The 571709-nt window shown below is 42.6% G+C and overlaps 7 protein-coding genes, 5 long non-coding RNA genes, 2 other non-coding genes and 6 pseudogenes across 33 annotated transcripts; 8 read left to right on the forward strand and 12 right to left on the reverse strand.

The window, feature by feature from the left end:
* Window positions 1–1530: 1530 nt before the first annotated feature.
* Window positions 1531–11401, reverse strand: LOC109498528 (annotated as a pseudogene).
* Window positions 5177–23406, forward strand: ADGRF3 (adhesion G protein-coupled receptor F3). 4 transcript variants are annotated; one of them, XM_006930448.5, is made up of 12 exons: window positions 12419–13299; window positions 14706–14766; window positions 15171–15311; window positions 15784–15957; window positions 16438–16683; window positions 17416–17625; window positions 18131–18274; window positions 18446–18642; window positions 19039–19218; window positions 20145–21524; window positions 21997–22038; window positions 22127–23406. In XM_006930448.5, the coding sequence occupies exons 1-12, from the start codon at window positions 13216–13218 to the stop codon at window positions 22286–22288; spliced, it is 3021 nt and encodes a 1006-aa protein (XP_006930510.4). In that variant the 5' UTR covers window positions 12419–13215; the 3' UTR covers window positions 22289–23406. The 4 variants fall into 4 exon arrangements, with proteins under 4 accessions (XP_044910767.1, XP_006930510.4, XP_019683359.3 ...); XM_045054831.1 differs by lacking the exon at window positions 12419–13299 and having other exon boundaries at window positions 13688–14766; window positions 16465–16683; window positions 22127–22189; window positions 22646–23406; XM_045054832.1 differs by lacking the exon at window positions 12419–13299 and adding an exon at window positions 5177–5488 and having other exon boundaries at window positions 15171–15957; window positions 16465–16683.
* A 3984-nt stretch (window positions 23407–27390) lies between these two features.
* On the forward strand, window positions 27391–27494 carry LOC111559908. The gene has a single exon (XR_002741378.1). It is a non-coding gene; the product is annotated as a U6 spliceosomal RNA (small nuclear RNA).
* Window positions 27495–29898: 2404 nt separating this feature from the next.
* LOC101093096 lies at window positions 29899–30541 on the forward strand (annotated as a pseudogene).
* A 2141-nt stretch (window positions 30542–32682) lies between these two features.
* On the reverse strand, window positions 32683–73022 carry HADHB (hydroxyacyl-CoA dehydrogenase trifunctional multienzyme complex subunit beta). 2 transcript variants are annotated; one of them, XM_019827803.3, is made up of 16 exons: window positions 72999–73022; window positions 64291–64365; window positions 64140–64184; window positions 56030–56129; window positions 52016–52060; window positions 46787–46886; window positions 43063–43150; window positions 41326–41513; window positions 40839–41019; window positions 39578–39699; window positions 37209–37288; window positions 37081–37128; window positions 36408–36495; window positions 36009–36083; window positions 35438–35602; window positions 32683–33753 (listed from the first exon to the last, which is right to left on the reverse strand). In XM_019827803.3, the coding sequence occupies exons 2-16, from the start codon at window positions 64355–64357 to the stop codon at window positions 33718–33720; spliced, it is 1428 nt and encodes a 475-aa protein (XP_019683362.1). In that variant the 5' UTR covers window positions 64358–64365; window positions 72999–73022; the 3' UTR covers window positions 32683–33717. The 2 variants fall into 2 exon arrangements, with proteins under 2 accessions (XP_019683362.1, XP_003984468.1); XM_003984419.6 differs by lacking the exon at window positions 72999–73022 and adding an exon at window positions 72644–72793.
* Window positions 72965–121723, forward strand: HADHA (hydroxyacyl-CoA dehydrogenase trifunctional multienzyme complex subunit alpha). Its single transcript, XM_003984421.6, has 20 exons — window positions 72965–73099; window positions 82060–82101; window positions 82195–82265; window positions 83577–83710; window positions 86817–86955; window positions 87883–88002; window positions 90538–90640; window positions 99806–99928; window positions 100432–100550; window positions 102782–102838; window positions 104709–104818; window positions 109596–109730; window positions 111992–112163; window positions 114463–114549; window positions 118025–118165; window positions 118603–118671; window positions 119462–119657; window positions 120346–120460; window positions 120985–121130; window positions 121219–121723. The coding sequence occupies exons 1-20, from the start codon at window positions 73033–73035 to the stop codon at window positions 121362–121364; spliced, it is 2292 nt and encodes a 763-aa protein (XP_003984470.2). The 5' UTR covers window positions 72965–73032; the 3' UTR covers window positions 121365–121723.
* On the reverse strand, window positions 115981–122562 carry LOC123384579. Its single transcript, XR_006595880.1, has 2 exons — window positions 121978–122562; window positions 115981–121847 (listed from the first exon to the last, which is right to left on the reverse strand). It is a non-coding gene; the product is annotated as an uncharacterized LOC123384579 (long non-coding RNA).
* Window positions 122563–122962: 400 nt separating this feature from the next.
* Window positions 122963–140976, reverse strand: GAREM2 (GRB2 associated regulator of MAPK1 subtype 2). 5 transcript variants are annotated; one of them, XM_045054833.1, is made up of 7 exons: window positions 139881–140973; window positions 139142–139286; window positions 134846–134986; window positions 128762–128892; window positions 127029–128066; window positions 125878–126047; window positions 122963–125396 (listed from the first exon to the last, which is right to left on the reverse strand). In XM_045054833.1, the coding sequence occupies exons 2-7, from the start codon at window positions 139179–139181 to the stop codon at window positions 124379–124381; spliced, it is 2538 nt and encodes an 845-aa protein (XP_044910768.1). In that variant the 5' UTR covers window positions 139182–139286; window positions 139881–140973; the 3' UTR covers window positions 122963–124378. The 5 variants fall into 5 exon arrangements, 4 of the variants coding, with proteins under 4 accessions (XP_044910768.1, XP_044910770.1, XP_023107795.1 ...); XR_006595879.1 differs by lacking the exons at window positions 139142–139286; window positions 139881–140973 and adding an exon at window positions 137808–138003 and having other exon boundaries at window positions 122963–123018; window positions 123585–125396; XM_045054835.1 differs by lacking the exon at window positions 139142–139286 and having other exon boundaries at window positions 139881–140976.
* Window positions 140977–147933: 6957 nt separating this feature from the next.
* On the reverse strand, window positions 147934–148923 carry LOC101093598 (annotated as a pseudogene).
* A 16332-nt stretch (window positions 148924–165255) lies between these two features.
* RAB10 (RAB10, member RAS oncogene family) lies at window positions 165256–242886 on the reverse strand. The gene is made up of 6 exons (XM_003984422.6): window positions 242233–242886; window positions 194125–194185; window positions 178785–178923; window positions 173491–173580; window positions 172893–172994; window positions 165256–167864 (listed from the first exon to the last, which is right to left on the reverse strand). The coding sequence occupies exons 1-6, from the start codon at window positions 242357–242359 to the stop codon at window positions 167781–167783; spliced, it is 603 nt and encodes a 200-aa protein (XP_003984471.1). The 5' UTR covers window positions 242360–242886; the 3' UTR covers window positions 165256–167780.
* An 18675-nt stretch (window positions 242887–261561) lies between these two features.
* LOC102900683 lies at window positions 261562–273971 on the reverse strand. Its single transcript, XR_439998.5, has 3 exons — window positions 273754–273971; window positions 273489–273600; window positions 261562–261695 (listed from the first exon to the last, which is right to left on the reverse strand). It is a non-coding gene; the product is annotated as an uncharacterized LOC102900683 (long non-coding RNA).
* Window positions 273972–278926: 4955 nt separating this feature from the next.
* LOC123384580 lies at window positions 278927–280468 on the forward strand (annotated as a pseudogene).
* A 9241-nt stretch (window positions 280469–289709) lies between these two features.
* Window positions 289710–328611, forward strand: KIF3C (kinesin family member 3C). Of its 4 annotated transcripts, none has more exons than XR_006595881.1 (9): window positions 289738–292053; window positions 311608–311709; window positions 312354–312476; window positions 313617–313735; window positions 314229–314345; window positions 325423–325531; window positions 325709–325881; window positions 326130–326302; window positions 326499–328611. XR_006595881.1 is itself a non-coding variant. In XM_003984423.6 (8 exons), exons 1-8 carry the CDS (start codon window positions 290491–290493, stop codon window positions 326221–326223), a joined length of 2400 nt encoding a protein of 799 aa, XP_003984472.2. In that variant the 5' UTR covers window positions 289739–290490; the 3' UTR covers window positions 326224–328611. The 4 variants fall into 4 exon arrangements, 2 of the variants coding, with proteins under 2 accessions (XP_044910772.1, XP_003984472.2); XR_002155119.3 differs by having other exon boundaries at window positions 289739–292053; window positions 326130–327169; window positions 328014–328611; XM_003984423.6 differs by having other exon boundaries at window positions 289739–292053; window positions 326130–328611.
* On the reverse strand, window positions 306350–306423 carry TRNAR-CCU. Its single transcript has one exon. It is a non-coding gene; the product is annotated as a tRNA-Arg (tRNA).
* An 8884-nt stretch (window positions 328612–337495) lies between the features above and the next one.
* On the reverse strand, window positions 337496–371396 carry LOC109498343. 3 transcript variants are annotated; one of them, XR_006595882.1, is made up of 5 exons: window positions 370581–371396; window positions 369127–369316; window positions 342575–342677; window positions 340867–340935; window positions 337496–338850 (listed from the first exon to the last, which is right to left on the reverse strand). It is a non-coding gene; the product is annotated as an uncharacterized LOC109498343 (long non-coding RNA). The 3 variants fall into 3 exon arrangements; XR_006595884.1 differs by having other exon boundaries at window positions 370440–371396; XR_006595883.1 differs by lacking the exons at window positions 337496–338850; window positions 340867–340935; window positions 342575–342677 and adding an exon at window positions 354590–356180.
* Window positions 371397–371571: 175 nt separating this feature from the next.
* On the forward strand, window positions 371572–505610 carry ASXL2 (ASXL transcriptional regulator 2). Of its 6 annotated transcripts, XM_006930426.5 has the most exons (13): window positions 371572–371778; window positions 419607–419689; window positions 428965–428967; window positions 446771–446879; window positions 450857–451007; window positions 467666–467781; window positions 472802–472931; window positions 473718–473861; window positions 481213–481376; window positions 486399–486495; window positions 489047–489152; window positions 491046–491763; window positions 494824–505610. In XM_006930426.5, the coding sequence occupies exons 1-13, from the start codon at window positions 371722–371724 to the stop codon at window positions 497293–497295; spliced, it is 4350 nt and encodes a 1449-aa protein (XP_006930488.3). In that variant the 5' UTR covers window positions 371572–371721; the 3' UTR covers window positions 497296–505610. The 6 variants fall into 6 exon arrangements, with proteins under 6 accessions (XP_006930488.3, XP_019683364.3, XP_044910773.1 ...); XM_019827805.3 differs by lacking the exon at window positions 428965–428967; XM_045054838.1 differs by lacking the exons at window positions 371572–371778; window positions 419607–419689; window positions 428965–428967 and adding an exon at window positions 437437–437465.
* On the reverse strand, window positions 393931–394013 carry LOC111559947 (annotated as a pseudogene).
* Window positions 505611–514920: 9310 nt separating the features above from the next.
* Window positions 514921–529343, forward strand: LOC123384581. Of its 2 annotated transcripts, none has more exons than XR_006595886.1 (4): window positions 514921–515094; window positions 515219–515296; window positions 517341–517476; window positions 528247–529343. It is a non-coding gene; the product is annotated as an uncharacterized LOC123384581 (long non-coding RNA). The 2 variants fall into 2 exon arrangements; XR_006595885.1 differs by lacking the exon at window positions 528247–529343 and adding an exon at window positions 518170–520605.
* Window positions 529344–541279: 11936 nt separating this feature from the next.
* LOC101094091 lies at window positions 541280–544846 on the reverse strand (annotated as a pseudogene).
* Window positions 544847–544926: 80 nt separating this feature from the next.
* Window positions 544927–554962, reverse strand: LOC123384583. Its single transcript, XR_006595892.1, has 2 exons — window positions 554756–554962; window positions 544927–545391 (listed from the first exon to the last, which is right to left on the reverse strand). It is a non-coding gene; the product is annotated as an uncharacterized LOC123384583 (long non-coding RNA).
* Between the last annotated feature and the right edge of the window lie 16747 nt (window positions 554963–571709).

The following is a 571709-nucleotide window of genomic DNA, read 5'->3' on the forward strand; positions in this document are numbered from 1 at the left end:
ACCGAAATACCATGCCATGCCTTGAGAGCCATGCCGTAAAAGGCCGTGCTGTAAAGGCCATGCCTCAGTTTACCTTGTCTTGAGAAGCATGCCACGAAGGTCTTGCCTTCGTTTCCCTGATGGCTGTGCCATCTTTAACCCATGGAAAGTACTAGAAAAGTTTTACAAGGGGGAATTGCCCAATATGTGTGGATAGAGGACATTGACAGAAAACAGTAAAGACAGAAATCCATCATGATCTAAGTGACATTCCACCACATACAGTCTTTATAGCCAACTTCCTTAGGAAATGGTCCCTGGTTGGGTTTTAATTCAATTGAGTACTGGTTTCAACTGGCTCCCAGTGGGGTCTCCTGGCCCAAAGGGGCTAGACCAGTGATGTGGAGGCGATCACATTAGACCAATATGGAGGAAACCTCACACAGGACAGGAATAAAGAGAGGGCATCAAGTTTCTGGGTCTCATTACCATTCCGGCCAGGGTTACTAACTTCCAGCCAAAAGGCAGGCTTTCTCCTCCTTAGACAGGAGCTGGAGGATCGCAGCTGAGCAATTGATGTTCCAATAAGACCATACTCCCTGAAAAGCCCCTGAAGTGAGAGTAAAGGAAGAAAAGAGGAACTCCTCACCAAGTTTGCACCAAGGCTCAGAGGCCAGATGAAAAGACTCAAAGCCCCACGTTCAGGCGCCAAATGACGGGGTTCTTGAGCAAACGGCTAAGAAAGAATTCTCGAGACATCTTTGGTGCAAAAAGGTGATTTTATTAAAGCACGGGGACAGGACCCATGGGCAGAAAGAGCTGCCCTGGGGTTGTGAGGAGTGACTGATTATATCCTTTTAAGTTGGTGGGGGTTAGGGATCGCGTGGGTCTCTAAGAAACTTGAAAGCAAGGCTTTTAGGACCTTGAGGGGCTAGCTACTGTTAAGATAAGGTTACTTTCAGTCTTTAATAAAACAAAACCATGAAGGAAGTAAGGCAGCCACGAGTTGCTTGAGGAAGGTCACGCTCTGCGTGTTTCAGGTGTCTATCAGTGGGCTGCAGGCTGTAAAGAGATTTAATTTCAGCTACATTTCTCTTGCCTTTGTTTCCCTTCTCACTGTACATACCTCTTTCTTCACACTTACATGTTATAAATCCTCTATTTTTAATGTGTATTTATTTTTTAAGTTTATTTCTTTATTTTGAGAGAAAGAGAGAGAGAGAGAGAGAGAGAGCAAGTGAGCCTGAGTGGGGGAGGGGTAGAGAGAACGGAAGAGAGAGAATCCTAAGCAGGTTCCATGCTGTCAGCGCAGAGCCTGACATAGGGCTTGAACCCATGAAACTGTGAGATCACGGCCTGAGCCGAAATCAAGAGTCAGACACTTAACCAACTGAGGCACCCAGGCACCCCCTAATGTTGATTTATTTTTGAGAGAGAGAGAGCACAAGCTGGGGAGGGACAGAGAGGGGGGTGGAACAGAGGATCCAAAGCGGGCTCCGGGGTGACAGCACAGAGCCCGACGCGGGGGCTCGAAGTCACGAACTGTGAGATCGTGACCTGAGCCGAAGTCGGATGCTTAACCGACTGAGCCATCCAGGCGCCCCAGAAATTTTCTACTGTCTTATCTGTCTTACTGGATTCTGAGTGCCTTGAGGGTAAGGACCACAATTGTAAACCCCGGAACCTAGCATAATGCCTTGTACTCCGCAAGTCCTCAGTAAGTCCCCCCCCCCCCCGCCTTGGTACTTTTATGGTTTTATTAACATAAACACAATGTGCATATGAGCTGTCTATTCACTTTTCTTCGTCGTGCAGCCTGGCATCAGGACTGGTGACTCTGATGGACAGTTGGGCTGTTCTTTCCACCATGGCTTCGCGGGTCTCCGGGGGGACACATTGTAGACAATCCCTGCACAGTGAGATTTGCTGCGCATCAGCAGCACTTCAAGCTCCCTGGTGTTGTGGACTAGGAACTTCCAGAAGCCACTGGGCAGCACACGCTTGGCTTTCTTGACGCTCCCATAACCAGTGCTGGGCATCGACTTCTGGGTACCCTATTGTCAATGCCTCTGGGTTTCCACCAGTCGCACTTGATTTTGACAGATCGGTCTGACTGGGGCCGGATGAACTTTTTGGTCCTCTTTTTAATGATCTCGGGCTTCACCAAAGGTCTGAGGGCAGCCGTGATGCCAAGTAGGAGATGGCTGCTCACCCCCAGTGAGCGGCGAGGAAGAGAGGGGCTTCGTTAAGCTTTCACTGCATTAAATGAACTGTGAGGGGATAAAGAAATATGTGTTGCTGTCACCAGGAAGTCCTATAAAACTCTTCATATTCATTACCCTAGTGACCCCACACTGGAAGAATATACTTCCAGGAAGTAAGCTGAAAGAAAAGAATCTTTACTGCCAAGATTTATAAAGAGCCATATTTATCACTGGAGGGGGAAAATGCAGGCAATCAAAATGTCCAGTGAATTAAGGGCCCAAACTGTAAACAATGGTAAACCAATGTGGTAAGATATACAGTCATTAAAAAGAAAAGTGAGCGGTTGCAAAAAAAAAAAAAAAAAAGGGAGGAAAACGCGGAAAATAACAGTTGTTGGCAAAGATGAGGAGAAACTGGAATTCTTGTGTGTGTTGCTGGTAGAATTACAAAATGATGCAGCACCTATGCAAAAATGTTGGACAGTTCCCCAAAAAGTTAACCATGGAGTTACCATATGACCTAGCAATTCCACTCCTGGGAATATACCCCAAAACCTGTACATGATGCTCACAGGAGCATTATTTATAATAGCCAAAAAATGGAAGTAACCTGAATGTCTTTCAACCGATGAATGGATGAACAAAATGTGTATATCCACACGGTGGAATATTATTCACCCGCAAAAAAGGAATGGCGGCCTGATCCGAGCTGCAACGTGGGTGAACCTTTAACCATCATGCTGTGTGAAAGAGGCCAGGCGCAAAGGACCATACATTGTATGGTTCCATTTGTATGAAATTTCCAGAACAGGTAAACCCATAGAGACAGAAAGTGGATTAGTGATTGCCAGGCGATGAGGGTGAGGAGGACGGAGAATAACTTCTAACAGGCATGGGGTTTCTTTTGGGGTGATGAAAATGTTCTGGAATTAGATAGTGGTGGCACAACCTTGGGAATATATTAAAAACTATTGAAACGTACCCTTTAAAATTTTATGTGGAGTGAATTTTTATCTCAATTTAAAAAGGTAAAACAGCATGGTATTTAAACGAAAAGCACAAAATAACACATACAAACCTCTTCCAACCAAAAATGTATTGGTGGCCAGTAGGGAAAGACAGAAGAATACCAGGAATTGGGTGTTTTATTATTTTATTTATTATTATTATCGGGCCTTTTATTATTTTGGTAGAGTTGCTTCAGATATACTACCTTTAAAGACATATCTGCCATGGGGCGCCTGGGTGGCGCAGTCGGTTAAGCGTCCGACTTCAGCCAGGTCACGATCTCGCGGTGCATGAGTTCGAGCCCTGCGTCGGGCTCTGGGCTGATGGCTCAGAGCCTGGAGCCTGTTTCCGATTCTGTGTCTTCCTCTCTCTCTGCCCCTCCCCCGTTCATGCTCTGTCTCTCGCTGTCCCAAAAATAAATAAACGTTGAAAAAAAATTAAAAAAAAAAGACATATCTGCCAGAACATTATAGCAAAGTGTGCAGAGCTAACACCGTAGAACTGTAAAGTCCTACAATTTAGCATAAAACCATACAGTTCTAACATGTTATAGAGTGGGAAGGGATAAATAAAGGAATAAGGCTTGCAACTAAGGCAATAGGTAAAAAGCCAAGGGAGAATTAAGTAGGATAAAGCACTCTTGATAGGTTATTTTTAAAAATCCCATCTTTATCCAGGCACTGCCTTTAAATTGTATGCAGTGCTAGAAATTTCATTTGAGAAATGAAAGCCTAGGTATATATTAGAAGAAATAATTCTCTCATGAAGAAGGTGCCTGTGGCTGGGGTCCCTGGCAGCCATGGTCACCGTCACCCGTGTCCTGCAGAAGAATTATTCCTTTTTTTTTTTTTCAAAAAATGTTTTATGTTTATTCATTTTTGAGAAACAGAGAGAGACAGAACGTGAGCAAGGATGGGGAGAGAGAGGGAGACACAGAATCCGAAGCAGGCTCCAGGCTCTGAGCCGTCAGCACAGAGCCTGACGCGGGGCTCGAACTCACAGACCGTGAGATCATGACCTGAGCCGAAGTCAGAAGCTCAACCGACTGAGCCACCCAGGTGCCCCTTGAGTGTTCTAAGAATACTTAGCTCTTCTAAATTTAGAAAAGTGTTTAAAAACACACGTAATAATGATGACTGTAAAAGTGCCACTCACCTGCTATAAAGAAAATGTTTTAAGGAGATGGATATGATTGTCATTCTATAATTCATTTAGAAAATTAAAAAAACACACACAAATGTAATAGAACTGCCCTACGACCCAGCAATAGCACTACTGGGAATTTATCCAAAGGGTACAGGAGTGCTGATGCATAGGGGCACATGTACCCCAATGTTAATAGCAGCACTTTCAACAATAGCCAAATTATGGAAAGAGCCTAAATGTCCATCAACTGATGAATGGATAAAGAAGATGTGGTTTATATATACAGTGGAATACTACTTGGCAGTGAGAAAGAATGAAATCATGCCATTTGATTTGCAGCAACGTGGATGGAACTGGAAGCTATTATACTGAGTGAAATAAGTCAGTCAGAGAAAGACGGATATCATGTTTTCACTCATATGTGGATCTTGAGAAACTTAACAGAAGACCATGGGGGAAGGGAAGGGGAAAACTTGTTACAAACAGAGAGGGAGGGAGGCAAACCATAAGTGACTCTTAAATGCAGAGAACAAGCTGAGGGTTGATGGGTGGGGGGAGAGGGGAAAATGGGTGATGGGCATTGAGGAGGGCACTTGTTGGGATGAGCACTGGGGGCTGTATATAAGTGACGAATCACAGGAATCTACCCCAAAACCAAGAGCACTCCGTACACCCTGTATGTTAGCTAATTTAACAGTACATTATATTAAAAAAAATAAATTAAAAAATGTAATAAAGATGGTTATAAGAGTGCTGTGCTACTTTGAGAAGAGTGCCACTTAAGGGAATCGGTGTGATAAACATCCTGCAATGCTCTTAACAGTGTTTTTAAACACATGCCATGGAGACCGTTGTAAGTGTGCCACGTGCCTGCTACTTTGACAAGAGTATCATTCCAGAGTCATTTGACTAACTTGAGAGAGAGGGAGTTTAGAAACACGACCCCATTGAGTTTTATGAACTCCTGAGTTCATCTTCCAGTTGTGCCTGCGTGAATCTGACCCCAAACAGCGTACCGTAGATAGAACTACAGTAAGAGACAGACCGTCACCAGGGCGCAAACTGACCACTAGGGGGCATATACGCAGCAGATCTGAAGAGCACTGTGCCGGCTGTTGAAAAGGGAACTGATGTGAAAAATACAATCCACGGTAGGTTGGGCAGATCTCATGACATGAACCAAACCAGTCAATTGCCTGCTTACACAAAAATAGCAACATTTTCTATAGGATTTAAATTAAAAAAAATTTTTTTGAATGTTTATTTATTTCTGAGACAGAGAGAGACAGAGCGTGAGTGGGGGAGGGGCAGAGAGCGAGTGAGACCCAGAATCCGAAACAGGCTCCAGGCTCTGAGCTGTCAGCACAGAGCTGGACACGGGGCTCAAACTCACAAACCGTGAGATCATGACCTGAGCCGAAGTTGGTCGCTCAACCAACTGAGCCACACGGGCGCCCCTGCAGTCTCATAACATAATATCACATGCCCAGATACAATCCAAAATTACTTGGCATATAAAAAAATAGGAAATCTCAACTCACATGGGGAAAAAAAAAAGAAAAAAACAACAATCAACAGGCACCAATGCTGAAATGACGCAGACGTTGGAATGATCAAAAAGAAGACATTAAGGCAAGTATTTTAAAAATGTCGTATGGGGGCGCCTGGGTGGCGCAGTCGGTTAAGCATCCGACTTCAGCCAGGTCACGATCTCCTGGTCGGTGAGTTCGAGCCCCGCGTCGGGCTCTGGGCTGATGGCTCGGAGCCTGGAGCCTGTTTCCGATTCTGTGTCTCCCTCTCTCTCTGCACCTCCCCATTCATGCTCTGTCTCTCTCTGTCCCCAAAAAAATAAATAAACGTTGAAAAAAAATTAAACAAAAAAATAAAGTACAGTTGACCTTTGAACAACTCAAGGGTTAGGGGTGCTGACCCTTAGCACAGTCCAAAATCCACGTATACCGTTTGACTCCCCAGAAACTTAACCACAAATAGCCTACTGTTGAGGGCAAGCCTTATTGATAATATAAACAGTCAATTAACATATATTTTGTGGGGCGCCTGGGTGGTGCAGTCGGTTAAGCGTCCAACTTCAGCCAGGTCACAATCTAGCAGTCCGTGAGTTCGAGCCCCGCGTCGGGCTCTGGGCTGATGGCTCAGGGCCTGGAGCCTGTTTCCGATTCTGTGTCTCCCTCTCTCTCTGCCCCTCCCCCGTTCATGCTCTGTCTCTCTCTGTCCCAAAAATAAATAAACGTTGAAAAAAAAAATTAAAAAAAACCCATATATTTTGTGTGTTGCATATATTATATACTACATTCTTATAATAAAGTGACTTAGAGAAAGTGAAATCTTGGGAAAATCATAAGAAAGGGAATGGAGGGGGATGGGTGAAAGGGGTGAAAGGGAATGGAAGGTACAGACTTCCAGGTATGGGATGAATAGGTCATGGGAATAAAAGGTAGAGCATAGGGCAACGTGAGGCTCGAACTCACGGACTACAAGCTCGTGACCTGAGCCGAAGTCGGACACTTAATTGACTGAACCACCCAGGAGCCCCGTAAAAAAATTGCATATAAGTGGACCCGCGCAGTTCAAACTCATGGTGTTCAAGGGTCAGCTGTGCTCCAAAGATCATATAATTCAACTCCTTCTTTGTATTGATGTGAAAAGTGAGGTCTCTAGAAAGATGAAGTGATTGTCTTGAATCACAAGGTCCTGTAATCCTGTAGTTTAATATAATAACCACTTTTCCACTAATATAGCTTCCTTGGCTTTTCTGAGCACGTGTCCATACACATTCCTTTAATTATAAATAACAGAAACCTGCCCTAACTAGCTCAAGCAAGAAGGAAAATCATTGAAAGAAGTTGGGGTCCCTGATGGGACTCAAAATCAGGAGTGCAAATAAGCATCAAGAATAAACTCAAGTTGGGGGCACCTGCATGTCTCAGTCAGTTAAGCGTTGGACTTTGGCTGGGATCGTGATCTCGAGGTTGGTGAGTTCGAGCCCCGCATCGCCCGCTGACAGCGCAGAGCCTGCTTCGGATCCTCTGTCTCCCTCTCTCTCTGCCCCTCCTCTGCTCGCTCTGTCTGTCAAAAATAAAGAAACATTAAAAGAAAAAAATAAAGGATAAACTAAAGTTGAAACGATGGACTGTCCATTTCCTTCCCTCTTCCACACACCTTCCAATTTTCCCTTCTTCTGTTTCCATCCACACGTTAGTCTCACTCTTCCTTTGAGCCCGGACCATCTCCCCAGTCCACGCAGCCGAAAAACAGTAGCTGCTGAGTTTTACGTGTTGCAGGTCCGACCTCAGGCTCTTACTAGGTCCCAGCTCCTAGAATATCTCAGAAGAGAGAAATGTTCCCAAGGTGGCATTAGATGTGTCCTCACTGACTCCACTGTGATCAGAGAGCAGCATGACGGTATAAAACGACTAGTTCTACAGTAAACCGGGGATTATGGATGGAAGGTAATTCTAGGAAGCGAGTCAAAAAGTAAGTAGAATATAAGCATGAAAGTAGGTTTTCCAGTACAAGTACCTACTATGTTTTGCTCTCGCACACCTTCCTATATGGCTTATATTGAAACGCATTTTCTAGGTTTACTGACTTGATAAAATCTACCCATTTGTATATTTCGTCAATTAGTTAAGTGAAGTTTTCCAGTTTTCTCTTTCACTAGAATATTGAAACAAACCTTGTTATCATCTTGGATGGTGCTGGCAAGGAAGCTTCTTCAATTCTTCTCCCCCTTCTTTCCACTGAAGGGAGGGAAATTCTCCTCCCCGGAAGGATAGACCGTTTGTTCCCCCCTCACCCCCCAACCTCTTCCCCAAGCAAAAAGTGGTTTAACTGCTTGATAAGACATGCAGAACAGGCTCTGGGTGTTCCCTCTTTGGGAGTGGCCCGTCCTCCGGACTCGCTCTCAGCAAGCCCATCCCCGCAAGGGAGACCCGGAGATGCCTGGCTGTGTCAGGGTCCAGCTTCGCAAATTCAGTTCGAGGAGGATGTATTGGGAAGTGCATCTGGCTGAGATCCAAACCATCTTCTCCCACTCAGCTCTTCCAGTAATGAAGCCGATTTGGATCCCCAGCTGTCTGACTCCTGTGTCTGCTTCTCCATTAGTTGCCCCTCATCAAACCTTAATACATAGCTGTTCACTCAGAGGAGAAAAAGAAAAAACAAAACAAAACAAAACTTCTTTCGCGGAGTTATATTACCATCTGGAAGCCTTTGGTGATTTGTATAAGGTATTTCGTATTTTTCCTTGTAGATCACAGGTTTGTTCCCAATGGTCACATTTGCCAAATTAAGGACCTCTAGATAAGTAAGGTATTCATGAGCTGACTTCCAAAGAAACTGCCTGATTCATACCCTCCTACCCTCGCCTGGTTTTAGATTGTATTTATTTTCCTCTCCTCCTTAGGAAAAGAAGCCTTTTTGAAGAACTGCTTTCTTTGTGGGATCAATGCTATCTCATATTATCTTTAATTCATTTTTGTAGCCAGAAGTTCTAGTTATTCTATATTTAAAATTAATCCAGCTTAATTCCCTGTATCGAAATTCCCTCAATTCAAAGTCAGAACACCTGGCTTCAAGCTTTGGCTCGGCCATCCACTAATTGTGTGATCTTTGCCAAGTCAGTTTCTCCTCTGGGCTCCTTTTCCTCCTCTATAAGTGAGAAGGCTGAAGTAGATAATACTGAGATAGGGAAACTGAGGAGATTCCATTTTATTTGTTTATTTATTTATTTACTTACTTAAATTCAAGTTAGTTAACCTACAGTGCAGCTTTGACTTCAGGAGTAGAACCCAGTGATTCGTCTCTTACTTATGGCATCCAGTGCTCATCCCAACAAGTGCCCTCCTTAGTGCCCATCCCCCATTTAGCCCTCCTCCCCCCTCCCCCCCCCCCCCCCCCCCCGCCCACCTCCCCTCCAGCAGCCCTCAGTTTGTTCTCTGTATTTAAGAGGAAGAGACTCCATTTTTAAAAAGCTCCATCTCGGGGTGCCTGGGTGGCTCAGTCGGTTAAGCGTCCGACTTCAGCTCAGGTCACGATCTCGCGGTCCGTGAGTTCGAGCCCCACGTCGGGCTCTGGGCTGATGGCTCAGAGCCTGGAGCCTGCTTCCGATTCTGTGTTTCCCTCTCTGCCCCTCCCCCATTCATGCTGTGTCTCTCTCTGTCTCAAAAATAAATAAACGTTAAAAAAAAAAATTTAAAAGGCTCCATCTCCATTTTCCTGCTCGGCCCTATTGACTCATCTGAGTAAAAACCAGAGAAGATACTCGGGTTCCCACTCCAAGGGGGAAAGCAAGAGAGTTAATCATTTTTGGTCTTCAGGCCCCAAACACCTGACAGGATCCAAGAAGAGCCGGATCCCAAATACGTTCCAGAACGTTAGCGTCAAACAAACCTGGCTGAAGGTGGCATCGGTAGTCCCCACCTTGAACGATTTATGGAATACCACCTATCGGGGCGCCTGGGTGGCTCAGTTGATTGAGCATCCAACTCTTGCTTTCGCTCAGGTCATGATCTCACAGTTTCATGAGTTCGAGTTCTGCATCGGGCTCCTTGCTGACAATATGGAGGCTGCTTGGGATTCTCTGTCTCCCTCTCTCTCTGCCCCTCCCCCACTCATGCTCTCTCTGTCTCTCTCAAAATAAATAAATATATTTAAAAGAAAGAAAGGAAGGAAGGAAGGAAGGAAGGAAGGAAGGACGGAAGGGAGAAAACCTATTATTCACCGGTCACTCACCTTTGATGGGACCGACCCTGGATTCCCGAAGGAACACGTATACAGGACCCCTTTCCAATATAAACCGCTAACCCCAAGCTACAATGAGACTAACTCTCCTTTCTGAGTCTCCCAGGCACTCATCTGTTATTCTCTGTCACTCGTGCTATTCAGTAAACTCTGTTTTCACTTCTTCCTAGCTTGCATTTGACTTCTACCCTGTAGCCTCTTGCCTGGTCCTGCAGGACCCGCCCCCCCCCCCACCCCGACGATGGATCCTTGGACCCAGCCTGCCTGCATCAATATCTCAGCTAAGTTCCCTTCCCAATCCAACAATCTCTCATTTACTGTTGCCAATAATGTAATGCCATGTCTGGTGGAAAGAGAATAAGAAGGTAGGATTCTCATGGGATAAAGGTCTAAACTACATTTATTCTTTAGTAACCTATTAGTAGTTTATATAGTAAAGGAGGTTTTAAGATAACCTGCTTGGATACAGATAAGAGAAGCCCAGATCGCAAACCTTTGTTATCGAAGACCCTGCTGACGTGTCCTGGAGGGCTCAAAGCCCAAAGGAATGGAAAAGAAATTTCTTTTGCCCAGGGTGCAACCGAAAAGCTGCCGGCAGGGCAGAGGCCAATAGAGGCCAATAGCCATATGGTTGGCCTTGGACTTGGGGAGTACGTTGGTGGCAGCAATAAGTACCTGTTTGTCTGAACCCCACCCTAAGCCTGAGACCTGAGTCAACCTGCAGGTGCTTCCTGGAAACCGGGGACACCTGGGCAAACATGAAGAACTCTGAACCCGGTTGGTACATAAGAAAGGAGTTGAGACTGTAAGATTTGACATTTTTATTAAGGCTTTTTTTTCCATTATGGAGTACCAAATTGAAAAACACAGAAACACAGAAAAACATGCCAAATCCTACCATTTAGTTAGAACCACCGTTAACATCTTGGTGTGTTTCATCTGTGGATTGATTCACTTGAAACAAATATTACTTAAGGCCTCTGGTGCACGGTACTAGGTCCTGGGGAATCCTGAGGTCAAGCCAACGGACGCGTTGTAGAGCCTGTAGCATTTCCTTCCAATCTTTTCTAGGCATTGTTTTGTGCCGGCACGGATGTGTCGAACTTCTCTAAAATTACGGGAACAGCTCCATTTCTCTCTTCTGTAGTCCCTGCTCCTCGGGAGCCCCTGTCGAGCATTGTCCGGGGCCACTTCATGCTTTGACTGGTGCACTTTGGTGACCGTGGCAGATGCTGCGAGTGTCCTGTATCCCCCAGGAGCGTCTCAGACCACCTGCCGCTACACTGCACGGTTCTCGCCATGCTGATAGCATCCCACGCCCAGCATTGTAGCTTCTCACACTGGTTCTCAAACCCGATTCTTCACCTTTTTCAAGCTTTCTGAAATGAATTACTTACAAAGTCTTTGTTTCCCATGCATGTATTTGTTCTGTGTGTCCCCTATGCCTTCCATAGCCGTCTAGCAAGGGGAGACTTGAGGAGGTAGTGAAGTAGAAATGTACTGAGACTGGATTTTTACTCTAGGATCTGTGTGTGTGTGTGTGTGTGTGTGTGTGTGTGTGTGTGTGTGTGTGTGTGTGTGTGTTTAAATCAACCCTTTCTTTTTTTTTTATTACAAAAATACATGCCTCTGTTTAGAAAAAATATATACCAGACACACCCAGATCCTTACTCCCCTTCCCAGAAGCAACACTCGCCAACTTTCTGATGTGTTTTTCCAGAAATAGCCATTCTAGAAATATCTTTTCTAGGTATAGAAAGCACAGGTATTTAATATAGATTCCCTTTTTTTACATAAAGGTGAGCATAATATACACTTTAAACTTCACCATATATATTGAGATGCAGTCCAAAATAGAGTTTACTTGACTTTTTTTCCACAACAATTCTTGTTGTTTGGAATTGTCCCTTTTGAATGGATATTTTGGTTGTTTAACTCATTTACTGTCACAAATAACTCTGCCTTGAACATCCTTATACACACATTTTTGTACCCATGTATCACTACACTTCTGTCAACACTGAATATGATCAATACATATCTTGTCTTTTGATAATTAGTAGATGACAGTATTTTCTTTTTTTTTTTCTTTTTTTTTCAACGTTTATTTATTTTTGGGACAGAGAGAGACAGAGCATGAACGGGGGAGGGGCAGAGAGAGAGGGAGACACAGAGTCGGAAACAGGCTCCAGGCTCTGAGCCATCAGCCCAGAGCCCGACGCGGGGCTCGAACTCCCGGACCGCGAGATCGCGACCTGGCTAAAGTCGGACGCTTAACCGACTGCGCCACCCAGGCGCCCCGATGACAGTATTTTCTTATTTCAATGTGGATTTTTATGTATATCAAACTACTGACATTACTTTTTCAGTAAACTGATTTTTTTTCTTATTTTTATCCATGTTCTATCTTAATGCTGTAAGATAAAAATTTCTTATGTTAAGGTTGGCCCTTTATTCAGTCATCATACTACAAACATGTTATCTTTTGCCTTTTTATCCTAATGCCCTTTTCATCCCCAAATTAAAGCTTCATTTTCTTTTTGGGTTTCTGGGTTTTGTGTCTTGTTTAGAAAAGCCATCCTCACTTCAAAACCATTTTGTGAAATTACTTGATAATCTCTCCCAGCGTTTTCCCAGGTTCTTTGTTAAATTTAAGACTCTGGAAATTATCTTCGGCTGTTTGATACATACAGCCCTAATGTTCGTCTTTTCTGGGCTCTGGGATCAATGACCCAGCTTCCTAGAAGTTTCAGGACAATCCAGATGTCCCAGACCCCTGGAGACATGACTGAACCTAGCTTATTGACACATTGCTGGCTGTGACCTAGGAGCCGCCCCCCCGCCCCAAGCCCTCTCCTCTTCACTGAGTTCTTGGTTCAGACCCCAGAACCTGAGCAGACCATTCTCACTGGGGCATGTGGGTTCCAGGTGGCCCCACAGGGACCTAGATGCCCATGTGACTTAGTCACAGGCTGTAGCACTTCCTCTGTAAATTTGGCGACTCCTGTCCCCTCTTCCCTCCCATCCCGGCTGTGCTGGGCCTTGCCAACTCCTCTTGGAGGAAATTTGCATCATGCCGCAGCCTGAGGACTCAGGAGGACTGATCCACTGAGCCATGATCTACTCGGCTGTCCCCCTGCTACTCCTGGCTGTGACTCTCCCTCTGGTGGGGTCACCAGCTGCTCAAGTATCCCAACCTGTGAGTAAAACTGGGGGGAGGACCCAGGTAAGACGCAGCAAGCTGTGAATGAAGGGACAGGTGGAGGGGCAAGGGCCAGGGGGAGAAGTCATGTAAAAAAGGCCAGTTTGTTGTAAAATCTCTGAGAGGTCAGTCTCATTTTCCAGGCTGTGGGATAGCTTTTATTTCTTTGAGTCACTGTGAACTCCAGTGATGCCAGAAGGCTCTCCCAGTCAAGCTTGCCCTTTAAAAAGTAAAAGAAAAGGGGCGCCCGGGCGGCTCAGTCGGTTGAGCGTCCGACTTTGGCTCAGGTCATGATCACCCAGTCTGTGGATTTGAGCTCCGCATCGGGCTCTGTGCTGACAGCTCGGAGCCTGGAGCCTGCTTCGGATCGTGTCTCCCTCTCTCTGTCCTTCCTCTGCTCACATTGTCTCACTTTCAAAATAAATTAAAAATAAAAAATGAAAAATGAAAAGAAAAATTTTCCAGATTTGGGAACCACCGGCATAGAGGACAGGAGAGAATCTAAAGAAAGACAGCGGAGTTGGAATTAGCACTTTTTGATCTATTTTCTCCCAGGTAGCGTCTATATCTATATTTGTATCTCTCTGTACCTGTATTTGTATCCGTATCTGTATCTGTATCCGTACCCGTATCTATATCTGTATCTGTCTCTGGATAGATACCCACATTCACGTACAACTTTGGGAGAGGGAGGAGTTGGTGAGGAAATAATTTACAGGAACAAGAGACCGAGGGAAGATGCTGCCTTATGCCCACCCTCGGTCGCAGTTCCTTCAGAGGGAATAGAAGTCCCCAAGCCTCTGAGCCCCAGCCAGCTCTGCCCAGCCCTCCCCACCGGTGTTCCAGACACAGTTTCAATTAGCCTAGAGGCCCAGGGACAGGTAAATTCGGGAAGGAATTAAGCAAAGCATGTTGACTCTCCAGGGTGTGCCTGGTTCCTGGGTTCAGGTGGCATTTGCAGGGCCTGGCGGGGTCCTCGGGGCTGTATCCCTGCCGCCTCCTCCCAGAAGCCTGCTTTCCCCTCCTGGTGTGCCTGCTGGATTACAGGCAAAAAGAAGGGCTTCAAGGGGGCGTCTGAGTTCAGTCGGTTGAGCGTCTGACTTCGGCTCAGGTCACGATTTCACAGTTCAGTTCATGAGTTCGAGCCCCACATTGGGGCTCACTGCTGTCAGCACGGTGCCCAATTTAGATCCTCTGTCCCCCCACCCTCTCTCGGCCCCTCCCCCATTCTCTCTTTCTCTCTCTCAAACATAAACATTAAAAAAAAAGAGAAGAGCTTCGAAGAGGTAGAGTCATGTCAAATGACTCAGGCTAGTCCCCAAGTTGCTTGGGGAAGAAGGTGTCCCTGGAAGAAATGTGGGGTCAGCCCCCTCTCAGAGGTCTCTCCTCGTGCTCTGTTCCAGGGACAGAGTCAGACTGGAGGGGAATCGGGGCAGCAACTGAACCAAAAGAGTGGAGCAGGTGGTGAGTGGATGGAGTGGAGAGGAAGAGGAAGGGGTGAGGGGAGGGAGGGGAAGCGGGGGGAGCAGAGGGAGCGGGGAATGAGGCTGAAGAGGGCACACCTGTGGAGGTACCGATCCACGGCTGGTCATGGCGGCCGCACAGGTCCACATTCCAGTTCTCTGGCTGAGAGGCCTTGAGAAAATCCTCCACCTTGGAGAGGCTCGTCTGTGAGCTGAGGGTTTGGGGGGAAGGGTGGCGTGGAGCTGCGTGTGACCGCACCCCAGCTAGCGAGGGCTGTGGCCCTCTTGAGGCTTGTCAGCTCCTAGCTGGCCTATGGGAGGTGGGGCCTGCCCTGGGTCCTGGCAGTCACCAGCCAGGTGTGGGAGGCAGAAGGGGACCCTGGCCTTGCTGTCTCTCCTCTGTAGAATCAGTCTTGGTCTCAGTCTATGTACGGCTGGACTTTTCAAATCAGACCTGGCCATTGACACTCTCCAGGACCCTGACTCCCCCCTTTGCCTCGGCCTCCTCTCCCCCAGCAACTCTCGCTGGCCTCGGCCTCACCACAGGTAGGGGGGATTCTACGGAGCCCTGCCTCGCGGCCCTTACACTGCTTGTGGGGGAAGGAGGCTCAGACGGAAAGGAACCTGGGCTTCCCAGGCCTGCGGCCAGCTTGCCTGAACGGCTGCCCCTTTCCATTTCCTGGAGGGTCTGCAAGGCCCGGCTCCTTCCCCATCTCCCCCCCAGACAGGCCCTTTCCTTCCTGTTCTATGCCCCCCTCTTCGAAACTCTGCAGAGGCCCAAGAGGCAGCCGGTGGTGGGCTGGCACTTCTCCGCCCCCAACCCTTGAGGACTTTGCCCAGCAGGACCTCTGCTGCTTTGAACCCCCCTGGCCTGAGGAGGCAGTCCCGGATGGCTGAGGCTCTTGTGACTTCGGGATTGTTCCAGGCACCCAGCCCTAGAGCCTCTCGGGCATCGGGTCCTGACTACCTGGCTGTCTCACACAGGCTGCCCACTTCTCGTCCCCTCCTTCTGCCCCAGAGTGTAATGTCCACCACGATGGCCGCACCTACTGTGCCTGCCTCCCTGGGTACCAGTGGAACGCCAGCGTCTGCTCCTGTCGCCATCCCTGCGGGAGTCCCCGCAGCCTCGGGCCCTGTGGCTGTCTGGTCTTCAGCCCTCCTGAAGCCGGGTACTGCCAGCTGCTGCCACCTGGTGAGGAGGTTTGGGAACTTGGAAACCAATGGGCCCAAGTGAAAGAAAGCCCGTGTTTTCTCCTCTCTGACCCTCGTGTTTCTGCCAGCCGGCCCAAGCCCAGTGGCTCCCGGTGGTGGGAGAAATGCCAGTTATCCTGGTAGATCACAGCCCTGAGCCTGGGGCCCGAGTAGGGAGACGAATGAACAACAGAGCTCCTGAGACATATGGACACGGAGAGAAAGTGCTAGAGTGACTGCTGTTGACCCCGGAAGGCCAGGAAGGGGCTCCGGCGGCCCCAGGTTACCTAGGGGAGTGGAAATCACCGGCCAAAAGGCTTCCCCGTTGGTTCCCAATGACAGATAGGTCTGGACTGCAGCAGCCAGGGACAAAACAAAACAGTATTGGGGGCGTGGGGAGGAAGCGAGGAGGAATGGGTTTCGGACGATGGGGAAGGAGTGAGAGCTTAGCCACGTGGAGGGCCACAATTCATGCTCTAAGCGGCCCCTGCCTCCTGCCTCCCCTCAGTCCCCGGAACACTGAGCCTGAACTCCCAGGTGCAGATGCCTGGCAACACGCTGAACCTGACCCTCGTCACGGGCCATGAGACCACCAACCTAAACTGGTTCCTGCGGCCTGCGGGGAGCCCCAGACCCATCCTCCTGCAGCCGGGGACACAGGTGTCCCTGACCTCCAGCCCGGGCCAGGCTGTCCTCAGCATCCTCAACATCTCGCATAAATGGGCAGGTAGCCAGCCTGCCCTTCCTCTCATCTCTCTTCTCCGTCCTCCTCTTCTCTCTGTCCTTCCTCCCGCACCTTGCCTTCCCCCTCCTCCCTCTCCTCTCCTTCCTGCTCTTCTTCCCTCCCCTTCTTTTCCCTTCTCATCTTCCCATTTACCCATTCTGGGGAAACAAAGGCCCGGAGGTGAACAATCGAGAGAATGGGCTTCCATTTCAGCAGAGAACAGACGCCTGGTTTTCTTCAAGATGTTGCAGTGGCAGCGGGCAGTGCTGGAAAGGCATCTCCTGGTGGGGAAGAGGTTCACCTTAGGATTCGAGGTTCCAGGCTATTAAAAACAAAAGTTAGGAGCCTCTTCTCCAGTCCTTTTCCTCCTAGAAACCCCTTCCAAGGCAGGGATCTCTCTCTCTCTCTCTTTCTTAAATTTTTAATATTTATTTTTGAGAGCGAGAGAGCCTGCGTGCACGCGCACAAGTGGGGGGGGGGCAGAGAGACAGGGAGACACAGAATCCGAAGCAGGCTTCAGGCTCTGAGCTGTCGGCACGGAGCCCGAAGTGGGGCTCGAACCCCCGAGCTGTGAGATCATGACCTGAGCTGAAGTCAGATGTGCAACCGACTGAGCCACCCAGGCAGGGATCTTTCTTGCTGGGCTTAAGCAGAGGCCAGACCTGGCAGGAGAGCTTCTGCGGCGCAGGGGTGGGGCCGGAGGAGCCGGGAGGTACAGCAGGTGTGTATCTGCAGGTGAGTACACGTGCCGCTTCGAAGCTCAGGGATTCAGGTGGGAGCTGTACCAGGTGGTGAAGGTGCCCCTGCAGGTGACAGACGTGGCCCGGCTTCCAGACCAGCTCTCCATCTCCTGCGCCACCAGCTCCGGTTTCCAGCTGAGCTGCTGCCTCCCCAGCACACACCTGGTCTACACGGCTTCCTGGAGCCCCGCAGAGGGCAGCAAAGGTACGAGCGCTGTGTCTGGCTCAGGGGACAAGGGGCAGCTGGTGTCCTCCAAGCAGCTGGCTGTTCAACTCCCAGGAAGCAGAGAGGCTGCAGTTCAACGTGGGGCTCCGGGTCCAAGTTCATTCAATACCGTGGTTACCCCGTGAGCGATCCTAACCCTCCTGATACAGCAGTAACCGCATGAGTGTAGATAACTGCTCACAAAATGTTTTCCCACGACCTTAATGAACTCTGGCCACACACTCTGTGAAGTTCCTTTGATGATAGTCCCCATTTTGCAACCTGGCTTCGAGTCCTGGGGCTGGTTAGAGACCCCCAGGCGCCCTTCACCAAGATCCAAGCTCCGCCTCTGCAGTTTGATGCTCGCACACGACTCCGCTCTGCCCCACGGCATCATCTGCTTCCGAAGTTGCTAGAGAGACTGAAAGGGCATCTCTGGGCCGGCCGGGTTCTGGGTCTGCTCCAGGCCCAGTAACCGCTCCCCTCTCTCTCGTGTCACCTTCAGCCTCCTTAGTCAACACGCCAGGCTCCTGGTGCCTCGTGCTGACCGTTCAGCGCTGCCCTGCCGCTGACACCACGTATACTTGTGAGCTGCAGAGCCCAGGACTGACCCCTCTCAGGGTCCCCGTCTCTGTCACCATCATCCAGGGTACGTGGGGCTCGGGGTCCAGCTGGTTGGGTCCAAGATCTCACCTGCTCGCCCTGGGAGCTCCTCGACGTTTCCCCCACACTGGGCCACACGGCCGGTCTCCAGACCCCGAACGCGGGGGAGGCTGGGGCTAGACCACGGTTTCTGAGCCTCCTTGATATCATTCTTCAGACGGAGACGCCACCTGCCCTGAGGACTCCTCAGCTGTTGCCTGGAATGTCACCAAGGCTGGCCACGTGGCACAGGCCCCGTGTCCAGTGAACAGGACAGGTGTGGTGAAGCGGACCTGCGGGCCTGATGGCAGTTGGGAGCCCATCCACGGCGGCTGCACGGACGCAGGGGTCCTGGCCTTGTTTCACAGAGCCTGGGTAAAGCTTCAGGCCCCACTGCTCCGGGCCTCGCCCTCCATGACCTACCCTTTTCTCGCTCGGGACCTAGCTTTAGAACCCTTTCCCCCTGAGGCCTGGCCTGGAGGCCCCTCACCTTCCCTGAACCGGAGCCTGGCAGAGCCAGGGTGTGAGGGTGGGGGCCACAGATGCCCGGGACTCTCATGGTGGGGAGGGCGCTCTCCTCCAATCCTAGTCCCACCAAGTGTCCAGCCCACTAACACGGGTGTGAGTTCCTTCCGTGTGGCTTCCCGCTCCCCCGGGGACTGGAGCAGGGCTGGGGAGGAAAGAGCTGGATGGGGGAGGAGTGGCCCCCCTCCCTTGTGACGACTGGCCCATCCCCCCCCCCCCCTTCCTGCTCTGTCTGGTCTGTCTCAGCTGCTGCGGGCAGGCCAGGGCTGGCCTGCTGTGGAGGCGCCACAGATCCTGGCTGAGCTGTCGGAGCAGGCGATGGTGGTGAGCTCGCCCTCTGACTTATTGGCACTGCTGGGCACCATATCCTTCCTGGCCAAGGTGGTGGTGGATGCCAGAATACAGCTTAACCGCAGCGCCCTGGAGGTGAGATCTCTGAGCCACGGCGGGGGGCCGCCGGGGTGGTGGGGGCCCCAAGCTCTTTACCTCTGGGCACTTCTGTCCCTCTGGCATCACCATGGGCTGTCAGAAGGCAGACCTTTCGAGAGAGTCTGAGTGTCTGCTCTCCTGGTCCATCTCGCCCGTTGGACATCGGTTTCCAAGGCCATGGAATATGGACAAGGTCTGAGGCTGGGAACACGTGGGAGGTCGGGGAAGGCAGGAAGGGATGAGAAGACACGAGTGCAGAAGCATTTATGTACACGCAGAGATGGGAGGATGTGGTGTAAACTCACGCGCCCAAACAGACACACGCACACACACGATACCTACATGGAGGTCCCCACGCCCTCAGCTTTTGCTGGACTCACCTGAACCAGCTCCCAGCGTGGGCAACGACTGACGACCATTAGGCTGCATCCAAAAGAATAACCAGCGCCAATGACATTGCGCCCTCCTCCTATCTGGGAATGTGTGTCACACGTGGGTGGACAGACATGCACGTGGCCTTCCACTTCAGAACGTCGTGCCCGCTAACCACTGGGCCCCACTCCTAGCTTTACAGACCTGTTGGGGTCAAGGCATTGGAGAGGGGCCCCCTTCACCCTGGGTGGCCCAAGGGATGGAGGCGAGAGGAAGGTCGTCAGATGGAGGCGCTGGATGCGCATCGGGAGACCATGTACTTGAAGCCACCCCGGTGGTTAGCCCAACGGCTGCCCGTTCTTCCCATCTAGAGACTCTCCCTTCTCGGGCCTGTCTTCCCCTTCCCCTTTCCCTCCCCTCTTGGGTCTCTTGCGCAAGCCTAGGAAAGGTAGGTCTGGGGCCTCTGGTTCCCAGCGCCCCTGACGCAGCGCCGTGGGTTCTAGCGGCCAGCGCTCATCTCTTTGCTGGGCTCTCTCTGTTGGGTGCCTCAGGCTCTCCTGAAAACCACAGACAAGGTCCTAGACCTGGACACCAGCTCTCTGTGGACCCCAGCCCAGGCCCAGAAGCCCTCGACAGGCTCAGATCTCCTGCTGGCTGTGGAGACCCTGGCACGCAGTCTGTGCCCTCAGGATCACCCCTTCTCCGTCAGCTTGCAAAACGTGCGGCTGCAGACCCAGCTGCTTGGGCCGTTTCCCGCTGACTACAGAGTCTCCTTCCGCACTCAGCCCCCACTGCGGGCCCACATTCCCAGGTGCTCCCTGGCCCCGCTGGGCCGTAACGGCACCAACGTCAGTATTACTAGCCTGGTGCTGCAGAAACTGGACCGCCTTCTGCCCTCAAGCTACGGGCAGGGGCTGGGGGACTCCGTCTATGCCACTCCCGGCCTGGTCCTCGCCATCTCCGTCATGGCAGGTGGGCAGGCCTTCGACCAGGGAGAAGTCATCATGGACTTCGGGGGCACGGGTAGCACTCCGCACTGTGTCTTCTGGGACCACAGCCTCTTCCGGGGCAAGGGGGGCTGGTCGGACGAAGGGTGCCAGGCGCAGACAGCTCGTGCCAGCCCCACCACCCGGTGCGTCTGTCGGCACCTCACCGCTTTCTCCGTCCTCACGTCCCCGAACACTGTTCCGGAAAACCTCACCCTGGAGCGGCTGAGTCAGGTGGGCTTGGGGACCTCCATCGTGGCACTGCTTGTGTGCCTAGGTGTGTACAGGCTGGTTTGGAGAGTGGTGGTACGGAGCAAAGTCGCCTACTTACGCCACACGGCCCTGCTCAACGTGGCGCTCTGCCTTTTGGCCGCAGACGCCTGCTTCCTGGGAGCCCCACTGCTTCCTCCGGGGCCCCGAAGCCCGCTCTGCCTGGCCGCTGCCTTCCTCTGTCATTTCCTCTACCTGGCCACCTTTTTCTGGATGCTGGCTCAGGCCCTGATGCTGGCCCACCAGCTGCTCTTCGTCTTCGATCAGCTGTCCCAGTGCCGAGTACTCTCCCTGATGGTGGTCCTCGGCTACGTGTGCCCGATGGGGTTTGCAGGTGCCGCCCTGGCCCTCTACCTACCCCGAGGGCAATACCTGAGGGAGGGGGCGTGCTGGTTAAGTGGGAAGGGAGGGGCGCTCTACACCTTCGTGGGGCCAGTGCTGGCCATAGTGGGCGTGAACGGGCTGGTACTCGCCATGGCCGTGCGGAAGCTCCTGAGGCCTTCGCCGTCAGAGGGGCCCCGGGCGGAGAGGCGCCAAGCCCTTCTGGCGGTGATCAAAGCCCTGCTCGTTCTCACGCCCATCTTCGGCCTCACCTGGGGGCTGGGCCTGGCCACCCTGCTGGAGGAAGTCTCCACGGTGCCTCACTACATCTTCACGATTCTCAACACCACCCAGGTGGGTGCTAAAGCGCCGGCTGTGCTTTTGCCCTTTTAGATGGTCTAGGTCACTGCCAGTGCCTTCTCGAGGAGGGGTCGAGGTGGAGCAGGAGAAGCAGTCTCAGGAATTTTAGGAGACGTAGGTCTGGGCCGCAGTCCCTCCACGGACTCGCTGGAGGACTTTGGACAAACCTCTGGGAGCTCTGGTTTTCTCATCTGCGAAACAGTGTCTGGTTTGGGCAGGGACGTCAGGGAATTGTCAGTACCCAAACTGATATTGATGTTCCCTTGGTAACCAAAGCGGTCAGAGAAGCACCTGAAATGGATTCTATGCACCGAGCGGTGCGAATGCCCAGAAAACCCTAGATGGGAAGCCTCGGGACACAAATTAGACAGGACGACAGAGGCTGAAGGAAGAGGAGGGGGAGGGAGTCGATTTCGGTTGATTCCTTCCTCCGTGACTAACTTATCCCCGTATCCCCCCCGTTAAGGGTGTCTTCATCTTACTGTTTGGTTGCCTCATGGACAAGAAGGTGAGTCTGCCCACCTAACCTCCGCCCAACTTGCGGTGCCCAGGCCAGGACTTTGGCTGGCGTAACGAGGGCGTTACCTGTCCTGCAGATACGAGAGGCTTTACTCAAACGCTTCTGCCGCTCCCAGTCCCCCAACTCCACCATCTCCCTGGTGAGTTATTGGCTTCAAATTCTCAGTTCTCCCACTACGGGGTCAGACGCAGCCGTTCCACAGCCTTCCCGAGAGGAGACAGGCACAGCTAGAGGCTGAGAGAAGCTTGGGATTGTCTTCTAGAATGAGCACTTTCCGGGCTCGAAGTCCCCAACGGTGGAGACAGGAGCTCCGTCAGAGCAGTCGGAGTCAGGTTCCTGGGCTCCTGATTACAACCTGGACTGCTGGGGACTCTCTTAGCCCCTGGTTTCTCCCTTTGAAAATCTGCCTCCAGTTACTATATGAAGGGAAATGTAGGATCGGTAAGCATGGGAGTCAGCATAGCTGAGAACCAAGTTCCTTAGGGCTACTGCGGCCCCAGGCAGGTGAGAACGTGAAAATGGGCACAAGCTCATCAAAAGAGAGTCGATAATAATAATAGTCGCCCTGCAATTGGGCCTTCCGGCCCCTTCCTAGGCTACATATGAAACCTATATCCCGGAGCAGAGCAAAGGAAGAAGTGAAGACACCAGGTGAGAAGCAGGCCTTCCTGGGGGCAGCGTGCGTGGCATGGACGGAAGCGGAGGCTAGCAAAGGGCTTCCTCGCCAAGAAGGCTCCTCTTCACGTGATTGACGGTCCCGGCCCACGGGTGGAAAACAGACTTTTCCAGCAGAGACATTTCTTGATGGGACGGGGAAGGTGGAGACCTCAGAGAGCAGGGAGTTTTACCACCACCAAGCCTTGGTTCAGTCCACTCTGAAAATTCCTTTGTGCGCTGTCAAATTCTTAATCGTCCTGGAAAACCCTTGCCTTGAAGGAATCGCCATTGGTGGGCTTGGTGTCCAGAGGGGTGGGCAGCCTGCAGAGGCGGTGAAAGGTCTGCTTCACCAGCCCAGAGCTTCAGGGCGAGCCCTTTCGCGGAGAAGGCAGAGGCTTTGAGTGAACCACACGCAGAGCCCATCCGAGGGAGTTGGGGGAACGTGCCAGAATCCACCAGGATGAGCCATGGCCCGGGGCTCTGAGCCCTTCCCCCATCCGAGAGCTCAGCGCCCCCGCACAGACAGGCTAATGTCTCCACTCGTCACGTTCCCTTCTCTCGCAGGTCCCCTGCCCACACCCCTAAACTATCCAAGCAAAAAGAGCATGAAAAACTAGCTAAAGCTACCTGTTGAATAAGCCTGCCTTTGCTGTAAACGTAATTGACCGATATTAAAGTTCAAAATAATTGCAAGTAAAACCGTCTCAACCAGTTTTTGACCAATCGACAGTTCCTGGTCCAGATAGATTTGCTAAAAATTGTTTTATTTTTAACTACTCAGTGATTTCTTTTCTGATTATTTCTTCTCCATAGCTATGATGGAAGGATGACTGATGACAGGAACTCTACTCTTGCAAACATTAAAGGTGAAGGACAGATTTTGGTTCGTTCTTTTCAAAGTTTAGGAAAAGGTGAAGTTAATAGGTCCCTCTTTCTTTAACTTTTCCAACAATATCAGTATAACTGTAAGTTTCATCGATGTACGAATGTATACAGTCACCGATCTAAGAACCTTTGTAAGAGCGCATTAATGATTTTAAAGTAGAGAGGAAGTTGCCACAGACCGCCAAGAATTAAGGCAACAAGATGACAAAAAGGGGCATTTAAAAGTGACAGGCTCAGGTCCCCTGGGTGGCTCAGTCGGTTCAGTATCTGACTCTTGATTTGGGCTCAGGTCATGATCTCGAGGTTCATGAGCTCGAGCCCCACATCAGACTCTGCGCTGACAGTGCAAAAAAGCCTGCTTGGGATTCTGTGTCTCCCTCTCTCTCTGCCCCTCCCTTGCTCTCTTTCTCTCAAAAAGTAAACAAAAACATAAACTAACAAATCAATCAATCAATCAATAAATGTGACAGGCTCAAGCTAAGACTAGATATGGAGAAGAAAAAAAAATTTTTTTTAAAGCCTTGAGAGGATACCAAGACATCTAGTTGAATTAACTCATGGAATCCACAAGATGATGGGAGGGTTCTGAAAAATTTTTCAACTAGAGAAATGGAAAAAAATTCTTATGAATGAGCCTTTGTTAAATTACAAAAGTCATGGCTATTTTTATAAAATGGAATGGGAATGCTTTCTGTTGAAATGAATATGCTCTTGAAAACAGTTTTCTTATAAACATGGATCTGTGTATTTTCATTGTACAGAAGTCAGCCTGAATAGTTCCCTACATGGATTCAATTGTTTCGTTCAAATAGAAGATACCAACTCAGCAGGGCACTTGTAACCGTTCTATGCCTCGGACTTGTTCCAGCCCCCACGGGAGGCGGGCAGACACTGAAACAGCGAGGGCTTTGCCTGCTGGTTTCCCTGGCCACAGGGTCCTGTCTCAATTGTCCTTGTACTTCATTAATATTTACAGTCTCAATTTTTTAAATTATAAAATTATTTGTGAAGAGTTCAAATAATACACGTTTGCTTTAAAAGCAGCAGAGGGGCGCCTGGGTGGCGCAGTCGGTTGAGCGTTCGACTTCAGCCAGGTCACGATCTCGCGGTCCGTGGGTTCGAGCCCCGCGTCAGGCTCTGGGGCTGATGGCTCAGAGCCTGGAGCCTGTTTCCGATTCTGGGTCTCCTTCTCTCTCTGCCCCTCCCCCGTTCATGCTCTGTCTCTCTCTGTCCCAAAAATAAATAAACGTTGAAAAAAAAATAAAAATAAAATAAAAATAAAAAAATAAAAGCAGCAGAGACCCCTGAGTGTGCTTCTGTAGAAATATACGTTCTCATATTTCCTTCTCAAATGACGGCACGCACTCAATGCATGCTTTGCTGCTAAAAACACACGTTAGGATTGACAAATGAAGCGACATTAAGCCTTCGTTCCCTTGGTTGTCACATAAAGAAGGACTGAAAAGAAAGTTCTGGAGGTAAATATAAGAAAGTAAAGATTTCATTTCTAAATTCCATTTCTAAAAAGACGGCCTAAAGAAATAAGCAGACAAGTGAGCAGGTGAATGTACCAAGGATGTGCGTTCCAGTGTGTTTATATCCTCCACAAAGCGCACTTGGCAAAACCAATGAGGATATATCTACCAAAGGAGTGCTATGTGGTCATTTAAAATGACAACATATCGGGGCGCCTGGGTGGCTCAGTCGGTTGAGTGGCCGACTTCGGCTCAGGTCACGATCTCTCAGTCTGTGAGTTCGAGCCCCGTGTCGGGCTCTGTGCTGATAGCCTGGAGCCTGTTTCGGATTCTGTGTCTCCCTCTCTCTCTGACCCTCCCCCGTTCATGCTCTGTCTCTCTCTGTTTCAAAAATAAAGAAACGTTAAAAAAAAGTTTTTTAAAAAATAAATAAAATGACGACGTATAGCTACACCTACTGATATGGGAAAATGTTTAGGCTCTACAGCTAAGAAGATAAAAGCGTCCCAGAACAGCATTATACCAGCCAATTTTGGTCCATACCAAAATTGGGTCCCTTTGTGTCCAAATATGTGTGCACTGAAAAAGAGAGATATCAAAATATTAACAGTATCTTGCTACTTGATTTTTCACTTTTTTCTTGCTCTGTAAATATTATTTGAATTATTTTTTACAATGAGCATGTGTTTCTATGGTAGAAAAAAATGTTATTTTGAAAGAGTTCTTCTGAACATTTTGCATATTTAAAAATAGAAACTTGTCAAGCAAAAAACAACAACAACAACAACAACAAAAACAAACCCATAAACAAAATACCCCCTGGAATTTAGATTTGTACAGAAGGGTGGACTACATTCGAGGTTCTCGAGGAAGCTTGGACTTCTGTTTTGGGAATCAATTCTGTCTGATCGCTGACAGTTCCCTAAGCGTGGAGGGGGAAAGGGGCTCCTGGTTGAGTTTAGGGCAGGGAAACATTGGCAACATGTCTAAATGCTTGGTCTCTTTCACAATGATGCATTTCTTTCCAGAGTAGTATTTTTCCTCAGTGTTTTTGTCCTTCATCCCCACATTCTCCCATTTCCTCTCAACCAATGATCCCTCTTCATTGAAAGAGCATAACATACCAGTTCAGAGTCCCAGATAAACCACAGCGGACACAGACAGAGGACCTCTGAGTCATCCATTAAGTCCCGGAAGAAGACTGGAGACTCTGCTACGGCTTTTCATTCCTTGAGAGAGACTGGAATTGGAGAGACCTGGAGAAAAAAATTTAAAACGTAAATGAGAAAGGGTAGGGGGAGAAGATAGGCTGAGAATTAGGATTCCCCTCTCTGGAAAGATGGATGCAAAGATGCAAAGAATGTGTCTGGTTTGCTGGTTGCTGTAGCTTCAGCATCTAAAATATGCTTGACATGTAACAGGCACTCAGTAAGTATTTATTGAATGAATGAACTATACAGACCACAGCAAGAACAGGGACTTTTGCTCAGAATCAGAGACCATGAGAAGCAAACAGCTGGAGGGCCGGTGGGGGGGGGGGGCGGTGGGGGGGGTGGCGGGTGAGGGAGGGGAGCACGGGGGGAAGTGCACTTCTGAAGTGTGAATGAAAGATGAGGGCAAGTCAAGGCTCTCCTCCCAAATGGTCATTTGGTGGAACAAAGGGTCTAATTAAAGTTTTACATGAAAAGGGAGGCACTTAAGTTGGAATCTTTAAGAAGAGCATAACGGGGGAGGGGGGCAGGCACCTGGGCGGTTCACTGGGTTGAGCATCTGACTTTGGCTCAGGTCCTGATCCAACGGCTTGTGAGTTCCGGCCCCGCCTACGTCGGGCTGTCTGCTGTCTGCTGTCGGGGCAGAGGCCGCTTTGGATCCTCTGTCCCCCACTCTTTGTCTCTCCTCCACTTGTACTCTCTCCCTCTCTGTCTCTCAAAAATGAATAAACATTAAAAAAAATAGCGTAACCAGTTCGAGGTACCTGAGAACAAACAGCGATGTGTATTTTTTTTTTTAATGTTATTATTTATTTTTGAAGGAGAGAGAGACAGAGCATGAGCAGAGGAGGAGCAGAGAGAAGACACAGAATCCGAAGCAGGCTCCAGGCTCTGAGCTGTCAGCACAGAGCCCGATGCAGGGCTCGAACTCATGAACTGTGAGATCATGACCTGAGCCAAAGTCAGACGCTTAACCGACTGAGCCACCCAGGTGCCCCAGCAATGTGTACTTTAGATGGAGGCATCTGTAACCATGACAGCCAAGGGTCGTCTTTTGTAGCACACTACTGAAAATCGCTCAGTTTCTCTTACGCATAGAATGTTTAGAAACAGTGCTCGCTCCGGCAGCACATATACTAAAATTGAAACCATACAGAGATTAGCACAGCCCCTGTGTAAGGAGGACACACAAATTCGTGCAGCGTTCCAGATTTTTAGAAAGACAGATACCATATGTTTTCACTCATATGTGGATCCTGAGAAACTCAACAGAAGACCATGGGGGGGGGGGAGGGCGAAAAAAAGTTACAGAGAGGGAGGGAGGCAAACCATAAGAGACTCTTAAACACTGAGAACAAACTGAGGGTGGGTGGGGGGGGGGTGGGGAGAAGGGAAAGTGGGTGATGGGCACTGAGGAGGGCACCTGTTGGGATGAGCACTGGGCATTGTATGGGAACCAATCTGACAAATTATGTTTAATGTAAAAAAAAGAATGTTTAGAAATAGCATATAACTTATGTAAAGCTGGGTGAACGTGACCTAACTGCAGACCTAGAACTTCAGAGACGCCACGAAAGCCCTCTCCAATCCGATCCCACTGCCTCCCGCCCAGAGGTAACTTCTACTCTGAATGTGATCAACGTAACACTAAGAAAATTTTTTTGTGGTGAAACACGGAAAATTTACCACTTTAACCAAGCGTACAGTTGCATAGTGGAAGGTACGTTCACAGTGCTGTGCGACCGATCTCCAGAACTCATCTTTCGAAACTGAAACTCTATACCTATTCAGCAACTCCCCATTCCCCCCACTCCAGTCCCTGGTAACTGTCATTCTACTTCCTGTCTCAATGAAGGTGACTATTTTGTATACCTTATATAAGTAGAACCATACAGTGTTTGTCCTTTGGTGACTGGTTTATTTCACTTAAGTTTCATCCATGTTGTAGCACGTGACAGGATCGCCTCCCTTTTTAAGGCTGCATAGTACTCTACCGTGTGTATACGTATACACACATTCAGCTGTCAATGCGCATTCGGGTCGCTTTCCCCTATTGGCTATCGTGAATAATGCCACTATGAATGTGGGTGCATAAATCCCTGCTTTCAATTCTTTGGGGTACGTACCTAGACATGGAATTGCTAGATCATATAATAATTCTATTTTTAATCTTTTGAGGAACGATCATACTGTTTTCCATAGCAGCTGGACCATTTTATATTCCCACCAACAGGGTACAAAGGCTCTGGTTTCTCTTACATCCTCACCACCGTGTGCTATTTTCTGTGGGTTTTTTTAAAAAATATTTTTATTTATTTTTGAGAGAGAGAGCAAGTGAGCGAGCGAGCAGGGAAGGGGCACAGAGGAGGACACAGATTCAGAAGCAGGCTCTAGGCTCTGACCTGTCAGCACAGAGTCCGACGCGGGGCTTGAACTCACAAACTACAAGATCATAACCTGAGCCGAAGCCAGATGCTCAATAGACTGAGCCACCCAGGTGCCCCTATTTTCTGGTTTTTTGGTAACAGATATCCTGATGGATGTGAGGTGATATCTCGGTATAGTTTTGATTAATGATGTTGAACTAGTTGACTAGTGATATTGAACATCTTTTCATGTGCTTATCGGTCATCTGTATATATTTTTTAGAGAAACGCCTATTTAAATCCTTTGCCCATTTTTAAACTGGGTTATTTCTTGGTTGTTGAGTTGTAAGAGTTCTTTGTATGCTCTGGATATTATCAGATATATGACTTGCAAATATTTTCTCCCATAGGTTGCCCTTTGATGCACAGAAATTTTTTATTTATTTAAAAAAAATTTTTTTAACGTGTATTTATTTTTGAGACAGAGAGAGTCAGAGCATGAACAGGGGAGGGTCAGAGAGAGAGGGAGACACAGAATCTGAAACAGGCTCCAGGCTCTGAGCTGTCAGCACAGGGCCCGACGCGGGGCTTGAACTCACAGACCATGAGATCATGACCTGAGCCAAAGCCGGATGCCTAACCAACTGAGCCACCCAGGTGCCCCTGATGCACAGAAATTTTTAATTTTGATGAAGTCCAACCTATTTAGTTGTTGTCGTTGCCAGTGTTTTTGGTGTCACAGCCAAGAAAGTATTGCCAAATCTAATGTCATGTAGCTTTTCCTGTTTTCTTCTAAGAAGTTTATCAACTTAGCTCTTATGTTTAGGTCTTTGATCCACTTTGAGTTAATTTTTGTACATGGTGTAAGGTAAGGGTCCAACTTTCATTCTTTTGCAGGTGGCCCATTTTCCCAACACCATTTGCAGACAAGACTGTCCTTTCTCCATTAAACGGTCTTAGCACTCTTGCCAAAAATCATTGGACCACATCAGACTTATTTCTGGGCTTAAACAAAAACCAACTTATCTCCAGAAGGTTCTCCTTGGGCCAGTGATGGGGCTCAGCCCTGCTGCCCCCTCCAACCGCCCCTCCACTGACTGCCTCTGCTGGGTTCTGCGTCTGCTCGCTGAAGAAGCTGAACAGGCGAGAGGAGTCTCTTCCCTTGGGCGCGTGGGCCCCAGTTAGCAGGGGTTTTGAGTCCTAACACCACAGCTGATGGCTGCAGGGGAGGGAGACCAGAATAATCCTTTAGAAATGAGTTGCACAACTGACAAGGCACTCACTGATGCTGATGCGCTTGCTGAAAGACTGAGAGATCATGATGACGCAGCAGAATCTCCGACCGAGCATACCACCGCTCTCAACAAGTGAGCAGACGCGATGAGCAGGATCAGGAAGAAATTCAAGAGCTTAACGAAGTTGCAAGACATTGGCCACAGTCCGCGTTGGTTATGGGAATCCAGCAAGAAAGCAGACAAATCAGAGAAGTACAACCAAAGAACAAAGAATTGCATACATCCCTGGAAGAACATCCATAGTTAGACTGCTAACGGCTAGCAAAAAAGATGATCTGGATATAACGATGAAGTCAAAAGAGCAGCACTCCCAGACTGACATGGGTTGTTGTAACAGCTCTGGAGTCTTCTTTGATGCATCCTGACACATCTTTGAAACATCTCAACACGGACCAGAGAGGAGGCACTTGGAAGCAAATCAGAAATTCCAACTGCATGTTGATCAGATAACGGAAATGACAGCAGTAATGAGGAAAGCCATTGAAACTGATAGGCAACAGGGGTGCAAGGTACTGGAACAGATATTTCAACTTGAACAAGAAAACAAAGGGTTGAGAGAGGTCCTTCACAGGAGTGCACGTGTGCATGAGCCGGGGAGGAGCAGAAAGGGAGAGAATCCCAACTCAGGGCTTGAGCCCACGAACTGTGAGATCATGACCTGAGCCTTTATCAAGAGTCAGAGGCTTAACCGACTGAGCCACCAGGTGCCATTTTTGAACCTTAGGAAAGATGTGCCTGAAAGTCCATCTTTGACAGTATTAGTGACCAGTAGCAACCAGAGTCTGAGGAATAGGTGAAGAGCCTGTAAGTCTTTGGGTTTCATATACTTCAGATGGTCACTGGGACTGGTCTACTAAAGTGAATGAGTTAACAGAAAAATCAATCTCAAGCTATGCTTTTTTCCCCCTATAGTACGTACAGTGGATTGGCAATGACATTTTCTTTTTTACTATTTTAGAGACAGAGAGAGAAGATGCAAGTGAGCAGAAAAGAGTGGCAGAGGGAGGGAGGGAGGGGGAGAGAGAGAGAAAGAGAGAGAATCCTACGTAGGCTCCATACTCAGTGTGGAGCCCAATGCTCAATCCTACGACCCTGGGGTCACGACCTGAGCCAGAGGCAAGAGCTGATGCTCAACTAAGCCACCCAGGCGTGCCTATAAGTATTCATTTGATTTTTTACAAAATATGTATCTAGTATGTAAATTTTTAAAAGCCACTAGAAATAGAAACGGACTTTAACATCAACTGAAATCTAAACTTTTCTTATTTTGTGATTATAGGATTAAAGAGGATAAAAAGGTAAAAAGGTAAAAAACAAAACACCATTATTTCCAGATCTTTCCACTAATGTCCTTTTTCTGTTTCAAAGCCAACCCATGATACCATAGTACATTTGTCATGTCTCCTTAGCTTCCTCTGGTCTGAGTTTCTCCGTATTCTATTTTTTGTGAACTTGATAGTTTTGAACACATTCTGTGTAGATGTCCCTCAGTTTGTGTTGCATGTTTTTATGACCCAACTGGGCTAATGGGTATTTGGAAAGAACACCCCTGAAGTGAAGTGCCCCTTTGATCACATTATGCCGGAAGTATGTGGTATCTACATGCCAGCACTGATGCTAACCTTGGTCACTTAGTGAAATCAGTGCTTGCCATGTTTCTCCACTGTAAAGATGCCTTGTTTTCCCTTCTCATACTCTATTTGCTGGAGTTGAGACATGAAGTCCAGCCCACACTCAACCGAGGATGGACATGTCCCACTTCCTGGAGCACAGAGTCTACACGAATTATTTGGAATTCTTCTGTATGAAAGACCTCTTTTCTCTTAACTGTTTTAGAAAACATTTTTATCTCATACGTAGGCCTCTCAGAAACAGACTTAAGTTTTGCCTGTTTTTGAACCTGTCCTGTCAACGAACATTTCTTATTTATAAATATTTTGCTATTAGAGAGCAATGGTGCTATGCACTCTCTTGCACGCGTCTCCTGGCATTCCTGTGCTGGATCACAGACCGTGTGTCCTATTCAAATGTGCAAAATGCCAAGCTGTTTTCCATATGAAAACATATGTTTTCCATATGAAAATGATGTTTTCATATCAATTTGTATTCTCACCAGCGGTGTGTGATCGTTCCTATTGTTCCACATCCTCATCAACACCTGATATTGAGTCTTCATTTTTCCTGATGGGTATAAAAGAATAGCTCATTATGATCCTAATTTGATTTTTCATTACTAATGAGCCTCTTTTCATGTTTATTCTCCATTTCTACATTATTTTCTAAAAAATGCCAGTTCATATCTTTTGCCCATTATTTTGTAAGTCATCTTTCTTCTTTCTGATGTACGGGAATTCTTCATATAACCTGGATCCCTTGAAAGATAGATCTATATCAGGGTGACATAGATCGTGAGAGAGAGAGAGACGTTTTCTCCTTTGTAGGATGTATCTGTATCTTTGTCCCTTTTGTGGTTTGTCTTTCCATTCTGTCACATAAACAAAAGTTCTTATTTCAACACAGGCAATTTTTTTTTTTTAAGGTTTATTTTTGAGAGAGACAGAGCGCAAATGGCAGGCAGGCGGGGGGTGGGGAGGGGCGGCAGAGAGAGAGGAGACAGAATCCGCAGCAGGTTCCAGCCTGGAGCTGTCAGCAGAGCCCAGCGTGGGGCTCAAACCCATGAACTGTGAGACCATCACTTGAGCCAAAGTTGGACACTTAACTAACTGAGACCCCCAGGCACCCCTCTTTTAAAAAGATTTTTAATATTTTTATTTATAAAATTTCTTTACACTTGACTTAAATCGTGGCAGAGACATCTCCAAACAGTGAAATAAATTTACCCCCAAGGAGCAATGGGGAAAAAAGTGTTATTCTAAAATGTTTTTTGTTTTTGTTTTTTTTTAACATTTATTTATTTTTGAGAGACAGAGCATGAGCAGGGGAGGGGCAGAGAGAAAGGGAGACACAGAATCAGAAGCAGCCTCCAGGGTCTGAGCTGTCAGCACAGAGCCCAACGCGGGGCTCGAACCCAACGAACCGTGGGATCGTGACCTGAGCGGAAGTTGGATGCTCAACCGAATGAGCCACCCAGGAGCCCCAAAAAGGTGTTATTCTAAAGCAGGACCCTCTTTATACCCCTAGCAGCCACATGACTGACTAAAATGGCTAAAAGTTACAAATGAGTAATTAAAGGCAAAATCTGCCCCCAAGCCAAGGGAACCACCCTTTACCTCTGGTAAAAACTAAGGCAAACAGTTCTTCAATACTCCCTCACTTTATTAAGTGTAACAGGGTACTTATATATCTAAACATTTACTGTAAGTTTTCAGTGACATTTAAACTCTGAATTACCTTTCCATAATTAAGTTTCTTTAGGCACATTGGTTTGTATTTTATAGAAAACACGCATCTTTAGGTCACAAATAGGAAGGAGTATACTTTGCAAATGTTACAAAGATGATTCCAAATCTCAGAGAACCTCTCTCCTGAACTGCAACCACTCATTTAAGTATTTAATGAAAATAGAGCCCCCAAACAACTGTTTAAACATAACACTGAGAGATTCTGCTGATTAAGAAATCCCTGAAAGAGTAGTAAGCCGTGATTACTGGAAAGCTCAGAATACTAGCAAGGCTTAATTGCAAAGTATTGAACAGAAGGCCACAAATTTGTCTTTTCCTAAGAGGAGATAGGAACTAAGGATGTCAGTTAGTAATGCATTGGAATGGCATTGCCTAGTGCGAGTGTTGCGCAGAAACTCCAGGTCACCTCTCCTTTATTATTTTGGATAAGCTTCCACTATCATCGCATGGCCCTGTGAAGGAGAAAAAAAAAGAGCTCCATTAGAGCAACGGAAGGCAGTGAATCCAGCCAGTCCTGAGGCAAAAGGGAACAATGGGAAAAGTACGGGCTTTGGAGTCCGATCCTGGGCCTGCCTTTCAAACACTGTGTGATCTTGTGTGTGTATGGGCAAGGGGAGTGTTGCCACTGGCATCTAGTGGGTAGAGATCCCGCTAAACATCCTACAACACGGAACACAACCCCCCCCATAACAAATAATTATCTGGCCCCAAATGTTAATAGAGACAACACTGAGACACTCTATATCCACAATGCGGGATTCCTCCTCTGGTCTCCCAGTCACATTTGCATCACTTATTTGGCTCTTGATGAAACAATGCCAAGTTTAATCTACTTTTTAATCATCTCCTCTCACCTTCACCAGACTGTAAACTTCTAGAAGAAAGGTACTGGGTGGTATTCTTCATTCATCCACAAAAGCATCCGGTATTGGGTTTTACTCTGTGTGCTAGGTGAACAACCAGGGAGCACACGCTAGAAACCACAAGACACTAACCCACGTGGGCTGCCCACCCCGCACGATACTGTGCCCTCGTTATCTCCCTCAGTTAAGCCTGGCACAGACAGATGGGGGGGGGGGGGCTCCAGTCCTGACTATGGTTTTCTCTGGACAAAGGTACACAGACTGAAAAGTGCTTTTCATCATGAAGTCTGAAATACTCTAGCCTACAAAAAACTGACCCCTTGTTTCTTCAGTTTCTGAGACAGGTCATAAATAAAGGCTTTTAAATGCAAGATGTTTAAACTTTTATATAGCTTATTATTTATCTTGATCGGCAACAGAAAGTTTCTGTAATCTGGAAGAAAACCAGATCTGTTTCCTTCAGGACTGGGGACAAAAAGATTACAATCAGCCCTCCTTTTGGATTTTATTCCCAGAGTGAAATGCCATATGTAGCAGGTAGGAAGTTGTGTCTGTAATGCAAGTAAGGCCAATGAAAGAAATCTGTAGAATAACAAATTCCCCCCAAATAAACAGCAATAAGTTACCCAGCAGTAAATTAATTTTCTAATTAAGGTATAATTCAGTTTTCAGGAAAGATAATTTACTTTTCGGAGAGATTTTATAAATATGACCTCAGGGTGACTAGATAAATGAGTAAAATTTTATCTAAAAAAAAAAAATTTTTTTTAAGTTTAAGACCGAGACAGTGCAACTGGGGGAGGAGCAGAGAGAGAAGTAGAGAGAGGATCCCTCTTCGCACTCAGCACAGAGGCCGATGTGGGGCTTGAACCCCCGAAACCATGAGATCATGACCTGAGCTGAAACCAAGAGTCAGACGCTTAACCGACTGAACCACTCAGGTGCCCCGGCTCTCATTTTTTTCTACACGCTTTTTGTATATAGAAACATAATGAGGATGTATTCCTTTTAAAATTAAAAAATATATATAAACATTATTTTAGGAATAGAAATAGCTCGAGTTTAAAAACTATCTTCCTTCCAAAGTACTATCAAGAATTAAAGTTGTACCCTCCTCCCTCAAAAGAGGCTGCTTTTTTTTAGTTGTTTGTCATCAGAAATACTGCTCTAAGGATGTTTCAAAGTGGACCAAATGAAACGTGCTTGGAATGAGCTGGTTTGGTTTCCAAGAAAATGACTTTCCAGAAGCACCTCTGAAGCTGCTGTGACATACCTGCCCTCCAGCGGCACAGGCAGCCACCAAGCCATACTGGCCTCCCTCCTTCCGTAATCTGTTGGCAGCTGCCATGACCAACCGGCAGCCAGTAGCTCCAAATGGGTGTCCCAGGGACAGCGATCCACCCCAGTTGTTAAACTTCTCCAAAGGAGGTGACCCAACCTGGCTCCCACAAAAACAGACACAAATATAATGATGAGTTTACTTTTAAGGTTAAGAATCAGGCCAGACTCCTAGCAAGAGGAAGGTAACAGAGATGGAGAAAATGACTAACTCGAGACACGTCACGTATTACTTTATCGTAAAGAAAGAAATTCTAGGTCAATTCTGAAAGCCACTGTCTATTTACCTTCACCTAACACCAGAACTAGAACAACAAAAGACAATATAGAATTTTACTTTCATTTTTTCTAAAGATTTCCAGGAACTATTTTGCAACTAAGAAATAAATACATTTAATAAAATAAAAAATTCTTCATAAAAAGGAATTGCTTTCCCCTTCATATTTTTATTAACAGCCCAAATATTACTGTGCTTTGGAAATTCAAGCATACTTTTAATCACTTACCTTGGTTTTTCTACCCATGTAATTTTGTGCAAACCAATCAGAATCCATGGCTTTAAAATTAGCCAAAATCTGACCCTACAAGGGAAAGGACCTTGTTATTAATGTCCCTCGACATTAAAGTTGAGCAAATCTTTACATCAGTTTTCAGTGAAATCTTCCTAAGGAAACATTTGCTTCTTTTGAAGGGCCTCTAAGAGATCACAGCAAAAGGTATATCTTCAAAACTGCACAACTGGATTCCCCCCATTTAACACCCCTTCCAACAGTATAGGTCAGTATTTCAAATATAAAGCTCCACTTGTGTTTTACAACACTATCATAAAACACACTTGGATCTCCCCAACACAATACATTTTTTATGATTACAGTCCTTTGATATGTATCTTTTAAGTGACTTACTGAGAATGCTTCATGAAATTCAAAAGCATCGATATCAGTCATTGTTAATCCTGCCCTTTCCAGAACTTTTGGAGTAGCGTAAGTTGGTCTAAAAAGAAAAAATAATGTGTTTAATTTTTAACCTAAGAACTCCTTATCCTCCAAGGTGAGTTTTACATAAGGTATTACAATGCCCTCCACTCATTCACTGCTTCTGTACAAATATTAAGTATTGGGGGCACAATAGTGAACTAAACAGACATAGCCTCTGTCCTTACAAAGTTTACATTCTAGAGTCAGGGATATAGCTAATAAACAAACTATGAAAGAGAAGGGCAAACAAATAATGTGAAGAATTAGAAAAACACAGAGCTGTGAGGGATGGGAAGACAGTCTAAACACCAGGAGGCTTTCATAAAAGGCCATTATAAAGACTATGTAGCAATATGAAAAAATGCTTATGACACCTTAATGAAAAAAGAATACATTATAAATGTAGAAATGTATACAAAAAAGAGGAAAAAAAATCCAAAACTGTAAAATAATATACCAACATAAAGGATTATTTTTAAGAATCCAACACACAAAACAATTATGAACTCAGAACTTAATGTACTTTAAAATCTATATAATAAATGTGGGTAATCAAATACTTCTAATGATAGTCCTAGGATATTTCTACACTGTTACCTACCCAAGTAAAAGTTGATCTTTTGGATCCTGAGACACATACACAAAATCCCTAGGTAAAAAACAGAGGGGTTAGCTCCAGTAATAAAATAAAGAAACTGAGGTGGCCATTTATTTGAACATTTACTTTACCTCAAATATGCCTTTGGCTTATAACCCATGGCCAGAGCTTTCTCCTCTGCCATTATCAGCATTGCAGATGCACCATCAGTCTGAAATGTTAAGCAGAACAATAACATTAAATTCTTCAGCCTTTCTGGAAGTCTTCGTACAACCATTTTCTATGTAGTGTTCCTGAATCTATCAACTAATTACACTGTATACAGAGATTTTATAAAACAAAACTATTTTCATTTTATCCATAATTAATGGGCGACCCAAATACACACACTGACCCATTGTTTTAAGGAAGAGGGTAGAAAAACCTGTCCAAAAGTACCATCGTTATCAAAATGGACAAAGAGAATAGGTAACATGAGAAGTATGTATTCATAATAAACTTAAGCCAAAAGATTTTTGCTTTTGGCACAGAATATGAGAAATCTTATGAATTAAAATAGTCTCTCATTTACTTACTTATTTTTACATTTTATGGACTGTTTCTGAACTTGTTTCCTGCCTGTGGAAGGAAACACAGGCTTCGAGGTGATATGAAAGAAACAGGCAGGCAGCTGAGAACATTGGAACCATGGTCTTTCCTCTCTGGACACACCCCATATACTTCTTACCAACTGAGAAATCAAGTTGAGAGACAAAGAGCTACCACTGAAAAAAAGCCTTATACCATGACTAAAAGAAAGATCAAAAAAAAAAAAAAAAAAAATCCAGGGGCACCTAGGTGGTTCAGTTGTTTAAGTGTTCAACTTCAGCTCAGGTCATGATCTCATGGTTCATGAGTTTGAGCCCCACGTTGGGCTCTGTGCTGACAGCTGGAGCCTGCTTCGGATTCTGTGTCTCCTTTTCTCTTTGTCCCTCCCCTGCTCGCCCTCTCTCTTTCTCTCAAAAATAAACATTAAAAAGAAAAAAAAAATCCAAAACCCATTACTTCGGAGTTTGCAACATAAGAACAATTTCTACCACATTCTATGATATTATTTTAACTTAGTAACCCTGAAGTCACGATGGAGCTACCTTACCACCAACAGAGGAGCCATAATAAGGTCTGGAAACAGTGGTGACCATACATAATAATGGTTTATGGACATTACATTAATATGTTCAATGTGCCATTGTGCAAAGTTACAATGAATGTGGTGCATCAACACATTGCCCAAAACCCACCTATCTGTGATGTGCTGCCTCTGATGATTTGCATTTCTGACTTCCAATGACTAAACCTGCCCCTTTAGCACACACCAGAAGTAATCAAGGAAGTTCAGATCTGGCAAGAGTATAGCCCACCCCATATGGCCCTATCATTCAATTTGGTGGTGGAAATGATTATCTAACCAGTCCTTCACCTCTCACGCCTAACAAGATGGTGGCGTACCATCCTGTTGGAATCATTCCAAGCACCCCTCCCCTAGCCCAAGAGTGGGCGTTAAGTAGTCACTTAACAAGGTCAAACATGTCAACAGGTACCCATATTACCCATGCAGGTAAGGAAGATACATTGTAAAAGAAATGCTGACCAGCTGGACTCTATCCAGAGGACTATACCCCAAGGTGGTAGGAGAAAAGAAACCACATCTTATGAGCAGAAACAGAATCAAAGGGATGTTTAGTTAAGGAGGAGCCAAAAAACAAGGAAGGATATGAAGCTATATGCTGATAAATAAAACCACCACCCCAAGAAATGAGGGTAGATATACTTATTCTATAGGTTTTATAGGAAAACGCTTATAGAAATTGCTTATAGTAACGTAACTGGGGACCAGTATAGAGCATCATTTTCTAACAAGCGGAGCTAAAAGATAACTTGTCACACTCTCTGCCTACTTTCCACATCTCATACAACTCCTCAAATTCACATCCTATGCTCCAACCAAGCTTTTCCCCAAAGAAACCCTCGCTCTCATACCTCTTTCCTGTTCCCCTTGCCTAGAATGCATTTATCACACTTCTTGAACTGGCTTGTACCCTTCCTTCAAGATTTGCTGCTCAGATGCTACCTCCTCTACGGAGCCTCTCTGACTCCTCCCGTGTGCGTCTTCTCTGTCAGCCTGCGCTTACAACCTCCATCGCATCTTCTCCTGGCATTATCATCACTGGCCTTTCTACCCCCAGTGCCTAGGAGAGCTAATCAGAGCTTCCTGACTGGTTAAATGCCTGAAGTGAACAGCTTTTTGTATCAGAATGGTGGCTAGATTTAGGTGACTGTGAAGGCGTTAAAACTAGGCTTCTTTTTGTTTTTTTAATAATCCCATTTTAATATTTTCATAATGAATAACTTAGATGTTTACGCCTCTATAATACATATAAATAGATCTATTGTAGGCTTTTCTACTGAAAGGCCACAGATATAAAAGTCACTAGTAAACACATAGAGCACACATAGTTACCAGGAAAGAAGAATTTGCAGCCGTCACTGTGCCATAGGGCTTGATGAACGCAGGTTTTAGTTTGGCCATCTGCTCCAGAGACGAAGGACGAATGCCATTATCTTTGGTAACTGTATCTTTTCCTAAAAGAAACATGAACTTTTTAACTCTAAAGAAGTACAAGCTTTATATATCTTCTCCAGAGAAATGTTTTAAAAACTATAAGAACAAATGAAATGTAACCCATAGCTATTTACTAAAAAGAAAATCTTTTACAGTTATTAAGATGTCATCGAATCTTAATCAATACTTTGTTTTAGATTTTTTTTTTAAGTAATCTTTATCCCTAACATGGGGCTTGAACCTACAACCCTGAGATCAAGAGTCGCATGCTCTACCAACTGAGCCAGTCAGGCACCCCTGAACTATATTTTTAAGACATCTGGGAAATAATCTAAATGATCTAACAAAAGGACACCCTACTTTCTTTCTTTTTTTTTTTTTTAAATGTTCATTTATTTTTGAGAGAGACAGAGTATGAGCGGGGAAGGGGCAGAGAGAGGGAGACACAGAATCCGAAGCAGGCTCCAGGCTCTGAGCTGTCAGCACAGAGCCCGACGCGGGGCTCGAACTCACGAACCGTGAGATCACGACCTGAGCTGAAGTTAGATGTTTAACCGACTAAGCCACCCAGGTGCCCAGGCCACCCTACTTTCTTAAGGTATTTATTCACATTTGACTATTCTTCTATTCAGAAATCACATGAAGAATTTTTAAATGGGCATCTACATAAAAACTAAAATACAGCAGGAAGATGTAAAAGCAGACTCCTATGAAAACTTCTCTTTAAAATGTTGTGGAGCACCTGGGTGGCTCAATTGGTTAAATGTCTGACTCTTGGTTTCGGCTTAGGTCATGCTCACGGTTGTGAGATCAAGCCCCACCCCTTGCACTCTTCTGCACTGGCAGTGCAGAGCCTGCTTGGGATTCATTGTCTCCTTCCCTCCCCCTCTCTCTCTCCCCCTCCGCCCCCACCCCCACTTGTGCACATGCTCTCTGTCAAAATAAATAAACATTAAAAAAAATAAAATATTGACCTATTACAACATAAATCAAACCTTGAGTCCATGTTTAAAAGTGAGTGTTCTGGAAACAGAACCAACATACTTACTGAGAAGTCATTTGGGGCTTTTGGAGCTTCAGAAGCGATTCAGAACTCTCAGAACTCCCTAACAGGTGGCATGAAGCATCCTCCTTTATAAAGCTGAGGAAACCATTTTACCTGGTACTTTGAAGGGCACAACATCAGACAGGAGTCCTTCATCCTGGGCCTTCTTGGCCAGGCTGTGAGAGCGCAGCGCGTACTCATCCTGATCCAGTCGAGAAACAGCAAAGGCAGCGGCCAGTCGGTCTGCAGAGTGGCCCATGGTCTCACTGGTGGAGAACTCGGCCACCGCAGGGAGCTGGGGAAGGGAACGTACAGGATCAAGTACGCTGTCAACAGGTGTTATACCATGCCCAGGGTTATCTGGGAAAGTCAAGACCAAGACAGGAGAAGCTTTTTGTGAGCAGGGCGTCTCTCAGGAGGGCTTACAAATTCAAATTTTCTAAGCACCATCTTTTTTCCCCATCTTGAGCAAATAATTAACCTTTCCCTGTAACTAATAGAATCTACAAATGAGCATAACCGATCGTATAACTAATTATGTATCTTTGCAGTGGGATGCTTTGGAAGCACAGGTCTTTACATAAGAGGTCCCAAGTCTTACCTCAGGTGACAGGAAATTCAATCTGAATTTAGAGATTAAAGACAGCCGCTGACCCAGAGTCTTGGCCTTATTGAGATCAAGCAACATCTTCCTCATTTTCCTTGAATGACGAATAGGGACATCAGACATTAACTCTACACCACCTGCCACGACCACATCGCACTGCCCGGAGGCGATCAAGCCAACACCTACAGGGCACAGGTTACAGGAACATGAGCATCTTTTGCAGAAATTAACAGACCACTGATAATTGAAGCTTCTTGATTAAATTCCTATTGTACGACAGTTATCAGCATTCTATAACATGTGTAATTACGATTTTAACTTTTTCAGAGGGATTAAGATAATTTTTTTGAATGACTAAAACTGTATTCAGTGCACTAGAGAAAAACAAGTTTCATTCAGTCCATATGGACAACAGCTTCTGGAAATATCCAGAACATTCTGCATATTTTACAAACTCCCAGCTTTAGTTTTCAGAAAGATTTTTATCCCTACAACAGGAATTTTTACTACAAGCTAGAGAAAGTCTAGCTTTTGAAGATGTAAGGCAGCCTCTGCTCCTCTTTCTGGCCACTGGCGAGTATTTTGTTGCTCTATCTGGAAGTTGTCACATGCTTCATAGAGTGGTGAATGCCCCCAATCACAGCCTGTGGCATCATTTTCTGCCACTCATGAGGCAGGCTGCAACCTGGCCTTGATGTTACTAAAAGAGCACAGTCATCTTTCAGGTTTCGGTCTTTTCACAACAGGCACTGCCACTGCAAAATGTCCCGCTATTTTGCTAGAGTTTGTCAGGAGAATTTGTAACTAATTATTAAAATTCCACAGGTGTGGGGAGAAAGCAGAGGAAAGAGTCTGTACTTCTTACACAGTGATTTATCACTTGGGCCACAACCTTCATGGGGGTGTATTAGACTCCCCTAACTTAACCATTTTTTTTCTAATTTTTTTTTTTTTAATGTTTATTTATTTTTGAGAGGAGAGGGGAGCAGAGAGAGAGAGAGACAAGGAGACAAAGAATCTGAAGCAGGCTGCAGGCTCTGAGCTGTCAGCACAGAGCCCAATGCAAGGCCTGAACCCATGGACCGTGAGATCATGACCTGAGCCAAAGTCAGATGCTTAACTGACTGAGCCACCCAGCCGCCCTGGGATTCACCTGACTTTAAGACCCAACAGGTTAGGGGCGCCTGGGTGGCTCAGTCGGTTAAGTGGCCGACTTCGGCTCAGGTCATGATTTCACGGTCCGTGAGTTCGAGCCCCGAGTCGGGCTCTGTGCTGACAACTCAGAGCCTGAAGCCTGTTTCAGATTCTGTGTCTCCTTCTCTCTGACCCTCCCCCGTTCATGCTCTGTCTCTATCTCTCTCAAAAATAAATAAACGTTAAAAAAAAATTAAAAAAAAAAATAAAACCCAACAGGTTATAAATTATTCATGGGTCAAATTCAGAAGCACCCTCCTAGAGACATACTTCTCCAGCTGATAATCCCTGTTGTGGCCAGCCACATTACTGATGGAGAAACTACATGAATGGTTATGTCCCTCAGGCATAGACAGCAAGAAAAGATGAGAACTACTTCAAAAATCGAAAATGTTAAATATGACCTTATTTTTGAAAAACGACACAAATTCAGAGATCTCTGCTGATCATATACTTTTGTTAAGAGTACTTTTTTTTATGATCGTATAAACGACCAAGGAGAATTAACATGTACCTTCTGCTTTCAAGTAAACATACCTGTGGTCATGGCTTGGTTGGCAGAGATGCAAGCCATGGTGACAGTGTGAGCAGGAGTCTTGTCAGAGAAGCCAGCTCCCAGGGCAGCCTTCAGGAAATACAGGAACGAAACGGTCACTTCTAAAGGAAGCGTTACGTGGAAATGATGTCATGTGAGCACCACTTCTCCGTGTGGTGAATCAGGAAAGGGTTTGAGGTTAATACTCTACAGAGTAACATTCAGAATGAAATTAGGCCCATCATGGAGATGGCCCACTCATTTTTCATCTAGCCATTAACCGACAAGCGCTCTACGAAATTCTTGGTAGCCGGTTTCCAGTGTGGTGAACAGGCTACAGGTCACCTAATTCCTTAGCAATGCTGTGCTCTGGGCCTTCGAGAATATCAATACATAACTGAATTTTAATCTAAATTTCCAAATAGCCTTGAAGTAAACCTTTTAAATCCACCTGGTGGAAGGATGAAATAGGTCATGGAGTAAGAGCCTCACGATCTGTGTTCCTGCACTTGAAAGGCTTGGTGGCAAAGCAAAAGTTACCAAAGCAGAAAGTGATTTCTAAAGAACCAACCACTCCCCTAACAGCCTTCCCACTCAGGTCCCTGCCTGCTCTCCACTCATTCCTCCCACTGCTAGTCCGTCTCTCTTTGTGACTGCCACAGAATTCAGACAGCACCCTGAAGACCCAATGCAAAGGCAACTTGGAAAACTTGCCATTAAGGAGGAGTTCAAGTTGATGAAAGAAACTTTGCAAAAGTGCCTAAGCCCTAAGTAAGCATCTTTGAAATAAGGTCAGACCAGCTAACCAACTGGAAAAAGACAAACCTGTCCAGGATGATGACACAATAGTTGCTTCAAAAGAGAACAACTTGAGGGGTCTTGACAAGAACTGAGGCCCTCCAGGGGCGCCTGGGTGGCTCAGTCGGTTGTGCATCCAACTTCAGCTCAGCTCATGATCTCGCGGTTTCTGAGTTCGAGCCCTGCGTCGGGCTCTGTGCTGACAGCTGGGAGCCTGGAGCCTGCTTCGGATTCTGTGTCTCCCTCTCTCTCTGCCCCTCCCCTGCTTGTGCTCTGTCTCTCTGTGTCTCTCAAAAATGAATAAATGTAAAAAAATTAAAAAAAAAAAAAAGAACTGAGGCCCTCCATTAATCTTGCAAAATGGCCTCTATCTCTATCACTATGGCACAGTAAACGTTACACGTAACATGAAGATACCTATTATTTTATTATAATACTTATGGGGAAAATAATGCTGCCAAAAAAAATCAATATCTGATTCCATTTTTGCTTAAGAATTAATGCATAGATACAATAACAAAATATTTCACAACATTAAAGTTACGTTTTAAAAATAATGCTCTCACTATCCCCCCACCAGCCACCACCACCACTATTTAACTATGAGATTCTGGTTCCCATGAGGGGAATTCTTTTTTAGTGGCCCTTTTCTGAAACTATTTAACTATGCTCAGAATACAAGATCTCCTGTAATTTGGTAAAATAAACCTGTTTCCAAAGTCGAGATGAAGGAGGCTGAATGTTTCTTAAATAAGTTTTACTTTTTTAAAGTTTATTTAGAGAGAGAGAGAGAGAGAGAGAGAGAGAGCCCGCACATGGGAGCGCCTGAGGACGCATGAGAGTGGGGGAGGGGCAGAGAAAGAATCTCACGCAGGCTCCACACTGTCAGTGTGGAGCCCGACATGGGGCTCAAACTCAAACACCGTGAGATCATGACCTGAGCTGAAACCAAGAGCCGGCCGCTTAACCAACTGAGCCACCCAGGCGCCCTGCTTTTATATTTACACTACCCATATATCATCACCTGTAGAAATAGAAGTACGTCATAGGACCATACATACAGTATAACCTTATTCTGGTCTTTCTAAGTAGACTTGATACTCAGTGCCCAACCTACTCTGCTGAAAACTACACCCTGGCAATGGCACGTCAGCCTCTCAATGCAGACCAATTCAAAAAAGGAAGAAAGAAGCAAATCTCCAGGGGCCAGGGGAGGAGAGCACACCAGTGGGGCAAGTGTAAAGGGCACTCAGGTCGTATGGCCCGATCCTCATAAGGTCCTTTCTAGCACGTATCCCACCCTTGGCCCCAGTTGACTCTCAGCCCTGAAAGAGCTTTAAATAGAAGTGGTTTCTGGGGAACCTTGTCCACATGCTTCTATTTAAAGCTTGAACAGCTCTCAAGGCACGCTTAGGCTCTAGATAGCACACTAAGAGAAAAGGAGGAAGACGCCTCTCAGTCAAGGAGAGCAGGGAAATCTGCAGAGGCCTTTCAGTAAAGTCAGGTTCATGGGAACTCAGCAACAGAAGTCTTTAGCATTTCCTATAAACATGACGAATACAGACAACAGGTCCTTCAAAAGCTCTCTAGTTGGAAGGTACATTAGCTTTTAGGTTACAATACAACTACGGAGAGACATCCTCATAACATCCTCCCCCAGGGCAACCTTCCCCTGGAGTGAATGCCCCTGGTATTGGTACAGGGCAGGGAGAGGCAACTATCACACGTCAATTCATAGCTGCGATTTGCACATAGATGTAATATTTTCTGACAGAATTTAGGGAAAAACATTATGGCTTTAAGTATTAGAACAGAAATACTGAAAAAACTGAAACGCTTGGTATTTAGTTTTCAAGTGCTCTTATAAGAGCCACTTTGCTTTTTGCAGAATATAAAAGTTGCAAATGTATTATGACTAGCTTGATGCAGTCGTAAAATTGTCATATTCGACCCAGTCAGAAACATGAAAGCCCAGGGAAAAACCAAAAAAAATCAGGACGGGAAAAAAAACATTTTCTGTTCATAATTTTTTTTCTGCTTCCCTAACATCCTACAGTCGATTCTGTGGGCTTAAGTAACACCAGATGTTCAGCAATATTAGCATTTACTGGCAGGTAAAAATGTGGGGTAGAACGAATACTTCCGGCCCTGCTCATGTCCCCTCCTGGCTGATAGTGATGGAAATTATTGCCCCCACAACTGTACTGAACACAGAGATACGGCAGGCACAAAGCTAGAAATAAAGAAAATGCTTAACACGCTGAAATGTGCTTTGGAGCCAACTTTATCCAAATAATCACTTTCAAATTGAAACAAAGCCCAGAAGATGTGTTTGGACTCTTCACCAGGAAATGCCTGTGTGACGTGTCACACAAGTTTTAAGGTCTGTTATAATCTCAGTTGCCACCAGTGAACACTACCTGGAGCTATGCCAACTAGGGTAAAGGTTAACTCCTATGAGATGGTTTTAAACACACACCCTATGTGTCGTGTCGTTAATGGAAACAAATGAATCAGCAATGCCACCTCCAACAAAAACCATGTTGTGAAATAAGTTCTTTGCATAGTGTTGAAATTTTGAGTTAATTAGTAGCCACCGTAACATTATCAAGGTCACATCAGCCATACTTCCCTACGATCTCTATTATCCTAAGGGATAGAAAAATGAACATATCCCAAAGCAGCTCAAATAATTGATTTGACTTATAGTATGAATATACACTAGTACAGGGCAAGTCATTTGGTTTATACTATAATTCTCTCAAACATTAAATAACATTCATTATTCAAATTGTAAAATCACATTTTAAGTCAAATATAACCTTACTTAAAACTTTTTAATAACTTTTGAAGAATAATTCTGTTCACTGAAATTCAATCGATTCTCCTATCAGTCTCTCGGAACAACATGAAGTTCGTTTTACTCACCTCTCTAGCCACATTGCTAGTCTTCACTTCCTGTATAACTGTGCCAAAGATGATATAATCAACAACATCCTTCGGGACACTGGTCCGATGCAGCAAACCCCTGAGAGAAGTCCAAAGCAATAAAAACCGAGACAGTGCCACGGGTCATCACATAAAACATTGTAATTCTTTTAAAATGACAAGCTAAATAGGAAGAATCAAAAATCATTTTGAGGGGTGCCTGCGTGGCTTAGTTGGTTGAGCGTCTGACTTTGGCTCAGGTCATGATCTCGTGGTTCATGGGTTCAAGCCCCGCATCGGGCTCACTGCTGTCAGTGTGGAGTCCACTTTAGATTCTCTGTCCCCTTTCTCTCTCTGCCCTTCCCCATTCGCACGCATTCTCTCAAAAATAAAACATTAAATAATTTAGAAAAGGATAAAGCAGATACATAAATATAGTAATGTTAATAGGAACCAAAGTTTCAGTCAAAAGAGAAAAGAGAGACAAGTATAAAATCAAAGAGATGAAATAAAATCCCAGGTATATTAAATTTAAATTTGGAGTACCAATATAAACCCATAATTAAAGCTATACATTTGTCTAGTTTTACCCACGGATAGAGACTAGAAGCAGTCACATTCCAGTAGGAAAGGAAGGAGTCAATCTTTTGGGTTTTTTTTAAATGTTTATTTTATTTTTGAGAGAGAGCACAAGCAGGGGAGGGGCAGAGAGAGAGGGAGACACAGAATCCGAAGCAGGCTCCAGGCTCTGAGCTGTCAGCACAGAGCCCGACGCGGGGCCCAAACTCATGAACTGTGAGATCATGACCTGAGCCGAAGTCGGACGCCCAACCGACTGAGCCACCCAAGCGCCCCAGGAATGAGCCAATCTTGAACTCAGACTTGGTTCTTTTTTTTTTTTTTTTCAGACTTGGTTTCTAAATGCCATTCCCCACTAAAGGAATCAGCTTATTTACTTTTTTTTTTTTTAAAGATTTTATTTTGTTTTTTAAGTTTACTTATTTGAGAGAGTGGGGGAGGAGCAGAGAGAGAAAGAGAAAGAGAGAAGAGAAAGAGAGAAAGAGAGAAAGAGAGAGAGAGAAAGAGAGAAAGAGAGAAAGAGAGAAAGAGAGAAAGAGGAGAGGGAGAGAGAGAGAGAGAGAGGGAGAGAGAGAGAGAGAGAGAGAGAGAGAGAGAGAGAGAGAGAGAGAGAATGAGAATATCCCAAGCAGCTTCCCTGGTGTCAGTCTAGAGCCCGAGGCAGGGCTTGATCTCATGAACCATGAGATCATGACCTGAGCCTAAACCAAGAGTCGGGCACTTAACTGACCGAGCCTCCCAGGTGCCTACATATTTTATTTTTAATTAATCTCTCCACCCAACACTGGGCTCAAACTTACTTACAACCCTGAGATCAAGAGTCACATGCTCTACCAACTGAGCCAGCCAGGTGCCCCAGGAATAAGCTTTTTAAAAAAAATGACTGAGGCTAGGTCTAAGGCAAGACAAGTACAAAGTAAATCTCACTGATCTTTTTTGTGCCAAAAATAAGAAACTACTTAAAGACTAACGGGATATCAAAAACAGGAACATGGGTGTACACATTTGTCAAAGTTCATCATACTATACACTTAAATCTGTGCATTTTATTATACTCAAGTTATACCTCAGAAAATAACATTATGCTAAAAAGCAAAGGGACATAAGAGCTTGGGGGTGCCTGGTTGGCTCAATTAGTAGAGCATGCGACTCTTGATCTCAGAGTCATGAGTTTAAGCCCCACAATGGGTGGAGAGCTAACTTAAAAAAAAAAAAAAAGAAACAACCTGACAGGAGCTCCCACAGATAAAATGCGTGAGCTTCAAAAAGAATATTGACTAACCTTAGCTATGACACTATAAGTAAAAGGGGGCACCTGGCTGGCTCAGTCAGTGCAGCATTCGACTCTTGATTTTGGGGTTGTAAGTTTGAGCCCCGTGTTGGGTATAGAGCTTACTTAAAAATAAAAAAATCTTTTTAAATGGTTATGTATTTTATTTTTTGAGAGAGAGAGGAAGGGTGGGGCAAAGAGAGAGGGAGACAGAGAATCCCAAGCAGGCTCCACACCGTCAGTGCAGAGCCCGTCGCAGGGCTCAAACTCATGAACTGTGAGACCGTGACCTGAGCCAAAATCAAGAGTCAGATGCCCAACTGACTGAGTCACCCAGGCAGTCCAAAAATAAAATCTTCAAAAAAACACAGTAAGTAAAAATTCGTAAGTCTTAAAACAAAGAAAAGCTGTTCTTTACAGAAAAATACCAGCCGATAAATGTAGGAGGAATAACAAAATTAGAAAAATCATAAATTTGTAACCTCTGATGTAATAAAACTGATTCAGGCAAAACTGTCAATGAATGCTAAAAACCATCTGGTGAAAGACCGTTGGGGAATGGGCTAGTCACACGGTGCTGTGATACCACTTTACAGATTACTAATTGCAAAAGAAAAAAATGTACCTTTATAATCAAAAGACCTGGCAGTCTGACCATGACTGAGTGGTTAGATTTAGTATCGCATATCATGTGCCTCCTGACATGACAGAATACCACGTGCGTAAACCCATAAAGCATTCTTCCCAAATAGTGTTTAACCTGAAACTAATCAAGCCTCTAGAACGCATCTCCAGTTTACAGGAAATTCATAAGGGAAGTTAAACATCACCATGAAGAAACATCGAGAATACGGGACATTCCATCAAACAGGTGGCCTAGAGTTTTCAAAAGTCCCTGTCCTTTGGGGCGCGGGAATGTTGGGGGAGAAAGAAAATGTTCTAAACTGAAGAGACTAAAAGAGACCTATCCATTTGTAATATGAACCTCGACTGCGTCCTGGTTTGGGGGGGAAAAAAAGAAACTAATGAAAGAAAAGACATTCTTGGAACAATTACAGGGGAATTGACTATGAACTGAACATTACTAGTTATGGAATCACTGTTACTGTTTTAGCTGTAGTAACAACATCCTGGAGGTCCTTATGCTCAGGAGATAAACACTTGAAGTATTTAGGGCTGAAGTTTCAAGATGTCTGCAACTCACTGTCAAATGCTTTATTAAACTATATAGACATGGCCAAATGGTTAACGATTATTAAATCTAGGTGGGAGGTATTTAGGTGCTCACTATATTATTCTTTCAATTTTATTGTACACTTGACAGTTTTTAAAACAAGAAGTTGTGGAAAAACTTGCAAAGCACCAGTCTGGGATCATAATCAGAAATAGGACGGGGCGCCTGGGTGGCTCAGTCGGTTAAGTGGCCAGCTTCAGCTCAGGTCATGATCTCACGGTCCGTGGGTTTGAGCCCCACGTCAGGCTCTGTGCTGACAGCTCAGAGCCTGGAGCCTGTTTCAGATTCTGTGTCTCCCTCTCTCTGCTCCTCCCCTGTTCATGCTCTGTCTCTCCCTGTCTCAAAAATAAAACATTAAAAAAAAATAAAAAATAAATAAAAAATAAAAAAAAGAAATAGGAAAACAAGGGGTAACCGGGTGGCTCAGTTGCTTAACCATCCATCCGACTTCAGCTCAGGTCATGATCTCACAATTCGCTGAGCTTGCCTCCATGTCGGGCTCTGTGCTGACAGCTGGGAGCCTAGAGCCTGCTTCAGATTCTGTGCCTCCCTCTGTCTCTGCCTGAGCGCCCCCGCCCCCCGCCATCCCCATCCCACTCGCGTTCTGTCTCAAAAATGAACATTAAAAACATTTTTTTAATGGAAAAATAAGCTAGTTTTAGGGAAAAGATAATTTTTATTTTTCAATTTTTGTTTTTTTTTTTGAGTAGGCTCCATACCCAATGTGGGGTTCAAACTCACAACCCTGAGATCAAGAGTCACGTGCTCTACTGAGTCCAGGCACCCTGGTAAGTTTTATTTTTGATACACTGCACTTGGAAGTGTCTAAGGGGTCAAGTTTAGAGATTTGGGAACCCTCCACATAACAAAATAAAGATTAAGTAGATGAGATTTTTTTTAAGGAAAAGCATGCATACATAGAAATGCAATGCTGTAAGAACTAAAACTTGCGAAATACTTGTAGGAAAGTTAAAAAGATCCAGTTTTTTAAAGTAGGGAAAAATCATTCAGAAGATGGAAGGAAAATCTTAAAGGCATAATATGAATAAGTCAAAGGAAGACAGGGTCAAGTACAGCTGACAGGTCAATGCTAGAGAATACAAAGAGACCAAGGCCTGGGAAAAGGCCTGGGGAAAGGCCTGTGCATTTAGTGACCACAAAAGCCATTACAGAGAGAAGCTCCCGAAAGTATGGTTACTGAAGAACAGTAGGAATGGAAATAATTATTATGAGATTCAAGGAAATGAATGGTAAGAAAAGAGAAGCAACTGCTGCTTTCATTCATTTTTAAAGTCTGGCAGGAAGAGAAGAAAAAGAATCAGATGGGCAGAAATGTCACCTGAGGGTTTTTTCAAACTAGAAGAGACCTGTGGCTGGTTTCTGAAGACACAGAAACAAGGCACTGATGAAAAATGAATGAGGTGATGCTTCACATGCTACTCCCACTGCAGAAACAGCCACACGTTGTAGGACTTTCACCAAATTACTCACCTGGCTCAATCTCCTGTAACCATACCTAATTTTACATTCTTACTTGGCTTACACATGGATCTTCAAGTCTCATTCTAGGCTTCTTTGTAGATAAATATTAGCTCCCATCTAAAACAATCATCAGGGGCGCCTGGGTGGTTCAGTTGGTTAAGTGTCTGACTTAGTCGGCTCAGGTCATGATCTCCCGGTTTGTAAGTTCGAGCCCCATGTCGGGCTCTGCGCTGACAGCTCAGAGCCTGGAGCGTGCTTCTGATTGTGTCTCCCTCTCTCTGCCTCTCCCCCGCTTACATTCTGTCTCTCTCTCTCTCTCAAAATAAATAAATAAAATAAAATAAAATAATCACCAAATGCATACATTGTATTTACATTGATCGGTTATAACTAGCTAGCTAGCTATAGTGCTCGTGAAGGAATACTGTCACACTAAGAAACTGTTTGTCAAGCCCGCAAAAGAAACACTGCTGACACCTACCAGCTGCTTGAATTTGTTTTGCACACATGGCCAAAATGGAGCGTCAGTAAATCTTGAAAAAGCTAGTAGGTATGTGTTTCTCACCACATAAAAGGTAATATATCCTAGATATGAAAATCCTATTAAACATGTTTCGCATGTAAAAACTAGAGTAACAACTAAAATAAAACTGCATTTACTTACAAAAGTGCTGCTCTAGCCAAATCATGTGGCATCAGTTCCTTATATCTGAGGAAAGAAAAGAAACAATTTAAACTAAAAGCCTAGAACATTAACAGTGTTTTCATTCTATTTGAAATACCTACAGATACCATCTAATATGCTCCTGCAAATGCACTTCATGATCTAAGGCAGTCCAGCATTCCAAATGAAGCAATACTACTTTGTGACTACTCTTTGTCATCCTTCGCAATCTGGCGGGCCTGAACTCCTACTGAGCTGGCTAAGAATCTAACCAAGGTGTGGCCCAGTATCTTACTGTTCATCATGACATATGTTACACGCTCTTTAAAACTAAACTCCATCTTCTCAGTTCTCTTTACTTCATTTTTTAAAATAGATTATTTTTCAACGTCCAAAGGGACCTGAGGGATGTATTAGGACTTTTTCGGAAACTTTTTGAAGTCATTTAAGGTCTACGACAGAACTGGAAAGACCGAACAGACATCTTGAATACCCTTTGCCTGGCTTCCTCTAATGCTAATATCTTATCCAACCATGATGCACCAGTCGACACTAAGAAATTGGTACTGCTACAACATTCACTAAGCTGCTAACTTTATCTGGATCTCACCAGTTTTTCTACTAATGCCTGCTTCCTGTTCTGTTCTAATACCAAATCCATGTACTTAGTTATCATGCCTTTGTTTCCTCCAATCTGTGACAGTTTCTCAGCCTTTCCTGGTCTTTGTGACCTTGACATTTGAAGACTAGGGTCATGGGTTTGGGGGAAGAATACGAGAGAAGTGAAGTGCCCTTCTCATTGCTTCATATCAGAACGTGCATGATAGCAACATGACTTATTACTAGTGAATCACTTGGTTAAAGCAGTATCTGCCAGTTTTCATCACTATTTTTCCCTTTCTGTACTCAAGTTGAGTATAGAAGTGAGTCACCAGTCTGGACCTTGCTCGAAGGGAGGAGAATTCAGCTCTACTTCCTACTGGAAGGAATAACAAAGGATTTGTGGACATGTTAAAAGCACCACAGTAATTAATACATATTTAGGGGGAAAGAGTTGAGGCAACGCAAGTATCTCGTTTCTCAACGTTTCTCACCTCCTAATTTTAGCATTCATTCATAGATCCTCCTTGCAGCAATTATTACTGTGGTGTTCCAATGGTGATTCATTTCTTTTCATCATTCCTTCTATATTTATTAGCTGAAATTCTTTGGTAAAGATGATGTGTCCCTTCTCTCTCATTTATGTATTTATTCAATTATTTATTTATTTATTTATGTAAGATGGGACTCACATAAATATTTATTCTTTGGGTTATGATGTAATACTCTATTTTATTGGTCAAATTGTTCTAGCTTTCATCATTGGAAGTTATTTCAGATTGGTCCCTTGTCCTTTTCTCGTGTCATTTTTCTTTTTTTTTCTTAAAGCACTTCTTCACTTCCAGGCACTACAAAATGCTCCAGCCTCATCTTGTATTTTCTCTGGCTCAGCCCTGGTCATTCTTCTAGGCAGGCCTGGCTCCTTATACTGAAGAACGGTATTTAGAAACCAAGCTCTGCATGCAAACTCTGTTTAAATGTCAAAAATAAATTCCCTTTAAGTCAAAGATTAGGCCATTGGATTGAATAAGTTCATTCTACAAGTTCCTGAAAATCAAAACCTAAAAATCCAAAAATGTTGTTATTTTAACTCTGAATCACAGAAGAATTATCTGTAGTTTTCCAAATCTTTCAGAGGTAAAATGAGTTCCCTCAAATTTAGAACAGAATAACCTGGGGAAACATTGTGTGTCAATTTTAAAATGTCCAAACACTAAATTATCATTTTACAATGTTAACGCTCACATTCCTACACCCTTCTCTACAAGGATGATTAGCAGATTCCCAAATCCCACTGCTGGCATCCATTCCTAGGAGTGCTTCCCAAATGCCCTCCCCTTTTAAGAACCTTGTCTTCCAAATAGCACTCAAGTTAAAAGCAAAGTTTCCTCAAATTGAACAGAAGAAGATCTTTTTCCACCTAGAAAATCATCTATTATAGGGGCGCCTGGGTGGCGCAGTCGGTTAAGCGTCCGACTTCAGCCAGGTCACGATCTCGCGGTCCAGGAGTTTGAGCCCCACGTCAGGCTCTGGGCTGATGGCTCAGAGCCTGGAGCCTGTTTCCGATTCTGTGTCTCCCTCTCTCTCTGCCCCTCCCCCGTTCATGCTCTGTCTCTCTCTGTCCCAAAAATAAATAAACGTTGAAAAAAAAAATTTAAGAAAATCATCTATTATATATAGAAGACCTATTTGTCAGCTCAATCATAACATCAATCTCATGACTTGATTATTTGTCTTCTTTATAAATTCTTCTCGCTATATTGCCACTTTTGTTCTTTACATAAATATTACCTTGAAATTTTTTCCTTTTCTATCAACTTTAATTTCTTATGTTATTCCAAGTTTATCTCTTCTCTGTACCACTAAGTTGCCCACGTACTTTGTCATCTCAGTCAGTTAAGATCCTGAATTAAACTAAAACACAACCACAAACAACAAAAGGAACCCCATACCAATGTGCTGAATATCTCAAATCAAACTTTAGGCAAATACCAATTACCAAAGAAAGTGTTTAAATAACGTAAGTAAATGATATAGCTGAACGTGTTCAAATTTCTTAATAACTAGTAAAACAGCTGGAAACAAATACCTACATAGTATATAAGCAACCCTTACAAAAAAAGAATTGTCTTCCTAGCCTAGAACTTTCTGCTCTTGACAGAAATTTCTTTTTCTACCCTGCTGCTGCGAAGTACAAGGCTCTCCTGTCCTCAATTTCCTGCTGCTACAGCTTGAGATTCTTACTTTTACTGCTCTTGTCAGTAGAGGAAAAGATTATAGAGAAAAATGGCTTTACGATGCTGAGACAAGAGGGTGAGTGAAGAATCTTCACCACCACTCACTTACAGCATTAATTCTGTAAGAAAATACACTCTAGGTTCTAAACCATATGTTTAAAAAAGAACGTTTACTGTTTGTGTATGTACACACACACACAAAGGTATGCATCTTTGACAAACACACTGCTCTGCACCTTGCTCTTTACACTTAACACATTCTCAGATACTTTCTATATTAGTATATATTGATAGGCCTCACTCCTCTTAGCAGATGCCCAACATTCCCCAGTGCAGTAAGTTAGTGACTGCTTGTTCGAAATATGAGTATCAAAACAACCTAAACAAAACAGAACTAGTGTTTCACTTAGTTTGAACCTAGTTACCAAAGCCCATTATCAGCTTTTGGACAGACTAGGCCCCACTTGGGGATACAAAGCAGCAGACAAGTCTAAGGAGAACAGCAGTTTGGTTCCGGGAGATTTCTGTGCTCATCTAGGATCATTCTGGTTCTATTTACTTGGGGTTGTGCTATGCTGGGATTTCGACCAGCCTGTCAACTGCAAATCTGATCTGGAAGCCAAAGCAATGAATTAAAGGCCCTTCTGAATACCCACTGGCCCACAGCCTCAGTATTCAAACTTCTGAACAAGGACAGAAACAAGGTACTTATCTCCAGACAAGGAAAGCATACCTCTGCTGGAACCAAGGCATCTGGATCCACACTAGGTTTTCAAAATTGGCCTGGTTCAATCTAAAACTATACTAGGCTTGTTCATGAGAAAGGATGAAAAACAAATTTTGCCATTTTATTTTACCACTGGCCTGACTTATTCTGTATTAATTTCATAAAGAATGCTATGCGTCCATTAACCCACTAGCGACAGTATTACCGACTGGGTTACATTTGCAAAGACCACTTTCGAAAGTGTCTTAAAAGAAGAAATGAAGTTATGTGTTCATTAACCGGATTTTAGTAATCATTTCACAATGCATACATGTGTGAAATCATCACATTGTATACCATAAAAAATCATGTCGTACAACCTAAATATATACAATTTTTATTTGCCAGTGATACCCTGAATAAAGCTGGAAAAGAAAAAAGAAAAAAAGAACACAATCATTTAATACTTACGAAGTGCCCGACTGCAAAAATGGAATGCGAACACCCTCCACCACCACAATATTCCTTATATTGGGTTTGGCTAAGGTTTTCTTTGACTTGGTCTGGGCGGCTTTAAGGTAAAGTTCAAAGAACTATTAATTCAAATATATGAAGTCAGATGACTTTTTACATTTTCAAAAACAGACATTCTAAGAAGAATTACAACATTCAATGCCAAGCTGCATTTGCCATTTACCAAACCAGTTCAATTAAAAATTTTTTAAAAAGGCTAAGAAACTGACTAGCATTTACAAGTTTCCAAACGGTATTTAAGGTAAATACAGAGATTATACCTAATAATGGTATATTCATTAATGAGAGTATTCATGCCATTAAGAAAACTGTTTCTTTTTATCAAGTGTTTGACAATCACATTGAGAGCAGCCAATGTGTCACAGGTCTTCCCTTAATATTAGAAGTCCCGGGATGCCTGGATGGCTTAGTCATGCAACTGAGAGCATGCAACTCTTGATATCAGGGTTGTTAAGTTTGAGCCCCACATTGGGTATAGAGATTACTTTAAAAAATAAAAATCTCAAAAAAAAAAAAAAAAGGAGTCTGAATAAACGATATTTACTCTTCACATAGCTTAGTATTCTTGTTTTTTATGTAGAAATAAAAGCCACTTGGTTGGTGATTGTCGCCATTCTGCAAAAACCTAGAATGTCTCCTGATTCTGTTTGACTCAATTTATATAGTTACTTTCCAACATCAAGAGAGCAACCTTCGTGCCAGTATGGCACTGGCACAAAAATAGACTCAGATCCCATGGAACACAATAGAGAGCCCAGAAATAAACCCATGACTATATGGTCAATTAATCTATGACAATGGAGGCAAGAATATACAATGGGGAAAAGACAGTTTCTTCAACAAATGGTGTTGGGAAAATCAAACAGCGACATGCAAAAAATTGAAACTGGACTACTTTTTCTTACACCACACACAAAAATAAACTTTGATGAGTTAAAGACCTAAATGTGAGACCTGAAACCATGAAGTTCCTACAAGAGAGCACAAGAAGTAATTTCTTTGATATCAGCTGTAGCAGTACGTTTCTAGATATGTCTCCTGAGGCAAGGGAGACAAAAGCAAAAATAAACTATTGGGACTACATCAAAATCAAAAGTTTTTACACAGCAAAGGAAAACATCAACGAAACAAGGCAACTTACTGAATGGAAGAAGATATTTGCAAATGATATATCCGGTAAGAGGTTAATATCCAAAATATATAAAGAATTTATACGACTCAACATCAAAAACCCAAATAATCTGATTAAAAATGATAGAGGGTCTGAACATTTTTCCAAAGAAGACATACAAATGGCCAACGGACACATGAAAAGATGCTCAATGCCACTAATCATCAGGCAAATGCAAATCAAAACTACAATGAGATCACCTTACACCTGTCAGAATGGCTAAAATCAAAAAGACAAGAAATAACAAGTGTTAATGAGGATGTGGAGAAAAAGGAACCCTTGTGCACTACTGGGAAAAAACGCAAATTGGTGCAGCCACTGTGGAAAATATTATGGAGGTTCTTCAAAAAATTAAAAACAGAAATACCGTATGATCTAGGGTCACCTGGGTGGCTCAGTCAGTTATGTGCCCAACTTCGGCTCAGGTCATGATCTCACGATTCGTGAGTCTGAACCGTGCATCGGACTCTGTGCTGACAGCCTGGAGCCTAGAGCCTGCTTTGGATTCTGTATCTCCCTCTCTCTCTGCCCCTCGCCACTCACACTCTGTCTCTCTCTCAAAAATAAATAAGCAATGAAGAAAAGAAGAGAGAAGAAAAGACAAGACAAGAAAAAAGAAAAGACAAGACATACCATGTGACCTAGTAATTCCACTTCTGGGTACGTACCCAAAGAATACAAAAACACTAATTCAAAAAGATATACACACCCCTGTGTATACTGCAGCATTACTGAGAATAGCCAAAATACGGAAGCAACGCAAGTGCCCACCCATAGATGAATGAATAAAGATGTGATGTGTACACACAATACACGCACTCAATCAAATATTACTCAGCCATAAAAAAAGAATGATATCTTGGCATCTGCGACATGGATGAACCTAGAGGGTATAATGCCAAGTGAAGTAAGTCAGAGAAAGACAAATACCATATTATTTCACTCATATGTGGAATTTAAGAAACAAAACGAATGAACAAAGACAAGAAGAGATAAACAAAAAACCAGACTCTTAAATACAGAGAACTGGTGGGTTGCCAGAGGGGAGGTAGGTGGGGGAAATGGGTAAAGTAGACGAAAGGGATTGAGCATACACTTATCTTGATGAGCACTAAGTACAGAACTGCCGAATCATCACCTTGCACACCTGACCCTAATATAACAGAGTTAATTATACTTCAATAAAAAAAGAGCAACCTTTCTCTAATTTTTTAATTAAAAAAACAAACAAACATGAATACATGCTTGTGGCAAAGACACAAAAACAAAAACACACAACTCTAAAAGATGGAGAGTAAAACTAAAGTTCTCTCTTGATGCCCTCCCCTGTCCTATCATTTCCTTTGAAGGAGATACTGCTAATTTGGTGTATAACTTTCAAACTTTTTTCTCTTTGAAGTTACATACATGCATACACTTATGTGTTATGTACAGTCTTCTGACCTGACCACACCTACTGATATCATAGAGAACTATTTATGATAAATATCCACAATCAACTTGAAGGCAACAGTGGTCAGAGCTAAGAACCACGATAAAATGGGGTACAGATTCCCCTGTCAGCTCTAACAGAGGTGTGCTGGTGCAGGACACAAAGGCACAGGGAGATCAGCAAGGAGACGCTGGCAGACTCAAGCATGTGGTGCTAAAAGCCAGGATACAGGCAGTATCAGTGTATGAATGGAAGGAAGGGACCTAGACAAGACATTTTATCAAGGAAGACGAGGCATCCTGGTGACCAATCAGATATGGAAAGAAAGGACAACAGGATTATAAAGGAAGCTTAGAGACCAAGAAAACCTAACTATTCTACACAGAGTAACAACCGGTTTGGGAAGAAAAATGACTTCACTCCTAAATATGCTGACTTCGAAGTGACAGAGAGACACCCAGGTGGGTATGTCCGCTTGACGAGGTAAAGCTCTGAAGACAAATGGGGTGTAGATGGGAGACCCAAGAGGTACTTGCGGTTCAGAACACGGAAGAACAAGAGGCAGGTTTGACAGCAGCAGCTCACCCATCCCCCCTCTAAAGGGAGCTGGGCAGCCACAGACACCTCATCCCTGAGCCCACGGCCAAAGCTGATTAGATTCCAGGTGGGTCCTGGACCACCAAAGGACAATCCAGAGAGTGGCCAGCCAGTAACCCATGTCACCCACCTGTAAGTGATAAGCTGTGCCAGTCAGATTCTCTCTCTTAGGAATCTATCCAAAGAAGCATGAAGACAAATACTAATTAGTGGAAGCTGAAAGGATGCTGAGGGAAAACCAGGGCACTGGTAAACTGAAGTCACTCGTAAGCCAGTTATGGGGAAGCAAAAACCTTGAGTGAGCAAAGAAGCCAGCAGGCAGAGTGAAGAAGGATGTAAAGAAAGAAGAGAAAAGCCAGGAAAGAACACACCACATGTCCAGGAGAAGACAGCATAGCTGGCCCCTAGGGCTTCCTGGCTCCTACCGCCTTCCCAGCTGCAGCACACTCAAGCCCTCTCTTATCCTTCACTTGAGCAGGTCCGTTACTACAATTAAGGACTTGGATCTGTTGACCTCCCTACATTCAGAGGGCAGGGGGAAGGTGTGGGACAGAAGGTGAACTTGAGAGACAGCAGGAGAGTCAGTAGAGATCAACGCCTGACAGCAAAAGCAGGAGAGAACCAAGGAGCACAAGATGGTCCAAATGATTCAGTACTCAAGGAGAATGAGGACTGGAAAGAGGCCATGAAATTGGAAGATGTGCAGATTACTCGTGACTGACCTTGGAGACAATAAAGAAATAAGGGGAAGTCAGATGACATGCCATCGTGTCCTTCCACTGACCACATGTCCCTTTTATACACTTCCAGATACAATTCAAATTCCTAACTCTTCTAATGAATTCCCGGCTTCGCTAGGTTCCACCTCAACTCTCCCAAAGCATTTTCCCCTATTCAACACGTAACAAGAAGAGTGAGCCCCAGTCCCTCACACTGCTCATGGGTTCATTTCAACCTCCCTGCCTTCATTCATGTACCCTCCCATTCGAGTGGCCTCTGCTAATTCTTACTTATCCCTCAAGGCTGGTTCACATTCCACCTCCTAGGAAACCTGTCCCTGATAACTAAGGTTACCTATGGTTCTTGCCTCTGAACTTCTGGCAACCTCTGGGGAAAAAATTGGCTATTCAAAACAATTTGGCATATTATAAAGCAATTAAACTAATGTTACAAGCCACATTTAAAAATAATATTTGCTACTCATTATGTACTGAAGTCACCCAACGGTCTCTCATTCTGTTTCTTGTGCACACTGGCTCCCAACCACATCAGAATTTTCTCAAAGGCTCCTTTTTATGTATTCCACAATGTATTCTAAGAAACTGAGTTGGGGATTAAAATATCTGGGTTCAAGTCCCTGCCCTGCCAAAACTTTACTATTTGCTGAACTAGATGGCCTCAAAAGGCTCCTCCCAACTCCAAAACCTAGGATTTTATGGCTGATACACATTCTATATTTTACATATATAATTAAAGTCAAAGCAGATATGTGTTACATATTATCCCAGTGGTATACACACATGTGTATATAGACACATAACATATAAACACTGAACCAGCCCATAATCTCCAGTCTGTCTAATGACTGAAAACACCAACAAATTCTGTATCCCTCTATTCTAAATCCTTCATCCTAAGAGTTCTGTCAAGCAAGGACATGCACGTGAGCTTCAAGAGGAGTAAGTTATAAAATTACTGCAACCTAAAACCTGTTGAGCATATGCCTCCCACCCCCACCCCACCCCCACCAGCTGGTCACATTCCTTTGTCTTATGTGCCTTCCTGCACACGATCGTCATCAACAGAAATCACTGTTATGGCACAAAAACAGACACTCAGATCAATGGAACAGAATAGAGAACCCAGAAATGGACCCACAAACGTATGGCCAACTAACCTTTGACAAAGCAGGAAAGAAGGGCCAATGGAATAAAGACAGTCTGTCTCTTCAGCAAATGGTGCTGGGAAAACCGGACAGCGACATGCAGAAAAATGAACCTGGACCACTTTCTTACACCACACCCAAAAATAAACTCAAAATGGATGAAAAGACCTAAATGTAAGATAGGAAGCCATCAAAATCCTAGAGGAGAAAACAGGCAAAAACCTCTTTGACCTTGGCCGCAGCAACTTCTTACTCAACACGTCTCCGGAGGCAAGGGAAACAAAAGCAAAAATGAACTACAGGGACCTCACCAAAATAAAAACCTTCTGCACAACAAAGGAAACAATCAGCAAAACTAAAAGGCAACTGGCAGAATGGGAGAAGATATTTGCAAATGACACATCAGATAAAGGGTTAGTATCCAAAATCCATAAAGAACTTATCAAACTCAACACCCAAAAAACAAATAATCCAGTGAAGAAATGGGCAAAAGACAGGAATAGACACTTCTCCAAAGACACCCAGATGGCCAACCGACACGAAAAAACACTCAACACCACTCATCATCAGGGAAGCACAAATCAAAACCACAACGAGATACCACCTCACACCTGTCAGAATGACTAACGTTAACAACTGAGGCAACAGATGCTGGTGAGGATGCGGAGAAAGGGGATCTCTTCTGCGTTGCTGGTGGGAATGCAAGCTGGTGCAGCCGCTCTAGAAAACAGTACGGAGGTTCCTCAAAAAATTAAAAATAGAACTACCCTATGACCCAGCAATTGCACTATTAGGTATTTATCCAAGGGATATAGGTATGCTGTTTCAAAGGGACACATGCACCCCCATGTTTATAGCAGTGCTATCGACAATAGCCAAAGTATGGCAAGAGCCCAAAAGTCCATCGATGGATGAATGGATAAAGATGTGGTATGGTATAATACAATGGAGTATTACTCGGCAATCAAAAAGAATGAAATCTTGCCATTTGCAACTCCGTGGATGGAACTGGAGGGTATTATGCTAAGTGAAATTAGTCAGAGAAAGACAAAAATCGTATGACTTCACTCATATGAGGACTTTAAGACACAGGACAGATGAACATAAGGGGAAGGGAAACAAAAATAATATAAAAACAGGGAAGGGGACAAAACAAAAGAGACTCATAAATATGGAGAACAAATTGAGGGTTGCTGGAGGGATTGTGGGAGGGGGGGATGGGCTAAATGGGTCAGCGGCATTAAGGAATCTACTCCTGAAATCATCGCTTCACTATATACTAACTAATTTGGATGTTAATTTTTAAAAATAAAAAATAAAGTTAAATTATATATAAAAAAAAAAAGAAATCACTGTTAGACACCAGGGATGTAAAAAGGTTCAGGTCTCACAAGGGCTTGCAATACAGTTGTGGAGATAAAAACAAGTATAAAGAAAAATAGTCTAAATGCTGGGTAAATGCTTTCCCTCTGTTGGTATTCGGTTTGACCTTCTCCCAGTTGGCAAGAATCAGGTCTATTTATGTGACTGCATAGCAAAGGCATCAGGGCAAGCATCTGAATTAGGGAAAAGGTAAATGAGACAGAAAGGAATTATTCTTCATGAGACTAAAACAAATCGATACTCTAGCTAGACTTTAGAGGCTAGAAGAAATCTATTTGTTATATGACAACATTAAACTTCACTAGATGGGATTAGGCAATAGACCTCTGAGAATATACTATATGTAAAATATAAAAATATCGGGGTGCCTGGCTGCTCAGCCAGTGGAGCATGCAACTCTTGATCTCAGGGTTATGAGTTCAAGCCCCATTGTTGCGCAGGGATCCTGCTTTAAAAAAATTTTTTTTAATTGTAAAAATATAGGGGTGCCTGGGTGGCTCAGTCATTTAAACATCCAACGCTTGGTTTTGGCTCAGGTCATGATCTCGTGGTTTTGTGGGTTCACGCCTCACGTGGGGCTCTGCACCAGCAGTATGGAGCCTGCTTGGGATTCTCTTTCTCCCTCTCTCTCTCTGTCCCTCCCCCACTCCTGCTGTCTGTCTCTCTCAAATAAATTAAAAAAAAAACAAACTTAAAAAAACATTTTAAAAAACTGTAAAAATATGTATGTATCTAAAAATACCATTTTTCACTTATATTGAGTTTAGTTTTCAAAGTGCTTTGAGATACCTTCATAACTATCTGAGACTCTAACAAGACTACAATTGTTATTCTTTTTTAGACAAAGAAATTAAAGCACAGGGAAGTAAAATGACCAGTTCAAGGTCACAGTGACTTGAGACAGAACTGGATGGAACAGAGTAAAGGTCTTCTGAATCCTGGCAAGATGCTTTTCTATTAAGCTATCGTCCAAGTAGAAATAGCATAATAAAACCAAAATCGTTAAATCATAGGTCAGCATAGGATCCGGGCAAAGAGAATAATGGCATGAACACGTCAGAGTGTTTTTAGCTCTGGTCAGTGAAGATACATACCTACAGCAGATTTACATACCTACACTGGGCTTACCAAGGGTCTACATGACCATATAAATTCAACACATTTCCCGACTAAACAACATTCTTTTATTAACGACTTCCCCAATCACCCCTATTTCAGGAATGGGTCCTCTCCCACATGTGGATTGACAGAGAAGCCCACATCATTCACCGCAAATGTAAAAAAGCGAACTTTGTCTCAAAATGTCTGTATCCTAATCATCTCCAGGACTGACAGCCGACTACACTGACCAGCAAGGTACACGGAACTGCCGTGAGTCCATCAGTAGCCTCCTGGCAACCCTACACCATGTAACGTTATTACTGGCCAGCCCTATATTGTTTTAATGTGAAGGTAATCGTGATGTTCCTGTTGCTCAGAAAAAAGAGAATTGGCAAATTAGTCTTGGTTTTTATTCATAATTCACAAATCTAGAATCTAACTTCTAAACCAGAAATGTTTATTTTATAAATTACTGTACCTGGGGCAGCTCGTAGCTGGGAGGAACAGCTTAGAGGTCTTAAAGCTGGAAGATAAAAACAGACTGTTTACAAAAAGCAGAACAATTCAATGTCTGTGTAAGTTACTTATAAATCCGACTCTAATCTTAAAAAGAAAGAAGAAATACTTACAAAATCTGAGGGCCCATTTTGATGTACTGGGAAGATTTTTAAGTGTGTAAGTCAAGATGGAAGTCATTCTGAAATCTAAAAAGAGGAGACCAAAAATATATCCTGGGTTACTTGAACAATTTTGTGGCTTATAGTCTATGATCTCATCTTATCCATGGTGGCTATAAAGTACTATAAAATTACTGTATTACAAACTATCCTTCCTCTGATAATATAGCTACATTGACATGGCTTTCATAGTGCGTAAACCACTATTTTAAGCATTATTATTACACTCTTTGTAGGGACGAGAAAACTGAAGCACACAGGGACTGAGTGATTTGCCCAAAGATGCACAGCAGGTAAGGGGCAGAGCTGGGATCTGAAGCCAGGCAGTCCAGCTCCAGAGGTTACATCCTTCTCTAGGGTCAAAGGAGTAGAGAGATTGCTGGACATGACCATGAAGCCACCAATGTTAATTTGTTGACTTTGAAGGTTATGCTGTGATTAGATATAATGCCTTGTGCAATGTTTGTATGTGAAGAAATGTACACTAAAGAATTTAGGAATGGTGTAGTGTCATGTCAACAACTTACTACCAACTGCTGTAAGAAAAAAAAGGTCATGTATTGTACTTGCGACTTTTTTTTTAAGTTTATTTATTTTGTGTGTGTGTGTGAGAGAGAGAGGGAGAGACAGCGTGAGCGAGCTGGGGAAGGGCAGAGAGAGGAGAGACTCCCAAGCAGGCTCCTTGCTGTCAGCAAGGAGCCCAGTGCAGGGCTTGAACCCACAAATCCTGATCTGAGCAAAAACCAAGAGCTAGAAGCTTAACGGAGCCACCCAGGTGTCCCTGCACTTGCTATTTTTAATAAGCTCGCTATTGTTTCAAAATAACAAAAAAATGAAAAGACCCTACATATTAAAAATATTTAAAATACACTGCTTCCCTAAATTCTTCAAAAATGAATTCCTACAAATCAGTAAGAAAAATGGACAAAAGATATGCACACACTATTCATAAAAACAGAAATACAAATGGCTCTTAGATACATGAAGAGAAGTTACTAAGGGAAAGGCAAATTGAAACCATAGGGACAGAATATTTGACCTGTGAAACTGGCAAAGGCTGGAAGGTTTGATATACTGTGTGCTAAGAGTATGCACAAGCAGGAGCTCTCCATACTACTGTAGAGAGGGCAAACTGGGGCAATCCCTACAGAGGGCAATTTGGCAATTCACTGTCACAACTACAATTGCCTAGAACTTTTGTCCCAGCAATTCCACTTCCATGAATCTATTTCAAGGACGTTACCTACACACGAGACAGGATGCATTTCATTACTGCATGTAACAGTGAAAGATTAGAAGAGTCAATAGGGAATTGGTTAAGTAAACCAAACAACCACCACCCAGTGAAATATTATGCAGCTATGAAAGATAAGGAAATGGTTATGTACCATATAGTATATTGGTAACCTGTATTAAATGGAAAAAGTGTAAAATAGGGGACAGCAGGTATTGTTCATGTTAAAAGGAGAAAAAATAACGTATGTTATTTCCTTGTATCTGTGTAAAAATATCCCTGAAAGTAGAAAAACACATTAAAAAGGAAGAAAACTGAGGAGCGCCTAGGTGGCTTAGTTGGTTAAGTGTCCGACTCTTGATTTCGGCTCAGGTCACGATCTCACGGTTCGTGAGTTCGCTGGGCACGGTTTGTGAGTGTCACTGCATTGACAGTGTAGAGCCTGCTTGGGATTCTCTCTCCCTCTTTCTCTGCCCCTCCCCACCTCTCTCTCTCTCAAAATAATAAACCTAAAAAATAAAAAAAGAGGAAAGAAACTGAGTAAGTAGGGGGCAAGGTGTAAGGAAGACTTGTCATTTGTCTGTCTTTTATAATTTCTCAATTTTGAAACATGTTTTAATTTAAAAAAAAAAAAAGCTGGTGAGATTTGCCTATGAAGACTGTGGTAGCCAGCCTCCAAGACGGCTCCCAATAACCTCCACCTTTTGGTATTCCCATCCTTGTACAGTTGCCTCCCACATCATACAGCAGGTGGCCCATGTAAACAAAAGAACACAACACAAGTGACTGTGTCATTTCTGAGATCAGGCTGTAAGAAACACTGCAACTTTGCTCTTGGTCCTTCTGCTCCCTCACTCCGGGGGGAAGCCAGCTGGCACATCTCGAGCCAACACCTGTGAAAGGATTCACATGGTGAGGAACTGCCACCTCCTGCCAACAGTCACATGAGCTTGGACGTGGACCCTCAAGCAGAGGCAAGCTCTCAGATGATGACAGCTCTGGGCAACATTCTGATTGCAACCTCATGAGAAATTAAGTCAGAACCACCGAACTAAGTCACCCCCCAAAAACTGTATGAAATAATAAATTTTTGTTTTAATCTGCTAAATTGTGGGGTAATTTGTTACAAAAATACAATAGAAAATATAAAAGCCTTGTTTAACTTCTCTTGGGTCTTTACAGACTAAAAAGAGGATGCCCTATGACTTCAATAAAGAAAAAAAAATCACATTTTTCCAGATATATGGATTGAAAAGAGATGAAGGAATCAAACTCCAGGCTCACCAGCCTAGGGATGCTCAAAAGACTTTGGCCAGGGAGAGACAAACTGGCCCATGAGATGAGCACCACTGTTTCCAGAAGCTACCCATGATGCCACATGAGTCCTGGATACAAATTCCCTTAAGTTCATCTTAAGCATCATAAAAATAATCAAGCAAATGTCGATAAAGAAAAAGGAGTGGACCTTGCTCCAATAGATACCAAAACTTTCTATAGAAATACCAGGAACTGGGGCACTTGGGTGGCTCAGTCAGTTAAGCATCCAACTTCAGCTCAGGTCATGATCTTGCTGTTCATGAGTTTGAGCCCTGCATCGGACTCTGTGCTGACAGCTCAGAGCCTGGAGCCTGCTTCGGATTCTGTGTCTCCCCCTCCCCCACTCACGCTCACGCTCTCTCTTGGAAAAAAAAAAAAAATAAACATTGGGGCGCCTGGGTGGCTCAGTTGGTTGAGCGGCCGACTTTGGCTCAGGTCACAATCTCGCGGTCCGTGAGTTCAAGCCCCGCGTCGGGCTCTGTGCTGACAGCTCGGAGCCTGGAGCCTGTTTCAGATTCTGTGTCTCCCTCTCTCTGACCCTCCCCCATTCATGCTTTGTCTCTCTCTGTCTCAAAAATAAATAAACGTTAAAAAAAAATTTTTTTAATAAAATAAAATAAACATTAAAAAATTAAAAAATTAAAAAACAACACGAGGAACTAGTAGTGCAACGCTGCCACAGGAGCCAATAAAACTAGTCAATAGAACAGGATGTAGCAAGTTCAGAAGCACACTCAAGTGCAAAAGAGTTAAGTATGTAATAAAGATAACGTTTCAAATAAACAAGAGAAAGATGAATTATTCAATGGATTTGTTGGGGGAAATGGCTAATCATTTGGAAAAAACTTTAGGTCCATAACTCATACATGCACAAATCAAGTCCAGACAGATTAATCTAATTATTCATAAGTTAACTATAAAAGTACTAGAAAAAAGTGTCAGAGAATATTTTCGTAATCTTATATGGGGCAAGGCTTCCAACATATGCCATAAAATCCAGAAGGCATAAAGGAAAAGAGAAACTAATGGATATGATTAAATTAACATGTAAAGTTCTACACAGCAAAAGATACTAAAAGAAAGTTAAAAGGCGAACAATAGATTCAGAAAAAATATTTGTAACACATGAAACAAAGGTTTAAGTAAAACAAAGGGTTAGTATCCATAATCCATAAAAAACTGTTACAAATGACAGAAAAAAGAGAAATAATATACAATGGAATCTGTGGTTTTCACCCAAATATCCATTTCACCCCGCTATGCAGTTGCCATATGTCGTTTACATGGGATTGAATCCAGCCCAACTCCAGGGTTTAAACCAATTAGAACAATTTCATTTTCTTTGTCAAGATCATTGGTTCGGATAACCGAGGCCTAAAACAATTGTGCATGGTATTGACTTGACCGCTGGTATTGACTTAGGGATAATCTAGTAAGTCTGACATGCATATCTTCCGGCTGGAATTCTGGAATATAAATCTTTCCTTCTGCAGCTTGGCACAGCTACCACAGTTTGCAAACATGAAAAAAGTTAGCCTAAGCATAGAGAGCTGACCCCCAAAAGAGGACAGAGCCGAGACTTTCACAAAAGGAAACTAGAAAAAAGGAAATCCGCATCATATCTGAAGTCCATCCTCCCTTTGTGCTTTTCAGCTATCAGTCAGTAAATCCCCTTTAATAAGCCAAGCTGAGTTTAATTTTGTTCTTTGAAACTAAAAGCCTCCTTACTGATACACCACTAAAAAGACAAAAACAAATGAACAATTCACAGAAGTAAAAATGTCGAATAAACAAAATATTAAGTGTTCAACCTCACTAACAATAAAATATTTTTAAAATCAAAACAAGGTATCATTGTGGGGTTGTAAGATTGGCAAAAATTAAAAATATGGTTAATACATAACTCTAGTAAGAACGGATCTATTTGAGCACTTCCATATACAGTGGGTAGTGGTGCAAACTGCTAAGGCCTTTTTGGCAGGCACTTTTTAGTCATCTGACAAAATCTGAATTGTGAATCCTCGAATTGGTCTTTAACCTGTAGAAATACTCAAGACGTATATGTAGCATACACAGATCTCTGGCCTACAGAAATAGTCAAGATGTTCATTGTAGCACCGTTTGCCTCAGTGGAACACTGGAACTAATGTAAAAGCACACCAGTTGGAAATGGTTAAATACACTACAAACATACCATGGAACACTGCACAGCAGTTTGGAAAGAAAAATGAAACACAGTATACATGTAAATACTGACAGTGGAAAGATGTCCACAATATATATTAAATGAAAAAGCAACGTGCAGAACACTATATACAGTAAGACACCCACTTATTGCAGAGGGAGAAACAAGTCCAGAAAGCTACGAGTCTACACACGGAATGAAGAAAGGGCTTTCATTTTATATTCTTCTGTCTTCTCAAAAAAATTTTGTTACAATGAGCACTTTACTTTTTATGTACAGTTTAATTCTACTTTTAAAGTCTACATAAATTAATATTTATATATATGTAAGTACACAAATGCATAAAAAATGTCCGGAAAAATACATTGCAAAATGTTAACAGTAGTTATCTCTGGGTAGTGGAATTATAGGTATATTTATTTTATTCTCTGTAGTTTCTGAAAAATACTTAATATTATGAAATAATTAAAAATATATTTTAAAAAAAGAGACAAAGCAAACTACCCTATGGAAGGCTGACCTTTACTGTCATTTGCTCTAACCTTTAGAAAAGAGACACTTGAACTCAAGAATTTGGGAAGCGTGGAAACTCAGCAGAGTAGTCTAGAGCTGGGTGTGGAACTATAGAAAGATGCATGAAGTTACAGGCACCTGGGTGTAAAGAAAAGGAAAAACACCCTAGGTAAGTAATGAAAGCCAAATGGAGCGGCTTAACACTGTTACACCGTTAGTAAGACAATATAATGGTGGCACAAAAACAGACACTCAGATCAATGGAACAGAATAGAGAACCCAGAAATGGACCCACAAACGTATGGCCAACTAATCTTTGACAAAGCAGGAAAGAAGAGCCAATGGAATAAAGACAGTTTCTTCAGCAAGCGATGCTGGGAAAACTGGACAGCGACAGGCAGAAAAATGAACCTGGATCACTTTCTTACACCATACCCAAAAATAAACTCAAAATGGATGAAAAGACCTAAATGTAAGATAGGAAGCCATCAAAATCCTAGAGGAGAAAACAGGCAAAAACCTCTTTGACCTTGGCCGCAGCAACTTCTTACTCAACACGTCTCTGGAGGCAAGGGAAACAAAAGCAAAAATGAACCATTGGGACTCATCAAAATAAAAACCTTCTGCACAACAAAGGAAACAATCAGCAAAACTAAAAGGCAACTGGCAGAATGGGAGAAGATATTTGCAAATGACACATCAGATAAAGGGTTAGTATCCAAAATCCATAAAGAACTTATCAAACTCAACACCCAAAAAACAAATAATCCAGTGAAGAAATGGGCAAAAGACAGGAATAGACACTTCTCCAAAGAAGACGTCCAGATGGCCAACCGACACATGAGAACATGCTCCACATCACTCATTATCAGGGAAATACAAATCAAATCCACAACGAGATACCACCTCACACCTGTCAGAATGGCTAACATGAACAACTCAGGCAACAGATGCTGGTGAGGATGCGGAGAAAGGGGATCTCTTCTGCGTTGCTGGTGGGAATGCAAGCTGGTGCAGCCGCTCTGGTAAACAGTAGGGAGGTTCCTCAAAAAATTAAAAATAGAACTACCCTACGACCCAGCAATTGCACTATTAGGTATTTATCCAAGGGATATAGGTATGCTGTTTCAAAGGGACACATGCACCCCCATGTTTATAGCAGCACTATTGACAATAGCCAAAGTATGGAAAGAGCCCAAATGTCCATCAATGGATGAATGGATAAAGATGTAGTGTGTGTGTGTGTGTGTGTGTATATATATATACACACACACAATGGAGTGTTACTCGGCAATCAAAAAGAATGAAATCTTGTCATTTGCAACTACATGGATAGAATTAGAGGGTATTATACTAAGCGAAATTAGTCAGAGAAAGACAAATATCATACGACTTCATTCATATGAGGACTTTAAGACACAGGACAGATGAACATAAGGGAAGGGAAGAAAAATAAAAACAGGGAAGGGGACAAAACATGAGACTCTTAAATATGGAGAACAAACAGAGTGTTACTGGAGGGGTTGGGGGGGGGTGGGCTAAATGGGCAAGGGGCATTAAGGAATCTACTCCTGAAATCATTGTTGCACTAGATGCTAACTAATTTGGATGTAAATTAAGAAATAAAATTTAAGAAATAAATAAAATAAAAAATGAAATGAAATAGAGAAAAAAAAAAAAAAGACAATATAATGGAAGGCACAGACTCTAAAATCAGCCTAAAGCCAAATCCTGGCTCCACCCTAGTTTTCTGACCTTAAGCAAATTAATCTTTCTTAGAGTAAGATGTAGATAATTCCAGTACATACCTCATAGGGTTGCTGTGAGGAATAACTAAATTAATACAGACAAGCAATTAGAACGATATGCACAGTAAGGGTCAAAGATGTTTGTTATTAATATTAATGGATGGTGGTAGAAATACACTTAGTTCCTCTCTATGTAAGCCACAGTAAGCATAACATTTCTGCTCTGATGAACTTATGATTTTGAGAGTACAAGGAACAAAAAAGTCAAGAGCCAAAAGGGTATGGCAAACTACAGTCCACAGGCCTTTAGCTAAGAAGAGTTTTTATACTTTTAAAGAATTGTAGAACTGAAGAAAACGAAACAACGAATATATGAGAGATCAATATGGGTCTGCAAAACTTAAACTATTTACTATCTCGCCCTTAATATAAGAATTTCCCACCGTTTATCTAAATAATGTGGCTAAACGTAATTATATGCAGAAGATAGCATTATGACGGCAGGAGACAAGCTTTTAACTGTAAAAAAAAAAAATCTTATGAGCTGGAGGGCTTCTGGAGATCATCAAGAATCCTTTTTGCAAATTAACGTTATTTCGTTTTGGAATCAATTGCATTAAGGCCTCGAACCCTTCTTTTCAACACACAAAAAACTATTATGCAATGTAGAGCTCGTGACTAGAAGTTAGTAGAGCGGCTCTAGTGCTATTTCCACCACCTGTGGCCATGGATGAGCCCGCTGACGCTGATTCACGGGCTTCATCGATAAAGTGGATAAATGACCAGATGATGGCCAGGCCCCTCCTACGTTGGAAAATCCTGTGGAGCCCTGGCTCTCCCAGCAGGATAGAAGAATAGCTCTACTCCCACACTGGAGGCCCGAAAGGTCACGTGACCAAGCCCCGCTCCAGGTAGCTGGTGTAAGGTAATCCCAACTCCCCGTTCTAAATTTCTATTGCCGCTGACCTGGCTACAGGCAAAACGGATGAAAGAAAAACACACAACGCAACATAGCCCAGCGCTTTATGCCGACACACGAGCAAAGAATTCGTTAACTTGCGGTGATAAGTTTAAAGACACAGATGACACCGCTACTCAGAGCTACCGACTTCGAGCAAGTCCCAGTTACTGTCCTTATTGCACTGGTCCTGGAGACCCTGTCCGAGGGGCCTCCTTTCGCTCCCTGGAACTCCACTCCCCGCGAGAAGGGAGGCGGCCGCGGCTACTGATGCAGTAGACGGGAAAGAAAAGGCAGATGTCGCCGCTGGGAAAGACCAGGCGGAAAGCCAAGCACACGCCTCGACTCACCTTAGCCTCAGTCCTCTCCGGCTCCCGCTGCGGGCAAGCAAAGTTTTAACCCAAATGCCTGGACTAGACGTGACCAAGGGGCGGGTCCTGCCCAAAAGGACCCCTCACGCCCGCCAGCGAACTCTGCGGGCTGCCCACTGGCCGCCTGTATGGAAAAGTGGGCAATGCGCCTCCTCCTCTATGGGCCTCCTTCCTTCCAGCGGAGAAAGAGTCCTCCCCGCCCTGTTAGCTGGAAGCGAACGGCACGGCAAGGAGCCAGGGCCAATTCGACATTGGGGGTTTTAGTCAGGCAGTATGTCGGGCGCCTGGCTCGGGCCAGGCCGAAGGAGAAAAATCCTCCACCCGCAGCCCCCACCTGAGTGCTTTCCACTCGTCCTCTTCAGCTCAAGATGGTGGCCTCCCGGGCGATAGGCAGTCTCCGCCGCTTCACTGCCTCCAGGACGCTTCGCTGCCCAGGTGAGACCTGGGTGGGAGCACCCCGCAGCCCCAGGCAGTACTCTTGGGGAGGCGCGTCTTCCTTTCGCTGTCGCCTTCCAGCCCCGCCTGGGAAACTCTGTCCTGGCTGCAGGGAAAGGATGCCCCTCTTGGACCCCCTTCCTGTGTCCTTGTGCACACTGACACCTCCTCTCTCACTGCTCCCATGCCCTGCAACGATTTCAGGCTCCGTAACCCCTAACGTTTCTGAGTCCTGTCTCCCGGGTCTGGCACCTTCCGCAATTCTCGTGGCATTTCTGTCCTCATGCCCATCTTCTTTTCTTTTACGATGGCCTCGGACCTGGCCCTTCTAGATCAGGAGTTCCAGGAGGACTGGGGCAATCCAAATCCGTCACATGTTTGTGGCCCCACCGCACCTTACTCTTAACAAGAGCTGTCTTAAAAGCTTCTTAGGTGGTATTAACCAGCTTTGCAAATTACTGCCACGCCCCGCTGCTTTCCCACAAAACCTTTTTTTTGGTGTGCCTATTACCACGTTTCAATAGAGAGCTCGACTCTTGCAGTTCCAATAATCCCGGTGTGAATGTATAGTATGTTAAATTTCAAGGGAAGGTTCTGCAGTTTACCAGAAGAAACGTTTTTTTAAAAAATACTCAAATACTACTGTCCTGCCTGTGGACACACTGGGGGCGGAGTGTCGAAAAAATAAGATACCTGTACCTTAAGGAATAAAATGTTAGATAATTTTAAGAACTGTTCTAATTTTGTTTCTGATGGTACCCAGTTAGGCTTGCGTTAGCTATATTATCTTTTTTTCTTTTCAGACTGGCAGTGAAAGGGTTAAAGTGGGTGCCTAGGGAAAATCAAGCATTTTCCTCCCATCTCAAATCTGTAAGGTGAAAAGTGACTTTTTATTGCATGTTACACTTAATACCGGCTAGTTTGAATTTTAACTCGTAATATGCCTTCCTCCTGGACCACCGAAATAGTATGCTTTTTGTAGACGTAGCGGGGGTCTGCTGTAAGGGATTAATTTTGGATGAGTCAGTCTTTTTCTGCCTTCTTATTTCAACGTGTGATTTTAGTCTCCCCCGGACTGCTGTGTGTGTATATACCAATCATTATATTACAAAAAATTGAAATGTAAAGTTTGGGGAAGGGTTAAGAAAAAAGAGTCACCCGTTCTCTTAATACATACAGTAATTGTTAGCATTTGGACATGTTACCTTACAGTTTTGTCTTGTTTTCTTTTCCACATTTGTGGCTTAAGGCTTTCTGGAAATCAAATATGTATGTTTGAACTAGCTTCCTCATTGGTTTTAAGGTACTTCTTATGGATTAGCAGCTTGTGTAACACTGAGGTGGTGGTCAGGTCGTGTGATTTCTGGTCACTAACTAGCTGTGTAACTTTGAACAAATATGTTAGTGTAACCGAGCTTTATTTTCCTCACCTGTGAAATGAATGAGACTTTTGGATTTTCTTAGACATTAGAAATACCATGAAAGAACAATTCAAAGCATTTAAATTTGGAGTCTTTTAGGCTTGAATCTGGCTCTGCCTTTTATTCTTTAGTGACCTGGGACAATTAATTTCTATGTCTGTTTTCTCATTTGTGAAATGGGGAGTAATACTTTTGAGAACTTCAAAGGAGTTATTTTAGGTTAAAAGCAATTTTTCACTAATTCTCAGTACATGCTGCTATTAACTCTTTCCTGCCCTAAAGAACTATGATTCTGTATATCTGAGAATAAAGGACAAGCTTAACTTTTCTATATTTTTTGTATAGAAATATATATACCCATATAAATGTTTATATATTTTGCATTGTTTTCACCAATAAGAAAATGTGGCTTATTATAGTTATTACCCCCTTTGAATAGCAACTTAGGAATTTTGAAAACATGTCTAGAAAGTGAATTCAAAATTGCCTGCGACCTGGATTGCCATTTAGACTCAACATAATACTGAGTCTAAATGAAAGTCTGTGCCATGGTCATTAACAAATGTTTAATGAGATTATAACATTTACTGGTGGATGGGTAAATTTTCTTGAAACTGATTTCTAATCCTCAAAGTTCTAACCCATTCCTCCTCCACAAATTCTGTAATTATGAATATGACTGTGAAATGAAAGCCACAACTTGACCAAGATATTTTATTTAATTCCTACTCCTCAGTCTCGATTTCTTTTTTTTTTTTTTTTTTTAACGTTTATTTATTTTTGAGACAGAGACAAAGCATGAACGGGGGAGGGTCAGAGAGAGGGAGACACAGAATCTGAAACAGGCTCCAGGCTCTGAGCTGTCAGCACAGAGCCCGACGCGGGGCTCGAACTCACAAACCGTGAGATCATGACCTGAGCCAAAGTCGGCCGCTTAACCGACTGAGCCACCCAGGCGCCCCTCAGTCTCGATTTCTAATATGTAAGTGGTAAAATAATTTCACAGGAAATGAATTAGAGGCAAATACCATAGTAGAAGATGTGTATTTAAATTTGACTCACTTCCCGGGGTGCCTGGTGGCTCAGTTGGTTAAGTGTCGGACTTTGGCTCAGGTCATGATCTCGTGGTTAGAGAGTTTGAGCCTAGTGTCAGGCCCCGTGCTAACAGCTCAGAGCCTGCAGCCTGCTTCCGATTCTGTGTCTCACTCTCTCTCTACTCCTCCTCTGCTTGCTCACTCACGCGCTCTCTCTCTAAAATAAATAAACATTTAAAAAATAAATAAATAAACAAATTTGATTCACTTCCTTAATCCTATGTCTTCCCCCAGGGTTGAATATTGAGAAAAGCTTTTGATTGTATAACCCAAGTAACATTTTTGTATTGAAATTTGTGTCCTTGTAATCCAACTCTCTCCACTGCTGTAGTTTTAGGTCTTGTAGGTATCTTTTGAGTTAAGTTATTGGGATGATTAAGAAGTAGGACAAAGGCTTATCTCTTTTGCTGGCACAGTTGATATAGGCTAAAGTTCACCTAGCTGCTATGGAGTAAGCTGTCCAGATTTGGTAATGGATACGGCTAGATTCCAAAAGCAAAGCTACCTTGTGGCTACCAACTTAATTTAGTTGCCTGTGGTTTGAATTCAAGATACATTTATACACTTATTTTCTCTTGGTTCTTTTTTTTTTTTTTTTGTCTCTACTATGGCTTGAATTCGTTTCAAGATATGTTTGTACCCTTATTTTCCCCTTCGTTTTTTGTCTTTATTGATTTGGAGGAGGTGTTTTGTGTATATGTATATGGGTGCGTGTGCAGCACAGGCAGATTAGTGGTAAGAGTTCAAAATGGTTTGACCCATGGGGCGCCTGGGTGGCTCAGTCCATTAAGCGTCCGAGTTCAGCTCAGGTCATGATCTCGCGGCAAGCCCTGAGTCTGGCTCTGTGCTGACAGCTCAGAGCCTGGAGCCTGCTTCAGAATCTGTCTCCCTCTCTCTCTGCCCCTCCCCCACTCACACTCTGTCTCTCCCTCTCCCTCAAGAATAAATAAACATTTTAAAACATTAAAAAATGGTTTGATCCATAAGCTAATGAGCACCAACCTGTTGTCTCAAATAGTTGGTCTTTAAAAATGCAACCCATGCCCGAGCCCTGGCACCTGCTCTATTTTCTTTTTGCTTAGCACTTATCTCCTAACTTACTTTTTTTACATATATTTATGTTTCTTGTTTTTCGGCTGTTTTTCCACCCCGTCCCTCCCACCCTGCATTCCTAGTCAGTCCATCCCCACTCTCATCCACTCTACCCTGTTCTATTCCCTGTTCCCCTCCCACTGGAATTTCCACCCTACGGGCAAAGTTCTTTTTATGCCAGACCTATTTTCACTTCTTCATTTATCTCTACTGAGGAGAAACTGATTCTTCCTATGATATTCTTCCTGATATATATAATCCCCTGCTGCTGTAGAATATAAGCACCACAAAGACCAGGATTTTTATCTTTTTGTTCAGTCCAAGTGCCTAGAACAGTGCATGGCAGACCACAGTGATTTTTTGGTGTTGCTGAATCAATGAATGATTGTGAGATGATGTTGGAAGAGCATACTCTTTAGTTGGGGGAATGCAGTGATTAAAGAACAAAGTAGTAAATAATAAGGGTCAAAATTGGCGGGGGAGAGAAAGATCATTACAGATGGAATCTCTTGATAACGCCTTGTGGAAAAGGTTGGGGCCATGATACAAAACATAAAGAAAGAAGACTGGTAAATACAGATGGTACAGATTTTAAAAGATGGGAAAGCAGAGAAGGGAAGTATATCATTAGTGAGGTAGAGGCATGGGGGTTAAGGAGATGGCTGGCTGGCTTCTCCTATCTTAATTTATTTGGTTGTAGCCCTGTGACTTACAGATACGTTTATAATTATTGTATCACTTTTACTTCTATCTTTTTTTTTTTAATTTTTTTTTCAACGTTTATTTATTTTTGGGACAGAGAGAGACAGAGCATGAGCGGGGGATGGGCAGAGAGAGAGGGAGACACAGAATCGGAAACAGGCTCCAGGCTCTGGAGCCCCACTTCTATCTTTATAAGAATGCCAAAATGCTCTAAGAGACTTGTTCATACAGCTAGTAAATGATAAACTTGATGTTTGAACCCAAGTCTTTTAACTCAGGTCCTTTGTCTTTGCTGATTTGGATTGATTAAAGGAAAAATGCAGACAGAGCCAAAGATCACCTGACTCTGGTGCTTGTGTCATCCACACAGTTTTCTTTAACATGTTGCTTGCCTTTCAGACCAGTGTAAAGCTGCTATTTTCTGCGCTTTCTCTTCCTCTCCCTTAAAGAACTGCAGGATAGAGGGAAAGAAAGAGGAAGCAAGAGGCTTGGCTACCGCGACGGTCCCTCTCCTAATCCACTGCACCATCAGTGGGTTCTCCAAATCAGTGGCTCCCACATGCCCACTTGTTTGCTGTTTCAGTCTCCTTTCTAAAAACTGCAGATTCTGAGGCCCAGCCCCCTTAAATTCTGATCCTGTGGTTCTAGGTTGTATGTCGCCCAGACATCTGTGAGTATATTTGAGCCTCCCCAGCTGATTCTAATGCCTGGAATCACTTCTCAATACTGCTGTGGGAATCCCAGTCGAGCTAGATATGGTGCATTGTCTCTTGGGTCCTGCTTTCGCCATGTGTATTAGTTCCCTAATCCAGAAGGGTCCCCGCCTCCTTGTCAGATATAGACCACCCTCAACATAAGCCCCATGTTGGGATCTGTGCTAACAGCACAGAGCCTGATTGGGATTCTCTCTTTGCCTCTCCTCCAATCATGTTCTCTTTCTCTCTCTCAAAGTTTAAAAAAAAAAAAGGTTAAAATCCCTAGTAACCTCTCAGCAGCTGAACCTTTCCACCAGCCTGTGACCATATGTCTTTCTCTGTGACTACTCTCTCGTTCTCCAAATCCCTTACCTTTATCCGGCTTAGATTTTGAGGGATCTCAAGAGTCTAAGACTGCCTTAGCATGCAGTGATAATCAAAGGTAATGAACAATAAAATTAAACCGTGTTGGTCATTTTATGTCATGGTAGTATTCTTTTTTTTTTTTTTTTTTTTTTTTTTTGGAGAGCACAAGTTGGGGAGGGGCAGAGAGAGGAGGACAGGATCCCAAGCAAGCTCTGCCCTGACAGGCTGACAGCAGTGAGCCCGATGTGGGGCTCGAACTCTCAAACTGAGAGATCAAGACCTGAGCCGAAGTTGGAGGCTCAGCTGAGCCACCCAGGTGCCCCAACCTTTTTTTTTTTTTTTAATGCACTCCTAAGTTAGGAGGGCACTCCACACTCTCTTTAATTATGCTTGTGGATTCCAAGACTATATTATATAGCCCCTAATGTAGTCCAAATGCAGTATGGTTTCACTGAAAATTAGACATAAAAAAAAGTTTTAATACTAGTAACTAAGAATGAAATAATGATGGAATATTATTCAACTGTAAAGAATAAAATCTTAACCACTTGCAATAACGTGAGTAGTGCTAGAGAGTATAATGCTAAGTGAAATAAGTCAGAGAAAGACACCTTATGAACTCACTCATGTGGAATTTAGGGAACAGAACAAATGGGCGCCTGGGTGGCCCAGTTGGTTAAGTGTGCCGACTTCAGCTCAGGTTATGACTCATAGTTTGTGGGTTTGAGCCCCGTGTCAGGCTCTGTGCTGACAGCTCGGAGCCTGGAGCCTGCTTCAGATTCTGTGTCTCCCTGTCTCTCTGCCCCTCCCCTGCTTGTGCTCTCTCTCAAAAATAAATAAACATCTAAAAAAATTTTTTTAGTTAAAAAAGAACAAACAACCAAAAGAAAAAAGCGACAAACCAAGAAACAGACTCGTAACTATAGAAAACAAACTGATGGTTACCAGAGGGGAGATGGTAGAAGGGATGGGTGAAATAGGTGATAGGGATTAAAGAGTGCACTTATCGTGAAAAAATATATAAAAGGAAAGAAATTAAATTTAGTAATATTTAGTGTATGAATTGATAAAGGTAAATGTACGTAAGTTATTTTAAAAAGAAGGAAATAAATACTGAGGGAAAGCTAGCACAGAGGGATACATGAAGGAGCCACTGGATATTATTAAAGTACCAATTCTTGGGGCACCTGCATAGCTCAGTCAGTTAAGCATCCTACTTAAGCTCAGGTCATGATCTCACAGCTCCCAGAATCGGGCTCTGTGCTGACAGCTCAGAGCCTGAAGCCTGCTTCGGATTCTGTGTCTCCCTCTCTCTGCCCCTCCCTCGTTCATGTTCTCTCTCTCTCTGAAAAATAAACATTTAAAAAATAATAAAGCACTAATTCTTTATTGTATTTGATATTACTTTAAAACTTACGCCTTTTCCTGGATACATGTGTTTCCTGTGTACTGCTATTATGGTTAATAATTATTAAGGGATGATTTTTTTATTTTTAGAGCTAAAGAGAAAACTTCTTAAGATATTGGACAAGGTTTGGAACATGTGGGTAGGGAGGAGTAAGCAATTAAAGAGGCGTAGTTTGAAGTGGTTTAATATGGTTTGAAGTGACATGTGGTCTGAAGTGCAGCATGAATATGAAAGAGAAAGGAAGAAAGAGCAAGGTGTTTTTAAAGAAGTTTGGAAGTTGTAATTAACAGATATGGACCCAGTGCTGGCCTCCAGAATAGCTTGGTTACTGCTTAGAGCAAGACGTTTGTATGAGAGCGGGGCAAAGGTGACTCTTCAATGCTAGAAAGGACGTAGAGTAATGCCCAGAACAAACTGAATTTTTGCGTAGGAATTTCCCAGTGTTCCTTACTTTCGATCTGTAGTCCAGTTTGAAAGACCCCCTGTCGGGACTCCTCTCATGATGACTTGTGCTCAGTATGTCATCTCATCAGTGTTATGCAGGAGAGCGTGAAGTAGTGAAGTGACTAGGAAAAAGGGAGAAGAGGAGCTGGTCTGTGTCATCCCCAGGGTAGGAATATCCTTGGTGGAGTGCAATATGGACCTGTTCAGTTGGAAATTCTTAAGAGTATGACTGGACTATTCCATAAATGGCCACTAGTGCCTGTTGATTTCACTTTTTTTTTAAAGTTTTTACTTGAATTTTGAGTTTATTTTCTTATTTTATTTTTATTTTAACTTATTTGAGTTTAGCTAACATACAGTGTAATATTAGTTTCAGGTGTACAATATAGTGATTCAGCACTTCCATACATCACCCGGTGCTCATCACAAGTACATTCCTTAATCCCCATTACCTATTTAACCCATTCTCCCACTTACCCCCTTTTGGTAACCATCAGTTCTCTGTAATTAAGAATTTGCCTCTCTCTTTTTTTCCCTTTGCTCATTTGTTTCGTTTGTTAAATCCCACATATGAGTGAAATCATGCAGTATTTGTCTTTCTCTGACTTATTTTGCTTAGCATAGTACTCTCTGGCTCCAACCGTATGGTTGCAGATGGCAAGATTTCATTCTTTTTTAGGGCTAATATTCCATTCTATATAATTTTACTTTGGATCATTTCTCCATAAAAATACAAGAGGATGTGGGGTGCCCAGGTGGCTTAGTCAGTTGAGCATCCAACTCTTGATTTCGGCTCAGGTCATGATCCCAGGATCATGGGATCTAGCCCCGTGTCAGGCTCCGTGCTGTGCATGGAGCCTACTTGGAATTCTTTCCTATTGCTGCTCTAACAGATTCCCACAAATTCAGTGTCTGAAGCAGTACAAATTTATTATGTATGTCAGAAACGAGTCTCATTGGGCTAAAATCAGAGGTGTTGCCAGGGCTGTGTTCATTCAGGATGCTCTATGTTCATTCTGGAGAAGTCATTTCCTTGTCTTTCCTAGCTTCCAAGGCCACCTGTATTCCTTGACTTCTTCAAAGCCCGCAAAGTAGGGCTAAGTTCTCATGTTGCCATCTATCTGGTATTCTTTGACTGTCTCTTCTTTGCGATTACATCGGGCCCGTCTGGATAATCCGGGCTACTCTCCCTATGTTTGGGTCAATTTTAATTCCATTCGTACCCATGATTTCCTTTGCCGTATAACCTAACATATTTACAGTTTCTGGGACCTGGACATCTTTTTTTTTTAATGTTTATTTATTTTTGAGCAAGAGAGAGAGGGAACACGCACGCAAACGAGGAAGGGGCAGAGAGAGATCGGAAGTGGGCTGTGCACTGACAACAGAGAGCCCAATGTGGGGCTCGAACTCGTGAACCATGAGATCGTGCCCTGAGCAGAAGTTGGATGCTTAACTGACCGAGCCACCCAGGTGCCCCAGGGACCTGGACATCTTTGAGGGGGGATTCTTCTACCTACCACATTTAATATCTAAATAATTTTATAAGCTGATAATTAAAATGAAAAAGGTATGGTAGTAGTCACAATCGTGGCCCAGAATACATTAATCTCATTTTGGTTTTTTGTGGTTATAAATTCCAGCTTTGTTATATTTAGCAGGTACTACAGAAACTCTTAATTTTGTAATTGAATTTGAATCAAAATAGTAATTAAATTTGAATACCTTTTTCTTGCAGGTTATACCTGCCGCAACTTTTCAGCATCCTCTGCTTTGCTAAGTAAGTTTAATTTCTTGTCGACATGCTTACGTTGCTTTTTAGATTTGTTTAGCAATAAACATGTTTACGACTAAATTATCCTTCTCTTTTTAGCCAGAACCCATATTAACTATGGAGTCAAAGGGGATGTGGCTGTTGTTCGAATTAACTCACCCAATTCAAAGGTACCTAATTTAACTTGCTGCAGTCTATGTCTACTAACTACATTCATGAATCCAGTGCTAAATAAGAAAGAAAGAGAAATCCACCAGTCTGACAGTAATCTTATATGAATTTGTAGTTGTAATAGTTAGTTTGACAAATTGCTCAAAGGAATACAGTTTTCTGGAGCAGAGGTCCTTGACTAAGAATTCCTTCTAGTTGACCTTAAGTGTCAGGTTAACATCAAGGATTAGTGAAATTAGCCTTCTGTTACTGTGTAGAATATGGAGGTGATTTACTAGATAAGAACCAAAGCGCACGCTCTGTTTATAAGAGTCAGAACTCACCTATCCATCTTAACTACCAGACTGTTAAACAGGCTTTCTTCATTACCTGCCCGCTGTAGTCATTATTCATAGAAAATTGCCTGGGTTAAATGTGGGTGTTAAGATTCCTGAGGAACTGGAATGACAGTGCAGTTCACATGTTGGAAGTCAAGTTCTGTTCCAAGTGGAGCTTCATTTGTTTTTGGCAACTTCAACAAAGCATTAATCCAGTCTTTGCCAAGAAGACCTCTGTTGCAGAAGCTCATGCTTTTCCCCCACCTAAAATGGGTGTCAAGTTTTGTTATTAGAGGTCTAGAGGGAACAGCAGTACCTAGATGGAGGCAGTTAACAACTATCACAAATTAAGGAAAACAAGAGCCAGTCTTCCTCACTAGAGTAAATTTTGGTGCCCACTGACCAATGATTCAAACTTAAGCTATTTTTTCCGAATTTTCTAAGTTGAGCATTTTTTCTGAACACAAAACAACACATGCCTACAGTGGGAAGTTTTAAAGCTATAAAGAAGAAAATAACAAATCATTCGTACTACAGACCCAAAGATAACCACTTTTAACATTTAATCTAGTTTCAACAAATAATATTTACAAAGTAAAATCATACTATAGGTCTAATTTTGAGTTCTTTTATTCTTAATGTTATACAAACTTTTCCATACCAACAAATTCCGTAGACTTATTTGTAGCCTGCATATGTTTTGAACTCTTTAGGAATGTGACCCTTCTTTGAGTAGTTCCATCCAAACTACTTCCAAAGAAGTAGTTCCTTCTTTGAGTAGATCTATTTTTAAAGGGAGGGTGCTTATGGTTGGCCAAAGCTGAATAGAAAACTACTGGGTTTAGATTTTTTCCCCCTGCCTCTCTTGCTTCTAACAATATATTTCTGCTGGATAAACAAATTTCCTATGATCAAAATAGCATTTCATGGTGATTTGCACATCTGGTGCTTCAGATCTAAACCCTTAGATTTATATGTATTTCCCTTTGGCAGGTAAATACACTGAGCAGAGAACTGCAATCAGAGTTCGTAGAAGTAATGAATGAAATCTGGGCTAATGATCAAATCAGAAGTGCCGTCCTTATCTCATCAAAGCCAGGCTGCTTTATTGCAGGTGCTGACATCAAGTAAGTTTTCAGAAATTTGAAGTCACCTTTGATCTTGGCTACTAGTATGTTTCTTAGGCCTAATCATTCCTCCATTTAAAAGAAGACAGAAGTAAATTCTCTGAAAGTTTTCTTTTTAAAAATTATTTACACAAATGTGTTAAAGTTGGTTAAAAAAAAAAGGGGGGGGGCTTGTTGCTTAAACCATGTAAGACTAACCTTTCCTTAAAGAAGTTGAAAGGAGTTCTAAGAAAAATATTTGAGTAGAATAAAAAAATACTATAAAATTAAGCTAACAATGTGGTGCCCCTCTTTTTTTTTTTTTAAACCCGACAGACCATTAAATATTTAAAAGTTTGAAAATACCATGTTAACAAGGACTTGGAGAAATGAGACAGTTAATATATTACTAGTAGGAATGCCAGTTGGTACAGCAACTTTGGAAAACATTTTGGCAGCATTTAATAAAATTGAAAATGCACGTATCATACAATTCAGTGATGTTCTTCTAGCTATACATGCTAGAGAAATCCCACCCTTTTTTTTTAAGGACCCATTTATGAGGATGTTCAGCCCTGTGTAGTTAAAATAATGAAGAATTTAAAGCAATTAAGTGTCAGTCTGTAGGGAAGTGGATAAATAAACTGTGGTATTTTCACATGATAAAATACTACAAAATGATTCAAAGGAATTAACTAGATCCACAACATAATGTTAGAACTTAAAGACATAATGTTAAGTTTAAAAAAAAAAGCAAGTTGTAGAATGTTCTATACAGTATGTAGTTTATGTAAACATTTTAATATTTTTTCTTAAGTTTATTTATTTTGAGAGAGAGAATCCCAGGCACTGACAGTGCAGAGCCTGACGCAGGGCTCGAACTCAATGAACCGTGGAGATCATGGCCTGAGCTAAAATCAAGAGTTGGAAGCTTAACCGACTGAGCCACCCAGGCACCCTACTTTATGTAAACATTTTAAAATCACACATAAAATGTCTTATGTTATTTATGGATACAAATGTGTCGTTGGTCTGGAAGGATACACTGCAAACATTCGAAAATGGTTGTTTCAGGGTAAATGAACTGACTGTTAAAAACTTGAGTTTGTCAGACTGAACTTTAGTGATGCAGCTAATATTTTGTTATTTTTTAATGGTAAGATTTATGCATATATAATTTGTTTACAGTTCTTTAAAGCATTTATAAGGACTCTGTCTCTCAAAAATAAACATTAAAAAATTTTTTTTTTTAAAAACGGGCGCCTGGGTACTCAGTCGGTTAAGCGTCCGACTTTGGCTCATGTCATGATCTCACAGTGTGTGAGTTCGAGCCCGCATCGGGCTCTGTGCTGACAGCTCAGAGCCTGGAGCCTGCTTCGGATTCTGTGTCTCCCTCTCTCTCTGCCCCTTTCCTGCTCGCACTCTGTCTGTCTCTCAAAAATAAATATTAAAAAAAAAATTTTAGGGGTGCCTGGGTGGCTCAGTCGGTTAAGCGGCCGACTTCAGCTCAGGTCACGATCTCACGGTCTGTGAGTTCGAGCCCTGCATCAGGCTCTGGGCTGACAGCTCAGAGCCTGGAGCCTGCTTCCGATTCTGTGTCTCCCTCTCTCTCTGCCCCTCCCCCATTCATGCTCTGTCTCTCTGTCTCAAAAATCAATAAATGTTAAAAAAAATTTTTTAAAAAAATTTTTTTAAAGCATTTATAAGCAGGTGAGATGCTTAGTGTTAGTTTAATGGCTTAAAATGTTAACAGTTGTTAATTCTGTCAAAATATGAGTATTTGTGGGGCGCCTGGGTGGCGCAGTTGGTTAAGCGTCCGACTTCAGCCAGGTCACGATCTCGCGGTCAGTGAGTTCGAGCCCCGCGTCAGGCTCTGGGCTGATGGCTCGGAGCCTGGAGCCTGTTTCCGATTCTGTGTCTCCCTCTCTCTCTGCCCCTCCCCTGTTCATGCTCTGTCTCTCTCTGTCCCAAAAATAAATAAACGTTGAAAAAAAAAATTTTTTAAATATGAGTATTTGTTATATTATTCTTTGTACCTTATACAACGATAGCCAGCATTATAGGCTGAGTAATTTGTACCTAAGGTGTCTGTATAGTTTCAAACCTTGCTCCACATTGTGTACTCTTTTTGTTTGTGCATAGTAATTAAGAATTTATATTTAATGTGTATTTCTTAGAAAAAGCAAAATTATCTGTTATCAAGTGCTTTTTATTCTAGCTCAGTTATTTGAGCCTAGCAAGACACTGATGTCTCAGGGCGCCTAGGTGGCTCAGTCAGTTAAGCTTCCGACTTCAGCTCAGGTCATGATTTCATAGTCTGGGAGTTCGAGCCCCACGTCAGGCCCTGTGCTGACAGCTCAGAGCCTGGAGCCTGTTTCAGATTCTGCGTGTCCCTCTCTCTCTGCCCCTCCCCTGCTCATGCTCTCTTTCTGTCTCAAAAATAAATAAAAACATTGAAAAAAAAAAAAAAGACACGGATGTCTCACTAAGCTACCTGGCTGTAGCTTTCTGTATCCATGGGAGAATACTTGCAGCTTCTGTGAAGCTAGCTGAGCAGCTCCCAGTATATAAAATGACAAAAACTTGTTATCTTTGACCAAAAATACAAAATTCACAGTTTAAATGTTTTCAAGACCAAAATAACAAGTGAAACAAACTGAAATGAAAGGACATTGAATGCAACATTAGTGTGGTGAATCTTTTTTAATCATTAGGAGATCTAAAAACAACTTGAAAGTGTTTTTTTTCCACTGTCATTTTGATTAGCTTTCAATCTGAGGGTTACTTATAGTGAACATGTTTAATGTGATAGGAAAATATTTACCAGAAGATGATTTTTCTCATGTACAGAGTTTTGTAATCTAATGATTTTTTTAATAGAAAATAAAATTTTGCAACATGTTTTGTGTTCTCTGGAACCGGAAATCTAACATTCTTTATGGAGAGATGATTGTAGCTGATATTAGTGTTATCTGAGGCAAAACCATTCTTAAACTTCTGAGTATTTGAAGATTCACTATCAAGTATTGACATACGATAGGGTAAGGATACAGTGGATGACATATTGAACCAAAGTAGGGTATAATTTCATCTTTGTTTCTTTTCTCTGCTTTCTTGTTTGCTGCAGCATGTTAGCCTCTTGTAAGAGCGCGGAAGAGGTAACGCAGGTATCGCAGGAAGGCCAGAGAATGTTTGAGAAACTTGAGAAGTCCACAAAGCCTATTGTGGCTGCCATCAGTGGATCCTGCTTAGGAGGAGGACTTGAGGTATAGAGTTATTCCAAAGTCTTTGAGACACTGTTGAGCACGTTGGTGGGAATTACAAGCTGCCAACCTGTAGGCTACTCTTTTGTCTGCAAAAAGTTCTTGGAGGAGAATCAGCTTTTTAGTCATCCTCATGGCACAGAGCAAGTAAACCAAAGTGTGATGTATTCATTTTTATAAGTTTAGAAGTTTTGAACTAGATCTCTAAGGTCTCTTTCAATTCCAAAAACCTGGTTCAGGTTTGCAGGGCAAAGATTCAGAAGTGTGATTCATGCTGTTGAGCTACTGAAGTCTAGATGAGACACACAGAGCATAATATGTGCGTAAGTGCTTTGTAAATAGTAAAGATGGTGAATAATGTCAGATCTGAGAAGAGATGCTTACTAGACTGGAGCATGTAGGAAAAGAGAGGGAAAAATAAAATAACATTTATTGAGCATTTATCACATGCTGAGCTTCGCGATAAACACTTTGATATATATTAATTAAGGAAACATATGCCTGGTCCTAAAAGACAAAATCATTCCACCTATGGGTATGGTATGAGCAAAGACAAAGGCAAGCAAAACCTATTAGGACATCATAAGTAGGCCTGCTTGATTGAAAAGGAGGGTCTCTAGATGGTACAGGCCTTCTTAACTTGGCATGCAATGGACATGGTGTGTGCACTTTTCTATTGAGAGCTTCCATAGCTTTCAGCAGATTTTTAGGGAGATCCACAACCCCCCCAAAAAGGTTAATAAATTAAGGGGAAAGTATGAAATAAGGCTAGAAAGAGAAATTATAGAAAGCATCAAATGCCAGCCTAGTGAATTTCCATTTATTCTGTGGGCACATTCCTGCATTAAGTAATCTTTAGACCCTCACATAACCTAAGGTTTTATAAATTTACATTTTCTAACATTCTGATTTTCTTTCATTTGTTTGAAGCTTGCCATTTCCTGCCAATACAGAATAGCCACAAAAGATAGGAAAACAGTATTAGGTAGCCCTGAAGTCTTGCTGGGGATCTTACCAGGAGCAGGAGGCACACAAAGGCTGCCCAAAATGGTGAGTATATAAGTCCCCTTGTGATCTTTAGAACCTCATTACCTATAGGCCCCTTTAGATCTATTTCCTCTGGTACAAAAGGCACAACATGGGTATTCATTGTAGAATTTAGAACCAAAATAAAATACGAGTGTATAGGATCCACAACAAATTTTAGGGGCACCTGGGTGGCTCAGTCAGTTGAGCATCCAGCTTTGGCTCAGGTCATGATTTCCTGGTTCGTGAGTTCAATGCCCCATGTCGGGCTTTGCACTGACAATGCAGAACCTGCTTGGGAGTCTCTCTCTCCCTCTCTCTGCCCCAACCCCTTCTCTCTGCCCCTTCCCCACTTGTGTGTATGTGTGCACAAATAAACTTTAAAAAAAATCACAAATTTTATTCCTGGTGTTTAGTTTTTCAATTCCACTTTTTATTTTTTTAATTCCTTGATCAAAATGATTGATCAAGGGGGCACCTGGCTGACTCAGTCGGTTCAGCATCCAACTCTTGATTTTGGCTCAGGTCATAATTTCACAGTTCACGGGATTGAACCCGCATCAGGCTTGCTTGAGATTCTCTCTCTCCCTCTCTCTGCCCCTCCCCTGCTTATGCACGTGCTCTCTCTCAAAATAAATAAATAATAACATTTTTAAAACTTAAAAAAAATTTTTTAAATTATTTATTTATTTGATCAAGGTTCTTTGTTAGTCTCTGAGGAAGTATAAAGATAAATAAGATATATGTTTGTCTTTCTGGAACTTACAGTTTTATAAAGATTTTATTTAATTTTTACCTTTTTACCTTTTTTTTTTTTTTTACCTTTTTAAAGATTTTTTTTTAAGGTTTTTTTTTTTAAGTTTATTTATTTTGAGAGAGACAGAGCATAGGCAGGGAGGGGCAAAGAGAGAGGGGGACAGAAGGTCTGAAGTGGGCTCTGTCCTGACAGCGAAGACCCCGATGTGGGACTCAACAGACTCACGAACTGTGAGATCATGACCTGAGCTGAAGTCAGATACTTAACTGGCTGAGCCACCCAGGCGCCTAAGATTTTATTTTTAAGTGATGTCTATACCCATGAAGGGGTTTAAATTTGCAGCCCCAAAATCAAGAGTTGCATGCTCTATCGACTAAGCCAGTCCAGTGCCCTTTGAGCTTACAGTTTACTTTGTTTCTTCTGTGCACGGTACCATTTTACCGGTTTTTCAAATCCATGGGTCATATTTCATGATAAATATAAGAGGCAGCCCTTTCTCCTGACTTGGATGATCTCATTGCTGTATTCTGTAGAACCAGCAGCCAACCAGACTTCTGAATTCTTAAGGAGAAGGGAAGCATATCAGACCTGGAGGCCGCAGAGCAATCTTAATATCTGACTTGAGGGCCCGCTGAGCCTTACAGCTTTGGGCACCATTGACTGCTCAGTGAAAACAAGGCTCCGCAGAAATACTCTTTGTGGGGAAGTTGATATCAGCTGGGCACAGAAAAATGGGAAGATTTGTGGTGTTAATTTTCTGATAATAGGTGTGCATTCCTTTACTGAAATTTTCAAGAGAATTTATTGAAAGAATTGATATGGGTATAGAAAATACTGCTGAGTTTCTTTTGTTGTTTAATTGGTATGTTGCTAGAAACCATTCTTCTAGTAACTGCATAAGAAGCCCTGGCTGAGTTTTGTTTTTAAGCCTGAAATGCTTTTTACATTTTTTTAAGAGTGTATTTATTTTGAAAGAAAGAGAGAAAGTGTGCACAAGCAGGGGAAGGGCAGAGAGAGAGGAAGAGAATCTCATGCAGCTCCATGCTGTCAGGGCAGAGTCCAGCATGAGGCTCAGTACCCTAAACTGTGAGATTGTGATCTGAGCTGAAATCAAGAGTCGATCATTCAACCAACTGAGCCGCCCAGGCACCCATTTAAGCCTAAAGTTCTTTATCGAAGACATTATCGAAACTACCAGGTTTCTCAACCTCCACTAATTCCAATAAAGGAATTTTAAGTATCGGGGCACGTGGGTGGCTCAGTCAGCTAAGCATCCGGCTTCAGCTCAGGTCGTGATCTCGCAGTTCGTGAGTTCAAGCCCCACGTTGGGCTCTGTGCTGACAGCTCAGAGCCTGGAGCCTGTTTCCGATTCTCTCTCTCTCTCTCTCTCTCTCTCTCTCTCTCTCTGTTCCTCCCCTGCTCATGCTCTGTCTCTCTTTCTAAAAAATAAAGATTAAAAAAAAAAAAAGGAATTTTAAATATTATATAAATGACATAATATGTAAGTGCAGAATTTTAGGAAACATGAAATTATTTCTCCACCTTATCTATTTCATAAGACAGAAATCTTAACATTTGAATTAAAAGAAGAAATACAGACATTTTAGCTTCCACTGGAGGTGTCTAATCCCAAAGTTACCTAAAACGTGTATTGGTGTGTAAAAATTAACCGATTGGTAGATAGCATAGAAATCTGGTTTGATTTTTCTCATTTTAACATTTGCTCAGTTGAATGAATTGTAAACTGTAATTGTCACTCTCATATTTTTTCCCCTGTACTCTGATCCTTGCTTGCATGTTAGGTGGGTGTGCCTGCTGCTTTTGACATGATGTTGACTGGTAGAAACATTCGTGCAGACAGAGCAAAGAAAATGGGGCTAGTTGACCAATTGGTGGAACCCCTGGGTAAGTGGTAGCGTGCCTCAGAGTTGGGCCTTATGAATTTATTTTTTAAAGAGTTAATGTCTTGAATATTGGTTAGAGTAAAATTCATACTCTTAAGAAATGAGTCATTCTGAAGAGTGAAGTTTTCTAAGTATAGCTAATACTAAATCATTTCCAACATCACCCCAGCTTCTTATTTTATTTTATAAGTTGCACATCAAGAGTACAGAATTGAATCAAGTCATTATTTTTGGTTCTTAAATTACCTGTATCATTATTCATAAAAACCTTCCTTCAGTTTTATGCATCTGTTTTAATACTACAATAAACATGTATGAAACAACCTGAGGATATTAACAGCAGTTGACATCTACAATGTGCCACTTCCTCCATACAGCATCTTTTCCTCCTCTGACCCAAGGAAACCACCATTCCACATTGTGTGTTTGTCACTGTCTTGCATTTCTTAAAAATCAGCATTACTGAGGGACACCTGGGTGGCTCAGTCAGTTAAGCATCCAACTCTTGATTTCAGCTCGGGTCATAATCTCGTGGTCGTGGTTGTGGTCATAAGAGCAAGCCTTGTGTCGGGCTCCACACTGGGTGGAGCCTGCCTGAGGTACTCTGTCTCTCTGCCCCTCTCCCTCCCGTGCATGTGCACTTTCTCTCTTTAAAAAAAAAAAACAACACAGCATTATTGAGATGTTATTTATTGGACAATAAATTTACCAATTTCTAATGTACACTTTGAGTTTTGACAAGTGTATATAGCTGTGTAAACACTACCCCAATCATATAATAGGATGTTTTTAGTGTATAGCTTTTTGTGTCTTCTCTCATTTAGCCTAATGTTTTTGAGATTCATCCGAGTTGTCACATATCAACAATTCCTTCCCATTGCTCAACGTTATGCCATTGTATAGGTATACCATAATTTGTTTATCCATTCAGTAAATGATGGAAATTAAGTGTTTCCAATTTGGGGCCGTTCAAAATAAAGCTGCTGTGAACATTCATCCACAAGTCTTTACGTGGATGTATATTTCATTTCTCTTGGACAAATACCCAAGCGTACATTGGCTGGATCATATGATAGATGTGTGTTTAGCTTTTAAGAAACGTCGAACTGTTTTCTCAAAGTGGTTATACCATTTTGCATTCCTACCAGCAGTGTATGAGAGTTCTAGTTACCAACCACTTTGCAAGGTCAGTCTTTTTAATTTTAGAGCTTTTTCTTTTCTTTTCTTTTCTTTTTTTTTTTTAAGAGAGAGAGCGAGCGCGAGCATGAGCAGGGGAGGGGCAGAGTGAGAGAGACTGTATCTTAAGCTAAGTGTAGAGCCCAATGCGGGGCTCAGTCTCACAATCACGAGATCATGACCTGAACTGAAATTAAGAGTTGGACACCAGGCACCCCTAATTTTAGACCTTCCAATAGAAGTGTAGGAATATCTCATTGTGGTTTTAATTTATATTACTCTAATGACCAGAGTCATTAAGTTTCTTTCATGTGTTTATATGCCTTCTGTATATATTCTGGTAAAGTGTCTGTTGAGATGTTTTGCCCATTTTGATTGAGTTTTTCTTTTTGAGGTTTTTTTTTAAATGTTTTTTAAATTTATTTTTGAGAGAGAGACAGAGTGTGAGCAGGACACAGAATCTGAAATAGGCTCCAGGCTCTGAGCTGTCAGCACAGAGCTCGATGCGGGGCTCAAACTCGTGAACTGTGAGATCATAACCTGAGCCAAAGTCAGCCATTTAACCGACTGAGCCACCCAGGTGCCCCCTCTTATTATTGAGGTTTTGGAGTTCTTCTTATTAGGATACGAGTCCTTTGTGAGATCTGCAAATATTTTCTCCCTGTCTGCAGCTTGTCTTTTCATTTCTCAATGCAGAAATTCTTAATTTTGAAGGAAGCCCATTGTATCAGGATCTTCTTTCATGGATCATGCTGTTGGTGTTGTATCTAAGAAATTTTTTTCTTTCTTTTTTTTTTTAATGTTTATTTATTTTAGAGAGAGAGGGGTGCAAAGGGGGCTCTGTGCTGACAGCAGAGAGCCAGATGCAGGGCTCAAACTCAAGAAACGTGAGATCATAACCTGAGTGAAGTCAGACTCTTAACCAACTGAGCCACCCAGGCACCTCTAAGAAATCTTTTCTTAACAAGACCACAAAGATCTTCTCCTGTATTTTCTTCTGGAAGTTTTGTGGTTTAGCTCTTTCATTTTGGTCTGTGACCCATTTCAAGTTAACTTTATGATGGTATGAGGTAGATTGAGTTTTGTTTGTTTTTTTTGTTTTTTTTTGTTTTTGCAAATGAATATCCAATCTCTTGACACAGTTTATTGAGAAGACTCTTCTTTCTCCCTTGAGTTACCTTGACACCTTGGTCAAAAATCAGGTGTTTGGGTCTGTATCTGGATTTCCTGTCTCCAGTTATCTAACTGTCTTTACTTAAGCCAATAGCATACTGTCTTCATTATTGTGTTTTAGTAAATCTTGAAATCAGGTTGTATGACCCCCTCTATCATGGTTCTCTTTCAAAATTTATTTTGCCTATACTAGTTTCTTTGCATTTGCATACAAATTTTATAATCCTCTCATCCATGTCTACAAAAATACATGGTAGGATTTTGATTGAAATTGCACTGAATCATTGTATCAATTTGAGGAGAATTAACATCTTTAAAATATTGAGTCTTTTCATCATGGGTATGGTGTAACTTCATTTAGTTCGTCTTTAATTTCTCTCAGCAGTGTTCTACACTTTTCATTGAATATATCTTACATTTTGTTAAATTTATACCTTAGTGCTTCATACATTTAGGACATCATGCTGTTTTAACTTTAATTTCTCATTGCTAATCACTAGTATATATAAATATAATTGACTTTTGTACATGGACCTTGTATTCTGTGACTTTGCTAAATTTATTCTAGTAGCTTTTTCTATAGACTTCTAAGGAGTTTCTATGTAAATAATAATGTTGTCTATAAACATAGACATTTTGGCTTTTTCCTTCCCCATCTGGTTGGCATTTGTTATTTTTTTCTTACTGTAGTGGCTAAGATCCATAGTACAGTATTGGGTAGAGGTGGTAAAAGCAGGTACTATCTTAGGGGAAGAATATTCACTCTGATGCTGTGGAGTGTATAGTGTTAGCTATAGCTTTTTTATATATGCCCTTTATCAGATGACAGACATTTCCCTTTATAGTTCGCTGAAAATAGATGTTGAATTTTGTCAAATGCAGAGTACAGTTGAGCCTTTCTGCATCTAATAAGATGATTGTGTGGTTTTTGTCTTTTTTAGTCTGTTAGTAATATCAGTTATACTGAGTTTTGATTATTCAACCAGACTTGCATTCCTGAAATAAACTTCACTTGGTCATAATGTATTATCCTTTGTATAACATTTTGTACAGGACTTTTATGTCTGGTCATGAGAGCTAATGGTCTCAAGGATAATTTTCTTGTGATATTTTTGCTTGGTGTTGGTATCAGAATAATGCTGGCTTCCTAAAATGAATTGGAATTATTTTTTCTATTTTCTGGAAAAATATTTGTAGAATGGTATTATTTCTTCTTTACTTGATAGAATTCACCAGTGAAGTCAGGTGGATGTGGAGTTTTCTTTGTTGGGAAGGTTTGTTTTTTTTTTTTATATATACAAATTCACTTTCTTTTATAGATATAGGGTTATTGAATAAGGTTCTCCAGTTGTTTTGCTTTTGAGTGGGAGCTGTAGTAGTTTGTTTCTCAGAGATTTTGTCCATTTTCGGGGCGCCTGGGTGGCTCAGTCAGTTAAGTGTCCGACTTCGGCTCAGCGTATGATGTCATGGCTCATGAGTTCAAGCCCTGCGTTGGGCTCTGTGCTGACAGCTCGGAGCCTGGAGCCTGCTTTGGATTCTGTCTCTCTTTCTCTCTCTCTGTCTCTCTCTCTCTCTCTGCCCCTACCGCGCTCACACTCTGTCTCTGTCTCACTCTCAAAAATAAAACATTTAAAAAAATAAGAAATAAATAATTTTTAAAAAAGGAAAAAAAATATTTTGTCCATTTTATTTAACTTTCCAAATTTGTTACAGTGCAGTTGTTCAAAATACTTCATTATTATTCCTTCAATATCTTTATGCTCTGTAATGATATATATCGTTTATACTCTTTCATTCCTGATATTGGTAATTTGTGTGTTCTCTATTATTTCCTTGAGAAGTCTGGCTAGAAATTTATCAAGAAATAGCTTTTAGTTTCATTGGTTTTTCTCTTTTTTTTTTTATGTTTATTTATTTTTTGAGAGAGGGAGAGTCAGAGCTGAGCAGAGGAGGGGTTAGAGAGAGAGAGGGAGACACAGAATCAGAAGCTATCAGCACAGAGCCCAATGCAGGGCTCAAACTCACGAAGATCATGACCTTGAGATCATGACCTGAGCCGAAGTCAGACGCTCAACCAACTGAGCCACCCAAGTGCCCCTGGTTTTTCTGTTTTTTGTTTGTTTGCTGTTTTATTGTTTTCAGCTATCTCATTATTTCTGCTTGCTTTTGGGTTTAATTTGTTCTCTTTCTAGTTTCTTAAGGTAGAAGTTTAGATCATTGATTTCAGGCCTTTTTTCCTAACATAAGCATTTGAAACGATCGGCTTCCCTCTTCGCATTGCTTTATTTATCTGCGTATTTTAATATTATGTTCTCACTTCCATGAAGGTCAGAATATTTTCAGATTTCTCATTATTTTTTTGACCCGTGTGTGATTTGCGAGTGTGTTACCTAATTTCCAAATATTTGCAGATGTTTCAGATATCTTTCTGTTACTGATTTCTGGTTTAATTTTGTCGTGATTACAGTCGAGCCTTATTATTTACAAGTTCCTTATCTGTAAACTTACCTACTCACTAAAATCTGTTGTGACCCCAAAATAATACTTACGGTGCTTTTGCAGTCATTAAGAGACACCTACAGAGTGGTGAAAATTTCACATCTCCCAGTGCATGTGTTCCAGCTGAAGTCAAACAAGGCAACATTTTGCGTTCTTATTTCAGCTCTTAGAGCCAACAAGTATCCTTTTCATGGCCCGTTTAGTGCCATGCTCTTCTCTTTTTGTGTGTGTGTGCTTTTCGGTTGTGATTTCGCTATTTTAAATGGTGAGAGCTAGGAGTGGAAAAGTACTGACTCAAGAGTAGAAGTATCTTTAAGGTTTCTCTTTCTTCCCCCAATAAGGAGGCCTCATCAGAGGCACCTGAAGACGACCCTGATTGGAGGAGGTCCCAAACAGACAGAAATGAGGCACTTGGGCAAAAAAAAGGCAAATATATGGAAGAGCATAGCCTGCAAGAGGTACCTGAGTTACTGACTACAAGTCCCATGAAAGTCTGTGATGCATTGGCTGTGCCCCAAGTCGATTGTGGGAAGGACAGCTTTCCCAGTGAGGCCTGCTGGGTAAAAGCCTTTTTAATTGCCTGTGGTTGGGCCTGAAAAATCACACTTAATGGTTTTTGGCCAGGGGCTGGATGCCTCAATTTCCACAAATAGTCATGTGGCCATAGCAGGGGTTTATAACTACCTATTTCTGTTTCCCGTTCCATATTCCTTTTGCCCCCAGGAAGTACGTCAGTTGGTCATGGTTCTTTGCCGAGCAGGGTGACTTTCGTTCCTAGAAGGTCTGGGCCGCTAGCAGTACTGCGTGAATTGAGTTGTTGTAGTTTTCCATTAACTAATTACAGGTCCTTGTAGCACTAAGAGACCCCCGAAGAGATCTGTCACAGTCAAGCCATACTCTTCCTTACTCCCATTGTGCAGTAGCAGCCCGCACCCCCTTGGTGACCAGGGTTCGTCGTCCTGGAAAGGGACTGCAGCAGTGCACTTTCAGATGGCGCCGGCATATCACACAGAGCTGTGGACAAACCGGGCCTGAGTTTTCTCCTCCCCAGTCATCTATCTGGTCCTAAGAAACTCCCTGTGAGGCCCTAGGGGCAGACTGGGACAGAGAATGAGCAGGGATATTTTGGCCACCTTTTCATACAACTTGTGCCTTTAGGGTCTCCTCAAGCCCATTTTCCCATATACCACTTCCATTCCATAATGGAGTACTGTTGCACACACGGAACTTTATGGTTTAGTGGGCCAGACAGCATCCGTTTCGTGATGGGCAGCTCAGGTCACGTGGTGATTTGCTGGCCCATGGTTAAGCTTTGAGTCTCTACTTAGGCCCGCTAACAAGCCAGAAGCTACCTGTCAGTAGGACAGTAGTTATTCACAGAGAATGGCAGGGCTTTGCTCCAAATTCCTAAGTGTCTGTACTCCAAACAGCATCTCTATCTAGCACTGACACTTCATGCCCCATCAGATCTGAATCATATGGTCCAAATAGTTTTTCTTCCTAGGCCCCGCTCAAAACTAGCAGCCTCTGAGTTACTCAGTAAAGGAGCTAGAGTAGCACACCCGAATGAAATGTTGCCTCTAAAATCCAAAAAGGCCCAGTAGGCGTTGTGCCTTGTTTTATGTGGTAGGATGGGCCGGGTGTGACAATTTATCCTTCACCTTGGAAGGGATGTCACCATGCCCCACACCACCGGACCCTTAGAAATTTCACTTAGTTGGATATGTCTAGAGTAGTTGGTACTTCCTGTTCACCAGATTCATTTAGGATAATACCATCAATATAATGAACAGCATGATATCTTGTGGAAGGGAAGGGCAATAAACATTTCAAAAACAAAACAGTTATCTTTTAAAGAGATTAAAAGTGAGAGAGGAGTCTTTCCTATTTACCCACATATTTAGCATTTTTGGTGCTCTTTCTTCTTTGTGTAGTTCCACGTTCCCTTTTGGTTTGATATTATTCCAACATGAAGAGCTTCACTTGACATATTCTGTAGAGTAGGTCTGCTGACAATTAATTCTCACCTTTTGGTTTGTTTAAGTCTTTATTTCAACTTCATTTTTCAAAGATATTCTTTTTTTTTTTAATGTTTATTTTTGAAAGAGTGAAAGTGACAGAGTGCAAGTGGGGAAGGGGCGGAGAGGGAGAGGGAGACACAGAATCTGAAGCAGCCTCCAGGCCCTGAGCTGTCAGCACAGAGCCCCAGGGGGGGCTCAAACTCATGAACCATGAGATCATGACCTGAGCCCAAGTCGGATGCTTAACTGACCTGAGCCACCCAGGTGCCCCCCAAAATATTCTTGATGGCTATAGAATTCCACGTTTCTAGTATTTTTCTTTTAGTACTTTATAGATGTCAACGTTATGATGTGGCTTGCATAATTCCTAATAGAAAGTCTGTTGTTTTTATCTTTGTTCTTCTGTATATAGTATGTCTCTCTCCCCCCTCACCCCCCGCAGCTGCTCTCAGACTTTCCCTTTATTACTGGTCTTATTTATTTATGATGTGCCTGGCTTTGTTATTGTTGCTGTTGTCTGTTAATGTTTGTTAGGCATGGGACTCATTGAGTTTCTCGGATAGTGGGCTTCTAGTTTTCATTAAATTGGAAAATTTTGGCTATTTCTTCCAATTTTTCCTATCTCCCCCCACCCTTTTTCTGGGGTTCCAATTTCATGTATGTTAGATTACTTGATATTGTCCTAAAATGAAGCAGTTTTTCTTTTTCAGTGTATATATTTTCTATACATAGAAATAGAATAGAATATATAGAAATAGAATGAAACATATATTCTGTATAGAGAATATATATAGAATACTTACCGTGTATTCAAGTTTCCTGATTATAATCTATTAATCCACTCCTGTGTATTTTTCATTTCAGGTGTTGGGTTTTTTCATATCTAGAAGTAATATTTGACTCACTTTTATGTATTCAATTTCTCTTCATACGTCTCTGTTTTCCTCTACCTTCTTGAACATATGGCATGAATTTACAATAGCCTTTCTAACATTGTGTCTGTTAATTCTATCTTCATTTATGCATCTGTTTCTGTCAGTCAATTTGCGTCTTGTCTTTAGGCCGTCTTTTTCATGCTTCTTTTCATGCCTTTATAAAAAGAAGCCTCAGGTAGTTTCGTTTCATGCATGTGGAGAACAGTATTCGGCCAAAGTTTCGAGGGCCCCTCTGTAGATCTCTGGAGCTCTCTTTTCGTGGAGCAGCTACTCTCGATATTCTCCTTCACAAATTCCAGTTGCGTTGGCCTCTCTACAAGCTCATTGTGACTTTCGTGGGCCTTGTGCACATTTGCCATTCAGAAGTTTGGGGCTTAGTTCTTTCTCTTCCTCCTTCACATACTTTTAAAATAGTGCAAATGTCTTAAGGGAGAGATTGCTTGTGTATTTGTTTCAGCCTCCTCCACTCTCAGGATTTTGTTTCCTAAATACTGCAAGATTGCACAAGATTGCCTTTTCAACTGCAGCTACCCCCTCCTTCCAGGCTTTTGACTGAGAGCCTGATAGATGTCTGTTTTTACAGCTCTGTAGAAAGAGCCTTTGAATTTGGGGGGCCTAGCTCTTTAGTCTCTTGCCTCAAGCAAGTTCAATATTGGGCAGATGCCTGAAGTGGAAAATGAGTTCCATATTTTTAGCATGCCCCTTTCTGTATAGAAGTGTACTTTGTGTACTAAATTTTATGATAACTGAAATTTCTCTCTAGTTTTTTGACACAGCTCTTCCAGCTTCCTATATCACCTTAGAATTCCACAAATGTTCCCTGAGGAAGACTAGCTTTGCATTTGGCTTCTTCTAGTTTCTGATCTTTTGTGCATGACCACCAAAAACTGATCGTTTCACTTGCCCACAGGAGCATCCTTCTGCTTGAGCCAAGTCTAATCTTCAGCCGACACCCAAAAGCATAACATACCCTCAGAAAAGAAAATGTCCAGCAATCATCAGTTCACCTCAGAGAGGCTTTTCTCTCTCTGGAATTTTAGTTCATATGGTCCTCATTGCTTCCACCATTCTCTAGTTTCTTTACAAATGTGATTTTACGATTTATTCATTTTTGTCCAGTTTTGCAGCAAGAATACAGGCCTAATGAGACCGTCTTCATCTGACTCAGAATTGTTGGAAGCCAGACTGAAAGGGCTTAAGACATTGTTTTCTATCTAGAGGACATTGTTGTACCATTGCTCAGGTGTTTGTTTGTTTGTTTGTTTGTTTGTTTTTTGAGTCCATAGTTCAGGACTCTTGTCTGACTTGGAAAGCTGTGCTGAAAGTGATTTACATTCCAATCTATTGTGTTCATTTTTACAGGACCAGGACTAAAACCTTCAGAGGAACGGACAATTGAATATCTAGAAGAAGTTGCAGTTACTTTTGCCAAAGAACTATCTGATAAGAAAATCTCTCTAAAGAGAGACAAAGGATTAGTAGAAAGTGAGTGTCTTTATTAAAGAACAGAGACAAAGGTTCTTTCCAGGGAGTTTAATTTTATTTGCTGTAAATTTGAAATGAGAAAGAGGTAATAAATGCATTATCTACTCCAAGCATAGAGGCATCCTTAAGGAGTGTAACAACAACTCTGCTCTAGGGTTCTGAACCTTACACTGGTTGGTTAAAGCGGTTTTTTTTTAAACTTTTTATTTTGGAAACTTTTAAGCATTAATACGAGAGTGGAATAATAGTATAATAGTGTAATAAATACCCGTGCACCCAACACCCAGCTTTAGCATTTATCAACTAATTAAACCATGTGTATAGAAGTGCTTAGGTTGCAATTTGGATTTTTTATATCAGAGTAAAGAGAAGTTCTTTCAGATAGCTGCAGTTATTGCATTTTTATGGAGTTTACAGAACAAACTAACAAGGAAGGCTAGGCTTTTTCTATGAAGTATCTAAAAGCATTTTTTTTTTTTTTTTTTTTTTTTTTTTTTTTACAGAATTGACATCATATGCCATGAGCATTCCATTTGTCAGGCAACAGATTTATAAAAAGGTGGAAGAAAAAGTACGAAAACAGACCAAAGGCCTTTATCCTGCACCTCTGAAAATAATTGATGTGAGTCTTCGCCCCATATTCCCACATTTCTCGTATTTCCTCCCTTTGAATAGAGCAGTATCCTTTATTGCCATTCTGAACCATGTGTTCCAGTACTAAAGTTCTTAATTCTGCTAGTGCAGTACTCACTAAAAATGAAGGAGGAGCATAGCAGGCTATGTGAGGGCTCATAAACTGACATATTTGGTAATAAGTAGTGCCAGGCATAATGCGTTTAAAACTAACTACCAGTTATAAGCCAGGAAAGGAACCTATATAATATCAGTATAACAAGGCTAGTAAAAGATTGGGCATTAATTAAGAGGTAGTCAAAACAAAATTGATGGCCTCAGTCTAAACCATTGTCAGTACCTAAAATATTTCATTGACTTCTCCTTTGCCATTATTATAAAAAAGATGTAGTGATACAGAAAAGTTCTGAAAAAGATCAAGGAGGGGGTGCCTGGATGGCTCAGTCAGTTAAGCCTCCTATTCTTGATTTCAGCTCAGGTCATGATCTCTTGGTTCGTGGTTTCGAGCCCTACGTCAGGCTCTGTGCTGGCAGTGCAGAGCCCGCTTGGGATTCTCTCTCTGTCCCTCTCTCTGCCCCTCCCCTGCGCTCGCTCACGCATTCTCTCTCTTCCCCCCACAAAGTAAATAAACTTTAAAAAGAAAAGGTCAAGGAGGATAATTAAAATGATCCCAGGGTTAAGAACTTCTGTCTAAAACTCTTCAGTCTTCAATCCAGAAAGTCGAAGATTAAGAGAACATATAATCAAAGACTTCAAATATGGAGAATAAATCAGTCAACAGATATGTTTTGAGGAAAAGACACCAAAATGTGTAAAATATGACACGTAATTCCCTTCCCCCATTCATCTCCCAGCCTGGGCTGGGGAGATTAGACGTGTATGTGGTAAGGCAGGTAACTGGAGTACAAGAGGCATTAGATGCCAGCATGGGATCACTGTCAGATAATGGGGAAAGAGGAAGATTGTTAAATGCACAGAGGGAACAATCACTATGAACCAGAGAGATTAGGAAGAGCCTCATAGAATTTGACCTGAGCCCTGAAAAATGTATAGAGAGTAGGCGAAGAGAAAGTAGTACCCTGGTAGGATGGGCATTTTGAGCAAAGTTACAGAAGCCAGAAAGCATGAGGCTCTACAGCGAACATTTCTTGAGGTCGTTTTTGTAGGAGAATAGTGAAATGTCTGCCAGAAGGCAGAATGAGCCTAGATTTTAGAAGATCGACAAGTAATGAGTTTGGAAATTTGACTTTTGTTCTGGATAGATCATAGAGATCATGGTAGTAGCAAGTAAAAACAGGTTAGAAGGAGAGACAAAGTAGACACCTGAAGTCGGAAGCCATCTTGGTAACTCAGACTTGATGTTAGAGTGAGACCCCAAGGTCGAATAGTAAAAACACGAAGGTAGTAACAGAATTGCCAAAGAGAAGAGATCGTGAGTTAAATTTTAGAAGTGTTGAGTTTAGATGTTTGAGGAAACTCAAGCAACAGGAGTGTACACAAGTCAATTAAGAATGTAGGTTTATTTATCTGTTTGTTTTTAATCAATTTGTCTTTCCCATAAATTATGGTGAGTGATTACAGGGTCACTTCTTCGTCGTTTATACTTTCCATTGTACTTGAGATAGTACTTCCCCCAAACGTTAAGTTGAATCTATAGAGTTCATGAGCCACATGATAAACTAGATGATGTGCCTAGGGAAGAATGCACAGAGGGAGAAAAGGGCTCAGGGGGGACCTCTGGGGACGTGCCTGTGTTAGGAAAGCAGGGGACAGTCTGGAAGAGCAATTTAAGCAGGAGGGAAGGGAATTAAGAAGAAAAGGGAAATCTTTTCTTGGACTTGGGCAGCGCTCCAAATCCAAGAAATGGACAGAGCTGATGGCAGCTCTCTCTCTCTCTCTCTCTGTCTCTCTCTCTCTGACAAGATAACAGGGTCTAGAGGTGGATAAGGAGGTAGAGTTTGAGCTGTGGAAACTCTTTCTTTCCTACTCTGACTTTTATTTATTCCCTTCTGTTTCATTTCCTTGGGTTTTATGCAAGGCCTCGGAGATGGACAATAAAGTCAGTCTTAAGCAGCCGCTCAGTCCTCCTGGCTTTCTTACTCCAATTCCAGACTTTTGACTTACTCTTTGAATACTAACAAACTACCAATTTTATTCAGCATTATTAGACATCTTGCCTACCCATCGCAACAATGAACAGGTGCTTTATGTATTTTTTAGGCGGTAAAGACTGGAATTGAGCAAGGGAATGATGCTGGCTATGTCTCTGAATCTCAGGTAAAGTTATTTCCTTTCAACTTTTTATTACTAGATACAGGAAAGCCAAGATCTAAAACTCTGTATAAAGCTGAAAAAAGAAAAAGTGCCCAAAGCCTATCCCAAATTTTTTTCTTCCAGTGGTTATCACTGCTTAGGATTGATTAATCTCAATGAGTGAGTAGATGCTAAAGAACACCTTGGTGGTCCCAGCTGTTCCAACTTCCTTTCGGTAATGAGGGTTTAACTAGGGAGAGCAGGGCCAGACTGCTAATCCGTTCAAAATGAATCACTTAGATGTTTTTGTTCTGAGTTGAGCTGGTTTTGTTGTGATAAAATGAATACATTGATAGAAAATTATGTTTCTTACTTGTTAGGGCCTTGAGGTAAGACTTTGAAGGCCGGCCTCTCTTGGCAAATTAGAAAATGCAAGGAACTGTCACATACCCACTAAAAGAAGACAGAGGGGCATATGAACCAGCCTTACCTCTTCCCACTTTTCCAACAAGTTGGTGATATTGCAGATTTAAGTGGTGTGGGTTGTTTTTTAAGTTTTAAGCAGTCCTTGAAGAATGGATTGCTCTCTGATAATAAGACAAAAGGTATCTGAAGAGCTTGGGACTAGTTCAAGAGAAAACATGTATTGTACTGGGTTGCTTATTACAGTCCACTCTGATTTAGACTTTTGTCTCTGATCCAGGTACATGTATACATATGTACAGAAAAATTGAAGCATAGGTTTCACGGATCAATTGTTGGCCTCACCACGTATGTTGTATGCAGTATGTCCTATCTGTTCTACTTACCACAGCCCACTAAATTTACGACAACTGATGGATCTCTACCTGCACTTTGAATATCACTGGTTTATTGAATAGACTCCACATTATTAGGGGTGCCTGGGTGGCTCAGTCGGTTAGGCATCCGATTTCAGCTCAGGTCATGATCTCACCGTCCGTGAGTTCAGGCCCCACATCGGGCTCTGTGCTATCAGTTCAGAGCCTGGAGCGTGCTTCAGATTCTGTGTCTCCCTCTCTCTCTGCCCTTCCCCCACTCACGCTCTGTCTCTATCAAAAAATGAATAAACGTTAAAAAAAATTTTTTTGTAATTAAACAAAAATTAGTAGAACATTGTTTTATGTTCTATTGTTTCATGTTATATTAGGACATGAGAACAACTTTATTATGGGGATTGCTCCTTTGAAGTGCTATCTGTAACCATACCAGTTAATTCTAGTAATATTGATGATGATGATAGCTGACATTGAGACCCTAGTCACTTTACTAGCATTCTCATTTAATTCCAGCAATACTGTAAAATAAGTGTTGTTTTTCCCGTTTAAGGATAAAGAAAGCTTCACAACTGGGAAATGGCAGGGTCAGGATTCAAACCCGGTTCTGTCAAACGCAGACTCTAAGTCTCATGCTGAGATTTGCTCTCCATAAGTGTTAGGGCACTTTTCAAAGTGGCAGTTGTCACGTGGGGTGGACCAGAGTTGGGAGTCCTACCGCCTGGGTGTGAGTTCGATTTCTGTCACTCTAGGTGGTGTGGTCTTAAGCTTAATTTGTCCGGGCCTCCTCTTTCCAGCCTTTAAAATGAGAAGGTTGGTTGAGATGACTGTGCGGGTCTGTTTGGGCCCTGACACTCCAGTTCCATGAAAAAGGTTGGTTACTGCCACGTCTGGTGTACATAGTCTGAGAGCTCCAATGTATCCATAGCGTCGTCAAAACAGTTGTTGGAAAGTGCTGCAGGTGAGAAGGCCCCACCGCACCCCAGAGCACCCAGGGCTTCACGTGTGTTACCTCTGCTCTGCAGACAAACCTGACCGAAGGAACCCCCGTCACTGAGACTGTGAAGTTCCACCTTTTCTTGTTCTCCTTTACTTTTCAGAAATTTGGAGAGCTTGCAATGACCAAAGAATCAAAGGCCTTGATGGGACTTTATCATGGTCAGGTCCTGTGTAAGAAGAATAAATTTGGAACTCCGCAGAAGGACGTGAAGTAAGTTAAATGCCTCCTAGGGCGCCTTTGTGGGTTTCTCTACAGAGCTAGATTTATACCTTCGGTCTTCCCTATGCCTCCTCTGTCCTGAGCACATTAGATCCCTTTTCCTACCAAGAACTTTTTGACTTTCAAAGTGCTGCCTGGGCTGAGTTTTCTCCAGGCGCCCCCCCTCCTCGCCCCCCCACAAAAGGGCTTCTATAGAGGCTTTCTTGTCTCACTATTGATGTCCCCTGGAAGTCTGGTTTACATCCCCTGTTCCCAAACCAAACACACTCTGCACTGTTTAATGGTCTTGTCTCTCCCTGTGACTTGAGATACCATCTCTGGGAACTCATACTTTCTCATTAAAAAAAATAAAGCCTCGTTCAGATTATTAAAGGCTTTTCCTTCCTCTAGCTTACAGCCTAAGCATTAAAGATTCTACTTGCCTGTTTCATGTCTCTTCTTTTCAGAAAGCCTTTCAATGCTACACTGCCCAATAGCTCTTCAGCATTTTAAATTTAATAATGCTCCGGGGTGCCTGGGTGGCTCAGTTGGTTAAGTATCCGACTTCGGCGCAGATCATGATCTCACAGTTTGTGGGTTTGAGCCTGGCATTGGGCTCTGTGCTGACGGGTCAGAGCCCAGAGCCTGTTTCAGATTCTGTGTCTCCCTCTCTCTCTCTGCCCCTTCCCTGCTTGCACTCTGTCTCTCTGTCTCTCTCTCTCTTTCAAAAATAAATAAACATTTAAAAAACAAAATTTAATAATGCTCCTAGACTCATCTTCTAGCTCAGTGGTTTCCATCCTGGGCATTGTTGCCCCCCCACCCCCCTACCCCACAGCATCATTTGAAGATGTCTGGAAACATTTTTGGTTGTCACAGCTGCTGCTGGCATCTAATGAGCCAGAGGTCAGGGATGCTACTAAACACCCTACAGTGCATGAAACAGGCCTCTCTAGTCTGGGGCGCCTGGGTGACTCAGTCAGTAAGTGTCCAACTTTGGCTCAGGTCATGATCTTGTGGTTTATGAGTTCGAGCCCCGTGTCAGGCTCTGGGCTGACAGCTCAGAGCCTGGAACCTGCTTCAGATTCTGTGTCTCCCTCTCTCTCTCTCTCTCTCTCTGCCCCTCCCCTGCTCATGTTCTGTCTCTCTCAAAAATAAACATTAAAAAAATAAAAAATAAACGGGTGCCTAGGTGGTTCAGTCGGTTAAGCGTCTGACTTCGGCTCAGGTCATTGTGGTCAGTGAGTTCAAACCCCGTGTCGGGCTCTGTGCTGCCAGTTCAGAGCCTGGAGCCTGCTTCAGATTCTGTGTCTCCTCTCTGCTCCGCCCCTGCTCAACGCTCTGTCTCTCTCTGTCTCTCAAAAATGAATAAATCTTTAAAAAAAAAAAAAAAAAGTTTTAATAAAAAAAAAGAAAGAAACCTAATGAGCCACTCCAAACTCATATATGAGTATGATTCATATATGCAGACCCCTGTCTGCATATACTTTTTACTGTCATATGTAGATAGCATATACCATCTGGAAAGGTGTTGTTATACCAAATACACAAAAAAGGCAACATCCACATGAATCTCCTATAAGAAGAAATTAAAAAATGAGAATCAAAATACAAAAAACAACCATAATACAGAAGAAAACTGTAACACAACACTTCCAAACTTGAATTAAATATCCTTAAATAAGTATTTGCAGATAAGAAAAAATCACCTTGGCTCAGAAATGCAAAAACTTAGGGACGCCTGGATAGCTTAGTAGGTTAAGCGTCTGACTTCGGCTCAGGTCACGATCTCACAGTTCGTAAGTTCGAGCCCCGCATCAAACTCTGTGCTGACAGCTCAGAGCCTGGAACCTGCTTCAGATTCTGTGTCTCCCTCTCTCTCTGCCCCTCCCCCACTTGTTCTCTTTCTCTCAGTCTCTCTCTCTCTCAAAAATAAATAAATGTTTAAAAATAAATAAATAAATAAATAAAATAAAAGGGACCCTTCGGTATAAAGCCTGTAACTTGCTCTTTTTATTCAGTAGTATGGCTTGGAGACTATGTATATTGGTACATATCAATTAACTCCTTCCTCTTAATCTTTTACTGCTGGATTGTTGGCTGTTTCCGATTTTTCATTATTACAAACATTGCACAACTGTTCATCACAGCCTGTCATTGTGTACATAAGTGCATTTCACTAGAGTACAGAATGAGATGTAGAATCATTGGGTCATAGAGTATGTGATTTTTAGCTGTAAGAAATTTGCCCTCCAAAGTAGGGCAAATGCATACTTCCATCAGCCATGCAGTGAAAAAAGCAGTTTTTGTACATCTTCACTGATGCTTTTTTTTTTTTAATTTTTTTTTTTTTAACGTTTCATTCATTTTTGAGACAGAGACAAAGCATGAACGGGGGCGGGGCAGAGAGAGAGGGAGACACAGAATCGGAAGCAGGCTCCAGGCTCTGAGCCATCAGCCCAGAGCCCGACGCAGGGCTTGAACTCACGGACCGCGAGATCATGACCTGAGCCGAAGTCGGCTGCCCAACCGACTGAGCCACCCAGGCGCCCCTCACTGATGCTTTTAAACTTTTTGCTAATCTGGTAGGGGAAGAATATCCCATTTTAATTTGCATTTCCCAGGGAAGTTGAGCATCTTTATTGGCAGTTTGAGTTTTTTTCTTTAGTGAATTGCTTTATATAAGCCCTTGCCCATTTTACTGGGTTGTCCATTTTGTTTTGTTTTTTGTTTTTTGTTTTTTTTAAGTATATTTATTTTGAGAGGGGGCTGGAGAGAGAGAATCCCAAGCAGGCTCCATGCTGTCAATGCGGAGCCCGATGCAGGGCTCAAACCCACAAACCATGAGATCATGACCTGAGCCAAAATCAAGAGTCGTGCTTAACTGAGACACTCGGGCATCCCGTCCTTTTTTGTTGTTTTTTAAGTAATCTCCATGGCCAGCTTGGGGCTCAAACTCATGACGGTGAGATCAAAAGTCACACGCTCCACTGAGTAAGGCAGCCAGGTACCACTGGGTTGTCTTTTTTTAATTGATAATATGCATGTTCTTTATTTCCCAAGTTGTAATTCTTTGCTGCTATATGTTGCAGATTTCCTCCTATCCTATGTCTATCTTAATTTTGTGCGGTCATTTGCATAACAGAAATTTTTAGTTTTCACACAATAAATGTATCAATCTTTTCAGTCCCTGTTTTTTGTTTTTTGTGTTTTTTTGAGAGAGAGAGAGAGAGACAGACAGACAGACAGACTGAGCATGAGTGGGGAGGGACAGAGAGAGAAGGAAAATCCCAAGCAGGCTCTGCGCTGTCAGCACAGAGCCCCGTGCAGGGCTCGATCATGAAATGTGAGATCATGACCTGAGCTGAAATCAAGAGTCAGATGTTTAACCAAGTGAGCCACCCAGGCGCCCCTCAGTCTGTTCTTTCTATGTATGTCTCTATCCTGTTTTCTCATTGTTCTCCAGTTTCTTAACATTAACCATGTAAGTGTGTTACTACAAAGTTACATTTGAAAGTTGCTTCCAGGACTTGAAATTAGGTTTCCTTTTTTGGGTCATAAATATGATTTCTGAACATTATAATCAGAATTGTTAGGAATGAAACTTTAACCTGTATTACAACTCTAATTTATGTCTACATAGTGCTGTAAATTTAGGCTTCTTTTTTGAAGGAAATCGTTCTGGAAAAAATTTTTTATTTGCTCTGGGAGTATGGCACATTGCTCTGGAACTATGGAAAACTAAAAAGAGGGGCGCCTGGGTGGCTCAGTCAGTTAAGCGTCCGTCTTCGGCTCAGGTCATGATCTCACAGTTTGTGAGTTGGAGCCCCGCGTCGGGCTCTGTGCTGACAGCTCAGAGCCTGGAGCCTGCTTTGGATTCTGTGTTTCGCTGTCTCTCTGCCCCTCCCCTGCTCACGCTCTGTCTCTCTCTGTCTCAAAAATAAATAAAACATTTTTAAAAATTTAAAAAGAGGGGCGCCTGGGTGGCTCAGTCGGTTAAGCGTCCGACTTCAGCTCAGGTCACGATCTCACAGTTCGTGAGTTCAAGCCCCGCGTCGGGCTCTGTGCTGACGGCTCAGAGCCTGGAGCCTGCTTCACATTCTGTGTCTCCCTCTCTCTCTGCCCCTTCCCTGCTCATGCTATGTCTCTCTCTGTCTCAAAAATAAATAAACATTAAAAAAAATTAAAAAAAAAATTTAAAAAGAGTAATCAGGTATGATCTCTGGCCCATGACATGCTTAGAATGTAATTGAGAGGACAAAAATAATGTGGATATATGGAGGTATTATTGGGGGATAGCGGGGTTAGGTCTAGAAGCAAAGAAGCCATCCAGGAGAATTTTGATCTAATCCATATAAGGAGTAAAATTGGCACAAATTTCAGGAGAAATGAAAACTTACTGGAAAATGGTAAAATCACTAACAAGTTAAGTGGAAGTAGTGGTATGTCTTTGGACACATCACTGCAAATTGGCTTTTGTTTGGAAAACAGAAATAGTCATGTTGACTTCAGAATAAACCAGGTTGTTTTGTTCTCAGTGATCTTAAGGTATGATTGAAGATCAATATAGTTCTGTCTTCTTGTGTAGGCCAACTCTTGTAGACCTAATGGATTTTTGCATTTAACTCTGAAAATCACTTATTAAAGGCATATTTTTACAGATAGAAATTGTTTAAAATACCTTATCATTGTGCCCACTTTAGTTGGCGTACTGGATTATAACTTGGACAGTCTCCCACTTTTACTGAAGCGATAAGTTTACCAAAAGTCATTTATGCTTTCCTTCTAGGCACCTAGCCATTCTTGGTGCGGGGCTGATGGGGGCCGGCATCGCCCAGGTGTCTGTGGATAAGGGCATAAAGACCATCCTTAAAGATGCTACACTAGCCGGACTGGACCGAGGACAGCAACAAGTGTTCAAAGGGTGAGCCAGCTCTCCGCCTCTGTCAGCAGAATGCTGTTTGTTTTTTGCCATTACAGGTTCCTTTTTCCTGAACGTGGTGAGTACTGGATGCTCAGTAGTTAAGCTGTTTCCTTTGATTTTTAGAAACCGTGATTCCTTTCCCTTCATATTGTTGTACATATTATAGACCATGAACGTCACTGGAATCTGTAATGTCTGAATGCAGAAGAGAAAACTGTCAGATATTTTTAAATGCCATTTATTTTATGCTTTGGTATCAAGACTAGAAATCCTCGTGTTTGTGAATTTTGATAGTTTCCATTTCACTGCTGTATTGTCATGGAACATTGAAACAGCATGACTCTGTGGAAGAAGAGGATGTGAGGAAATGTGTCATAACTGCAAATTGAAGGTTGGGGTTGGGATCAAAACTCGTGTACCTTATATTTCTTGGCTGCATTACTGTGGAGAAGCGGGTAACAGATTTGGTTGCACAATGTCTGAGTCTTTACAGAATGTGTCTCCATCTTACCTTTGAATTAATAAAGGGTGAATATTATTCTCCCTCCTGCCCACATCCTCCTCCTCCTCCCCTGGTCCCCACTCCCTGTTTTGCAGAGGGGGGAAAGCAGAGCAGCAGCTTGGCCAAACTAGGAACTGGTTTCAGCTCAGTTCTCCGCTCCAGTGTAATGAATAAGCTTGCTGCACTTGGACTGCCCTACACGTGACTTGTAGTTGAATGAGCTTTTTTCTTCAATGCGTTATGTAGCTTAATCATGTTTGACCTCTTTCCTGCAGAGAGTCTTCTGCTGCTACTACTGTGCTACCCAAGACATGGCAGGTTTAATCATTTTGGCAGATTATTGTAAGATAGCAAGGAGTTGGAGTAAACGATTCTGAGCCCCCCCCCCCCCAAAATTGGCATGTGCTAGCTAGATAACAGCGTTGCCCTGAGACTAGCATGTAAGCATCCCCAAACACCATCTCCGACGGTCACTGAAATGAGAAATTGCTGCTCGAGAACAGGTGCCACTCTGTCTCTCTTGGAGTTAGGTGCCCCAGGTTTCCCTCTGTGCTTCAGAAACGTCAGCCTCTGGCAGGTGCCCCTCACCATACTGCTGACTGGGCATACACGTGTTTCCTAGCCTCTCTTGAAGACAGTTTCAAGATTAGGCATTAGAATTAGAGCAACTAATGATGTTTTGAACTCTGATGAGCATTTTGTTCGCTGACTGCTGACACGGTTGTCAGAAACCAAGAAATTTGATTGAATACTTGTCTGAACTTACCCTGTGGCTTGAATTTTTCTTTTGGTTAAGGAAATTAGTGAATGTGATTCAGCTCCGTTCTTCCTTCAGAGGAAAACTCTAGGTCAGTTATTCTGAAAGTGTGGTCAGATTAAAACCTAAGAGAGCCTGTTTTTCTTGGCAGTGAAAAGTAATCAGTTAAATGTCTAAATCGCAGAAATCCTTTTTAACTCCCTATGGGAAATAAGAAACCTTGAGTTAATATTTTATGTAATCAATACAGTGTGCTACCACACGCTAACTGGGAAGTGGATTTAAGAATAAAAGAAATAGGGGTGCCTGAGTGGCTTAGTCAGTTAAGCATCTGAGTCTCGATTTCAGCTCAGATCGTGATCTCACTGTGAGTTTGAGCCCTGCCTCAGTCTCCATGCTGACAGCACAGAGCCTGCTTTGGATTCTCTCTTCCTCTCTCTCTCTCTGCCCTTCTCCCCTGCTTATGCACTCTCTTCTTCTCTCAAAATAAATAAATAAACTTATAAATAAATGAGAAAGAATATAAGAAGTCATGCTTGGTCTCTTTTCCAGAAGGTTCTAATTATAGAATAACAAAATGAAGCGTAATCAGGTAGAAGTCCCTGTGGTCTAGGACACGGACACGTGTGGGGTGTTCCCTCTGTTGGAGAGTTACTAGAGCTGCTCCTTTGTTTTGCCACTCTAGTGTTTGCGTTTACTCTTCTGGACAAATTTAACTGTTTCAGGAGTAATAGAGTTTATGTAAGTTCTGCATTTAGAGGCATCTTCTAGGAGAAAGAATGTGGATTTGGGGGCCGGCCTGTCTTTGGCCCCTAGTACCTAGCCATTTGCCCGTGAATCCCTTTGAGCCTGTTTGAGGAACTCTTCTTTGTCAAAACGGGAGTAAAAGAACTGCCTCACAGTATTGGTTGAAAATACGTAGTGTACCGTCTGGCCCATGGACGCTCGGTAGATGTTAAGTTTCCTATTCTTCCCCTCTGACTAGGACTGTGTTTCTTCTAGATTGAATGATAAAGTGAAGAAGAAAGCTCTAACATCATTTGAAAGGGACTCCATTTTCAGCAACTTGACTGGACAGCTCGATTACCAGGGTTTTGAAAAGGCCGACATGGTGATTGAAGCTGTTTTTGAGGATCTTAATGTTAAACACAGAGTGTTAAAGGAAGTAGAAGCGGTAAGTAAGAGGCCTGTTGTACTTGAATCCCAGTGAGTGGAGGACACGGGCTGTTTTTTGTTTTGTTTTTTAAACAGAAACTCATGGTTCCCTTTATAGGGCTGTTCATTTCCAAACATCAGTTTTTATGTCAATTCATGCACACTACGTAGCTACAAAAGTCAAATCTGAGTCCTGAGGGAAGAAAACCAAGTAGTTTATTAACCTAAGCACAGGGTTCATTAGCATTCCGTGGGAGTTCAGTCACCCAGACCTACAGATAACCTCATGGAGTATAGCCAGCTTTCTTGACGTTTTTGGTTGGCTACAAGCCGTAACTATACTTCTTCAGGTCTAGTCCACAAAGGAAGTAGGGGAGAAATTTTTCCCCTGGCAGGTTTCAGATGCTCACTTTGTGGAAATGCTGCTTTGGTTTTGACCCCAAATGCTCTACCTCCCATAAATAAAACAAGTGTTATAGTGGGTGGTATAAGAAAAGGCCCAGAGAAGAAATGACAATAATCCGGACACAAGATAGAACCGGGGTCTTGACCAGCCTATAGTTGTATCAATAGAATGTGGGCTAATAAATTGTGCAAATGAAATGGCACAGACTTGGCAGTACTCTGGGTGTCTTGAGTAGTGGCTGTACCCTCACGACGCCCTTCTGTGTGAGGACGGTCGCTGCTGTGTGATAGACTGAACCTAAGGGGGGTTTAGAAACTAAAGACAGGCAGCTCTTTTGGGGACAGCTTCCACTTTGAAGTCCATACGTTGCAAAATCTTCCCTTTTGACAAAGTGTGATGTCGATTAGCTGAGGGGAAAAGTTCGAAGAGCCGGGTAGATTTATGTTGCGTCTGTGCCGGGTGGCATGTCAGCTCACGTGCGTAGGTGGTGTTCCCACGGCTCGGGGGGCACCTGCCGAGGCAGTGGCAGGTAGACCCTCAGGACCGGCAAAAGCAGACACAGGCAACATGGAGAGAAGAGCGTCTGCCGGGTGACCGGGTGATGGTGTTTGCTTCCGGAGTGTCTGGGTTTGGGGGCGCCGGCATGGAGAAAGGTTTGTTAGTTTTAGCGGTTGGGAAACTAGTGGCCAAGGAGAAGAGAGGGAGGAGGGATCAGATCGAGAGAAGTGCAGACTGTGAACGAGCCTGTGCAGCGGTGCCTCTGGCTGCCGAGCGAGCAAAAGCAGAAGCGGTGGGGGCTTCTCAGGGCCTGGCCTGGAGCTCAGCGCCTCACTGCTGCTTTCCGTTGGTAAAAGCAAGTCACGAGACTCGAGGGAGGAAGCAGTCTCCACCTCTGGATGGGAGGAGAGACGCCGGAACGAGGAGGGGGGGGGAGTTGTTGCCAACCGCCTTTGGAGACACTGGTTTGCTCTTCGTAGAGAGTTTCACCACCAGCATGAAACGCCTCACCGCCAAGACATGCCCCCGGAGAGTCCGTTAGCTCCTTGCACTTATGCTCTGCTGTCAACTCACTGCTGATTAACTGAGATCCTGGGGGCCTCACCACAAGCTGACCGCTAAGCCAGGCTTCGTCCACCAGGGGCCTCTCTAGAGTTTTCCCTTTTTTCTTTTTAAGAAAATCTTAATGCTGTATTTTGCCGGGTTACAATATTTTATACTCACCTTTCAGTGTGTTGAATGTGTCTTGAACCTGATTCCCATCTCTGATGTTAAAATTTTGCCTGTCCCAGTTTGCACAAATTTGACAGATGCGCTGTCCGTGTTTTTATATAAGCAGCTGAATAAAAACATGAATAACTTGCGATCATGGACAGAATGATGACACAGTCTGTATTAATATTCTCCAGGTTGATAAAGCTAATAGTTAATAGTATTCACGTGCCGTAGATTAATTACCGTGGTGCACCGTTTTCTAATAACACCATAAAATGAGCTAGGCACGCACGGTATGGCTTGTTCTTATCAAAGTGAAGGGTGGGGGTATCATGAGCTTTCAGACTTGAGTGCAGATCCAGACAAGAAGAGGAATTGGCACCCATGCCAGCTCTTGAAACGAATGAGATTTGATTCAAAGCCATCTTGTCAAGTGTTTATCTGAGCTGTCTCATTTACCTAACTGCCGAGGTGTAGTCTCCAGGCTAGGATGCCGGGCCAGAGCTAGAAGGCAGCTGAATGGGAAAGAGAACAAGGCCGACACACTCCCCATCTCGGAAGCCCTGGGCAAATAGTATCCACTGTCTGAGTGGTTCTGTGGGAGAGCGGGGCTGGACCCAGGTGTCACTTTAGCTTTGCTCTGGACTGCAGTCATCTCTCAGGCCTACAGGACACGTTCTTAAATGCTTTTCCTTTGCAGGTGGTTCCGGATCACTGTGTCTTTGCCAGTAACACGTCTGCTCTCCCCATCCGTCAAATTGCCTCTGTCAGCAAAAGACCTGAGAAGGTAAATTCTGAACAGAGGGAAAACCCTGAAATGTTTTCCCACCACAGGCTCCCTGAGGAAGACTTAGAGCATGAGAAGGGACTGGTGTGGACTGTGAAGTAGAGGGGTGGTGGGGTCTCCCCAAAAACTGGGCACAGAGCAGCTCATCCCATGACCACTGTGAGATGCCGGTGTAAGGGAAGCACAGTGAAAGTGTACTTTCACAGGTGATTTGCATCCCTAACGACTCTGATTTTTTAGGTTCAGACTATAAAACCTACCTTCTTTGGGGCGCTTGGGTGGCTGAGTCAGTGAAGCATCCAACTCTTGATCTCAGCTCAGGTCACAATCTCATGGTTTGTGGGTTTGAGTCCCGCATTGGGCTCTGCGCTGACAGCATGAAGCCTACCTGGGATTCTCTGTCTCCCTCTCTCTCTCTCTCTGCCCCTACCCCGCTTACTCTCATTCAAAAATAAACATAAAAGAATAATGAAACCTACCTTTATTACAATAGGGGTTTTTTTTAACGTCTATTTATTTTGGGGGCACCTGGGTGGCTCAGTCGGTTGGGTGTCCGACATTGGCTCAGGTCATGATCTCACAGTTGGTGAGTTCGAGCCCCACATCAGGCTCTGTGCTGACAGCTCAGAGCCTGGATTCTGCTTCGGATTCTATGTCTCCCTCTCCCTCTGCCCTTCCCCCATTTGCGGTCTGATTCTCCGTGTCTCTCAAAAATGAATAAACATTTAAAAAATCTTTTTTTAAATAAATAATGTCTATTTATTTTTGAGAGAGAGAGGGAGGCAGAATCCCAAGCAGCCTCGAACTGTGAGATCACGACCTGAGCCAAAGTCAGATGTTTGACTGAGCCACCCAGGTGCCCTATAATAAGATATTTAAAGATAGGCCCCAGGGGCACCTGGTTGGTTCAGTCTGTAGAGCTTGTGATGTGTGACTCATGATCTTGGGGTTGTGAATTTGAGCCCCATATTGGGTGTAGAGATCACTTAAATAATATCTTTAAAAATTAAAAAGAAAAACTTTTAAAAATAAAAATAGACCCCAAAATAAGAAGGGATACTCCAAAACCTCACATAAGCTACAGAGCAGACACCAGTGACTGAGACCTGTTTGGTTCCAACTTCATATCCAGGAATGGAAAATCAGGAGGTGTGTTGAGATGTGTCCACCTGTGGGTTCACTCAGACCTCCCACCAGGACACGAAAGGGTAGAAGCACTTTCAGTGAGCATTTGGAATGATGCTTAGAGATTCATCTTTGGGCTTCTGTCTACCGGAGTAACGCTAGGAAAGTGAAATCACCCAAGGAGAGAGAAAACACCTCACCTCTCTGGAGGATAGCAATTAGCCTCAGCTAGCCAGAGTCAGCCAAAAGTAGGCAAGAAATATAAAGGACCTTTAAGCAGCTGGATTTGTTAACACAAAGTCCTTGTACTGAAAACACAAAAGTCTGTTTATTCCTCTTCTAGTAGTTTGCCAGTGCAAGGTAATCTCATTTCCTAGCACACAGCAGATCGGAAGTGATGTAGGACCTGATAGAGGCAGGTTCAGGGATGGCAGGAGAAGGTCATAGGGAGAAGTGGCAGCTGATAGTGTGACACTGAGGGGAGACACAAAAACAGTATAAAGGTAGATGGACCGTCTGGCCATGTCATATCACTCTGAGCACCTCTGCAACATTGAAAGTCCATAAAGGAGGGGCGCCCTGGTGGCTCAGTTGGTTGAACATCTGACTCCCGATTTTGGCTCGGGTCATGATCTCACAGTTCGTGAGTTCAAGCCCTCTGTCAGCACAGAGCCTGCTTGGGATTCTCTGTTCACCTCTCTCTTTGCCAATCCCCTGCTTGTGCTCTCTGTCTCTCTCAAAAATAAATAAGTAAACGTTTAAAAAAATAAATGAATAAAGTCCATAAAGGAGAATCTTCGATGCTAACTTCTCATCTTCCCAGTGGAGTGGAACAAGCATCTTGCTTTGCAGTCCTGGCCTCCAGGTATCTTGGATAGCTTCTGCCACCTGCTTCTCCTTTGCTATATAAAATTAAGGTCAAAGGGGCATAGGTAGGGTCACCAGCCATCTGTTGGCTTTCCTGAGACGTAGGACCTCCAGTGCTCCAACCAAGAAAGTCCCGGCAGTCCGGGACAAGTTGGTCACCTTTGGCACAACTTTCTTGAGTGATGTAAATACATTTTGCTTAGGGTAGTAATTACACGAGTGTATATGCAGTTGTTAAAACCCATCAATATGAACACTTTAAAGTCTGTACATTTTGTGTATAAATTATAGGTCATATAGGCTAATTCCTTTTGCTCAGAAGTACTGAGTCTGAATCAGGACCTGCCTTTTTAAATGCTTTAGACATCAGTTAAGGAACAGTTGAGGGGTGAAAAGTAACTTTTGGATTGGTGAGTATATGGAACATGTAAATGATGTGTGTATTACATAATGGAGGGTAGGCAGGCTTTGGAAACAGGCCAACTGTGATAGAATCCCACTGCCATTCACTAACTGACCCTGAGCTACCACTTTTAACCTGCTGATGTCTTTTTTCCTCATCTAGAGAAGACTGGCTAGTTCACATAGCAATGGATTACATGTAAGGAATAATGGCAAATGTATTAAAGAACAGTGCATAGCCAGCAATCAGTATTGCTGTTATTATATTATATTATTAGATATTATGAGTTATATCTTACAATTAAGGTGAGGGTAGGGGGCACAAAACTAAGTTCTATGGTTAAATTGTTCTCTCCCACAGCAGTTCAATTTGGAAGGACCGATTGTTAGCTTAAGAAGGAGGTTCTCAACTTCAGCATGAATCAGTCACCTGGAAGACTTCTTGAGCACAGATCTGGACCCTGCCCCCAGTCTCTCATTCAGTAGATGTGAGTCTGGGGCGGGCCTGAGAATTTGCAGTTCGAACATTTCCCAGGCGATGTTAATGCTACTGGTCCAGTACTTCACTTTGAGAATCATTGGTTTAATGAGTCTTCAGGTGCATTTGAATGTTGATAAATGTTATTTAAACCCGGTATCCTGGTGGTGAGGCCCATCTGTAAACTCGAGATCTAGCTCTGACAGTCTGGCATACTGACTCTTCTGCCTCCCTCTGCCTCCCCACCAGAAAAAGCGGGTCCTCTCACCTAAACTCAGTGTCATCAATATGAGCGGAACCTTCGTTCATTCTTCCCTGATAAATCTAATCTGGCCATTCGCTGTATTTGGTGCTAATTGTCAGTAGGATCTGTTGCCCTCAGTGAAAAACCCTAGAAGCAGATGGAAGAGGAGGATTCCAATGAGCCCTATGAACATACTGAACTTTTTCTCAGAGAACCACAGCGCCACACGGCTCGGCGGTGCCGAGCAGCGTTCCTGTATCCAACTGCCTTTCTCTCCCTTGCTCTCCTAGCAAAGCGTGCGTGCTGGCGGGTTCTCTCCTCGGTGTTCTTAGATGTCGGCTTTGCCTTCCCCTTGCCAGGTGATCGGCATGCACTACTTCTCTCCGGTGGACAAGATGCAGCTGCTGGAGATTATCACAACCGAGAAAACTTCTAAGGACACAACTGCCTCCGTCGTGGCAGTCGGGCTCAAGCAGGGGAAGGTCATCGTTGTGGTGAAGGTAAAGAGCGGTGAAACAGAGTGGCAGATTTGGGGAAAGTTCTGTCGAGACTCCTTACACCTCCGGGCTTGTTTACACCTGTTCTGGGGCAAATATGTCACCTTTGGGTATGATTTCCCCTTGGTTGTCTGCCTCATGGACAGCGCTGTGGACGGTACTCCTGAGTCACGGTCTGAGAGGGGAGTGTCTGGGACACGGCGGGTTCTCCCAGCCACTCCAGACCTTTCAGGTGACTGTGAAACCCTGTGCTGTGCCGTTTGGTTGAAGCCGTGCTGTTCTGGCTGTGGCTTCCCCTGCAATGTAATTTTAACGATTCTGTTTGAAAGTATAAACCGCCTTGAATTTTGAAGTGACACCCGGGGAAGGGAGCCTGCTGTCACACTTGGGTGGCACCTGAAGCAGAGGAGCCGCTGAGCTCACGTTCCCTCCCTCGGCAGGACGGACCTGGCTTCTATACCACCCGGTGTCTCGCACCCATGATGTCTGAAGTCCTCCGAATCCTCCAGGTTGGTACCGCTCTTGGAATGTTGGAGGCATCTTCCACCCCTTACACCAGTCCTCCAAATTGGTTCTGTCGGGATGGGGAACAGGCTTCCTTCTAACACACTAAGTCCTGGTGCCTCCCCAAGATGCCTGGGGATCTTTTTGCCTGGTCCTTCCACACGGTGGTTGGAAATCATGGGCTTTGCTGCCCTACAGTGGGCAGAATTTTAGCTCCGCTCCCTTAACCGCCTCCCCGCTCCACTAGGCCCAGGGCCTCCCGACATGCTCTTCACGGTTTCTGCATCCCCTTTGAGGCAGGGACCATCCAGAACACGCAGGCCCACCGGCCTGATGGGTGCTGGACCGGCTTCTGCACCCCTGGACACACCCCTCCGGTGGCACCCCCTCGCCGGGCACTCGTCAGACGCTGGCTCGGGGGCTCCGCAGCACTGCTCCGGGGGGAGGCCTCTTCTCTTAGTTATGGGAGACTTCGCCCTGTGCGCCGCAGGATCTCATTACTCCCGAGATTCAGAATTGCAAACGAGAAGGAAATGAACAGTGTGTTCATCTCTAAATGAATTTGTTCGTTCCTTAAAGTGCTGTGGGTTCGGGAAGCCTCAGACTTTCCCCCTGCTGACTCCCAAAGCTCCTTTGCCTCCCTGGGTGGAACAGCCCAGTCCTGGGCCTGGCCAGGCGGCGCCTGGGAGAGAAGCGGGTGTTGCGGCAGCCCGGTCTCGGAGGGCCCGCGTGGGGAGCCTTCGTGGGAGGGCCCAGAATGCCTTTCCTTGAGGTCCCTGCTTACCTCCCATTCAGGAAGGAGTTGACCCTAAGAAGCTGGATTCCCTTACCACAAGCTTTGGCTTTCCCGTGGGTGCTGCCACACTGGTCGATGAAGTTGGCGTGGACGTGGCAAAACACGTGGCAGAAGATCTAGGCAAAGCCTTTGGGGAGCGGTTTGAAGGTGGAAGCGTAGAACTGCTGAAGCAGATGGTGTCCAGGGGCTTCCTAGGTGAGTGGCCTCAGAGACACGTAATTCTAGTTTCCTGAGACACGGTCACAGAAGGCCCGTGTGGAAGAGTTCTTCCTAAACACAGAGGCCACTGTCACGGGGAGTTTTTTAAATGACTTCATGACAACCCCTTAGGCTGGGCCCGTAGATTACAGACAAAGGCAGGACTCTGGCCTGAGGCTCTGCCACCTCCCAAGGTATGCAAGACTGACAGGCACTTTCATCGGGGCCCAAGGCCTGGAATACACCTGTCATCCTGCAGGAGCAAGTTCTGCACTCAGGCGTCACCATGCTGTCTGGCCACCCGTGCAGAGAAGGTGATGCTTCTAACACAGAGGATGTGAGGGAGGCCCGGGAGAGGTGGCTCGCTCTGTCTCGTCGAAGCCGCGGCAAAATCGGCACCGGGAACACGGCATGCTAGGGCCTGGCGTTGCGTGTCTGGACTTTAAAGCTGATCCAGGTGGCCTTTCCCAGCCACATACACAGAGTTCCAGGCTCCGGGAAACACAACGTCATTTTTCCTTCTCTGCCAACGCTGCTGGCAAACACCGCATTTCCAGGGTCAGCCAGCCAGCCGGGTCAGGAGTACGGTCGAGAGGTTAGAGCTTCGCAGCAGACTAGCGGAGGAGAGAATCCTCGGGCTGGCGCTCTGAGAAATGGTAATCCTCCCTTTTCCGGCTTCTTTTAGGTCGCAAGTCTGGGAAGGGCTTTTACATCTACCAGGAGGGCGTGAAGAATAAGAGTTTGAATTCTGACATGGATGGTATTTTGGCAAGTCTGAAGGTGCCTCCTAAGTCTGACGTGTGAGTTAACTTGAGTAGCTAATAGTGTGGAAACGTGTTTCTCTTCAGCCCAAAGTTTCTCAGTCCTCTTCCGTCTTTGTTACACTCACCTTGCCTGACCAGAATACTCCTGCCCTTCCACGTGCCTCCTCGCTTTCTGCCACGCATCGGGGTGGGGACTGCAGCCAAGCCTTGGAAAGACCCCTGTTCCAGCCTTCCCTCTGAAGGTCTGGAGAGAACTAGAAAGACGATTGTCCTGGGTCCCTTCAAGCCCCAGACCATTTTTATCATTTGTAATTGGCAGCTGATGATGTCCAGAGATTCTGTCCACCCTCCCCTCCCCTGTTCTAAGCGCCAGTTCCAGGCCGATTAGGACAAGCAGCCCTAAGACTCTATTCCAAGGGCAAGGGCGGCTTCCCTGTGGCTCCTCTCCAGCATTGGAAGTTCCGTCCTGGCTGACCCTCTGGGCTCTGGCGGCAGCAACCCTCTTTCCCGCGTCCCTCCCGTGACGCTTCATCTACCTCAGCTTCCCTCTCTCTCGGCAGCTGCTCTGACGAAGACCTCCAGTACCGCCTGGTGACAAGATTTGTGAATGAGGCCATCATGTGCCTGCAGGAAGGGATCCTGGCCACGCCCGCAGAGGGAGACATCGGAGCCGTCTTCGGGCTTGGCTTTCCCCCGTGCCTTGGAGGTTGGTCTCGCAAGTTGGGAAAGTAGCTTGTTTTACCCCAGAGCTCGTTTCGCTGTCGCCTTCAGCGAAGTCCTGTTTCTCCATTTAGGGCCCTTCCGCTATGTGGATCTGTATGGCGCCCAGAAGATAGTGGACAGGCTCAGGAAGTACGAGGCTGCCTACGGAAAACCGTTCACCCCGTGCCAGCTGCTCATCGACCACGCTAACAGCCCCAGCAAGAAGTTCTACCAGTGACAGGCCCTCACACCCTGCCCCCCGGCTAACACAGCTGCCGGCGGTGCTGGCTCTCCAGGAGAGTGGCATCTAGATTTATCAGGGTAACCAGAAGGAAAACAAATTGTGGCCTTGGGGTGTGCTGGGATTCAAGTGCCTTCAGCTAGGACTGTCTCTCCCTCCTGGTGAAATGTGGCTGTGAATTAGTTTGCACTTCATGTTAGAAGGTGGAACCCACCGTGCTCGTGCACCCATAAGCCTTGACGCTCAAAATGGCAGAGTCTCCGGAACCATCCTGCCCCCGCCCCCGGGCCAGTGGCGGGGAGGGCAGTTTTGCACCCTACCCAGTACACGAGAACAATAAAACCCAACTCTTCTCAGCCCGTCTGTATGCTCCTTTTTCTTCGCTCTTTGCCCTTCTGGTTTAAACCCGTCCTTCAAGGAGTCGGAATAAAGCCTCGGGCTCTCGGGGTGCGCGTGTGTTGGGAGAGTTCTAGACAGCCCCTTGAGAGAGAGAGAGAGACCGTGACACGGGGGGATTTAGGGGACTTCACAAACTAAACCCTTCGAAACCCGGCTGTGTTTACAGACTCGGGCAGGCTTCTGCTTGCCGTGGGAAAGAGGCCCGACTGACCAGAGCAGGTGAAGGGCGAGAGGCCTGGAGGCCGGGGTTTAAGAGGCTTCTTTCCCCAGACGGCATTTCCTCATGGCACAGTGTCATCCAGGGTTTATTGTGTGTGTGGCGGGACGCATATTCAGGATGTCAGCATGGGCGTGAGGCACAGGAATGAATATCTTCCCGGCCAATAGATCCTGCACGTCTTGGCTGCCCCAGAGCACGGAAGGACGGATGCGTGGATGATCAGCACAACGAGCGGGACGGAGGCCGAGCGGCCCGCCAGCACCACACGCTGTGAGCCCCCCTCCGCCCTCGCGGTGCCCTCTGGGCCGGAGAGGCCCTACGCTCACCTTCCGGCAGAAGCGCTACCCAGTCTGTGTAAGCGGCTAGGGGGCCCCCGACCAGCCTGGCAGAAGGACCCCCACCGCGTGGGCACAGAAGCCTAACGAGTCACGCCGTGTCGGGCCCTGAACCGTGACCCATTGCTCCTGCGTCTGCTCCAGCTGCCGGGACTCCAGACACCATCCCGGGCCCAGCTCTGCCGGGACCAGTGGGCAGGGAGCTTAGCTCCAGCTTGACTGGCTACTCACCGTTGGTTGGTTGGTTACCACAAAGCCAGACTCTAAAATCAAGCCACCTCTGTGCTAGGGGTTCTCAGGTGACCAAAAGAGAACGGGTCCTCACACCAGAGCCATTAACGGGCTCCTAAAGGGCGCTCTGGGAGAGCCTCAGGCAGGCATTTGGCCAGTGCAGGAAAAACCTGGGGCCTGGCTGGCGAGCTGGAGTTTTCCACTCAGCAGCAATGGAAAGTAGGAATGATGTTGAAACCTTTGAGGGAGCTAGAAGGTTCTTGTAGGGTAGGGGCTGATGAGGGGTTTTCAGAAGAGAACCCAGGAGTGGGCCACGGGCACACCCATTCCAGAGCCTTCTGCCTGAAGACCTACACATTGTACCTGTCGGTCCCCGTGATCCGGAAGAAGAGAGCCGCCGACACCCAGCATTCCACCTGCACTGTCCAGTGCTCTAGCATTTATTTCACTAGTCCCGGAGGATTCACTAAGGGATCGACAAGAAAACCAAATGCTTCAGCATCAGTTTGTGTGTCCTGCTTCCCGACTCCCCTTGCCCTGGAGCGGAGGCATCAGCTCAGGGCCTGAGCACCAGCATGGCTTCACTACTCTTAAGAGAAAAACAGGAAATAAATATCTAGGAAGGCTAGGTAAGGCAGAAGAGAAGGCCTGTAACCCGGGGCCTGAGGCCAGCGGCACGAGAGTTAGTGTGGTCCTGGGTGAGGAGACGGAGAGCCCGGGGGCTGGGGAGTAATGGGTGCTCGTACACCATGGCCAACCTCCGGGTGCCAAGCAGGTCGTCGTGCCCGAGATCCGGGGGACGAGGGCCTGCTGTGAGGCACATGAGCAAGTGCAGGAGGCCCGGGCTCCGGGAACGGGGAACGAGCAGGTTTCCCCAAACCACCGTGCTTTCTCCCCACCCACCCCACCTGTGCCAGCTACAGAGAGCAAGAGGACGGCACCGTGTGCTGGCCAGAATCAAGCGAAGTGGGAGCAGAGGGGAAGTGGGAGAGACTGAAGGCCACTCGCCTCCAGCATCCAGGAGCGGCTGACCTAAATCTACCTGCTCCTCGGCGGAGTGAGAATCTTCGCAGACCGGACCCAGCCTGGCAAGATGGAAGGCGGAAGCCTGGGCACCGGAGACGTCAGGGGACCACCCGGCTCCCCGACTAGAGCACGTCAACAGCAGGGCCGTTCTCGTCGAGGGTCTTCACCCGCAAACCGGCACCGAGAGCTGGAGCCTCCGAGGCACGGTGGCACAGGCTTGTACTCGCTACCCCAGTGCTCGGGGCCAGGGCCCTGATTCACAGAAGGGGGAAGGAAGGGCGTCCCAGAGATACAGAAACGGCACCCAGACTCTGGGGCAGCTTAGGCCAAAAGCCCACAGGGCAGAGGGGAGAGGGCACTTGGGGAATTTGTGCTTAAGTTACGGACCATCTTCTTCCCTGGTCTCTAACCTCAACCTACAAGCTTGAGAAGTGCAAGAGGCCTGTGAAGCTCTGCACAAGGACACGGGAGGATGTGAGGTCACCGCGAAGGCCAGCTTTTGATGCCCTTCCTCCACGGGAATCACAGCAGTGTGGCCCCAGGCCCAGGTGTGCCCCGGTGCCTCCAGCCTCCTCCCCACATACTCTGCACAAAGGCCAGATGTCCCCGTGTAGGGGTCTGACCCCAGAGTCCCCCACTTCCGAGTGTGTCTGGATTCACTCTGAGGGGCTGCCTGGCCGCCTCAGTCTTGGCATAGATTCTCCTCGCAGGCGGGACCGGCTCCTGGGTCCCGCAGGCTGTCCCCCTGCAGCCCCGGGGCCTCCGTGCCAGCTTCCAGTTGCAGCTACGAGCCGGGAACATCAGATCTTGGGCCGCCAGCCTTTGATGAACTGCATGATCTTCTTGACCTGCAGCTTGGTGAGGTGGAAGTCATCGGCCAGGATGTCCTCGCTGAGCTGCACGAAGATGCTGCCGTCAATGCGTTCTCTGGCAAAGAAGCTCACCACGTCCTCTGAGAGCCCGATGAAACGCAGACTTCGAGAGACTTCTTCCAGGGAGAGTGCAGACAGGTCAGCGGGGGGCTGCCAGGAGGAGGCATCCCGGCCTCCCCAGCCTGCGACCCCCTCCCGGGGACTGGCAGGAGGCCCCTCCAGGCGCCCTTGGGCGAGAAGGAGCCGAGCTCCGCCCGCCTCAGGCCCCTGCAGGGCCACCGGTGACAGTGGGGTGGGGACCTGCCGCAGCACCAGACCTTCTGGTTCAAAGGCTTTGGGGGGTCCGAGTGGCGAGAGGCAGGGTCCGGGCCCAGGTGCCCCCACAGCTCTGGGCTCCTGACAGCGCAGCAGCTCGGGCTCCGGGGAACCGCCCTGGCCCAGCTCAAAGGGCTCCAGGGCTGGTTCCGGCCACTCGGAAGAGGAGGAGGAGGAGGTGGGACAGGAGGGGGGAGCAGCTGAGTAGGCCTGGCCTGGTGAGCCTGGGCCTGGAGAAAAGGCAGGGCTGGAGGTAGCCAGGGGGCCCGAGGTGGTCGTGGGCCCAGGAGAGGCGGCCACGGAAGGGCCCGAGGGGTAGGCAGGCCCCGAAAAGGGATTGAGAGCTCCGAACGGAGCAAAGCGTTTCTGTGGGTGAGAGGGCTTGAACAGAGGCGGGCAGCCGTGGTACGCCTTGACGGGGGTGTCAGCCCCCAAGACGGAGGCAGCCCGACTGCTCGGGGGCTCTGCGAGGGCCCGCGCGGCCTGGCTGGGCTGCGTGGTGGAGGGCAGGGGTCCCGGGGGTGGGCGGCCGGAGGCCTCGCCGGCCTTGCAGTCTCCCCAGGTGCACGGGTAGCAGTAAAGGGAGTAGGCATCCGGTGACGGTGAGCCGCTGCCGCTGCGGGAGGCTGCCCTGCGGGCAGAGACACAGATACGCGCGGAAATGCGACATGCCGCTCTGCCAGGGCAGAGACTGCCACGCTGATCTCAGCAACGCCGGCTCGCGCCCTGGCCCCCGAGGCCTGAGGCACCCCCCTCCCCCCCCCCCCGCCCGGGACTGCCCTAGTCTTCCTTCCAGCCTCTCCCGCCCCGGGAAAATGAGACTACGCTGAACCACGTAAAATTTTCATACGGCAAGGGGCACTCCATCCCGTGGCAGATCCCAGTCTGGAGGGAACCCGGGCCGTGTCCCCACCCAACCAACACCAGTTAGGAAAGGAACAAGCTGAAGGTGGAAAGCAAGGTGTGGCCCCAGCCCCCAGCGCCCTCAAGCTCAGGTACTGCTCAGGAACGGACGCCCTCCGAACCCCCAGGCCTGGACTCTTCCTCAGCACCGGCTCCCCTCCCCAGGCCTCTTCCGGAGGACCCAGCACCGAGAGAAGGAGGGGGCTCACCCATCCTGGAGGCCAGAGGAGTAGTAGGAGAGGCTGGAGCTGGGGGAGTGGATGGGCTGCAGCTTGGGGAAGCGAGGGGGCACCGGGGGGCTGCCCGAGGGCCGGCCGCTGCCATTGCCACCCCGGGGAGGCACAGGTGGGGCGTTGAGCAGGCGGCACTCCTCCTTCACCTGCAGGCAGAGGGCCGTGACTCCGCGTCCTGTCCCCAGGCGGCGGACACCCCTTGCCTTGCCCTTCCCAAGCAGCTGGGCGAGGAGGGTGTCTGGGATGGACACTGCCCCACTTTGCCAAGAGGCTATCTCCGCCTTACTCACCTCTGCCATTCACCCACCCCGGCCCTCTAAGTCTCTCCAGCCTGTTTCACTCCACGAGAGCCCATGACATAGACACCATCTCCTGTGGCCTTGGAAAGCCATCGTGAATATAAGAATATGTATACATGAGGAGATCCAAAACAGATATGTAAACCTAGTCCCTCCTCAAGGAAAAGGAGAGGAAGAAAATGGTGTGACAAGGAGAAGAAAGGGCCATCGGTCATCAAGATCCCTTCCTTATGGGTCAAATACTCCAAGTGGACTCCCCGGGACGTTAACGGCTGCAGTCCACTGCTGTGGACCAGTGCGGTTGCAAAATTCTGCAGTAGGCACAGATAGGGTTCCTTAGTGCAGGACTTCTCAGAGCCTTTAATGAACCAGCGTTCTGTGGTTCCTAAGTGAGGAGGCGGTGGGTTAGGAATCATCCACTACATTTTCTAAACTTATTCCACCACGGGACCTTCTTTTCCCTGGACAACTTAAAGGACTCCTGTTCTGTGGAGCCTTCTGAGCGCATCCCCAAACTCTCTCAAGCTAGAGACCTACGAGCATCTTTGTCTCCAGAACTCCCAGTGCCACCGTCCCTGCTTATCTACATACCATACATATCTACGTCCCTGGTATCCACACCGGCCCTGGTATACCACAAACGCTCCAGCGTCCTTCTCCTTGCCCTTCTCTCCTTCCCCCACCCCTGGGACACCTTCTGTCACACGCCCCAGGGGCTGGAGGCGGAGCTACGAGGCTGGGGCGCAGGAGAACTTGCTTCTGGCCGGCCACCTCCCTGGAGCAGGCACCCCCAGCCCCCCTCCCTGCCTCCCACCCCCGGCCACTCACCGCCTCGGACTTGGGAGGGACGGGAGGCGGCGGCGCCTCCGGCTCCAGGCGGGGCGGCCCGGCGGCCCCGAAGGAGATGAGGTCGGGCCCGGGGGGCGGCCGCGTCCGGCCCTCGGCGAGGCCCTCGGCCGCCTGGTGCGTCCACAGCTCCTCGTAGGGGATCTCGGCGGGCGGCGCGCCGGGCTCTGGCGGGCCGGCCCAGTCGGGGCTCACGTACTCCTGCTCGCCGTCGCCGGGCGGGCCGGGGGCGCGGGCGGGCGCCGGGGCGCGCGGGGGCGCGGGCAGGCAGAGGCGCGCGCGGCGCGGGCTGGCGCAGTCGTCGGCCAGCTCGGCGGGCGCCTCGCGCACGGCGGTGGAGTACTCGTCGGGGTCGAAGCGCTCGCGGCAGTAGGAGGCGCTGTCGCGCACCAGGCGCTCCACGCGCGGGTCCCCGGCCAGCAGGCCCTGCGGCAGCGCGAAGCGCGGCGTGTCGGTGAGCAGCAGGAAGTGCAGCGGCGCCGGGCCCTCGCGGCGCAGCGCCAGCCCCAGCACCACGGTCTTGGAGATGATGCTGACCAGCTTGTAGCAGTGGCCCTCCCGCACCGGGTGCAGGTCGTAGGGGTTGCGCGGCGGCCGGCTGGGCACCAGCACGTTCACGGGGAGCCGCACGCGCTCGATGATGGCGCGCACCGTGTGCTCGCCCTCCTGCATCTGCAGCTCCAGCGGGCTGCGCGTGCTGAAGCGGCCCTGGCACTGGAAGGGCAGGCTCAGGCTCTCGTTGGTGCGGTGGTTCATGCAGATGAGACAGGGCATCTTGCCCTTGACGGGCCTGGCGCCGCCGCCGCCACCCGCGGCCCCCGCACCCCCGGGGCCGCCGCCTCCCACCCCGGCCAGCGCCCCGGCCCGGCCCAGCTTGCGCAGCAGCGTGGTGAAGCGCGAGCGCTCCTTGGTGGTCTTGGCACACAGGATCTCCGCCTGGCCCATGAGCGTGAGCTCGTCGCCCGCATGCAAGGTGAAGTTGTACACCTCGCTGTCCTCGCTGAACTCGCCCGACACCACCTGCGGATCCCAGAGACCGGGTGGGGCTTTAGCCGGTGGCCCAGGCAAAGCTCTCCTTTGAGGCGCGCGCACACCCCCGCGCTCCCCGACCCGGGAGCCTTTCCCAGGCTGAGACCGGATCAAGAGCACCGGACTGCAGGATCAGGAGACCCACCTTCCCTCCCGGAGAGGCCACGTAGCAGCCGTGCAACCTTAAATGAGCTACTTCTGGGGCCTGAGTTGCCTCGTGTGTTAACTCTTACTTGGAAGAACTGCAACATGTTGGTGTGCCATACTTTTAAAATATCCAGTAAATGGCAACTTTTATTTTCATTGCCTATACGATCTGGGAAGTAACAATACTCCATCTACTCAAGGCTACTGTGAAGAGGAATGAACTGGTGGATAAGGGTTTGTAAACAGAAACGAGCCATCCATACACCAGTGGGGGTCTGCCGGGACTGTGTGCCCCCAACGACCACTCTTCCTACCAAAGGGACGGGCTGCCCTGAGGATCTCCAAGTCAGGGCAGGACCCTCCACACACACTTCACCACCTATTCCAGGAAGTTCTGCAAGCCAGTGGGTCATACACCTGGCTCTTCTGACATGGCCCAAGGCCCTCAAGGGGCACTGTGACACCTTCTGCCTCCTGGACCCTAAGGACAACCCTCCAACCAGCGTGGGGACACCAGGCCTGGTGTGGCAAGGACTGACCTTGACACTGAAGGTGATAGCTTCCATCACAAAGATGCGGTCAGGGAAGACGCTGGCCACCTCTTCCACGCTGCTGAAGTACCTCACTGGCTCCCGCACGTCCCGGGCCTGCTCCAGGAGCTTGAACTTCCCTACGAAGGACGAACACAGGCTGCTAGGGCACGCCTGCCCGCCGGTCCCCCCTTCTTGCTCCCCTCGCATCAGCCAGCCCCTCTGGAACCGAGACTGCAGAAAGGCAGGTCTGCACAGCCTGAGGTGGAAGGGGCCAGGCAGCTGGCTCAAGGGGGGCAGGTGAGCGCAGACCTAGCAACCAGAACCCCACGGAGAGCTTGTGGGTGGGTGAGGAGGTCCGCAGCTGCCTGCCCAGAGAAATCCGAATGCACATTGGCAGCCAAACGCTTGCAGACAAAACTGGCCTCCAACCATCAGTGTCGCACTGGAGATGCTGGCTCCCGGCTTCGTCCCAGCCCCACTCTGACTTGCTGTGACCTTCCCCTCTCGGGGTCCTCGTCGGAGGGCAATGGAGCAGACGATCTGGGGTCCTGTGTGGATCTGGCATCCAACGCACGTACCTTGGGTTGCCGATCCATACCGATGCACCTGGCACCGGGCCTTGGAGACCCCAGGAGGGCTGCTCAGACTCCAGCTCTGTTCCCAGACCCTGCCCTGGTCCAACATTCAGCCCCTGGTGCGACATCCCAGAGGCCTCTGACCTGAGCCCGACAAAACCGCCTCCCTCCCTCCGACGAGGCCTTCCTAACCTGCGGTCGGGAGCTGTTTTAAGCTGGCCCGGCAGATGCCCCCAGCAGGCACAGACTTTAAAAGAACGAGGATAATCCATGAAGCTGACCCCCTTGTATAAACTGTCTCACCTCACTGGTCACATACACCCTTTATGTGCCCTGAGACAGAGGGTACAAGCCTAGATGACCCAGATAGAGTTGGTGCGACACAAAGCACCCAATGATGGCAGGATGGGACAGCTGCTACAACAGACTCGTGACTGAAGAGCCAAAGACCCGCCTGATGGTCCGAGGGGATCTTAAGAATGAAAAGAGTTTTACAGGGGCGCCTAGGTGGCTCAGTCAGTTAGGCGACCGTCTCTTGATTTCGGCTCAAGTCGTGATCTCATAGTGGTGAGATCGGGCCCCACACCAGGTTCCACACTGTGGAGCCTGCTTAGGATTCTCTCTCTCCCTCTCTCTTGCCCCTCTTCTGCTTGTGCTCTCTCTCTCTCTCCAAATAAAAAAATAAACATTAAAAAAAAAGTTTTATAGAACAGACAGTCCACGTGGAAGAAATAGCATGCAGAAGACAGGGTCACCAGGGCGGCTCAGTCGGGTAAGGCTCAGGTCATGATCTTGCGGTTCGTGAGTTCGAGCCCCACGTCGGGCTCCGTGCTGATGGTGTGGCGCCTGCTTGGGATTCTCTCTCCCTCTCTCTCTGCCCCTCCTCTGCTCTATCTCTCTCTCTCTAAATAAATAAATAAACTTAAAAAAATTTTTTAAAAACAGGAGTCACGAGAGCAGATTGCCTACCCGAAATGGTGAGTGCCTATGCCCAGGGCTTGAGGAAAGTGCCAACGGCATGTGAAGCAGTAACCAGGTTATGAAAGGCTCTAAATGCCAGGTTAAGGCAGAAAGACTTTCCTCAGTAAGAAATGAGCTTTTGGCTTTCAGCTCAGAGGAAGCCAAGGTGCCACTTTCTCCCATAGTCCTGAATCCGGATTCATCTGACACCAGCCACCTCCACGAGGCCACCTAAGTCCGACGCCCAAAAGATCGAAGTCACGTACGGAAGGTGCCCTGGTGGGGTAGTCACTGCCATGTCTGCAGAGCCCCCAAGACCGGCCCCCTGGGTGCGCGTCCCAAAAAGGTTAGTGAGGACATCGCCAAGGCAAGTGGTGATCAGAAAGGTCTGAGGACGACAGCGAAACTGACCATTCAGAACAAACAGGCCCACACTGAAGTGGGACCTTCTTCCGCCTACGCTCTGATCATCAAAGCCCTCAAGGACCCACCAAGACACAGAGAGAAGCAGAAAAACATCACGCGCGGTGGAAGTCTCACTTTTGACGAAACTGTCAACGTTGCCCAACAAAAGCAGCATGCATCTTTAGCTAGAGAATGCTCTAGAACCATTAAAGAGATCTTGGGGACTGCCTAGTCTGTAGGCTGCAATGCTGAAGGCTGCCCCCTTCAGGACAGCATGTATGACGTGATGCAGTGGACTACCCAGCTGGCTAAGAACTACAAAGGAAAATATCTCAATAAATGGTCATCTCACAGCCCAAAAAAGAAATGAAAGCCGTCGCAGTGTTTTGAACAAGAAAATGCCAAGCTCCAAGTTGAGCTCCAAAAAGAAAGCAGAGAGGTCATTCTGCAGGAGAGCCGGGACAGCCACTGGGGAAATGGCAAAATCAAGCAGACCAAGAGGCAGACTGGGGCAGCGGATTAGGTGCAGGTAGGGGGAGGAAAGGACGCAGGCCACCGGCCGGGTCAGAAATGGAGCTGGCAAAACAGACCCTTAACTACAGAGAACAAACTGAGGGTTACTGGGGGAGGCTAGGGGGTGGGGGGGAGGGGATGGGCTCGATGGGGGATGGGTGTTAAGGAAGGCACTTGTGTTGAGCACAGGGCGCTCAACTACATTCTACTCCTGAAACTAATATTGCGCTGTATGTTACCTAACTGGAATTTAAATAAAAACCTGGCACTACCAAAAAAAAAAAAAAAAAAAAAAAAACAGAAAAACCAATGCGACACGGAGCAGGCAGAGCTGCTAGTCAAAACTGGGAACCTGGAAGTAACATGTGGGGCAGGAGCCCGTCCTTTGGAGGCCAAGTGAGGCCCCCCAGGGGGTGCTCCTAGGGGGGTGAGCAAGCCCGGGCAGGGTTTAAGGACTCCGGGTGGGAGGTACAGACTGAACCCACAGGTGGGTCTTCAGCTAGGGCGGATCTCAACCCTTTGGGAACTCTCCTCCCAGAAAAAAATGTCAGCGTCCTCCTGGCGTGAACACAAACACCGCGTTGTATACAGTATGTGGGTCCTGGAGCCCCCCCAGACCCAGCCAGAATCCCAGACTGAGGACACCCCCTTGCCTCCAACGTGCTGAGAATGAAGAACCAAGGGCCCGTCAGCACCTAGAAGCGGGAAAGAAGTGAAGCTGAGAAAGGGAAGGGAAAGTGCCCAGGAGAAAGAGGAGACCCTTGTGAGAAAATGTGCCACAGCCCTCCAGGGCAGCGGGCGAGAAACTGGGGAGGCGCCTGGCAAGGAACGGGGGTCTGGGGTGGGGGGGGTCGGGCAGCAGGGGCCGCACAGCGCTACCATCCCACTGCGGGTGCCACCCCTCCCTCCCGCAGCCTCCCCCCCCCCCCACAAGCCCCCCCCCCACAAGCAGCCAAGCGGGGAGAGCTGCCCGCTGCCCCCTGTGGGGAGAGCTGGAGCCAAGTCAGGGCTGCAGCCGGGAGAGGATGTGGCCGGCGGATCGATGTAACCATGGTAGCCAGCACCACCCCCTCCGCCGCAGCGCGGCCCAGCACCGGTCATTACCGCGGGAGGAAGGAAGGGAGACCTCCCGGGAGCGATGCGCCAGCCCCTGGAAGCCTTCGCTCCCCCCGGCAGCTTCCTCTCCTGCCTCCCCCGTAGTGAGACCCCAAGCGCCCCCGCACCCTAGGGACCTGCCCCACCCCAGCCTGCCCCTGCTCCCTGCCCTTTCCTTCCTATGTCACATTCGCGCTCCCTGGCGTCCCTTCCAGGCAGAGCAGTCTCCCCCTCCTCTGAGCACCCGACCCCGGCCGCGCCGTTCCCTAAAGAATGGCGAGTAAATGTATAGGCTTGGGGTCGGACAGACCTAGTTGCATCCCACCTCTGGCACCAACCAGCCGCGCGACCTTGGGCGAATTATTTAATCTCTCCGGGCTTCAGTTTTCCCATCTGTGAAATGGAAGCACACGGCTTAGCTCCCAGAATGCCGGCCAACGCTGACCTGAGCCACCTAGCCCCTCGTGCGGGGCGGTGGGGGCCTTCTCCGGGCGGCCAGGTCCCCCGAATCCACGGGCGCTGCACTGCACTCCCCTCCCCCGCCTTCCCTGAGGCTCCCGGGTCTCGCCACTGCCCCCGCCCACGTCATTATTAATTCATTAGGAGGAACTAGCGTCGGGCTGCGCGCTCCGCTTCCAGGCTATAACCCCGGCCTCCCCTCCCCCACTAGGGCCACCGAGCCACCCACCGGAAAGATGCGGCTAGGGATGCGACTCCCCTGCAGGCCAGCCGTCGCCCCATGACCACACCGGCCACATGCACACAGGGGCACCAGAAGATTGCATAAGGGAAAGGGCCCCAGGCCTCCTGCACTCACTCACTCTTCCCTAGGAGGCTCTGTGCCTTGGTTTCCCCGATGTTTAATAACACAACCGAAATGGGACAGTAAAGTCACACTTCTGTCAGCGAGGGCTTTTTCCAATCTTTTGTTTTTTCATCCCAAGAAGATCTGGGGCCCCTTCCTGGACCAATACCAGATAGCCAGGCTGGGAAGTTTCTAGCTGCTAAGCAGGCCTTTCAAGGGCTCCAGGCTCAGGGCCTAACCCCGGGTCAGAAAGACACCAGAGTGTTTCCTCATCTTTTAAATGGGGTGTGGGAGCTATGGGGGTACCAACTTCACAGCGTTGTTTGTAAAGAGCAGAAGCCTCAGTCCTGTCCCCCTGGCTCAGAGGAGACCCAAGAAGGGCTGGGGACCCCAATACCTGGGAGGAAAGGAATGGGAGCCTTCCCAGCTCCAGCTCGGCAGTTCCCGACTTCTACTAGGGCAGGGGAAGGGGACTAGCAGTCACAAACACAGAACTGGGCAAGCTACCAGAGCTCTCGGAGCCTCACTTTGTGAGTTAGACGGAGCTAATAAGACTTTCTCACACGGCTGCCGTGAGGATGTTACGACGAAACACTCAGCTCAGCATCTGGAGGGCGGCGTGCGTTTAACACGCAGGAGCTGTGGGATCGTTGGGGCACACAGGGGCATCTCTGGAGGGGGCCACCTGATTCCCACCCTTCCCACCCAGGTGACAACAGCCCTGCGTCGCTGGTGTGGTGCAAGCAAGCATCAGCCCAGGAGTCCGGTCACCTGGGTTCTAGCCCTTGCTCCGCTGCTTCCTAGCTGTGTGACCCTGGGCAAATCACCTCCCTCTTAAAGCCTCTGTTCTGTCACGTGTAAAATACAAGGGCTGTGCTTTCCAGCAGCAGAATCCTCTCTTCAAACAAAATCGTATGTAAGATATCAACATCATACATATAACAGATAAAAGTACGAGTTCATTAGCATCATCTAAGTGTAAAATTTTCACATTCACTGATAAAGCCAGTCAGTAAAAACAAGGAGTTTAACACAAAAATTGGGAAAAATCAGGATTAGAGTGGACGAGTGCAGTTCTAAAATCAGCCTGAGCATCCCTTTGTTTCTGAAGAATTTTGGTTGCACACCAACCACTGAGAAGATCCCCGCACGAGTCATTCTCTTCGAGGGTCTGGACAAAAAAAAGCCTTAATGAGGCAGCTCACAGTACACACCCAAGGTCTCTAGTTAGGGTTAAGGTTTGATTTGCAACAGTGTGAGAGTGGGGTTAATTTTTAGATCATCAGTTTAAAATAAAATGTGAATGGGGCGCCTGGGGGGGTTCAGTCCATTGAGTGTCTGACTCAGGCTCAGGTCATGATCTCGCAGTCTGGGAGTTCGAGCCCCGCATCGGGCTCTGTGCTGACAGCTCAGAGCCTGGACCCTCCTTCGGATTCTGCGTCTCCCTCTCTTTCTGCCCTTCCCCCACTCGCGCTCACCCTCTCTCAAAAATAAACGTTTAAAAAACTAAACGAAATAAAATGTGAATCAAAATTTTGCAACCAGAAACCCAGGACTCCCCCAGAAACGGTATGAAAACCACAGGGCCCTAACCGCCACCCGGCCAGCCATGTCCTCGTTCATCCCTGTGGCTCCAGGCAAAGGGTGGTCACTAACAGTTTCCCCCAAGCCTTACCCCCTACCCTCCTGCCTGCATCCCCCAGTGGCTCTATGTCATCTGTCCCTGGCTGGGCACACCTGGGTACTGCAGGGGGATGTCAATCTTGGGTCCGATGACGTAGTGGCCCTCCTCCAGGGTATGGGCTGTCACCGTTGTCCACTGGCGGCAGGAGTGAATGAGCAGGATGTCTCTCTCACTGACACCCTCAGCATACTCCCCTGGGAAGAGGAAGGAAAGGTAAAGTGAACATTAGGAGGGACAAGGGAGGCTAACGTCTTCACCAAGACCCCGACTGGGGACGGCTGCCCACGATCCCTGTCCAGGTCAACACCACTCAGGGGACAGGCGCGCTGCCAGCTGTGGCCTCAGGGCTGTGAGTCACGCCTGGTCTCCCAGGGCTCTGGCTCCTGACGGGGCCCCAGCAACCACCCCGGCCACAGTCCTTCATTCACCACTCGCCTGGACGGCCTGCTGTCCCAGGCCCTGTGCTGCGAGCCGGGGTTCTGGCAGATGAGCCAGCCCCGCCCTCCCAGAGCACTTGGGCCCATGGGGAGGTGGAAAGAGAGGTGAACCCAGAAAACAGGCCACGTTGGAGGTGCTGAGTGGAGGGTGTCTGGGTACTCCCAGACGGGAGCAGCAAACTAGGTGGGGTCTTCCCTGAGCAGACACTAGAGCTGGGCCTCAGGACCACCAGCAGAATTCTCAGCCCCCAAGTCCGTGCCTAAGCCAGGCGAGGAGGGCCTTGTCGGGGGCACAGACGGGGCTGAGACGGGCTATCCGTTGTGGATCCCTGCTTGAGGGGCCCCCAGAGATTCCTGGTTCTCTCCTGGGCAGCCCCTCTTCACCCACTGCCACAAGGGTCTCCTACACGCAGGGGACCTCAAAGGAGAGGGGACAAAGTCTCCGATAACCTCTAGCCCCTCTCAGAGAAGCGGTTTCTTGGCTCTCCCTTTGTCAGCCCTTCACCCTCCCTGTCTTCGAAACACAGTGATGAGGTGGGAGGGGAGCTTGAAGGGGGAACCTAGTTCTGGGGGAAGCTGCACTAGGGCAGAGGTATTGGGAGGGGTCTGGGCCCAGAAGGCTCCAACCCCAGCAACGGTTTCCAGGAGAGCAGGAGGGGCTGGCCCAGCTTCCAGGGGCCTGGTCTCCTGGATGCAGCTGGTGGGCAGGGGGAAGGTGGGGGGACGCCTCCTTCCCAGCCCTCTCAGACACAACTTACTAAATTGCTGCCACCCAAGCAAATGGGAAGTGGTTTATCCTGATTATCCTGATGACTGAGGGCTCCATGAAGGGTGTGGGGAGGATGTGCTCAGGCCCTTTGAGTGGGGCGGGCTCCCACTGCACTGGAGGGGGTCAGAGCTTTCCTCCTCAACCCCTCATGTCCTGGGGCAGAGGAAGCCCTCCTACTCTGCAACCCTTCACAACCACACAAGGCACACACCAAAGGCTATGGTTCATGGCCCCCAACAGTTGAGCCAGCACAGCCCCTGGGCCTAGTGACAGGAGCTTGTCACCCCACTGACACAACTCAGTCCCATGGCTGCAACTACAGGGGCCTCTCCCAAATGCATAGGCCGTAGGGCCTTTAAGACTAAAGGCACATTTTTGTTCGCGTATTCGCACTCACAGTGACCACAGCCATAGCCACCAGACAGGTCACAGACAGGCAGACAGCTGGGCCATCACACCAGTTGTCCATTCACTCATCCCTCGGTAAGTCCAGAATCTTTGTTAAGCGGGATATCCTCCTTCCAGGAGCCTGGAGCCCAGTGTGAAGGCAATAAACTATAAAAACGCGTGTACAGATTCAAGTCAGGGGTGCCGAGGCGCCACGGGAGCCCAGAGGAGGCCTGCTGGGACTGGGGAGCTCAGAAAGGACCCCCAGGAAAGGGAGATGCCAAAGAGGACGTGTGGGAAGTGGCCAGGCAGAACCTAGGGCCAGCTTATCCCATTCACACGCAGAAGGGGACAGCCTTGATGCTGACGCGGACAGCCTCGGGATCACTCGCTAACGATCTGGAGAGCAAGAGGTTGGGCTGCTGAGCTCTCCTGCCCGACGGCCCCGGGCTCGGAAACTGACACGCAGCCCTGTCGGTCGAGGGACACGCTGCCGCTCACGGTGCCCGTTCCACCCCGCCGCGGGTCGGAGGAGGGGCTGCGGGCCCCAAGGAGGGGAGAGGAGCCTGTGGCCGCGGGCCCCATTAGCATTCAGGGAAGCGAGTGTGCCAACGCGGGCCAAACCCCTATTCTTCTCGCACACAAAACCCCCGGCCTGGCTGCCAGCCCCGGCTCCCGCCCCTCCTCCAGCCAAGCAGCCGCCCCCCCCCCCTTCCTCCAAACGGTCCCCTCGCTCCGTGCGGCCTCCAGGCGTCCCCTCTCGGGCCCCCATGCACAGTCCCATCGGCAGAGCAGCCTGGGCCCCTGGGAAGTGGGGCAAAACATGAGGGAAGGCCGGGACTTGGGGGCACGGCCGGCGGGAGGGCCCGATCATTCGGGCCTCTCCCCGAGGTGACCTGCCCGCCGGGGGCCGCAGACTGCTCCCCGGGATGCGAAAGGAGGGCGCAAGAAGGGTGCCAACAGGGGCCGATCGGGACTGGGGGGTGGTGGCGGCGGTAGGAAGACGCAGTCCGAGGCCCAGGGGATGCGGGAGGATCGAGGTGAGAAGCGGGAGACAAAGGGACGGAGGGGGGCGCGGCCCAGGCGGGGGGTCTGAGGGCTGCAGGGAAAGGGATGCACCGACGGGGCGGCCGCGGGGCCTCCGCCGCGCTCCGGCTTCTAGCTGGCCGGGAAAACTCTGTCCCGGCCTGGTCTCAGTCCCTGTCCCAGATCTCTGTCCGGTGCCCGTGAGCAGGGCCCAGGAGGCGGCGGACCCTCGGCTCGTGGGCCCTGGGTCTCCAGGGAAGGCGTGCCGGGAGCCGTGCGAGGCCGAAGCCGGGAGCGGGAGGGCAGGGGCCACATCGTCACGGCCCCCTTAGCACCTGCCCAGAGAGCCCCCGATTTCCCCGCGGACCCCCAGCCCCCCTTCCCGCACCCCAGTACCTGGCCCGAGGCAGGCGAGCGTGGGCAGGCGGCAGCGGCTGACGATGAGGTCGAGCGGGAAGGCGCCCATGCTCCAGCGCAGGCCGGCCAGCCCGGCCGCCAGCTTCTCCATGGCATGGGCGCCCCCGGGGCCACCGTCCCGGGGCCCCGACGGCCAGTCCCGCGCGGCCCGGGCTCCCGCGCCCCGCCGCCACCTCCTGGGGCCGCCGCGGCGCTCCCCGCCTGGTGGCCCGGCCGGGGCTGCAGGCGTCACGTGGCCGGCCTCCCCGCGGGGCGCCGGCCCCCGCCCCCCGGCCCTCGCCCCACCCCCCGGCCCGCGCCCGCCGCCAAGTCCCGCCTCCCCGCCCGACCCCGCGCGCCCGCGCCTCTGCCCGGGCGTCCAGGTGACAGCCCGACTCCGAGAACCCCGGGCGCGCGCCTGGAGGGAAAAGGAAGACGCGCGGCGGCACCTCCGGGGCGGGGGCGCGGCGGGGGTCAGCCTCCTGCACCCCGGCGGGTGGATCTGGACCCCCTTTGCCCGCCGGCAACGGCGCCTCTCCTCAGCCCCTCGTGCGGTGGCCTCCTGGAGTCGCCGCCGGCCCTGCCCCGGCCCTGCCCTGGCCCCTGAAGCTCCTGATCTTCGGCAGCTGCGGTCGTGGTTTCCAGGGCATTTATCACCGCCGGCTTCAAACAGCCTGCGAGGCCGCCTCATGAACCCCATTTTGCTGATGAGCAAACTGAGGCTCAGAGAGGTCAAGTGGCAGCTCGGCCTTGAATTCTGGTTTGGCTTCAAAACCTACTGCCTTCCCGGTACTCACCCCCCTGAACCCCAACTAAAGAGCACTTGCCAGGTTCCCCCTGCCTTCTTACCGCTTTTCCCAAGTCCTGGGGGCCAGAGAGCTCCAGAACACACACAGGCGGTGTGAACTGCTCCCGCTCTGCCCAGGAGGGGACAGCTCCAGGCGGGTGACCGTTGGTGGTCACCCAGGCAGTTACCGAACCCCTCGTCCCTGCTCTCAGGCCCTGAAGTCCTGCTTCCTTTTCTGCTGTCCTCACCTCCTCCTCCCAACCCCTCGTGGCTCCAGCTCCGGAGTTCCTCTTGGGAAGCCCCTTCTCAGAAGCTGCGGTGACTTCAGCAGGGCCACGCTGCCAGAGGACCCCCTTGGCCCTCAATGTGTCTGCCCGCCTTCTGCAGGTGACCAGGGGCTGGTGCAGGGCTCCCGAGGGGCCGTGGGCCCTAGGTTGGTCCTTAAAGGGCCCCATGGACGCTAGTTCTCAGCCTCTGCACCCAGGGAGCCCCCCCCACTCCACCCCCACACACATTCAACACCAACCATCTCTTCAAGGTGACTAACCTCCCACATCGTGTGACCCGACCACCATAAAAATTGGCATCAAATAAGATGAACACAACTTCTCCTTGCGAAGATTCACGTCAGTTCACTTGTTCAATCTCCATATTTTGCGGAGGTCAGAACGGGAGACTCCAAGGGCAGGATGCTTCGCTCCGAGACAACAAAACAGGAAAGCCGGACTAGGACTAGGAAGCAGGCCTCCAGCCAGGGCTAACCCCACAACCCCGCTGGCCCCGCTCCCTGTCCCGCCCAGGCCGCCTCGCCCCAGGCCCGCTGTCCACTGGGCAGGGGGTCCCCCGGCTCGCTCTTCCTTCAGCCACCAGGGTTGTGACTTGGGGTGGTCTGTGGGGGTGGGGGTGAGTTCTTTCCTGGGGAAGTGGGAAAGAGAGACAGGGCAGAGGGAAGGAGGAGGTAGAGAAAGGGGGAAATACGAGTGTCTAAGGAGGGGATGAAGGCAGGAGGATGAGGAGGCCCAAAGGAGGAAGTGAGGGAAAGGAGCCTGGCTTAGTCACTTTTCTTTCCCTCCCCGCAGGCCCTCTCTTGAGTAGGACGGCCATATAATTTGTCACCCGAACGAACGGGGACACTTCTGAGAGTGAAAGAGATGCTAACTAACTGGAACGAGAGGCATAAACCAGACTCTAGGACAGAGTGCAAACCAGGACCAGGCCATGTGGTCACCCCATCCCCGAGGGACACCTGTGAGCCCCGGATGTAGACGCCCCGTGTACCGTCCCACCTCAGCTTCCAGCCAGGCGCCCTCACCCCTCCAGCGGCATTCAGAGACCTTCCATTTCAACAAGCCCGCTAGCACTTGCTCCTCCTTTATCTTCTATCCCGACTAAGGAAACACCTTTCACCTGGCCCCCCAACCTGGAAATCTCCTTAACCCTTACTTACATCCACCTGGTCGCCAAGTCCCTGCGGCGGCGCTTGCGCTCCCACCACCGTGCGTCACGAGCCGCCCTTCCTCCTCGCCAGCCCTGCTTGTCCCTTCGTGCCTTCGGTGGTGCCTCCTCCAATCTTCTCTCCCCCGGGCCACCCTTCATCTTCCATGCCCAAAACCCTAGAAGCTCTGGATTTGGGCTGAGTCAGGGACCACACTGGTGTGAGACGTCGGGCAGAACCGCCTAACCTGTGGGACCCATTTCCTAACTTTTGTAAATTGTTCCGGAGTCTCTCCAGGGCTTTTGAACGGTTGGCCAACCTCCCAGGGACCCCACACAAGTGCCCAGATGCATATAGCCCTTGATTTGCTTGGGCCTCAGGAGCCATGTAGGAAGGAACGCAGCCTCGCTTAGAGTCAGAACTTCTTAGCTCTTAGGCTGAGGTTTCTGGAAGATGGCTGGCGGGACACAGCCAGGAAGTACGGTGAGGGAGGTAGGGGGCAGGGCGGGGGACACAGCCTGGTAGAGGCCCGCGGTTGGCCCAGAGGCCAGGCAGCGGCAGGGGTTAGCGAGCAGGCCGCGAGTGGGGCAGAGAGGTCAACGGAGTAGAAAGATGGCGAAAGGGGCCTGAAGTGGCCGGGGAGGTGTGTGCAGCAGCCCTGCCCCATCCCGTCTAGCGGACAGAGAGCCGTCTCTGAGTCCATGAACTGGGGGAGGCCAGAGAGCATTTGGGTAAGCACCTCTGAGAAATCTTGGAAATATTGCATCCAACTTTTTCTTTTAGAAAATTTGAAGCGTACACAAAGGTAGAGGTAATATGCTTATGAACCCCCGTATTTCTATGTAGCTGCTTACTCCCCCTCCTAATATGTTTTTTAAAAGTGTTACTGAGATATCTAATTCACATACTGTAACAACTCATCCATTTAAAGTAGACAATTCAGGGGCCCCTGGGTGGCTCAGTCGGTTAAGCGTCCGACTTTGGCTCAGGTCATGATCTCACAGTTCGTGAGCTCAAGCCCCATGTCAGGCTCTGTGCTGCCAGCCTGGAGCCCGGAGCCTGTCTTTGGATTCTGTGTCTCCCCCTCTCTCTGCCCCTCACCTGCTCGTGCTGTCTCTCAAAAATAAATAAAAAATTTTTAAAAAATTTTTAATAAATTATACAATTCAATGTTTTCAGCGTATTCATCATCTTGTGCCACCATCACCATGATTTTGCCATAAATATGATTTGTGTCTCCTCATTTGTATCCGGACTGGGCAGCTGTACTGTCATTAGGCATGTCTAAGGCCACGCACCCATTAGAAAGGATGCTTACAAAAGAATTGCAATGATTTGGGGAAATTCTCATTGTATAGTGTTAATGTAAAAAAAAGCCAGGATAGCATTTCATGAATGGATGAAAATAAGGAAAAGAAACAATCAAAGGGAACATGCTCTAATGTTAAAATGTTTGTGTCTGGGTCATGGAGTGATATTGTTTCTCTAAATTTAAAATATTCGAAGTTTTATACAGTGAAGAGGCATTTTTTGTTAGAAGCCAGTTTAAACTTTGCATACAAATGAGGGAGTAGGACCTGACGGTATCCCAGGCCCTGCTCACCTCGAAGATTCTGGTGACTATTCTCCAAGCAGGCATCTTGTTGCCCACCAGAGGGCGCAGCGGGACCTCACAGCAGCAGGGCCAGCGCCCTCTGGGGTGGGGGAAGGCCTCCGATGGGGGGGACCGGGACCACATGAGGGTTCTGGGGATAGCAGCCAATTTCCCTCCTCATAGGACACCCAGGGAGTGTCCTCACTCAAACTGTTTCTTTGATAAAAGAAATTCTTTCAGAGAAAAAAAGAAAAATTCTTTCACTACCTCTTTATTTCAAATTCAGGCACTTACTACATGCACTAAACATACATAACCGTTTGCTTTATTTGGAGTTGCCTTTCGTTTCACTTACAATCCCTCAGTAATTTCCATGGATATAGCCCCAACATTTTGTTCAACCTGTGTTTACAGGTTGTTGCAGATTGTCTTTTGCAACATTAAGAATCAGACAACTGGGGTGCCTGGGCCGCTGACTCTTGATTTCCGGTCAGGTCATGATCCCGGGGTTGTAGGACTGAACCCCGCATTGGGTTCCTCGATGAGTGTGAAATCTGCTTAAAATTCTCTCTCTCCCTCTCTCTCTGCCCCTCCCCAACTCGCTCCTTATGGGGTATATGAATTATTTTTCTCATTTAAATACAAGTTACAAAACATATATTGTAATAATGATTTCAGGAATAAAATTTAGTGATTCGTCATTTAAAGGGGTATATGAGTTAATTATTGAATAAAATTTTTTAAAGGGGGGGCAACCTGGGTGGCTCAGTCAATTAAGCATCCCACTTCAGCTCAGGTCATGATCTCACAGTTTGTAGGTTCAAGCCCCACATCAGATTCTGTGCTGGCAGCTCAGAGCCTGGAGCATGCTTCAGATTCTGTGTCTCCCTCTCTCTCTGTCCCTCCCCGAGACTCGTGCTCTGTCTCTCTCTCTCTCTCTCTCTCTCTCTCTCTCAAAAATAAATAAAACATTAAAAAAATTTAAATAATAATATGGAGCATCTGGCTGGCTCAGTTGGTAAAACATGCAACTCTTGATCTTGGGGTCATGAGTTTGAGCCCCACCTTGGGTGTAGAGATTAGTTAAAAATAAAAAAAAAAAAAGTGTTTATTTGAAACAAACGTGAGATCATGACCTGAGCCAAAATCAAGAGTCGGATGCTCAACCGACTGAGCCACCCAGGACCCCCAAAATAAAAAAAATCTTTTTAAATAAATAAATAATATAACTATTCCAGTGAGTGACTCTAGCTACGCGTTGTACAGACTCAGAATTGTGACCGTGTCCTTACATGTCTGTCGGCTGACAATTTTTCCAATTGTTCGTTGCTACTGTATAGACACTGTTGATTTGTATACAGCGAACTTCAACCTTAAATTTACTTACCAGTTTTCATTTCTGTTTTTGTAGTTTCCTTGGGATTTTTCTATGCACATAATTGCTTGCCTATGTAAACAAAGACAATTTTATTTGATTGTCTCCAATCTGTATGCCCTTTATTTTGTGTCTCACTACACCAGCTAGGACCTCTAGTCCTGGGTTGAATCAGAAAGCTGAAAGTGGACATCTTTGCCTTGTTCCTGATTTCCTAGAAGGAAAGTCTCTCGTCTTTCACCATTGAGTACGATGTTAGTTGTAGAGTTTTTGTAGGTGACTTATCAGGTGAGGCAGTTCCCTTCTAGTCCTAATATTTTGTTTCTGTTTGTCCCCTCTATTTTTTGTTCTCGGTTCTTCCTTTCCTGACTCTTTTTCTTTCTATTTAAAGATTTTTTTTTTTAAGTTTTCTACTGGCTTTTTAACTATACTTCTTTCCATTGTGTGTGTGTGTGTGTGTGTGTGTGTGTGTGTGTGTGTGTGTTCTAGGGATTACATTATTCATTCTTACATTTACCCAGTACTGTTCCATACTAAATGTAGAAAACTTGTAACATATAGACCCATCTATCCCCTCTCCGATATATTATAGTGCTAGATGGATTCCTAGATACATCTTATTGACCCCACAAGACAATGTCGTTGCTTTTACTTTAAAGAGTCACACATATAGGGGCGCCTGGGTGGCTCAGTCAGTTTAGCATCCCACTTCAGCTCAGGTCATGATCTCATAGTTCGTGAGTTCAAGCCCCATGTCAGGCTCTCTCTGCCCTTCCCCCACTCACACTCTGTCTCTCTCAAAAAAAAATAAACATTAAAAAAAATTTTTTAGGGGCGCCTGGGTGGCTCAGTCAGTTAAGCGTCCAACTTTGGCTCAGGTCATGATCTCACAGTTCGTGAGTGCGAGCCCCGCATCGAGCTCTGCGCTGACAGCTTAGAGCCTGGAGCCTGCTTCAAATTCTATGTCTCCCTCTCTCTCTGCTCCTCCCCCACTCATGCTCTGTCTCTCTCCTTCAAAAATAAATAAAAACATGAACAATTTTTTTAAAAATTAAAAAGATTTTAAAAAGAGTGACACATATAATGAAATTAAGAAGAAAATAACAGACATTCACACTTACCCACTGATGGTCTTTTACTCCTAAGGATCTAAGTTTCCACCTGGTATTATTTCCCTTCAGCCTGTAGGACTTTCTTTAGCAATTGTCGTGTGCAAATCTGTGAATTCTCTTATCTTTTATCTAAGAATGTCTATTTTACCTTTATTCTTGAAAGACGTTTTTGCTGGATATAGAATTTTGAGTTGACACACTTTTTTTTTTTTCAGCCTTTAAAAATATCCTTTTACTTTTGTTTGGTATTTACAGTCCACTCCCTAGGGGTTTAATTTAGCTGTGTGTGTGTGTGTGTGTGTGTGTGTGTGTGTGTGTGTGTGTGTGTGTTAAATCCAGAGTTTCTCTTTTTTTTTTCTTTCCTGTGTAAAGTTGCTCTGGCAGGATCTTACTCAACCATCACCGAAGTAGACGATGTATCCCAACTTAATTTTCAATTAAGCCTTTTTTTTTAAAGTTAAACCAATAGGAAAGTTGCAAGAATATTACCACAAAGTCCCATATTCACCACGTATACCTATTATTCTTTCTTTTTTCTGAACCATTTGAAAGCAAGTTCTAGACATCATGCTGCTTTGCCCAGCGTGTGTTTCCCAAGAACTAGAACATTCTCTTACACAGCTAGAATTCAATTACTAAATTCAGGAAATTTAATCTTAATACATAATATTCAGTTCATATCTAATTTTTATTATCCAATATTGACCTTTATACTTCATAGAGTTTTTTTTTTCAAGATTAAGATCTAGGCTCATGCATTGTATGTAATTCGTTGTTATGTCTCTAATCTAGAACAGTTTCTCAGCCTTTGTCGAACTTCTATGAAACTGACCATCTCCAAGAATACAGACCCTTTGCTCTGCAGAATGATCAGTCTGGGCTGATGCATCACTGTCAGGAATACTCAGCACGTTGCATCAGGAGACAGGTGATGTCAGTTTGTCCCATTTTTCATGATATTAACTCGGATCACTTGGTTAAGGCGGTGTCTGCTGGGTGTCCCCACTGCAAAGGCACCTTTTTCCCCTTTGTGATTAATGAAGAATTGGTGGGAAAATGTTGACTGAGTCGGCATGCTGTTTCCAGTACACTCTCACATCCCATGATAGCATCCATTGCTGGTTCCTCAGCCAGCTACCTCTGTGATGGTTGCCACATGCTGATTTCCTAACTATATCATTTCCTCATGAATCAGTTGGCACTCTATGGTAAGAGGACCTTGCCCTCCACCCTCCCTTTACTTATTAACAATTCACGAATTCTTCTAAATTCTTCATTTATTGTGATGCTCACACTGAAGCCTATTTGACCAGTGGGAGCGTCTTTCAGCTAGTTCCTGGGCTCCACTGTCATGGTCCCATAATTCTTTGGAACTTTTCTTACTTTCTGGAGCAACAGGACGTTCCAGGGTCATTCCGCGCATTCCCTGCCTCACCTAAGAATGGACTCAGCCATTTATTCAAGAAGTGCTGCTTCCTGTTAGTGATCCGTGGATGGTACTCTAGGGCAGTACTATCTTGAGTCCAGAGGAGAGATGCTCATCAGAGATGACAACAAGAAGCTTGTGTTGTCATCTGAGGGAAAAGTGTCCACAATCCTGCCCACCTGCTGCTTATCTCTGTGGATGCAACACCATAATAATCACTGCCCTCTCTGCTGGCAGGCTGCATAGACCAAAGAACAGTCTCAAAGTCTTTCTTACTGCTCATGATTGGAGTGCCATGTGGGTACTGTCACCACATGTTCTTACAAAAAGCTGAGTAAGGGGCGCCTGGGTGGCTCAATCGGTTAGGTGTTCGCCTCTTGATTTTGGCTCAGGTCATGATCTCACGGTTTCATGGGTTCAAGCCCCACGTCAGGCTCCGCGTTGGGGGTGTGAAGCCTGCTTGGGGTTCTCTCTACCCTTCCCTCACTCGCGCTGTCTCTGTCTCTCTCAAAATAAATATATACACTTAAAAAAAAAAAAAAGCTGAGCCACATCGGAGTTGTGGGGGACTCTTGATCTGGGGGTTGTGAGTTTGAGCCCCGCATTGGGTGTAGAGATTTCTTAAATAAATACAACTTGGGGCGCCTGGGTGGCGCAGTCGGTTAAGCGTCGGACTTCAGCCAGGTCACGATCTCGCGGTCCGTGAGTTCGAGCCCCGCGTCGGGCTCTGGGCTGATGGCTCAGAGCCTGGAGCCTGTTTCCGATTCTGTGTCTCCCTCTCTCTCTGCCCCTCCCCCGTTCATGCTCTGTCTCTCTCTGTCCCAAAAATAAATAAACGTTGAAAAAAAAATTAAAAAAAAAATACAACTTAAAATAGATAAATAAATAATCTTAAAAAGTTTAGCTGAGCCATTCGTAAGGACACTTAAAAACTGAGTTTAATTTGTTGACTTTCAGTCCTCATTCAAGTCAGGATATAACACTGTGGTAGTTTCACTTTTATTCATCCTCTACAGTTAAGAAGAGTTCACTGAAGACTTTCCTTCTTATTTCTGTGGTGTGAATTAGGAAATTACTTAGAACACAGCAAGATATAAAAGAACCACAATTTGATTGACTGGCAATTTACTGAACGTGGCTTGTTATTGCAAAAGAAAACATGGAAAGGAACCCATCAAGGGGCTTTTTTTCTTTTGTGTGTTTATGGTTTATCATAAAAAAGAGACTATTGTAAGGAGAAAGAGGAATTGAAACCTAATCCTTATCTATAGGCTGTCTCTGAAATGCTCCTTCCTAAAAATAAATAACTCATGAAATATTTACCTCAGGAAGCTAGAATTTTAAGTTTGGGGTCAATAGTGCCGAACACAGTAAATCATACTATGCCTCTTATAAGTTGTGTATTTTTTAAATGAATATGTTTCTTTATTCATTTTCGTTTAGTTATTATTTTTAACTAAATAATACATGTTTAGGGGCACCTGGGTGGCTCAGTGGGGTTAAGCGTCCAACTTCGGCTCAGATCGTGATCTCACAGTTTGTGAGTTCAAGCCAGGCATTGGGCTCTGTGCTGACAGCTCGGAGCCTGGAGCCTGCTTCGGATTCTGTGTTTCCCTCTCTCTGCCTCTCCCCAGCTTGCACTCTGTGTCTCTCAAAAGTAAATAAACATAAATTTTTTTTTACAAAAATAAATAATACATGTTTATCCTAAACAAAACATTTTGACTCTAAATAGCATTTTAAGCTTAAGAAAGTCCTAAGTGATCAATACGTTTCATTACTTTCCTTAATCCCTATTTTTTATTTTGTAAAATTTCTTCCAATTAAACTTCACTTTTACTAAGACTTGTTTTTTTTTTTTTTTTAATGTTTATCTTTGAGACAGAGAGAGACAGAGCATGAGAAGCGGTGGGACAGAGAGAGAGACACACATAATCCGAAGCAGGCTCCAGGCTCTGAGCTGTCAGCACAGAGCCTGACTCAGGGCTCGAACTCATGAAACATGAGATCATGACTTGAGCCGAAGTTAGACGCTTAGCTGACTGAGCCACCCAGGCGCCCTCACTAAAAGTTTTTTTTACAAAACTATTTATTTGTTTGTTTGTTTGTTTAGACAGAGAGATAGAGAGTTGGGGGGAGAGGGCAGAGAGAGAGGGAGAGAATCTTTTTTTTTTTTTTAGCAGTTTCTTAAAATGTCTATTTTTCTCAGAATAGCCGATGATTTTCTGTTGTCTTTTGGTTCATTTTTTTTTTAAATTTTAACTTGTTTTATTTATTTTTATTTTTTTAAAATTTACATCCAAATTAGTTAGCATATATTGCAACAACGGTTTCAGGAGTAGATTCCTTAGTGCCCCTGACCCATTTAGCCCATCCCCCGCTCCCACAACCCCCTCAGTAACCCTCAGTTTGTTCTCCATATTAATGAGTCTCTTCAGCATCTGCTCCCCTGGTCTTTTTCGGCACAGAGGCAAAGGCAGTATTAGTGGCCGGGTCCAGGGCCAGCTCCTTCTCATCGTTTCTGAAGTCTGTTCTTGGACAATATCTGCATGACCCCTCCAGGCTGCGGCCTGCAAAGCTGTGTCTCCCAACTTGTTCTGTTGGTTCAGTTCAATGTTTGGCTGAATGAACAGCATTCCCACTGTATCTGTGTGGCCCCCGTGGCAGGCCCGGTATAGAGTAGTGCTTCTGGCTTTGTCTGAGCCGTTAACACCGACCCGGTTGTCCAAACGCTCTCTCAACCAGCGCAAATCGTCTCTGTTTGCAGCCTCGTGCGATGGATTCTGCCCGCTTGGCCACACAGTTGCCTGGGATTAATCCGGTCCTGCCTTTGGAGGTGCCTTTCCACCAGCTGGTACCTCTCAGGTCAGTCGTGTAGACAATACGCCCCTCCTCAAAGTACAGTTCATCTGCAGCTCTGGGTTCAAACGTATGCAGAGATCTGAACACTTTAACTGGCCCTGGTTTGACCAGTGTGGGTGGCCGCTTCGACGTCATCGCGCTCCCTTGAACAGCAGAGGAGCCTCAAGACCACGCACGAAAAGCCAACCCAACGCCCGACAGCCCACACTCCAGGGGCCCCAAGGTTTCTTTTTGTCTGGTCTGCAGCTGTGGGCCTTCAAGGACCTGTGCCCACCCTTGGCCGTCAGACCAGCAAGTGCAGGCAGAAGAAAGAGAATCTTAAGCAGACTCCACGTGGGGGCTCGATCCCATGACCCTACAGTCATGACCTGAGCTTAAATCTAGATCTGGCATTCTGACTGAGCCACCCAGGTGCCTGACTTTTCTTTTTGTTTTTAAGTAAGCTCTATGCCCAAGGTGCAGCTTGAATTCAGAACCCACCCCCCGCCGCCCCCCATCCCATTGCAACCTCTGCCCAGTGAGCCAGCCAGGCGCCCCCCCCCCACTAAGACGTTTTTAAATCTGATGTTTCATTATCCTTTTTCTGTCTTGCTTTTAAATATTTTTATTTTCACAATATGACAAGTTTCAGAATCCTTTAAGAATGACTTCATTCAAATTGTTTTCTTAAATTTTTTTTTTCAACGTTTTTTATTTATTTTTGGGACAGAGAGAGACAGAGCATGAACGGGGGAGGGGCAGAGAGAGAGGGAGACACAGAATCGGAAACAGGCTCCAGGCTCTGAGCCTGGAGCCTGACGCGGGGCTCGAACTCACGGACCGCGAGATCGTGACCTGGCTGAAGTCGGACGCTTAACCGACTGCGCCACCCAGGCGCCCCTCAAATTGTTTTCTAAAAGAGAGATTCTGCGCCGGGTGTCGTTCATACTGTTCAGAACCACATTTGCCTGAATAAACATTTCGGATGGACTTCGTGGCATCTGGGCCCAAGCGACAGCAAATGATGAAGCAAAACTGTAGAAACTGTCCAACATCTTTTGCGTGAATCAAGTCGGTGAATTAGCTGAGCATCTAACAGCTTTGCCTTTGTCTGCTGAGACGGACCGTCCAATAATTCCAATGAAATTCCCATCTGAGCAATGAGACAATTAGATCGATGGAAGAGAATAGAGAGCCAGAAATAGACCCATACAAATATACTCAGCTGATCTTTGACAAAAGAGCAAAGGCATTCAATGGCAAACGAAAGAATAGTCTTTTCAACAAATGCTGCTGGACCAACAGGACATCCACACACACACACAAAAAAAAAAAAAAAAAAAAAAATCTAGAGGCTCTTGGCTGGCTCAGACCATGCAGCGCGTGATTCTTGATCTCAGGGTTGTAGGTTTGAGCCCCAGTTGGGTATAGAAATTACTTTAAAAATAAATTGTAAAAAAAATACAGAAAGAATCTAGACACAGACCTTACACCCTTCACAAAATTTAATTCAAAATGGATTCTAGATCCAAATGCACAATACGAAACTATAGATTTCATAGAAGTTAACACAGGAGAAAACGTAAGTGACTTGGGGTGGGCGATGACTTTTTAGATACGACATCGAAAGCACGATTCATGAAAGAAAAAATTCATGGAAGAGAAATTGGACTTCAGTAAAATTACAAACTTCTGTTCTACCAATCTGAGCAGTGGATAGAGCGTGGACAATATTCACGGTTACCAAAGAGTGTTAGCTTCCTTCTCCAGATTTAAATCTGACATTTTGAAGAAGGCAACAAATCCTAGGAACTAACATATGGGCCTACATCTGAATCAGAACAGGAAAAGGGCAGCTTCCCCTTTTCCTCGGGAAATGGAATTATTCCCATCACAAAAAAAAGTACAACATGGCTGATACTTTCATAACCAGGAAAATCAACCACAAATTTACCCTGACACTGCTTTGCAGCTGTTTACAACAAGGATTCCAGCCACCTGGCAGCAGGGGTGGAAGGCGGCAACTGAGAGGCCCGGCAACTGATCTAGTCAAGCCAAGGAGTTTCCAGAACTTGAGCTCCTACCCAGTCACCTACACAGTGACTGGACAGCCCTCCTGGTAAGTTGGATCGATCCTCATGTCACAAGTAGATATCCTGGCCTCACAAGTAAATACCCAATCAAGGCAGAAACTCCAAACTCACTGTGAAATCACTGGCAGTTACATGAGAATTTCAAAGTTTTTAGCAAATTATATATTTCAACTTATTTGTGTTCTAAGTGGAATTCTATTGAAGAAAAGCATTTAATTTACTACTGAACCACTGATAAAATGAAAAACGATATAATGCTATTGTTGAAAACTATGGTAACAAAAAAACTTGTGGTAACACAACATAAAGTTTACCATTTTAATTTTTTTTTATGTTTACTTATGTATTTTTGAGAAGGAGTGGGGAGCAGGGAGGGACAGAGAGAGAGGGAGAGAGAGAGAATCCCAAGCAGACTCCGCAATGTCAGCACGGAGCCCGACACAGGGCTTGAACCCACGAACCATGAGATCATGACCTGAGCCAAAATCAAGACCAACTGAGCCACCCAGGGCGCCCCTAAAATTTACCATTTTAAAGTGTACAATTCGGTGGCATTTAGTACATTCACAACATTGTGTGCCCATCACTGCTATCTAGTTCCGGAATGTTTTCATCGCCCTAAGAGGAAACTCCACACCCACTAAGCAGTCCCTCCCCAGGCCCTCTCTTCCCCAGCCCTGGCAACCACTAATCTACTTTCTGTCTCTGGGATTTTTCTTTCTTTTTTTTTTTTAATATTTATTTTGAGGGTGGGGGGCAGGGGGCAGAGAGAGAGGGAGAGAGAATCCCGGCAGGCTCTGTTGTCAGCACGGAGCCAGACGCGGGCTCGATATCATCAACCACGAGCTCATGACCTGAGCCCAAATCAAGAGGCAGATGCTTAACCCACTGAGCCACCAGGCGCCCCTAGGATTGTTCTATTCTGAATGTATCATATAAATGACTCCTACACCACACGTGGTCTTCTGTGTCCGGCTTCATTCACTTAACCACAATGTCTTCTAGATTTCATCCCTTTTGTAGCATAAATCAGTACTTCGTTCCTTTTTGAGGCTGAAAAATAACCCAATGTATACACAGACCACATTCTGTTTATCCACTCACCAACTGACGGACATTTGGGTACTTTCTTCCTGTTGGCTATTGTGAGCAGTGCTGCTTTAGTGGTTGGGAACAGGTTCTTGTTTGTTTCATTTCTTTTGGTTACAGACTTAGGAGTGGAATTGCTGAGTCATCTGGTAGGTCTATGTTTCATTTCTCAAGGAGCCACCAAACTGTTTTCCACGGTGGCTGCACCATTTTACGTTCCCACTAGCCAGGTACCTGGGTTCCAGGTCCTCCACATCTTAAGCAACACTTGTCTTCTCGGTGGGGTTTTTGGTTGGTTTTGTTTGTTTGTTTTTGTTACGGCCATCCTAACGGGTGTGAAGTGGTATCTCATTGTAATTTTCATGACAGAAGGGGCTTTTGGTGATTTCAATCTTTTTAAATGTATTGATACTTGTTTAATGTAGTGCTATTTTGGAAATGACACGAATCTATTGTTTTTTTAATGTGAATTCTTATTATTACAGTATTCTGGGAAATTAAATATTAATAAAGACAATCGGTTCTGAAAAAGGGAATTGCAAACGCTAATCAATTGTATACCTACACCTCTGTGTGATGCAAAGTCCCATTTTGATATCGTAGCGTATATACTTTTTATATCATTTCCTAAAGTACTGCTTCATTTTTTTTAAGACTTTATTTTTAAGTAATCTCTATACCCATCATGGGTCTCAAACCCACGACCTGATATCAAGAGCCACACGCTCCATGGACTGAGCCACCCAGGTCCCCAGTACTGCTTTATTTTTACTATAAATATCAAGGAGTGAAAATAGCGCTTCATGAGGGCATAGACTTCTGTGAGTCAGACCCGCCTGGGACTGAACCAAAGTTTTTCTCCCTGCTGTGTGACCTTGGAAAATTACGTAACTTTGCTGAGCTTGCATTTATTTATGTGCCAAATGGGGACAATGATGCAAGGAGTGTATATCCTAAGTCAGGATTAGTTGAAATCAGATTATAAAAGGTGGCTGGCAGGGGCGCCTGGGAGGCTCAGTCGGTTGAACATCTGACTTCAGCTCAGGTCATGATCTCACAGTTCATGAGTTCGAGCCCCTCGTGGGGTTCTGTGCTGACAGTGTGGAGCCTGCTTGGGATTCTCTTTCTCCCTTTCTCTCTGCTCCTCCCCTGCTGGCTATCTCTCTCTCTCTCTCTCTCTCTTTCTCAAAATACATAAATAAACTTTAAAAATAAAAGGACAAACATGATGTCTGAAGCCAGGAGTTTGATGGCATTCCCTGGGGCATGAGTGCAGATAAAGGGGAGACAAGTGCTCTGAGAACTGAGTTCTGAGACACTCTGACACTTGGAGGTCAAGAGGAAGACACCAGCAAGACTGAGGGGGAAGGGGAGGGAATGGAGAGCAGGGTTCTGGAAGCCAGGTGAAGCAAGTGTTTCAGGAAGGAGAGATTGAGGCAACATCTCAAGAGTGAGCGGCCACTCTGACCTTGGCAGGAGCTCTCTGGCTGGAGTGGAGGGGAAGGAGCCCTGAGGGAATGCTCTAGAAGGCTTGGGGACCAGTACACACGGCGCTTTCAGAGAATTTGGCATAAAGCAGAGCAGAGAAATGGCTGTTGGAGCCGGGCATCCCAAGGAGAGGGCTTGTATTTTTTGCTAAGTATTAGAGATATTTCAGCATGTTTCAATTTGTGGTCTTCCTGCCCTTGTGTGCAATATTGTGCCCTTAGAAGAGATTCCCCCTGTTCTAGGTGGTTTGGAGCCATTTCTCTAGAAAACATTTTCCCTCTGAGTTATCCAGTCCATTTTTGTCAACGCTGAGAATTTGCCCAGAGTAACGGCTTCCTCTCTAATTGTGGCGGCCAGTTTAAAAAGGGAGGTTCCAGGGGCTGGAGTTTTGCACCCCTGCTTTCTGCCTCTTACTGCGTGTGAGGATTTATCACAGCCCTGACGGGAAGGTTTCAGGTCACCACAAGCCTGCGCTTCATCCTGCTCGTTCCCCAGTAAGAGTAGAGGCGCCAGGACAAAGTGGAAATGGCCTTGATGGGGAAGAGAAGAGCGACCTGGGCCCCCCTGCAGCTCAGGTCCCACCAGCTGTGTGCCCATGAGTATGTCCAGCGGCATCTCTCGGCGTCTGTAAATTAAAGCACCACAACCAGATCTCTAGATGACCTATCTGTCCCTCAGATTGTGCTTGCTTTCTTGAGAATTTGGCTACACACTTACAGTTCTTACAATGCACTAGTATGATTCCTCCTGCTTGTTCTGGAGACCACGTCCTCCGGGTCCACTGGAGGCGGCTTGCTTCCTGGGCCAGCTGCACAGCCGTCCAGGGCTGGCTTCCTGGGACTCGGGGCTCCCTCTTTCTTGGGGCACTTTTTCATTTTGCAAGAATGTCCTGTAATAGATTCCTGAGGTGAGCAAGGGAAGGAAAAATTTACCTCTTTCTATATCTGAGTATGTCATTTTGTATTTGACAGTAAATTGAGTAAGTACAGAATTCTACACAGAACATCCCTTTCGTTCAGAATTTTGAAGATACTGCCTGCATTACTTTAGGACAATGTATATCATTCAGGTTCTTGATCCTTTGTATTCCCCCCCCCCCAATACTTTTTATTTTTTCTTAATCTTTTCTTTTATCCTTGCGGTTCTGAAATGCCATGATGACGTTCCTTGGTGCAGGTAGTTTTTCGTTCTGTGCCAGGCCCTTTCAATCTGGAGACTAGTATCTCTCAGTTTGGGGCAGTTTTCTTGCATTCTCTCTCCAATGATCACCGTCCTTCTGTTTTCCTATTTTCTTTTTCTGGACCTCCAATTAATCCGATTGTGGCCTTTGGATTCGCCCTCTGAATTCCTTACCATTTCTTCCACTTTTCTGTCTCCATGTCTCCATTTCCCTCTCCACCCCCTCCCCCATCTTTTGCTAGTTTGTGTGTTTTACTTTCTGGGAGATTTCCCTCATTTTCACCTTCTAATTCTTCTCTTGAATCTTTTATTTCAGTTGACCATTTTTATTTTTGTGAATTCTCTCTCATTGTTTTTGTTTTGTTTTGTTTTGTTTTAAAATAGCATCCTGAAGCACCTGGGTGGCTCAGTCAGTTAAGCATCTGACTCTTGGTTTCGGCACAGGTAGGTTGGTTGTTCAAGCCCCGAAGAGGAGTAGGGCTCTGTGCTGGCAGGGTGGAGCCTACTTGGGATTCTCTCTCCCTCTCTCTCTGCCCCTTCCCCGCTTGTTCTTTCTTTCAAAATAAATAAACATTTAAAATATAGCATCCTATTCTTATTTATTTATTTAAGTAACCTCTACCCCCAACACAGGGATCTTACAACCCTGAGATCAAGAGTCACGCACTCTACAGACTGAGTCAGCCAGGCGCCCCAGCATCCTACAGTTGCTTTATGAATTCAACATCATGTTGTATCCAAGGATATTCATTAAAGTGCATTTGAGGTTTTTCTTTGGTTTTCTCCAGGTTTTTTGTTGTTTTGTTTCCTTTTTCTGTCTCTCTGTTGGTTGTTTTATTCTCTTTTATGTCACCACGAAGAACTGAATATCTGATTCAATGCAAGTATCGGTTAAGTCTGGGTATCGGGTACGTGGATTTTTATTCGTTTTTCTATACTTCTCTGTATGCTTGAGCGATTTCATATATGTTTCAGGTAGATTGAAAACTTCACGTATGTCCGACTAGGTGACTGGAAACCTTCAGCACAGCATAAGCCACAGCGAGCTGGCCTTTTATGTGGTATAACTCCAAGCGACAGTATTCTCTCGCGCCAGGTTTCCCAGAGCAGATCTTCTCATCTTCTGCCTGGACACCCCCAAATTCTGGGGGAATGGAGGCGAGAAGGCAAGAGTCTGAGGAGCCCATCATTCAAGATGCAGCTGTTTACTGCCCTGCTTTTGACCCTGCACCTCATCCCCACCTTTCCCTATGCCTGGTGCCCTTGAGTCCAGAACCTCTGTCACTCCATTTCTGCAGATAATAAACCTTCAAGATAAAAACCTGCAACTCTCGGCTGCAAGGGATGATCAGGGACACCTGGGGACCCCATTATTCCTTTTTAAAAAAAAAGATTTTATGGGGGGGGGGCCACCTAGGTGGCTCAGTCAGTCGAGCTTCTGACTTTGGCTCAGGTCATTTGGGAGTTCAAGCCCCGCATCGGGCTCTCTGCTGTCAGCACAGAGCCTGCTCTGTCCCCCTCTCTCTCCGCCCCTCCCCTGCTGGCTCTCACTCTGTCAAAAATAAACAAACATGAAAAAATACATATATTTTATTCTTTTAATCTCTGCGCCCAACATGGGACTCGAACTCAGAATCCCGAGGTCAAGGGTCGCACGTGCTACCGACCAAGCCAGCCAGATGCCCCCCGTTATTTCTTATACAGACTCTCTACCTGTCCCGTTCCATCTATGGCCACGTGCCTGACATCTCAATGGTACCCGGTGCTCCTAAATCCTGGAACTGGGGATTCAGGGCAAATCTCACTCTTTTTTGGCATTCTTCTCTGAAAACATTGAGGTTGTAACTTCTGCTCTAGGACATTTTAGCTCTGTTCCCCATCTCTCATTTTTAGAAGACTTAGTTCAATATTTGCATAAATAAAACTTTTAATCCTCACAGATGTCACTTGCCCTTGAATATATTTTCTAAATTTGGGTACAAATGACACAAAGTGTTACATTAGTTTCAGGTGCACAACATGGTGATTTGAGAAGCCTATACTTATGCTGTGCTCACCACGGGTGTGTAGCTCCCATCTGTCACCATGCGACACTGTTACAATATCATTGACTATATTCCCTAAGCTGTACCTTTCATTCCCATGACTTATTTATTCCATAACTGGAAGTCTGCATCTCCCACTTAATTTTGTGTGGCTATGTTTACCATAAATTCGACAAGACGGGATCTCACACTGATGGGCTCTGGGAAAATTTCTCATGGACACAATGGAGACATGCAGTTCCCAGAAATGGTCACAAGGTGGCGCGGTGACTCTACATTTAATTTCTAGTTTCTCCACACTACCCCAGCCAACCCGCAAGAGTTAAAAGTACTGTGAATCTTGGTTAAATCCAGCAGAAGGGAATCAGCAATCTAGGATATTTCTGCGGGAAGCAGTCTCAGATTACTTTCTGGTCCACCCGCTTTTAGAGACAAGGGAATGGAGATCCACAGGAATCAACCAATCTGTCCTATATCCGGAGGTGGTCATTTGGAACAGACCCTAGGCTTGAATTTTAAAATTCTCTTAAAGTCATATTCAGAGTTGCCTTCAAATTGTAATACAAATGTGAGTGCATGAAAGTGGCCGTAGGAACGAGGAGGCCAGTGCAGTCCCTGCGGAATGAGGTGGCCTGAAAGAAACAGAAGTAAAAGTCGCTGGTTCACTTACCCCACGTCCTGAGCTCTTGCCACAGTGTGTGAAGTGTTGGGAAGACACGAAGGGGACAAGACAGGGTCCCCGCCCTGCAGAGTTTACAGTCTGGTAATGAGATGAGCCAACAGGAGACAGTGAACTGCAACCAAGGAAGTCTGCCCCGGGGGAAGGTAGGTCACAAGGGCTCCTCTCAATACGGAGAAGCAGAAGCCCCTTCCCTGTTCAGGAGCGGGTGCCCTTGCTGGTGGGATTTGGGCTGGCTCTGGAAGAACAGTGGAAGTCAACCCTTCTCAAATTGGGATCTGCTGCGCCTAGGGCTTTTGTTTAGACGCAGATTGTAACTCAGTAAGACTGTGTGTGCTGAGATTCGGCATTTCTCCCAGGCTCCCAGGTGATTCCGGTGTGGCCTACCTGAACGAACAGCAAGGCTGGAGGCACTGGTTCTTGAACAAAAAAACCACTAACACTCCAGTCTCACCTGAGAGATACTGTGTTAATTGGGCTAGGGTGTGACTTTGGCATTGGTATTTTTTTTTTTTCAACGTTTATTTATTTTTGGGACAGAGAGAGACAGAGCATGAACGGGGGAGGGGCAGAGAAAGAGGGAGACACAGAATCGGAAACAGGCTCCAGGCTCCGAGCCATCAGCCCAGAGCTGGACGCGGGGCTCGAACTCACGGACCGCGAGATCGTGACCTGGCTGAAGTCGGACGCTTAACCGACTGCGCCACCCAGGCGACCCTGGCATTTGGTATTTTTAAAAGCACTTCCCAGGGGCACCTGGGTGGCCCAGTCAGTTAAGCGTCCGACTTCGGCTCAGGTCACGCTCTCGCAGTTTGTGAGTTTGAGCTCGGCCTTGGGCTCTGTGCTGACAGCTCGGAGCCTGGAGCCTGCTTCAGACTCTGTCTCCCTCTCTGTCTGCTCTTCCCCCACTGGCACTCTGCCTCTCTCTCTAAAAAATAAGCATTAAAAAAAAAAAATAAAAGCACTTCCCAGGTGATTCTAATGCAGAGTAAGGTGTGAACATCACTGATGTGGGGGACATTTGTCACTCTACCCAGCACCTGAAACCCCCCCACCCCCACACTACTGAAGCTAAAATCAAGAGATGCCTTTTCCCCCACTTCCCAAGCATCGGGGGGCACAAGTGTGCACTTTGGGCTTCACCAACCAACTTAACCATCTCAGACTTTGCAGCAAGAGCCACTGAAAGGAGTGGAGGCTGCACGGTATTGACCTTAGCCAGGATTCTGGCAGTGGTGGCAGAGGCAGCGGTGACAATTCCTGGGGCACGACGTGCAGCAGCAGGAACTGTCAGACCTTAGCAGACCAATTCTGCTCAGCCTGATTTTGAGCAGGGGACTGGGCTGCACAGCCTCTGAAGTTGCTTGTGTGGTCCCAGAGATTGGGGGCTACCCACTGTAAGTTTAAACCCACACAGAGGCTTTATGATTAAATATAATATACACTTTAAAACACCAGAAAACATATGCATGGGTTAGTGAATTGTTACAAGGCAAACACCCTTGTAAACACCCAGGCCAGAAGATTTTGCTGTCCCCGAAACTCACTTATAACTCCTCGCTCCCTGCTAAGAATATCCCTGTCCTGACTTTTAGAGTAATCATTTCATTAATTTTCTTTATAGTATATAACCTCTGTGGTTCCCTAAACACCTTATAGTTTAGTTTTGCCTTTTCTTTTCCCCTTTCAGTCTTTGATTCATTTAGAATCTCTCTCTCTCTCTCTCTCTCTGCCCCCACTGAAATTTAATGGTTTGAAGAGACTGGATCAGTTGTCTTGTAAAATTTACCGGTCTGGATTTTGTTGATTGATGCAGTTCAGCGTGTTCCTCCGTCCTCAGATTTCCTAGAAACTGGCAGTTGCATCCAAACCAAAGGTCTGATCTGAGGCTTGAGATTTTTTGGTATGGCCTCATCACAGGAAGCACTCTGTTAATGGTCAGAAGTACATGTCTGGCTGTCTCTGTTTTGTTGAATCTCCCTTTGTGATGTTAGCCATTAGTCATTCCTGGGTCCATTAATTGATTAGCAGTTTCAAAAGAGTAAAATTCTGTTTCTTCTCTCTTCTTTGGTGGAATACTTCTCTGTAGACTAACTTCACCTTGTTAACTATTTATTGAGAAGAAAAATGTTCTCTGTCCTCCTAGGGGCAGTTGTTTGGAAACTTGCAAACTCAACCAAAAGACACATCAGCAAGAGAAAAGCAGATTTTTATTCACTATGTATCTGTGCGTTCACGGAAGAATGTGTCTCTTAGAATTTGGGGTTTATATACCACTTTAATGGAGGATAGAGAAGGGCAGAGAGGCACTTCTAAGGGGACAAATGACTTCTTATGGGGGGAGGGGGAGAAGGGGCACTTAAGTGACTTTTTGGAGAGATAAATGATCCCTTAGGAGGACAGGGGGTAAAATAGTCCTGTGACGATGTATTTGGATGTGATACAAATCTGTCCAAAAGCTGAGTTGCTCCTTAGTGACAAGTGAGTTCTTTTGGGAAGCTATGTTTTTAGGCAGATAAGGGATTTCAGAAACTCAGATACTTTTAAGTTCAAAATAATTTTTAGGCCACAGTGGCTTATTTTGGCCCCTTCACTCTTTTAGTCACCCAGTGATACAGTCTGCATGGGGAAATCAAGGTAAATTCTTGATTGTTTTCTTTACCAGGGAGAGGTGTGGTCGGGAGGAGAGAGCTGTTTCCCAAGCAACCTCCAGTAGCGACCAATTAGGGGCGTGTGTGCATGTACATGTGTATCACATCATTATGGAAACACAAATTTAACAGTATTTGATGTGTTTGAAATGTCCTCTCTCTGGCCAGAGTGGGCTTCTTCAAGCTGGCATCCAAGCCATACCTCCTTATGATGAGGGAGCGTGGGGCAGGCTGAGAACCAAGTGCAGTTCACAGCAAACCCCACCCCGTCCCCCATCCCAGGTGGGATCTGTGTGATATTCCCTGGACACTCCTGGCTACCCAAGAACAAAGGAAAGGGGTGTAAGTGCTTGCCACGATGATGTGGGAAACTAAGGCAAATGAAACATTAAATTCCCTTGCTGTCTACAGTCCACTGACACGCCCTTGAAACTGGCAGAGTGACCACCTTCTACGAGCTCAGCTGCCTGCATGATGACACTGCTAGTGGCCAAAGAGAATCTTGGCTTAACATTATCCTGACCCCCCACCCCCCCAGGAACCTGCAAGTCTACCTTAACATATAAAAATTCCTTTGTAAACTTCTGTTATCTCAACTGCCCCAAGATATATGTTGGCAGTCATACTCCAAGCTTATGGCCCCGATATACACCTGAAGGGTCTCATGACTGAGGTTTTGCTAAATGGTAATAAATGGCGTTTTCTTACCACAGCTCACCCCTCTAGGTCCTGGAAACCTTGCTTCCAAAATACTTTAGAGAGTTACTCCATCCCTGACCCCCGCCCAACCCGAGGGTATGTAATGAGTGACCTGTCACAACCGCAGTGTAGCAATTCCTGCCCACGGGTCTGGTCCCCGTGCTTTAATAAAAATCACCTTTTTGCACCAAAGACATCTTCAAGAATTCTTTCTTGGCCATCGGCTCCGGAACTAACCCCCCCACCCCTCACCACCCTAAAACTTCATCGCTTAGATTTTCAGAACTTCTCTGGTGTGACATTTTCTGGTTCATCTTATACATTTCCTGTCACAAACATGGACTCTGCCATTTCTTCACAAAGCTCTGGTTTCTTTCAGTGGGAAAAAGGAACTTCTGAGGGCCCAGTCTGTGGTAGCCCTCGGTTTATAGAAGATTCCCTGCATGTGCTGTTGGAGTGTGCAAGCCCATGTGAGTGTCAGCCACGGCTCCAACACTGGCTGGCAGAGTTTCCAAGCGCTTGATGGTTATCTTGGAGTTCTTCGATCCATCAGATGCCCCATTTCTTCCCCGTTTTCTTCTGCGCAGATGCTATTATGCAGCTCCCGTTTCTGTCAGATTTGGAGGCTTGTGGGGGGACGTCATCAACTACTTTGGCTGTATACATCGTTCGTGGGTTTTGCTGTCCTACGTGCTGTGTTTTTATGGCGGCCTTTGTGGAAAATGGAAAATTATGCCACTGCTACCACCTTCTTATAAAAATGCACCTTTAACAACCTCGTAACAAATGTCCTCCATCGTGTAAGTAAAGCCACGCTGGTTTTTACCATTCGCGGCAAAGAACCAAAACGGATACGGAGGGGTCTTAATTAAGCAAAGGGATGGCAGAGGCAAGGATTTGTCACCTGACCTGTTTTGAAGCCTCCAAAGAGCTAAGTACATTTGTGTAGCACTTCGGTTGACAGTTAAGGCTGTAACATGGGTTGGGGCCTGGAGAAGGTCTTCAACTGTCGGATTAGGTCGACTCACCGTTTTATTTCCCCGGAAGCTTGGATGGTGACAAACTGTGATCAAAGCACAGGACACATCCTTGCTGTAGGCAACTGGGCCACTGGAGATTCCTGAGCAGGGGGGTTCAGAAGGTGAACTTCTGATGCGTGCAAGATGGACAAGGGGTGTGTGAGAGGTAGGCCAACACGGGGTGATGGGCCCGGAAAGTGGTGCAGTGTCCAGAAGAGAGGACCGAGCACCAAAACTAGAGCGGTGGGAGTATGAAGGGGAAGGCGGGCAGTAATGGGGGCGGAGTGGGAGAGACTGAACAGTACGTGGTGACGGGGAGAGGAAGGGCGGGCAGCGGCTGAGGTCTCAAAGCTGGGTGATTAATAAGAAAAATAGGGGGGCGCCTGGGTGGCGCAGTCGGTTAGGCGTCCGACTTCAGCCAGGTCATGATCTCGCGGTCCGTGAGTTCGAGCCCCGCGTCGGGCTCTGGGCTGATGGCTCAGAGCCTGGAGCCTGTCTCCGATTCTGTGTCTTCCTCTCTCTCTGCCCCTCCCCCGTTCATGCTCTGTCTCTCTCTGTCCCAAAAATAAATAAATGTTGAAAAAAAAAAATTTAATAAGAAAAATAGGAATGTAACCTCCCACACGAGGGATCTCGTGCTGAAAGCAGAAAAGTGATCCCTGTCCTAGGAATTTATTCTTTACACAGTTCTCTTCAAACATTTCTTTCCTAGGAAATACTTCATCGGGCCGGTTAGAAAGCAGAGCGCGTGGCCTGTGTTGACGCAGGATGTTCGAGGAAGGAGAGAGCGGATGTGAGGAGGGAGGGAGCGGGGAGGGAGGGCTGTGCTGATGACGCGGAATGGGAGGAGGGCGCAGCCCTCGCTCGGCTGTTCACGCGGCGGCCCGTGGGAGGCGCCACAGAGAAAGGGGCCCAGCCGCAGCCCCGCGACCTACAGTCACTCCAGAGCTCGATCTCATCCCACAGCTCGCCGGGGAGAAAGTCAGTGCCTTCACCTCACAGGCACAGCTCGCTGCAGCATCCGCCTCCAAAATCTGCCAGACCTAAGTGGTTTCTGTAAGTGGTTTCTGTAATTCGTGAAACTCAAGAGGCTTTAACGGAATACCTGAAGCACTTCGGAAGAGGCACGGGTGGAGGGCCTCTCCTTGGAGTCCGATCATGTGTTCAAAGCAATATCCACTCTGCTACCTGCACATCTGGTCGAAAGTAAATGGACCATTCTCACCGAACACGAAGACCCTGCACTTCAAGCAGTCACGGGAGAGCGCAATCTTGGATTGACTACTCTCTAGCTTCAGTCAAAAGACGAGCTGAGCCCATTTCTGAATCAAATGAGAACGTGAATTACCCTCTCTTGAAGAACCTTTAAATAAACAGTAAGTCAAATCACCAGAAAGCTACAAATGCCACCACTGGTTTTCAATTTACTGTTGTATGGAAATGCACAAAAAGGGTAGAAGTACACAAGCAAATGTATGCATTTTAGGAACTTGCATTGGAGACATTTTCACTTGTAGGCCACTAAACCTTAATGGCGGGAATTTCTGAATTTTGTGCCAGAGATTTTTTCCTTAGCAACCATTCTCTTTAAGATGTAACAAGACTACACACCTTTTTACCTCCGTGCTGGAAATCTCAGACCTAAATTCAGTGTCCCAGAAAAGCTTGTATGGCTTAATCTTATATGAAGTTATACCGTACTAGTCATTTGTTACAAACCATCTCAAATCCACCTAAGAATTTGGCAAAAACTATATCCAGCTACCTTCCTTCCCTTCTCCTGTATTTTATTTCACCATTACTTGTGGTAGCAATTCATAAGCAACCCAGGTCCCTCTCAAAGTCTACCCTTAGAAAGCCAATTAAGAGACATGTGAAAAGCAACTGCCTTATTGTTGACCTTCAGGCTAAAGTTACGTCTGGAAGGAGGAGGAAACATAAAATTGGTCGGGTGGCAAGGGGGAATATAGGTTTAAACTAACAAGGACTTTACTCTGTTAGAAAAGTGTCAAGGTTAGGCTCAATGGTTAACATTAGCTCGGTAAGACCTGGGGCACCCGGCTGGCTGTCAGAAGAGCACGCGTCTCCTAATCCCAGGGCTGTGAGTTCAAGCCCCGTGTTGGGTGTAGAGATTAAGTAAATAAAATTGTTTTTTTAAAAACTAGGTTAAGACTACACTCCAGCACTCTTTCTGTGGGCTCTGGCACGTGTTGATCACCCCCATTATAATCACTATAACCAAACCCTAAGACTCTTATCCTGAGAAACTGGTAAACTGAAGATGAAAAGAAGGAGCACTGGCATCACGCTTGTTTTCCAAACCCAACTCCAGCACCAACTGGATGTGCAACCGTAAGACTTAATCTGAGATGTTTTATTTTGTAAAATGGATACCATTTCACCAGGTAGTTGTGGACATAACCCAAAGAATGTAGAACCACGTCACAGTATCTATCAGGCTCCTTGGTAGGCAAGAAATATTCTTTCCCTTTCATCTACTGGAACTGAAAACCCTGCATTGCCCTCTGCCATCATTTTAGCCTGGTCCTATTCAAATCTCAATTCACCTAACTTCCTAGGTGATCAATCTCTAGGACCCTCCTGCTTTTTCCCGTTCCCAACACCTCCAGACTTGTTTTCCTCAGACACACTTCTCTCTTGCCACTTCTGAGAGCTTACCAGGATTCCCCACTAACAATCATCGACCGGTTGGGCTTCTGGTTTCTCACGCAAGCAAAGCCTGTTACAAATTTACTTGTGGACCCTCCTTCCCCTCCCCCTTAAACAACTCACTTATTTAAGAACCAATTCATGTCCCTACTCCCTGAAAAGCCACCCCAACTATTATCCACCAACTGAACTTGCTCTTAAATATTAATACAGCACTTGGGGCGCCTGGGTGGCTCAGTCGGCTGGGCGGCCGACTACAGCTCAGGTCATGATCTCACGGTCTGTGGGTTCGAGCCCCGCGTCGGGTTCTGTCCTGAGAGCTCAGAGCCTGGAGCCTGCTGCCGATTCTGTTTCTCCCTCTCTCTCTGACCCTTCTTCCCTGCTTTGCTCTCTCTCTCTCAAAAATAGTAAATAAAAAATTTTTTTTAAGTTTTAAATACAATACAGCACTTAAAACCTGAATCACATCTAATTGGGTAAGCTCTACATCCAATGTGGGGCTTCAACTCATGACTCCCCCGAGATCAAGAGCTGCATGCTCCACCGACTGAGCCAGCCAGGCGCCCCTAGTTGGCTCTTACGTCTGCTTACCTCATTACTGCTTTTGCTTTCTAAACAAAATCATACACTTAAGGGCAGAGACCGTGTTCTATCTTCCCATACCAATATCAAAAAGAGAATCGTGGGCCTCATCCTAGAGGTACAAAACAGAGACAGTTGGAGTGAATGGGGAAGCATTAAAAACACTCCTGGGGGCTCGGGGGCTCCTATCAACATCGCAGTAGGAGAAAACTACTCATTACCCTGCCAGCAGAGATCATCTCGTCAACATTTATCTCTACTAATAACACCCTAATACGGGATCAAGCGTTTTCTCTCTATAAAACAAAGCTGTTGCTGATGGTTCACAAAAAAGGAAATACTTTTTTTCGGACAAGAGGATGGTCACTGCCGCAAGTGCTCGGCCCTCCAGCGCGGGAGCCCACCGTGGTGCCCCCGGGGAGTCTGCTGCGTTCCGTGGCAGCTGGCCTTCGGCAGAGTCCAGCGCTGTCAGCCGCAGAGGGACCATGACCCTATGACCGTGGCGTCTCTTTGGACACCAGGACGATGCTGCTTTAGTGCCCCAGAGAGCTCCATTTCTTAAGCAGTTTCTTACCAAAGGTAGTTCTTGAACTTTCTGCCCCTCTGATACTCAGTTTGCTATTTTGCATTGTTTTCAGAAGTAATCCTCCAACTCCATAAATAAATGAAAACCAAGCCACACAGTTGGAAATCAAGTTTTGTTTTTATATGAACAGAAGTAGACCATCTAGAAATATTTCAGTTTATTTAAATTGTTAAGTAGAATATGAAACCGAATTTGTAGCTAGTACCAGAGAATGGACTTAACTGTTTGGTGTTTAATGAGAACAGCTTCTACACAGGATCCCAAGAGACTTACAGAAAAAGGGGCAAAGCCCTAATATTAAGCAAATAAAACTCATGTTTCAAACAGGTTATACAAAAATTGATTTATACTCCATTTCCCTTTTTTTTTTTTGATATTTAGAAAGTGCAGATTTAACAAAAGGTAGCCATATCCTTTCTATGTACAATGCCGATTATAATTATGCAAACAACAAAACTGTCAGTCTGTTACCCAAAAATCCCAGTGTTTAGCTCTCAAACCTTAAGTCACTGAATTGAATCAGGATTAAAGAGGGTTAAAAAATAAAAAAGCTATTGCCACATTCCAGATAAAGGAAAGCAACACATACATTAAAATTAATCTAACGATAGTAGGTTTAACCTATAACTTTTCGAGAAGCTTAACCTCATTTCATTATTATTTTTAGTGGAAAATTAGGGATTATTTGGCAATGCTGCTTTTACTAGTAAACAATGATAAAGTCAAGTGAAGGAAAAAACCTAAGAACAACCACCAGTGAGGCATATAAAATTGTTTTTAGGGCACTATCTGAAAAATTCATGGATGTTCAGAGCAGATACGTCCCTATGTTGGTGATGTGAGCCAAGAGGGCATTAAAATGCTACCCACGACACAGAAAGACTTTTCAATGGAAGCTGCTGTCCTAAACTCAGCCTCTGCTAGAAATGAATCATGCTATTCACAATTATTTCAACAAAGGTATCATCTTAGGATGCTAGCAGCGTAGCAAACTTAACTTACCCTATCCTGATGATAAGCAATGAAGCGAAACTAGAAAAATGAAGTGAAAAAGGACAGGGTTAGAGATAGCCGGAGATCTGATCTGTACATGAAAAGCCTTTTGTTGTCCTTTTCCCAAATCCACGGTAATACAAGTTTTCCAAAGGGATGTGAAGATAGGACTTAAAATTAATAATACTCTAAAGTACTTCTAATCTTAAGGTAAAGACAACTTAACACTGAAAAAGTGTTCTTCAAAGGCCAAATCTCAGTATATTTGGCAAACATGTTAATAAATCTCACTCCTCCTTCCCACCTTAAAAAAAAAAGAAAACCAACCAAACAAACAAACAAAAAAAAAACAAAACAAAAAACATAACTTTTACTGGGCTACCAAACTGCTAGAGGAGTTGCCAAAATGGAGACTCTTCAAATTTAGGTTAAGAGATTTATTCTAGGAAAGTGAATAGGCTATACACCTAATTAGAAAGACAAACCACAACACCCTCCAAACACTAGTGCATGCAATTAACTCTTCCATTTCATAAACTCAATGGATAGAAAGGGAACAGAGAGGGAAGAGGAGCATGAAGTAAAAGAGCTGATGAAGGAACCTGGGGCAGAAGTTTTAGGGGAAAGAGAAAATGAGGGAAAGACATTAGATAGTAGTAGGCAGTTAGAATTTCTCTTTCAGTTTACTTAGCAAGTTAAATCAGTACTTTATGTTAAACTTGAAAAACCTACTAGTTTGCCCCTTTCATTTTTAAATAACTCATACCATTGGGTGGTGGTGGGGGGCGGGGGAGCAAATAAAGCAGCATGCAGGAAGACAGCGAGGAGAAAGTGGCCAAACAGAAGAACTGGTGGCAGGAACAGTTTGAAGTATCAAGGCCACTTGAAATTAAGACTCAGCAAACCAAAGCTATCATTTCTGCATTACCCTTTGTCCTCAGTTAACTACTTTGAAAATTATAGCCAAGCAAACCACAAACATTTGAATGGTTTATGTTTGGATGATATGTATGTCTCCTGCACATGCTTCCACCAAAACAAAACAAAACAAAACAAAACAAAACAAAACAAAACAAAAAACAAAACAAAAGAAAAACCAAAGCGGTTCCTTTCCACATAAGGCACAGGACAAAATTAATCCCATTTACATATTCAAGGCGAAAATGAGTGTTTTCCTGGCTTTTGTTTCTTTTGCTATCACATGTCTATAGATTATAGGGACTCAAGCACATTATCCATGACAGAAAATTCCACTGTTGTACAAAATAAAATTGTTAATTCTAACTTTTATTCTTATACAATTTGCAGAATAGAGTTGAAATGATTGCTATAGGTTTTAATGTTGATAAGAAGAACTGGACTATAATACAACTGAAATGCAGTGGTGAGCTGAGCAAGTACATTTAAAAATGAAGTCACAGACATGATTTTTCTATACATTTTTTTTTGGAAGAAAATTATAAAGTCAGCAAGCAGTCACAGATGAAAGAACAAATAAAATAGGTGGATTGGATAATTAAGATGAGGAACAAAAGTATCTGTTTCGAGTTAAAAATGGACAGAGTGGTTTATTTTGCAGCAAGAGGAGCCAACAGGGTGGTGGATGGCAACTGACGGAACAGGAGGATGTTCAGCAACATTTGCTCTTCCAGCCTGTCACGCCTCCTCCACTGCTGATATCTACATTCTCACTGTTGGGCTCTTTTACAGGGGTCTGGAACACACACACAAGGAAAGTAACCCATGAATAAACACTGCTATGAAAAAATCAAGATTCAACACAAATATTCTCATAAATGTAACAAAACATAATTACGGTCACATAAGATAGGTGTTCTCTCCCACGCAAAAAGTAAACATTTGGCAGCTTTGTTTCTGATCTACATTTTGCCTGCTCACTCCAAGCTGTCAATGTCTAGAGGCCTCCTGGCATCCTTTTAATAAAGCTTCCAATATCCTTTCTGCTGTTTGCACAGAGGTTTTTCTTAGCCCTGACCCCTGAGTGTTTAGGACTTAAAAAGCATTATCAGGCAAATGTATAAAACCAATGCTGGGTCGAGTCTAACCTCAGAGAAGTGAACCAGCCCTTTTCTGTCTAGTTAACTTGCCTTTTGAGACTGAAGCTTGTGATACTTTACCATACCTTTAAAAAGGCAGTCTCAACAACGATATGCTAACATTAAGTGGAAGGAAATGGGGGGGGCAGAACACAAAGTTGTAGAATTCATGTTAAAGATGGACACAGAAAAAAGTCAAAAGGAGAGACATCAAATGTCAACAGCAGTAACCCTTAGGTAGTGGGGTTGAGTGATTTTATTTTCTTCTATGAATACTCCTGTATTTCCCCAATATCCTAAATAGTACTTTTAAAATCATAAGAATATCATCTTCTCAATGGACAGCGTACACTGTATGTATGAAAGGAACATTTTTTAGCAACAGCTTGTATTTAGTAAAGTATACAATTTTTTTTGTTTTTTTAATGTTTACTTTTGATAGAGACAGAACACGAGCAGGGGAGGGGCAGAAAGAAAGGGAGACACAGAATCTGAAGCAGGCTCCAGGCTCTGAGCTGTCAGCACAGAGCCTGACACAGGGCTCGAACTCACGAACCACAAAATCATTACCTAGTCGCAGTCAGATGCTTAACCGACTGAGCCACCAAATCTTAACTGTGCTTAGTATATAATGTGAAACTATCAGATCAAAATCTAGAATGTAATACTCCCAGAAGGCTCCCTTATATCCCTTTCTAGCCAGTACTACCCTACTAAAGGTAACCAGTACTCTCATTTCTGTCACCAGAGATTAGGTTTTTTTCTGTTCTTGACCTTCATATACACGGAACCATGTTTTATGTATTCTTTTATGCATGACTCCCTTTACTCAGTATCAGTCTGGGAAATGTATTCAGATTGTTTTGTGTGTTAACAGTAGTTCATCATGAGTGAAAATTTAAAAGCTAGGGTGTAACTGGGAATATATTCTCTCCTAGAAACAATATAAAGTTAAGGTAACCCGGGGGGGAAACAAAATATTTTAAAGGCATGTAGCCCAAGAGAAACCTGCTTAACTAATACTGAGGTGAAATTTCAACTTGCACTTCGAGGTCACCTACCTATTCTCACTGCTTTATGGGATTCTTCTCCTCATTGTACATTATAGCTACAAGCTTTGCATTTAAAAAACCTTTGTGAGTTTTCCTGAACTAACTTTATTCCTATTGCAGATCTTGAGAAAAATGAACAGAAGAGAAAGAGGCCAGTCAGCACCTCGCCCATAGCAGAAGAATATGATTGCACAGGAAATACTCTTTCTCTGGTAACTTCCAGGTGTGGGTCAGTTAAAAGTACACGGGTGCTTAAAAACAAACAAACATGGGTGCTTGTAAGCAGGGAGGTCACTATACCTATTCACTTAGCACTTCATTCACAGTCCATCCCTTCACAATTTAACTTAGAGCCTTGAAAGAGACTCCCTAAAAAAGGGAATTATTCTATGCAGAGCAAAACATTTTAGAGCCAAAAGTATTAATCAAGTTTATTAAGTACAACTCCAAGCTGTTCCCAGCCAAGAATAAGAGAAAGGCCAATAACTACATTTAAAAAGTGAGGGAAAGAATAAAAGAAGTTTACAGAAAAGGAAATACAAAAGTGATTGTTAAACAGATCTTTAAAAATGCTCACCTTACTCAAGAGAGCTGCAAATTAAATCCACCTTTGTTTCTTGTTTTTAAACCTGTCAGGTTGGGGAAGATCTGAAGGTCTTACAACCCACTATGTGGTCAGAGTGTGAGTAAACAGATGTCCCCATACACTGCTAGCAGGAACGTTAATGGGTACAACCCTCAGGACAGCATGTGGCGCCATGTATCACAATTATTAAAAAACACGTATATTTTCTCTTTGGCCACTTCCAGGTATCTGTCCTTCATATATTTGCACATAATCATGTACTTACAAAATGATTTAAATACAGGATTATTCACTGCAATACAATTTATGAGATCATAAGGTTGAAAATCACTCAAATGTCCTTGAGAAAACCTGTTTAATTATGACAAATCAACTCAAGGGAGTAGCATTCAATTATTTAAAAAGTGGACTTTACGTATACATTTAAAGTGCCAAACAGTGTACACGCTGCCTTACCCAAAGAGTGGGAATAAAAATATATTCATATTAACACCTATATTAATAACTAAGAGGTTAGTTAAACTGGTTACCTGTGGGGGAGAAATGAGGAGTTGGGGGAATGCAGTGGGAAACTTCTCTGCACTTTCACTCTCTTTATTTTAAATGTTTGAACCATGAGAATGAATTACCTAGTCTAATAATTAAGTTAAAAAATGGTTTAAATTGCTTTCACTCTGAAGTTAATTTTTCTTGGAGCACCTGGGTGGCTCAGCCAGTTGAGTGTCCGACTTCAGCTCAGGTCATGATTTCGTGTGGGTTCAAGCCCCACATCAGGCTCCATGGTGACAGTGTGGAGCCTGCTTGGGATTCTCTCTTTCTGCCCCTACCCTGCTTGCTCTCTCTCTGTCTCTCTCTCAAGCATCACTCCTGTTTCCCATATTCCAATGTAAAACAAGTTCATGTTTGATGTTTTAACTCATAACCTGACCACAATGAAAAGCATTATGTATGTGCATAGAAAAAAAATGCAACCTCACATTTGGGCCTGCCTACATGGGGAAGACTCCAGACTGAGATCTTTCTGTATTGGTGTATCCATACTTTTGAGCCTTTAATATGAGAACAAGGAAAACCTATTTCATAGGGAAACAGATTATATGATTATATAAGCATTTTTAAAAAATGCCAAGATTAGTGAGAAGTTGAGGGCTACAGTATGGACAGAAAGAAATCAGAAACCATGGAGAAAACTAAAAAATCCAGAAAGAGAAAGAACACAAAAGAATATTAACAAGTGTTATGGTAAATCTTATGGGTACTGGAATAATTTTTCACTGTGACCCACAAGGCTCTGAAATACAAAGTATATTATCACTAACTTAAAAAGTATTTTGTGGGGCACCTAGGCAGCTCAGTCCATCTTCATGATCTCGCAGTTCACAAGTTCGAGCTCTGCGTCGGGCTCTGTGCTGACAGCTCAGAGCCTGGAGCCTGCTTTGGATTTTGTGTCTCCCTCTCTCTCTGCCCCTCCTCTGCTCGCGCATGCTCACATATGGTCGCATGCTCTCTCTCTCTCAAAAATAAGTATTTAAAAAAATTAAAAAAATATATTTTTCTATCCCTGTTATTCCCTTCATGTAACTAAAAATGCAAACATTTTGGGGTGCCTGGGTGGTTCCATTGGTTAGTTAACTGTCTGACTCCGGGTTTCGGCTCAGATAAGGATCTCCCAGTTTATGAGTTTGAGCCCTGCACTGGTCTCTGTGCTGACACTGTGGAGCCTGCCTGGGATTCTCCCTCCCCCACCCTTTCCGCCCCTTCAGCGCCTGTGCTTTGTCCTTCTCAAAATAAATAAACTTTAAATTAAAAAGTACAAACATTTTTCCTTGTCCACCTAGTATTTTACTTTCATAACTGGTTTTTCTTATTTTTTAAATTTACTGTTTGTTTTTCTTCTTTTTGATGCTATGTAAATGGAATTATATCCTTAACTTCATTTTTGTTAGTTTGTTTTACAGTCACTCTGAATAGCAATAACTGATGACTTTTTTCCAGTTTGAACACACAATTATAGTTGACAACTACATTCTGCTATATACAAAAGTAAGTTGTTTGATTTCTCTGAAATTTCACTAGATTTGTATTTGAGATACCATTTCTATTACACCTTATGTTTTATATCTATGTATGTATATATATACACACGCGTAAATTATATATACATAAATGATAAATTCCGGGATTGGTTTTTTGAAAAAAAATATTATTTCAATTATAAAAATAGAAAAGTTACCAGAGCAATTAAATTTTCTCCTATACAATGCTTGCTTCTCCTATAGGATTTGTGTAAAAACAGATTTGTTCTGTTTTTATGTGCATTTAAATGTACTATAGAGTGAATAGAGAACTCAGGATTCATAACCAAATCTGTGTATTGTATCTAACCATCTGAGGAAAAATATGAAAATCAGATTTCCCAATTTTGCTACAAGTTACTTGTAGTGGTGAGTTTCACAAATTAAACCCAGAAACTAATCTTGAGGCAAAGTTAATTCCCTGAGATTACATTTTATCATTTTTAACACATCACAGATTGAAATGATTGGCTAAAAGAAATACAGAGATGGATTTGCTGTATTTATTCAGTATATAACAGATATGTGCCCTTTACTGGCACATCTGAGAAATGACTATATAGAAAAAAAATGATTCTGTACAAATCACCATGAGCTTAAATTTTAAGAAATTACCTATGGAAATGCAAAGAATGTATTAAGAGAAATGAGTCCAAAAGTAAACAAAAGAGCCACAACACCATGGACCGGACAAAAAGTTGAAAAAACTAGCATGAAATTAGGGACCTGAGAGTCAGTGTGGGAGTTCAGAACAGTGTTACCACTGACCAGAAGCCACAGATTTCTAGTGGCTCTCTGTTCTCCCCAGGTCCTACTTCACTTTGGAGGGTTAGATGTTGGTGACAGGTAAACAGTTACGAACAATACCACCCAAATCTAATTTCTGTATGTTAATCTAGTACTTCAAAAAAGACTAAATGCTCAATTGTGACACTGGCACCTTAGAATTAAAAAGTAAAAATACGATCTTACCTTTCGAAGGATATCTTCAGCTAATGTGAGAAAAGCCTTTTCGATGTTTATATTTGCTTTTGCACTAGTCTCAAAAAATCTAATACCATGCTCCCTTGCAATCTAAAACAGAAGCAAAAGGTCACCATAAAATTATCAAGCATAGGGTGCTGAGGACGTTAGTATCCTGGAGGAAAAAATATTATTCTAAAGGTGGCAGTCTCTACTAGGTTATATAAAACAAAGTTATTTCGATGGGTCAAGATTCAAACGGTCAAGTTCTTTCAAAAATAAATAAGTAAACAAAAATACTAAAAGAATCCTCTTCTCACTTCAGGAGTTTACTTCAGATAGCCTAAGTGAGGTACTTAAAGTCTGAAGTTAAAAAATTGAGAACCTCTTTGTAATTTAAATAAGGTTAACAATACTACCACCACAGGTTTGATTCTCCCATACGTGTTGGACATGCACTGAAAAAATTCACTCAAAGGATAAACTATTGTTTCCCACAGCATTTATAAAACATTGTGAATAGCTCAGCATCCTCCATTACCAGCCAATCTAAAGCAATACCATCTTTACAAAGAAAGCATTATTAGTTTCATTCAGAGCTTTTTACCTGTTCTCCTTTTCCTTTAGGTACAACTCTTTTATCATCCATATCACATTTGTTTCCTAGTAACATTCTTTCCACATCTTCATTGGCATGCTACAATGGAAAAAATTTTAAATTTACACACTACCACCAATTATAGCTTAATATTCTCTAAAAATGACTTTATTTTTCTCAATTTTCAGTGTCATTTTTATAATCTGAAAGTTTTAAAGCAATCGTCCTGAAATCATCCCCATGCTAAGGCCTACACAAATTCATAAATTACTTAGAAAAAGAAACACAGGGGCGCCTGGGTGGCGCAGTCGGTTAAGCGTCCGACTTCAGCCAGGTCACGATCTCGCGGTCCGTGAGTTCGAGCCCCGCGTCGGGCTCTGGGCTGATGGCTCAGAGCCTGGAGCCTGTTTCCGATTCTGTGTCTCCCTCTCTCTCTCTGCCCCTCCCCCGTTCATGCTCTGTCTCTCTCTGTCCCAAAAATAAATAAATGTTGAAAAAAAAAAAAATTAAAAAAAAAAAAAAAAAGAAAAAGAAACACAATCCCTAGTATTGCTGTCAAATATTATTTTCCCCCAATAAGAGGCTGTATAGTTTCTAATATATTCTCACCAAAAGAGAAGATTTAGGCAAAAGACCTGAAACTGGAATCTCTTATGCATAATCTAAATCCAAGAAGGATGATGATTTTGGAGAATATGTATTACCCTGTAGAAGCCTTAATTATAAATTCTATAGAGCCCTTAAAATCTCAAAAAGCTATACTGCTAGGGTGCCTGGGAGGCTCAGTCACTCTTGACTTCAGCTCAAGTCATGATCTCACCACGGTCTGAGAGATTGAGCCCCGCTCTAGGCTCTGTGCTGACAGCACAGTGCCTGCTTGGGATATGCTCTCTCCCTCTTTGCCCCTCCCCTACTTGCGCATGCTCTCTCTCTCAAAATAAACATTAAAAAAAAAAAAGCTATACTGCTAGAGCACTGAAATCCTAGTAACATCTTTTGCACAAATAGAAAAACCCATCCCTAAAATTCATATGTAATCTTAAGGGACCCTAAACAGCCAAAAATGATCTTGAAAAAGTACAAAGTTGGAAGATTCATACTTACTTCCTGCTTTCAAAACTTATTACAAAGCTACAATAATCAAAACAGTGTGTGCCACTGGCATAAAAAAACATACGCAAATAAAACAGAATCCAGAGCCAAGAAATAACCCCTTGCATGCATCTGACAAGTGCTCTGACAAGAGTACCAAGCCCATTCAATGGGGGAAAGAAGTCTTTTCAACAAATAGTGTTGGGCATACCAAATATCAATAAGCAAAAGAACGAAGTTGGGACCCGCAACTTACACCATATACAAAACTAAATTCAAAGTGGATCAAAGGCCTAAATATAAGACCTAAAACTGTAAAACTCATAAAAGAAAATACAGGGGAACAAGTTTTATGACCCTGGATTTGTTAATGGTTTCTTGGGATACGACACCAAAAGTATAGACAACAAAGGAAAAAATAGGCAAATTAATATTTCATCAAAATTAAAAACTTGTGTGTGTCAAAGGTCACTACCAGAGTGAAAAGGCAACCAACCCCCGGAATACCAAAAGTATTTGCAAATCATCTATCTTTGGCCCAACACACCTTTCTTTCCCTGAATGTCTCTGCAGCCAAGGTACAGGTTTTCTAGATAACGGAGTAATTTGAGATTTGATTGGTCTTAAATTCGAACCCATCACATTCTTTTTGACTAGCCCCATTCTTTTCTGGGTCACTTGTACTCATTTCTTCAGGTCTCAGCATAAATGTCATTCCTTATATCAAGAGGGTTTGGCTATTCTGGGTCCCTTCCATTTCCATATGAATTTTATCTTCCAATTCATAAACACGAAGTATGTTTCCAATTACTCAGATCTTCTTTAATTTCTTATAACATTTTTTCAGTATTTAAGTCTTGTACATGTCTGGTTACATTTTTCATAACTAGTTTTCCTCTTTTGTTTTTTTAATTTATTGTTTTTCTTCTTTTTGATGCTACCGTAAATGCAATTATATCCTTAATTAAACTTCTGGATTTTTCACTGCTCGTGTATAGAAATACAACTGATTTTTGTATACTGATCTTATTTCCTCCAAGCTTACTGAGTGTGTTTATTGGTTCTAACGGTTTTATTTTTTGGTGTATGTGTATGGACTCCTTAGGATTGTCTATATACAAAATCTCATTATTTACAAATATAGTTTTACTTCCCAATCTGGGAGCCCCCTTTTTTTCCTCTGCCTAATTGCCCTGGCTAGAACCTCCACTACAATTAAGAATTACAGGTGGCATACTTCTCATTTTCTTAGTTGCAGGGGGCAGGTATGATGTTGGCTGTGGGATTTTCACAAACATCTTTTTTTATTAATCATTTTTGTTAATTTATTTATTATTGAGAGACAGAGAGACACACAGTGTGAGCTGGGGAGGGGCAGAGAGAGGGGGAGACACAGAATCCGAAGCATGCTCCAAGGTCTCAGCTGTCAGCACAGAGCCCCACGCAGGGCTCAAACCCACGAACTGTTGAGATCATGACCTGAGCCAAAGTCGGTCGCCTAACCAACTGAGCCACCCAGGCACCCCACAGACATCTTTTATTAAGCTAAGGAGGTTCTCTCCTATTTCTAGTTTGTGGAGTGCTTTTATCATGAAAGGGTGCTGGTTCTTTGCCTCCTATCAATATGGTATATTACACTGATTGGTTTCTTTTTTAAGTTTATTTTATTTTGAGAGAGAGAGTGGGGGGGGGGGGGGGGAGAAAGAGAGAAAATCTCAAGCAGACTCCGCACTGTAAGTGCAGAGATCAACAAGAGGCTTGAACTCAGAAACCAAACTGTGAGATCATGACCTGAGACAAAATCAGATGCTTAAACCAACTGAGCCACCCAGGTGCCCCTATACTGATTGATTTCTTATATTAAACCACCTTTGCATTCCTAAGTAAATTCCTCTTGATCATGATATATAATCCTTTAGAAAATGTTGTTGGATCGGGATGCCTGCATGGCTCAGTTGATTGAGCGTCTGACTTGGGCGTAGGTCATGATCTCACCGCTCATGAGTTCGAGCCCCACATCCAGCTCCAGGCTGACAGCTCAGAGCTTGGAACCTACTTCAGATTCTGTGTTTACCTCTCTCTCTCTGCCCCTCCCCTGCTCATGCTATGTATCTCTTTCTCTCTCACACAAAAATAAACATTAAAAAAAAAATTTTTTTTAAGTTTCCTTAAAAAAATAAAAATGTTGTTGGATCAGTTCAGCTTCTTTTCATTTAGTTAAAGCTTTAATTTCTACAAAAAAGTGAAAATTAGGCAGCACCATTCTTCTTTGAGATAAGAACTCCTTTAAAAACAAAAATGTATATTTATTTTGAGAGAGAGAATGAGCAATGGAGGGGCAGAGAAAGAAGGAGACAGAGAATCCCAAGCAGGCTCTGTGCTGTCAGTGCAGAGCCCAACACAGGGCTCAATCTCAAGAACTGAGAGATCATGACCTGAGCGGAAATCAAGTCTCAAGAGTCAGATGCTTAACAGACCGAGCCATCGAGGTGCTCCCACCAATATCTTAGATGGCTTATATATGTCAGTTATGTATCTTAACTCTCATGTTGAGAAACTTAAGCCATCCAGCCTTAGTTAAGTATGTAAGGCTGTAATATAATAAAAAACATATTTGGTCCTTCTCCCCTGGCACAATACTCCTAATTTCCAGAGTGACAGATTGTCTTTTGTTATTCGTAACAATGCCCTTTCTGCTTATCTAAGTTTATGCTAATGAAGACTAGGGCAGAGGGTGCCTACAGAGCTTCACAATGGAAGGTGGTCACCAGAGGAACCAAACATGTAATTAAGGAATTGGAACTTCAGCCACTCCCCTATCTCCCATGAGGAGAAGGGACTAGAGATTAAGTTCAATCACCAGAGGTCAATGATTTAAGTAACCATGCCTATACAGTAAAACCTGGATTAAACTCTAAAACAATGAAGTTACGGCACCTTCCAGGTTGAACAAATCAAAATACCCAGAGGGTGCCATGTCCAGAGACGGCCTGGAAGCAGTGTTCCCCAACCCCAATACCTATATGCCTATGCATCACTTCCATTTAGCTGTTCCTGTACTGTATCCTTTATAATAAAATAATAAATGTAAATACAGCACTTTCTTGAGTTCTGTGAGACATTCTAGCCAACTACTGAGCCAAAAGTGGGTCCTAGGAACTCCCAAATTTGTAGCCAAGCCAGAGAGAAGTGAGGGTAGCCTGGGGAACCAGGATTTAACATTTGAAGGAAGGGCAGTCTTGTGTGACTGAGTCCTTAAACTTGTGGAGCCAGAATGGCACTGAACTGTAGGACATCCAGTTCATGTCACAGAATTCAGAAAACTGGTTGCTGTTAGAACAACACTGCACAGTCTCTTTATAAACTGCTCCTACTACACATGCTACTTGGCTGAATCATAAAATAAAGGCTAAAAGAAATCGAAAATGGAGCCTTTTGTGTCAAAAATCTGTGAACTGTTAACTGATTATTAAATACTAACAGGCTTCTCCTTGAAGATTTATTGTAGCGATGGAAAAGGTAGTAATGAGCTGTTAGGACTGGTACCATTGAAGATACCATGATCTTGTGTCTAATGCTGGCTTAAGCCTTGATCTTCATGTACCTAGCCAAAAATGCTTTAAAGAGTTATTAGTCTTAATGAAATTAAAAGTCTAGAAGGCAGCAGTAAGACATGAAAAATAATTTCAACAAGAAGCTACCTATGCTGCGGCACAGAAGCAGACATGCTTTGACACATATTTTACCTTATAAAAACTCACATGTTCACATGCAATGGTATGGTTCTATTTTCTTGGTTAGGTTTTTAACACATTACTACTCTGTATCTTTCAAAATGTCTAGAAGTGATAGGACCTTTCTGTTGTTTTTAAATTACTACTGAAAAAGGTAGTAATTCATTCATTCAATAAAAATTCACTCAGAAATAATTCATTTAGAGAGAGCTGTGTAAAACCACTGGAAGCTTCTACGTGGGGCCATCTTAGAAGATGGCTGCATAAAGGTTTTGGGTAGGTTAGTAACTGCCTTGGACAGGGTTCTAGACAGACCCAAAACTTTAAGACAAAGGTAGGCAAAATATAACATTAACCTTTAAAAAGGAGAAATAACTAATAAAGACAGTACATTATATACTAAACATCAATTAGAATATTTATTCTTAACACAAAAATGTGTCTTTATAAGGGGTTTATACAATTTCTAGGTCTTACCTCATCTATGTTTCTAAGCCATTTGCTGATGTTTTCAAAACTTTTACCATTGGTGATGTCATATACTAGCATGATACCCATTGCTCCTCTGTAGTAGGAGGTTGTGATGGTGTGAAATCGTTCCTGGCCTGCCGTATCCCTGAAATAAACAGCAATAATTTGTATTGAGCATTTTGATATTACTACATTCTAGATAAAGGGCAAAACAGAATGGTTTGGTAAGAAAAACACAAAAATCCATTATATGCCACAAAGCAAAACTGAACCACTCATTTAATTCTTAGATGTTAATAATTCTGGTTTATTCTTAAGAATAAATATATATAACTTTTTTTTAGTTAAAGAATTTAATGACCTACCTATACTGGATGAAAATCTGGAAGGGAAAACAGTAGAAGAATGACATGTAAAACTCTTGGGAAATTACTTTAATATGAACACCAGCAAGTGTAATAAAAACTCTTAAAATTCTGTTTTCTTCAGTGATCTAGTTCCATAATGTAATACAAAAGCATGTGGAATGTTTAGAACATTAAAGGACTACACCGTAGTACAGCCACATTTACCCATTTAGAATCATTTATAAAATGTTATAAAGATAACTTCATTTTTAAGTTAACAAGATGGAAATATGTAAATAGTATTTTTCAGTTCTTTCATGTCAGAGATCTAAGATCTATATTTTGCTCCTGTAATTTCCCCCTTATTTGCATCACCTATTTCTTCCTTTTATAGATCATTCTCATCAGCATACATACATGCTTTAGTATCCCCTATCTTTTAAAGTTAATTTTATTTAAGAGAGAGAGAGAGAGAGAGAGAGAGAGAGAGAGAGAGAGAGAGGCAGAGGCTGAGCAGGGGAGGGAGGGAGGGAGGGAGAGAGAGAGAGAGAGAGAGAGAGAGAGAGAGAGAGAGAGAGAATATCCCAAGCAGGCTCCATGCTGTCAGCATAGCTCCCCGATGTGGAGCTTGAACTCACGAACTGTGAGATGACCTGAGCCAAAATCAAGTTTCAGACACAACCAACTGAGCTACCCAGGTGCCCCCTCTTTTTCTGTTTAAAGTTTTATTTAAACTTTATTTATTTTGAGAGAAAGCACGGGCAGGAGAAGGCAGAGAGAGAGGGAATCCCAAGCAAGCTCCACACTATGAGCACAGAGCCTGACACGAGGGTCAAACCCACAAACTGTTGAGATCATGACCTGAGCTGAAATCAAGAGTCAGACGCTCAACCAACTAACTGAGCCACCAGGTGGTCCCCTTATCTTTCGTAAAAAAGTAAAATTAAAACAAAAAAACCCACTCTCAACCCTACATCTCTTCAACTAACATCACATTTCTGTTCCCCTCCCCAGTGAACTTTCTTTTTAAAATAATTACAGGCTCACTGGAAGTTACAAAAATGTATTCTTGTGTATCCTTCACCCAGCTCTCCCCAATGGTAACATCATACACCATCTCACAAAAGCAAAACCAAGAAAGTTACACTGGTACAATCAAACGACCTTATTTAGAGTTTTTTTTTTTAACATGCATGCGCATATGCATGTATTAGTTCTCTGCAATTGTATCACATGTATAGATACGTGTAATCACCACCAGAAACAAGATAGAAAATTGTTGCATCACCTTTCCATCTCCTATAGTCCTACACCCTGGCCAATTATGTTTTCCGTATCTATAATTTTGTCATTTCCAGAATGTTATATAAATGTAATCATGCTGCATACAACCTTTTGAAATGGTCGTTTTTCACTTTTTTTTAACCATAAATCTCTTTGAGATCCACCCACGTTGTTGCATATAATACAATCTGTTGTATTATAATCTGTTTTGTGCTATTACTGAATAGTATTCCATGGTATGGACATATCACAATATGTCTAATCACTCATCCATGGAAGGACATTTGGGTTGCTTCCAGTTTTGGGCCATTACAAATAAAGGTGCTATGAATACTTACGTATAAGTTCTTGTGTGGAAATTAAGTTTTCTTTTCTGTGGGATGAATATCCAGGAATGTGACTGCTGAGCCATATGATAAGTATATGTTTAACTTTATAAGAAACTGCCAAACTTTTCTAGAGTGGCTACACCACTTTATATTTTGACTAGCAATGTAACTAACACATCCAGTTTCTCTGCATCCGTCAGCATTTGGTGTTGTCGCTCTATTTTTTAATCTAATAAATAGGTTGCGAGTGATACCTCATCATTTTAATTTGCATTTCTCTATGGCTAATGATGGTGAACATTTTTTCATGTAATTATTTGCCATCCATGTATCCCCTCTGGTGAAATGCTGTTCTTGTTTTCTGCGCATTTTCTAATTAGATTGCTTATTTTATTTTTTTAAACTGTCGCATGTTTAGGGTTCTGTATCCAGTTTTTTAATTCTCTTGACAGGGTATTTTGTAGAGCAAAAGTTTCAAATTTTGAAACTTGGGGTGCCTGGGTGGCTCAGTCAGTTGAGCGTCCGACTTCAGCTCAGGTCATGATCTCACAGTTCGCGAGTTTGAGCCCCACGTCAGGCTCTGGGCTGACAGCTCAGAGCCTGGAGCCTGCTTCAGATTCTGTGTCTCCCTCTCTCTCTGCCCCTCCCCTGCTCATACTCTGTTTCTGACTCTCAAAAATAAATAAATGTTAAAAAAAAAAATCTTTAAAAGTTTAAAACCAGCTTGTCTAGATCTAAAAAAAAAAACAAAACAAAAAAAAAAAAACAATCTCCCCAGCAAGGTTCTGCTTTTCTTCAAAAGGTCTCCAGAAACCACTGATCGCTAAATCCAGGATTTAGTTCCTTTTTGTATGTTTTAACCATTCATCAGGATGCCATAAAATTGACCACCTTCTCATTTTAAAACATTTTATTCTCATGACTCTTCTGACACCACCTATTTCTGCTCTTAGCTCTATGGCACTGGCTGCTCATTCTCAGTTTCTCTGGCTAGCATTCTAACATTCAGAGATACACAGGCTGACAGTCCCCACATAGTAGCCAGAGTGATCTTCTTTAAACTAATGCTGCCACTGTGCAAAATAGTCTGGCGGTTCCTCAAAATGTGCAACATACAGCTACCATATGATTCTGCAATTCTACTTCTTGGTACATACCCAAGAGAAATGAAAACATATGCCCACACAAAAACTCATACACGGATGTTCATAACAACATTACTCTTAATAGCCAAAAAGTAGAAACAATCTAAATGTCCGATAATTGATGGATAAATAAAATGTGATCTAGTCAGAGAATGGAATATTATTCAGCCACAAAACAGAATAAAGTACTGATTATCTGCTTACAACATGGGTGAAACTTGATAACTGATACCATTATGTTAAGTGAAAGAAATCAGAAACAAAAGACCAGATAGTGTATGATTCCATTAATATGAAATGTTCACAACAGGAAAATCCACAGACATTTAGTGGTTGCCCTGGCTGAAGGGTTTGGGCAGGATGGGCAGTTTCTTTTTTGGAATATACACATGTTCTAAAATTGTGATGATGGTGAATATATACATTGTAAATACACTAAAAAACTAAGTGTACACTTTTAAAATGGATGAGTTACATGGTACATGAATTAAGTCTTATCTCAATAAAGCTATCACAAAACAAACACAAAAGATTACTAGGCTAAAAAACAAAACAAAATTTCCAATTCATTATAACCCGAACCAGTTTCAAAACCTTATCTCGAGGCTTTCAAAGGGTTACAGGACTTGTTCTTTTCTCCAGCCCCCCCATATTTTGATATATTCCTTTCCTTCAAAGCTAGAGCCGTGTTTTTTTGTTTTTGTTTTATTTAATAATTTGAGCTCGTTGGTCTCACGTTTTTTTTTTTTAACGTCACCAAATTCACAAGCTTGCTTTCACTTGAAAACTACTAGCTGTTCCCACAGCCTCACTGGCTCCTCATGTTCACATCTGAACCGTCACCTTAACAATGAAGCTTTCTCCAGCCGCCCAATTTAAATAGTCTTCCAGTCTCTCTCCATTCCGACTCCCTAACTTCACTTCTCTGTATAAAACTTATTACAGATTTATTTCTTTACTGTCTCCCATGTCCTCTAAAATTTAAGTTCCATCAGATTTGTCTTGTTCATCGCAGAATCCATGGTCTTTACATGGGAGAACAAGCATTCAAATGTTAATGAGTCAGTACTTCAGAATCCTAGCTTGCATTCTTCATTATTTTACAATCAAGCCACTCTAATTCAGTTATATAATCCTTAAAAAACGTATTTTTAAAATAATGCTCAGAAGTACCTGGGTGGCTCAGTCGGTTAAGTGTCCGACTTCAGCTCAGGTCACGATCTCGTGGTTCATGAGTTCAAGCTGGGCATCAGGCTCTCTGCGGTCAACACAGAGCCCGCTTTGGAACCTCTGTCCTCTCTCTGCCCCTCCCCTTCTCTCTCTCTCAAAAATAAATAAACATTGAAAATATTTTTAGGGGTGCCTGGGTGGCTCGGTCGGTTCAGTGTCTGACTTCAGCTCAGGTCATGATCTCGCAGCTCATGAGTTCGAGCCCCGCATCGGGCTCTGTGCTGACAGTCAGAGCCTGGAGCCTGCTTCAGATTCTGTGTCTCCCTCTCTCTCTCTGCCCCCTAATCTACTCGCATTCTGTCTCTGTCTCTCTCAAAAAGAAATAAACATTAAAAAAAATTTTTTTTTAATATTTAAAAATAATGCTTATATGCCTAAAAATATGTGTAGCCAGAAATAGAACACAACTACCAATACATCAATATTCCTTACGCTCAATCCTGGTGTACAATTACAGTGTTCGTACATCTGCCCTCTATCCATCTATCCATCAATTCAAATATGTACTGACTGTCTACTGTGTGCTAACCATTATACAAGAACAAACAGAGAACATGGGTTTGGAGTCAGATCCAAGTTTATCCTCAGGTTCTAATCCTTCCAGGTGGATGAACTTGAAGGTACTGCAACCCTTCTGGACCTTTGTTTTTTCATTCACAACTAAAAGAAACGACTAAAGTAAAATTCCATAATTTATTTGTGTATGTGTTATAGATAACGTCAAAGCAATCCGTAGTATAAAAATATACAAAGATGCAATAATGTCATTTTGTGATTGTCCCAAGTCAACACCATCTCTGCAGATGCTCTCTCAAGTTAGTGTGTCAGTGTTTAAGCTGTACTCAAAACTGCTTCACAAGGAAATCCCCGGCTTTCCCTGAAACCTATTTCTGTATAATGATAAAATGAGATGATTTTTTATTTAGCCAAGTTAAAGACAACCTGGCTGGACTTTTCAATTTTCAGAAGAGAAAGAATTTCAGGTCTGTCACTTGCCCATCTCATCTCAAAGTACATGGATCTGCTCTTTAAAATAATATAAAATCCCATTTATTCATTCTGTAGGTATTTATTGAACAAACAGTACATGCCAGACACGCTTCTAGGCACTGGAGAGAAAGCTGTAAACAGAACAAAAACTCCTGCTTTAATGAAGTTTATATGCTCCTGGGGGCAGATAACAAATAAATCGTAATTCCTAGAACTATGTATCTTCAAGTACCAAGAACACAAAAAGTAAAGAGAATAGGGGCTAATGCTGGAGATGGTGCAATCAAGTAAAATCTTAAACAGGGTGGTGAGGGAAGGCTTCGGTGAGAAGGTGAAGGGAAAGAGGAAGTATCAGGGCATCACAGTGTTCCAAGAAGACGGGAAGAACAAGTACAAAAGTCCTGACACATGGTTGGGGAAGAGAGTAAAGAGGCCAACAGGACTTCAGCTTTTCCTCTGAGATGGGAAGTCTACTGGAGGGTTTTACAAAAAGAAGTAATTTAACCGGGGTTTACAAAGAATCGTTCTATTTACTGTGTTGAAAAGGGATGCGTGCGCAGAAGCAGAGGCAGGAGGTAATGCAACACCAAAAAACTGTCAACAGAACTGTCATTTAAGAAAAAACATCTAAGAGACACACTACCAGTTCTTCCAGGTTGTATTCTTACATCAGGTTAGACTGGTAAAGACTACACACACATACAGGCACACATATGTATTTGTATTTACATGTTTATTCACATTCTTAGACCATAGTTTTTATCACCACTACCTTTTAATGTGTTAATTTATTAAAAATCATCACAGGAAGGAGCTTTATGAAAATGTATTCTTTTTTGTTCTGATCTATTTTTTCCCCATTCTTCATATTATTTCTGAAAAGAGTAATGCAATCTATTGTAGAAAGTCCCCCTTCCCAGTCCCCCCGCCCCTTTTTTTGCCTTGGCCCCTAAGAAGTTTCTAGGTTAAGTTTTACAAATTAAGCATAGCAAAAGAAGTTGTCCTTTAGAGATCATGTATTTATATCTTCCATTTTCCCCAATTCCAAATTCTTGTTTTATCTTTTATTAATCCTATTTAGTCACATGGTACCTGCAATCAGGCATAATTTATGATTTCATGGGGGAAAAAACCACAAAAATTTCGTTTCAACACATTAGAAATAGTTTAGCTCTTTTCTGAACTGCTAAAAAGTATAAATCAACTAATAATTGTATACCCTGGAAGAGGAGTTAAAGTCTCCTAGCTAAAATCCAGTATGGAAATGTACTCACTCAGTAGTGCCTACTAGCTTTGGTACAGGAGGCATGGAAAACTTTTACTTCATTTTTTGTCATAATAACAATTTAAGAGATTTCTACAGCACCTCACTATGAACAGCCACCCCCAACTCTATCGTTCTTCTTCAACAATGAAAACCATTCACGTTACAAAACTAGCAAATTATACACCCATTTCGGTGTCAAATCTATAACTACATTCTCTACCAAGAGAGAATACACTGCAAAATAAACTACTTAGCTAAATCTAAATTAACGGCACTTAGGAGGTATAATACTGGTTAGATATGAAACGTCAATATAATAGATACTGAAATATTAATGGCCCCTCTGAAAAGAGAGTAATCACTATTTAGATTCAGAGCTAAGTTTCTGTTCTGATCCATGGCATTCTACTCCCATCGGCTCTTTGGTCTCCTCCACCTTTCCAAATCTCTTACACCCAAGAACCTTCCTTCCCTCTTTATATGCTTTCCCTGCGAAGTCTTTTTTTTTTTTTAAGGCTTTCTATATCCCATTTTCATTTGCATTTACACATGCCATATATTTATACTTCCCAACATGACTGTATTCACCCCACATGATGATCTGGCTCCTCAGCTCCTTGATTTCCAATTTCCTTTTTTCTGAGCCGTGCCTGGATACTCTTACCAGCCCCTACCAATTGTTAAGGCAAGCAATCATTTATTTCAAACCAGAAACAGTCCTTGCTCACTACCCCTAAGCTAACTGATGAGCCTCTGCCAGGGCTAAAAAAAAAGCCACAGCTGCTTATTCATTGCCCGAAGTATTTTTAGGCTTGCATGCACACATACATACACCCAAGATTAAAGACAGCAGGTTGACTCCAATAAGCAAAGCCAGGTATTAAATATCTGAAGAGCAATTAAACATTGTATGTACTCACAATATATTTCTATGTACCATAATGCAGGTTTTAAGCCTATTTCAAAACCACTCAACTTGGGGTCGCCTGGGTGGCTCAGTTGGTTAAGCGTCCGACTTCGGCTCAGGTCATGATCTCATGGTTCACATGTTTGAGCCCTATGTCAGGCTCTGTGCTGACAGGTCAGAGCCTGGAGCCTGCTTCATGGATTCTGTGTCTTCCTCTCTCTGCCCCTCCCCCACTTGTACTCTGTCTCTCTGTCTCTGTCTCTGTCTCTCTCAAAAATAAATAAAACACTTAAAAAAAAAAACACTCAACTTGGTTTTCTTCTATTGTAATTGTTTTTCTTCTTGGGAATGCAAGCTGGTGCAGCCACTCTGGAAAACAGGATGGAGGTTCCTCAAAAAATGAACAATAGAACTACCCTACGACCCAGCAATTGCACTATTAGGCATTTATCCATGGGATACAGGTGTGGTGTTTTGAAGGGGCACATGCACCCCCATGTTTATGGCAGCACTGTCAACAATAGCCAAAGTATGGAAAGAGCCCAAATGTCCATCGACAGATGAATGGATAAAGAAGATGTGGTATGGTGTAATACAATGGAGTATTACTCGGCAATCAAAAAGAATGAAATCTTGCCATTTGCAACTACGTGGAATGAACTGGAGGGTATTGTGCTAAGTGAAATTAGTCACAGAAAGACAAAAATCATATGACTTGACTCATGAGGACTTTAAGAGACAAAACAGATGAACATAAGGGAAGGGAAACAAAAATAATATAAAAACAGGGAGGGGGACAAAACAGAAGAGACTCATAAACATGGACAACAAACTGAGGGTTACTGGAGGGGTTGTGGGAGGGGGGATGGGCTAAATGGGTAAGAGGCACTAAGGAATCTACTCCTGAAATCAGTGTTGCACTATATGCTAACTAATTTGGATGTGAATTTTAAAAAATAAAAAATAAAATTAAAAAAAATTTTAAAATAATTGTTTTTCTTCTTAGCCTACATTTAAGGTTTCTAAAATTACAACCCAGTGGCAACAGAACTTCCCTTACAGAAAATAATAGACACACAGCTAAGACAATCCTATTTCCCCCCTCCACTGACATATTATAAAAGGAGTGATATATGTTCCTAGGAACTAAAATAGCTTATTTCCTTGTTAGTCCCACATGCAGGGTCAAGGAAGCTGTGTACCCTGGCTGCTATTCTGACAGTTATTTTTAGTTTGGGCACTGACAGCACTGGAACAGGCCAGAGACAACATCAATCTGCTCTGCAAAGAAGAGACCCCAAATTTCATAACTTTGTGTTTTTGGTAACATAATGAGGTTATTTCTTGCTCTGTAAATTAGATGTCAAATTTCTCACTGAAGTGTTTTTTGTTTTTAAAGATTTTATTTATTTCATTTTTTATTTTTTTTAAAGATTTTATTTTTAAGTAATCTCTACACCCAACACAGGGCTTAAACTTACAACCCCAAGATCAAGAGTCTCCACCAACGGAGCCAGCCAGCGTCTCACACTAAGTTTTATTTTAGCAAGACCTGGATTTCCTCATAGATATGCAACTTCTCTACTCAAAAATATGAGTTTTAATGTTTATCTTCATTTAAGAAAAAAGTCTGAAACCTGGCCTTGCAGAGCTTACATTCCAATGGGGAAAGAAACAAATAAATATATACTCCCATATTATGATAGATGCTAACAAGGTAAATAGGGTGGAGAGATGAAGAATGAGGTATGGGGGAAGGAAGAAGTAACCTAGATAGAATGATCAGGGAGGTCCCTGATGCTTAAGGGGAGTGGGAAGTATGAACAGAGGTCAACCAAACAAAGTCATTTAGTCACCAAATATTTACTGAGCATCAGTATTTGCCAGGCTCTGTTCTAGATGGTCATCACAATAACCACAAATCAGACAGAAAGAATCCCCACCCTCAAAGGGGGGGAAATAATGGACACTTTTTAAAAATATGGTAACTTTAGGGGCGCCTGGGTGGCTCAGTCGGTTGAGCGTCCGACTTCAGCCAGGTCACGATCTCGCGGTCCGTGAGTTCGAGCCCCGCGTCGGGCTCTGGGCTGATGGCCCAGAGCCTGGAGCCTGCTTCTGATTCTGTGTCTCCCTCTCTCTCTGCCCCTCCCCCGTTCATGCTCTGTCTCTGTCTCAAAAATAAAATTTAAAAATGTTAAAAAAAAATATGGTAACTTTAGATACTAAAAACATACTATGATAAAAATAAATTAAGATACATGTGACACTGCCTGAAGGACTGGGCTACTTTAGCTCGGCATCATGCAAGGCCTACCTCAGAGAACGTGGAGCTGAGTGAGATCTGAATAAGAGAAGGCAGCAGGACAAAGATCTGATAAAAAGCATTCCAAGCTGAAGAACAGTTAAAGCAGTACAAAGGCCCTAAGACAGGAAACACGCTTGGCATGCTCAAGGGAGAGAAAATGGCCACACTGTTGGAGCAAAGCTGGTGAGAGATGAGGTCAGAGCCAGTACTAACAATCTGACATTTTCAGTTTTTATTTCTGATGACATGGGAAGCTTCTGGAATAACGTGGTACTTCAGAATGTTCACTCTAGCCACAGGTGGGGGTGTGGAGGTGGGGTTGTTTAAGGGAGATCTACAAGGCATGTACCAAGGTCCCAAATTGAAAAAGAACTTGCCATGTCCATGCAATTGAAAGGAGATCAGCTGGGGGTAGAGACTATATTTACACAAGAGAACACAAACTGATAAAGAGGCCCACTTTGTTAACTGTGGTAAAGAATTTGGATTTGGAATTTAGACTTTCATTTGAAATGCAATGAAACGGGGCGCCTGGGTGGCTCAGTCCGTTAAGCGTCCGACTTCGGCTCAGGTCACAATCTCTCAGTTAGTTGAGTTCGAGCCCCGCATCGGGCTCTGTGCTCACAGCTGAGAGCCTGGAGCCTGCTTCAGATTCTGTGTCTCCCTCTCCCTCTGCCCCTTCCTAGCTCACTCTGTCTCTGTCTCCCTCTGCCCCTTCCTAGCTCACTCTGTCTCTCTCTGTCTCAAAAAGAAATAAACATTAAAAAAAAAAATTGAAATGCAATGCAATGAAACTCAAAATGGTTATAAATGGGTAAGGAATAAAAACCATGATCTAGATTTGATTGTATTTGGAAAAAAGATTACTCTGGTTGTTATGTGGGAAAAGGCAAAAGAGAAGGCGGCAAAAGGGGGAAATAAGAACCTGTTAGGGGCGCCTGGGTGGCGCAGTCGGTTAAGCGTCCGACTTCAGCCAGGTCACGATCTCGCGGCCCGTGAGTTCGAGCCCCGCGTCAGGCTCTGGGCTGATGGCTCGGAGCCTGGAGCCTGTTTCCGATTCTGTGTCTCCCTCTCTCTCTGCCCCTCCCCCGTTCATGCTCTGTCTCTCTCTGCCCCCAAAATAAATAAATGTTGAAAAATTAAAAAAAAAAAAAAAAAAAAAAAAAGAACCTGTTAGGATATTAAGAGCCTACTTATTGCAGTGGCTCAAAGAAGTAGTAATGGTGGCTTGGACCGGGGGTGAGGGTGGGGGTTAACAATGGAGATGGCAAATTGTATTTGGATTCTAGACATTATAAGATTGAATCATAGGGCTTACCAAAAAGGATGTTGGGATTAAGGAAATGAGAAGAATCAAAGATGACTCCCTTACATAGATAAATGGTTAATTCTATAAAGTGACACTATTGATTTCTGGTTACTATGCTGACGTTAAATTGAAAGTACAAGATACAGATGCCAATAGTAACAAACATTTCTGACCACCCTCCCTTCAAAACAGAACAAAATGAAACAAAACAAGGAAAGGCAAATTTGAAATACTTCACTATGGCCATTTTCCTGGCAAGACCTACAACTCTATGGAAAATGTAGATAGATACTGTGGTGGAATTTCTAGAGATCTGGGATTTAAAAAGCCACAGCTGCCAACTTCAGCTCAAGTCATGATCTCGTGGTTTGTGGGTTCAAGCCCCGCATCAGGTTCTGTGCTTACAGCCCAGAGCCTGGAGCCTGCTTTGGATACTTTGTGTCTCTCTCTCTCTCTCTCTCTCTCTCTCTCTCTCTCTCTCTCTCTCTCTCTCTGCCCCTCCCCCATGCATGCTCTGTCTCTCTCTCTCTCTCTCTCAAAAATAAACATTAAAAAATCTTATTAAATAAATAAATAGCCACAGCTGCTTCTCTATCAGCCAAACAAACTAATTTCAGGCCTACTCATATATGCCGTGGCCAGGGTGACACACATCTCCACCCTTAGGCAACAGATACACTAAAAGACCCCTAGAAATAAGACGAGAAGTGAAGATCATTCAAGTAAAGAAAAATAAATCTTTAGCGCAGACTGAAGAAAAGTTTCCCAAATCAATATTCAATCAAAGCACAGAAATTTTTCATGCTGAAACAAGAATCTGAAAATATTCACTCAAACTAGAGACAGATAAAGATCACTGTGCTTTTTTTAGGAACTGGAAGCAAAGCATTTAACGTTGAAGATAGCATTTTGAATTATGAACAACGGGTTTTTCATGCTAAAAGCCTTCTTGAATTATTGTGGCATATCCCAGATCTCTTAACTTGGAGCCTTCTCCTTGGATTGTCAGCATGCAAACTTTCAAAACCAAAGAAACAGAATCAGCCAATACAATGCTAACCTCTTAAAAACCATCAACCTCAAATTTTAACCACTCATTCCTAATCTTTATTGGAAAATGGATATTGCAAATTAAAAACGGTCAGTTTTATATATGAAAACCTAGACTAAATGCAATTTTCCTTTAAAGGTGCTTTTACCCAAAAACGGTTATATTAATAATGTCTAAAATCAAACAATTCTAAATTAGAAATGTTACCATTTCTGTGCCATACTTGAGATTTATAGGTACAGTAGAAATCTTTTCTAGATTAATTACTGTTGCAAAACAAAGTGTTCTGGGAAGGCTCGCTTTTTAAAAAAGCAAGTGTTAGTTGTTACTGTTTACTTCTAGATGCTACAAAAACTAAAATGACAGGGAGAAAAAATATTTTAAAGTCACAGGACAAGAAACAGAAGGGAAAGTCTGTGGAAGACAGAGAGTATAGGAGGAACAGGGCAAATTTAGTAGGGCAAAGGTTTTCTGTATTATATAGAGAAAACTGTATCCCAAAAAAGTGGTGTGTGCACTTTTGTGTCCATTGTACATACACTCACACACACATGTACATATATATTGAGTCAGAGTCACAATGTAAAATATATCTGTTACCGCCAAAAAGTTTGAACAGTATGAGTTTAAGGTGTATACAGAGGAGATGCAGTTGAGAGGAAAACCAATCAGTGTGGCAGAGCCTAAGAGGAGCTTGGAACACACATATGATTACCCTGTAGGGTCAATGCTGCAGGGATACGGCACTGGTGATAAAAAAGGGGGTTGGGGCGGGGGGGATTTGGTTGATATTGAGAATAACTGACAACCTTTCCCTTGAGATCAGCTTTAATTATAAGGAAACAGAGTATGAGGCACAGTTCCTTTCCTGAGTTATTTCCCAAAGTAAAGAAAAAAATCAGTGATCATCAGGTGGACCGTGTGTCAAAGAAAATCTTTAATAAAATGCCTACATTTTAGGGGCACCTGGGTGGCTCAGTTGGTTAAGCATCTGACTTTGGCTCAGGTCATGATCTCATGGTTTGTGAGTTTGAGCCTCGCCTCGCGTTGGGCTCTGTGCTGACAGTTCAGAGCCTGGAGCCTGCTTCGGATTGTGTGTCTCCTTCTCTTTCTGTCCCTACCCCGCTCGCACTCTCTCTCTCTCTCTCAAAAATAAACATTAAAAAAAATTAAAGAGTGTTACTCTCGACCTTACATTCTGAGCATGTAATGCATCCCTGCTCTACCATATACATGCTAAAGATCTTGGCTAAGTTATTTCAAAATTTGTCCATTTCATTATCTGTAAAACAGGGATAACCCAAGAGAAAAGAAAATATTTACCTACACAAAGATTTGTAGCAGCTTTGTGGTGAATAACCCACTTACGATGTAACAATGGAATAATACTCAGCAATAAAAAGTAATGAACTTATTGATACACATAAAATCATTCACAATTCTCAAAATAATTAATTATACTGAGTAGAAGAAGCCAGACCTCCCTCCCAAAAAAGATGAGAAAAAAAAAAGACATTATATGATTGTATTTATATACGCTACTAGAAAATGGAAACTGGTCTACAGTGACAGAAACCAAAAGAATGGTTACTTGGGGACCAGGAACTGGGAGGAAGAAGAGATTACAAAGAGGCTTAAGCTGATGGATTTGTTCATTACCTTGACTGTGGTGATGGTTTCACAGATTTATATATATATATGTCAAAACTAACCAAACTGTATACTTTAAATATGTGCAGTTTATTGTTATATAAACTGTTATACCTCAACAAGGCTGTTTAAAAAATGGAATAACATGGGGTGCCTGGGTGGCGCAGTCGGTTAAGCGTCCGACTTCAGCCAGGTCACGATCTTGCGGTCCGTGAGTTCGAGCCCCGCATCAGGCTCTGGGCTGATGGCTCGGAGCCTGGAGCCTGTTTCCGATTCTGTGTCTCCCTCTCTCTCTGCCCCTCCCCCGTTCATGCTCTGTCTCTCTCTGTCCCAAAAATAAAATAAAAAACATTGAAAAAAAATTAAAAAAAAAAATGGAATAACACATCTTGCAAGGTCATTTCAAGTATTTAATAGGTTAATACATACATGTAAAACACTTAATATTCACTACACAATACTGCTATTCTAATTGTAAAGTCTACAATTCAGACTTGAATACAAATTTAAAGAATTTCATTTTATTTCTATGGGGCAAACCCTACATAAACTAATTAAAAAGTTATAGGGGCGCCTGGGTTGTGCAGTCAGTTAAGCATCAGACTGTTCGTTTTGGCTCAGGTCATGATCTCCCAGTTCGTGGATAGAGCCCGTCATTGGGCTCTGTGCAGATAGTGCAGAGCCTGCTTGGGATTCTCTCTCTCCATCTCTGCCCCTCCCCTGCTTGTGCTCTCTCTCTCTCAACAATAAAGAAATAATCTTTAAAAAAAAAAAGTGATAAACACATTAAAGGAAATCTTCTAGCTTAAGAGTCTCAAAGCAATGAAAGGATATTAACTTTTCGTTATTGAGTGTGAACAAAGTATGGTGCTAAATAAAGGCTCTACACAGATTATTTCATATAATCCTTAGAACAATGTTTTGAGATAAGTGGTATTATTTCTATTTTATGTATGAAGACGTAACAGCCTCACAGTGTTATGTAACTTGCTCAAGGTTCAAAGAGCAAGTGGAAAAGGTAAAACATCCAGCCAGATCTCATGGACTCCAAAGTCCATGTCAATGTATTTTTTTTTCTCTTTTATTTTTCTGAAAGAGAGCACAAGTAGAGGAGGGACAGAAGAAGAGGGAGAGAGACTCTTAAGCGGCTCCACACCCAGCACAGAGCCAGAGGACATGGGGCTCAAGTTCACGACCGTGAGAGATCATGACCTGAGCCAAAATCAAAAGTCAGACACTGAACCGATTGAGCCACCCAGGCACCCATTTATTTTTAAAGTAATCTCTACACCCAACATGGGGCTTGTACTCATGACTTTGAGACCAAGAGTCACATGCTCTCCTGACTGAGCCATCAGGTGCTCCATGTCAATAATTTTTTTTTTTACTTTACTGAAAGAAGGTGTCCTGATTGCTGGCTTAACAAAGGAAAGTCTCACAGAAACTAAACAGGTGACAAGGAAGGATTTCACTGCCAATCCTTCAGGAACTTGGTATTCTATTTATAAAGTAGGTAAATTAGCATCACTTACCATATCTGTAGCTTGATCTTCTTTCCTTGTAATTCAACTGTTTTGATCTTAAAGTCTATTCCTACAACACAGAAGAAAAAAAGGTAAATTATATCTATGGCTCTGAACTTGGCTCTCCCAAAATTAACTGGGAGTAAAAATAAAAATACACTTTTAAAATTTGTGTCTGTTTGGCTCTTGATAGCCTCTAAGTATGCATATTCTGAACAAATTATTCAATTTTAAACTTGAGTAATACAAGAGCCAACATGGCAGAAGAAACAGCTATATAAAAAGAGTTTTTACAATAAAGAAATGAAAAGGTAAATTTTAAAATATCTAATTTTTTTAAACTAAGCTCCACACCCAAGTGGGGCCTGAACTCACAACCTTGAGATCAAGAGTTGCATGCTCTACCAACTTAGCCAGTCAGGTGCCCCTTTTAATGCAAAAAAAATTAAAAAAAAAAAAAAAAAAAGTTTCCCACTAGGGAAAAAAAATAGCCTTAACTAGCTTGCAAAAGCAAAAACCTACTACCAAGGATAAAGAGGGTCATTTCATAATGATGAAAGGGTTAATTCATTAAGAAGGCAAAAATACTAAATGGTTATGCATCTTGTAACACAGAGCTTCAAAATACATGAGGCAAAAGTAATACAAATCTCCCAGATCTGTCTATTCCTTAATCAACCAAAATCTTCAGCTTGGGTTGAGTTTCCCACAATCAAATCAAAAGAAAAAAAAGGGCGATGTGCCTGGCATTTATAAACCTCAGACTTTGTCTACAGCCCATGTTTTTGTTTCTCTAGGAATTACTGAGACTCTGAACAAGACTAACAATTCCAATTAGGCATGCAATTTGCTAATTAACCTATATAACAAACCTAACAACCAATACTATTTCAGAAAACTTCTCCAAAGACAAGTGAAATTAGGACACAGTCTGAAAGCTCCAAATCTTTTGAGAGACAGAAACCAGGTACAATTGGAAAATTAAGATTTTTAGGCTGTTTTAAGTCACCTACCTCATCCTAGACTCCTTGAGTTTCTCTTTTCTCTCTCTCTCAATGTTGTCTATCCTCAAACTAATTAGCAGTGGTTAAAGCAGTTCTTCATTCTTTTCTGCACAAAAACTCTCCTCGCCTACCTCTGGGCCATTCATTCTTCAATCTTCATTACTAGTTTCTCCTTGCTTCTCTGAACTCTTCTAAAAACCGAAGTGAATTTTTCTATCTTTACTCATTCCCGTGGTGATTTTCCCTAATTTCATGGCTTTAAATTCTAAATACGCACTGGTAACTCAAATTTATATCATAGCCCAGACCTTTCTCCTGAATTCCAAACTTGAGATAACCGTTTATTGCCTATGTGCAAATCCCATCTTTCACTAAGACTCAAGCAAAAGTCCTTAAAATGTTTCATAAGGCCCTACACATTCTGCCTACCCCCCCCCCCATATTCCATGCTGTCCTCATAATTTTCTGTATCTTTCTTTGATCTAGCTAACTAGATCAGCTTCCTTATTGTTCCACACACAAGACAGAAAGATTCCCACCTCAAGAACTTTGCATATAACTGTTCTTCCAACTTAGACCACTCTTCTCCATTATGGCTCCTTCCCCTTGTCCTTTCCTAAGTGGCAACATTTTCCCAAGTCCCCCACCCCATGTCCATTGTCTATTAATAATCCCTACCCTTCTTCCTTACTTTTTTTAACATCCCTTAAATATGCTATATTTACTTATTCCTGTTATTTATTTTCTGTCTCCCTATACAAAACTATAAAATCCACAAGGGTAGGAATTTTTATCTATTTAATTCAGTTAAATTCCCAGCACCTAGAGCCTGACATAAAAGCAGGCATTCAAAAAGTATTTGAATGAAGAGATAAATGATGTTTTCTAGAGAAAGTGAAATGATACCCGAGAAAAGATACATATAGATGGGTGCCTCAGTGGCTCAGTTGATTGAGAGTCCAACTCTTGATTTTGGCTCAGGTCGTGATCCCAGGATTCTGGGATGAAGCCCCGTGGTGGGCTCTATGCTGAGCATGGAACCTGCTTAAGATTCTCTGATTCTCTCTCTCTCCTCCTCTACCCTTCTTCCCTACTAGAGCACCAAAGAAAAAAATAAATAAAAATAAAAATTAAAATATATATATATATACATACACACACACACACACATATATATATACATATTTATTTATTTTATTTCAGCATTAGGGTGAAACTTACCACTTGACAAGCTCCACACCTGTCCACTTAGCATCCAGATTTTTTGAGCCTCAGGCCAAAACACAAAGGATGAAAGTTTCAATGAGATACTAAAAACTAAGCAAACCAAAATAGGGAATCTGAAGGAAACAGGGACAATGCAGAGAAAGAGAAAAGATAGTTCCTCTTATCTTCTTGGAACAAGAGTGGCGGGGGCGGAGGCAGGAAAACGAACTTGAACCAGAAAAACTCTTGAAAATTAAGGGGGAAAAAAAAGGAAGTGGAAGAAATAATATATTCAACAGAAAGACCAAGAGAAAACTGAGATCTAGAAAATATTAACAAAATGACCAAGAATGGAATTTATGTGATATATGACAAGTTAGAAGAGCAAACCAGGAGGTCTGATATTGAACTAACAGAAGTTCAAGAAAGAACAAAGAAAATGACACATAGAATATAATTTTAAAACTGTGCAAAAGGGCGCTTGGGTGGCTCAATCGGTTAAGCGTCCAACTTCAGCTCAGGTCATAATCTCGCGGTTCATGAATTCAAGCCCCACATTGGGCTCTGTGCTGACATTTGGACCCCAGCCTCTGCTTCAGATTCTGTGTCTCCCTCTCTCTCTGCCCCTCCCCTGCTCACACTCTGTCTCTGTCTCTCTCAAAAATGAAAACATTAAAAAAATTTTTAAAAATAAAAAATAAAAACTGTGCAAGAAATCTGCACAGCAAAGGAAACGATCAACAAAACTAAAAGGTAATCTATTGAATGGGAGAAGATATCTGTATATGACATATCCGATAAAGGGTTAGTATCCAAAATATATAAAGAACTTATAAAATTCAACACCCAAAAAACAATCCAATTAAAAAATAAGACGTGAACACACGTTTTTCCAAAGACATAGAGATAGCCAACAAACACATGAAAAAATGCTCAACATCACTTATCATGAGGGAAATGCATATCAAACTACAATGAGATATCACCTTATACCTGTCAGAGTGGCTAAAATCAACAACACAAGAAACAACAGGTGTTGGCTAGGGTGTGGAGAAAGGGGAATTGTCTTGCACTGCTGGTGGAAATGCAAATCGGTGTGGTCATTCTGGAAAACAGTATGGAGGTTCCTCAGAAAGTTAAAATAGAACTACCCTACAATCCAGCAGCTGCACTACTAGTTCGAAAGGATACATGCACCCCAATGTTTATAGCGGCACTATCTACAATAGCCAAATTATGTAAAAACCCCAAATGTCCACTGAATGATGGATGTATAAGGAATGTGGTGTGTGTGTGTGTGTGTGTGTGTGTAACGGAATATTGTTGAGCCATACGAATGAATGAAATCTTGCCATTTGCAACCACATGGATGGAGCTAGAGAGTATTAATTATGCTAAGTGAATACCATGTGATTTCATTCATATGTGGAATTTAAGACACAAAACAAATGAGCAAAGGTGGGGGGGGGCGGCAAACCAAGGAAGACTCTTAACTATAGACAACTGATGGTTACGGGGGGGGGGGGGGGGGGATGTGTTAAATGTGTGATGAGAATTACGGCATGCACTTGTGATGAATACCAGGTGATATACAGAAATGCTGAATCACTATATTGTACTAAAACTACACTGTATTTTAACTGGAATTTAAGTAAAAACTTTTTAAAAATGGTGCATGAAAACTTAACAGAAGCAAAAGAATCTATTCTAGACTGACTCACCAAATGCTTGCATAATGAAAAAAATTGGATCTATACCAAGTAATATAACCATGAAATTTCAAGACACCAGGAATAAAGATATTATAAAAGCTTGCACACACATAAACTAAGCCATATTAAATAATCAGAAGTGACAACTCTGAACTTCTACTTCTCAAAAGCCAACAGCAACACTAGAATACAGAAAGATAATGTCTTTAAAAAATATTTCAACCTGGGCACCTAACTGACCCAGTAGGTACAGCATGTGACTCTTGACCTCAGGGACCTAAGTTTAAGCCCCACTTAAGAAAAGAAAAATTTTTTTCAACCTTTTTCCAGTCAAAACTCAAGTGAGAGTAAAATAATGCATTTCCAGGCATGAAAGATCTCAAGAGTTAGCTCCCATGCATCTCTTCTAAGACAACTACTAGGAGAGGTTGCTTTGCCAAAACCAGGAAGAAATCCAGCAAAGAGTGAGGTAAATGGGAGCTCAAACTGGCCTAGAGAGCAACCAGTTCAGAAGCGAATGAGGACATAAAAGGACAGAATAAAAGGAGAAGAAAATTCCAAGAAATATATCTACTAAGAGAGGGAAGGGAATAAATGGTACTAATGGAATTTGTATGAAAAGCAGAAATTCAGAGAGCTTGGCAATTCTGTTGCCGATTTTGGATAAAGTATGTACAGTGTCTTGAAATTTAAGCAAATGTAATAATAAAGGAACTGTAAATTACAGTAAAAACAGAAAAATCATCCAAGAAAGGAAATGTGATTATAGTACACTACTTGGTTTAACAGTTAATAAAAAACATGTGTTATAACTATTTGAGAAGATGAAGAGAGAGGCACCAGGAATGTCTGGAATAATTGATTCTCATTTCCCGTAACAAGAGAGAATTTCTAATGTTAGTTTTTTCTTTTTGCGTGTTTTTTTTAAAGTTAAAAGCCAAGACTAAGGAATATGGTGTTGAATAACAGATAAAAAGGTCATAAAATGCTTGGAAAAGGAAATACACAGGTAGGCACAGGGCAAAACTCTATTGTTGCTACTGTCCTCACAGACCTTGAAATACTGTGACTTCTAAAATTCTGCTCTATTAACTTTAATAGAAATAAAAACTGGGTTAACAGACGGATGCTTACAAGTAAGTTCTCTCCACTACTTAACCACTTCAATTTGATCATTGTATTCCTCCCATGGCCCTCAGCCACCCCTGCAGTCTCATTTCCTTCCAGTCGGCCTCCGGTAGTCACCTTCAAACACAACTTTTTGAAGAAGCTGTGTACTTTTTCCAAGTAAATACCTTTGTCACTCCATCAAGTAGTTTCTACATTCCCCAAAACATACACACCTAAGTGTGGAAAAACTTAAGATAGAGTAGAAAAGCTTTTGATAACATTTAGGAATTAGAGCAAAATAAGTAGCTCAACTGCCAAGAGAAGGTAGGAAAACCTATATCACCCTTTAAGGTTCCTCTCAGGAGGAGGAGCACCTGGTGGCTCAGTCTAGTTAAGCATCCAACTTCACTGTGCTGACAGCTCAGAGCCTGGATCCTGCTTCAGACTCTATGTCTCCCTCCCTCTCTCTGCCCCTTCCTTGCTCGTGCTCTCTCTCCTTTTCTCAAAAATAAACAAACAGTAAACAAAATTTAAGATTCTGCCAAGAGAAATAATCAGATTCTCCTGCAACACTCTCATTTCCTAAATTTTCACAGACTAGAGCAAACATAGGATTTGATCCAACCAGTGTTTCTCTTTTAGGTTGTATTTACACGAAAACACATTAAAGGAAATCTCTTATTTTTACAGATTCCTGGGACCCAGCTCAAACGAGTATTTCAATTTACTGCACTCTAACTTTTATCAATTTTCAGCTGCTCAGAAAGTGAGAAACACGTATCAGCCAAAATATTTGCCTTAATGATGTTGCAGAAGCACCATCCAGTGGCAAGAAAAGTTAACTGCAACTTCTAGCCACTGTAAATATCAGTTTTCCAAAGCTTAGCTTCTGATGACACACCAATACATAGTATTTAATGTAGGAAGAAATATAATAAACTCCAGACAACTAAAGTTTAACAGCTCATAGGTAAATGATCAATATCTGTGGTTTTTAACAAATGAAAATAAAGTATTTTCACCACATCAGGAAAGGAAATAAGAATCCTATACCTACAATCCTTTGAATATAGCTTTTTCCGGAATTTAAGAAACATGATTCTTTAACATGATTTAAGAAACATGATTCTCAGTCCTAGCTCTAGCTCTACCATTATAGCACAAGTTTTGAAAAGACCACTTCCCAATACAGCCATTAGCTTATCTGGATGCAGATGTGAAAATGCAGAATGCAGAAATTTCCTCTAAAGCTCTTCTTCTTGGGGTGCCTGGGTGGCTCAGTCAATTGAGCATCCAACTTCAGCTCACGACATGATCTCATGGTTTGTGGATTCGAATCCCATGTCGGGCTTTGTGCTGACAGCTCTGAGCCTGGAACCTGCTTCAGATTCTGTGCCTCCCTCTCTCTCTGCCTCTCCCCCCATGCATGCACTCTCTCTCTAAACATTAATTTTTTTTTTAAAGATCCTTCCGTATAATAGTAATAGCTTAGTAAACACCTTGAAAATTTATAATGTGTTTAGCCCTTTGGAGTGGATTAAAGCATTAAATCCTCAGAACAGTCCTAACCTACACTTTTATTTACAAACTACAAATGAAAAATAAAATTAAAATCCAGTAGTACTAACAATATTTACTGGATAACTACTAAGTGTTCTAAGCATTTCCCGTATTATCTCATTTACTATTCAAAATTATCCTCTGTGGGGCAACTGTCAAGTCAGTTGACACTCTTGATTTTGGCGCAGATCATGATCTCACAGTTCACAGAATCGAACCCCGCATCAGGCTCTGTGCTTGTTAGCTTGGGATTTTCTCTCTCTCCCTTGATCTCTGCGCCTCCCCCACATCCACTCTCAAAATAAATAAACTTAAAAAAAATCCTCTGCAGCAATCCCTATCAGCATTCTTCACAGAGCTAGAACAAACAATCCTAAAATTTGTATGGAACCAGAAAAGACCCCGAATAGCCAAAACAATCTTTAAAAAGAAAACCAAAGCTGGAGGCATACACAATCCCAGACTTCAAGATTTATGACAAAGGTGTAATCATCAAGACAGTATGGTACTGGCACAAAAACAGACACCCAGGTCAATGGAACAAAATAGAGAACCCATAATGGACCCACAAACGTATGGCCAACTAATCTTTGACAAAGCAGAAAAGAATATCCAATGGAATAAAGACAGTCTCTTCAACAAATGGTGCTGGGAAAACTGGACAGTGACATGCAGAAAAATGAACCTGGACCACTTTCTTATACCATACACAAAAATAAACTCAAAATGAATGAAAGACCTAAATGTAAGACAGGAAGCCAACAAAATCCTAGAGGAGAAAGCAGGCAAAAACCTCTCTGACCTCAACCGCAGCAACTTCTTACTCAACACGTCTCCAGAGGCAAGGGAAACAAAAGCAAAAATGAACTACTGGGACCTCATCAAAATAAAAACCTTCTGCACAGCGAAGGAAACAATCAGCAAAACTAAAAGGCAACCGATGGAATGGGAGAAGATACTTGCAAATGACGTATCAGATAAAGGGTTAGTATCCAAAACCTATAAAGAACTTATCAAACTCAACACCCAAAAGACAAATAATCCAGTGAAGAAATGGGCAAAAGACATGAATAGACACTTCTCCAAAGAAGACATCCAGATGGCTAACAGAAACATGAAAAACCACTCAACATCACTCATCATCAGGGAAATACAAATCAAAACCACGAGATACCGATACCACCTCGCACCTGTGAGAATGCCTAATAACATTAATAACTCAGGCAACAACAGATGTTGGCGAAGGTGAGGAGAAAGAGGATCTCTTTTGCATTGTTGGTGGGAACGCAAACTGGTGCAACCACTCCGGAAAACAGTATAGAGGTTCCTCAAAAAATTGAAAATAGAACTACTCTGCAACCCAGCAACTGCACTACTAGGTATTTACTCAAGGGATACAGGTGTGCTGTTTCAAAGGGGAACATGCACCCCAATGTTTACAGCAGTGCTATCGACAATAGCCAATGTATGGAAAGAGCCCAAATGCCCATTGACAGCTAAATGTATAAAGAAAATGTGGTATACACACACACACACACACACATATACATACAATGGAGTATTACTCGGCAATCAAAAAGAATGAAATCTTGCCATTTGCAACTACATGAATGGAACTAGAGACTATTATGCTAAGCAAAATTAGAGAAAGACAAATATCACATGACTTCATTCATATAAGGAATTTAAGATCCTAAACAGATGAACCTAAGGAAAGGGAAGCAAAAATAATACAAAAACAGGGAGGGGAACAAAAGAGAACAGACTTTTAAATATAGAGAACAGAGGGTTGTGGGAGGGGGGATGGGCTAGATGGGCAAGGGGCCTTAAGGAATATACTCCTGAAATCATTGTTGCACTATATGCTAACTAACTTGAATGTAAATTAAACATTAATTAATTTTTGAAAATCCTCTGCAAAACTACATATATGCCTATTTTAAAGAAAAGAAAAGTTTAAAGTAATTTAAATAAGGTCAGAGAATTAAGGTGGCAGAACCAGTACTCAATTCCACTTGTTTTTTCACACCATACAAGCTCTTAACCTAAATTAAGTTCCATAATTCCATTTTTTATTTATGTATTTTCTACTGAGGTAAAATCCACATAAGATGTTCTCAGTTTATTTGGGTCTTAAGTTCTCTCGACAGTATTTTGTAGTCTTCAGGGCCTAGGTCTTACATTTTGTTAAATTTATCCCCATTTCATTTTTTTTCATGTTTAGGGTGCTATTATAAATAATACTTTTTTAAGAGTTTCATTTTCTAATTGTTGTTCAATACAGAATACATCTTATTTTTGTATACTGATCCCTATCCTGTAACCTTGCTATAGTCACTTCTTAATTCTAGCTGCTCTTTATTTGGGAGGTAGGGTGCTTAGAGTTTTCTATGTATGTAAGTCATACATATAATCAGGTAGTCTACAAAAAGGCACTTTCTGAATCATTTTCCTTTCGAACCTCTGATATCTTTCTTTCTCTCGCCTTATTGTTACCAGCTAGGACCTCTAATACAATGTTGTTTTGTACTTGATCCTTAACAAAAAAAGCTTAGAGTGAAAGCTTCACTGTTAAAGTATCATGTTAACTGTACATCATTTAGTAGGCTGAGGAAATGTCCTTTTACTCCTAGTTTGCTAAGGTATCGTGATGCAAATGAGTATTTTGTAAAATGCTTCTATTAGTTTTTAAGCTAATTTATTTATCTTGAGGGAGACAGAAACAGTGCATAAGCAAGCAGGGGAGGGGCAAAGAGAGAGGGAAAGAGAGAGAATCCCAAGTAGGCTCTGCACTGTCAGCATGGAGCCCAATGTGGGGCTCAAACTCACGAACTGCGAGATCATGACCTGAGCCAAAGTCAGACCCTTAACCAACTAAAACACCCACATGCCCCTAGATAAGGATTCTTACATGCATGTTCATGAAGGAGATGTCAATGTTCATTAGGTATCTCTCTGTCTGGTCTTAATATCCAAGAGAAGGCTGGTCCCATAAATGATTTAAAGTGTGCCCTCCTCCACCATTTACTGAAATAGTAGTATTTTCTTCCTTAAACATTTGATAAAACTCACCAGTGAAGCCATCTGAGTCTTAAAATTTCTTTCAGAAAAAACTTGTATTTCTTTAATATATGTCTATTCTATCACTACAGAAGAATATTCGTTGAGTATCCAACTATATAATTATAGATTTCTATTTCTCCTTCCAATTCTGTCAGTTTCTGCTTCAAGTATTTTGAAACTCTGTTATTAGGTATATAAATATGATAAACTGACACCTTTATCATTACAAAAAAATTTTCTTTATTCCTGGAAGTATACTCCTTGCTCTGAAATCTACTTTGTCTACTATTAATACAGCCACCTGGGCTTTTTTATGATTATTGGCTTCTTAGGTAGTCCTAAGGTATTTTTTAGTGGTTGCACTAGACTTCATAACACACATTTTTAACTTAGCACAGTGCACCTTCAAACAGTATTATACCACTTCTCATATTAATGTAAGAACCTTACAGCAGTGTGCTTCCATTTTCTCCCTATTACTGGGCTTTTACTTTTTACATCTACCTTTTACTTTTTACATCTACATTTTCTGAATTTTACTAGTCAATTGTCTGAAATAAATTTAAATTTGAGAAAAAAGTATTTTGCATTTCTCCATGTGTACCATTTATCTTCTCCATTCTTTTGTGTGTATCTGAGCTTCCACCCAAAATGGTTTTCTTCAGCCTGAAAAATTTCCTTTAATATTTTTTAAAGATTTTTTTTTAAAGTTTATTAATTTGAGAGAGAGAGAGAGAATGAGCAGACAGAGAGGGGGACAGAGGATCCGAAGCAGGCTCTGTGCTAATAGAAGAGAACCCAACGCAGGGCTCGAACTCCGAAACCATGAGATGATGATCTGCGCTGAAGTGGGACACTTCACTGACTGAGCCTCCCAGGCGTCCCCCTTTAACATTTTTAATAGAGCAGGGCTGTCAGCAAGAAATTCTCTCAGCTTTTGTCTGCAAAATGCCTTTTTAAATGTTTATTTTTAAGAAACAGAGCACACGTGTAAGCATGCATGAGCAGGGGAGGGGCAGAGAAAGAGAGAGGGCAGCAGATCTGAAGCAGGCTCTGCACGGACAGCAGCAGCCCAATGTGGGGCTCAAATTCAAGAACCACAAGATCATGACTGAGCTGAAGTTAGACACTCAATCAACTGAGCCACACCTGCGTCCTGGAAATGTCTTCAGTTTGTCTTGATTTCTGCAAGATATGCTTGTCAGGATTAAATTCTAATGATAGTCTTTTCACATCAGAACTTTTTTTTTTTTTTTTTAGGATTGTATTTTTGGACCGCTTGGGTGGCTCAGTCAGTTGAGCCACAACTCTTGGTTTCGGCTCAAGTCATCATCTCACAGTTTGTGGGACTGAGCCCCGTGTCAGCTCTGGGCTGGCAGCGTGGAGCCTACTTGAGATTCCTTCTCCCTTTGTCTCTGCCCCTCCCTCCATCTCTCCCTCCCTCTCTCAAAAAATAAACTTTAAAAAAAGGATTGACCTATTTCTTAAAAAAAAAAAAAAAAAAAAATATATATATATATATATATATATATATTTAATTTTTAAGTAATCTCTACAACCAATATGGGGCTCAAACTTACAACCTTGAGATCAAGAGTCGAATGCTCTACCAACTGAGCCAGCTAGGTGCCCCTCCTTTCAGAACTTAAAAAGTGTTACTCCACTGTCTTCTGGCTTGCATGACACCCCCCACCCACATACACACCCCTTTTGGGAGGAATCTAGACTTAAGAAACTTTTTATTTTGAAACGACTTTACAGAAAAGTTGCAAAAACAGAGTCCACATATACCTTTCATCCAGCTTCTAATGTTAACACTTAGATAATCATTATCAGAAAAAAAGAAAGTAACACTGGTGTGAAGCAATTAACATAGCTACAGACTTAAATCTACCAATCTGTTCACTAATGTCTTTTTCTTTTTCTTAATGTTTATTTTAGAGAGAGAGAGAGAGAGAGAGAGAGAGAGAGAGAGAGAGAGAGACAGACAGACAGCATAAGAAGGGGAGGGGCAGGGAGAGGGAGACAGACACAGAATCTAAAGCAAGCTCCAGGCTCTAAGCTGGCAGAACAGAGCATGACATGAGGCTCGAACTCACAAACCATGAGATCACGGCCTGAGCCAAAGTAGGGTGCTTAACCGACTCAGCTACCCAGGCACCCCACTAATGTCTTTTTCTGTTCCAGGATCCAATTCAGGTTCCCAACACTGCATGTAGTGGACACGTTTCCTTGATCTGTAACAGTTATTCAATATTTTCTCATCTTGCATGACCTTAATAATTTTGAAAAATACTAGCCAGGTATCTTGTAGAACCTCCCTCAATTTGGGTTTGTCTGATGTCTTCTCATAATTAGAGCAAGGCTTTCCATTTTTTGGTAAGAACACCACAGATGAAATATTTTGCCTTTCTTAGCTCATTATCAGGGAATATATACATTGTGAATGTCTTATTGCTGTGCTATTAACCTTGATAACTTGGTTATGGTGGTATCTACAGAGTTTCTCTCCACTATAAATTCATTTTTTCTCTTTGTAACTAATAAATTTTTTGGAGAAAATACTTTAAGGCTATGAAAATATGTTTCTCACCATACCTTCACTCACTGATTTTACCTTCCATATCGATTTGTGCCTGTGACAACTATTACTGTAATATTTGCTAATGGTGATGCTGTTTAGTCACTACTTTACACTTAATAACTAATTCTTTTACATTTTATTCCTTCTCCCCATTCATTTACTTATTTAATTATTTATTATTACCAATATGGACTCATAGATATTTTATTCTACTGATTATGTAATACTAGAATTATTTGATTCCAGCTTTGGCCATCAGAAGCTCTTTCAAGTTGGCTCTTACATCCTTTTGACATGTCCCACCCTTTTCTAGAACTTCTTTGTTTTCTGGCACCAAAGATGCTTCAGAATCATCCTCTTCTGCCTCTATCCCAGCTCTTTCTTCAAAGTGCCGCGGTACATCTTAATGAAGAATTGTTGAGTCCAAGATCTGGGCACAAGATATGCTCATTGCTCCTGGAATGTCACTGCTTCTACGCATTCCCAGAGGACAGAGCAAGGAAATACATTTATGCACAGTAACCCATGCATATACATACATCTACATTTCTAGAACTATTTATCTGTATATATTGCATAAAACCATGAGTTAATACTGATACCTCCAATTCAAGACCAAAAAGTTCATTCTAGCCGTTTTCCTTTCCTTACTTGTAACCTCTTCATTTAACAGTTAGGTATCTGGCTGTCATGATCTAAACTAGATTTACTTATATATTCAATCTTAATATATACATAAAGTAGTATATACACAGAGCAGTTTCAGGCTTACTAACCCATATCCTTATGAGAAAGGGCAGATTTACTAACTAGAATATAATACTTGTATACAGTTCTTTTTATCTTTAGTCTTACAATATCTAGTCAAAATACTATTTCCTGAAGTTACTTTGATGATTTATTCTCTTCCTCCTCCTCAGTGTGGTTGTTGTCCAGTTGTAATAAAGTTAGGTTCATTTGTTGGTTTACATTATTTTTCTTGAAAAGTCAACAGCTGTTATCTTTGCCCTCTGTATATATAATGCGGTTTTTCTTTCCTCTAGTTTCTCTTAAGATTTCTCTTTAAAACTAGTTTTCAGCAATTGGATTAGGATGTGCCTCTAGTGTGACTCTCTTTGTGTTTATCCTATCTGGGATCATTAAGTCTAAGGGATTATAGCTTTCATTATATTTAAAATTTTTTCAGCCATATTTCTTCAAATACTTCTTCAACTGCAGCCTCCAAATGCAAATGGTATTAGGCAGGCTATCTGATAATGTCTCACACATCACTGGGGCTCTCTTTTTCTTCCAGTCTTTTTTTACCCTGTGCTTCATTTTGGGCAGTTTCTATTATCCTATCACTGATCTTTTCTTCTGCATATCTAATCTGCTGTTAAGCCCCATCAACTGAATTTTTCCTTTCAGATACCATATTTTTCAGTTCTAGAAGCTCCAATGGGTCTTTTTTACATCTACATTTCTTTCATGTTCATGCTTTCCTTTAAATGCTTCAACATCTGTCTTCTAAATCCATCATCTCTGTCATTTCTGGGTCTTTTTCCAGAAACTGATTTTTCTCCTGGGTAAGGATTACATTTTCCTACTTCTTCATATGCCTAATAACTTCAGATTAGATGCTAAACATCTTACAGACTTTGTTAATGTAGAGACTTTTTAAATGTTGAGTTTTGTTAAGATGGGCAGCTAAATTAGTTGAGAATCAGCTTAACCCTATTGAGGTCCGTTTTTCAGCACAGTTTTAAGGAAGGGCTAGAGTAGCCTTTTCTCCAGAGTTATTACTTTAGCCCCACTCCTAATGAATGCCATTTCTAGGGTCTTCCCCAGATGGCCTTTATATTCAATGAGATCTCTCTCTCTTGGGTGGTCAGAACTAGAATGTCTCCCAACCCATTTTAAGTCTCAACACTTCTTCCAACTATCTGGTAGTTGTTCTTTCCCCTAATAGTTGTTCTCTGCTCAGCCATGGAGCCCCACACAGCTTAGCATCCAAAGATTCAAAGGGACTCCTTTCTGGATCTCACTGTCCACATAATGCCATCTTCTATGATAAACAATCCTGCAAATTCCAGCCTCCCCCTCAGTCTTTCTCTGAGTTCTAACTCCTTGGCCCAACAAGACTGCCTTGCTCTGCTTAGATCCTGAATTGGAATCTAGTTTCAGAAAGAAAGCCAGGGGGATTGCAGGGTTCTATTTATTTGTTTTCCTTCTCTCAAGGATTGCAATTCTGCCGCACCTGTTACCAAATATTTACAAACAGCTGTTTCTTATGTTTTGTCTGGTAGTCTAGCAGTTTATAGCCAGAAGGCTATTCTGGTGCCAGTTACTCTATGATGTCCAGAAATGGAAGCTCTCTCAACAGCTTTATTGTCTTTTAAAGGTTAAGTAATCCTTGACCTTTTTTAGAATAGGTTTCAAATCATTTGAGAACCTAAAGAAAATCATGGATCCTTTGCCCATTCCCTTACACCAAACTGTATATATTTCAGGGAGTTTAAAGCCTCTGTCCCAGTCCCCCACCTTCTACTGTTCCACCAGAGGGTTGTGGTTTATAGCACTGGTGCACTACACTATCATTCTTTCAAAGCTTTAGAGGCAATTTGTATTCACTAAAAACTTGCTAAGGCTGAAATTCAAGTATTTGAACCAAGGAAAAACATTTTTTTTTTTATCAAAGAAGACACTTTAAAAAAAAGTATTAATACAAAGTTCAGAACAATACAGCTATTATTCTTTCCCCACATGTGGCAGATAATATTTCTCACATATCTACATGATGATATACTGGCAGTCTGATATTACAGACTAAAGAAACCAAGCCAAAATAATCTAGATTTTTTATCTGATATCCTAATTAGCATTCTTTTGTTATAGAATTATTAAAAAGCAACTTTTTATTATCCTGATCTAGCCACCAGCAACAGCAATATTGATACTGAATTATAAATATATACACTTCATATATACATTCATTCTTTGTTAACTACTGTTAAAAACTGGCATTCTCCTAGGTTACTAGTCCTTACAGCAGCATAAGCCAGCTCGGTCAGGCCAGATGGATGTCAGTAAAAAACACTTCAGAATTCACCCTAGTCCCACATACTCAGCAATAAATACCTGTTGATTTAAATAATGGGAGGGAGTTGGGTGCCTGCGTGGCTCAGTTGGATAAGCATCCGACTCTTGATTTTGGCTCAGCTCATGATCTCACAGTGCTTAAGCTGGAACCCCACATTAGGTTCCATGTGCTGATAGTGTGGAGCCTTCTTGGGATATTCTCTCTCTCTCTCTCTCTCTCTCTCTCTCTCTCATTCTCTCTTTCTCTGCCCCTACCCTGTCCTCTTTCTCAAAATAAATAAAATTTAAAAAAAAAGTAATGGAAAGAAGCTGAAAAGATAAAGACAGAAAGGTAAATAGTAAAGGAGAACATTTAAGAGTGCTCGATATTTATTTTTTAAAATTTTTTCATGTTTTATTTATTTTTGAGAGAGAGAGAGAGAGAGAGAGAGAGAGAGAGAGAGAGAGAGAGAGAGACCATGCACGAGCGGGGGAGAGGCAGAGAGAGGGGGAGGCACAGAATGTGAAGCAGGCTCCAGGGTCTGAGCTGTCAGCACAGACCCCAATGCGGGCAGAGCTCAAACAGGAACCATGAGATTGTGTACTACCTGAGCTGAAGTGGGACACTCCACCAAGTGAGCCACCCAGGTGCCACAAGAGTGCTTGATATTTCATTATCAAAACTCAACTGGCCAGAATATAAAGGTTTATTTCTGGACTTTTCAATTCTATTCCACCGATCGGTAATGCCTACTTTTATGCTAGAACCACATGGTCTTGATTACTGTAGCCCTGCTGTAAGTTTTGAAATCAGGTAATGTGTGTCTTCCAACATTGTGCTTCTTTTTCAAAATTATTTTGGCTATTCTGGGCCCTCTGCATTCCTATACGAATCTTATGAGTCACTTATCAACTTCTGCACACAGGCTTCCTAGTATTTTAACAGGAACTGCACTGAATCTGTAGACCAATTTGGATAGTACTGCCACCTTAATATTGTCTTCTGATCCATGAACAATGTGTATCTTTCCATTTACTGAGATCTTTAGTCTCTTTCAATAGTGTTTTCAGTGTATGACTCTTGTACTTCTTTTGTTAAATTTATTCCTAAATACTGATTCTTTTTGAAGCCAGTATAAGTGGAATTAACGTCTTAATTCCATTTGTAAATGTTTCATCACTAATGTACAGAAATACTTTTGATTTCTGTACACTGTTCCTGTATTCTATTTATGGACTTTTAAAAAGCAAAGTAGCTATTCTATTCTGAAGTACCTATACATTGTATTACATTAAAATTACATTACAAATAACAAAAGTCATTCTAACAAAAAATAACTTCATCTAACAAAAGAAGCTGACATTACAAAGTAGTATATAATAAAACTCAAAAACTACTGAATCTATAGGTGTAAGTCAGGAGGAAGAAAGTCTTATCTGCTATGCACTAATTTTAGAGACACTCCTCTAATGCATTAAGATTCTCAGAAGTAAATATAGTTACAGAAGACAACTGGAAAATCTAATTCCACAATACCAGATAACAGAGGATGAAAAAAAAAAAAAGCAAGAGAAGCAATGTCACAAAAACAGAAAATTAACATGTTTGTCTATGCACAAAAGATGTAATATCTTTATTCACCCTGCTAAATTTAAATTTTCTTATTTGAAAATTTAAAATTTCCTCTAATACTTTATGTATTATATATAAGTACATAATACATATATATGTGTATATAAGTATATATATGTACATATATATAAGTATATACATGTATAAGTGTATATATGTGTGTATAGATACACACACACACACACACACACACACACACACACACACACACACACATATATATATATATATATATAATGGGAAGCTCAAATTCACAGCCCAGAGATCAAGTCACATGCTCAGGGCACCTGGATGGCTCAGCTGGTACAGCATACAACTCCTGATCTCAGGGTTCTTAAGTTTGAGCCCATGTGGGGTATAGAGATAACTGAAAAATAAAATCTTAAAAAAAAAAAAAAAAAAGTGGCATGCTCGACTGACTGAGCCAGCCAGGCATCCCTAGTAAATATAGATTTATAATACCCATGTAGCACTTTAAGTATTATTTCACAAAATCTGATTTCTAAAAAATCAAAAGCTCTGACTAAGTAAAACACAACCACACTTACTGTGTCTTAATTATTTTGAACTCAAAATTAGTAGAGTAGAAATTAATGAGCTTTGTGCTTTGTTTCACATAAGCCATAAGATGTATTTCATTGGAGTCATAGATTTCCAAAAGTAGTTTTAAATTTGGCATGTGTAGTTAATTCCTCAAGTCCCTCATGAATTTCCTTCATTTCCTTTATTCCTGAGCTCTTTATATGCTCCTTTGACACTTATCCAAAAAAAAGGAAGGAGGAACTTTTTCATGTCAAAGAACTGAGCAAGTAAATTCTTGCTTGTGTGACGCAGTACGTGTGTGATGAAACACTATTCTGCTGCTTCTGCTGTCACTTCCACTGTCCAAAACTTTGGAGGCACCTTCCAGAAGGTGTTCTGCAGAACATGGCAGTATCTCCTTATATTCTTATTTGGTATCACAGCATCAAGAGTAACCCTACCTCAAATACCTATCTTAATCTCTCTACAGAGCTACTCCAATCATATTTTTATGATATGTTAGGTTATACACTACACCTCCATAAGCAAATACAAGTATGCTATTGACAGTGAATTCATTTTAAGAATTAAGAAAGGCCTTGTGTAGCATAGTGACTAAGAGTACCCTGATAAACATGGTCTTCTGGCTCTGTCACATACTTGCTATGTGGCATTGGGTGAAACTTTAACCTCTCTAGACCTCTTGTTGCCTTCCCACTACAGTAGGAATTATAATTTCCAACTCCAAGATGTTGTAAAGGTTAAATGAGATCATGTGTAAAAAGTCTAGGAGGGTACCTAACAAGCTTTCAATTAAGCTATTCTTAAGGTGGTTCTGAACTCTACTCTGCTCGATTTCAGGCTTCTCCCAGTCTACTGATTTGCCACGAGTGAGTCAAACTGTCTATTCTCTTTTTAGCCTGTCCTTATCTTACTCCTCTGACACATCTCCTTGATCCAGCCCAAACTGTATCCCAGGCAGCAGCATGACTGTCAGGTTAGCAGCTCTCTACTCAACTTGCCCAGAACTTGCTCACTTATCTCCTAACCCTTTGCTCACTTTCCACCTTTATTCCTTTTTTGTGGAAATTTATAACTTTTCACATATTAAAAGTTTTTCTGAATCATTATAAAATGAGTTCATGTATGATCTCCAAAGGTCACCAAATCTTCAGAATCTAAGACTTGATTAAATGCTTCAAACTTATTAATGTATAATGCCGATCTCCATATAATATCATGACAACTTGTCATTTGGCCATTATACTTTCACATTAGAATAATACTTTGCAATGGCATTGGTTTATTCTGTATTAGATAAAACATAGCCACTTTAAATTCCTACTAATTGACTTGACTACCCTCCTCTCCTCTCACTTCCAGTTCAGGTTTTAATGTTGTGTTTTTTTTTTTGTTTTGTTTTGGGTTTTTTTTTGGTAAAGAATAAAACCACACAACCTTTCAAACAGCCTCTTCCCAAGCTTATTTATGAGAGAGACAAAACATCTGCTTAAACAAGTTAAATCTGCGCTGATCCATTCAGGACACCAGCCAACCAAGGCATAAAACCATTTCATTCCAACAGAGAAGTGGGAGGAGGTGGCTGGGAAGGATCTTCAAATGGGATCAGGCAATAAATGACTTAATGGAGGAAATGAGGACTGTTTTCCCTACTGGAAAATGAAAGAAAGTTCTTTTGGCACTAAAGAATTTAGGAGACGTTGGCTTGTTAAGAATGTCTGACATGGGAAAAGAGGATATACTAATAAAACTTTAGCATAATATTCTCTAATTCCTTAACAATATTCCAACCTTCAATTACCTCTTCTTGTCATCTTTCTTCAATTCTCCAGGAAGCCTGTACTCTCGTACTGTTCTATCTAGCTGCTCCAAAATTTAGAACCAGGCCAGTCTCTTAAGAACTCCAAATTAAGCGCAGTTTCTACTTTCAACAAAAGAGAAAAAGAACACCGCTGCTTTTTCCCCCAACTTCTTATCCCCTTCTGAGGTCCTTGGCTTTTGTTATTCTTTTTGTTTTATTTCACAAACATTTATATAGTGCTTACTACATGCCAGACATGTTCCAAGCATTTTACAAACATTAACTCATTTAATCCTCATAGTACTTCTCAGGGTTTTGTGGATGAGGAAATCAAAGGCACATTGAGGATAAGTAATTTACCCAAGGGTATACACGGCTACTAAGTGCCAGGACTGACATTTCAACTTCATCAGTTTGACTCCATAGTCCAGGCTCTTAACTAAGAATGTTTTCTTCTTTTTTTAAAAATTTTTTAGAGAGAGAAAGAGTGTTAGCAGGGGAGGGGCAGAGAGAGAGAGAGAGAGAGAGGGAGACACAGAACCCAAAGCAGACTCCAGGCTCCAAGCTGCCAGCACAGAGCACAACATGGGGCTCGAACCCACAAGCTGTGAGATCATGACCTGAGCCAAAGTCAGAAGCTTAACTGACTGAACCACCCAGGTGCCCCAGAATGCTATCTTTTCTAAGCTTAAACAAAACCCTGTAACTTACAGAATGCCCATGCAAGAAATCAGAGCAAACAAGAGTTCTCCCTCCTTTATAATCCAACCTTAGGTTTTATCCAAGATGCCAGATGAGAAAAAAAATGATGGAAAGATTTAAAAGAAGGGGCAAGGAGTCCTCAGGATCCAGTGTTAACACTACCAATGCTTCCACAGCCTTTCCTTTTACTGTTTCCTTCCAAAGCCCTAAAGTAACATGTAAATTATTTTACATATCATTTTAAGTCACTTTCCTTCCAAATGTCTCAATGTAATGTTGCTTTTTTTCCCAAAGGCTTTAGCTGGTACATTCCTATTTCCCCATACATAGGACCCTACAAACCATCTCTTGAACTGTGTTAATAACTACAACTATAATCCACATAAACCACTTAGTACAGTTGCTGGCACATAGTTAGCCTAAGTGTTAGATCATATTACTTTTATTATAAACAGAAAACTAAGCCCAAGAGATGAAGTCATTTGCCTATTTAAAAAAACTATTGTTGGGGCATCTGGGTGGCTTAGTAGTAAAACATCTAACTTTCAGCTCAGGTCATGATCTCATGGTTCCTGAGTTCAAGTCCCACATCGTATGAGCCCTACTTCTCTTTCTCTCTCTCTCTCTCTCTCTCTCTCTCTCTCTCTCTCTCTCTCTCTCTCTCTCTCTCTCCCCCCCCTCCCATCTCCACCCCCCACCCCTTGCTCACTTAAGCTCTCTCTCAAAACAAACAAACAATAATTGTTGACAAAGCTAGTTTTGTTTCCAATACAAGGTTTCATCCACTACCTACATTACCAAAACATTACTACAGAACAGAATAAAGAAACAAAGTATTCCAGTTTATAGCTTCTGGAATTTAAAAATCCAATGATTCAATTAGCATTCAATGCTCAACCTCTTCATCCCATAACTTTCACCATCTGAGTTTTCTTCTACTCTTTGTGCTACAAAATGATGACGGAAGGCATAAATCTAAGAAGTTCAAACCCATTTCTAACTCACACTGGTTTACATCAACCTCCCATTAGGGGTCTCTGGCTGGCTCAGTTGGTAGAGCATGCAACTCTTGATCTCAGGGCTGTAAATTCGAGCCCCACGTTGGCTGTAGAGATTACTGAAAAATAAAAACTTGGGCGCCTGGGTGGCTCAGTAGGTTGAGCAACCGACTTCAGCTCAGGTCATGATCCCACAGTTTGTGGGTTTGAGCCCTGCATGGGGCTCTGTGCTGACAGCTCAGAGCCTGGAGCCTGCTTCGGATATTGTGTCTCCCTCTCTCTCTGCTCCTCCCGTTTGCACTTTGTGTGTCTCTCTCAAAAATAAATAAACATTAAAAAAAATTTTTTTTAATTAAATAAATAAACAAATAAAACGCCTGGAGCGCCTGGGTGGGCTCAGTTGGTGAAGCAATCGACTTCGGCTCAGGTCATGATCTCACAGTTTGTGAGTTCCAGCCCCACATCGGGCTCTGCGCTGACAGCTGAGAGCCTGGAGCCTGCTCCAGATTCTGTGTCTCCTCCCTCTGCCCCTTCCCCACTGGCACTGTCTGTCTGTCTGTCTGTCTCTCTCTCTCTCTCTCTCTCTCTCTCTCTCTCAAAAACAAATAATAAAAACGTTTTAAAAAACTTTTTAAAATAAAACCTTGGAAAAAAAAAACCCTCCCATTAACTAGTTATCCCCATTATCTTTCACTGCAAACCTAGAATAAGGAATTATTTTTCCATTTGAGGGGTCCTAAACTGCTAAAAACAAAGCATTCCACTTACAAACTGTTAAAATTAATTTTATTTCTAAATCAAAGAGAAAATGAACAATTGTTTTACATAGAAAGCATTAATTCCAGATAGCCTAAAGGGAGTACCTTCACTTGCCCTTTACATTTCCTGAAACACACCCTGCTGCACTAAATGCTTCTACTTAAGTGATTCCATCACTCCCCTACACCAAGTCTTCCTTATCTAAACTCTCAAATCACAAGGTTGCAAAAACAAGTTATAACAATATGAAAATACTTCACTCATCACATGGACATTGTTAGTAGATCTCTTACCAGATGGTCCAGTAACAGTGTAAACTTAACTACAGAGAGACTGTGACTCCAATAAAAGATGCAGTGAAAAATGTTAGTGTAGAACCAACTGTTAAGCCACTGGCAAATGAGGAATGGAGAGTTAACAGATGAACAGAAATAGATAAGGACGACAGCACAAGTGGGCTTAAAATTAAAATGATATGAAAAGGACTAAAAGAGTCCCTTGAGGAAATGGACTTTTAAATATATTTTTAATGACTTTTCTGTTCATAATATAAAAGTCAAAAGTAAGACTAAAGGATCTTATCTACACAATTTTGTCAGAAAAGGTATGCCAACCCTTCCAACACTAGATTCTTTCTCCCAGTGCTAAATAGTAACCAAGAATTAAATTTATAATCCAATTTTGTCAAATACAAGATAAAGCAAACTTGCTTTCATAAGTTTTAATTTCATTTCTCAACAAGTTCCCAACATTCCCCCCCCCCCCCCCAATTATTTGCTAAGAAAATTTGTTCATGGCTTTGAATGGATTCCCTTTAGGTGACTCTTCTCAGTACAACTGTTTCATATGTTATCCTATCATTTCACTTTTCATTTTGTGTCAGCTTCCTATGCTACATTATAAATGGAATTAGGAGGGAATATAGAAGCAATGAAAGAGGTACACCACCAGTTCTCAAACTTTTTGTTCTGAGGACTCCTTTAGGTTCCTAAAATTACTGAGAATTCCAAAAGGCTTTAGTTTATGTAGGTTATGTCAATTTATATTTACCATACTAAAAATTAAAACTAAAAAAACTTTAAACTATTAATGTATTTTAAAATAATAAACCCATAAATAACATTTTTATGAAAAGTAATTATATTTTCTAAAAACAAACATAAATTTGGTGAGAAGAATAGCATGATTTAATAGTTTTGTAATTTTAATGTCCAGCTTAATTGACAACAAATGGATTTTCAATCTGCTTCTGCATTCAATCTGTTGCAATATGCTGTTATGGTTGAAACATGAAGACTATGACATATGAAGTCTAACTGCATACAGATATATAGCTGAAAAGGGGAGTTATATTTTAAGAACATTTTCAGATAATTCTATGATGCTACAAAACTCAACAAGTGGTACTTTCTCAAAGATTAGCTGCAGTGCGGAATCTGAAACCATATCAACAAATTTTTCATATTCGATTGCATTAAATCTATCGGTTACTTTATATTTTGAGTGGATCTTTTTATCCATGTCTGATTTTACAACATCATGTATTGGTCATTTGGAAAATACTGGTTCACTAGCAACATAGTTCTTCCACTTGCTGACACATCTCATTACACAACATGGAAAAAAAATGTTCATTAATATCACCATGGACCTCATCAGGAGAATCTCTAAGTACTGGAAAACTGTCAAGCTCATGAAGGCAGACACAAGTTTTCCAAAACTCTAATTTTCATTTAAAAGCATGAATTTTATCACTAGCAACAAATACTATCATTCATTTGAGAAAGTGTCTGCCAAATACTCAAGGTAGAACAACTACAGTGTGCCAGTTGTTCTTTCAAGAATACATGGTGTTCCATGGAAAAGGTGGCCAATTCAAAGACTTTCACTAGTGCTTTTCCTTGAGACAACCATCACTTGTTTCAGAATGAGGCAGAAATATTTTACATTTACTTCCCATTTTGTCACACAGGAAAAAAGATACGTGAAGGATCAAGATTTAGTAAAAATAAAAATTATTTCTGCTTCATCAAGGACACTGCTAAGTGAAATTAAGCTTTGTTTTTTTTCCTGTGATTCCATGGTGGTAAAGAAAACAATGACTAGTCCAGCTTGATGCAACTGTCTTTGTTAATGGCAAGGCCAGCAATTTTACACACCATTGCTTCTGTACAATCAGTTAAAGCATCAACATGGTGAAAAACAGCCAACATCTTAGAATTAATATGAGGGGCGCCTGAGTGGCTTGGCTGGTTAAGTGGCCGACTCTGGATTTTGGCTCAGCTCACGATCTCACAGTTGGAAGAATGGAGCCCCATATTGGGGTCTGTGCTGACAGCACAGAACCTAGTTGGAATTCTCTCTCTCCCTCTTTCTCAGCCCCTCCCCTGCTTGTGAGCTGTGAGAACACGCTTTCTTTCTCTCTCGCAATAAATATTTAAAAAAATTAATATGAAATAGTTTTGACTTTCTAGTCATAAAAGACCCCCAGTCTGTGGAGATTCAAATTTTGAAAATCCCAGAGCTATCACTAACACTTGTTGAGAATTTACATGTCATACCACGTGTTAGACGTGATCATTATGTATTTCATCTGTTCCTTGCAACAATCCTGAAACAGGTTTTTTTTGAAACAGAGAAGGAAATTCAGGTAGAGCCAAAAAAGCAAATCCAACTGTTTCTAACCCCAGAGCTTCCAATCACCATGTTTAAGATCAGGCTCTAACTGACATATTATCAAGGGTGCATCATTCAATTCTGCTTCCTCATCTGTGAAATAGTAATTGTTCCCTACTTTGCCCTCTTCACAGCATTGTGCAAGGCTCGCAAGAAGGAAAGTAGTACTCTAAAATTTTTTCTTAACTATATTTAGCAGTATTATGCAACAAATAAAAATCAATTCCAAGAAGGGGGGAAAATCCTTGAAATTCAAAAAGATGTAGTTACCTTATTAAGTGATTATGAAAACTTGCCTGTTTTAAAACAGGTTTAAAAAAATCACCATTGAAATCTTGTGGAAGTTTGAGACCAAGAAATACTACATCACAATCATCAATGCCCCAGGTCACCCGAGGTTTTTCATCAAGAACATGAGCACTGGGGCACCTGGGTGGCTCAGTCGGTTGAGTGTCCAACTCTTGATTTCGGCTCAGGTCATGATCTCACAGTTCATGAGTTTGAGCCTGGCATCGGGTTCTGTGCTGACAGCACGGAGCCTGCTTCGGATTCTGTGTCTCCCTCTCTCTCTCTCTCTCTGCACTCCCCACTCATGCTCTCTCTCTCAAAAATAAACATTAAAAAAAAAAAAGAACATGATCACAAACACCTCACAGGTAGAACTGCGCTGTGCTGATTGTGGCAAGTAGTATAGGTTGAGTTTGAGTCTGTTTTGCTCCAATCACAACTTCTTTATATAATCTACTCTTTCCCCCCATTTCCTATTGAGCTCTCCAGCTTATCCCTCTGGACAAAACCTAACTTCTGAACTTCTCAGAAGAACCTAAAGTCCTCTACTCTTTGTGGAAAAGCCAGGAAGCCAAACCCAGAAAAAGGGAAATGTGAGGCAAAGAAGACCAGCTCCCAAGAGAAAGCCAAGGATGCTTAACTTCAAGTCCAAGAAGACTGAGCCCTAAAAACAAGGAGCTCAAGTAGAATACTTACAGCTGTACATCCATTATAGCTCAATATAACAGACAGTCCAAAGATAAATCTAAGACTGACACACACAGAACTACACTGCTCCAAAACCAAAACTGTTGCCATCAAACTGAGCAGTTGAAGTTTTTTAAATGCTTTGCTATTTAAGGCATTAAGATCTTCAAAATATGACTCAAAAAGTTTAAATTGTGGGAAAACATAAATCTATAAATCCTAAGGAACACTACAATCCAGCATCATTCTTGGAACAGCTGAAATTTAAAAAAAAAAAAAAAATATATATATATATACGAAATAACAGAGAAGCATAAGGTAAATTTTAAAATTCTTAAATCAAACTGCCACTAAAATGCAAAGTGTATCATCAGTCCTGTCCCCTAGTTACAATATACCATATTCTCTCTCAATGAAGAATCTGCATGAACTGATACACTGTTCTGCAAAAAACTTTTATTAAAAAACAATATATAAAACATCCATGAAACAACTTCTTTCCTCTGACTTCTACAGGACAGATATGAGATGTCATGAAGTTTGCCAAGCCAGCTTTAAGTAAGCCTTACCCACAGTCTGAGAAAATGACTCAGCAAGACTAACCCCATATGTTAACTACAGTTAAGCAGTTAACATGATTAAGTTAAACACGTATTTCTCTAACATGCCCAATTTACAAATAAAAAAAGAGGCTCAGAGGTTAGATGACTTACTCCAGCTCACAAATTAACGATGATTAGAACCTTGTCTCCTGGCTTAATATTGTAATACATTTGGCACTAAAAATGTAATTTCTAAAAATTAGATCATTCCAAAAAAATATTCTTTGTGTCATATTTATGTATCTTTATTCGCTTCATCTAATGTCATGTCTCTTGTATTTATTTCTCTGAAAAATGTGTTTTTTCCAGTATGGTTGTGTTTTTTTTAACAGTCTTCTGTAGTCCCCTAAGTTGTATTTAAAGATTGATATATTGGGGCACCTGGGTGGCTCAGCTGGTTGAGCATCCGACTTCAGCTCGTCATGATCTAGCAATTTGTGGGTTCAACCCCTTCATTGGGCTCTGTGTGGACACCTCTGAGCCTGGAGCCTGTCTAGGATTCTGTGCCTCCCTCTATCTCTGCCCCTCCCCCGCTCTTGCAGTGTCTCTCAAAAATGAATAAACGTTAAAAAAAAAACAACTTTTTTTTAAGATTGATATATTGAAAATTGTTGACACTTTCATCTGGCACTTACCTGCTTGCAAGGTTTTATTTTCAATAACTTTAATTTGCCAAAAACTACAAAACCTGAACTTTTTGGCATTTCAACTTGCTGAATACTTCAAATACTTCCAACTGATTAAAAAAATGCAACCAAGGGACACCGGGCTGGCTCAGTGGGTGGAGTATGTGACTCTTGATCTCAAGGTCAGGAGTTCAAGCCTCACACTGGGTGCAGAGTCTACTATATAATGTGTATGCAGTATATATACACAAATAAATGCAACCAAAATTTATGACATTTATAAAAAAGCTCAATGCCACTGTAGGACACTTAGGTAGATTTATCAAGTTCTTTAAGAGCTCAAACATTTCCAAAATGATTGATAACATGTAAAAAGTGGAATCACATGTTGCTAGTCATGTGTATGTATATATAAATCAGCAGCAGCAGCTTGATCACAAATTGTGTACCTCAGTCATTGTGTGGGTTTCAAAATGTTAACACCTAAAGCTATCTTTTGAATGGTAGATACAATATTGCAGCGCCTTCCCACTCTCCCCCCACCCCCATTTTATTTTTACTTGAATATAGCTAACACGTGATGGGACATCAATTCCAGGTATACAACATAGATTCAACAACTCTACACCTTATGCTGTGCTCACCACTAGCAGAGTGACCATCTGTCACCAAACAACGCTATTGCAATACCATTTACTACATTCCCTCTGCTCTACATCTTTTTTACTCCCATGACTTACTCATTCCATAACTGGAAGCCTGTTATCTTCCACTGCCCTTCACCCATTTTGTCCACCTCCCCACTCCCAATCGTAGCCTCTTCATAAGCAGTTAGAACAATGTGCATTCCACAGTCATTCCAAGTATATTTTTAGTTCTATAGTTCTTTTTAGCTTAACAGGAACATTTCTGCCATTAACACTTTACACTCCACCCAAATTTATATGCCCATCATCACTAAAAGAAAAACCTTTCCAATAGGGTTTATACAGATTGATAGAGACCTCACATAAATGAAGTCACAAATAAGGGAGGATGATCCCAAACCTCCTCCTGCCTCTGTCAACTACCATTAACTATTTCAGTTAAAGATAGTATCAGTTACTTAGATGCCCCAGTTAGAAACCTAACTGGCCCCTTGCTCTCACCAATCCTGTCCCCAATATCTAATCACACTAAATCAAGTGGATTTGTTTACTACCTTAATCCTCACCTTTGTAGCTCAGACCCTCATCATCTCTCTTAGATTCTACCCAGCATTTTGCAAATTTGTCTCTCTCCCTCCATTAACTTCCATATTAACACTTTGATACATACCTCTTCATAGTCTCTTCTACACATATCAAAGTATATATAGTACACACCTTTTAAACCAAAAAAAAAAAAGTCCTATCTTAAATCTAAAGTCACCATTCCTCTGCTACAAAACTCTTGATGACACCTTAGAAAATCCTTCTACAATCCAGCCCCAATTTATATCCTGCCATACCTCCCATTCTAGGTCACTTTGTTCTACCTGTAGTCTCCAAACACACCATGTACCAATGACTCCATTCCTATGCAATTCCCTCAACCTGAAAATACCTCTAACCCCCTGGCACCTTATTAATCATGCTTTAAGGCTCAGCTTAAATGACTTCCTCTGTGAGGTCTATAATCTCAAAGTTTACAAGTCCCTCCTGTTTCCCACATAATAGCTTTATTATCTTTTACACATTTTACTGAACAATTAGGTGAGTGACTCGATCACTGAATTGTGAACTCTTCAAAAGAGAAACTTTCATATTTTTTTTACCTTTCATCTCTATATAATCATCATGGCCCTTATACACAATATATGCCCAATAAATGCTTACTGAATAAACCAAATACCTTACTGCTACTGGTTGAAAAGGTTTTTGCTTGTTTTGCCATAATTCAGATTTCAACTGGTGGTTCTAAAAAGTTTTAATTACAAAGAAACACACCTCAAACAACCTTCCTTTCTATTGTCAACGATTTCTTTTCTGTAACTCACTACCAAAAGAGGTGAAACACACTATTAGAGGTGTTCCCATACCTCACCTATTTCCATATCTCACATGTCTAACACACATATTTCTAAAATAGTGGGTTTTTTTTTATTTTGAGAGAAATTTATTTTGAGAGAAAGAGATCGAGCACATACAAGCCAGGGAAGGGGCAGAGAAAAGGAAAGATAGAATCCTAACCAGGTTCCGCGCCATCAGCGCAGAGTCTGATGCAGGACTCAAACTGAGGTACTGTGGGATCATGACCTGAACCGAGATCAAGAGTCTGACGCTTAACCAACTGTGCCACCCAGGTGCCCCTGAAGTAGTGTTTTTAACCTAAAGATCTGATGTGTTTTCGATTAAAACCATTTTTTCATTTTTTTTTGTTAATGTTTATTCATTTTTGAGAGAGAAAAAGAGCGAGCGAGCATGAGCAGGGGAGGGGCAGAGAGAGAAGGAGACAGAATCTGAAGCAGGCTCCAGGCTCTGAGCTGTCAGCACACAGCCCAACATGGGGCTCAAATTCACGGACCACGAGATTATGATCTGAGCTGAAGTCGGACGCTTAACTGACTGAGCCACCCAAGCGCCCCACAACCATTTTTTTAAACCTGAAAATTAGCTGACATATGCTGTGAGCTAAAATTCAGCACTGCTCAAATATATTCTAAGTAAATAAGGTTAATTTGAGATAAAATTTAAAAGCTTTTCTTTGGTTTGTTCACCAATAGCAAAACTATTACATGTCCAGCAAGACTTATTAGTACCCAGATCAAGACCCTTAGAAACTTAGACTTTCAAGGTAATTCTTTCTGGAAAATTAGAAATACTCTTTTTCAGGTATGACACTGGACCAATTTACTTCAGATTCTTAGTATCCATTCAAAAACTGAATAGCAACAAATGGCCAAAAATGGAAAATAAGCTCCTAGCACTTAACAGGTACATCAAAAGTGCTATTTTTGACATGAAAAATAAAAAGAATACAGATACAGAAAGGTGTACATAAAAGAAACACTAAAAATAGCAAGTAAGTATAGATACTGAGAACAATATGAAATTACTTACGCACATAATTAAGTTCAAAACATGCCAGAAAGAAAACTAAGTAACTATTCCATTATTCAGGCAGGGAGTCATCTGTGTGTTTATATGTACATGTGTATATGTGCGCACATGAGTGACTTCTGTTGTTTTTAACTGCCCTTTAAAAATCCAATCAAGGGGCGCCTGGGTGGCGCAGTCGGTTAAGCGTCCGACTTCAGCCAGGTCACGATCTCGCGGTCCGGGAGTTCGAGCCCCGCATCAGGCTCTGGGCTGATGGCTCAGAGCCTGGAGCCTGTTTCCGATTCTGTGTCTCCCTCTCTCTCTGCCCCTCCCCCGTTCATGCTCTGTCTCTCTCTGTCCCTAAAATAAACGTTGAAAAAAAAAAAAAATCCAATCAAGAAATCAAAATTAGAACACTAAAAAACAAAAGCTAATTAAAGACATATGAAGGAATATCAGAATTAAGGAGACATATAGGGCAAATAAAAGACCCAGGTACATCCCTAAAATAGAAATTCACCTTTTATAAGACTAATCAGCAGCATGGATTATGAAGCCAGTATGTCTAGGCTGAAACTCTCATATTTCACAAAAGGAAATCAACAGATAATGTCTAAAATTGATAGATAAACAGCAACATAATCATATTATTTAGAAATATGGGATGCCTGGGAGGCTCAGTCAGTTAAGCATCCGACTTCGGCTCAGGTCATGATCTCACGGCCCGTTGAGTTCAAGCCCCACATCGGGTTCTGTGCTGACAGCTCAGAGCCTGGAGCCTGCTTCAGATTCTGTGTCTCCCTCTCTCTCTGCCCCTCCCCCACTCATAGTGTCTCTCTCAAAAATAAACATTAAAAATTAAAACAAAGAAAAAAGAAAAATATAATAGTAAATACCAGGAGAATTAGCTAGGAGTTGAAAGGGCTGTCATAGGGAAGAAGGACTCATAGTGGAAACAATGGTACAGCGAACACCTATTTTTCATTGCAAATTATGCATTACAACGTAACTTTTTTAAACTACAAATAGTTATTACTTTGATTAAAACTTTTTGAAATTTGTTTAAAGAAAGAAAAGACTGCGGGCGGCTGGGTGGTTCCAGCTGGTTAAGCATCAGACTTCGGCTCAGGTCATGATCTTGCACTCTGTGAGTTCAAGGCCCCCATCAGGCTCTGTGCTGACAGCTCAGAGCCTGGAGCCTGCTTTGGATTCTGTGTCTCCCTCTCTCTCTGCCCCTCCCCCATTTTCTCTCTCTCTCTCTCTCTCATAAACAAACATTTAAAAAAATTTTTTTAAAAGGAAGCCTATTATGGTTGTGCATGTAGTTTTAAAAAAGTCAAAAAAATGCTCAATTATGTCCATGTTAACACAATTTTGACTACTGAAAAGTGACAGTAGGTGGCCAAAGGACTCTGGTGAGAGTTTTTATGGTCTTCGAAGAAGACAAAAAGGAATGAGAGAAAGAGAAATATTTTTTTGCAACCCCAAATGTAATCACGGATTCATTCATGGATCAAACCACTGGGTAAAATGTTTTTAGATAATACAATAGTCACAGTCTCAAAGCATCACCACACCTCTTAATTATTAATTACATTTGGGAAAATACCTTAACAATTTCGCAGACTGTATCTTACACAAGGGTTCAAATTTATTGTCTCCAATAACGGACAAAATGACATATGCACACTTCCTGATGTGACGCACTAAGACAAATCACCTAGTTAGTATGTTTGCCAAAATGTTTAACTTGAATCTAATCATGAGGAAGCAAATCCAAAATGTGGGACATTCTATTAACAAAATACTTATACTCATTTGAAAATGTCAATGTCATGATCTGTTTTGTTCTCAATTAAGGAAAATTTATAGAGACAGGACAACTAAATTCAATATACAATCCTGAACTGGACTCTGGACACCTCCACTGCCAACCATCCTCCAAAGAAGTCAAAAGAGGGGTGTCTGGGTGGCTCAGTCAGTTAAGCATCTGACTTTGGCTCAGGTCATGATCTCACAGTTCATGAGTTTGAGTCCCACCTCAGGTGAACACGAGCCCTGATTCTTTCTTTCTTTCTCTCTCTCTGCCTCTCGCTCACTTGTGCCATCTCTTAAAAAAAAAAAAAAAAAAAAAAAATCAGAGGTGGGAGGGGGGGTGCCTGGGTGGCTCAGTCAGTTAAGCATCCAATTCCTGGTTTCAGCTCATGTCAGGTCATGATCTCACTGTGAGATCAAGCCCCACATTGGGCTCTGCACTGATAGTGTGGAGATTGCTTGGGATTCTCTCTCTCCTTCTCTTTCTCTCTGCCCATCCCCTACTCTTTCTCTCTCTCTCAAAATAAACTAAAAAAAAAAAATAATAATAATAATAAAATAAAATAAAATAAAATAAAATAAAATAAAATAAAATAAAATAAAGTAAAATAAAATAAAATAGTAAAATAAGGTAAAATAAGGGAAGAAAAAAGAAAGAGAAAGAGAAAAAAGGAAAAAAAGAGGTAGAACATGAGAACTTGCATTTCCACCAGGTTTTCTGGTGATGCTGGTGCTGCTGCTAAGAAAGACACTTTGGAACCACCTTCTTCACAGTCACTGCACATTTTTAAAAATGGATCATGGGGCGCCTGGGTGGTGCAGTCGGTTAAGCGTCCGACTTCAGCCAGGTCACGATCTCGCGGTCCGTGAGTTCGAGCCCCGCGTCAGGCTCTGGGCTGATGGCTCAGAGCCTGGAGCCTGTTTCCGATGCTGTGTCTCCCTCTCTCTCTGCCCCTCCCCCGTTCATGCTCTGTCTCTCTCTGTCCCAAAAATAAATAAACGTTAAAAAAAAAAATTTTAAAAATGGATCATTATTATCATCTTTAAAGAAAATCAACCCTGTCGAAATTTTATAATGGTAAAGGAAGGCCAAATACTACCTAAAAGCAAATCATCCACTGAAGCAGATTCATGGCAGTTATGTGAGAAAACTTAACTGACAAATAGCAAGAAAGATGCAACAAGCTGTAATACTATTCCACGGTGCATGTCAAAATCCACAAAACAACGTATGATCATGCAACACCAAGTAAGCACACAACACCGTTGCTTTCAGAAAGATGTGTTTTACAAGTAAAAGAATCAAGGACAAATTTACAAAAAATGTATTTACTCTTGAAATTGTTAGCTATAAGGCTTTCTATAAGATTATCATTTAAGACTTCCAATTCTTTCCTTGCAGCCACTCATTCCCATCAATCAATAAATTCTAAAAGAAAAGCTATATTTGAGAAAACAGTTCCCTAAAAAAATTATTACTCCACTGAGCAGTTTTAAACTCAAGAATTACTAAAACTCATTAAGAGATTGGGAAAAAAACTGTTTGAAGAAAGAGTCCCTTCAGCAGAATCGTTTTTATGGTGCTAAAGTATTCCAAGGGTAGATAAAATGTCAAGGATGGAGACGTTACCCAAGACTGAAGAAAATGTTGAAAAAGCAAACTGTGGTTAACTAGATCACTATTGCAGTTGGAAATCATCATTAAAAGAGAAGATCACAACCTAGGGCAAAGGGTAAGAGCATTTATATATATGTGTGTGTGTGTGTGTGTGTGTGTGTGTGTGTGTGTGTGTGTGTGTGTGTATACACATACGTGTATGTGTGTGTGTATATATATGTATATATATATATACATATATATATATATGCTCTTACCCTTTGCCCTAGGTTGTGATATATACACATGTATGTGTGTGTGTATATATATATACGTGTGTGTGTATATATATATACACATATATATATACACATATATATATATGTATATACATATATACACGTGTGTGTATATATATATACACGTATATATGTATATACGTGTATATGTGTGTGTATATATACATATATATATATATATATATATATATACATACACACGTACATATATATGGCCTCTTCATCAATAACCTAAATAACGATGCCTGCTACATAGCATCATCTAGAAAAAAGTTGAAATCAGCTCAAGAAAATATGTGTTGGGAGCTAAAGAAGAAAGTTTAAAATGTTCTGTACTAAAAAAAAAAAAATAAATAAATAAATAAAAAGTCCTGTTAAGTTGTGGTACCTACATATAAAAACACCTTGGGGCACCTGGGTGGCTCAGTCGGTTGGGCGCCCAACTTCTGCTCAGGTCATGATCTTGTGGCCTGTGGGTTCAAGCCCCGCACTGGTCTTTGTGATGACAGTTCAGAGCCTGCAGCCTGCTTCAGCTTCTGTGTCTCCCTCTCTCTCTCTGCCCCTTCCCCACTCACGCTCTGTATCTCTCCATCTCTCAAAAATGAACAAATGTTAACAAAATTTTAGATAAAAATAAATGAATAGACATTGTAACTCTAACCATAATAGATGAAGACAAAAAATCTTATGACCTCAGGGTCCACTAAAGACACCAATGAGGAGCAAGCCACTTCATGTCTCAGAACCCTGAGAAAGGTTTAATAGGAGGTTATCAGGTACCAGGCAGAAACTGATTAAAGGTTTACATAAGGACACCCCAAGATCTAGCCTCCATCTCAAATAGCCAGATTTTACCACTCCACAAGACTAAGCAGGAATCTAAAGGTTTATTCTCCAGAAAATATAAAACCGATATACTTTGAATTCAACAACAAGAGGCTCAATGGAGTATGGAGAGACAAAAACAGGGAGGTTAAAAATCCCCACCCATGCTTACAGAGCTTGCAAACATCTTTTTAATGACCCATTCTTGGGGCGCCTGGGTGGCTCCGTAGGTTAAGCGTCCGACTTCAGCTCAGGTCATGATCTCACGGTCTGGTCCGTGAGTTCGAGCCCTGCGTCGGGCTCTGTGCTGACAGCTCAGAGCCTGGAGCCTGCTTCGGATTCTGTGTCTCCCTCTCTCTCTGACCCTCCTCCGTTCATGCTCTGTCTCTCTTTGTCTCAAAAATAAACATTAAAAAAATAATAATAATAACCCATTCTTAATTATGAACATACACCCTGAAATTACCAATCATTTGAGAAAGGCCTCTAAAATACAGAATAAAACAAATGTGGGGAGAGCACAGGAAACTTGAAGGAAAAAACAGGCAAGAAATAGAAATGTCAAACAAGCTATCTCCCAAGAAAAAAATAATTCATGAAAAGAGTACACTTTAAAAAAAAAAAAACAAACAAGAAAAAACTACTACAAATTTTAAAATATGACAGCGGAACTAAAACCTTCAATAGAAAAGTTAAAAGATAAAGTTGAGGAAATCTTCCAGAAAATAAAACCAATTAGGGGCGCCTGGGTGGCTCAGTCGGTTGGGCATCCGACTTCGGCTCAGGTCATGATCTCATGGTCCGTGAGTTCGAGCCCCGCGTCAGGCTCTGTGCTGACAGCTCAGAGCCTGGAGCCTGGTTCAGATTCTCTGTCTCCCTCTCACTCTCTCTGACCTTCCCCCATTCATGCTCTGTCTCTCTCTGTCTCAAAAATGAATAAACGTTAAAAAAAATTAAAAAAAAAAAAGAAAACCAATTAACAAAGCTGGAAAATAGGAAATTACACAATAAAAAGTCCAAACACCAATTAAAAACAAAATAAAGGGGGCACTTGGGTGACTCAAGTCAGTTGAGCGGCTGACTCTAAATTTCAGCTCAGGTCATGAGTTAAAGTCCCATGCCTGGCTGTGCTGACAGTATGGAGCCTGTATGGGACACTCTTTCCCCATCACTCTCCGACCCTCCCCTGCTTGCTTGCTCTCAAAATAAATAAATAAACTAAAAAACAAACAAACAAAAAACAAAATAAAGGGAAGAAAATTATAGGGGGTAAAAATGCAAGAAAAAAACATAAAGACCAAGTATTTAGAAAAATGGGTTCAAAAAAAAAAAATACATCATTCTGGAATCTGTTACCAGTCATCAAAAAAACTTAAAAAAATTTTTTACATTTTTATTTATTTTTGAGAGAGAGAGAACACAGTGGGGGAGAGGCAGAGAGAGAGGGAGACAAAGAATCTGAAGCAGGCTCCAGGCTCTGAGCTGTCAGCACAGAGCCGGAAGCAGGGCTCAAACCCACGAGCTGTGACATCATGACCTGAGCCGAAGTTGGATGCTTAACCAACTGAGCCATCCAGGCACCCCTAAAAAAACTTCTAAATCTAAACTTCTAAATCTAAAAACTTCTAGAGACAAACTAGATCACAAATAATGGATAAAGAATCAGAATGAGGGCGTGCCTGGGTGGCTCAGTCAGGTGAGCATCCAACTCTTGACTTCAGCTCAGGTCATGATCCCAAGGTGGTGGGATTCAGCCCCACATGAGGCTGAGTGGGGAGCCTGCTTAAAATTCTCTCTCCCTCTGCCCCTCTCCCCTACTTGTGCGCTATTTCTCTTAAGGGGAAAAAAAAAGAATCAGAATTGTACCGGATTTGTTAGCAACATCAGAAACTAGAAAATAGACTAATATTTTCAAAACCCTAAGGAACAATTATTTTCAACTTAGAATTCTATCCCTATCAGACCTTCAATTGAATTAAAAAGAATTAAGATGTTGTCAAAATGGAAAGTCTCAAAAAATTTCCTTTGCCATACAACCTTTTTTCAAGAAGCTACTTAGAAGAGGAAAGGATCCAAGGCAGTAAACCAAAAAACAGTATCACAAAGAAGAGGCAGTTAAGGGAAGTCCCAAGGCAATAGCAGTACAACAGGCTTAGTTACTAACCAATCTATTACTGAAGCAGGAAGGAGAAAAGATCTAGAAGGTGTGTCCAGGAAAAAAAAAAAATTATCTCTCTGACAGTATGACTGTATAGATAATCATTCTGAGAGGCTGTTGGAGGATGTAGGAAAACTTGACAATGGGTAAAATGAAATTAATCAAATAAAGAGAATTTTAACTTCAGAGGAAAGAGAGAGTCATAATAAATTATTTGGCTTAACAGGGAATATTTACATGAGCATGGAACCACCAGAAACCAATTTGACAAAAAGGAGAAAGAGTAGGATGAGATTATAAAACGTTAAAATTCCCAACTAATATTAAATTAATGGGACACGTGGGTGGCTCAATTAAGCGTCTGACTTCGGCTCAGTCGTTGAACTTGTGGTTCATGAGTTTAAAGCCCAGCATCAGGCTCTGTACTCACCACAATGCAGAGCCTGCTTGGGATTCTCTCTCTGCCCCCCCTTTCTGCCCCTCCCCACTTGCGTGTGCGCGCATGCGCGCACACTTTCTCTCACTTCGAAAAAATAAACTTTAAAAATATAAAAATGGGACGCCTTGGCGGCTAAGTCGGTATATCCGACTCTGGCTCCAGTCATAATCTCACAGTTTGTGAGATCAAGTCCCACATCCGGCTCGCTGCTGTCAGCGCAGAGCCTGCTTTGGATACTCTGTCCCCCTCTCTCTGCCCCACCCCTATTCTCACATGCTTGGTATCTTTCAAAAATAAATAAACATTAAAAATTTTTAAACAGAAAATTAATGACTCAAGAGATATATGGACATATCATTTGAAAACAGAGGTATGTAGGGGCACCTGGCTGGCTCAGTCAATAGAGTATGTGACTGGGGGTTGTGAGTTTGCGCCCCACCATGGGCACAGAGCTTACTTAAAAAAATAAAAATAAGGAGCGCCTGGGTGGCTCAGTTAGTTAAGCATCTGACTTCTTTGGCTCAGGTCATGACCTCATGGGTTGTAAGTTTGAGCCCCATGTTGGGCTCTGTGCTAACAGCTCAGAGCCTCCGTTGGATTCTGTGTCTCCCTCTCTCCCTGCCCCTTCCCCACTCGTGCTCTCTCTCTCTCTCTCTCTCTCTCTCTCTCTCTCTAAAATAAACATTGAAAATAAAAAAAATAGTGGGGCGCCTGGGTGGTCCAGTTGGTTGAGCGCCTGACTCTTGATTTCAGCTCAGGTCACAATCCCAGGGTCATGGAATCAAGCCCTGTGTCCAGCTCTGCACCGAGCATGGAGCCTGCTTAAGATTCTCTCTCCCTCTGCCCGTCTATCCGGCCCATGCACACACACTTGCTCTCTCTCTCTCAAAAACAAAACAAAACAAAACAAAACGAATAAAAATATAGAGGTAGGTAACAGAAGAGCTAGACGATGCCTCTCAAGAGCAAGACTGGGGATGGACAGGGATAGCACGAGAGATTTCTTTATTACTAAAAATCTTATACCAGTATTTTATTTCAAATATATATCACTGATAAAAATTTTGAAAATCTTTCAGAAAGCAGAGTATAAATTGCTATTATATAAAAGAGTCACGTGAGTCAACTTTCACTCTTATACATAATCTCTGAAGCCTTCAGAACATCTGCACCACCTGATTGTGAGATTTAAAAAAACAAAAAACAAAAGGCCTGTACATTCAATAAATGGTACTGGAGCAACTGAATATCCATTCCATAGCCAAAAAAGATTAACTTCAACCTAAAACTCACACCATATACAAAAATTAACTCAAAATAGATTGCAGGCTCACATGTAAAATGTAAAACGATAAAATTTAGAAAACACCATGGAAGAAAATCTTCAGGATCTAGGACTAAACAGAGTTCTTAGACACCAAAAGCATGATCCGTAAAAAAAAAAAAAAAAATTAATTAGACTTCATCAAAATTAAAACTGCTCTATGAATGTCCACATAATGAAGAACAGACAAGATACAGACTAGGAGAAAATACCTGCAAACCACAAATCCAACAAAGGACTAGTATCTAAAATGTACAAAGAGGAGTGCCTGGGTGACTCAGGTAACCATCGGACTTCAGTTCAGGTCATGATCTCACGGTTCATGAATTCAAGTTCCACATCTATTGGACTCTGCACTGACAGTATAGAGCCTGCTTGGGATTCTCTCTCTCCCCCTCGCTCTCTGCCCCTCCCCCACTCCCACTTTCTCTCAAAATAAACTGTAAGTAAGTAAGTAAATAAATAAATAAATAAAATGTGCAAAGAACTCTCAAAACTCAACAGTAAAAACAATCAAAGAAAATGGGCAACTGACATGAACAGACATTTCATCAGAAGATATATAGATGGTAAATAAGGACATAAATAGATTTTTCAACACCTCTGGCCAGCAGGGAAATGCAAATTAAAGCCACACTGAGAATATCACTATACAGATACCAGAATAGCAAAATACAAAATAGTAACACCACCAAATGCTGGTGAGGATGCAGAGAAACTAGATCACTCACACACTGCTGGTGGGAATGTAAAATAGTAAAGCCATTCTGGAAATAGTTTGGTAGTTTCTTATAAAACCAAACATGCAATTACCATATGACCCAGTAATTATACTATTGGGCATTTATCCCAGAGAAATGAAAACTTATGATCATATAAAACCTATATACAAATATTCCTAACAGCTTTACTCACAACAGCCAAAAAGTGGAATCAGCAGTGATGTTCCTCAACAGGTGAATGGTTAAACAAACTGGTGAATGCATACCATGGAATACTACACAATAAAAAAGAACTACCAATATACACAACAACTTGGGTGAATCTCCAGAGAATTATGCTATGTGAATAAAAGCCAACCCCAAAAGGTATACCCTGTACAATTCCATTTATATAACATTTACGAAACGACAAAATTTTATAAATGAAAAACAAAGTTCTGGAGGAGATACACGGGGGCAGGGGTAGGAGTATAGTTAAAAGAACACCAGGGATCTTTGCTTCTTGGAACTGTTCAGTATCTTCACTGTGGTAGTGGCTACATTAACATACACAAGTGATAAAACTATGGAGAATTTAAAACATATACAAATCAAAACAAGTAAAACTGAGAAACAGGGACGCCTGGGTGGCTCAGTCACTTGGGCATCCAACTTCAGCTCAGGTCATGATCTCGCTGCTTGTGAGTTCGAGCCCTGCATCAGGCTCTGTGCTGACAGCTCAGAGCCCGGAGCCTGCTTCCAATTCTGTGTCTTTCTTTCTTTCTTTCTTTCTTTCTCTCTCTCTCTCTCTCTCTCTCTCTCTCTCTCTCTCTCTCTCTCTCTCTCTCTCCCCCTCTCCCACTCACGCTCTCTTTCTCTCAAAACTAAATAAACACTAAAAAAAAACAAAACAAAACACCTGAGAAACATAAATATGTAATGTATGTATGTATGCAAATGTAAAATAAGACTGATGTACTGTGCCAGATGTTAATATCCTGGTTGTGATATTACACAAGTTTCAAAAAATGTTTCCACTGAGAGAACTGGGTAGAATGCACAAGAATTCCCACTGTATTATTTTTTATAACTGCATATGAATCTACAATTGCCTTAATAAAAATTTCTATTAAAACACGTCTGCATATACATCGCTATTAATATGAAAGAAACAAATCAACACTGTCCTTCTATACTGATTTTGATACATTGTACTATTTGGGTCTCCACAAAACTGTTTTTCCTTTTTCTTTTTAAAAAAATTTTTTTTTTCAACGTTTATTTATTTTTGGGACAGAGAGAGACAGAGCATGAACGGGGGAGGGGCAGAGAGAGAGGGAGACACAGAATCGGAAACAGGCTCCAGGCTCTGAGCCATCAGCCCAGAGCCTGACGCGGGGCTCGAACCCACGGACCACGAGATCGTGACCTGGCTGAAGTCGGACGCTTAACCGACTGCGCCACCCAGGCGCCCCTGTTTTTCCTTTTTCTAATGATTTACAACCTTGGATGCTCTGTTTCTGGGCCATACTGGAAACTCTGTGTTCCACCACCAATGGCTGTTTTCCTCAAAAAAAAAAAAAAAAAAGAAAAAAAAATTTTCATCTCTGGAAAGAAGGATAAACATCAAGCAATCACTTTTGTTTGTAATCCAAAAGATGCAGTACTGTTTTCAAAGAAAATTTTTTCTCATTTCAGATTTCTCTTCAGGTGAGTTTTCTGCACTAATATTTTATTCTAACGATTTATTTTCAAAGTCTTTATCTTATAATTCAAATTTTAAAAACTTATTCCAAGGACACTTGGCTGCTTCAGTAGGTAGGACGTGCGACTCTTGGTCTTGGGGTTGTTAAATTCAAGCTCTATGTTGGATGTAGAGTTCACCTAATTAGCTAAAAATAAAATCTTCAAGAGAAAAAAAAAAAACACAGGATTCCATTAACCCCCAATATTCATCGATTTAAAGGAAGCAAATCTATGATCTTTACAAGACTTTTATTAGTCTTACAGATTCAGAAAATGTTCTATTAACATTCTCTGTAGCTTCCTTGAACTCTTCCTTTCTGACCTAACCAACTCCATAAGCATTTTTCCCATGCATATCTCTTTAGCTAATTTATATTTCATATTTACACAGAATACATCTTTAGCAATTTATATTTTATGCTAAATAAAAGTTTCTAATTTGTAAATCAACACTCAACGAGCTCTAACAGTTCTCTACTAATTACAGTTCCTACCACAGCACTGACTGGGCAAACTGGTACTGTTAAAAGTTGAGATTGCCAATATTTCTATCACTCTTTCTCTTTTTCAAACCGAACAGGCATACAGGTATTCCTTTAACTTATTTGTACACTCTTATACACTGTAATTCTGGAAGTGAAAATAATTATCCTTAACATCAGCTTAGCTCTACTCTGTTAAGCTCTAGGTTTGCAAAGGACAAGTAACCCGAACAAAACTCCTTGATATTTGGTGCTGATACTTGTTACTTCTTCACTCCTGCCAAAACAACAACAAAAACAAAACACAACACTGCAACTTCATTTTTCAAATAGAAATTGATGAATGGGAGAATTAGCCATCATTAATTTTTTTTCAAACAAATCCATGAAGTTCTCAGAATCAGAAATATGGCCATAGAACTAGATCTGGATTTTAGTAAAAAAGCTTTCACTAATTACCCATAAAATCTTTTGGAACTTACTTCACTTCACCAGTCTGTTTCTTGACTTAAAATTAATTGCAGGATTCTTTTCCTGCATTGATATTTTTTTTTCTAACATCCCAAGGAGCTCCATGTAGGTACACACAACAAAAAGACAACCTGTCTTCAGTATCGAGTACAGACCAATGATACTAAAGTGTGGGAAAGTACCATATAGGATCCTCTTGACTCAAAGACCACTGGTTAACAGTAACTATCACATGGAACACCGAGGAACTGCCTGTGATTAAATGCTCTTACAGAGAACTAGGTCAAGTGTTGGGTAGCTTTTGTTTTTTGGATTCTTAGTAAAATACACATAACATAAAATTTACCAGTTTTTAAAAACTGTGGTAAAAATTCATATAAGATTTACCATCATGAGTCGCCTGGGTGGCTCAGTCGGTTAAGCGTCCGACTTTTAGTTTCAGCTCAGGTCGAGCCCCATGGTTGGTGAGTTCGAGCCCCGTGGTTGGTGAGTTCGAGCCCCATGTTGGGCTCTGCACTGACAGAGTGGAGCCTGTTGGGACTGTCTACCCCCACCTCTGCCCCCACTCCATCAAAATAAATAAATAAAAGTTAAAGAAAATATTTACCTATCTTAACAAGTTTTAAGTGTATGGTACAGTAATGTTAAGTATATTCACTTTGTTGTGCAACAGATCTCCAGAACTTTTTCACCTTACAAAACTGAAACTCTATACCCATTAAACAACTCCCTATTTCCCCCTTCTCCCAGCCCCTGAGGGACTATCATTCTACCTTTCACCATTCTACTTTCTGTTTCTATGAATTTGACTTTAGATACCTCATGTAAGTGCAAGCATATAGTGAACATTTGTCTTTTTTGTGCATTTAACCATTTTTAAGCATACAGTTCAGTGGCATTACATGATATTCTAATTATTATACAATCATCACCACTACCATCTCCACAACTTTTTCATCTTCCCAAAGTCAAACTCTGTACCCATTAAGCAATAAATGAAATTCTGTACACATTAAGAACTCCCCATTACCCAGTCTCCAGGCCCTGATAACCACTATTCTACTTTCTCTATGAATTTGCCTATCCTAGGTACCTCATATAAATGATTTCACACAGTATTTGTCCTTTTTTCGGTCTGCCTTGTTTCCCTTAGCACAGTGTTTTTAAGGTATCCATGTTGTTGTATATGCGAGAATTTCATTCCTTTTTAAGGCTGAGTAATATTCCACTCTATGTATATACTACTACATTTTGTGTATCCATTCATGTGGACATTTGGGTTGTTTCTACCATTTGGCTATTGTGAATAATGCTGCTAAATAGATAGTAAGTATGGTGAGGATGTGGAGAAATTGGAACCCTGGTGCAGTGACAGTAAGAATGCAAAAGAGTACAGCCGCTGTGGAAAACAATAGGGTGGTTTCCCAAAAACTTAAAAATAGAATTACCACATGATCCAGAAATTCCACTTCTGGGTCTAAACCCAAAAGTACTGAAAGAACTTGAACAGGTAACTGTGTGACAAAGTTCATTTTTTAAAAAAATGTTTATTTATTTTGAGAGACAGAGTATGTGAGCAGGGGAGGAGCAGAGAGGGAGAAGGAGACTCCCAAGCAGGCTCCACACTCAGCACGGAGCCCAATGCAGATATCAATCTCACAACTGAAAGATCACTACCTGAACGGATATCAAGAGTCATATGCTTAACCAACTGAGCCACCCAGGAGCCCCTGACAAAGTTCATTTTTGATAAGCCAGTCATCCTAATGGGTTGCAGTAACATCTCATAGTGGTTTTGAATTGCATTTCCCTAATTATTAGTGATGCTGAACAACTTTTCATGTGCTTACTGGCCATCTGTAGACCTTCTTTGGAAAAATGTCTGGATAGTTTTTAATCAATCCTAAAACTAGGTATTAAAATGAAAGATTCCTTAGGCACCCTGGCATTCCTATAGCATGAGCTGCTGAGAATCACAGCAAAGTCCAGGCATGTTTAATATGACAGGGGTTTTGCTCATTTCTCTAAAAAGCAGCCTCCCCATATAAATGGGCTCAGTTCAATTAAATCAACCAATTCTTAAATGCAGGTTACTGGAACCATCCTACTCTAATAAAGCTTAGCAAAAAGGATGCATTCATTATACCTCTCCAGAGGCAAGAGCCTTTACCAATTTAACTTCTTGCATGGAGCCCAGACAATCCATTTCCCAACAAAAGATATTCCCTATGGAAAAGGTAATAATACACCAAGGCATGGAATGAGGAATTAATACCAAAAAATAGCACATTCAGTAATACAGCCCACTAAAAATTTCTGCCTTAGGACAAGTCCATGTAACTACCATTAAAGGGTAATGTTTTCTTGACCTCATACTGCCAAGAGGGCTATAACCAAATGGACCCCTGAATAGCTCTCTTTAGCAAATATTTCTCAAACCAGTTTTACCCTAAAATTATTCTACTAGCCAAACAGCTATTATTCTTAAGCAAAATCTGATTGCAATATACTTCACATATACAATGTTCAGAAAGTAGACAGAAAGGAAAATATTAAAATAAAACTGGCCCCTATTCTATATTAAAGGGTCCTGACTGTATCACTTGTCTGTCTGTCTTCATTCATTATTTATCTCACACCCATTAAGAGAAACTTTTTTTTTTAATTTTTTTAATGTTTTTATTTATTTTTGAGACACAGAGTGCTCGCTTCGGCAGCACATATATTTTTGAGACACAGACAGAACATGACCAGGGGAGCAGCAGAGAGAGAGAGGGAGACACAGAATCTGAAGCAGGCTCCAGGCTCTGAGCTGTCAGCACAGAGCCCGACTCAGGGCTTGAACTCATGGAGTGTGAGATCATGACCTGAGCTGAAGTCGGACACTTAACTGACTAAGCCACCCAGGTGCCTCAAGAGAGACTCTTCTAAGTGTTTAGCCTCTATCCGCAAAAAACAAACAAACAAAAAACAATAACAAAAAACCTCTGCCCTCATGCAGCTTATATTCTAGTTCCCTTGGATTCACTTTGAGAATGATGAGTGTGGGACATAACAGTAATCTGTTTTTGCAACTCTGCAATAAATCTGACCATAAATATAATTTCTGCTATAAATGTGTGGGAATTGAAAGTACACAGAAAAATTTAAGTACTGTAGTCTTTGTGAGCACTATGGGCATAATAAGCCCATAAAAATTCTTTCTTCTAAGAATCAATGACCAACAAACAACTAAAATGATTCCATCTGAAATAATGAGGGTCTGCCTTCTATCGGCAGTTTGGTCCTTGTGAATACCTACTTCTATTTATTTCTGAATACTCACTTAGCAAGGTAACTACTTACTCAAACCTCAAGAGGTTTTAACAATCAAGTAACAACTCAAATTTCACTATCATTCATAATTAGCGAATGCTCTAGATTTTTTAAAAAACAAAACTAAAGAGATAACTCTAGTCAACTAATAATATTTTTTAAAAAGTAAAAAAATAGCATACAAAGTCATTTCTAGCCAACTAGTTAGTTCAGACTGTTCAGACATACACTGTCCAATATGGTAGCCACTAGCCACAGGTGACTATCGAGCACTTGAAACGTGCCAAACCCAAAGTGAAATTAGTTTCAGTGTATAACATACACACTGAAGAAAAACAATAGAAAATATTTCAACAATTTTTAAATATTGATTACATAATAAGATGATACCATTTGGGGTAAAATGAGTTAAAACACTATTAAATTCTTCTTTTATTTTAATGTAAAAAAAAACTTTTTTTACTTTTTTCAGTATCAAAAAATATGTGGCTCGGATTCTATTTGTTTTAAACAGCACTGGTTTAATAGACTTCTAAACCTGCACACAGAGTGATACATGCAATATCTGTTGGAGCTATACTTAGAATTTCATACGTATTCACTGCTCAGTTCACACTCTTCAGCCTATCTCCTATATCAAAATACCAAACATATCAAATATTTTTATATCAAAATATGAAACTTTCAGAGTCCAATGTGAAATTGTTTAGCAGAGACTAACAAATATTTGAGTGACCATGTGCGCAGGGCATTCAATCCATAAAGTAACTTGTTCTGCTATCCTTCAACAGCCAAAGGTACATATAGTCTGTATCTAGCTAATAAGCACTCTGCTCCTACAGTATGCCTGGCACCATGCTAGACGCTTTACTCTCACTGACCCATAAAATCCTCACAACTACCCTATGTAGTAGATTCTATTTAAAGAAGAAATTGAGAGGCACCTTGGTGGCTCAGTTGCTTAAGCATCCAACTCTTGATTTCAGCTCAAGTCATGATCTCACAATTCAGGAAATCAAGCCCCACATCAGGCCCTGCACTGCCAGTGTGGAGCCCACGTGGGATTTTCTCTCTCTGCCCCTCCACTGCTCGAGTGCTCTCTCTCAAAAATAAATAAATAAGCTTAAAAAATAATAATAAAATAATGAAGAAATTGAAGCACAAAGAGGTTAAGTAACTTGCCAAAGTCCCACAGCCTGTGGAAGTAGGATTCCAACCAAGCAGGCTCTAACCAAAACCACCAAACATTTTCCCTAAAAAAAGGATTACACAAGGGGTGCCTAGTTGAAAGTTGGAAGAGCATGCAACTCTTGATCTCGAAGTTGTGAGTTTGAGCCTCACGTTGGGTACAGAAATCACTAAATAAATACATAAAACTTAAAAAAAAGAAAAAAGAAAAAAAAAAAGACTACACAAGACTGAGTCATTATCTTATAGGATTGGGTTCTAGTTGTGTGTACGTACCCATTACGAAAAAACTAGAATAGATGGGGCTTAATGCATTGCTTCCTACTCTCATTCCACCCTTCTCAATGGCAGGTTAAAGTTGATCTTGATCTTGCTAAAGGTTTACACTATGCTCCCTTTTCCAGAATTTCTAGGCCCTATCCTATTCCACTGGTCCAATTCCTATGTCCTTCAGGCTTCATTTCAGATACCATCTCCATGCAAGCTTACTCAGATTCCCCCATGATTTAGGCTGGTCACCTCTCCTCCCTATGTTCATCCCTTTGTAGCACTTCCCACGCTCTGTTGTGACTGCTCAAGGGGTCTACCCTGTTCACCACTTATAGTACCTAAAACCGTGCCTAGCATCAGGTGCTCAATAAATATTTGCTGAACTATCTAACCATGTGACCCACCCAGTTACAGCTAAAAGTGGTGGCATATTAAAAGCAAACTTAGTGGTAGGAAGTGCTAATCCACAAGCAGAAAACAAGTTCTAAATTTCAGGGAATTTATGACAGGTCAAGAGAATAGTATGATACACATCCAATAATGATTGCAATGTCTCCCACCCATCCCGAAAAAAGGAAGAGTAAAATTAAAAATCTATTTAAAATTATCATTTGCCCAACTTAATTTCAGTATAATTTCATCTGAATTAAGTAGCTAACAAAAATTTTGTCATAAATCCAAATCAACCATTCCAATAATGCTGTAAATTGAAATCAGCTTAATTTTGCAATTCCCAGAGTTCAGAGAAGGCTGCAGTTGCTTTTTAAAATCATCTCAAATATGAAACTAGTTACATGTATAATTGGGTTTCACTGCACTGCCCCAATGCTGAGTGCTGGGTTCCAAATGACGGGCAATCATGTATCCTTTAAGATATTTATTGAGGGGGGGGGACATTTTTCGCATACAATTCATTTAACACAAGTCGTCTTAATGCCACTAAATTTTCTAACCAGAATCCAAAGGAATTTTCCCAGAGTCTTCCCCCTTTTTTTTTCCAAAACCAGAAACCAACTAAAAAGGTCAAACTTTAGTTCTTACTTCCACACTAAGTAATTCTGAAACATAAGGTGAAAGTACATTAGAAGTTCTTCGGCTAGGACTGGCCAAACGTTTTCCCGTAAATTCTAGCGTAAAGTCTAACAGAAGGGAGAACTTCATTCTTTCGGGTTTGAGGACAGAAACTGATCATCTCCCTTAGATTACTGTTTTCTGTTGATGTCTGGAAAAGCACTGTGAGGCAAACATGCCATTGAGTCCCACCCCAAGCACTAAGAGCCTCCGATTGTTTGACACATCAATGGATTAGTCAACGCGGGGGAACTCACTTTTCCCCTCTAATTTGCTTTAATTATTCCTCACACAAACCCTCAAGTTTACTCTAAGTTATGACCATATAGAATCTTCTCTTTGCCCTGAAGTATAAATTCAGGCCTTTACCAAATGACCTACGGCTTCAATCCCAACCACTAAAATAAATCCCTTACAAGTATCGTGCATCTAGTAACGCCACACAAATATGGAAAAAGCCAGTGCAGTCGCTTAAAGAAACAGCATTCTGGAACGTGGTTAATGCTGCATATTTTGCATCAGAGGCACCGAACAGAGTAGGAGACTTGAAAGCAAAAGACCGGATGGAAAGCAGGAGAAGACCCCGCCCCAGTAAGCTCGATGTCGATTCAAACAGTAACTTAGATCTGTCGCTTGGAATCGGAATCACTGAAACAAAGGCGTTTATTACGGGAAGCAAGATGTCTGGAGTAACAGAAACGGTCTGCAGCTACCCAGACCGTACACCATCTTCCCACAGGTCTTACCTATGGTGGAAATAAAGGTGGTATTGAAGGCATCATCCGAAAAACGAAAAAGGACGCAGGTCTTCCCCACTCCCGAGTCTCCGATCAGGAGCAGCTTGAAAAGCAGGTCGTACGTCTTCTTCGCCATTGGGAGGAGCGGCTCAGGCTCTCGCCGCCGGCGGCCCCAAGGGATCGGTCCCTCTCACTACAGCCAACTCCTCGCTCGGGCGTTCTCAGGCCGGAGGACCGGGGAAGCGTGGGAAAAACGAGGGCTCGAGAGGGCGCGGGCGACCTGCGAACGGCCTCGTCGAGGAAGCCCCCCGACGGTGGCGGCGTCCGGTGCCTCCGAGGGCGGCGACCGCGGCTCCGCAGCCTCTCCCAGCCGCTCCGCCCGGTTCCGGGGAGTCGGTCGGGACAAAATGGCCTCCCCTCCCCCCTCAGGGCTGCTCGGCCGGGACGCTCCCACGGGCGAGCAAGCAAGCTCTGCCGTCGAGGGAGTGCGGCGGGCGTGAGGACAGTCTCCCTCCCAAGCAGAAACTCCGCGCCAGGACGCGGCGGTGGCAGTGGAGGACCCCGAGCCGAAGAGCTCAGCTACATAGCCACAGGAAGCCGAGCCGCCCCGGCCAGAGCCACCTTTTCCCCGTGCCCTCTCACGCCGGCGTGCGCGCTGCCTGAGACGCACGCAAGGACGTACGCCCGCCCTTCCCTCGCGCCCTAGCCCTGCGGATCGCCTCTGCGCACGCGCGCCGGAGCGTGTAGGGGCACGCGGGGGCGGGGAGTGGTGCGCCGGCTCTCCGAGCCTCTGTCTGAGGCAGGACGGAGAAGAGAGAAGGGAGGGGCGAGAGAGGGCGAGGCCGCGGGCGCGCTCCCCGCGGCCGCCTGATAGGGTGGGCCGCGTTAAGAGTACGCCCCGCGGGGAGGCGCTGCCTGGTGACTGCGCAGGCGCGGCACGCTGGAGTAGCCCCTTGACACCCTCTTTCCTCCCGGGGCCGCCTCCCCGGCCGCGCTGAGGATGCCCCCGGTTGTGTTTGTCGCGTGTGTCGAGCTGAGGGGCTTGGCGCAGCAACAGCCCTTGATGGCCGTGAGTTCCTGTGTAGCTGTAGTTCGTAAACGCCAGAAAAAGTGGCGCCCTGGGTCATTAATAGGCTCTTTGCTAAGATGAGACGCATCCTGGAGTGCCCTCCCTGGTGGCTAATGGTAACAGGAGAAGCGTTAGAGCTACATCCTGGTTTACTTCAGGAGCAAAAGTTGACGTTCCAGAGAACAGGAGTCTGAAATGGAAAAACTGGCCGGGCTGCTCAGGTGGGAATGATGTAATCCGCCTTCCAGGGCGAGGGGAGAAGGACTGAAGAACACCTGGGTGCAGGGAGAAGTGGAAGCTTCGGTGCTGTGCTCTGCGCCCAGGACCCGCTCCAGGCCTTAACGTCCTTTTGGAATGCCCGAGAGCCCAGCAGCGCCATACAGAGGCAGCAGGGCTGGTCCCTGCGGCCGAAAGCTAACCACCGGTGTCCAAAATTGAAGGACAGTGAAGCCAACCCCAACCCGACGCTGCCTCTTCCTTGCCCTTCCTTTTCCTGTGCCTTACACCCTTTCATCCCTATTAGTCTTTATCCTTTCCTGTTCCTCTTTTTCCTTTCTGTCGTTTAAAGAGTCACGCCCCATGGGGCGCCTGGGTGGCTCAGTCGGTTGAGCGTCCGACTTCGGCTCAGGTCATGATCTCATGGTCTGTGAGTTCGAGCCCCGCGTCGGGCTCTGTGCTGACAGCTCGGAGCCTGGAGCCTGCTTCGGATTCTGTATCTCCCTCTCTCTCTGACCCTCCCCCATTCATGCTCTGTCTCTCTCTCAAAAATAAATAATAAAACATTAAAAAAAAAAAAATTAAAGAGTCACGCCCCTGCCCTGCCATTCTCAATGTGCTTCATCGCTGCCAAGCACACCCAGGATGTGGTGGTAGGGTAGTTGAACCTGGTGGGCTAGTTCAAACTCCTACAAGAGAAAACCCTGAGACATCTGGAAACGGGGTTTGAGAGAGAAGTAAAAACTACATTTTTACATCCACCACCACCCCCAAAACGTTTGTGCGTTTAATACGTAATTAAAATTGGTCTTCGAGGCCGTTAGGGTAATCATATTTCAACCTCCCATTTTTTAAAGACTTGGCTTGCATTTTTCCTTCCCAACCACCCCTGAAGCTTCACTACTGAAAATGCTTGTCTTCTCTGATACATGTGGCTCTTCAGTTTGTTTCTGTGATTGCTCTTGTCACTTAAACCTTATCCTCTATGGATCATTCTTTCTATAGCTGGGAATGTCTTATGATAATGCCAACAATTCTAATATAGGCTGGCTATGCAAATCACAAAATGAGCTATGATCAGTGCTTCACAGGTTTGTCGTCCGTTAAGAGGCATTACATTGAGCACCCCAGAGTGTTAGCGTGATTCTCCCTTTCAAATAAGTTTAACTCAAGCCCCAGTGTTGTAAAGCATCTTTTAAATGTTATTATTTCTAAATGTAGAAAGCCCAATTAATTCCATGACATAAAATTTGGGAATAAGGGCAGTTACATATAAAAAATAAATTGGGGCGCCTGTGTGGCTCAGTTGGTTGAGCATCCAACTCTTGATCTCTGCTCAGGTCTTGATCTCTGGGTCATGGGATCCACCCCCGCATCAGCCTTGTGCTGACAGCACAGAGCCTGCTTGGAATTCTCGCTCTTCTTCTCTCTGTATCTCTGCCCCCCTCCAAATAAATTTGAAAACATTTTTTTAAAAATTGAAAAATAAATTTAGAAACTTCATGTTTTATCCTAGCTCTTTCTTTTTTTTTTTTACTGTTTATTTGGTTTGAGGGAGAGCTGGAGCGTGCAAGTGGGAGAGGGGCAGAGAGAGGGAAAGAGAGAATCCCAAGCAGGCTCCTCGAAGTCAGCGGAGAGTCTGACACGGGGCTTGAACCCACAAACCATGAAATCATAACCTGAGCCAAAATCAAAAGCTAGATGCTTAACTGAGTCACCCAGGCACCCCTATCCCAGGTGTTTGGAGCAGTTACAGCACTTGGAGCCTTTTCTCCATGGGCTCCATATTCTGAAACCTTAGGAGTAAACTGCACTTATTAACAAGTTGTATTTATTATTGGGTCCGGATCATAGAATTTTAGAGCTTTCGTATCTTTTACATCATAATTCAACTCCTGTGTGTAATTTACAGATAAGTCTAAGGCTTAGAGAGGTTAGAGACTTGCCAGAGGTCACACATTAGTGGCAGAGCCAGCACTATATGCAAGGGGACAGGGAAGAAGACCTCTACAGGACATCACGTTGTATGGAGGTGGGAATTGGGAGGCTCAGCCAGTTCTCGATGTTCGGCTTCCCCAAAGTTAATTAAAAGTTTTGCTGGAGTAAGACCTAAGCATCAAGCTACGTTGCCATGGAAGGTGGCTGGAATGATCAAGGCATGAAAGGCCTCTGACTTTAGGGGGAAAAAAAGAATAAAATGGCGTCTATGTAGGCCTAAAAGGAAAACCTAGTGTTATGAAGAAATATTTGATAAATCCTAAAACTTAGTGAAAGAAAATGCCAATTTAGTTAGTACTAGTTTAGGATTTATGCCCTTAAAAATTTTTCTCTGTAAATCTTGCCCAAATATTTGCAAAGCCAAGAAAGAAAATAGATATATTTATATGCTCATATTATTAGTTAAGGTATTATTTCTATATCTTTCTAGAGAACACACAGCTGACCAAAGTCATGTTTCCAGTGCTCTGCTTCAACTTTTAGGACCTGCCTTTAAAGCTTATAGGAAATTCCTACCTTGGTGCCCGCCCCCTCCCATTTGTGCTCCCTCTCTCTCTCTCTCAAAAATAAATATTTAAATTAAAAAAAAAAAAAAAGGAACATTCTACCTTGGGGCGCCTAGCTGGCTGGGTCCAAAGAGCATGTGATTCTTGATCTTTAAGTCTTGAGTTCGAGCCCCATGTTGGGGGTAGAGATCACAGACAGACACAAACAAACAAACTTTAAAAAAATTCCTGCCTCAGAAGATCATTATTATGCCTCAGGATCATCATTATTCCCCTTCCTGCATGTATCTTCCATCCTCTGTACCTGATTTCTTCCTCTGATTTCTCCGCCCCTTGCTCTCTCTATCCTTAAAAATGGAGTTATTCCCGTGAATGGCAGTCCCACTGCTATGTCGTCACCTGGCCATAAAAGCTACCACTCCAATCTCAGGGATTTTGCCTATTTGCTAGTGCCTACCTCCTGCCTTCACTCTCCCAGCCTTCAGCAGAGATTTCCATGAGAAAGGTCTTTGTTAGACATCCCTGATTGCTGAGAGGCTGCAGCCATTCTTCTCTCCATCACCTGCCGATATTCTGCTCTGCCTACATATCTTGACTTAGTCCTACCTCTTGTTAGAGAATGCTTGCCCCATGAGCCTTCCCCATCCCATTGGATGTGTTTGTCCTAAGCTTCTCCGGGGATACCTCAGTTCTGAAATGCTGGACTACTCAGCTGGCACTTAATGGCAAGCCCTAGCCAACGAGCTTTATCTCCTATCCCAGCTTCCTCACGTTAGTCTCCAGACAAACTGAACTGGTCATTTTTTTCTGCAATTACTATGCATCTTCTTGACTTCATGCTTAGTTTCACGTGGTTCTCTCCATGTGAAATGCATCCCCCCCCTCGCCCCACCTCTATCCCTTCAGCCTTCGGCTTAAATATCCTCCCCATAGCCTGTCTTCTGCAACCCTCTTGCTGGAAGGAATTTGTTTCTCTTTTGTAATACATATTTATCTTTAAAAACTTAGAACCTGCAGATAAACAAAACAAAAATTTTTAATTATTAAAAATTCTACTCCCAGGATTACCTGGCTGACTCAGAGAGCACGTGACTCTTGATCTTGGGGCTGCGAATTTGAGCTCCGTGTTGGACACAGAGCACACTTAAAAAAAAATCTACCCCCAGAGATAACCCCTATTAGTATTTTGATGAATAACCATGTAAATATTCTTCCCATAGCTCTTTATTTAGACACTTCTTACACATTTTCCACATTTATAAAGATATTTGTGTACATATTTTATCCAATTGGAGTCTCCTTAAGAGCTTGTGACTATTATATTCATGACTTTGCAAAGAGTCTTCAACATATCAGAAAGTCAAAACATGTTTATTGAAGAGAAAATAAAATGAAAGTCACCAGCTCGCTTTTTTTCCCTAGAAAACAATACTAATTTGGAGAAATTCTCAGTGTCAGAAAAAAAAAAAACTGAAAACTCACGTCTGGGTGGCTCAGTCAGTTAAAGATCTGACTCTCGATTTCAGCTCAGGTCATGACCTCAGAGTTCCTGAGTTTGAGCCCCACGTTGGGCTCTGTGCTGACAGCAAGGAGCCTGCTTGGAATTCTCGGTCTCCCTCTCTCTCTGACTCTCTCCAACTCACGTGCATGTGCTCTCTCTCTTAAACATTTTACTTTACCTTTTTTAACGTTTATTTATTTTTGAGAGAGAGAGACAGAGTGCAAGCCGGGGAGGGGCAGAGAGAGAGAGGGAGACACAGAATCCAAAGCAGGTCCAGGCTTTGAGCTGTCAGCACAGAGCCCGACGTGGGGCTCAAACCCACACACTGCGAGTTCATGACCTGAGCCAAAGTCGGACGCTTAACCGACTGTGCTACTCAGGCGCCCCAATAAATATTTCTTTTTGATAGAGCGTGCGCAAGTGAGCGAGGGGCAGAGAAAGAGAGAGAGAATCCCAAGAGGGGAAGAGAGAGGGAGAAAGGGAGAGAAGCAGGGCTAGAAGCAGGGCTCCTGTTCACCTGAAGCGGGGCTGGTGCTCACCCAAAGCGGGGCTCTAGCTCACCCGATGTGCGACTCAAACTCACGAACCATGAGATCATGACCTGAGCTGAAGTCAAGATGCTTCACAACTGAGCCACCCAGGCGCCCAAATAAACATTTTTTAAAAAAATAGAAATATAAAAATAAATAAAAGTGATTATGGATCCAGTAGGAACCCTCACCAATCTACAGGTTGTATATTTACATATAAAAATGTAAATATGTAAATTAACCATTTGCTCATGTCTTAAAGAAAAAAGAATCATCCAAGGCAAAGGATAATTATTTTCTAATAATTGGCCATTCAACTAGGCATTAAAGTAATAACTGCTCAATTCGCACTACTTAAAAAATGAGAGCAGCAAGACACAAACATAGTAGTTCTCTTTTAACGTGAAGATACGCAGAGTAAACTCCTGGGTGCATCAGTGCAAAATGGGCTACAAGGCACACATGAGCCATCACAGGAACTGGAATTTTTACAGCAGCAAAAGTCAGAGCGCCGAAGAGCAAAGAAGGCTTTAGGTAAATTGAGAGAGAGAGAAGAGGGGAGAGCATAAGGTATGGCAACTTGACCTGCATGAGACGGTTGGAAAAATCACAGAAGCACCAAAAGAAAGAAGAGAACAGAGAGAGAAAAAGTCACTTTCCAGAGGCAGAACCAGGGGAGGCGAATGCTTTAACCCTTTTCCAAGCCAAGAAATTTGAAGCTACACTTGTGACTTACAAATTTATAGACTCATGGCATGACGTGATGGAGTCATAGTGATCTGATCCTGAAGCCCTGGTCCATCTCACTTAGCTGGGTCATTTTTTTTTTAATTTTTTTTTAATGTTTATTTATTTTTGAAGGAGAGAGAGACAGAGTGTGAGTGGGGGAGGGGCAGAGAGAGAGGGAGACACAGAATCAGAAGCAGGCTCCGGGCTCTGAGCTGTCCGCACAGAGCCTGATGCGGGGCTCGAACCCACGAACTGTGAGATCATGACCTGAGCCGAAGTCGGACGCTCAACCGACTGAGCCACCCAGGTGCCTAGCTGGGTCATTTTAAGCAATTACTAATCAAACTGAACTTCAGTTTCTTCATCTGGAAAGTAAGGTTACCAGGAGCTACCAAATCAAGTGATTGTGAAGATTAAAATAATCCATGTAAAGACCCTGGCAGTGGGGCTAGCAGTCCCTTAAACGTCGATTCTCCTCCCCTGGTAAGATGTAAACCATCTAAGGAACTGCTGCTGTGTCTCCTGTAATACCTAACCCAGAGTCTTACATGTACCAGGGGCTCAATACATGTAAATTCAATTGAATCATATTTGCATTAGAGGAAATCTTGGAAGGCATCTCAACTAATTCCCTGCTCCATGCAGAAATGCCCTAGCCAACCAGTGGTCTGTCCAGTCGTTGAACACCACCAGTTAGCTTGCTGATGCCAATAGGACTGATTACAGCGCTTGGTATTTCATAATTTATTTTGAGAGAGTATGAGCAGGGGAAGGGCGGACAGAGAAGGGGACAGAGGTTCTGAAGCGGGCTCTGCACTGATAGCAGTGAGCCTGATGTAGGGCTCCAACTCACAAACCGTGAGATCATGACCTGAGCTGAAGTTGGATGCTCAACAGACTGAGCCACCCAGGTGCCCCCAGTGCTTGGTATTTCCGACAGAAAAGTGTTCCACACACTGAGTCTAAGTGTGCTTTCCTGTAACATCACCTATTTGTCCTAACTCTGTGCTCCGGAGCAACACAGAGTGAACTTTCCCTCACATTCAGATTACAGCTCTTCAACTATTTGAAGATAACATTGGTATTTTCCTCTAAGCTGCTCCAAGCTAACTCTCTTCATATAAGATGACTCTCAGATAACTATGAGCACTACCATTTTGGTTTGTATATGTCCCTCCAGTGGAATGTGGCACCCATAATTGAGCATTATTTGAGTTAGGGACATGACCCTGTGGAAACGCCCAGATCAGGCTACTACTAACAGGTTACAGAAATAAGGGCCAATTGGGATACTCCCTAAGACTAAGGTGATTTGGTACCTGATTGAGAAGAAACTACCTTCCAGATCAACCTTGCCTTGTAACCATTCTTTTGTTTTTAATTTTTTATTTTTTATTTTTTATTTTTTTTATTGAGAGACAGACAGAGTGTGAGCAGGGAGGGGCAGAGAGAGAGAGAGAGAGAGAGACACAGTATCCAAAGCAGGTTCCAGGCTCTGAACTGTCAGCACAGAGCCCGATGTGGGGCTTGAACTCACGAACCGCAAGATAATGACCCAAGCCAAAGTTGGACACTTAACCGACTGAGCCACCCAGGCGCCTCGTAATCGTTCTTTAAGTTACTAAACTCAAAAAATTTAGATAAAAATTACCTCTTACATACACAAATTGAAAATAAACAAAGGAGGGAAATGACGATTCACAGGAGTATAAAAATGTATGAAGAGTTGTTTAAATTCACTCGTAATCAGAGAAATTCAAATTAAAACAAGATAGTATTTTCTGCCCATCAGAATGACAAAAAATTAAAAAGACGGATAATACCAAGTGTTGGTGAGGATAGGGCGGGACAAGAACTCGCCGTTAGCTAGCGGGAATGCAATCTGGCCCAGCCATTCTGGAAAGCAATGAGGCAGTATTTAATAAACGTTGTACATGCCTATGACCCTACAATACCACTCCTGGGTGTGTCCGTGAGAAATCCTCACATAGGTTCATCACGGCTTTGTTTGTGACAGCTATTGTTGGAATCAATCTAAGCATCTGTTACCGGGGTGGAGTAAATAAACTGTGAAGGATGCACATTGAGGTAGTCCGGATCACAAAGGGTTAGCTTGGTTTGAAAGCTGGCTAATATGACAACTCAGACCCAAGGCTACATTGTTATCACTTCAGTTCGCTGATAAACCAGAAAACAAGTAAAGCAAAGAACAATGCCTTCCTAGTTCCTCCCAGAAACATGCCCAAATTCTGGTGATCAGTGCAGGCCATTTAGAGGGAGAAAGATGGGTCTAATAAGTTCAGAGTCGGGACTAAGTTTTTATAGGATTAGGCTTGGTGAGGGACTGGGTGAGCATTCAAGGGCCTATAATCTACCATGTAAGAAAATTCTTTGTTGTACTATTGGGCCAGCCGCAGGTCTGTCCAAGGCCTACCCCACGTGCTATAAAATACTGTATAGCAATATTAAGCTAGTAACTAGCTGCACATTCAGCAATTAGAACAAAGGAAACAGAAAATGATTTATAGTACAATGCCATTTGTGTAAATTAAAAACATACAAAACTATATTACATGAGGTTTCACACATATTTAATAATGTACATCAAATACATTACAGAGGGAACCTGGAAAGGTAAGGCAATGACAGAGGAAGAAGGGAAAAATATGAAATGAAATAAAATGGAGGAACCTTGCACAGATTAGAAATGTCAGGGGTGCCTGGCTCAGTCAGTTAAGCATCCAACTTCAGCTCAGGTCACGATCTCACAGTTCGTGAGTTCAAGCCCCACATCAGGTTCTCTACTGACAGTGGATCCTCTCTCTCTCTCTCTCTCTCAATCTCACAAAAATAAACATTTAAAAATACATTAAAAATTTTCAGTGTGCAAATGAGGAAAGTGACTCAGTGCTTTGCCTCCCAGATCTTAATTTTTAAACAAAAGTGAGGAAGGGATTCAATTGTACAGAGAGATACAGAGATAGATGAAATTAATACTGATACTCCTCATGGGTATTAGAATAATAGCAAAGTGAGAAAAAAACCCGTAAGTATTTGGTTTGGCTTGAAAAAAGAATAGATTCTGGCTGTTTGTTTCTATGTCTAATTACCACATAATATAACAACAGTGACGCACATTTAAAATTTGTGACAGGGGCGCCTGGGTGGCGCAGTCGGTTAAGCGTCCGACTTCAGCCAGGTCACGATCTCGCGGTCGGTGAGTTCGAGCCCCGCGTCGGGCTCTGGGCTGATGGCTCAGAGCCTGGAGCCTGTTTCAGATTCTGTGTCTCCCTCTCTCTCTGCCCCTCCCCCGTTCATGCTCTGTCTCTCTCTGTCCCAAAAATAAATAAACGTTGGGGAAAAAAAATAAAAAAAAAATTTGTGACAGATTTATTTGATCACCTTGATTCATAATGGAAGCTCAGACATCATGGAATTGTCTGTTCACGAAGCTTGGAGCTCAGCTCTCAGCGGTCACCTGTCAGCCCTCACCCAGCCCCGCTTCCAGCTCCTCGGACTAAGTACTCAGTTATCTGCAGGCTGTCCCATCTCTTTCCCGGAGCAAGAGAGAGGATAGAAGCACGGGGTGTCAAAACCCTCCGTGCTATAGGGGCGCCTGGGCGGCTCAGTGGGTTAAGCATCTGACTCTTCATCTCAGCTCAGGTCTTGATCTTTAAATTTTTTTTTTTAACGTTTATTTATTTTTGAGACAGAGAGAGACAGAGCATGAACAGGGGAGGGCCAGAGAGAGAGGGAGACACAGAATCGGAAACAGGCTCCAGGCTCTGAGCCGTCAGCACAGAGCCGGACGCGGGGCTCGAACCCACGGACCGCGAGATCATGACCTGAGCCGAAGCCGGACGCTCAACCGACTGAGCCACCCAGGCGCCCCTCAGGTCTTGATCTTAGGGTCTTGAGTTGAAGCCCTGCGTTGGACTCCATACAGAAAAAAAAAAAAAAAAAAAAAAAAAAAAAAAAAAAAAAAAGGAAAGGAAAGGAAAGAAAAAAGAAAGAGAAAAAAAAAAAAAACAGAAGAGAAAAGAAAAAAGTCTCCATGTTACATACCAGTCGAGTCAGACACTGCCGAGATAATATCTGAGTGCAGCCATGTCAAACGTCCAAAATACTCCAGGAGGAAACCAGGCCTTTGCCACGTAGATTGTACATCCAGTATTCCCCTCACTGCCTTTTGCCTTGCCCTGGGGGCAATGGTGTCCGTGACAGCCACATGGAAGTCCTGCTTTTTCGCCTTGTTCCTACCAGTGCCAGTCCCCCACCCCTCACCCATATTCGCACTCACGTCCTTGTGTAACAGACGTTTGTCAGGTCTTTGGCTGCTCGGTACCATACCCCCTTCCTTTGACAAGGAAACTCCCCACGGTGAGCTTCCAGTATACGGAGCCCTCCTCCCACTGTATTTCCCTTTCCCGGCACCCGTGCCCCTGAGCACGCGTCTAGGCTGTGGGGACATGAGCTGAGCTCTACCAGCCTGAAGCACCAGCCTAAAATCTCGGTACAGAGGCTGATGACACGAAAAGAAGGCGCAGGGGGGAATGGCCTGAGAAGGCAGTGGGGCCCAGCAGCGGCACTTGGTTTCCAGGGAGGCTGAGCCCCCAGCAGGACGGTATCCCAGGTCCAGGGCTGCCCACGCTGGTGCTGCAAGCTGAAGCACCTCCTTGGTGTGCAGGGGGGACGGATGGCCCCTAACCCCGTGCCGTCTGCAGGTGCAGCCTTGTCTCTGTCCCCTCATCCCTTAGCCTGGTTCGCCAGCCTTCCCAGTAACTCTGAGAGCTTCCCAATAACCCTTCAATGCACTTACTTTCAGGTTCTATCTGCGAAAGCCAGTTTGTGTTGCAACCCAGATCCCTGACTGTCACACTCTGTTCTGGCAGAACTCCTACAGTGACTCCAATTTTGCCTGACGTGCCCATCATGTTCCACTTTCTCTTTGTCATCTTCTGCTGACCTTGCCCCGTGGACCTGCCATACCTCTGCTCAAACTTGGCCCGTGTCCACCAGTCTGTCTTGTAAGGCGGCTGTACCTTTGATCTCTCTTTCCCCTGACTCCATGGCCTCCCTCTCGCCCCCTCCCTAGGACTCAGGCATCCTGAGGTGTCCGGGTGGTCATCCTAACCCTGTTGTGATGTCAGCACTGGCCTAGTGCTGAGAGGGGAGAGATTCCTTAGATGCTACAAGAAGTGTCACTAGGAGGTAAGAGGGGCACAGGCAGAGAGATGGGAGGGTAGCAAGACTGTTCTTATTCTTATTATTTAATTTAATAATACAGATTGTCATTTACTGAGTTCCTGCACTGTGCTGGCCCTTTAGAGCATGACCTCACATTACTAGTTGAAAGTAGGGACTATTATAATCCCCATTTTCAGAGGAAGAAACAAGAGTTTGAAGAAGTTCGGTTGCCTGACTAGCTCAGTCTGCAGAGCACGTGACTCTTGATCTTTTTTTTTTTTTTTTTAACGTTTATTTATCTTTGAGAGACAGACACAGAGCACAAGCGGGGAAGGGACAGAGAGAGAGGCAGACACAGAATCTGAGGCAGGCTCCAGGCTCCGAGTTGTCAGCACAGAGCCTGATATGGGGCTCGAACTCACGAACCGTGAGATCATGACCTGAGCTGAAGTCCCAACACTCAACTGACTTAGCCACCCAGGCGCCCTGTGACTCTTGACCTTGAGGTTGTGATTTCTTTTTTTTTTTTTAATTTTTTTTTCAACGTTTATTTATTTTTGGGACAGAGAGAGACAGAGCATGATCGGGGGAGGGGCAGAGAGAGAGGGAGACACAGAATCGGAAACAGGCTCCAGGCTCTGAGCCATCAGCCCAGAGCCTGACGCGGGGCTTGAACTCACGGACCGCGAGATCGTGACCTGGCTGAAGTCGGACACTTAACCGACTGCGCCACCCAGGCGCCCCCGAGGTTGTGATTTCAAGCCCCGCATTGGGGGTAGAGTTCACTTAAAAAAAAAAAAAAAAAAAAAAAACACAACGGGGTGGGATGACTTTGTGGCTCCGTCGGTGGAGTTTCAGACTCTTGATTTCAGCTCAGGGCATGAGTCCAGAGCGTGAGATTCAGCCCCGCATCGGACTCCGTGCTGAGCGTGGAGCCTGCTTGAGACTCTGTCTTCTTCTGCTCCTCTCCCTCCCCAAGCTCTCTCTCCCTTTTCCTAAAATAAAAAAATAAAAGAGTTTGGGGGAGCCTGGCCGGCTGAGTCAGAAGACCATGCGACTCTTGATCTTGGGATTGGGAATTTAAGCCCCAGGTTGGGTGTAGAGGTTAGTTACATGAATAAAGCATTAAAAGTTTTTGTTTCAGGTTTGAAGAAGTTGAGATGGATGGAATGGATGATGCCCGGGATCTCCTGCAAACTAACTAGAGGGGTGGGAGATGAATCAAGATTGACCACAGGCTGGTAATTGCTCAAGCTGCATAATAGATATGCGGAAATTCATCGTACTGTTATGTCTAATACGGATACATTTGAAATTTCCCACAATTAAAATTATGTTTTACTTTCTTTTAAGCTAAGAAACTTGAATAAAGCTGTACAAATAATAAGTGATAAGGTTGGGTTTTGATTCCAGATCCGACAGACCTCAACACCTACTCTCTTAACCTCTATCCTGGATTCTTGACAAGGAACCTGAAAAGATCTAAGAGGAAAACCTTAATGATCTTCAGAGGATTCAAAAGGAATCCACAACAGCCTGGGTGGCTCAATTGGTTGAGCATCTGACTCTTGATTTTTGGCTTAGGTCATGAGCCCAGGGTCATGGGATTGAACCCCAAGTCGGGCTCTGTGCTGAGCGTGGCACCTGCTTAAGGTTCTCTCTCTCTCTCTCTCTCTCTCTCTCTCTCTCTCCCCCCCCCCTCCCCCTTTGCCCCTTTCCTCCACTGGTTCTCTCTCTCTGTCTCTCAAACAAACAAAACAAAACAAAACAAAACAAAACAAAACAACAAAACAAACAAACAAAAAAGAGGGGGGGCATTAAGAGACCTCTTGGCTAATTTCGGCTCCTGTTTTCCAGGTATAATTTTGTCAAGGATCGACAGAGTATAACCAGATATTAATTCTCCATGCCTAGAGCTTATTATAAAGAAGATGCCCTCATTTTCTCTGCCTCTTTCTGAGGAGGTACAGAAGCAGCCCAAGAGAGAGTCTTTGGCAGCCAAAGTTTTCTAAAAACACCCAGGCAACAGCTGTCCTTGGGCTGTCACCTGACTTGCCAGGCCCTGAGTCAGCGCCACTCCCCCGGCCCAGCCCCCACTGCTGAGCCAGATATGACTTGCCCTTTCCTGGCTGGTCTGAACCGGTTGGGCCAGCCCAGCCCAGCCCTGCCCCATCCCAGCTTCCTCCTCAGTGGATGGCTTCTTGTTCCCTCACTCTTACCTGGGGTTCCCACCTTGGCACCTCCCTTGTCATCCAAAGCAGCAACCTCCTGCCTGAAACTTGAACCCTGAAGGGAGTCAAAAGACCACCTCCCAGCTGTTGGAGACGTGGACAGGACCCTGGACTCTTCCCGGGACAGAAAAAAAATGAGCTGGACACCAGCATCTCCTACTATCTGCAAAGGAAGTCTTCCTTCTCTAGGAGATTCTAGGATTTACTTCCGGTGAAAAGCAGAAAAAATATAAAGACGCTGCTCCTCTCCTGGAGAGGAGGATTCCATCCCTAAGCTCAAGCCCAGAAGAGCCCGCGTCTGGGGAAATATGGAGACCAATTTGGTCTCCAATGGAAATATGGAGACTTAGGGATATGTGACCTTGGGCTAGTCACTAATGTCTCTGAGCCTGAGTTTTGTCATCAGTAAAATAGAAATCGAAATCCCTACCTTGCAGGTTTGTTGTGAAGGCCCAACAAAGTAGTGCATGTAAAGCACTTAGTAAGTGCACAGCACACATCGGTTTCCTTCCCCTAGCCTTGACATTGCCTTCACCTTGCCTTTCCTGCTCACATTGGGCTGATAGCAAAGGTTTCAGGCCTGCGACCAAGCCCTGCTCTTGTGTCTTGATTCTGGACATTCGTACCTAGTTGCTTCTGATCATTGAAATCAAAACTCCACGTGTTATTTTTTTTAATTAGGAGTTTTGATCCATCTGTCCATGTGGATTAATGTTGGTTCCAAGTACCCAGGTTTCTTTTCCAAAACACCCAAAGGTCATTTATTTTAAGTAACCTAATTTTGAAATGTATAGCATCAAACTATAACTCACTATAGTTTGTCCCCTACCATAAAGCTGGGTCAGTCACACTCCAAGGGCACCCATATGACCCAGGCCATGACAGTCAAAAATCTAATCCTGAGTTGTTGTTGAAAGGCAAAGCTTGCTAACTTGGAAGGTTGTAATCCTGTAGACATCGGTGGCCATCTTGCCACCACTTGTAAGGAGTCTACCTGAGAAAGAAACCAACATAGAAGATAGATAGCAGAGCTGAGAGATGGAAAGAAAGGATTCTTGGATGACATCATTGGAGCCACTAAACCTAGCTTTGCCTAAAGCCAACAACCCCTGTAATTTTTGGCTACATGAGCCAATACATTGTATTCTTTTTATAAACCAGTTTAAGCCGGATTTCTGTCACTTGCAAAAGCACTGACTAATACAGTGTGTTTTGGGTTGAGCAATGGAATGCGTAATCTAAAATGTTGTGTTTCATGTAGAATTTTTGTATGATCATACTGTGTATGCTGCACTATTTTTATAACAACATTATTATTTTCTAATGTTTATTTATTTTGAGTGGCGCAGGGGCAGAGAGAGAGAGAGAGGGAGAGAGGGAGAGAGAGAGAGAGAGAGAGAGAGAGAGAGAGAGAGAGAGAGAATCTCAAGCAGGCTTCACACTCAGCATGGAGCCCAACTCGGGACTCGGTCCCACTACCATGAAATCATGATCTGAGCTGAAATCAAGAGTCAGACACAACCGACTGAGTCACCGAGGCACCCTATAAAACTTTATTGAGATCTAATCTACATACCATAATGTATATTAAAGTATACAATCCAATGATTTTGGGTATAGTCACAGAGTTGTGCAACTGTTACTACAATCATATTTTAGAACATTTCATCACCCCCAAAAGGAACTGTATCTATTAGCAGTGACTCGCCAACACCCACCTCCCAAACTTCCTTTAACCCCTACCAACCACTAATCTACTTTCTGTCTTCATGAACTTGCCTATTCTGGACATTTGGTATAAATGAAATCATACAGGGGCGCCTGGGTGGCTCAGTCAGTTGAGTGTCTGACTTCAGCTCAGGTCATGATCTCACAGTTGACAAGTTCGAGCACCACATCTGGCTCTGTGCTGACAGCTGAGAGCCTGGAGTCTGCTTCAGATTCTGTGTCTCCTCCTCTCTCTGCCCCTCCCACGTTCATGCTCTGTCTCTCAATAATAAATAAACATTAAAAAAATTTTTTAATGAAATCATACAATATATGGCTTTTTATGACTTACTTCTTTCACTTAGCATAATGTTTTCAAGGCTCACGCATGTTGTAGCATGAATCGGTACTTCATTCTCTCTTTTTTTGTTAAGTTTATGTATTTATTTTGAGAGAGAGAGCACAAGCAAGGAAGATGCAGAGGGGGAGGGAGAGAGAATCCCAGGCAGGCTCCACACTGTCAGTGCACAGCCCAATGTGGGGCTCGAACTCACGAACCGTGATATCATGACCTGAGCTAAAATCAAGAGTCAGACACTTAACCGACTGGGCCACCCAGCTGCCCCAGTACTTTATTCTTTTATGGGTAAATAATATTTCATTTTATGGATACATCACATTTTGTGTGTACATTTATCATTGATGTATATTTGCATTGTTTCTACTTTTTGGTTATTATGGATTATGCTGCTGTGAACATTTATGTATTTATGTTTTTGTGTGAATATATGTTTCAGTTCTCTTGGGTACATACTTAGGAATGGAATTGCTGAGCCATGTGATAGCTTCATGTTTAACTTTTTGAGCAATCGCCGAACTATTTTTTCAAAGTAGCTGAATGAACAATATTAAATTCCTACTAGCAATGTCTAAGGTTTCTAGTTTCTCCACATCCTCAGCAGCACATGTTATTGTCTTCTTTTTAATTTTAGCTATCCCAGTAGGAGGTGAAATGGTATCTCATTGTAGTTTTGATTTGCATTTCCCTAATGATTAATGATGTTGAGCATTTTTCCATGTTCTTATTGCCCATTTGTATAGCTTCTCTGGCAAAATGTATATTCAAATTCTTTGCCCAGTTTTCAACTGGGTTGTCTTCTTTATTTTATTTTATTTTATTTTATTTTATTTTATTTTATTTTATTTTATGTAAGCTCTACACCTAACATAGGGCTTGAACTCACAACCTTGAGATCAATCAAGAGTCACATGCTCTACTGCCTCAGCCTATCAGATGCCCCTGAGTTGTCTTTTTAATTTGTAGAAGTTACTTATATGTTCTGGATACAAATCTCTTATCAAATATATGATCTGTAAATATTTTCTCCCATTCTGTGGAGTTTCTGTTCATTTTCTTGATGGTGTGTGCACTAAAGCCCAAAAGTTTTAAATTTTGACAGTCTAATTTATCTTTCATTTTTTTCTCTCACTCCTGCTTTTGGTATCATGTCTTAAAAACCATTGCCTCAGACAAGGTCAGGAAGATTTACTTGTGTATTGCTTTTTAAGAATTTTATAGTTTTACCTCCTACATTTAGGTCTATGATCTATTTTGAGTTTTCTTTTTTCTCTCTCTTTTCTTTTAATATGATGTGAGGTAGGGGAGCCTGGATGGCCCATATATATATGGTGTGAGGTAGGGGCCCAATTTCATTTTTTTGCATATGGATATCCTGTTGTCCCAGCACCATTTGTTGTGTTCTTTTTCCCATTGATATATTATTTTTATAAGCATGTTTCACTCAGAATAATATTAATGTGAATTTACATTCTCTGAACACACCCCATTTGCTTCTGTCAGCAATATTGCATGCTAAGGACTGGGAGAAGAGTGATCATGTGTGGGCAATTAAACATTGACCACAGAATGTGATAAGTATTTGTACAATGATGCCCAAAGTTTGGTGTGCATCATAATCATTTAGGGAAATTTTTTTAATGGGAATCTCCAAGCCTCACCCTAACCCACTGCATCATAACTTCCTGGAGGCAGGGTGGGGAGATAGGTGAAATAGGTGAAGGGGATTAAGAGGTACACACTTCCTGAGGTACCTGGCTGGCTCAATCAGAGAGCATGCAACTCTTGAACTCAGGGTCCTCTATTCAAGCCCCACATTGGGCATAGAGCTTACATTTAAAAAAAGGGGGGGACGGGGCACCTGGGTGGCGCAGTTGGTTAAAGCGTCCGACTTCAGCCAGGTCACGATCTCGCGGTCTGTGAGTTCAAGCCCCGCGTCGGGCTCTGGGCTGATGGCTCAGAGCCTGGAGCCTGTTTCTGATTCTGTGTCTCCCTCTCTCTCTGCCCCTCCCCCGTTCGTGCTCTGTCTCTGTCTGTCCCAAAAATAAATAAACGTTGAAAAAAAAATTTAAAAAAAAAGGGGGGGGGGAGGAATTCACTTCCAGTTATAAAATAAATAAGTCATGGGGATAGAAAGTACAGGATAGGGAATATAGTCAATAATATTGTAATAACTTTGTGTGGTGACAGGTGGTAACTACACTTAGCATGGTAAGCACGTCCTAAAGTATATAATTGTCAAATCACTATATTTACACCTGAAACTATACGTTTATATGTCAACTATACTATAATTACATTTTTTTAATCTATAAAAAGAAGTTAACAAAAAAGGTAATAAAGCCTAAAAAGATTGTACAGTTCAGAAACAAACAAAAAAAGGAATTTCCTGGTAACATCCTGTTTATACCATATATAGAATCACACAATATTAGAGCTGTAAGACCCCATAAGACTATACAATTTACCTCTTCATTTTTTAATTATATAACCAGAAGATGATTGGCTTTTACCTGTACTGCCTGTACACACCGTATATGCATCAAGGCCAGACGGGGCACTTGTTTGTCTCCTCCTAATACATTCAAATTCAAGAGTATTTATGACTGGGGGCGCCTGGGTGGCTCAATCGGTTAAGTGGCCAACTCTCGATTTTGGCTCAGGTCATGATCTCACGGTTTGTGAGTTTGAATTCTGAGTTGGGCCGTGCACTGACAGCATGGAGCCTGCTGGGGATTCTCTCTCCCTCTCTCTCTCTCTCTCAAAAGTAAACTTTAAAAAAACTATTTATGACTAATGACATTACACTGAAGGTTTCATGGGAAGATGGAGAAGAGGATTGCATCGCATAGCCAAGCTTAACTAGATCCCTTCTTTTGTCTTGCTAGACCTGTTCTTTTTCAAAGTTTTCTCCATGCGGAGTCTCTTCTCTCCATCCCTCCTACTACCCAACTTCTGAAATTCCCTTCTTTTTTCAAACCATTCAGCTGTGTTATCAAGTTTTTTCTTTTTTAAATTTTATTTATTTATTTTTTTTTAGTAATCTCTACACCCAATGTGGGGCTCAAACTCACAACCCTGAGATCACGAGTTGCATGCTCTAACAACTGAGCCAGCCAGGTGCCCCTGGTCTCAAGTTTATATAACACAGTCAACAGAGTAAAAGCCCACTAGTTACGTAAAAAAGCAACCGACTGTCTTTCCTCAGGCTGCTTGGGAAAGTAGGGAGGTGTCTCAGGTCACTCTATGGTGATAGAACCATATGAGGATTTCCCGCTTATTAAGAACAAGACAATGGGCTAAGTATCAGATAAAATGACTTATTTAATGTCCGGTAGCTCATCAGTGGCAAATCAGGTATGGAACTTTAATTAAAAGGATCGAAGCATAACTTCTGAGCCACCCATATTTGTCGTCTTCAACTTCTTTTGCTTAATAGCCTGTGGGACACATGGAAAAGGTGTTATTATTTCATTTTCTAAAGATAAATTGAGATAGAGTGACAACGAGTAACTTTTGCAACTAGAATAGTAGAAGGTTTCAGTCTGGGATCCAGAATTGTTCATCTTTAGCAGGATATGTGAATTATAGCCAAAAATCTCATTGGGAAGCCACAGTGGAAAATGTAACCAGCAAGGGACACTCTGTAATCCTGGGCACGGTAATGTGAGGGAAAGCCTTAAAAAAAAAAAAAAAAAGAAAGAAAGAAACATTAGGACTGATAAGTCTTGCTGAGAAAGGGGAATGGGGCAGACTGTGTTTCTCCCACAGTGACAGGAAAAGATGGCAGCATTGGGCAAGGCAGGATCCTGTTTGGCAAGGAACGTCTGTCCTCATGTAGGAAAGCATGACTCATCAGGGTGCCCCAGCTCAATGACACAGTCTCTTAAGATCTTCCAAGTCCCCTTAGTCCAACTCTGTATTTACCAAGCAACTCTCAGATCTACTTTTGGCTTCCGCAGCACGCCTTCCCACAGAGTAAAGAATGTGCTGACTGGGGTTTCTTCAGATCTATTGTCAATTATATTTTACAGGATGAATGAATAAAGCTGCATCTGAGGTCTTTCTCGTGGGCTTGGTGGAGAGTGAGTTTGTTCATTCAACATTAATTCAACAAATATTTATTGAGCGTCATCTATGTGCCAGGCATTGGTCCAAGCCCTGGTGATACAAGTCAGATAAGGTCCTATCCTCATAGAGTGCTCTCATTAACAAGAGGTGACATGTAACAAAGCAAACAAATCAATAGATAATTTCAAATTGTGATACTCCCCACCTAGGGTTACTGAACTCCTTCCAACAGGCTCAGCTGTACTCCGGGTTCTGCAACCCTCCCCCTCTCATCTTTCCCAGGTCAACTTAAGAAGCTTTAGCCCAAGGCCAGAGGCCTCAGCATGAAATTTCCTCTCTGATCTGTCCTGGACCCTGAGAATTGAGTTTCAATAACTAAAGACCCACAGCCTCCTTTACCACCACAGCGCTCTAGACCATGGACCTCCATCTTGTTTCCTACCCACGACTTGATAACCTCATCCATTTGTTCATCCAACAGACACTTTCTGAATTCTTACTGAACACGAAGCATTTTGTTTGGAGCCGGGGATTCAGAAATGACTAAGACATGGTCCCCGCCCTCCAGTTCGCAGTCCAAGGAAGAAGATCCACATTTATGGTTCCCCTGCTGCTTCTATGGGCTAGGAGTGACAAAAATGTGTGGTGACTGTGTGGATAGAAGAGGATCCCTAAGTCATACTGAGAGGTATGATCAGGGAAAATTTCCCTCAGGAGAGGATCTTTAAATTGAGGTTTTAGAGAGTTTTTTTCCAACGTAACTTCGATTGTATTTTCTTTCCAAAAATAACAAATGTTGCAACTTTAGAAAATACAGAAAAGGAAGGGCATTGAAAGCCACCATTGATAACAATTTGGTGGTATGTACCTTCCAATCTCTTCACTATTTGAGCTTGGTTTTGAAGTGAAAAACTTTGAAGGCAGGGAGGAGAAAGTATTTGGTAGAGGCAATTGTCCTTAGGTTGCCTTTAAAATCCAGATGTAGGGTACCTGGGTGGCTCAGTCGGTTAAGTGTCCAACTTGGGCTCAGGTCATGATCTCACGGTTGTGAGTTCGGGCCCCACGTCGGGCTTTGTGCTGACAGCTGGGAGCCTACAGCCTGCTTTGGATTCTGCGTCTCCCTCTCTCTCTCTGCCCCTCCCCCACTCACGCTCTGTCTCTCTCTGTCTCAAAAATAAATAAGCATTGGGGCGCCTGGGTGGCTCAGTAGGTTGAGCGTCCAACTGCGGCTCAGGTCATGATCTCGTGGTCCCTGAGTTCGAGCCTCGCGTCGGGCTCTCTGCTGACCGCTCAGAGCCTGGAGCCTGTTTCAGATTCTGTGTCTCGTTCTCTCTCTGACCCTCCCCCATTCATGCTCTGTCCCTCTCTGTCTCAAAAATAAATAAACGTTAAAAAAAATAATAAATAAATAAATAAATAAGCATTAAAAAAATAATAATAAAATCCAGATGTCATTTTAAAAATAAAATAAAATAAATAAATAAAAATAAAAACAAGACTTAATAGGTAAAAACACAAATATATATCTAGGTTTTGTTCACTGAAATCCTGTTGGCACCTGGCCACAACATGAAAGATAGTAGTTACTCAACATATACTGGTGAGTTAAAAAAAAAAAACAAAAAAAACAAAAAAAGGAATAAGATGTAAATGGAAAGATGAACCTTTGAAAATTAAAGCATAAGAATGTGATTCCTTCTCTGAGGCCCAACAGCTGCAAAATTGAAAAGAGAGGATCCTGGAAAAGGGCCATGCCGGGCTGAGGTCCCTTGTCATTTGTTATCAAATTTTTATTTTATTTTATTTTATTTTTAATTTTTATTTTATAATTTGTGATTTTGTTATCACGCTCTTTGCCTAAGCAAATGTCACAAAATGTTCCCGTTATATGTTCTAGAAGATTAACAGTTTTAGGTCTGTGATCCATTTTGAGTTTAGCATGAGGTATGTGTCAAGGTTCATTTCTTTCCATACAGATATCCTTTCACTAGAGTACTGTATGTTTAAAATACTATCCTTTCAGGGGCACCTGGGTGGCTCAGTTAAGCGTCCAACTTCGGCTCAGGTCATGATCTCATGGTCCGTGAGTTCGAGCCCCGCGTCGGGCTCTGTGCTGGCAGCTCAGAGCCTGGAGCCTGCTTCGGGTTCTGTGTCTCCCTCTCTCTCTGCCCCTCCCGCACTTGTGCTCTGTCTCTCTCTGTCTCTCAAAAATAAATAAATGTTAAAAAAAAAAAAATACTATCCTTTCAATGCAATTGGATTACCCTGGAACTTTTGTAAAGAGATCGGCTGATCTGATGAGTGAGAGTTTATTTCTGGACTCTGTTATGTTCCTCTGATCTATATCAGGGGTCAACAAATCCTGCCTACTCTGGCTTTTTACATAAAGTGTTATTATAATGCAGCCACACTCATCCATTTCTGTATTCTGCCTGGCTGCTTTCAAGCTATAGTATAGCTGAGTAGTTGTTACGGAGACCATGTGAACTGCAAACCTAAAATATTTACTATCTGGCCCTTTAAAGAAAAAGTTTGCTGACCCCTGGTCTATATTTACCCTTATGGGGAAACCACATTCTCTTGACCACTGAAGCTTTACAGTAATTTTTTTTTTTTTTGTGAGCTCTATACCTAATATGGGGCTTGAACTCATGACCCCAAGATCAAGAGTTGCATGCTCTACCAACTGAGCCAGCATCCTCTTCTAGTAAGTCTTTTTTTTTTTTTTTTTAACTTTTTTTTTTAATTTTTTTTTCAACGTTTTTTATTTATTTTAGGACAGAGAGAGACAGAGCATGAACGGGGGAGGGGCAGAGAGAGAGAGGGAGACACAGAATCGGAAACAGGCTCCAGGCTCTGAGCCATCAGCCCAGAGCCTGACGCGGGGCTCGAACTCCCGGACCGCGAGATCGTGACCTGGCTGAAGTCGGAGGCTTAACCGACTGCGCCACCCAGGCACCCCTAACGTTTATTTATTTTTGAGACAGAGAGAGACAGAGCATGAACAGGGGAGGGGCAGAGAGAGATGGAGACACAGAATCTGAAACAGGCTGCAGGTTCTGAGCGGTCAGCACAGAGCCTGACGTGGGGCTCGAACTCACAGACCGTGAGATCGTGACCTGAGCCGAAGTCGGATGCCCAACCGACCAAGCCACCCAGGTGCCCCTCTTCTAGTAAATCTTGATAAGACAGTGTAAGTCCTCCGGCTTTGGTTTTCTTTTTCAAAATATTTTAGCTATTCTAAGTCCTTCAACTTTCCATATAAATTTTACAATAGCCTGTCAGGGCACCTGTGTGGCTCAGTCAGCTAAGCGTCCGACTCTTGATTTCAGGCCAGGTTACGATCTCATGATTCATGGGATTGAGCCCCACATCGGGCTCTGTGCTGACAGTGCAGAGCCTGCTTGGGATTCTCGGTCTCTCTCTCTCTCTCCTGCTCTCTCTCTCCAAATAAATAAATAAACTTGAAAAATAAACACATAAATAAAAATGGCTTGTCAATTCCTCAAAAGAGACTGTTCAGATTTTGACTGGGACCACATAAATCTAAAGAACAAACCGGGAGGATTGCCGTCTTAACAATATCGAGCCTTCCAAACTATAACACTATCTTCTCTATTTAGTTCTTCAACTTCCCTTTGCAATATTTTATTGTTTTCAGCCTAGAAGTCTTTCTCCAAATGTATTCCTATGTGAGCTTTTTTTTTTTTAAAACGTTTATTTATTTTTGAGACAGAGAGAGACAGAGCATGAACAGGGGAGGGTCAGAAAGAGGGAGACACAGAATCCGAAACAGGCTCCAGGCTCTGAGCTGTCAGCACAGAGCCTGATGCGGAGCTTGAACTCACAGACCGTGAGATCATGACCCTAGCTGAAGTCGGCTGCTTAACCGACTGAGCCACCCAGGCGCCCCCTATGTGAGCTTTTTTAATGTTATTATGAATGGAGTTGACTTTAAAATTTTTATTTTCTAGTTACTTGTTGCTGGTATATAGAAATACCATCGATTTTCATATATTGACTATGTACTATGTCCAACTGGCAAGTTTTATTTATTGTAGTAAGTTCTTTTTGGTAGATTCTTAAGTGTTTTTTGTTTTTTTTTTTCATTCACAAACAGTGCCATCTACAAATAAAGACAGTTTCACCAAATACAGAATTACTCAAGCTTTCAATTTCTTTAATTTTGTTATTTTATTAGTTGCCAGAAAGGGAGAGTTTAAACTTCCAACTCTGGTTATGGAATTGTATGTTTCTCCCTTTAATTCTGTCAATTTTGCTTCAATTTTGATTTTTCTCTTGAGAATATGTTTTATTTTCTTGGTCTTTTATTTGCAGGCAATTTTGGGTTGCTATTTATATGAATGTCATGAATGTGAATTTGTGGAGATACTCAGACTGTTATTGTGATGGTCACTTTTGTGTGCATGCTTGACTGGGTCACTGGGCTTAGATATTTGCCTAAACATAATTCTGGATGTTTCTGTGAAGGTGTTTTTTGGATGAGATTAACATTTAAATGGATGGACTTTAAGCAGATTATCCTCCAAAATGTGGGTGGGCCTTATGTAATCAGTTGAAGGTCTTAATAGAACAAAGACTGACTTCCCCTGATGTAAAAGGAATTTTGCCAGCAGAGCTACTTCTCTATAATCAATCGATTTCTCTCTCTCACTCCCTCCTCCTCTCTCCCTCTCTTTCACCCCCTGTCCACACACAGACACACATACACATACATACTTTGTTCTGTTTCCCTGGAGAACCCTGACTAATTAATACAGCTGTTTTTCACCAATGAGTATTATTTCCTTTGTTTTAGCAGGTGATTTTCTTGGCTAGGCTGGCATGGCAAATCCCACGTCTTGTGCAGTATCTTCATTCTTGTTTCATGCCAAGTGTGGTGCAAGCGTCACTCAGAGATACGACAGTTTGGAGAGCTCTCTGGTTCTGTTCTTTCTGTTCTTTTTTCTTTCTTTCTTTTTCAGTTTATTCATTTGTTTGTTTGTTTGTTTGTTTAGTAACCTCTATACCCAATGTGGGGCTCGAACTCACCACCCCGAGATCAAGAGTCATATGCTTTTCCAAATGAGCCAGCCAGGAGCCCTTGGGTCTTTTTTTTCCCCGGGGTTCCACTCCGGTCAGTTTTCGCTATTGTCCTGGCTTCTTCTTTTCTGGTTTCTCACATCAGAAAACCTGTTTTTTCTTGTGAACCTGGCTGCCTTCTGTGTACAACATGGGATGCGTTTCACCCTGGGCTAAACGTCTCGAAGGTGAGAGCTTCTTTGTACACCTCCACCTGTCTCCTTCTGCTCTCCCGCCACCACCTGCAACATGCCAGCTTCAGCCTCCGTCCAGTGTGCCTTTGGCTGGGCTGCGTGCGTGAGTCAGTGAGGTGGGTCAGAGAGGCGGGGGGTGGGGGGGTCCATCTGATTCTGTTCTCGCTCCGCTATTTTCACGTAGTTCCTTTTTGTACTAAGCTCAGGGTTGATCGCTGTTTTCTGCAGTGAAGAGTCACATGGTAAAATCTTTATCACACTCGGAAGTAGAGTCTCAGCCTTGGTATTTCTGAAAAAGTTTATCTCACCTTCATTACTGAGAGATATTTTTGGGGGCGCCTGGGTGGCTCCCCCGGTTAAGGGTCTGACTCGATTTCGGCTCAGGTCAGGATCTCACCGGTGGTTCGTGAGATGTAGCCCTGCTTTAGGCGATGGGCTGACAGCACAGAGCCTGCTTGGGATTCTCTCTCTCTCTCTCTCTCTCTCTCTCTTCCTCTACTCCATGAGCACGTGCTGTCTCTCAAAAAAATTCTTTTTAATATTTAATGTTTATTTATTTTTGAGAGAGAGAGAGAGAGAGAGAGAGCTAGCATGTGCGCGGGCATGTGGAGGAGGGGCACAGAGAGACGGGTCAGAGGGGCCAAAGCGGACTCTGCACTGACAACAGCAAGTCCAATGCAAGGCTTGAACTCGCGAAGCACGAGATCATGACCTGAGCTGAAGTCGGGCGCTCAACCGACCGAGCCCCTCAGGCACCCTAACATGGTTCAAAAAATAATTTTAAAAGGGGGAAAAAAAAGAAAGATATTTTTGTTCTTGGTTGGCAGTTTCTCTTTCAGTGGCTTGGAGATGTCTCCCTATTATCCTCTGGTTTGCATGTGGCCAAGAAGATGTCTGCTACTGTCCTTATCTTTGTTCCTCAGCACGGAGTGTATTTTCCCCTCTGGCTGCTTCTAGCGTTTTCTCCTTATCATCGTGTTTTAGCGATTTGACTACAATGCGCCTTGATGTGGTTTTTCTTCATTTTTTCTCTGAGTGGGGTTTGTTGAGTTTCTCTGATTTGTGGTGGGTTTATAGTTCTCGCCAAATTTAGGTAATTTTCAGCCATTATGTCTTCAGACACGTTTTCTGTCCTCTTCTCACCTCATCCCCTCTTTCCGGGACTCCAGGTACACGCACGAGAGGCCCTGAATGCTGCCGCCACTCACTGATGTTCTGCTTATTTTTTTATTTTTTATTTCAGAGAGAAAGAGGGAGTGAGAGCAGGGGAGAAGGGCAGAGAGAGAGAGGGAGAAAGAATCTTAAGCAGGTTCCACGCTCAGCACAGAGCCTGACACGGGGCTCAATCCCACAACCCTGGGATCATGACCTGAGCCAAAATCAAGAGTCAGACACTCAACTGACTGAGCCACCAAGGCGCCCCAATATTCTTATTTTATTTTTAAAAACATTTTTTAATGTTTATTTATTTTTGAGAGAGAGAGAGAGAGAGAGAGAAGCAGAGCACGAGTGAGGAAGGGGCAGAGAGAGAGGGAGACACAGATGCAAAGCAGGCTCCAGGCTCCGAAGTGTCAGCACAGAGCCTGACATGGGGCTCGAACCCACACACTGTGAGATCATGACCTGCACTGAAGTCAGACGCTCGACTGACTGAGCCACCCAGGTGCCCCAATATTCTTATTTTAGAGATGAATCTTTTTTTCTCATCTGTGTTGTATTTTGGATTTTTCTGTTGCTATGTTTTCATAGCCAAGAATGCTTTCTTATTTAATGTCTGATCTGCTATGCTATTAATTCCATTCACTATATTTTTCATCTCTAGAATTTTGATTTGGGCCTCTTGTAGATTTTCTATTTCACTCTTCCTGACGCTCATGCTGTCCTGTACCTTCTGGAATATATGGGATATATTTATAGTAGCTGTTTCAATGCCCTTGTCTCCTATTAGCTGTATCATTTCTGTTTCTGTTTCTACTGATTGATTTTTTTTCCTGTTTATTTGAGTGACAGGTAATTTTTTATTAGACACCAAATATTTTGTGGGTTTTTTTTTCCAGTTTTATTGCTATAATTGACGTGCAATATTGTGTACGTTTAAGGTGTGAGACATAATGGTTTAATACACATGTATATTGTGAAATGATCACCACAAGAAGTTTAGGTAACATCCAAGAAACACTGCTTTTTTAACAGCCTAGTGATTGGACAAGTGTAGGTTATGCTATGGTCCCCACAAGTAGCTGCCATCTGTCACCACACAGCCCTATTACAACCCCACCGACTATGTTCCCCATGCTGTACCTTTTATCCCTGTGACCTATTCCTTCCATACCTGAAAGCCTGTATCTCCCACGCCCCTTTTCCAGTTTGCCCACTCCCCCACCCCATTCCCCTATGGCAGCCACCAGTGTATTCTCTGTATTTATGGGGCTGTTTCTGGGTTTGGGTTTGTTTGTTCGTTTGTTTTGTTATTTTATATTCCATATAAGTGAAACCATATGAGATACCAGATATTTTGAAGTTTATATTGTTGGGTACCAGAATTCTTTTATTTTAGAGAGAGAGAGAGAGAGAGAGCACGTGAGCAGGGGACAGGGGCAGAGAGGGAGAGAGAGAATCCTAAGCAGGCTCCATGCTGTTAGTGCATGTTAGCTCCACATGGGGCTTGATCCCATGAACTGTGAAATCATGACCTGAGTCAAGATCAAGAGTCAGACAGTTGGAGGGGCATCGGGGTGGCTTCGTTGGTTAAGTGTGCGACTTCGGCTCAGGTCATGATCTCTCAGTTCGTGAGTTTGAGCCTCGGGTTGGGCTCTGAGCTGACAGCTCAGAGTCTGGAGCCTGTTTCAGATTCTGTGTCTCCCTCTTTCTCTGTCCCTCCCCTGCTCATGCTCTGTCTCTTTCTCTCTCAAAAATAAAAAAACATAAAAAAAATAAAAACCAGGGGCGCCTGGGTGGCTCAGTCGGTTAAGCATCTGACTTTGGCTCACGTCATGATCTCGCAGTTGGTGAGTTTGAGCCCCAAGTCAGGCTCTGTGCGGACAGCTTGGAGCCTGAAGCCTGCTTCACATTCTGTGTCTTTCTCTTTCCCTACCCCTCCCCCACTCACACTCTGTCCCTCTCTCTCTCTCTCTCTCTCTCTCAAAAATAAACATTAAAAAAATTTTTTTTAAATAAAAAAAACAAAAAGAGTCAGACACTTGAGGCACCTGGGTGGCTCTGTTGCTTAAGCATCCGACTTTGGCTCAGGTCATGATCTCACAGTTGGTGGGTTTGAGCCCCACGTCGGGCTCTGTGCTGACAGCTCAGAGCCTGGAGCCTGCTTCAGAATTTGTGCCTCCCTCTCTCTCTCTGCCCCTCCCTTGCTCGTGCTCTGTCTCTCTCTGTCTCTCAAAAATAAATAAATGTTAAAATAATTTTTAACAAAAGAGTCAGACACTTAACTGAGCCTCCCAGGCGTCCTGGCACCAGAATTTTTTTTTTTTTTTTAATTCTTTGAAATATCTGGTGGCTTCAGTATAGGCTGCGGTTAAATTACTTGCAAATCGTCTGACCTTCACAAGCCTTGCTTTCCAGCTTTGTTAGGGGAGTCCAGAACAACTCCCGGACTGGGACTCATTTGGCATGACCCCTGAGGCCACCCTCCTCTGAGGGCTCCAAGCCCCGTGTGTGGGGAGCACTTTCTGCTCTGGCTGGTGGGCACACCCACTCTTCCCAGCCTCGCACACGCTCTGGGGGCTCGTCCATCTCCTCGCCTCTACTGGGCTTCTTTTCCCAGTGCTGGGCGTGTCCACAATCACACGTACCGATCAGTGCCCAGGCAAAACTTTCGAGGACATTCCTCTGCACATCTCCAAGAGTTCTGCCCCTCTCTCTGTGCGGTAGCCTGGAAGCTCTCTCTCCAGGCAGTGAGCCGGGACCCCCCCCAGAAGACTCCTCTCATCTGCTTCCCGTCTCTCGGGGATCCCTGTCCGGAGACGCCTGCCATCCAATGTCTTCAAACCATTGCTTCCTATATTTTGTTCCGTTTTATAACTGATGAAGGCAGAGGATAAATCTAGATTCTGCTACTACATCATTGCCCAAAGTCGGCGTTGCTTTTATTCTTTTAAGCGATCTTTTTTTTTTTTTTTTATCGAGGCGTAGCATACACACATAAACGTGTACGAATCTAAGTGCGCAGCTCCATAAACTTTCACAAAATAAACACACATCTGTGTGACTATCTCCCATGTCAATACGTAGAACACTGCCAGCGCCACAGAAGCTTCGTGTTCTTTTCCGGTCACTACCTGCCCTCCCAGGGTAACCATCATTCTCATTTCTGGCACCAGAGGGCTCGTTTTACATAAATGGAGTCACGCAGTGCATGCATTTTTTTGGGTCTGGGTTTCTTTCACGCAACATTATATTTGTCAGGTTCATTCACGTTGTTATGCAAAAGCAGTGATTAATTCACTTTCATTGCCGTGTAATATTCTATTTGATGAATGTGTCACATCTTTCCTCTAGTGGCTTGTTGGTGGACATTGAAGTTATTTCTAGTTTGGGCCTATTATGAATCGTGCCTTTATGATCACGTTTGCACATGTTTTGTGTGTGTGCATATGCATTTCTGCCAGAACCGCTAAATCGTAGGCTAGGAATCTCTTCCACTTCAGAAGATACCACCAAGTAGTTTTCCAAAGCAGTCATCCCAATTTACACTCTTACTAGCATTGTATGAGCGTTCTAGTTGCCCCATATCCTCACCAACACTCGTTATTATATCTTTTTAATTTGACTCATTCTGATGGATTTTAGTTACATTGCCTTTCAGAACACCCCATGGGCATAATCAAACTACCAGGCAGAATGAGCTAACAGTGTGCCAGCTTGAGACTCCTATATAAATTTTTTTTATGTTTTTCTTTATTTTTGAGACAGAGAGAGACAGAGCATGAGCAGGGGAGGGGCAGAGAGAGACGGAGACACAGAATCTGAAACAGGCTCCAGGCTCTGAGCTGTCAGGACAGAACCCAATGCAGGGCCCGAACCCAAGAACTGTGAGATCATGACCTGAGCCCAAGTTGGACACTTAACCGACTGAGCCACCCAGGTGCCCAGAGACTCCTATATATACGGTGTTTCTTCCCAATGTCTGTGTGAGCATTTCCCAATGCATTCAGTTGTTACATTTGTGTTCATCAACATCATTTGAGCCGAGTTTGAAAGCTAAGTGTTAGATGATTTACCAGGTGAATATACGGTGAGAGGAAAAGCAAACAAGGGCATTCTTGGTGGAGGAAGAAATATATGGGAAAGAAGTCATAAAAGGACTGTCTCAGGGCTGCCCGGTAAGATTGTGCATGATTTTTTCCTCTGTCTATGGAAATGGCACCTCTAAGAATTGTTCAGGGCACAACCCACGAAGCTGTACACAGCAGCCATGCCTGTCATGGTGAGGAATGATAAGAAATTTGTTATGAGCGGAGGGCAGAGTGGGTAGGTTAGAGAAGCGAGAGAAGTCGGATCCAGAGTTGGGGCAGCATAACCCACTGGGATCTTGCCAGAGGTTTACTTTAAACGTTCACCCCACCCCCACCCCCACCCCACTACATGAAGGATTGTACAAGCTTCTTCCTCTTGGATCCTTCAGCCCTCTGAGCCAACAGGGCTGCCACTGAACTGGGGCTAAGGTGAAACCCAAGTCAGGAAGGAGAAATGCTGAGCACACTCAAGTTTGTCTTGCTACACAACTCTGGTCTCAACAAGTTGAGGAACCAACACCCTGTCCTTCCTCTCTTTGGGGCTTCCTCTCTTGCTTACAGCCTCAGCGCGCTCCTCTGTCTGGTAAAACTGGGTAAACCTGGATGGGAAGCTGTGCCCCACCTACCTGGCCCTTACCTTCATGTTTCTGAGTCACCAGGGGGTGGTTTCTGAGAGCACAAGAAAGCGAAAGGAAAATCCCAGGGTCCCCACATATCTTCCCGACAGCCTGCCAGCATGAAGACTATCCCTGCAAAAGAAAAAGATTTCTTTGGGTTGACATTCTTTGTCCCTAAGCCCTCATGACGCTTTATATGTCTGTCTTGTATGCTTGTTCAGGGCATTAAATGATTGACGTAGGCCCTCCTGTTGGGCTGGAAGGAAGGGACTATCCACTGTGTACCAGAGAAGGCAGGGTCCCTTCTGGAAAGTGAAGTTCAAGCTCAGGCTCTGCCTTCCTTCCAGTTACTTGGACAAAGTATGTTCCTTAAAGTAGAAACTGGGACTGATGGAGGCATTCCAAGAAGTGTGGGAAGGAGCATCTCTGTTGGCTCTGGCTACAAAGGGAGTAGTTCTGGAGAAGTAAGTGGTAAGAAGGTAACTCCCTAAGGAGGAGGGAGGTTCCAGAACATGGAACCCAGGAAAGGTGCCCATAGTTACACCAGGATTCTGAGACTAGAGTAAATATCACGGGGCCATATGTCAGTGGGAGATTTGCAGGCCCCGGGGACTACGTGAACCAGGCTATGAGTAGAAACCCTTCCAACCGAGCTTTTTTGGCTTGTTTTTCTGCTTCTTTAACAAGATTGACTTTGAAATCACCCAACAGGGATATCAACCAGCACATTTAAAATATGTTCACCAGCGCTTGGTCTTATGAGAGGTAGAGAACAGGAGACACCGTTCCTGGCCTGGAGGAGGCTACTAAGGAACTAGAGAGAGAACAAGGCCCGTGAAGCCCCTAAGGAACAGCTCAACCGATAGGATTCTTTGTTTCCATTTTCGGCCAAAATTAAAATTATCATGAACTCCCCGAGCAGACACCAGCTGGGCAACAGTAGGAGTGTTAAACATCCCAGGAGAGGGGGAGGTATCCTGGGACCCAAAATTGTTCCCAGTTCATCTGTAAGTGTTGATGAGCTACGTGTGAACTGTGAAATTAACGGTAATATTCCTCAAAAACAAGTAAACAAGACCGTAAAAGACCATAGCTGATTCAATACTAAACTATGCAGGTTGAGGGGGTCCACGGGCACCCAAGAGGCTCTAGGTGCTGAAAAAGTTCCACTGTCACTGGACTGGGGGCTGAAGGGAGGACAGGCCTTGGACAAACAGGGGACCAGTGTGGAGGAAGAGCCAAAGAAATCATCACCTTCCAAAATCACTCCCAGGGGCACCTGCGTGGCTCAGTTGGTTAGACATCTGACTTCGGCTCAGGTCATGATCTCACGGTCTGTGAGTTCAAGCCCCGCGTCGGGCTCTGTGCTGACAGCTCGGAGCCTGGAGCCTGCTTCTGATTCTGTGTCTCCCTCTCTCTGACCCTCCCCCGTTCATGCTCTGTCTCTCTCTGTCTCAAAAATAAATAAACATTAAAAACAACAACAAAAATCACTCCCATTTCTCTTGAATTTTAAAGTTTTCATAGAGGAGCGCCTGGGCAGCTCAGTCGGTCGCGCGTCCGACTCCTGATTTCGGCTCAGGTCCCTGCCTCGGCCTCTGCACTGAGCATGGAGTCTGCTTAAGATTCTCTCTCTCTCTCAAATTAAACACACACGTACACACACGAGAAAAGAGAGACTGCTGCTATGGATGCGGGTGCAAGAGGGCCTGTGGCCGGTGACATTCTCAACAGGACTCTTGCTTTCTGTTCAAACAGTCTTTCCCATCCCCACACCACCCCCACCCCTCCTGTGCCCTGCGGCCTCCTCCAGACCCCTTACAGGCTTCCCACACTGCCTTGCTGACTCCTTTACCATCACCACCAGCCTGCCCTGCTGGGAGTCCTTAGAAACGTGCTAGCGAGGTCTCCAAGGCCTCTCTGGTTGCTATATCCAGGCCACGATCCTCACCGGTTCATTCATTGTTCATTCATTCATTTATTCAGAGAATATTTGTTAGGTGCCAACCACTTGCGTGGTGCTGGCGATATGATACTGAGCAAGATGAATGAGGCAGAGGTTCTCTGTAGAGACAGCGTGAACCCCTTCCTCCCGAGATGTCACACACTCGTCACGCATGCACACGCATGCACGCACACGTGCATGGGCAGATGTGCTTGCCTTTTCTGTTCAGATCCTCCCCAAACTCTCTGACTGGGGACCCAGCTGCTGGGCATGTGATCTATGTAGGAGACACCAACTGGAGAGGAAGTTAGGCCTGTAATCTAAGGGAACTGGGGAGGAAGACGTCCTGGGGCGGGGGCACCCCAGATTACACATCGGCCACTTGGCCATTTGCTAGTGGCCTGGGGATTGTGAACTCTTGAGTGGCAGACACCCAGTGGAGAAGAGCACACGGCCAGGATCTCAGGTTCTGGGCTATTTCAGGCAGCTTGAGGCAAGGCTCTTTCCAGAAGGCCAGGGAGGGACCAGGGGCCTGCTACATCCTACTCCTTCGCTGAATCCTGGCGTTGCTCCTGGAGCATGAAGCTTCTAGAACGCCCCCCCCCCTCTTTCCTCCACCCCAGAGAGCGGAGTCTCTGGGCAGGACCCCGGTGTCCTATAAATACAAGGAGCCAGCCAGTTAGGACTTCAGCTTGATGAACACGCAAGGGTTTTGGTGATGGAAAGTCCCAGAATTTTCCTTTCTTTCTCTTTGTGGGGAATTATACAAAGTAAACGAAGAATAAAGAGGAGAAGGAGGAAGAAGAGGGAAGAAGGGAAAAAAAGGAGCAGATAAGGAAGAGGTGGAGAAGGAAAGCATTTTTTAACAAAACACAGATCTGATCACAGTATTTTCCTGCTTTTAGTAACTTCCCATTGCTAATGAGATAACCGCAGCCTTCTTTACTCTCTCCCCACCCTCCCCACCCCTTCCAGTCACAGGGGGGCTCTGGGGCCTGCTAGGATGTGCTCACCCGTCTTGTGGGAAATTGCCCCATGGGGTTGCAGTAACTGAAACAGAGAACACCATAATGGGCCCATCATAAGGAGCATGGAGAGCTATCACAAGGGGGTTTTAGTCCTGGCTCTGTGACTGTAGGTCCATGGGAAAATGGCCCTCCTTTTCTTTACCTGCTCAGTGGTCAGGGAGAATAATCCCTGCCCTGCCTTGCTAGGTTGTTGTGAGGCTCAGGTGAGATAAAGAACCCAGAAACCCTTTGTGAATTATCAAGCACTGAACAAATAAAGGATTGTTCCTACTACTGAGTAAAGTACCTTGAGAAATCAGCGGCCTACCCCTTTCATCTGTATGCGCTTTTCTGTCTAATGACCCTCATGTCAGTACAACGCTCTAAGCTTTGCAAAGTAATTTTATACACATTGTGTCACTTGTTCTGACTCCATCCCTGGGCAGTGGCTGTGCAGGACTGCCCCTTGCTGGGCATATCAGGGCACAGGCTCAGAGGGGTGAAGTCACCAGGAGGCCGGGGCACACTGTGGCCGAGCCAGGCCCGAGCTCAGGTTTCCTGACTCAGGCTCAGAGCGTGCTCCGAGCCCTGGGGCCACTCTGCTCCCAGCTCAGAACAGCTGTCGTTCCCTTTAGCTTCTAAACCCGCAGAGGGTACAGGCAGGATCTTCCGAGGGGATTGACGTCCCCACGGCAGTTAGCACGGCCTGTGGGTGGAGCTATTGCCGAGAACGCTTGAGCCTTTGCCGGGAGCGTGCGTCGGACTTGGGTTTTGAAAGTCTACTTGCCGTGGCCTGTGCGAGTTTGTCCCAGCTCCTTTTTTGTCACTCCTCTGTGACAGCGCTCAGCCAGCAGGGAGGCCAGAGGTGCGCATTTTGGACCACTTTGGAATCCTTCCTCCAAACACCGTCTGGTGGCTCACTCTCACAGCTGGTGAGTATCGTTCCTTGTCCAGCCACGGGGTTGGGGAGGGGCCGAGAAGTGTACGCATGCTTGCTCCCTGACCTGCGGGTGCTCACAGCTGGAGAGACAGCATCACGTGAGAAACAGCTAGAAGGATGGTGTGAGTGCCCTCTCAAGGCGGGGGGGGGGGGGGGGGGGGGGGGGGGAGGGCGGGGCCCATGACCCTCCACTATGAGAGACACAACCAGCCCAGAGAGGCAGAGATCCCTGGGGACGGGGAGGCTCTGAGGAAGCTTCCTGGCTGAGGACACCCGCATCCCCCTCCCCTTAGTTTGTCTCCGTGTCCGGCTGAAACATTGTTGCAGTTTGTGAATCACACCAGGAAAACCGCCCCTGCCACATTCCGGGATGGGAAAGCCAGGACCTTGGCCTCACTGCTGATTGGTGGTGGTGGACCAGGGGAAAGGGCACCAGGCAGGCAGTCTGGTGATGCAGGATTCTGTGCCCTGACCTACACACACCGGTCGGATGAGGCAGAGTCCGGTGCTTTTCCAGTCAAGGTCAATGCTAAAGCGGCCAGAGTCAGGTCTCCTGACTTCCACGGCAGGTACCTCCCGAGTTTGGTGACGATGGTGAGCTTGGCTGACGGGCGTTGGGAGAAATATCTAGAATCCAGGAGAGAGAGCAAGGCTAGAATGTTAGTGGGCAATACCTCCCACCACTTCCTTTCCCCAAGTGCCAGAGGGCTTGGAGGAGGCTGTTCTCACAACGTTTAAAATAGTGTTTGGGGGCGCCTGGGTAGCTCAGTTGGTTAGATGTCTGACTCTTGATTTTGGCTCAGGACATGATCCCAGGGTTCTGGTACTGAGCCCCACATCGGCCTCTGCACTGAGTGTGGAGCCTGCTTGGGATTCTCTTTCTCTCTTTGCCTTTGCTCCTCTTCCCCATTCGCACTCTCTCTCTCTGTAAAATAAAAATAAATAAATAAATAAAATAAAAATTTAAAGGAAGTATTTGCAAAAAGAAAAACAAAAAGGTCACCCTAAATGTGCAACAATAGAGAGAATGATCTGAAATGAATTATGATCTGAAAACAGTTACAAAGTTAAGTCATCATTTAAAACAAGGCTCTTAGGGGCTCCTGGCTGGCTCAGTCAGTAGAGCACGCTTGATCTCAGGATTGTGAGCTCAAGTCCCACGTTGGGCATGGAGACTACTTTAGAAAGAAATAGGGGCACCTGGGTGGCTCAGTCGGTTGAGCGTCCAACTTCAGCTCAGGACATGATCTCGCAGTCCGTGAGTTTGAGTCCTGTGTCAAGCTTTGTGCTGACAGCTCAGAGCCTGGAACCTACATCAAATTCTGTGTCTCCCTCTTCTGCTCGCGCTCTGTCTCTCTCTCTCTCAAAAATAAATAAACATTAAAAAGTTTTTTATTTTATTTTATTTTATTTTATTTTATTTTATTTTATTTTATTTTACATTTATTTATTTTTGAGAGACAGAGACAGAGCATGAGCGGGGGAGGGGCAGAGAGAGAGGGAGGCACAAATTCTGAAGCAGGCTCCAGGCACAGAGCCCAATGCAGGGCTCAAACCCATGAACTGTGAGATCATGACCTGAGCCCAAGTCGGATGCCTAACCGACTGAACCACTCAGGGACCCCTAAAAAAAATTTTTTTTAATAAATAAATAAAAAAAACAGTAACGCTTTGAGAGTGTAGGTGACGGTTGAGATTTCACAGTCAAGCTGGGAACCGGAGAGATGCCCCAGTCTGACCCCAAGACGGTGCAGGATCTCACCCAGGTGGTACCGACCCTCCTGCAGCAAAGTGACGACATGGGTCGTCCCAAGACGATCTGGAGAAAACATTGCAGACCTCGAGGCACAGGCTGGGGTAGAAGAACCGGAAGGCGAAAACCACATCTCTGCCACACCAAAGAGTCGAAGGTTGCTAATTTACACTGAAATCTGGAACACCATTTTTACAAGCCAAGAGAAGACCAAATGGCTTTTTGAAAAAATTATTTTAGTGTTTATTTATTTTTGAGAGAGAGACACACAGCATGAGCTGGGAAGGGGCAGAGAGAGAAGGAGACACAGAATCCGAAGCAGGCTCCAGGCTCCGAGCTGTCAGCACAGAGCCCAACGCGGGGCTCGAACTCACAAACCGTGAGATCATGACCTGAGCTGAAGCCGGATGCCTAACCGACTGAGCCACCCAGGTGCCCCCCAAGTTGTTTTTTGAAGCAACTACTACGTGTAGACAGGTTTTCTATGATAAAGTGAGTATTCTTCTTATCACATACTGTATAGTGAGTTGATAGAATGATTCTCCCCAGTTTCTTGAACACGATAACTTTATATCTTGGATTTCAGTCTGTTGTGCTGTTAAATATTAAACTTTAGTGGTTCTTGCATAAAATTGTCAAACATTTTAGTGTAAAAAAATTTCCTCAAGTAACACTTTTAGAAATAATATAGGAGAATATCTTTGTGACCTTGGGTAGGGGAAGAGTTTTAAAGCAGAACACAAAAAGTGCTAACCTGAGAAAGAAAACTGGAGACATGTGTGTGCATTAAATTTCAGGAATACTGGCTATAAAAAGGTGCGGTGAAAAGAATGAAAGAAGCCACAGAAGGTTCAAAGCCAAAATATAAAAGAAATCTTATAAAGCAACAAGAATGGGACAGGCAACTCAGTAGAAAAATGAACAAGAGATAGAAGGGGCAATTCACAAAAGAAGATATGAAATGTCAGCCAGCCTATGAAAAGATGTTTAGCTTTATTTGTCATCGGGGAAATCCAAATTAAAACCATAACGAGTTGCCAAGTATCTAAAACTAAGAACGCCAATATTAAGTGTTGCTTCTGACGTGAGGCAGCTGGAACTCTCACAGGCTGCTGTAAGTGCAACCTGTTACACCCAGTTTGGCAAACAGTTTGACATCATCAACTGAAGTTGAAGGCTGCATTCTCTATCATTCAGCACAGGATCATAGAAAATATATGCAACGCTCCTAGGAATATACGCAACAGAAATGGGTCCGGGGTACATGGGTGGCTCAGTCGCTTAGGTATCTGGCTCTTGATTTCGGCTGTCACGATCTCATGATTCAGGAGATTGAACCCTGTGTCGGGCTCCCTGCTGGCAGCATGGAACCTGGTTGGGATTCTCTCTCTCCTTCTCTCTCTCTCTCTCTCTCTCTCTCCCTCTCTGCCCCTCCCCTGCTCATGCATGCACTCTCACCCTCTCTCATTCTCCCTCAAAATAAATAAATAAAGTTTAAAAAAAAGAAATGGGTTCAAGGTGCACGAGAAACATAAACGAGAATGCTGATAGCAGCATAATGTGTAATAACCTCAAACTGGAAACAACCCAGATGTCCATCAAGAGCAGATGCGAGGTGGTATAGCTATAGTGAAATGGTATAGGGTAATAACCCTCCACACAACAGACCAACAGCATGGATGAGTCTATCAAATAAACGAAAAAAGAAAAAAGCCAGATACAAAAGAATACACACTGCACGAGTTCCATAAAACCCCAAAATGGGCAAAACTGGGGCTCCTGGCTGGCTCAGTCAGTAGAGGACATGACTCTTGGTCTTGGGTCATGTGTCCAAGCCCCACACTGGGCATAGAGTTTACTTTAAAAAAATGGGCAAAACAAACCTGTTCTCTTTGTTTTGTTTTGTTTTGTTTTAATTCACTTATTTATTTTGACAGAGAGAGCGTGCATGATGGGGAGGAGCAGAGAGAGAGAGAAGGTTCATGCGGCTCTGTCAGTACAGAGTCCGACTTGCGGCTCAAACTCAGGAACTGTGAGATCATGACCTGAGCCGAAATCGAGAGTTGGGCGTCCAACCAACCGAGCCACCCAGGCGCCCCAAAACCATACTCTTTAGATGGTAAAAGGACAAAGAGAAGCAAGTAAGTGACTATCATAAAAATCAGGAGTGGTTACCTTAGAGAGGAGGGAGAGAAATGTGGTTGCAAATGGTCCCGCAGGGGACTTCTGGGATGCCGGCAATGTCCTGGGTTTAGCCTGGGTGTTTGGTTCAGGGATGTTGGTTTATAATAATTCTTCAAGTGGTGTATTCATGTAATGCAACTTTCTGAGTGTGTTTTATTCGACTAAACTATGTGAAATTGCCAATATCAACCATTTTTAATCTACAAAACGGCAGTTTCATAGGGTTCAACCTAATATTTCACAGTAAAGACCAGTTTACATTAAGCTAAGCAGCCGTTCAAAATGATGATTTTAAGGCTATTAATAACTGCGTTCACTCATTTATTTATTAAGCAAATGTTTCCCAGGGGCTTTGATGAACCAGGCATACTTGTAGGCATGGGGATGGGGAATCAAAATCTGTCGGGGTCGGGGGGGCTTGGGTGGCTCAGTCGGTCGAGCTTCCAACTTCAGCTCAGGTCATGAGCTCATGGCTCCTGAGTTCAAGCCTCGAGTCGGGTTCTGTGCTGATGGCTCAGAGCCTGGAGCCTGCTTCGGATTCTGTGTCTCCCTCTCTCTGCCCCTCCCCTGCTCATACTCTGTCTCTGCCTCTCCGTCTCTCTCTCAACTAAATAAACATTAAAAAAAAATTTAAAACAAACACACAAATTCTGTCACGGTGCTCACATTCCCATGAAGTGGAGGAGAGAGGCTGTGCACAGCCATGGGAGGACCGGTCTGCAGGCCGTGAAAAGAACAAGTGCACAGGCCCTAAGTCTGGAATGTGCTTGCCGGGACTGCAGAACAAGGAGGCCAGCATTATCCGGTCAGAGTGCAACAAGGGGAGAGGACGAGCACACGAGACGAGAGGTAACCAAGGACCGACCACGGAAGTCCCACACGCCCAGGCGAGGGACTTTGGATTTTATTCCGAGAGTGACAAGAGGCCGCTGGAAGCCTGAGAACAGGAAGTGCTATGATTCGATTTATAGTTTGGAAGGAAGAGACCGACTGTTCTATGGAGAAGGGAAGTAGGGAAGCCGAAGCAGGGATTCCTGTTACTGTGATGTCTGGGCACAAGATAAAGGTGGCATGGACCAGGGCGGGGGTGATGGGGGCACGCAGGGTGTCGGAGTCAGAGCTGGTAAATTTTATAGGGAGAACCCAGACCGGATTTGTGGATGGATTTGTGGATGGACTGCATGGAGAGTAAGCAGAAAAGGTCAATAATGTGTATGATATATATTTTTTTAATTAGGATACACAATTCTCTAGACAGTATGGTCAAAACTCTTCAAAATGTGTTCTTGGGGCACCTGGCTGGCTCCGTTGGTGGGGCATGCGACACTTGATCTCTGGGTTGTGAATTCTGGCCCCATGTTGGGTGTAGAGAGTACTTAAAAATAAAATCTTTAGGGGCGCCTGAGTGGTTCAGCCGGCCAAGTGTCCGACTCTAGGTTTTAGCTCAGGTGATGATCTCACGGTTTGTGGGTTTGAGCCCTGCCTTGGGCTGATGGCACGGAGCATGCTTGGAATTCTGTCCCTCCATCTCTGCCTCTCCCCTGCTCATGCGCACTCACATTCTCAAAATAAATAAATAAACATTAAAAAAATTAAAATAAAATAAGATCTTAAAAAAAAAAAAAACATATGTGTTCTTAAAAGTATTTCTGTAATGAGAAATTCAAGTATAGAGAAGTAGAAGAAATCCAGTTGGGGAGACAGAATATTTCCATTGATGGATGGGGGACACCATTTAAAAAGTTGATGCTAATTGCAATAGTGCAAATGGCCACAGGAGATAAGAAAAGAAAGAAACACCGAGGCCTGGAGAAGACAGGAAAGTGTTTCCTGGGGAGGCAGGAGTTGACATGGGAGTTGAAAGAGGGGGCATGTTAAGAGCTGAGACTCCAGGGGCACCTGGGTGGCTCAGTCGGTTAAGTGGTTGACTTCATCTCAGGTCATGATCTCACTGTCAGTGAGTTCAAGCCCCGCGTCGGGCTCTGTGCTGACAGCTCAGAGCCTGGAGCCATTTCAGATTCTGTCTCTTCCTCTCTCTGACCCTCCCCCATTCATGCTCTGTCTCTCTCTGTCTCAAAAATAAATAAAGGTTAAAAAAAAAAAAAAAAAGAGCTGAGACTCCAGGCCCAGGACGGGTTGATAGAGTTGGGGACATTTGACATAAGTCCCAGACTGCCAGGTACCACCTGGATTAATGTGAAAGTTAGATAAAACGTCTGTAATCCGCCTATCAGGTGCTCAATAAACAGTAGCTACTAAGGACAGTGCTTTTTCAATATTCAGATTTTTTTTTAATGTTCGTTTATTTTTGAGAGACAGAGTTTGAGTGGGGGAGGGGCAGAGAGAGAGGGAGACACAGAATCTGACACAGGATCCAGGCTCTGAGCTGTCAGCACCGAGCCCCATGCGGGGCTGCAACTCGGGAACCACGAGATCATGACCTGAGCCAAAGTCCGACACTTAACCGACTAAGCCACCCAGGTGCCCCGCGATGTTCGGATTTTTAATATTTCAGATTTTTCTGTATTTGGGGGGGAAAGGGTGGAGGTGGATTCAACTCCCATCTACCAGAAAATACAGCAGAGAAAGGAGAAAATAAACTATTGGGAAAAGAAGAGCTGCGAGTAAGCTGGACGTGGACACAGCATCGGCGGGGGGGGGGGGGGGGTGGAGGGAGGGGGTTGGGGGGGTGGGACTCTTGAGTTAGATAATCTCACAGCGATGGAGAGCCCAGAGATTTGGAGCTCAGCCAGTGATTCTGTCACATGGTCATGTCTCCCTCTGCTGGCAGAATTTGGTTTTGCAGGGTAATCCCAAATCTTGAAGAACAAGGGAAAATTTGTAGGCCTCAGGATTGCTAAAGACCTAACTCTATCTTCTTGATATAACCTCATCTTGACTGTTACCGGGACCACATTAGAAGAAGATGCCTGTATGGGCATCCTCTGGGAAAGAAGAACTGTCATTGTCACAGAAAATGCAGTGAGGGGAAATTCTTCCTCCCACCAAGCCAATGATGAATCTGGACGTCTATGGAACTGTCATTCAAACCAGGACTGAGAAACTACCATTCTGCCATATCCACAACAAGCTCTTCTTGTGACATAGGAGAAAGACCACCAGAGTTGAAGGTTTGGAGTCTGAAAACTGACTGTGCCACTTGATGGTAGGATGTCCTTCCCTGGTCAATTAGCCTGAAACTTGGAGTCTTTTTTTTTTTTTTTTTTTTTGAGTGTATTTATTTATTTTGAGAGACACAGAGAGAGAGAGAGGCAGAGAGAGAGAGGAAGAGACAGTGCAGAGCCTGATGCAGGGCTTAATCTCACAAACTGTGAGATCATGACCTGAGCCGAAATCAAGAGTTGGACACCTAGCCGACTAAACCACCAGGCACCCTGGAGTCCTCCTTTTTATGGGGATATTAATATCTGCCCCTTTTCTGGGGTTGATGTGACGATTAAGTGAGAAACACATGTGATAATGCCTTATTAACCGTAAATCATTCTACAAATATAAATTTTTTTTTACCACCGCTTCTTGGTCTTGCCTCCCCATTTCCTTGCCCTGAAGGTCTCGGAACATTCATTCATTCATTTGCTTAACAACCGATTTTGATTACCTAACGTGTATACAGTATCATGCTAGGTATGGGGAAAGGAGACACAGAAGCAAAGAGCATAGCTCCTGTCCTCAGGGGGCACACGTTATGGGGAGGGAGACAGACTCAGTTAACCATAACCCATACAAGGGAACCAGTGATGAGTTCTCTAAGGCTAATTAAACAATGAGCTATGGAATTATGAGGAAAGGAGCGATTAATTAGAATAGATAGAATTAGGAGAGTCAAAGAAGTCTTCCCAGAAAAGGTGATGTTCATACAGGACTTTCACTTTTTCTGTTTATTTATAAAAATATTTATTGAAGCACCTGGGTGGCTCAGGCAGTTAAGCATCCGACTCTTGATTTCAGCTCAGGTCATGATCTCATGGTTCGTGGGTTCCACCCGCACACGGGGCTCTGTGCTGACAGTGCAGAGTCTGCTTGGGATTCTCTCTCTCCCTCTCCGCTCCTCCCCACTTGTTCTCTCTCTATCTCAAAATTAATAAATTAACCTTAAAATTTTTTTTAAAATATTTATTGAGCACATGCTATGTGCCAGGAATTGGACTAGTCATTGTGGATACAAGAGTGAACAAAACAGGCACCTGGCTGACTCAGTCAGTAGAACAAGCAACTCTCAATCTTGGGGGCGCGAGTTCAAACCCCATATTGGGTGTAGAGTTTACTTTTTTTTTTTTTTTTAAATTTTTTTTTTTCAACGTTTATTTATTTTTGGGACAGAGAGAGACAGAGCATGAACAGGGGAGGGGCAGAGAGAGAGAGGGAGACACAGAATGGGAAACAGGCTCCAGGCTCCGAGCCATCAGCCCAGAGCCTGACGCGGGGCTCGAACTCCCGGACCGCGAGATCGTGACCTGGCTGAAGTCGGACGCTTAACCGACTGCGCCACCCAGGCGCCCCTAGAGTTTACTTTTTAAAAAATGAGCCAAACAGAGATGTTATATCTTCACAGAACAACAAAGGAGGGCAAATATTTATTTAATTACAATTATGCTAAGTTTTATGAAAAAAAAATACAGGGAACAGTGAGAACATATTACAAAGGGGTATAAACTAGGTGGGAAAGTCAAGAAATACACCCATTGGAATCGACATTCAAGCTGAGAGCTGAAGAATGAAGAGCAGGTATCTAGGTAAAGATTAGGATAAATGTTTTAGGTTGCAGAAACAGGCCCTATGCAAAGGCCCTGTGGTCTTTACAGGAAGCAAGGTGAAGAGTGGCATGAGATGTGACAGGAGATATGGCAGGTAGCAGACTGCATAGGTCTTTGGAGGCTCCATTCATGATTTGGACTCCAATTCAAGAGCAATGAAGAACATCGAAACATTTTAAGCATGGGGAGACATGATCGGACATGTCTTTTTAATTACTTGTAGGATTACTTGTACAGAATGGACGGGTAGAGGCAAGAGAAGACCTAAGGAGACCAGACTGGAGGCTACTGTGGGGCACCAGGCCAGAGAAGATGGTGGCTTGGGTCATGAGATTGACTGTGGAAGGGGAGAAGAAGTCCGTAGATCTGACAAATGTTAAGGAAGCTGAGTTGACAGGATTTAGTGTTTGGAAGGATACATTGTGGGTGGGGGAAGAGCCATTTACAGAGCTAGAGACCATTCTTGGAGGACAAAGTTTGGAAGGGAGAATGATGAGTTCAGTGTGAACAAGTAGAATTTCAGGCACATGGGAGCCATCCAAGTGGCTATCTCCACTAGAGAATTGGATACATGGATTTGGAGCTCAGAGAAGGCACAACTGGAATACCAATTTAGGAATCACTTAGACATGAACTGAAGCAAGGAACTACGGTGATCATTATAGGGTGACATTGAAAGTAAAAGGGGGCTTAGGATCAAACCTTAGTGAACACCATTTAATGTTGGAGTTGAATGAGGTCAACCGGTCAGGAAGACTGAACTGAGCCACCAAAAACCCATGAGAGCTGTAGGAGGAAAACCAGAAAAGTGTAGGGTCATGAAAACCACAGGAAGTGAGTGAGAGTTTGCTAAAGAAGGATGAGGTGGGTTATGCCAAATGCTCCTATTGAAAGGGGTCCACTAGAATTGGTACCTCGGGGCTCCTGATATCCTTGGTAAGAGAAATCTCTATGGAACAGTGGTAGTAGAAGCCATATTGAGTTGCGGAACGAATAGAAAGTGAGGTGGTGTAGACAGGGACAGTTAGGAGAACATTTCAGGCAGACATGCAGCGTGAGCAAAGGCCTGGGGGCCTGAAAATTTACGGTGTGTTTGGAAAACTTCAAGAAAACCCAAATGACTAGAGACTTGAGTGTGGAACAGGGAGAGGGAAGGAAGAACGGCTGGAGAAGATGATGAAAAGGGAGACACAGGATGTGAACACCGTTGACTACAAAGGGCAAAAGGAAGGAAAACTACTATTTTTTTTTTTAATGTCTTCTACATCCAGGGAGTTTTCACATCATCTCTCTCAAAACTCATGTAAACCCTGTGAGTAATGGAAACATTCTTATCTTCACTTTTCCCGCTGGGAAAATAGCTGTTCGGAGAAGCTGAATGATTTACTCAGGATCACACATCTTGTAGGCGTTGGGATTCCAGGCCCCCTCCCATAGCAGAGGATCTGAGCAAGTGCCTGGCCAGGTGGCAGTGTCACGTGGGAAGAACAGGGCCAGAATCCCTCTTATCCAGCAGAGATGTAGTGTCAGGTGAGTTAGCCAAAGCAGAGAAAGAGTAGTCCAAAACCCAAAGCCAAGCGCAACAGGAAAATAGTTCAAGAGCCAAATGGTTGCTCCATCCAGAAGTCAGGTTGCCAGAGCCAAGAGAGGTTAGTCTACAAAGCCAAAACCCCACCCAGTAATTGGTCCAAAAGCCAAGTTAATCATAAGCAGTAGAGCTTGATCAAAGAGAGGGCCGAGGAAAGCCAGGAGACTTCACAAGTAGGTGAGCCAACAGCTAAGCCTCAAGCTTCCCGTCGAGCTGACATCAAGGTCCCGGGGATTTGAAGATGGGGAGGAGGTGAAGAACTAAACAATTAGGTCCTCCTGAGAATGGCATCATTGGAAATGTTTTGTGCAAAGATTCTGCTGGTGCCTCTGTGAAGAAGGGCCATGAAGGTCCAGATAACACTACCTCCTCAATCTGGATCTCAGAGAGAAAGGACAACTTGGGCTCAGTCCACAGATTCAACTGCTCTCTGCAGAGTGGAATATGGGTAGGGCACTAGCTTGGTCTTTGGACTTGAGAAATTATACTGATTTGTATCCTAGAGGAAAAATACGAAGACCCCTAAAGAGGAACACTCAACACAGACCTAGTCTCTCCAGGGTACTCAAGACAGCAAGAGCTGTAGGGCAACCAAGCTAGGCCACAAGCATCTATTAAGGGCTTGCCTAAAAATAAGTCTTCTCAGGGACATGTGGCTGGCTCAGTAGGCGGAGCATGACTCTTGATCTCAGGATTGTGAGTTCAAGCCCCATGCTGGGTGTAGGGATTACTTAAAAATAAACTCTTAAAAAAAAAAAAAGTCTTCTCACTGGCACAATAGTTCTTCACTGTTTCATTTGAGCCTTGCAACTACTCCATAGAGTATTATTCACCCCTGCCCCTGGCTCGCCACTCCAATTGTTTAAACAGATGAGGAAGCTGAAGCTAGAGCAAGGTAAGTGACTGCCCAAAGTCACGCAGTTGGATGGAGACCAGAAGTGCAAGTTGAGGGGTTCCTGGGGGGCTCAGTCAGTTGAGGTCCAGTTCTTGATTTCGGCTCAGGTCATGATCTCCTGGTTTGTGGGACTGAGCCCTGCATCAGGCTCTGTGCTGACAGCATGGAGCCTGCTTGGGATTCTCTCTCTCCCTCTCTGTGTGCCCCTCCCCTGCTTGCTCTCTCTCTCTTTCAAAGCAGAGAAATAAACTTAAAAAAAAAAAAAAGGTGCAATTTGAGTTCAAGCTTTGTTTTATGCAAATTCTGTCTCTTTCTGCTCCGGAAAAGAAACTGATCAAGGAAGGCTTCCCAGAGGAGGAGGTGCCTGAACTGCCCAAATGGCAGTCCCAAATGTGAAAGGGTGACAGCACCCTCTGGGCAAAGGCACAAAGATGCAACACAGCACATCCAGTTAAGAACACAAAGCATGGTTCTTAGAATGTGAGCTCCTTGAGGACAAGAAGGTGCAGCTCCTAGAATGGGGCCTGGGGCTCAGCAGGCACTGTTTGAAGGAATGGATGTCTGGAACACAGTGTACCTGGAGGTGAGGCTCGGAAGGTAGACCTGCATCAGAAGATGGTGGGGCTTGTAGACAATATGGAAGGCTAGTGGAAGAGGCGAGAAGGGGACCTGGGCGCATGTGCAGAGAACACGTGAGGAGAGAATCGGCTGCAAGGTGGTTCCAGGTGACAAGAGGAAGGCCAGAAGTAAATCAGGCTAGGGTAAAGGAACGACAGAGTCAGGAAACGTTTAGGAGTCAAGGTGCCTGGCACCACTCTGAAGGGGAGGGGTGATCTATACGCGTCTGCAGGCAGAAAGGCAGGAGCAGTGGAATGATGGAGGATGGTACCTGTGGAGGGAACAAGTGTGGGTGGTGGATACCCCCCGCCCCGTCCCCGCCAGGTAGGCTGCAACCTCAGCAGTCACTCCGTGGGTTGCAAGCCAGAGAGGGAGGGGCCTCCCGGACGCCAGAAGGCATCAGCAACCTGCCAGAACCCCGTTAACAAAGGCAGGACTACAATTCCCAGCATGCTCGGGCCCAGTGGGGTGACGGCGGGCGGTGCCTGCGCCGCACCCGCCTGGTGGGCGCGGGACCTGGGTCGGCACCCGAGCCTGTCATTCCGGAGGGGTCCGCGGGGGTGCGGGCGGGCGATGCACCCCTGTCCCCCGCGCTCCGGCCGCGCCGGGCTCGCGCCTCCCGCCCCGCGGCCCCGCCCCTTGCCCCACCCCAGCCGGGCGGCTTAGCTGGGGCCGCAGCGCGGCGGCAACATCACTCTCGCCGCGGCTGCTCCGCCCCATCCCCTTCTGTTTTTCTCTCTCATTCTCCGGTGGCAGCGGCGGGGAAGGTGGAGGCAGGGGCAGCGGCAGCCGCGCTGGCTGCAATGAATGATCCCCCAGCGCGGGGGGAGGACCCCAGGTGAGCCTCTGCCCTCGGGAGGGCCGGGACCCCCGGCCGCCCAGGACCAGCAGCCCCCGCCATGGATCCCTAGAAGAGGAGGAGGAGGAGGAGAAGACAGCTTCGCCGCCCACCCCCATCCCATTTTCCTCTTCCTTTATCTCATTGTTGCCGTAGCTGTTTACGGCAGCGCTCCCTCTGCCCCAGCATGGGGCGGGTTCCGGGCACTGCCATTCGGCCGGTGCGGCTCCCGCGGCTGCCCGGGGATTCTGCCTAATTCTCCCTGCCCGGCCGGTGCAGCGAGGACCGGAGAGCGGTGGAGGCCCGGACTGCAGCAGCGGCGGGGCCACCTCCCAGCATCCCCACCCTAGGAGGCTGCATGCGGATTGAAGAGCGGCGCCTGGGGGCTGGGCCGGCCCCGCTGATCCGGACCTAGAGAGGACAGCAGGACCGCCCAGGCTGCGGAGGGGCCCTGGGGGCAGGAAGGACAGAGCAGCAAGATGGCCAGTAAAACCAAGGCCAGCGAGGCCCTAAAGGTGGTGGCCCGGTGCCGCCCCCTCAGCCGGAAGGAGGAGGCTGCTGGTCACGAGCAGATCCTGACCATGGACGTGAAACTGGGCCAGGTGACCCTGCGGAACCCCCGCGCTGCCCCAGGGGAGCTGCCCAAGTCCTTCACCTTTGATGCCGTGTACGATGCCAGCTCCAAGCAGGCGGACTTGTATGATGAAACCGTGAGGCCCCTGGTAGACTCGGTGCTTCAGGGTTTCAATGGCACGGTGTTTGCCTACGGCCAGACGGGCACTGGCAAGACCTACACCATGCAGGGGACCTGGGTGGAGCCCGAGCTGCGCGGGGTCATCCCCAATGCCTTTGAGCATATCTTCACCCACATCTCTCGCTCCCAGAACCAGCAGTACCTGGTCCGGGCCTCCTACCTGGAGATCTACCAGGAGGAGATTCGAGACCTGCTCTCCAAGGAGCCTGGCAAGAGGCTAGAACTGAAGGAGAACCCGGAGACCGGCGTCTACATCAAGGACCTCTCCTCCTTCGTCACCAAGAATGTCAAGGAGATTGAGCACGTGATGAACCTGGGGAACCAGACCCGGGCAGTGGGCAGCACTCACATGAACGAGGTCAGCTCCCGCTCCCATGCCATCTTCGTCATCACGGTGGAGTGCAGCGAGCGCGGCTCAGATGGTCAGGACCACATCCGTGTGGGCAAGCTCAACCTGGTGGACCTGGCTGGCAGTGAGAGGCAGAACAAGGCAGGCCCCAACACAGCCGGAGGGACGGTCACGCAGTCCACGGGGAGTGGCGGTGGCGGTGGCGGTGGCGGTGGTGGTGGTGGTGGTGGTGGTGGTGGTGGTGGAGAGAGGCCTAAGGAAGCCTCCAAAATCAACCTCTCACTGTCTGCCCTGGGCAACGTGATCGCCGCTCTGGCGGGGAACAGGAGCACTCACATCCCTTACCGGGACTCCAAGCTGACCCGGCTGCTCCAGGACTCTCTGGGGGGGAACGCCAAGACCATCATGGTGGCCACCCTGGGGCCAGCTTCTCACAGCTACGACGAGAGCCTCTCCACCCTGCGCTTTGCCAACAGGGCCAAGAACATCAAGAACAAGCCCCGGGTGAACGAGGACCCCAAGGACACTCTGCTGCGGGAATTTCAGGAGGAGATCGCCCGCCTGAAGGCCCAGCTGGAGAAGAAGGGGATGCTGGGAAAGCGGCTCCGGAGGAAGAGCAGCCGCAGGAAGAAGGCTGTGTCAGCCCCAGCCGGGTACCCTGAGGGGCCAGTGATAGAGGCCTGGGTGGCTGAAGAGGAGGATGGCAACAACAACAACCACCGCCCGCCCCAGCCTACCCTGGAGTCAGCCTTGGATAAGAACATGGAGAATTACCTGCAGGAACAGAAGGAGCGTCTGGAGGAAGAGAAGGCGGCCATCCAGGATGACCGCAGCCTCGTGAGCGAGGAGAAGCAGAAGCTGCTGGAGGAGAAGGAGAAGATGCTGGAAGACCTAAGGCGGGAGCAGCAGGCCACAGAGCTGCTCGCGGCCAAGTACAAGGTAAGGGCCCCAGAGAGCAGGGGTACTCCAGAGGTCCCCAGAGGGATCTGGGTGACAGGCTTTTCTTTGAGGGTCTGTGCCCTGGCCTGAGTGAAGCAAGGTGTCCTCCCTCAGCGCCACACACTGCCCTCTTGCCAGATGCTCCCCTGGAGCAGCCAGGCAAATTCCTGTGATTCCCGGCTGCCAGGCAGAACCTTCCAGGAGCGCCTAGGAGGACAGACAAACTCACACGCATACACACACGAAGCAAAGCAGGCAGGTGATCTTTCAAGCCAGTGAACCTGAGCTGGTCTCACCTACTGCCTGTCCATCTCTGCTGGTGCCGTCTGTGTCAGTCGGGTCCATGGGACGACCAGGTCAGCCTCGTTTGGGTGTGGATTGTCTTGCACAGCCTCCTCCCCTGGGACCTCCTCCCTCTGCAGCACCTTCACACCTCACACCATTTTAACCATATCTGACATTCGGACAGCACTTCCCGGTTGACCAAATGCCCCACAAACGCGATCTCCTTTGAGCCTTACAGGAGCCATCCAGGGTCCTGGTTCTTAAATCCCCACCGTACAGGCAAGGAACTAAGTAAGTCTCAGAGAGGTGACATGACCAAGGTTCCATCCTACAAAATGGCAGAGCTGAGCTGGAATGCCTGGACCTCGGGCTCTCTCGGTACTTGGATGGCAAGGTAGGGCTAGGGATGGATCCAGCTTCCCATGAAAGCAGTCCACGGGAGCCATGCAGTGCAGAGCCTGGTCCTTGGTAGCATCAGGAGGGAGATTCAGGGATCACAGAGAGGGGACGGGAGAGCACTGGGCTCTACCCTGGAGCCCTGGAGTCTAGGCCTAGCTATTCTATAGCTCATTAAGTGACCTTGTATAAGTTGCTTCCTCCTTTTCTCAAACCTCAGTTTCCCTTTTTGTAAAACCGAGGTGGTCTCGGCGATCTCTGAACCTCTTCCAACCTGAGAAGCAAACTGGCCCCCACACCCAGGCCTCGTCCTGGTCCCAGTAAGAGCTAGTTCCCCATTGCCCTGAGAGCTATCTGGGCCTTCCTGAGCCGTTCCCTTCCCGATGGGGGCCTCCAGGCCCTAGGTGGGGCTAAGCTACAGAGGTCCCTGCCCGGCCAGCCACAGACCTGTTAAATTTCACTGCTGCTGATGCCACAACTCAATGGTCCAGGTATTTCCGGGTCCCTGGATTCCTCAGCACTAGGGGTTGGAGGAAGGACACAGGGAACCATGCGCTTGCTGGTTCACTTGCTGGAGAGAAAAAAACATTGCTATTTTTTATGCCCTCTCAAGAGTGTGGGCTGGGGATCAGGGAACCCAGCCCGCGGAAGGAGAGCGGCAGCTGCTGCAAGACGGGCAGATGAGCTGTATGCCATTGTCTGTGTTTATGGGAATGTGTTGCTGCACCCGCGGCTCTGGCCTTGCATATTTAATATTTAATTCACCTCCGTGAGCTCAGCAAGGGTTCTGCTGAGGTGCTTCCTCAAAGAACGGATCAGGGGCCCGGCACCTTTGGGGCCATCCTGGGAGAAGCAAGATGTTAACGGCAGAATAGTTACACTCAGCTCTCCCTAGGAGGAGGGGAGTCCAGGCAGTCTGGTGCTTTCCACTGGGAAAGCTTACATGGGCAGGAGTCTGTCATTGGTTTCATTACCAAGAGTGCCCCCTTACCCCTTACTTTCCCTTCTCCATCCTCATGTCCCTTAAGGCTGGGAGGCCGTGGAGGCTGAGACGGTGCAGAAGCACACTTCAGCCCTGACGAAATGGGTAGAGGGGTTGGAGTGAAGGATCCAGTGGATTCTTCCCACTGGGAACAATGGGATCTCCCATTGTTGGCAACTGACTGGCTCCCTCAGTAAGATTCTTGGACCTCAGGCAGTGTGGGCACAGATAATAGGATGGTCAGGAGGTCAGGGCAGCCAGCGCCAGAATTCTTGCTCTAAAGGCATGGTCCACAGAACCCTCCTTCTTAATGCTGGCAGGGGCTTTGGGAAACTGAGGCCTGGACTTGCCCAGGGCCACACAGGTAAGTTAAGGAAATCCTAGACTCTTTATGCTTGATCTGACCTCTCCATGACAGCAGCATCCTGATGTTACCTGTGCTACTTGATAATCAGAAAAATTCATTTTTCTGTAACTCTTTGACATCTTCACCTCAGGCAACCCCAAGAGATGGGAACTACTTGTTCCCATTTGACAGTTAGGAAAACCAAGGCTGGGGAAGTTGAGTGACTCTCTCTGTGCCCTCAGCTGATAAGCAGTGGAGCCAGGACTGGGACCCAGGTCTCCTAATGCCCCCAGACCTGTGCTCCTCTCAAGTCATCACGGTCCCTCCCTGTTTGCTCACTGTGTGATTCAGGGCAAAGGCCTTCGCCTCTCTAGGCCTTAGGTTTCCGTTCGCCTAATGAGAAGTCCCGCATATCTGACACATCTCCCTGGGGACTGGGAGAAACGGTCATTATGTGCCAGGCTTTCAGACATTAGTGGAGGGGGAGGGGTGGCTGGGAAATTCCAGGAGGGGCATGAGTCCATGTCCTGTGACTTCTTATCACACCCAGCCCAGGACAAACAGCAACAAGCAACTCAAAGTGGAGCCTGGACGGAGGACCCCAAGCTCCTCGTACCTCTAAGGCGCTGGCTGGTTCAATGTTGGATGTTTCTGGGGTGGAGGAAACAATTTGAGGACTCTTGAGGGATCACCAGGGCAAAGAGGGGAGGAGCGAGGTAGAGATAATCCCGGGCCTGCCTATTCCACGGGCTTGTGCCAAAGATTAAATGAGATCATTAGTGGGTGGGCATTTGAAATACGTTGAAAGAGCCAAATAAATGGAGGGGCATTAGCAGCCACAGGGTGGCTTCTGTCTACCAAGCAGGGGTCCAGTGATCTCCGGGATTGACATCTTTGTTGTTAGCTTGACTCTTTCCTTGCCAGGCCGACCCCCTCGGCCTTGCCATAACCCTGCAGCTCCAGAAGCAGAGCCGGGCAAGAAAGACGTGGGAGAACTCAGAAGGCTGGGAGCTCGGGTCCCTCCTGGAAATTAACTGAGCTTCTGCTCCCCATCAGCCACACTCTCCTCTGGTTCCCACTTCTGAGTTATGGCATCAACTCCCCTTCTCGCCTCCCCCCATTCCCTTCTTCCCGCTCACACCACCCTCTGGGGGCAACTAAGCGGTAGCTGATGCGACCTAGTGCCCTCGTTCACTCTCTGACTCATCTTACAGTCTGTCTCGCCCGCTTTCTCTTCCACCTCCAGGCTCCCTGCTTCCTTTGTTCTGTCCTCACTGTGTACAAACACAGTGCCTGTCTCCTTGGAGTCTCCTTTCATCTCTCCTTCTGTGTTCACCGTGGGCCTCAGGGGGTGTTAGGTGTGCAAATGTGTGCTTGCTTGTGATTGTGATTGTGACCAGCGCCTGCTTTCTCACGAATCATTAGCAACCCTTATGTAGTACCTCCAGGGGGCTTGATGGCTTCCAGGGCCTATGGGGAAGGGGGCGCAGGGCAAGTCACAGACCCACAACTGAGGCTGTGGCTCTGCCGACATGTGTCTGGGCACAGTGCACGGACTGCGGTGAGCACTGGTGAAAGCATATGGATTGGTTGGGAGAAGGCCCACTTTATTCACATTTAATTGTGCAAGGCGTTTTTTTTTTTTTAATTATTTTTTTAATGTTTATTTCTGAGACAGAGACAGAGCATGAGTGGGGGAGGGGAGAGAGAGAGAGGGAGACACAGGGTCAGAAGCAGGCTCCAGGCTCTGAGCTGTCAGCACAGAGCTCGGCGCGGGGCTCGAACTCACAAACCGTGAGATCATGACCTGCGCCAAAGTTGGTCACTCAACCAACTGAGCCACCCAGGCGCGCCCCGCAAGACGTTTTTTAAATGACTACTTTAATTTCGCACTGAGTTGTTTGAGGGATCGGACCAGGTAATCTCTAAAACTTTGATCCTGGATACTTAAGAGAGAAAACAGAAGTGTGTCTCAGGGAGGTCAGGGCTGCAGATGACACAAAATGAGGGTTCCAGTTAAAGAGAGGAGGGGAAGAGGCATCCTGTAGGTCCCCACGTAACTAGGTCTGGAGGGAGAAGAGCAGGCAGGTCTTGGCCAGAGCCCAGCTCTGTCTGTGGTGGGTGTAGAAAAGAGACCCTGCAGCGGCCGCTCCCAAAGCCAAAGGGATGAGGTCATTGCAGAGAATACAAACTGCATTGAATTTTTATTGTCCACTTTGTAGGTCCCTCTTCTTCCCCCCCCACCCCCCCAACTCAGAAGCACTGGGATTAACCACGAGAAGCTATGCAGAAAGGGAGTTTCAAGCTCCAGAAATAGCAGTGATCACAGTAATAATGCCGTTTACTTAACACTTGCTATGTGCCAAGCACGATACTACATACTGTATTATAAATTATGCAACTTAATCCACACAAGCACCTTCCAAGAAAGGTGGTGTCACTCTTCCCATTTTATAGCTGTTAAACCGAGGCCCATGGAGGTTAAGTAACTTGCCCAAGGCCTCATATTTTGCATGTGGCAAATCCAGTCGAGCCCGGGTTGGTTTAGCACAAAATTTGATCCTCTTTTATGCTTAAAGAATTAGGAAGATCAGCAACCTGGTTGCTAGGAAGGTGGTGGAAAATGGCAGGAGGTTGTGTGGCTGCATTGAACTTGAGGTGACAAAATCCAATGGGCAGCTAGAGATGGATGGATGGAGTTTAAGAGGAGGCACAAGACCAGAGATGGAGATTGGGGGCCCGTCTTTAGAAGAGATCTTAAATGGGACCCTCCCCCTCTGTTCTTGACACTCCCTCCCTCTGTGTAAATGACTCCCAGACTGGGGTCTCCCGTCCTGGTCTCTCTGCTGACCTTGTTCTGTAGCGTGCTGTATTCAGAACAGGTGCATCAGACACAGACCTGAGTTTAGTGACTTACTAGCTCTGAGACCTCAGTTACCTCATCTATAAAGTGAAACAATAACAGTACCACTACGTCAGTGCTATTGGGAGGATTAAATGAGATAATCAGCGTTAAAGCACTTTGCACAGTTCCTGGCATGGAAGTGTTCGGTAAATAACAACTGTTATTACTGCCTCATGGACAGTGTCTCCTGGCTTCACCTTCCTGATAAGTCAGACACACCACGTTTTAGTCTGGCATTCAGGGCCTGCCAGTGGCTGGCTGCCATATATCTCCTCAATCTTGCCCACCCAAGCCAGCTACTCCAGTGGGAGAACCTCACAGCCAGCTGGCCTACCCCCATCTTTTGAACCTAATAGGCACCTCACTTTCTGACGATTGCACCGTTTTTTGTTTTTTTTTTTTTAATGTTTATTTATTTTTAAGTCAGAGAGAGCCAGTATGCGCAGGGGAGGGGCAGAGAGAGAGGAGACCCAGAACCCACAGCAGGCTCCAGGCTCTGAGCTGTCAGCACAGAGCCCGATGTGGGGCTCGAACTCACAAACCGTGTGATCGTGACCTGAGCCGAAGTCGGATGCTTAACTGACTGAGCCACCAGGCGCCCTGATTGTCCTGTTTTTATATCCTAGATTGTCCTGGTAGCCAGAGGATGGGAATTACAGGAGCAGATTAAAGTCAATATGAAAAACCTCCTAACACTTAGAAATGGGCTGCTTCTAGAGGTAGTGGGCTCCAATCCCTGGGAGGGCTCAAGGAGAAACTGAAAGTCAGAGGCGCTCAAAAGGGATTTATGTATCAGCAAAGCCATTGAACTCGATGGTCTTTAAAGTCCCCTCCTCCTCCTAAATGTCCTTAATTGTTGGAAATACTATTTTTTAGAGCAAAATATAAAATACTCAGTTCATCTTTTTGAAAATTCAGATTAGGGGTGTCTGACTGGCTCAGTCAGAAGAGCATACAATTCTTGATCATGAGTTTGAACCCCATGTTGGGGGTAGAGGTGACTTAAATAAATAAAACTTTATATATTATTATTACTATTTTTTCTAAGTAGGCTCCATGCCCAGCTTGGAGCCCAATATGGAGCCCAACGTGGAGCTTGAACTCACAACCCTGAGATCAAGACCTGAGCTGAGATCAAGAGTCAGATGCTTAACTGACTGAGCCATCCAGGTGCCCCAATAAATAAAACCTAAAAAAGAAAAAATTAAGACCAGAGGGTTTAAGTTTTAATGTATGCATTCAATCAATAATAAAAAATAATTTTCAGTTCTCTATCGTGGCCAGTTAGAAAAAGACGATGAAATGAAGAAAAGAGAGAAGAGAACGGGGAGAAAGACAGGAAAGAAATAGAAGGGGACGGTGAAGAGGGGAAAGAGAAGTGGGGTCATAAAGGCAGGGAGAAAGAAGGAGAAAGTGGGTAAAGGGGCGAACAGCAGGACTTCCAGGGAGAAGGAGCCCCAGGAGGAGGAAAAGTGCTGTGGAGGGGGGAGTTAAATACCCACTATCGTTCCGCTCTCTGGTCTTCACGTTGGTCTCTGAATAGGGCTGTTACCAGTCTCTGGAGAGACTCCCCAGTAATCTGGGAAGTGTCTACTTCCCCAAAGCTGGTCTGGTGCCTTCCACGTCCCCCAGGACACCAGTCCCATGCCAGACACTCGGATTTACAGGGCTGGGTCATCAGGGACTACACAACACACCCCCATCTCAGCTAAGTCCTCCACCATCCTTGAGAGAAGCCTCCTGATACAAAGTGATGGGTGCCCCGAGCTGCGTCTGACATCTAGGTCAGAGTCCATGGCCTCTTGGCATTGATGGGATCCGTGTCTTCTCTTCCTTCCCATCCCTGGCAGCAGTGTGATCATTTAACAGAACTACCATGAGCTGGGGCGTTTTATAATGTAAAGATTTGCCTGGCAAGAAGCATTTAAGACTCATACATTTCCATCAGATGTTTTGGGCTTCGAGTTACGTCGAGGCTCAGCAGGCCTTTTGGTCCAGTGTTGGGTTTCTCCCTGTGTGTGTTGACTGGAGGACTGTATTATTGCCCTTAGTCATTTCCAGCCCCCAGATAGCACGAGATTGGATCAAGTGGCTATGATAATGTTCTCATTGTGCTCTGAGGACTAGAGGCAAGGCCTGGAATGCAGCTAGAGAAGGGCACCCTTCTCCTGCCATGCCCTGCCAGCCTGTTGCACCTGGCCAGTCTAGGGCGCTTCTGGAGCCTTCTTGGCCTGAGAGCTGTTGAACCAGGTAGCCTGAGGAGATAAGAAAATGGTCCCTCTTCCCACAAAGCTAGCCATTCTGCCATGCAGCTGTGCAAGGCAGATCCCTGTTCCCAGAGTTCAGAGGGCACCTGTTCTTGTGGTTTGGTATATCTAGAATTTGTGATATGCTGAGAAATTCCTGGGCATTAACTCCTGGTCATATTAGAGTTATTTCTCAGTCGTCTCCCTTTCCTGCCAGATGTACTTAACAGAGGAGTACCAGGTCCTGAGCTGATCTGTTTCTATAGCACTAGGTGATGGACCTGCAGGCTTTCTCCTTTCTTGAGGTGAGCCAGCAGAATAATAATGACAACAATAGTAATGATGATGATAGCTACCATTTCTTTAGTGCAGGTTTCGTACAGCCAAACACGCTGCCTGTGTTCTTTATGTGCATTGTTTTTCTTTCATCCTCACATCAGCCCCATGAAGTAGTACTATTTTAATCTCGACGTGACCAGTGAGGCTACCGAGACTCCTTAAGGAACAACCCAGGGTCACGTGCCTAGGAAGCGTTAGGGCCAGAACAGGAGCCTCTGTCTTGCCTGTCTCCAGAGCCCACGATCTTTACCTCCACACTGTAACACCAACTCAGATACGAAAGATTCATGCCAGATCCCGGGCTAATAGGCCCCAGTGGGAGCTCTTATCTGGAGAGATGCTTAACTCAACCCATCTCTGGCCTTCCGTATGATGCAAACCCCCAGCCCCTAACTCACCTGGCTCCGTTCATTCATATCATCAACAAATCTTTTTGAGTACCCATGACCAGGAGCATGTATCAGTAGGTATAGTTGAGTAAGTCTTTAAATTATTTAAATTTCTGGAAGGAATGATGAGAATGCACTAATAGTGGTTATTTCTAAGAATTTTAATGGGGAGGGAGGCTTTCATTTTTCAATTTATACTTTTTTTACCTTTATCTTTTTATTTTTACTGCAAGCATATAGTACTTTGTTAAATAAAAACTAATCTAAAAATTTTAAGGGAGGAAAAATATATAAAAGAAATGTGTTAACACCTGGTTGGAAGATTGGCTTAAAAACGATGAATGATTGGGGCGCCTGGGTGGCTCAGTCGGTTAAGCGTCCGACTTCGGCTCAGGTCACGAGCTCACTGTTCGTGAGTTCAAGCCCCGCGTCGGGCTCTGTGCTGACAGCTCAGAGCCTGGAGCCTGTTTCAGATTCTGTGTCTCCCTCTCTCTCTCTGGCCCTCCCCCGTTCATGCTCTGTCTCTCTCTGTCTCAAAAATAAATAAGCGTTAAAAGAAATTATTAAAAAAAAAAATGAATAATTGAGGGAGATCCAGGGTTGATAATCATTCTCAGTGATATTCAGTTATTGGTAATCCTGTGACCGTGGACAAGTCACTTCCCCTCCCAGGGACTGTAAGACATGATCAGTAGATGATTCCTTGCTTTCTATACTATTTGCTGATTCACCTCAGAAGCAGCAGGTCAGGAGCCCAGGGTTAGAGGTCAGCCTGAATGATGGGCAGTGGGGACTGGAGAGGAATGACCAAGCATTGCCTGGGGGCTGGAGGCTGTATGACCCCAGTGACCCACCTAAGCCCTTGGCCCTGTGCCCAGGCTGTCAAATGCTGAGTCTGCCCTTTATGCCTCCTTAGGTCTCATCCAGTTCTGACATTATAGCGTTCTGTTGTTCACTTGCATCCCTGGTGCTGGAGAGACACCCTCTAGAACACTACATCTAAACAAGGGAAGTAGGGGAGAAGGAGGAAGGTAGGGATCAGATGTGAGGTGTTTGTCGTTTTCTGACTGAAGTGAACGGGCTGGTTTTTTTCTTCCCGCTTTTCTCCGAGGGGCATCCATCCCCTGTCCAATACAAAGCTGGGAGCGGAGTCCAGCTCAGTTCACTCCCCAGCCAATATGCTTCCGGATCGCTAATTTTGTTCTTCTTGATGGGAGAATTCCTAGCATTTGAGAGACCAATCCTTTCTGTTGTGTTTTGAGCCATCCAAGGAGACTCAAGGCAGGAAACAGACTGAGTCTCCTGATTTCTGTCCCCCGGGGCAGAAAATCACTGCAAATAGCACGGTTCTTCCCTTTACTGTTGTCTCTTTGGGTTCTTTTTCTTTTTTCTTTTTTTCTTTTTTTTTTTTTTTCTCTTACTGCTATCTTCTCAAGATCCGTAACGAAGGAGCCACAGAAGGAGAAATAGGCCTGTGACAGTAGGCGTGGTGGTAACAAGAGATTTGAGCAAGGACTGTTCCACTGATTGTTTTGTGTTGCTCTTTGTGATGAGTAGACACTGACTGACAAGTAACTGCTGACATTTGATTGTACTTTATCACTTACCAAGTACTTTCACATCTGTTACCCAACTCACCGTTCTTACCCAAAGCCTGCAAGGTTGGTGGTATTCTCTTCTGTTTTACAGATAAGGAAACTGAAGTCCAGGGTCTGATGCCCTAGATTTCATAGCAAATAGATTGTAATAGATTACATAGCAAATGTACCAGCATTCAGGCTCCCTGACATACCCAGTGCTGTTTATATCATTCCTCTGTGGAACTTGGGAGGTGGCCTTTCCCATGAACATTCCAGGGGTTAGCCTCTCTCCGGGATGCTAGTGACACTGACAGCCTCCCCCCAGGCATGTGGTTAAGACTCTAACCCACTCATCTCAGAGGCCCCCAGAAGATGCCTCAGGCAAAAGCATCTTCAGAGATCTGCCTGTTTCGGCTCAGAGAGAAAGAAATGGCGCCCTGAGCTTTCCTGATGGTTCCCGAATTGGCAAAGGTACAAATACCAAATGCCGCTTCTCTCCTAGGCTCCTTCCTTCCTGAACCCAGGAGAAAGCTGTGGAACGGGGAAAAGGACGCCAGTGGAGTTAGGAAGCTGCTGTTCAAATATCACCTCTGCCATTTACTGGCTCCATGACCTTGAGCGAGTCTGTTTACCAGTCTGAATCTCAGTTTCCTTTTATGTCAAATGGCAATCATTCTTGTTATCTCAAATGGGATGATTAATCTTAAAAGGACCTAGCCTGGCCACAGGCACATGGCAAGTTGCATCTGTGATTCCTGTCGCCCTCAGAATGTCATAGATTAGCTGGCGCTGGCAGGGCAGAGCCTGTCTGGCTTCTGTGAAATCATACCTGATCGTATCTTCTCAGAAGAGTGGCTCTCTGGGCCTGGCTGTCTCCTGTCTTTCCAGATCGGCGCTTAATGAGTACTGAGGCCTCCTTCCTCTTCCTTCTGGTCTTGCACTGGACCCTGCACAGGAAGGGGTGAACCTCTGAATATCCCAAGCTGGGCCTGAAGGCTGACATGGTCCCTGTGATGAAATGGGCTGTCAGTTGTCACAGCAGCCACCTCTAATGCCTGGAATCAAGACCCTGGTCAAATTGGGAAATTATCTGGAAAGAACATAGTCAATGTAGGAGCAGATTACACTTCTTTATTTTATTTATTTTTTAATGTTCATTTCTGAGACAGAGAGAGACAGAGCATGAGTGGGGGAGGGGCAGAGAGCGAGGTTAGACACAGAATCCGAAGCGGGCTCCAGGCTCTGAGCTGTCAGCACAGAGCCCGACAACTGGGCTTAAACTCACAAACCGTGAGATCATGACCTGAGCCGAAGTCGGTCGCTCAACCAACTGAGCCACCCAGGCACCCCCAGATTACACTTAAAATTTCCTGGATTATGAGACTCCAGGCTTAGACTACTCCATCTCTGTTGACACATCTTAGTGTCCCATCTGTAAAGCAAAGGGGGTGGGGTCCATGATTTGCTGAGGCTGCCTTACTTATGCCATGATTTGTATCAGTCTCTCAAGAGTCAGACCATGGCCCTGGAGCGCCAGCCGTGCCTCTTCCACCCCCACAGCCTCTGCTGGCCTTTTAGTTACACTGGACTTATTTAGAACCAGTAGGACCAAACCCAGTCCTGTCCACAGGCCCCACCCACCTGTCTTTTGCCTTGAGAGATCACAAAGGCAGCATTAACTAGGGCAGCTAAGAGCTCCAGGGAACTGTTCCTGGGGACTAGGAACCCTATATTCCCAGCCCCTCTGTTTAGTAAATCCCAGCCTGAAGTGGGCCTACGGATTTGAGGCATCCCTGTCCCTCCCTGTCCTCCATAGGTGATAGTAAGGACAGAGATCTGAAGAAAAGGAGGAGATGGCAACTGGTATCCTCAGAAAAATGGGGGGGGGGGGACATAAAAGTAAAAGCAACAAAAAAATCCCACCCATGTTTCCAAGCAAAGAATTGAAGTCATGCATGACATATTTCAGAGCGTGGGGGCGAAGCAGACAGCATGGGTTGAGAATGGGGAGAAGGTGGGGGCTGAGACCTTGCACCTGCCCACAGATGTTGTGCCAGGACCAGCCCCCCCCCCCCCCCCCTTCTAGCATAAGACAGGCTCTGTCAGCCAGGCTTGGCTGACAGCGTGGGCTGGACAAGTGGGCAAGACTTGGTGAGTCACCAGAAAGGCAAATTCAGTTGTCATTCAGACCACGTCTGTGCTGGGTTTCGGCGGGGCTGGCGGAGAAGCACAGGGGCTGTGGACAAATGGGAGTGGGGTGATAACAGACAGTCAGACATCATCCAGAATTCTCTTCATAGAGCCCAGGGCCCAGCCAGAAGGAGAGATCCTGAAGCAGAGTTCTAGATCCAAGGAGGAGATCTAACATGAAGGCCAATTAGCAAGAACTGACAAAGAAATCAGTCCTGAGAGTCCTATTGTACGGGTAGGGGAGGCTCCGAACCTGGGGGCCCTGGTGGTCTTGGCTGGAACAGCAGATTCCAGGCCTGATTGGCAGCTCAAAGTCGGCCTGACTGTCTAAATGGGTATCTTGAATCCATTTGGATACTGTCAGGCAGAATTTTTTTTTTAATGGGTATTCATTTTTGAGAGAGAGAGGGAGAGAGAGGGAGGTGCAGAGAGAGGGGGGGACAGAGGATCTGAAGCGGGCTCTGCTCTGACAGAGAGTCCTATGTGGGGCTTGAAGTCACAAACTGCGAGATCATGACCTGAGCCAAAGTCGGACACTTAACCAGCCGAGCCACCCAGGCACCCCTGTCAGGCCGAATTTTGAATGAAGAGAGCAAAGGACTAGGTGTGGGTAGCTGGAGAAAGTGGAGGCTGAACAGAGAATTGTTTTGAATCAGAGGTCTGTCTCCTTACTTAAAGATCACCAAGAAGAAAAAAATAACTTGAAAAAAGCGTAAAAGGATATGTTGTGAAAGGAGAGCTCAGCCCTCCACAAGTCCACCTGAAAGGTACAGAGAATATAAAATAAATGGGAAGCCTCAATTTTATATCTACTATTAGAGCAATTAAAAAAAAATTTTTTTTTAACGTTTATTTATTTTTGAGACAGAGAGAGACAGAGCATGAACGGGGAAGGGGCAGAGAGAGAGGGAGACACAGAATCTGAAGCAGGCTCCAGGCTCTGAGCCATCAGCCCAGAGCCCGACGCGGGGCTCAAACTCATGGACCGTGAGATCGTGACCTGAGCTGAAGTCGGAAGCTTAACCGACTGAGCCACCCAGGCGCCCCTAGAGCAGTTTTTTTTAATGATAATACTTCGTGCCTATGACATTGTAATAAAAGCTCCATTATTTGTTGCTGGCAGTAGTTTAAGTGGTATAAACTTGTTAGAATTTGGCAGTATGTTCTAAGATAGATGAAATGTTTATAATCCTTTGTCCACTCCTGAAATTTCCTTCTAAGAAAGTCATCTAAAAAAAAACAAAAAATGATATGTACAAGGATGTTTGTCATAAACATTGTACACAACCCAAATATCTTTTTTTTTAAATTTTTTTAAATGTTTATTTTTATTTTTGAGACAGAGAGAGACAGAGCATGAACGGGGGAGGGTCAGAGAGAGGGAGACACAGAATCTGAAACAGGCTCCAGGCTCTGAGCTGTCAGCACAGAGCCCGACGCGGGGCTCGAACTCACGGACCGTGAGATCATGACCCGAGCGGAAATCGGACGCTTAACCGACTGAGCCACCCAGGCGCCCCAACACAACCAAAATATCTTCTAATGCATGTTAATGAAATATATTTAAATTAGCTGCTGTATTATGCAATCATCAAGTTTGTAGTCATAAACCTTAGTGAAGTAACAGGAAATTCTGGAGAGATTTGATTAAATGGAAATAGCAGGACATGAGTGTATATTTATACCTTGCCTGTTGATGTGAAAAAATGATGTGTGCATATGGAAAAATCTGGAAAAACAGGGAAAATAAAAGAAGCTGAGTATGTGAGGAATATGTCTTTTCCTAATTTTGTTTTATTTCTGTCGTTATTCTGATATTAGTGCTTTTTTTTCCTGAAGGGAGAGAAAGACAATAAAAGGTTAAATATGTGTGCTCAGGAGGGCACCTGGGGGAGTAGAGCAACTCTTGATCTCGGGGTCCTGCGTTCAAGCCCCACACTGGGCATAGAGCTTACTTTTTTTTTTTTTAAAAAAAAAGTGTCTTTAGAATCCCTTAATAAACTATTAGATATTTAATACAGTCCTCCTGAGATAACCAATTCCATAAATTTACCACCTTTTATGAACAGTAGAACTTCCCTTTATTTGTCAAAAAAACCCAAAGTATAAGCTCTTCCTCTATGTACCAGGACTGATTGGAAAAGCCTGGATCTTTCCTTTTCACACCTATTTTAATTTAATTTTATCTTTTAAAGGGAACATTTTTTTTTAATGTTTATTCATTTGAGAGAGAGAGAGAGAGAGAGTATGAGCAGGGGAGGGGCAGAGAGAGAGGGAGACAGAATCCAAAGCAGTCTCTGTCACACTGTCAGCACAGGGCTCCCTCCACCTGATGAACCACGAGATCACGACCTGAGCCAAGGTCAGATGCTTAACTGACTGAGCCACCCAGGCGCCCCTATTTTATTATTCTTTTTTAATGTTCATCATTTTAAGAGAACGTGTGCCTGAGGGGGAGAGGGGCAGAAAGAAAGATAGAGAATCCCAAGCAGGCTCTGCACGTAGCACAGAGCCTGATGCAGGGCTCGATCTCATGACCAAGAGATCATAACCTGAGCCAAAATCATGAGTCAGACACTTAACTGACTGAGCCATTAAGGGGCCCCATATTTTATTTAATTTTTTTAAGCAAGCTCTATGCCCCAGCCTGGGGCTCGAACTCACGACCCTGAGATCAGGAGTCGCATGCTCTACCGACTGAGCCAGCCAGGCACCCCCACACCTATTTTGATCGTATAGTTTCCAGGTCTATCCTCGTAACCTTTCTTTGTCTTTGCAGACTAAAGAGTCCTAATTTTTAATAGCCCTTGGATGGTTTTAGCTCCCTTCTCTAGATCACTCTCTCCGTGTCCCCAGAGACGCAGTGAGGGAACTACACACAGTGCTCCAGATAGAGCTGCGTCACCATTTTATATTAGGGTAGAATGATTTTTGTTTTGTTTCCAAAAAAGCCTTCATGATGGTGCCTGGCCAGATGCTAGTGGCTTTTTTAGCTGTGGAAGCATATTAAGCCAATGTCTTCTGGGAACAATAGAGAATTACTCCCCCCTCCCCCACTTTTTTTTTTTTTTTTAACTCATAACTGATTGCTCACAGCTATCATTTAATGAGTAGAGCTAGGATGACTTCTTCCCAGAATGTAAAACTGTAATTGAAGCTCATCTGACATTTTTTTTGTCAGCTCACACGGCCTAGAAATTCTCTTGGACGTTACCACTTACGAAGCTCTGGGGGCATCTGTGGAGCTGGGTATCTGGCCAGTGCTCTCTTTCTTGTGTGATTTCTAGTGGAGATCAGTCCTGTCTTTTAACATCTGAACAGTTTTCCATCCAGAGAGATGCCTGTTTCTGTTTCCTTTTCCTAATCCACCCCCCTATTACGAGAACATACTTCCCTTCTCTGTCTCCTTCCCCCCCCCCCCCCACCGACCCCAGCCCCCCTGTCTAACTTAACCCAGGCAGGGGTATTTTAACCTCTAACGTTCTGGCCACTGGCTTCCCCATGTACCGGAATAACCATGGGGATGAGTCAGACACGATTTTCTCCTGATAGAAACGTGTTGCTCTTCTCTTAGCAGGTTCTGCTTCCTAAAACATTGAACAGAATGTCTGGAGTAGAAAGAGCATGGGCTTTGGAGCCAGGCCGACCTGGGCCTGGATTTTCCATTTAAATTTAATGGCCGTGATGTGACTGACGGTGGATGGATAACTTAACCTGTCGGAGCTTTCGTAAGGAAAATGATGGTGCTAACAGCATGCCCCTTAAAGCATGTCACACGGGCCACCTGGGGATCTCCTTACAAAACAGATTCTGATTCACTAGGTCTGTGTAGGGCCTGAGATCCTGCATTTGTAACAAGTCCCCCGGTAATATTGATTCTGGGGGGCACCTCAAAAAGCAGTGATTCTGGGGCGCCTGGGTGACTCAGTCAGCTAAGTGTCTGACTCTTGATTCTGGCTCGGGTCATGATTTCACGGTTCCTGAGTTCAAGCCCTGCATCTGGCTCTGCACTGACAGTGTGGAGCCCACTTGGGATTCTCTCTCTCTCCATCTCTCTCTGTCTCTCCCCTGCTTGTGCTCTCTCTCTCTCAGGATAAATTTAGGGGCCCCTGGGTGGCTCAGTCGGTTAAGCGTCCGACTTCGGCTCAGGTAATGATCTCGCATTTCATGGGTTCTAGTCCCGCATCGGGCTCTGTGCTGACAGCTCAGAGCCTGGAGCCTGCTTCCGATTCTGTGTCTCCCTCTCTCTCTCTCTGCCCCTCCCCCACTTGTGCTCTGCCTCTTTCTCTCAAAGATAAATAAACATTAAAAAAAATAAAAATTAATTAATTAAAAAAAAAAAAGCAGTGATTCTTAAATATGAACCTTGAAAAAACACCAATGCCCAGACCTCATCACTGGCTCTCCTGCCCCTTTCCAATTTGATTGACAGTGGGGTGTAGCCTGGGCCTAATAAAACCTCCCCAGGTGACTCTAATAGACATCAAAGTTTAAGACCCAATTCTTAAAGGTTTAGTAGGAGAAGTAAATATGGAACAGCTGACCAGCAAAGAAAATAATGGTTTTCTTCCTCCTGGTTCCCTGTCCTGTTCTCTCTCAACCCGGGTCCCCGTCCTTAACTCCATCAGGAAAACCGGGGCATCAGCAGTTGCCCCGCGCCTTCCTTACCGGACTCTTCCATGGAGCACCTGGCTTGCGAGTTCTCACGGCCGGTCATGAGCCGAAGGGCCCAAGATTATAATGCGATGTGGCCCCGCAGTGGGAATTTGAAAGGCTCCCCAGTGACTCTAATATAGCAACCAAGTTTGAGAAGTCGTCTTTATGAGGTGGCAAAGAGTGAAGAACACTAGAGTCACGTAGAGTACCACGGGAAGTGCGAGGACTCAGGGCTGGAGTGTTCCAGAACGGGAAGCCAGGCCAGACACCAAGTCCCCCAACACCTCATTACCCAGTATTTGGAGGGATCAATTATCCATGGCCCCAGCAGGAGGGGGTTTCCTCCGCATATGACAGAACTGCTGCCTTGTCTCCTTCCTGCCTCTTCACACCCGTCCCATCCCTCCTGCCAGGCTTCCCAGATTCTCAGACCCCACTGCTCTGCCCTTTCACCCTGCACCAGTGAGTGTGGGCCAGTCAGTTGAAGTAGGAGAAGTTGCCAGAAAGGGCCGGTTCTATTCTGGATGAGCGGGCCCAGGAAAAGGACCTAGAACCCCCCCTCTGGGACCACCTCAGGGATTCCTTTCAGTTCAGCACACATTTATTGAGCACTTACTATGTGCCGAGCACCAAGACACGATTCCTACCCTGAAGGAGCTCACAGGGGAGACAGGATATCAGCAGTAATGGTCCATTCTGGGAAAATGGTAGGGACGTGTCCTAGTTAGGCCCAAAGGAAGAAATGTGCAGATTTGAGGGAATCAGAGAAAACATCCCAAGGTGCTCAAGGTGGGTCTTGCAGGATAAGGAGCGATTTTCCAGGTGGACGTGGAGTGGGAAGAGGAGCCCGGTGTCGTGGAAAGTCACGGCACATTCCAGGAGCTGGAATTCTTCCTTTTTTTTTTTTTTTAAATCAAAAATAAATTTATTCTTTTTTTTTTCAGGAATAAATTTAGTGATTCATCGCTTACATATAACACCCAGTGCTCATCCTAACCGGTGTCCTCCTCGATGCCCCTCACCCCTTCGGCCCTTCCCCCCACCCAACATGCCGCCGGCAGCCCTCAGTTTGTTCTCTGTATTTAAGAGCCTCTTGTGGTTTGTCCCCCTCTCTGTTTTTATATTATTTTTGCTTCCCTTCCCTTATGGTCATCGGTTTTGTATCTTAAATGCCACATCTGAGTGAAATCATATGATATTTGTCTTTCTTTGACTTAGTTCCCTGCAGGAGCTGAGATTCTTTGGGTGGAACTGGAGCACAGGGCACACCTGGGGAGTAGGCAGCCAGGGAGGCTGGGGGGCTGGGCCAGCCCGCGGGGCAGGGAGCTGCTGCCGACCTTGGGTTTTATCCTGCGAGGAATGGAGGCCTGGTAAATACTTCACAGCAGAGGAGGGGCAGGCTCAGACTTGTGTTTTTGGTGACTGCCCCTGGGTGTCATGCGGGAGATGGATGGAAGGGGAAACTGAGGCAGCAGGGAGCCCATGGCAACAACCCAGGTGAGTCAAGGAGACCGCAGTGAAGTCAGCAGGTGTCGGTCGTGAGGATGAAAAGGTGGGAATGGCGCGAGCCCTAACAAGGCAGACTTGAAGGGGTCTGATGACTGGCCTGGTGTAGGGGAGGTGGGGGGTTGTACGCAGGGCAGGGCCTGGGGTGAGGAAGCTAAGGTGCCTGGGGCACAAGTTTTAAGGAGTCACTCACTGAAAGGATAGCCGCCTTGGGTGAGAAGGAAGAATCTAGGCTGAGTTTGTACCTGTGGTGGGGGGCTGGGGGGCTGGGTGGTGAGATAGTAACTCACAGCAAGGCCTGGAGGGGAGGGGCAGTAGCCCAGCAGGTGGCGGTGGTGTGGCCGTGAGGACAGGCAGCTATCCGGGGCCCCTTGCTCTGCGGCAGCCCTGCCCTTGGCTTCGGAGGCTGTGTGGGGCCGCTCTGACTGGCCCGGTTTTGCTCAGCGCCCAGTGGCATCCTCACACAGCTCAACCTCTGACCCCCAAAAGCAACCCTTAACCCCTGTCCCGCTTTGTCCACGGTGATGGGGCTCTCACAGGTGGCAAAGGGTCTTCCTTTCTCCCACATTGTGACAGCACCGTCTGCTTTGAGAGCCCTCAAGCAGGTCAGCCGGTTCCACTGGGAAAATTTCCAGTGGGGAGGCAGCCAATATCTTCTGGTGGCTCAAGGTGATTTCAACCTTCCGGGAAGCCTGGGATGAAATCAGAGGACAGCTGGAGTGCCCTGGGGCGGCACCCTCTGACTAGCAAGAATGAAAGTGCATTTTATGTAGTCACAGGTTACCCAGTTTATACAAATCCATGACCAGTTAAGCTTCAGAGTCAACCAGCACCCCTGGCAGGCGTGTGCCTAGCACCGGGCTGGGGGCTTTCACCCAGCACAGGGGCTCACGGACTGAGGGTGGCGGGTTCAAATCTTCCCTCTTTGTTAACTAGCTGCATGGCCTCAGGCTGGTTACTCTCCGTTTCTTCATTTGTTCAGCGGGGAAAGCAATAGCACCTTTCTCTTAGGGTGAGGATGGAGATCAGAGATGGTGTTTGTTAGGGGCTTAGTTCAGCCCCTCGCACATAGTACCCAGCAAATATCTGTCGGCCTCCCTGGAACAGAGCAGTTCCCGTGTTACGGATGTGAGAGCCAAAGGGGGTAACTTGGCCAGGGCCTTGCATTTAGTGGGCAGAACCCGAGTCTTTCTGGAGCTCTCCAGGGCTCATGCCGCTTCTGGAACCTCATATTGCCCCTTAGTGCTGCAAGGTCTTCCTTTGCTTTTGCTTTCCGTGTCAGCTGAAGATTACACCTGTGTTGAGAGCCCTCTTCTGAGTCGGGAGCCAGTTAGCTCAAGAGCTGGGCTGCCTGTTGACTGGAGCCTCTGCTCCCCACTCTTGAACACCGGCTCCAGCCGAAAGCCAGGATGAGGATGCCTTCTGCACGCCCCTCCTAGGCATGGTGAACCAACCTTCCATCTGTATCCAAAGCAAACAGATCAGGTGTCTATATTCCCCGAGGGATGCCCTCTCTTTGCCTCACCTGACAGTCTTCTTGACAATGGGAGCCTTGGGCTGGAGCCCAGGAGGCTGGAGGGGAAACTTTGTTCTCAGTGAGGACCACAGGCCCTGTCTGGGATACATCTTTTGTCCACCCCCGGAAGGACCGCGGAGCAGGGAAGCCAAACCTCTCAAGCTGGTGATGCCGTGGCCATTTGAAAAGCCCCTCACCTAATCCCTCTGTGTCCCCAGGCCATGGAGAGCAAGCTGCTCATCGGGGGCAGGAACATCATGGATCACACCAATGAGCAGCAGAAGATGTTGGAGCTGAAGAGGCAGGAGATTGCGGAGCAGGTAGGGCTGGGGGCTTCAGGTCTCGTGGGGGTGCATGGCCTTGAGGTCTTGTCCGGAGGGCATGGGGCAGTGAGCCATCATGGACTCAAGATCCCTGGAATACAGTGCTAAGAACCTAAGACCCGATGCCCTGGATCCCATGGGTCCACCAGCCCAGGAGCCTGCCTGTGTCCGGGGCACTGCCCGCCGACGGCTGAGAGGAAGTGGCAGTTCTCCATGACATCAGCCTCTACGGGGCATCTGGTGTTAATTCCTGCCACAAGGGCGAACGTTCTTTTCCATCTGTATGACCGCATCTGAAGTCTTCAAGAACCACAATTTGTTGGTCCTTCCGGTCATCGGTGACACCGCAAGGGGAGAGGGTGAGGAAGCTGGGAAGCCAGTATGATGGGAATCTATAGCTGCTGGACACCCCTAGAATGTGCCAGCTATATGAGCCAAGAAGAAGGTTCAAAGAGGCTCCACTGAGGTTGGGGTAGAAGCAGGGGCCACGGGCCATGGGACACTGTCTTCTCCCCCCTGGCATCTGTGGTCACCATGCAGCCAGACCCCATGCGAGGCAGGATGCACCTGTCCCCTGAACTCCCTTGGCCCTCCCCGGTACACGCTGCCCCACTGAGCCCCTGTTCCCTGCCTTGGCCTAGAAACGCCGTGAACGGGAAATGCAGCAGGAGATGATGCTCCGAGATGAAGAGACCATGGAGCTCCGGGGCACCTACACGTCCCTGCAGCAGGAGGTGGAGGTCAAAACCAAGAAGCTCAAGAAGGTGAGATGCCACAGGCGAAGGGGTCAAAGTGTGTGAGGGCCCGGCAGCCTCTCCCCAAGACGGTCACCCTCCCGAGGGGTATGTGTCATAGGGCCCCTTCCCCACTTGGCTTGAACTGCTGAAGCCCCGAGTTACTTTGCCGGGGCTGCTGGGGTGAGGGGTGGGGAAGGCAGGGGTCTGGGGCTGGAATGGAACAGAGCCTTTGCTCCTGGGCCAGGCGGGGCCTGAGAGGCTCGGAAGGCCTTCACTTCCAGTCTCCAGTTGCCATCCTCACGGCGGTGGGTAACTTTCCCCTGTACAGTGTCATCAGTGAGTCACAATTTGGGTAGCCAGGCCTGGGACAGGGCCCGGAGTGTCGAGGAGACCTGAGGAGACACAGCCTGGGGGAGCTCAGGAAGGGAGCCAGAGGCGCCTGTGGACAGCGGAAGGGCTGAGACTGTCTGCTCTCCAGGACTCTGCCAAGTCCTTGGCCAGGGAAGGGCATGTATAGGGACAGCAAACTCCGGCCCGGATTCTGGGAAGAGCCTGGAGAACCCTGAGGGTTGTCGACGTGGCTGCCCCAGTGCCGGCCAGGCTGCCCAGCCACAGTGGCAGTTTCCAGGGACATACCTGCCTCTTGGTGGGTTAGGAGTGGGACAGCAGGCTCTGTGCTGCCCTCCACACCCCCCATTCGTGAGAGCCCCTGGAGAGGCAGGAGTGGGATGGGTCACCTTGCAAACTGGCTTAGGCCCCCTTCCCCTCCCTGGACCCTGCACCAGCTGTTGTGTACTTGGGTCCCGATTCTGACTCTTCTCTTAACTAGTTGTGTCGCCTTGAGCGTCTCTGTGCCTGAGTTACCTCTTCTATAAAAAAGAGGGTGTTGGATTAAAAGGTCTCGCGGGTCCCTTTCAGTTTGAACATTCCACAATGCTGCCAGCAGCTGAGAGGGAGCAGGTAACGGGCCCTAGTGTTGGGAGGGACAGGACGGCCCTTTGAATAACTTGCCCTGATTTGTGACGGGGCAAGAGGGAGATTCAGACTCGGACCTCACCCCGAACTCAGCTGGTAGACCCTGAGCCTGCGTCGGTGGGGCCCAGGCTGGGTCACAGGGGCCTCGCTGCCACACTGCACAGCCTCTGAGCTGCGCCTGTCTCCACGCAGCTCTACGCCAAGCTGCAGGCGGTGAAGGCAGAGATCCAGGACCAGCATGATGAATACATCCGCGTGCGGCAGGACCTGGAGGAGGCGCAGAACGAGCAGACCCGGGAGCTCAAGCTCAAGTAGGGCCCCCTCCCCTTCCCGGTCCTGGTCCTCACGGCCGTGCCTCACTCCCTGGCCTCTCCCTGATGGGCTTAATTCCTTCCTGAAGGCCTCATTCCAGCCGTCTGCTCACCCAGGAGTCCACGTCCCTTAGGAAGAGAATGTGTCGAGGGATGGGGACGAGGTCTAAGTTCTAGAGTTGCTTATCAACCTCCTCTCCTTGTTTCCTTCTCTTTCCTCTGCTCTGCCTGTATACGATCAGTCCCCCAAAGTGCATGCTGGGTGCTGGCCACGGGTCACCCCTCAGGCCCTGAGCTTACAGTCCTTGCATTGGAAGCAGTGATTTCAAGCTCTGTGACTTCTGTAGGGACCCTCTTCCTCCAATTCTCTGCTTTCTCCTCTGTTCCCTCTGCCTCTTTGCTTCTTGCTTCTAATCCTTCAACCTTCACATGCGCTGTGTGGTCTCTTACCACCCCCCCCAGTTCCCCATCTCTACCTCATTCCTGCTCCCAGGTACCTAATCATCGAGAACTTCATCCCCCCTGAGGAGAAGAACAAGATCATGAATCGGCTTTTCCTGGACTGCGAGGAGGAGCAGTGGAAGTTCCAGCCGCTCGTGCCAGCTGGAGTGTGAGTCTCTCTCCCCCTGGTCTGGGCCTAGGCACTTGCCGGCCCACCCCAGGTTGGGGGTGGCCAGGAGCCTGCGGGAGACAGAGGCTTCTGTGCCTTTGGAGAAGGGTGGGGAAAGTTCCGCTGGAGTATGGATTTCTCGAGACCTAACACAGAGGTCTTCACGAAGGAAGGGTGTTTTGCCAAAAACGAAGTGTTTTCCTCGGGTGCCCCATGAGGGACCTACGGAGAGGAAGAGCGTCTCAGCCTTTTGGCACTCCCAGTGAATGATAACATTCTGTCAGTTTGGTGAATGTTCGTTTTTTCGGGTGCCAAAAACAGCGACGATAGTTAATATTTGCCTTACTGTATTTTAGACTCTCCAGACAGAAGGTAAATCCGACACAGAGCTCACAGTCCAGTCTGTATTTTCTGAATACAGAGAAGTAATCAGATCAGGAAATGATAGAGGCGTGATCCAATCTTTATAGTTTCACTCAGCTCAGCGTGGTGATTCAGCATTTCCACCTGTTTCCTTGTAGCCCAGCTCTTAGGTACAGTTTGCGTCCCCTGGCTGTGTGTGTGTGTGGCTCCCTCTGCTGGTGGCTGTGAAGATGATCTTCAAACCCGGCAGAGGGACTGCCTCACTCACCTGGACCACTGTCCCTTGATTGAAAATCTGTAGACAGTGGTGTTTAGGAGGCTGAATACCAAAGCACTTCCCTGGAGGTTCTTTGCTGTCTTTATCTCAGGAATATTAATGCCAAGATAGGGCAGCATTCTCCCCAAAGCTCAGTGGGAAGCTAGCCATAGAGGTCTGTGGCTTCTCACTGGGGCATCTGATGCCCACTTAATCTGTCTACTTTCTAAAAGGCCGATCCTACCCAGGCTGACACTGTGCAACTTTGTAAGAGGCAAGTTCATGAGTAGAGGTCTTTTTTTTTTTTTTACTACTTTTTTTTTTTTAAGGTTTATTTACTTATTTTGAGAGAGAGAGAGAGAGAGAGAAGGAGGAGGAGCAGAGAGAGAGGGAGAGAGAGAATCCCCAGCAGGCCCCACACTGTCAGCTTAGAGCCTGACACGGAGCCTGAACTCTTGAACCATGAGATCGTGACCTAAGCCGAAGCTGTTGCTTAACTGACTGAGCCACCCAGGCACCCCTTATGGGTAGAAGACGTTTCAGTGGTGTCACTTTGGACTCAAAATGCACCTTTCCACTCTAGGTAGGGACCCATAGTAGTACATCATCTAGCACAGAGGTTCTCACCTGTGATTTGGGTTCCAGAGAGTCTGATTTATTTTTCAACGTTTATTTTATTTTTGGGACAGAGAGAGACAGAGCATGAATGGGGGAGGGGCAGAGAGAGAGGGAGACACAGAATCGGAAACAGGCTCCAGGCTCAGAGCCATCAGCCCAGAGCCTGACGCGGGGCTTGAACTCACGGACCGCGAGATCGTGACCTGGCTGAAGTCGGACGTTTAACCGACTGCGCCACCCAGGCGCCCCCCAGAGAGTCTGATTTAAAAGGTCTTGGGTGACAGATAGATAGATAGATAGTCAGTCTGTCTTGGGTGGATCCCAAGGACTTAAAATTTTTTTCGAAGCTTCCAGGTGATTCTGCAAGGAAGCCCCACTTGAAAGCCACGACTCCAGTGCCCTCTGCTGGAGGCAGATGCTGGTGAGGCTTCTGGTCTGTAGGGTGACTGATTTTGTGCTTGGACAGGTTCCTGATTGAAAGTTTGCAGGTGGGGGAATTTCTTTACATTAAATAGAGATGGGATGAGAGGCTCTGAGAAGTCATGTGTTTATTACCTTTTTATTTTGAAAAATAAGCATTGCAAGAACGGTGCAAAGAATTTCCTTAATATCTTTCATCAAAATTACCAAATGTTAATATTTTGCCACCTCTTGCTTTATTCCCCATCCCCTAACCATTTGAGATTAAGTTGCAGACATCTTGACCCCTTAGCTGTATTCTCTAAGAATGAGCACATTCTTACATAACCACAATACAGTGATCAAATCCAGGAAATCTTATACTGGCAACAATACTATTATGTAGGCAATATTCAGTCTTAGCCACTTATCCCAATAGTGTCCTTGAGGGCAATTTTCTGCCTCCCTACCTGAGCTGGGACATGGCATTTAAAGGCAGTGCCTCGTTGGTCTCCTTTAATCTCGACCTGAGAAAGGATCTTGATTGGAGTTTTGTAGTTTCATGCTTCAGAGGAGTTTATTCATTTCTCAGAATAGTTTGTATACACTGAAAAATCATTCATAGATTTTTTTTTTTAATTAAAAAAGCTATCTTAAGGGGCACCTGGGTGGCTTAGTTGGTTAAGCCTTCAGCTCTTGACTTCAGCTCAGGTCATGATCTCACAGTTCACGAGTTCAAGCCCCACACTGGGTTCTGCACTAAGAGCATAGAGCCTGCTTGGGATTCTCTCTCTCCCTCTCTCTCTGCTCCTCCCCACTTGCACTCTCTCTCTCTCTCAAAATAAATTAAAAAAAATTTTTTTTAAGTGCTTTACTTTTTTTTTCTTTAAATACTTTTTATAAATTTTTTTTTTCAACGTTTATTTATTTTTGGGACAGAGAGAGACAGAGCATGAACGGGGGAGGGGCAGAGAGAGAGGGAGACACAGAATCAGAAACAGGCTCCAGGCTCTGAGCCATCAGCCCAGAGCCTGACGCGGGGCTCGAACTCACGGACCGCGAGATCGTGACCTGGCTGAAGTCGGACTCTTAACTGACTGTGCCACCCAGGCGCCCCAATACTTTTTAAAAATAGATGCTAGTAATAACTATTAAAAAGAAAGGTGGCTCGGTCGGTAAGCGTCTGACTTCAACTCAGGTCATGATCTCACAGTTTGTGGGTTCGAGCCCCGTGTTGGGCTTTGTGCTGACAGCTCATAGCCTGGAACCTGCTTTGGATTCTGTGTCTCCCTCTCTCTCTGCCCCTCCCCCCCTTGTGCTCTGTCTCTCTCTGTTTCAAAAATAAATAAACATTAAAAAAAAAGAAATACATTCACAAGCTTTTTCAAAATAATGGTTAAGTATGTTCACACCTTAACCATGTTATTTTATACAGAATGTGTATAACCTGCTCAGAATACATACAAAGTATGTATTTTATATAAAAATACTAAAACATATCTGGGTAAGGATAAAAGGTATTAAGGCAATAATGACATCTTAATAATCTCTACTGTACTTAAAATACAAAGGATATAAACAATTATAGATTTGGCACCTGGGTGGCTCAGTTGGTTAAGCATCTGACTCTTGATTTTGGTTCAGGTCATGATCTCATGGTTCGTGAATTCAAGCCTGGCATCAGGCTCCATACTGTCAGTGCAGTCTGCTTAGGATTCTGTCTCTCTCTCTCTCCCGCTCTCTCTGCCCCTCACCCTGCTTGTTCTCTCTCTCTTGCAAAATAAATAAACTTAAAAGAATAAATAAACAATTATAGATTTCTCTAAGAAAAAACTCCAGGGGCGCCTGGGTGGCTTGGTCGGTTAAGCGTTCGGCTTCAACTCAGGTCATGATCTCACGGTCTGTGAGTTCGAACCCCGCGTCAGGCTCTGTGCTGACAGCTCGGAGCCTGGAGCCTGCTTCAGATTCTGTGTCTCCCTGTCTCTCTGTCCCTCCCCCACTCGTGCTCTGTCTCTCTCTGTCTCAAAAATAAATAAACGTTACAAAAATTTTTTTTTAAATAAAAAATAAAAGAAAAAACTCCAATAAATAAATTACTTCAAAAAAATTTATTAGGGGAACTGGAGTGGTTCAGTCAGTTAAGCCTCCGGCTCCTGATCTTAGGGTCCTGAGTTCAAGCCCTGCATTGAGTTCCACGCTGGGCATTGAGCCTACTTCAAAAAAAAAATTGTTAATAAATACCAGGGGGGAGCCTGGGTGGCTCAGTCGGTTAAGTGTCTGACTTGGGCTCAGGTCGTGATCTTGCATTTCATGAGTTCGTGTTTCATGAGTTAGAACCCTGTATCAGGCTCTGTGCTGACAGCTCTCTCTCTCTCTCTCTCTCTCTCTCTCTCTCTCAAAATTAATAAAAATTAAAAGTAAATAAGTAAATGCCAAGTGATCAACTATATGCAATTCTGAATTACTAAAAAATTTTTTCCTTTTTAAAATGTTATTTGCTAACCATTTTGCTGTGCGTTTACCTCAAAACTTTTTTAAAAATCACAGAAATTACAAAAGTAAAAAATAGATCAAGGATGTGTTTATATGAAACAATTTTTTTAGTTACTTTTTTTTTTTTTTTTTTTTTAGCAGCAGTTGGTGCTTTAAAATAAAGCAAAAACAATTCCCTCATAACTGGAATCCTAGTTGCGATTCTGACTCAGCACAGAGAGCCACAGGGTAGCATCATAGTGCAAGCATTGCTCATCGGGACCTCACACTGTCTGCCCCAAACCCCTCATTTCGCAGTGCAAAACTGAGGGTCGGGGGCGGAAGAAGCTGCCTCCCTGGGAGGAAGGGGGGCACCGGGTCTCACTATTTGCAGCCTCATTTCAGCAGGGCTGAAAAACTCTTTTCCCAAAGCCTATTAATCAGGGCGTTGTTCCTTTTGCTCAATTCACATGTGGAATATTTTGCTTTATTTTGGTACTCTAGGGATGAAAAACACTGAAGGCCACTCACAGGAAGAGAAAAAAAAAAAAAAAAAAGCGTTGTTGGAAAGAAATTACCTGAAGTCGTGTTGTCCCTTTAGAAAACTTTTGTTGGGGTGCCTGGTTGGCTCAGTCAGAAGAGCATGCGACTCATGAGTTCTAGCCCCATGTTGAGTATAGAGATTACTTAAATAAAACTTTTTTATTTTTTTTATTTTTATTTTTTTTTCAACGTTTATTTATTTTTGGGACAGAGAGAGACAGAGCATGAACGGGCGAGGGGCAGAGAGAGAGGGAGACACAGAATCGGAAACAGGCTCCAGGCTCTGAGCCATCAGCCCAGAGCCCGACGCGGGGCTCGAACTCACGGACCGCGAGATCGTGACCTGGCTGAAGTCGGACGCTTAACCGACTGCGCCACCCAGGCGCCCCAATAAAACTTTTTTAAAAAAAAGAAAAAAAAAAGGGGTGCCTGGGTGGCTCAGTCGGTTGAGCGTCGAGCGTCTGGCTTTGGCTCAGGTCATGATCTCACGGTTTGTGAGTTCGAGCCCCGCGTCAGACTCTGTGCTGACAGCTCAGAGCCTGGAGCCTGTTTCAGATGCTGGGTCTCCCTCTCTCTCTGCTCCTCCCCTGCTGGTACTGTCTCTGTCTCTGTCTCTGTCTCTCTCTCTCTCTCTCCCTCAAAAATAAATAAACATTAAAAAAAAATTTTTTTTAAAGAGAAAAGAAGGCTTTGGTTGGAAAAATGGTTTTCCTCCTCCTCCTCCAGCTACAAGCATTTGACCCTACATGCCCTTCCCAGTGCCTTTAAAAGGTGTTAGCTCCAGGCAACTCTTGAAACGCGCCCATATCAAGTTCTTTTGGGAAAACTCCCCCTTTTTCTTTTTTCTTCACTATCTCTGTGCCACCACTAGCTGCTACACAGGTGAGGTGCCTTCCACTATCACAATGTTTATGAAAGTTACTTTGAAAACCCATTTTTGCAACCAGCTCCGGCAGGAACTGTTCTACATGTGTGACCTTTTATTTTTAGTTTCTCATAATGGACTTTATTTTTAATTGTATGGATACAAAATTGTCCTCTAAGGGTCTGTATTTGACAATGTCTAGAACCATTGGTTTATAGTCACACAATTCTATTTGTAACTTTAGTTCTTGGGCCTTTGTGACCCCAGCCACCAGAGAGTCTTTTCATTTCTTTTTTTTTAGCATTTATTCATTTTTGAGAAACAGAGTGAGACAAAGTGTGAGCCGGGGAGGGGCAGGGAGAGAAGGAGACACAGAATCTGAAGCAGGCTCTAGGCTCTGAGCAGGTGGTCAGCACAGAGCCTGATGTGGGGCTCGAACCCACAAACTGTGAGATCATGACCTGAGCTGAAGTCGGACGGTCAACCGACTGAGCCACCCAGGTGCCCCACCAGAGAGTCTTTTCAAAGGCGCCATGGTGCAGCAGAAAGAGACTAGATTTTGGGTTTAGAACATACTGAATTCTAGTCCCTGCTCTGCCACTTGTGGCCTGGAAAAGGTTTTTTTAACCTCTCTGAACTCAAATTTCTTCACCTGTAAAGTCAAGATAGTAAATTGCCCTGCAGGATTATTGAGGTTGAAATGAGGTAATATGGGGGGAGGGGCTCCAAGCCCCAGAGGAGATGATCAATAAATGTGTAATCAATAATCATATATCAATAAGCCAATATTATAATTACAGGGACTCCAGAAAAGCCAGTTTGCCTTCATCCCTTAGAAGGGCGCAGGAGGGGAGTTTGGTTTGCTGTTTTTGTTTAAAAATTTTTTTTTTTTAACCTTTATTTTTGAGAGACAGAGCGTGAGTGGGGCAGGGGCAGAGAGCGAGGGAGATACAGAATCTGAAGCAGGCTCCGGGCTGTGAGCTGTCAGCACAGAGCCGGACTCAGGGCTTGAACTCACGGACAGCGAGATCATGACCTGAGCCAAAGTCAGACGCTCAACTGACTGAGCTACCCACGTGCCCCTTGCTGTTTTTGTTTTAGAATTTGATTTTATATTCGGGCGCTCTCCAAGTTTAGAGAGAGAGCATTCCTTGCTCTAAATAGAATCCGGATAGTTAAACAGGTTTCATTACAGAGGCAAAGTTTACCTCAGTAAGAACATTCTCGGCTCTGGGTTGAGTCCCTAGATTTATTCACAGGTCTGTGACATCGGAGTTGAATCTGAAACAGGGAGAAGTTCCGGCCTCCCCAGGCAGGCTAGGCAGAGTGGAGAGCTGGCCTGTGGGGACAGAGGGACCAGATTGCGAAGACAAGTCGGGTTTGCTGTGGCAGGTGATTGGGAAAGACCCAGAAGGAAAACTCACCCTATGATGTTGGATGCCAGTTTTCAGAACAGAACAGGAAAAGGTGTGTGTGTGTGTGTGTGTGTGTGTGTGTGTGTGTGCTGAGACAGCTGATAAGGAGATTGGGGTCAGTCCCTAAGACAGAGCTGAGCGATGAGATTTTAATATTAAGGGGAAAATACTGTGATGGCAGCCATTGAGAGGGAGGGTCATATGAGAACTCTTAGGATCTGTCCGGCATAGAGTGATTGTGGGTCTCTGTCAGGAGGGGAGGATACATACAGAGCCAGGCCTCCCGCTCTGGGCTGTCAGCCACAACCTGCTTACTAGAGAGGGATCAATCATGGAAAGTAGGCCTGGGGCAGAAGAGGGCGTAGATGGGAAGTTTGGTGTCCCAATTACAGACTCCCCTCCCCCAGCCCCCTCTTCCCTCATGTCACCCAGAATAGCGCTGGCATCTTTATTGGGTCAGGCTGCCAGCTCACACGATGCACTGCTCCGCTCGCCCAGCCCTGTCCCCCTGTCCCATTCCCAGAGCCTGCAGCCTTCAGGGCGCACTCCGCCCCAGCCTGCTCCGGGTGTTCTCCTAGAAACAGTACAGCATCCTAAAAAGAGAATTTGGCAAGGTCCAGTTCGGAGTCTCTTCCTAATTGTTTGACCTTAGGCACAAAAGGCATTTTGCTTGTCGGAGCCTCAGGCTCCTTGTCTGCCCTGTCTACACCGCAGGAGATGACTGCCTAGTTCAAATGGGATGTGCAGATGCACCTTATAAATGCTAAGTGGTTATGTTACTAATTTCCCCCCCTCCCCTTGAGTTGTGGGCGCGGCTGCCCACGTGCTCGGGCACAGCCTCCCTGCTCCCGGGGGTTATGCAGCAGCTGAGCGAGCTGGGGCTTCCGTGGTTTCATCCTTCCCTGTTTTCCTCCTTAAAGTGGGGTCCCGCACTCCCTTATAGGCTTGCTAAAATGAACCACAGGAATGCCATATCCCCTCACCCTCTGCCGCAGAAGGGCGGGCCTGGTGCTGTCAGCTCCAAGGACAGGATGTCCTATCTGTGAATTACTCGGCCTGTTTCTTCTCCTCCTCTGTCTTCTGTCTGCCTTTTGGCTTTTTTTTTCATGGCTCGTTTGTATCCCTGCTTGAAATTAGCAAGTAGAATTGAGAATAAATCATCATCACAGCTGCCATGAGTTGAGCCCTTGCTGTGAGCTATGCTAAATCCTTATCGCACTTAATCTCAGCAGTTCTGGGGGACAGGCAAGAGCTAGCTGAGCCGGGGCGCCCGGTGGCTCAGTCAGTCAAGCGTCCGACTTTGGCTCAGGTCCGATATCACAGTTTGAGAGTTTGAGCCCCACATCGGGCCCTGTGCTACCAGCTCAGAGCCTGGAACCTGCTTCAGACTCTGTGTCTCCCTCTCTCTCTGCCCCTCCCTCTCTCTCTCTCTCTCTCTCTCTCTCTCTCTCTCTCTCTCTCTCTCTCTCTCTCTCAAAAATAAATAAACATTAAAAATTTTTAAAGAAAAAACGAGATAGCTGAGCCTCAGAGGTATTAAGCTACTTCCCAAGGTAACGCAGCTTTAAGGGGCAGAGCCAACATTCAAACTCAGATATGTCTTATTCCAAAATCTGTGTTATTTTAATGGAAATACTTTTCTTGATTTCTTTCCTATCTTCGTTTCTTTGTTTTGAATAATAAAAGTAATACGCCACACTCATCAAACTGCTGAAAGTAAGAAGCCTGACATGCTGTGATTTGGCTAGGATATAGAGCAATGGAAGCTTTCATGTATAACCACTTTGGAAAGCAATACGGCAATATCTAGTAAAGTTGAAAATGCACATACCCTACAACGGAATCATTCCATTCCTTGGTATACCCCAGGGAAGTTTCTGAATATGTACTCGAAGATACCTGTACAGAAATGTTCACAACGGCACTGTGTATAGTAGATAAAAAAAAAAAAAAATCAACCTAGATGTCCATCAAAAGAATATGTATTTTATACACACACACACACACATATGATGACATATTGCAACCTTAAAATAGTCAAATAAGTAAGCTTTAATAATCTAATCTAGAGGTGCATGGATAAATCTTAAAAAGTTGAGCACACAAAAATGTGGTATGTTCACCACACAGTTCAAATTTTAGAAACAGGCATACAAATACCCATTTAATTATTTATGAATAGCCACATATAAAAATAACAATAAAAACAGGAATGGCATTGGTGAGCACCGAATTCAAGAGAGTAACTAACTCAAGGGAGAGAGAAATAGGAGTCTTAAAAACTGTCTACATTTTCTTGCCTTTTTTAAGCTTATTTATTTATTTTGAGAGAGAGAGAATCCCAAGCAGACTCTGCACTGACATGGGGCTTGATCTCACAAATCTGGAGATCATGACCTGAGCTGAAATCAAGAGTTGGATGCTTAACTGACTGAACCACCCGGGTGCCCCTACATTTTATTTCTTAAAAAAAAAGATTTAGTTTAAGTATAACAAAATGTTAAATGATTTGACAAAGCTGGATGGTAAGCATACATATATATTATTTTCTACACTTTTCTGAATGTCTGACATATTTAGATATAAAGTTATACATTTTCATACATTTTCATTGTAAAGTGCAGATTTTTCAGAAGGGCATAAAGATAATAAAAGTCATCTATGATGACACCATCCCAAGATAGTAACTAGTAGCATTTTGTTGAATACCCAGACTTTTTTCTAAGCATGCAAACACGTTTCTTTAAAAACAAAACAGGGGGGGGCGCCTGGATGGCGCAGTCGGTTAAGCGTCCGACTTCAGCCAGGTCACGATCTCGCGGTCCGTGAGTTCGAGCCCCGCGTCGGGCTCTGGGCTGATGGCTCAGAGCCTGGAGCCTGTTTCCGATTCTGTGTCTCCCTCTCTGTCTGCCCCTCCCCCGTTCATGCTCTGTCTCTCTCTGTCCCAAAAATAAATAAACGTTGACATAAATAAATAAATAAATAAATAAATAAATAAATAAATAAAAACAAAACAGGGGCGCCTGGGTGGTTAAGCATCAGTCGGTTAAGCATCAGACTTCAGCTCAGGTCATGATCCTGCGGCTCAGTGCTGACAGCTCAGAGCCTGGAACCTGCTTCGGATTCTGTGTCTCCCTCTCTCTCTGCCCCACCCCCCCTTAAGCTCTAGCTCTTTCCCTCTCGCTCTCTCAAAGATAAGTAAACATTAAAAAACAAAAACTTGGGGGTGTGTGGGTGGTTCAGTTGGTACCCTTATAGAAAATCAATTCATTGCAAATATAAGGATTTGTCTCTAGATTCTCAATTCTTTTCCATTGGTCTATATGTCTGTCCTTATGCTAGTACCACACAGCCTTGATTACTGTAGCTTTGTAATAAGTTCTTTTTTTTTTTTTTTTTTTTTTTTTTTTTGACAGAGAGAGAGAGAGAAGGTGCAAATGAGCAAGGGACAGAGAAAGAGAGAGAATCCCAGGAGGGGCAGAGGGAAGGAGGGAGAGAGAGAGAGTGAAGTGAGACTCACCCAAAGCGGGGTTCATGTTTTACCCAAAGCGGGGCTCGAACTCATCCAAAGTGGGACTTGAACTCACGAACTGGGAGATCATGCCCTGAGCCGAAGTCAGATGCTTAACAGAGCCATCCTGTAATAGGCACCCTGTAATCAGTTCTAAAACTGGGACGTGTAAGTCTTCCAACTTTGTTCTTTTCCAGGATTGTTTAGGCTATTTTGGGACCCTTGCATTTCAAGCCTGATTTTTTTTTTAATCATTTTTTTGTGCAAACTCCTAAGAAGAAAAATGAAAACCAGAACAACTAATCATCAACGGTTTTGCATAATGTGTGAAATCAGCATATGAAGCTGAGAGCTGAAAGAAGACTGGATTTCCTTTCTTCATTCTAGCCCTTAATCAAACCTTCTTTACTGTGGGGGGGAAAAAAGAACTGAAAAACACAAGAGTAAAGAAATCTATGCTTTCCTGTGTTTTGATAGGGTTTAGTTGTCCAGCTGTATTAGAACAATGAGAAGAAAATTCCTGTGAACCACGGTCTGCGGAGTTTCCTGCCTACTTGAATGATACTTAATTCTTCATGATGTCATTTTCCCCACGTTCAAAAGAAACCCATTCTAATATAGCCTCTTCCCCACAGCAATAACAGCCAAATGAAGAAACGGCCGACGTCAGCCGTGGGCTACAAGAGGCCTATCAGCCAGTATGCTCGAGTTGCTATGGCAATGGGGTCCCACCCCAGGTACAGGGTAAGAAGCTGGGAAATAGAAGGGGCGGGAGGAGAGAGGGTCCAAGGGAGGGATGCTCATAACCTTGGCGTGCTCTACGTACCTCATCACCTTCGCTACACCCAGTATTTACTGAGTGCCTGAGGGATCCGGTCATCAGGGCCGCTGCTCACGTCTGGTCTGATGTTCCCACCACAGGCTGAAAACATAATGTTTCTGGAGCTGGATGTGTCCCCTCCAGCTGTCTTTGAGATGGACTTCTCTCATGACCAAGAACAAGACCCCCGTGCACTACACATGGAGCGGCTTATGCGGTTGGACAGCTTTCTGGAAAGACCCTCCACATCTAAAGTTCGGAAGTCCAGGTCCTGGTCAGTACCGCTATGGTCAGAGTGGGCAGTGGACTTAGGAGGCATGGAAACCACGTGGGCTGGTTGAGGCTGGAGAGGGTTTGGGTTGTACCTGAAGGGCATTAAGGGAGGGTGATAACTGGAGCCGTGGGGGGGGGGGGGGGGGAGTTCCTACAGCAACAGGATGAGGAAAAGGCAAGTCCTCACTTTTCTGTTTCCTGCCCTTCCCCAACCTCCCCATTCACCTACCTCACCCCTACCTTCTGCAGGTGCCAGAGTCCTCAGCGGCCTCCACCCTCTACCACACACGCCTCACTGGCCTCCGCTGCTCTGCACCCCACAACAGTGCTAGACCATGAGTGACAACCTTCAGTCAGGCTGCCCATCCAAGAGCCTCCTGGGCTGGGGAGCCAAGCCTGGATCATCTCACCTGACGCTCAGTGTGCGTGCGTGTGTGTGCATGTGCGTGTGCGTGTGTGTGAGGGGGTGAGCATCTGGCAGACCGCGTCTCTGCCTGCTCATCTTAGCCTCCTTTATTTAATTAATGTTATTTATTTGTGGAGCTCAGCTGTGGGGGGAGATGCCTTCACCTGAGCCTGCCGTGGCCACTGCATAGCCTCCTTTCCTTCTGACTTTAGACCCCCGCCATGTCAGACCTCAAGCTCCTCCCTGTCAGCTGCTCCCAGAAGGGAAGGTAGCCAGTGCCTGAGAAGAGAGTACTTTTTCTACCTGTCTCTCTCCATAATCTCCATCTCCTCCTATGCCGACGGTGAGCAGTTCTTAAGCACTTTCTGGGACTAGAAAAATGCTAGATGTCCACAAAGGACAAGACATGTCCTGACAGTGTCAGGCCGATGCTCCCAGGGAAAAGAGCCCTGCACTCAAGCGTCTGGACCTCAGACAACCTCTGTTGGCCTCTTGGGCTCCTTTTCAAGGACTTATGTGACCTCACCGACACAGCCATGCTCTTTGGCTTTGGCAAGAACTCATGGCTTACCAAACTCTGCTTCCTGGCCACCTTCCCAACCCTTGGATGGGAATTGTGAACCAACCAGTTGCTGCCTGCTCAGGACCTGCAGGAAATGAAACAGTAATGGGACAACATGGACAGTCATCAAAGGAAGTCCCTTCTCTGAGTCCCTTTGTTTCTGTTCCCTCTGAGAAGTAACTGGGGTCAACGAGTGATCAAGCCAACACCCCGTTTTTGAGACGCTGCTCCTTCCTGCTTTGGTCACTTTCCTCCGCAGCTGCCTGGATCCCAGTTCATAGTGGGAGCGATCAGTGTCATTCTCCCCCTGGCTAAACAAAGGTATTGGAATCTGTTGCTTCCCCCTTCATTTATCGCAGGAGACAGGGACCCAGGCACAATTTATCAACCTTGCCTATGACTCCTGTTTCTGCATCACATTTGTTGAGCACGATTTTGTTGAAAACGGATCCTTTTTCTTTGGCATTGTATAAATTGGTCCCTGGGGAAGTACTCCTCGCCTCCCTTTGTGACATACCAAGATGTCTCCAGGTTATCTCAAATAATAAGTAAATTTCTACCAAAAAAAAAAAAAAAAAAAAACAAGAGAGAGAGAGAGAGATTAATTTTCATTGATTTACTTTTTAAGTGTGTATTTTGGTGGAGGAGTGAAGAGGCAATCATGAAAGAAACAAGTGGTTTAAGATTTCAAAATGCCCTAATAGGGGGAGTCTCTAGTTCCCAGAATTTGAGGATTTTAGTCATCGGGAGAACAGCACGAAACCGACCGAGCTGCTTGAAATTGGGTGAGGGGGAGGTGGTGGGGGGTGGGGGCTGATTACCTGGTTCTTCTCTTTCCATCAGGAAGTGAACCCTTCTTATACAGTTCAAGTTCTGCTGTAAGGACCAAGCTATGGTTTGGTTTAATTCAATGATGCTGTCATTTCTGCTGTAATTACCGGACTAGCTGGTTTGGCAACTCAATTGCCATTTGCTCCTGTCCTTCAAGGAAATGCCATTTTTCATCAGAGCCCAAGAGATTATTTGAGACTCAGGATTCAGATCAGAGGTTTGGCTGTGTCTCGATGGGAATTGTGTGTAGAAATGCCCCAGGTGGCCTGGGCACAGGGGGACCTCCATGCCTACATTGAGTAGCCTCTCCCACTGACCTCTTTCTTGTTTGTAGATGAAACAGCACGTGTCACCCCATTCATCACTTGGACACATCGACTTCGCATTGTCTGGTCACTTGACCCTCACAGTCTTATAGCACAAAGTACCCAGTCTCACCAACCCCAGTCTGAGGGCTGGGCCCTAGGTGTGTCGGACGAGGAGCTCCTGCCCGCAGTTTTGTGTACGTGTGTGTGTGTGTGTGTGTGTGTGTGTGTGTGTGTGTTTACCTCCACAGGGGACACTCGACACTCAGTGTAAGACATGCTGGGAACAGGGCCACTGGGGTGGTTGGATCTCAGTCTCTCTGTCTCTCTCCTTCCCTTTTGATGTATCAGACATTTGATTGACAAAGTAAGGGCCTTGACTGGGACCAAATTTCCATGTCTGTTGCTATGGTCTTTATTTAGGACAACAGTTAACGCAGTGGCTCATTCTTGTCACTATACATATGGCTATACAGGACATATGTAATATATAAATATATATAAAAAACATTACCGTCTGTCTCCTTGGCTTCAGATGAGGCCTCTCTGTTGAGCTGAAATGCACCTGCAGCCCAGCCCTGTTCAAATTAACACAGTCGATAATAAAGGAATGAGTATCGTCGCCGAGCTGGTTGCCTGCCTTCTCTTTTCTTTGTTCCTACTTTTACTCTCGTTTTCTGCCTTCTCTCTCTTCCTTGTTTTTCCAAGAGCGGTTCAAGGGTATTTGGAGCCCAGCTGCAGTTCCCAGCACCTTGGGGGAAGAACCAGCTGCTTAGAAGGGACTCGTCTGCCCAGTGGGGCTGAGGGGCAGGTCCCAGGCTCTAGTCTGAAGTCCGTGCCAGAACCATGGCAGCAACTGTTTGTGTCCTAGGCGAACGGTCCCCACCCAGTTAATGCTGAGCTATTAGCAGATGTCAGCGCGGCCTAGATTCCAGATTAGCTGTCAATATCATTTGACAGCTCTGCTCCTCCATTGATCAGCCAGGAGAAATGAAAGCGGGCAGTAACGTGTGTAAAGCGCACAGAGATGCCTGGCCGGCGGCGGGCGCTGAATTAAAAGAGTTTCAAAGAAGAACATCCCGATAGGCTCTCTTCTCAGGGCTTCTTTCCCTCCCTCTGAGATCGGACTATTGCTTCCCCGTAGCATGGGGGTCTTATGGGAAAGGAAAAGTAGTTACCTCTAACAAACACAAGGCCCCTGACTCCCAGGGGAGCGCCGTGGTTGGCCTGGTGCAGGAAACGCAGCAGTGAGCCAGCTGGTTTGGCACAGGTGCTTTCTCCCGGAGGGGCTCCCTGCCTGTGCACCGTGCTCCAGCCCCGAGCGCCGGGGCTGGAGTGGCTCTGCTCTTCGGGACTTGCCGGGTGTTGGGTTGGGTACTTTACACGTGCACACTCCTTTAGTCCTCCCACGTGGGAGTTATTGTCACTGGGTTACAGACGAGATTGAAGAAAATTAACTGACTTGGGGCACCTGGGTGGCTCAGTTGGTTGAGTGTCTGGCTTGGGCTCGGGTCATGATCTTGGGGTTCGTGAGTTTGAGCCCCGCATCGGGCTCCCTGCTGTCAGCCTGTCAGCACAGAGTCCGCTTCGCTTCAAATCCTCTGTCCCCCTCTCTCTGCCCCTCCCCAAAATAAATAAATATTAAAAAAGAAAAAGAAAAAATTAACTAACTTAGCCAAAGACATGTGGTCAGTGATGAAGCTGGATTTCCAGACTCTAAAGCCCCTGTTTTTTTTCCTTTCTCTGCCTCCTCTCTAGCCCATCCACACCTCAGGAAAACTGATAGGCACCCTGTATGTTTTACAAGTAGTGCAAGCCAGGGACAGAAGGGCAGACGCTTCAGACCCTGAACTTACAGGTCCTATTTTAAAATCACTCGTTTCTGGGGCACCTGGGTGGCTCAGTCGGTTGAGCGTCCAACTTCGGCTCAGGTCATGGTCTCACAGTTGGTGAGTTCGAGCCCTATGTCGGGCTCTGTGCTGACAGCTCGGAGCCTGGAGCCTGCTTCTGATTCTGTCTCCCTCTCTCTCTGCTCCTTCCCTGCTCGCACGCTGTCTCTCTCTCAAAAATAAATAAAGATTAAACAAAATTTTTTAAATCACTCATTTCTCCTGTTAGTAGTGGGGTCACTTGTGTGGTTGATGTAAGTGGTTTTCTAGAGCTTTACAAAACAGCCGAGGGTAGGAATTCTCCCTTGACCCTGACCCGGGTCTTCTGTCAACCGTTTGTTGATAAAGAGGCTGCTGTGTTTCGCTTCCTCCTCCAAAGCTGGGCACCTGATCTCCAGAGGGTGGGGTGTGTGTTAGAACTCTTGGCTGCTACTAAAGATTCATTTAAGCTGGTCTGAGTGAAATAAGGACACAGAGAAGCGTGACTTCCACAGACATGGAAATAAAGACCCCGAGGGCAAGGACAGAACGAGTCCTCAGGTACAGCTTAGGACTGGAGGCTCAAAACACCACAAAGACCCTCTCCATTTCACCAAACTTCTTTCTGTGTGGGGTTCATGCTCTTTCCTGAGCTGGTCCAGTTTGTGATGTAGAAAACACGTCTGCCAGCCGCTCTCTGGTTACACAATCCAGTCATCCGGAGAGACTCAGAATCTCAGTCCTGGTGCCAAATTCGTGGGAATGTGATGCCAACTCAGTGGTTTGGGTCACGTGGGTGGAAACGTGGTAGATGGACAAGGCCTCCACAATTTCCGCTACTGTAACCATGTGTATGGGGGAGGGGTGGAAGTAAAGATTTTCTCGAGAAAGGGGCGGGGGGTGGAGCGTGCTCTGTACAGCCAACATAACAGAGGTCCATGACCAGTGCATTCATCACCCATGAGGCCTTGAGAAAGTTTGCTCTGGGGGCACCTGGGTGGCTCAGTCAGTTAAGCGTCCGACTCCAGCTCAGGTCACATCTCACAGTTAGTGGGTTCGAGCCCCACGTTGGGCTCTGGGCTGACAGCTCGGAGCCTGGAGCCCGCTTCGGATTCTGTGTCCCCCACCTCCCCCTCTCTGCCCCTCCCCTGCTTGCGCTGTCTCTCAAAAATGAATAAACATTAAAAAAATTTTTTTTAAACTTTGCTCTGGGGGTGCCTGGGTGGCTCAGTTGGTTGAGGTCTCGGTCGGTGAGTTCGAGCCCCGCACCAGACTCTGCTGTCAGCACAGAGCCTGCTCCATTTCTTCTGTCCCCCTCTCTCTGCACCCGCTAGAGCTCGTGCTCTCTCTCTCAAAAATAAATAAATAAACATTAAGGAAAAAAAAACAACTTTGCTCTGGTATCCCAACTCTTAATTTCGGCTCAGGTCATGATCCCAGGGTTGTAGGATCAAGCCCCAAGTCAGGCTCCACGCTGAGTGTGGAGCCTGCTTGGGATTCTCTTTCTCCTTCTGCCCTTCTCCGCAATTCATGCTTGCTCGCTCTCAAAAAAAAAATTTTTTTTTGTTTTGGGTTCATCCTATTATCCTCTTTATTTTTCTTACAACATGGTCCAAGGCTCACGTGCATCGAAATCAACACCCTCAGAGAATCTATTAGGTCAAGGACACATCAATGTGGTAGACACTATAGGTTGCCTTTCCAATATCCACTCTTCTAATTTAAAAAAAGAAATTTAATGTTTATTTATTTTTGATAGAGAGAGAATGCGAGTGGGAAAGGGGCAGAGAGAGAGAGAGAGAGAGAGAGAGAGAGAGGAAGCCACAGAATCTGAAGCAGGCTCTAGGCTCCTAGCTGTCAGCACAGAGCCCAATGCTGGGCTCGAACTCACAGTCCATGAGATCATGACCGGAGCCTAAGTGAGACGCTCAACAGACTGAGCCACCCAGGTGCCCCTCTTCCCTTCTATTTTACTTACAAAATAAATTTGTTCAAGGAGGGCAGTGTGCCCAACTAAAAATACTCATATTCCCAGACTCTCTTGCAGCAACAGGTGGCCATGGTTTTGGCTAAGGAGATGTAAACTGAAGTGGCTTAGGAATTTCTGGAAATGTTTTTTGCTTTCCGGTTATAGAAATCACCTGTTTTACCTCTTCCCCTTTCTTCTTCCTTCCTAGAACTCAGGTGTACCTCCTGGAAGTGCATTCCTTCATTGAACAACTCTTTATTGAGCACCTGTTGCCCATATATTCATTCCAGGCATGGTTCTAAGTGTTGGGAATACAACAGTGAATAGAATAAACAGAAGTGGTGCTTACGTTCGGTTAAGCCTCTGACTTCAGCTCAGGTCATGATCCCATGGTTTATAGATTCAAGCCCCGTGTTGGGCTCTGTGCCGACTGCTCAGAGCCTGGAGCCTGCTTTGGATTCTGCATTTCCCCCTCTCTCTCTCTGCCCTCCCCTGCTCGTGCTCTCTCTCTCTCTCTCTCAAAAATAAATAAACATTTTTTTTAATTATATAAAAAAAGAAAAACACGTTGCATGTCATGTAGTGATAAGTGGGGTTGAGAAAAATAAAGCAGAGAAGGGAGATGGGGCGTTCCAGGTACTGGTTGGGGTGGGGTAGGAGGAGTTGCAGTTGTAAAGCCTTTACTAATTCTGAGCAAATTCCTGGTGGTAAGGAAGTGGACTCCAGGAGAGGAAAAGCAAATGCAGACTTCCTAGGTGAGAATGTGTCAGGCTTGTTCAAGGAGCAGGGGCCATATTGTAACCCTGAGGCAACAGGCACAGCATGTAAAGGCCAATGGAGTGGGGAGACTGGAGAACCAAGGTCCTGATGGAGTTTGGGCTGCTGCACCAGCCTGGATCTGTCCACTTCTGGACTTATAATGGTAGGAGACAGGGGCGTCTGGCTGGCTTAGTCGGTGGAACATGTGATTCTTGATCCTGGGGTTGTAAGTTTGAGCCCCATGTTGAATGTAGAGATTACTTAAAATCTTTATAATTTTTTTATTGTTTATTTATTTTTGAGAAAGAGAAAGAGAGCACGAGCGGGGGAGGGACAGAGAGAGAGGGAGACACAGAATCTGAAGCAGGCTCCAGGCTCCGAGCTGTCAGCACAGAGCCTGACATGGAGTTTGAACTCACAAACTGTGAGATCGTGACCTGAGCTGAAGTCCAAGGCCTGACTGAGCCACCTAGGCACCCCTAAAAATAAAATCTTAAAAAAAAAAAAAGAAGAAGAATGGTGGCAGACAAATCCCTACAGGTTTAAACCAGTATTAGGGGGATTTGCCAGAAATCTCCATTTGAAATGAGCACCTCCAGGTGGTTACAGGGAACACTTACTAAAGTGTGAAAATCTCCATTTCAGCTATTTGCAATTCCAAGTCCTGGTCACCATGGGGCCTGCCCTTCAACATGTACTAGCACTGGGGCCATCGCCTGTGTAGACGCCAGGACCACCCTCATGGATGATAGAGGCAGAGGGAGGGCACAAAGCCACTAAGCCACTCCAGGGCCCCTTGGAGCCCCTGGAGACCCTGTACTCAGTCACAAGTGCTACATTCTTTGGACTAGAAAACCAAAGTGATTATTTGTTCACATTCAAAGCTCCCACTTGACAATAAGGAAAAGTAGACCCAGAAAAGGAGAGTGATTTCCCAAAGTCACACAAATGGTTAGCAGGTGACATGGGCCTAGAAGGCATAAGGATTTCGTAGTCTGACTCACTGTTTCTGTTGTGTGTTGATTTTATTTTTTTTATGTTTATTTATTTTTAAATATTTATTTATTTTTGAGAGAGAGACAGAGACAGAGTGCAAGCAGGACAGGGGCAGAGAGAGAGGGAAACACAGGATCCGAAGTAGGCTCCAGGCTCCAAGTTGTCAGCACAGAGCCCGTCATGGGGCTCGAACTCACAGACCTCGAGAACATGACCCAGGCGCTTAACTGACTGAGCCATCCAGACACCCAGGCACGATTTTATTTTTATTTTTTAAATTATTTTATACTCACGGAACCGTTGTAAGAATTGTACCAAGAAACCCATATACTCTTTTTTTTTTCCTTTTTAAGATTTTATTTTTAAGTAATCTCTATACCCAGTGTGGGACTTGAACTCACAACCCTGAGATCATGAGTCTCACTGACTGAGCCAGCCGGATGCCCCAAGAACACCCATATACTCCTCACCTAGACACTGTGTTCAAGTTTTGCCAACTGTCCCATGAATTACTTTTATAGCAACAGGATTCTAACCCAGGACCACGTGTTTCACTTAGTTATCATGTCTCTTTGGTCTACTATCTAGAAGAATTTCTTAGTCCAGTTTTTTAATTAAGCTTTTTTTTTCTTTTTCTTTTTTTTTCTTTTTCTTTTTCTTTTTCTTTTTCTTTTTCTTTTTTTTTCTTTTTCTTTTTCTTTTTCTTTGAAGTAACTCTACACCTAACATGGGGCTTGAACTCACGACCCCGAGATCAAGGGGTGCATGCCCCACTGAATGAACCAGCTCGGTGCCACCCTTAGCCTATTCTTGACCTTTGCACCTTTCACATTCTTTGGTATTACAGGCCCGTTAATTTGTGGACTGTCCCTCTATTAAGGTTTAGTTTCGTCATGATTAGATTCAGGTGATGCACAGAAGTGAGGCGGTGGCCTTCTTACCGTATCCCATCAGGTGGCACTTGATGACAGTGTTTGGTTCGATTACTGGTGACATTAACTTTGATCATTCATTAAGGCAGTGTCTGTCAGGCTTGTAGCTTCTCCTTATCCCTTTGTAATTAATAAGCATTTGGGGAGGAGATACTGTGAACTATGTAAATATCCCACTTTTCTACGTTTCCCCACTAGTTTTAACGTCCGTTGATGTTTCCTGCTTGAATTAATTACTGCTATCTGGTTGCCAAATGGTGGCATTATTTGTTCTGCAGTTGTTAGTCGACATTAACGTGAGAAACCATTTTCTCTTCTTGTTTGCTTGTTTATATCAATGTGGACTCTTGGATTCCTGTTTTATTTAATGGGTTATATAATCCATTATTGTCATTTTTTTTTTAATTTAAATTCAAGTTAGTTAACATATAGTGTAGTATAGGTTTCAGGAGAATTCAGTGACTCATCCCTTACATGTAACACCCAGTGCTCATCCCAACAAGGGTCCTTCACCCATTTAGCCCACCCCCCCACCCACCTCCCCTCCTGCAACCCTCAGTTTGCTCTCTGCATTTAAGAGTCTCTTATGATTTGCCTCCCTCTGTTTTTATCTTATTTTATTTTTCCTTCCCTTCCCCTATGTTCATCCATTTTGTTTCTTAAATTCCACATGAGTGAAATCGTGATATTTGTCTTTCTCTGACTTATTTGGCTTAGCATAAGTTCTAGTTCCATCCATGTTGTTGCAAATGGCAAGATATCGTTCTTTTTGATCACAGGGTAACATCCCACTGTATATTTATACTACATCTTTTTTTTAATGTTTATTTAGTTTTGAGAGAGAGAGAGAGAGAGCGCACAAGCAGGGGCGGCATGGAGAGAGAGAGAGAGAGACAGAGGATCCAAAGCAGGGCTCTGCGATGAGAGCAGCAAGCCCGACGTGGGGCCCGAACTCATGAACCACGAGATCATGACCTGAGCCAAAGTTGGTCGTTCAACCGACTGAGCCACGCAGGTGCCCTCTGCATCTTCTTTATACATTCATCAGTTGATGGACACTTGGGCTCTTTCCATAATTTGCCTCTTGTTGATAGCGCTGCTATCAACATTGGGGTGCATGCGCCCTTTCGGATCAGCATTTTTGTATCCTTCTAATACCCAGTGGTGCAGTTGCTGGGTCTTAGTGTAGTTCTACTTTTAATTTTTTGAGGAACTGAATACTGTTTTCCAGAGTGGCTGCACCAGTTTGTATTGTCACCATAGTTCAAATATTCCCCTTTCTCGAATTCTTGCCAACATCTGTTGTTTCCAGAGTTGTTAGTGTTAGCCATTCTGACAGGTGTGAGGTGGTATCTCATTGTGGTTCTGATTTGTATTTCCCCGATGATGACTGATGTTGAACATCTTTTCATGTGTCGGTTGGCCATGTGGATGTCTTCTTTGGAGAAGTGTCTATTCATGTCTTCTGCCCATTTCTTCGCTGCATTATTTGGCTTTTGGGTGTTGAGTTTCATAAATTCTTTATAGATTTTGGATACTAACCCTTTGGATACATCATTTGCAAATATCTTCTCCCATTCCATCGGTTGCCTTTTAGTTTTGCTGATTGTTTCCCTCACTGATGTAGAAGTTTTTATCTTGATGAGGTCCCAATAGTTCATTTTTGCTTTTGTTTCCCTTGCCTCTGGAGACATGTCTAGTAAGAAGTTGCTGCAGGCAGGGGCACCTGGGTGGTTCAGTTGGTTAAATGCCCGACTTTGGGCATTGGTGGTTCATGGTTGAGGCCACACTTTGGGCTTGGGGCTCTCATTGCAGAACCCCCTTCAGATCCTCTGAATCTCACAGGTTCATGGGTTCAAGGCCTGCATCAGGCTCCACACTGACAGTGTGGAGTCTGCTTAGGATTCTCTCTCTTTCCCTATCTATGCCCCTCCCTCACTTGCACTTTCTCTCTTCCTCAAAAAGAAATAAACTTAAAAAAAGAAAAGGAAGTTGCTGCAGTCTGCAGTCGAAGTCAAAGAGGTTGCTGCCTGTGTTCTCTAGGATTTTGATGGTTTCCTTTGTTGTTGTTGTTGTTGTTGTTTTATAGCAAACTCTATGCCCCCCATGGGACTCGAACTCACACCCCCAGGATCAAGAGTTGCATGCTCTACCAACTGAGCCAGTCAGGTGCCCCTGTCATTATTTGTTTTGATGCTCAAATTATCCCAGATTTGGTCAGTGGTAGTGCCTTCAAGCTGGCTTCGGTGTTCTTTTGAAATCTTTCCTTTCTTCTATAAGCACTTCCTTACTTTACGGCACAAAAAAATGTTCTAGACTCATCCAAGAAGGCCCAATTCATTTTAGTGACAAATAGTGCCCTCATTGCTAATGGTAGTCTATACTCCCAGGCTCCCTCAGTGGACAGAACTTGGAAATATACCTGTTGTATTCACACACTCGTTCATTCACATACGTTTTACAACTGTATTTACATCTACCTATCTAACCACGAGTGCTCTACTGATTCTTCCAATTTTGACCCAACATCTCAGGGTTTGTTTTGGGGTTCCCATTTTTCATATTTATAACTCCTTTCCCTGACAGTTGAGACCCCTGGCTCCCATTAAACTCAATGTATTTATTTGTTGCCCAATTTCCTTGTATGTGGCCAATTTCTTGACCCCCCCCCCCCCCAGGACTGCCACCATTTGTTAGTTGTCAGTTCCCCTCCTCATGTGGGTGCCAGCCTTTGCCAGTCCCTGCTCTGCACAGCCATGCCTGAAGGCTTTTTGACTGAATTTCTTTTTAAAAACTTTCTTTAATGTTTATCTTATTTTTTGAAAGAGAGAGAGCACAAGCAGGGGAGGGACAGAGAGAGAGGGAGACTGAGGCCGACTCCAGCCTCTGAGCTGTCAGCACAGAGCCCTACGCGGGGCTCAAACTCTCGAACTGAAAGATCATGACCTGAGCTGCAGTCAGACTCTTAACTGAGTGAGCCCCCCAGGCGCCCCAGCTTTTTGACTGAATTTTTAAAGGAAAGGAGGGGAAAAGGTTGAAGAGGGCAGAGACACATTGTATTTGAAGCAGGAATCCTCTATCTTACATCGCTTTCCATGTGCTGCAGCAAATTTAGGAAAGTAGGAGACGAGAAGAGAAGGGATGTCAACTGTCCCTACTCCAGGGGTTTATAGATGGAATAGTCCAGAAGAAATTCTTTGTGAATGTTAAGAGCAGAAAGCCAGCATGCTCATCACCCGTGCTACTCACACATCTGGCTTCCAGCTGCTATCTGTCCCTGTTGGTGAGGTAGCTATATCAGGGACCCTTCCCTGTGTGCTCCCAGGCAAGTCGGACCACATCCTGGGCCTCAGGCTCCTAGTAGAAAAGGTCAAAGTGATGGCCTTTCCTCTCTCACCAGCAGCTACTGATCATAAGAGACACTAGAGAAGTTTATGAAGAATAGAGAACCCTATAAATGTAAAGTGTTATTATGGTTGTATTTGTTACAATATAAGATCAGCTGCCTAATGGCAATCCAAAATAATTGGGGCTTAAACAAATAGAAACTCTCGCACGTAGTAATATGGGTATGAATGGACCAGCGCTGGCTCTGGACTGTTCCGTGGGATTAGAGACCTATGTCCTTGCACATTGTTGTTTCAACCAAGACACTCACGACCACATCTGTATTCCAGTCATCGGAAAGGGAGAAAAGTAGTAGAGGACACTTCCTGTTCCTTTATGGGAACCTGGAAGTTGCATACCCCTGTTGGCCAGAACTTTATCACACCTCCCTTCAAGGTGGAAATCTGTGTCTTTATTCTGAGTGGGTAATTATCAGGGATTTTATTATGGTACTATTTTATGTATTCGTCCCGTTCCTGTTCACAGGATATGTCAGGATTCTTTTTTTTTTTTTTTTAAGATTTTATTTTTAAGAAATCTCTACACCCAACGCGGAACTTGAACTCAATCCCAAGATCATGGGTTGCACGTTCCACCAACTGAGCCAGCCAGGCATTCCTGCCCTATATTCTTTGGGCTTTTCATGATGGCCTCTGCAAAGTCTAGGTGGGTCCTTGCTGGGAAGAGCAGAGTCAAGGTCTGCAGGTGTTAGACCTTATACAATCTGGGGGAGGGGGAGAAGAGTCCTTATTAAGAAAAAGAATGAATATTATGAAACAAAATTAGATATCCAAGTCAATATTGGAAGGGCACCTGGTGGCTCACTTGGTTGAGCTTCAGACTCTTGATTTCAGCTCAAGTCATGATCCCAGGGTCATGGGATCAGGTTCATGCTGAGCTCAGAGCTCTCTCTCTCTCCCTCTGTCCCTCTCCGCTGGCTTGCGCTCTGTCTCTCCTAAAAAAAAAAAAAAAAAAAAAAAAAAGTTAATATTTGTTTGGAATGAGAAAATAAATCACAACATAGGACACAATTTAAAAGCTGACAAATACCATATCATAAAATTCAGAAAAATTATACAATATTTTTATTATTTAAACACCTGACAGACCTCTCTAAAACTTTTTACCCTGTATTTTTTTTTCTGCTGTGCATTTTTTGAATGCCTCTGCCTTTGACAGCAATTTTGTAATTGTTTTCTAGCCAAAAAACACAAAAATAATTCTGCCTTTCTCTTATTGAGGGTTTAGAACAGTTTCCTTCTGCTTGAACTCATTATTGGTAATGTCATCGGAATTCTTAGAATTATGGTTAAATTTGGGAAAACCTCTATCAAGTTTTTTCATACGAGAGCTATAAGATTTCAGGGCATTCCAAGTTGTATGTGTGTGCACAGTAAATAACCTCAAATATGGTTTGAAATAATAATGCTTATTAACCAGTTTGTTGACAGTGTTCTAATTGGGATGGCTGAGTATGAATTTTTTGTATACCTTTATATGTCAGTATCTGTAGAGATGTAGAACACGTGCAAAGTATACACAGATGTACTAGCTCTTTTCTTGTGGCTACAAGATTGTAAACACAGGAATCCTGATAATTCTCTTGTGTGCAATTTCCATCAAAAAGGGGAAAGATAAGAGGAGTGCCTGGAGGGCTTGGTTCCTTAAATGGCTGACTCTCTTGAATTTGGCTCAGGTCTTGGGATCCAGCCCCCTGCTGGGTTCCGTGCTGAGCATGGAGCCTCCTTAAGATTCTCTCTCTCTCTCCCGCTCTCTCATTCTCTGCCCCTGCAGCCCCAACCCACTCGCGTACTGTCTCTCTCTCTCTCTAAACAAACATGGGGGAATTAATGAATTTTATGCGCCTGATTCTATAGGCTGTATCATGTACATTCCTGACGGGGGAAATTCCAATTTGACCAGGCGCTGATGAGAACCCAATAGTCCACCTACACTGTTTTACACATCTGATAGAAGTTTAGGCCGACTAGCTTTGGGTTCTGTAAATTTCAGACCTTGTCTCTCCTTCATTCCCACCCACGTCTGGTGCCAGGCACTGCAGAACTCTTCATTACCAACTTGTAATGTCTGGCCTGGCACCCTCACATTTTGCTACCAGGCGTATTGGGAGAGTGGATGATAGGCATGTTCCTGGCAGCCATTCTTGCACTCGGTGAGCTAGCAACGATTTATCCATGCACGCAAGTGACTGTGAACCACATAACTATATCCTACTAAAGCAAACTCAAGGTCTCCAACTCAGTGTCTCCTTAGTTGGATCTCAATGCCTGTAGCCATGCCATGAGACACGGTGTTGTGTTTGGTTTTTTTTAAACGGGTCAAAATTTTCTTCATTTTCTTTTTCCTTTTCAAATTTGTATTTACATTGCAGTTAGTGAACGTAGAGTGCAATATTGGTTTCAGGAGTAGAATTCAGTGATTCATCCCTTAACATATAACACCCAGGGCTCATCATCAAGTGCCCTCCTTAATGCCCATCACACATCTAGCCCCGCCCCCCCCCCATCAGTCCTTAGTTTGTTCTCTATCTTTAAAAGAGACAGGGTGCCTTGGAGGTGGCTCCGTAAGTTAAGCGTCTGACTCTTGATTTGGGCTCAGGTCATGATCTCATGATTCTTGAGATGGGGCTCCATGCTGACAGCTCAGAGCCTGCTTCGGATTCTCTCTTTCCCTCGCTCTCTGCTCCCCCATCGCTCTCTCTCAAAAATAAATAGACTTAAAAAAAGAGAGAGAGAGAGAAGAGACAGTGGTCTTAAGTGACTGCAGTTAAAATATCTTTTAGAATTTACATTGTTAGGGCTCCTCACTGGGTCTTGCAAGCAGGAGGGTCCTAGGGTTTAAGCTTCAGTAGCCCCAGAGTAAATTTACATCAGTCCCTGCAGCCAGAGCACAGAGCTTTAATGGCAAAGTGATTCACGTTAGGAAGCAACCTTGCATTCCCCTTTGGTACCTTAGCCCTGGTGTTTCTGCCTCCATAGCACTTCACTCCCCAACCTCCATTCCAAAGACTGCTCTCTTCCTGATAAAGAAAATGTAAATAGGCAAGTAAGTATCACCATGGAATTTTTTCTTAATGTGAACTATTTTTTTTAAGTTTTTTTTTGAGTTCTATGCATTGTGGGGCTCAAACTCACCACCCCAAGGACAAGAGTCATGTGAACTTCCAATTGAGCCAACCAAGTGCCCCAGAAACTATTTTTTTTTAATTATAAGATCAATACACGCCAAGTCAGAAAATTTGAAATAAATAAACATACACATACACATGCACACAGGAAATTAAACAATACCTAGATAAATGATTTTAACATTTTAATCTATGTATTTGGGGGACTTTTTTTAAGTTTTATTTATTGAGAGAGAGAGAGAGAAGAGGAGGGACAGAGAGAGAGGGAGAGAGAATTCCAAGCAGTCTCTGCGCTGTCAGTACAGAGCCCTATGTGAGACAGGAACTCACAAACTGAGATCATGACCTGAGCTGAAATCAAGACCCCGAAGCTTAACTGACTGAACCACCCAGTCGCTCCTGTATTGGAAGGACTGTTGAGGATGAGTGCTAAGAGCTTCCTCTCCCACTTTGGGACTGTGCCCAGTTCATCGGCAGCTTTCACCGAAGGCTAAGCTCCAGAGCGTTGCTCCTGAGCATGTGGCCGGGATGGGAGGGTGAGCGTGCACCTGCACTCATGTGCACACACACTCGTGTGCACACACAGGTACAGGCACACAGCCGTGTGTTTGGTCTCTCTCTCCAAAGGAGAGGAGGAACAATTTGTAGAGCCACATATTCACACACACGTTCACTTTTGATGCCCAGTCTGGGTGACCTCCCTTTCCTCAACTAGCGCCAACCCTGGAATGTAGCTGATTAAAGAACATCTTTGTTTAAAAATAGGCATAAAGTCTGATGACACAATTAAACGGCTCCCACAGAAGGAATCTAAATGTATAGAGCTTCCTCCCTCCCTCCTTTCCTTCCGGCCTCCTGCCCTTCCTTCCTTCCCTCCTTCCTCCCTCCTTCCCCACCTATCTGTCTCTCTCCTTCTCTCTATCTTTTGGGAGCCAGGGGTCCCCAAGGGATAAAATCGTGATTTAAAAACAAAACAGGGTGGGGCACCTGGGTGGCTCAGTCAGCTGAGCTTCCACCTCTTGGTTTCAGCTCAGGTCATGATCCCAGAGTCATGGGATCAAGCCCTTGTCAGGCTCTGTGCTGAGCACTAAGTGTCGAGCCTGCTTAAGGATTCTCTCTCTCTCTCCCTCTGCGCCTCTCCCCCATTTGTGCTCATTCTCTCTCTCGCTCTCAAATAAAATTTTTAAAAAATTTAAAAAACTAAAACCAAAACAAAACACGTTTAAAAATAAAACTAAAACAGATTTTTTTATTATCTTTGAGAAAGACTGCTAATATATTTTACTTATCTACAGTTTTCATGAGCAACAAAGAACACAGAACGAATAGTTAAATATGTTTTTAAAAAGCCAAAGTTCTGCAATTTGGCTGCTTTTGTATGTGGCTGGTTAAGAGACATTGTTAGCCAGACAGAAATGGGTTTGCAGGAAAGGGAAAAAGAGAGGTGTGAGAGAGCCATCTAGAAAGCCCAGTATCCCAGAAGGACCGTGCCCGTCAGCAAGGCCACCCTGGGAGACGAGAGCGCGCTCACCGGGAAGCACTCTGCTCAGCTCCACACTGGCCCTCCAGCGTCCTGCCAGCTTAGAGCTGACCTTTGAATCCTTTTGACTGGTGCAACAGTTTCAATGTCACCTCTGCAAAGAAAAATAGGCTTTCTGCTGTTATTATTATTATTTAACTTTTGAAATGTATTGCTAAAACAATAGCTTGATGCTAAAACAATGGAATCGTTTAAGCAGGGAATTCTAAAAGTTGGGCCAGCGTTTGAAGGAGTGACTTGTGTTTCAGATACTTCCCCCCCCCCCCACCCATACCTAAGCTTCCTCTTTGGAGCCCTATGACAGCTCGCTTCAATCTGCAAAAGCCGCTTGACTCATCTTTGTTCTTGCAGAGATCAGGGCTGTCGTATGCCACAGTACTGACAATTTACAGTTGTTCGTGGCCCTTTCCCCTTGTCAAATTAAATCCATATTTTGATTGCATTTTGTTCTAGCAGGATGAGATGCTGTGGAAACGGTAATAAAAACAGCCGAGTGAAAGTGACTTAGAGGAGTAAATTGATTTTGCCCTGGGTGCAGCAGGGAAGAGTCGTTCGTCACTCCCAGCCTCTCCCAGCAACGGGAGTCCCTGGAGACCGAGCAATGCCTCACACCTCCCAGGGGAATTGCAGAGCTCCCAGGCCGCCCCCACTCAATTTGCTTTACAAAAGGAAAATGATTCCTAGCGAGCTGTTGGATTGCCTCCTACCGGGAAGAAGGGGGTGGGGGGAGGGTAACAGTGACATATTTGAAAAGAGAGCTAGAGAGCCAAGGGGCATATGATAACCAAAAAGATTCAACTAGCACTCACACCCACACCCGCATGCACCTCTACAAAACCCCTGTTACCAACTAGGAAATGGAATCTGGTTTGGGGACTGATGATTTACAGAAGTCTTCCTTTCATCAGTGAAGGATTATAGCCGTGTCATTTCAGAAGGGAAGGGAGCTTCCTTCCTTCACCCATTCCTTCAACGACTACCGGCCGATGCCTACCAGGAACAGAGTGCTATGAGGTGTTCCTTCTCACCACTCTGTAGCTCACCATTTCCCCTGCTACCCCCACCCCCACCCAGCAAGAGCCTCCTCCGCAGTCCGTCCGCTCTACCATGGCTTTGACCTTCCCTCCCGCCCCTCCCCCACGGTGCCTTCTTCACACAAAAGCTAAAGAGGCATTTCATAGCAAACGAGTTCTAATTAAAATGCAAAGTGAGGAGGCGCCTGGGTGGCTCGGTCGGTTAAGGGTCTGACTTGTGCTCGAGTGATGGTCGCACGGTTCATAGGTTCGAGCCCCGGGTCGGGTTCTGTGCTGACCGCTCAGAGCCCGGAGCCTGCTTCAGATTCTGTGTCTCCCTCTCTCTCTCTGCCCCTCCCCTGCTCATGCTCTGTCCTCTCGCTCTCAAAAATGGGTAAACATTAAAAAAAAAATTGAAATGCAAAATGAGGTCATACTAGTCCTCTGCTTAAAAGTCTCCAATGGCTTTATGTCGCACTTCAAAAACTGGACTATTTTCAATGGCCTACAAAGTCCTACCTGATCCAATTCCTGTCTGCTTTTATGACAATCTTGTATCCCTCTACCTCCTTGAAAGTACTCTGCAGCTACATTGGCATTTTCAAGGTCCTATTTTGTACTTTAAATATGCTATGTTTGTTCCCGGCTCAGGGCCTTTGCGCTTGCTTTGTCTTTTTCTTAGAATTGCCGTCCCTCCAGATTTTTAGGTGGCTAGCTCCTTTTCATCATCCAGGTCTCAATCAAGTATCCCCTCAGAGAGGCGTTCCCCGGCCACCCCATCTAAAGTGACCACCCATCCAGATCATGTTCTACTCCACTCTGCTACTTTCTTTCTTTTTTTTTTTTTTTTCTGTCTTTCTTTTGGTTATGTTTTATTTTTGAGGATTAAATAAATCCGAGCTGTCAGCACAGCCCCGTCGCGGGGCTCAGACCCACAGACTGTGATGAGATCATGACCTGAGCTGAGGTCGGATGCTTAACCGACTATGCCGCCCAGGGTCCCCTCTCCTTTGTTATTTTCTTTCTTCTTCTTCTTTTTTTTAAATTTTTTTTAAACGTTTATTTATTTTTGAGACAGAGAGACAAAGCATGAATGGGGGAGGGGCAGAGAGAGAGGGAGACACAGAATCGGAAGCAGCTTCCAGGCTCCGAGCCGTCAGCCCAGAGCCCTAGGGGGGCTCGAACTCACCTACCGCGAGATCGTGACCTGAGCTGAAGTCAGACGCTTAACGGACTGAGCCACCCAGGCGCCCCATCCTTTGTTATTTTCTAAAAGCTGAAGATATTTTAGCATTTGATTATTGACATCGGTTCTCAAAGTGTGCCCCGCCCCCAACCAGCAGTTTTAGCATCAGCTGGAAACTTGTCAGAACTGCATATTCTTAGGCCCTACTCCGGACTATGGCATCAGACCTTCTGGGGGTCGGGCCCAGAGATCTGTATTTTAACAAACCCTCAAAAAACAAAACAAAACAAAACAAAACCCCTCCAGGGGACTCTGATGAAAAACAAAGTTTGAGAACCACTAGCTTACAGTGATTATTGTTGCTCTCCCTCGTCCCCCCACAGAATGTAGACTCCGAGAAAAGGGGTGTCCAGCACCAGACACGTAGCAGGCACTCAATAAAATAAATTGTTGAATGGTGAGAGACTGGATGAATGATTGATCTGGTGCCTCGAGTTCTGTCTCAGGGGCTCTGTGGGAGAGGCTTAGCAGAAAGTCCAATAGAACCGAGCCTCGGGGATCTGCTGGCCACCTTTCCACGAGAGCTTTTAACTGAATGGCATATTGATCTCACAGGCTAGAAAAACCTGAAGAAGCAGTTCTGAGATTAAAGAAACACTTGAAAACTATGATTCAAAATGTTATGAATTACAGTTTGGAAACTCCAAGTGTGTGCCAAGGTCCTTCTCAGAGAATCAGAAGGTCTGTAGATTTGTAGATGGTATTCAATTAGAGGGCAAGGATAATATCTTTTTTCTTTTCAATTCCGTAGAACTCTTAGTGCATTATTCCCAGAGCAGGCTGCTGATTGACAAAGTGGCTTTCTCTTCGCTCGGTCTTTCTGCTTTATATCAATCTTGAAATCTTAAAAAAAAAAAAAAAAGAGGGAGAGGGAGAGGGGAGCTCTAAACCAATTAATCCTGTCTCCAGTGCTTTCTAAAAGCTTTCAGACTGAAAACACCAGGTCAATCCTCCAGTCCAGATCATGGAGGAAAAACACTATCTTTGCAAAAGACATTGAACTTTAGAAAAGGTTAGATCAACACCAAGAACAATGGAAAGGCCTTGGGAGCCTCTCCTTAGAAATAATACACTGGCTTGAAGCAAATACTTTGGGCCAGGCACCATGCTAGATACCGGGGTTACAAAGACCCAGAGAATAAAGTTCATGCCTTCAAGGAGCTCATAGTCTGGAAGAGAGACGGGCATGTAACCAGACGGAGCAGAGCGTCTTTGCTGTAGGAGTGACCAACTGCTTAGTTTGGCCAGGGAAAGATTGCTAGAGGAGATGATATTTGAACAGATTTGGAAGGCTGGGTCTCACTCTGGAGGTGCGAAAGAAGTGCAGTCTAAGCAGAGGAGACAACAAATGTAAAAGCAGAGATGAGAAGGAGCAGGCAGGGTCCAAACACGGTTAACAGAAATGACTGACTTGGTTAAAATATATATCCACACGTTTGCGGACATTTGAATAGTGATTGGTCAGTTAATGAGATTATGGCATTATCGTTAATTTTTAGGGCATGTAAATGCTGTATCAAAACCTTATCTCTGGCTGAAATGTGATATCTGGAATTTGCTTCAAAATAATATTGGAAAGGGTGGGAGAAGGTAGGAATAAAGATGAAATAAGGTTGCTCTTGAATCTCAGGGTCAAGCCCAAGAGTTCAAGCCCCACGTTGGGCACAGAGCTTACTTTACAAAATAATAATAAAATAGGGACGACTGGGTGGCTCAGTTGGTTAGGCATCCAGCTCTTGATTTCAGCTCAGGTCATGGCCTCACTGTTCATGGGTCTGGACCCCTTCTCAGGCTCTGTGCTGGTAGTGGCAGAGCTTGCTTGGGTTCTCTCTCTCTCCCTCTCTCCACCTCTCCCCTGCTCATGTGCTCTGTCTCTCCAATCAGCCAGTTGTCCAAAAACAACTTCCTTAAAACACCACAGAGATGAGAAATATCACTATTGGAAAGTATTTCTTTGATACTAAAATTCACAGGAGAGGACATACACGGTACACTTCTCAGACTCTTGTTTTCTTTTTAATGTTTATTTATTTTCGAGAGGGGGGAGGGGCAGAGAGAGAAGGGGACAGAGGATCTGAAGCAGGCTGTGTGCTGACATCAGAGGGCCCAGATGCAGGGCTCAAACTCATGAACCACGAGATCATGACTTGAGCTGAAATCAGACGCTTAACTGACTGAGCCACGCAGACACCCCTCAGAATATTATTATTAATAATTTTATTGTAGGGACACTTGGCAGCCTCAGTCAGTAGAGCGTGCAACTCTTGATCTTGGGATCATGAGTTCGAGCCCCACACTGGCTGCAGAGATTACTTAAATAAATAATAATAAACATTTATTTTATGCTAGAAGTGTCTTAAATTCACATAGTATTGTGAAGTTTACAAGACATTTTTATAGTTTTTTTTTTTTTTAAGTAATCGCTATACCCAACATGGGGCTAGAATTTATAACCCCAGTATCAAGAGTCAAATGGTCTTCCAACCGATCCAGCCAAGTACCACAAGATATTTTGATTTACTTTATCTCATCCAGTCTTCCCGAGGGGCCTCTACATTAACAGGTAGTATTCTTTTCACTTTCCTCCAGATCTCGTAACTACTGGGGCTTGAATTCAAACTTTTTAACTCCCAGAATAAAGCTCCGCCCTACATGTTTCAGTTAACTCTCCCTGCGTAACAAACCGCCCCAACACTTGATCAATTCTCATACTTCTGTGGGTTGCCGGAGGACATCTAGTCTTGCGTGGAGTCACTCACGACAGCACCCAGCCAGTGGCTAGGATGGGGTTGCCTGCTGGGGTACCTTGCTTCCCCCTGGCCTCTCCCTGTGGCCAGTGCAGACTTCCTCACAGTTGCTTTAGCGTTAGCTGGACTTCTTACATAGCAGCAAGATGCCAACAATGAAAGCAGAAGCAATAAGGTCTCTTAAGACCAGATTCGAAGACCAGATTTAAAGAATCTTTCTTTACATTTAATTTTATTCATGTTTATTTATTTATTTTATTGAAGTATAGTGGACACATAATAAAATAAACCCTCTTTAAAAAAATTATTTATTTATTTATTTATTTATTTATTTAATTTATTTTTAATTTATACCCAAGTTAGCATACAGTGCAATAATGTTTTCAGGAGTAGATTCTAGGGACTCATCCCCTATGTATAACACCCAGTGCTCATCCCAACAAGTGTCTTCCTTAATGCTCCTTACCCATTTAGTCCACCCCCCCCACAACCCCTCCAGCAACCCCCAGTTTGTTCTCTGTGTTTAAGAGTCTCTTATGTTTTGTCCCCCTCCCTGTTTTTATATTCTTTTTGCTTCCTTTCCCTTATGCTCATCTGTTTTGTATCTTACATTCCTCATATGAGTGAAGGCATATGAATTTGTCTTTCTCTGACTGACTTATTTAGATCCAACCACGTTGTTCCAAAAAAATAAACTCTCTTTTGATGGGAGAAGAGGAAGGCATATTATAGAGGGGTATTGACGGGGGAGGCATGGTTCCCTAGGAAGCATTTTTCTTTCTTGTTTAGAATAACCTTTAGTTTTAGAACAGTTTTAGATTTGTAAAACAATTGTGACGACAGCTCAGAGTTCCCATATAGTCTATACTCAGTTACCTTACTGTTGGCACCTTACATTAGTATGACACATTTGTTGTAATTAATGAATGAATATTGTTACATTATTATTGGCTAAAGTCCATATTTTATTCAAATTTCCTTAGAGTTTACCTAATGTCCTTCGCTTTCAGGATCCCATCCAGAATACCATATCACATTTAGTTGGCATATCTTCCTAGGCTCCTTTAGGCTGTGACAGTTTCTCTGACTTTCCTTATGCTTTTTTGTTTGTTTTTGTTTTTAAGTAAGTTCTATGTGTATCAAGGAGCTTGAACTCATGACCACAAGATCAAGAGTCATATGCTCTACCAACTGAGCCAAACAGATACCTTATAGACTTTTTTTTTAGATTTATCTATTTATTTAAGTAATCTCTGCCTCCACCGTGGGGCTTGAACTCACGGCTCTGAGATCAAGAGTTGCACACTCCACCAACTGCGCCAGCCAGACACCCCAACTTTCTTTGTTTTTGATGAACTTGACAGTTGTGAGGAGTACTGGACAGGTATTTCTTAGAATGGTTCTTCTGCTGGGCTTTTCTGATGTTTCCCTCATGATTAGATTATGGGTTTGGGAGGCTGGGGTGACAGGTTTTGGGGAAGAAAACCACAGAGGTAAGGTATCCTTATCATTACGTCATTATCAAGGGTACATTCCATTAACATGACTTACCACTGTTGACCTGACCTTGATTACTTGGCTGATGTAGTGTTTGTCAGGTTTCTCCAGGTAAAATCATTCTTTTTTACCCTCTTTCCATACTGTGCTCCTTGGAGGGAGGTCACTATGAGCATCCCATACTTACTTGGTTGAGGGTTATGCTATCCCTTCCCTGAGGATGGAGTATCATCTTTGGAAATTATTTGGAATTCTTTTTTTAATTTTTCTTTTATTTTTTTTTTACATTTTTAATGTTTAAAAAAATTTTTTAATGTTTTTATTTATTTTTGAGACAGGGAGAGACAGAGCATGAACAGGGGAGGGTCAGAGAGAGGGAGGCACAGAATCTGAAACAGGCTCCAGGCTCTGAGCTGTCAGCACAGAGCCCGACGCGGGGCTCGAACTCACAGACCGCAAGATCGTGACCTGAGCCGAAGTCGGCCGCTTAACCGACTAAACCACCCAGGCGCCCCTACATTTTAAATGTTTATTTACTTTTGAGAGAGAGAGAAAGAGAGACAGAGTGTGAGTGGGGGAGGGGAAGAGAGAGAGGGAGACACAGAATCTGAGGCAGGCTCTAGGCTCTGAGTTGTCAGCTCAGAGCTCAACGTGGGGCTCAAATTTATGAGCCATGAGATCATGACCTGAGTTCAAGTCGGATGCTCAACCGACTGAGCCACCCAGGTGCCCCCCAATTTTTCTATTTTTTAAATTAAAAAAAAAAAACCTTTTATTTATTAAGTAATCTCTACCTCCAACATGGGGCTGGAATTTAAAACAACCCCAAGGTCAAGAGTCATATTCTCTACCAGCTGAGCCAGCCAGATGCATCTGGAATTCTGCATAGGAAATTTGTCTCCTCCCCTATTTGTTTATTTTTCAACCATTTATTTATCTCACTTTGGACTCATGAAATTTATTTTGTACTTTGGGTTATTTATTGCTCAAATTATGGGAAGCCATTTTTAATCATCTGTCATTACACTGAAGCTGCCAAGCAGAGGGTTGCAGGATTTTTTTAAACTTAAAAAAATATATATTTGGGACACCTGGGTGGCTCCGTAGGTTAAGCGACAGGCTTTGACTCAGGTCATGATCTCGTGGTCTGTGAGTCCGAGCCCTGTATTGGACTCTGTGCTGACAGATCGGAGCCTGGAGTCTGCTTTGGATTCTGTGTCTCCCTCTCTCTCCGCCCCCTCCCCTGCTGGTGCTCGGTCTCTCTGTCTCTCTCAAAACTAAATAAACGTTAGAAAAAAATTTTTTAAAGTATATATTTAAGGGGCACCTGGGGTGGCTCAGTCAGTTGAGCGTCTGACTTCAGCTTAGGTCATGATTTCATGGTTTATGAGTTCCAGCCCCACATTGGGCTTGTTGCTGTTAGCCCGGAGCCTGCTTTGGATCCTCCGTCCAACCCCGCCGGCCCTCCCCACTTACACTCTTTCAAAAAGTAAACATTAAAAATTAAAAAATATATATACATATATTTAATATATAAACAAAATTGTACAACCTTAAGCCTACTGCCTAATGAATTTTCAGAGACACCCATGTAATCAGCATCTAAATAAAGAAACAAATGATTCTAGCTGCCCCCAAACCCCCTCATCCAGCCTTCTAGTATTACCCTCCAAAAGTAACTGCTATCTTGACTTCCAATAGCATATGTTCATACTGCCTGTTGTCGCACTTTATATAAATGGAATAATACAGCATGTACTCTTCTGTGTCTGGCTTCTTTCACTAAATGTTATGTTTGTGTTACGCTTTGTTGTAGATGATGCATTCTCGCTATGTAAATTGCCCACCTTGGCTTCCTCACCCCAAGGTTCTGAAATGTGCCATGTTTCTCAAATTTATTTGATTGCCTGCCATCTTAGGTTGGGGTCCTCAAAAACAGACTCTGAGACAAGAACATAGTGCAAGTCGTCTACTGGGAGTTGATCTCAGGAAGCACCGGTAAGGGAGTGAGGAAGGAAACAGAAGAGAGGAAGCCAGGCAGAGGAGTTAATGAGAAATCAGAGCTCAGTCTTGGGGGAGATCCAGGCGACTGTGCAGAATGTGTCTCAGAGCTGTCCCCCAGAAAAGCAAAGAAGCTGGGGTATTTATACACCAGCACCTTTCAGTTATCGGTTGAGAGCTGCCTCTGAGTACATTAACACTCTGGTCACTGCAGTCTGTTCCAAGTCTGGGCCAAATATGCACCTATAGCCAGAGAAAACTGCCAAGCAGAGGGTTGCAAATACTTGCAGGAAAAAGCCATCAGAGTGAGGAGAGGTGTATGCCAAGGGAATATATGTAGGGCACCAAGACACCTTCTTCTACTCTGATCTGCTCATATCCCACATTAAGTTCATTCTGTCACTGACTCTTCAAGGTGGCAGCCAACAATATATAAAATAAAAATTAATTGAGATGAGTTAATAGAATAACCTCAGTCCATGTTATTGCACTGATCCTGCAGCTGTCCTGATATTTATTATCTCCCTCCCCTACCAATCATCCTTGGTCTCCATTCTTGAGGAATCTGAATCTTTGGTTATGGAGCTCTTGCTTGAGAACCAAGTGCTCTAATCCAGTACTTTCCCCAATTGGGAACCACACTGATGTTTTGAGTTACCTGGTGTCACTGTCAACTCAGAGCTCTTGAATCGTCTGGATATTCTCTTTCTCCATTGTTCAGTTATTCTAGTAAGTGGCCATAAATCCCCTTGTGGAAGGATTAATGGCATCACTACCATCTATACTTGTTGTTGCAGCATTGTAGGGTCCTTCTTCAAGGGGACTTGGCATTCCCTTCAGTTCATGGGCTCTAGATCGAGAAACTGGGTGAGGGATTATGATTTTCCACCATAGTGGCTGACCTCAACTTTCTACCCACTTGTATTAGTTTTATATTGCTGCATAACAAATTACCACAAACTTAGAAGCTTAGACCACACTCTATTTTATTCGCAGTTTCCATGGGTCAGCAATCTAGGTGTGGTTTAGCTAGGTCCACCACCTGAGGTCTCACAAGGCTGTAATCAAAATGTCAGATGGTACAGGCTTGGGGCGCCTGGGTGGCGCAGTCGGTTAAGCGTCCGACTTCAGCCAGGTCACGATCTCGCGGTCCGTGAGTTCGAGCCCCACGTCAGGCTCTGGGCTGATGGCTCAGGGCCTGGAGCCTGTTTCCGATTCTGTGTCTCCCTCTCTCTCTGCCCCTCCCCCGTTCATGCTCTGTCTCTCTCTGTCCCAAAAATAAATAAATGTTGAAAAAAAAAAAATGTCAGATGGACTACGTTCCTTTCTGGACAGAGCTCCCTTCTGGAGTTTCTAGCATTCTTCCAAAATGAAATCGTTGTTGGAATTCAGGTTTTTGCAATTGTAACATAAAGGGGGTACTCTTAATACATGGCCCTCTCTCTTCCAGGCAAGTTCACCTTTTACAACTTCCTTCTTCAAGGCCAGCAGGAAGATTTCTCAGTGCAGTTGGCCAAGATGGTGCCTTTCATAACATAACCTAATTAAGGAAGTGACTGTCCCAATCAACTTTACCATACTCTCTTGGCTAGAAGTGAGGTATAGGTTCTTGAGAAGAAGGAATTATATGAGAATGTGACTAAGGGGGATAAGGGACTAACCCTAGGCAAAACGTGTCTCTTTCACATTCGTGCATGATCTTTTTTCTGTTATACAAGTTAAGCAATACCCTTATTGTCTGCCCATCTTTCTTATTACTAGGTGCACCATAGTCTATTAGCCATTGTCCCTTAAATCCAGGATGATTTGTGACTTGCTTTGACCAATAAAAATGGCAAAAGTGATAGAGTACCCGTGACAGAGCCTAGACCTTGAGGTGCCTGGCAGCTTTTGCCTCTGCCCTCTTGAATGCTGAGACCTCCATGTAAGGAAGCTGGGCCAGTAAAGAAGAAGGGCCATGTGGAGGAATACCAAAGTGTTCCAAGCAAACGGCCAATGCCAATTGTGAGACATGTACCTGATGCCAGCTTGGATCTTTCAATTACAGTTGAACACAGCTATGTGAGTGAGCCCAGGCAGAAGCAGAAGAGGAATCGCTTGGCCCACCCACAGAATCATGAGACATAACAAATTGTTGTGTTAAGCCACTGGTTTTGGAGTGCTTTGTTAAACAGCAATAGGTAAGTGAAATATGTATTTCTTAAAAAAAATTTTTTTTTAATGTTCATTTATTTTTGAGACAGAGACAGAGTGTGAGCAGGGGAGGGGCAGAGAGAGAGGGAGACACAGAATCCAAAGCAGCCTCCAGGCTCCGAGCTGTCAGCACAGAGCACGACGTGGGGCTGGAACCCACGAACTGTGAGATCATGACCTGAGCCGGAGTCGGACACTTAGCTGACTGAGCCACCCAGGTGCCCCTGAAATATGTATTTCTATATCAGCTCCATCAATCATTGTTTGATGGTTGCTCTGGGGACATTAAAACCCTGGCTTTTCTGGTCAAGCATGCTCCAGTGATTAGGGAAAACTCTCAGGCAGGAAGTCCTAGATGTTTGCCGGAAGGATCTGTCAGCATACACAGGAACTGACTGTTGGGCGGTTATGACAGAGACCAGTGCATTTGCTATGACATCAGAACCTTTTTGTCTCCAACTTGTAAATATTATGTGGAGTAGGGGTGGGAGGTGGAGGGGAGGAGGTTTCTTCGAGGAACCTTGGACATTGGAGTGGATGATGCCCCCTAGGGGAAAAGTTTCCAGAACATAGAGGTAGGGGCTGTGAAAAACTAAGATCGAGGACCTGACTTGTTCTTTTCAACTTCTCTGACTATGAGCCAGAGTTCTCACAGCCCGCTCTTAGACTGAATGCCTAGAATCCCAGATTTTGCTAGCTCTCAGATTCCTCTCCATCGCACTTTTCCTCCTATTGGGAAGCCCACTTTCTATCCCTGGCTGGACTCATCACTAGCCTCCTACCAACCTGTGGTCATTCTCACCTCTCGGCCACCCCCCAGTCTCCCAGCCTCTGTCCTTGAAGTCCCCACCAATTCCATGTCCTGTCCTGTTCAAATCAAGTTCATTCAGGGGTGCCTGGCTGACTCCGTTGGTAGAGCATACGACTCTCTGTCTTGGGGATATGAGTTCAAGCCCCACGTTGGGCATGGAGCCTCTGTTTTTTTAAAAGGGATTTGTCAGAAAAGATCTCATTGGTGAGATGAAATTATAGAAAATCTCAGGTGTGATGTTCTCCATTTCTGCCATTGCAGAAGAGATTATATTTAAAGTTGCAATAGATATGGCATGATACACTACAGAGTTATTCCCAGGCATCAAATGTTGTGAATTAATATTTCAAAACATCTAGGAAAGTCACCAGAAGAAATCTTTCTTTTGTCTGAACATGCAGAAAGAGAAAGAGAAGCAAATTTTGTGTATATACTAAAATTTTGTGCATATACTGTGTTCCTGTATTTGGAATATGAGGAAGTGATCCCACAAGAGACTGACAGGAGAAATTTACTTCCAGTTTATTAAGACCACAAGAGCAAAAAATCGCGGCATTTTGCACTGGGTGTGCAAAAACGTTCAGGTTTAAAACATCCAGATGCTAAAAAACTCCCTTTTGGTGGAAAACAGTCTTAAACCAAAGCTCAGAATACATAGCGTGTCGTTTCCCTCTCTGATAAATTACAGATAGTGGCAAAAATAGATGAGTTGGTTTAGTTTTCATCTTAAGATTTTTCTCCCTTATAATAGCTAGTGAACATTTCTGAGCATCTACCATGTGTCAAAAACTTCCATTCACTTCATCTAATTCTCAGCGCAACATCCACTATGCCAACTAGTTCTAGTTGAAATTCATGACCACGCATCTCAAAAGGAGTCTCAATGCTGCCAAGCAACCCTACTACACTTCTCCAGTATGTTCTCTCCCCCATTCTCCCAAACAAGTATTCACACATTCCCCGGCTCTTCTCAAAGCTCTTACATCCTCCTCCACTTCCTCAGTCCTGCCTACCTCTCCCACCTCTCCCCAGCCCCTCTCCACCTCACTCCATTGTATATCTTCTTTATATTCCAAGGACACACCAAGCGCTTTCTTCCGCCTCAGGGCCTTTGAAATTCTCTTTCCCTCTCATTGTGCTCCACACCCGAATCTTCACGGGGCGAGTTTCTTCTTGTCTTTTTGTCCTCAGTCTCGGCTCCAATGTCAAATTCTTCCTCCTTCAAAGATGCTGCAACTCCATCACTTCTTGCACATCAACTTGGTGGATTGTCTTCCAAGCATTTATCAACATCCAATACTGTCTTGTCTATTTATTTCTCTTCCATCTTCACTTGAATGAAGCTACCCTGTGTGGTTTTCTTCTGTGTTCTCAACATCCAAATCTGAGCGTGTCACGTAATAGGGACTCAAACGTGAATATTTATTGAGTAAATTATCTCGATTTTGGGGCAGATGAGGAAGCTGAAGATTAGAGAATCCTAGTCAATTGCTTGAGTTCACTTAGGTAGTAAATTACAATGATGAGACTTGAACTTAAATCTATTTAGGTCCAGGCTGTATCCCCATCTATGTAAAAAAAAATCTCTTGCTAGGATGAACATTTAAAAATGAATTTGGCCTCTGAGGAGTATTTGTGAATGTGGACAGCATTTAAGATAACTTCAGAATGAATAGTCAGATTCCTCAGGCAGAAAACCAAGGAGATGCTAGGACATCTGGCTGGACAAAGCCCATGGTAACTAAGGAGCAGTGCAGTCTGGCTATTCCCAGCTTGTTCCTGGCTGGCCTCCAGTTCCTCTGTCTTCCTTCCTGCTTCCTGCGTCTCTTTGCCTTTGACCACCTGCAGTACAGCACAGTTTAAGTCAGGCTCTGGTTTTCCCTTCATATGCTTGAAGTGAGCTAGTTCATGCCTGTCAATAGCATTGAGATCGGTGCTTTAGAGATCCTGGAATAAGATATCTTCCTCGGGGACCTGTCAACTCTAAATCTATGTTTGTATATCAGCCTTAATTCTTAGGAAGTTGCCTTTTTAGTTCTTTGCAGAAAACAGGAACCTTGTGTTGACACTGCATTGATCCTCAAAATGACTAATAAAAAGTGAAGGAGAGAAAATGAGGACTCTTTTGGTTGTTATTTTAACTAGCGTTCAGGGAAATCTTCATAAGCAGTTTACAGTCTCAAGGAATGCTGGATTTAAGGGATCATTCATTGGATTTTCTTCAGAAATCAAGATGATTTGATATTATGATATTTATTGAATATTTATCATACACCTGGCATTATTTTAAATTTTCTATGTGTACTTCTTTTATTTCTACAACACCTTATATTTTTAAAAAATTGTTTTTAATGTTTATTTATTTTTGAGAGAGAGAGAGAGAGAGAGAGAGAGAGAGAGAGAGAGAGAGTGCGTGCGCAAGCAGGGGAGGGGCAGAGGGAGGGAGACACAGAATCCGAAGCAGGCTCCAGGCTCTGAGCCTGGCTCTGAGGTATCAGCACAGAGCCAAGTGTGGGCCTCGAACTCACGAGCTGTGAGATCATGACCTGAGTGGAAGTCAGATGCTTAGCCGACCGAGCCACCTAGACACCCCCCACTTTATAAAATAGAAAACTATCAGTATTACACACATTTTTCACATGAGGAAACTGAGGCCCAAAAAGATTTTGAAAATTTGCCCAAAGTCACACACTGTTATGGAGCGCCTGCATGGCTCAGTCTGTTAAGCCTCCGACTCTTGCTTTTTGACTCAGGTTATGATCTCATGGTTTGTGAGTTTGAGCCCTGCATCAGGGCCCTGACAGTGCAGAGACTGCTTAGGATTCTCTCTTTCTCTGCCCCTTCCCTGCTTGTGCTCTCTCTCTTTCTCTCTGTCTCAAAATAAATAAATAAACTTTAAAAAAATGTAAAAAACTAAAAATAAACAATAAAGTCACACAGTATTATGTGACAGAATCCCAATTCCTATTTTTGTGTTCATTTGTTTTTACTATGGATTTCTTTAGCAGTTTGTGGAAGACTATAGACCCCTTCTCAGAATCTCTTTGATTTATTTACTTATATTAAATTTTTTCCCATGCTTCTTTATTCATTTTTGAGACACAGAGACACACACAAAGCATGAGTAGGGGAAGGGCAGAGAGAGAGGGAGACACAGAATCTGAAGCAGGCTGCAGGCACCCAGCTGTCAGCACAGAGCCGGCCATGGGACTCAAACTCATGGACAGTCAGATCATGACCTGAGCCAAAGTCAGACGCTTAACCCACTGAACCACCCAGGCACCCCTCAGAATATCTTTGAATATGTGAACAAAATCCATGGGATCACAGAGAAAAACATTTCTATTGAAATATAGTGATTAGCTTATTAGAAAAACAAACTTGTGTTATAGCGATACATGTGCTTCATTATTAATGCACCAAATAACAAGATCCGGTGCCAGGTCTAATAATATTGAAGTTGTGAAATTGTGATAAATGTAAAAATATTTCTAGATGTCTTAAGTGTAATGTAACCTGAAAATATCTGTGATTTCCGTTGGCGACCAAAGTCATAACTTTAAGGTTAGTGAAAATAAACATAATTTTGTCTAAGCTAATGGACTCCTCCCCTGGACTGCAGGTTAGGAAATAATGTCCTGGAAGTGCTGCAAAACCCTCCCAACTGGTCTCCTTGCTTCTCATCTCATTTACTCTGCCCTGTCCACTCTTCACTGGTTGCCATTCCTTCTTGGAGCCTTGCTGGATACCCTCCCTTGTGCTAATATCCATAGGGTTCCTATTCCTCTATGCCATTTTAGGATCTTGTATATATGTTTATGATTGCATGTATAACAATGTATGGTATTTGTTCATAGGTCTTTCTTATTTTCAGATGAGCTATTTTGGAGTAAGGACTATGTCTTCTTTATTTATTCATTCATCTACTTATTTAAAAAAAATTTTTTTTTAGTGTTTCGTTTATTTTTGAGACAGAGAGAGACAGAGCATGAGCAGGGGAGGGGCAGAGAGAGAGCAAGACATAGAATCTGAAGCAGGCTCCAGGCTCCGAGCTGTCAGCACGGACGGAGCCCAACGCAGAGCTCGAACTCACAAACTGTGAGATCATGACCTGAGCCAAAGTCCGACGCCTAACCAACTGAGCCACCCAGGCGCCCCCATTCATCTACTTATTGATTCAACAAAAATGTATGGAGAACTTCCTATCACAAGGTGTTATTCTGGGCACTGCAAATATAATAAACATGACAGGCTCAGTTCCTGTTCTCACTGTTTTGCAGTCTTACACTCGTTTCTGGCCCTCAGTATTTGGCTCATGGCTGAAATATACTAAATTGACCTGTTTAATGGAATTGGATTGAGTATTTGAAGATCATATTACTAATTGGCAGAAATTGTCCCTGAAAGAAAAAAGGAAGGGGTGCCTGGGCTCAGTTGGTTAAGCTTCTGGCTCTTGATTTCAGCTAAGGTAATGATCTCATGGTTAGTGAGTTTGAGCCCTGCGTCAGGCTCCATGCTGACAGTGTGGAGCCTGCTTGGGATTCTCTCTCCCTCCTTCTGTCTCTTTTCCCCCTCCCCTGGTCTCTCTTTCTCTTTCTCTCAGAATAAATAAACTTGAAGAAGAAGAAGAAGAAGAAGAAGAAGAAGAAGAAGAAGAAGAAGAAAGGAAGAAAGAAAGAAAAGAAAAAGAAATTGTCCCTAAAAAAATGTTTCTTGACAAGAAACATTTATATCCTCATATATATTGCCAGGCATTTAGCAGACATTCAGTAGATTCCTTTCATCTAGGCTCTTGCTGGCCCTGTCACCAAGTAAGCTAAATCTTGCTGCATAATAGAGAAATGGGAACAGCTAGTTATTTTTTAAGTTTTGCAGGGGGGAAGAAGAGTTGAGAAGGTCACTTTTGCCCTTGTGAGAAGTAGGCTCACTGACCCAGTCAAAGGAGGGATGCAGAGACTCGGAGCACAGGGAAGAGAGGCTTTAATCAACGTTCTTGCAAGAGTGGGTGATGGACAGGCACACTCGGGGCAGTTAACAGCAGACAATTTATCTTCTAGCATGCAAGTCCCTCCCCTGGTTCCTCATTGGCTGAGTGCTACAGAGGTTACAGCCTTACCCAGACACTACCTATGCCCATGTAAGGCAAAAATAGTCTGATTGGAACAAATGCAAATTCCCTGAGGTATGGCAGAGATTTTTCAGTCCCTCCTCCCTTTGTTCTTTGGCGCATGCTCATTGCAAAGCCCTTGAAAATAAGCCCATGAAAATAAGTCCTTGAATCGGACAGGGGAAGAAGAACCAGGAAGTGAAGTGTCTAAAGGTTTGGGACTCCATTTTGTGGGGCGGGGATGGGGGGGTGGTGGGGGTCGTTCATATATATTTCCAATAAGTTGTAAACCTGCTGTTAACTAGACAACACAGACTTTATTTGGTAGTTTTGAGAATTAATCATCTCCCTTACTTCTCACAGCCCTCTCTTCTGTCCATATAATATAGTATATATACTATATGCTACTATATATGTATATGTATATACTATATACTACTCTATACATATACTATATACATATAGTATATACACAGAAGTATGTAAAGTATATATACAGAGTATATATATACAGAAGTATATATACTATAGTATATATACTATACTATATATATAGTATATATATCTATATCTATATCTATACTATACATATACTATACTATATATATATATATATATATATGTATATATACTTGTGGTATAATATAGAAGATACAATAGTTAGCATTTATGGATAGCGTCTAATGTACCAGGTACTATTCTAGGTTCTTTACACAGTATCTCCTCATTCAAACCTCACAATAATCCCTGTAGAGGGAACTGAGACTTAAAGAGTTCAAGAGGCTTGACCAGCTCCTGATAGGTAGAATGTCCTCACGTGGGGAATTCCAGACCAGGGAGTGTGAGCCCAGCACCTCTTCCCCTGTGCAGCCACTGACTGATGTAGGGTCAGACGTGAGGACTTCCAATGGGCTCCACCTACAGCCTCCCTGCTGCTCATGACCTAACTTAAGCATGCTTGAGATGGCAAACTGGTTAAGGCTGAAGTCTGTAGCAAAGGCAGAGCTAACGAGAGCCAAGTTAACAGCACGTGCATTCTTTGGCACATTCATACTATGCTGTTTATTTAATACTGCATTTTTATTACAATTGCTCAATCTTTTCCCCCCTGAAACTAATGTTGGTTCTACTATGTGCGAAGTTACAGGAAGAAATCTCTTAAAAAGGAAATCCTCTTTGGACTGCCATTAGACAGAATTGGTTAAATTCTACCAAACTGGGGTACTTAAGTTAATTGTAATGCATTGTGATATAATGATATAAATAATGTATGTGAATTATTTACCTAATTTACCAAACTGAAACACAAAGCAGAAATACAATGAGTACCCAGTATCTTTTTAACATATGGATAGAAGTAACTTTAAAAAGATTTTTTCCTTCTCCAGTCAAAAGATAGTAGAGTGGCGAAATGGATAAAAAAGCAAAACCCATTATATGCTGCCTAGGAAAGACTCATTTTGGCTTTAGGGCACAAACAGATGGAAAGTGAAGGGATGGAAAGAGACATTGTGTGCAAATGGAAACCAAAAGAAAGCAGAGGTAAGCTATACTTGTATTATCCAAAATAGACTTTAAACCAAAGTCGGTAACAAGAGACAAAGAGGGTCATTATATAATGGTAAAGTGATCAATTCATCAAGAGGCTGTAACGTTTGTAAATATTTGCGTACTCAACATAGACGGACCTAAATATATAAAGCAAATATTAACAGATCTGAATGGAGAAATAGACAGCAATACAATAGTAGGAATTTCAATATCCTACTTTCAACAATGGATAGATCATCCCGGCAGAAAATCAATTAAGAAACATTGGACTTAAATGACCTGGTAGACCAGATGGACTTAACAGACATTTACAGAACATTTCATCCAACAGCAGCAGAACACACATTCTTCTCAAGAGCACATGGAACATTCTCCAGGATAGATCATATGTTAGGTCACAAAATGAGTCTTAATAAATTTAAGAAGCTTGAAATCTTATCATCTTTTCTGACCACAATGGTATGAAACTAGACATCAATTACAAGAAGAAAATTATAAACTTCACAAGTATGCAGAAATTAAACAGCATGCTCCTGAACAATCAATGGGTTAAAGAAATTAAAAGAGAAACAAACAAAAAAATCTGTGAAACAAATGAAAATGGAAATATGATATATCAAGATTTATAGAATGCAGCAAGAACAGTTCTAGGAGGGAAGTTTATTTTTTTATTAAAAAATTTTAATGTTTATTTTTTGGGGGGGGAGGTACAGAGAGAGGGGGACAGAAGATATAAGCAGGCTCTGCACTGACCGCGGAGACCCCGATGGGGAGCTCAAACTCAGGAACTGTGAGATCATGACTTGAGCCAACGGTCAGGATTAACCAACTGAGCCACCCGGGCACCCCAAGAGGGAAGTTTATAGCAATAAACTCCTGTATTAAGAACAAAGGAAAGCTCTCAAACAGAGAACCTAACTTTATACCCCAATTAACTAGGAAAAAAAGAACAAATGAAGCCCAAAGCTAGTAGAAAGAAGGAAATAACAAAGATCAGAGAAGGAATAAATGAAACAAAGACCAAAAAGACAATAGAAAAGATTAATGAAACCAAGAGATGGTTTTTAAGATAAAATAGGGGGTGGGACAGAAAAAAAAAAGGATAAACAAATTAGACAAACCTTTAGTAGACTAACCAAGAAAAAGAGACAGGACTCAAATAAACTAAATTACAAATGAAAGAGGAGGCATTACCAAAGAAATTCAATACCAGAGAAATTCAAAGGTTCACAGGAGATTATTATGGACAAGTGTATGCCAACAAGTTGGAAAAACTAGAAGAAATGGATAAATTTATAAAAACATACAAACTTCCAAGATTGAATCATGAGGAAATAAAAATCTGAACAGACTGATTACTATCAAGGAGATTGAACCATTAAAAAAAAACACCCAACAAAGAAAAGTCCAGGACTAGGTGGTTTCACTGGTGAAGTCTATCGAACATTTAAGAAAGAATTATTATTAATCTTCTCAAGCTTTCAAATGGAAAGGGAGGAAACACTTCCAAACTTATTTTATGAGGCCAATATGACCCTGATACTAAAGCAGACAAAGACACTACAAGAAAAGAAAATTATAGCCAATGTCCCTGGATGCAAAAATCCTCAACAAAAAAATGAGCTAACCATAGAACAGATCAATGAAACCAGGAACTGCTTCTTTGAAAAGATCAACAAAATTGACAACCCTCTAGCCAGACTGATTAAGAGAGAGAGAGGCAGAGAGACAGGGACAGAGAGAGACAGAGAGAGAGAAAAACAGAGGGAGAGAGAGAGAGAGAGGACTCAAAAAATGATCAAACAGGGGTGCCTATGTGGCTCAGTTGGTTGAGTGTCCGACTTCAGCTCAGGTCATGATCTCATGGTTCCTAAACATTAAATTTTTTTTTCTAAAAATTAACAAACCAAATTCCACAGTACATTAAAAGGGTCATACACCATGGTTAATTGAGATTTATTCCAGGGGTGTTCAATATCTGCAAATTAATGTGATATGCCATATTAAAATGAAAAATAAAAATCATAAGATCATCTCAATAGATGCAGAAAAAGCATTGACAAAATTCAACATTTTTTCATGATAAAAATTGTCAACAAACTGTGTACAGAGAACATACCTCAACATAATAAAGACTGTATTTGACAAGCCCACAGCTAACATCATAGTCAATGGTGACAAGCCGAAATATTTTCCTCTAAGATCAGGAACAAGTTAAGGCTGCCCAGTATTAAAAAAAAAAAAAAAACAAAAAAACTTAGGGTGCCTGGGTCTCTCAACTGGTTAAGCATCCAACTTCAGCTCAGGTCATGATCTTGTGGATGAACCATTTGAGCCCCATGTCCTGACAGCTCAGAGCCTGGAGCCTGCCTCAGATTCTCTGTCTCCCTCTCTCTCTGCCGCTTCCCACCTTGTGCTCTGTCTCTCTCTCCCTTAAAAATGAGTAACATTATAACAATTTTAATTAAATTAAATTAATTAATTAATTTTTTTTTTTAGAGAGAGAAAGGGCTCAAGTGAGGGGCAGAGAAAGAGAGGGAGAGAGAGAAAGAAACCCAGAAGGGGCAGAGAGGGCAAGAGAGGGAGGGATAGAGAGAGAGAAAGAGAGAGAATCCGCACTCATCTGGGGCTGGTGTTTTTACCTGAAGCAGGGCTGGAGCTTACCCAAAGTGGGGCTTGTGCTCACCAACTGTGAGGTCATCACCCAAACCGAAGTCAGATGCTTAACAACTGAGCCACTCGGGTACCCCAATTTAATTTACTTTTTAAAAGTGATCTTTACACCCAACATGGGGCTCAAACTCAAGACCCTGAGATTAAGAATTACATGCTCTACCATCTGAGCCAGCCAGGTACCCCAAGGATGCCCATGCTTCCTGCTTTTATTCAACATAGTACTGGAAGCTCTAGTCAGAGCAATTAGGAAGAAAAAGAAATAACAGGTAACCAAACTGGAAAGGAAGAGGTAAAATTGTCTCTATTTGCAGATGGTATGATATTATATGTGGAAAACCCTAAAGATCTCACCCCAAAACTGTTAGAACTAATAAACAAGTCAGTAAAGTTGTAGGATAGGATAGAAAATCAATATGCAAAAATCAGTTGTATTTCTATACACTAATAATGATCTATCAGAAAGAGAAATTAAGAAAACAATACCATTTATAATAGCATCAAAAAGAATCAAATACTTAGGAATAAATCTAACCAAGGAGGTGAAAGATCTGAACGCTGAAAATTACAAGACATTGATGAATGAAATTGAAGAAGACACAAATAAATGAAGATATTCTGTGCGCATGGATTGGAAAGATTAATATTATTAAAACCTCCAGACTACCCAAAGCTATCTACAGACTGAATACAATCTCTATAAAAATTCCAATGGCGTTTTTCACAGAAATATGAAAAACAATTCTAAAATTTGTATGAAACCACAAAAGGCCCTAAATGGCCAAAGCAATATTGACAAAGAAGAATAAAACTGGAGGCATCACACTTCCTGATTTCAAGCTATATTACAAAGCCATAGTAATCAAAACAGTATGGCATTGGCATGAGAAACATAGATCAATGGAACCTCATAGAGAGCCCAGAAAAATACCCACATGTATATGGTCAACTAATTTATGACAAAGGAGCTCAGAATATATGCTGGGGAAAGGATAATTTCTTCAATAAATGGTGCTGGAATACTGGATAGAAAGTGATCCTGGCATCAGACAGACTTAGCTCTACAATGAACCTGCTAACTGATGAGGAAGTTAAAGATTATGTAAACTATACTGCGTTCAGTGTCTAGGATTCTGCCCAATATATAATAGCATCATTGTCTACCTTGAAGTGACAATCAGATATCCAAGTCCTCTGAGTAAAGAGGTTGGGATAGTAGGATCCATAGGTACAATTGTGAAAATCTGAGCAACTGGTCATGGGAATTGCCAGTCTTGACTTTTTGCTTTATTTATTTATTTATTTATTTATTTATTTATTTATTTATTTATTTTTTAAACGTTTTATTTATTTTTGAGACAGGGAGAGATAGAACATGAACAGGGGAGGGTCAGAGAGAGGGAGGCACAGAATCTGAAACAGGCTCTAGGCTCTGAGCTGTCAGCACAGAGCCCGACGCGGGGCTTGAACTCACGGACCGCGAGATCATGACCTGAGCCGAAGTCGGCCTCTTAACCGACTGAGCCACCCAGGTGCCCCTTGACTTTTTGCTTTAATGGACAATCCTGTGAGCAAGGAGGTGAAAACAGAAAGACTCCTCCCTCATCCCATCCTGCTGAATGCCAAAAACTCTAATTTCTTGGCCAATAATGATTTCCTACAGATGTACAGAAACTAGTGGCATCAGGATGCCTGGGTGGCTCAGTTGGTTAAGATTCTGACTTTGGCTCAGGTCATGATCTTGTGGCTCATAGGTATGAGTCCTGTGTTGGGCTCTGTGCTGACAGCTCAGAGCCTGGAGCCTGCTCTGGATTCTGTCTCCCTCTCTCTCTCTGCCCCTCCCCTGCTCACACTCTGTCTCTCTCAAAAATAAATAAACATTAAAAAATATTAAAAACAACAACAACAACAAACAACTAGTGCCATCTTTCTTAATAATAAGATGTCCAGGGCACCTGGGTGGCTCACTTGGTTAAGTGTCTGACTCTTGGTTTCGCCTCAGGTCATGATCATGGGTTCATTAGTTCAAGCCTCACGTCAGACTCCATGCTGTCAGCCCTCTCTCTCTGCCTTGCTCATATGCATCCTCTCTCTCTCTCAAAATAAATAAATAAACTTAGAAAAAAAGATTTCCAATAACAACTTCATGAAAAATAATTCTTTACAAAACTGCTTTAGTGATATTTTTGCCAATGCCTGCCTCATAAAAGATGTTGAAGATATCATCGCTACCCGAAAAGCCTGGCATGTGGCCCATGGCCATCATGATAGAAGCTGTGTTCCAACATGGGTGTCTTGGCAGATACTGCACATTTAGACTCTAGCATGATCAACAAGGAAATGTACCTACCTATTTTATCTATGTGTCTATTATCTATATCTACTATTTCTTTTTTCTTTCTTTTTTTAGAGAGAGAGAGAAAGAGCATGAGCAAGGGAGAGAGGTAGAAGGAGAGAGAGAGAATATTTTTTTTTGAGAGAGAGTGAGCACAATTAGGGGATGGGCAGAGAGAGAGAGAGAGAGAGAGAGAGAGAGAGAGAGAGAGAGAGTCCCAAGCAGACTCTGCCATCAGTGGGGCTTGAGCCCACAAACCATGAGATCATGACCTGAAGTGAAATCAAGAGCCAGACACTCAGCCAACTGAGCCACCCAGGTGCCCCTAGAGATAGAGAATCTTAAGCAGGTCCCATGCTCAGCACAGAGCCTGATGTGGGGCTCGATCCCAGTCACTTCCTCACTGATGATGTCACTTTTATCATATACTAAGTTCTGTTTATTCTAAGGGCTGTTTCTAAAGCAACTAATATGTCAGTTTTGGAATCAGTTTCCAAAGTTTTGGTTATTCTTTTTATTCATTCTAAAAGTTTTAATACCTGGTGGGGTAAATCTCCCTCATATTATTCTTTAAAAAAAAAAAAAACTGTATTGGGGCATCTGAGTGGCTCAGTCAGTTGAGCGTGGACTCTTGATTTCCTCTTAGGTCATGATCCCAGGGTCATGGAGTCGAGCCCCATGTCCAACTCCATGCTCAATGTGGAGCCGGCTTCTCTCTCTCTCTCCTTCTGCTCTTCCCCCTTTTCCCCCCACCAAAAAAAACCCTGTTTTTTTTTTTTTTTTTTTTTTTTTTTATAAAGAAGATATCTAGGGGGCGCCTGGGTGGCGCAGTCGGTTAAGCGTCCGACTTCAGCCAGGTCACGATCTCGCGGTCCGTGAGTTCGAGCCCCGCGTCAGGCTCTGGGCTGATGGCTCAGAGCCTGGAGCCTGTTTCCGATTCTGTGTCTCCCTCTCTCTCTGCCCCTCCCCCGTTCATGCTCTGTCTCTCTCTGTCCCAAAAATAAATAAACGTTGAAAAAAAATTTTTTTTAAATAATAAAAAAAAGATATCCAATTTATTTTTTTAATGTTTATTTTTGAGAGAGAGAGAGAGAGAGAGAGAGAGTGTGTGTGTGCACGTGAATGAGGAAGGGCCAGAGAGAGAGGGAGACCTGGGATTAAAAGCACTTAGAAACCAATTTGACAATAAATTTCATATATTGAAAAAATAAAAAAATAAAAAATAAAAACAGAATAGTAAGACTTTTTAAGAACGTGGTTTGCATATTTATTTGTTTAGAGTCTTAGTTTTCTCAGAAATTAGCTGTTTACATTATATAGATTATGAACAGTGCAGACATTTCCCCTGGACTTTAGTTCTAATTTAGGCTTGAGCATATCAATATATGTGTCTATGTACACACACATATATGTATACACTTTTGTGTAGCTAATGAGAATAGAACTTTTAAAACTTTCTTATCAGTTTTTTACTGGTATATAAAACACTGGTTAATTTTTTTAAAGGATTTTATTTTTAAGTAATCTCCATATCCAACGCAGGGCTTGAATTTACAATCCTAAAATTAAGAGTTGAATTCTCTACTAACTAAGCCAGCTAGGTGCCCCAACACTGGTTAATTTTTTAAAATAATTGTTTAATTGTGGTAAAATATACATGAAATTTATCATTAAACATTTTTTTAAGTTTATTTATTTTTGACAGAGAGACACACACACATAGAGCATGAGTGGGGGAGGGGCAGAGAGAGAGGGAGACACAGAATCCGAAGCAGGCTCCAGGCTCCAAGCTGTCAGCATAGAGCCCGATGCAGGGCTCAAACCCATGAACTGCGATATCGTGACCTGAGCCAAAGCTGGACACTTAACTGACTGAGCCACCCAGGAGCCCCTGAAATTTATCATTTTAATCGTTTTTTTCATTTTAATCATTTTAAGAGTACAATTCAGTGACATTAAGTACATTAATATTGTTATACAACCATCACCACCAACCATCTCCAGAATTTATTCATTATCCCAAACTGAAACTCTGTAACCCGTTAAGCCTGTTAATTTTTATATAAGTATGTTTAATCAGGATTCCTGGGGCACCTGGGTGGTTCAGTCGGTTTGGTGTCTGACTTCAGCTCAGGTCATGATCTCACAGCTTGTGAGTTTGAGCCCCACATCGGGAGGCTCTGTGCTGACAGCTCAGAGCCTGGAGCCTGCTTCAGATTTTGTGTCTGCCCCCCACCCCCATTCTCTCTCTCTCTCTCAAGAATAAATAAACATTTAAAAAATCAGGATTCTTTTAAAGTTTTTTTTTTTTTTTTTTTTTTTTAACATTTATTTATTTTTGAGACAGAGAGAGACAGAGCATGAATGGGGGAGGGTCAGAGAGAAAGGGAGACACAGAATCTGAAACAGGCTCCAGGCTCTGAGCTGTCAGCACAGAGCCCGACGCGGGGCTCGAACCCACGGACTGCGAGATCATGACCTGAGCCGAAGTCAGACGCTCAACCGACTGAGCCACCCAGGCGCCCCAAAAAATCAGGATTCTTTTTTTTTTTTTTTAATTTTTTTTTCAACGTTTATTTATTTTTTGGGGGACAGAGAGAGACAGAGCATGAACGGGGGCGGGGCAGAGAGAGAGGAAGACACAGAATCGGAAACAGGCTCCAGGCCCTGAGCCATCAGCCCAGAGCCTGACGCGGGGCTCGAACTCACGGACCGCGAGATCATGACCTGGCTGAAGTTGGATGCTTAACCGACTGTGCCACCCAGGCGCCCCTCAGGATTCTTAAATGAACTTTTTTATTGTAATCATAATTTGGATTTCACTGATACTCATGAAGCACATATTGTTTTTTTTTTTAATTTTTAACTTTTTTTAAAATTCATTTTTGAGAGACAGAGAGAGACACAGCATGAGTGGAGTAGGGGCAGAGAGAGGGAGACACAGAATCTGAAGTAGGCTCCAGGCTCTGAACTGTCAGCACAGAGCCAGATGTGGGGCCTGAACTCACGAACTGAGTGATCATGACCTGAGCCGAAGTCAGACACTCAACCGACTGAGCCACCCAGGTGCTCCTGCATATTGTTTTTATACATATATTGCTTAACTGAATTTCCTCTTTTGTGAATTGTCTGCTTATATGTATCTGCTTAACTGTACTTGTCTCCTGCTTCTATCTGAACACAGATTCTTCTCATCCTCAGTTGGTGCCTCTGCTGGTCCAGGTGGTTTACCTGGTGATATGACCCAGAGCCTTATGCCCGAAGGGTCATTAGCCCCCGATACCAATGCCCTTTATAGGCCATGGCTGATGTACTTTTCCATTTACAAAACTGGGTAAGAAAGCACCAAGGGATACTCAAGTGAATTACCTGGGTGCCGCACATCGTCCTTCCATCTTCCATTGTGTAACAGAATTCCAACTTCCTCTCGATGATTGGGGTCAATCACCGCTGCCAACATGGTGACTTGTCTGGAGTGCCTGGCTGGCTCAGTTGGTGGAGCACGGGTCTCTTGATCTTGGCGTTATATGTTCTAGCAGCACGTTGGGTGCAGAGATTACTTAAAAATAAAATAAAATTAAAAAAAAAGATGGTGCCTTCTTGTCATGTCTGCTGGTCCCTTGTTACAAGGCATCTGAAATGCTCAGGCAGCAATTATAGCTTGAAGTTCAATGGGACTCCTGCTGTATCTATTGGTGGAAGCAGTCCCCTTTGGAAACCATGATTTCTGATTGAGTTGATAGGATGCACCAAGCAGGGTCATTCTTACCTTCACCCCTTCATTTCCAGACCCATATATTCTACCTACTGGGGACAAAGCACCATATATTGCTAACTGATTTAGAGTGTATGAATGTGGTCTTCAGGATGGTGCCTAATCCTCACAAGATATTGTTTCAGAGCTGGTGTTTCAGTATTCCTTCAATGAGCCGTTGCATTGCTTAACATCTAGGGATGGAGACTTCTTGAATGGACTACAAATCTAGGCCTTTTTTTTGTTTGTTTTTTTAAGACTAAGTAATCTCTACATTCAACATGGGGCTGGAACACACAACCCGGAGATCAAGAGTCACACACTCTATTGACTGAGCCAGCCAGGTGCCCCTAGACCTAGACTTTAGAGGAAGATGGTACATACCTTGAGTGCTATGGAGAGTGCTGTGAGTTACTAAAAGGATTTGTGAAAATATGCCCAAATCAATTATGCTGTTATGGAGCTGTTTGATCAATGTCTGAAGTTGAAATATAAGGAAGTATCTAGATGGCCTCTCAAACTCCCTATTAAGACTTTTTTTGGGGTGGCATTTGGGTTTCTCAGTCGGTTAAGCGTTTGACTTTGGTTCAGGTCATGATCTTACCGGTTCGTTGGTCTGGGCCCTGCATCAGGCTCTGTGCTGACAGCTCAGAGCCTGGACCCTTTTTCAGATTCTGTGTCTTCCTCTCTCTCTCTCTGCCCCCTCCCCACTCACACTGTCTTTCAAAAATAAAATAAACACTGAAAAAAAAACCCAAACCTTTTTTTTTTTTTTTTTTTTGTATAACAGCCCCTTTTGAAAAATTGAGAAAGTCATGAGTTCTTTTCTCAAACATGCACAATTACATTAAAATGCTGTTCACAATTTTAGGGGGTCCATGGGGTTTTGAAACCTAACCATGGACTCCAAGTAAAGTATTGCTCTCACCTGTCTTTCCTCCCAAGAGGCAGCACAACACTCAGTCCTATTTTAGAATATAGTATAGGGCTAAGTTTACTAAACTAGATACAACTTCTGAAAGCAGATGGATTTGGGAGAACAGTAGGCGTTACTGCATATTCTTTTTACCTTGCAAAGTATAAAAACATACGATGGAAGATGCCACATTCTGGATTTTCCAGGAGGCTGTTTGGACCCTACAGATAATAATTTTTGACTACAGACAGCTGACTCATTCAGCAAATATTTACTGGGTGCCTGATATTTATAGGCACTGTGCAAGTGACTAAGCTCCCCAAGGAAGAAAAGACACCATTTGGGTCTTTGATGAGACTATTCACTTGAAAAAGTGTGAACGCAGTTACTGGTGGCCTTTAAGAAAGGGCTGAGGGGATCATCCTAAGTTTTAAAGGAATTTCTGGAGATGGAAAACCGGCTCTTGAGCTGGCGCCTTGATTCTTGGTTTCCCCACAGCCTAGAATGGTGAGCTTGGCAGGTCGAACTCAACTTGCCTCATCTATCCAAACGGGTTAAATGAGCAGACAAAAATTGTTGCAAATCGTCACAAAGATAATCTTTGTAAACCTGTACATGCACTAATGAAAAAACACAAGCACGAGGCTTATTGAAAGCAATAGCTAGGAAAGTCGCCGCTTGGGGAAAAAGCACGGCTCTCCCAAGCCTCTACAGCCACCTAGGCGCCCGGCACGCGGTCAGAATCCGTTCAACAAGCCTTCCGGGACGGATCAAGTTCCGCTTCCGCAGGCAGATTTTCGCTGTAGGCGTGAGCACTGGACGCTCGACGCACTTTAGCGTCGGACCTCCCTCCCGCGCATGCTCCAAAGGATAGGCAGAGAGCGGAAGGGCGGGGGAGTGACGAGACGCAGCGGACCGTCGGCTCGTTCGTCCTGCAGCCCCGCGCGGGAGGCGGGGGCGCGCGCGCACGTTCGCGCGTCCGGCTGCGTACAGTAGTGACGGCCGCGCGGGAGCGGTCACGTGACCGCAGCGGCTGCCTGTACAGTAAGGACCCAATATGGCAGCGGCGGTAGCAGTGGCAACGGCAGCAGGAGGACCGGCCGCCCCATAGACCCCCGCCCCCCCCCTCCGCGCACCACCCCCGCCGCTTCCTCTGCTTGGGTGCTCCTCGGACCTGACTTCCCCTTTCTCCCACTTTTCCCGGCACCGCGGGAAAAGCATCGCAGGGCAGAGCAGGCAGGGAGGGCGGCCGGAGCCCGGACACGGGAGCCTCCCAGTCAGTTCAAGACCCGACATGAGGGAAAAGGGCCGTAGGAAGAAGGGCAGGACCTGGGCGGAGGCCGCCAAGACGGTAAGGGGGAGGGAGCGAAGGGGAAGCCCGGGAGAATTTTGTTCCCTCGCCGCCTGCCGGTCGCAGGGGAAGGGAGGTCATTGGCCCAGCGACCCGGCTGAAGGGGACACAAAACCGCGCGGAGAGGGCGGCGGTTAGTGTCGGGGTTGTGATCCCTGTGGGAATGGAGGCGCCCAGCGGAAGAGGGTCGCCGCGGGGCTGTGGCTTCTCCCTGCGTCTGCGACGAGTCCCCTTGGTGTTTTGAAGCTGCCTCTCGGGGTCACGTCGCTCTCACCTCCACACTGAGGTAGCCCCCGCCCCGGCATGGGGAAGTCTGTTGTGCTTGCACAGTAACCGGTTCTTCTCCCTTGTGCGGCTGAAGAGCCCCCATTGGATGCAGATAGGAGAAGGCTTGTGCGTGCACCCAGCCCCGGAAAGAAGAGAGGAGCGCTGGATCTTGGTAGAATTTACCCGCTATAGCAGACATGCCGCCTGACCCCGGGTCCCCTGCTCGTCTGGGCTCCCGGGTCCAACGTGAGGTCACGAGGCTCTTGTTTTTGTTTGCTGTTGAAGCTGAAAGTGCAGGAGGTGTTTAGAAACGAAGTAACAGGTGGGACTTGTAGAATTTTTTTTTTTTTTTCTGTTTCCGTAGAGACCTACTCTGAACAAGGCAGCAATGCATGGTGGGACGTGTAGTTTACCCGGCCTTGACTTTTCCGTAGCTAAAGTGATGGTGGCCTCACGAAGTTGTGATTAGTGGGTAAAATTGTCATTTCCCCCTACTTCTCCCCCCCCCATTTTGTTATAACGAAATTTAGAGGTAGGTTTTAAAAAGTGGACAGTTTAGGAATGGTGAGACTTTTATTACGTTGTATGAAAAAAACGAAAAGCGTGCATGTACGTAGAAATAAAACGTTGGGAGATGCAGCAGAAAAGTTAGAGACGTAAAACAGCATTTTAGTGTTGGAAAGTGAGAAAGTGGAGGCATTATCTTTAAAGGTGAATCATGTCAATAATACTTGTATAATATGAAGACCCCTTCTAAATGAACCTTTATGTGATGTATGGTTTATTTTTTAAATGATTTTTTTTTCTGATTACGAAAAGTAATAAATGTTCACTGTGGGAAAATTTGGAAAATTATAGAAACGTATAAAGAAGAAAATAAATCACATATCTCACCCCTCAGTTATATGTTAATGTTTTGTTACATTACCACCCATTCTTTTTTATTTCCCCAAATTTGGATTCTGTTGTTTATTCAATCTTATGCATTGTTGTAAACCGTGTGTATTTGTTTTGTAAATTTTATGTGATAGGGGATTGATGAGTCTTAAGCTTGTATTTCTGTTTTAGTTGGAAATGTGAAAAAGTTAGTGAATAAATAAAGGCACATTTTATTTATTGAGTGTTTTCACTTAACAGTCTATCTTCATAATTGTGACTGTGCTGATAGTTTCCTTTAAAAGATAAAACTCTAGAAATAAGTTTTTTGGTGGTGGGGAAATTGCTTCTTCACAGAAGACTGTTAGACTTTCTTCTACTTGATGAATACCTCAAGACTTTTTCGTTTTATTAAAAGAAGGATGGCAAATTGTAATTATAGGTAAGCAGACCACAACCCTAATATATTAATTTATTTCAAGTCGCTAGAATCTTAAGAGTATTTTTTGCATTATGATCTCTTTGGATAAAATAGTCTAATCGTTGGGAGATTGTGACAAGTAGGAAAAGTTTGCATCTGCTGTTTAGATTTTCCTATAATAGGTTAATATATTTGCTCATTTATTTTTATTTATTTTTATTTTTTCAATTTTTAATTTAAATTCTAGTTAGTTATATTTGCTCATTTATAATAAACATTTCATGCCGTAGTTAGCTATGTTTAAAAGATGGAAAGCTAGTTTATAAGTAGAGTACTGAGTGAGTTCTTGAAGGGATCAGAATATTAGTGGTTTGGTATTTTTATTTGATTCTGACAAATGTAAAGCCTCAATCTAAGTTAAAATTAGAATGAGAGTGGTGACACTAAAACTTTTTTTTTACTAGCAGGCAAAATCTAAAAAGCACCCTGCTCTTTGGTTCATTTTATCATCTGTAAAGTGAGGAATTAAACTAAACCTCTGGGGGCGCCTGGGTGGCGCAGTCGGTTAAGCGTCCGACTTCAGCCAGGTCACGATCTCGCGGTCTGTGAGTTCGAGCCCCGCGTCAGGCTCTGGACTGATGGCTCAGAGCCTGGAGCCTGTTTCCGATTCTGTGTCTCCCTCTCTCTCTGCCCCTCCCCCGTTCATGCTCTGTCTCTCTCTGTCCCAAAAAAAATAAATAAACGTTGAAATAAAAAACAAAAAAAAAAACTAAACCTCTGCATTCAGAAGATTTCCATTTGTAAGAAGGCCTGGGTAGAAGTAAATGTAGGGGGAATAGACAAAAGTCAATCTTTAGTATTTCAGAATAATGAGATCAGAAAATTAGTGTTTTGACAAACGGAAGTAACTTTGACCTAAATTAAGAAATGTTGCATGTATTTGTAAGATCAAAACGACTAGGAGAAGTAAGTCTTAAGAAACTTATTTCAAAAAAAAGAAACATTTCATAGGCATTAGGGTCAAATGTTCTAGGAACAGTTTCAGCAAGGAAAGAATAAAATTACTTACGAAAACGAGCACTATCTGCTTCTTTTTTCATTGTGTTCTTGGTACCTGCATTGTAGGGCTGTACTGTTTTAGGGAGCACTATGAAAATGAGGTTGTATTTCTGACCAATAGTATAGCAACAAATAAATAAAATTAATTATATGTGTATGTACATGTTTGATGTGAGGGTATACATGGAGGTGAGAGCTACATGGATTGATGTAAGGTTGTTACGAACAACCTGAAAGCAAGATAATATTCATAATTACTGTATAATAAAATTATATCAGAAGAACATAGTCTGTAGAACATACAGACTAGTTCCAATAACTAGGGACAGCGGATAGAGGGATGATGGAGTTGAGATTCTGTAGAATCTCATTCACTGTACTGGACTGTCTCCCTACTGATTTTCTATTTGCCCTATATAAATACACTAGTTATTAAAAAGCTTTACTTGAGTATTTAAAAAAATTTTTTTTGTTTATTTATTTTGAGAGAGTGCATGTGCAGAAGGGGAGAGAGAGAGAGAAAGAACTCCAAGCAGGCTCTGTACTGTCAGTGAAAGGAGCTGGATGTGGGGCTCGAACCCATGAATCCATGAGATCATGACCTGAACCAAAATCAAGACTTGGACATTTAACCCACTGAGCGACTTAGGCCCCCCCATTGTTACTCAAGTATTTTGTTAACAGTCTTGGATGTTTTTAATTTTAAGGGTAGCAGTGATGGTGATGAAATGATTGGGAATTAGCTCTATAGTGTTTGGTTCGACTTGAATACAAAGATTTGTAGTAAGCCAGAGATCTTGAGAACCATTGCACTGACTTTAGAACTGTGCTCAAAGTTAAGCTCATGCTTTAAAAACACACACACACACACCAAAATGAACATTGTATCATCTAAATATTTAATGACATCCCTGAAGAATTTAGCTGTTTTTGCAACAGCAGAGCTTTGGAAATACTACAATCTTGTTGATCCTGTTTTCTCTTTTGACTTTTCCCTTGTTACTCACCACAACCAGGGAAGCGTTAAAAGGGAAAAATGTCCTAAAAGGACAAGTTAGTTGTGATTGTAGGTGGGAAGGACAGGGAGGCAACCTTAAGAGATTCTATACTAGAGGTACCTTTGGATATCTTGGGAGCAAAGTGGTCAGGGTACGTGAAGTGAAGTATGGGTGTTAGAGGTGAGCACAGACTGTCTTGTATAGGTCTTTAGCATGTGATTTGTGGTCAGAAGATTTCCCTTAGTGATTAATGTTATTTTGAATGTACATAGGTTTTTATTTTTGACATTTGCCTGAAGTCATTTAACTTTAGGGAATAAGATGGAAGGTAGAAAAAAAAAAATCTTTCCTTAAGTTAATTAATTTATTTTTTTGAGAGAGAGGGAGAGAGTGAGAATCCCAGGCAGGCTCTGTACTATCAGTGTGGAGCCTGATTTGGGGCTCAAATTCATGAATCGCGAGATCATGACCTGAGCAGAAACCTAGAGTTGGACACTTAACTGACTGAGCCACCCAGGCGTCCCTAGGACATTTGTAAAAAAGAAGTAATACTCAGAGGCTAAAAACTTTTGTGGAGGAAGTATAGAAAATGGAAAATAATTTAAAATATGATAAAAGTATATAATGAATAGAAAGATGTTTTCTAGAAAGATGTTTAGGAAAACTTCTTAACAAAATGTACTTTAGTAAAAATAGAAGTCTTAGAAATTTTCTGTACCCTTAATCTTTACCATGAGTAGTTTTTTTTTTTTTAATTATGAATACAAGTACAGACTTAAAAGCCAAGCCTGGTTATATCCTTTTGGATATATATTGACCAGGCCAGAGTCCTTTTTAGTCTGTATTTGCATTGTATTGTAGTAGTATTAAAATCTCCAGGAAAGAGTGTGCGTCTTGGAAAAAGATATTACATGTATTGTTTATAGACTGTTGGAAGTAAAACTGGGCAAAATCTTGGAATACATAGAAAATAGAATGAGAAAGCGTTGTAAGGGGCATGTATTAAAAATTGACAAACTGCTGTGATCCATAATTTTCAAAATACCAAGTGCACATTTGTATTTATTATTTCAGCTTTATTGAGGTACAGTTGACATAAAATTGTAAGATATTTGATACATGTATGAAATTGCTATCTGCAAGTCTGTTTGTGCTGGGTGATTTGATGTAACACTCTTGACTGATGTTCCTTCTTGCCATAATATTAAAGTTCCCCTGTGTTTTGCTTCTTGAATTCTGTGTTATTTTCAGTTTGTCTTTCCTTCTGTCTTGTTTTTATGTGCCTGTCTTAAAAGCCCACAAACCTCCTAACAACTGAAAAAAAAAAAAACAAAAAAAAAAACAGACCTCTTTTGAGCACATAAATTAAACATTTCTATGAAAGGTGCTGCTGCTACTGCATCTCCTAGAATTCTGACAGGAGCTGAGAAAATAGCATCACATTTGTAGAATTCCTTACTATTTCCTCATCTGCAGACTCTTTTTTTCTTAAAAGGCTGTGCAGTTTCGCTGTCGGTGAAAGGGCATTTATGTTTTTACTATAAAAGCTGTTTGGAAGGAGGCCAGTGTGTGGAAGATACAACTGCAGGGAACTCATCAGTAGGGTTCAATACCTGCTATCTTTGTCCTTTTTACCAAAGACCTCCGAATGCCTCTCTAGTACTGTAGTCTTTCTTTCTTCTATATTGCATAGAGACCAGCCTCATAGTTTATAGTAGTGTGCAATTTAGTAATTTTATTTTCATTTATTTTATTTATTTATTTTTCTTTTTAAAGATTTTGTTTTTCAGTAACTTTTACACCACCGTGGGGCTTGAACTCACAACCCTGACATCAAGAATTCCATGTTCCATCCACTGAGCCAGCCAGGCGCCCCTTTAGTATTTTTAATACAGTTTGATTTATCCATCATGTTTTTAATGTTGTTTTAAAAGGTTATTGAATATACTAAATTTTATTATTTTTATTTAAAAAAAATTTTTTTAAAGGTTATTTATTTTGAGAGAGAAAAAACATGAGTTGGGGAGGGGCAGAGAGAGGGAGAGACAGAATCCCAAGCAGGCTCCAAGCCATCAGTTGAGAGCTCGATGTGGGACTGGAACTCATGAACAATGAGATCGTGACCTGAGCCTGAGCTGAGATCAAGAGTCAGACGCTTAACTGACTGATGACTGAGCCACCCAGGCACCCCTTTAGTATTTTTAGTACAGTTCGATTTCTCATGTTTTTAATGTTGTTTTAAAAGGTTATTGAATACACTAAATTTTAGAATTTATATATGACTTAAAAACACTGGTTTGAGTTACTTTGAGTTTCTATTAAAGTTATATAGGCTCATTTATTTTTTTTAAATGTTTATTTTTGAGAGAGAGTGGGGGGAGGAGCAGAGAGAGAGGGGGACAGAGGATCTGAAGCAGGCTCTGCTGACAGCAGACAGCCTGATGTGGGGCTCGGGGCTCATGAACCATGAGATCGTGACCTAAGCCGAAGTCTGATGTTTACTGACTGAGCTACTGCCTAGGTGCCCCAAGGCTCATTCTTAAAAAAAAAAAAAAAAAAAAAAGAGGAACAGAAAAGTGTAAAGAGTTAATCTTGGATGAGTCATTCTAATAAAAACAAGATTAAATGAAAGTCTGCATCCTGAAATATTGACGATATTTAGTTACCATACTGAAATTAACTACAGTTGATAGTTCAAATATAGCTTTCTGGACTTCTAACTCTGTATGTAGAGATAATACATAAATATGTATATCTATTTATATTTTATATACAGTTTTGCAACTTGTGAATATCATGGATACCTTTTAATGTCTTATGTATCTGCCTCATCCCTTAAATGTTTTAATATTCCACTGTTTTTATTTATTTATTAAACATTTTTTTATTTTTATTTTTTAGTATTTATTTATTTTTGAGAGAGAGAGCAGGGGAGGGCAGAGAGGGGGGACGGAGTATCTGAAGTGGGCTCCATACTGACAGCACAGAGCCTGATGTGAGGCTCGAATTATGAACCGTGAGATCATGACCTGAGCTGAAGTCAGCCCCTTAACTGAGCCACCCAGGCACCTCGATATTCCATTGTTTTTAAATGTACCATCACTAAAAAAAAAAAAAATCAGTTATTTTTTGACTTATAGGCCATTTATTTATTTTATTTTGTTTTTTAAGTAGGTTCCATACCCAATGTAGGACTTAAATTCATGATCCTGAGATCAAGGGTCGCATGCCCCACCAACTGAGCCAGCCAGGCGCCCCGATGTATAGGCCATTTATAGGGTTTTTTTGTTTTTGTTTTTTTTTTTTTTGCTGTAACAACTAGTTCAATATGTACATGTGGGCATATGCACGTACATTGTTTGTGTGTCTGTGGATGCATGTGCATTTGTGTGAATAGAATGGTTAAGAGTTTGTAAACTTGAGTTTGTGCCAATTTATATTCCTCTCGAAAATGTTGAAGGTTACTGCCTTTTTCCTACTTTTCTCTAATCCAAGGAATATATCAATCTTTATTCTTTGCCACTTTGATTAAAAAAGCATTTCTTTTGTTCAGTGGAACTTGATGGAAATGTTCTATATCTGTACTGTCCCAACACAGTAGCCACTTGTCATATGTGGCCATTTAGCACTTGAAATGTGGCTAGTGTGACTAAGGAACTGAATTTTGAATTTTATTTAATTTTAAGTTTAAATAGCCTTATTTGTGGGGGTGTCTGGTTGGCCCAGTCAGTAGAGCCTGTGACTCTTGATCTCAGGGTCCTGAGTTGGAGTCTCATGTTAGGTGTGGAGCCTATGTAGAAAACAAAACAAACCTCAGCAAATAGTCTCATTTGTTTAATGGCTACCATTATTGGACAGTGCAGGTATAAAGTAACTTCCTATACTTATTGACTATCTGTATGTTTTTCAGTAAACTTGGCTGTTTAGATCTTTTGCCTTTTTTTTTTTTCCTGGTCCCTTTTATACTAATTTTTTTTTTAAGTTTTATTTACTTAAGTAATCTGTACACCCAACATGGGGCTCGACCTCATGACCCCGAGAGGAAGAGCCAGCCAGGTGCCCCTGTACTAATTTCTAAGGTTGTTTTGTAGATTAAGGAAATAGTTTTTTGTCATTCATGTTGCAGATCTCTTTCTCATTTTTGTCTTTTGATTTGACTGATTTATCCTTTTTTTTTTTTTTTTTTGCTGCCTGGACATTTTTTATTTTAATGTAAACAGTTTTATCAATCTCTACCTTTTATGCCTTTCTAGGTTTTGAGTTCTGTTAAAGAAGATTATTAAAGATTGTAAATAGAGTATAAATTTTAAAAAATGTTCAGCTTTGGGGCACCTGGGTGGCTCAGTTGATTAAGCGCCTAATGTCGGCTCAGGTCATGATCTCATGACTCATGAGATTGACCCCTGCATTGGGCTCTGTGCTGACTGTTCAGTCTGCAGCCTGCTTCGGATTCTGTGTCTCCCTTTCTGTCTCTGCCCCTTCCCTGCTCACACTCTGTCTCTATCTCCTTCAAAAGGATATAAAAACTTTAAAAAATGTTCAGCTTCAAAGACATATTTTTCCTAAATGTATGTTTCATTGTGGACAAATAAGGGGAAATTCAGTTTATATATCAGTAAGATTGTGCCCCTTGAAGGCAGAAACTTTTATTTTGTTTTTAAAGTTTTTTTTTTTTAAGTTTTTTTTATTTTGAGAGAGAGAGAAAGAGAGGCAGAGGGAGAGAGAGAATCCCAAGCAGGCTCTGTGCTGTCAGTACAGAGCTTGATGTGGGGCTTGAATCCACAAATCATGAGATCATGACCTGAGTCGAAATCAAGAGTAAGCCACTAAGCCACCCAGGTGCCTTGAAGGGCAGAGACTTTTAAATGTTTCTGTCTGCAGAGCTTAACTCACTTTTTTGCACATGAGTGCTGAATCTTTTTTTTTTTCTTTACCTTTTTTTCAATTGGAGATAAAAATGAAGACACTGTTCTCTTGAGTGAGTGCAATTTATTTTTTAAATTTTTTTATTCATGTTTATTTTGAGAGAGAGAGCAGGGGAAGGGCAGAGAGAGAGAGGAAGAGAGAGAATCCCAAGCAGGCTCTGTGAACTCAGCTTGGATCCCAATACGAGGCTTGAACTCACGAGCTCTGAAATCATGATCTGAGCAGAGATCAAGACTCTGACGTTTAACCGACCGAGCCACCCAGGCACCCCATTTTGCTTTATGTTTTTGAATGAGAAAACTATTGTGAAGATGTTCTTTCTTAGCAAATAAGCACAGAGATTTGAGACTATTGTAATGAAAAGCCCTTTAACCTCAGGGACCCCATTTGCCAGTTGTTTCCCAAGGTGAATGTGGAATCACGCAGAGACTTCAACTAGCTGTGAACAACTTTAAGAACTCACTGAAAATCCTTTTCCTGCTCCAGGAGATTCTGCACAAAATTCCACTCTTAGACGTTAGGAACTGCCTATAGAGAGGGCCATGAGGCGAAGAGTGGCAGAGAGCCTCTAGGAGCTGAGTGACTCCTGGCCAAAAGTCAGCAAGGGAACTAACTGAAAGGGACTTGAAACCTGCTAACAAATAAGCTTGGTAGTAGGCTTGGAAAAGAATCCCAAGCCTCAAATGAGTTCAGTGTCAGTCCCAGCTGACACTTTGATTTCAGCCTAATGAGACCCTGAGCGGAAGGCTCCGTTAATCCATGCTCAGATTCCTGACAACGTAGAAGCTGAGATAAAATTAGGTTGTTTTAACCTAAGTTTCATAATTAAACGTAATCACAAAATAAATTTGTATTGTAGAGGCTGTTTAATAGCAAACAAGACTAATACTAAAATTTGGTGGAGAGGGAACATGGCAGGGTTGGTTTCAGAATATTTGGCCTGGGTATTGAGGGATGATTGATAAAACGTTAGGTGAATTCACAGAGGTGAATATGGGTAAGGGCATTTTAAGCAGACGGAAGAGCTGAAAAGATGGATCACTGAAAAATGCAGGGGATGTTTGATGCATGGCTAATTCACCTTTGAGTACTGAATGGTGAAAGATCAGGCCAGAAGAGGTAGGTTGGGGCCAAAATGTGGATAGTTTAGAAGTTGGGCTGACAACTATTTTGATATTAGGAACCATATGGAGTTTTTATGCAGGAGATAGCATCACACCTGTGTTTGAGCAGTTTTGGTCATTTGAGGGATTTATTGTAAAGAGGTTATGAGGGTTACAGTATGGCTGTCTTGAATTAAAAGGGTGGGAGGGGGTATAAATTTTTTTCCATGTCATTCAAATTTTTCTCATTTTATATCTATTCTACCTACACCGATCCCACTTACAGCTCTCCAGCAGAAGCCTTTAGACCTGCTGGTCTTCTGAAGTTTTCACACGTACAGGAGGTTATTGAATGCTGTTTAACACAACAAAACCTTACCATTCTTGAAATGGAAAAAGAAAGCAAAACTCTTTCCTCAGTTATACTAGCTCATGTTGATTTTTCTTCTCTCTCTGAGTTCCTGTATGACTGTTCTTTCCATACCATTGTCCTCTGCACCACTGGTCTTCAGGTTTGTGCCAGTGGTAGAATCAATCAGGGCCATGTGTTGCACAACTCCAGAAGGAGCCAGTCATCCTGTATTAAATGTGACTACTGCTCCTGGGAGTGGAACATCACAGTAGCTCTGGGTTGCATGTTGCTTCTTGTGAAAACACATTTAATGTTATTTCTCATTAAAAATTAGACACATTTTTGGGACATCTGGGTGGCTCAGTCAGTTAGGCGTCTGACTTCAGCTCACGGTTCATTGCTTTGAGTCCCCCGTCAGGTTCTGTGCTGTCAGCTTAGAGCCTGGAGCCTGCTTTGGATTCTGTGTCTCCCTCTCTCTCTCTGTTCCTCCGCCACTCATGCTCTGTCTCCCTCTGACTCTCAAATAAATGTTAAAAAAGTAAAAAAAAAAATTAGAGACATTTTTGCCAGGGGGAAACCTATTACAAGTTTGTGATACAAAAGTCACACTTTGAGGGCAGATGTTGGAGGGGATAGAAGGACAACTTGCCTATTTTTTTTCATTTAGTCCTGGATTTGCTTCATATGTATTTCCCAAGTTTGTTTTCTAGCTGACAAGAGGTAGCAAATGGTAGAGATTTAATGGAAATGATTGTTAAACTAACTTTCTGTAGACCTCCCACCAGGAATTTGTATATTAATTCAAGGGGTTATAAAAGTTGTCTGTGAAGATATTTATGTTTTATGCTTTTAATCTTAAAAGTTGTGTGAGCATGTTTGTGATTTAAATTGTGCCTTAAAACGCTATAATTTTTAAATGGCTTTAGTCTACTTTGTATCATTTTTAGATATTTTCTCAATCTGTATTTGGTCAACATTTTTGTCTTTTTTCTCATTAATGGTCTAGATGAGGGTTGACATTTTATAAATTTACTTCGATTTATTGTTTGTGAATCTTGGTTCTGAGTTAGGATTACTGTCTTACTTTTCACTTTATTGGGCTTAATTTATTATTGAAGAGTAATTGACATATAATATTGTATTACTTTCAGTTATACAACACAGTGATTCAGTGTTTACATACATTATGAAATATATATAATTTGTCACCAAAGTTTCTATAATATTGACTATATCCCCTATAATGTACATTATGTACCTGTGTCTTCTTTACCACTGGAAGATTGTACCTCTTAATCCCCTTCACCTATTTGGTCCATCACCCAGTTCCCTCTCCTCTGGCAACCATCAGTTTGTTGTCTGTATCTATGGGTTTGTTTCTGTTTTGTTGGTTCATTTGTTTTGTTTTTTAGGTTCTACATATCAGGGAAATCATATGGTAATTGTCTTTGTCTATCTGACTTATCTCACTTAGCATAATATTGTCTAGGTCCATCCATGTTGAAATTTAAAATAGATATATTTTAGTTATAGTAATATGTAACATAGGTTTCTTTCATTTTGCAAAAGTTTCATGAATTATTAGAAAACAAGATCACTTATTCTGTCTGACACAATATAAACATTTTGGGATGTTTCCTTCTAGTCTTTGATACATTTTTTTCTTTTTGGTTGTAATTAGTCTCTCAGTTTCTAATCTGCTTTTTCTTTTTTCTTCACATTTATTTATTTTGAGAGAACATGAACGGAAGGGGGGGTGCAGCGAGAGGTGGGGGGGACAGAGAATCCGAAGCAGGCTCCAGGTTCTGAGCTCTCAGCACAGAGCCTGTCACGGGGCTCGAACTCATGGACATGAGCTGAAGTCGGATGCTTAACTGACTGAGCCGGCCAGGCGCCCCTCTAATCTGCTTTTTCATGTTCAAAAATACTTTCATTTGTCATTTTCTGGGTTTGCTAATAATAACCCTTTTTTTTTTTTATGGCTGAAGGGTATTTCATGAGGTGGTTATGTCTTAAATGCTCAATAGTATTATGAAAATTAGAAACCTAAAATGACCACTTTAATGCTGTAGTGACTGTCTTTTTATTTTCTACTTACACGTACACTTGTTAGCTCATCTCAGTATTTTGATTTAGAAGTTATTATTAAAAAAATTACCATGCAGTAAAAATTGACCTTTTTGTTACACAATTGTGTGAATTTAACACATATAACTACCACCACTGTAGTCAGGTACAAGCCTGAATATCTTATATAGTTACCCTCTACTTGTCCCTGACCCTTGGCAACCACTGACATGTTCTTCATCACTAGTTTTGTCTTTCTGAGAATGTCATATAAATGGTGTCATATGGTGTATAACCTTTTGAGACTGGTTTCTTAAATTCACTTTAATGCCTTTGAGATTCATCTGTGTTGTTTTGTGTATTAATAGTTAATTCCTTTTTATTGCTGAGTGGTATTTCATTGTACTAATGTATAATGGTTTATCCATTCACTGTTGAGGGATGTGTAGGTTGTTTTTATTTTTTTGGCAAATAAGAATGGAGCTGCAGTAAAAATTGGTGGGCAGAATGTTAAGTTTTCATTTCCCCAGGGCAAATACCCAGAAGTGGGATTGCTATTTAATGAATAAGTGTGTGTTTACCTTTACAAGAAACTGGGAAACTTTTTCAGAGTGGCTGTATCCTTTTGTATTCCCACCAGCAATGTATTTGAAATAGAGTTGCTCTTCATCCTTGCTTGCTTTTAGTACTGTCAGCACTTTTTATTTTAGCCATTCTAAAATGTGTGCAGTGGTACATCATTGTGATTTTGATTTTCCTAATGGCTTATGTTGTTAAGCATCTTTTTTTTTTTTTAAATGCTCATTCATTTTTGAGAGCAAGAGAGTATGTTCGTGCACAAGCAGGGGAGGGGCAGAGAGGGGGGACAGAGGATCTGAAGGGGACTTTGCGCTGACAGCAGAGAGCTGGATGTGGGGCTCGAACTCACCAGTCATGTAAACAACTGAGCCACTCAAGTGCCCCTGAATTAAGTGTCTTTATTGGGGAAAGCCAGTATTACAATGGACTTCAGAGTTGGCACTGGAGCCTTTTTCTTGCCAAAGGTGGGCACAACATTGACAAAGCACTGGTTATATTGCATCTGCTGCTTGGCTTGGCCTGTCGTGGTCTTCTTTTTCTCCTGTTTGGCCACCTTGGGAGTCTGCTCTCTTATTTTTCCAGCACAGGCCGGGGAACCGTGGACTTTACCTTTAAGCATGGGGTGGGCTACTTCCAGGGTGGTCAGAGCCTTTACTGCACTGACCTAGGGTAGCTTCATTCTCTAAGGGTGTGCCTGCCAGGAGCACTACTTGATCTTCTGGAGCGATGCCCTCCAGCGAGGCTACAGGAGTCTTGATCCGCGTCTGCTGTCTCCTGACTGGTCACCTGGAGGGTGTGTAGCTCCTGGGCACCGACAGACCTGCATGTCAGTGACTGAACTGTGGCCACTGCAGCTGCTACTGAGATGATGGAGTCAAAAAAGAGGAAGGAGTAAGGTCATGGGTGTCCTCACCGCCTGTTGTGTGCCATGTCACCGTGTTGAGCATCTTTTTACGTGCTTCCTTTCCAAGCGTATATCCTCTTTGGTGAAGTGTCTGTTCATGTCTTTTGCCCACTGTGTAACTGGGTTGTTTGTTCTTCCGCTGTTGAGAGTTGAGAATTCTCTATCCATCCTGGGTGTAAGCCCTTTGCTGGATATGTGATTTGCAGATACTTTTTTTCTGATTACAGGAGAAAGTATTTAGTCTTTCATCGTTAAGTGTGTTAGCTGTAGGTTTTTTTATAAGTACTTGTCAGGTTGACCAAGCTCCCTTTTATTTATAGTTTACTGAGAATTTTTGTCACGAATGTATGTTGAATTTAGTTCGATGCTTTTTCTGAGTGAATTCCTAGGGTCATTTGCTTTTAAGTTTTAGACTGTTAATATGGTGGATGACATTGATTTTCAAATATTGAATTGACTTTGCATTCCTATGGGGAAAAAAATCTCACTTGGTTGTGGTGTATTATGCTTTTTAAACTTTTTTAGGGGGAGCCGCCTGGGGGTGGCTCTGTTGGTTGAGCATCTGACTTGGGCTTGGGTCGTGGTCACGGTTTGTGGGTTTGAGCCCCACATCAGGCTTGCTGCAGGTGGCACGGAGCCCGCTTTGGATCCTCCATCCTCTTTCTCTGTGCCCCTCCCTGCTTGTGCTCTGTCTCTCTCAAAAATAAATAAAACGTTAAAAAAAATAAAAAAAAACTTTTTAAGCAGGCTCCACCCTCAATGTGAGGCTTGAGCTCATGACCTTGAAATCAAGAATCAGATGTCCCACTTACTGAGCCACCCAGGTGCCCCAGGTGGGTTGTGTGTGTGTGTGTGTGTGTGTGTGTGTGTGTGTGTATTTTTTTTTTTTTTTTAAGTTTATTTACTGAGGCGCCTGGGTGGCTCAGTCACTTAAGCATCTGACTCTTGATTTAAGCTCAGGTCATGATCTCATGGTTTGTGAGATCCTGCCCCACTGTGGGGCTCTGTGCTGATGGCATGGAGCCTGCTTAGGATTCTCTTTCTCTCTTTCTTTTTCCCTTTCCAGCTTGCTCTCTCTCAAAATAAATAAACATTAAAAATATTTTATTTTATTTTATTATTTTTTTAATTTTTTTCTTTTTTTATGTTTATTTTTGAGACAGAGAGAGACAGAGCATGAACGGGGGAGGGGCAGACAGAGAGGGAGACACAGAATCGGAAGCAGGCTCCAGGCTCTGAGCCATCAGCCCAGAGCCTGATGCGGGGCTCGAACTCACGGTCTGTGAGATCATGACCTGAGCTGAAGTTGGACGCTTAACCGACCGAGCCACCCAGGCGCCCCTTAAAAATATTTTAAAGTTTATTAATTTATTTTGAGACAGAGGGTGAGCATGCACACATGCATGTGGAAGAGGGGCAGAGAGAGAGAGAGAGAGAGAGAGAGAGAGAGAGAGAGACAGAGAGACAATCCCAAGCAGGCTCAATTGCTGAAGTGTGGAGTCCAATGTGGGGCTCAATCTCACAAACTGAGCCAACTGAGCCACCCAGGCACCCTATGCTTTTTATATATAGCTGGATTTGCTATTATTTTGTTGAGGACATTTACAGTTATGTTCATGAGAGACATTAATCTTTAGTTGTCTTGTATCATCTGTCTCTGGGTTTTGGTACCAGGATAATGCTGGCCTTATAAAAATCAGTTGGAAAGTCTTCCTTCCTTATAGGTTCTGTTGTTGTTTCTGTTGTTGTTGTTGTGGTTCTTCTTCTTCTCCTTCCTCCTCTTCCTCCCTCCCTCTTCCTCCTCCTTCTTCTTCCTTGTGTATTTGAGAGAAAGAGAGGGAGAGAGAGAGAGAGAGAGAATCCCTAGCAGACTCAGCACTGTCAGCACAGAGCCTGACGTGGGGCTTGATCTCTTGAACCATGAGATCACAGCCTGAGCTGAAATCAAGATTTGGATGCTTAATTGACTCAGCCACCCAGGCACATCCCCCCCGCCCCATTCTGTTTCTTAAAGTTAAAAAAAAAAAATTATTTATTATTTTGAGAGAGAATGCGTGTATGTGCAAGCTGGGGAGGGGCAGAGAGAGAGGGAGAGAGAATCCTGAGCATGCTCTGTGCTCAGTCCCATGAGCAAAACTGTGTTATCATGACCTGAGCTGAACAAGAGTCCAGTGCTTAACTGAGCCCCCACAGGTGCCCCTAAAGATTTTATTTTTAAGTCGTCTCTACACCAAATGTGGGGCTCAAACTCACAACCGGGAGTTCAAGAGTTGCATGGTCCATCAACTGAGCCAGCCAGATGCCCCTCCCTGTTCTTTCATTTTCTTGATTTGTCCTTTGGCATACAAAAATTTAGAGTAAAGGGTTTTTATTCAATCACTAGATTATTTGTTTTTCTGTTTTCATGTTTACTTCCTCTTATTGATTTATTTGATGAGGTGGATAAGGTGGATTTTTTTTTTTGTTTTGGTTTATTTTTCAGTTCTAAAATTTCCATTTAGTTCTTTTTGTATTAAATTTTTTTTTAATGTTTAGTTTTGAGAGAGACAGAGACAGAGACAGAGTGCGATTGGGAGAGGGGCAGAGAGAGAGCCAGAGAGGGAGACACAGAATCCAAAGCAGGCTCCAGGCTCTGAGTCAGCACAGAGCCCAACGCGGGGCTCTAACTCACAGACTACGAGATCGTGACCTGAGCCGAAATCTGAGCAGATGTTGGGATGTTGGACGCTTAACCAACTGAGCCACCCAGGCGCCCTTCCATTTGGTTCTTTATATTCTACTTTATATCTTTCTCTTCCTTCAAGACTGTTTACCTTTACGGGCGCCTGGGTGTCTGACTTCAGCTCAGGTCATGATCTTGCAGTCCATGAGTTTGAGCCCCTCATTGGGCCCTGTGCTGCCAGCTCAGCCTGGAGCCTGGAGCCTGCTTCAGATTCTGTGTCTCCCTGTCTCTCTGCCCCTCCCCCACTGGCGCTCTGTCTCTCTCTCTCTCTCAAAAATGAATAAATGTTAAAAAAAAAAGTGTTTACCTTTACTTGGAGCATTTTTATAATAGTTGTTTTTAAGTCTTTACGAAATATTTCCCATACCAGTGTTATCTTGTTGTTTCTGTGTTTTGATTTTCTTTCCCAAGCAAACTGAGGTTTTCCTGGGTTTTGGTATACCATGTAAATTTAAATTGTAATTGACACTCTGTGTCTTGTTTAAATTACATGGAGAATGTTAATAGTTTTATTTTAGCAAACAGTTAGCTGAATTGTGTTTAGGCTTCAGGTTTTGACCAGCCTTCTGTGGGTTGTTGTTTCAATGTCAGTTAGGACTTCAAAGCCTTTTTAGTGCTATTTGGACTTTTCCTTTGTGTGAACCATCATACTATGTGGGATTTGGGTGGTGGTCTTCCCTTTGGGTTATGAAACTCTGGCCTGTGGGCCAGATCTAGTTCACTGCCTATTTTTATAAGTAAGATTTTATTGGAACACAGCCATGCCCATTTGTGTATATTTTTTGTGGCTGCTTTCATACTTTGGTGGTCACAGTTGAGCAGTTGCAACAGAGACTGGCCCACAAAACGTAAAATATTTACTGTTTGGTTCTTTATAGATAAGTTTGGCTGACCCCGATTTATCCCACAGTTCAATTCTCAAAGTCTGTCTATACTGTTTTAGTGTCCAGTCCATGTATGCATAGCTCAGGTGTTAGCTGAGGAGTTCATACACAATTTTAAGGGTCGCTTTCCTGAGTTCTTTTGTTGGCAGTCTTCCCAGTACTTTCTGATTTGGGGGGATTCCCATTTTTCATCTTTGGCCAGAAATGTCTTTATTTTACTCTGCATTTCCTACGACTGTATCTCCCTTGGGCTGGGCAGCCAGAGACGAGAGGGGAAAGAGCAATGGGGTTTTGCTTCATTCTTTTGGGACCCTAAACTCCTCTGATATGGAGGGGAAGGTTTTCCTCCTTTCAGAGTTTTAAGAAATAAAATGGAGAAATTCCTTCTTTGTTGCTGAGTATTAGGAGACTCCTACTCTAATGGAACTCTATGTACACTAATGCCCATATCCAGGTTTTGGGCTCTGTTGAATTCAGATTGAGAGGTACTGGAGGGGGAAATTTGCTAAACTCTGCCATTTGGTGGTATTTTGAATTCTGGTCTTCCCCAATCTGTGTGCTTCACTTTGTTGGATTTGATTTGCTAATGTTTCGTTGAGGATTTTTGCACTTATGTTAATGAAAGATATTGATCTGTACTGTTTTGTTTTCTGTTTTTGTTTTTTTTTTCTTCTGGTGTCTTTGTCTGGTTTTGATATTAGGGTATTGCAAGCCTCAGAATGAGGAAGTATTTCTTCTGCTCCTATCTTCTGGAAAAGATTGTACAGAATTGGTATAGTTTCTGCATTCAGTGTTTAGTAGAATTTGCCAGTGAACCTACGTTGGTCTGGTGCTTCCTGCTTTGGAAGGTTATTAGTTATTTATTCTATTTCTTTAAAAGATATAGGCCTAGGGGCACCTGGTGGCTCAGTCAGTTGAGTGTCAGACTCTTGGTGTGGGCTCAGGTCATAATCTCACTATTCATGGAATCGAGCAGAGCATCGGGCTCTGCGCTGACAGCATGGAGCCTGCTTGGAATTTCTCTCTCTCTCTCTCTCTGCCTGCCTCCTGCTTGTGTGCTCACTCTCTCAAAAATAAATAAGTAAACGTTAAAAAAAAATATACAGGCCTATTCAGATTGTCTGTTTCTTCTTGCTGAGTTTTGACAGATTGTATCTTTCAAGGAATTGATACGTTTCATCTAGGTTATCAAATTTATGGACATAGAGTTATTCATAATGTTTGTTTATTTTTAAGATTTTATTTTATTTATTTTTTAAATTTGAGGTTTTTTTTTTAAGTTTATTTTGAGAGAGACAGAGAGTGAGTGGGGGAGGGGCAGAGACAGAGACAGAATCCCAAGCAGGCTCTGTGCCTTCAGCACAGAGCCGGATGTGGGACTCTAACTCACAAACTGAGATCATGACCTGAGCAGAGAACAAGAGTCAGACTCTTAACCATCTGAGCCACCCAGGTACCCCAAGGGTTTATTTTATTTTATTTTTAATTTTTTAATGTTTATTTTTGAGAGAGAGAGAGAGAGAGAGAGAACAATGGGGGAGGGGCAGAGAGAGAGGGAGACAACAGAATCTGAAGCAGGCCACAGGCTCTGAGCTGCCAGTACAGAGCCTGACGCAGGGCTTGAACCCACGAACCACGAGATCGTGACCTGAGCTGAAGTCAGATGCTCAACTGACTGAGCCACCCAGGTGCCCCTCCCAAGATTTTATTTTTAAGTAATCTCTACACCCATCATGGAGCTCGAACAACCCCAAGAGCAAGAGTTGCAGGCCCTTACCAACTGAGCCAGCCAGGTGCCCCCATAATACTCTTTTATTCTTTTATTGTCCATGGGATATGTAGTGATGCCCTCTTTTTCACTTATGATACTAGTAATTTGTGTCTTTTTTCTTAGTCTTAGGTTTATTCATTTGTTGATTTTTCAGAGAACCACCTTTCAGTTGTATTGATTTTTCTCTATGATTTCCAGTTTTCAGTTTCACAGATTATTGCTCTCATTTTTATTATCTCTTCTGTTTAGTTTGAATTTAATTTGCTCTTTTTCTAGTTTCCTAAGGTAGAATCTTGGATTATTAATTTTATATTTTTTTCCTAATGTATGCATGTATGTGTTCAGTGCTATGAATTTCTAAGCACTGCTTTTCCTGCATCTTGAAATTTTGTTAACTTGTATTTTCATTTTCATTTAGTTCATAATATATTAAAATTTCTTTTGAGATTTTTTTTTCTTTAGCCAATGTATTAGTTATTTCATTTTAAAATGCTTATTTATTTGGTAGGGGTGAAGGGCAGGGAGAGTGGGAGAATACCAAGCAGGCTCTGTGCTGTCAGCACAGAGCCTGACGTTGGGCTGGAACTCATGAACCATGAGATCATGAACTGAGGTCAATAGCTGGATGCTTCACTGACTGAGCCACCCAGGTGCCCCATAGTCTGTGTATTATTTAAAAGTGTGTTGTTTAATGTCCATGTATTTTGAGACTTTCTAGCTGTTTGTCTTTCTTTCTTTCTTTCTTTCTTTCTTTCTTTCTTTCTTTCTTTCTTTCTTTCTTTCTTTCCATGGTAAACAAAATACAATGAAAATTATGAAGTATTTAGAAATAAGTTGGATAAGAAATGTGCAGGATCTAGGTGAAGAAAACTACAAAATCCCTGAAAAGGATGAGAGAAACACTTGAAAAATGGAAGAGAGCCAGTTTGTTTTATGTGGATGGGAAGAATCAATATGATAAAATTTCAGTTCTTGTCAAGTACAGTTCTACTTTGGGAAACAAATCAAAAGTTCAACTGGGTTAGACTAACAATATTTTAAAAAATGTTTTAGGGGCGCCTGGGTGGCGCAGTCGGTTAAGCGTCCGACTTCAGCCAGGTCACGATCTCGCGGTCCGTGAGTTCGAGCCCCGCGTCAGGCTCTGGGCTGATGGCTCAGAGCCTAGAGCCTGCTTCCGATTCTGTGTCTCCCTCTCTCTCTGCCCCTCCCCCGTTCATGCTCTGTCTCTCTCTGTCCCAAAAATAAATAAACGTTGAAAAAAAAATTAAAAAAAAAAAAAGAATTCAGTATATAGGTAGTGTTGAGAAACCTAATAATCTTGGGAAAAAAATATATGTATCTCTGCTTCATATCACATACCAAAACAAATTATAGAAGGGTTGACATTTTTAATGTAAAAAGCGAAGCCATGAAACTAGATGTTAGAGAATTAATATTTGCTTTATAATGGGGAGGATGATGGGTATAGGCCTGGATAAATGTATATGTTTACAATACAAATAATAGATGCTCATGACAAAAATCCCAAATCTTTAAGGGTATAATAGACTTTTACATCTCCAACTCTTTTTCCAGAGGTAAACAGTGGTAATGGCTTCTAAGATGTAAGGCCAGAAAATTTCTTTCCATATATGTAATCCTGCCCCATTCCCACCCCTTTAAAGGGTAAGAAGTTAAACTATACTATATACAGTTCTGCAAGTATCTGTACATCTGCTCATAGAGTGCTGCATTGTTCTTTTTCCCCCATAATATTTTATTATGAATAATTATAAATACAGCAAAGTTGAAAGTTTTACAGAAAATAACCACATATCTACCACCTAGAATCTGTCATTAACATTTCCTATCTTTCCATCTATCCACATGCTCTTTTTAAAAAGTGGTGGTAAAATAATGTATAACATAAGGTTTACTTAGAATATGCAGTTCAATAGTGTTAAATATATGCACATTGTTATGCGACGTATTTCTAAAACTTTCTCATCTTAGAAAACTGATATTCTGTACTCAGTAAACAATTCCCCATTTTTCCTCCCCACACAGTACCTGGCAGCTACCATTCTGTTTTACATTTCTATGAGTTTGACTATTCTAGATACCTTGTATAAGTGAAATCATACAATGTTTGTCATTTCATGATTTGCTTTTTTTAACTTCGTATATTGTACTCAAACTTCCATCATCTTGTAGCATGTGCCAGAGTTTCCTTTTTAAGGCCAAATGGTATTCCATTGTATGTGTACATCATATTTTGTTTACTCATCTGTCAGTGGGCACTTCTGCCTTTTGGCTAGTTGATAATACTGCTATGAACATGGTGTACACGTATCTCTTTGAGAGACCTTGGTTTTGATTCTTTTGGATATGTAACCAGGAGTGATACTGCTGCATTCGTATTATGATTCTATTTGTAATTTTTTTGAGGAACTGCTATACTATTTTTTGTCAACAGTGTACAGGTTCCATTTTTTTCTACGTCCTTATCAACACTTGTCATTTTCTGTTTGTCTTGTTTGTTTTGTTGTGAAAGCAGCCATCCTAGTGAATATGATTGATATTGCATTGTAGTTTTGGTTTGCATTTTCCTAATGATTAGTGCCTTTCCCATATGTTCATCTGTTTTTCTTAAATTCCACCTGAGTGAAATCATACAGTGTTTGTCTTTCTCTGACTGACTTATTTCCCTTAGCATGGCTTAGCACGATACACTGTAGCTCCATCCATCTTGGTGCAAATGGCAAGATTTAATTCTTTTTTTTATGGCTGAGTAATATTCCATTGTATGTATATACCAAAGCTTCTTTATGCATTCATCAGTCGATGGACACTTAAGGCTATTTCCATAATTTGTCTATTGTTGATAATTGTTGATAATGCTGCTATAAACATGTATCCCTTCAAATTAGTATTTTCGTATCCTTTGTATAAATACCTAAATAGTGCAGTTGCTGGATCCTAGAGTAGTTCTATATTTAGCTTTTTGAGGAACCTCCATACTGTTTTCCAGAGTGGGTGTACCAGTTTACATTCCCATCAACAGTGTAAGAGGGTTCCCCTTTCTCTATCCTTGCCAACATCTATTGTTTCTTGTGTTGTTAATTTTAGCCATTCTGACAGATGTGAGGTGGTATCTCATTGTGATTTTGATTTGTATTTACCTGATGATGAGTGATGTTCAATATATTTTCATGTGTCTGTTAGCCATCTGGATGTCTTTGATTTAAAAAAAAAATGCTTCACAAATATGTATGTCGTAGGGGACATGCTAATTTTCACTGTATTGTTCCAATTTTATTTTTTTAATTTTACTTTATTTTTTTTTACATTAAAAAAATGTTTTTTTTTTTGTTTGTTTGTTTTTTTTTGAGAGAGAGAGAGAGAGCATGAGTGGGGGAAGGAGAGAGAAAAAGGGAGAAAGAGAATCCCAGGCAGGCTCTGTGTCATCAGTGCAGAGCCCGATGTGGAGGTAGAACTCCTGAACCATGAGATCGTGATCTGAGCCGAACTCAAGGTGCTTAACTGACTGAGCCACCCAGATGCCCCCTTGCTTGTATCATTCCAATTTTAGTACAGGTGCTGCTGAAGCAAACACTATTCTGAATATTAACTCTTTAACATATATGATTTGCAAATATTTTCTCCAGTTCTGTAGGTCAGCTTTGCACTGTTGTGACTGTGTCCCTTGATGCATAGATTTTAAATTTTAATGTAGTTCATTTTGTCTCTTTTTACTTTTGTTGTCTCTTATTTTAGTGTCCACATTGCTCTCTTTGATGGCATATTCTTCTATTATTTGGTTAATTAGAAATCTATTTTCTTAATAACTTACTGGAATTTAGGCCATTCCAGTTTTACCATGTTATAAACATAGTTTAAGTAAATGTTGTATGTATTATTTGTGTTCTTGTAAGAATATAGCCATATAATTAATTTTTATATTCTAATTGGTGGGTCAGAGATGTACCCAATCGGGGCTGGAGAGTACCAAATTGTGCTTCAAAAGGGTTGTGCCATTTTACAGTAATGGATGACAATACCTGTTTCTCATATGCTGACAAATAATGGGCTTTTCATACCTTTTCATTTTTGCAAACTCAGTAGATGAAAAAAATCTGGTTTGATTTCAATTTCTGTATTTATGGTTGCATGACTGTGGTTGAACATCTTCTGATGTTTACTGACCACTTGTATTTGTTTCTCTAAACTACCTTTTTATATCCTTTGCCAGTTTTCTCTCCCTTTCTTTCTTTCTTTCTTTCTTTCTTTCTTTCTTTCTTTCTTTCTTTCTTTCTTTCTCTTGATTGCTGGTTTTTTTTCTCATTTATTTAAAAAAATTTAAGTTTATTTTGAGAGAGAGAGAGAGTGTGCACAAGCTGGGTAGGGGCAGAGAGAAGGAGAGACAGAATACCAAGCAGGCTCTGCACCATCAGCGCAGAGCCCGATATGGGGCTTGAACTCACGAACCATTAGAACGTGACCTGAGCTGGAGGCTTAACCTACTGCACCACCCAGGTACCCCTTTCTCATTTATTTATAACAACTTTTTCTGTGTGTGATATATTTTCCTGGTTTTTATTTAGACTTTTTTTATGGGTTTGTGTGTGTACATGTGCATACATACGGTACCAAGTTTTTCATTTTTATGTAGTCACATTTGGTAATATTTCTCCTCCTGTTTCTCTGGTTTTGTGTCATTCTATGGAAAGCATACTTAACAAAACAGAATCCATAAAGGCAAAGATTTGACTGCATAATAATGAAAAAAAATCCAAACCCTTTTGTGGGTAAAAACAATACTTGCACATGATAGAAAATGTGGGGAGGGTTAAAAGGAAAAAAATCACCCACTGTCCTCACTACCCAGTGGCAACCACCATTAGTATTTCAGTCTAATTGATTTGCACTTCCCCCCCCTCCTGACTTAGTCTTCTTTTGATTTGTGGAGAATCATTGGTATGTAACATGGTCACTGACCTTGAGGTAACACTGGACTTATTGTGGAGGAATGATGACTCTTATTTCTTTCATGAACTCTAGTGGTTCACTAGACCTCCTGTCAGCTCCTAAGGGGTTAGAAGGGTGGAAGCAAGAGCAGGGAGTATTGGTATTAGAAGGTCATCATGGTGAGATTCAGAAATCTGCTCATATGAAAGTGACTGCAAATTGTGTTGTCTTTTCCTTCCTTATGTTGTGCAACTTTTCCCTTAATATTTAATAAAGCTCTCTTTTTACAGTGCCTCCAGTTGCTTTTTTTTTTTTTTTCTTTTTTAAACTTTGCAACGGCAGAAAAAAAGGTACTTTGACTCACTTTTTTCATGGAGCTTTAAATAGAAATTGTACCTCGGGGGGTGCCTGGGGGTGGCTTAATTGTTAGGCTTCGATCTCTTGATTTATGCTCAGGTCATGATTTCACAGTTCATGGGAATGAGCTCCACGGAGCTCCGTGTGCTGACAGCACAGAGCCCACCCACTTTGAATTCTCTCTCTCCTCTCTGCCCCTCCCCCATGCTTGTACATCTCTCAAAATAAATAATAAAATAAAACTAAAAAAAAATAAATTGTACTTCTGTGGGGCTGTTGTGGTGGTGGTGATACTAATCACAGAGGAAGACTCTTGAGTTTTCTTCTGAAAGAAAGGTGAAATTCAGTAAATCTAAGTTGGAATTTCTTGCTCATCTGTCCTGTTTAGATTTTTTTCTAGTTCTCTTTTGATTAAAACCTTGACTATTTTGTCTCAGTGAATAAGTGCATTTCACCATGTGGAGACAAGAGTTAGAGACTAAAATAAGCAGGGATGATAAAAATATGTATACACTTAAATGCCAAAATTGCCCATTTTGAGTACCTAAAGTTGAGAAGGAAGGGTGTCATTGAGGATGTGAGTGACTTCATGAGTGAGGTGAGACTTTAACTTGGTTCTTTTGAACAAGGATATGGAAGTCCAGGTTGTGTTTGACATCTATAAAATTCTTCAGTCTTAAGACAATTGCCTTGTCTTAAGGCATTTGCTTTCACTGACTTTGGGAATATTTCATCATATAGTTCAGTAATTTACAAAGCTTAAAAAATATATAATTTTTTTTCTCCTATACTAGGTTAAAAGCTTTTTGTGACTAGTAGGCTCTAATTATTGCCAGTGTATTTGCCATAATTAGCTTTACTGTTATGAACCCATGTGTATGGATTCAGAATAGATTTACCTATTTTAGGAGTTCTTAATCTTGATCTAGGGATGGGCTGTATGTCAGGATTGTTTTTGAAAATGGTAGAGGGCATTAAGGAAGACACTTGTTGGGATGAGCACTGGGTGTTGTATGTGAGCAATGAACCACGAGAATCCACTCCCAAAACCAAGAGCACACTATATGTTAGCCACTATATGTTAGCAAACTATATGTTAGCCAATTTGACAATAAATTATATTTTTTAAAAAAGGGGGGGCATTGTGAAGATATTCTTTCTCTCTCTCTTTCCCTCCCTTCCTTCCTCCCTCCCTTCCTCACTACCTCCCTCTTTTGTTGGTCTTTTGGATGTTTGAAAGCTGTTAGCTTCAGTGTCCCATCATTCAAGTTTAAGTCAGTAGTTCCTGTGATTCTGCTCCTGCAGCCTTAGTTTGAGTCTTCTGTCCATTTCTAAGTGAATTACTATGGCCAAGAGGTTGGAAAGTGCTTTTTTTCTTGCTTTGTTGCTAGTGTTGGTTCCCACCATATGGATTGAGAATGGAGAAAGGAGGTGGGTCTCCAAAGGTGAATCAGGGCCTTTTAACCAGAGAAATGTTGAATGGTACATAAATGGTTAAAATCACAAATGTACCTTAAACTTCATGGGATCTGGTGACCCACAGAAACTAACCATAAACTTTTTTTTTTCCTCCTTAGAAGAGTTTTCATAGCTATCATCAGACTTTCAAAGGGATATGAACCCCTAAAAAAGGTTAAATTTTCATATGGGTCTGGGAAGAAAAGGGCATTTTAAATGAGGAAAGATTCATTACCAAAGGTGTACGTGAGAATGATTTTTGAGACAGTGGAATTGGATTAACTTAATCCAGTGAAGATAGTATATTGAGGATGGTAGAGTATAAATCTGGATATTTTAGATGCCTTGTTATGTGATCGCACTATAGTTGACCCTTGAATAACATGGGTTAGGGGTGCTGATTCCCCGTGCAGTTGAAAATCTGAGTATTACTTTGGACTCCCCCAAAACTTAACTACGTATAGCCTACTACCGATGGAAGCCTTACCAATAAACCAACAGTCGATTAACACATATTTTGTATGTTACATGTATTACATACTGTGTTCTTATAATAATGTAAGCCAGAGAAAAGAAAACGTTAAGAAGATCATGAGAGAAAATACATCTACAGTACTCTGCCGTATGTATCCAAAAAAAGTCTGCATGTAAGTGGAGTTGTGTAGTTCGAACCCATGTTGTTCAAGCGTCTGCTGTATAGAAGGTGCTTAGATATTGTTGAAATCAATATGGTAAAAAAAAAAAAAATTCAAGTAGTTTAAGAGAATAAGAGAAGTACTTTTAAAAATAATAAATTGCTTCCTTCTTTTCCATAATTATACCTTTCACTTACTTCTTTTCTCTGGATATTATAGTTGTGATTTCCCTGTTGGTCCAAGACTTTTTTTGGGGTTGAGATAAAAAAACAGTTTTAAGGACTTATTTTATTTTTTATAATTTATGATTTTATTGCATTATAATCACAACAAAAAGAACATTTTATGGTTTTTGTAATTATTGAAGCTTCCTAATAGGCAAGTTTTCTAACCATTTTACTAGTGATTGGGAGATAAAGTAGAAGTTTTTGGAGTTTGAAATTTGGTATATCTTTGAAATCAACCTTACTCATTTTATTATTCATATACTCTTATCTCTGACTTGCAGTCATACATGAGAATTGTAGAGGAAAGATTGAGAGAGAGGGGCACCTTAACTCTAATTAGGATAGTGGTTGCTATACTAGCTTCATTTTTTTTTTAGTGTATGGCTTAGCTCACTTCATTTTTTTTAACTTATTTTTTCTCCCTTTTTTATTTGAGAGAGAGAGAGAGTACAGTCAGGGGAGAGGAGCAGAGGGGAGGGAGAGAGAGAGAAAGTCCTAAGCAGGCTCCACCTTCAGTGTGGAGCCTGATGTGGGGCTCGATCCCACAACCCTGGGATCACGATCAGAGCTGAAATCAAGAGTTGGACACTCAACTGACTGACTGAGCCACCCAGGAACACCTAGCTTACTTCATTTTGTTGGAAATTTTTATCAGGGATGGTGACAACCCTGATAGAATTTAGAACCTACTTTTTATCTTAGACATAGAATCCTTTTACATAAATTCTTTTTTGATAGTAACACATTTGTACAGTGGTACTACCAGCATTGATTTCCTATTCTGTTCCTTTTCCTTTGTTAGCTGGCTCATCTCTTTGAGGGACTCAGAGTAGGCCTTTGTTGATGACAAGTTTTGGACACTTAGCAGGAACAGTAGTTAAGGTTTATCAGTTTTCATGAGAGGAAGCCTCTATGCTGTTGGGCTTATAAATAACCTTCATCCCTGCCTCTATGACTTCCTCATTTGTGGGTCTGTTGCATATGTACGGAGTGGTTTAAGACAGTCTGGAGCATTTGTTCACCCTGGCAGTTGGTTTAGGATTTCTGGTAAGGTTGCTAACTTCCCTGGACTCGTGAGCTGCGTTGCTGCTATTTGGGCTTTCGTGGCTTTGGAGAAAGCCCTGAGGCAGAAAAGTGGAGAGACTCATGGACCCTTGGGATAGGCTACTCTCAGCATGAGGTGGGACACTGTCATTGTAAGTGGGAACTGTCCACAGCATATGTGGCTGAATTCCCCTTGGGCTGAGGGGATGTGATACAGGGCACCACCTGTTTCTGCTGTATACTATGCAAAAGATGGGAAACAGTTCCCAAATCTATAATTAAGAGATGGTTAAATAAATAGTAGTATAATTATACAATGGAATATTATGCAACTATAAAAAGGAATAGTTGCTTTCTATATACACATAGGGTCCTTCAAGATACACTAACTAAAAAAGGTCATGTATTGAGTATTGTATGTGACTTACTGCCTTTTGTGTGTAAAAGTGAAAGAAGATAAATATATTTGTGTTTGTTCATGATTGCTTTAATGTTAGGAGGCTACATAAGAAACTGAGTGTCTGAGTAAGAGATGGGGGGGTACGTGAAGGGGTTGAAGGTGAGGTGGGGAAAGGAATGAAACTTTTCGCTGTATATTTTTTGTTTTCTTTAAATGTGGTATCTGTTCTTTTTTTTTTTCTTTTTTAAGTAAAACCACCCTGATGAAATACTGAGTTTGAATTTTTTTTTTTAAGTTTATGTTTTTATTTTGAGAGACAGAGAGATCACGCATGGGAGGGGCAGAGAGAGAGAGAGCATCCCAAGCAGGCTCCGCACCATCAGTACAGAGCCTAACATGGGGCTCAAACCCATGAAACTCGAGATCATGACCTGAGCTGAAATCAAGAGTCAGACGCTTAACTGACTGAGCCACCCACGCACTCCTGAATTTTATTTTCCATGTGGCTAAATAAACTAAAACTTATCATGGCTTTTCATGGCTCTTGTTTTGCCCTCAAATATTCCCATGCCTGGCAACTTGTCACTCAGTTCTCAGCTTAAATGTTGGGTAGTCACTGAGGCCTGATTACTCAGTGGGTTTATCTCTTTTCCCATTCACTGTCAACCTTATTATCCTGTTTTATTTTGTGTATTGCACCTACCACTATGTGAAGAAAAAAATTTTTTTCTTACACATTTGTTGTCTGTTTCTACCATTAGAATGCTAACTTGCCTAACAGCCGGGGCCCTATTGTGTATTGCCTACCATCTCTTGGCATTCTTTTTTTATTTTTGTTTGATGGCTACAATTGATGCAGTATCTTTTTTCCTCCTAAGGATTTAATCCCCCCCCCCCCCCCCCCAGCTAAACAGAGAACTTTATCCTTTCTGTTTCTCACCCCTCTTTCCCTAACTTTTTCTGTTGGATATCCTTTCACTGCTTCTGTTATTTTGGTCATTTCAGGTATTAAGACAGTATCTCAGATGTGAATGAGTGGAGTTTAATACAAACCGTAATTTCCACCCTAACCCATTTTCAAATTTGTTTTTTTCCTTAATTTGTGCTTACTCTTGAATTTCAGGGAGTGTGGCGTATTTTTCCAGTATTCCTTCATTTTGGTTTAATTCCTTTAAAAATCAATTTATTGAGGTATATGCCAGCTTTTTTGAGGTGTAATATTTATATACTACAATGCATACATCTTAAAAGTATAGCTGAATTCATTTTGACAAATGTATGCATCCATGTGACCACCACCCTAGTCAAAGTATAGAACATATCTATCTTTTCAAAAAGCTCCTTTGGGGTGCCTGGGTGGCTCAATCAGTGGAGTGTCTGACTCTTGATTTTGGCTCAAGTCATGAACCTAGGGTCGTGGGATTGAGCCCCGTGTTGGGCTCTTCGCTGAGCCCGGAGCCTGCTTGAGATTCTCTCTCTGCTCCTCCCCCACTCTTGTGCACATACATGCTCTTGCTTTAAAAAAAAAAAAAAAGTTCCTTCATTTTCCTTTGCAGATTTGACAAAGTTTCCTAGTCAGTGCATAAGTGTTCTTTTATTTTGTAGTTTCCTCTGTATTTGAAATACTGCATAATTTTTATAGGAAGAATGAAATGTTCTTTACTTTTGCTTCCATATATATTTTTTTATGATGTTTATTTATTTTTGAGAGCGAGAAAGAGAGAGAGAGAGGGAGTGCAAGTGGGGTAGGAACAGAGAGAGAGGGAGACACAGAATCTGGAGCAGGCTCCAGGCTCTGAGCTGTCAGCACAGAGCCCGACACTGGCCTTGAACTCACAGACTGTGAGATCATGACCTGAGCCAAAGTTGGAAACTTAATCAACTGAGCCACCCAGGCGCCCCTCTGTAGTCCTTTACATCCTTTTAGTATTTCTTCTCTCATAGTTGTCTGTCTCTCCTTTCTGCCATTCTTTCTCTACCCTAGTTGTGAACTGGGCTTGCTTGTTTTTTTTTGTTTTTTTGTTTTTTTTTTTTTTGAGAGAGAGAGAGAGCGAGCAAGAGAGTGAGTGTGATCTGGGGAGAGGGGCAGAGGGAGAGAGAGAGAATTTTAAGCAGCCTCCATGCTCATTACAGAGCCGGACTCTGGGTTCAGTCCCACAACCCTGGGATCATGACCTGAGTTGCAATCAAGAGTCAGATGCTCAACCCACTGAGCCATTCAGGGGTCCCAGGGCTTGTTTCTTATTCATCTTTGCAGTCCCAGGTTTTGGCACTTAGACAGTTAGTGATTGTGTGTTTACAGTGAGAATTAAATTTAGAAGTGGTATGGGTGTGTAACTGATTGAGGGAGGCAGTATAGCATAATGCTTAGGAGCAAAGAGTCTTGTCCTCCATCACTTGCTGGCTGATGTGACCTTGGGCAAATTACTTATTTTTCCTGTGCCAAAGTTTTCACATCTGAAAAAAATGCCATATTAGCATCTACCTCGTAGGTTTATTGTAAAGATTAAATGAGCTAATGTATGTAAAGCACTTAAAACGGTACCTGGCACTTAAATTCTAGATAAGTATTAAATCTTCAGAATTTTGAGAGAATGAGCTTTTGGGAACTTTCTTTTTTCTTTTTTCTTTTTCTTTTTTCTTTTTTTTTTTTTTGCTGAACTAGGGAGTGTACATAACATACAGACTTCTTGGATAATCAGATAAAGATAACCTAATGTAGAGCAGAATAACTTGATAGAGCTGTTCAGAACTGAGGGATTTTTAGGTAAAACTGTACTTGTGAGCTTGAGAAGCCAGCCCATATAGCTATCTGTAGCTATCTGGGCCCCTATCTGTAGCTATATGGGCCCATATATGTAGCTATATGTAGCCCATATAGCTATCTGGCTATCTGTAGCTGCCTCTTTGTATTAAAAAAACTTTTTTATTAATGTTTATTTTTGAGAGAGAGAGAGAGAGAGAGAGAGAGAGAGAGAGAGAGAGACAGAGCACAAGCAGGAGAGGGGAAGACAGAGAGGGAAGGGAGACAGAGAATCCAAAGCAGGCTCCAGGCTCCGAGCTGTCAGCACAGAGCCTGACGTGGGGCTCAGACCCACGAACTGTGAGATCATGACCTGAGGCGAAGTCAGATGCCCAACAGACTGAGCCACCCAGGCACCCCTGCCTCTTTGTATTTAAATATTCTCAGCCGCTTCTTACATTTAAGTTTCTGTCCCTGAATCTACAAACTTATTTGCATTTACATTCACCTTTCATCCTTTCTTGTTTAAAAAAAAATTAATTTTTATGGAGCCAGTCTTACCGTCTGTGTTCCTGAATCCGCCAGTCAGCCCTCACGTTTTACACTTAGTATATGATAGGCACTAAGGATACTATATGAACAAAACAGAAGGTCTCAGCCCTTATGGAGTTTATGTACCAGTGGGTAAGACAGATGATTTAAAATGCAGTTATAATAAATACAGTATGATGAGAACTATGGGGGTTGTATATAGAATGCTGCTGTAGGAGCGTATTGATTTTTGAAACCGTGAGAGGATGGAAATGTGCAAAGAGGTTAGAAATTAAGAGAATTCTGAAAGAGATCATTATTAAAATGCTGTGGAGAATAAAAAGTCACTGGTGGAGAGGGTAGGAGGGAAACAAGGAGAGTCTGGTGTAACAGAGCTGAGCTGAGTGCATCTCAGGACAGTTAGTGATCAACAGATACTGCTAAGCAGCCAGGTAAGGTCCTTTTCTGTCTTTCCTTTTCAGATATTTGGCTCTATTAGTTATTCCTTCTAAATTGCATGTATTGTTACTTTCTGTTTAGCTTCTAAACTCACGTAGTGTTTGCATAGTTAGGTAGGTGGGGGATACTGCATCCTCTTGATTCATCTTGTTTCAAGTGTCAAATTATAAGTAGCACAAGTTTGGGTAATGAAGGATTTGTCAAACTTGATCTGAATAATCTATTTGTCTATTTGAGGTGGGGAGAATTGGATAGCTAGGGATGCTTCTCTTTCCTTTTATCCTGGTTCCGTGAAACTTGTTCAAGTCCATTTGACTACGCAATTTTTCCTTGACTCCACATTTCCTTCACTGTTTTAGGAAGAGTTGTTTCAATTCCCTGTCACCACTTCTGGACCTCCCATTCAGTGCTAGGCCCTGTCAAGTTTGATTTCTTCTCTTTTGGTTAAGTGGAATCTGAACTTGTAAAACTAATTAAAGGGCTCTTTGTTGGGGCACCTGTGTGGCTCAGTCAGTTAACTGTCTGACTTCGGCTCAGGTCATGACCTCATGTTTCATGAGTTCGAGGCCTGTGTTGGGGTTTGTGCTGAAAGCTCGGAGCCTGGAGACTGCTCTGGATTCTGTGTCTCCCTCTTTCTCCGCCCCTCCCCTGCTTGTGCACTCACGTGCTCTCTCTCTCTCTCTCTCTCTCTCTCTCTCTCTTTGTCTCTCTCAAAAATAAACATTAAAAAAAGGGTTCCTTGTTGCTAAATACAGGGGATTTTGAAGTTGTCTCAGTTTGTAGGCAGTTTTTGACATGATTGACCACTTCATCGTTCGTAGAATGTTTTGTCTTTTCTGAGGCACCATGTTCTTCTGGTTTTCTTCTTAGTCCTCTAGCCACTCCTTACTTAATGGCTGGTTTTTCTTCTCTGACTCTTACACATTGGCATATTGGTTTTGTAGTATAGGCTTACATCATTCTGCATATTTCCTGGGTGACCTTATTCATTACTATGACTTTAGTTACACTAATTGAAACTAATTAGTTCACACTAATTGAAGCTTAGTAAGTAAGCCATATAACACTGATTTAAATCTATAAAGATTATCATATTTTTATCTGCACATTTTAAATGCAAGATAAAATCACCTAGATTATACAAAATTCAGGCTCTGCATATATGCATATCTGGAAGGAACTCATGAGTGCATCAATAATTGAAATGCTGTTGTTTATGCTAGAGTTAAACTTGAATCTTAGGGGCTGTCTAGATTTTTCTTGGTACTTAGAAAGTATAATTTTAATATCTTATTAGCTGGATGTGAGAATCTGCAAATAAAGAAATAGATGCTTTTTTATAAAATAGATGTTTTAATTTTTTAAAGTAGGCTCCATGCCCAGCATGGAGCCCAACATGGGGTTTGAACTCACGACCCTGAGGTTAAACATGATCTGAGACTTAAGAGTTGGGCACTTAACTGACTGAGCCACCCAGGCACCCAAGAAATAGATGTTTCAGGCACACTTTAAAATTTTTATTTTATCATGCTTTAATTCAGTGTGATGTTAATTTTAATTCTTCTGAGCAGAGGTGCCTGGCTGACTCAGTTGTAGAGCATGCAACTCTTGATCTTGGGGTCATGAGTTCAAGCCCCACATTAGGTGTAGAGCTTACAGTAAAATAAAAAATTCTTCTGAGAAGCTATTCTGATTGTCATAAAGTAGTTTCTACAAATTGTGTTTGTAGTTCCATGAACAATGCCAAAGGAATGCTATTTTTGTTTGATAAACACTGCCCTCCTGTGGTTAAAGTAAGCTAAATGTTTTGTAAAACTACTATCGTCTTTCTGGTAAAATAACGTAATAGTAATACAATGTAGTAATAGTATTGTAATAGTAATGTATCTAGTGTATCTGCACATTTTTCCCACTCTGTCTATGCATAATGCATATTTTCTTATTAAAAATTAAGTTAATTAAAAGTTAAATGTAAATGAAAAGTTGGAAAAATATTAAGCTATCTAAGGGAGGGAAGATATAAAATGTAGAAGTACTAAAGAAAATCAAAAGAGGGGTGCTTAGGTGGTTCAGTTGGTTAAGTGTCCAACTCTTGATTTTGACTCAGGTCATGATCTCACAGTTCGTGTGTTTGAGCCCTGCATAAGGCTCCATGCTGATAGTGCACAGCATGCTTGGGATTGTTCCCCACCACCCCCCCATGCCCCTCCCAATGCATGTGGTCTCTGTCTCTTTAAATAAATGAATAAACATTGAAAACAAAAAGCTACCAGGGGGAAAAAAAAAGGAAATAAAAAGAGAAGACCAGTTATAGTACATGAAGTTAATAAAAACCTCCATGTAAAAATAGCAGTAATGAAAAGATAAAGGATAAACTGGAAAAAATATTTGCAATAAATGTGACAGCAAAAGTTTTAGTATTCATTTTAAAGTTTTAATATATTGAATGTGAAAATAGAACTCATACAAATGGTATGTATACTAAGTAGACAGTGGTCATGAATAACCAGTTTACAAGTGAGGAAACACAGTTATTAAATCACAGAAATATATTAATTTGTAATGATATTTCATAAAATGATATTCATAATATTCCTAATGATGCTTCAAACAAACAACCCAACTTCACTGGTTCCCTTTGGAGCATACTAGGAAAGTTGGGTAATTACTCTGAAAATTCTTATTTAAAAAAACAATTTTTTTTTAACGTTTTTTATTTATTTTTGAGACAGAGAGAGACAGAGCATGAACGGGGGAGGGTCAGAGAGAGGGAGACACAGAATCTGAAACAGGCTCCAGGCTCTGAGCCGTCAGCACAGAGCCCGACGCGGGGCTCGAACTCACGGACCGCGAGATCATGACCTGAGCCGAAGTCGGCCGCTCAACTGACTGAGCCACCCAGGCTATGAATTCTCTGTCTTTCAGGGAACCAAAAAGTAGATGGAGGAAAACATTTCTTTTTGGAAGGATTTTAGCTAATGAATGAAGAAGGAATGATAGACTTATCACCATTTTTGGACACCTAAATAAAATAACAAGTCTAGGTAGTGATCATTATGGGTACAAAAACAATTAGGTAGGAATGCTTATGGGAAACTTTTTAATACTTTATAGTATAAAATAGCTTGTAGTTTAAAATACGAAACTCTAGGGGCGCCTGGGTGGCGCAGTCGGTTAAGCGTCCGACTTCAGCCAGGTCACGATCTCGAGGTCGAGGAGTTCGAGCCCCGCGTCAGGCTCTGGGCTGATGGCTCAGAGCCTGGAGCCTGTTTCCGATTCTGTGTCTCCCTCTCTCTCTGCCCCTCACCTGTTCATGCTCTGTCTCTCTCTGTCCCAAAAATAAATAAACGTTGAAAAAAAAAAATTAAAAAAAAAAAAGTAGCAAAAAAAAAAAAACAAATAAAATACGAAACTCTATAGAAGTCATTTCAAAAAAAGAGACCACAGGTATTTTGTGTTCTGACGTGGTGTGCTAGGAAGTCTCCAACACTGCCTATGAAGTGTTTTTGCTAAAATAAAATACAAATCTGAGCCAGTCTCTAGGTGTTAATTCTAATATTCAGGAAATATGAGGGACAGAGTACAATTAACAAAATACAGAAATGTGGGAAACTATAGCACAATCTACCCGGTTTCTTCAGTAAATAAATTGGAAGAAAAATGGAAGAAATCTATAGATTAGAAGAGAGTTTAAGACATGTGTTAACCAAATGTGATATGTTTGGGTCTTTGAATACTGATTTGAGCAATCTAACTGTTTAAAAAAGTTTGTTTTTTTCATGAAAAAGGGGGATGTCTAATTTGGTATTACAGAATTGTAGTTATTTTTTGAGGCTTAAAATTTGTTTTTAATGTTTATTTTTGAGAGAGAGAGACGGGAGTGCAAGTGGGGGAGGGGCAGAAAGAAAGAAAGACACAGAATCTGAAGAAGGCTCTAGGCTCTGAGCTTGTCAGCACAGAGTCCAACGTGGGGCTCGAACCCATGAACCATGAGGTCATGACCTGAGCCGAAGTCGGATGATTAATGACTGAGCCTCCCAGGCGCCCTTAGGGTCAGAGAATCTTTCACAGGTTCTATGCTCAGTGCAAAGCTCTATGCCGGGCTTGGTCCTGAGACCATGGGAGCAGGACCTAAGCTGAAGAGACAGATGCTCTACCAACTGAGCCACCCACGCACCTCAAGAAAAACATTCGTTTCTCCTCCAAACTAAGTGATTTCTGGCTCTAAGTATTGAGAAATCTGGCACAAATAATTTTCTAAATTTAAAATTAATTTTAAGTTCCTAATATTTAAAGGAACTAGTGATAAACTTTTTTTTTTTAAAGGAAAATAAATATCCCTTATGCAGTTGTAACTAACTGGTTTCTTCTATTTTATTTCATTAAAGACTAGTATATCTAGAAAATCTGGGAAGTCCTCACTAGAAAGGCATATAAAAATTTTTAGGTCTTTTTTTTTTTTAATAATTTTTAAAAATTTATTTTAGAGAGAGAGAAACAGAGACAGAGCACAGACAGGGGAGGGACAGAGAGAGAAGGAGGCACAGAATCTGAAGAAGGCCCCAGGCTCTAAGCTGTCAGTACAGTGCTCCAGGTCTTTGATTTAAAAAAAAAAAATAATAATAATAATAATTAATTAATTTTGAGAGAAAGAGAGTGAGTTGGGGAGGGGCAGAGGGGGAGGGGCAGAGAGGGAGGGGGAGAGAGAGAATCCCAAGCAGGCTCCATGCCCTCAGTGCAGAGCTAGATGCAGGGCCCGAACCCACAAACTGGGGAAATCATGACCTGAGCCGAAACCAAGGGTTGGACGCTTAATGGACGAACCACCCAGGCACCCCAACAGAATGAAATTTAATTGCCAGGGGGATGATTGTATCAGTTTCCTTAGAAATTCCTTCTAGTTTTTTTTTTTTTAATTTTTTTTTTAACGTTTATTTATTTTTGAGACAGAGAGAGACAGAGCATGAGTGGGGATGGGGCAGAGAGAGAGGGAGACACAGAATCTGAAACAGGCTCCAGGCTCTGAGCCGTCAGCACAGAGCCCGACGCGGGGCTTGAACTCACGGACCGTGAGATCATGACCTGAGCCGAAGTCGGACGCTTAACCGACCAAGCCACCCAGGCACCCCGAAATTCCTTCTAGTTTTTGACGAGAGCAAGCAGTTGTACAAACTGTTTTTCTTTTGTCAACTCCAGTGCTTTTCAGAATGGTTTACAAAAACCTCTACATTTTCCCACTTTTCCCAAGCAGACCTTGTAGCAAGCAACAGAGTTCCTCAGAGATTTCAGCGGCAGTATGTTTTCTTCTGGCAACCAAATGGATTGTTTGAGGGGAAGTTCTGTGTTGGAACTAAATCTGCCTGGAATAACAACTAAATATGGAATATCATTTATACCCTTAACAGTGCTTTTAATGTAGTTTTCTGCTTTGGGTTAATCAGTTGTGTATTTTTACTCTTTTAACTTGTTGATGGAAATACATTTTGTTTAGGTAGACTTGGCAAAATCATTTAATGTTCTTTCTTTTATGGAATAAAAGCAGTGTATTTGTAGTGTTCAACCAGGTCTCTTTTTGTGATGTAGTTGTTAAGTTTTGTGTGTGTGTGTGTGTGTGTGTGTGTGTGTGTGTGTGTGTATGTAAGTAGGCTCTATGCTTAACGTGGGACTCGAACTCACAACTCTGAGACCCAAGACTGGGCCAGCTGAGTGCCTCTGTAGTTGTTAAATTTTATAATTTATTTTTTATTTTTATATTTTTAAGTTTATTTATATTTGAGAGAGAGCATGAGCTGGGGAAAGGGGCAGAAAGGGAGAAAGAGAATCCCATGCTGTCAGTGCAAAGCCTGACATGGGGCTCGATCCCACATGAGATCACAACCTGAGTCAAAGTCAAGAGTTGGATGCTTAACTGATTGAACCACCCAGGCACCCCTATAATTTTAGTTTTTAATTTGATTTTTATTATTTAAATCAAGTAACTTGTTGCCTTATGTCAGGGTCACCCAACAAAGGAAATATAAATGTTTAATGACATGAAAAATCCAACCTCATTAGTAACTCAAGTTTTAAAATTGTAGTATATGTATATTTAAAATAGTTACCAAAGAGTTTTAAAATGATATAAATGCCACTTAATGGTGTAGTGAAACTCCCGTACATCTGGCGGATAGCAATTTGACTATATTAAAATAATTTTATGCAGCAATTCCACTTGTTAGATTTTAAAAATAATCAGAAACACTTGGCATTTGTTATAGTAAAAAATAAAAAAAAAACACAATAACACATTATTGAGAATTGCTATGTCCCCAAGTTCTATTTTTTTTTTTTTTCATGTTTATTTTTGAGATAGAGAGAGGGAGACAGGATCTGAAGCAGGCTCCACACTGTAAGTACAGAGCCTGTTGCACGGCTCAAACTCATGAAATGTGAGATCATGACCTGAGGCAAAGTCAAATGCTTAACCGACTGAGTCACTCCACTATCCCCAAGTTCTAAACGAAACTGCTCAAAATAAAATATTCTCTTTGACGCACATGGTCTTTCATAAGTTATAGATATTGTTCTTATTTTCATTTTACTGATGAATTTGAGTCTCAGAGATTGACTTTCCAAAGTCACAGAGCTCTAAATGATAGAATCAGAGATAAAATTAGGGTCTGTCTCATTCTTGGCATTTGTTGGTCCAGTGTGTAAGGATAATAATAATAGTGCTTCTTTAAGTGATTTAAAAAATTTTTTAATTTGTTTATTTTGAGAGAGACCCTGTGTGTACTGGCAGGGGAGGGTCAGAGACAGGGAAAGAGAATTCAAAGTTGACTTTACAGAGCCCATTGTGGGGCTCCATCCCACAACCTGTGAGATCATGACCTGAGTCGAAACCAAGAGTCAGATGCTCTGAACCATCTGGGCACCCCTTTAAGTGATTCTAATATGCAACAATAGGAAATGGATTAAGTGATTTAGTGTTTATGTGTGTATAATATTCACTGGAGTATTATGCTGCTATGAAATATATCAATAAATGTCTCAAGATTTACAAAAAAGGGCTTCTAATAATATTAAAATAGCACAAACTGTGCAGAGGAAATCTCAACTATGTAAAATGTTACTGAAAAACTCCTGGAAGGGGATATGCCAACATGTTAAGTCCTGTTCTGTCATGGCAGAAGCCCTCTGTACATACAGTGAAATAAAACCTGTGTTTTTTGTTGTTGTTGTTATTCTGGATTTTCTAGAATGGGGATACCTGGCTGGCTCAGTCAGAAGAGCATGTGACTCTTGATCTTGGGGTTGTAATTTTGAGCCCCACATTGGGTGTAGAGATTACTAAAATAAATAAATGAATAAGTATTCTAGAATGAATATGCATTATCATTGGGGAAACCCTGTTACTTTACATATGGTATATCTGACTGTATATAGATTTAACTCAGCACCTGGAATTAATTTCTTTGTGGAGCACCATGAATTTCACTGGAAGTTGGTGAAACACTCTTATTTAGCCTGATTAATACTAGAATTTGAGAAACACAGTTTTTAAAATACTAGGATCTCCCCAGGCCCCACCAGGATCTTGTTTTTCAGTTTTATGTACTTGCTCATTGCTAAAAACAAAGCCAGGGACCCACTTCTTAAGATATCAACTTACTTATAGACATATGTAGAGGCTGACATTTTCATTAAGCTAATTTTGTCATGTTTCAAAACACACGTGTGAGAAAAAGGTCTCTATTGGATCTTGACAGTTGAACATCCTATTCCTGTCTTAATCAAAAGAGTAAGTGACATTTCTGTAATCCTGTTAGTTTTTTTGTTTTTGCCTCAAGAGGTAAGAACCTACCCACTATTCAGCAGAGGCAGTTTGTATCATTCCAAAGCATATTTTAGTTAACAAAATAAGTATTTCTTTTATCATTGAACTCTTTGTTTTGTTTTGTTTTGTTTTTGAGAGAGCGAGAGAGAGAATGTGCACGAGCCGTAGAAGGGCAGAGGGAGAGAGAATCTTACGCAGGCTCTATGCCCAGCTAGGAACCCTGTGTGGGTCTCAATCCCACGACCTTGGGATCGTGATCTGAGCTGAAATCAAGAGCCAGACGCTCAACCGACTGAGCCACCTAGGCACCTCTGAACTCTTCACTTTGTATAAAGTGTTAATATTATCCTCTAGTTTGGGGAATTAAGAGTTTTGCCATCTAAGTTCAGGCTGTGCTTTGTCTCTGAGTCTTAACTTCCTGAGTCTTAACTTCCTGGTAAAATAGACATAACTAAACCTGTTTTCCTTCTTGGATTATTGTGAGGATCAAGTGAAATAGAATGGCTATGTGATGTTTATAAACCATAAGGCAGTTATAAATATGTGTGAATTAAGGGAGAAATGTAAAAAAATTTTATGTATTATCTTGGCAGCACCATCTGAAGATAATCTTCATAGGAAGTTTTTTTTGTGTGTGAATTCAGGTTTTATTGTTTTAATAGGTATATCAGTCTTTTGTGTTTTTATTTGACCATATTTTATGTGTATATCTCTATATAAAAACTTTTTGTGCCACATAAGTTGGTACAGACCCTATGGTAAACAGTATGGATGTTCCTTAAAAAATAGAACTACCAGGGGCGCCTCGTGGCTCAGTCGGTTGAGCATCCGACTTCAGCTCAGGTCATGATCTTGCAGTTTGTGAGTTCGAGCCCCGTGTTGGGTTCTGTGCTGATAGCTCAGAGCCTGGAGCCTGTTTCAGATTCTGTGTCCCCATCTCTCTCTGCCCCTCCCCTGCTCATACTCTGTCTCTCTCGGTCAAAAATAAATAAACATTAAAAAAAAAAATAGAACTACCAGCAATCCCACTTCTGGGTATATATCCAAAGGAAATGAAATACTGTCTTAAAGAGGTATTTGCACCCCTGTGTTCATTGCAGCATTATTCACAGTAGCTGAGACATGGAAACAACTTAGGTGTCATACAGATGATCTGAAAAAAAAAAAAAAGAATTACTGTGTGCAATGGAATACTATCCAGCCATAAAAAGAAGGAAATCTGCCATATATGACAAGGATGAACCTTGTGAGCTTTATGCTAAGTGAAGCAGTCAGATAGAGAAAGACAAATACTGCATGGTCCCATATGTGGAATCTAAAAAAAGTTGATATCAGAGCACCTGGGTGGCTCAGTCAGTTAAGAATCTGACTCTTGGTTTTGGCTCAGGTCATGAGTTTGAGCCCTGTGTCAGTCTCTATCCTGACAGTTTGGAGGCTGCTTGGGATTCTCTGCCTCCCTCTCTCTGTCCCAACCCTGCTTGTTCTCTCTTTCTGTCTGTCTCTCAAAAATGGACTGATAGATGGATAGATAGATTAAAAAAATTGATCTCAGAAACAGAGTAAGTTGTTGGTTTCTAGGCTTTGGGGATGGGTAGGGGAAATGGAGAGATGTTGGTCAAAGGATACAAACTAGCAATTAGAAGAATAAATTCTGGTGATCTAATTAATGTACAGCATGGTGATTGTAGTAAACAATATTGTGTATTTTTTTTGCTAAGGATATGGGACTCCTGCGTGGCTTAGTTGGTTGGACATCCAACTCTTGCTTTTGGCTCAGGTCATGATCTCACGGTTGTGAGATTGAACCCTGCCATGGGCCCGGCACTGGGTATGGAGCTTCCTTAAGATTCTGTCTCTCTTTTATCCTCTGCCCATCCCTGGTGCTTGTCCATGCACGCATTTTCTCTTTAAAAAAAAAAAACAAACAAACAAACAAAAGAAAAAGAAAAACTGAAATTTGCTACAAGTAGATCTTTTAATTGTTACCATGTGCACAAATAACTATGTGATAGTTAACAAAGCTTAATGTAATCATTTAACTATATATAAGAATATCACATGACCATATTGTATACTTTAAACGTATACAAGGTTATTTGTCAATTATGTCTCACTAAAGCTGGGGGAAAATCAGACTATGGGAATAAAGTGTGTCTGCATGTGCGTGTGCGTGTGTGCGTGTGTGTGTGTGTGTGTGTGTGTCTGTGTGTCTGTGTGTGTGTGTGTGTGTAGGTGGTGGCATTGCTTGTGAGTGTCTGAGTGTATTTTAGAGTGGTCAGGATCTCTTTGAAGAAGTGAAGGGAGAGAGTTAAAGGGGAAAGCATTGCAGGAGGTGGGACAGATGCAAATGGCCCTGAGTTAGGAATGAATTTGTTATATTTGAAGAAGGGCAAGAAGGTAATGTAAGAAGAGTAAGATACAGGATTTCATGTAGAATTTTTTGAGCTCTATCAAGGAATTCAGATTTCAATTTTAGCTAATTAAAAGAAGTGTTAAAATCAGAGGAATAATGTAATTTCAGTTTTAAGGTCACTTGCTGTCCCGTGTCCCATGGATAGATTGGTCAGTCATATTAGTTAGGCACAGACTTGGCTGTGTGTAACACTTCCTTAAATGGATTGGATGTGTATTTCTCTTTCATGCAGTGGTCTGGAGGCGTAGTCAGTAGTCTGCCATTCTTAGGGAATGGCCTTACCTGTATGGGTCAGGATGCCTTGTCACCTCCATTGTCAAAGCCTCGGGGTAGAGAAAGGGCCAAAGTGGGACGCGCTCTGGCTTTTTGAAAATCTGGTTGTTGCTGTTATCACGTTCTGGTGTCTAGAACTTGAGTTCCATATCTAGATTTGAGGGAGGCTTAGAGAGGAGGCCTCCATACCCAAGTCATGTTCCCTTTTCATTTATGGCTGTATCATATTCAGTGGTATAGATATGCCAGTTTCCTTGGTGTCCTGTTATTGGATAAGTAGCCTTTAAATTTTTTAGTGAGTAACATAATGAATATTTTCTTCTATCTCAGTAGTACTGGATTATGTGTACATACTCATTTCATGGTGTTTACTTATTGCCATGTTTTTGCTGTCTAAATTAGCAGGGGAAAAACATTAGAGAATATGAGTTTTATATTTGATTGTTAGTAAAGTCAAACGTTCTGGTTCTTTTATTTTTCATAAATTTTATTATGGGATATTGAATGTGTACACAAAAGTTGACAATAATATAATGAATATCTTTGTACCCATTGTGTAGCTCTTATAATTACCAACTTATAGCCAATCTTGCTATATTTAAGCCTCTGTCCTAATTTCCTCCTGTATAATTTTGAATCAAATTCCAGACATCATATAATTTCATCTGTAAATATTTCAATATGTAAATGCTTTTTCATATGATTGTTATCCTATTGTATTAGCTCTTTTATGAATTATTTGTCCATGTCCATGGTGTATTTCTTTTTTCATTTTCAGTAATTGTATATATTTTAATATATAGACAATAAATAAAGGCTCAGTTTTCTATATGGGCCTTAATTTGGACAAGGATAATAAGTGAAATTTTGGGCATGCTAAGTTTGAGATGTTTCTGTAGCATCTAAGGTTGATGTTTAAAAGGTAGTTATGGGGGCGCCTGGGTGGCTCAGTCGGTTGAGTGACCGACTTCGGCTCAGGCCATGATCTCACGGTTTGTGAGTTCAAGCCCGGCATCGGGCTCTGCGCTGACAGCCCAGAGCCTGGAGCCTGCTTCTGATTCTGTGTCTCCCTCTCTCTCTGCCCCTCCCCCACTCATGCTCTGTCTTTCTCTGTCTCAGAAATAAATAAACATTAAAAAAAGATTAAAAAAATAAAAGGTAGTTATGTACAGACTGTGCTGCTTTTTCTTTTATCAAAATATGGGTGCTTGGTGAAGACTTGGGGATGGATGATGTTACTCAGGGAGAGTTGGTGGAATGAGCAGCAAAAGCTGCAGATTGATGCTTATAAATTATTTAAGGGTGGGCATAGAAAAAGACATCTGTGAAGAAGACTAAGAAGAAGGGTTTTAGAAAAAAAGTCTAGAGAGAGCAATGTCTAAGAAAAGAACGGTTATTAACACTGTCAGATGTAGCAGAGAGATCAAGGAAGATGATAAATGGAGGTGTGTCTGTTGGATTTTATGATTAAGCAAATGAGAAAATGGATGTAGACACAGGACACAGTGTGCTGTAGTGATGCAAGATAGACCTGAGTTTGAATTCTGGCTACCACTTACCCTTGCTGTCTTGTGTTTGGAAATCTACTTATTGAACCTTAGTTATCCCCCTTTTTGAATGGGGATATTAATGTTTTCCTTTTAAAGTTGCTGTGAAATTTAACTGAGAGAATGTATAGCACTTATTTGTATTTTCTTCATAGGTGGTAGTAGGTGATACCACATCGTGATACCTTAATGGCTGATCTAGGGTGTCTGACTTTAATGATTTCTATTATACAAGTCCTGTATCTGTTATTATTGACTTGCTGTACTAAATAATATTCTTTTGGTAGTATAGTATAGAGAACTGGTTCAATTTTAGCTTTCATTGGCATCTTTTAATTGCCAAGAGTTCTTTATTTTTTTTTAATTTTGTTAAAAAAATTTTGAAGCATTTATTCATTTTTGAGAGACAGAGTGTCAGCAGGGGAGGGGTGGAGAGAGAGGGAGACATAGAATCTGAAGTAGGCTCCAGGCTCTGAGCTGTCAGCACAGAACCTGATGCAGGGCTCAAACCCACGAACTGTGAGATCATGACCTGAGTTGAAGTCAGATACTTAACCTACTGAGCCACCCACGTGCCCCTAGTTCTTTATTTCTTTAACAGTGAGAATGGAAAATGATTTAGGTATAAGAGTTCTGCTTAAACTTTGGATCTAAAAAAAGAGGAAACCAGAATTGACTTAAAGGGAGTCGTTTTATTTATTTATTTAGAAATTTTTAATTTATGTTTAATTTATTTATTTTTTAAATTTATTTTTGAGACAGAGAGACAGAGCATGAATGGGGGAGGGTCAGAGAGAAGGAGACACAGAATCTGAAACAGGCTCCAGGCTCTGAGTTGTCAGCACAGAGCCCGATGCGGGGCTCGAACTCACGGACCATGAGATCATGACCTGAGCCGAAGTCGGCCGCTTAACCGACTGAGCCACCCAGGCGCCCCTAATTTATTTTTTAAAATACATCATTTTAAACCTAGTGAGCTAGTGGCAGACACTTAGTTTTCCTTCATCTGGGAATGTTTAGATTTCCCCTTCATTTTTTTTTTTCCATTTTCAGCATTTATATTCATTTTTGAGAGACCGAGTGTGAGTGGGGAAGGGTCAGAGAGAGAGAGAGAGAGAGAGTGAGAGGCATGGAATCCAAAGTCGGCTCCAGGCCTCTGAGCTGTTAGCAATATGAGACTTGAACCCAATATGGGACTTGAACTCACAGACTATGAGATCATGACCTGAGGTGAAGTTGGATGCTTAACTGACTGAGCCACCCAGGTACCCCCTTTGTTCCCATTTTTTAAAAAAGTCATGTCTATACTAATATGGGGCTTGAACTCATGACCCTGAAATCAAAAGTCAGATGCTCTACCCACTGAGCCAACCAGATGCCCCTTTCCCTTTTATTCTTAAGGGGCATTTTTGCTGGATAGGAATTTTGAATAGAGAGCCCTTTTCTTACAGTACTTTACAATGTTGTTTTCACTATTTCTACTTTCCATGGTTTCTGATGAGAAATGTACAGTCACTGGAATTGTTCTTCTAAATAAATGGTTGTTTTACCTGGGTTGCTTTCAAATTTATTTTGTTGTTTTAGCGTTCGGTATGGGTTTCTTTGAATTTATGTTGTTTGAGATTCATTGACCTTGCTGAAATTGTAAGTGTGTATCTTTAACCAAATTTGGGGAGTTTTCTGCTGCTGTTTCTTCAGATACGGTTTTTGCACTCTTTCTCATCTCTTTTTGGGATTCTGATAACATGAATGTTACACTTTGTGATTCTTTCCTGTTAGCCCTGTTCATTTATTTTTTCTACCATTTTTCTGTCTATTCATCAGATTGGATAATTTCTATTGCTTTAGCTTCAAGTTCACTGACTCTTTTCTTCATTATCTCCATTCTGCAGTTGAGTGCCTCCAGCGAATTTTGGGTTTTATCTTGGTTATTGTATTTTTTAGTCCTAAAATTTTATTTTGTTTCACACAGTCATACACACACACACACACACACACACACACACACACACATACACACTAATCTTATTTCTCTGCTGACACTCTGTTTCTTTCAAGAATATTCTTGTCTGTTTCTTTCAAGAATATTCTTGTTGACTTTTTTTTTTTAAGATTTTATTTTTGAGTAGTCTCTACACCCTGTGGATGGAGCTCCAGCTCACAACCCTGAGATCAAGAGTTGCATGCTCCACCGACTAAGCCAGCTAGGTGGCCTGCTTCCTGACTTTTTTTTGTTTTTGTTTTTTTTTAATGTTTCTTTGTTTTCGAGAAAGAAAGTGTGTGAGCAGGGTAGGGGCAGAGAGAGAGGGAGACACAGAATACAAAGCAGGCTCCAGACTCCAGGCTCCGAACTGTCAGCACAGGGCTGATGTGGGGCTCGAACCCAAGAACTGCAAGATCATGACCTGAGCCAAAGTTGGATGCTTAACCAACTGAGCCACCCAGGCACCCCCGTCTTCCTGACTTGAAGCATGGTTATAATAATTGCTTTAAAGTCTTTGATAATTCCAATGTCTTTGTCATCTTGGATTTATTGTGTGTAGGTTGTCTTTTCCCTTGTGAGTTCTTGAGAGTTTCTTAGTTGTTCAGTTGTCAAGTGATGTTGGATTGTATATAGACATTTTAATGTTATCATATTGTATGTCTTATTTAAATCCAATGGAGAATAATTTTGCAGGTATTTAAAGCAGGTATTTATTTGACTTTGTTTTAAAGCAGGTATTTATTTGACTTTGTTAGGTTCAGATCACAAGTTTCCACCCACCTTTTGTGCACTAAAATTCCAATATTTAGTTTTCAAAGCCTTTGCAGAGTTGTTCTGATCTGTTCTGCATGTGTACCACTTACTGGCTAATTTGGGAACCTGATAGTATGATTAGGGTCAGACACACACATGCATAGCTCTGGAGTGACCCCAGGAGTGTTTATGGAACTTTGTGGTATCATTTTCTTGGCTCCTTTGTCTTTGCAATAACTTTCTCCCTGATAACTTTCTGGCTCCTACAGACCCTTCTTCCTTGTCCTATGGCTGGACAGCTGAGGCTTTCATTTCTCTGTTTTGCTGTATATTCCACAACTGGATCTGCCTTTGATGGCAAACAGTAGGATGACAGAGAAAGAATATAAGCCATGTGGATTCCCTTCACACCTAGGGGATTAGAAGGGTTCTGTTTTGTTGGAGTTTTCAGTCCCTGTTCAACCATTGCTGGTATCACCACTGCCAAGGATGCTGTCTTGGCTTGTCTGGGGGCATAGGTCAAGAGAAAGGGGGGAAACCTCAGAAAACCGCCTCTCCCTAGGGGGCCCCTTTACTGGTCAGATCAAAAAAGAGAAGAATTCTCTTGAAAGCCATTTCTGCCTGCTGTTAGTGGACAGTTCTGAATTTGTACTGCCTTTGAGTTTAGACTGAGTGGTCCCAGAGCAAATAAAATCAGGAAACTCACTTAGGGGTTAGTAAAACTTCTAGTTGTGGTTTTGTACTCCCAACCTGATTGCTACCTCAGATAGCTGCTCCATGCATTCCGTCCAGGTTTTTAGTCATATTCAGCAGGAGATAAACTATGCTTACTCCTTTTTTACCAGAACCAGGAAATTTTGTTACAACTGTATTGTTCATTTGTTTTGGTTAAGAATTTATTGAGCATTCATGCCATACTCAGCTTTGCTGGGAATGTAAAGATGATAATCTCAAACTACCTATAGTAGATCCACAGTTAGGCATGTGACATGGGGGTGGAGGCAGAAAGTACATAATTTTATACTAAACACTACTAATAAATAATTTAGTTATTAATCTTAATCTTTTTTGATCCATTTCTGTTTCAGGACTTGACATATTGTTTGTGACTAAGAGAGAAGAACCTGTTTATATTCCATTAATTTTCCATTTTTCTTATTGTCCCAAAATTAAAGGGATGAAAAGTCCCTGGATATGTATGTGCTGGATGAAATTAATACATAGTTATAAGAATAAGAACTATAATTATACACATAATTATAATAAGAACTTAAAATAAGAAATAATTTATTATTATATACTTGTTTCTCAGGTCTTAGAAAAATACCCCAATACACCCATGAGTCATAAAGAAATTCTTCAAGTTATCCAGAGAGAAGGACTAAAAGAAATCAGGTGAGTTACTTAAATATTATTAGTAATAATTATAATACTTGATTAGAGTATTTTGTAGTATATAGCAGTGTACTTTAGCCCTGAAGATTGATGATTTAGTAGTAACTGCTTTGCTAATTTCTGATTTATTCAGTTGTCAGATCTCTGGAGTTTTCAGTCATAGCACAGTTATAAAACCACAAGTATGTTTAAAAAAAAAAATCTTAGAATGTATCTGTTTCCATCCCATGCACTTTAATTCTTAGGAAGGCCTGGAGCCATCTTCAAACCTTCATCTATGAGTTCAGGCTTTTAATTTAATAAGCTTGGTCAGTAGCATGTAACAAGTATTCTCTAGTACAGGGAGAGTGCTAGAAATAGACAATCTAGGAAGAAATAACCTTGGCCAAAAAGAATAAAATGGAAAAGGTACATATAGAGCAGTATGTATTTCAAGTAATAGTTATATGTACAAATAAAACAGCTTGGGGTCAATTAATACAGGACCAAAGATAAAACACACTTTAATTTCTAAGAGCCTTCTATTACAATAGCACGTAATAGTCACTTCATCAACAAGACCTTCTGTCATCAAGAAATGTTAAAATTGGGGCAACTGGGTGGCTCAGTCAGTTAAGTGTCCGACGTCGGCTCAAGTCATGATCTTGCTGTTCACAAGCTCGAGCCCCATGTAGGGCTCTGTGCTGACAGCTCAGAGCCTGGAGCCTGCTTCTAATTCTTTGTCTCCCCTTCTCTGCCCCTCCCCCACTTGTCCTCTGTCTCTCTCTCTCTCTCTCTCTCTCTCTCTCTCTCTCTCAAAAATAAGTTAAAACATTAAAAAAATAAAAAAGAAATGTTAAAGTTTTGTTCAACATACTTTGTATTGTTAACATTGAAATCTGGGAGTCTACATGAGAGATATTTTCATTAAGATGGGAAAGGTTGGAGTGCTTTAAAACTGCTACTAGTTTTCTCAAGTGGGGTGGTATTGTGTAAACACCCTTAGGGAAAGTGTTCAGAATTTATGGGGCTGTGTTTGATTGTCAAAGTGACTAGAAAGTACAGGAGCACGGTGGCATTTAACAGGTAACAAGATGCTAAATGTCTCACATTGTGCTGGATGGTCCTTCACACTGGAGAATTGTTCAGCTCAGATGCCAGAGTAATAATGAGCTATGGTAAAATATTTGTAAACGGACAGTAATACATTTTTTGATAAATAGCTGTTGTGTGTTCTAGATTGTAATTCTCATCTTCTTGAATATAAAATTCAGTTTTTTGCCCTTGTTTGCTAACAGAGCTCAAAAAATTTTGTTTGATTTGTGGCCAAACGTCAATAGGCTGGGATTAAAATAGGTTTGTGTTATGACTTTGAAGGAATGAAGTAAAATTAGCGTATTTCACTTTATGTAACATAAGTCTCTCAGAAATTGTGTGAACATTTAAACATTTTTGTAAATTAAAAAATTAGTCACTTATCAGTGATATAATTCTAAATTTTTATTTGAATTAGATAAGACTTATTAGATTAAAGCATAATGTCCATGTAATAACAGATCAATTTGTACAAAGCTACAGGAGCAAAAGGTAGTGATTTTTGTGGTTCTGCGGAACAAATTCTGCTAAGGTGTTCTAATATTTTTTTATAACACTATGGGGTTTTTATAGAATATGAATGGGCAAGAGATTTCATTTTTTTCCCCCTTAAAATTAGACTTTTGATGCACACCGGGGACATAGACCAGGATATCTGGTGTGTAGAGAGTAAACTACCCTCAGTCCCTTAGGTCTCAGTGACAGGTGTAGGGTCATCTGGCTCCAATATACTAAAGCTCTGTGACTTTACACTTACTGTTATTATTTTTAGGAAGCAGGCAAGAATAGTAAATATGTGAAGAATAGTAAATAAATAAAAGAAAGGGAAAAAAAGAGATTTAGAAAAAAATAGCAAAATGGTACAGTCAGCAAAAATAGCTTCTGGCTTCACTTCCTGATAACAATTTATAAGTAGCTGCTCTTGGTTAAACTACATTGTTGTGATGCAATTGTGTAACGACAAAGCAGTTCTTTCTAAGTCACCATTTTGTTCCATTTTGTTAACTCCATGGGACTTCTAGTTATTCTTACTACTTAGCATTATTTAACACAGTTGACTACGCCTTCCTTTTTGAAACTCTGTTACCTGAAGCGATTACAAACATTTCTCCTCTCCTCCTCCTTCCTTCTCAGTTTTTTTTTCCTTTGCTCATTACCTTCTAACTTAAGTGCAATTTTGTCCAATCCCATAGCTTTAAATATTATATGTTATCAATTCTCAAATATGTAGGGAAGCTCTTTCTTACTTCAGCCTTTGTATATGCTGACTTTAAAAAAAAATTTTTTTTTTAACGTTTATTTATTTTTGGGACAGAGAGAGACAGAGCATGAACGGGGGAGGGGCAGAGAGAGAAGGAGACACAGAATGGGAAGCAGGCTCCAGGCTCCGAGCCATCAGCCCAGAGCCCGACGCGGGGCTCGAACTCATGGGCCACAAGATCGTGACCTGAGCTGAAGTCGGACGCTTAACTGACTGAGCCACCCAGGCGGCCCATATGCTGACTTTTTAACAAGGAATGTGCTTTTACCTCAGTTACCTCTTATTTTTTACGTGTCAGTTTGAATACGTCTTTTTCAGAGCACTTTGGCTGACTTTACGAATTAGAGCATATTTCCTTTTTTAGTATTATAGCGTTCTGTTTATTTCTTCGTACCACCTAAAGTTTGAAGTCACATATTTTTGTGATCTTAAAAAAGTCATCAAGGTTCTCTATTGCCTACATTAAGGTAGCTCCATGAGGAGTGAAATTTGCTCTTTGTCCCCCTTCTCTTCTGTGTTTGGCATATGTCAGACATTGAAAACCTACTTGTTATATATGTGAAGTATTAGTAGTTGGGAGATCACATTCAGATGCAGGTACAGCTGATTCTCTTGCTGCAGTGATGTGTTAAATGATAGTCTTATAATCATTAAAGTTTTTAGATTACTGAATGAAATAGATAATATCTTTATTAAAGATGTGCTGCTTTTTACAGTTTAATTTTCATTCCTCAATCCATAGTACGTGGCTTTCAGTTCTTTTTTCCCTTTGTAGTTTTCCCCATCTTCCCCATTTTGAAGAAGCTCACTTAAGTTTGATTATTCCACATTCTGTTGTTTTATTTTAAAATACAGTAAAGTGGACACAGCCTAAATGTCCATTAAAAGATGAGTGGATAAATAAAACGTAGCATATAATTTCAGTGGAATATTATCAGCCTTAAGAAAGAATGAAATTCAGATACGTACTACATGGATAAACCTTAAAAACATGCTAAGTGAAATAAGACACAAAAGGACAAATAGTGATGTGACGACAGGAAAAAAAAAAGGACAGATATTGTACAGTTCCATTTGTATGAGATACTTAGAACAGGCAGACTGATACAGAGACAGAAAGTAGAATAGAGGTTTCCGGGGACTGAGAGTAAGGAAGAATAAAGAGTTATTGTTTAATTAGTATAAAATTTCTTTCTGGGATGATGAAAAAGTTATGGAAATGGACAGTGGTAATGGTTGCCCAGCATTGTGAATGTACTCCATGCCACTGGAATCTGCACTTAAAAATCGTTCAGATGGGGGCACCTGGGTGGTTCACTTGGTATAGTGTCCGACTTTTGATTTTGGCTCAGTTGTGATCTCACGGTTTGTGAGATTGAACCCCGCGTCGGGCTCCACTCTGGCAGTGTGGAGCCTGCTTAGGATTCTCTCTCTCCCTCTTTCTCTGCCCCCCTCCCCCCCAAAATAAATAAATAAACTTTAAAAAAAGGCTCAAATGGTAACTTGTATGTTACATATATTTTGTCACAAAAATAGTATTAAAAGGTAAGTGATTGGCTCCTGGCTGAGAAGGACAGAGGTACTGGTTCCTTTAAGAACTTAAGAGTTTTTAAGAGGTTTTCTGCAGTCTTTGAGCTGTACAATTTTATAAGTCTCAGGGTCTGGTCAACAGACAGAAGCTACATGGTAATTTGAACAGGGAAATTACTAAGTTAACTAGTTATTAATTTGTTAACCAGAAATTAACTATTAAAAGGGAGCAGCCAGTACCTGCAGGGCTGAGGCAGTGTGACCTGAGGAGACCCCTCCATGTCCCTAGGCTGTTATTCAGATCTTAATGGACAAGGTAGGGCTCTGATCCCGTGGATGACAAAGTTCACTAGTGCTGTAGCCTGGGCTAGCACTTAGGAAACTCCCTACTGAGTATTAGAAGAACTTGTTGGAAAACCTCCTGCTGGGCACCTGTCCCACATTCACTGGGAGCCAGCTGAGGCTCCAGCAGAATTTTCTGGGAAGCCACCCACAGGCATTCTGCTGAACCTTGCTGAAGGTGGAGGGCCGTCAAGTGTCCTTCATGTTGCTGGGTGCTGCGTGTCGTAAGAGCAGGCAGGCAACAGTACAGTAAAACCAGAAAGAAAAGCGCCCTTTCATGCTGTAGTGTTCCTCCAGTGCACTATTGACAAACTTAACGTTGATCCAACTGGCAGAGGAGAAGTGTTTATAGGGTCCAGCTCCACTACTGCAGAGAGGACAAAGGAAGCTGGATTTGGAGCTAAAAGTCAATAAATTGATAACTAGCACAACAGCCTTCAGTAGTTTTTCAGTAGAATAACTGAAATCATTGTCTGGCCCCATATACCATTTTGTTTTACTTGATTTGTTTCCATCTTCACTCCAGCTAAACTGTATAGACAGCACATAGTATTTTTTAAAGAAATATTCCATCTGATAATCATTGACATGATTAGATTTACTCTACCATTTCACTATTTTCTGTTTTTCCTTATATTTTATTTTACTGTCCCCTCTCTGCTGCCTTCTTTTGCCAGTGTTATCTGGCTGGCTCAAGTCTCTCAAAAGGCCTAGTGAATATTTCTTAATCCAAGGGCAAAGACCAGACCTCTCTTTGGGTAAAGGTAAATTCTTTACTACATACTCCCATACAAATCGAATCAGACTTCCCAAATGTGCCAGCTTTCTTAATTTTTAATGTTTAAGGTAGTTGCTTTTTAAAAACTGACATATAATGAACATACCATAAAAGCATTTTAAAGCATATGGTTCAGTGGTTTATTATTTAATGTATTTGTACAGAACATTTCCATTATCCCCAAAAGAAACCCTTCAGTATTAGTTGTCATTCCTTTTCCTTGCCCCACCCTCAGTGCCCCAGCCTTAGGCAACCTCTAATATGCTTTCTCTGACCATGGATTTGCCAATTTTGGATATTTCATAAAATGGAATCACACAATATGTGGTCTTTTTTGACTGGCTCCTTTCATATAGTATAAAGATTTGAAGGTTCATTCATATTGTATTATTTATCAGTACTTTATTCCTTTATTGCTGAATAATATTCCATTGCATGCATATGCCACATTTTATTTACCCATTCATCAGTTGATGGGCATTGGGGTTATTTTCACTTTTTGGCTATTATGAATAATACTACTGTGAACATCCATGTACAAATTTTTGTGTGGGAAGTTGCTTTCTGTATTTTTACAAGTTTTAGTTGCAACCAGCCAGAAAGAGAGAGAGGCTATTGTGGGTCTGCTCTCACCAAGTCTCACTCAATTTTAAATCATGAAATTGGATTGAGGTTTTAATTTGTGGAGTTCATGGAAACATGAATTAATCCACAAATTTCAGTTCAAAATCATTGTGTTTTTCTTTGGCTTAGAATAGAATTCCAGATTTTGGTGTAGCCTTTGTTTTTCAGTCATTTTAAAACTATAGGAAGGGGGTTTATCACAGATAGTCTAGTATAGGCTACTTAACACAAATATTTTATGACTAGTGTTTGAAACCTCCATGTTGAGTAGTTCTGTAATGGGAGCCAGTTTTTTGTACCAAATGAGTAAGTGGATGTGAACAGAACACAGTAAACCAGTATGAATTTAACCAGTGGTTAAATGTTTAAGCATCACTCTGTCCAAACAAGCATCACTCTGTCCAAACGTGTAGTCAGTTCTCAAAAGGAAATAATACACCTGCCTCAAACATTTGCATCTGATAATTACAAGATGATATGTAGTCTGAATTATGATTTAGATAAGTATATATATTTAGATGAATGTAATTTATGAAGAATGGCCTGCAGCAGGAGTTGAAAGGGTTAAGGAGACTAATAAAGGGGCTGCTTTACTAGAGCAGGCAAACTATAGTGGTGTTTTGTTTGGATTTGGTAAGTAGTGCTGGGGAGAATAGATGGATTTAAGATAACATATTTCAGGACTTGCTGACGGATTGGATGTGGAAGGTAAAAGGAAAGAGGAAATAAAAAATGATTTCTAGGCTTCCTGATTATATAGCTGCTATTTACTATAGAAAAGAACTGAAGAATGAACTGGACAAGTGAGGAGTTGTTAAAGGATTCACTGCGCATGTATTTGTGGACTCAAAAAAAAGTTGTGAACCTTACAAGGGGTGAGGAGGTATTCAGGTGCAGGGCATGGTTATAGTATAAATTTCAAGGTCGCAGCTAAAAGGTAACAGTGATCTGGAGCTATAGAGTAGGTGTCTATTTTCAGAGATTAATACCTAATACCTGTTTGGCACATCATTGAGTAAAGAGTTCTGGTGTGTTATAGAATCCAAAAATGCATCCTTTCCTTTCATGATAATGTACTTTCACTTATGTTACAAGTCTCAGTTAATATGATACTGAAGACAGTTACCTAAATATAAATTTTTACTTTTAGAAAATTGCAAATGGAAAGAAAAGCATACATTGTCCAGCTAAATTATAAATTGTCCTCTCACCCTGGACTGTTTTGAACTCAATCTTAGGCATTTTATTACTTCAGCAATGCAGTATATATCCAACAGAGATGAACTCAAGAGACTGCAAATTGAATATTTTGGCTTATCAGAAAAGCACACAACTAAACATAGACATTAAGTATGCAATACTGTTGGTGAAACATACACAGAATACTCCATAAGTCAAATGTTTGTGTGTGTTTTATACAATTCCCATGAATCCTTTACTGTTAATCACTTTTCACTACTTCTTTCCTTAGTCTTGTACAACAGGTTTCTCCCCTTCATCAGCTATGGCAGCCATTAATGTTTAAGTATAGGACTTCAAGCCTTCCTTCTAAATTAGCCATTGCTTTTAGTGCCTGCGTCCCCTCCCCCCCCCCCCCCCAGGTTTTCTTAACCTGCTTTGTTCATCCTTTAGTTGTATTACCTTGACTCTTCTTATATCTGCTATTAGAGAAAGAGAGCTTTTAGCAAAGAAGAGAAAAATAACTATTTTCTGAAACCCTTTTCTCTTACTACTATTTCTTTCCATTCATAAGTAGAAGAGGAAAGAGAAATTAGGAAGATTCTTGGTATTATGAATTTATCATCCACAGATTATTTTCTGAATTAGACCATTTATGAGTGGTCCCAAGGGTTCATGATATACAATAATTAATAATTTTGGTGAGTCATGAATTTGACTCTTGTACACCATAAAATTGATGTGGGAGAATAAGTTTTATGTAGCTAGTAAAAGAGTGTAGCCAACTACCTAGCTTTTAAATTATAATTTAAAAAATTGGATTTTTTTGCAAATGAAGTTTCTCTAGCTGTTTACAGCATGATGGCCCTGATTAACAGTACCCCCAGAAAGGTAATCCCTGTTGTATTCCTCACCCTTGCCTCCCTTTCCCAACCCCCTTTCCAAATCAGTCATATTATTTCAGTCACAGAATGTTATAGCTGGAATAGTTAATTGGGATATTACCGTTACATGTCAATTTATTATTGAAGAATTTAGGCCCATGGAGATTGGTCAGGGTCAGACAACTGGTTCTGTGAAGCTAGAAACCCAGGCTTACTGTTTCTGGTTTTGTTCTTATTAATATATCATACTGTCTGTACATCCCTAGTTCTTCCTACTCTTTTGATTAGTATATTTGCTCGATTTTTCAAATCAGTCTTGTATTATGTGCTGGTACATAATAACATTAGGATAGTTGCTATCTAACTGTAAATTTCTTTCTGGAAGAATTTGGAACAAAAACCTCAACTATTATAATAACTTGACTTCTGAAAGGGCCACTACATTTTTAAAGATTTTACAGTAATGGAACATTTAAATCTTTATATTGTTGTTTTGTAGAACTCCAATTTGTTCCCTAACTAGGAGTTGATTTTTTGTTTTTTTAATGTCTCAGTCTTGTATCCCAAGCAAGCTCCTTTAGAGTTGGAATTGTAAAGAACCTGGGAACCATCTAACAAAGATCATGCTCAATAAACAAGTGCTACATTGAAATTTTACCTCTTTGGAGGAGTCCCAATTGCATCTAATTAGTATTAATACATTTACTTATGAACAAGATAATCTCTTTCACATGGTATTAAAATAATGTTTTAGCTTACCTCATACCAAAAACTAATCTGAGCACCTAATTTTTTCCCCCTCTCTTTTGTAAAATATGTAGCAAGGGTAATAAAGTCAACATTCTCTACTAGTTTTCAGCAGAAATCATTATCTCTGCAGAATAGATCATTGGACTGTTTGCCAAGCTGAATTGCCTTAAGGTGATATACTGGAAAGAACTCAGTTTAAGAATGAAGAATATTATTGATTAAATTGATACCATATTTATCTGAAGTTAGCTGATACCTTTGAATTCAGCCTGTGTTTTCTTTATCTGCCTGTTGCAGTCTGCTTTCAAGCACACAAACCTTATAGGGATGTCAAAAAGGCTTAATAATGAAGAAACAAAAATCCCCAAATGCTTGCATATTAACAGAAAAGAGTATTCTTACCCATTGTTACTCAGCTTCACAGTAGTGGATTCATTATGGAAACTAATAAACCTTAGGGTCCATAGCTGATGGCTTTATGATGGCTCCTTGAAATTGAAATGCATGGGAAGAATATTAAAGAATACTCATTGTATCCACATTTGACTCAAAACTGCTTTAATAGTTTTAGTTTGTCACATAATTAAGGTATGCGGTTGTTATCTGAAATGGTTTAGACTATTTATCTGAGTTTAACTGTGCATGTCTAGACAACGTGATATTTTGGGCTAACTTGTAAATTCTAAAGAAGAAATGAATGTTCTATATAGCAAAGTGGGGGAAGGGTGCTAATTTGAAGAATTGTGGATATTGCTGGGAGGGGAAGGGAGAGTTTACTTTTTGGTTTTATTGTTAAAATTAAAAGCTTTTTTTTTTCTTTCTTTCATTTTCTTGGGGTGCATTCCAACTCCAGAAGGTAAGAAGTATTACTTTATTCTAAGGAAGTATATATAATGATAAAGTACACTTTTACAAGTTTAATTGAACTCATCTTTGGATGTGTGATTTTTACTTATAAAGCTAAACAATTAGTCCAGAAACTAAATAAGAGTAGAAGTACTATGTAAATATTTATTATATGTGACTTTTTTTTGTCCTTTTAGTCTGTAATCATTATTTGGTCATAATTTTAGAAACCAGTCTACATTTGGCTTTATTAAAATTATCATTTGACATATTAGCATTGGAATACCTAGTGTTCATGCTAATAATAAAAATATTTCAGATTGGAATTGTGTGAGCTAACATTTGCTTTATGACCATAATATTGAAAATATATGTTTATGCTCTGACTGATATAGAGGGAATATTGGTAAGTCTTCTAAGAGAATGATACTTATTTAAAACCAGGCTAGAACAGGTTAAAATTCATAGTTTGGATCCTTTATTGAATTGGCTTTTTTTCTGTGTTGATATAGCATTAAACACACCTCTTCTAAAACAGTTTTTATGTTATAATTACTTATAATTATCTGTCTTAGCTATGAGACTTTAGAATAGGAACCACATCATTGTATTTTCATGTTACTTGGCCTTCGTATGGCTTTTAGTTACAGCTAAATCTTTTTAACTGCAGCCAAATTTGCATTCTATTAAGTTCGTTTATAAGAATCTTCATTTTTTTAGTATCAGTTTATGGAGAAAACCTTAATTCGGTTCGTGCGAACAGTTAAAATTTTTTAAAAAATTTAAAAGTAGGTAAGGTGTTTTTGTTTTTTGTGGGGTGTGTGTGTGTGTGTGTGTGTGTGTGTGTGTGTGTGTGTGTTTTGAGGGGGCCTTATATTGATTAGGTTCTTTAGGTGCAAATAACAGGAACCAAATGTGAAGAACTGAAGCAAAATGGGATATATTTGAAGAATGTGGGGTAGCTCATAACCTCAAAGGAAAGAAACAAACCCTGAAATTGAGAGAACTAAGTTAACTTCAGAGATCAGGTAGCTAGAACTAGTGGATGGGCTCATTAGGACTCTGTAGCTGGGATGAATTAGTCTGTGTCTCTTCTGTTCAGGGTTAACATACAAGGAAGAGTGAACCTGGCTGGTTCAGTGTCCAGGCATGGTGAGATCTTGGTGGCCAGTCCTACAAGAGTGTTTCCAGTAGGGTAGGTCATAGTTCCCCAAAGCAAAGTGTACATTCTTTCAGAAGAAGAGAGAATGTATTTAGCCAGGCAGAACCAACAGATGTCTACACATTGCTCACTGTAGAAAATTAGAGTAACAACAGGAAAATATAAGGTACAAGCAGTTGTAAGAAATCATCCTTTATACAGATTCTCCCAATGGTAACAGTGTGCAGCACCGTAGTACAGTATCAGCAACCAGAATATTGCTTTTGATACAGTCTACTTGATTTACTTGTACTCTTGTGTGTGTGTGTGTGTGTGCACATGTGGATGTGTATTTGACCCTGTGCGGTCTTACCACATGTATAGATACATGTCTCTACCACCACAGTCAAAATACAAAACAGGTTTATCAACAAGAGGATCCCTTGTGTTGCCGATTTCATAGCCACACCTACCTCCCTAGTGCCACCTCCATCCACCCCCCTCAGGCCAGCCACCACTAATGTGTTCTCCATTTCTGTAATTTTGTCATTTCAATAATTTGTATTAATGGAATTGTATGAAATATATAATATTTGGGATTGACTGTCTCAGTGTAATGCCCTGTAGATTCATCCAGGTTGTTGTCTGTGTCAGTATTTCGTTTCTTTTTTTTTTTTTTTAATTTTTTTTCCAACGTTTATTTATTTTTGGGACAGAGAGAGACAGAGCATGAACGGGGGAGGGGCAGAGAGAGAGGGAGACACAGAATCGGAAACAGGCTCCAGGCTCTGAGCCATCAGCCCAGAGCCTGATGCGGGGCTCGAACTCCCGGACCGCGAGATCGTGACCTGGCTGAAGTCGGACGCTTAACCGACTGCGCCACCCAGGCGCCCCTCGTTTCTTTTTTTATTGCTGAGTAGTAGTCAGTGACATGGCTGTACAGTTTATTTAACTAGTCACTCATCAAAGGACATCTAAATTGTCTCCAGTTTTTCACCGTTACAAATAAAGCTTCTATGAAAAGTATACATGTTTTTGTGTGAACATAAATTTTCCTTTCTCTGGTGTAAATGCCCACAAGTGCAGTTGCTGATGTTGTATGGTAAGTGCATATTTAGTTTTTTGTTGTTGCTGTTTAAAAAAAATTTTTTTAATTCATTTTTGAGAGACAGAGTGAGTGGGGGAGGGGCAGAGAGAGAGAGGGAGACACAGAATCTGAAGCAGGCTCCAGGCTCCGAGCTGTCAGCACAGAGCCTGATGTTCGAACTCACGGGCTGCAAGATCATGACCTGAGCTGAAGTTGACACTTAACCAACGGAGCCACCAAGGTGCCCCTAGTTTTGTTTTTGTTTTTGTTTTTTTTAATGTTTATTTTTGAGAGAGAGTGAGCGCGAGAGTGTGCTAGCGGCGGAGGGGGGTCAGAGAGAGAGGAAGACAGAGGATCTGAAGCAGGCTCTGTGCTGACAGCAGACAGCACGATGTGAGGCTCAAACTCCAAACCGTGAGATCGTGACCTGAGCTGAAGTCAAGACACTTAACCGACTGAGTCACCCAGGTGTCCCATGCACGTTTAGTTTAAAGACACTTTCACATTGTTTCCCACAGTGATTGTACCATTTTACATTCCCACCAGCAACATTTGAGAGATCCAGTGTCTTTGAATTTGAAATGAATTTCTTATAAATAGCATATAGTTGGATTGTGGGGTTTTTAAGCCTTCTCTGCTAATCTTTGCCTTTTAATTTGTGTATATACGTTATTTATGTTTAGGTTAATTATTAATAGAGTTTATGCCTGCCATTTTATTATTTGTTTTCTGTTTGTTTCTTCTGTTTCTTGTTCTTCTATTTTTCTTTTCTTACCTTCCCATGGATTATTTTAGGGTTCCATATTGGCTTATTTATAGTGCATTTCTTTGTATATCTGCCTAATTTTCTTAGTGTTTGCTCTGGGTATTAGAATGTACAATATGTGATTTATCATTCTGATGGTATGAACATTTTACCACTTTGAAGTGTGGAAGCTATTCCATTTAGGTTCTTATCACATGATGTTTTAATTTTTGTTTCAATCATCAAATATTAGCTAAAACCTCGAGAAGGTTAGTCTATTATATGTATGCTTGCTTCTATTCTTCCTTCTTTCCTGGTGCTCTAGTATCCTTTCTTTTATCTTTCTGTTTAAAGAACTTCCTTTAGCCATTCTTGGAGAGTGGGTCTGCTAGCAATACATTTCTTTAGTTTTATTGTTTCTAGGACTGTCTTTATTTCTCCTTTGCTTATGAAGGACAGTTCTTTAGATCTAGAATTCTTAAGGAATTTTTATAAAATCAACGGTTCATTTTGTTCAGCATTTGTAAGATGTGGTACTACGTATTTCTGGTCTCTATGGTGTCAGATGAGAACTCTACTGTTGATTGAATTAGTATTTCCCTACGGGTAATGTGTTGTTCCTCTCCGATAGCTTTCAGGACTTCTTTTTTGGATTTAGTATTCAGAAATTTAATTATGTGTCTTCATGTGCAGACGACTTCGAGTTTATTTTATTTAGATTCATTGAGTTTCTTGAGTATTTATGTTTATTTTTCACCAAATAAGAGAAGTTTTTAGCCAGTAGTCCTTTGAATACTCTTTGTCTTTCTTTTCTTTCTGGGCTCATGGTATGAACTTTTTTATAACTTTAGTTTCTTTGCTATTTGTTTTATTTTCATTTGTTTCAGTAAAGTTTCTTTTATAATTTTTTAAAGTTTATCTACTTTTGAGACAGAGAGAGAGAGACAGACAGACAGACAGAATGGGGGGCTGGGGGGGGAGGCCAGGGGCACAGAGAGAGGGAGATACAGAATCTGAAGCAGGCTCCAGCCTCTGACTTGTCAGCACAGAGCCCGATGTGGGGCTCAAACTCACAGACCGTGAGATCATGACCCGAGCCAGAGTCAATGCTCAACTGACTGAGCCACCCAGCTACCCCTGTTTCAAGAAAAATTTTAAGTGCATATAGAAGCATCCTTGTCTTATAATTTCAACATCTGTCTTAGTGTTGGTGTCATTTGATTGTCTTTTCTCATTTAGGTTGTGGTTTTCTTGGTTTTTGGTATGATAAGTGATTATTGTATTTTGATCCTGGATATTTATTTTTATTTTTTTATTTTTTTTTATTTTTCGGATCCTGGATGTTTTAGTTTTTACGTTAGGAGATGTTGGGTCCTATTACATTCAAATCTTTTATTTAAGCGGGGATTCACACTGCTTGGGTTTACCAGGTGAGTTCTAGACTCCCTTGGTGGACTGTGATTCAATAACAATTTAATTTTCACAGCCTTTGCTTTGCTATTTGGGTCTTGTTGTTTTATTTGATGACAGAGGCTCCCAGTGATCTCTGCTGTTTTCTTCTGAGGGGGTAGAAGGACTTTCCATAGGCCAGGCTGCCTGATGCCTCTAAATGTGGGATAAAGGAAGTCTCCAGCCTGTGGAGGCAGAGAGGCTTTCCAGGCCATGTGCTTATGATGGTTCTTTCACTTGCTTGTGCCACTGGTCTGCTGAGCCTATCAGGGGAGAGAGCTAGTAGCCTTTGGCTGACCAGGACAAAGAGGCTTCCTGAACTGGGCTGCTGCTTCTGGTCTGATCACATTTGCAGATGCCGCCTTGCCTTGCCTTGCCTTGCCTTGCCTTGCCTTGCCTTGCCTTGCCTTGCCTTGCCTTGCCTTGCCTTGCCTTGCCTTGCCTTGCCTTTTTTAGTCTTTATTTTTGAAGTTTGAGGGAAGCTCATTTGCAGTCAAAACCATTTAATTGTATAAGGTTTACCATAACTCTTAAGTTACTTCTGTGAGTTGGAAAATGCTAGAAACTAGTAAGATTAATGAATCAACTGACTACTTCAAAATTCTGAATCTTGGGGTGCCTGCCTGGTTTAGTCAATAGATCATGTGACTCTGGGTCTTGGGGTCATGAGTTCAAGCCCCATGTTGAGGCTACTTAAAAAAAAAAAAAAAAGAATTCTGAATCTTGACGTAAGTGTCTATGCCAAGACTGAGAGTTCCTGTTCAAAAGCAGAAAATAATTGTAATAAATAGCTTTGGCTGTTTAGATATATAAACTATATTGCTAAATGAACAAAAAATACCAAATATTGCAAAGATGCAAAATCACAACAGATTGTTTTTTGATACTTAAATCTGTTGAATTTTAATCTCTCTCCAGCTTATTTCTTTCAGAACTATGTCCATAGCTTATAATGACAAGTATTCTATTCTTAGTTTCTGTTTTCTTTGCTAATACTTGTTTTACTCCAAATAGTATGTCCTTATATGCAGCCCTTCACACCTCTTTAGTTCAGAGACATGCTCTTTAGGAACTTGGCCTGGCCACTTAAGACATGTCAGCATCCTGATCAGCTGAAATAAAAGCATTTGGTATTTTTTTATATGCAATAGTTACAGAGTGACCTTTCTTAGAAAGATTGTGTTTCTCTTAAAGTCTATGTTTTCTTTTTATTATGTTATTTCTCGTAAGATTGAAAAGCAAGATGCTTTAGTTAATCAGTAGTGGAAATGGCCACCAGCTAAGATAGGAGTCAGGTACTTTCTGCATATGATCTTTTAAATCTTTTTTTTTTTTTTTTAAGTTTATTTATTTTCAGAGAGAGAGAACGAATGAGCGATGGTGAGCCAGGGGAGGGGCAGAGAGAAAGAGAGACTCCCAAGTAGGCTCTACACCATCAATGCGGAGCCCGATGCAGGCTCACGAACTGTGAGATCATGATGTGAGCCAAAAATCAAGAGTTGGACGCTTAACTGACTGAGCCATCCAGGTGCCCCTGATCTATTTAATTTTAAACCCTCTGAAGTCTTTATTTCATAGATAAAGACATTGAAGCAGTAAGAAATTACATAGCTAGTTAGTGATAAAACTTGAATCCACATCTGTCTGACTCCAAAATGTAAGTGCTGCTTCTGCTGCCTCATTTTTTCTTTTGAGTAGGATCAGGAGATGGAGTAAGGCTCTTACAGGAGTCTTTTTTTTTTTTTTTTTAATGTTTATTTATTTTGAGAGAGAGCGAGTATGAGAGGGGGTGAGGCAGAGAGAGTGAATCCCACACAGGCTTCTCACTGTCAGCACAGAGCCAGATGTGGGGCTCAAACTCACATACAGTGAGTTCATGACCTAAGCCAAAGTCGGACGCTCAACCAACTGAGCTCAACCAGCTGAGCCACCCAGGAGCCCCTACTTTAAATTTTGCTTTAACATTTATTCATTTTTTGAGAGACAGAGTGTGAGCGCGGGAGGGGCATAGAGCGAGGGAGACACAGAATCCGAAGCAGACTCCAGGCTCTGAGCTGTCAGCACAGAGCCCGACACGGGGCTTGAACTCACGGGCTGCGAGATCATGACCTGAGCTGAAGCTTAACTGACTGAGCCACCCACATGCCCCTTTATTTACTTTAAAATAAAACAGAATCATTGGCTCTTTTTTGTTTGTTTGTTTTCTTTTTTTCCTCTGGTGAAATGGTTTTGCTTATATCTTACTGGTACTGGACAAACCATGCTTTTGAGAAAACAGTAGTAGGGGAAAAAGTCAAAAATGGAAAGATAAAGATGAGAGTGTAAACAGTATACAAAACACATTTTTCAGAGTCTGTGTTTATTTCTGTGACCTCCACCTCCATGCTAGTCCTAGATTACTCTCTTATTTGTTTTATGCCCTTTGGCTACTCTGCTAATCCAGACCTTTCATTTTGGGATCCCAAAAGGGCTTCTCCAAAAATGCCTGTTTAAAAATTTCCCTCTATACCCTTTCAGCTCTCCAGTGATCCTTTCCCATTTGTTTCATGGTGTGTTTGGGGAGGAAAATAGTTTGAAGAAACTAATTCATTAAAGTATGGATGAGTCACATGCTACTTTAAAAATCTTTACATTTATGTTATTTCCTTTTTATTTATATTTTATTTTATTAAAAATATTTTTTAATGTTTATTTATTTATTTTTGAGACAGAGCATGAACGGGGGAGGGGCAGAGAGAGAGGGAGACACAGAATCCGAAGCAGCTCCAAGCTCTGAGCTTTCAGCACAGAGCCCGATGCGGGGCTCGAACTCACAGACTGTGAGATCATGACCTGAGGTGAAGTTGGAAGCTCAACTGACTGAGCCACCTGGGCGCCCCAATATTATTTCCTTTTTAAAAGTTAGATTCGTTGTTACCCAAATAAATTTCTTGTTGGAAGAATTGCTGGTAACATGACCAAGGGAGAGCAAACAAAAGACTTTAATGAAGGGTTTCTAAGAATACAAAAATTTCCAGTGACTTAAAAACCTACCAAGGTTATTTATTAATTTAGTGATTTCTAAACTCCCTGGTTTTCAACATAAGGGTTCTGCTGAGTTCCGTTTTGTTCTCTGTGCTCTGTCAGGTAAGCATGCCATAAAAATCAGTTCATCCTTAGTTTTCAAGTTACTTAGGCTAAATTTTCAGTTCATATGTGGATAATGATTACTGTGCATGTGCATCTGTGTCTGTATAGATATGTGCATAAGTGTATCAGTTGAGTGAAAGATTCTTACGTTTATTATCTTTTTATATTTAAAATTAAGCTGAAATAGGGCATTCAAGTATCTGGGGAACTAGATGACTATATATCTTTTAACCTTGAAAGTCTGAGTCTGTTATTTAATCCTATTGAAATTCAAGGGATTGAGCTTTGAAGGATAAATATAGAGTGTGTAATAGTTCCGTCAGAGATAAGGAAGCTGATTAATTGAGGCCTAGTTTTGACAAGCCTATTCTGTAGGAGGGAGTACAGAAAAATGAACAAGAGATTGAGATTAGAAATTAGGCTGGGTAAATTATTACAAGGGAAAATATCAGTAGGAATAAATAAATTAGACTGTTGAAGTCTGTTTTTTCTTTTTTTTTTTTTTTTAATGTTTATATATTTTTGAGAGAGAGCCAGCGAGTGAGCAAGCGCAAGTAGGGGAGGGGCAGAGAGAGAGAGGGACAGAGGATCCAAAGCTGGCCCTTGTTGACAGCAGAGAGCCTGATGCAAGGCTCCAACTCAGGAACTGCCAGATCATGACCTGAGTGAAAATCAAGAGTCAATGCTTAACCGACTGAGCCACCTAGGCGCCCCTACACTGGTGAAGTCTCTTAAAGCTCTTTATCACAGGCTTGAAATGAGCATAATAAATACTGGAGGATATTGGAGAATTTTGAGGATGAATAGTAAAAGTTTATTCAATTTCTTTAAATTGGTTGCAGGAGGGGATGCCAGTGAGGAGAGAACCACAAATATGGGAAGGTATAGACTTTAGGATTTTATGAAGAGTCTTAAAGTACTGGAAGGACTGTCCTATGGAATAATGAAGAAATAATGGTAAACTTCTTCCCCCCACTACAAAGATAAATTATTTCAAGGTCATTTTGGAAAATTCCCAGTACAGAAAATCACAAAGAGGAAAGAAGAGATTGTCCCAGATTTTTCCACTGTGATAGCCACTGATTTCCAGCATAAAATCAAGACTAAAAATGAAGTTATGGGAAGACACACTTGGCTAAGCTTGAGGAAGAATATAAATGATCGGAAATGCTTGAGGACATAGTTAGCCTCCACCACCTCAAATGCTTGTGCAAAAGATTGGACAATTACCTATTGATGTTTTCAGAGGAGCTCTAAGCATCTGTAGTAAATGGGCTAGATGACCTGTGAAGCTCCTTGTCATCAATCTGTGGATTTACCTGATTCTTTTTTTTTTTTTTAATGTTTTATTTATACTTGAGAGAGAGAGACAGAGCATGAGCGGGGGAGGGGCAGAGTGAGAGACGGACACAAAATCCAAAGCAGGCTTTAGGCTCTGAGCTGTCAGCACAGAGCCTGACATGGGGCTTAAACTCACAAGCTGTGAAATCATGACCTGAGCTGAAGTCGGACACTTTACTGAATGAGCCACTCAGGCCCCCCATTTTTAAAAAAATATTCATTTATTTTTGGGGCGCCTGGGTGGCGCAGTCGGTTAAGCGTCCGACTTCAGCCAGGTCACGATCTCGCGGTCTGTGAGTTCGAGCGCCGCGTCAGGCTCTGGGCTGATGGCTCAGAGCCTGGAACCTGTTTCCAATTCTGTGTCTCCCTCTCTCTCTGCCCCTCCCCCGTTCATGCTCTGTCTCTCTCTGTCCCAAAAATAAATAAACGTTGAAAAAAAAAATTAAAAAAAAAATTCATTTATTTTTAAGGGAGAGAGACAGAATGTGAGTGGTGGAGCGGCATAGAGAGAGGAAGACACAGAATCCAAAGCAGGCTCCAGGCTCTAAGCTATCAGCACAGAGCCTGATGCAGGTCTCAAACTCACGAACCACGAGACCATGACCTGAGCCAAAGTCGCATGCTTAACTGACTGAGCCACACAGGTGCCCCTGGATTTACCTGATTCATATCTGTGGTTGTTACATAAACTGAAAATAAGGTAAAGAATGAGTAAGAGTTGAGGATTTTATTTGACCTAGCAAGTCCACTTCTGGGTATACACATAAAAGAATTGAGGCAGAGACTTGAATACATATTTTTGTAGCAATACTCATAATAGCAATAGTCACAATAGGCAAAAGATAGAAACAGCCCAGATGTCCATTAATGAATGAATGGATGAACAAAATGTGGCATATACATTCAGTGGACTGGTATTCAGCCTTAAAAAAGAAGGAAATTCTGGAGCACCTGGGTGACTCAGGTAAGCATCCCACTCTTGATTTCGGCTCTGGTTATGATCTGATAGTTCGTGGGATCAAGCCTGAGTCAGGCTCTGTGCTGACAGCATGGAGCCTGCTTGGGATTCTCTCACTATCTCTCTCTCTGCCCCTCTTCCACTCTGCTGCGCATGCTCTCTTGCTCTCAAAATAAACAAGTAAATAAATAAATAAACATTAAAATAAAAAAAGGACATTCTGACATATGCTACAACATGGACGAAATTTGAAGACACTGTACGAAGTGAAATAAACCAAACATAGGAGGAGAAATTCTGTGTGATTCCACTTACTGTTTATAGAGGCAAAAAATAGAAGGGTGGTTGCCAGGGGTTGGATGTAGGGGAGAAATGGAGAGGTGTTTAATGGGCATAGGGTTTGAGTTTTGCAAGATAAGAGTTCTAGAGGTTGGTTGTGTAAGTGGTATGAATTTATTTAAGTGTAAGTGAAGTGCACACACACAGAAATGGTTGAGTTGGTAAATTTTATATATAGCTGTTTCTGATTGTGTTCAGTTCTTTTTTTTTAATGTAAATTTACTTATTTTGGGAGAGAGTATGCATGCATGCCAGCGGGGGAGGGGCAGAGAGAATCCCAAGCAGGCACAAAGCCTGTCAGCACAGAGCCTGACACAGGGCTCCATCTCCGTGAGACCATGACCTGGGCCAAAATCAAGAGTCAGACGCTTACCTGACTGAGTCACCCAGGTGCCCCTGATTGTGTTCAGTTCTTGTGCTGATAGCAAAATTGCAAATATGGTACATTATTTTACATTACTAAACATTTAAAATTTGCACCAGCTTGCCTCGTCTCTCTGGTGGGAGGGAAATATCAGTTAATCATAAATTAAATGATCCTATAGTGTGTGTGCACGCACTAGGAAATGAAGACCTCATATTATCTGGCTCTGCTCAGTGCCAGTTCTGTTAGTTAGTTAGTTAGTTAGTTAGTTAGTTAGTTAGTTAGTTATTACATTAAAATGTAAGAATGTGTACTTATGGAAACTTCTGCTTCCTTTTTTATGTCACCAGCACTTACTACCTTGTGGTTACAGAATAGCTGCTTTGTAAATGTTGAATGAATGAGATTCATTCAGATTAAAACAACTTTACTGAAGGCACCTAGGTGGCTCAGTTGGTTAAGCATCCAACTCTTGTCATGAGTTCAAGCCCTGCACTGGGCACGTGCTGGGTGGGAAGCCTACTTAAAAGCAAAAACAAAACAACTTTATTGAGGTATGGTGTATGTAACATAAACTTCATCCATTTTAAGTGTACAGCTCAATGATTTTTAGTAAATTTACTGGGTTCGGCAACCATCAGCATAATGCAGTTTTAGAACATTTCTATCTCCCCGGCAAGATCCCTCATACACATATACAGTTAATAGAAGTTCTCATTGCCAGGCATTAATCTACTTTTTGTCTGTAGATCATGTCTAGATATTTCATATAAATGGAATCGTATGTGGTTTTTGAGATTAATCATATTGTAGCTTTTATAAGTACTTGATACTTTTGTATTGGTCCATATTGTTTTCATAGCTTTTCTCATACACAGTGCATGTTTTTAGCTTTTTATTTTATTTATTTGACACATTAATTTCAGACTTTAAGAAAATTTGCAAAAGTGGTAGGAAGAATTTTAACTTTTACTAAAATTTCCCAAATGCTAACATTTTATACTTTATCATTCTATCTATCTAATTTGTATTTCTGAAATGTCAGATTAAATTGTAGACTTAATGCTCTATTCACATTTAAACACTTCAGGGTGTGTTTTCTAAAGGAAAGTACATTCCTTTACGTAACCACAATGTAACTCTCAAACTCAGGACACTAACTTTGATATAATATTACAAGCTAACAAACGCAATGTATTCAGATTTGGTAATTCTTCCACTGATACCCTAATTCAGGATATCACACATTTGCATCTTTTTCATGTATCTTTATAGTCTCCTTTAACTGTGGAGCTGTTCTTTAATTTTTGTCTTTCATGACGTTGGCATTTTTAAAGAACTCAGGCCAGCTGTTTTGTAGTCTGTCCCTCAATTTGGTTATGTCTAATGTTTTCTCACAATTAGATTTGTGTTGTCCTTGAGTAGGCTGGAGCAGAGGGTGTGGGAAAATGATCATGGTCAGATTGTATTAATAATTCTGGACTTGGGAGACACCTGGGTGGCTCAGTCTGTTGCGCATCTGACTTTGGCTCAGGTCATGATCTCGCAGTTTGTGAGTTCAGGTCCCACATTGGGCCTGCTGCGGTCAGCCTGTCAGTGCAGTGCCTGTTTGGGATCCTCTGTCCCCCTCTTTCTGCCCCTCTCCCACTTGCATTCTTTCACAAAAGATATATTAACAAAAATAATTCTGGACTTGACTCTAGGACATTGTGATATCGTGGATGAATTTTAAAGCTAGGCGAGGTGGCATGATCATATTTGTTTTTAAAACTTTTACCCTGGCTTCAGAGTGGAGAATTGATGGGGGTGAAGGTAAATTTACTGTCTCTTGAGATAGGGAACACTGGAATACTATGAGACTGGAGTGGAGGAGCAAGCCCTTAGGGTCATTACCACAGTTAGTGAATCTCTTCTCTGACATACACTTTATATATATTACCTATAATCTGTGCAGTCAAATTACAAAGTAGGTGGTATTACCCCCATTTTACAGAGGAGACAATGAAGATTAAGGGCATTTAAAGTGACTTGCCTGTGGCCACTCTCAGATCTGTATTCAGATGAGTGTGAATATATGTCTGGCTCTTTTTTGCCACATGGTGATGCCTCCTTTCATTAGTTTCTATATGTAATGTTTCACCTGAGCAGTGTAATTACAAACCTCAGGTCTTTCAGCCCTACTCAATACTGCTGAGTTACAATTCTTCCTGCAAAGAGAACTAAATAAGGCCATTGGCAGTATAACTGAAGTTACTTCTATTTTGGGGACTTGTGTATGAAACATCTTACTGTATTCCTTTACATGAGGTAGATTCAGCACAAAATTATAGCACGTGTTCCTTTCCCTCCTCCCCAACTCTACTTTCTTGAGCATGGGTAAGAAAAATTAGAAGCTGCATTGTCTCATGAATTATGTAATCTCTTGAGGCGTTCTTGCTTCAGGTGTCAGGACTTACCTCATACTGTACTTAAACTTGACTTTACGTTGGTATTGATCTTCTGAGTACCAGGGTTTTATCGCTCATTCACATGGAACCTATTTCTTTGAATTATTCAGTTCTTTTATTTAATTATATAATTCTGGAGTTATTTTCCTTGAAGATCTCTTACTACCATCATGGGAAGTGTAGCCTTTTATACTTCTCTGCCATTGCTTCATTATTCATAAAAATAAACTGCCAGGATTTTCTGACTTTTTGTATTTTCCTGAAACCAAATCTAAGTTTTTGTTTTAATTAGTATAGTATTCTGTATATCTTGTGGGTTATTCAGAACTTCCCTATTTCCTTTAAAGGAAAATTATACCCAGATTTGCAAGGAAAATATTATGATGGTGTTTTTAAGACTTTTACCACATCTTTTCACCAGATGTGTATCATTTACTTTCATTTCTTGGGTTTTCCTTTAAGGAGTTTTTTTGGTTTGGGTTGTTTTGTTTCTGTTTTTGTGTTTTGGATTCTAGGTACTAGATCCTAGATCACATTATTTGTTTCTTTCTCTGACTTAAAGTACTTTATTTTTTTTTTAAGATTTTATTTTTTTAAAGTGATCTCTACACCCAACATGGGACTCAAACTCACAGTCCAGAGGTCAAGAACGCAAGTTCTACTGACTGAGCCAACCAGACGCCCTATTAATGTAGTTGTTACTGATTGATGTCTTGTTGGTTACTGTACTAATACATGGCCAACCATTTGCTTATTAATGAACTTTAAGCCATTTTCAGTGCTTTGACACTTTTAACAATGCTGGATATAATCCTCCTATATATGGCCGTAAGTCCTTGTGGCCTTATTTTTATAGAATGGATACAAGTGGGATTATTGGATCAGTGGGCCCTAATTTTTTTTTCATTTCAATGGAAATTTCCATGTTACTTCCCTAAGATAGAACTGAGAAGGGATGGGAAAGGTGGTAATTTTTAGCTCTGCCAACAATCTTTTAAGAGTACTCATTTGCCCATAACCTTATCAGCAATGGATTTTATCAATTCATTTGATTTTTTGTTTTTATTTTAAAGTAATTATAGACTCCCAGGAAACTGGGAAAGTAATCCCATGTATACCTCACCTAGCTTCCTCCAGTGGTAACATACTGCAACATCAAAACTGGGAAATTGATGTTAGCACAGTACTGTTAACTAAGATGTGGATTCATTTGATTTCCAGTCTAATCAGCGGTATCTTGATTTAATTTTTTCCCCTTTGATCACTAAGAAGTTTGGGCTTCCTTTGAAGTGTTCTATAGGCCATTTACATACATGTTTTATGATCACTTATTCATATCCTTTATCCACTTAAAAAAATTTTTTTTAAGTTATTTATTTATTTTGAGAGAGAAAGAGAGAGCACAAGCTGGGGAGGGGCAGAGAGAAAGAGAGAATCCCAAGCAGGCTCCGCACCATCAGCGCAGAGCCCAACGTGGGGCTCGAACCTACAAACTGTACCTGAGCCGAGATCAAGAGTTGGATGCTTAACCGATGGCACCACCCAGGCTCCCTCTTTATCCACTTTTTTAAATTGGTTGTTTGTGTTTTCCTAAAAGCAGCTCTTGTAGGACTGTTCATTATTTTGTCTGCCATTTGTTTCACAGTTACTCCTTTCAGCTTCATATACTGTCTACAGTTTGGTTGATCTTATTTTTTTCCTACATAGAGATGTTTATTTTTATTTAATCATTGTTTCTCTTTTGTGGTTTTTAGGTTTTTCTCTCTTATTTAGAAAGGTTTATCTATCTTGCAGTGATACACTATTTTCCTTTTAATAATCTCCTATTTTTTTTACAGTTTGGCCTTTAATCCATTTGGAATGTTGTGCATATACTGTGAAAATTATTTTCCCCAGATGAATAACATGCTATGCCAGCACTACTTAACATAAACTATTTTATTCACAATTTTTTTGGTTGCTTTTGACTTAAAATCTCAGCAGTTCCAAAGGTAGGATCGGCTTAAGGCAAGGCTTGATAGAACTGCAAAAGTAACATTGCTAAAATTATTGCTGTTTTCCTTTTTTTTCTTTCGTCAATTCAGTGCCTTTTTGGGTGTTGTATTTTTCCCTATAATCCTTATCCAACCCTTCCTTTGTCTGTCCTATGTGTTGTTTACCCCAAATCCAGATACTTCCCTCATGGTCACATGATTGAAAGGTTTAGGCATTACTTCATCTTACTGCTAAGGGGAAGAGAAGGAGTTTCTTTTCTTAAATGCCCAAGTAAATAGCTCCTAGGATTGTTGCCCCTGATTAAGTCATGTGTCTGTTCCTGAATCTGTTACTGTGGGGGTAGGGAATGGGGGTGCTTTTTCAACTGATTGGCTTTTTCAACCAGGAATCATGGTTTAACAGTTTGAATTTACACCTGTGATGCACAGAGGGTTGAATCTGTCTCAACCACATATGGGAGAGGAATAATGTTCCATGGGAAATTTTAGGTATTGTCTTCAGAAGAGGGAATAGATAGATGCTAGGTAGTCAAACCACAGGTGACCATGTCATGAGCCTGTCTCCTTCCTACTACACAGATCATACAGATAGGTACAGAATTGTACAGTTAACAAAAATCTCACTTTTTACATTTATTAGCTGTTTCTGTATTTTGTTTTAACAACAGTCTAGAGTGTTCATTTGCCTATTTATTTTGTCTTGGAAACATATTACTTCAATAATAATAGCATACAGTACATTTTAATATCTTTTAAGTCTCCCATCATTTTTTGCCCAGAGATTTTTTTTAAGTTTATTTATTTTTTTGAGAGAGAGAGTGAGAGAGAGCACGAGCACAAGTAGGGGAGGGTTAGAAAGAGAGGGAGAGAAAGAATTCCAAGCAAATTCTAGGCTGTCAATACACAGCTCGACTTGGGGCCTAAGATCATGAGATCATGACCTGAGCCAAAATCATGGTCGCTTAACTGACTGAGCCACCCGCCCAGGTGCCCCGCCCAGAAATTTATATATTTATGTGATATAAACTTTGGAATTCTGACTAGAATTGAAGTGTGTGTGTGTGTGTGTGTGTGTGTGTGTGTGTGTGTGTGTGTGTTTTAAGTAGGCTCCAACATGGAACTTTGTACTCACGACTCTGAGATAAGAGTTGTATATTTAACCAACTGAGTCACCCAGTTGCCCTGCAGTATGTGTGTTTTTAAGATGGAAGTTCCAAATTATGTAAACATAACTATGAAAATCAACCTGGAGAGTCTCAACACTTTCTTCAGGAAAAAAAAAATTTTTTTTTTTTAAATTTTCTTGGTTGCCCTCCATCTTCTTAACAGTTTTTGACCCTCAACACTTTCATAACTACCAGAAGACAGTGGACCCATGGTCCTGCTCTCCCCCATAGACAACTCTTTAGGTATATCCAAGATACCTAGAAGCCTCTTCTATTAGGCTTATTTGGGTTTTTGAGTGGTACCAACAGAGAATTAAGAGAGAGAACAGCTGGAAATGTACAAATAAGCTCAGGTATTAGGAGGAAAAAAACCTTTTTAAATTAAGGATGTCACACATCTATTATATTGCTATTTGTTAGATAAGTACAAAAAGAGAGGAAAATGAAATGTGGTAACAGAAAGGAAAGTATTGTATTTATATTTTTTTACAGATAATCTATTATATAACCAAAGCTCTAGAGGTTTGGTGAATGTATATTGAAATTAGTCAACATTTAACCAAGGTGCTACAAAGAAGATAAATGTTCTAAAGCCTACTTTACCTCTTTAAGTGATCTTGTAATAGATCTAAGTACAAGAGACTATTGCATTATATATATATATATATATATATATATATATATATATATATATATATGGCATCACTGTGTCATACACTTGAAACTAATATGAGTAATATATGTCAATTATATCAATAAAAATGTAAAAAATAAATATGAGACCATACAAATGTGTTCTTTCACACCTCAGATTCAGTCTGTTGCATCAGTGTGCATGGAGATAGATATATATGTTTTTTATTAATATTGTTTGTGTTCTGCCCCGCCGCCCCCCCCCCCCCCCATTTTACTTCTGGACATGTAAAGCTTGTGAAAACTTCTGCTAAATGAAGGAGAATCTTTTTTTTTTTCCTTTCTTAATTTTTATTTATTTTTTTAAATGTTTTATTTATTCTTGAGAGAGAGAGACAGACAGACAGACAGTGTGAGCAGGGAGGGGGCAGAGAGAGAAGGAGACACAGAATCCAAAGCAGGCTCCAGGCTCCGAATTGTCAGCACAGAGCCTGATGCAGGGCTCGAACTCACGAACCGTGAGATCATGATCTGAGCCAAAGTTGGACCTTAACCAACTGAGCCACCCAGGTGCTCCCTTTTTTCTTTCTTTCTTTCTTTCTTTCTTTCTTTCTTTCTTTTTCTTTCTTTCTTTCTTTCTTTCTTTCTTTCTTTCTTTCTTTCTTTTTTAATTTTAGCTTTATGGAGGTATAAATTGACAAAATTGTAAGTGAATTACAATATTTGTAAAATATATTTGTAATAACTCCTGTGAGGTACATGTTCTCTTGCATGTTAGCTACTGCATCAGGATGAAGAAAATTAAAGAATTAATTTTTCTTTAGATACACGGGGATAAATTTTACATCCATTTCTCCATGGCATCCTTTCTGTAGGTTGATATTATAGTTTATAAAGTGTGTTTATGTGAAATGATGTTGATCAGTTAGTTTTATCTTAAGTCAGTGTCATGTAGGATACTCAGAGACAGAAACTAATCATTGTGTTCCTCTTGTTCTTTTTTTTATTTTTCCTTTGCAGTGGGACTTCCCCTCTTGCATGCCTGAATGCAATGTTGCACACAAACTCCCGAGGTGAAGAGGGCATCTTCTATAAGGTTCCAGGTAGAATGGGCGTATATACTTTGAAGGTAAATATTTTTGTTAGGACGTCACTTAAAAACTAAAATCGGGAAGAGGTAATATGTTCAACTCTGTATCCTGCACAGTTTTTTTACTAATCTGTAACCATCTGTAGGTAGACCAGAAAAGTAATTTTATTTTTTATTCTTTATTATAATGCTATCTTGAAAGGATGAACTGAAAATGACTTCCAGTGACTTTTTTTTTTTTTAATTTTTTTTCAATGTTTATTTATTTTTGGGACAGAGAGAGACAGAGCATGAACGGGGGAGGGGCAGAGAGAGAGGGAGACACAGAATCGGAAACAGGCTCCAGGCTCTGAGCCATCAGCCCAGAGCCCGACGCGGGGCTCGAACTCCCGGACCGCGAGACCGTGACCTGGCTGAAGTCGGACGCTTAACCGACTGCGCCACCCAGGCGCCCCTTCCAGTGACTTTTTAAGGGACCTCACAACATTTGAATAATGAGTGTTATCTTGGAGCTACCGCCTTGATGCTTTATATTACTTTGTGATTTTATTCTTACAGCCTGGATGCTTTATGTTACTTTGTGACTTTATTCTCCACTAAATTCAGAGCTGCAGTTCTCCTTTTGTAATGGAGAAAAAGCCAAAGTTCTTGCTTAGTGTTGGCCAGGTAGGATAAGAACCGGAATATGGACCCAAATCTGACTGGATTCCTGACTGAGTCTTCGTTCTTTTTTATCCTAATAGTCTTGCTGATTTCTGATTCTGGCACTGAGGTCCCTTCAGTGACAAACAGGAAAACCAATTTAAAGGAGTTTGATTAAAACAGAGAGTTTACTATAGAACTATAAATTCTGAGGAAACTCAGCCTGGATCCAGGAGCTCAAATGATGTCATCGGGGATTGGTCTCTGTCCTTCTTTTGGCTTCATTCTCAGGCAGGCTGTCTCCTATTGTACATGACTTCACTGTCCACCCCAAATCTGCAGGCTGTAAGTCTGGAGAGAAAAGAGCCTTGAGTCTGAAGTGGGAGCCCTCCAGTTAGTTTTGATTTGGTTTAATTGGTTTGGTTTGGCCCATGTGTCTATACTTGAATAATGAATGCACTGAGGCTTCTGATTGGCTGTACACAAGTTCATGATCACTCTCTCTGTTTTTTTTAAATGTTTACTTATTTTTGAGAAAGTATGAGCAAAGGAGGAGCAGAGAGAGGGGGACAGAGGATTTGAAGTAGACTCCGGGCTGATGCCCCAGACTACTTTTGATGTGAGGTTGAGGGTAAGCCCTCTGCCAGACAAATTCAGGAAAGGGGTTGTATGCCAGAGGAAATTATCAGCAGGAGGAGAATTAATGCTTGGCATGCACTGACTGTTATCCATGTGTACGTGGGACTCTGTCCCCTCTTTTTAGCTTTGAGCTGTAGTCATCACTATGTTCAGTGGTTTTGTGTAGCCCACTAACATTACAAAGTTCTAATTTACCTATAAAACCTCCTTTTTATACACTTTGTTAAACTTCTGTAATTAGGGACTCTACTCCCACAGGGAGCTTTTTGTGTTTCTTTTAAGTGTTAGTTGTTCTAGACCTTCCATATTGTTAATAACATTAATTAAATGCCCACTCTATGCTGAGCACTGTGGAGGTCATAAAGAAGAAACTGGACGCTGATCTCTCGACTCTCACATAGTTATTAAGCAATTGCATACTGACAAAATGTACTGTGATATAAAGTACTATACTATAAGGCCTCATGATCATGTAGAGAAATAAAGATTAATTTTGAATAAAAGGATCTAGAAAGCTTTTTTTTTTTTTTAACTTGTAAGATTTGAGATAAACTTTTACAAATAAGTAATGGGAGGGGGCCTTCCAAGGATAAGGAAATAGCTTAAGTAAAGGCACAGATAGAAAGATTCAGAATGGATTTGAAAATAGAGTAAATTAGACTGGTTACCATAATCTGTGTGTGGGCTAGTGTGGTAACGGGTTGGGGGTGGGGTTAACATGAGGTAAAGATCCAACTTTGGAGGCTTTTGAAGACCTGACTTAGCAGTTTGAGAGAGAAAAAAAGAGAGATAGCTGAGGAGATGGCAGAGGTTTTTCAGGAAAATAGCATGATCAAATCTGTTAGGAAGATAATTCAAGTAGGATAGATTTAAGGGTAAAGCAGGGATTGTTTGCAAGAGATAATTGGCCTGAACCATGAGAGTGGTAAAAGAGATAGAGGCGAGGGACATTACAGAAATAAAATGTATACTATATGGAGTTGGTAATGATGAGGTGAAATGATTCTGAGATTTGGGGCGTACACAGTTGACCAGCTGATCCTGAAAGGGTCACAAGTTTAAGTTTAAGAAGCATTATGTTTGTACTTAAAATACTTGTTGAACCTACTGGTCAGGAGGTCTGGCTGGCAACTAACTGTAAAAGTCCTGCATTTTGAAGGAAAGAATAAAAAAATATAGGGTGTGTATTTTAAGAAAGTATATAACATAAGAAATGACTTAGAAATGGCACTAGGATATAAACATAAGTGGGAAGTATCAGTTCCTTACTAGGTCAGAGGTTATTATCTTGGCTGTAATGTTCTGAGTGCCAGTTGTCGGTAGGACGGTTACATGTCAGAATTATTTTTTATCTGATTATAACAATTAATTATGTGGGAAAATAAAAAAAAATACATTGAGAGGAAAAAAGAACCATCCATAGTTTCATACCTTAGAAATAACATTAATATGTATATTTATGTGTGTATATTTTTATATACTATATACATATATAGTAGTTAATATTTATTAAGCTCTTATTATATGCCAGGCACTATTGTAAGCATTTTACATTTAACTCATTTAATTTCTGAATAATCTTTTAAGGTAGGTACTATTATCCCCGTGGTATAGACAGGTAAACTGAAGCATATGAGGTTAAGACTTTGGCCAAAGCTGCATAATTAGAAGATAAAGCCAGAATTCAAACCCAGAAAGTTTTTATTTCCAAGTTCTTGATCTTGCAGCATATACTGTTATATTTCTCATATACTGTGCTGACACAGGTTATCCTTTCTGATTAGCAATCTCACTATCCAACGTAGAAACCAAAGATTCTTATGAGTTGTTTTTTTTTTTTAATTTTTTTTTAATGTTTATTTATTTTTGACAGAGACAGAGACAGAATGTGAGTGGGTTAGGGGCAGAGAGAGAGGGAGACACAGAAGCAGAAGCAGGCTCCAGGCTCTGAGCTGTCAGCACAGAACCTGACGCGGGGCTTGAACTCACGAGCTGTGAGATCATGACCCGAGCCGAAGTCAGACGCTCAACCGACTGAGCCACCCAGGCGCCCAAGTGTTTAAAAAAAATTATTCCTTTTGCGGTGCCTGGCTGGCTCAGTTGGTAGGGCATTCTGGTAGAGCACGTGATTCTTGATCTTGGGGTTGTAAGTTTGAGCCCCATGTTTTAAGATTACTTAAAAATACAAAAAAAAAAATTTTAATTTCTTTTATATTTGACTCTTGCTACTTATTAACCAATATGTAGGAATCAGATTCAAATAATACAGTATCTGTTCCTAACCAGACTCAACTGAATTCATAATACATAATGGTACATACATGCAAATAATGTGTGTGTGTGTATATATATATATACACATATATATATATGGATGATGAATATATCTACCTTTTACAAAATTTTTATTATATACTTGTTTTATTCTGAACATTTCCTCATTTACTTGGACTTAATATATTTCCAGTTTTTGTCTAATTTGAGCCTCTGTATTGTGCTTGCATATGATTGTCATGTATAATTTTTATCTTTGGATGTAGATGGAAACATTAGCTAAATTGACCCAAAGAAGAGAGATGACAGGAATTCAGAAAATATTGCTGGTTCTGCTACTGAATCCTATAATACTAAAAATTAATCAGCACAGTTAAGTTGCAAACAATGCATATCAGAAATTTAATTCCTATTTGCTGAAATGGTAATGATTAATCCTAATTGGATGCCTACATTTTCAGAAAGATGTGCCGGATGGGGTGAAAGAGCTATCAGAAGGTTCAGAAGAAAGCAGTGATCTTCAGTCAGATTCCCAGAGTTCTGAGAACAGCAGCAGCAGCAGTGATGGTGGCAGCAACAAGGAGGGAAAAAAGAGCAGGTGGAAAAGGAAAGGTAAATCCACCTGATCTCTCAATAATAAAGTACTGAATGCTATAGGACAAATGCCCTTGTTAGCTCCTCTTTTTTCAGACCCTAGGACAGTCTGTCTCTTTCCCTTTCCCTGTAGATCGGTACCGTCCAGTTGAATTTCTTGAAGTGATGGAAATGCCCTGTGTCTATGGAGGTCCAACCCAACATAGCCAGTAGCTACACGTGTCTATTGAGCCCTTTAAATATGGCAGTTTGGGAACTGAATTTTTATTCTTTTTTAACTTAAATAGCCACATGTGGCTAGTGGCTATCAGTTGGACAACATAGTTCTAGGTTTATTTATTTATTTATTTTTTATTTTTATTGTTTTCAATATATGAAATTTATTGTCAAATTGGTTTCCATATATAGCTCTAGGTTTTATCTGGATTTATTTTCAGTTCTTGGTCAGCCATAGTCTTTTTTTTTTTTTTTTTTAAAGACTGTTCTAATTTTTTTTCTTGTCTTTTTAATCTTCTCTTCTAAAATTTGAGCATTTTTTGCTCTAACAGCTATATGCTTACTAGGAAAAGAATGCTTTTCATTTCTGCTAGCAAAGCCTAAATTTAGTCTGATGGTCTTTGCTCTTTCCTGCTTGGTGTCTGCTTCATAGCTTATCCAAAAAACTTTTTTTAGGGAATAGTGTCTTTGTTGCTACAACTTACCTGAGATGGATTTTCCACTTAAGGATGCATTTTATTATCTATTCTTGCCTATTATCTGTAGCTTCTTGTCAGAGTCTTCTTAAAGAGGGCAAATTGTTTTCACCTCAGTATTCATAAATTCAGCTGTACATGCAGGGCAGATTTTAAGCCAAATCATGGTGGTTTCTTTACAAGGACTGATATAGGGATATTCCAGAACAAAATAGACATCCGAGAGTGTCCCTAGCTTGGATATCCTCTTAGGTTTGTGTTATAGGTCAGCTCTCTTTGGATCTAGAAACGAGAGTTATATATGTAGGAATCCTGGATTCATTAATTTTAGGTGCCTTTGGAACTATTGATGTGGAACTGTATGAGAAAAGCAGTCTGATTCATTACCATCACTGCATTCATGCATGTGCTACTCCTGGAGAGAACTGAGATGATTGGTGGCATCATTTGTGTCCTCTGGTAAAGCTACCACACATGCAATTTGGGCACATTTTGTAATCAGGATTTTAGCTTTAAGATCACAACCACTTAAGAGAGCAACCTAGACCTCAGATACTAGGAACAAATGGTATAAAGTCAAATAAAGCTAGTACCTGTGGTAATTATTCGTGTGTGTGTGTGTGTGTGTGTGTGTGTGTGTGTGTGTGTGTGTACGTGTACACACCCTGTCAGTAGTGAAAGGAGGTGTGGTCCATGGCTTTACATTCCTTAGATTCCACTAAGGATCTTTTTTTGGGAGGGTGTAGCCAAAAGTGGTAAGGGGTCTATATCTCCTGCTTGTCCCCAGCTTAAACTTTTAAGTTTGGAAATTGTTGTTCTAAGATTAGGAACCAAGCCAAGTCATTAAGCAAGAGAAGCAGTTAGCAAGATTCATAATTTCTAGATATGGCTGGAAACAGAAATCAATAACAACGTTGGTCAGACTAGTGAATTTGGGAACAAAATCATGGTCTTGGAGGTCTCTCCTTTTCAATAGCCACATATGCAGCAGTAGCTGTTGTGAGTAGGGGCTGTTACATGTTTGGTAAAGCCTATCTCTAAGAAATTAAGAGGAGGGGCACCTGGGTGGCTCAGTCGGTTGAGCGAACGACTTCGGCTCAGGTCACGATTTCGCGGTCTGAGTTCGAGCCCCGCGTCGGGCTCTGTGCTGACAGCTCAGAGCCTGGAGCCTGTTTCAGATTCTGTGTCTCCCTCTCTCTGAACTTCCCCCGTTCATGCTCTGTCTCTCTCTGTCTCAAAAATAAATAAACGTTAAAGAAATAGCAATAGAATCCCATTGTTAATAGGTTAATAGATCTAAAATAGCATAACCTTGTGCTATACTTGGCATAGTAATAGAAGATATTTAACAGGGAAGTAGTAGCAAATTCAGAATTGTGATCTAAATAAATTGTTATTGAACTGCCTTTGTATTCATTGCTTTTCTAGAAATTATCACATTATTGAGTATTTATCCTCAGTTTACGTTAAGATGAGATGTTCTGTAAAGCTCTTTTCTCATTATAGGAAGTTCAGTAAACTAAGAGTAGAATGGGCTAAATGGTGTTTGGAAGATAAAGTTAAGAGGGGCGTATGATGTCATGTGGAATTCATGTTTACTCTTTGCTGAGCTACCAGTAACGAAGAATGATTTCATTTCTCATAGAAAGTGCTTCTCTCATTCATGGGTCGTACATATGGCATATGGCTTAGATAGGTAAATTTTTAGGTGTATATTATATAATCCGGGAATGTTTTTGTAGTCCAGTGCAAATGAAAGTGGAAAACTTGTAGTTAGCAGTTTGCTAGTAGCAACATGCAGCAGAGCAGTTTTAAATCAGTTACAGTTATTAATAAAGGGAAAGCAAAGTAATTGTGCCTATTCTGTTTTCTTATTTAAGGCTGTTACTCTCAATCTGACATCATTTTATTTCAAATGCATTGTAAGACAGGAAGAACATTGAGATAGTATCAAAACCCACTTCCTTTTATGTACAAAAATAAAGAGCTCTGACAGCAGAACTGGTACTTCTAGTTGAAAATCGATAGAACCTTTCTTGATAATAGGTATACCTTTCAGCCAAATAGGCACAGAGAACAGAACTTTGAAATTCAGTCCAATATTAAAACTAGTTTATTGATTTCCATGTAAAGTGGAAGAACTTAGAAGTTCATAGCTTTGGTTCCTAATTGTCAGACAGGAAACCATGTTCAGAGAAGAGCTTTATGGGATTCCATGCCAAGGTAAGGCGGAGTAAATCTAGAAAAAAATGATTAGAGTCAACTTTTTTGTTGCTTTTTTTTTTTTATAGGATCATAGCTAAGTGAAGTCTCTGTCTTTTCCCCCAAATAAAATACAAATATTGCAGCATGAAGCAAATATAGAAGTATTATTTTTATCTTCTGATAGGAAAAAGTTTTGTTAAATTTTGGCCTGCTTTTAAAATGTCTTAAAAGAAAAATTAATTATGTAAGATATACCTTTTGACTTACAAGGAATTACAAATTCTTTCCAGGGGCATGATCTAATGTTAATTTTATCGCTTATGCAGAGGTATTTTAAATCAGAAATTTGACAAATGCTATGTTTGGAGTTATTTAAAATACCAAAGACCTGCCTGCCCTATAACATCATTTATACATGTAAGTTTACTAAATGAGGATGATTATTTATAGAAATGTCTCCTTTAAAAATTAGTACACTGTGGAGAAAAACTCCTTTGGGCAAAGTTAACTTATGTGGAGAGAGAAAGCTTTGAGAGAGATGTTCTCTTTCTTCTCTGGTGTGGTTGGTGGCTGAGTCAGAGGTTTTAGCTGTCATATATTAAGGATGGCTCCACTGTTAGGACTTGGATAGGTAGGGTACCCAGGTATCCTCTCCATCTTTGATTAGGGGATTGTTCGAATATTAATTGTAGCCACACCCTGCCAAGTTTGAAGGAGACTGCACTTGGAGTAGGAAGAGGGTACATAAAAAACTAAAAGTCTGTTAACTTCTAGAAATGAAACTACTCAAAAGAAAACTATTGTGAAAAAAGAACTCTCCCTTAAGAGAAGGATTACTGTTGATGAAAATTAAAACAGTTTGGATACTTCAGCTGTTATCAGTCTTTCAGCTGTTAATCCTTCAATTGTAGGAAGCTAAGCTTCACTTGTAATGTTACTGCTTCATTATTTCTGATAGTATTTCTTAAAAAAAATTTTTTTTTGTCATGTATTTATTTTTGACAGACAGAGACAGAGCATAAGTGGGGGAGGGGCAGAGAGAGAAGGAAACACAGAATCCGAAGCAGGCTCCAGGCTCTGAGCTGTCAGCACGGAGCCTGACACGGGGCTCGAACCCATGAACCATGAGATCATGACCTGAACTGAAGTCGGATGATTAATGACTGAGCCACCCAGGCACCTCTCTGATAGTATTTCTGATGCTTCAGAGGGGCCATCAAATATCTTCAGGAAAAAAGAAAATAGTCAGGGTCTATTTGCTAAGGCCTCTAATTCAGAGGCATCTAGCATGGATAGTCTGTATCCTTTTGATCTTGTTCAGTATAATCATCCATTGAAATGGAAAATTCTCAGTGGTGTAATATATCTGAAAAGTAGTACTTTCTGAACACGTACTCAGTGGGTAGTACCAGTTACTCAACAATCTGAAACTACTTGAGTAAACTATGTAAAACTGGCTTTAATGAGCCTCAAGTTCTGAAATTTATTTTAAATAGTTTTCTGAAAACAATCTTAAGCTTAAAAACTCATTTCTCTACTAGTTTGCTGGGTTTTAAAAATCAAATAGTAAGTAACTGCTGATCTTTTTATCAGAATTTGTTAATATTGTATCTATGTGTTTATATGAAAGCAAACATTTTTGTTTCTAATCACATACTGAATATGTTCTCTAAATACGAGTGCTTTTAAGCTGTTGAGCAGTCCACATTGGAGTACCAATAGGTCAGGATATACTTGGGAAGTATTCTTTAGGCCATTAGTTGATTTATAAAACGAAAGAATTATCTCTATTTAAAATGCTTGCCACACTCATTCATTCTCCAGTACATATGTATTATTTGCCAGGTATTTGGGAAACCAATTTGAATAAGGTGTGGGCCCTATCCATAGCTAGAAGGATAGAAAAAGAAGCAATTAGCAAATTAGTTTAATAAGTAACAAGTGTTTATATGTGTCATGTTATGGCAGCATTAGAGAAGGGAATAGTTAACTTTACCTGGGTTACTACGGCTTGTGTAAGCTATAGGATAATTTTTTTAATGTCTATTTTGAGACAGAGAGAGAGAGAGCATGAGCAGGAGAGGGTCAGAGAGAGAGAGAGGAAGAGAGAGAATCCCAAGCAGGCTCTGCAGCTGTAAGTGCAGAGCCCAACCAGGGGCTCAGAGTCACATGAGATCATGACTTAAGCTGAAACCAAGAGTCGGATGCTTAACCTGCTGAGCCACCCAGGCACCCCGAGAATAATATACTTCCTTCCATTGGGGGTATAACCTCTGAGGAATACAGGATATATTATGAAAAAAAAAAACATATATAAAGGCAAGAAAGTAGCAGCATGTGTACAGTGTTTTCAGGAAGCCATATGATGAAGTAAAGTTTGGGTGGAAAAGGGGATTTGTGGAAAGAAAGTACGGGAAAGAAGTAGGGATCAGACTTAATATTTAGTGCTAGTCTCCATTATTTATAGGGTATTGGTGTGCATAAAGTAATGTTTTTTTTTTTCATTTTTTTTAACGTTTTTATTTATTTTTGAGACAGGCAGAGACAGAGCGTGAACAGGGAGGGTCAGAGAGAGGGAGACACAGAATCTGAAACAGGCTCCAGGCTCTGAGCTGTCAGCACAGAGCTCGACGCGGGGCTCGAACTCACGGACCGCGAGATCATGACCTGAGCGGGGCTCGAACTCACGGACCGCGAGATCATGACCTGAGCTGAAGTCGGCCGACTAACCGACTGAGCCACCCAGGTGCCCCTAAAGTAATGTTTTTTAATGTTACTTTTGAGAGAGAGTACAGGCAGGGAGGGGCAGAGAGAGGGGGACAGAGGATCAGAAGAGGGTTCTGTGCTGACAACAGAGAGCCTGATGCAGTGTTCCAACCTGCGAAACAAGATCATGACCTGAGCTGAAGCCCGACGCTTAACTGATTGAGCAACCAGCGCGCCCCATAAAGTAATTTACTAGGAGGATTAAGAAATGTGGTATTCTGGATCAGAGAATAACAACCCTGCTGACTCTTTCAAATGTTTGTAGCCACATACCAAGAGGAACGAAATTTTTGTTTATAGTCCATTTGCTGTTGGTCTCATCCTTTTGTCCATTTAAGATCTGAGTTAATATACTAGCTTTTAAAAAAATTTTTTTATTTCTGTTTTTAATAAAGTTTGTTTTGAACGAGAGGAAGAGAGTGCGTGCACATGCATGAACATGCATGTGAGCGAGAGAGAGGGGCAGAGAGCGAGAGGGGAGAGAGAATCCCAAGCTCCTTGCTGACAGTGCCAGAGCCCAGTTGCGGGTCAATCCCACGAACCGTGAGACTTGATCTGAAGACAAGAAAGAGTTGGACACTTAACCAACTGAGCCACCCAGGTGCCACTTAGTTTTTCTGTTTTATTATTTTTTTCTTTCAAGTTTTTATTTAAATCGCAGTTAGTTAAATATACTAGCTTTGATTTGTTTTTTCTACTTACTAGTGTTTATTGTGATGTCTCTTCCTATTGGATGGGGTCCTCCAAATGTGGGGCAATAGGCATTGAAAGAATTCACCTGAGGCAGAACCTAGGCGATAGGAGTTTATTGAACACACTGCAAGGGAGCAGCAGGCAGGACCCTAGAGGAGAGGCTATCTGACTTGAGGCAGTGGTTGGGGGCTGTTTTTAAAGGGGGGAAGGTGAGGAGGTATGGGGATGTATGGAATTTTCCCCTTTTTGGTAACTGTGCCTGGTGTAAGTACCCCTTGGTCACTTACTGCCTGTGGATGTTTGGAGATGGGTTACCTGATGTCTGTATTCAGCCAAGGGGTTGCCTTGCCCTGCATTCATTGCTCAAGTCCGTTTCCTAAAAGCGGCCTTTACATTTACGTTAGTTCAATTCATTTCTGTTCGCTGGTATATAGGTTAAAAGAATTTATTTCCATTTTACTGTTGAAAATCATTTGTTTTGAGTAGATTTCCTTAATTCAGGATGAGATTAATTGGTGACATTAGTTGGTTTTATTTGAAGTTAAAAGTATAACTGGTAGTACAGAAGTGTGAGGGATTATTTTTCTCTAAGTGCCACTTTGTAGGATTAGGATTATAAACATGTCTCAGGCCTTGTGGGACCTTTGGGCCAACACGCTGGTGTCCCAGCACTTAATCAGTAGGGATCTATGAAACCCGGAAAACGTTGGAATGGAGAGAAGGCAAAAAACATAACAGAGGTTTGCTTTCCCACTGCTTGGTGTTGGTTTGAGAACTAAAGAAATATGTGTCTTTCACATGAATTTGTGCACTGAAAAATCGTATGTGCAAGTACACATACTATCTACCAAGAAATAAATGTAATTCGTTTTTTAAAAAAGATTATAAGCAGGGGCTTGATGAAGTTAAAATGCAGCCTTAATGTTTATTTTTCAAACAGTGTCTTATTCTTAATATGTTCATCTTGTAGGATATAGCCCTAGGAAATCTTGGTTCCTTATTTTGTGACTGTGGGCACTATTCCCAAGCCCTTCCTGTACACCCCCTACCCTGCATCCTCCCCTCCTCAGCTAGCTGGTTTATTCTCAAACTTTTCATCACAAAGGACCATTCTCTCCCCCCTCCTCTATCCTTTGTGCACTGATACCTACGTAAAATACATAAAAAATGGCCCAGCAGTGTCAGATTTCTATGAAAGTATCTAAATGCATATTCTCACTGTTGTTATTTCTCTTGTAGCAGACCTGTATTTGAACGGCAATGGTTTAGCTGGACCACATTTAAACAGCAGTGGTTTAAGTGATTTGTCAACCTTAGAAACTGTTGGGGATGCTGTAGTTCTTTAACAAGCCCTTGTTTTGAAATGAGAGTGGAAAATAACTGCACCTCCATAAGTAAATAATTAACTATAACGATCCTACACTAGCACTGCAGAGGCATTATGCCATCTCTAGCCACTGCGCAAAAACTTCTGCCCCTTGTGTCAGTATAGATTAGTTTTACCTGTTTTAAAATTTTTGATTATATATATCCAAAAAAGTGCAGATATTGTAAGTGTACAGCTTGTTGAATTTTCACAAATGGGACAGCACCATGAACCAGTATCCAGATCAAAGAACAAAATAGCGTCAGCACCCCAGTGGCCCTCTCTGTGCTCTTGTAAGAGTTCATCCAAATTCTTGTGTATCTTATTCATATTCCTTAAAAATTTTTTTTTTATTTTTAAATATTTTCACTAAAATTTTTTTCTCTTTCATGTTTACTTATTTGGGGGGGGGGGTAGGGACAGAGAGAGAGAGAGAGGGAGAGAGAGAATCCCAAGCAGGCTCCTTGCTATCAGCACAGAGCTCAACATGGAGCTCGATCTCATGAACTGTGAGATGATCTGAGCTGATACCGAGTCAGACGCTTAACCGACTTAGCCACTCAGGTGCCCATATTCATCAGATTCTTAAAACTGAAGAGTATTCTATTTTATAAATATTTCCCAGTACCTCAATTTATTTATCGATTCTACCATTGATGAACATCAGGTTATTTCTAGTTTTTGCCTATTTTATTAACTTTATTGTGAATGCTTTTGTGTATGTCTCCCCAAACCACCCCCCCCCCCCCCTCATTTCTTTTGGTATATACTTGGGAGCAGAGTTAAGTGTAGTGTGTATTACCAGAGAGTTTTCCAAAGTGCTTGTACCAATTTATAGCCATACCAATAATGTATGAGAGTTCAACTAATATTTCACATGCTCACCAATGGTCAGTCTTTTACATTTTAGACTTTGGTTACTGTGTAATAGTGTCCCTTATGGTTTTAAATTCTATTTTCATCATGGCCAACAGAATTGGACTCCTTTTCATTAGTAATCATTTGGATGGCCTCCTTTGTGCAATGCCTTTTCCAGTGTTTTCAATTTTTCATGGGTCATCTTTTCCTTAGTTCTTCATATATTACCTAATTGAATGTATATCTTATAAGTAACTTCTCCTTTGTGGCCTTTTTTATTTTCTGAAAACTTTATTTTGATGAATACAGTTTCTTAATTTTAATATCATCCAGTACATCCCTAAGAAGATTGACTCTCCCACTGACACGAAGATAGTTTCTTCTGGTCCGTAAAACACGTCTTAACAGATGTAAAGGAATGGGAATGATATAATGTCTGCTCTCAGACCGCAGTGAAATTAAACGAAGAGTCAGTAATAGAGGGACACCTGGCTGGCCCAGTTGGAGGAGCATGCAACTCTTGATCCTCAGGGTTGTGAGTTTGAGCCCCAGTGGGATATAGAGATTACTTAAATAAATACAGAAACTTTTAAGAAAAAAGAAAAAGAAACAGAAACAACACATTTTTGAATAACACATGGGTCAAAGAAGAAAAGAGAAATTTTTTAATGTTTTGAACTGAATGAGAATGAAAACACAATGTATCAAAAGTCATGGTATGCAGTGAAGAAAGCAGGGGTTAGAGGGAAATTTAGTTTAGAAAAGAAGAAAGATCTCAAATTAGTAATCTGTGCCTCTACTTCAAGAGTGCAGAAAAAGAAGAGCAAATAAAATCTAAATTAAATCTAAGCAGAAGAAAAGAAATACTAAGAATTAGAGCAGAAATCAATGAAATTGAAAGCAGAATATTAGTAGAAAAGAATCAATGAAACCAAGAGCTGATTCTTTGAAAAGATCAATAAAGCTTAAGAAAGCTAATTATGAATATCAGACATGAGAGGCCATCATTAAAGATCCCATGGACTTAAAACGATAATAAAGGAATACTATGAACAGTTTTTCTTGTTTTTACTCTGAACAGTTTTGTGCCCACAGATTTGATAACCTAGATGAAATCGATGAGTTCCTTGAAAGACACAATCTGTCAAAACTCCCACAAGAAGAAATAGACTGTCTGAACAGGCCTGTACCTGTTAAAGAAATTGAGTCAGTAATTACCTTCCAGAACAAAAAAGACCAGGCTCACTTTGATTCCCTAATGAATTCTACCAAACATTTAAGGAAGAAATTGTACCAATTCTGTATGATATCTTGCAGAGGATAGAGGCAGGGGGAATACTTCCTAACTCATTCTGTGAGTCCAGCATTACACTAATACCAAAACTAGACATGAGAAGAAAACTACAGACCAATGTCTCTAATGAACATGGATGCAAAAATCGTCAACAGAATATTTAGCAAATTGAATCCAATGATTTATAAAAGGAATTATACATCACCACCAGATAGGATTTATCCTAAGTGTACAAAGCTGGTTTAACATTCAGAAATCAGTTAATGTAGGGCCATCTGGGTGAGTTACAGCCAAAGTAGTTACCAGGAAACAAATCAGGGCATTGAATACCTCTTATCAATAAATAACAATAATATACATACAACCAAGAAGGCTAGAAAAAAAAAGAACAAAATAAAGCAATAAAAAGCTGAACAAAAGAATTAAAATGGAAATTACTGAATTTGAGAGAAGGGGGACAATGATAGAAACAGTTTCAAAATAAATGAATAAAAGAGACCAGCTTCACTGACCTTTAAAAAGAGAAAAGGTATACATATACAAATTCAGATTGAAGTAAATACCAAAACAAAAATTTTAAACCACAAGACTTTTTCACAAGCTTTAAGAACTCAGATGAAGTGAGATGATTTTGTAGGGAAACAGGATGCATAAAAATTGAACCCAGTAGAGATAGAAAATCTAAACAATAAAGTTTCATGCAAAGAGGGATATAAAAGAGCTCCCCTTCAAAAGAACACATACTTAAACAGAAATTCATTGTTCACAGGCTATGTTTAAAGATCAAACAATCCCAGTGTTTTTAAAACTATTCCAGTGCAGGAAAAAAGGTCGTCCAGATTCTTTTTCGAAGTAAAATTTTAAAACTTTCCACAAAGTACAAAGCTGTCTTGTGAACGTTGAGGGAAGATCTTAAAGGTTAACATACAAAATCCAGCCATATGTTAAAAAAATTATATATCCTGGGGCGCCAGCGTGGCTCAGTCAGTTAAGCGTTGACTCTTGGTTTTGGCTCGGGTTGTGGTCTCATGATGTGTGGGTTCAAATCCTGCACACACACGCTGGCTGTGTGCGCATGCTCTGTCTCTCAAAGTAAATAAATAAACTTAAAAAAAATTATATATCCTTAAAAAATGGGGTTTTAGGTTGTAAGTATGATTCATTACTGGGAAATCCATTATACTTTATCATATTAATACAGCTAATATGGAAAATCTTATCTCTGTACTTGCTGAAAAGGCCTTTGTGTAAATTCAGTACTCAATAAAATTGAGAATTGGTGGATACTATTTTAACATAATAACTTAGTCAAAAAAACCAGCATCTTAATGGGGAATCACCAGTGGCTTGCCCTTAGGTTAGAACAAGTCAAGAACAAGGTGCCCAGTATCTCAGTTCTTATATTCCAACACAAGTAAGCAAGAGAAAGCCGTTGGAACAGTGAACAACAAAAAAAGGGGAAAGCTGCTTCTGCGTGTAGATGACACATACAATTATGAATCTGACAAAAGAATCCGTGGAGATAAAGTCTGATAGAGAAAGGAATTTAGAGCTGTATTTTCCAAAAGGACGAAAATGGATTCATTTTTCACACCATACTCCATGATAAATTTCAAACAAACGAGAGATACAATGTAAAACATGAAACCAAGTACTAAAAAGAGAAAACATGGGTGAGCTCCTTTTAAAACCTGAGAGTAATAAAACTTTTTAAAGTGTTGTTTCTGGAAGCATATATTTTTATCCGTTGACTTAGCAAACCCACCTCTAAGAATCAATCCTCAGACACTCGACAGTACAAAATAGTATAGCTTAAGACTAATGCTTCTCAATCACATAGATTTTATTATGACACAGATTCCTGGGCCCTACCTTCCAAGTTTCTGATTCAGTAGATCTAGACTGGGATCTAGTAATTTGCATTTACAACAGATTTTTTGCTACTGATGGTGTTTTTCTTGGTACAGTACCTTAAAGAACCACTGATTAAGACATTGTAGTAATAAGAGCAAAAGACAAGAAAGAATGGACATACTCACCAAAGTCTGGTTGAAGGAATTATGGTACATCTGTACAGTGGAATTCGGTGTAGCTATTAAAAAAGGAATGTGGAAGATCTCTGTATTCTCTTCTAGAATGTTCCACAGGATATATTAGTTAAGTTAAAAAAAATCAAGATTTTGAACAGTGCAGATTTTTTTTTGCTTAAAAAAAAAAAGAGTAAAAGTATTAAAATATATACACTATGTTTTCACCAAAACAAAAATACAAGCAAACAAAAATGGAAGGATAGTTAATACAAACCATTTCCTAAAAGGGAAGAGAAGTAATAAAGTAGTGTAGATAGGGGAGGGAGCTAGGCTTATATGGAAGTAACTTGTTTTATTGCTTTACATAATTAAAACAAGTTTTTAAAGTGTACTTTCTAGAAATATGAAACAAAGCAAACTGAAGTATATGTCAAATTTCTGGCATAATGACATACGTAAGTTGTTTGGGATCTATCTTAGGTGTAGGAGTCCAGACACAAAGACATCTTAAACTATATTTGAGTAGTCTTGTTTTCAGTAATTATATTGGTACGGTTTCTTTGCAACTAGATGTATATTAGAAAAACATTAATAATTACAGTAATGTTATTAGGAACCAGGGTTATCAGGGAAGAAGGGAAGTGATAGAAGTATAAAATCAGAAAAGTTAAGTGACAGTCCTGTAATATAAAATTAAAATTTGTTATCTGTGCATGAATTTTTCTCCTTCTAAAAAAAAAGACTTTCGGGGCGCTTGGGTGGCTCAGTTGGTTAAGTGCCCAACTTCGGCTCAGGTCATGATCTCATGGCTCCTGAGTTTAAGCCCTGTGGGCTTTGTGCTGCCAGCTCAGCCTGGAGCCTGCTTCAGATTCTCTGTCTCCCTCTCTCTCTGCCCCTCCTCCAGTTGTACTCTGTCTCTCTCTATCAAAAATAAACAAACATTAAAAAAATTAAAAAAAAAAAAAAAGACCTTTCTTGTTCTAACCATTAAAGTCCTAGAACCAGTGGTAACCCTGTAGCAAGTGATTACCCCTTCGGTGCAGCACATGGTCTTTTAATACCATTTCCTATTTGAAAGATATCAGTGGTCCTTGGAGAAGTGGCTGATCCAAGTTGGGGGAAAAAAAAATGCAAGGTTGCCTCGGACTCTTTCTTGTTAGATACCAAGGAGAAGCAGTTGGTTACTGCTGAGGCCCTGTCCTAAAGATGGTTTACAACTTACAGGCTCTCACACTAACTCAAAAGGGGACAATCTGAGTGCCAAATTTGCAATGATTGTTTTTGATTTAAACATCTCAAATATATAAACATCTATGGATTGACAATGACACTTTAAAATCATTTTACATACTGTTACTTTTCTGAGATTGCTGTAACAAATTAGCGCAAACTAGGTGCCTTGAAACATTTATTTTCTCACAGTTCTGGAGAACGGAAGTCTGAAATCAGGTATCAGCAGGGCCGCACTCCCCACAGAGGCTCTAGGGGAGAACTCTGTTTCTTGTATTTTTTTTAGCTTCTACTGGTTGCTGACTTACTTGCCTTGTGGCCACATCACTCCAATCTCTGCCTGTCTTCACATCGCCGCCTTTTCTGTCTGTCCTCTGTGTCATTGGATTTAGGACACTGAGATAATCCAGGATGATCTCATCTCAAGATCCTTAACTTAATTCCATCTGCCAAGACTCTTTTTCCAAATAATGTGACATTCACAGATTCTGGGGATTAGGACATAGCTTTTTGGTGGCCACCATTCAGCTCACAACAAATACCAACTCATTCTGAAAACAATACTAGTTAGCAGGGCGCCTAGCTGGCTCAGTCTGTGAAGCGTCCCTTGGTTTCAGCTCATGTCATGGTCTCACAGTTTGTGGGTTCGAGCCCCCACACTGGACTTTGTGCTGACACACTGGGATTCTCTCTGCCCCTCCCCGGCTTGTGCACACACACACTTTCTTCTCTCTCTCAAAATAAAAATAAAAATTAAAAAATGAAACTATGCTCAGTTTGGATCTTAGCTATGCCCCTTACTGTCTGAGTCCTTTGGCAAACTAATTACATTTCCTGATATGTAAAATTTAGCTAATCTCACAATATACAGAAGAATGTGTATATTTAAATTTTTGCATAAATATATGTCCTTAAAAATCTTTTCATATTTTTTCTTTGTGTAGAAAAAGGTCAGCAAGGATGCCAACCCAAATACACTACTTAGTTATCTCTGAGGGGAGAATTGGAGGAGTTTGGGTGGGAATAGAAAGCGGACTTGGACCCACCTTAAAGGGTAGTTCAGTGAAATCCTGTTCACATGAGCCTAGCACACTATTAGATACACACAAGATACTTACTTTTGGTTCTTATTAATAAACTTGTGTGTGAAGACAGTGTAGCCACTAAAATGCAATCTGAGAGGGAAGTTTCTCAGCATGTGTTTAAATCTTGTTTATTGTTTGTAGTTCTGAGCCTTAAATATATGAAAGGACAGTTTCATAGACGTTATGAGACCAGTACTTGGCATAAGTCAAATCTGGGAGATACTCCTTACTTGGTGGGTCCTGAAGTTTTCGTGATTTATTTTGGCTGGCTTTGAGACGTGTTTATGGTTTCATTTGTTAGAAAGGGCTTTTGCCTTAAGGGGGAACAGTCCAAACAGTTTGCCGTGGTAATACGGATAGCTTTTATTATTCCTTTTTCAGGCTGCTAAGTGGAATTCTTATATTCTCTAAGGGAATTATTTTGTTTTCTGTTTATTTTTAGGCAGTATTTGAGGTAGGTAAGGAAATGCGTATTTTCAGATTTCTGCAAACCATTGACGAGAAAGTGAGCATAGTCAAATATTAATAGTGTTTAACTTTATTTTCATTATGTCCCTTTAAAAACATCAGTTCAAATGAAAAAGATAGGCAATAACAAGTGTTGACAAGCATTAGAACCCTCATACATTCCTGTGGAATTATAAAAATGGTATAGCCGTTTTGGAAAACATTTTGACAGTTCCTCAAAAGTTAACCATAGACTTGCTGTAAGACCCAGCAACTCCACTTTAAGATATGAACCCAGGAGAATTGAAAACATCTGTCCAACATGAAATTGTGCTGATGAGTGTTCTTCACATCATCGTTCAGAATGGCCAAAGACGTAAATGACCCAAGTGATCATCAGCTAATGAATAAACAAAATGCAGTGTGTGCATACAATGGCATATTATTTGGTGATAAAAGGGAAGTATTGATCCATGCTCTGACATGGATGAAACTTCAAAACATGCTAAGTGAAAAAAACAGTCATGAAAGAGCACATATTGTTTGATTCCATTTATATGGAATGTCTAGAATAGGCAAGTGCATAGGGACAGAAAGTAGATTACTGACCTCCTGGGATTAGAGGCGTAGTTAGGGGAAACGGGTGACAGCTAACCAGTATGGGGCTTTATCTCAGTAAAGCTGTTATTTTTTAAAATTGGTCCACATAAGTAGACTGAGGATGTGGTTTCTTTTTGCCGCTCAGTTATCTCAAGAACTACCCAATTTTATTCTTGTATGATAGATTACAGTGAGCTTTTTTAAGCATCGCACTTACTGTATGTCAGTTCTTTCCCATATATAAACCCTGTCATAAGGGTGGAATGCAAAGCCAATAACCAAGTCTGACAAGTCACCTTCTTAGTATTATCTGCTCTTGTCCTCTTGAAATGTTATCTATTGTGTATTCCTTTGTTAGGACATCTGAGAATCCATGGAAATGCTATTTTCCAAAACTTGTGTATTCCAATGAGTCATGCTTCTGCACTTTTATATCAGGTAGCTACCTACCAACATACTTTATATGGTATCTTAAAGCTCTTTAGCCATAGCTAAATGGGATGCCAGTTTGCTATCCAGGCCTTTATAGTCCAGCTGCCATGGAAAGGAGAAGGTGTCAGTAAGCACGCACTCTGTCAACACTATTCCAGAGTCATCACCAGCAGCAGCAATTATTATTTTATTATTAAAGGGTCTGAATCAGCAATTTCGTTATCTCTCGCCGTGAGCTGCATGCACTGCTGAACTTTACGGAACCTAAAACTGTAATTGCTATTTATTAGAAGAGGACAGGCTCTTGAAGGGGAAACCCTCATTCACATAAGACTGATGTTTGGCTCAGCTCTGATGGGGTATAAAACAAGTAGTGATGAGTAGAGAGGGGTTATACCCTGTGCAAACGTCCATTGCTACCATTAGAGGTATCCTACAACCCTCTCACACTGACTGGTGGGCCTGAAACTATTGATTTAAGAGATGAAGGAATATAAGAATTAAAGCTGTTCTAGAGTTTTTGAGGTGGAATGGCCTTATTGGCTTCATTTTAAAATAGGGAAAACTGGACCCTTTCTGTCAGCCCAGGGCCCTTCCACTGTATCATGTTGTCATCAGATTTACCTCAAGACACACATACTGTACAACAGGCTCTAGAATCTTTTCTCAGTTTTATCTGATTTGATGACTCATGGTTTATATTCTTCCTGCTTCAATCAATCTATTGAAAAATAAAAAAATGAAAAGTAGTGAATACTAACACCCATCCCTTCCCCGTCCTATCATCCTTCACTAGAGCTTTCTGAGGAAATAAACTGAAAAGGGAGGCTGTTGCAGTAGAACTCCAAAAAGAAGATCCTTCCCAAAAGTGTTTGGTCACAGTTCTTAATACAGGTAGCAGCATATGATTGGGGAAGGAATGGTGCTTGATAGCAACTCTGATAACCGCCTTTTTTATTGTCATTTCCCCCCAACTAGTATCGTCTAGACTGTCACAACCATCCTCTCCCCAGTCAGGCTGCCCATCACCTACCATTCCAGCAGGTAAAGTCATTTCTCCATCACAGAAGCACAGCAAGAAGGCACTAAAACAGGTAATCATGCTAGTCTGTGTTTAACAGAAGTATTATGTTCTTGATTAAAAATGCATGATTCTGGAAATCATTGACAATTTCTTGAAAGGACATTAGGTCCTTTTAAGGAAAAATTTCATGTAGTTTCCCAATCTGGATTTAGTAATATATGTACCTCTGTGTTGTAGGTTTGTGGTAGATAGTCTTTTTATCACGTTTAAAAAGCTCTTCATTTGTGGGGCACTGGCAGGCTCAGTGGTTGAGTGTCTGACTCTTGATTTTGGCTCAGGTCATGGTCTCACAGTTTGTGAGATTGAGTCCCTCATTGGGCTCTGTGCTGACGGTGCAGAGCCTACTTGGGATTCTCTCCCTCTCCTTCTCTCTTCCTGCCCCTCCCTGGATCTCTCTCAAATAAATAAATAAACATTTAAAAAAAAAAAAAAAGCTCTTCATATGTTCCTAACTTCCTGAGAAGCTTTTGTTTGTGTTCATGTTTGTTTGTTTTAATGTTTATTTTTGAGAGAGAGAGTGTGAGTGGGGAAGAGGCAGAGAGAGAAGGAGACACAGAATCTGAAGCAGGCTCTAGGCTCTGAGCTGTCAGCACAGAGCCCAACAAAGGTGAGATCATGACCTGAGACACTCAACTGACTGAGCAACCCAGGAGCCCCTGTTTGTTTGTTTTAAATGATGAATAAGTGTTGAACTTTTTAGGTTTGTTTTCTTCATCATTTATTGAGATGATCAGGTAGCTTTTCTCTTTAAATCTATTAAAACACAGAATTCCATGGCTAGATTTTCTAATGTTAACATATACTTAGCTTTCTGGAGTAAACTCTACATGTTGTTACCTATTTTTGAATACATTTATAGAATTTTCTTTTTTAAGATTTTTGTTGTTTTCTTGTACAGTTTTGGACTCAGGATGGTTCTAATATGATAAAATAAGTTGGGTAGCTCTCTATATTTTTCTAGATTTTTGAAAAACAATTGTAGAAATTATCTTTTTCTTGGAAATTTTTTAAATCTCACCTTTTAAAATTGTTCTAGCATTTCAGTTTCATCTATTTTTAGTGGTCTCATTTGATTCCTGCTTTTTGAACTAATTTTAGAAAAAGGGTTTTTTTGGAAATATCTCTTAAAAAATGGTCCATTTCACTTGATATTATTTTTATTTTTCATTATTTTTTAAGCTTGCTTAATTTGAGAGCAAGAAAGAGCATGTGGGTGCCTGCGCTTGAGCAGGGGAAGGGGCGGAGAGAGAGAATCCCTGTGAGATCATGACCTGAGCCAAAATCGAAAGTCAGAGGCTCAAGCAGTCCACTGAGCTAGCCAGGGTCCCCTCCCTTGATTTTTAAAAATACCTATTTATCTGTGGGGCAGTTGGCTGGCTCAGTCAGTAGAGCATGTGACTCTTGATCTTGGGATTGTAAATTTGAGCCCCATGTTGGGTATAGATAAAATCTTTAAAGAAAATTGTTTAAAGTTGTGTGTAGCGTTCTTTTATGTGTCCTTTTTGTTCCTCAGTGTTGTTCGTTTATCATGTATCTTTTTTCCCAGTGCTACTTAGCCATCCATCTATTTTGTTGGGCTGTTCAAAGACCTAGCTTTCAATTTTTTAAATGCAAAATGATCTATAAATACAAACTCACTAGTAATTAATGGAACCTTAACAGACTACTTTTATCCTCAGATTGGTATACACAAGAACTTAATTTGTAATATCAGGCATTGGCAGGTATGTAGAAAAATGTCTAATGGCAGTTTGACGGTGGAATATAAATTATTGTAGAAAGAAATTTTGTGATGTCTGTTAAAATTTTATTTTATTTTTAAAGTTTCTTTATTTTGAGAAAGAGAAACATAGAGCATGAGCAGGGGAGTGGCAGAGAGAGAAGGAGAGAGAGAATCCCAAGCAGGCCCCTCACTGACAGTGCAGCCATGAGATCATGACCTGAGCCACAGTAGAGTTGGATGCTTAACTGACTGAGCCATCCAGACACCCCTGTCTATTAAAATTTTAAGAGCACATATCCCATGACTAAGCATTTGAACATTTTGGAACTTAGGTTAGAAAAATACAAATAAATACACATATCAATTACACACACACACACACACACACACACACACACATATTTGTGTTAAAGTTTGTAATAGCAAAAACTTGCAAGTAGCCTAATATGTATCAGTTAGGGAATTCCTTATGTAAATGATGGCATATCTATATGCTGGACAATTATGCAAGATTAAATGTTGGTAATATGGTTGTTTTATATATATAGACATGGAAGCATCATCACAGTATAATGTTGAATCACTGAAGTTATATTACAACATGTAGAGCATGATGCCATTGATAAAAAATAAATACATATCTGCAAAACAATATTATATTTTTAGTAGAAATACACTCATAATGTCAATGTAAAAAAAGCTCAATATGGAAAAATAAATTGGTTTGTAGTTATCTCTGAAGATTAGGGACAAGACTGAGTGATGGTCAAGGGAGTTTAGCTTTATGTGTGAATTAAATGGTAAAGATCGTAATCATGTATTATGTATATAATTTTAAAAATTATGTAGATCTTAAAGTATTTAAAGCAAAAGTGCTTTTTTATTAAGAGTTTCAGAAATTCAATAACATGAATTGCTGTCTGCCTGGATAATAAATACAATATTTTATTTTGTATAAAAATACAAAATAGCACTTGTGTTTTTATAAATACTTTGGAGGATTTTAAGAAGTATAAGATGCTTTTTTCCACAGGAAAAGGCAAGTATTTTCCTAAACCTTGTTAGATAATCCACAACATGTTTACTACTCCTGTATTATTACACTCCTATAATCCCAAGGGTCAAATGTATTGGAAGAATTCCAGTATGGGAAATTATGTAAATAAGGTTGGTGGGATGTTAAGTAAGGCCTTGCCTTCAGTGTATGTTTTGTATGGTATTAGATGAGGAAAAAATTAGTTCAACATAAGTTATCCTTTATGACAATGAAGGGTTGTTTTTGCTGTTTGGTTTTTAATTTTTTTTTATGTTTACTTATTTTTGAGAGAGAGAGAGAGAGACAGACAAACAGAGCACGAGTGGGGACAAAGGCAGAGAGAGAGGGAGACATAAAATCTGAAGCAGGCTCCAGGCTGTGAGCTGTTGGCACACAGCCTGACTCGGGGCTCAAACCGTGAGATCATGACCTGAGCCAAAGTCGGACAGTTAACCGACTGAGCCACTCAGGCACCCCCCGTTTTTTAATTTTAAAATAGAATTAGGAACACCGTTTGTAAACTACTGAGGAAGAAAAAGAACTGAGTACACTTCCTAAATAGAGAGGCTATAAGTTACTCTGTTTCCATCATGTGTCTGAATTTATATGATGACAGTAGGAATAGATGAGATCAAGTGGTTCTATTAAATTTTGCACTAACCTAGAATGATCTAGATATTGTGAATGACCAGAACAGACTCTAGTGGCTGCCACCCAGGAAGTGTATAAACATTTTCTGTTCTGATTGCAGAGAATGAGAGATAAGCTAATCAGAAAATGCCAACTCTTTTTTTATTTATTTGTTTTGAGAGAGACAGAAACAGCATGAGTGGGGGGAGGGGCAGAGAGAGAGAGAGGGACACAGAGAATCCAAAGCAGGCTCTGGGCTGCCAGCCTGGATGGAGCTCTTGTGGGGCTTGAACCCACGAAACCAGGAGATCATGACCTGAGCCAATGTTTTTTATACGTTATGCGCCTGCTTGCCTGCTGTAATGTTGTAGGTGAATGTAAGCCAGATACCTGACTCACTCAGTTACTGTTTTCCCTTGACAGCTTAGTCAAGATCAGTTGTTGTATAGCAGGGATGAGTGTAAATGTGGAACCGGAAGGAGAAAACTATATTGTGTGGAGGGAATGGGAACCAACTGGCCAGTTATTCCACACTTTTCTGCATGATGCTCTGAAGGTTGAAGCTTAAACTGGCAGTTTAGTAAGGTCATAGATTTCCAGCCTTTTCTTGAAATGTATCTTTACTTTCTTAGTTTCTCTTTTTTTTAACCTTGAGTTAAAAAGTTGCCTTCATATATTTTCATGACTAAAATCTGAGAAGTTAACTGTCTTTTTACTCATTATTTAACTAGTTGAGTGTAGTGTATTCTAGAAACAAGCTAGAAACGTTATAGAAATAAAAGTAATTCTGAAATAGTCAGGAGGAACCACATTGTTCTTAGAACCAGTATTTTCTAGGGTTGCCTGGGTGGCTCAGTGGGTTAAGCCTCTGACTTCGCCTCAGGTTGTGATCTCGCAGTTTGTGGGTTCGAGCCCCGAGTCCAGCTCTGTGCTGACAGCTCGGAGCCTGGAGCCTGCTTCGGATTCTGTGTCTCCGTCTCTCTGTCCCTACCTTGCTCACACTCTGTCTTTCTCTCTCTCAAAAATAAACCAACATTAAAAAAAATTAAAAAAAACAAAACTTTTCTAACCTTTATTCCCTTCTGTATATTGCATTGCTGTAAATTGCAGAGGATTTGGTCATTGGGCCAAATCTTACTGCTCTTACAGTCGATCAGAATAAGTAGTTATTTACAACCTTTTGTCCAAATGTATCACCTCTGAAATATACATAAGCTAAATATTTATGTTTGTACGTAGAATTAACGCAAGTGGGATTGTACGTAGAATTAATGCAAGTGGGGAATCTTTTTGGTGGAGGGTTTAGAATTTGTTTCCAGAAATGATTGAAAACCTCTAATTTGCTGCTGCAAATATGGAAAGTCCATGGCTTACTGGTGATTTTTAGGTTCTAAAAATGTTCATGGCTAATTCTCACATTTATCTAAAGGAGTAATACTGCCCAAAAAATACTCAGACTCTTAAAGTATCATTCAGGCCTTGTGTTTAACTGGTTTAATTTAGGTTTTGTTTACTTTGATAGCTTTCAAAGAAATTGAATGATCAGCATACTCCTCATCACTTAAAAAGCAGTCGTTTACTTTTTGCTATTACTAAAAACTGATTTGTTTTTGTTGCTCATAGCCAGTTTTCTTTTTATAGGCTCTAAAACAGCAACAGCAGAAGAAGCAGCAGCAACAGCAATGCAGGCCAAGCATGTCCATCTCCTGCAACCAGCCTCTCTCCCTGAAGACTGTCAAAGCAACCAGTGACTCTGTTTCTGCCAGGCCTGGTAGGCAGATTTGGGCATCTTTTCAGTGGAAGTTCTTTTTCCCGTATTTTTGTGTTGTTTTTCCACGTTTGGATACCATATCATTTATTTTTAAATTGCTGTATTTATGTACGTAGTCTGTTACTGCCAAATCACCAATATAAATCCTTTCAGGGTAAATGGGAAAATTTATACAAAATCATTGTGCGGTTACGAAAAAATACATCAATGAGATTTGCATGTTAGAATGAGATCAGTGACTGACTTCCAAGATGTCTAACCTAATAATATTTGGAAGCTTCTAATCGGTGATCTTAAAAAGCTGATGTTGCCAAGACACTCAGACCAAACTTCACCCATTTTCTCCTTTAATGATAAAATGTCTTCCTGAGAATATAGGCTACCTTTGAATTTCCATTGGATATAAAAACAGGCCTTTGGATTTTTGTTGTTGTTTGGTTTTGTTTTTCCTCTAAACTGGGTTAGATACAGACTTTGTATTTTATTACACAATTCATTTTGATGCTAGCTGATTATATGGGCCTGCCAAATTTAAACTGTGTCTTGCAGAGCTTTGTATTTTAGTTAGGAAGGAAATTTACCACCAGAAGCAAATAATGTGCTTCCTTCCAGAAGAGAGTTTATTTTATTTTTTAACTCTGAATTTGCAGACTCAAAACGCATGTGCAAGGTCACACTGCCTCATGTTTGAGGCAGTTTTAGTTAGTGTTGAATGATTTAATTGTTTGATTGATTTCTGCCTGTAACCTCAGTGTCACCAGTCTTTGATATATTTTTTTCTCTTAGCAATGTGGGAAGGAAAGCCATCTGATGGCCAGTCAAGCAGCCCTCAGAACTCAAATTCTAGCTTTTCTTGTTCAGTTCAAGTGGAAAATCCCTTGCTAGGCTTGGGGAAGAAGTCATTCCAGAGGTCTGACAGGCTCCACACAAGTAAGTTGATTTACAAAGACGGTTCTGCATCTTAATTTGTCAACTGTGTGTTTGAAATTCAGCAGCTGTTTTGTGGTTTAGTTCTTTTTCTGACAATAGGTTGCTTTGTCCAGCATTATTAGTGTCTTATTTCTGTGTACAGAAAGATAGAAGGACTTATAATTAAACACAGAAAACTGACCCTTTTTTCCTGCTCCCTTTGAAATCCCACTAAGATGAGAATATGGAAATGCAAAAGATTAAATCCATAAGGGTGATGAAAACAAGGAGGCAACAGATGGGCAGGCAGTGTCAACAAATTTTGAAAGATGAAAACTGGATGGAGTTTTTCACAGAGCTGAGCAACAGATGCCAATAATAAGCAAGCCAGTTAAGTCTGCAGAACACCAGACAGATTCCAGAATAGGAGATAACCATGTGTCATAATGGAGAAGGGTGAATGAAGCCTAGGGTTGAAAAGAAGACCTTTTGTGAAAGTTAGTAAGAAGCATATTGATGCTTCACCCAAGCAGGAGACAGGAGATTTGTTTTGAGGTGAAATGAAACCATACAGACTTCAAATTCAAAGATACCACTCATGGCTAAGGGTAGATAAGGAGGCAGTGTACTGAAATCAGGGGAATAAAGAAAAATACAAATACTAATAGTGATCCTTCTGCTTGGCTTCCAGAATGCTAGTAGGAAAGCATATTTCTGCCACCACTATTTCCTTCCTCCCAGCCCCACCTGTGTTCCAGCAGGAGATGGATGGGTTGATACCTAAAGAAATTGAATAGCCTTAGAAGAAAATCTGCAGCCAAATTTATAGATTGCAGTCTAAAAAGAAACCATCTTGATCACACTTCTGTGGAGCTCATCTGTCTATAAGACCTACCTACCTATGTACCCAAAATTTCCAGTTGACCTTTTTTTAAAATTAAAAAAAAAATGTTTTAATGTTTATTTATTTGTGTGTGTGTGTGTGTGTGTGTGTGTGTGTGTGTGTGTGTGAGAGAGAGAGAGAGAGAGAGAGAGAGAGACAGACAGACAGACAGAGAGCGAGAGAGCACAAGCAGGGGAGGGACAGAGGGAGAGGGAGACACAGAATCTGAAGCAGGCTCCAGGCTCTGAGCTGTCAGCACAGAGCCTGATGCAGGGCTTGAACTCACGAACCGTGAAATCATGACCTGAGCCAAAGTAAGATCCTCAACCAGTTGAGCCACCCACGTGCCCCAGGCCTTTAAAAAAAAAAAAAAAAAGTTTATTTGTTTACTTGTGAGAGAGAGACAGAGAGAGAATGTGTGCACCCAAGCTGGGGAGGAACAAAGAGAGAGAAAGACAGAATGGAAGCAGGCTATAGGCTCCAAGCTATCATTGCAGAATCCAACCTGGGGCTTGAACTCATGAACCCATGAGATCATGGCTTGAGCCAAAGTCAGATATTTAACTAACTGATTGAGCCACCCACGAGCCCCTCCAGTCAGGCTTTTTTTTTTTTTTTTCCCAATTGTGATTGTTCACAATCACCTTTGAAGACCTCCATCATGAGACACAAAATCTGAAATACAGATACAGAAGAAACAGACAATTCAGGAAAATTTAAAACAAGCAACTTTAAAAAACTATAATATCCACAGAAAGAAATAAAAGATGATATTGCATCCATGAAAGAATAGACTACTATTTTAAAAATCAGAAAATAAAGAGTTCTCGGTATTAAGTAATAATGTAGCTTAAATAAAAAATTATGATGGAAATACTAAGAGGTAAAGAAATTTCTCAACCATAGGGCAAAAGAGAGATTCAAAAGGAGAGAGAATGTAAGAAAATTGGAATACCAATCTAGAATGTCTAATGTCTAAAATAGTACGACCATCAGAGGAGCACTTGGGTGGTTCAGTCTGTTAAACGTTGGATTCTTGATTTCGTCTTAGGTCATGATCTCACAGTCATGAGATCAAACCCTGCATCAGCTCTGCACTGGGTGTGGAGCCTGCTTAAGATTCTCTCTTTCCCTCTGCCCCTCTCCCTTCTTCTTTGTCTCTCTCTCAAAAAGAAAAAAAACATTTTTAGGTTTGTCTGGGTGGCTCATTCAGTTAAACATCTAGGTCTTCAGCTGGGTCATGATCTCGTGGTTTGTGAGTTCAGAGCTTGGAGCCTACTTCAGATTCTGTGTGTGTGTTTGTCTCTCTCTCTTTCTTCTGCTCGCATGCTCATGCTCTGTCTCTCTCTCCTTCAAAAATAAACATTAAAAAAAATTTAATAAAATAGTAGGACCATCAGAAAGAACAAAAATTGAACGGGGAGTAAGATAAAAGAAAAATAATATAAGAAAATTCCAGAAACAAAAAAAAGGAAAAAATTCCAGAGAATTGTAAGTCAGAGATTCCAGAGTAAAAGTACACAATTGGTGTCAAGAAACATGAATAAAAAGAAACCCATTCCAAGGCACATTCTTTTGAAATTTTAAAGCATCCAGGATAATGAGAAGATTCCAAAAAAGCCTCCAGAGAGAAAGAAAACACTTCGTGTACAAAGATGTAGGAATTGGGATGGTGAACATCTCAGAAGCAGAATAGAAGCTAAAAGATAGCGTGGCAATGGTGATAAAATTGGAAGAAGTCATTGTATGCCCACTTCTATGTTCCAGACCCTTCCACACTATTAAATGTGAGAACAGAATTAATAATATTTCAGACAGCTTCTTTGGGTTTTTGTTGTTGTTTGATTTTACAGATTCTTTATCAAAATAAGTAAGAATTCCTGAATTCCAGAGGTACCTGGCTGGCTCAGTCGGTAGAGTACTCGACTCTTAATCTCGGGTTTGTGAGTTCAAGCCCCACATTGGGTGTAGAGATTATTTAAAAATAATAAAATCTTTAAAAAGAGAAAAGGGAGAAGAAAGAATTCTTGAAACCCAACACTTGCCTTCCTGGGATTGGTTTAAATTTTAATTATGGTGTTTTTGGAAAATTGTGCTACAATATGGATACCTAGAGACATTTCCAGTCCCATAGGAGCTGTGGCTCAGGTGTCCAGGCACCTGCAGAGAGCAGAACCAATCTAATTTGTTTTTGCTCCCCAAGAAGACGCTTAGAAGTGAGGTGTCAGGCAGGCAGGGGAAATAATTTGAAGATTACCAGGCACAGTATAAGCGATGAAATTAAGAGCCGAGTCAATAAGTTGCTTGAGGTGCCCGCTTCTTTGCCGTCCAGCAACCAGACAACTTCTTTGTAAAAATCAGGTTTGATTCTGGGTGGATTGTAAAATGGTGCATTTTTCTTTAGAAGCAGTATCTGCCGTGAACTGAGCATACCCTTTGATCATCAGTTCCACTGCCAAGGATTCAAAATATTCATTAATTAAATAACTACTTATAGAAGGTATACTAATATGCCAAACACAAGTTCCTAGTAATGTGGTGATGAACAAAGTTCCTTCCTTATGGAGACTATATTCTACTTAAATGCAGTCAAAGTCACAATTTTAGTATCTTCATTCAAACTGCAGTAGAAATGTAAATGTAAAAAATTGAGAAATTATGGACTGCAAATTTCTGGCTTGCATACTAACAAACTAGGAAAAATTAACCATAAAAAAAAGAAAGCATGGTGTATCCAACTTTCACCTCATGGCCAAGAAGTAAATGCAGGTTCATCTCCTCTCATGCAGATAAGCATTAATGGAAATAATATGGGAATTTTTACAATACATGCCACAATGAGTATTTTTTAAATCTATGGAAGAAGTTGTACATTTTGTGTAAAATATAAATGATAAAACTAAATTAGATAATTTACACAAAACTTTTTTAGTTAATATTGGTATAGTTTGTTGTAACTTCATTAAAATTAATGGTATATATTTTTATGTCCCAGATTCAATCAGAAAAATAAAGATAGCTGAGATATCAAGTATAATACGATAGAATGTGGCAACCTAAACTGAAGGAAAAAACAAACAAACCAAGGTCAACTTTTGACTTTTAAGAGGACATGAAGTTTAAATTCTAAAAATTAGCCAGTTTGAGGCACATAAAAATATCCATGGGCACTATTTGATCAATAACAGAACAGACTAATTTGTAACTCCTAAGTCTTACTTAAGGAGTTAGGTTAAAATCAATGGGGTGCCTGGCTGGCTCTGCCGGTAATACATGCAACTCTTGATCTTGCGGTCATGAGTTCAAGTCCCATATTCGGCGTAGAGCTTACTTAAAAAAAAAAAAATTCAAGTTTTAACTCCAGTTTGACTCAGATGTGAAGGTAGAAAATGAATGCAAAAATAATGAAAACTGTTCAAGGAATGCTGGCACTCTCATTTCATCGGTCACACGGGGAAGCAATAGTAGGATGTTGCTCTCAGTCCCTGGGGCCATTGCAACATTGTTTATGCAAACCAAAAATTGATCACCTCTGTGATCCTCGGTAGGTGCCTAATTAAGTTAGTCATAGTACGTATGTTGGAATATGGTGCAGCTTTTTAAAGAGTTTTGTAGGTGATAGTTTGGAAAGATGTTTAAGATATTCTGTGAAAGAAAAGACTAAATATAATTTGTATGTATATTGTGATTTCATTTCAAATTAAAAATGTCATTTTTGGGGTGCCTGGGTGGCTCAGTCCATTAAGCCTCCTACTCCTGATTTCGGCGCAAGTCATGGTCTAACGGTTCACGGAATTGAGCCCCTCATTGGGCTCTGCACTGACAGCACAGAGCCTAATTGGGATTTTCTCTCTCTCCTTCCTTCTCTGCCCCTCCCCTATATGTGTGCTTGTGTGCACACTCGCTCGCTTGCTCTCTCTCTCGCTCTCAAAATAAATAAACTTAAAAAAATACAAAAATATAAATAGAATGTCCCTTTTGGTAGAAAGCTGGGAATGTTAGAAGCCTTTACTTTTCATTTATATATTTTGGTACTATTTTAATTTGGGGGATATTTACCTTTATCTCTCAAATTCTGTTTTTAATATCATCCAATTTGAAGTTTTAAAATTTTTTACTGTGATTTCTTCTCTGTCCCAGGAATTATCTTGAAGTTTTAAAATTTTTCTTAAGGGTGCCTGGGTGACTCACTTGGCTAAGTGTCAGCTCAGATCGTGATCTCACAGTGCGTGAGATCAAACCCCACTTCAGGCTCTGTGCTGACAGCATGGAATCTGCTTGGGATTCTCCCTCTCTCTCCTTCTGCCCCTCTCCCCTGCTCATGCGCGCTCTCTCTCTCTCTCTCTCTCTCTCTCTCTCTCTCTGTCTCTCAAAGTAAATAAACAAACTTAAAAATTTTTTATTTTCTTAAAATACATAGGGATTTGCGGGCACCTGGCTGACTCAGCGAGTAGAGCATGTGAATCTTGATCTCAGGGTCATGGGTTCAAGCCCCACACTGGGCATAGAGATTACTTAAAAATGAAGTCTTTAAAATACAAATATATAGCGATTTTTATGTTCCTGTTATGAACTTTTAACTTAAATACCTAGTAATCAGAGATCATGCACTGTATGATACCTGTGCCTCTACACTATACTGATAAATAACAGACTCTGGAGCCATGATGCCTAGGTTCAAATTCCTTCACTCTAATCAGTGGTACAATTTTGGGCAACTTACTTGCCATTTTGGACCTCACTTTCTTCTTCTGTGAAATGTATAATAATAGTTTGCTACTTCATAGGGTTACATGAAAAATAAATGAGCTAACACATGTCTATGTTTAGAGTAGTGCCTGGCACTTACGAAGCCTTACAGAAGTGTTTACAGCTGCTATTATTGGTCATTGTAGTTATGATTACTACTAATATTATTTGAAATTCACTGAGACCTGATTGTGCTCATTCCTGATGATTTTATCCCCATCTTTACAATCACATTCTTTATTTTTTAAATCCTTTTATATAGCGCTATTTTGTATTCTATCTGTGACAGTTGCATTAATAGCAGTACTTTTAGGTCTAAACCTTTTATTTTTGGTTTCTGTTGATTCTCTGTCATAGTGGAGTGTCTGTTGGTTTGTCAGGGTAGTCTGTGTGAGATAACACTGGATCTTAATTTGTAGGAATCCTATGGGCCTAACTCTTTCCACTTAAGAGATTACTTCTGGGGGCACCTGGGTCACTCAGTCGATTGAGCGTCTGACTTTGACTCTGGTCATGATCTCGCGACTTGTGTGTTCGAGCCCCGCGTTGGACTCTGTGCTGGCAGCACACAGCCTGGAGCCTGCTTCGAGATTCTGTGTCTCCCTCTCTCTCTGCCCCTCCCCTGTTCTCTCTCTCTCGCTCTCTCGCTCTCTCTCTCAAAAATAAAAACATTAAAAAAAATTAAAAAAAATAGATTACTTTTGTTTCTGCTTCATCCAGGAGCAGACGTTATGCACATTCAGGGTTGTGTAGCTTTGTGCATATGTTTCTAAATGTAGAATTTCTGAGTCTTATATTCCTGTGCACATTAAAATTTTGCTATATATTATCAAATTTTCTTCTAATAAAATTGTACTCATTTGGGCCCCATCAGCAGTATTTGAAGGTGGTCTTAGCTTTTTCTTTGTGTAATCTCATCACTGTATTGCAGTATTTGCCATTTTGATAGACAAAAACTGTTCATTGGTTTTACTGGAATTTTTAAAATATTAATATCGTAGCGTCTGTTTATGGTTAGTCACCTGTGAATTGCCTGTAATCCTCTGTGCTCATTTTTCTCAAGGTGATTATCTTTTTCATTTTGATTTGTAGATGCATTAAATTTTTTTTTTAATATCTAGCAACCTATTTATTTATTTAAAGTAAGTTCTAGGCTCAGTGTGGGGCTTGAACTCATGACCCTCAGATCAAAAGTTGCACGCTGTGCAGACCAAGTTAGCCAGGTACCCCATATCGATTCACTTTTAATATGGAGAATCACAAAAGTTTTGTCATGGCTTGCAAATATTTTTGTCAAGTTAGTCTTTTGTTTATGATATTTTTTGCCATTTACATTTGAAACTTTTTTTTGTACTGAAATCTGTCAGTCTTTTGAAAGAATATAACCTTCTGATTGTGACCAAGTTTCTTGAAACCACTAAGCTATTCAGTCATAACATTTTTAGGTAATGAAAATTGATGAAAGAATTCCCATGGAAAGGGAAGAATGATCCCAATATGATTTATTATATAGATTTGAATTTTTCTGGATTTTTTTTTATCATTTTGCGTATGTGCCACACCTTGCTTTTTGTTAGTCTTGGAAGAAAATTTCTAAATACCGTAAGTGTTCCCTTCTTCACAGCGTGATATTTAAAGTAGTTACAACTGTCATTTTTTTGCACTGCAGAGCAAACTGTACTCTAGATAGAAACAGGAACGTAAAGGAGGCCTAAATGATTCTTTCCCCTATTTTTATAGGGCAAATGAAAAGGACTAAATGTGCTGAAATTGATGTTGAGACACCAGACTCCATTCTGGTTAACACAAATCTACGAGCACTGATCAACAAACACACCTTTTCAGTCCTTCCTGGAGATTGCCAGCAGCGACTGCTTTTACTCCTTCCAGAGGTGGATCGTCAGGTGCGTTATTTTCAAGCATAAGCAGTTTTCAAAAACCCTTCTGAGGCTTTCTTCACTCATCCCCTTTAGAACTCCTTAAGACTTTTTAAATAGCTTTTTAGGTATGCTCGTAAAGAAGTGGTGTCAAAGCTACTGAACAAGAAATAAGAATATTTTTATGGAAGTGTTCTTAAGAATTTTGCCCTGTAAGTCTTACAAAGGAAAAAATCTCATCAGAATGTCAAAATTGTGGAATAAAATTTGTGTAGCTATCATACTCGGTAGGCATTCATTGAATACATTGAGTTCAGGAAGAAGAGTTGTCTTATTTCGGACATTAAATAGGGGTTCTTGAATGGATTTTTTGAAAGGGGTAAGAGTGTTAATTATTTTCATTATTTTGTTAGATTTTTAAGAAACAAACATTTATTGTTTTCATAATAAAGAACTTTAAGGGGCACCTGGATGGCTCCATGAGTTAAGTGTCCGACTTGGTTTCGGCTCAGGTCACGATCTCACGGTTTGTGGGTTCGAGCCCCTCGTTGGGCTCCGTGCTGGCAGTGCAGAGCCTGCTTTGGATTCTCTCTCTCTCCCTCTCTGTCTCTGACTCTCCCGCACTGTTTTTCTCTGAAAAAATAAGTAAACTTAAAATATTATATATATATATATATATATATGAAGAATTTTAAAAGCCCACTAATTATGTTATAGTCTTAAAAGAGATAGCTAGAAGAAATACCAAATTTGAGAAGAGTCTAGGAAGAGACCAGGGAGATTTAGGTCAGGAATTAGGTAACGATCAGAGACTTAGGCTTTCATCAGAGAAAGAGTTACTTGCAAGTCACCCCCCCCCCCCCATGTCTAATTATGTTTCCTCCTCTATAATAGGACCGTCTTGATTTTCTAAGATTTATTCAATTCTGAGGGTTTTTAAATTCTGAGTTTTTGTTTTTTTAATTCATTATTTCCAAGCATATACTGTGTTCTAAGTAATCTGATAGGCCCTCTCCCATTTTTCGTAATCATTATAAAAACAAGATGAGAAAGAAGGGTTTTCCCTAGTTCACAATAAAAAAACTAAATATATCCTTCTAGTTTATAGTAAGAGATTAAAGGAGAGTAAGTAAGCTACACACATTATCCTAGCTAATTGACTATAATGTCAAAACAAAATATTTCTATTTTTGAAAATTCTGAAAATCATCTTTCTATTCAACTGCATTGATATCACTTTCAGTCACCTTGTGCTGTGAGTCAGCACATGTGCAAGCAGGTCAGATTCTATTTTCAAGGAGACCAAGTAAGTCAGGTGCTGGTAGTAACCAGCAATAGGGACAAAGAAGTAAGTAAGCTGATCGTCCCCAGCTCCTGCCTTCCCCACCTTAACACTTCTTGGAGAAAGTACAGTGTTTGGGATGCCTAGTTTTTGGTTCGAACAAGTTAGCAGGCCGACATTTCTGCAAAGTTTTTAGAGAATTTCTCAGTAAGGATTGTTCTCATCTTTATTTTACAGACTTAAGTTATTAGGTTGGGAATAATAAGATGGGACCTAACTGAGGGCCCATCTCTAGAACTCTAGTGCAGGTTCCTTAGAATGGTCTTTTGACTAATGGCCCTTATCCTGTCTCAGAAGGAGGACTGCCACATACAGTTTTAGAATTAAAAGGTATCTTGAACGTTATCTATTCATCTTCCTATAGAGTGCAATCCTGTGGGGAATTTTTTTTTAATGTTTATTTATTTATCTATTTTTTTAATTATTTTTTATTTTTATTTATTTATTTTTTTAGTTTTTTATTTATTTTTGGGACAGAGAGAGACAGAGCATGAACGGGGGAGGGGCAGAGAGAGAGGGAGACACAGAATCGGAAACAGGCTCCAGGCTCCGAGCCATCAGCCCAGAGCCTGACGCGTAGCTCGAACTCACGGACCGCGAGATCGTGACCTGGTTGAAGTCGGACGCTTAACCGACTGCGCCACCCAGGCGCCCCTATTTTTTTTTTTTTTTGAGAGAGAGAGAGACAGCATAAGCAGGGAAGGGACAGAGGACCTGAGGCAGGCTCCATGATGACAGTAGCGAGCCCGATGTGGGGCTTGACCTCACAAACTGTGAGATCATGACCTCAGCCAAAGTTAGATGCTCAACCGACTGAGCCACCCAGGTGCCCTTGTGGGGAATTCTTATTGGGGCATTAGTTGGACTTATTTGATTACGGTGGGAACACACAGTAATTTGAGAAATAATGTCCTTATCTATAGAAGTATGGAACTCAAATTAACTTCACTGTCAGATGCAGTTTGGAGTGTTTATAGAATTCTGGGTATTAGTAGGATGAAACATTGAAAACAACATTTCTGTATATGGAATGCCCAGCCACAAAGTAGAAAAACATTATTTAAACCAGAGGAAAGAATATAGGAGGGGACTAGAGCACTCTTTAGGTATATTTGAAGGTCTGTCAAATGAAAGAGGTAAACTTTTTTGTGTTTCCAGAAAGCAAATGTGGAGTTAAAATAACATTTTTCTTTTAACAGTTGGAGCTGTTAAAATGGAGTGACCTGTGATGGAGTAACTTGCTCATCACTGAGCTATTCAAGCAGAGGTTGGCTGACCTCTTAGAGTTCTTATAAGAGTTCTTATAGGGAAGACTATTAGTTCTTATAGGGAAGACTGTTAACCCCCTGCCAGCTCCCGAGAGTACAGATCAGCAGTTAGCAAACTGTAGCCCATTGGCCAATTTCAGCCCACAACCTGCTTTTGTAAATAAAGTTTTATCGGCACATAGCCACTTAACATTAGTTTACGTATTGTTTGTAGCTGCGATCATGCGGCAAGGCAGAGTTACGTACTTGCAACAGAGGCCCTATGGCGTTGCAAAGCCTAAAATATTTGCGGTCTCTCCTTTAACAGAAAAAAGTTCACCAATTTCTGCTCTAGAGCTAGGGGAACATAATATGGGCCCAGGTAGGTGTAGAAAGTGAGTTTCTCAATCTGTAGGGTGTCCAAATAGTTATAAATTTTCTTCAGAAAATTGTTTTTGACCACATTTAAACTTTTAATCTATCTAGAATTTTTTTTGTATTGCTCAGAAATTGGGATTCACCTTTATTTTCCACTGAATAACAGATAGCCATTTGTTCCTCCACCACGTATTTAATGTAATGATTTTTTTGTCACGGTTTGAGATACCATCTTTGTTATATATTTTATTCAGTTGTATGCAATATGTGTTTACATGCACACCTTCCTCTTCCACTCATTTCTTTATTCCTTTTAATGCTAGTAATAATAGTTTTGATTATAGTGGCTTTGTGTGGTATGTTTAATAATTGGAAAGGCGATTTTTCTCTTATTTTTTTCCATACGTACTTCAAAATCATTTTGTTAATGCAAAATCTGCAAGGAATTCTGATTGAAATATAGATATTAACTTTGGTGAGAATGGCAATTTTATTAAGTTTTTCTGTCCAGATTTTTCATATCTTGTGTTTTATGTCCTTAAATAAGATTTTATGGTTCTAAACCAAGATAGGAAATCCAAAATCTCTAATATAAAGAACCTTAAAACCTTTTGGGAAGACATCACTAATCAAGCCAGTAGATTGATTGAGGGAAATATTTTTAATATATGTTCTAGTTTTACTAAGAGTACTATGTAAAAGATTCTCACAAGTTAATAATAAAAATTAGCAGCCTCATAGAAAAATGAGCAAATGATAAGAATTTCACAAGATGGCAAATCTAAATATTTTTTTTTAATTTTCTTTAAAAATTTTTTTTTAATGTTTATTTTTGAAGGGGAGACAGAGAGAGAGAGAGAGTGAGAGTGGGGAAGGGGCAGGGAGAGAGGGACACACAGAATCCAAAGCAGGCTCTAGGCTCCAAGCTGTCAGCAGACACCGATGTGGGGCATGAAATCATGAACTGCAAGATCATGACGTGAGCCGAAGTTGGACACTTAACCGACTGAACCACCCAGGCGCCCCGCAAATCTAAATATTAATAAACATGCAAAAAGGTGAATAAAATTCCAGTAGTCAAGGTAAAGGAAATTACCATTTCAAACCCATTAGAGTGGCCAAAAAGAAAATAGTCTGGTTAACATCTGTTGTTCATAGGATAAGCATATATTTCTGATAGAAATATGAATTGTAGCCTTTTTGGAAAATAGTCTAACAATACCTGCTTACACACACAATATTGCTTTGCTTTTAGAACTTACTCCACAGAAATAGAAGCACTGGTATGTTCATCTTTACCAGAATGCTAATTGCAGCTTGGTTCATTATGGGAAAACATTGGAAACAAGGTGTATGTTTATGATTAAGAAACTGGTAAATGGGGGCACCTGGGTGGCTCAGTTGGTTAAGCATCCAGCTCCTTGATTTCAACTCAGGTCATGATCTCTCAGTTCGTAAGTTCAAGCCTTGTATAGGGCTCTGCGCTGACAGTGCAGAACCTGCTCGGAATTCTCTGTCTCCCTCTCTCTGCCCCTCCCAGGCGCTCACTCTCTCTCTGTCTTTCTCTTAAAAAGCAAAGCTAAAAAAAAGAAACTGGGTAAATGAAATGAGGTGCATACATACAATGAAAAAATATGCAGCTATTATAAAGGCTAACATTGTGCCTGTTGACTTGGAGAGACTTCCACAGTGTATTACGTGAGAAAAATTAGATTCAGAGGAGTGTGTGTAGATTGGTCACAGTTTTACAAAACAAATAATAAACCTCTCAAGAAAAGAACTTCTTAGATGTATATGTATTTGTTTGCAGATGATTCTTTGAGTAGAATAAATGGGAAATGGAATTGAGAGTAGAGGAAGAAGGGAGGAGAGGTAATCAGGAAAGAAATTTATTAGAAAAAAGTGATACATGATAAAACAGGAGTATCCGTAATAGGCAGTATGGTATGATCTAGTCATGTTTCTATAAAATTAAATATATATGTATAAATGTGTATACATTCTTCTCTAAAATAAAGTCAAATTCCACAAGATACATTTGGCTTTCATTGTTAGCTTTTCTTGGCTTGTTCTTTGACCCAGGTTGGTCCAGATGGTCTGATGAAGTTAAATGGCTCAGCCCTTAACAATGAGTTCTTCACTTCAGCAGCCCAAGGCTGGAAGGAACGACTCTCAGAAGGTAAGTGTTCTACCCTGCATGCTTCCTAGGTTGTATATGCACTTGGAGCCACTGTGAGGGCATATTGGCACCTCTCCGCCTCGATGAGTTTTTGAGCAATTTTGGTAGGCAAAGGACAGGATGTTTCCATGGGCTAGAGGTAGCTATCCTGTGTGAAACACTACACTGACCTTTATCCGGAGCCTGTGTAACCAGGTTTTAGCTCCAGATGGAGTCTAGCAATGTTTCTTCAAGAGTTCACAGTCACCTGGGAAACTAAAAAAAAAACAACAAAAAAACAAAAAAAAACAGATTTTTAGGCCCTAGTCCTAAAGATTCTGACTTAGTGATTCTAGGTTAAAATGAGATTTTACTAAGCTCCTTAATAAGTGGAGTGTAAAATTAGAGTTACAGTGCTGTATTATGTTTGTTTTTCAGTTACACATGGAATACAAACCAGCACTTGAAAAGTCATAATGAATTTATGCCAAGGCATAGCTTAAAACAAGTGTGAGAAACTTTAAAATAAATAAATTTATGGGTCACCTGGGTGGCTCAGTCAGTTAAGCCTCCAACTTTGGCTCAGGTCACAATCTCACAGTTCATGGGTTTGAGCCCCACGTCAGGCTCTGTGCTGATGGCTCAGAGCCTGGAGCCTGTTTCAGATTCTGTGTCTCCCTCTCTCTCTCTCTGTTCCTCCCCCGCTCTCACTCTGTCTCTCTCTCTCAAGAATAAAATAAACGTAAAAAAAAAAGATTAAAAGTAAATACATTTGTAAGGAGAGCAATTAGGAATGCTATTCATTTGACTTTTTGTCAGATCTCTAGCATTTAGGGTTAACTGACAAGCTAATATCTACATTCACTGCAGTTGTTGACATTTTCCCTCCTCTTGTTTTTGTTCTTTTCGGAGGCAAATTCTGTCCTTTTTTTTTTTTTAAATGGTTAATTTTTTGTGTGTGTTTATTTATTTCTGAGAGAGAGAGTGCAAACAGGAGAGGTGCAGGGGTTGGGGGGCCAGAGGACTGAAGTGGGTTTTGTGCTGACAGCAGACAGTCCAATGAGGGGCTCGGGCTCCCGAAGCGTGAGATAAATTATGACCTGAGCCAAAGTTGGACGCTCAACCAACTGAGCCACCCCATTGCCCCTAGAGGGAAAATTCTGTGTAGAAAGGCTCTCTCACTGATTACTTTTTTTCTGAAAGAGCTAAAATGATAAAAGCACTATAAAACATATACATTATCATTACCTTTAAGAATAATGTGGTAGGGGCACCTGGGTGGCTCAATGGGTTAAGCATCCAACTCTTGAACTCAGTTCAAGCCTTGATCTCAGGGTCGTGAGTTCAAGCTCCGGTTGTGAGTTCATGCCGGGCATGAAACCTACTTTAAAAAAAAAAAAAAAAAAAAAAGAAGAAGAATTTGGTAAAGGGCTTATACCCTGCCCAACCGCTAGTTTTTTGAAGTAGATGTTAACGATAGTGATACCTTGATTAGTATTGGTGTTAACTATTATTAGCAGTGTCACTGCTATACCTAGAGTCATGTGAGCAGCAAAAACTTTGTACACGTGTGAACAGAATGCAGTACTTTCTGTTCCTCATTCTGTCATGCACAGTGGACTCAACAAAAAAGTAGTTCTCCGTTGGATTCCGGCAGACAGATTCCTCTTTTCCTACTTATATGACCAGGACTGTGTCCTCAGACACTTTCCCTTTCCGTTTTCTTACCCCCAAGAGACCTTCAACTTCACGTCTACCATTGCTACCTCTTACTCCTTGGTGTCCTGGGTGGTAGAATATAACAGAGAGCAATGTTTCCAAGCCGCAGCTTGAAGGTGGCCTACCCAGCACATTGGACGGTTCTCTGCTGATGGAGTGGGAGGACTGAAGGCGGCTGGTAGTATGTGCACGTAACTGTCATGTTCCGAGCAGCTGGGCGTTTGACATGTTGAATGCCTCCTCGCCAAGGCGCTAGAGTGGCACAATTTCTGGGACAGCTAGAAAACTGGCAACTCCTAAATAGCTCCCTCTCTTTTTACTGGAGCCTCAACTGCCTCTGAGCGGGGCCATAGCTGTTCATTATGCAGTAGGAGATAAAGGGCATAAAATACAAGTCGCCTCAGAGAAACAGAGCTTTAAAATAATAAAATACTCAGTGGCATTATTTACTGAAAACATATGATGAGAGTCATATCAAATTTCCAGTGGAAATTAAACATTCAAGGTTAGTGATAAAGGAAATCTGTAGAGAAATGATGTTTGGTGTTGGAGGGAGGTGCTACAAGGAAAGCCCAGAGAAAAGGCACAAGTGGCCCAGCTGAGACCGAAAACTGCATGGAGTGGTGCACAAGTATTTTTATTTCACCTGATGGCATTTAGCTGCTCCCTTCCAGTGAGGAATTTTGAGAAATTTCTGTTAGAATTCTGGGAAATTTCTATTATTTTCACATGATGGTATTTTGACTCCTGCACGAGTCTTTTGTAATCTGCAAAGTTAAAAAATGGAAACACCATATTTCTATTGAGTATCCTTTTTAAAAATTTTATCTCATTTTATTTTGGTACATTATAGGTGAGTTTACACCTGAGATGCAGGTGAGAATTCGACAAGAGATTGAGAAGGAGAAAAAAGTAGAGCCATGGAAAGAACAATTCTTTGAAAGCTACTATGGTCAGAGGTAATATCAAGACAGGTTCCATAAACAAAATGTTCATTCCTACATATATGTCACACAGTGTTTCATCTTACTACCTTTCTAGAAAATCTGGTCCTCAATTTCCTTCTATTTTTTCACCAATTCTATTTTAGGAGGAATTATTTTCTTTTTATGAGTCATGGGTGCCCAGAATTGGATTACTTGACTCTTAACACATTACTATTGTGGGTGGGATGGTTTTATTTAAAAAAAAAAAAAAAAAAAAAGTGTTATCTTGAATTAGAGTCCCTTTCTTTGAATAGGGTGAATAGTTCTTCCAGTGACTTTATAAGTTAAGAGAATACTGAAATCCTATACATCTTTTCTAGTAGTTAATTATCATCCCACAAGATGATAATTTATCCAGAATCACTGAGGAATCCCATAATATGGATCATTATGCCCAGTGCATCATTAAACAGTTTCTTCTCTGTATAAGGCCCTCTGGGAGATATTCATAGCTGAATCAAGATACAAACCCTGTTCTCAAGGATATGTTGTCTAAAAAAAATTTTTTTTTCCTAACAAAAAGTCCAAATAAAATTTTAAAGGGGACATTTAAATAGATGGCAGTGGAGCTGTATTGTTCGAAGTAGAATTGAACATCCAGATTCTGTTGGTTTGGCTCCCTTCTTTCCTTCTGCATACCTAATGGCAGTCCTTAAGAACACTCATACCCACAGTTTGAGAACTAATGGCTCTTTTCCTTATCTCCAAGTAATTCATTGATCCCCTTTATGGTCACTTAGGAAGTAATTCCTCCTGAGATTCAGAGTCTCACTTATTGGGGCGCCTGGCTGGTTCAGGTATTAGGGCATGCAACTTGTGATCTTGGGGTTGTGAGTTCAAGCCCCACGTTGGGTATAGAGATTACTTAAAATCTTTAAAAAAAAAAAGAAAAGAAAAAGAGTTTCACGTATTGATATTTCTCCACTCTTGGTATGAGCTCTGAGCTCTCCCTCCTTAGGCAGATAGAGCATTGTAGCAATTCTTGGGTTTTTCTGTTTTTAGCTCTTATTTTTTGCCAGCTTTTATAGAAGAACTGTTTTTCAGTATTGTATAGTTTTGTTGTTAGCCATTGTGCAGTTCTGATTGAGGTCACCAAAGAGGGTGCCTTGCTTTTGCCTGTTTAAACAATATTCTAAAACATTAGGAGGAGTCTCTAGTGACTCCTACTGAGTAGCTTAGCTCTAGGCCACACTATGGAAGTCCCATCAGTTCACTCCTGGGATAGCTCAGAGGCATTGGTCTCGGAATTATAGAACTATACTAAATGAAGTTTAAACAGGCTTTCCAGAAACTTCCAAGTTCTAATTTTCAATGCTTGGAGAGTGTTGACAGCCAACTCCTGTCTCCTCAGGGGCCCTTAGATTTCTTGGGCCAGCCTTTCTCAGGTGCTGCAGAGCAGAGTTGATCAGGGTGCATGGGTCTTGGCCTTTTTTCACTTCCCTTGTGAGTAGTCTGTGATGCTTGCTTCTAGACAAGGTAGCCCCTCTTACATGCAAAAGTAATGATAATAATTAACATTATTGAGCTTTAATATGTGCTAGGTACTGTTCTAAGTACTTTACATGCATTAACTTAATAACACCAATAGTATCAAGTGATGAATCTCAGTGTATAACTGAAGAAAGTGAGGTACAGAAGACTAGTGACTTACTCAATGTCACATGGATCTTATCAGAGCCAGGATTTGCATCCAGGCACTCGAACTCCAGAGCTTCACTAATGATGATAATAGTGAAGATAACATGTGAGGAATACCTCCTATGTGTCAGGGTTCCTTCTAGGCATTGCCATATACTATTATCTCATAATGCTTTCAATAACACGAGCCATTTCTCAACTAGAATATTTTTTTCTTCCACCTTTTAGTTCTGGCCTGAGCCTTGAGGATTCAAAGAAATTAACAGCCTCGCCCAGTGATCTCAAAGTAAAGAAAACCCCAGCAGAGCAACCAAAATCCATGCTTCCTTCAGAGGCCTCACCTGCCAGTACAGTCCCAGTGATTCCCCAGTTAGAGTCTAAAGAAGAAGTGGCACAAGCACCATCCCCAGTAAGGAAGGAAGAGCATGAAAGCCAAGATCTGGTGCCGCCGAACTCGAAGCCCACAGAGCCCCTACTGTCCTCAGCAAGCAATACCCAAGAGTTTGGCGGCACTGTTCCCATCAAGTGCCCTAAGGATGATGAGCTCTTGGAGCAGAAGCCAGTTGCCTCTGTTGAACAGGAGTCTGAGAAAGAGAATCATCTCACTACAGTTTCTAATTACAACAAAGATGAAAGCCAAGGAGCTTTAGTTACGTCCCCAAACAAACCCAAGAGTCCTGGGGTGGATAAGCCAGGAATGAAGCCCATAGTGGAAACAGGTCCACAGGAGACCAGTATGAAAGAACCTCCATCAGCTCTGACCGATCACAGCCCAGAGAGCCTTAAGAGGAAATCTTGTCTCCTCCAAGAAGAGGCCCCTGTGAGCTGGGAGAAAAGGCCACGTGTCACTGAGAATCGCCAGCACCAGCAGCCATTTCACGTCTCGCCACAGCCCTTTCTCAGTAGAGCAGACAGGATCCAGGTGCGAAAAGTACCGCCTCTCAAGGTAAGTGAGTGGGAAGAATTGAGTTTCTGGTCATACTTATTAAATTTCAAGTCATTTGTGTTATTTCTTAATGCAGAAGCAGTTGTATATATTTGATAAGCATGTAACTGTAGTCTTACACGAATAAAATTATTAATAAACAGGCATTTAGAACTCCATTCCTACAGATCTTTTAGTTTTTGAGTAAGTAAGGTACCTGCATATCTAATGTAGACTACATCCGTCCACCCACCCACCCCTGCTGGCTACTCTTATATCTTAAAATAGTTACCGATAGTATTCTGTCTCATGTGGCAGAATAAGAAATATGATAAGAGAAGGAAGTCATCGATGTGATTAAAAGATCTGTCTTTGGGGCACCTGGGTCGCTCAGTTGGCTAAGCATCTGACTCTTGGTTTTGGCTCAGGTCATGATCTCATTGTTCATGGGTTTGAGCCCCGTGTCTGGCTCTGCACTGATAGCGTGAAGCCTGCTTGACATTCTCTTTCTCTTCCCCCCCCTCTCTCTCTCTCTGCTCCTCCCTTGCCCTCTCTCCCTCTCTCCCTCTCTCTCTCCAAATAAATAAATACACTTAAAAAAAAAAAAAAGATCTTTGTAGCGAGAGCGATGATATTTAAGTGTACCTTGGCCCTTTTCTTTTTTTAAAATTTTTTTTCAACGTTTTATTTATTTTTGGGACAGAGAGAGACAGAGCATGAACGGGGGAGGGGCAGAGAGAGAGGGAGACACAGAATCGGAAACAGGCTCCAGGCTCCGAGCCATCAGCCCAGAGCCTGACGTGGGGCTCGAACTCACGGACCGCGAGATCGTGACCTGGCTGAAGTCGGACGCTTAACCGACTGTGCCACCCAGGCGCCCCGACCTTGGCCCTTTTCTTACTGCCATAACTAATTTGATGTTTCTGTGGCTCTAGAACTACCTTTAGTTCCACCTTTTTTTTTTTTTTTAAGTTTATTTACTTATTTTGAGACAGACAGAGATAGTGTGAGTGGGGGAAAGGCAGATAGAGGGGGAGACAGAATCCCAAGCAGGCTTCACACTGTCAGCACAGAGCCCGACATGGGGCTTGAACTCAAGGAACCTTGAGATCGTGACCTCAGCCAAAGTTGGACGCTCAACAGACTGAGCCACCCAGGTACCCCATCTTTTTAAAGGAAACGTTTGTGGCTGCCTTGAGTCACTGCTGGTTTCTTGAGAGAAGGTTTCTTCTTAGTAAGGTGGAATAGCCTTGCTAAGCTCTGCTGCTTAGGATATGTCATTAACTTCCATGTTAGTGTTATATTGCTGCGTATCAAATCTTTCACATTCGGAAAGCAGTATCGCTAAGATACTATATAAAGACTGCTTTTAACCAATAGTGAGCCCTTTAAAGCCCAAACACATTTTTTACTTCTGATATAAAGGTTTAGTAATACTTGGCTTTGTGCTTAATATCAGTTTGTAATCCATTTATTCATTTGATAAATAGTATCTACATTTTTATTAATGGTATTTATTAATACTATTGTGTCTACTATGAACCCAGGCACTGGGTATTATTCATTCATATTAGGATATAAAGAGAAAAATAATCCACATAGAAATACTCCCCCCCCCCCCCCTTTTAATTTAACTTAGTTGAACCAAAGTTGTTCTTTCAGGAAATATCCCTTCGAAACTTTCATTTGCTAGTACTTGACCCATTTCATTTACTACGTGATTTCCCTCTCATTTTGCCTACTACTAATTGTATGATATTCTTCATGACTTCTTAAAAAATTTTTTTAACATTTATTTATTTTTGAGAGACAGAGCATGAGCATGGGAGGGGCAGAGAGAGGAGGAGACACAGAATCTGAAGCAGGCTCCAGGCTCTGAGCTGTCAGCCCAGAGCCCTACGCAGGGCTCGAACTCACAAACTGCGAGATCATGACCTGAGCTGAAGTCGGATGCTTAACCAACTGAGCCACCCAAGCGCCCCTCTTCATGACTTTTTAATTTTAAGATTTATACACTTACAAATCTCACCCTTTTAAAAATTTTTTTTGAGACTTTTCTACCATGAATGCTTTGCCAGAGAGTGTGATTTGTATGAAAATCACTTTTACTATTCTTACAGTACCGTGGCTTGATTCTTTTTTTTTTTTTTTTTTTAATTAAATGCCCTAGAACATCTGTAATAGTTATTTGTTCCTTTAAACTCTAGCAGCTACTAGGAGGGGCCAGACTTTGATGCATTCTAATGAACTCTGATAGCTTCTGAAGTATAGTTTCAAATATGAGTCAGATTCCTTTCAGATACAATATTTCATGATATGAAAATCAGTGGTTTCAAACCTGATAAAAGCATTTTTCCCTAGGGTTCTAATTTGTAAATTTTGGGATAAGACTCAGAGCGCATATAGTTTTAAAAAGCTCCCCAAGTAAGTTTAAAAAGCTCCCCAAGTAAGTATTAAGCCAGCCAGGGAGGAGAATGACTATAGCAAACATATATATTATGTGCATCCTTCCTCATGGGATGGGCAGAGTGGGGTGCGTCTGTGGATTACACACTGTCTCTGTCTTCCAGTGCTATCTAGAAGCCTCTGTCATTGAGATAATTCAGCCTATATGCTTAAGTGTGCATGGGTGTATGTGTGTAGAGCAGAAGAGAGCAAGAGTTTTTCCTTGGACCTTGGAAGGAGAGCTAGGAAGACAAAGACAGTGGTATGCTTCTCACACACACACTTTTGAAAGCGCAAATATCGTAGAAAGGTCTGTATCGTAAATAATAAGCAGTTGTGAGTAATAATGCCATTAGGAGGGAGTTGTGTTGGGAAAAGCGGTATGGGGATTTGGGGTGGACAGGATGTCGGGGGAGGAGAGACTTTGGCACCACTCTAAGAGGTGGAAGGACCCTGGAGACGAAATCATGTTGCTGTCTCCGCAGTCTGGTCTCTTGGCCATGGACCTACCACCATTGCCACTGGTGTTGTGCAGTGTTTACCCTACTGGGAAAATTCAAGTGTTGATGAAGTTCTGTTACTCTTGTAAGTGAAAACTAAGCTCTGGCGTTTTCTTTTTCTCCCTCCTTCTTTCAGATACCTGTCTCCAGAATCTCCCCCATGCCTTTTCCTACATCGCAGGTCTCTCCCAGGGCTCGTTTTCCAGTCTCCATCACTAGTCCTAACAGAACAGGAGCCAGAACTCTTGCAGACATCAAAGCAAAAGCCCAGCTGGTCAAAGCACAGAGGGCAGCAGCCGCCGCCGCCGCCGCCGCTGCCGCCGCCGCCTCGGTTGGAGGGACCATTCCAGGACCTGGCCCGGGGGGTGGACAAGGTCCAGGAGAGGGTGATGAAAGGAAGCCTGCTAGAGGAGGGAGTCCAGACTCAGACAGAGCCCGTGAACCCGGAAAGGGCCCCGCACTGGAATTGGCAGGAACTGGAAGCAGGGGAGGTACGAGAGAGCTTTTACCCTGTGTTCCAGAGACTCAGCCCCAGTCTGAGACCAAGACCCCAGACCAGGCTCAGCCTCATAGTGTCTCTGGAGCACAACTACAGCAAACCCCCTCAGTGCCTCCAACACCTGCCATCAGTGGAGCACGCACAAGTGTCCCATCACCAGCCCACACTCACGCACCCCCACCAGCTGTAGGGAAACTGAGTAATGAAAAACTGAATCCCACCAGGGCAACAGCCACAGTGGCCTCTCTTACCCACCCACAAGGGCCCAACGATTGCAGACAGGAGAAAGCGCCTTCTGCTCCGACAGATTCTGCTCTCCTCTCTGGTGCCTCGCCTGTTCGTTTTGCAGCTGACGGCACAGTTGAGCCCAGAGTAGGTTCTAGTAAGAATATACCAGACCCTTCAGCCTCAGCAGAGACAACTGCTAGTACGTCAGTGGATATGACTCCCTCTCCTTTAACATCTTTATTAACAGCAGCCACTTTAGAAAAGCTTCCTGTACCCCAGGTCAGTGTGACTGTAGCACCTACCGGATCAGCTCCGTCCTCGAGCACTTTGCCAGTAGCTTCTAGCCTTAAAACTCCAGGAACTTCTTCAAATATGAATGGACCCATTTCAAGGCCAAGCTCTAGTATCCCTGCGAATAATCCTTTGGTCACTCAGCTGCTTCAGGGCAAAGATGTTCCCATGGAGCAAATTCTGCCCAAACCTCTCACCAAAGTTGAAATGAAAACTGTTCCACTGACCACAAGAGAGGAGCCGGGTGTAGGAGCCCTCACAGGCACCAACGCAACAGAGATCAGCAGAGAGGAAGTTAGTGAGAGGCAGTCTCGCCCAGCTCTACAGCCGCTGGGTAAAACCTTGCAAAATAAGCAGCTCCCCCAGGTTCCAAGATCCCTCCAGCTCTTGACAGGTAAGGATCTGAGGGACTCTAGCATTGACACACACCAATACCAGGAAGGACTAAGTAAAGCCACTCAAGATCAGATCCTTCAGACTCTCATCCAGAGGGTTCGGAGGCAGAATGTTCTCCCGTTTGTGCAGCCCTCCCAGTTCAGCTTCACTCACTCAGGTTTCCAGTTAGAGGATATCTCCACAAGCCAGAGGTTCATGTTGGGTTTTGCTGGCAGAAGGACATCAAAGCCTGCAATGGCAGGTCACTACTTACTTAACATTTCCACCTATGGCCGGGGTTCAGAGAGCTTTAGGAGGACCCATTCTGTAAACCCTGAAGACCGTTTTTGTCTAAGTAGCCCCACTGAGGCCTTGAAAGTGGGATATACAGACTGTAAAAATGCAACAGGAGATAGTAGCAGCGGCAAAGAAGAAGATACTGATGAGGAAAGTACTGGTGATGAGCAAGAACCCATCATGGTGAAGGAGGAGCCCCAGGCTTCCCAGGGTTCTGGCAAGTGTGAAGCAAGTTCAGGACCCCACAGTAGAGAGACCCCATCCACCAATGATTGTTTAGCAAAAAAGAATGTGAAGGCGGAGACACCAGTGCATGAGCAAACCACTTTAAGCAAGGAGAATTACCTGTTCCCTAGAGGCCAAACATTTGATGAAAAAACCCTAGCCCGAGATTTTATTCAGGCAGCACAGAAACAAATAGCTCATGCAGTGAGAGGGAAGACGATGCGTAGCAGCCCTGAGCTTTTCAGTTCTGCTCTCCCTCTGACTGCAGACAGTCCCACCCATCAGCCTCTCCTCCTTCCACCACTGCAAACCCCAAAGCTATATGGAAGCCCCACACAGATTGGGCCAAGCTACAGAGGCATGATCAATGTCTCCACCTCGTCTGACATGGACCCTAACTCTGCTGTACCAGGGATGCCTGACTGTAGCCAAGTATCTAGCAACGTAGGTGATGTCATGTCCTTTTCAGTGACTGTCACTACTATCCCTGCTAGCCAAGCTATGAATCCCAGCAGCCATGGCCAGACCATTCCTGTTCAGGCCTTTCCTGAAGAGAACAGCATAGAGGACACACCTTCGAAATGTTACTGCCGATTGAAAGCCATGATCATGTGCAAGGGGTGTGGAGCGTTCTGCCACGATGATTGCATCGGCCCCTCTAAACTTTGTGTCTCCTGCCTTGTCGTTCGGTAACGAGACTAGAAAGAGAACATGCTGTAAAGGAGGCAGGAAGGGAAGGGTTGACGACATGTGTTTTTTGCATCCTTTGGGAATCACAGAAATAAATAAGGAGGTTTCAGTTGTCTTGAGAGACAAATGTTACTTAATCAGGAATACAGAGTGCAGATCTTACATTTTAGAGGAAGAGCACCTTGTATAGTAAGTCTAGGTCAAGCAAGACTTTGTGAATTTGTGACAAGTTTGCACTTACAAAATCATGTAAATATGTCACATTTTGTTTTAACGTTTTTCCAGCTGTTTAGGTAATGATGTATTACTTTAAATTCAGATTTATGTTCTGCTTCATGTGACTCTGAGAAAACTTTAATGCCATGCATGGTTACAGGAAGCTGTCTCTTTTCTGTCCTTTCCTAAGTGGCCAGGAAAAGGAAGGAGTTGAAGGGATGGTCTGGAGAAATGACCATTCAAGCTGATTATGTCATGACAGTCTGACTGCAGGCTTTACATGGATTATTCAGCCTTTGCAGAATCTGGAGTCAGGGTTTGCTCAGTCCCTTTATCTTAGACAGGAAGAACCTTCTTAAGTTCAAATTTTTGATAAGATGTTAATTTCACAGGTAGTATTTCAGACTCCAAAAGCTCTTGACCTGGTTCTTGGCTTCCACAAACCCGTGCTGTTGCCAGGCTCTCTGCTTGCAGTTTGTGGATCCCTGCCCTCAAGTCCCACTACCCTGCCCTGAGACTGTGAATGTGGCCCATAAAGGGGATGCCTCTCCGGGCCCCTGCTGTTACTGTCGCCTGTGCAGGGCAGCAGTTCCGGCAATAACATCCAAGTACTTTGTCAGTCGTGGAGCTTACAAACAGGTAGGAAATACTAGGACAAAAGTAACAAATAATATTAATGATGGGGTGATTTGAACTATGTGTTTTGTTGGGCAAAGGAGTAAAAGTGCAGAAATTGTTAAACTGAACATACAGAACTTTGGAAAATGGTTTTAACACTAGAAACAAGGTAGTCTTTCTTTTCCTCTTCTTGCCCAACCTGTTCCCTGATGTTCTGTAGTCCTGCTGTCGCTGCAGGAAGAAAAGCCCTTGGCTGTCACATTTGCCCGTTCTGTTAAGCCTGTTTGGACCTCCCAGGCATCTGAGGAGTATGGAAGAACCTTGTTCTATATGACTCTGAACACAGTGTACACGCATACAGTAAAAGTTAGACACTTTTCCTGTTTGAGAAAACCTGTCCTCTATTTTGGATTACTGGTATCTATGCACTAGAGATTTCTAATGTAAAGGGGCCTCAGTAAATGACTAAGGGAACATCTAGAAAGGAGAAATTAGCTTCACAGTTTTGTTATTTGTTTTTGTTGACTTTTTTTGTTTCCTTTTTTATTCTTTTAAATCTTGTCTCTAATGACTGAAGAGTTTTTGAGTACATGTATTTAGGTCATGGTTAAAGAACATTAGAATAAATCTACAGTTTATCAGAATTTGATATCGAAGAATTGGGTGTTGTCAATGTGCATCTTTTGCATATTGATTTTAAGTTTCCTAATTTCAAGTGTATAAAGTAAAAATATTATTGCAACCTAGTACACTTGTGGTTGTACTTAGTATTCAGGATGTGATATTTACCATATGCAGAACAGTGTAAACTTATTAAGTCACATTCCAGATTAGGAGAAAGTAGACAGTAACACTCTTCCCCATTCTGTTACCCATTCCCCTCCTTGCCCCATAATATACATGCTTGTAATACTTTTGAACCCCAGAAGAAACTTACTGCTACACTATTCTTCAGTTTTTGTTTTTGTTAATTTTTTGCGACCCAAGGCAAATACAAGATTAATATCTGTGTTCCAGTTTCAGCTGAGACAATAGGATGCCCTCCTAACTTCCCGTTTTCTTCGTGGCTTAAAAATATGAAGGCTGCAAGGATACAGGGGTAAGGATTAAGTTCTCCAGCCAAGATCCAGTAGGAAACAGAAACCATGCTTCTGTTCCCCAGACTGTCAGTACCCTGGACAGTCCAAGGGATGGAGTTCAAAGCACCTATTGCTGGGTTAGACTCCCCATACTTAGCTTCTTCACTCCCCGTGTCCGTGCCAGGACCGAAGGCGGTCTGTGCGCTGGAAGTGCCTGAGTGATTCAGAACGGACCCCATGCTGAACGTTAATTACCAGTTTGGATTGATCAACGTGAGTTTTCTTCTTTGCGCCTTTGCTGTCATAGAAAGTCTCTCTTCCATGGTTCTCCTAATCTGAGGTTAGACAGACTAACCAGGAAAGGAGGAAACGTATCAGGGATTTTCAGGTCCACTTGGAGAGCAGACCGTATTGTGCCTCTTCATCTTGACCAGGCTCTTGCAGATAGGCCCTAATCATTATGATTCCCCAGATTCTCCTAACAAATAATACTCGTTTGCATTTACAAATGTCCCTAAAACAGAATTTGTCGTCTAGGTACACTGCCTCAATCTTGACAAAATGAGAGAATAGATTCTCTTGGGTTGGTAGTAAATTAAATACAATCCACTTGTCAGTTCGTTTCAAAACAGTGGTTTCAGGTAGAAAGTCATTTTAAGAGCTGAACAGAAAAGCAAGAGCAACAATCCAACCGTATTACAATCTGACTCTTTTGAAAATGAAGCAGTAGGAACAAGAAAGATCTTTGTGTTGTTAAGAGCATGGGACTCCAGTACCTTTGAAGCAGTTTTTATCTTAGGTTTTCAGAGTTGCTTTACCTTTCAGTTCAATCTGAAAGGCTGTGGATAAGTGCTAAGCTTATTTTTGTGGTATGTAGTTGCACTATTTCCAGTGACTAGTCAGGCATTGTGCCTGATGCTTATACCTCCAGGGTATGCTTCTCAGCCTTCAGATACCTTCCTTTGTAGGTCACCTTGGGGAGAGAGCATTAACAATAATCATCTCAGTCTTACTTAATGAATGTTCTGAGTTGTCTAGTAGAGAAGGCTCCCTGAATCTTAAAAAAAAATTTCCATGAAAATTCTCCAGCCTATTAAACAAAATAAAGCCAAATAACCTGGAGTGTTTGCCCTACTATTCCTTAAACCCTGTGCTCAAGATGCTGAAACTATATGTGATGTCCCATGTAACATTTCTAAGAATAAGATCTGGCAAATGGGACATTTTTCTTGGGGTAGGGGAAGCATACTAGCATGGGCTGGGAAGGCACCCAGATGTATGTGTTTTAGGAATTCTCTCAGATTTAAATAAATAGCCAAAGGAAGACCTCGTTGCCTTCTGGGTGAAGGTGTAAATTCACATGTATTAATAACTTGACAGTGACCATCCTAATTGCTTATTAATTGCCTTTCTCTACCTTAGAGTCCTTAAAGAACTGTTCGGTGAAATGATTTGTTATAATGAGGGGGGTCTTCTCTGGTCAATACACCACTATTTATTTCTAGAACTCACTGTCCGTGAGCAGTGCCAGGGTTTTCTCTGTGACCTAGAGGTTTCACTTTCACAGCAAGGAGGGAAAAGTTCCCATTGCATTACAACAACGTGCTAAGTAAAAAACTTGGCCAGTGGTAGCTTTCAGCTCAATTTGTAGAATAGTCCAAAGAGACTCTGAGAAACATGATGATAGGCAGGGATCTTTCCTGCCATGTTTCAGTACCTACATACCTATTGAAAGGGAACAATAGGTGAAACATTTCCTAAAGTTGAAGTAAGAGCTTCATAGATTCTTGGTTACTTTATTTTTTTTAATGCTTTACATTTGATACAACTATTAAAGATCAATTTTAAAAATAGCTTTCCAGTAATATATTTTAAGTAATATATATTTTAATATCTATGTAAAAAGTGACAGTGGAAGACTTTGAATTTCTCATATATGGTATGTTTAATGTAGGACCTCACTGTTAAGGCACAAATTATTACAAAGGAAGTTACTCTAAAGACACTCAGATTATTTCCGAGAAATGCAATAAGGGGAATAGTTTTGAAGTTTATTTTTTATTTTAAAAGAAAATCAACTTATTTACCACAAGCTATTTTTTTTCCTTCTGGCTTATAAGGTTTGTACAGACTGGTTTGGTAAATGCTAAACTTTTGTGTCTTTTGCCTTTTTAAAGGAATTGTTAACATTGGAATTGAGGGTATGTACAGAGAAGTTGGTGTCAACACCATTTAAAAAGTCATATTTTTTCACAAATATAGAAAAATCATTTTACATAAGAATTTTAAGTATTTGCAATAAATATATGTATATAGATTGTATGTATTCATATATTCTTATTTTTCATTTTATTATTAAGTAAAAGATAATTAAAGTGAAAATAAAAACCTTGGAGTTTTTGGTGAATCTTGAGGTCTGACATCCATCTGAGAGCGGTGTGGGTAAGGGCCCTCAGCTGTTGCCTTATATTATCATTGGAAGATTACCACAGATTGTATAGAGGAGTGAAATGAGGAATTTGGTGATAAACATATCAGGGTAGCGTATTTCTTTCAGAATTCTAGTAAAAATGTTAAATTCACCTTATCTGTCTGTCTCTGTTTTCACCCTTGAACTGTTCTGTCTCTTAACCACCTGGTGTTCCTGGGAACGTTCAAAACAGACAAACACAAAAACATGGTGTGCCCACTGTTTGCTTCTGTAACAAAGAACGGTAAGAAAATATCTTGGGGAAAATAGGTTTTTCTTTCTCAACAATGGTTAATGATTCATTAGCAAACATTGGTTGCCATCACCTTACAAGCAGTAGGACTACGTGAAGAAATAATCTCGTGAAGGTAATTGAAAACTTTTTTTCTGTTCCCCAGTTCTTCTCTAAGAAATGAATTTCCTAAGCAGTTCTGTATCCTTCCTGATTTATCTGGAGAGGGAGTTTCCTAACCAGTTTTAGGTCCTTGCTGGTTGATCTTGAGAGCTAGAAGAGCTAGGAGAACTTGGGTTTTGAACTGCCCAGTGTCGGGAAGGGCAATTATGCAAATATGGAATGAGCCAAATATTAGGAGAGCTTAACTGCCCATGGTCCCATACCTACAGATAGTCTGCAATCCTGTTCAAGAGAATTTTGTGGTTGCAAATACTTAGTTTTAGGATAACGATTGAAGGAGCAAAATGATACCTAGATAGTCTTTGGAAATAAATGAATCTAGCCCATTCTTTAAAAATGAATAATTTATAGATTTATATTTTGGAAATTAATAAGGATATGTAGAATGCTTTTTAAAAGACAGCCTTATTATTTTTCAAAAATTGACATTTCAAATATTGGCGTTGCCCAAAGACATTGAATATCGTTTACCCATCCAGGAGAACAGCACTGTAAATCTTTGCTGAAAATGCGCTTTTTTCTAAAGGAAATTTCTGAAGTCTCAGGGAATATCTGCATCCTCATAATTCCCTTATAATAAATAGGAGTGAAGGTGAGATATTAAATGTGTTTACACCAGCCCATTATGGCCTTTTACAAAGCCATCCCCCCATTTCCAGTAGATATAATTACTTAAATGGGCCTCCTACCTCACCGAAAGTAAAATTCATATTCAGGTAATGACATAGAAGCCTAAATGTATAGTTGATCTGCAGTTGAGTGAGAAAGCAATATACCAGAACACAACTTCAGCTTGAATCTCCGACTGTCCTTTATTTACATCACAACCTTAGAAACCTGTGTTCATTGCTTTTGACACTACTTGACCATAAAGTGGTCTTTAGAAATAAGATTTTGCATACTGTTTCTAGCTGTTTTTGTGTACAAATCATGTTACTCATTCACATATTTCTTGGAGCTCCTACTATGTGCTAAGCACTACTGAAGTTCAGGTTATACAAGGGTAAACAAAAGCAGCCATGTAAATTGCAAAAGGTCTTCCTAAAGTAGTAGTAGCGATACAGCGTGTGTCTAGTTAAGGGCTCAAGGAGTAAATATGTGCTACATATTTCCCAAGACATAATGGAAATTTAAGTGTAAATGAATTACAGAGGTGAAGCATTTGAGGCACTGAGCGAAACAGTGGCGAGACATGAAAGAAAAGAAAGGCATTGCCCCTAGGTGAAATAACTGTGGAAGTGAAGAGCCATGTTAATAAAATTTACATTTTCTGAAAACAATCATTGGAAGATGTAGAATTCTTAATAGAAACGTCAAGAAATTTCTTAGTGACATCTTAGTTGAAGAGAGAATCCCTTTCAATTAATTCTGGTCAGTGCATCAGGAAAGATGCTATCTGTTATTCTCAGCTAACCCTTTCTAATAACAATTAGGTAAATAATGCAGCCTTCCTGTCACTGATGTTAAAACACAAAGGAAGCTAAAGGGAATTAAAACTAAATCTTGATTTTCGTCTTGTAGTCTGGTGAGAAGGAAATGTATCCCTTTATTTTATATTGTTAAAAATGTTGTATCCGTGCTTTTTCTCCAAAGTGGATAATATTAGTGTTTTCAAGTTTTTTATCATAGTATTGTAGAACTGGCTTTCCCCTCCCCACCCCCATCTCTAAGTCACAGAACTTGAGTTATAAGAAACTTCAGCGGGATTCTAGACCTAAAATTTTTAGCGGCCCAAATTCCCAATTCTTACTTTGAAACTGGTGTTTAAAAAAAAAAAAGTTTTTAAAGGATAAATCATTGTGTTTTGTTAGTGCTTACTCTTGAAATTTCCTTACCATTTATCTTTAACCTGAATTGCTGGATTTGCAACTCAAATTCTGTATGCCAAAATAATCCAGATTCACCTTTCGGTCAAGAAGGTATTTGGTGTATTCCACTGTGAAGTGTCTCAGCTTTGTCCAAGAAGCAGGAGGGTGGGTATCCTATATTTTCACAGTATTTGGTGACCTTAAACAAAAGATTTGGTTTCTTTTATAGAGACTTTATAAACTAAAGAATTTCTATACCTCCATGGAGCTTTCAGTCTTAACCTATAAAGGGCATCCTTGGAAAGACTTCCTTAAACTGGGAGGAGGGACTGAGCCTTGAATGGAGAGCCAGAGACGATCAGCTGGGCAGATGGGCTGTGACCACATAGTGGACTCTCCTGAAGAATAACTTCCAACTCAATGTCCCTGGTTCTCCAAACTCAAAGAGGCTAAAGGGAAATTAAAAACCTACTGATTTCCATCGTGACCGCAAAACCCAGAGAATGCCTAGGGGAGAAGAAAGATAAACCCAAGATTGGGTTTAAAATAGGTTTAAGTAAACTTGGGGTTATTCTTAACTTTTTTACAAAATGATTTTTTTGTTGTTGTTTTTAAGGTTTTGGCTTCACATAATGTTACATTGCCATGATTGGAACATGGCATTTGATTCGAGACATTTTGTAGGCTAAGTAATGGTTTTCTATTGAATCATCTAGTGGCAACTTTTGCTACTGATCAGGATTTAGGTCTGTACACCTGTCTGTTAGATGACACAGATGTTGCTCATAAACACTATTAAGCCAACTTGAGTCAACATTGAATTTTACTAACTTTAATCATGGATCCTCTTTTTAAGTAGTTAAAATTCAGATTAGTCCAATAAGAAAGCAATGCATTAAATGATATCAAAATATTTGAAGATACTTTAGAACTATTTTGCACACAGCCTATTTCCTTTCTATGGAAAGTGTGGTACAAAAAAATGTTACTTTCTTGGGTCAGTTCTTTCTAAGAGTCAGTGTCTGATGTTTTCAGATACCTAGAGCTTGGACATGATGGAGTTGGACTTTGAACCCCAAGTAAGCAATTCTCATTTTAGGATTTCAGGCAATAGCAATTTGAAGACTCTGGTGACCTCAGCTGAACCTATATGTAATCACTTACCGCAAACTTTAAATTAATGAAACTCTTCCAGAGTCTCATATTTTGGTTTCCTCTTTGTTGCATAAGGAGATAGATACTGGGCTGGGAAAGACCTGACAATTTGCTCTTTGATAATAAACTACTGATTGAAGGCCAAGTTCTTACTGAATTCACAAAATATGTAGAATCCATGAGTACATGACAAATGAAACTCTAGAAATTAAAAACTTTTAGCCATAAGTGCTATGACCTACTTTTTTAAAAAACCCATCTTAGTTCTGTGATTGCATCACACCATAAGACTTTCACCAGCACCAAGAGAAATCCGAATGGAAGAAATGACCTTCTGTTGGTCTTGTTCACTTTAAAACTTTGTGCACATAGGCCTTAGCACTTTGACAGATAAAACTCTGCCTTTTAGCTCCCTCTCACTTTTAGACTGTTCCTTTCATTGGTTGTATAAAACTACCTTCTTCAGAATTGAATGTATAATGTTTCTGCACATGGGCAAATTGTATTTTATCTTAACGACTCATTTAAGTTGAATAAAGGCATACAGTTTTACTTTAGCGACTGTGCCTTTTCTTTTCCAAAAAACCCCAATACCATGTTGAATGACTCACCTGTTGCTCCTTTTCCTGCACCTGATTGCGCAATTTTCCCTGGATGCTGGCTAATTTGGGGAACTACAGAAAGTGCCAGTCTCCAGGCAACACTTGAAGGGTGTTAAAGAACTGAACATGAGCCAGAGAGAATGTGTGGTGCATTTCAAAAATAAAAAAGGAAACCTGTACTACAAAGCCACAGTAATCAAATAGTGTGGAAATACCTTGAAGACAGACATACAGACCAATGAAGTAGAATAGAGAGCCCAGAAATAAACCGTTACATATATGATGGAGTGATTTTTGACAAGACCAGTCAATGAAAAAAGGGCAGTCTTTTCTATAAATGTTTTTGGGAAACTTGATACCTACATGCAAGAGAATAAAATTGGACCCTTACCCTAAGTGTTATACAAAAATTAACATCAATAGAAGACCTAAAAGCTAAAAACATAAAACACTCAGAAGAAGAGAAAGCTTTATAATCCGATTTGACATTGATTTCTGGGATATGGAAAAAGCATAGGCAACAAAAGATAAATTGGATTTCATTAAAAATGAAAAACTTGTGCATCAAAGGACATTATTCACAGTGAAAAGGCAATCCACAGAATGGGAGAAAATATTTGTAAATCATATCTAATAAAAAAACAATATTCAGAATATGTAAGGAACTCCTACAACTGGCCAATTAAATGAGTAAAGGACTGGAATAGACACTTATATAGAGAAGATATACACAGATGGCCAATAAGCACATGAAAGATGATCAACATCACTAATCACCAGAAAAATGCAAACCAAACCATGATAAGATTTCATATCCATTAGGATAACTATCATAAAAAACAAAAAGAGAGTGCTTGGCTGGTTCAGTTGGTAGTGTGTGCAACTCTTGATATCAGGGTCATAAGTTCAAGTCCCACGTTGGGAGTAGAGTTTACTTTGTATAGCAGTGTGTGTGTGTGTGTGTGTGTGTGTGTGTGTGTGTATATATATATATATATATATATATATATATATATATATACACACCAAGAAAATAACAGTGTTGGCAAGGATGTAGAGAAGCTGGAACCCTTGTGTGTTGCTGGTGGAAATGTGAAATGGCTCTACCGCTGTGGAAAACAGTATGGCAATTCCTCAAAAAATTAAATGGAAGTACCATATGATCCAGCAATTTCACTTCTGGCTATATACCCCAACAAAATGAAAACAGAGACTTAGATAATTGCACACCAATGTTCATAGCAACATTATTTATGACAGCTAAAAAGTGAAACAATCCAAATGTCCATCAATAAATGGATAAACAAAATGTGATATTCTTCGAATATTATTCAGCCTTAAAAAGGCTCGCTCTCTCTTAAAAAGGAATGAAATTCTGACACCTGCTACAACACGGATGAACCTTGAAGACATTATGCTGAGTGAAATAAGCCAAACACAAAAGGACAAATATGATTCCACTTATATAAGGTGTCGAGAGTAGTCAAATTCATAGAGAAATTAGAATGGTGGTTGCCAGTGACTTGGAGCAACAGGGATTGGGAGTTTGTGTTTAAAGTTCTGGAGATGGACTGTAGTGTGGTTGCAACATCCTGTACTCAACGCTACAGCACTGCACACTTACAAATGGCTAAACTGGTGAATGTTATGTATATTTTACCACAAATTCTTAAAAAAGAGACTCAGTGGATAAAGAAAATAAAACTTGTGTGACATTTTCTTTTCTGAGCAACCTGAGAAGATTAATTTAAAAATAGCTTTATTGGGATGCCTGGCTGGCTCAGTCAGTGGAGCCTGCAACTTGATTTCAAGGTTGTGAGTTTGAGCCCTACGTTGGGTGTGGAGCCTACTTAAGAAAAAAAGAAAAGAAAAAAAAGTAAATGTGGTTTTGTTTAAGGAAATGAAGAATCTATGGTCCACCAGTGGAATTAAGAAAAACCCTGTAGCACTAGAGAAACTAGTAATGATGTTAGAAGAATTGATGTGTCCTTGAGAGAAGCAAAGGTCTTGCAGTTCACTCTGTGCATACTCAGAATAATGTCCTTGACCTAAGAAATGACAGCTGAGAATGGAACCAAATTCAACATTTTAGTACAGCCAAGAACCAAGACTCTAGCATCAAAGCTGAAGATTACCAGAATGTTACAGGAATTGGTGGCAACAAGGGTGAGTCCCTTTTGAAAATAAGCAAACCATTAACCATCCTTCTGCCTGGTATTAAGCAATTCTAGTGAAGAGTAGAATTCTTATCATGGACATCTTTGCTGATCTCAGATAATTCATATGGAAATCAAAGGACAAATAGCCTAACCAAATTTGAAGGTGGAAAACAAAGTTGGGAGACAAATATTACCTGACTTAAAAACATTTATAAACCTGGTTGGGATTCTCTCTCTCTCTCTCTCTCTCTCTCTCTCTCTGCCCCTCCCCCCATCAAAATAAATAAACATTAAAAAAATAAAAATAAAATCTTTAAAAAATGCGTATTACTGAGAACAGCCAACCTGAAAAGTTTGCATACTGTGTGATTCCAACTATGTGACATTCTGGAAAAGGCAAAACAATGGAGACAATAAAAAGATCAGTGGTCAAGGGGAGAGAGAGATGAATAGGTGGAGCAGAGAGGATTTTTATAGCAGTGAAGTCATTCTGTAGGATACTATAATGGTAGATACATGTCCTTACACATTTGTTAAAACCCATAGAAGTTACAACGTTAATGCAAACTATGGACTTTGGGTGGTAATGATGTGTCAATGTGCATTTATTGATTTAAAAAAATGTACCACTCTGGTATAGGGTGCTGATAATTGGGGATGTGTGGAAGCAGAGGGTATACGTTAACTCTCTGTCCTTTCCCTTCAGTTTTGCTGTGAACCTAAAGCTGCTCTTAAAAGTCTATTATAAAATACATGAGTCAAAAACTAATAGAACTGGAAGGAGAGAGAAATCTATCATTGTAGTTAAAGATTTCAATATTTCTCTCTCAATAGAGCAAGTATACAGAAAAATAAGTAAACATATGGAAGACATAAACACCTTTATCAACCAATTTGATGTAATTGACATTTATGGTACACTTCCTCAGCAGCAGAATACACATTTTTTTTCAAAAGTACGCAGAATATAGGCTATATTTATGGGCTGTAAAACAAGCCTCAGTATATAGTCAGACTGATTCAAGTCACACAAAGTATGTTCTCTGACTATAATGGAATTAAAATAGAAATCCATTAGGAGAAAGATATCTGAAAAGTGTTCAAATATTTGGAAACCAGAGAGCATATCCCACATGGGTCAAAGAAATCAATCAAAATTAGAAAGTAGTTTGAATAGAAATTAAACAACATATCAGAATTGTTGGGATGCTACTAAAGCAGTACTTAGGGGGAAATTCATAGTACTCAACATTTTAAAAAAGAATAAAGTTATCAAATTATTGACAACAGCCTCCATGTTAAGACATTAGACAAAGAATAACAAATTAAACCTAAAATAAGCAAAAGAAATGAAAATGTTTCTATTAAACAATTTTTTTAACGTTTATTTATTTTGAAAAAAAAATTTTTTTTCAACGTTTATTTATTTTGGGAACAGAGAGAGACAGAGCATGAACGGGGGAGGGGCAGAGAGAGAGGGAGACACAGAATCGGAAACAGGCTCCAGGCTCCGAGCCACCAGCCCAGAGCCTGACGCGGGGCTCGAACTCACGGACCGCGAGATCGTGACCTGGCTGAAGTCGGACGCTTAACCGACTGCGCCACCCAGGCGCCCCAAACGTTTATTTATTTTGAAAGAGAGAGAGAGAGCGCTCAAGACAGGGAGGGGCAGAGAGAGAGGGAGACAGGATCCCAAACAGGCTCTGTGCTGCCCATGGGGCTCAACATGGAGCTCAAAGTAGGGTTTGAAGTGAGACTTGAAGTGGGGCTCAAACTCAAGAACCATGAGATCATGACCTGAGCTGAAACCAAGAGTCAGATGCTTAACCTACTGAGCCACCCACACACCCTTAACGATTTTACTTTTAAGCAATCTCTGCACCCAATATGGGACTCAAACTGACAACCCTGAGATCAAGAGTTGCTTGCTCTTCTGACTGAGCTAGCCAGGCACCCCTCCATAATATGCATTTAAGTTTCCTCATGTCTTTGCATGGCTTGATAGCTCATTTCTTATAGCTCTGAATAATATTCTATTGTCTGGATAGACCACAGTTTATTTTGTCCATTTCCCTACTGAAGGGCATTTTGGTTGCTTCCAAGTTTTGGCAATTATGAATAAAGCTGTTATTAACATCACTGTGCAAGTTTTTATGTGGATATAAGTTTTCAGCTCATTTGGGTAAACAGCAAGAAGCATGACCACTGGATTGTGTGGTAACAGTATGTTTAGTTTTGTAGAAATTGTCAAACTGTCTTCCAAAGTGGCTGTACCATTTTGCATTCCCATCACCAATGAGTGAGAGTCCCTGTTGCCTCTCATCCTTGCCCACATTCAGTGTTGTTAGTGTTTTTTGATTTTTAATGATTCTAATAAGTGTGTAGCAGTGGGGGGCCTGGGTGGCTCAGTTGGTTGAGTGTCTGACTTTGGCTCAGGTCATGACCTCATGGTTCATTAGTTTGAGCCCTGAGTCAGGCTCTGTGCCAGCAGCTCAGAGCCTGGATCCTGCTTCGGATTCTGTGTCTCCCTCTCTCTCTGTCCCTCCCCTGCTCATGTTCTCTCTCTCTCTCTCAAAAATAAATAAACATTAAAAAAAAAGTATCTCACTTTTTAAAATATAATTTATTGTCAATTTGGCTAACATACAGTATATACAGTGTGCTCTTGGTTTTGGGGGTAGATTCTCATGATTCATCTCTTACACCCAACACCCAGTGCTCATCCCAATCTCGTTTTAATTTGCATGTCCTTTATGACATACGACATTGAGCATCGTTTCATATGCTTATTTGCCATTTGTATATCTCCTTTGGTGAGGTGTCTGTAAAGCCCTTTGCCCATTTCTTAATCAGATTGTTAATTTTCTAATTGTTAAGCGTTCTTTGTATATTTCAGGGTGCTTGGGTGTCTCAGTCAGTTAAGCATCTGACTCTGAATTTCAGCTCAGGTGTTAACCTCACAGTTTCTGAGTTTGAGCCCTGCGTCTCTCTCTGCCCCTCCCCTGCTCATGCTCTCTCTCTCTCTCCCTCTCTCTCTAAATAAATAAACTTAAAAAAAAAAGTTCTTTATATATTTTGGATAACATTCCTTTGTCAAATATGTCTTTTGCAAATATTTTCTCCCAGTTTGTGGCTTGTCTCATCATTCTCTTGACAGTGTCTTTTACAGAACAGAAGTTTTTAATTTTAATTAAGTCCAGATAATAATTATTATTATTTCTTTCATGGATTGTGTCTTTGGTGTTTTATGTAAAAAAGTTGTCATCATACACAAAGTCACCTAGACTTTATCCTATGTCATTTTCTAGGAGTTTTATAGTTTTGTGTTTTACATTTAAGCCTATGATTCATTCTATTTTTATTTTTTTAAGTTTGTTTACTTTGAGAGAGAGAGAGAGAGAAAGAATCCCACACAGGTTCTGTGATGTGAGCACGGAGCCCGATGCAGGGCTCAAACTTATGAAAGGTGAGGTCATGATCTCAGCTGAAACCAATAGTCGGATGGATGCTAAACTGACTGAGCCACCCAGCAACCCAAGCCTATGATTCATTTTAAATTTTTTTTTCAACGTTTATTTATTTTTGGGACAGAGAGAGAGCATGAACGGGGGAGGGGCAGAGAGAGAGAGGGAGACACAGAATCGGAAACAGGCTCCAGGCTCTGAGCCATCAGCCCAGAGCCCGACATGGGGCTCGAACTCACGGACCGCGAGATCGTGACCTGGCTGAAGTCGGACGCTTAACCGACTGCGCCACCCAGGCGCCCCTGATTCATTTTAAATCATGATCCCTGAGTGCCTGTCATTTTAGTATGTGTGACAAAATGGGGAGTTTACACATAAAATACTTCTGCATACTGAAGAACAGTAGCTATTTTGAGAAAAATCATTGGTGTAATTATTTGAGTGATGAGCTGATCTACCTGCTTTTTTCATGTTTAAGAAATGAGTGAAGGTGGGGCACCTGGGTGGCTCAGTCAGTTAAGTGTCCAACTTTGGCTTGAGTCATGATCTCACAGCTCCTAAGTTTGAGTCCCACATTGGCTCTGTGCTGATAGCTCAGTACTTGGAGCCTGTGGATTGTGTCTCCCTCTCTCTCTGCCCCTTCCCCACTCACCTCTGTCTCTGTCTCTCTTTCTCTCTCTCTCATAAATAAATAAAAGTTTAAAAAAAATTACTATTTAAAAAAAGAAATGAATGAAGGTGGTCAAAGGGAAAAAAAGGAAGAAAAATCATTTATGAATATGACAGAAAAACTACGGGTTATTCAGATTTGGGAATTTTCTTGAAAATGAACAAATTGAACCTGTCACTTAAGAAAAATAAGTGTATTAGGGTGCCTGACTGGCTCAGTCAGTGGAGAATGCAACTCTTGATTGGGGTCCTGAGTTTAAGCCCCACATTGGGCATAGAGCTTACTTAAAAAAATAATTGAGGGGTGCCTGGGTGGCTCAGTTGGTTAAGTGTCTGAATTCGACTCAGGTCTTGATCTCACAGCTCATGAGTTCAAGTCCTGCATCAGGCTCTGTGCTGACAGCGTGGAGCCTGCTTGGGATTCTGTCTTGCTCTCTGCCCCTCTCCTGCTTTCTCTCTTTCTTTCAAAATAAAAAAAAAATAAACTTAAAAAAAGAAAAATCTAAAAAATTAAAAAATATAATTGATGATATTTGTTGACAATGATAAAATTTGAGCTTTTGAGTGAAAGAATTTTGGAAAAAGTATATCTGCCACCATGAGCTTGACAGCTTCCCAAAACTTAAAGACTTCTAAAAAAACCAAAAATACTAAGCTAGCTAGCTAAATATAGACATAGATATATTTGACACTGTATAGTGATGTGTCAACATTTATAATATCTACATAACCCAGTGAAACAATACTTCACAAATGACAATGATGTCACAAAATTATGAATGGGTAAATGATCCATTCAAAGTGCAAAATAGATCCATAAACTTTAGTGTAATAGAGAATAAAAAGTTTACTGATAATGTAGTTTTATTTATTTATTTTTAAGCAATCTGTATACTCAATGTGGGGCTCAAACTCACAACCCCAAGATTAAGAGTCACATGTTCTACTGACTGAACCAGCCCGGCACCCCAATAATGTGGTTTTAGATTCTCCATTGCAACTAACCATTACAAAACTACCACTTGTTGACTTTTGGTGTAGTATCAAAGTAGGATATCCACAGTTATCTAAATTTTATTTAGAATCTTCTCTTATCCTTCGTGAGGCTGGATTGTTCACGTTCTTCAACCACAACAATTTTTCATGACAAATTTAATGCAGGATCAAATAAAAGAATCCAGCTTTCTATTAACCTTGACATTAAAGACATTGGCAAAAAATATATATATAAAGTAATGCCATTCTTCTCACTACATTTTTTTTCTTTTTTTAGAGGGGCAACCAGAAGTTTCTTTTATTTTAATTTTTTTTAAATTTACATCCAAATTAGCATATAGTGCAACAATGATTTCAGGAGTAGATTCCTTAGTGCCCCTTACCCATTTAGCCTATCCCCCCCCCCCACAAACCCTCCAGTAACCCTCAGTTCTCCATGTTTATGAGTCTCTTCTGTTTTGTCCCTCTCGCTGTTTTTATATTATTTTTGTTTCATCTTCTCACTACATTTAAAATTTTTTTGGAAAATAGTAATTTTGTACAAAAAGTATATTAACATCAATGAATTTATCTTTTAAAAAGTTATTATGTTTTTAGTTTTGTAATGTTTATTTTTGAGAGAGAGAGAGAGGGAGATACAGAGTGTGAGTTGGGGACGGGCAGAGTGAGAGGGAGATACAGAATCTGAACCAGGCTCCAGGCTGTGAGCTATCAGCACAGAGCCCAATGCAGGGCTCGAACCCACAAACTGTGAGATCATAACCTGAGCTGAAGTCAGATGCTTAACTGGCTGAGCCTCCAAGATGCCCCTAAAACATTAATATGTTAAGCATTTCTTAATTTTATTTTCTAATATAGTAAATCCTTATAGCAATATATATTAAAGCTCTTTGGGGTCCTCAGTAATATGTAAGAATGTCAAGGGATCTTGAAACCAAAGAATTTGAAAACCTCACCCCAGAGAAACAGGCTCAGTAGATACTTGGTCTGCCTTCCAAAGATCAAAGAGTTTGAGAAGTCTGTTCTATAACACTCTCCATTATAGTGGACCCATGAACCACATGGGTTTGAACTGCACGAGTACATTTAGATGCTGATTTTTTACAGTACTGTAACAGAATTTTCTGTTCTTTGTGATTTTCTTAACATTTTTTTCTCTAGCTTACTTTATTATAAGAATACAGTATCTAATACATACAGTATGCAAAATATATGTTAATTGACTATGATGTTGGTAAGGTTTTCGGTCAACAGTAGGCAATTAAGTTTTGGGGAATCAAAAGTTAAACGTGAATTTTTGACGGGGAGGGCAGTCAGTGCCCCTAATACTCCCCATTTCCTGCTTCAAGGGTCAGCTGTATATAGTTGGTATCTTAGGAGGCTGATGCCAGGCCCACCTACATTAGGCACCTCCCTCAACCATTGTTAACCAATCCAAAGCCAAAGTTTGTCTGAGAGAGGTAATCAGTATCCTCACACTCAGTGGGGAATCAGGACACCTGTCTTGATATTCTTAACCAACTGAGCCACTCAGGTGCCCCTCCAGTCTTGATATTCTTAACCTCTCCCATACTACCTAGTGTTTCGATACTGTGCAGTTTTGACACTCAGGTGAGGCAAGATGAGACCCTGCCTTTCTGTTTCTCATTCCCAGCTCGTTCCCACTCTGGTGGAAGGATTTCCTCCTCCATATGTGGCAGGAATCTGTGCTCTCTGTGGCTTATTCTATGGTCACTTCTCTAAAAGGCATTGTTTCTTTTTATGTAGAAAACCTAGTTTAGAACTTCTGAGAAATACCTCTTTATTTTTCAAAAAATTCTGGCTTTCAAGACTATTGTCTCACTGTGAACTTTTAAAAAGTCTAACTTGAAGTGCAAAGCCGAGCCATAATTTCTTTGTTTTAGCCAGAGTTCATCTTTCTCTTCCCTCGGGCAATAAGCTTCAGTCTCATTGTCAGAGGTTGGCAGGATGGGTGGGGGTGGGGGGGTTGGGGGGAGAGGATGAGCTACCTGGAAGGGAAAGTACATTATTACCCAATAATTATGGATTGCAGGTGCTCATTAGGTTGAAGAAAAAGTTCAAAACACTGAGATCCAGGGTATTGAGTACAGCAAATCTGTGTGTGTATTGGAATAGGAGATTTACCACCAGGTGAGTTGGAGAAAAAACTCCATAGATTTCAAATGTCTTTCTCAGCTCTGCATATGTACATGTATGTTGAATCATAGAGAATTCTTTAGATGCAATTTTAAAGTTCTCTTCTTTTACTTTCAAGAACTGAGGAAATAGGACAGATGGAAAAGCAAGGGGAAGGAAGTGTTTTTGAAGCGCCATCAAGAGAAGGAAGAGTTCAGTAAGTGGTCTGACTTCAAATTATATTTCATTTGATGTCAAATTATATTAAAATTATCAAATTTAAAACGGTACAGCTGAAGGGATAAACAAAGGCGTACCAGTATTATATACTGCTTTCAGTGTACTTGGGAATGAAAAAAGTATTCACCTCTCCTCAATTTATTTGCAAAATGTATATTTAGACAACTAAATATACAGTTATCTCTAGTGTTTGTTGAGTCAATACTTCTCTAGTTTAAAATTTTAATTGTAAATAGTATTATTAGCAATCAAATATTTACTGAGCACCAACCATGAGTTGAGGATTGGGATGCTGTGGTCCTGGAGGGGAAGAAGGGTGAGAAGATGATGGCACGCTTACTTTATAAGTAGGACAGAGCCTCCCATGTCAGTGTTCAGTGGGCACTGGCCCTTTGTGAAGGGGGAAATCCAGGCACTTCTACTACTTACGGCGACACACCTACGTTTGTATCACACACCTACGGTTTATGAAGTGCTTTACAAAACATAACACATTTCATCCTCACTACTCTCCTGTTAGGTAGAGATTATCATGCTTATGTAACATGTGAAAATCTGAGGCTTTGAGGGGATAAAAGTTCCTCAGTCACACAGCTAGTCGGTAGCAGAGTTGGAGCGGAACCCCATTTCCTGAATCCTGGACCCAAGCCCACCGCTGCCTCCCTTCTGAGAAAGGGAGGGCAGGCCCCACCATGACCGTGGCCTCCTGCTTGATTTTGCTCCTTTTCTGGCATTATGATCTCCTGGAGGAATCCCAGGCTCCTCCAGGGGAAAGAAGCTCTACAATTAGACTAAATATAGTCTGGGAGAGGCCGCATCTCATTGGGACTAATTATCCCATCACCCGTCAGAAGAACAAAGAGTGAAGACTTTTCAGGCCTCATCATTTCCATTCCTCTCCCTGGCTTGGGCTTTCATGGGATGGGCCTGGAGACAAATGTGAACAGAAGAGACATGCTGGTGGATTGAGGAATGTCTGGGCTGCCCAGGAAGTGCTTCCCTTTCTAGCATAGTGCTGGCATTTAGAACTGGAAGGAAGCTGGCCTGATGAGAGATCTCTTGCTCCTGGAAATGCCTGGATGGGAGACGTGGGACAAGGAATGGCCCTCGGGACAGTGCAACTTGACAGGCAGTCACATCATATATTGATAACCTACCTTGCAAAGTCCTCCTGTTCTTCCATCTAGCAAACGTTTACTGAGCACATGTGCGAGGCATGTGGGGAGTTTGTTAAATATCATGCTGTAAGGAAACCCGAAGAAACCCTCACTGAGTCCCTAAGAGGTGAATTCAAAACCAAAGTTAGAAAAACTCAAGGGGAGAAAGATACTTTGGTCAAGACATGTGCTTGTACCAGTAAGCTTTGGGGTTGAGTGTCGTTACTGAAGACTAATATGTCAAGGGCAAGTTTAAGCCATGAAATACAGTCTCAGGAAGCTTTTGCTAAATTCTTGTTTACATCAAGGAGGTACCATAGCACACCTAGCATCAGCCAGTAACACAAATGTTTAAAGTGAGGAATGATGCTTCATAGAACACACAATTCTGTTAGCCACAAGCATTACAAATAATTCTTATCAATTTGTCACTGGCTGTCATGGATGGCTGTGTGATAGAGGCATAACATCTGCAAGTAAGCCCAGATAAATTGTTTTATCAAAGAATCTGTAACAGCACATCTGTGACAAGTTCCAAGTAAAACACTGCATTGGAAAAAATGGTCGGCACGTTTCAGATCACATGTTTGCACGTTATAAAATCAAATCTCATTTCTTAGAAAAGGTACGTAGCTTGTTCAGCGTATGGGACATGAAATACAGAGTTCAAAGGGTTCACATCATAGTTTGAATCATCATCTAACCAGAGGAGTGGGGACATGCGTGGTACTCGTGGCTATTCAGGCTTCATCAATAACAGTACTGATAATCCGCTAGGATAGGTGAATGGAAATGGCAAGACAGTCTTGCATTTCATGTGTGCATCCTTCTTCCCTTCCGGATGCATATGCTGTTTCAACACAGGATTCTGCTGCAGAGCCCAGCTGTGAACGAGTCAGGAGCTCCCACCTCTACCCGAAAACCGGAGGAGAGGGAAGTAGGCTAGAACCCAACACAGTGCTTCCGGAAAGCACTTCAGAAGGCAAAGGAGCAAGCTGAGGTGAGGATCTAGGGCTTTTTTTTTTTTTTTCAATGTATGAAGTTTATTGTCAAATTGGTTTCCATACAACACCCAGTGCTCATCCCAAAAGGTGCCCTCCTCAATACCCATCACCCACCCTCCCCTCCCTCCCACCCCCCATCAACCCTCAGTTTGTTCTCAGTTTTTAACAGTCTCTTATGCTTTGGCTCTCTTCCACTCTAACCTTTTTTTTTTTTTTTTCCTTCCCCTCCCCCATGGGTTTCTGTTAAGTTTCTCAGGATCCACATAAGAGTGAAACCATATGGAATCTGTCTTTCTCTGTATGGCTTATTTCACTTAGCATAACACTCTCCAGTTCCATCCACGTTGCTACAAAGGGCCATATTTCATTCTTTCTCATTGCCACGTAGTACTCCATTGTGTATATAAACCACAATTTCTTTATCCATTCATCAGTTGATGGGATCTAGGGCTTTTTGAAGCTGAGAAGGTTAAGATTGGCCATCTCCATTCTTCCTGGGCTTGTTAAACCCTTAGTTCTTTGGTTTTTCTCCTCTCTCTCTCTCTCTCTGTGTGTGTGTGTGTGTGTGTGTGTGTGTGTGTGTGTGTGTGTGTGACCCACTCTTGCTCTCTTTCCTTCCTTTGTCTCTCCCTCTCCTTCTGGCTTCCTGTTATTTTGCCTCACTCTTCCTTATCCTCTGCTTTGTCCAGAATTGTATTGCTTTGCTGCACAGATATGAGAAAACTACCAGATCAAAAACCAGTCACTCTAGAAGTCTGGGCTGCCTTAAAGACCAAATTGGATTAAGTATGCCCAGACAAGCTTTTAAAACACTTTGAAAAAGAAAGAAAGCCAAGTGAACTGAAGAGTTGGGTTCAGTGCCCTTGAGGTAATTTGGATAATTTGCATATCTTGGTGGGGTGTTCAAAGGGTAAAAAAGGCAAGGCCTTTTCCAGGAATATTTGTTTGAAAACTTAATTATGTTATTTTTATTTTAGAGAGAGTGTGCACACAGGAACAGGGGAGAGGGGCAGAGGGAGAGAGAGAGAGAGAGGGAGAGAGAATCCCAAGCTGGCTCCATGCAGACGTGGGCCTCAGTCCCACGATCTTGAGACCATGACCTGAGCTGAAACTAAGAGTCGATGCTCAACCAACTGAGCCACCCGGGTGCCCCAGAAAACTCATTTCTGTAAGAGAATCAGTCAAATATAACACACAGAATATAGTTATAGTGCTGAGTGCCCTGTAAACAGATTCCTGGGTCCATTCTTTCTGTCCCCGAGAGGCTTATGCTTCTGGATTGAAAAACCCTAAGAACCTTCTCTAACACAGGCAAGTGTCATAGAGCCTGGAACAGAAGGGCTAGTTTTTCTAAGACTTGGAAGGATGAAATGTGTTTCTCTCCCTTTATGGCCCAAAATAACTGATCATGAACTAAGCAGATCCCCTCTAGACCCTGGTTTCTCAACATTGGCATATTGAAGTTTCGGGTCAGCTAGTCTGTGCTGGGGGGGGGGGTGTCCTGTGCATTGTAGCTCAGCAACCCTGACCTCCACCCACTACGTGCCAGTAGCACGCCCCTCACCCCCAGGTTATGGCAACAAACATCAAAAAATGGCTTCAGACTTTGCCAGATGTCCCCTGGGCACAAAACTGACCCCTGTTGAGAACCACTCCTTTAGGGAGGAGGATGGAATATTCTGTTCCAAAATATACATATAAGATATTAACTTTTAAAAAATGTTTAGGAAAAGAGGATATTTTAGAAGAAATATGATAATACCTTCATAGCTTCCAAGGCATGGCTCCAAGCTGTTATTTCTGCTAAATTATAAGCTTTCAAGGGCAAGAACAATATGCATTTTTCTTATTTATTGCCATAGTCCTAGGATCCGGTATAGTGCCGGGACATAGTAGGTGTTTAATAAGCATTTGGGGGATGAATGCATGATTTATTGAGCAAATGCCGCATGCCAAGCACTCTGGCGTGTTCACAACAACACTAATGGGATAGATGTTAAAGTAAAACTCTATAATAGAGCAAATTCAGGTGTCGCATAATTGTTTTTCTCCTGGGTCCTGACCTTACCCCAGGCTCTTCTTTCAAACGGATGAGCTACAGTTCTTCCGACCTGCCCCTGTGGGAAGGGCCACAACTCCCTCCGGGGAAATGGGGAGGCAGAGAGTGAGTCTCTGTGTCTTCAGTGTTCTCCCAGCCAAATTTCCCTGGGTCCAAAAGACACTCTGGGCACCAGCTGATGAGGACATTCCTGGAATTATTGCTCCTGTCCTGGGAACTTTAGCCAGACAGCCGCAGGACCCATCTCTGTCCCCATCAATATTTAAACCAGAGTAAACAGTACTCAGATGGCACCAAACCACGGCTGAGACTGGAAAGGACTTAGCTCATGTCGCCAGGACCCCAGAATCCAAGTATTTCATTACTTTCTCGGAATTGTGCCCTTGCGTTTTACAAGCTTGACCTCTTTGTGACCTACTCGTCACCTTCTGGTGGGGTTTTACCGTATCATCCCTATGGTATGTGTGAGGAAACTGAGGCCCTGAAAGATTCAAATCACAAAGCTGCTGTGTGGTGACCCGAGATTCAGACCCGGCAAGGTTGGGCTGCCAGACAGGACGGAGCAGTGAGCACGTACGCTTCCCCAGCGGAGCTGGCGATGGCCATTTCTGCGTCCCATGTGTTCCCATTCCCTGCATGGTATGGGGCGGTGGGTCCTGTTGTCTATCGTGCGAGCTCAGGAGAGACAGATGGACGAGACCTGGCTGAGAGCCAATAGCCTCTGAGCCATGCCAGGCTGGAGTGCGGCAGACATACCAGGATGAACAGCAGGCAGGACCAGGCTGGCCTGGTAAGAACAGGCAGAGACAAAAATGCAGCGTCCATTGAGGGGAGGAGCAAGGTGAGGCAGAGCCCAGCCGAGGAGCTTGCTCGGCACTTCTGCCGCAGGCCGGACCGCGACGTGGACCCCTGCGTCCGAAAATGGGGGAGCAGGATGCCTGCTGTTAGATAAACCAGGAGTCTTGGCAGCTGCCCTGCTAGGGAGCGTGACTGTTAATTACACGCACATACAGTTGTTCGTGGAGAGGAAGCTAGTGTTCTTTACACAGATCCTCTTATTTTTTAGGGCTCTTCCATTCTTTTTTTTTTTTATTTTTTAAGTTTATTTATTTATTTTGAGAGAGGGAGAGAGAGCACAAGCAGGGGAAAGGCAGACAGAGAGGGAGAGAGAGAGAATCCCAAGCAAATTCCTCACTGTCAGTGCAGAGCCTCACGTGGGGCTCGAACTCACGAGAGATCACGATCTGAGCCGAAACCAAGAGTCTGTTGCTTAGCAGACGGAGCTACCCAGGCGCCCCTAGAGCTCTCTGATTCTTTAAAAGGTGTTATGCTTGAGGCAGTTGTGTGGTCATCCGTCAGGCCGTGGATGTGCATCGGTGAGTGGTGCCAGATACACAGACCAGGAGCCTGGCTGGTTAGAGAAGCAAGCACACCACCGTTTCTAGCACAGATGGCTGAAGCCACGATGCTTTATTTAGGGGGAGCCATGGGACACATGACTCCATCTTCCTTGACTGGGAACCGCACTGCAGGGGGGAAGCCAGGTCTGCTCTGGGAGATGGAGATGGAACAAAACAAGGAAATAGACCTGAAACACTGTCCAAATGAGCAGGTGGTCCCAGCTGTGAGCCAAGCAGGGTAGGTGCTTCCTGGAGAAGAAAGCAGGTCTGCTTGGCATGAAGAAACCAGAGTGGCAGATGGGGTGATGCCATGGGATGGAGCTCACTGTCTCTCCCCTGCCCCCAAAGGTGGGGCTGCTGTGTGACAGCTGCACGGGCCTGACAGGACATCACTCTGGGCTCTCACAACCTTCACATCGCAATGTGCTCTCTTACTTCTGCAGGGGATATGATGTACGAGCAATTGTATGTACTACATCCCATTCCTTCATGGTGTGAACTCATGTCATGTATCACTGTTAAAATTATTTCCTATTATTTCATTAATCCAATTCTGTTGATGCAGGGGAACTCAAATGCTAGGTCTTTCATTCTCATGTATCCTTTAATGCATGGAAAGTTAGCAGTATACATATATTTTCAAATGTATTCAGGGGTGCCTGGGTGGCTCAGTCGTTTAACGTCTGACTCTTGATTTCAGCTCAGGTCATGATCCCAGGGTTGTGGGATTGAGCCCCGTGTCCGGCTCTATGCTGGGCGGGGAGCCTGTTTGGGATTCTCTTTCTCCCTCTCCGTCTGCCCCTCTCCTACTCATTCTCTCTCTGTCTCTCTCAAAAAAATAGTGTGAACCCTAAATGTATGCATGCTTGTTTTCAGCAGAGGCAGTTAGCTCTGAAGCTGTTATGTTTCCCTTGGGCTGGTTTGAGTCCTACAATTATTTCCTGGCACTGTTAAATTACATATGCCATCAGTGAGTCCACTGTGTCCTTGATTTGCTATAATGGTTAAGGAGGTGACAAGTGTCAGGTAAGGGCTTTGTGGACAGGCAGGATTTTGTAATGGTGAAGTCTCACCTTCAGCGGGTTGTAACAGGTTGACTAATGGGCCCCTGAGATGTCCACACCCTAATCCATGGAAGTGGTGTTGCTTTACGTGACAGACAAAAGGGCAGACGGACTTTGCAAGTGTGATTAAGTTCAGGAGCTTGAGCTGGGGAAATGCTTCTGGATTATCTGGGTGGGCCCCATGCAATCCCAAGAGTCCTTGTAAGAGGGAGGTACGGGATCCAATGGGTAGAACACGATAGGATGATGGAAGCAGAGGGAAAAAGACAATGTGATGTGGGCCAAGGACTGAAGGTAGCCTCTAAAAGTTGGAAAGGCAATGAATCCTCTTTGAGAGCCTCCAGAAGAAAACAGCCGTGCAGACCTTGATCTTAGCCCTGTAGAACTCATTTTAGACATCTAACCCCTTGAACTAGATAATGATTATAAAATCATTTTGTGTTGTTTTAAGCCACCAAAGTTTTATACTTTGTTATAGCAGCAATAGGAAACTGATGCATGAATGTTTTCATCTCAACCCCACGACAGGAAAATGTATGAATCCTTCTTCTGGTTCCACCTCTTCCATCTGGTTGTAGAGCAGGACTCGATTTGGAAAGAAGGAGGGAATAATGCAGCTGTGTAGGGAAGGAAGGTCACATAAGAGCAGGCATCTGATCTCCTTTTTCTCTGACTGCTAAGTAACATCACATCCTCTGCATCCTGCCTTGCTTTGAAGTCTCTCCTGGGGAAACATGAAAGGGAGCCCCCCCATGCCTCTGTGCCTCCAGCTGAGAGGTGCTGCATCGATCTGGAAAGACCAGATTGATCCGGAAAGACCAATCTAAACTAGTCCTGATATTGATTTCCTCGCAGCCAATTGAGGAATCTATAAGGAATAAATGAGCAAAGGAATATACACAAGGAATTCAATTAGTCACCAAGCACTTACTGAGCACTTTGGATTTGCCAAGAAATGCACTGATACCAGGGAGCCAAAGATAATGAAGCATAGTCCCTGACCTTGAGGAAAGGCAGATGTGTACACAATGAATTATAAAACCATACATAAAATTCTGTAGTAGAAGGATCAAACTTGCCTAGGAAGACGGGGCACAGGGACTAATCCCGATTAGCGGATTAGAGATAACTCCATTCGGGAAATATCTGATCTGGGCTTTGAAGGCTGTACAGGAATTTCACAGAGAAGAAGAAATCCTTGTTCCAGGCAGAGGAGAAAAGTCATGAAAACACATTATTTAGCAGCCCGCAGTCCTGCATCACCCTTCCCTCTTCTTTACCGTTACAAGCCCCTCATGTGGCTCCGCTAACAAAATAACAGTTTCATGGAGAAAGAGCGTGGGTAGGAGTCGTGTACAAAGGACCACGGAGACCAGAAATTGGCAATGTGGGGGTGGGGGGTGGGGACAGTTTCCTTCCACACAGAATTACTGGCCTCACATTAGTTGCCACGCAGCCTCCTCTTGGTTCTTTTGGCTCCTCCAAATCCGACACCTTGTCTTAGTCCCTATTCACACACAACCCGCCGGGGGTGGAACATTTCACCCTTTATACCTCCGTGGAGCCCACTAAATTACTGTTCAGAAATGCATTTTAAAAACTATGAGCACAAGAAATTTTACAGAAAGAACAGAATTTGGTAAAAGTGTATTTTGCATGTAGCATTTCAACTTCTCTGGCTCTTGTCAGAAAACGTACCAGCGTTAAAAACTAACAAAGTTAGAAAGCTCACTTATCAAAGTGAGATCCCTATCTTCCCACAGACACTAAGAGACAGGAGCTCTGACTTCAGGTGTTGCCTGGAACAAACAGCATATTCCTTGGGCAGCCTTGAGAGTTCTTAGGCAGGCACCTTAGGTGGGGCCTCTGGTCATCCCTAGGATGTGGCCTCGAGATGTTAGTGTGTTTGTTCGAGACTATGTTAGTGTGTTTGTTTGAGAGTTTCTAGGCCAAGATTGAGGCCTGGTTGAGAACAGGCTCAGAGGAGCCTGGCTGGAGTTTGGTCAAGGAGAGAATGTCACCACTCAGATGCTTGGCCTTGTACCTGATGACCTTCCAGGGCTTGTCCCTGTCTTTGAGACACTTGGGTCTAGTTGTTATTCTTGGGATCCCAAAGATAAACCTCTCAATAAAGCTTCCTAGTCTCCCAATACATTTTCCTTTATTTAAGCTAACTGGCTGGAGCCCACCCTCAACAGGAAGCAATCCTTAACCAAGACAGATCACATTACCTACATCAACACAGCCCCACACTTGTCATTTTTAAAGGTTAAATGGTCATTCCTTTTTGTTAATTTACCTTAGTTTGTTTTACAATGACTTAAGTCAATTCTAGTTGTTTTTTTTTATGTTTGTTTTTTATTTATTTTGAGAGAGACAGAGAGCAAGCGAGCAGGGGAGGGGCAGAGAGAGAGAGGGAGAGAGAGGCTCCCAAGCAGGCTCTGCACTGCCAGCGCAGAGCCTGATACAGGGATTGATCTCATAAACTGTGAGATCATGACCTGAGCTAAAATCAAGAGTCAGATGCTTAACCAACTCAGCCACCCAAGCACCTCCATTTCTAGTTTATATATGTATATGTATTTTATTATTGTATTATTTTTTAATTTTTTATTTTTTTAAAATTTACATCCAAATTAGTTAGCATCTAGTGCAACAATGATTTCAGGAGTAGGTTCCTTGATGCCCTGACCCATTTAGCCCATCCCCTCTCCCACCACCCCTCCAGGAACCCTCAGTTTGTTCTCCATATTTATGAGTCTCTCCTGTTTTGTCCCCCTCCCTGTTTTTATATTATTTTGCTTTCCTTCCCTTATGTTCATCTGTTTTGTCTCTTAAAGTCCTCATATGAGTGAAGTCCTATGGTTTTTGTCTTTCTCTGACTGTCCTGTTTTTTTCTAATGTTATTGCTAGAGCTACCGTGAACATATGTTAAGAGTTACTTTTTCCTCCTGCCATAAAGTCAACAGGTGTACGGACTTTTGAGCTCCTGTCAGGCTGCCTCCAGATTCCTCTCCAGCTAGATTGCCACCAGCCCCGTTCCAGGGTGTCTGTTCTCCCACAGCCCCCATCTAAACAGGGTTTCATTTTTACGGAGTTTGGTTTGTGTAATGGTACCTTGGAATTGCTTCATTAATATTTTAAAACTTCCTACTGAGGTTCTGTGAGGATTAAATTCGGTAATATGCAGAGACACCCTAGCACAGAGCCTGGCAGGTAGGAAGCTATTATTACTGCTATTCACAGTTATTGAGTACAAAAACGAAGTATTGACTTTATATATTCGTGTTTTTTCTTACGTATTTGTGTTGAGGGTTGTTTCTCTTCTTATCTACAGAGGCGTACCTTCTCAGTCTGTGTGCTGCCTCCTGGCTCAGGCCTCAGGCCACTTCTCTTTTCTCGACTCACTCAATAGTGATTTCATTCCGTCCCATGTCCTTACTACTCTCCAAATGCTGGCAATGGGCATTTGCCTCTCTAGCCCAGACCCCTCTCCTGTTCTCCACACACATCTCACCACCTGCTCAATGTCTCTGCTCAGACGTGGCATCTCACACTTAGTAACTTCCAAAAGCTGAGCCCCTGCTCCCCACCAAAGCTCTTCCTCCCATGGCCCTTTTCCATCTCAGTGAATGGCAACCAAACCATTCTTGTGCTCGAGTTAAAAACTTTTGAGTTTTCCTTGACTTTTTTTTTTTTTCTCTCACTCATTCTCCACATCCCTGGCCTCCAAATCCTTTGGCCATTCTCTTCAAAATATATCCAGAATCCAGCAACTTGTCGCCACCCTGGCCAAGACACCACCGTCTCTCACCTGGAAAAATCAGTCTTCCTACTTGTACACTCATGCACCCCCAGGATCTCAGCTTTGACCTTGGCTCTCCTCCCGCTATGGTCCTGCCTTCATGGTGAATGTACAACGGATGAAGGGGACACTGCTTAGAGTGACGAACCATTTGCAGAAGCTCTCAAGCAGGCTTCCCCTCACTTGATCATCCCTAAACCAGTCATCAGCAAGAGGATCACTGCACTGACCTGGACTAATCAGGATCACCCCTGAGCAGTGCTGGGGACAGGGTTATCTTTTATGACAAGTAGATCCCTGAATAGCAGTGGGGCTCTGTTTGTTGAGGAAGAAATGGGGAACAGATATTGAGTAAATACCCAAACAGAGTCTGTCACAACGTGGGAGGTCAGAGAGTCGATAAGAGAATCCACTTACTTTTCTGAGCTGCTTAGTGTGGGTGGCCCTGGTTCCCCAGGCCTTGGCCATATATAGAGCATCAGAGGTCTGCTCCTGACCAAAGAGGGGATAGGGATGTGGCAGGGAACTTGGGTGTATTTCTGCCAACAGTAGGTTCCCACCTTTCTTGGGGGGTCCTTTAATTCAGGTCGATGGAAGAAGGTATATAATAGTGTTAGTATCCTCGGACTATGTGACAAATTGCCACACACTGGGGCTTAAAACAACAGAAATTTATCCTCGCTCAGTTCTAGAGCCTGGGAGTCAGAAATCAGGGTGTTAGCAGGGCCAGGCTCTCCCAAGGCTCTAGGGGAAAAATCGGCACTGTCAGGGCAGAGCCCGATGCAGGGCTCAAACTCACGAACCCGCGAGATCGTGACCTTAGCCGAAGTCAGATGCTTAATGGACCGAGCCCCAGGTACCTCCAAATAAGGTCAACTTTTAAGGTCTAGGGGTTAAGACTTCAACAAATCTTTCTGAGGAACATGAGTGAACCCATAAAACTTATATTTAGAGTATTAATTAGAACCTAATTTTTCTTCACTTCTTCCTTTCTGATCTGAATGCCCTTTCTTTTATTTTCTTGCCTGGTTAGAACCTCCAGGCATTTATAAATTTCCCTCTATGTACTGTACTAGCTGCAGCCCATAAATTTTAGTATGTTGTACTAAAGTTTCTTTAGAAACTATTGTGTGTTAAGCCTTGACTTGAATTTGCTTTATCAGTATTAGTAACTGAAATTTCAAAGATAAATATGTATAAAATACATTCCTCACATTTATGTATGTGTGTATTTAAAAAAATTTTTTAATGTTTATTTATTAATCTATTTGAGAGAGAGAGAGAGAGAGAGAGAGAGAGAGAGAGAGAGAGACCACCAGCAGGGAAGGGGCAGAGAGAGAGGGAGACACAGAATCCAAAGCAGGCTCCAGGCTCTGAGCTGTCAGCACAGAGCCTGACGTGGGGCTCGAACTCATGGGCTGTGAGATCATGACCTGAGCCGAAGTCTACTGCTTAACCTATCGAGCCACCCAGGTGCCCCCTGTATGTATGTATTTATTTATTGAATGTTCCTTACTTTTCAAGAGTAAGAGTTGTTTACTGAAACGTTTAGTAAACTAGTAGCCATGAACTGAGAGTTGTATTGTTTATAGAGAGAGCATAAAGACGTTGTGTATTAACGTCCTCTCTTATCTTTTGGTTGTTCATGCCTGGATTATGTCTTTCCCATTGGTGCTAACAGGGCCAAAGCTTGATCCCACTGCATGCATCCTGTCAGTACCCAGATTATAGATCCTGAGCTTAGGGGGAAGCAGCCACAACAGACCATGTAATCTTAAGACTATATATGAAATTTGCATTTTTCATTTCAGTGACCACTCTTTTAAGTTTTATCTGCAAGTCAGCAACTTTTTGGCTTCTTACTCGTCTTCATTTTGCAGAACCATTTTTAAGACTCATGGGTAGAATTAAGTCAATGATAGAGGGTTTATATTCTTTTTTTTTTTTTGTCAGTTTATTTGTTTATTTTGAGAGAAAGAGGGTGAGAAAGTGCAGTTGGGGGAAGGGCAGAGAGAGAAGGAGACAGAGAATCCCAAGCAGGCTCCACACGGTCAGTGCAGAGCCTGATGCTGGGTTTGAACTCACGACCTGGCATCATGACCTGAGCCAAAGTCAGATGCTTAACCCACAGAGCCACCCAGGCACCCCTAGTATTTATATTCTCCAGCTTCCTAGGGATCGGAAGAGCCAAAGGCCGAAAAGGGAAGCTTCACAACGGCATCGTATCTTCCATCGTTTCCCTTGGAAAAAGATGCTTTTCTTCACCTTCCCCCAGCTTTCTTCTCCACAGCACCCAACATCTCTGTGGCGCTAATGCTCTTCCAGGTCACAGGCATTCCCCTGTGTGCCCCACGCGGGCTCCCTGTCTCCAGCCAAGTCCTCTGAATCTCTAATTGCATCCCGGGAACCAACATTCTCCTCTGCCCTCTCTCCCCAAGGAAAGATGTCTCTACTGTCTCACTGAGCTCCCTGCGGGGAAACTGACTCTCAGGTGAGTGTTTCTCTGACTGCGTTTCCTGGCATAGCAACACCACTTCATGCGAGTTCACCCGGGAGTGACCAGCCCCTGGCGTTTCCACCAGGAGGACTTATAGAGTGTTATCACCGCTCCCCTCACCTCACAGGCTGTGAAAGGAGGCTCGCGTTTTCAGCCCCGCTTCTCCTTTCGTCTACGAACAAGCGGAGAGTGGGAATCTGCCACTGGGAGTAGACCTTGGGATGGGGCCTGAGTGTACTCATGGGAGAGCTCAACCAGAATTAGTCCAAATAAAAAGTCAGACTGTCGGCGCTTCCCACCACCCTGCCCAGGGTCATCTGCCCTCTGCGGTGGGCAGAGCTTCTCCCAGACTGCTGCTCGAACAGCTGCTAAGGGGCTGGTCTCCCTCACCTACCCCTGCAGGAGACCATTAGCAAGCTGCTGGGAGCTGGGGCTCCGGTTGCTGAGAACAGGCTGGGCTCAGAGCTGCCAGCCAGCCCATCGATCATGGATTTCACCGGGATGCTTTCTGACCTTTCAAGGTTACTGAAGACTCCGCAGTCACATACCGTTCTGTGATTAAATGTCTCAATCCTGAGCACGGTCTATTATTTTGCAATTCAGAGAAGAAAAGGGACAGTACTTAGTAGCAAGGTGGTTTTTAGTGACAGCAACACGATGACACGGTTTAAAAGGTTTTAAAGAAACAAAGATGGTTACAACTCTCACAGGTTCTGTTTTTTGCATATTGTTTTGTTTTTTTATATTTGTGTAGCTATGCTGATATTTTCTGCACTTAATAGCACATATTTTTTGTTGAAGTATAGTTGACACGCAACGTTACGTTAGTTTCAGGTATACAATGTGGTGATTTGACATCTCTATATGTTATTCAGGCTCATCACAAGGGTAACTACCATCTGTCACCATGCAACACCATTACTACGTCATTGACTAAATTCCCTATGCTGTACCTTTCACCCACGTGACTTATTCACTCCGTAACTGGAAACTTGTATCTCCCACTCCCCTTCACCCGTTTTGCCCATCCTCCTTACCGCCCCCCCTCCCCCCCCCCGCCCCTCTGGCAGCTACCAGTTTGTTCTATTTATGGGTCTGTTTCTGTTCTTTTTTTTATTCCTGCTTTTCTTCCCATCTGTTTGTTTAGTTGTTTCATTAAGCATTTTTTTAATGTTTATTTATTTTTGAGAAAGAGAGAGACAGAGTACAAATGGGGGAGGAGCAGAGAGAGAGGGAGACACAGAGTCTGAAGCAGGCTCCAGGCTCTAACCTCGAACCCACGAGCCGTGCGTGAGATCGTGACCTGAGGTCACGTCTCAGTCGGACGCTTAACCGACTGAGCCATCCAGGTGCCCCTAGTTGTTTTGTTTCTTAGATTCCACCTATAAGTGTAATTGTGTGACATTTGTCTTTCTCTGATGTATTTCACTTAGCATAACACCCATTAGGTCCATCTATGTTGGTAAGATCTCATTCTTTTTTTTTTTTCTCATTCATTTTTATGGCTAATATTCCATTGTATATATACACTGCCTCTTCTTTTTCCATTCATCTATTGATACGCTTAGGTTGCTTCCATATCTTGGCTGATGTAAGTAATGCTGCAAATGGGGGTGCACATCTTTTCAAATTAATGTTTTTGTTTTCTTTGGGTAAATGTCCAGTAGTGGCATTATTGGATCATATGGTGTTTCTATTTTTAACTTTTTGAGGAACTTCCATATTGTTTTCCACAGTGGCTGCACCAGCTTATATTCCCACCAACAGTGCATGAAGGTTCTTTTTAAAGATTGGATTATTTGTTTTTCTGATGTTGAGTTGTGTAAATTCTTTATATATTTTGGATATTAACCCCTTATTGGACATATCATTGCAAATATCTTCTCCCATTTCATAGGTTGCCTTTTAGTTTTGTTGATTGTTCTCCTTGCTGTGCAAAAGCTTTTTATTTTGGTGTAGTCCCAATAGTTTATTTTTGCTTTTGTTTCCCTTGCCTGAGGAGACATAGCTAGAAAAATGTTGCTAAGGTCGATATCCGAGAGATTAGTGCCTATGGCTTCTTAATAACACATACTATTTAATTAGTATTTCCCTACGTTTCTAAACAATTTTTATAGTAGTTTCAAAGGCTGCCTAATCCATTGAATTGATTGCATCACAGATGACGTATCACCTCCTTACTCGTTGCATGTATAGGTTTTTGCAGAGGTCATGTAGTTGAAGAAGGTGCCAGAGAATGCAGTACTCATTAGTGGGGTGGGAAGGGGGACCACGGTGAAGGTGCTGGTACCCACTGCCACATGAAGGCAATGGGTACCTTGGGGTGGGCTTGTAACAGGACAGAAACAAACCATTCATCTATATTTTGCGCGAGGCTAGCCCTGGTTCTATGTACATCAACTCACACTTCATCTTAAAAACAAAAAACAAAACACAAAACACAAACCAAAAATCTTACGTAAGAAAAAAAATGTTGAGGCATGTGTCATTTTTAGTATTGCAGGAATCACATGGTATCCCATCAAGGTCCAAAAGCCAGAGCCCACTGGTCAGCACGTGGTAGAACTTCTGTTAGGTTCCAGGACTAGCATGGCTGCTGCTGGGCTTTGTGGAGTGGGTAGTGTACAGACTTCCTGCTCCTCCCATCCTTTATCCCATAGCTATGGCCCCTGGGCCCTGCCCAATTGCCTGGGAACATCCCACTGCTGGTCCAGGGAGAGCTGATTAGCCTTAGGCATAGACATAGGAATCGCCTGGGGGAGGGGTACTGAAAGTAGAGATTCTTAGCACGGGGCCCCCCCATCCCCCCTCCCCATGCCATGCATGGCTCCCCATGCCATGAAGGTCCAGAGATCTGGGACGGGGCCTAGGAGTTAGCATTTTGACAAGTATGCTGATTACCCTGATGCAATGAGCAACTGTGAGACACACAACCTCCGGACACAGCTTAGGACTTGTAGTCAAAGCTACTTTCTGGCTGGAAGGTGCTCCTGATGCTATCGCTGGGTCCCCACCAATGTACTCTGGCCACTTCTTGGGGAACGGGGCTTCTGTGTGACTGCCCCATGCCTCCCAGATTCTGGCTGGGCCCAAGTACTGGCTCATGGACCACCATGACCCTGGCCACTTTGCATCCTTATACTGCCTGGCTGTCGGAGAACTCACCAGGTGGCTACTTGGAGTGACACCCACCAACCTGCACGCTCTCCTATCTTGTCAACGTCTCCCCACCCTGTACTCTATGGGCCTTCTCTCACCTGCTACCAGGCCCACCCCAGGAGCCATGTCCTCCCCACCCTCCAAACACATCTTATCTCCAGTCGTACTTCTCCTCAGCCAGCCCGTCTGCCTGTGAAAACATTGCTTTCCAGTCAGAACGTAGACAGACATCCCAGGAGCTCTTATGGATGCCTTGTTTGGCAGCTACTCAGTCTCCTTCCAGCTCCCATGTTTTCAGCCTTTCTGAAAAACAACACGTGTGTCTCACCTCAGTCATTTGGGTCCTTCATGAATCATCTCCAAAACAACACCTTTCCCAACCTCCACCGTGCCCTGGTCCGTACTCTGATCTAGGACGTTATGATATCTCTGGGCTCAAGAAGTCCTCTCAACCATCAGCTCTTTCACATTTACAAACGGATGAACATGAGGCCAAATATGGATAGTTCCTGTTGGAGTCAGTCAGTCAAACCAAATAAATGTGATATATGTAATTGGGCCTCCTAATTATCCTGCTTTATAGTATTTAATCATGAATAATAGTAAGCAGTAAACTCTAGTTACAGTGCTGTATTGCTGATGACTCAGATATGCATTTGTAAATTAGACCGGACCTCTGATTCATCAACCAATAAAGTATGAACGTGTACTTCGTTGCATGTGCCTGCAATGGGCTTCTTTCACCACTAGAAGGCAAAGGTGCAGTTGTTTCTGCCTCTTTGTTTTTCTGGTAGCTTAAAGCTCTGTGGGAAGGTGCCAGAGAGGCCGAGGGTTCCTAGGCTCCTGAAGTCCAGAAGAGGGTGGAGGCAGGGGGGCCACTGAGGTGGGAAAAGGAGGAAATCGACATTTACTGAGAGTTCACCGTGCGCTAGATTCTGCGTTGGTCATTCATGCATACGTTTATCATTTAGTCCTTTCAGCCACTCAATTTACAGATGAGGAAACAGAATCGGGGGGACAGAATGATCTGCCCAAGCTAACAGAGCCAACTCTAGTGGGAGCACAGATTTAAACAGAAGCCTGTCTTGGTTCCAAAGCCTGTGTGCTTTGACCCATAAATAACACCAGAAAGGGAAGGCTAGGGTGCCCCCTCACAACTGGGCTTTATTTTTAGGACTGACCTGTTCTTATCACCTGTGCTCAAACCACAGCTGTCTGTGAACTTCCTGCTTCACACAGCTGTGTGTGCATTTGCCTCCAGAAATGGTGCCTTGGAAGCCTGGAATGGCTCCTTTCTTTCCTGAAACTGAAATAATCAAGTATCCTTCTAGGGTCAGGCCTTGAATCCTAAAAGACCGACCGGACATCCTAGCCTAGGGCTCTAGAAATGGGTGTGAGCGGCTGCCATCAGTCCTGCCCAGGCAAGGGTGCTGGCACCCGGGCCTCCTTGTTCTGACCTTCCGCACGTCCAGTGCCACCGATTTTGGTCAAAGTTGTATTGATCTACTTTTATTCAGTTATGTGTATCGTTTTGAAGAATACACCATGAACAGTTCTACTCCTGGGTACATGCACAGAAGAAATGAAAACAGGGACTACAGATATCTGTACCCCAGAGTTCACAGTGGTGTTATTCACAGGAGCCCAGTGGTGGAGTCAGCCCATGTGTCCACTCACTGATGAATGGGTAGACAAAATGTGTACACATACAATGGAATATTATTCGGCCGTAAAAAGGACAGAAATCCTGGCATAGGCTATAACATGGATGAACCTTGAAGACATTATGCTAAGTGAAAGAAGCCGGTCACAAAAAAGATAAACCTCGTATGGTTTCCCCAGTAGGAGACACCTAGAGTAATCAAATTCAGAGAGACAGAAAGTAGAGCAGTGGTTATCAGGAGCTGGGATGGAGGGGAAAATGGAAGAGTGGTGTTTAATGGGTACAGATGGTTTCAGTTGGGGATGATGGAAAAGTTCTGGAAGTGGGTGGTGGTGATGATTGCACAAGGATGTAAATTATTTAATACCACAGAACGGTACCTCGTAAAATGGCTAAAATGGAAAATTTAATGTCATGTACAATTTACTATAATTTTTAAAATTGTGCCGAATATTTCACTGAAAATCTCAGTCCAAAGCTGTTGGTGTCCTGTCCCTTAAAGGAGCCTTGTTTCCCACCAATCGCAGCCAAAGGTGTGCATCCCCGGGCATAAAGGAAGGCCCTGTTGTCTGGCTTGGCAAATAGGGGACCCCAGAGAAGGCTGACCCCCTGTACCATGCCCTTGAACGCTCTTGAGATGCCCTCACGTCCCAGCCTCCCGTCAGACTGTGCCAGCGCCCAACCTGGATAATGACCATCCCAGGCTGTTTCTGCTGCAGCCGTGGCCTTGCTGGAGGAAAGCCATGTGCCAGCCAGCTGTACTTGAGATTCAGGCTCTAACTCAGTGGGGACCTCCCTGTTGCTCAGAAATCCCATGTTTTCCAGCTCAAGTGCTATCAGTAGCTCATTCTCCACCATGACTCTTCCAAATTCTTTCTTTCATTAAGCTTTAAGTTTTTCAACATCCCCACAAAGCCTGCAGCAAGATCTCTCACTTTTCTCTGTCACTGACTTTATGTTCTTCTCCATCTTGTCTCCTCCCTTTCTGTTTTGCTTGGAGCTGATGCCCCAGGAGGATGAGGGCCTTCCGTGGCCTGCTAGTTCCCTATTATAACTCAGCATCAATGATTTTAGATATTGCGGGTTTTTTTTTTTAAATTTTTAATGTTTATTTTTGAGAGAGAGAGAAACACACACACACACACACACACAAACAGAATGAGCGGGCAAGGGGCAGAGAGAGAGGGAGACACAGAATCCAAAGCAGGTTCCAGGCTCCGAGCTGTTGGCACAGAGCCTGACGCGGGGCTGGAACTCACGAACCACGAGATCATGACCTGAGCTGAAGTCGGATGCTTAACCGACTGAGCCACCCAGGCGCCCCTGGATATTGTGGTTCTGAGTAAGGTTTGCCCGAAGGAAGTTTCTGTCATTAAAAAAACAAAAAACAAAAAACAACTGTCTTTAAACAGCACTGACTTGGAGGACCAAGTACTTGTTTTCTGCTACAGCTGACTTCACCACTGCCCCGTCCCCTCTTCTCCAGGGCAGTGAGGCTCTGTTGCCCTTTTTCACCATCTCTTACCTACAAACATGTTCAAAGGTATACACCCTAAAACCCATTTTCCCTTGACCCTGAACCCCCTTCAGCTTGCCACCCGGCCCTCCTCTCCTTACTGCCAAACGTAATGAAAAAGTTAAGAAAGCCTGTCCCCATTTTGTGACCGTGCTCTCAGCTTCTCATAGCCTGGCTTCTGCCCGCCCGAAACTCTTCTTCTGAGACCACCTCCCCTGCCTCGCCCTGCACAGGACAGTCGCCACTTTCCATCCAAGCCTCGGGACCGTGCTCTCCTCTGCGCCCTCAGTTTCGCCACTTTTCCTGTCATTTGCTTCCTCTCCTCTGATGTCAACAGATCGTGCCATGAATTTCTGCCTTCAGCCCTCTTGTCGGACACTTCTGCCTCTGCAGCTACAGCCTTTGAATGGCCGGCTCTCCCGCGAAGTCCTGCCTGGTCGCTTAAGCCTCTGGCTGGACTGGGCCACTTGCACTGAACTCACTGCTTCCCAAGCTAACCCTTCGCTTTCACCTCCTCATCCAGCCCGTTTCCTGTCCCCATTGCCAGCATGCCCAGGGCTCTGTCTCAGGGGGCTTTAGCCCCGGAATCATCTATGACTCCTTCCTCCCACCCGACACCAGTCAATCACCAAACCCTATCAGTTCTGCCCCTGTGACCTTCCTCCCATCTTTTCCTTTCTGCTCACTTGCAGACACCCCTGCTGTATCAAGCTCTCTTGGCTCCTCCCTAGCCAGGCCACTCCTTCCTGTCTTCCCCACTCTGTCTCCAAGGTCCTGTCACTGTGCCTTATTCTTTTTTCTCTCTTTTTATTTTATTTTTTTTTCTCAAAGAATTATTTATTTATTTTTAACTTCTTTTTTTTTCAATATATGAAATTTATTGTCAAATTGGTTTCCATACAACACCCAGTGCTCATCCCAAAAGGTGCCCTCCTCAATACCCATCACCTCCCCTCCCCTCCCTCCCACCCCCCATCAACCCTCAGTTTGTATTTCTCTCTTTTTTTTTTTTTTTAAATTTTTTTAACGTTTATTTATTTTTGAGACAGAGAGAGACAGAGCATGAATGGGGGAGGGGCAGAGAGAGAGGGAGACACAGAATCCGAAGCAGGCTCCAGGTTCTGAGCCATCAGCCCAGAGCCCGACGTGGGGCTCGAACTCACAGACCGTGAGATCGTGACCTGAGCTGAAGTCGGATGCTCAACCGACTGAGCCACCCAGGCGCCCCATGTATTTCTCTCTTTTTAAAAACTATTTATTTTGAGTGAGTGAGAGAGAGAGAGAGAGAGGGAATCCCGAGCAGCCTCCACGCTGTCAGCACAGAACCTGACGTGGGGCTTGATCCCATGAATGTGAGATCATGACCTGAGCCAAAATCAAGAGTCTGATGCTTAACTGACTGAGCCACCCAGGCGCCCTGGTGCCTTATTTGAAAGCACAGCCCGGCAGACCACTGGAGCTATGAACCCTTCCTGGCTCCACTCCCCCTTCCCACCAAATCTCTCCCTGCCCTCGCTCTGCATGCTCTGGACCAGCCTCACCAGACCGCTCACCGCTGCCCAAGTGCACCAGGGGCTTCCCCACCTCTGCCATCTGGCTTCCACCGGCTCCGCAGCCTGAAACACTTCCCCAGGGGTCATCTCCGACAAAACCCGTCCTTTAAGGGCCAGGCAAGTGATCCTTCTGGCTGGACATGGTCTCTTCCTCCTCCTGACTTTGGTAGCACTGGTTCCCCCACTTTTAAGTGTTCTGCCTTGTGGGATAATCCTCTCTGTCTCTCTGTGTCTGTGTCTCTCTCTCTCTCTTCTCCCCCTCCCCCACCCTGTGCTGGGATGCCAGGTCCTTGCAGCAGAAACCCTGTCTTAGTCATCTTTGTGTCCTCTTCAGCGTCTTATGCAAAGTAGATGCTCAAAACTACTGGTTAGTTTGAATGAAGAAGATGATCTTAACTTCAGATGGGGGTGGGGGGGGCAGTGAGGCGATGTCACTTCTGTCAGTGCCTCTCTCTGGTTTCCACCAACGAAACACTTGGTCAGGTCACCTCTCAGGCAGTGCTGTTTCCTTGTTCTCTGGTCTCCTGCCACAACCATCTTGGCACAACGTGGGGCACCTCAGGGTCTCTCACCGTGGCCTTGTTACACTTTCTTCCTTTCATGGAGTTACAGAGAGTCTAAATTACCCTTTGCTAGCTTGCCCCTCTTCCTGGTCAGCCCCTCTGCGTCCCTGGTGGGTCTCCTGGATGCTATCAGGAGGGGCCTGTGCCTCTGTCAGGGCTCCTGCGGCGTGGAAGGCCCCAGGCCACTCCCAGAGCACAAATGGTGGGCTTTCTCTTGTTCCCACAGGAACACCCGGTTACTCACCAGGGTGAAGAGCAGGGACAATGAAGTTTTAAAAAACTTTACTATAAAGGCAGCATATAAGGAAGAAGAAAAGCCTTCACTATGATCTCAGCTCTTTTATACAACGATTTTCATGTTTGCATGTTTCTTTCTGGCAGGGTCCATTTTTATACAGCTCCGGAAATTATATATATATATATATATATATATATATATATATATATATATATATAATATATATATCACATATAATATATATAATATATATTAAATATTATATATATATCACATATAATATATATAATATATATTAAATATTATATATATATATATATCATATTCCCCTAATTAGGGAATCCTGAACACTTCCCTGTGATTCTACACCTTTCAGAATATTTCTTGTAATGGCTATATAATATTGCCCAGGCAATAATTTATCTTTTTATTGCATATTCAGATTGGTGCTGAATTTTTTTTTTGACATTGGTGGTGATGCATATAGCTTTTATCATATGTTTAATTATTTCCTTGGGATAAATTCCCAAGGATGGGATGACAAAGTCAAAGAACAAACATTTTTATGACTCTTGATTCTTATTCCCATTTGCATTCCAAAAGTGTTGTACTGACTTACAGAGAATAGTATTTCAGTGCTACCAGAGTCCATTTTGTTGCTAATGCCTACTCAGATTCAACAAATATTTGGCTGCTTACTATGTGGGAGGCACTTACGTATTTATTTATGCATTAAAATATCTTCCTAGGACCTTATATAGGCTTTCAGAGTTGGCGGACACCTGCTCATTTTACAAATGAAGACACGAAACCCAGAGAAATTATGTACAGTGTTCAGCATTGCATGGTCTGAAAACAATAGCACATATACAGTAAGCCTTGAGTGTCTGGCCTTTGAGCCCCGGACACTGCCCCCCGGCCTTGAGCCACGTCCAGCTGGTGCAGCGTGGGTGTTTGTTTCTTTCCCATTAATGCAGCCGAGAAGTGACAGCGCGTTGTCCTCTGGCCACCGCCAACCCGGACAATCTCCTGTATGGCATATGTTTGGTCAATAGAAGTGGGAAAGCTCCAGACCTCTAAGACCCCCACAGCTAAGCCAAGACCTCTGATGAGTAATGGAAGACTTATTTTCCAAAAAGGGGGACTTCTTTACCCCTTCTGGGTGTAATTGCCACAGACTGTGGCATATTAAGCATGAAGCGGCCTGTAATTCCCTGTCCTCCCCCTTCCCCCATGCCTACGCTTACCCCCATGCCTCCTACCTTGCGGTGCCAGGGATAACCTTTCTGTGGCCTTCTATGCGCTCACTCTTTCATCTTTAAGTACCAGCTCTTCCAAGAAGGCTTTTTTATATCTTCCCGTGAGTCAGTTATCTATTGCCGCCTAACAAAACCATCCTGAAACTTTTTACTCAAACTAGCAATGATGTAGAATTTCCCATGATTCTGTGGATTGACTGAGTAGTTCCTCTGCTGGTTTCACCTGAACGTACTCATTCAACATAGGGTAGGAGGGGCTGGAGGGGCTGATGGTCAAGATGTCTGGCAGTTGTTGGCTCACACCTGGGGCACCTCAGTTCCCCTTCATGTGGTCTCTCCTCCTCCAGTAAGCCGATGGTCTTCCTTACGTGGCATCTCAGGGCGATGTTCTAACGTGCAAGTGCCCGTCAAGCCTCTGGTGCGTCATTGTCCCACTGGCCAAAGCAAATCCCAAGGCCGCACTGAAAGTCTATGGGGGAGGGAGACACACACAGCGGGGATACTGGGAGATACCTAGTGGATATACTGGGAGGCATGGTTAAGAGGACCACTCCTCTAACAAATGGCTCACATCCCTTGCACGTGGGATACCCTCACTCTTCCCAGTGCCCACACGCCTCATCCAATCAGGGGCCCAGGCTCACAGAGGAGGGCCTCCGGATCCCATCAGGTTCCGGTTTGTGCAAGGCTCCTCGCTTGCAGATCCTCCCTGGCTCCCCTTGGGTCAAGGACGGTGAACTAAAAAGAAAATCATCTCCTCGCCTCACATCTCACAGTGGTGAGAGAGGGCCTGACGACCTTGGTAAACACTCAGGTCCCAGGGGGGAGTGGAGGGAGACACACAGTGACTGGGCAATTCTGAACCGAGCAGGATCCGTGTTGTCGAGGCTCTCTACTTTGGAGGGAAGGATGCTCGTGCGCCAGGGCCCTGCTAGCTCGCTGGGAGTGATTCCTCAGTGGATTGTTCTCTGTGCCTCTTAGCTTCGGAGATACTCTTCCGGGTCTGTAAGAACTGTGTCTGCAGCTGAGTAGCTCTTTCTGCCCTTAGATCGTGTGGAGCTGAGGGGGGAGGGAGGCTTTTTTCACTTTGAACTCTCCCTGTCCGAGGACTCCCCTAAAACGATGTCGGCTTTTTTTTTTTTTAAATCTGTCAGAGAAGAGTCTACTTTGTTAGACAAAAGCCATTCCCACAATTATTTTAGAGATGGTCCTCCCTCCACTTTGGGCAGCATGTCAGAGAGCCACAGGGCAAATGACCTCAAGATTCTTAGAAGCTCCTTTTCCAGAGAGAGCTACTAGCACCACCTTATATCTTTCTGAGGTCTTAACAAAGAGTCACAGCCTCAAACTTGATTTGATCTTTACCCTGAAGCCATCCATGTCTTCCTTGGAGACTCCTGTGGGTTAGAGAGACTAGAAATACGAAACACTTGACTCTGGTAGCCAGCACACCCCACACCTCCCGTCTTCCTTCTAAATTCTGCTGGGATGCTCAACAGTTCCTCCTTGCTGTCCCTTATGGCAAAAGCTGCTAAAAAAGACAATTTACGCTTTTAACATTCTGCCTGGAAATTCCCCGAGTCCGAATCATAAGCTTATTAGGCCAGTTTTCTACCTTCTAAATTCCTGCTGGGGCCGTTTCGCTGCTAGAAGACACAGGTGCCGCCTTTCCGCTCCTGCAGTAGATTTCCCCCCAAAACCTCCTGCCCCCCCCAGCCTTCCTTTGCCACACAATCCAAAGCCAATACTACATGTTTCATATTTTTGTTAAGGTGCTAATTCCTTCCAGGTACCAGTTTCTGTACACTATCTATTGGTGCGAAACAAATCCCTCCAAACTTTGAGTCTTAATTATTATTCCTCTCATCTTCACAGGTCAGCTGGGAGGCTCCTTTGTTGGTGTCACTAGGGCCCCTCACGTGGCTGCACTTAAACTGTAAGATCAACCAGACTGGAATGTCCTAGATGGTCTCACTCCACATCTGGCAGTAGGAGCAAATCAACAGTGTGACCGCCTCCATTTTCCTCCCTGTGGCCTCTTCGTAGGCTAGACTGGCTTCCTTACATTATGGTCACAGGGCAGTGTTTCAAGAGAGCCAGTCCTACTGTGCAAGTATTTCCCAAGCCTCTGCTTCTGTCATGTGTGCCATTTGTCCCAACACACAAGGGCACGTGCACCACGAGGCATGACCCATTGGGGACCATCACTGTTACAGTCTACTTTGCCATGCCTCTAGACTGAATGGGTCTTCTCCTTTGGGCTCTCCTAGTGCTTTGAACCTCTACTAAAATGCACTTGAGGGGCACCTGGGTGGCTCAGTCGGTTAAGTGTCTGACTCTGGCTCAGGTCACGATCTCGCGGTTAGTAGGTTCTAAACCTGTGTTGGGCTCTGTGCTGACAGCTCAGAATCTTGAACCTGCTTCAAATTCTGTGTCTCCCTCTCTCTCTGCCCCTTCACTGCTTGTGCACGTGCTCTCTCTCTCTCAAAAATAAAATAAACATTAAAAAAAAATTTTTTTTAATACACTATGGCACCTGGGTGGCTCAGTCAGTTAGGCAACCAACTCTTGATTTTGGCTCAGGTTTGTGGGTTCAAGCCTCGCATTGGGCTTTGACAACGTGGAGCTTGAATGGAATTCTCTCTCACCTCCTTCTCTGCCCCTCCCCCACTCACGCTCTCACACTCTCTCTCTCTCAAAAATAAATAAATAGGGGCACCTGGGTGGCTCAGTTGGTTAAGTGTCTAACTTTGGCTCAGGTGATGATCTCACAGTTCCTGAGTTTGAGACCTGCATTGGGCTCTGTGCTGACAGCATGGAGCCTGCTTCAGATCCTCTGTGTCCCTCTCTCTGCCCCTCCCCTGCTTGCACTCTCTCTTTTTCTCTCTCAAGAGTAAAATAAACATTTAAATATAAATAAATGAAATATAAAAAAAGAAATGCATTTCTTCAAAAAAATAATAAAAATAAATGCACTTAATTAACATAGTCTCTCTTTAAAGTCAGCATTTCTGTTTAATTCACTGCCATCTGTAAGCTTTTTTTTTTTTTTTTTTCGACTGGGAAAATTATTTTCTTTGGTGTGGGCAGGCGTCTAGTCTCACAACTTCCAGAGTTGCTTCTTGATGCCAGTGGCCTTGGTGACCTTGAGCACATTGCAGCACACAGTCTTGCTTGAGAGCTGGCACTCACCCACTGTGATAATGTCGCCAACATGGATGTCTCTGAAGCAAAGGGACGGGTGCATGGATATGTTCTTGTGGTGTTTCTTGAAGCGGTTGTACTTTGGGATGCAGTGGAGGTAGTCTCAGTGGATGAAAATGGTCCTCTGTATCTTCATCGTGGCCACCACACCAGACAGAATCTGCCCTCAGATGGAGACATTACCAGTAAAGGGGCATTTCTTGTCACTATAGGTGTCCTCAGTGGCCTCCGTGGGCATCTCAAAAGCCCAGACTGTTTTTGTAGTGTTGTGGAAACTTCTCCTTGCCAATTTCTCTAAGCAGGATCCTCTTCTTATTTTGAAAGATGGTCAGCTGCTTTTGGTAGGCACGCTCAGTCTGAATGTCCACTGTCTTCCCAGCCACCTGAGGAAGGGTCTGTAAGCTTCTTTAAGCAGATAATTTCCAGGTCTGTTTTCTATCCCACCTTCTATTTCATAGGCTCATATACAGTATGTGCTCATTAAATATATAGCTGTTAGTGAGAAAGTCCTAGAAACACAGTGCAGGGCATTGTAATTTGTGTAGTGTTGGCATGTTTTTCTTCTTTGAGGTTTCTCACCAAACACCAAACATAGGTTCTCAACCTCCTCAGGTACATGACTTTTCCAGATTTCTGAAGAGCCGTGAAAGGATGCTGACTGGTGAGAATGCTTAAGATATGATAGTCTACATATAGAATACAGTCTCATCCATCATAATCACATGTAACACCGGCATCCCGGCCAGGTACAGACCCTCTGAGGTCCAACCCAAACCCAAGGCCTACATCTCATCTCTCATAGCCACAGCTCTTTTGTGTCTGACCATGAGTCCTGGGTTTTGGGGAACTTGAAATCTAGTTGAGGAAGCATAATGGATGTATATGAAACAACCCAAACTACTTACTTAATCAACATGTCAACAAATGTAAAAATCAATACACTACAACCGGGCCTGGTGGGGTAGGAGATACAACACAGACGTGGTCAGAATGCAGTGAAGTTAGTTGTAAGACAGCCATCTCCTTGGAGAAGGTGAAGTTTGAGTTAGATCTAGAAACAGGGTATGGACAGATATTGATGGAGACAGTAAAGGATGATGTAAGTGGTATTAGCATCTATGAAGGGACGGAGTCCAGTGAATGAGGTAGGAAATTAACACTCAATGTGCGGAAGGGAGTACGTAGATCTGGAGGTGGGGAACAAAAAAAGATTGGGGAAATAAGTGGGGTGATAGACATGCCTTTAAAAGCCTCAGCAAATGACACTGAGGGTCATGTGGGCACCTGAGATTGTGGGTGAAGTTTGTTTCTGGAAGTTTCTTCACTCTACAGTGGTTTTCCATGCAGGGCATTAAAGAGCGAGTACTGCATACCTAAGGGAGAAATGGAGGAGGTGGGAGGCTGTCCTGCCAAGGGGGAGCCCAGAGCCCCGGGTGGCAGTGCCGGGCAGTTGCCAACACGGAGTGTGGGACTTGGCCCTCCTTGCGTTCCACGTGGTTTGCTATAGCTGTTGTGGCCCCTCCAGTTCCAAAGGGTGACTTTTTTTTTCCTTTCTGCAATTTGGGCTCTTTACTCGGGCATCTTTGCAAACGATGGAGACTTTGTGATGTGAGGAAAAGGAAGAACTTTCCTGGTATACAGTTGTCCTAACCAATCCTGGAAGCACCCTTAATATGACCTGAACTGAAGCCACAGAAGCCCCTGAGTAGGCCCAGAGAAGCACTCAATAGTGGTGATCCAAGCCCTAGAAGGAGTCGCTATGGGGAACAGGAAGAGGTGGAGGCTGCCACGGGCTGAGCGCTGAAATGCTGAGACGAGGAACGTAATTGTGCCGACGTGGAGCAGAAGGGGGCTAACCGCAAGATGAGGAAACTGGTAAATGTGGAGAAGCAAAAAAGAGATGGGACAGCTCAGCCCTGGTGACAAGAAAGCACGTTCCTGTTCCTAGGGCTGGCTGGGCTCATGCATCCTTCTCTCTGGTTCTAGAGAGGAGCACAGAGGCAGTGCCTACAAGAGGAAGGGGCACGCATAGCTCTCTTCTCTGTCCTCCCTCACGTGACAGCAGGGACCTGAAAAACTTATCTTCCCATGTCCAAGGTGGTCTGGTGACATTCAGGAAGGTGAAGCAGCTCGGCACGCCTGCCCCTGTTGCCCGTGTGGGGACAACCCGGGTTTGCACGCAGGCAGAGCTGCCTTGCTTCTTCCGCTGAGCTCATCCCCAAATGCCCTTTGCCCTCTTCCTACAATCAGAACCTCTTCAAATAACTAACTTTAACTTTAATGGAGAAGCGCGGTGGTTCTCCACTTTGTCTGCACACTCGATCACTTGCAGGCACTTTAAAAAAAATGCAGTTCGTCTAGGATGGGTCCGAGATGTAGGGGCTTTTTCCAAAAGCATACCAGGTGAGTGGTACATTGAGAACAGCTGGATTTGCTAATCTTGAGCCACCTTAGACAGTTCGGTCAACATGGAATGTGTTGCTCTTTGGAGGTGTCTGAAAACACCACAAAAAGAATTAGCCTTTGGGAAACCAGGAAAACCTAAGAGATACCCTCCCTTGGAGACTGTGGCCCCTGGGTTGCCTCCCTGGGGAAATTCTCAAGGTTCTCTAGTGTGCCGTGTGAGCTCTGGCATCCTGAGCTTCGGCCTCCTGAGCTTCCCTCCGTAGGGCAGGATGGGAGTTCTTCACGTGATCATCGGCACACAGAAAATACCCTGGCGGCTCAGTGTAGCTGTCTCTTCATCCCGGCAGCATCCTGGACAGTTTTGTTGAAGAACACGATTGCTGTCCATAATGTAAATCTTACAAAGTCCCTTTTTTATTTTTAAGTTTACTTATTTTGAGAGAGAGTGAGCAAGGGAGTGGGGGAGAGGCAGAGAGAGAGAGGAAGAGAGAGAATCCCAAGCAGGCTCTGAGCTGTCAGCACACAACTCGCCACGGGGCTCTCATTCATGAACCGTGAAATCATGACCTGGGCCGAAATCAAGAGTCTGACACTTAACCGACTGAGCCACCCAGGCACCCCAGAAAGTTTCATTCAGAAAGGTTTTCCATGCAATTTGTCACAGACTCAGACCTCACGTGATACTATGGAGAGTGAGAACACCCCTGTCTTAGCACCGCCCTCTTCCTGGCCATCCCGTCCCCAGCCAGCCTCCCAGTTGGTCTTCTGTGCCGTCTTCATTTCACGTTTGGATAAGACTGAGAACCAATGATTCAGCCTCTGGGGGGAAGGATTTCCACATTGTTACCCACTGTGCAAAACAGCCTTTCCCTTTTATCTCTTCCAAATTTGCCTCTTTCAACCACCATCAGCCAGCCCTACCTGCCGGGATTACAAGATTTGGTGACCGCATCTGACCCAACTGTGCACACCTTTGGCATGTCGCATCTAAGCCCTCATCCTCCCCCAAAAGCCAGAGTTTGGTTTTTGCTTGTCATCATGTAAAGAACACTCTTTCTGCTTGTCATTTTAATTACTCTCTATTGAACCCTTTCCAGTCCTTTCACATCGTCCGTGAGTGCCAGAGAACAGAATGACACTCATTATGGCGTGAATTTACTATAATTTGATACAAGGATGGGATTGTGACATTTTGTTTCCAGTATTCTTATCTGCATGCTATTAGGGATTTTTGGTGGGGATTGAAGGGCAGGGCTGTGGATTCAGAACTTCAAGAAATGGTTTTCAGGTTCATTAAATTATTTTCCTTGAGCTGTGATTATCTTCTTGTTGCCCACACTGACGCTCAGCTGGCAGGCGTCTGGCCTCCCACGCAGCTCGCTAACATCCTTCTGTAGCTTTACTTCCACTGCTGTCAGCTCACTACCTGGCCAAACTTGGTGTCACAAACGACCTTGGAGATTCCACTGCGTACCTCTCCCTCGAATCATTTATAACCGTGGAAATTAAGACTTGGATGTTCAAGCTGCCGAATGAAAATGAGACAGGTTCTAGGAGAGATTTTGAAAACTATTTTTTCCTGTTCTCAAAAAAGTGCATGCTTATTTAACAGTTTGAAAATATAAACAAATACAGAGAAAATTAAAATCACTCCTAATCCCCCCCCCCACCCTGCCCCGAGATAATCTCTGCTAATATTTTGGTTTCTGTTCTTCCCATCTTTTCTTCAGGAAGGACAACACACACACACACACACACACACACACACACACACACCCCTACAAACTTTTTCCCTCTTTTTTTTTTTAAACACAAACACTGAGAAACAAAACATTATGAGTAATTGGCAATAACTGTAATTTACTACTGCAATTAACTACCTGATGCTCTCCCAGCCTTCCTCCCACAGGGTAACTATTTTCTCCTAGTCTGGGTTTATTATTCCCTTGCTTTATAAAAGTGATTTTATAAATTGTGGATTTAAAAAGTGAATTCATAAATTGTTTGGGTTTGCTTGATTTTAAGCTTTATAAAAATGGTATCATGCTGTAATCATACGTCTCTTGCTTTTTTCACTCAAAAGCACATTGGGTCACTTTACCCAAGCTGTTCTGTGTAGATACAATTCTTTCACTGTGGCTGTTGCTTAATATTTCCATTGTGGAGATACCCACAATTTATGCATTCGTTCTTCTCTTGCTGGTCACTTGGATTGTTCTTAGTCTTTTGCCATTATGAGCAGCGCTTGTACATGTCTCTTGGAAAATGTGTCAAGAAGTCTTTGGGGTGAAATCATTGGCTACAAAGCATGCAAAATTTCAGCTTCATGAAGCATTGCCAAACTAGCTGCACCAATTTACATTCCCGGGAATCAGTGCATAAGAGCTTCCAACTGATCAACCTCCTGTCCAACATTTGGAATCATCATCATAATGTTTTTCTTAATGTTTATTTATTTTTGAGAGAGAGAGCGAGAGCGAGAGTGAGAGAGCAACCTGGGGAGGGGCAGAGAGACAGAAGGACAGAGGATCTGAAGTGGGCTCTGTGCAGTGAGCCTGATGCAGGACTTGAACTCAAGAATTGCAAGATCATGACCTGAGCCAAAGTCAGACACAACCGACTGAGCCACCCAGGCACCCCTGGGAATTGTCAGACTTTACAACTTCTGCCTCTCTAGTGGGTTTATAATATTGTAGTATTAATTTGCATTTTCCTGAATACTAAAGAACTTGAGGATCTTTTCATACATACACTTGCCATGTGTGTTTGCCCTTCTGTAAAATGTCTGCTCATATTTTTGACCCTTTTCCTCTTGGGTTGTTTGTCTCTCACACATATTGTTAAGCAAAATTTGAATCATACTACACATACCATTTTGTACTTTTCCATGACATGAAACATTCTTTTACACTGTTATTTTAATGACTGTGGCACCTTCTATTTCATGGCTATCTTGTGATTTAATCAAAGTCTTGTACCTGTATATATTTTTTCAATTTTATTTTTTAGAAATAGCTCTGGTAAGATATCCTAATGCATAGATTTAATTATACATCACTAAATATCTTTATTAAAAAAGTTTCAAGGATTTGGATTTCTGGGTCAAAGGATATCAACGTTAAAAAAAATGATATATATTTCCAAATCCCTTTCCAGAAAGGTTGATTAACTTATATTCTCCAAAAAACTCTTTAACACTGGATATTAAATACCAAATATTTTGCTAATTTAATTTGTAAATTTAGCAATAAAGATAATATTTTTAAATGTTTATTGGCCACTGTGTTTCGTCTTTTCCTGGTATTCTTTCCCCAGCTTATGGTTTGCATTCAACTAAAGGTATATCTAAGTACTATATACAAATTATTTGGTTTACTTCTTTCTCCCTCTTCATGTGGTTACGTCATTCATTTGACACCCAGTTGGGTTTATTTGTTTCTCTTTGCATCTAGTTACAGGTTTAAAATTTTTTCCTATGCTTGCTGATTTAATTTAATTTAGTTTGTTATTATTTTTTAAACTTTATCTAATTAATCTCTATACCCCACATGGGGCTTGAACTCATGACCCTGAGATCAAGAGTTGCATGATCTCCTGACTGAGCCAGCCAGGTGCCCCTTAATTTTATTTTTGAACATATATAAATAACACAAACATGCATCCAGAAGGCAAAACTACCCCAAAAGATACCCTCAAAATTGTCCCTCCCTCTGTTATCCTTTCTACCTGTCTCCTCACCCAATTTTTTACAGGCAAACAATTTCATTGTTTTCTGATTTATTGTTCTTATGATGATCTTTTACTAAAAGAAGCAAATCCATTTTATTTTATTTCTTGTCTTTATTACACAAAATGTAACATACTAGAGATTTGCTTTTGCACCTTGCTTTAAAAAATTTTTTTTAATGTTTATTTATTTTTGAGAGAGAGAGAGCGCATGAGCTGGGGAGGAGCAGAGAGAGAGGGAGACACAGAATCTGAAGCAGGTCCAGGCTCTGAGCTGTCAGCACAGAGCCCGACGCGGGGCTCAAACCCACGAACCGCAAGATCATGATCTGTGCTGAAGCTGGACACTTTACTGACTGAGCCACCCAGGCACCCCTGCTTTTAAAGCTTAATAATACACCCTGGAAATTATTATAAATCAGCTCATAAAGATATTTCTCACTCCTTTTTATTGCTTCCTAGGAATCGACTGTAAGTATCATGGTTTCTTCAATTGGTCTTCTCTGTTTGGGCACTTAGGTAGCTTCCAATATTCTACAAATACAAATAATGGTACAGTGAAGAAGGGACATATGTAAGCATGCATATTATTTCTGGAGATATCTTTAGGGTAAGTTCCTAGAAGTTGGAGTGCTAGGTTGAAAGGTAAATGCACAAACCGTTCATTAGATATTGGCAAATGCCCCATTCAGAGGGGTTATACTAGTTCCCCTTCTCTGTGGTGGTATTTGTCTTCCCATAACCTCACCAACAGAGCGAGTCTCTATATGGCTATACGGTCACCCCAACATCATGTTAAAAAGTCCTTCTTTGCCTCAGCCATTTGACTGCTTATCGTATGCTAGATTTCCTAGGTGGTTGTACTGACTTCTATGCCTTCTATTCTGCTACATTGGTCTGCCTATTCATTTGCCAGAACCACATTATTTTCGTTCAAGACGCCCCACAGTAAGTTTTGATATTTGTCATCTCTCATATCTCATTTCAGTGTTTTACTAGTGATTTTTGAGTGTTTATTTTTCCATAAAAGCGTTGGCATCAATTTGTCTAGCTACAGAAAACAAGAAAAAAGCTTGTTTCTATTTTGGGGGAATCATATTAACTTTATAAATGAACATAAGGAGAACTGTCATCTTAACAATGTTGAGCTATTTTAACCGAAACCAAGGGATGTCTCTTTCGAGTATACTTTTGTGTCTTTTGGGATTGTTTTTATAGTTTTCTTTTTTCAAAGAGCCTGATTTGTTGAGACATAATTCACATACCTTTCAATTCGTCTATTTAAAGTGTATATACAATTCAGTGGTTTTAGTATAATCACAGGTTTGTGTGCCCATCGCCACAATCATTTTAGAACATTTTCATCAACTCATAAAGTTACCCCATAGCTGTTAGCAGTCATTCCCCAATCCCTCCAACCCCTCCAGCCTCCCAGCATCCACCAACCTGCTTTCTGTCTCTGTCAATTTGTTTTGTCTGGACACTCCATATCAATAGAATCATATACTATACTGTCTTCTGTGACTGGCCTCTTTCACTTGGCATAATGTTTTCAAGGTTCTTCCATGTTATAACATACACTCTGTTCTTTTTTATTGCGAAATACGATTCCACTGAATGGATGGATGTACCACATTTTGTTTACCCATTCATCAGGTGATGGAGTTTGGGGTTGTTTTAACTTTTTGGCCATAATGAGTAAGACTATGAACATTGTGTATAGGTTGTTGTGTGGGCATTTATTTTCAAGTCTCTTGGGGTATATATGTACCTAGAGGTAGAATTGTTAGGTCATATAACTTCATGTGTAATATTTTCAGGACTGCCAAGCTATTTTCTGAAAGAGCTGCACCATTTTCCTTCCCACCAGTTATGTATCAAGGTTCCAATTTCTTCACATCCTCACCAACTCTTGTTATTATCTGCGATTGTGATGGGAGCCATCACAACTGGGTTATTCAACTGGGTTAACCCTTCAACTTGGTTATTTGTGTTATGATTATGTTCGTTCATGGATTCTGGATATAAGTCCCTCACTTGTATGTTATTTGGAAATATTTACTCCCATTCTGTAGACTGTCTTTGCATTTTTTTATGGTGTCCTCTGATGCACAAAAGTATTTAATTTTGATAAAGCCAAATTTATCTGCTTTTTCTTTTGTCATTTGTGCTTGTGGGGTGTGTCTAAGGAGGCCAAGGTAATGAAGATTTACACCTATGTTTTCTTCTAAGAGTTTTATAGTTTTAACCTTTACATCTAGGTTGTTGAAGTCTTTTTTTTATATTAAAATATATTTTTTAATGTTTATTTTTGAGAGAGAGAGAGAGAGACAGAGCATGAACAGGGGAGGGTCAGAGAGAGGGAGACACAGAATCTGAAGCAGATTCCAGGCTCCAAGCTGTCAGTCCAGAGCCCAACGCGGGCCTCAAACTTGCAGACTGTGAGATCATGACCTGAGCCGAAGTCGGATGCTTAACCAACTGAGCCACCCAGGTGCCCCAAGGTTGTTGAAGTCTTGATCGGTACTGCAGAATGTGACTGTATTTGAAGATAGGGTCTTTAAAGAGATAATTAAACTAAAATGAGGTTGGTGGGCCCTACTTCACGGTGACTGGTATCCTTAGGACAGACACTCACAGTACAGAGCGAAGACCATGTGAAGACACAGGGAGGTGACGGCTATCAACGAGCTGAGGAAAGAGGCCTCAGAAGAAACCAACCCTTGTGGTACTATGATATTGGACTTTAAGCCTCCAGAACTGTGAGGAAATACATTTCTATTCCTTAGGCCAATCTGTGGTACTTTGTTATGGTAGTTCTAGCAGATTAATACAAAATCCTACTTGGTTGTGATATATTATTTTTTTAATTATGAAAACATTTTTTAAATGTGTATTATTTTTGAGAGAGAGAGAGCGAGCAAGCACAAGCAGGGGAGGGGCAGAGAGAGGAGGAGACACAGAATCTGAAGCAGGCTCCAGGCTCTGAGCTGTCAGCACAGAGTCCGATGCGGGGCTTGAACTCGTGAACCGTGAGATCATGACCTGAGCTGAAGTTGGACGCTTAACCAACTGAGCCACACAAGGGCCCAATTATTTTTTTAATTTTATTTTTTAAAGTTTGTTTCGACAGAGAGAGCATGAGCAGGGGAGGGGCGGAGAGAGAATCCCAAGCAGGCTCTGAACTGTGTGGAGCCTCATGTGGGGCTCAAACCCACAAACTGTGTGGGCTGAAATCAAGAGTCTTAACTGACAGAGCCACCCAGGTGCCCCTTATTTTCTTAAATCTTATGGGTCTTGCACTTTTTCGAGAGAAATAACTTTCTTTTCTTTTCTATTTTTAAAGTAGGCTTCACGCCCAACCCTGAGCCCAACACCAAGCCCAACGTGGGGCTTGAACTCACAACCCTGAGATCAAGACCTGAGCCGAGATCAAGAGCTGGACGCTTAACCAACTGAGCCACCCGGGTGCCCCAAGAGAAATAACTTTCTCTATTTCTTTTCTTCTGGTACAGGACTGGCAAACTGCAACCCATGGGTCAAATCAAGCTGGCTGCCCATTTTTGTAAATCCAATTTATTTGTGGGCATAGCTACACTCACTTATTTGCACATATCTATGGAGGCTTTTGCGCTACAATGGCAGAGTTGAATATTACACCTGCAAACCCCAAATGTTTGCTAATCTGGTGCTTTAAAAAAAATTTGCTGACCCTGCTTTAGTAAATACCTAGGATGGGCTTATGTGCATATTATTCCTTGAATTCTTGCATTTTAAAAACAGGTTTTTTTTTTCCTATAGAGTTCAGTGCCTGAAAAACAGCGTGGATGGGTTGATACAAAATCCTTAGCTTGCATCTTTTTTCCTTGCGTTTTTAGAAAATACTGAAAATGCTGCATCACTATTGCCTTGCTTTGCCCTTGAAAAGTCTAATGCCAAATATTTTGGTCACCAGGTTCCATAACAGACTATCTACCCTGAAACGTAATGGCTTAAAGTGAGAACTGTTTTGATTATAATCTCACAATCTTTGGGGTCAGGAATTTGGGTGGGGGTTGGCTGGATGATTCTTCTGTTCCACATGGCTTCCCCTGGGGTCACTCAGTGGTATTCAGCTGATGGCTGAACTGATATAGAGCATTCATGATGACTTCACTCATATCAGCTGGGATCAGCTAGCCTCCTTCCGTCTCTGTGCCGTCTCAGAACCTCTCCACGGGGAGTTAGATGGTATATATTGTGGCCCAGGGCTTCAAGAGCAAGTGCTTTCAAAGACCCAGGTGGATTCTTCAAGACAAGACCTAGGCTTGGAATATACATCACATCTCATATACATCACACATTCTATTGGTCAGACAATTCACGTGGGCCAGCCTGGATCAAAAGAAGTGACAAAGAATTTGCAGACATCTTGAATGTACTGCGTCCTAATTTCCTTACCCTTTTAAGTAATTTGAACTTTTTGCATGGAGGCTTTGAAAGTTATTAAAGTTTATTTTTGAGGAATGTCTACACCCAGCATGGGGCTTGAACTCATGACCCCCGAGATCAAGAGTCACATGCTCCTCCAACTGAGCCAGCCAGGCACCCCCAAAATTATTATTTTTGTCTAACAGTTTGAAGAGTCTAGCTCTCAGAATTGGTCATTCTGTGATGATTTCCCCAAGTACATGGCAGCCCTTTCATTATGTATGTGTACGTTTTCTGATTTCCAGAAAGTTTCATTCTATGTGGAACTTTAGCTACACATTGGACGTTCTTTGCTTGGACTCAAATGACATTCCAAATGGAGAGAGAAATAAGCACAGAGGTATGGAGGCAAGGGAAAGTAGGAACATTCCAGGAGTTTGGATGCACAAAAGACGCAGTGAGGAGATAGATGAGGGCCAGAGAAATGGAAGGTCTTGTGTGCCATGCTGAGCAGCGACATATATAGGCAGCATATTTTTGAAAGTGTTTTCTGACACGCAGTATGGAATATGGAATGGAAGGAACCAGACTACAAGAGAGGGACAAGAGCAAAGGCTATTGCATTAGTCCAGTGAGAGGCTTAGCTACGAGGGACAGATTCTAGAGTTATTTATGAGGAGAATCAACAGGATTGTTGAGTGTGGTGGGGACGGGAAGGAAGGAATCAAGGATGACTCCCAGGTTTCTGGACTGGGCAGCTGAGCAACGGTAATGCTGAACGGCTTTAGATGTGCAGAACTTGGGATGTCTGTAGGACATCTAAGTGGGGAAGTCCAGTAGGCTTCTGTGTCTCTGGAACTCAGATGAGTGGGCAGAGTCAGATAATGCTCCGGGAGTTGCTGGTAAACATGGCCAATGAAGAGTGAATGGAATGAGTCAAGGAGAATGGGCGGGGTGAACTGAAAGCTGAACACAGAACCCTGGAGACAGAGGAGTGTTCAGAGAAGTCAGGAGGTAGTCATGCCACGAAGTCCAAGGTAGTTTCAAAAAGACTGGAGTGCTCTGTGTTGTCAAATGCCACCAAGAACTCACTACCTGACTCAAAACTGGCCTGTGGCATGTAGGATTAAGCAAGACCTAAATGACTGAGAGCAGCACCGTGATGTGGTGGGGACAGAAGTCACATAGCCATGGGTTGAGAAGGGGGAGGCTGCCGTGTTGGCAGAGTAGAAGTGCAAACTACTTTTAAGGCGTTTGTGAAGGCAAATTACAGAAAGGGAGCAAGTGGTAACCAGAAGACAGTCCAGAGTGACAGAGGGGTTTCTTTTTCTTGAGGACAGGAAAAGCTTGAACATGACAGATGGTGAAGGAAAAAGGTAAGAGTCGATAATTTTGGGAGTGAGAGAGGGAGCGTGATCGAAATATGTTTGAAAGGAGTTTTCTGAGGATGTGGGAGGTGATGAGGTACAGAACCGTGATGGAGAGATGCTAATACAAGTGTATTTAAAGAAGTTAATTCCCAGAGTGCTTTATTATAGTCTAGCTCACATACTGATATTACCTAGGTTTCGATCAATATGGCAAATATAGCAGACAGTATTGACATATTTATTTTACATCATTTACACGTCTTTTCTCCGAAGGGTAGGATCAATGTTTTACCCTTTCAAAGCCTCCCACGTAGTTGGTTCTCAATAAGTGGTAAATGAATAAATAAGACGTCTCTTGCCTGTATTCTGAGTATCTTAGCATATTCAGAACACAGTCAAGATCCTGAATACAAATGAAAAAGTCTTCTAAGCATGAAAAATAGTCCTAAAATTCATGTGTGAAAGGTGATGTCCTTTTTTTTGAGGAGCCTGTTTACCCTTACTTAACAAAGTTAGTTACCAGCATTTCCTTCACCAGAGGAGTTTAAAAATAGGAAAATGTGAGGAGGAGGAAGAGGATGTTCTAAAGGCAGGCAGGCATGCAGGCAGACAGCAGCAGGAGGTGGTACGATCTGCCTTACCATAAGGTGCCAAAAAGCAGTGAAAAACCAGACGTTAAAGCATACTGGCTTGGGGGCTCTTGGCTTAGGGACTTACATCATGGGCTCACATATCAGTAGCCCTTGAAGGACACCGCTGTTTTGAGCCTTGAGAAAGGCTCATCACTGAGAAAAATGATCCTTTGAACCATCAAAAAAAAAAAAAAAAAGTTTAGCTGTTTCTAATTTCGAATCATCTATGTTTGGAAAGGGTTCTATCAAAAATGGATAATACTAAAACACAAAAGCTGATGCTGAGATGGTAAACTTGGGTAGCCCTCTGTTCCTTTGCCCAAGCTGTTTACCTAGCCTTGGATGCACTCCTTTTTTTCTCTTAGGACGTCTTTCTTTTTCTTCCTTCCAGACTGAACGCAAACGCCACCTCTCCCTGGAGCCCCTCCACGCGGTTCCAGCGGAAGTAATCTCTTCCTCCTCTGCCCTCCCACAGCATCTCCCTGTGGCTTTGCTTTGCATGGGTCACCAGACCTGGTTGTTTACACGGCTGCTTTTGCACTAAATTATGCGCACCTCGAGACCGGGGGCCGTGACCGTGACCGTGACCGTGACGGTGCACCTACACAGCACCTGGTACAGCGCTAGGCACGGAGTCGGTGCTCAGGCAACGCTTGCTGAGTTGAATTAATTTGGAAAAACCACTCAGGGCAAGATCTCTTGCTCGAGGCGCGGATGAATGATTCATGGGGTGGTTCTTTGCATTCTTTACCTTATAGTCACGTCGTGCCGAGTATCCAGCTGCCTCGCACATACCTGTGGAATTGAAACGCACCTCGGCCGCCCGCCGCCAGGGTGAGCGACCAGCCCGAAGGGGGCAGGTTTCCCTCGCAGGTCTGCGAGCCGCCTGGCGAGCTGGGGGGGACGGGTCCCGCTCGGCCGCAGGGGGCGGGGTTCGAAGGGAACTCGGCCCGCTCGCCCGCCCCCTCCTCGGCGCGGCGGAAGCCCCGCCCCCGGCCGCGTGCTCGCGCAGGCGGCGCGTGCCCGCCCCCCGCCCTGCGCCCTCGCGCCCTCGCGCCCTCGCGCCGGGGGCGGGCTTGCTGCGCGTGCCGGGCGGGGAAACGGCGCGAGCCGGGCGCCTGAGAACGTTCGCCGCGGGGGCGGCTCCGGGGCCTGAGCGGGCGCAGCCGCCACCTCAGCCGCCGGGGCCGGGCCGGAGGAGGCGGAGGAGGCTGCGGCCGCCCGAGACCCTCTCGACGTCCCCAGCTCCGGCCGGGAAGTGAGTGAGGTGGGGGGGTTTGCGGCGGCGGCCGCGGGCTGCGGGAGAGGAGCGCGGTGCTGGAGCCTCGCGCCCGCGAGGAGCGGGAAGGAGCCCTCGCAGCGCCCAGACCTCAGGAGCCTGCGGGGGTGCAGGGCCGGGAGCGGCGGGGACGGGGGCTCCGGGAGCCGGGGCCCCTGCACCGCGCGCGCTGCGAGGGGAGACGGTGCCGCGCGCCCGGCCCCGGAGGGGCGAGCGGAGGGGATGGAGCGGAGTCCCGGGCCGGCGCTGCCGGGCTCTGAGCCCCGGGCCGGGGAGGGGTCTTCGGGGTCCGGAGCGCACGGTGGCCGCAGGGCGCTGGGGCCGGGGTGCGGGCGCCGGGTTGATGCTCCTGGACCCCGGCTCGCTGGGAGGGGGCTCTGCGTTAGGTGCTGTAAGGGGCGAAGGAGGCAGGTCCTGGCAGAGGGCAGGTGAGGCAGTTAGGCCCTGGCAGAGGGAAGGGAATTTATTTCAGATCACTCCCAAACACTGTTCGCCGAGGCGCCTAACAGTGAACCTGTGCGCCGAGGTCACCTTTGAAAGGAAGGTGTCCTGAGAGGAGGCAGGATGCAGCTAACAAATGCTTGCTGTTAAATTCCTGTGCCAGGCCTTGGGATTAGGAAGACCTTCCAGCGTTCCAAGTAAACGTTTATTGATCAGCTATCTGGGGTAGAGAACCATGGTCAGCACTGAGGCCACAAAATAGCGTAAAACCCAACCGTAATTTGCTATTTAGGTGCTGACAATGTGGTAGTGAAGGTATGCGTATAAAATACAAAGCAGCATGAATTTTGTCTCATACTTCATTCACTTTAGGTCTTTTTTTTTTTTTTTTTTTGGTCTTTTCCCAGTGTTGGGAATTGGAGCCGTAAATGGCTTGGTTTGGGGATAAAGCAGAAGAGTCAGAGGAGCTTGTGGGAGAAATTTGGGAGAGTTTGAAGGCAGTTCTGCGTAACATTTAAAGGGGGGAGAAGGGAAGAAGAAATTTGGAAATTTCCTACTAAGCTCCGTGACTATCACTGCTATAGCCTCAATGGCAAGAACAGTGCGTGGCCCACGCAGTCAGACAAAAAGTATCGATTGCACGAATGAACGAACCAAACAAGGTTTTGCTGTATTTTACACGGAGCACACTATTAATTACGTTGGTGTTAGGGATGGCTGATGGACTTCCTCTCTTCCTGAAATAATTCCTTTTTTTTTTTTTTTTTTTTTTTGGCGGGGAGGGCGGGGGGAGTCATGTAAGGTAACCCAGGTTCCTAGGTCTGGGTATTTAAAGCCACGGCTAAGGTGATGGAGTCGTGATTTCTTGTGGCCACACTGCCACTTTCACATCTTTATTGCATGTTGTCCAGCAGGAGCTTACTCCGTGGGTCATTGCTTCAAATCATCCAATTCTGGCCCTTTTGTTCTATCACTTGAGGAAGAAGAAGAGTACTTTTATCTAGGGAACAGTCCCTCCCCCCCCCCCCCCCCCCCCCCCTCTTTATCCTGGTCCTTGGATCTTCGATCTGTAGGAAGAGCCTGTATCTCTTGTAAGGACTGCAATTCTACCTGTTCTCTGCTGAGGTTGGATTTCTGGGCTCTCCAGCTCCCGGCTGCTGTTTCAGTGCCCCGGGTTGTAGTGCCTGTTGGGTTACTTTGTGTGCCAAATTAAAACTTGACCTTTTATGAGTTCTGCGAGGATTTTTATCATACGTAAGTGGAATTACCTTTGAAGAGGGTTATGTAGTCAAAGTTATGCTGGCAAGGTTTTTGAGCGTCCACTATGCATGAGAGGCAAGTTTTCTACTTAGAAAATTAGACTCAGAACCAATAGAATGCCAAGTTACCATTTATTTTATGTCTCTAATAGAAATCTTTCAGGGCCTTCGTTTCTGTATATAAAAAACAAGAGTCATATTAATCCACATTTGATCTTGTGCTGTAAGCTTTGAAGAACTAAGTTAATTTCTCTTCAGTTTTAGGGACTGTGTACTTCAGAATGTATCCAACAGGAGTCCATCTGTTCTTGTTCTGGGGTGCCCTGCCCCTGTAATTTTGGGTACCTTATTCCAGGTTCTCCCAATGACATTGTATTTTATCTGTATATTTAATTTGTATTTCTTTTAAAATTAATTTTATTAATGTATAGTTGACATATAATAAAATGCACAAATGTCTATGTACTGTTGGATGAGTTTTGAAAAATGTATATACTCTGTAACCACTACCCCAGTCAGGATATAGAAATTTACATCACCCCAGAAAATTCCCTCATGCTGGATTATAGTCCACCCCCTCTCATTTTATTTACCTCTAATTACACAGCCATCAGGGCTCTAGAGTCTAGTTGTGCAGGATGTATATTGCCCAGCTTTAGGGGGTGCTGTTTATATCAGAGTCCCTGCACATGGGACTTCCTGGGGTTGTGTCATGCACAGTCTATGTGGCTGTGTACTGCAGCTCTGCGAATGGCTTATGAATGCACATTTTCTTATACAAAACTCAAATAGTACAGACAGAATAAATGCCCCCTTGGCCCACTCCCTTTTCTGCTGAAATTGCTGTTGTCAGTTGTAGAAGGATCAGTGGTCCTTCTAGGCTTTTTCATTTTCATCTATACACACACACACACACAGTATAGGTAATACAGAAATAAAGCAGTTTCCTTCTGCCTCTAAGTTATTGACATGATACTGTACACATTGTTCTGCAACTTTTTTTTTTTTCCCTAACAAAATGTCTAAGATCTTTCCATGTTGGAACATAGGGATCTACCTGATTTTTCTTGACTACTCTATGATCTTTTATGCAGTATGTGTATTATACTGTAGTTTATTTAATCATCTCCTCATTAAAGGCCATTTAAGCTCTTTGCTATTTCAGACATTGCTGCAGTGAATGAAAGAAGTAGATTTGCTAGGTTGGGGGGGTACACATTTTAAATTTTAATTGAGGGAGAATTAACTGTAGAACTGGTGGATCTGGTTCATTTTTTTTAACTACTAGGTAACGTTCAGTTGTAGACTTAAATCACCTTTTTCATTCTTCCTTCAATGAGGAACAGACAGTTGGGTTACTTTGGATACTAATTATTTGATGGCTATATGTGTTGCAAATGCATCCTGCTAGTCTGAGGCTAGCCTTTTCCCTTTGTTAGTGTCTTTGTATACAAGTTTAAAATATTAATGTTACATTTGTGAAAAAATTACCCTTAAATTAAAAAACGTTGTGTGTGTCTGGCTTAAGTAAATTTTCTCTACCCTGCAGTATGAATTATAGATTTCTATATTTTCTTCTAAAAGTAAAAAAAAAGTTTTGCTTTCCATGGGGAATTTCTATGTGGTATAATGAAGAGATAATTTTTTTTTCAATTGGGATAACCAGTTTTTCAGTATCTTTCCTCATTTTTTAAATTGTAAAATATACGTGACATAAAATTTACCATTTTAACCATTTGTAATGAGCAATTGTGGCTCTAAGTACATTCACATTGTTGTGTAACCACCACCACTGTGCATTCCCAGAACTTTTTCATCTTCCCCACCTGAAAGTCTGTACCCACTAAACACGAACTCCTCATTCTCACCTCCTTCCAGCTCCTGACAACCACCATTCTACTCCCTGTCCCTGTGAATTTGCCTACTCCAGGTACCTCATGTGAGTGGAATCATACAACACGTGTCCTTTTGTGTCTGGCTTATTTCACTTAACGTAATGTCTTCAGAGTTCACTTATATTATAGCATGTCTCAGGATTTTGTTCCTTTTTATTAAATTTTTTTTTTTTTTTTTTTAGAGAGAGAGCACAAGCTGGGGAGAAGGGCAGAGGGAGAGAGAGAGAATCTTAAGCAGGCTCCACACTCAGCATGGAGCCCAACTTGGGGCTCCACCCCACCACCTTGGTATCATGACCGGAGTCGAAATCAAGGGCTGGACGCTCAACCTACTGAGCCACCTAGGTGGCCCCTGGATTTCTTTCCTTTTAAAAGCTAAATACTCTTCCATTGTATGTATGTACCACATTTATTTATTCGTTCATCTAACAGTGGACACTTGGGTTGTTTCTACTTTTTGGCTACTGTGAATAATGCTGTTATAAACAGGGTGTGCAAATAAATATCTGTTCAGGTCCCTGTTTATGGTTCATTTGTGTGTGTATCTAGAAGTGGGATTGTCCATGATATTTTTTAAAAAGTTATATACATAACTGAATATGACCAATGTGGGTAGATAGTGTACAGTATATACCTCTTCATCTTCACAGTTCCCCCTATTATTAACATCTTGTATTAGTGTGGTATATTTGTTACAACTGACGCATCAATGCTGATACATTATTATTAATTTAAGTTCATAGTATATCTATATTGGGCTTCTCTTTGTGTCCTTTGTGTTTTGTGGATTTTGCAAATGCAAAATGTCATGCATCATTAATGCCGTTACATGACATTTCATGTAGTGTCATTGCAATATCATCAGAATAACTTCATTGCTCTAAAATCCCCTGTGTTCCAGCTATTCATTCCTCCCTCCCTCCTCCTGAGCTCCTGATAGCTACTGATTATTTTACCCTGTCCATAGTTTTGCCTTTTCCAGAATGCCATACAGTTGGAAAGCCTACAGTATTGTAGTCTTTCAGACTGCTCTCTTTCACTTTGCAATATGCATTTAAGGTTCCTCCCTGTCTTTTCTTGGCTTGATAGCTCATTTCTTTTTATCGCTGTATAATATTCCATTATATGAAAGTACTAGTTTGTTTATCCATTCACCTATTGAAGGACATCTTGGTTACTTCCAGTTTGGGGCAGTTATGAATAAAATGTCTATAAATATCCATGTTTGGGTTTTTGCTTGGACATAGATTTTCAACTCTTTCGAGTAATATGTAGGAGCATTTTTGCTGGATTGTGTGGTAAGAGTATGTTTAGCCATACAAGAAACTGCCTAACTGTTTTCCAAAGTGGCTGTACAATTTTGCATTCCTGATAATTAAAGAAATTTATATCCTAGCACCCTAAATGTACTTAAAAAATAAGTCTTTGTCAGACTGTTCTCTAAACTTCATCTGGAATGAATTCATATTCTTAAAACAATTTTTTTTATGCCCGGCTAGCTCAGTCGGTAGAGCATGAGACTCTTAAAACAATTTTTTTTTTAACATTTATTTATTTTTGAGACAGAGAGAGAGCATGAACAGGGGAGGGTCAGAGAAAGAGGGGGACACAGAATCTAAAACAGGTTCCAGGCTCTGAGCTGTCAGCACAGAGCCCGACACGGGGCTCGAACCCACGGACCGTGAGATCATGACCTGAGCCGAAGTCGGACGCTTAACCGACTGAGCCACCCAGGTGCCCCTGGAATGAATTCATATTCTAATTGTTGCTTTTGTTGGCTGTGTTTCTTGGCATTATATTTCTTTATGTCTTTTGAAGTTTTGATTTACAGACTCATTCAAGTGTGAGTGCTTTTGATTGTGTTTTCCTTATTTCTGTGCTCACCCTTCTCTGTGTGGTGATATTTCAGGCGCTTTTATTGCCTTTTTGGACCGTAGTCAAGAAATCAGATATGATGATGGTGGGTCAGGGGTCCTACTCTTTGAGATAATTGAGGCTATTTTAGATCTGTTCACAGAGTCTGTGAATGTCTCGGTTCAGTTCCTGGTCGTGAGGCTGTGTTTTTATCTTCCCACTTGTCTAGGCCTAGAGCAGTATACACACTGTAGCTCTAGGCAGAGACTGGCAGCAGTACATTGTAGCTTCTTTTCAGCTCCAGCCTCATCCTTGGCTTGAAGCCGTGAGTCTGGCTCAGCTGTCATGTCTCCTGTTTCTCCACCTCCTTCACTTTGTGTTACTGTTGCCCTGCAGAAGATGTGCACCTGCTTCTGGACTCCGAGTCCAGTGAGCCTGTAGCTTCAGTCCTGCTCACAATTTTGTGTGTCTGTTTTGTTTCTGATCCACATGGGGTTTTACCTTGTTTTTGAGCATGTTCAAGTCATTTAAAAATATATTTAACAAATATTTTATCTATTGCTGTGCATTTGGAGTGGAGGGGATGCATCAGGGTTGTTTACTTACTGGGTTACTTTGATTAGAAGCCTGAATTGACCAGGCTTCTTTGTAAAGTTCATGCCATTTTGTTGTCTGCATTATTGCAATGCCCAGACCCTCCAGTATAGAAGTTGAATAGTAGTGATGATAATGAGCATTTTTATCTTTTTCCTTGATGAGAATGCTTCCAGTGTTTCACTATTAGATATATTTACTGAAGGTTTCTGGTAGATTTCTTTTGTCAATTTATGGAAGTTTTCATCTGTTCTTGGTTTGTATTTTTATTGGGTGTTGAATTTTATCAAGGGCATTTTTTTTTGTATTTGTTGAAATTATCATTCTTTTCTCTTTAATATGTTAAGAGTAGGACAGATATTTCTGAGTTGTAGGTAACTGAGAGAAACAGGTATATTGTACATGGTTTATTTGATAATGCATTTTTAACAAAAAGCGAATCTTTATAAAACCCCATTTTGATCTTGAATTTTTGTGTATTAACACTATAAATAAGCTAAAACAAGACTGAAATGTTGTGATGAAAAAGTCTAGGCTAAATATTCTTGTAACTAAGCATTCTATAGTGAAATAGTGCACAGTTAAAGAATTTTTTTTTTTTTTTGGTAACTTATAGGATTCAACAAAGACTTTTTCAGCTCCTAACAATTCCAACTTCTTCCTGGCTTCTATTTGTAGGCTCTTTATTCCCTCCTTTTAACTTTTCTCTCTGCCTGCTCTGTCTCTTCTTGCCAGAGAGAGACCTTCTGCCAGGAATAATATTATTTATTTTGAGGCTACAGTGTATCAAGTGATTTTCATAGATAAGGACTACTCTTTAATCTTTATAACTTTGGAAGCTAGATATGGTATCTCCAGTATATGGGTGAGGAAATTGAGCTCAGAGAAGTTAAAACTTGTTTAGGGTCACACAGCTAATTAGAAACCCAGGTAGTATTTGAACCCAGGGCAGACTTCAAAGCCCATCTTGTTTCTATAATACTGTCCTTAAATAGCATGTTTGATGTTCCAGTTCAACTTGAGTTTTGTGTTTTGGCTTACCCACATGATTCCTGAGCATGGTGATAGGACCGCTTTGTGTCTCCAATATGATTTCCTTGAGAGACTTTTTCGTTAGTCAGGTACTTCCTTGCTTTTTCCCAGTCTGATGTTTTGTGTCTTCTGGAGAGATTTCTTACAATGATTAAATCTTTCTTAACAAACATATAGATATATACTATACTATATATATATAGTATACTATAGATACTATATATATATAGTATCATGGTTAAGTATGTGGGCTCTGGAGTAACTATTTTGGTTGGACCTTGAGTTTATTTTCCTTTAACTTTGTGAACATTATGAAACACTGACCTTCAGAGGTACAGAAAATAAAAATAGTGAATACCTGGGGCGCCTGGGTGGCTCAGTCAGTTGAGCGTCCAACTTCAGCTCAAGTCATGATCTCACAGTTTGTGGGTTCGAGCCCCGTGCTGGGCTCTGTGCTGACAGCTCAGAGCCTGGAGCCTGCTTCGGATTCTGTATCTCTCTATCTCTCTCTTCCCCATCCCTGCTCGCATTCTGTTTCTCAAAAATAAACATTAAAAAAAAATTTAAAAAAATAGTGAATACCTGTGTTCATACTAGTGAATACCATACTAACTAAGAAACCAGGCTCCTTTTAAGGTTGAACCCTCACGGAACTCCTTCCCAATTGTGTTTTCTTCCCCTTTTGAAGAAACTACTGTTCGGAATTTGATGCTTTCCATTCCTGTACATATTTTTATACTTTTATTATAAATAGCCCTGAAATGTATAATATTATTTCCCATTTAAAAAACTTTATATTGGGGCGCCTGGATGGCTCAGTCAGTTTAGCATCTGACTTCGGCTCGGGTCATGATCTCACAGCTTGTGAGTTTGAGCCCCGCATTGGGCTCTGCGCTGACAGCTCGGAGCCTGGAGCCTGCTTCAGATTCTGTGTCTCCTTGTCTCTCTCTGCCTCTCCCCTGCTCACACTCTGTCTCTCTCTCTCTCTCTCAAAAAAATAAACATTAAAAAAAATAAAAAAAAACCCTTTATATTAAGAGTAGTAATTATTTCTTTTTGTAACTTGTCTTTTTTTCCTCTCAGTATTGTGACACTCATCTGTATGGATATATGTAGCATACATATATGGATATATGGATATATACATCTTGGCAGAATTGGATTCTGGTTTTTGACTGTATCATAGTTTACCTTTATGTTTTCTCATTGATTGGCAATTCATTTGTTCTGGATTTTTTTTTTTTTTTTCCCATCACAAGTAACGCTGCTGTGAATATTTTTGTTACATTTCCTTGTGCACACATGCATGACTTTTAGAGTATGTACCTAGGGGTAAAACACTGGCTTATGTGCCAAGCACATCTTTAACTTTAGTGGATATTACTGAATTTCTCTCTGATGCGTTAACCAGTTAACATTCATACCAGAGGTGTGTGGATTCTGTTGCTTCCCTGGTTTGTCAATGTTTAGTGTTATTAGGCTTTATAATTTTTGCCAATTTGCTGGATGAAAAATGTAATCTTATTTTGGTTCTGTCTTTTAATATATGTTTTTCTGATTACTAGTGAATTTGAACATTACTCGATGTTTTTATTGGCTCTTTAGACTTCCATTTCTGTGATTTGCTTTTCCATCATTTACCTTTTTTTCTGTTGCATTGTGTTTTTTCATTCTTGTTTATAATTTTTACTACATTTTATACTAATGTAGAAAGATGGTATAATGGACCAAGAGTTGGGGGTTCTGGGCTTTCTTTATTGTGAAGCATAACTGTAACCTGGGACAAGACGTTTATTTGGATGCTCAAAGTAGGGGGTCTGGGTTAGGTCATTTCTAAGCTCTCCCATTCTCATTCGCCATTGCTTTGCTTTGGTTTTTGTAGCTCGTAATCAGTACTACAGATATATTAACTGATATTAAAGATATGAGAACTCAGAAAAGGAATTGCTAATGTCTAGGATTAACAAAAAAAATTTTTTTAATGTTTATTTACTTTTGAGAGAGAGAGAGAGAGAGAGAGAGAGGGACACAGAGTGTGAGTGGGGGAGGGGCAGAGAGAGACAGAGACACAGAATCTGAAACAGGCTCCAGGCTCTGAGCTGTCAGCACAGAGCCCGACGCAGGTCTCGAACCCATGAACCTCGAGATCATGACCTGAGCCGAAGTTGGACATTCAACCAACTGAGCCACCCAGGTGCTCCATAGGATTTTGATGTGAAGGTTGAAAATTGCTATTTATTTATTTATTTATTTATTTATTTATTTATTTATTTATTTATTATTTTAAAAATATTTTATTTTATTTATTTTTAAAGTAATTTTTAAAAGTGTTTTATTTATTTTGAGACAGAGAGATAGCATGAGCAAGGGGAGGGGCAGAGAGAGAGGGAGAGAGAGACTCTCAAGCAGGCTCCACTCTGTCAGTCCAGAGCCTCACATGGGGCTCAGTCTTACCAACCCTGAGATCATGACCTGAGCTGAAACCAGGAGTTGGATGCTTCACCGACTGAGCCACCCAGGTGCCCCTAAGATTTTATTTTTAAGTAATTTCCACAGCCAACATGGGGCTTGGGCACACAGCTCCCAAGATCAAGAGTCAACACTCCACCAACCGAGCCAGACAGGTGCCCCTGCACACTGCTATTTAATTGGTTTTATTTTGTTTTCATTAGTTCCAAACTCATTTGAAAAAGTCATTGTGTTTTTTTTTTTTTTTTAAGTTTATTTTGAGAGAGAGAGAGAGAGTGTGTGTGTGCACATGCGTGCATGCGTGGGAGGATCAGAGAGGGAGGGAGGGAGAGAGAATCCCAAGCAGGCTCCGCACTGTCAGCACAGAGCCCTGTGCAGGGCTGGAACTCACCAGCTGTGAGATCACGACCTGAGCCAAAATTAAGAGTCAGATGCTTAACTGACTGAGCCACCCAGGAGCCCCCAAAAAGTCATTCTTAATATCTTTCTTTTAAAAAAAAGTCTCTGGGGACAAGCTTAACTATAGAAATAACTAACAAGGATACATTTTTTGAAATGTGACTATGAAAACTAGAGCTTTGCATGTCATTTCAAGAGTGTACCTTTTATTTACTGTTCATATGCTTTTATTGTTTCCTTATTAGATAAGTAGTTTAGTATCTTTGCTTAGATAAAATTTCCTCTTATTAACTAAGCAGCCTTTGGCAGGTTTTAGGTAAAACTAGGAGGGTTGTGTCGAGCACACTAGAGGCACCTGTTTCTCCTTTCTGTGGCTTACTTTCTATTACATTCTTTCTCTGATTCTTTGGGCACATTGCATTTCTACTTCTTTATCTCTTTCACTTTTTTTAAAAACCTTTTCTTTATTCCAAATTTAGTGTTGCAAGTGATTGATAACAAAGTGTTTACTCTTCTTCCAAGTCTGTGTTTTTATCCTTTATTTTTTTAAGTTTATTTTATTTCATTTTTTCAGTAAACTCTGCACCCAGAATAGGGGCTTGAACTCACAACTCTGCGACTAAGAGTCACATGTTCTTCTGACTGAGCCAGCCAGGCACCCCAATATTTTTATACCTTAATAAATGAGAAAAATTGTTAATTAGGAAGGAGTCTTGCCTGTAGAATTCTAGTTTAGACATTACTCAGGAGGGTTGTTACATGATAACATCAATATTAATGATAATAATAATAATAAGTAGCTAACATTTATTAGGCTCTTATTTTGTGCTAGGCATTGGGCTAAATGCTTTACATAATTTATTAATAGTTTCCATAGCCCAGTCGAGGCTATTATATTAGCTATTCAGAGCTCTTGGTAGTAGTGGAGGGCAGTTTTGAATGTTTTTTATTGGAATCTAGAGAACTTTTTTAGATTTGTAAAAATGCAAATCTTAGGGTTTCACAACATTTACGTCCCCTGACATTTTTTTTTTTTTAATCTGAAAGAGAATAGAAAAGAAGTGTTAGAGGAAAGATAGTTGAGAATTTTCCCGAAATAAATAAGGAAGTTCTCTTTCAGAGAAGTTTGACTAGTATAACTAGTCAAGTACTAATTAGTGATAATCTCCATTATCTTGGACTTCTTAAATAAATGGGCATCCAGAGAAAAACTGACAGGAGTTTTGCTGGGAGGCAGTGAATTTGCACAAGAAGTTTTGATACCTGGATGCTTTGGAGTAACTGACAGCTGGAAGGGTTAAGACATTAACAAAAAGATTCAAGGGAAATGAAGGCTATTTAACACTTGGGTGTAGTACAGAGACATTCTGGAAATGTTTCTAGAGCCTGCTCTCTTTCCTTTTATCTTTACTGTGGGAATTACTTAACTTCCCCTGCAGACTTTGTCCAACTCTGAAGCATATTGCTGCCTAGGTAGGACTAGAACCAGGACAAGAATCCAGACGTTTCGTTACACTAGCCTCCAAACCCCATTTAACTGTGACGTGAGGTCTGATGTAGCACCCGCGTTCGTGGACCTGTTTTCCTCACTCCTGGAATCCTTCTGTCGTCCCTGTAGGGGGCGATGTGGCACAGCCGAAAGAGAATAGGCTTTTGAGTCTGATGGGTTGTCTGCTTCCACCAATGACTAACTTTGTAACCTTAGGCCAAGTTAACTAACTACATAGGCTCTAAATGTCCTTATCTAATTCTGCACCTGTATTACTCACTTGCTCCTCAAATTTTAATGTTTTTATTTATTTTTGTGACAGAGAGAGACAGAGCATGAGCAGGGGAAGGACAGAGAGAGAGGGAGACACAGAATCGGAAACAGGCTCCAGGCTCTGAGCTGTCAGCACAGAGCCCGATGTGGGACTTGACCCACAGACTGTGAGATCATGACCTGAGCCGAAGTCGGATGCTTAACCGACTGAGCCACCCAGGCGCCCCTGTTTGTTTTTTTTTAAAGAGCAGTGGTTTCCAGAGTGGGAGGCATGCAAAATGATCCCCTAGGTAGGGTATAACAAAATATGGGCTTACTAATATTTCATCCGTAGGTCGACACTTTACTCCATCTGTATGCCTGGTGATATACATCAGGTATGGTAAGCAAAGTAACCTGAGAGTGGAATAGTGGGGACCACAAAGCCTGGAGGGGCCCATTGTGTGAGCCTCCTTATTTGTTGGCTTACATTCTGTTCGGACATATTACAGTTCATCTCTGCCTGGATTAGTGGTCTTTCAGATTATATCTTATTTCAATGAAATGAACCTTGCTAAATAGACAAAGGGCTTAAAAAGGTTTCTGCAAAGAGTTGTAGATTGAAGTTTCAGACTCAACTGGAGATTGAAGTACTAACGTGAGGACACACGAACAACAAGAAAAAAGCAGAGCTTATACTTGATGTTATGAGCTTGTCAGTCTGATGCAGAGTACAAAACAATAATGATCTGAGTGGAATGAAGAGGAATCGGTAAAAAAAAATTGTTAAATACTATTTGATATATGGGTTTATATGCACTGTTGAGTGTAGTGTGTCTTAAGATATTCACTAATGATAGTATGAGGCTAATGTTATCAGTTGAGATATTTTAAAGCTAAGCATTTGGTATATGAAGACAAACCACTTTTTCAGTAATGATTACAGTCATGAGCTAACTAACCTAGTACATTAAAAATTATTAAGTTAGTGATACATTTTTTAGGAGATTCTTTGGAGATTTCTTACTTTAGGAGTAAAAGACAAAAAGCCATAAACCTTTGCTCTTCCTGTTTTGGTAAAAGTGGCTTAAATACTATATAGACAAATCAATAACTTTAGTTTGGTGACAAAATAGAATGCATCCTTTGTTGGGATACTCATGGAAGACATTGCTGAAGATTGAAATAATAAATATTATATCAAATTATGGAGTTTGCAGGAGTTCTTGTACATTTGGATAAAAGTACAGAACTATGGTATTTGTTATGCTCCTCTTTTAAAAAAATGTTTATGAATTTATTTTTGAGAGACAGAGCATGAGCGGGGAAGGGGCAGAGAGAGAAGGAGACAGAGAATCCCAAGCAGGCTCTGTGCTGTCAGCACAGAGCCTGACACAGGGCTCGAAGTCACAAACTGTGAGATCATGTCCTGAACCAAAACCAAGAGTCGGTCGCTTAACCGAATGAGCCACCCAGGCGCCCCTAGTACATTCCTTTTTAATAATAAGATATATGGAGTCCTGCCTACCCTGTCACCACCCCCCAACCACTAAAGGAAAGATTTACTAGAGAATACATTCAAAGTAAATGACTTAACATTTTATTATAAAATAGGATGTATAAGGTGTAAAGGATGATACAGTGTACCCAGAATCCAGTCTGATAAATAAAACATAGCTACATAGAGTTGGAGTCCTTCTGCACTCACATCATTTTGCTTCCATCCCCAGAGAATTTGTGATGAATTTGGTGATGCATGCTTCATGTGTACTTGGAAAGAACGTGTATTGTGCCATTATCGGGTAGAATGTTCGATAAGTATCAATTAGGCTAGTTGGCTGATGGTGGTGTTTGGTCCTTCTATATTCATCTTGACTTTGTACTTGTATTGATCATAGAGAAATACTGAAGTCTCAAAGTGGAAGTGTGGATTTGTCAATTTCTCCTTTTAGTTCTATCAATTTTTGCTTAGTATATTTTGAGGCACTGTGGTTAGGTATGTAGACATTTAGGATTGTTCTGTCTTTTCAGAGAATTCTTTATGTTACAGGCCCAACAAAACAATGCACAATGTTATAGATATTATTTCCTGCAATAGTTTTTTTTTTTCAAGATTTTATTTTTAAGTAATCTCTACATCCAACATGGGGCTTTAAACTTAGAACCCCGAGACCAAGAGTTGCATGCTCCACCGACCGAGTCAGCCGGGCATGCCTATGCAATTGCTTTTCAAATCAGTTAAGAGAATAAAGGAAAAGAAACAAGTAATTGTTCTTTTATTTTTTTAATTTTTAATGTTTATTTTTGAGAGAGAGAGACAGAGCACGAGTTGGGGAGGGGCAGAGGGAGAGGGAGACATAGAATCCGAAGCAGGCTCCAGGCCCGAGCTGTCAGCACAGAGCCCGATGCGGGGCCCAAACCCATGAACCTCAAGATCATGACCCAATCTGAAGTCAGACGCCTAACCAACTGAGCCACTCAGGTGCCCCAGTAATTGTTCTGTCTTTAAAAAAATTTTTTTGAACAGTTTTAGATTTACTGAAAAACAATAATAGGGAGTACCCATATGTACCCCATGCCTGTTCCTTCTCTTATTAACATCTTACATTAGTGCAGTTTGTTTGTTACAGTCAATGGACCGATGATGTTCTGTTATTATTAACCAAAATCCGTATTTTATTTAGGTTCCTTAGTGTTTCCTCATGGCCTTTTTCTGTTCCAGAATCCCATCCAGGATACCACATGATGATTAGTTGTCGTGTCTCCTTAGACTTCCCTTGGCTTTGTCAGTTTCTCAGACTTCTCTCTTTCCCTCTAAAAAATTTATTTATTTATTTATTTAAAGTAAGCTCTACACCCAGTGTGGGGCTTGAACTCACAATCCCAAGATCAAGAGTCATATGCTCCACCGACTGAGATAGCTGGGTACCCCTGTTTCTCAGACTTTTCTCATCAAATTTTTTATGAAACTTGACAAACTTGAGGATTACTGGTTAGGTATTTAGTATATTTTCCCTCAATTGAGATTTGCCTGATGCTTTTCCTCATGATTATACTGGGTTTAAAGGTTTTGGGAAGCAAGACCACAGAAGAAAAATGCCATTTTCATCACATCATATGAAAGGTACATTCTGTCAACATGATTGATCACTGTTGGCTTCAGTCACCTGATTGACGGTTGTGTCTGTCAGGTGTCTTCACTGCCAAGGTATCCCTCCCTCCCTCCCTCCCTCCCTCCCTCTGTTGTTCTTTGGAAGGAAGTCACTGTGTGCAGCTCACACTTAAGGAGTGGGGAGTTATGCTCCACTTTCTTTAGGGCAGAGTATCTATGTAAATAATTTGGAATTCTGTGTAGGATATTTGTTGATTCTTTATTAATTCACTCATTTATATCAGTATCAACTTAAGGATATTTAATGCTATTTAATTTTGTTGCTGAAATTTCTAACTTTGGCCATTGGGAGCTTACAGGTGGCTTCTGTGTCTCTTTGATACACCCCTGTCATGTAGTGTTTTCCCTCCCAGAACTTTCTTTCAAGATGCTCTAGGGCTCATGTTGTGTATTTCCGGCCTCAGCCATTTCTCCAAGGAGCCCTGGTTCCTTTTATTGGAGAGTGGTATTATATACCAAAAACTGAGCACTAGGTGTTGTCATTGGTATTGGGATATTGTTGTTTCTAGGCCCTCTCAGTTGACAGAGCAAGGACGTATATCTGTGTATACTAACCCCTGTATGTACACGGATCTACAAATGCTTCTATGTGTAGCTATCTGTATCTATATTAAACTAACATGAACTTGTAGTAATGTTTCCAATTGTAATCCATTACCACATGGATCTTGCTAGCTTCTCATCTTGCTTCTCTGCAACCTCACTCTCCACCATCTGCCATCCATCAACTTAGGTGTTCAGTTGCAGTGCCCATGCACACTCGTATCAGAATCGTTAACTTATAACCCGTGAGAAACTAGAGTACGGTACTTACGTGTGTTTTGCTTTGTCTTTAGTCTCACAGACTCCATTTATTTCCAGAGTTACTTAGGTCACTACTTTCCCCCTCACCCTCTTCAGTGAGGTTGTGTCATACATTTGTAACAGTAAGATTTTTTTTTGTCACATTCTGCATTTCATCCTGAGATCCTCTGACATTACAAGGATTTAAAAAAATTGACGTACATTAAGGTTCGCTCTGAAATTTCTGTCGGTTTTGACAAATGTTTAGTGTCATTTACACGAGACCTGTATCCTGTTAAAGTTTCTCCACCCTAAAACGTCCCCTGTGCTTCACCTGTTCATCCCTTTTGCCTCCCCGCCCCCCTCCGAAATCTCTGGTAACCACTGATTGTTTTAACATTTGTATAGTTTTGTTTTTCTGGAAGGTCCTGAGATTGGAATCATATGGTGTTTAGCCATTTCAGACTGGCTCTTTTCACTTAACAGTATGTATTTAAGCTTCCTCTGTGTCTTTTCATGGCTTGATAGCTCATTTCTTATTGCTGAACCACATTCCATTTATGAAAGTGCCACAGTGTGTTTATCTGTTCACCCATTTAAGGACATCTTGGTTGCTTTTCATTATTTGGCAATTCTGAATAAGCTGGGTGTAATCATTTGGGTGCAGGTTTTGTGTGGATAGAAGTTTTCAACTCAGTTGGGTAAATACTGAGTTGTACAATTTCTGGAATGCATGGTAAGGCTGTACAGTTGGCTTTGTAGAGACTTCCAGGCCGTCTGCTAGTGT

The sequence above is a fragment of the Felis catus genome, chromosome A3, assembly GCF_018350175.1.
Source record: "Felis catus isolate Fca126 chromosome A3, F.catus_Fca126_mat1.0, whole genome shotgun sequence".
NCBI classification, from domain to species: domain Eukaryota; kingdom Metazoa; phylum Chordata; class Mammalia; order Carnivora; family Felidae; genus Felis; species Felis catus.

Coding starts and splice junctions, on each gene's coding strand:
- ADGRF3 (XM_006930448.5), top strand. CDS start 13,216: ATGATCTACTCGGCTGTCCCCCTGCTACTCCTGGCTGTGACTCTCCCT. Junction 16,684..17,415: donor CATCTCGCATAAATGGGCAG/GTAGCCAGCCTG, acceptor GTGTATCTGCAG/GTGAGTACACGTGCCGCTTC. Junction 18,643..19,038: donor CCTTGTTTCACAGAGCCTGG/GTAAAGCTTCAG, acceptor GGTCTGTCTCAG/CTGCTGCGGGCAGGCCAGGG.
- HADHB (XM_019827803.3), bottom strand. CDS start 64,357: ATGACTTCCATCTTGACTTACACACTTAAAAATCTTCCCAGTACATCA. Junction 46,887..52,015: donor TTGGCTAGAGCAGCACTTTT/GTAAGTAAATGC, acceptor GACTTCTCTCAG/GGGTTTGCTGCATCGGACCA. Junction 37,129..37,208: donor AAGCCAAAGGCATATTTGAG/GTAAAGTAAATG, acceptor TTTTTTACCTAG/GGATTTTGTGTATGTGTCTC.
- HADHA (XM_003984421.6), top strand. CDS start 73,033: ATGGTGGCCTCCCGGGCGATAGGCAGTCTCCGCCGCTTCACTGCCTCC. Junction 100,551..102,781: donor CACCTCTGAAAATAATTGAT/GTGAGTCTTCGC, acceptor TGTATTTTTTAG/GCGGTAAAGACTGGAATTGA. Junction 109,731..111,991: donor CAGCAACAAGTGTTCAAAGG/GTGAGCCAGCTC, acceptor TGTTTCTTCTAG/ATTGAATGATAAAGTGAAGA.
- GAREM2 (XM_023252027.2), bottom strand. CDS start 137,919: ATGGAGAAGCTGGCGGCCGGGCTGGCCGGCCTGCGCTGGAGCATGGGC. Junction 128,893..134,845: donor CATCCCCCTGCAGTACCCAG/GTGTGCCCAGCC, acceptor CGTCCTTCGTAG/GGAAGTTCAAGCTCCTGGAG. Junction 128,067..128,761: donor CTATCACCTTCAGTGTCAAG/GTCAGTCCTTGC, acceptor TGGGATCCGCAG/GTGGTGTCGGGCGAGTTCAG.
- RAB10 (XM_003984422.6), bottom strand. CDS start 242,359: ATGGCGAAGAAGACGTACGACCTGCTTTTCAAGCTGCTCCTGATCGGA. Junction 194,186..242,232: donor CACCTTTATTTCCACCATAG/GTAAGACCTGTG, acceptor TCTGTGTTGTAG/GAATAGACTTTAAGATCAAA. Junction 178,924..194,124: donor AAGATCAAGCTACAGATATG/GTAAGTGATGCT, acceptor TGTTTATTTCAG/GGATACGGCAGGCCAGGAAC.
- KIF3C (XM_003984423.6), top strand. CDS start 290,491: ATGGCCAGTAAAACCAAGGCCAGCGAGGCCCTAAAGGTGGTGGCCCGG. Junction 311,710..312,353: donor GGCAGGAGATTGCGGAGCAG/GTAGGGCTGGGG, acceptor GCCTTGGCCTAG/AAACGCCGTGAACGGGAAAT. Junction 325,882..326,129: donor GTTCGGAAGTCCAGGTCCTG/GTCAGTACCGCT, acceptor TACCTTCTGCAG/GTGCCAGAGTCCTCAGCGGC.
- ASXL2 (XM_006930426.5), top strand. CDS start 371,722: ATGAGGGAAAAGGGCCGTAGGAAGAAGGGCAGGACCTGGGCGGAGGCC. Junction 451,008..467,665: donor GAGCAGGTGGAAAAGGAAAG/GTAAATCCACCT, acceptor CCCCCCAACTAG/TATCGTCTAGACTGTCACAA. Junction 481,377..486,398: donor TTCCAGAGGTGGATCGTCAG/GTGCGTTATTTT, acceptor TCTTTGACCCAG/GTTGGTCCAGATGGTCTGAT.